Here is a 487,701-nt window from a genome sequence, read left to right as displayed (position 1 = left end):
ATCATTCCAAGTAGTGATGCATGTCCCTGCTTAATTTTGTTGCTGCTTGTTTGCTGGCTTAGATTTGCCCTCATTGCTCTACAAAGGAGCTCTGTGTCCTTTCAGGACTATCTAGATCTGCCTTTACCCAAATCATGTCACTCAAAGCCTGCAAATCTGTGTTCACTTACCTGGGAGTAAGTCCCACTGAACTTGATGAATTTAATGGGACTTACTTCTGTAGCCACAGGTGGCGCTGTGGGTAAAACCTCAACGCCTAGGACCTACCGATCGTATGGTCGGCGATTCGAATCCCTGCGGCGGGGTGAGCTCCCCTCTTCGGTCCCAGCTCCTGCCCACCTAGCAGTTCGAAAGCACCCTTAAGTGCAAGTAGACAAATAGGTACCGCTTTATAGCGGGAAGGTAAACGGCGTTCTGTGTGCTGCGCTGGTGCTGGCTCGCCAGAGCAGCTATGTCACGGTGGCCACGTGACCCGGAAGTGTCTGCGGACAGCGCTGGCTCCCGGCCTTTAGAGTGAGATGAGCGCACAACCCTAGAGTCGGACACGACTGGCCCGTACGGGCAGGGGTACCTTTACCTACCTTTACTTACTTCTGTAGCCACGGGACGTGGGTGGAGCTGTGGGTTAAATCACAGAGCCTAGGACTTGCTGATCAGAAGGTAGGCGGTTCGAATCCCTGTGATGGGGTGAGCTCCCATTGCTTGGTCCCTGCTCCTGCCAACCTAGCAGTTTGAAAGCACGTCAAAGTGCAAGTAGATAAATAAGTACCACTCCAGCGGGAAGGTAAACGGCGTTTCCGTGCACTGCTCTGGTTCACCAGAAGCGGCTTGGTCATGCTGGCCACATGACCTGTGGCTGTACACTGGCTCCCTCGGCCAATAAAGCGAGATGAGCGCCGCAACCCCAGAGTCGACCACAACTGGACCTAATGGTCAGGGGTCCCTTTACCTTTTTACTTCTGTAGCCACATATAGGATTGTGTTCTGAAAGACCTTCCTGAACAACTACTGGTTCACTATGTAAAAAATATTTTCAGGTTTCCCCTTATGTTATCATTCTGTATTTCACAAAAATGGTGTGTATGTGTTCTTCAGCAGTCCTTTCCTGCTATCTTTAATGTGCTTTTTTTACTTTTAAAACAACTGTATTTTAGCACTTTCTGAGATCACGGGGGAATATCTTCCTATCCCAGTCAGGAGTTGCCCAGGAGCAGCTTCCATTCCTCACACCCAGCATTCTAGAGAGCTGTAAAGAATAATAAAAGTGTCATGATTTATATATTTGCTCCTTCTAGATAATACTTGCCTCAAACATGCTAATATTTGATTAATGTGCACTTTCTTTTGACATCTTAGCTGAAATGGCTAAGCCTTAAATGAACAGATGGTGCATTAAATTGAATGATAAGAAGGAAGAGTTAAAGGGCTTTGAACAGGAAAAATGCGAGAGAGAATGAAAACTATGAATTTCTCTCCATTAACAAGGACATGTGAATATATCTTTTTCTAGTTCTCAAAAGGGAAACTACTCTTTAATTGCTGGATTTCAGTATTCGCAGCTGTGTGTGGTAGAACCTATTTTTAATGAGTCTTGGAACAAAGCATGTTTGGTACAAAGCATATAATTAAGTCCTCAGATCATCTTCTTCTGAAGTGCCATGTCCTAACCTCAGAGAATGATGGTTGTGTACTCAGTCACAGGGCCACCTTCACATCTGAGTCCATTCAAAAGACTCTCAGCTGGTGTCCTACTGAGAAGTATGGGAACATGTCATTATAATCTAGGTCAGTCTCCTTGTAGAATCCTTCGCACCTTTAATTGCACCCAAAATGTTGACTTTGCCTTGGCTAAGATAGAGACACTCCCACTCACCCCCACAGCTATAGCTACAACTTGATGTCTGGCTTTTCACACTGAACCAGTTACCACCCTCTTAGGGTTGGCAGACCCACATAGTCCTGCCCAGTGATTATTATGTTCTTCCTTAAACTGCCTGCAAATAAAATAAGGCAGCTGAGTGGAAGGTGTTTGCAGAACTCATCCACATTCTATTAGTTTCCCTCTGCATTTTCGAAACATGTGCTGGTGACTCTCTAACTTGACCCACAGAGAACATCTGCAACTTAGTGGTAGAGCATCATTTGCTTTGTATGCAGAAGGTTTCGGGTTCAATTCCCAGTATTTCCTGGTAGGGCTGGAAATGTCCCATGTCTGAAGTCCCTGAAAATCTTAGCAGTAGCAGAAGTAGTAATTGTATACTGTCCTCCATCCAAGGAGCCCAATGCCCAATGCTAGGAAGAGCCTGTTGCTGAGACAAGGACTCAGCTGTTTATAGCTTTTCTTGCCCATTACAACCCAATGGCCAGCCTGCATGAAATGTCCCTTTAAACAGGTGTAGTGAGGCAATACTTTTCAGCTTTGGCATAGAGGTGGGGAACTGGGGGCTGAATGCAACTCCAAGCCTTTATCCAGTCTTCAGGACTCTCCCTAGGCCAGGGTTTCCCAAACTTGGGTTGCCAGCTCTTTTTGGACTACAACTCCCATCATTCCTAGCTAGCAGGGCCAGAAGTCAGGGATGATGGGAACTGTAGTCCAAAAACAGCTGGATCCCCAAGGCCACGCCCCCACTCTCGTAGCCACACCCCTCGTTGCCCCTGGTCAAATTAAAGTTTGGAGACATTTCTAAATCCAAAATGGTGGGTTGTTTGCCAGGTGGTTATACATAATGTGATATATCAGGTTCTATAGGTACATTTGGATTTTCTATATATGAAGGTGGTTATTGTTGGAGAAAGCCACATATTCTTCAACCCATGCTTCTTTCACCTGTGGATTGGGGCTGCTTACAAACAGGTAGCTACTACAAATTAGACTGGACAAGCTTTCAGAATTAGGTTTTATTGGTTGCTTGCTCAAGTGAAGAATTTCAATCTTTTAAATCATAGGTTGCTGTTATTAGGTTGCTGTGTTTTAATGCATGCTCTGTCTTTTTCATTGTTCTTATTTTACTACTATATTATTATTATTATTTTAATTGTTGATTTGTTGTCCTCCTTGAGAGTATTTGCGTTGGAGAGCAAGATAGAAATTTGCTACAGAATAAAGTAACTGTTTTTCCCCCATTATAGTGTACAGTGGTACCTTGGGTTACATACGCTTCAGGTTACAGACTCCGCTAACCCAGAAATAGTACCTCGGGTTAAGAACTTTGCTTCAGGATGAGAACAGAAATCGAGCGGCAGCGGCGCAGCAGCAGCGGGAGGCCCCATTAGCTAAAGTGGTGCTTCAGGTTAAGAAGAGTTTCAGGTTAAGAATGGACCTCCGGAACAAATTAAATACGTAACCAGAGGTATCACTGTACTGGACTAAAGAAGCAGGTAGATTTTCCTGATACTGTTCCTTGGCCGGGATATAATTTGAGAAGCCCAGGACCTCCCATAAAGAAGTCAATTTATTTATAAAATGCCATTTTTAAAAAGGTATTCAAATCTTCCTTTGTAAACATCATGTTAGTAGCCATCCTACACCGCTGTAAAACAATTTTATGATGCCACTTTGCAGAAAAAAATAATGAACGGTATTATGTAAACACTAATTGCTGGCAATAACTCATTTTCCAAACTATTCTGATTATGAATTAAATCAGTTCCTGAATCCTAAAGGCAAATGAATTATTCATGCATATACATTCCATAGTTATTTTCATTAAGTCAGGATGCTTAATCAGTTTTTTTCTGCGGAGGAGAATATTGGTTTGATGAGCTGAGGAATATCCTTTGATACAACGTTCACATTCATTACCGTACGCATGCACAACATTGTCTATTGCTGAGTTAAAAATGACTGTATAATGCCCTACTTCTAAATATCACTGAAACCCAGAGTATTCGGATATACATTAAGCATTCAGACACCAGGCTCATAACAGTATCTGTACTTACCTTTTGTAGTAGTATTAGAATGAACGATATGGAAAGAAGGCAGGCTAAGGCTACAGTCCCAACCCACTTACCTGACAGTAAACCTCATTGAATTCCATAGCACTTACTTCTGAGTAAACATGGTTAAGATTGTGTTGTAAGTTACAGTTCTACTAAAATTAGGAAGTTGTGCCTAGAATTTAAATTAAAGCTAAAAGCATGCAATCACATATCCTTTTTAGGTTTGCTTCTACAACTGAGGTGGGAAACCTATAGTCTTCCTGATGTTGTTGGGCTACAAATCCCATCATTCCCAGCCAGCATGGCCAACAGTTTGGCCAAATGGGAGTTGTAGTCCAGCATGATCTGGAGAGCTGTAGGTTCCTCATCTATGATGTAGGGAAAGGCAGAATCGTATAAACGAAGTGCTGTTCTCTCATTTGTTAGCCTTATTGAAAATTGTGTTATATAATACAAGTGCACTGCGTCAGCATCCAACAGATAGTTTCTATACAGTGGTATCTCAGGTTACATACGCTTCAGGTTACAGACTCCGCTAACCCAGAAATAGTGCTTCAGGTTAAGAACTTTGCTTCAGGATGAGAACAGAAATCGTGCTCCAGCGGCGCGGCGGCAGCAGGAGGCCCCATTAGCTAAAGTGGTGCTTCAGGTTAAGAACAGTTTCAGGTTAAGTGCGGACCTCCGGAACGAATTAAGTACTTAACCTGAGGTACCACTGTATTACATTTTCAACACCTACATTTTGTGGGGTTCTAGTCTGTGATATATTCATGAAGCACCTCTTCAGAATAGGAACCTTGGAAGGCCATGAAGACCTCACATATGGCTCATCCCAGGAAGCACCTCTAGTCTTCTGATGTAAAAACGTAAGATGGGCCCAGCTGTATCAGAAGAAAGGCCCGTCTATTCCAGCATCCTGGACAGGGGCCAGCCTGATACTGATGGGAAGCCTACCATTTCTTCAATCTGGTTTCATAATTCTTATTGATACTTGAATCCACCTATTTCTAAGACAAAAGATGCTGTCAGCTGTATAATAAAGCCAATGTTCAGTCGTGCGTAGTCAGTGGACTAGGGGGACTAGCCTAGTCCACTAAATGTTCCCAGAAAATTGGATTATTAAAGTATTAAAGCCTGCTGTCTCCTTCCCAAAGCCTGGGAAGCTTCTGCCCAGCTCAGGGACGAGGCACAATGCTCACACACATTATGCTTGTACCCCCCAATCACCCCCACAAGCTGGTGTCTCTGGCCCTAACTGTTCCCCTACAAGAAATTTCACCATACACCACTGGTATTATTCATGCTTTGGGGGCAGAAATGCATTTAATTTCATTTTTCTCCTGGCTTCCATCACCATCATCATTTTATCTGTATGTCGCCTTTCCATAGTTAAAACCATGCTCAAGGAGGCTTACAAGATGACAAGATTTACATAATTTCAAACATAACTAAAGTCATAAACAATAACACAACCAAAGCACACAACCAAATTGAAACTACAGTGGTACCTCGGGTTACATACGCTTTACGTTACATACACTTCAGGTTACACACTCCGCTAACCCAGAAATATTACCTCAGGTTAAGAACTTTGCTTCAGGATGAGAACAGAAATCGTGCTCCGGAGGCGCGGTGGCAGCAGGAGGCCCCATTAGCTAAAGTGGTGCTTCAGGTTAAGAACAGTTTCAGGTTAAGAACGGACCTCCGGAACGAATTAAGTACTTAACCTGAGGTACCACTGTATTTACACATAAACATTCTAGTAAGATCTAAAAATAAAGATACAGAGACTAATATTAATAGCATCAACTACTGCTCTTAACAAAACACCCGAAACAATATCACAGCCCAATAGTCTGTTCAGCAGTTTTTGTAGCTGGTGTCAGTCAGTCAGGGCCCCACTGTCCCAGACCAGGTGGGAAAAGGCAGGGAGCAGATCTTCCAGGGCTCGCAACCACACAATGTTTTAAATAAATATACTGTCAGATCTAGGGTACCAGATTCCAGTTAGTGAATGGTAGAAATGAATAAACGGTAGTAGTTAGATAATGTTTGGGATATGGAAGGAAAATACAAGCTGCAGAACTGTGCCAGACATGAAATTTCTGGGTTAGCTTAGAATATATATTGTGAATAAGACACAAAGAAGGTCTGCACTGTGCCATCTTAAAAAGATTTGACTCCTAATTCAGTTGTAACAACACAAACAGGAAGCTTTTTATTAGCAAACATGCTTGTTCAATTAAATCATAGAAAAGACAAATGTGGCATTTTTCCAAACAGCTTTTGAACGCTGGGTTCCAAGCTGACAAATGAGTGAATCCATTTCCAGTAGGAAAGGCTATAAGTGAGGATGTTGGATTAAAATAAGACCAATGAAAATTCACAGAGAAAACGTCCCTTTGAGAATGCACCGGAGATTCAATTGTATGGACATTTCATTCCATTAGCGTCTCGCTTCCAGAAGACAATGACATCAGAAGAGCAGTAAAGCACAGAGCCCGTAAGGCTATCAGCTGGGCTGCTAGGAACCACTGTCAGGAGTAATCTATCACACCTTAGTTATTTTTCAAGACTGTCTGAAAAAGTAAGAAAGGGGTTGGGGTGGGGTGGGGTGGGGGGACTGCTAGCACCAAGGACAAGGTCAGCTGCGGATAAAACTATAATAAGTCCAGGTACAGCCCATTGAAAGCAACACAATTTTACAGATGCAGTGCTTTCCCTTCTGGGCACATTAATCATGGCTTCACGTTGCTTCCACAAGCTGCAGCAGAGACTTGATCAAATGTAAAGCATTGATGTTGCTGCCTACGTATGTTAACTTCTTAAGACATTGTTTGGTTTGGTTTTTAATTAGGTCACCGTCAAGCAAAGCAGTTGCAGTGAAATGTGTGTAGTAGCAGAATAAAAGCAGAGGAGTCCTTTAAAAGATGCACCATAGGGTTCAATGCCCTTTGATTTCATTGATTCCATACTGAGCTGTTGCCCAGACAGCTGCTTTCCACTATGCTGCTTGCATAATTTAGCATTAAAGCAGGTGTGGGAAACAAGCCCACAAGCCAGACGAACATGCTTGCCTCAGATTTTTCTTCAACAATCCTTCCACAATCTGTCATTTCAACTATGGTGCCAACATGCTGACCCCACTAATCTTCCACGATGCTGTCTGGACATCTGCAGATGAGCATGGGGATTGGCACCATCTTTGGGTAGCTGTATTTGAAAGTGCTCATAGGTCACGCCTGCACAGATTGTGCTCTCCTAAGGCCAACACAGCCCACCAGCTGAGATCACAGCAACAGGAGGGCTGTCAAGGTCCAAGAAGACCACAAAGTACATGGCTGACTTTAACTTCATGGAACTAAATCATGCAGGTCTGGCTTAGATGCACAATAGGTATAGGTAAAGGTACCCCTGACTGTTAGGTCCAGTCGCGGACAACTCTGGGGTCGCAGCGCTCATCTCGCTCTATAGGCCGAGGGAGCCAGCGTTTGTCCGCAGACAGCTTCCGGGTCATGTGGCCAGCATGACTAAGCCACTTCTGGTGAAACCAGAGCAGCGCACGGAAACGCCGTTTACCTTCCTGCCAGAGTGGTACCTATTTGTCTACTTGCACTTGATGTGCTTTCGAACTGCTAGGTAGGCAGGAGCTGGGACCGAACATCTCTGTTGCGGGGATACGAACTGCCGACCTTCCAATCGGCAACCCTGCATCTCAGATGCACCATATTTCACTGTATAAATGCATGTGTTTGAATTCTTGCTTTTTACCCAGATTTTGGAGTTTTTTAGCCGAAGACCTCACTAGTTTTTTTGAACCAAACACAATGCTCAGCATAATGTAACCATCCAAATCTACAATTCTATGGTTCTGCTATGTTCAGAGTCCCTTTGGAATACTGGAGCTGGGCCCAGGCAGCCATATCAGGTGAGAATTAAGGTGTAGAAAACGTATTCTCCAAGTTGTAGGTACATAAATGAATTTTCAGCCTTGAACAGTTTTGACTTGCACATAATCCCAGTCCTACTCTAGTAAATGTGCTCCATTAACACATTAATGTGTACTAATATTGGCAGTGACATGTGGTGAAATTTCTTGCAGGGGAACAGTTAGGCACCAGTTTGTGAGGGTGAATGGGGAGCACCAGTGTACTGTGTGTGAGAGCATGGTATCTCCCTCCCTGAGCTGGGCAGAAGCTTCCCAGGCTTTGGGAAGGAGGCACCAGGCTTTAATGCTTTAATAATCCAATTTTCTGGGAACTTTTAGGGGACTAGGCCTAGTCCGCTGACACCACACTACTGAATAACACATTTGTATATTTGGATTATATGCAGAATTCTAAGTAAATCTGAAATATTATTCCTCACTACATAGATAAGGGATGGGAAATGTCATGCCCAGGGGCTAAGCGCAGTCCTTCAAGTCTGCCTTTCTGGCCCCCTGGACTATTCCCATGCCACACCCTCTCCCAAGGCCCCACTCCTCATTGGCCTTGATTTACACTCTCCTTCAGTTTTTTATCTAGCTGAAACGTGTCCTTGAGCTCTGATAACACATTTTGCATTCCTCGATAGAGTATTGAGAGTGGTGCATCAAGTGTGCAAAAACTAGCATTCTGTAAAAGTAAAGGGACCCCTGACCATTAGGTCCAGTCGTGATCGACTCTAGGGTTGCAGTGCTCATCTCGCTTTATTTGCCGAGGGAGCCGGCATACAGCTTCCGGGTCATGTGACCAACATGACTAAGCCACTTCTGGCGAACCAGAGCAGCACACGGAAACGCCGTTTACCTTCCCGCCGGAGCGGTACCTATTTATCTACTTGCACTGGCGTGCTTTCAAACTGCTAGGTTGGCAGGAGCAGGGACTGAGCAACAGGAGCTCACCCAGTCACAGGGATTCAAACCACCGACCTTCTGATCGGCAAGTCCTAGGCTCAGTGGTTTAACCCACAGTGCCACCCGCATACTATTAGACACGACTAAATTGAGCAGATTGAAATGGGGCATCTGCATGAGTCACTTTTTTTTAATTGACTTCAATGATGTTTAAGGTATCTAACTGTGTGGATGCCACCGTATAGGGTGGGTAGATTGGATAGATTAACTTGATTTATTATAACCTTCTGAACCACACCATCCAAAGTTAAACTTCCAAATTTTTAAATCAAGATACCATACAATGCCAAGTCAGGGGCATTCACTTTCACACACACATTTTGTTTTTTCTTTCTTTAAGGGACACCTAGAAAGGGAGTGATGCAATTTGATTCTGATTGGAATGGGGGAAAGCTGCACACAGCAGGGAAGAAAGTACTGCTGTCAAAATGTGACCTCAAAACACATAAGCGGTAAGTTTTTGTGTTCTGATGATTGCTACAAGTCTGCGGCATTCTATAAAGAGTTGTGTTTTTTTGTGTTTTTTTGCTCCCTTTATAGACTCCCATCCAGTTAAATATTTCAAAGCTACTTTGTTCCTCTGAAGAAGCACACCTTATTTTGTGTCACAAAGAACCTGGAAACTGGGGGGGGGGGGGGATCACAAAGAACCTGAAAGAGGGGAGGGACTGCCTCATTGATCCTTCATTCCTTGCAGCTTTGCTGATTCCTCATTGCCAGGAAGTCTATCATAAACTGCTTTGAATCACACCTCTTGGCTCTTTTTCTTGCTTCTCCGAAACGATTAAGCTAAAGTTTGAAGCCCAAGTAAGGGGCAGTGCAGAAGCCTTTGCAACTGGGTTGAGAATACTGTGCATGTTGTCCTGCAATGTGATTGTTCAATTGCTTCCTGAGAATCCAAGCCCTGCTGCAATAAAACATTTTACCACTAACGCACATAGAATCCTTTGTGAGATAGACAGTAACATGTCAGCCTATATCGGCAGAAATGTGGGGAGGGGGACGACGGGGACGACGGGGACGACGACCCAGATCTAGGTAGTTGTTGCATCCATCACAGTTGCATCCATCACTTCAGTGCCTGTTGAATTGTGGACAACATTTACCCAGCCCACATTTCAGCATAAAAATCATGCAAACTACTTCTTTGGTCATCATTCGTAGCCAAGTAAGATTGTCTTCCATGAGCACAGTCTTAACAGTTAGTCTGTAAATGACTGTGGAGACCAATTCTGGATCCACACGTCCTTCCACAGTGGGGGCATAGGTTTCCAGGCAGGAGTTGATCACAGTGAGGATTTGCCAAACATACCTTCCTCTTAGCTCGTTTCTCCTTTCGTCCTGAGTTTGTGCTTCTTCAAAGTCCATGATACGTTTGATAAAGGCTATTCTCCAACTGGAGCGCTCGCAGGCCAGTGTTTCCCAATTCTCCATGCTTATACAGTCGTACCTTGGAAGTCGAACAGAATCCATTCCGGAAGTCCGTTTGACTTCCAAAACATTCGAAAACCAAAGCGTGACTTCTGATTGGCTGCAGGAAACTCCTCCAGCCAACTGGAAGCTGCAGAAGCCTCATCGGATGTTCGGCTTCCAAAAATAGTTTGCAAACCGGAACAGTCACTTCCGGGTTTGCGGTGTTAGGGAGCCAAAACGTTCGAGAACTAAACTGTTTGAAATCCAAGGAACAGCTGTACTTCAATGTGAACTGGCCCAGAAGCAAACTGTAAGAGCCTTCATGTGTTGCAAGTTTTGCACAGCTACACCTTTTCAGACTGCAATTGAAAGGATGAAACATTCAGCATTTCTCCATAGCAAAAACAGCACCAACTAGCATGTTTGGGGGAAGGTTCTAGCCTAGCTGTCTCCCAGCCCCCTGCTGTATCACTGCTTGAGTGTGAGGATGCCTTCAAACCTGCAGCCAAAAATGGGATAGACCAGGCAGTGCCCTTGCTGTTTTGCTTTCTGACAGTAAATGTAACTTGACGATAAATTCACAGTTCTTTTGCCCTTCTAAAAGACGCTGTCTTAAACCCTGGCCATTCATCTGTATCCAAGCAATCTCCAGAAATAGACACACTGCTGTCCCTACTTATGCACTGGCCGACACCTGTTTAATTCAGTCTATGGACTCCCGTGGAGAGAGTATCTTCGAAGCAGAGCTTACACTCCAGAGAAGGGTATTATTAGAGAAGCAATGTGCTGTCTATTCTTTGCCATTGTGAATGCTGCAGAGATATTCCTTAATAGCCACTCTCAGCAGGTGGATCGCATCTGGGGCAAGATTTTTGTTTCTTCAAAATCTCTGCAGCAGGTCCAGCTTTCCCAAGCGAAATGTGGATTTCAGGAATAGCATGCATTTTACCTGCAAAATGTATTTGTGCTATATGGCTATAAAGACAAAGGAGCCTTTAGCAGGAAGGAAGCTTCCTTGTCATAGAGATAATAGAACTGGAAGGCACCCTGACAATTATTGAGTCCAACCCCCTGCAGTGGGGATAGAACCTGCAACCTTAGCGTTAACAGTACCATATGCTAACCGACTGAGCTATTAGACCACCAAAAAAGTAGGCATGCCCCACAAATCTGTTAGTCAAAGCTTTATTTAATTTGCTAAATTTTAAAATTTTGATGCAATAAATAAAATGAGCATTGTTTCACTGGAAACTATACTGTATATATTTTTTAATATATATATATTTTAAGGCTAGAACAAGCATAGGCAAACTCGGCCCTCCAGCTGTTTTGGGACTACAACTCCCATGATCCCTAGCCAACAGGACCAGTGGTCAGGGATGATGGGAATTGTAGTCCCAAAACATTTGGAGGGCCGAGTTTGCCTATGCCTGGGCTAGAAGCTGGCAGGGCAAAAGGAGCAACCATTTTGCTAACTGAAATAAGTAAGTAATCAATTAAAATAGGGCACTGTTACACTTGAACTCCTGCTATGTAGTATCTCCTACATCCTGCTGTTTCCTGATTACCAACATTAGTATTTAAATAAGTTCATAAATAGTCCCCTTGAGATTTCCTGTCTCTGGTTGACAGGCAGTACAATGCTAAGGGTTCGTGCTTAGATTGGAATTAGGTAGCTGTCGTAAGGGCATGAATTTTCTCAGTCAAGAAACAGGACATTGGTATGTTAATACTTACAATGAAGTGTTGAAGAGAGCATGGAAAGTGGGTATTAACTGATCATCTAGTGAGAAAAAGTACTTGAGAATATTCTGTGTTAGTCATACTTAGAGCAGTCCCATAGAAATCAAGGGACATAAGTCCCTTGAATTTACTTACTCTTTACTGAGTATGACTAATATTCAGTATCACCCTCTGAAAGGATATTTCAGTTTAACTTGTTTCCTTTCTTCCAGTTTGATCACCATCCATACATCTATAGCATGGATGGGGGGAGGAGAGGTGCTTTTTCGGACTGAGGGCCCCATTTCCTTCTGAGCAATCTTCCAGGGGGGCCGCATGGCAGTGGTGGTGGCAGGGGCCAGAGACAAGAGTGGCTAGATCAACAACTGTATATTTAGCCTTTGTACAGTGGTTAAACCACTGAGCCTAGGACTTGCCAATCAGAAGGTCGGTGGTTCGAATCCCTGTGACTGGGTGAGCTCCTGTTGCTTGGTCCCTGCTCCTGCCAACCTAGCAGTTCGAAAGCACATCAAGTGCAAGTAGATAAATAGGTACCGCTCCAGAGGGAAGGTAAACGGTGTTTCCGTGTGCTGCTTTGGTTCACCAGAAGCGGCTTAGTCATGCTGGCCACATGACCTGGAGGCTGTATGCCGGCTCCCTCGGCCAATAAAGCGAAATGAGCGCCGCAACTCTAGAGTCGGCCACGACTGGACCTAATGGTCAGGGGCCCCTTTACCTTTACTATATTTAACAGAGAGGACAATTTTTTGTCAAGAGTCACAGCAGAAGGGAGGGAGACTCCACAGCTCTGCCCCCCTGCCCCCTCCCTGCTCCAAAATACCCCCCCACACACATGACTATGAGGCTTAGGGAGACATTTCTGTTGGCATCAGTACAGACTGCTTTTCTTGTAAGAACCACATATAATCCGTGGCTGTAATTAATTACAGAAAAACAAGAGGTCTAGCTGTATGCTCCACGTTAAGCATAACATGTAGTTTTCCCCTTAAAACACTTCTCATAACTGGGGCTGAGAAGACTTAAGATACAATGACAATCCTTTGGAGGCAATGGCTTGGCTTCTTATTTTGCACAAAATTGTTTTTCTTCATATAAAACTAAACCCAGAAATCAATGAAGATGCTAAGACAGGAGAACATTGTTTGGGATTACTGTGATAATGGTATTTGGGGATATATTGTCCTACAGTAGGGATGGGAATGAGCAGACAATCCCCACCACCTCCCAGTTGCTGTCCCCATTGACCTCCATAAATTGGAGGAATAGCTGCTGAAACCGAGACCTTTTTCTATCCTAGTCTCCTTGAGCAATTCAGAACCCAGTCTTCCAAGGTTCTAAATCTAAATTACACAGGAGGCCTACAGAACAGGTGCCTCGTGGCAAGACGTTCATCTCCAACTTGTGAAAGACTATCAGGATGGCCATGGAGGTGGCATGAAGATCATCTTTTCTTTCTTTCCCAGGTTTCTAATCAGGAGCAGGAGAGGGCGGTTAGAATGCTTGAATGGAGTTATTGTTATATCTATGTTCCGCCATGTATGTTTCATTATCGCTACTAATTCTGAAACACGTTTAACTGAAACACTAGTTGTTGTTTTTACACAGCTGAGAAAATAATAATAATAATAATAATAATAATAATAATAATAATAATAATAAATTTATTATTTATTCCCCAGCCACTCTGGGCGGCTTCCAACAAAATATTAAAATACAGTAATGCATCAAACATTAAAAGCTTCCCTAAACAGGGCTGCCTTCAGATGTCTTCTAAAAGTCTGGTAGTGTTCTCTTTGACATCTGGTGGGAGGATTTTTTACAGTGCAGGTGCCACTACCGAGAAGGCTCTCTGCCTGGTTCCCTGTAACTTGGCTTCTCGCAGTGAGGGAACCGCCAGAAGGCCCTTGGCACTGGACCTCAGTGTCCAGGTAGAATGATGGGGGTGGAGACGCTCCTTCAGATATACCGGACCAAGGCCGTTTAGGGCTTTAAATGTCAGCACCAACACTTTGAATTGTGCTCGGGAACGTTTACCAGAATTCAGACCTCCATGCTGTCCAGGCCAATATTTTCTTCATGCATTCTGCTTCTGACATGCACTTATATGGAGGGAGCACACACATACCAACAATTTTGGTTTATCCTCTGCTTCTTGGCTTGCTCATACAAAACCATATCTTTTAAAGGAATTCCTTGCATTTTATGGATTTGGTGCAGCCTGAATCTTTGAGTTTAGAGGCTAAACAAACACAACAGACTGCAACACATATTATCTGCATCTAACCCTGTACCTCACAGGAAGGCTTCACTGCTATAAATAGCATTGGGATAGGCACCACAGCTGAATGCTGCATTCCACTCCATCCCATCAGTATGGTTAGTAAGAGGGACAGTTTTTATGTAGGATTCAGTTTTGTGCACTAGCATCTGTTGTGTTTGTTTTTTTCTTCCTTTCTGTCGGTGTAATTTTGCAAGGTTCTGTCTACAATTTCCCCTTCCAGATACAACAGGATGTAAATCTTATGCTTTGTTATTTCGGCTATTGCAATTACTGAAACAAGGCGCAAATCAGCAAAAGTTAAGAACACTATCCCTACTGATTTTATTCCAGTAAGAGGATAGCTATAGCAGTCTGTTGCAGCAATAACAATGAAGTATGGTAATAGTGGAGCATTCTGAGCTTCCATGTTCAGAACATTTTTGGGACTTAGCTAGATGGGTAAAGAAAAAGTGCTTTGCATGTTCAGATCCAGAAAACTCCTCCCTAAATAAATTCACACTTGACTCAAATTTTTGGTTTTTGGCAGAATTTAGGCCACAACTTTATTGATTACAGAAAGTGACTGGTTGCATAGGCTCTGGTTCAACTAGCTCCCTGCCATGCAGGTAGCGCTGACCCAGGGTTCCAGCATAGGTCAGCCAAGGGTGAACACCTGGCTAAGTGGAAAGCCAGGAACGAGCTAACTCCGCCACCCAAATGTCTCCCTGGACTCAGGCACGGGCACAACCCCCTCTCAGGGGTTGACCAAACCATCAAATCCCTGCATTCCTTTAATGGAATACCCTTCACATAGGGATGGTGAGAGCGTTCTCCCATCCCTATCACCTGAACCAAAGCCTATCTGCAACGTTACAAGTTGTGACAATTTGCTACGCAGCAGGCGAAACCCAAATGGCAACAGCCAATTAGCTAAGTGGGGAAAATTCCTGCCGTGTTCCTGTCACAACGACAGACAACACACAACGGCATAGCAAGGTCAAGCGCAAAGCCCTAAAAGTAGGGAGAGGTGGGCGGGTGTTGCGAATGCACGCGATGAAAGAGGAAGCTCTGGGTCACGTGCATGGGCATAAATAGGTCCCTCGAACTGTTTGGACTGCGTCCCATTGGCCAGATTGCACCCAGCTTCGAGGGACCTACCAATCGGGTGCTGTAGCTGGCTAATCATACCCACCCACAACACAGGGTATCGGTTTTCCAGGTCTCACCGCAATACGTGCCCTCTTTAAGGGAGGACCCGATTTACTGTACAGTGGTGCCTCGCAAGACGAAATTAATTCGTTCCGCAAGTCTTTTCGTCTTGCGAGTTTTTCGTCTTGCGAAGCACGGTTTCCCATAGGAATGCATTAAAAATCAATTAATGCGTTCCTATGGAAACCGCCTTCAGACCAGGTCCGGGGACAGTCTGTCCCCCGACCTCTTCTGAAGGCCGGTGGGGGGCGAAGTCTCCGCTGTCTGTGGTGATCTTAAAATGCTGGCGGGCGGCAGCGCTGCTGCCCGCGAAGCCTTCGCTGCCGCCCACCAGCATTTTAAAAACCCCGGGACAGCGGAGGACTTCTCCGCTGTCTGGGGTGATCTTAAAATGCTGGCGGGCGGCAGCGCTGCTGCCCGCCAGCATTTTAAAATCGCCCCGGGACAGTGGAGGAATTATCCGCTGTCCTGGGGCGATTTAAAAGCCCCCGGGAAGGCAGGCAGGGGGGACAAAGACTTTCGCCCCCCACTGGCCTTCAGAAGAGGTCCTGGACCTCTTCTGAAGGCAGGCGGGGGGCAAAAGTCTTTGTCCCCCCTGCCTGCCTTCCCGGGAGAGCGGAGAAACGCAGCGCTGCGTTTCTCCGCTCTCCCGGAAGGCAGGCAGGGGGGAGCAAAGACTTTTGCCCCCCGCCCGCCTTCAGAAGAGGTCCAGGACCTCTTCTGAAGGCCGGTGGGGAGCGAAAGTCTTTGCTCCCCCCCCCCCCGCCGCCTGCCTTCAAAAGCCATCCGGGATAGCAGGAAGCGCTTCCCTGCTATCCCGGACTGCTTTTAAAATGCTGGCGGTGGGGAGCAAAGCCTTTCGGCCCCCGCCGGCCTTCCTGGACCTCTTCTGAAGGCCGGAGGGGGGGGGAAAGGCTTTGCTCCCCACCGCTAGCATTTAAAAGAGGTCCCCGGAGATTTCCCTATTGGCTTTCTTCTTGCGAAGCAAGCCCATAGGGAAATTCGTTTTGCGAAGCGCCTCCAAAACGGAAAACCCTTTCGTCTAGCGGGTTTTTCGTCTTGCGAGGCCTTCGTCTTGCGGGGCACCACTGTATACGCATCGTATATGCATTATAACACTGTGACACCAGTTCCGTTTTTGCCAACGTGATTTCTCATACCAAGTTTAAAACTTGTTTAACTGAAACACTTCTTTGATTTGTCTAGATACAGCCTTGGTCTGAATGATAATAGCTTAATAGCCTTGGTTTCCCCAAGTGCTGTTGGGACTACAGCTTCCATCATTCCTGACCCTTGGATAAGCTGGCTGGGAGCTGTGGCCCAACAGCATCTAGGAACCAGAGGTTGAAGAATGCAGGCTTAAAGACAAAGTACAGGGGGCACAGACCCTCCGAGTGTTCCTATTTTCCAGGGACATACAGAGGCCATCCAGGTTTCTGATTTGATCTCAGAATGTCCCATTTTGCCTTAGGAGATCCCTATTTTCATCAGAGAAATGTTGGCAGGTATGGTCAGACATTCCTATTTTCATCAGAGAAATGTTGGAGTTTGGGGGGGGGGGAGGAAACAAGAAGAAAAAAAAATTCTGAAGCCCAGAAGCCAGAACAGCAAGAGGGACCTGGCTCCTGGGATAGCCTCTTGCTGTTCTGGCTTCGGGGACAGCCTGTGAAGCCTCCTGCGGAAGCTTTGCGCAGCCATCCCCAAGCTAGAACAGCGAGACAGAGCGCTGCGCAGAGCTGTCTCCCTGTTCTGGCTTTGGGCTTAGCCGTGCACCCTGCATTCGCTCCATAAGACGCACACACATTTTCCCTTACTTTTTAGAAGGGAAAAACTGCATCCTATAGAGCAAAAAATACGGTAACTATACAACCTTGACATCTGAAGGCAGCCATGTATAGGGAAGTGGTCTTTTTTTGTTTGTTTGTTTAAAGATTTATGTTTTATGTTGGAAGCAGCCAAGAGTGGCTGGGGCAACCCAGTCAGATGGCTGGGGCATAAATAATAAAATTATTATCATCATTATTATTATGGAATAGGACGTCTCTATTTTCATTGGAGAAATGTTAGAGGGTATATGGGCATACTCTCTGGTGGCCAGAGCACACTTTGTAAAACAGATCGTTTCAATGGCACCTCCTCTCGTTGGATGAGGAGGGTATGGTGTGAGCCAGATTGTGTGTACATTCTCCATGAGGCCCGGAAATGGCCTGTTTTCACACACATTAGCCACTTAACTTGCATTCCCCTTAACATATATATACCATGGCAGCACTCATACGATCATCATGCCTCCTCTGGCTGCTGCCTGGTTGGCACTGGCTTGTGATAGAGCCTTGGCGGTCTTCCCTGGGTGTGTAATGCCCTCCCGGGTGAGATGTGTTTGGCTTCCTCATTACTGACTTTCAGGATAGATTTTAACATGCATCTGTTTACCTAGGCATTTGATGGCTGATATATAATAGAGAGGACATGCAGTCACTTTTAAATGCTTTTGGATGTTGCAAAATGCTTTTAAATTGATTTTTAATGTTTTAAATTTGTTTTTACTTTATTTTAAACTGTACTGTTTTAACATTTTGATGTTTGCCACCCCTGGGGCCCTCTGGGTGGAAGGGCGGGATACAAATTTAATAAATAAATGAACAAAAGCATTCTGGGTGGGGTAAAATCCTATTTCTATCTCTCTGCTACCCGCCTATCGATTCTTTGAAGGAAACCGAGTGTGCTGACACGATTCTTTCTAAAAGAATTCCCAGGGAATTTTGAAGCAGTCAGCATTAATAACTGTGTCAATGACATATTTGTGGATTTTAAAAGGAAGCATATTATTCGCAATGGCAGCATTTTTTATCATAGGCCTTAATGACATGGCCTCTAGCATCTATCCATTGCTAAAACCCTTTTTTAAAAAAATAATAAAGTCCAATGGAAAGAGGTCCAGCAAATGCCATTCTGAAATGAATCATGGTTGGTGCAAAAGTACTAATTTTTATATGCTGCTTAATGCAAAGTCTTGTTTAGGGTCAGTATAGAGAAGAAAGTGGCAATATTTTTCACAACTGATTTCCACCTTGATGAGCTTCTTAGTCCTTTTTTAATCCATCTGCTCTCTTTCTTATAGCATTGGTTGTTAGAGTGACAAAACATTAAAATCTGCACTTCAGGCTAAAACAGCATTTTTCCATTGTGTCCTAATACCAGCAGAACCCTTGTCAAAAGAAATGGCATGACTTATTTTTGCACAAAACCAGACAACATCTCCATGATTTAGATATCCAAACTGCTTTCTTAGGAGACTAAAGCCTAACTCATACTAGGCAACTGTTCTAATAGTAGCATGAATCATTTCCTTGAATTGTTGCTTTCTGAAGCATTTCCAACAGCAGTGAAAAAATAAGACATTCCCTTTTCAGAATAGCCTACATCACCTGCCCATATAGTATATGCTGAATCTTAAGTGGTGTTAAGTATCAAATGCTTGCAAAACTGAATATATTTTCCTTTTAAGTGTCTTCCCCCCACTGTCACAGGCCAGGAGTCAGTCTGCCTGCTGAACAGCAGTCTGAAAAGGGAAGGAAAGATGGAATGACTCTACCTACAGCTGATCAGCCTTCTTAAACAGCTCTTCTTAAGGACTCAGAGGCGAACATGCCGATGAGAACCAGTTGGCTCCAGCCTTCTTAAGCAACTCTTCCAGCAGCAGTCAGATGCTGAAAACAGTGTTTGTAGTTCCTGGGCCTACCTTGCTGCTTCCTGTTTGTCTTGACCCTTGATCCCATGACCATTGGATTCCCTGACACCTGGACTGTCTGATCACATGGATTGCTGTTTGCCCAATCCTAAGACTGAACCTGATTTGGGATACAGTGGTACCGCTAGATGCGAATGGGGCTCCGGAACGGATCCTGTTCATATCTAGAGGTAAACATATCTAGCGACGGCACGTCTGCGCGCATCGCTTTTCGCCGCTTCATTTTGAGCGTCTGCGCATGCGCAAGCGGCGAAACCCGGAAGTAACATGCTCCATTACTTCTGGGTTGCCGCGGAACGCAACTCGAACGTGCTCAACTTGAAGCAAATTTAACCCAAGGTATGACTGTACTGACTTTACCTCCAGGCAAGTACAACTCAGAGCAGGGGTCAGCAAACTTTTTCAGCTGGGGGCCGGTCCAATGTCCCTCAGACCTTGTGGGGGGGGGCAGACTATATTGAGGGGGGGAATGAATGAATTCCTATGCCCCACAAACAACCCAGAGATACATTTTAAATAAAAGCATGCATTCTACTCATGTAAAAACACCAGGCAGGCCCCACAAATAACCCAGAGATGCATTGTAAATAAAAGGGCACATTCTACTCATGTAAAAACACGCTGATTCCCGGACCATCCGCAGGCTGGATTTAGAAGGCAATTGGGCCGGATCCGGCCCCTGGGCCTTAGTTTGCCTACCCATGCTTCAGAGACTCTTCTCGTTGACTGGCCTCCCACTCCACTGAGCTCTGCACGTTGTTGTTTAGCATCAGACTATGACACCCACCCTCCATGGAATGGCTATGAGGAGCTCAAAAAAAGCCGCTATTTTTTATTACCAACAGTTTATTGTTATGCCTGAATCTGGGCAAACTATGGTTAATCTTAACTATTGTTCCTTGGGCGGGGGGGGGGGGAGGCAGCTTTTTAACCAAAGGCATGAAGTTGGCGTGCTTCAGTGACAACTAACCAGTCCCCCCCCCCCCCCCGTTTTAGGCATAACCACCTGCTGTTAATAGAAGCTCCTCGTGGCCACACTAGAAGAGGTAAGGGTGAGGGAAGCATACCTGTGTGAGGCTTGCTACTGCTCATTTCTGTAATGATATGCTACATTTTATTGTCATGTCCGCGCACTGTCATTGTCAGGGTGCCATGGACTGGCTGGATGCAGAGGGAACCCCCAGGGGAAGAAGGCTCAGAGCTCAGGTGGTAGGGTGACAATGGGTGTTCAGAGAGAGCAGGAGCAGACTGGGAGGAGGAGGTGTCAGAAACAGAAGAGGTAACAGGGTTTAGTGAGCAGGAAGAGAATGGAGCAGAGAGCAGTCCAGAATCAGAGACAGGAGTGGGGGGCAGGAGACAGAAATGAGAAAAGCTGCTGAAGAAACCAGGGAATCTCCCTCTGTGCTGTGACCCCTCTGGCCTATCAGAACACGCAGAGAAATGAAGGGGGCAGAGAGGCGAGAGGCCAGAAGAAGAAGAAGAAGAAGAAGAGGAGGAGGAGGAGGAGGAGGAGGAGTTTGGATTTGATATCCCGCTTTATCACTACCCAAAGCAGCTAACATTCTCCTTTCCCTTCCTCCCCCACAACAAACACTCTGTGAGGTGAGTGAGGCTGAGAGACTTCAGAGAAGTGTGACTAGCTCAAGGTCACCCAGCAGCTGCATGTGGAGGTGCGGGGAAGCGAACCCAGTTCACCAGATTACGAGACTACCACTCTTAACCACTACACCACACTGGCTCCAGAGCCTTAGGCTCCTAAGGAACTGTGGAAGGTGGGGACCATCAACCCTCACAACTGCCTCAATGGGGCAAGACCTACTGGGAAGAGTGGCTGTGATCTCTGGGCTTGCATTGTTTGAGCTTCCTTGAATCAAGAGTTAACTTCACTGACACCAGTGTTTTTTATTGCTGTCCTACTCCTGACTCCTGAAACAGGGACTGGCTGGACACTAAGGAGTGGTGGCTGGATAGCATTGAGTGAGCAACGGGAGAAGCGGGCTTGGAGATTGACTTGGAAGCAGAGGCGGAGCTAGCTGCTCCGGCACCCGGAGGCGGGGCTAGCCACCCACAGGGCGTGAGGGGCATCCCAGAGAGGTGGGGCGGCAATGTTACCCACCCCCTCAGGGATGACACCTGGGGTGGGCAGCACCTACCGCACCCCACTTCCTAAGGTTACCAGACATCCCCATTTCCAGGGGACAGTCCCTGGATTTACAAATCAGTCCCCATACAAAATCCATTGCAGTTGAAAAGTGTCCCCGGATTCATTGAAAAACATCTGGTAACCTTCCCCCCTTCCTCCGCCAGAGCTTGGAAGGGAGGTATCAGTGATCTGGAGGAGCCTGTCACAGCCAGAAGACAAGAGGCAGAGGCAGGAGAAGCTTCAGGACTGGAGAGTGAAGAACAGGTAAAGAAGCGGGGAGAGATAGGTCAGCCTGGTATAAAGTCAAGGCTTCCACATCACCTCTTCCTGTTCCACTGCCTCCTAGGACCAGCTGAGAATTGAAGAGCAAGGAGCAGAAGCAGGTTACAGTGGTACCTTGGGTTAAGAACTTAATTTGTTCTGGAGGTCCGTTCTTAACCTGAAACTGTTCTTAACCTGAGGTACCAATTTAGCTAATGGGGCCTTCCTCTGCCGCTGTGCTGCTGCCACGCGATTTCTGTTCTCACCCTGAAGCAAAGTTCTTAACCTAGAACATTTTTTAAGTATGCAACTACAGCAGCAAGACTACTTATAGCAAAATATTGGAAGACACAAGATCTTCCCACGCTGAAAGAGTGGCAGACGCAGTTGATGGACTATATGGAACTGGCTGAAATGACGGGCAGAATCCGAGATTTGGGAGAAGAGACAATGGAAGAAGACTGGAAAAAATTTAAGGACTATTTACAAAAACATTACAAGTTGTATGAATGTTAAGAATCTGTATGACTTGGAAAATTTAGCTCCTGCAATTAGATTGAGAAAACAGGAAGTTAAGCTATAAGTAAGAAAAAGTTGAAATTTAAAGCTGTTATATCTATTATTTTAAGGTATAAATATTTGACAAAAGGTACTTTAAATCTAGAAGTATAATATTCTGAAAGATATAAACAAGACATGAAACAAGGTAATAATTTGCTGATATGTTTTATTGTAAAGAACGCAGGGCGAGGGAGATGTGGGGAAGTTCAGTTAACAACTTAAAAATGTATTCTGAAAGTTGGATTATTTTTCCTTTTTTTTCTTTTTTCTCTCTTCTTTATTCTTCTTTTCTTTTCTGTAAACTGAAAATATAATAAAAATTTTATTAAAAAAACCAACAAAGTTCTTAACCTGAGGTACTATTTCTGAGTTAGCGGAGTCTGTAACCTGAAGCGTATGTAACCTGAAGCATATGTAACCCGAGGTACCACTGTATATGCTAATGCAATCTTCACCTGCTTGCACATAGCTTGGGTGGGGAAGATAAATCAGCTGAAATCAGGAGGGGGGGGGCTCTCTGTTGCCTCAGCTGCCTCATCAGGTGTACACCTAGGAGTAGCTGAGATGGACATGCCTTTTCCTAACTTGTAAGGGTACTTTTGGCAATAAAGAGTTAATTCCTCACGCTGGGCATTCCTTGCCTGACAGCACCATGACAGTCCTAGAGAGCTACTTGAAATGCCAGAGCAAATTGCCACCCAGCCTTCACCAGCTAATTCCAAGTTTAGCAGAATTCCCTAGCTCCACATAAAGTATCTTAATTAAATCTGATGTACCTGTGACATTAGTAGTTAGAGCATTTGCTTTTGTAGCACTTGCTCAGACTATTAACCTGCATGCATACCAATTAATTTTTTTCTCGTAGGGCTTTTATTTGTAAATATTCCAGCCATGGCAAACAAATGAGGTTAGCAGTCTGCTCTTTGATGATCACACTGAAGAATATGTGTGACTCACTATTAAGAAAGGCAATATAAATGTCTAGCTGGTAGATTTGTGGTTTACGTTCCCCAATGTGTTCTGTGTGGTTCACACTAGTGAATTCCAGCTTGTGTGGATCCAATCAGAAATCAATCTGAATAATATATTAGGCACATCAGATAAACTAGTTCTCTTTAATGCATAGTAAACATCCATTTATTTCATTAGACAACTCTTTGCCCTTTAGTTAAGAATCCATGAATGCAATTACTCTTAAAAAACAGCAAATAATAAAGTAACTAAATGTTAAATGAAGATGCAAAACTAACTGAATATGAACTATAGAGGGTGAGGGATTTATTGTGGGCAAGGGAGGGTAGAATCTTCGAACACCTTAAAGACTAATGAACTCATTGTGGCATAAGCTTTCATAGCCCAAAATACAATTTGTCAGGTACATGAATAGGGAAGTGCTCAACTAAGTAGGTAGGAATGTATATCTTGAGTACAGATACAAAAAGAAAAAATGTTTTAACAAAGTGACACTGAAAGCTAAAGGATTAAAGAGAGACTGCATTTGTACATCACGATAAGCTACTGCTAATAGCATTACATACAAAATGGGGGTCATGTTTTGTTTTGTTTTGTTCCAAACAAACCACAGTCTGAAGCCAAGGTTTGTTCTTGGCTTAGCAATCATGGTTTGGAGCAGGGGTCAGCAAACCTTTTCCTTTTTCAGCAGGGGGCCGGTCCACTGTCCCTCAGACCTTGTGGGAGGCTGGACTATATTTTTAAATAACCCAGAGATGCATTTTAAATAAAAGCACACATTCTACTCGTGTAAAAACACCAGGCAGGCCCCACAAATAACCCAGAGATGCATTTTAAATAAAAGGACACATTCTACTCATGTAAAAAACACGCTGATTCACGGACCGTCCACAGGCCGGATTTAGAAGGTGATTGGGCCGGATCTGGCCCCCGGGCCTTAGTTTGCCTACCCATGGTTTGGAGCAAAACATACTACAACCTCCAAGCTGGAAATAAAAATAAGGCAAAGATTGCCATTTGTTGCTCCCACTGACTTGTGGGGAGAAGCAAAGCAGGAGCAATCTGTGCATTCATAGTAAACCATTATCCATGGCTTACCACGATGTGAAAACTCAGCATTTCCTTAATTTAGCCATTATTTAATATGGTCTTTCTCTGAGTAGCCACCACTGAATACAAGCTGGAAAATGAATGGGTAGGTTCAAACAACATCGTACTAATGCTCTCTGAAAACATGAAAATGACCTAAGAGCAAGAAATTGAGTAAGTGGGTATGTTGGCATACATGGTTAAAACCCTTTAGGTTAGAGTTCACAATATATATATAAACATCTGGATCCTACCTTAAATCACAAACCATAAAACAAGTTTCTGCCATTCTCTCTCTCTCTCTCTCTCTCTCTCTCTCTCTCTCTCTCTCTCTCTGTGTGTGTGTGTGTGTGTGTGAGTGAGTGAGTGAGTGAGTGAGTGCAAGGAAAGGGAACATGCTAGGCTAGCCAGCACATGAAAGAACTGAGGAAATGAAGTTGGACCATAATATTTTCAAGGAGTGCAGTATATCATTCTTTTTTTTAAGCTGCTCAGACCTGACATGACTCGTGTGCTTTGCATTTTACTGCGAATTGGGAGTCAGTGAAGATATATTGCAGCTGGCATCTCTCCAGGTTTGGGAGCTATGGAGAACTGATGCCAAGCAGCTCTACACAACACATCCAACATGTCCTCTAGCCTGGTTCCTTGTTCAAGGTGACACAGTGATTTGGAAAATATTTTACAACATTTGTTAGACGGAATGGTAAGGACTCCCTCGTTTTATTGCTCAGACTAATTTGAGGGCCAATATTTATTCAATAACATCCTCAGCAAATGCAGGAGTTCATTTATTGAGGTGGAATTCACAGAGCTCATTTACACAACATGGCAAGCCAAATTAGGTTTCCTGAAACTCTGCAAATGTGTGGGCACCCAAAGAGGAGCCTGGGAACACTTTGCTCCTCAGTCATTTTTACTGCTGCACTGCACTGTTCCTGCTGAAGTTTCATTCCAATTCCAATACAGTTAGTTAAATAGATTATATTATTTTTTTTTTAAAGAAAATAATATAATGTATCTGAAGGCAGGAGGAGTTCAAGTTTGGATCCAGTCAACTTCAGAACTATCACACTACAGTGGTACCTTGGGTTACATACGCTTCAGGTTACATACGCTTCAGGTTACACCAGTGGTGTAGCTTGGGGGGTGCAGGGGGGCCGGCCGCAACATCTGGGGGTTAGGGTTAGGGGGCGCAAATCCACGGGTTAGGGGGCGCAAATCCATGGGTTAGGGGGCGCAAATTACTTGCCTTGCCCCGGGTGCTGACAACCCACACTACGCCTCTGGGTTACACACTCCACTAACCAGAAATAGTGCCTCATGTTAAGAACTTTGCTTCAGGATAAGAACAGAAATCGGGCTCCGGCGGCGCGGCGGCAGCAGGAGGCCCCATTAGCTAAAGTGGTGCTTCAGATTAAGAACAGTTTCAGGTTAAGAACGGACCTCCGGAACGAATTAAGTACTTAACCCGAGGTACCACTGTAAATCAAAAGATGGGCTTGAATCCTAATGCCTGAAAATATTGTTCCACTAAACCAGAATGGCTTTCCTACTTCCCTTCTCCCCTGAAAACCCTAAGCAACACCTCCCAAAAAGATGATCTTGGAAGACACCTATGGATCCAGTGCTTTGAACTGGCTAAAAGCAACTTGGGCTGGTTACCTGGTAATAATCAGTGGGAGTTACTTTTAATTAGGCATATAGCACATCTGCCATAGAAGAGCAGGTGGCAAAGAACCGTTACAGAAGGTGGGATTTGCAGCAAATTTATTTAAAAGTGTCAGGAGTCAGGCACTGCAACTGTAAGCATGCTTTCTCAATCCATAACAGGGCTCAATCCATAACAGAAGTGTTTAGAGTTGCAGCTTGACTTCCAAGTACATATCTTTGAGGTGAAGATGACTGAAAATAAAGCAAATTACAGAATGCTGGAAAAAAATTATTGCAATCTCATATGCATTTACCTGAGAATAAGCCCCATTGAACTCAACAGATCTTACTTCTGGGTAGATTCTGAGAGATTGTGCTTTTAGTAAACTTAATGAAAATTATTATTATTATTATTATTACACCCTGCACATCTCGACAAACATTTAAATGCAATATAGCATTGTGCCAATTTGTACATTCCTGTTAATAGTAACTGCAATATGTATCTGGCTGGCTCTTAATCTCCAGGATATACTGTACTCAGTCTTATTATCAAATGTTGCCTCCCTTTGTCAGTCCAACAGAAGGCTCAAAAAACAACAAAAAAAAAAAAAAACAAAACCAGAAGCAGAGCCAAATGGTATTTCAGTAGATTCCCTGCAGAACTGGCTCAATTGTTCTTTTTTAATTGTGGGCCAGTCCTAATCAGTGCCAAAGAACTATTGGCATATTGAGTAATGAGGCTACTCAGAGTGCTCTGTTACCTGCTCAATAATGATCATATTACACTTTAGCATATTTCAAAAACCAGGAGGCTTAAAGAACGTTTTGTTTCTATCTGAAATAAGAAATAGAAATCTCCTTGGTAAATAACATGGTGTCTTCTCTGTTTTCCCTTTCTGCTGTTTATACCTATTCTGATTTACTGTATTAATCTTGTAACATATACATTATCCTCTCGCAGTTGTTTTCTTTAAAGTTACGAAGTCAGCACAATGCCACAATGCTTCATTTTATGATTATGTTATTTATATACCTCAGATGCAAGTGTCATCATGCAACGCAGGTTTGACACTAAACAAAATTTTGGTGCAAATGAAGTGAATTGCATCACTATTTGCAGGTTGACCAAAAGAAGGTCCCTGCATTTTGCATTTAAGTTTTTAAGCAAAACCCAATAATGGGCAGCATGGGTGCTGCAGCAGTGCTCAGCTAACCTTCAGTTGGTTGTGTCACTGGGAGATAGACAGGGAGAGCAAAGAGGTGGCAAGGGGAGTGTGATGCGCCAGTCAGTCTGGCACTCCTGCCAAATTGTGTACCACACCAATCTCGGCATTGCCTTGCCCCCTCCCTCTCCCTTCTGGTAAACCGCAGTGATGCAAGCAACCAGAGGTCCCGTAAATGCCACCATCCAACCACTCCACCTGCTACTGGCAAAACCTCCAACTTACAAAATATGTGCTTTCTGTTACGTATCTTGTTTTAGTTTTTTTCTGGATCAACTATGGAAATCAACTGTGGTACCTCGGGTTACAGACGCTTCGGCTTACAGACGCTTCAGCTTACAAACTCCGCTAACCAGGAAGTGGTTGCTTCAGGTTAAGAACTTTGCCCCAGGATAAGAACAGAAATCACACACCAGCAGTGCAGCGGCAGCAGGAGGCCCCATTAGCAAAAGCACGCCTCAGATTAAGAACCGTTTCAGGTTAAGCATGGACCTCTGGAACGAATTAAGTTCTTAACCCGAGGTACCACTGAATCTTTGCAGCCACAAAGTCTTGCAGGGTCCACTTTGGTTGTCCATCTGTTATATACTTTAAAAGTGCATGATTATCTGTAAATACCAAGGGTTTTTCTAAAACAAAGTTAATAACAATTTCTGACCAGAAAAAACAAAAACACAGGCCAAGCCCCACATCATAGGCCCTTAACTCATCAGTATAGCCAAATCCTTCCTGTACCAGTACTGTGGAGTCTAAGACCTGGAACAACAGTTTTGGCTGAATCAGTCTTAATTTTAACTCTAAAGAAACACCACATAAGGATGCGAAAGCAATTTTTAATTGATTGAGCTGAATGGGACACCCCAACGCCCTATTTTATTTGTTGCAGAGATCCTGAACATCCAATTTACAACAAATCAGACCTAATATTCCAGGTAATTTTAAGTGTGAGCAGGGTACAAAAGGATGTTGAATAGTTGTTTGGTACATTTTTTATTATTTTTTGGCTGTATTTTAATATTTGCCAAGTTTCTTGAATACTTTCTCGTTGCTCTTTAAACATTATATTAAATGTATGCTATTTTCCAAGAGGTAAAGGTAAAGGAACCCCTGAACATTAGGTCCAGTCATGACCGACTCTGGGGTTGCGACGCTCATCTCACTTTATTGGCCGAGGGAGCCGGCTTACAACTTCCGGGTCATGTGGCCAGCATGACTAAGCCGCTTCTGGTGAACCAGAGCAGCACACGGAAACGCCGTTTACCTTCCCACAGGAGCGAAAGCTATTTATCTACTTGCACTTTGACGTGCTTTCGAACTGCTAGGTGGGCAGGAGCTGGGACCGAGCAACGGGAGCTCACCCCGTCACGGGGATTCAAATCGCTGACCATCTGATCAGTCCTAAGTTGTAGCCAACTTCTAATTTGGCAATCTCTCTGAGAAGACTGGATATAGTGAAGAAAATGCCCAACATACAGTATATAGCTCATTTAAAATGCATTGTTACATTTCCCCCCTCCAGGCAGCACATTGCATACATCCAATTTACACTTCTTGCTCTGTTTTAAAATGGCAATGATTAGGAATACACATCCAAGTCAAAGCAGCCAAACCCCACCCTGGTCCTCTCACACACCACACTGTATATATATAGGATAATATCTATGAACACATGGTGTAGCATAGATAAAAATATTTAACAATTTACATTTACAAGCTGCTTTAAAGAAAATGTAGGCAGCAAATGAGAGGTGCTGGTATGAATCTGTATTTGCTGTGCTTACCAAACTAGGGTGCAATTTACATCCCCTAGAAGCCAATTATAAAATCCCGTGAATTTAACATTTAAATTGGATGTTAAAGTTAAATGGATCTGCACTGCACCCTATTTTTACAAATCAACACTTTTTTGTACCAAAAAACAAAAACCTCAAGCAAAAGATTGCCAGCTGTGAACAAAGAGACAAAGAGTGTTAAACAATAACTTCTTTGATAGCTGCAAATATGTAGAAGACTATCTATAAACTTGTAGGAGGGCAGTAACTATATTTAGCAGCTCTGAAATAAAGCCTTGATTATAATACCATAGCTTCTAATGCCATTACAAAGAGAGCACACTCATAATAAATTAGGCAGGGCAATCAGACTTCCAGTCGTTATTAAAACCACAAATGTCTGTGACTCACTTAAGAATTATTAATGGTGTTTACAGCCTCTAAGCACATGCTGTCAAATGATGGTGCAAATAATAGAAAGAAAAAAAGTTCAATATTACAATGTCATGCATTTGGGAACAACTAAGCATTTTTATTATGCCTGGGTGCTTCATTAGTTCAAAATAATAGAGGTCAAAAGGTCCCAGGGTATCAGATAATCATGATGACTAAGTGTGATGTAGCTCTAAATACAGTGGATGTAAATCCTGGATGCATTTTGTGATGTGTTTTTATTTGCGAAGAACTGACACTTTCTTTGTATTAGCATTAGTGAGACCACATCTGGAATATAAGATACAAGGTATAGTTTTTGGGTTATTCGCATTCAGAAATAATTCATTTTAGATGGAACAAAAGGATTAGAAATGGTTAATTTAAAATGGACTGAAATAATAAGAATAGAATGTAATAAAAATTGATTGAAAAATTAAGTTTGGTGTATTCAGTTTTATCGTTGTTTTGATTCCTCAACTGTAACTGAATGTTCTCCAATCCCATAGTGACTGCCCAACATATTTCCATCTTTTCCCCCACACTATTTCCCCTCCTTTAGACAGATGGGCACAAACTATGAATAGTCCAGAAAAATATGGAACTAACTAATTACTAAGGCTTAGAGTGTTGGTTTATGGAACTGTTATGTTGAGACAGAGGTCCTTGACAATAACACAAAATTATCTTTGAAATTAAGACTGGAAAAAGAACCTAGATATTTATTTAAATATGTATCTTGCTTCATGTCAAAATACTTGAGGCTGCTTCACACATTTAGATATAAATGTAAGGTATTAATATGACAAACTATACATAGATACCAGTAAGAGCCAGTTCTGCACAATGTAATGCATGAAAAACCCTCAGATTAACATTCTGTTCTGCAGATATGGACTCAAACCTTTTGAAACACAAGGGTGTGAGAGTGTGAAGGGAACCAAAACCAATTCAACCTTTCTTCTTTGTGTCAAGCTTCTGGTGTTTGTTTGGTTAGGGTCGCGATCCTATACACTTGTACCACTTGTACCAGGAAGTAAACCTCATTGAACTCTGTACGACTTCAGAGTAGGCATATGTCAGTTTCTGCTGCAAAACACATGATAGCCTTTGTTCCAATACATGAAGTGGCCAGTGGAGGGTGCATCTGAAAGTCAAACTACATTTTCAATGTAGCATTACAGTGGTACCTCAGGTTACAGATGCTTCAGGTTACAGACTCCGCTAACCCAGAAATAGTACCTCGGGTTAAGAACTTTGCTTCAGGATGAGAACAGAAATTGTGCTCCGGCGGCAGCGGGAGGCCCCATTAGCTAAAGTGGTACCTCAGGTTAAGAACAGTTTCAGGTTAAGAACGGACCTCCGGAACGAATTAAGTACTTAACCCGAGGTACCACTGTATGCACTTTCTGCTGTCCTTTGAATCCACTGCTGCCCTTAAGGGGGAAACTAGGCCCTCACAGGATGTGTATGTTCTGCAATGCCTTCATCTGGGTGCAGGTTGTATATATGTCTAAATAAAACCATATATCATCATCATGGCTTTTTTCAGCTTGAACTCAGTTCTGGCACCTCTCAGGTGGGCACCATTGCCATTACATTCAAACCTCAGTTTTTGAAGGTAATCTGTTCCGAAAGCCCATTCGACTTCTGAAATTTCCGAAAACCGAGGATCAAAGGGCTGGCTGCAAAGTCGGGGGGGGGGGATGAAAAATGCACCTTGTAAGCCATTTGGCTTCTGAGGCGTGTTCGAAAACGGAAGCATTCACTTCCAGGTTTTTGGCATTTGGCTTCCAAAACGTTCGGCCGAGACTTTTGACTGTATAAGAGAACAAGGAGTTTGTGGCAAGTTCTGGCACCTCTTTTTTTTAGAAAAACAGCACTGATGATGATGATAGTACTGTAATAATTTATTGAATTTATATACTGCCCTATACCCACATGTCTCAGGGCGGTTTACAGCATAACATCAGAATATAAAACCACAAAATACATAACCAAATAAAAACAAACAACCCCATAACACCCCCCAACACATTTTAAAAGGGCGTAGGATATCAATCAAATCAACCAAAAGCCTGCTTTAAAGAGGGCCGTTTTTGTCTGTCACCTAAAGGTGTATAATGAAGGTGCCAGGCCTAATATTAGGTACCCCACACATTTGACTGGGTTGCCCCACCCACTCTGGGAGGCTTCAACAAATACAAAAGCATAAAAGTTATTCTAAAAGTTGCCTAGTTATTTATCTCCTTGCTGCGACGCAGCAACTTCGCTTTTGCCGCTCCCTGCACGTGGCTTCCCCCTCTATCCCCTCCCAATCGCATGCAGAAGCATGCAGCATTTGCAGCCGAGCTCCAGGCTGGCTCTTCCTCCCTCCGTCCCTCCATCCGCGCGCTGTCAAGCAAGGGAGACAACCAAGCCCCGCCCCTTTCCCAGCTGCTCTCTCTCTCTCTCTCTCTCTCTCTCTCTCTCTCTCTCTCTCTCTCAGCAGGTGTGAAAAGCGAACGCCACGCTCTCCCGCGCAAGCGCGCCGGGCTCCTTTCTTTCCCTCTGCTCTCCCAACAAGCCGGGATTCCCTCGACCGCGCGTGCGCTCGAAAGCAGTCGCTCTCTCGCTCTCTCTCCCCTCCCACCCCGAAACAAGATGGCGGCGGGGAGGCTGGCCGGGAAGTTGGAGTGAGGGGGGCGGTGACGGGCAGCAGGTTACCAGTGTGGCGAGGGCAAAGGCCGCAGGCGGGCCGGCACCGACACCGACCGAGGCGCGAGTGGAGGGGAGCCGCCTTCTCGGGGATGAGAAGCCGGGGCGGCGGCAGGGGGACCAGCTCCCCTCTCGCCTGCTGCTGCCGCCGCCGCCTGTGAGGAAGGGGAGCGTGTGTGTGTGCCCCCCCCACGGCCTTCCCCCGCGCCCCGGATGTGTGGGCGGCCGCCTCCCAGCTTCGTGGTGGGGCCGAGTCCCCCGAGCGCCGGCCGCGACGGAGGCAGCGGCGGAGTCCCGGGAGGGGCGGCTGCGGCGGCGCTGCTGCTGGGTGCGGAGGGCGAAGAGGCGGGCAGGTGAGTTGAGGCGCGGCGGCAGCGGCACACCTGGGCAGAGCCAGTACACCGGCTTCGATGCCTTTCTTCCTCCTCCTCCTGGCCTGAGCCTTGCCAGTCAAAGCAGGTCGGGGATCTGGGGTCTTGGAGGGTCGTTCCGCCTCCCCCCCCCCCACTCCACGGGGCAGCAGACACCATTGCCCCATTGTCTGGCTGACTTCTTGGAGCCCTACTTCTTCAAAACCCTGCCCTTTCCCTAGGACGGGGCTTTTACTATTTCGAGCCAGAGTCCCATGTAAGTTGAAACGACCTTCTGTGGCCCGTGGGTCTTCTCCTTAAGGAGTTGGTGGATGGGGATCCCCACCACTTGGAGGTGAGGGTGTCTCATGCCCTGTTTGTGGGGGCACTATAGGAAATGGGACACTGGTGCCTACAGGCCTGTGTTCCCTATGTTCTCTTTACGTGGGTAGGGCTATTGTTGGTGGCCGCTGTTGGGAAGAGTGCATCACAAAAAGGGTAAAAGTCGCATGGAGTTGTTTGCAGCGGGCAGACGGGTCCCAAAGACCCCAAATTGCATCTGCCTCTACGTTCCGATGGCAAAAGGAGTAGAAATTGGAGCAGTTGCGCTTTCACGGAGTTTAGAACTGAGTGGTTTGGATTGTGACAACTGCTGATTTGCTACAACCAGTCGTATTGGAACTCTGTGCAGTTTGTTCACTGAAGTTATCATCCTGTTTTATTCCTCTGCCCATTAAGCCCATGTAGTAATGGTTTTCAGCTGAATTGGGGATGATACAAACATTCCAACTGCCACACGGGGACTAGTGATAAATGCTTCTGAATTATAGAGAATCTCTCCAAAACTGTGTGAATGAGCAGTATAGTGGCAATGTAATTCAGTGTTAGCAAGTGTAAAATGAAGCACATTGGGGCACAAAAACCAACAGCAAAAAATCCTACGTGCTGGTAGGGGTCAGAGCTATCCAGGAATGAAACCTTGAGGTTATGGGGGATAGCATGATAGATATGTTGAATTTTACTTCGGGGATCATTAAGAAAGTGAATGAAACTAAAACACCCTGTAGCTTAATGCTATTATAGAAAACTGGTGAGAATATGATTGCTTGCTGCAGCTGAAGGAGGATATTGAATATCTGGAAAAAGGCAACCAAAATGAGCAAGGGGGTGAAGCAACTCCCCTGTGAGGAAAGGTTATAACTTTGCAGCAACTTTGCTGTCTTTAAAAGAAGATTAGACAGATCAATGGAGGATGAGTGAATGTGAATGACTACTAGCTATAATAGCTATGGTGGGAGACAATATGCCTCTGAATGCTTGGGAATCTCAAGTACAGTGGTACCTCGGTTTACGAACTTAATCCGTTCTGGAAGTCAGGCCTTAAACCAAAACCATTCTTAAACCAAGGCACACTTTCCCTAATGAGGCTTCCCATCGCCAGGGCCCTTCCACTGTTCGGATTCTGTTCTTAGACCAAGGTAAAGATCGCAAACCAGGACTTCCGGTTTAGTGGAGTTTGTAAACCAAATCGTTCGTAAACAGGACTGTTCTTAAACCCAGGTACCACTTTACTGCCCTGAGATCTGTGGATGAAGGGCAGTATCCAAATTTAATTAGGAAAAAAAGATGGGTGGGTACTGTCAAACTCTGGTCCTGCTTGTAGGTTTCCATAGACATCTTGTTGGCCATGGAATCAGTATGCTGGACCTTTGTTCTGAGCTCTTACATTCCAATGGGAACAGGGTAACACTTGTATACTACACTCGCCATTGTGTAGGCTACCCAAATTGCCTACAGTAGCCTCCACAGTGGTCTTGTACATTCTCGGTGGCCCTTCAGGCAGGTGTGCAGTCTCGAACCAAATGAGTCAATCTACATGATCAACATTTATTTATCACTTTTTATGGTCAATCCTTTAAATCAGGCTTCCTCAAACTCGGCCCTCCAGATGTTTTGAGACTACAGTTCCCATCATCCCTGACCACTGGTCCTGCTAGCTAGGGATCATGGCAGTTGTAGGCCAAAAACACCTGGAGGGCCAAGTTTGAGGAAGCCTGCTTTAAATGGATCTTCCAGCAAGGGGAAATATTTTTGATATAATTTCAGAAAGGCTAGTGCTTCAGTAAGAACAGTGAGTACTAGTTAACCTCACGGAAGGTTTCCTCATTCCAGTGTCCCCTAGATGTTTTGAACTGCAACTCCCATCAGCTCACCCAAAATGAGCAGTAGCCAGGGTTGATGGGAGTTGTAGCCTAGCAGCTTCTGTGGAACCTCGGATTCCCATCCCTGTTATAGAACCAGCCAGTCTTTGTGTTGCTGTTAATTGTTCTGGTTTTTTCCCCCTCTACTTAGATTTCAGACTGTATGGAGACTGGAGCAATCTAACTTTTCTTCTTGGTGAGTGCATCTCAGTGGATTTACCTTTGCTTGCATTTTCTTTGGAATAATTGTTCCTGTATATTGTTCCAGGAATGGTGCTCTTACTCCTATAAGATACATGGTTTTTGTAGTTTATTGGTGGGAATTCTGAGAAACACTAATGAGTCTATAAATAGGTTGCCGCCTCTAGCGTTGCTAGCAGTTGAAGAGTGTTGGTGACTTGTAACCAACTATGCCACTTGTAGGCAGATACTAACATGTTAGCTGAACATTGGACTTGAGTCTAAATTCAGTTTGGCTGTGGCAGTTTATTATGTTTGTTTCCTGTTTGAAAATTGAACTTTTGTTCACCTGCCGGAAGTTTTTATGGGGATCAGTGATAGATTTTACAATAACTGCTCATTATGCTGCTATGCTGAACTCTTGTGAATAATCTGCATAATACCTTCTCCATATGGCTCCCCACTTCTTCATGGCAACCATGTGTACCATATTTTTCGCCCTATAGGACACACCGGCCCATAGGACGCACCTAGATTTTTTTGGGGGGGAATAAAGGGAAAAAAATAATTTCCCCCCCCCCAGGCGCGGGGCTGGGGCAGGGGAAGCCCGAGCTTCCCCCGACCCCAGCCCCCAGAACAGGAGCCAGAGCGATGCCGAAACTGCGTGCACGGTCGCTATCGCTCCCGGGGCTTGCAGGGGTGGGGGAAGCCTGAGCTTCCCCTGACCCCAGCCCCCAGAACGGGTCGGAGAGCGATGGCAAAGGTGCACGCACTTTCGGCATCGCTCTGGGAGCTTGCGCGGCTGGGGGCAGGGGAAGCCCGAGCTTCCCCCGACCCCAGCCCCCAGAACGGGTCCCAGAGCGATGGCGAAGCTGCTCACAGCTTTGGCATCGCTCTGGGAGCTTGCCGGGCTGGGTGGATAGCTTCCTGAAGCCTGGAGAGCAAGAGGGGTCGGTGCGCAGGCTTCAGCGAAAGCCTGCATTCGCCCCATAGGACGCACACACATTTCCCCTTCATTTTTGGAGGGGGGAAAGTGCATCCTATAGGGCGAAAAATACGGTATCTAACTAATATCTAACCCAGATTGCTATACTGATCCTTGCAGTTCCAGTAAGGCTTTCTTACCACTCACAATTACTTTCAGGTCTTGTGTGAGAAGTTTCTACACTAGCAGTGTGGAAGGCATCTGTTACAACTATGAAAGCTTTCCTGATTGGGAAGCTCCACATAGCAAGCTGAATTAAATACTACATTTGGGTATATAGAAGTAGCCTGTGTGGAGAAGGTAAACTGTAGATTGGCCTTTGTGGACCAACATTTGCACGATACGCTATTCCTACTAATAGCGTATACATAATTGCTACCCTTGGCCTATTTATCAATTGATTTCAACTGAATTTTATCTATGGAAGTAAGCTTTATTTCAAAGAAACTTTACACACAAGTGTATCCAATCACAGTTTTATTCAAAGATACCTGTGGATAGTGAGATATGCGCTGTTCTCTACTATTCTATCTCCCTATCCATTTGTGGGAGAGAGAGATTCTTCCTCGCCTCCAATATATGTTGTACTGTATACTGAAAAGACAGAATTTGGTATGGAGTATTCAATAACTGTTAAAGACTAAAATATTAAAGAACTAAAATTACATGACTAACTTTTATTCGAATAGTGGGAAAGTATTATATTTGAGACAGATAATTTCTACATAGTTAAAACTTCACTTTTTAACATTTTGTAAATGCCATGCTTTCCGTTCTACTAATCCTAGTGAGTCAGGAAACAAGTTTAGTGGAGATCACAAGGCCCCTTAGCATATTATTACGCTTGGACTTCTGTTTCCTCCTGATATCCTTTTTCTCTTCCTCTTCATAAAGACTGCATTGCAGATAAACTTATCCCAAGGGAGTAGTTTAATAACTGAACAGACTATTTTAGGGTACAAATTAACTGATACGAAACTTCCAAGAATGTACAGGTATTCTTAATTTCTATAAATTGAGAATTTCTGTGTTCCTAGAAACATTATTGCGTTTGTGGAATGACTTGCACTTGCACAATGAAACATTCCCTCCTCTCTTAGCCCTTTACCTCCCATCCTCTTCAAGTGTTAGGGGACCCTGTCCCAGCAGATGTGTGTGTCTGTGGAAGAGAAATGAGAGGAAGTTCAGTTCCATTGTGTGAGCATAAGTCATTCCACAAGCTCAGTGCCTTCATTGGCTATAACCTTATTGTTTAGCATTTTGTAGAGAGCAGGCCAATGGTGACAGGAATAGAATTGTAGAGTTGGGAAGGGACCCTGTGGATCATCTAGTCCACCCCCACCCCGCAATGCAAGAATATGCAGCTGTCCCATATGGGGATCAAACCTGCAAGCTTGGGATTATCAGCACCGTGTTCTAGCCAACTGAGCTAGCTAGGCAAAAACAGTGAAACAAAGACTTGGCTGTATTGCATTTTTTATTGACTTTGTTTTGTATGGAGATGTGTGGTTCCACTTGCATTGGTAATGCTATTTTTTTTGTCCACACTTCTTCCGTTTGCTTTTAAAATTCTGTACTGTTTTTGTACTTTGGATTTGTAAAAGAGCCTTTGCAGAACGGGTCAGAAGTGCCTGGAAACCAAATTAAAGCATATTGCAGTTTCTGCACCACAGGATTGTTGAATGAAATCTTGCCCACCTTCTAAATTGTTTGTGAGGCTTCTGTTCCCTACTTTGTAAAGCACACACTGGGTATTCTTATCTGGCCCCTGTACCTCTTTGTGCTATTTTTTTTTTCTCCAGCTGTCCCAGCTCCTCTCCAACCAGCAGTTCTCGTTCTCCCTCTACATCTCCCTTTCTCTACCACCTTCCAGTCTGAGGCAATGGAATATGCAGCATTAATTGACTCAGTGCTTCACTCTTCTTATTTAACAATCATTTTTTGATTCGCACTTGGGAATTCTTGAACCTTGCTTGTTTATAGACCTGTTAGCAATGATATATGAAACCCAATCTGTGCATCCTTCCTTCTGTAACCCCTATTTTTCTGAGGTAAGGTCTCAGTTTTCTTGACTTTTTCATAACTCTGTCATCTGAGAGTGGCATAGTCTAGTTTTAACCAGAATAAGGGAGTTATGGTATGGCTTTCATTTAGAGTTGTGTGTGCTCATTAATGGACTTCTGAGGATGAGCTGTAGAAGACATTGTGTGAAACTTCTAATGTGGAAGAAGGGAAAGTCTGCTGCGAAGGAAAGGCTCTCAACCTTTGAAGGCGGAGGCCTGAGAGAAGATTTGAAGGAAGCTTGGTGATAGGAAAATGATTTGCTTGCTCAAACAGTAGAAAGATTTGAGCATTGTGTGAGAAATTGGCAAAAGTATCTATGTGGTTTGTTGTGATTTGTTTCTGTGTGTGGTATGTGTGCTTACTGCTACATGTGACAAGATGGTAATTTAGTGACAGACTGTCAGTTTGATATGATTTTAGTATCCCTTTAAAATGCTGAAATAAGTAAAATGAAAGAACATTGTATATGGCTTATTTGTTAATTCTGAATGTAGTGTTTAGTGTAATAGAATGTATACAGTTTATTTATCTAGCCTACTTAGAACCTAGGCTCTGTGTTCAAGTCAAAACCAAAAAATTGTGTTTTGTTTACTTATACTGTACAGTCATACCTCGCGTTAAATTTGCTTCAAGTTGAGCGCGTTTGAGTTGCGCTCCGTGGCAACCCGGAAGTAACGGAGCGCATTACTTCCGGGTTTCGCCACTTGCGCAGGCGCTCAAAATGACGCCACGCGCATGCGCAGAAGCGGCGAAAAGCAATGCGCGCGTGCGCAGACGTGCCGTCACTAGATACGTTTACCTCTAGATGCAAACGGGGCTCCAGAACAGATCCCGTTCGTATCTAGAGGTACCACTGTAGTTGTAAGTTTCTTAGCTTTAAAGGCATCTAATAGTGCAGTTCTAACAATGTCTACCCTGAAGTCCTATTTAATTCAACATGTCTACTCCCCTAGTTGGTTACCATCACCACATCTTCTGGTAGAAAATTCCAGTTCAAGTATACTTTGTGTGCAGTACTTCATTTGGGTTATCATGAATCTTCTAGTATTCAGTTTTAACCGATGTCTTTGGGTTCTAGTAGTATGAATTTCTGTGTCCATTGAATTTACACTATGCACAGTTTTTTAAAAACCTCCATCTTGTGATCAGTTTATTTCCAGGCCACGTCAGTTTCACATGTGTTTGTTCCATAAGTGTGCTTTGTCCTACCTATTTCTTGGTCATTCTGCAAATATAAAAAGAACAAGTTAACATTCATATTTCTGAACATATTTTTCTTCACGTAGTGCATATATGCCTTTCACTATATTTTTGAAGCAGAATTCAGAGAAGCTCAGAAACCAAAGGATAATGATAGTCTTATTTGCATATTATTCTGGGATGTAAGAATCAGGTTTGTTTAAAGAACATGGACCAAAGGAAATCCTGAGGCATGCCTACTTCTCTGAACATGTGGCCCTCCAGATTTTGTTGGACTTGCACTCCCATCTGCCCTGACTGGCTTGTTAGGGATGTCAGGAGTTTTAATCCTGCAACATCTGGAAGACCCCAAATTTCCCATTCCTGCTTGCTTTTTCTGAACTTAAAAGTCCTAGATATTGTAACCCTCCCTCACAGTAGAATTGCTTTGGCTGTTGGTCATTTTGGTTGCTGTTTCCTGAGTTTTCCATTTTGAGACATGCTGACCCAAACTTTAGGCACCATAGATCTATATAAAGGCATTACAATTTTAGAATATTGTAATCCTTTTCATAATAATCCCAAACATGGAATTTATCTTTTCCTCACCCGCTGCACATTGGGTCAACGTTTTCATTGAACTATCTGTTTTGAACCCAAGATTCTTCTTCTTGGTTGGTCATCACCACCTTTGACACAATTCATCTATTTATGATTTTTTTGCCCCAGTATCTATCACTTTTTGGACTTGTTTTCATTGAACTGCATTTGCCATTTTACTGCCTGTTTATCTTATTTTGGAGAAAGCCTTTTAGAGCTCTTTATAATTTTTTTTTTGTTTATCATTCTGAATAAATTGATGTAATCTACATCCATTCACTTACCTTAGCACCCAAGCCCTAGTATTGCAGCTTCAGGTTTTTCATTTTTGATTCAGTTCATACAACATTCCAGAATAAAGATATAAATTCTATATATCAAGAAAGGTAGTACTTACTGGTTACCTGCATTCCCCCCTCCCCATTTGTATAACAACATACTTTGAACATAGTGAGATGGGAGTGCTCTTACTATGATAATACCATTTGTCAGAATAGGCATGGTATTGCTTAAGTACAATTAACTATATATCCCAAAGAAATACTGGATTCAAGACTATAGTGTATTTTATGGTTTTATGTGGAATCTTTGTCACTGTTGTCAAAATAGGCCTGCTATACCTACCCTTCATGAAAATGAACTATAGTTTGTTGCAAGTAATTTGGTAGAAATTTGCTTTGGGATTTTTTTGGTGAGGAGAAGAGAGATAAATTCAGTAAGCATAGCCTAGACAAATTGTTCTTGACAGCCACCTTGAAAGCTCTTTAGAATGGAAAGTATGTGATACAAATATGTGCTTAGATTTTAAAAAGTCTTAAAAACAAAAAAAGGTTCACGAGTACATTTGACTGGAAGTAAGCCCTTTGAATTTTATTGGAATTTAATGCCAAGGGAAAAGATTTAGGGTTGCAACCTAACATCATAATGCTACAAATACTTACCCTAGCTGAACAGATCCAGTCCGTTGTTTTAATTGTAATCCTGTTGCAGCAATTTAATGTATGATAACAGGTATGTAGTATTTCACTAATATCCCTGGTTTTATGCTATCTGAAACGTCTTGAGAGTAGCAGTACTCTATACACACCCCCTTCCATACATTTAGTGCTCTGCCTTGTGGTCAATTACCTATATGGTTCTTATGATCAAACATATTGGGTGGGCTCTGAACTATGGTGTCACATTTTAGTGTTGAACCAGTGCACAACCCTTGGGCACAAATTGCTTTCACTGCTTCATTTGAAAGAGCTAGGATATGCAAACTGAGATTTTATTTTTTAAAACCTGACCGTTTTCAGTGCTTCATATTAACTGAAAATGATAGTATGGTTGGGCCCCAGTCTTGGGCTCTTGTCCATTGCCTGACTTTGTTGCCTTCTAGAGCCAGGCTTGGCATCAGCCGTTCTACAAATACACACTTTGTGGGGGGCAGTGTGAATTTGAAACTTGGGGCATACATGGGGCAGGCATCTTTGCATAGATTAGAAGTCTAAATGTTTGAATTGCTTCATGCTAACAACATTAATTCTTTGCTTTTATTGGGCATGCTAAGAATTGGTTTTCTGTTAGACTTGTAAGATGTTGAATTAATATGGAATTGAGTATTTCACAAAAGTTTAGATGCCAGTTCAAGTGACAGCCCACTAATTAAATGTCATTGTTAGACCTTGAGAACTGGACTTGGTTCATGAAGCTTTTTCCAAAAAATGTTTCAAGTGCAATAACTTGAAAAGAGTGAAGTGAATGGGAAAGGAGTGCTTGTCATCCTCTTTAAGCAATGAATTTGTGTACTGCTTTATTTGCATGAAAAAGTAGATTTCTGTACATGACTGTCTTTATACTGCTCTCAGTTTTTACTGGGAAACAAAATGTCTTAATTCTTCAGCTCTTAAATAGTGTTTAGTTTGGTTCACAAAGTCTTCAGTAACGTTCTATTAACTTTGTAAGCATGCACAACAATAAAGATCAAGGTTAGCTTTATTTCTGTAGTTTATTGTAGTAGAGTGATGTTGTGGCTTTATTTCAATTAAGTTTTTGAATTAAGAACAGTTTGATTCTGTGGCATTTGCTAAGCTGCAGTGAAGAAATAGACAATATGTTTCAAGTCATAAATGTTGAGTGTTCACATTTATGGCATGTCTAAAAGAGATGAATAAAAGGCTGTTTTGATCTTTCAGAACTTCCTTTATTTGAAAATCCTGACTTAGTTGGTCTTTAAGGTGCTACTGGAAGGAATTTTTTTTTGTTTTGAAAATCCTGTGTAACAAACTAATATTTGAACTTTTAGTGTATTGTCCTCTGTAATGGTCAGTAGAAGAATCGTACTACGCAGAAGTAGAATTCTGCACTTGTGACTTTATTGTCAGTATCTTCATATCAATACATTGTATTGATTTGATGCGCCTTTAGTATTCTACTGTATTGGATTAATTGAGTGATGTAGCATTTGTGTGAACCTGTGATAAGATGGCTGCTGTGTCTCAAACTGCTACTGCTGCAGAGCAGAAAATATATAATATTAAAAGATCCACTTGGTTGAAAGAAAGTTGTCTGTACTAAGCTATAGGAAATTAATTTTAACTTGTAATACTACTTGCAAGTCTTTAGAAGCACCTGATACTTAGAGATAATTTTGGCAAAACATAGCAGATTTAATCTGCAAAAGAAGACCATGCTAAAACTGTTTAGAGGTTTTGTTCACAATTAAGTGGTATAAAAATTCTGCTTAATGCTGAAGAAGACTTTGGGTTCTTTCAGGATAATATTTTTATTCACATTTAAACAAGCCAATCTATTGGAAACTAGTTATAGATATTCAGCTGCGCCCCCCCCCCTTTATTTTTAATCTTAGAGGAAAGGAGGTGTCTTCTTCTGATTTCTCTGCTGTTCCAAATGCAGCCTCCCATAATTGTTTCTTCAGGTGAAGAATGGTATGCAAATTTAATAAATAATCATAACCACAATTATTGTTTGGAGAGCCCAACCTCCAGAGAAACTTTACAAGGAAGGGAAGGAAGATTCAGCAAACACCCCACCTTCTTACAGGACAGTGTCCTGTGGGTAGAGCTCCACTCCTGAGAAGTCTGAATCCAACCCACTGTCTTCTAAACTGATTGTATTCTTAAATATGGGTATGTATTTGTGGAAGACAAAAATACTTGTTTGAGTTGATGAGACAGAGCAAGGAAGCCCAATAGTTGCAGGAGAAGAAATACTCATCCTGTTACAGGAATCAAATGATACGCAGAATGCTCTGATTCTTGGTTTACATGCTCAGCATACAGAAAGAACAAACAGTATACATGTCTCTAAAAAAATATAGTTCTCATCATGGGTGCCGCAGTTGCCAGGTTTTGAAGGCATGATAGTAGAACTTCTGACAACCTTGTAGTAACTATTTCTCATGCCGTTCCAATGGCAGAGTGTAGACGTAGAGACCCAGGCCCTGGGAAACAGCCCAGAAACAAGGGAGTGGTTAATAGGAAATCAGGATCTATGCGAATGATGCTAGCATCTGTTTATTATGTGCACTTTGGACTAGATTGGCATAGAGCCCCTGTGGTGCAAAAAACAAACAAACCCCTGCACATTTTCAGGACTCAACTTGGGTATTCAGGAATGTATCCTTGCAGCATAATTATTATGGGTCAAATTCTAGCTCAATCCCTGAAGCTAATATTATCTCCAGTTTATTTTAATGCTCATATTCAAATGGCATTACTGATGATATTGTCAGGTTCAAACAGGAAGGATATTAACGCTTTCTAAGTGACTGTCCCCATAGTTCTTCACAAATTATCTGGGTTAGAGACATATCAGTGGACAGAATCAGGAGACACAACATATTCTTATGTCCTGTGTTCAGTATGTCAGTTAATAACCTGTTTAGGTTTTGCTATCACCAAAACTAGTAATTCTTCATATTTTCACTCTTGCAGTAATTAGCAGTATCAGCTAAAGTAGATTGTATACGTGAAAGCTGCCTGAGACTAAGGAAGCAGTACTGGAGAACATCCGGCCCTAAATTTACCTCTTATCCTATGAGGTAACATTCTGGGGGAAACAAACTAGTGTACAGATTTCCTTTCTGAACTTGGGGAAATGTCCAGAGCCTTTTGTTAGAATAGTGACTCTTCCTTTGCTCAGACAGTTTTAAATATTCAATAAGATGGGGGCTGGTAGTGTAGATTGGCATAATAATACGAAAACAAATTATTTAAGTAACCTGAATTGCAAAGAACTTCACATATTTTGGATACTTGCATGATTTTTGAATGTAAAAGCAGTATGTAACAGTAACCTACTGCCTATTCAGACAGGAAGCAGAATGTGCTGCTGGCATTAATCACTGCTTCTCTCTAACAAATGGTTCTCCAGATATATTTGTTAACAATAACTGCCTTCCTATTACATTCATAATTTCTGTCTCAAATTTAATCATCAGTTAAGACTGGCACAGCAATCCTATGCATGTTTACTCAGAAGTAAGTCCCTCTTACTCCCATGTGTGTTTGGGATTGCAGCCTTAAGCTCCCTATGTCATGATCCACATTACCTTTACATTATGCATTGAGGCATGTGTTGTGGCTATTGTGCGAATACAGCAGGCAGCATCCTTTGCAAAGTAATTTTCTTAATTGTTATAAAAATGTTAGTATGCAAGTTGTTTGGGTGGATAGCCACCTTAGTTTCTGTGAAGTCATGTTCTTTTGCTAAATCCTAAGTATTATATGTATATATTATCAGCTGTAAACTATAGCTGAAATTTGGAATGAAAATGCTTTTGCAATTGGCATGGTTTTCCTGCTGGACGCCTCCCCTCTGTTTTAAAATGTGTTACCACTAGGGACATAGACTTGGAGGTCTGGATAGGACTTGAAGGTCATCTTGTTTGACGCTCTACCCTAAAGCAGAATCTTGCAGTTTGAATTGAAATGGACTAGACAGCTCCTAATGATCAGTAATGGAAATGGATCTGAATTAAATTAGCCCTCTCTGCTATGATGTGAACTGATTATTTTCCATAGCTTCAATCAAGGGTATATGTTATCAATACTGTTAACATATACATATTAGTCTTGATGAATCACTTGGCATTGAGGGCAGAAAAGCCAGTCATCACACAAAGAGAAATTGTTCAGTTAAACGAGAATAAGAGAAATTGATTTTGGGCATGTCTCCCTTTCTCTGTTCTCCCCCTGACCCCATTCCACTTTCTGTATTCCCTCTCTGCTCAGTAAAAGTGGTTGTCCTTTCCCGTTCTCATTGACAAGTTACCCCTCCCTTCCCTTCTGCTAGATTGTCCAGACAGCAAATTGACAAGAGCTGGATTGGATCGGAGAAAAGAAAGCAGTGGATGTGAACAAGACTATGTTAGATTCTCTGATGTGATCAGGGCCATTGGCTGGGTTGGGCTGGGTGAACACGTGACTGGAATGTGGCTGTATTGGCTCTGGCTTTAGCGCAGACAGTGAATACAGGAAGGTACTGGGTGTTGAACACTGAATGGAGGTGCGGTCGGCGTCGGAGATGGGGTAGGTGAAATGTTAGGGTTGTACTCCTGTTGGAAATGCGCACTGAGTATTGGTGTCTGTAAGGATTGTCCCATCTGGCTAGTGAATGACATTTGTCAGGAAAGGTAGCCTGGTTCTCTGCCCATGCATTCGCTTCTTAGCTTTTGCAGAAAGAACTAGGAATCAAGTCCTAGGATTCTGATCCATGCTTTTGACAGAACGAGAGGATATTGCGATGGCGAGCTTTGGAAGCGATAGAAAAAGGACGCTTTTGTAGCACGAAAATGGTTGTTCTAAAGGTTTGACATAGAAACAAGGAGAAAATAGTATCTTAGGAGACGGATAAAGGGCAACAAAGAATGAAACATTCATCGCTTAGAGGAATGAGCTGAGCCCATTGAAATCCTCCCTTCTCCTTCTCCTCCTCCCTCCTGTCACAGTAGCAGCAGCAAGAGAAAGGGACACAAAGCAGCAGAGGAGATGCCTTGATTTGAATCTAACAACCCCACAATGCAGGGGCTGGAGGGGGAGGATGAGGAAGGTATTGTAGAGAATGGATTATTGTAATTTTGAAATGTTAAGATTTGCTTTTGGATGGCCTGCATAATATTGCAGAGCCATGAAGACTCCCCGCTGGAAATGCTGTGAAATCCCAGTGCCTTTGTTAGTGACATGATGTGTTGCTGGCATTTCTGCGGTTTACTGCAGCAGCTTTTGCTCCTTTACTGAAAGGGGGAAAGCTGCATAGAGACGAGAGGTTCTGCTGCACTGCTGCACCCAGGAATGCAATAGAGCAGTTGCCATCCCTGCAAAAGCAAATTCCGAAATGTTAAAAAATAAAGATGAAAGGGAAAAGGAAAGACCAGTATTTGTCATCTGCCCGAAGCTTTTGACTTGATCTATTCATCATCACCATAAGAGATTCTGAGAGTTATTCAGTCTTGGATACTATTAGTAATCTTAATAAATTATGTATGAAGTAGTGCTCTTTTCTTTCTTTTTTCTCGTCAGATGCAGTTTTAAATGTAATAATTAGGTCAGCTTTGATGCATCACTGTGGAGGAAAAATGGCTATTTTATTTGAGCATCAGCAGAATTAGAAGTAATCTAGCAGAACAATGATTAAAGTATAATAAATTATCAATTCATTTTCAGCAGTGTAAGTTGAAGGTAGTACTTTTGGGATGATTTGCTTTTTTTGTGGATCAGCCCCAAAATTCTTGAATAATTTTGTGTTGTATTTACTTGGTGTTCCCAAATGCTAAAACAATATTTTAGTATTTATAGCAATTGTTTTTAAATTACTGTACACTTTAATATTCTGCTTTGCCACATTTCAAACAATATCAATTATTGTTCTTGCTGGCTGATAAAGATAATATGGATTCAAAAATTATATATAGCAAGAATGCCATTTTCTACTTAGTATGTACATTTTTTAGTGAAGTCATCAGCTTCATTAGTGGACTATACATTTTAAATTTATTATTTAGAGTAATAGGCCTGTGAATACTTGGACTTCCTTAAAATTTATATAAATATATTCAATTTCAGATCAGCTATATGGAACAGAATAAGTAATCACGATGGGAGCCCACATGAGAGATGCATTCCATTAAATATTTTCTTAACAATTCAAACATAAGGACAGAAATAATCACTAATTAAAATGAGTATGTGATTAGAAAAACAAGCTTAAGGTGCAATTTTTAAAAGGTAAACTCTGGTAGAATTATTAGTCCCATTAAATAACTATAGGTGCTAGGAGAAGAAGACAGAAATCTTAGACAGCAGTGATAGTGCAGAGGCTCCTTTGGATTGTTCTTCCATTATTACTTTAAACTGGGTATGTGCAGAGAATCTTCTCTTTAAAATGGCACAAGGATTCAGTTATACTCTGTATACTCCATAAAGTTGAGCCTACATAATAAGCTGGTTCACCAAATTTCACTTATCTTGTAAAGGTGGATATGACAGAGAATTTATGATGTGTTTTCAATATACAAAAATACAACATTTTTGATAAGTATTTGTGATGGGTATTTAGTTTACCATTCTGCCATTATTAAAGGATCCAATCTGGAAGAGATAAATCAATTTATTGCTGAAACAGATTGCTATATGGTGGCAGGCTGGATACTATACAGAATAAGTGCTGATGAGCCTTCTAAATATAAACTGCTTCCTGTTGTTTGACATGTGAAGGTCACTCTGTTGGATCACTTGTGATTCTGAAGTGATGTTGTTTGTAGTGATAAGTCTTATTTAAGACAATTACTTGTTTTCCAATAAGTGATCCATGCCTTTTAAATGGGAAATAGAAGTGCTTAGAACTCTTTCCTGAATCTTGTGCATAACTGTCCCACTTTGTGTTTCTCGATTAAGACAATACTGCATGGTGTTCCAGGTGCTCTTGAAGGAAACTGATTTTTTAAATCAGGGTTTCCCAGACTTGGGTCTCCAGCTGTGTGGTCTCCTGGTGGCTAGGGATGATGGGAGTTGTAGTCCAAAAACAACTGGAGACCCAAGTTTGGGAGACCATAATATCTTTCTGCAGCAGCTGTCTGAGTCAGGGGCAGGTGGCACTGCTTTGCGGTGGTTCCAGTTCTACTTGGAGGGCTGTTTCTACTTGGAGGGCTCTTTGGCCCTATGAAACCTTCAATGTGTGGTTCACTTTTCTCACCTATGGTGTTTTAACATCTTACATGAAACCACTGATTAGGGTTACCAAGAGTTTTGGAGTACGTTCTCAGCAATATACTGATGGCACACAGCTCTACTTCTCCTTTACATCTGTAGGTGTGGCAGTGGATGTGCTGGGCCACTGTCTTGCCTTGGTAATGGACTGGAAGAGAGCCAGTAAACTGAAGCTCAATCCAAATAAGACTGAGGCATTGTTAGTGGGCGGTTCCCTATACCAGATGGATGGGAGGTTCCAGCTCTTGATGGGGTTACACTCCCTCTGAAGGAGCAGGTCCATAGTTCGTGGGTATTTCTGGATCCTCTCCTGTTGTTTGAGGCTCAGGTGGCTTCAATAGCATAGAGTGTCTTTCATCTGGTGAGTCAGCTGCCGCCCTGTCTGAACAGGGATAGCCTAACGTCTGTCGTCTATGCTGTGGTAACCTAGGTCAGATTACTGCAATGTGTTGAACATAGGGCTTCCTTTGAAGTTCAGAAACTTCATCTAGTGCAGAATTTGGTGGCCAGGTTGCTCACTGGGGTAAGACAATTTGAACATATTTTACTGATCCTGGTCCAACTGCACTGGCTGCCAAATAGTTTCTGGGCCCAATTCAAAGTGCTGACTTATAGGTTTGACCTATAAAGCCTTAAACGGCTCAAGACCGCAATACCTCAAGGACCGCCTCTCTCCATCTGAACCTACCCAGACTCTGCAATCTTCATCTGAGACCCTTTTGCACATACCTCCTCCATGAGAGGTCTAGAGGGTGGCGGCATGAGAACAGGCCTTTTTGTGGTGACTTCCCATTTGTGGAATATTCTCCCCAAGGAGGCTTGCCTGGTGCCTTCATACATAGGTGCCAAGTCTTTGGCTGATTCTATGGGCTTTTAAATGTGTTTGGGGGTATTGGTTTGTGTTTGTTTTTGTTTTATTATGTATTTTGAATTTTTATAATGCGAAGCGCCCTGTGGTCTTCGAATGAAGGGTGGTATACAAATTTTATAAATAATAAAATAATAAAAAATGCTCTGACAAGCCCATCTTTTCTCCAAACTCATTTTACAGGTGTCTGAATAGCTTGTAGTAGCTTTGTTTTTCATAACTATGTTTAAAGAAGTTTACTTCCTTTGCTTGACATATGCACTCACTGAAGCAACATTTGAGAACCCCTTTAAATTAGCTTTAAAACCAAATATTGTAGAATTTGGCTCTATTCATTTGATTAAACCTTACACCCCTGCCCGCTGTGTGAGAGCTCTCCCACTATTTGTGCCAGAAGAGAGAGGCAGAGAGAGAGAGCTAATGAAGCACCTATTGTGTGCTTCTGGGAAATAACCGACTTGTGTACGGATGCTGCCCAGCGAGACACTGTCAGTCATGGGATAATTGTGAGAAATGAGACCCTGCAGAAGCAGGATCCTTTGCATACACGATGTTCCCTCATTGCACAATGCAGCAGCGGGTTAGGGCTGCTCTCACTCTGGATGCATTCTTTTTCCCATGAGTGAAGCAAGAGACAGCAGATCCTGCTCCCAAAGGAGAAGTAGGGATGTAGCAGCAGTTGGATCCCATCAGGTAATCTAGATCAGAGGCATGGGGAAGATTTTTCTGTCCAATGGCCATATTCCTTCAGTCTCCCAGGAGCCATATGCTAACGGTGGGTGAGCCCTGAGGCAAAAGAGATTAGATCAGTGTTTCTCAAACTTGGGTATCCAGTTGTTTTTGGATTACAACTCCTATCATCCCTAGCTAGCAGGACCAATGGGCAGGTATCATGGGAATATTGTTGGACAGTGGATATTGTGTTGGTCAAGGAATGGGCGTGGCCATATGGCTAAGAAATATGTACAGTAAAGTGGTTTTGTTTTATCCATAGTTTTGTTAACCTGAGGTCTTCGCTGTGGTATAATTGACCAGTATGATTTGTCTGTTGTGGACTTCAGTATTCACTGCTTGCAAGGTCTCAGAACTTTAACATGGCAAAAGTTCAAACAAGGGTAAAACCTAATGGTATTGGGGACAGCTGTTCCGTCTGAGTTTTTTAAACAGTCTGAAGAAATTTATGATAAATGGTAACCATGCTGAAATGTTCTAATTTTTTTTTAAGAATATTTTTTTATTAACCGACCAATCACATCAAATCAAACCAAATTATATAAATTCCAAATTACATAGCTGAATTTTAAATTTTTGTTGGGGGTACCCATATTTCAAGTTCCGAAGGGGATCCAATCAACTTCTTGCTTCTTACTGCTGTTTTAATGTCCACAAATCTAACCTTACTGAAATGTTCTAATAATGCTGGTACAGTCAAACCTCGGATCCCGAACGCCTCCGTTTTGGAACGTTTCAGCTCCCGAACCTCAAAAACCCAGAAGTAAATGCTCCAGTTTTCGAAAGTTTTTTGGAAACCGAATGTCCAACACAGCTTTCACTTGAGTGCAGGAAGCTCCTGCAACCAATCAGAAGCCATGCCTCGGTTGTCAAACATTTTGGAAGCCAAATGTCTTCTAGAACGGATTACGTTCAACAACCAAGGTTTGACTGTACTGGCATTGAAAAATTATTCCTTACATGGCTAAACAAAGTTCAATAAATTATGGAAGCACCATGAACACAGCATCTCATTTAAAAAAGAACTTGCTTTCATGCAGTAAGTTATAGTGTATTCTTGTGCAATATCTAGCTGTTCTCTTGTGAGTGAGAGAATACAGAACACCAACCTTTAGCTGATTGTTTGTTTGCTTTAAAAAAAAATTACCATAATAACAATGATTTATGAAATTCACCAGTTAACATCCAAAATACAATCAAAAGGATGATATCTGTTCTTGTTAGTAGAATTCTTACAGGTTGCATCCCTAATTTGTTAAATATATTTTGATTAAACCGACTATGGAGCTAGTAAAGGAATACTGAGACTTTTGATCTAAAAAAATGTAGTATAAACACCAACAATTGGGAAACACTGGCCTGCGAGTGCCCCAGTTGGAGAACAGCCTTTACCAAAGGTGTTGTGGACTTTGAAGACGCACAAACTCAGGATGAAAGGGAGAAATGTCCTCACTGTGGAAGGACGTGTGGATCCAGAATTGGCTTCCACAGTCACCTACAGACTCACCATTAAGACCGTGTTCATGGAAGACAATCCTACTTGGCTACGAGTGATCTTCAGAAAAGAAGACTTGAGACTTTTGGTTCCTTTCCCAAATCTTCAGGTTGAGGTCATACCATATTTTTCGCCCCATAGGACGCACCTAGTTTTTTTTGGGGGAAATCAAGGGAAAAAATTGTATTTCCCCCCCAGGTTTGCGCAGCCATCCCCAAGCTAGAAGAGGGGGACGGAGTGCTCCGTCTCCCTCTTCTGCCTTCAGGGACAGCCTCTCTAGTCTCCGTGGGGCAGCGGCTTGCCCCGCTGTCCCCCGAGCTTGTGGGGCTGGCAATGGGGAGAAGCAAGCTTGCTTCTCTCCCCCCCCCCCCCCCGCCAGCCTCCAGACCAGGTCTGGGAATAGCGGGGTGGGGGCGCTCTGCCTCCCCGCTATCCCCCGAGTTTATGGGGCTGGCGGGGGGAGAGAAGCAAGCTTGCTTCTCCCCCCAGCCAGCCTCCAGATCAGGTCGGGGAATAGCGGGGTGGCAGCGCTCCGCCTCCCCGCTGTCCCCCGAGCTTGTGGGCTGCAGGCTGCTGCCCACAAGCCTTGCGAGCCCACGGGACCTCCCACCGGGCTTGCAAGGCTTGCGGATAGCTTCCTGAAGCCTAGAGAGCGAGAGGTGTCGGTGCGCACCGACCCCTCTCGCTCCCCAGGCTTCAACGAAAGCCTGCATTTGCCCCATAGGACGCACACACATTTCCCCTTCATTTTTGGAGGGGGAAAAGTGCGTCCTATAGGGCGAAAAATACGGTAGCTGTGTTTTGCTTCACACTTTGTGTGATATCTCCTGTTACTCATGAGCTGACACTGCATAATGGCAAGGCAATGAATCGATGGGGGAATTGCGAATGTGAGAACAGCAGAATTTGTTAAAGCTGGCCTGGTTTGCATAAACATTTGCTTGTATTGCTGCTTCTTTCTTTCATTCATTTCCTTTCTTAAGTCTTGTCTATACAAGATTTTAACAGATTTAATTTGCTTGGTATTAGTAGAGGGTTGGTTGAATCCAGAATATCCTTTGTGCCAGAGCTCATGATTAAGATTGATTGCTTTATTTACAATTTGTATTATATCCAATCCTATGTCATAGGCTTAGGCTGGATTGCCCTTGACTTGCATGGTTTTCTGTATCATGCCAGAGCTGGCTTCAGTGTTCCCCATACTCTCAATCTTCATCTTTCTGTAGTCCTCCTCCTCCACTCATCCCTTCTAGAGACATTTTAACAAAATATTGCCAGTGAAATATTCAACCACACTTCAACTTCAGCCAAGGAGAACTGCTGTCTCTCTTCTCACCTGTCATTCTTTTCCCAGGTTACTTTTGTAGCTCAGTTTGTTTCCCCCTTGAGAATATTGGCTGATACTTGGCATTGTGAAAGCAGCTCTTGCCACTCATGGATGAAAACAAACAAACAAATGGAACTAACTTGACAGATTGTCCAGTTATGTAAATGCTACAGTGGAGGGGGCATGGTACTGCATTGATTAAGGGATTCAGTGATGAATCTACCCATCTTTGTGCAAGGCGAATATAACTATAGATTTAGGCCTGTGTCCAACACACTCTTTTTAGGGAAAGTATATTTTACGCGCGCACACACACACACACACACAGAGAGAGAGAGAGAGAGAGAGAGAGATTGATTGATTGATTCTTGGTAACACACCTCATCAGCCTGCTTCAGTCTGACTTGTGACCTAATTATAGCTTTGTAGGCCCTCGTGGATGAGCCTCATCTCATGATTGATAATACAATATTGCTCCGAAATTTTCCAGCAGTTTGGACCATACAATTTGTTAAAATCACATTTTTGTTGGGATTTCAGGGCTAGTTCCCCACTCATTTCTTTTCTTATAGAAGCAGTTGGTAGCCTCCAGCCTACCAGGCATCCCTGTCCAGCCCATCAAGGTCCTGGTCAATTCCCCCCCAACTCCCCTTCCTAAAGGCAAGAGAAGCAGTTCCCCCTTTGCTGTCACTCGGCTTTACCTGAACAAATGATCAGTGGGTGATAACAGTGGCAGGCAAATCATTGGGAGGGGAGGTTAAAAGTCTCCCTGTGATTCCCCCTTCCATTGCTTAGCTGTTTGGGAATCAGCTGAAAAAGCAAAAAGAAGAGTTGCTCCAGCATTTCCCAAAGATTCCTGATGGATTCATCTTTTGCACTGTGTAAGAGGATCGTGTGTGTGTGTGTGTGTGTGTGTGTGTGTGTGTAGCAAGGAAATGCAGCATGCAGGCTATCCAGGAAGAGCAGCTGGTGGAGTTTCCTCTGTGCACTGAGTAGAAAAAACAGTGAGGGGGGAGAGAGATTGAAGGAGAGCCTATATTAAATCTGTGTGTGTCTATGTTAAAGGGAGTGTGATGTCTGACCCACCCACTATTTAAATAGAGCCCCCAATAGCTTTGCACTAGGGTAATGAGAACTTTGCCCCCCCCCCAAAAAAAGTTCACTGCTCTTAAGTCTGCTCAGAAACAGTCTGTTTAGATATTGGCAAAATGCTGTGGGGTGTGTTCCACAAGGCTATGTGTCCGTTCCAATCTATGTTAAATCACTTGGAAAGATCAACTGTAGCTGTAGAGTAGAAGTGGGAAGCCTCCAGTCCACGGACCAAATGTGGCTCTCTAGGACTCTTGTTAGGAGCTTGGTATTCTCATTAGGCCACACCCACTTCTCACTGACCCTGCTCCATGCCCTGGCCTCAAGTGCTTTTGCCTGGCTGAAATGTATTGCTGTTGGTGATAATGGTGATAAATCCTTCCTTGACTGGATGGTGGACAGGAAAATGTGGACATTAGTGTAGAAAACAATATGTAGCATGCTGTAGAAAGAGTCACATTCACTCACTTTTTGCCTCTGGCCCCACCCACTGTTAGTATTAGGAGTTGTGAACTTAGGGCTGAAAGGGTTTCCCACATTTGCATTAGAGGGACGCGGTTGGCGCTGTGGTCTAAACCACTGAGCCTCTTGGGCTTGCCGATCAGAAGGTCGGCGGTTCGAATCCCCGCAATGGGGTGAGCTCCCATTGCTCGGTCCCAGCTCCTGCCAACCTAGCAGTTCGAAAGCATGCCAAAAACTGAAAGTAGACAAATACTTCCTCTGACGGGAAGGTAAATGGCGTTTCCATGCGCTGCTCTGGTTTTGGTGTCCCGTTGCACCAGAAGCGGCTTAGTTATGCTGGCCACATGACCCGGAAAAACTGTCTGTGACAAACGCTGGCTCCCTTGGCCTGTAAAGTGAGATGAGTGTCGCAACCCCATAGTCATCTGCAACTAGACCTAACTGTCATGAGTATGCAGATGTTCTGCATTTCTGTGACCAAATGTTCAGGACCTGCTGACTGTGCCTAGAATAGCTGCTTAGAGGTGATGTTCTGGTGATGTAAGGGCAAACATTCTGAAGCTGACTCTAGACAAGTCCAAAGTGATGCTGGTGGGGCACTGGCAGTGACTGGCTTGGAAGATGTTATACAGTGGTACCTCGGGTTAAGAACTGTATTAGGTTGCAGTCTGCTTATCTGAACAGCAGAGCTTTGGGGTTCTTCTGGACCTGGCACCCAGCAGATCATATTATCAGAAACTTTAAAAAATGAACTAGAATTGGAAGAGACCATAGTTTTCCAAGCTTGAACATAAATGAGAAATGAAAGAAGCTTTCATTTCATACTCTGCATGCATGAATGAGAAGTGGGGAGGGGCAACAGTAAACCATAGTTAATTTGTGATCAGACCACAGCAGGGGGTCTCATATGAAAATAGGTGGATTCTGAGATACTCTGATCTCAATCCTTCAGAGGCTTTAGAAGTTAATACCAGCTCCTTGAATTGGGTGCAGGGTTAACTGGAAAGTCAATGCAGTTGTTCCAAAGCTGGCTGACCTTGTACCAGCCTTGCCACGTCAGTTAGGTTGGATATGAGTGGCGGCACTGAGCATTGCCTGGAGTTTCTGAGCTATCTTCAAGATCAGCCTTGTTTAAGATGCTTTAAATTAAAGAGGTTTGGGGAGCATACAGGCGCTTCTGGAGGTAAGGTTCTGCGTGATTCTACTTCACTAAGTATTAACCCTGGGAGTTCTTTGCTGATTGAAACCTAATAAACACATGGTCATACGCAAATGGTTTAGCATAACTAACATGTTAAAATGGTTCAGCATAACTAACCTGTTTTTAACCTGTGGGTAAAACCTCAGCGCCTAGGACTTGCCGATCGCATGGTCGGCGGTTCGAATCCCCGTGGCGGGGTGCGCTCCCGTCGTTCGGTCCCAGCGCCTGCCAACCTAGCAGTTCGAAAGCACCCCCGGGTGCAAGTAGATAAATAGGGACCGCTTACTAGCGGGAAGGTAAACGGCATTCCGTGTGCTGCGCTGGCTCACCAGAGCAGCTTTGTCACGCTGGCCACGTGACCCGGAAGTGTCTGCGGACAGTGCTGGCCCCCGGCCTCTAGAGTGAGATGAGCGCACAACCCTAGAGTCTGGCAAGACTGGCCCGAACGGGCAGGGGTACCTTCACCTTTACCTTACAATTTTGGACGTAATAGTGTGATAATTCTTCTAGGCATTTCTGAGGTCAGCAATAGGACTTCTTACTCTTTCCTCTGTGCCTACTAGCTGTCCTGAGCACACCCAGCCCAAGGAGGACAAATGGGTGGTAGTTTAATTCTGTATTGAGAAAGCATGAACTTACAGGAGCTTATGGGGCGCACTAAACACGCACACACACGTGCTTCTGGTGGCCAGGTGGCTGGTGCCCCTCCCTGGCCTTGTGCTCTGAGCTGGACTGTTGGAGTAATGGGTGGCCACGCCTACACCCAAGCTTAAGTACTCTTGCCTGCTAGCACAAGTGTAAGCAACCTGCAACTTCTACACAGAAGTTGTCACTGTGCCTGCCTCTTCAAGACCCTCCTGATCCCAGTGACAGTGGGGAAGGGGATTCTGCCCCAGCTCCCTTCAGGCACTATCTCTCCCTCAGCTCGTGGTGCAGACCCCTCCTCATCCTCTGGGTCCTGCTCCTGTCTTGCAGGAAGCACAAAAAGCCTCTGGCTCCACCACCTCTTCCACCCACTCCTTGGAGCCCTGCCAGTCCCTGACACTAGCAATCTCCCACACTGCATTGCATTGTGATCCAGTTTGGGGAGCTTCAGTAAACTGGAAACCAAATGGCAATGAGGAAATGCATGCTACAAGGTTCTCTGCATTTGGGCTTTAGCATTGAAAATAAGGTCCACATTACTACTTAACCTTTGTGGCAATGCATTTATTATGATTTGGAAATTTGGAACCAATCAAAATGTAATTTTGTATTGCTGTGTGTGTGTGTGCGCGCACGCGCGCAATGGCTGGGAAAGCAGCAGAACTCCTGTAATCTGTATTGACTTCAATTAGAACTTCCGGGTAGAAAGCATTTTTCATGTCACTAAACAAAGCTTCTTAAGGCCTAAAATAAGAGAGTAAGGTAGTCAAGTTTAACGTGGTTTATGTGATTATATGATCAGTTTAAAAACCTTCCACGAGATACAAAAAATACTATATTCAGCCGGGAAATGAAATAGCATGTTCTAATCATTTCTCTCAAAAGTCAACATTCAAAGTTCACAATACATTTTGGGGGACAAATGAACCAAAACAAATATTTCTTCTTTATTCTGCTGTAGGTCCTGGGGTAGCCCAGAATGGCTGCAGTGTCATATGATCAGCTGTTAAAACAAGTAGAGGCATTAAAAATGGAAAACTCAAACCTTCGACAAGAACTGGAAGATAATTCAAATCATCTTACAAAACTGGAAACAGAAGCATCCAATATGAAGGTATAAAGATTATTTGACTTTAGTAAAATTTTGAATTGTCCCACAAATATATCCTATATAAGTCACCTTGTGCATTGATATTATTGTCTCCTCCCTTCTAGAATACAATTTATTTATCATTAAAAATATCTGTACTGCACAAAAGTTCAAGTCAATGCTCATCTTCTGCAGGAGAACAATGCATTGTAGAGGAATCGTGTAGGATACATCCTGAATATGGTTGCATGATATCTGTAGTCAAATAATTTTATTTATTTATCTAAGACCTGTATTTTAAGGCTATCATTTTTGGCTCAAGCTTCACAGAGCTGGAAAATTGGAGGTAAAGTCTTGTGCTTTAAGAGACATGTCCGTGATCAGAAATGATGTTTTGGTTACTTAACAATTTACATTCATTGCACCCACGTTTTCCCTTAGTTTTTCATGCTTAATGATTTCTTCCCATCCATTTTTTTGTGTGTCTATAAAAGGTCAGTTTCCTTTGCTTTGTGTGCAAGAATAATAATTATGCTTTTAGAATGTTTAATATAATTCCCCAAACAATATTTTGGATTCTAGTATGCATGAATTAGTTTTCTGCTTTCCTTCCAAAAGCAGAAAATATACCACAGTTCTGCTTTATATATTGCACTGTGAAAGCATTCAGAAACATCAGTTGGGCACTTTCTGAAAAATAACCATACAAAACAGTAATAACCATTGTGGATAAGACATGCAGAGATTTTTTGCTTTGTTTAAGAACTTCATTTCTAATTCTAAACCGAAGCATTCCATAGATGGGTGATCCTCCATGAAGGAAATAGCTGAGGGGTATTTCTTTAATTATTTGTTCATGGATTCATTGTATCTACTCGTTCTTCTGAAAGCAGAAAGCTAGGTCAAATAAGTTTTGAATCCTGTGAACTTTTTGCCCTGTAGCCATGCTTTTCAATTTGTTTTACTTATTGGTAGAGCTTCTATTATAAATAGAAAATCTTCCAAACATCTTATCTAGCAGTCTACCTGAATATAGGCCATTGAGCATTAAGGGCCTGAAAGCCTAATGGACTCTCTTAATCCATCATACACTGGTCTTCCGTTTGTTATGTTCTTTTGTTCTTAATACTGTTTTATTACCCATTCACTTTTAATATAGATATTGCAAATTGTACTGTTTGTGCATACAGGCACATTAATAGCCTTGTACAATTCTTAGGATTTCTAAGAAACCCAAAAATCTGTGAAGTTTTGAAAGCTTCAGTCTGCCATCTTGATTCAAAATGGCATCAAATTGTATCCAAACATAGATGGGAAAAAACGTTTTCCTTGATCTCGGGAACCATCATGCAAAAATTGGCTACCATATCTTAAGAGGTGACCAATTTGGGAGGAGCAGCCCTTGCTGAGGCACTAACTGGTGACATGATTTAATGTTTCTCCTTGCCGCAGGACTTTAATTGCTTTGAGTGGTTGTTATATGCAAGCATATGATTAAAGCTACACAACTTCTGACTCATTAATGTACCCCAAAGTAAGCTTGTAAAATTAGATCTTAGGGAGGAAATTGAAGGTGGTTTTACTGAGGACTCTGAGGAGGCTTCCAATATAAAAATGGCGAAAGGAAGCAACCATTCTCAAAAAGGCACGAAAGGGACGGCTAATATGGAGGACGATCAATACCCACATAAAATCAGAAAAGTGTTCTTGTCTAACTGGGTAGTGGCTCTTGCCCTATTTGAGAGAAATTTGAAACCCTGTTTGTGCAAATAGCAAGCTTAACCACAACAAAAAATGAAGCTATGAATCTGGGTTTAAGTAATTAATCAGAAATACACTTGCTGCAAATGATGACAGATGATTTGGTGTTAAGTTAGAGGAACTTTCAGACAGAGATAGAGGGGGAAATCAAATTTAGAGAATTTCCAGAGAACAAGGAATTGGGCTCATAAACCAGTTTATAATACATTGGCTGCATACATTGAACCTTTGAAGGTGACTCGGAAACTACAGCTAATCCAGAATGCGGCAGCTAGACTGGTGACTGGGGGCGGCCGCCGAGACCACATAACACCGGTCTTGAAAGACCTACATTGGCTCCCAGTACGTTTCCGAGCACAATTCAAAGTGTTGGTGTTGACCTTTAAAACCCTAAACGGCCTCGGCCCAGTATACCTGAAGGAGCGTCTCCACCCCCATCGTTCTGCCCGGGCGCTGAGGTCCAGTGCCGAGGGCCTTCTGGCGGTTCCCTCATTGTGAGAAGCAAAGCTACAGGGAACCAGGCAGAGGGCCTTTTCAGTAGTGGCGCCCGCCCTGTGGAACGCCCTCCCATCAGATGTCAAAACGATAAATAACTACCTGACATTCAGAAGACATCTTAAGGCAGCCCTGTTCAGGGAAGTTTTTAATGTATGATATTTTAGTGTTTTCTGGTTTCTATGGAAGCCGCCCAGAGTGGCTGGGGAAACCCAGCCAGATGGGCGGGGTACAAATAATAAATTATTATTATTAATAATAATAATAATAATAATAATAATAATAATAATAATAATAATATCTCTGTGTCAGCGCCCAACTTTGAGTGAGTGCTGGGAGGCAGTAGCCGGGTGGGCGAGGTCCTGTGAGATACAATTGTAAAATTTGAACACTATAGAATCAAAGACTAGGTCCTTCAGTGTAGTCAGTTGTGGACCTACATTTTGGGGGCTTTTCTGAAGCTTGAACTGTCGTGGGGGCGCCTTTGCAACCAGCAGCGAGGTCTGAGTAATCACTGTTATCTTCTTCAATAGGGTGGCTCCATGACAGATCACTATACCTTTGCAACATCTGTGCTACTAACTCTCAAACTTTGGGATTGTTGAACTATATACAAAAAATAATAATAATTAGTTGAGAGTCGTCCAATCCAAATTGGGTCTACTAGAGCCATTTTTTAAAGCAATGTGGACTAATGTTGCTTTTGGGGCCCCTCCGGGATTAGGAGCCCTGAAGCTTAAACTTCATTAGTTTCATAGTAGATCCGCCCCTGTGTGTAATGGCGCATCTGCCTTGTGGAATATGCTGCCCTTTGAAGTTAGACAGGCTCTGACCTTACAATATTTCACTAGATACTAAAAGTTCCCCTTTTCTACATGCTTTCCTCAATTAAAAGTTGACTCTCATGGAGTATCAGATTTCTTTTGGGAAACTGTTTTTTATCTGTATTATGTATTACATTTTTATTGTACACTGATGTATTGCTAATGTTTACTAGTCTATATATTTTTTTCAAATAAAATAAAATTACAGTCAATTTTGGGGTGAATCTCTTCTGTTTATAATCCGCATGCGTAGTACTGAAATTTCAAGTACTTTTTTGAACCCTTAATTGTAAAACTGTTTACTAAAAGTTTCAGCAAAAGCAACTAACCAGTTTTGGCCAAGGCTGAGTGAGAAAGGTTTAGTTTGTAAAAAAAACATTGCTGTTGGAGTGGGAGATGTTACAGAATAGTAACTTTTTGGTATCTCACTGTGGTGTACTGCTTCTTATTTTCTAGGAGGTGCTGAAACAGCTGCAAGGAAGTATTGAAGATGAAGCAATGGCTTCATCTGGACAGATTGATTTGCTGGAACGTCTTAAAGGTAAACTTGGAAAAACACAGCCAGTTTTGCCAAACAAAAGTTGTCAGTGTAAATAATTGTTTATCTTGGATTACCATATGGGTCTTTAAATATTTTTTGCAACATAAACGTCTTAAACATTCATACCTAAAGTGGGTGTTACCTAACAATATGGGCTTTACAGTTATGAAGCAGGCATTCCAACGGCATTGCAATATCTCCTTTCTCTTGCAACTTTAATTTTTTAAAAATAGTTTGTTATGATGATAAAGTTACACCTTGATTAAAATTTCATAGGGCTGCAAGGCTTCTGATGAAGTTGTTTTGGGTAGAGGGGGAATCTGACTCATAGACTACCATTTGATTATCTTGTTCGTTGATTAATAATAATCTCTGCCAATTCTGACTATAACATTTTGACTTTAGATTGTATTAGGGCATTTGTTACCTGTTCCATCTATTAAGAGGAGAAAAGGTCATTTGAAAAATTAAGATGTAACTAGCTTTTACATATGTTAGATATCTGGCACTTTTTATTTCCATTCAGAATTGAACTTGGACAGCAATAACTTCCCTGGAGTGAAGTTAAGGCCAAAGATATCCATGCGTTCGTACGGAAGCCGGGAAGGGTCAGTTTCTAGTCGATCAGGAGAGTGCAGCCCTGTTCCCATGGGATCGTTTCCTCGAAGAGGTTTTATGAATGGAAGCAGGGAGAGCACTGGTTATTTAGAAGAACTGGAGAAAGAGAGGTAATGTTTTATATCATATTACGTGTTTTATGAAAAATACTTCAATTTTAAAAGTCCCCCTCTCTTCTTTGGGTAGGGGACATGACAAAATATTTCAAGTCCTGTGTCTTGCCTGGTATTCTGATAATTCTGAAGAAATCATGATTCCATTTCTACAAGTCTGGGAATGCATGTTGAAACAAAATATTCACTAGTGCTTTGCAGAACATCTGGTTCAATTGTCCACCAGCATGAGCACAATCTGCTGCTCTGCTCATAGATCTCTGTATTGAACAAAAGCTACCTATGCCAACCTGTGTCCTTGATGGGAAGGATACTCTGAAAGCACATCAACTCCACGTTTCTCTCCTTAATCGGTATTCATGGAGAGGTGACTTATGTAGGCACTTGCCTCTTCCTTCCAATAATCTGTTTAGCTGGAAATCTAGACTCAGAGTTGCTCCCCATAGACCATAGGATGTTAATACATACAGTTCATTAACTTATACGAGAGCATTTCAGAATATGCATATGTTTTAGTTGTTAATGACGTGTTTCATTCTTAATTGCGGTTATCAAGGGCTTGGATCCAGGGGTGAGCATGCATGAGCAGAAGGTGTGTGAGGAAGGGTCCCTTGACTGAAATCTCTCTCATAGTTGCATGTTCTTACACATTATCATATAGCATTATGGGTGGTCCTCCATTCCTCAAGGGTGGCTTTTCAGATATGCAGGGATCAGCAGAGGGAGGACAAGGGGAACCAGACATTGTGCAACCATGAAAGTACCTTCTGCTTACGCACAGGAATCTTTGGATGCAAGCTAGGAATTACGGCATATTCTGTATTCTGTATTTGTACTTTGTTGGCTATGGGTTATAGGAGTAGACAAAATTCTTAGTATTAGTGTCTGTGTGGCTTTACAGTATAATGTAGTGTGTAAGAAAAGATCAAACATCATTCCAAGAGACAACCTATATAATAATCATAAAGTTTGTAACATTTTATATTCTGCCCCTCCACCAAAGATTTTGAGCACAGATGGAGGAGTATTTCCATTTTATTCGCACAACCCAATGAAAGAGGTTAGGGTAATAATAGCTTGCTAGGGTCAGCCAGTCGCTGTGAGGATTTTAAGGTTCATTTCATGCAAAGCTAACACTATCTCATATGCCACATTGATTCTAAATTATAAACTTGATTTTGTTTTTCTTGAACAGTTGAAGCATAGATATTTGGCAACTGAAGTTATTCATTGCTGTTGATCTTGTTGCATTAATAGTTATTTCTATGATGATTTATAATTAGATACTACAATATATAATACAAGGTACAACTCAAGGCCCTTGCCCAGCTGCCTTCTTTGACAGAGGCTCTGAGAGTGGCATCAAGCGGCAAAGGCCTCCTCGGTTGTGGCCCCCTGTCAATGGAATGCTCATCTGAATTATGCTTGCCTGACTCCAGAATTGATTTATTTTTTGTGCCAGGTTAAGCCGTTCCTCTTCGTCAAGGCATTTCATGGAATGTGTTCCAACTGTGTCAAGGCTTTATGCTAGTGTTATTCTTGAGTTTCTTTTTTGTTTGTGTTCAGAAAAAAAAGTAGGAAATGCCTTCTGGATAGATATTTGCACAAGTGTAAAGGAAGTCAGAGGTCATGGAATCATAATGGAAAGCAATTTGTGTTGTTTTTTCCCTTAATTTTTTTCTTCCACAAATTTGAGTAAGGTCTTTTCTTTTTTTTTCAATTGCAGTCCTTTAAAAAAAATTGTCTTCATAGAAATGATTTTATGTATGCTTCATATAGCTTTCCCTCTAATAAAGGCTGCAAATTGAACACTGAGAATTATGAAAGCACATTTATAAAGTCAATTAACTTTATTTGGTTATTCCATTTAAAATGTGTACTTTAGTTGAACTGGCTCAGCAGGAGGCAATTTGACTCAGAAGATTTGTGTCAAACCCTGAGCATTTCATTTCATGTTAGATACAATACAGCAGAGATGATTTATGACTAAAAGCTATGGCACCCCCGGCTATCGTATGTCCTACATAAAATGACAATGTTCTCCAACCCATTTCACCATTGTACGCACAGAAGTCGCATTTCTTTCAACTTTATGTTGAAGAGACAGTTTTTCTACACCTGTTACCTTTTAAGCATTTGGACAACTTCTGGCAGAATTTAATGACTAACATTTGCTTCTTCATTTATAGGTCTCTCTTGCTAGCTGAGCTTGAAAAGGAGGAAAAAGAAAAAGACTGGTATTATGCTCAGCTTCAGAATCTGACGAAGAGGATAGATAGTCTTCCTCTTACTGAAAACGTAAGTGGTAATTGTAGCGACATATTCAGCCCAATACAATCAATATAAATTCAATTCCCAACACTGCGCAAGTGGAAGCAGCTCACAAAATGAATCCTTACCACAGTCTCTCCTGTAGCTCTCAAGAAATCTTTTGCAGAGGTGGGGTTGGATCCCACCAAACATTGTGGGCTGTGACATATGGGGCTGCAGTGAAAAGACAGAATTGCCCCAGTTCAAATGAAAGCATCTTTGCACTCCACAGGTGCAAAATTATTCTGTCCGTTTTTAGGCAGTTGACTCCTCCAGCTCCAGCAACACACCCATGATTTTTTATTGACTTCTTTGGAGATGCTTTTCAGAGAGCACAAGATGCTGTAAAGTGAGGCGGGGAAAACATCACTTTTGTGAGCTCCATTTTTCTTCTTAATCAATTTTTCTTAAAGTTTTCACAATACAATAAAATAATGTCTAGAACAGATAGAATTGAAAAGACAAGAAAGAGAGAAGTGGGGGGGAGGGGGAGGAAGAAAAGAACACACAGATAAGAAACACCAAGGATAAAGATGGGGAAAACTTCTGATTCTCTGTCTGCTGGTTACCTTAGAAAAGGTCTATTTAAGGCACTCAGTCTATCGTCTCTGCTTTGTTAAACCATACTTCTTTATTATTAATAATAATTAGCTTTACATCCATTAGTTCCCATCACCATTCCTCTGTATTGGATAATAATAATTTTTTTCATCCATGTCCATATTAGAATTTCTCCACTGTGGTCACATATTGGAGCATTTTGCTTGTGCAACATTGGTGTTTTAAAAATTAACTCCTGCGCAAAAGGCCACACATACTTAAAGAGAATGGGGTAAAAGTGAGAACTTATATAACCATACCAATACCAGCTTCCGTTTGCTTTTAGACTAATATCAGCATAGAAGGGGGAAATATCAAGCTATCTGGTCCCTCTTCCCCCTTGTCTTCCACGTAGGAGTCTAGTCTAGAACTTTTTTCCAGCCTTATGCAGTGTATCATTAGCTTATTTGGCAGTCTTCATGTTAGCATTAATAAAATTGCTTCTCGGAATGATTTACAATGGAACTTGATGCCAAACTGCAAAAATAATTAGTGTGCATTATAGACTTAGTTATGCTTTGTTGGGAAATTAGCCAGTTGTATGTGGATGAGCAATCACCGCTATAGGGGTTCAGAGTTACGTGTTTTCTCTAAATCTGTATACTTCATCTATATCCAAGAATTGTGACATGATACTTGGTTTATTGAGATCTGACTTTTAAAAAGTTCCTAGCCTTCATGGCAGGAGCTAAAATATAAAAATGTGAAAGGCTGAATTTGTATGCAAGGTCTCAAGGTATCCTTGTTTTTCGTTTAAATTTGTAACTCAATATATCTCAACTATTCAGTATTAAAACAATCAAAGGATGGGGCTCTATGGACTGTATAGCTTCTTATACTTCCCACATTCCACAACCTAAAGACAGGTGAGGCTAAAAAGAAACTGTGTGAATGGGAAGAGGATTCCTTACCTGACTAGTATTCTTCAGTATCTGTCCTTCCAACATCCCAAGAAGTTTCAAAAAGGAAAGTAGAGGAATAATGGGACCTTCAAGCTTGCAGATATTGGGATGGTATCTTACTACATTAGGGAAGGGAGTTAAGAAGTCAGCAAAATGTATGCAAATATTTTAATTGCCTTTTACATCTTTATAGATTTTCTTTTTTGAATGGCCTCAATCTGCCAATGTTGCAGTCTTTGTCATATTGGACAAGAGACATTAATGAGGTGGTGTTCTAAATTATAGACATAGGATCTTCATTTTTAAATTAATTGTTATTATATGAATGGTTTATCAGCAACATAACTGAATGTGTTTTGGTTCTAGTTCTCCTTGCAGACAGATATGACTAGAAGACAATTGGAGTATGAAGCAAGGCAGATCAGGGCTGCTATGGAAGAACAGCTAGGCACTTGCCAAGACATGGAGAAGAGAGCACAGGTAATTACATAACAAGGTTTTACAAAATTTGAAAGGGTGTCTGTGCCAACAGTAAACTTAGTTAGCTTTCATAACACTATAGTGCATAAATTTCTGACTGCCTCACCAAATAATATTTCTCTGCCTGTAGCAGGGGTAAGGAACCTATGTTCACTCATGGGGCAGGGTGCATGCCGGGGGCGGGGCAGAAGCAAAAGCAGAGGGGGTGCACTTTCTCCTTCATCCTTGCACATGCATCCATACATTTTCACTGTCTTGCAATGCACACACTTCATTCTCTCTTCCCTCCTTAGCCCTGCTTCCCCATGCAGGCTTTTGAAACACTCCCATTTGGTACTAGTGGGGGCTTTTATGAAACCTAATTGCTTCATAAAGGTGGGGGATCAGCCTTCATGGGGAGGGGAGAATTACCCCCTTTCCTGTCTAGCATAGATCCTTTGCAAACAGGCACCTTTTGATAGTAACGCGGCTTTTTAAAAGTTTGATTGCTGTGGATGGGTAGGCAACAAGGTTATAAACCTGTATCTGAACTTCATTTTTCCAAGGTGAGAGTTGCTAGAATTCAACAAATTGAAAAGGATATTCTACGTATAAGACAACTCTTGCAGTCCCAAGCTGCTGAAGCAGAGGTTAGTATTTATTTCCTGCCCTTTATTTATGTACTGTACATGCATGTTTGAAACAAATAAGTAGACCTGACTGAACAAGGAGACCTTCTGTATAAATTCCGTATTTTTCGCCCTATAGGACGCACTTTTTTTCACCTCCAAAAATGAAGGGGAAATCTGTGTGCGTCCTATGGGGCGAATGCAGGCTTTCGCTGAAGTGTGGAGAGTGAGAGGGGTTGATGCGCACCGACCCCTCTCGCTCTCCAGGCTTCAGGAAGCTATCAGCAAGCTCCCTAGGCTGCGGATAGCCACCTGTTGCCCGGAGTGCAGGGTGTGCTGAAGCAGAGCGCCCCGCGCTTTGGGCAGATATCCGTGGCTGGGGGGATAATTTCCCCCCCCCCTTTATTTCCCTCCCCAAAAACTAGATGCGTCCTATAGGGCGAAAAATACGGTAACTAATAACTCTTTGTGGTTACTCACCTGTGGCTGAGCAATTTTGTGTTGCTTTAGTCAAGACAGCAGTTTCCTTGTTTAAAGAACTCGTATCCTGCTTTTCATCTTCGAGCGTGACGTATTCAAGGTAGCTCATATGATCCATCACTAAAACAGATCAATAAGAGATACATTACAGTTTACTCTTGCTTTAAAGCTACATGGTATCAGTCATAAGAGAGAAACTCAAAGTAGTCACTGCTCAGCAATCCTAGACTGGCCATGAGATCAAATAAATTGTGCTGTTGGTGTTTTTATCTTCATTTTTTAATGAACCCTTTCGGCCTCTGAGAGAGAAAATGCTCAGAGTTCAGGTATAGATGTGTACAGAATTTTTAATCTCTATCACCTATGGTCTTTTTAATTATTGTGAGAGTTTGGAACCCTTTGCTAGCTATTGTATTCCATGTCTGAAGTTTTATAGCTTTTGTAGTGAGGTCCTGCCAAAATATGTACAGGAAGGTGCATTCAGTTGCAGGGCAGGTAGAGACACAAGTGCCAGTGCCCAATTGGGACTCCTAAAGTGCACTTGTTGACACCTCTTTGGGTTAGTCTACTCCTTCCCAGGGACGCGGGTGGCGCTGTGGGTTAAACCACAGAGCCTAGGACTTGCCGATCAGAAGATCGGTGATTCAAATCCTCACAACGGGGTGAGCTCCCGTTGCTCGGTCCCTGCTCCTGCCAACCTAGCAGTTCGAAAGCATGTCAAAGTGCAAGTAGATAAATAGGTACCGCTATGGCGGGAAGGTAAACGGCATTTCCATGCACTGCTCTGGTTTGCCAGAAGCAGCTTAGTCATGCTGGCCACATGACCCGGAAGCTGTACACTGGCTCCCTCGGCCAATAAAGTGAGATGAGCGCCGCAACCCCAGAGTCGGTCACGACTGGACCTAATGATCAGGGGTCCTTTTACCTTTACTCCTTCCCAAAGTGGACCAGGTGATGAGCTGATAAGCAGTGACTCCAAGCCTGCTGGATTGACTGTGCAACAGAGTTCCCAGTGAGCAGCTGTTCTCTGCAGAAAGCAGGCTTGAAATCACTGCCTGTCAGCTGATTGACAGTAAAGTCAAGCTTCACTTGGCTTGGATTTACTTTTATAGTGCAGTACAAAGGAAAAATTGGTCACTTGATATCAGGTGATTGGCAGGTGGGCAGGGCTCTGTCCATCTGTTATAATGGCCTGCTAGGAAGAAACCCAGGATCTGGCTGGCAGGTTGTATCCAGTTCCCAACTCCTTGTCTACGTTACCTGGTAATTGTTCTGCGAGGTTTCCGACAGACACATTCCCCACCCTATCTGGCAATATCAGGGAGCCAATATGAGTTTGGTTTTGGTTTTTGCGTGAAAGCATATGCTCTACCACTGAAATACTGCCCGTCCCAGTCTCTAAGCTATGATAGAAGATCTGGAGTACTACATGTGTTCATTTCTCTTTCCTTCTTATCTCATGTCCAGATTTCCTCCTTTCACTCCCATTCACCACTTCCCCTTACGTTTCAGGCTCCAGTACTTTTCCTTTTAGACATCTGTCCGATACTGGACTGATTTCGCAGACTTGGCTGTTTTAAATTGACTGTTCCCTTAGCTTTTATTTTAGTGATGCTATGATTGATTGATTATTGTTTTTGGTGGTTTTGATCTTCTTTGTTGTAGATTTCTATTAGATCTGTACAGGTTTTTTGGTATGGCAGCGTTATAGGATGTTTTCTTCAGCTGCTTTGAATATAAGTGCTTTAAATAAATTATGGCACTAACCATGATTAATTTCAAATACTGTAAGAGTTTGCAAACTTTTAGCAGAAGATTGAAACTAATTATGTTGGCTTCATGCCTGTCAGACATATTGCATCCTGGTTAGCTGTAAAAAGTGAGAGGGGTGAGATGCTGGGTTCAGTAAAACAGCACTTTATAAAGATAGTTACATTTTGCTGAAAATGAAACTTATAGATGACTAAATAATGGAATTCAGTGATTTGAATATTTGTTAAGATAGTTGCTAGACAGCCAATTTGGCTTGGAAAACACTAAGAGAATTAAGATTCCCTGTGTTACTTGTATTAAATCTCCCTGACCACACATCCCAAGATACAACAACATGATTTGTGTGACTAACTGGGCTGGAAAATTATTTATTGTTTCTTGCTACCAGCCTTAATTTTTAGGTGTCGACTGTGCATGGGTATGTACGAATATCTTTTGTGTGTCTTTAGTAGCAGATTCTTAGTCTGCTGTGACTCCCCTCCTCCCTTTAAGCTGGTAAGATGGACTTTGTCAAACTGTGTTTCTCAAATTCCGTTAACCAAAAACATTTAAAAGGGGTCTCCCTCAACACAGAAATGCACACACACAATATATTTTCTGTGTTTGACCCACTGTCCCCTCCCCCCTCCCCAGTAATTAAGCTTGAAAAATGACTTTAATGCAGCTGATAGGTATTTTTATATAAAGATTATCTCTTGCTTTTTCTTTATTATTTGGTTAATTAGCATATTTTGTATGTTTGATTACTCCCCCACCCCCGCCAATACAAAGTTTCCCTCCCAACTCCCTTTTGCTTTTTCGTGTTGTTTTTATCGTGTTCAGCTTAGTTCTGCTGCTTGCTATTTTCAGTAGATTCTTTCTTAACGTTTGAAGGCATGCTTGCTTGACAGATGTCTTGGTGGGGGAGGGGGAGCAGGAGAAAGCTGAGAAGGCTTACTCTGAAATGTAACTGATTAATTTATATAAATGTGTTTCTATCACTGTGTAATGTCATATGCAATATAAGTGTAGCTCACATTTAATAAAAACATAAGAGCATAAGAAGGGCCATTCTGGATCAGACAAAAGGCCCATCCTGTTCTGACAGCTGCCAACTAGATTCCTGTAGGAAGCCTGTAAGCAGGATGTGAGTGCAAAAGCACTCTTCCTACTCTTGATTCCCAGCAACTGGCAATAATCCAGGGATGCCAACAGGATTTCCTGGACCTGTCTGCTGTATGTGGATTAGGGCCCCTACACTCCCCCTCCCTGTCTCACAACCCAGTGGCAAGAACTGCTGCATATGTACTTATATTTACTTAGCCTAGCCTAGCCTATTTCACAGGGCTGTTGCAAATATAAAAAGTTTGGGAGGGGAGGGAAATGTACAAGCTGCTGGATAAAAAAGCAAGATGCAAATATATGTCAAACAGCACATAGTTAAACTGCGTAAAACACTCACATAGGAGGCAGTGAAGGGCACCAATTTGCCTGGCTTTCAAAGGGAATTAAACAAATTCATGGAGGATAAGGCTATTCTCTGGCCCCACAGTTGCTTGAATACAGTTTGCTGTATTCCCAAAGGACGGGGAGGGTTTCATTGCACTTTCAGGCATTTCATAGAAAAGGGATTGGCCACTGTGAGAAGAGGATGCTGGGCTAGATGGGTCCTTGTCCAGCAGGGCTTTTCTTAAATTCTTCAGTAATGTCATTCAAAGATAATGTAAAGGAAGCTAGAAAAGAATCTTCCTTGCTTTAACTGCAATGTTTCATAGGCCTGAAGTTTACAAGATGGGTGGGGTATAAATATATTATTATTATTATTATTATTATTATTATTATTATTATTATTATTATTATTACCCAAATGGGAAAATCTTTTTTGCCAACCCTTATATATGATAACCGGCCAAAAATACTTTTAAGTATGTGGATATCTGAACTACCAACTCTCAGCCTGGCCTACGTTGCAGGGCTGTTGTGAATATGAAAAAAGGGAAGGGGAAGACAGTGATCACAGCCTTGAGCTCCTGGGAAGAAAACCAAGATACATATACAGTCAACTTGCGTCTTGTGCATATTTAACTTGTGCAATTTCAGCTTTACATGCTCCATAGTCGGCCTGCTGAAATTGCACAAGCAATTGGGAAGCTTTTAATGTTTGATGTATTACAGTATTTTAATAATTTTTTGGAAGCCACCCAGAGTGGCTGGGGAAGCCCAGCCAGATGGTCGAGGTATACATATTATTATTATTATTATTATTATTATTATTATTATTTATTATTCTTTCTTTCTTTCTTTCTTTCTTTCTTTCTTTCTTTCTTTCTTTCTTTCCACACTGGGTTTTCTTGGCGCAGAAAGAGCTTTTAAGTTCTCAGACTTGCTTACCGAGCTCTGGGAAGCTCTTGCACAGGCTCTGGGAGTCTCTCACAAAATCTTAGCAGTGGTGCTGCCTGCCAAGTGCTGAAGCATTAGAACTGCCTACGCATTTTGTGCTCTGACTTCCTTCAGAATTGTCCAGTTGACTTTGTTTTAAAGCACTTGTATCCCCCTGTTGGCCTTGCTGCCCCTGTAGCAGAAGGAGAACATATCCATGACTACTAGCCACAATGGCCAGCTTTATCCTTCATGAATTCATCTAACCCTCCACTAAAACCATCGAAGTTGGTAGCCATCACTACAGCATGTGGAAGTGAATTCCATAATTTAACTATGTACTGTGTGAATAAGTACTTCCTTAGTCTCTCCTAAATCTTTCAACATTTAGCTTCAGTGGAGGTCCCTGAGTTCTGACTTTTATCATGGATGGAGGGGGAGAAAAAGATTGAACATACAGTGGTACCTTGGGTTACATACACTTCAGGTTAAGAACAGACCTCCAGAACGAATTAAGTTCTTAATCCGAGGTACCACTGTACTGGATTATTACTGTAGATTATTTTGTGTCCCAGTTTATTCTCTAATAGCCCCATGTTCAATTTAATTATTGCCATTAGCTTCAGACATAGAACCGCACAGTCTAATACAGCACTGAACTTCTTGAAATGCACATGGCCATACAATGTTTGTAGGCGGTAGAGATCTAACCTTTTTTATAGTGGGGCTAGTGATTCCTTTAAAACTGTTCTATAGGGTTTTTTTTCATAAGGGATGTATAAATGAAGCTTCAGACAGTAAAAAACTGAATAAAGGTGTATCTCCTGTTCTGTATGCAGTTCTTTGTGCATTTGAGTCACTTTTAAAAATAAAATTTCACAACCTTTAACTTTCATTACCTTTAAGATGGTATGAAAAAAATCTGGGTTTTATTTTCTATATATTGGTTTGCCTTTTTAATAGGAAAAAGCACTGTTACGTTGCCCAATTTTATTCATTGAGTTGCAGAACGATTAGTCTGGGGACAAACCACTTGTCTAAATTTCTTTCACGTTAAGATGGATGCTCTGATATGTGTCATGCTATAACTAAATTGTGGAAAGCTTCCAAATAGTACAAAACGGGCGTACTATGTGTATTTTGGGCTATCCACCCAGAAGGTGTTTCTATTTGATTGCGAAGCGTAAGTAATATTTTAACTGTTCCAGTCATAGCCTCCAGTAAGTGCATAGATCATGTGACATTGCAGAGGAGACAGTTGTTTGCTCCAATTCTGTTACATTTCTGATAGTGATGTGAGCACAGCTGGTGGAGGATGGTGTTTTGTATCTCACAGCAAATCCTTTGTCTTCTAGAGCTATAATCCTCAGAGGACATGCTTCACTTTCATCCTGCAATTTTGCTAAGGCGGTCGCTCTCGGCTGCTAATTATTGAGGCTAGAGGTTATGAAAAATAAAGCATAGTTCAGTGGTTCGTGAAGCTACAGCATTGACGTGCTCACAGTTTTAAGCTTAAAGTGGAAGCGTACTCCATTTCTGTGCGTAAAATGTTGCAAACTCTTACATTGACAGAGGACACCTCCAAGCAAGCACGATGCAGGCTCGCATGAAGCTGAGAGGCAAAATGAAGGTCAAGGAGCAGCAGAAATCAGCGTGGCAACTGCTGGCAGTAGTCAGGTAAAGTCAACATTTTATTTATAAGTAATGCTTCAACATAGGGTGCTTGGGGAGGTGGGATATAGTGATTCTGCTATGGCAGTATAATTGTGCGCGAATGGATTCCTTCAGGTGCACTAAATCAGAGAAGGCTTTGTGCTGGAGGAGATGAGTGCTCTTTAATCTGTTACAAAGGAATGTACCATATAGATAGAATTTAAATGTTCTACACTGTAAGCAAGTACAAATCTTGGTCAGATTGCTATTGTGTGTGAATTTAAGGGAAAGGAGCCTTGCATGGTTATCAAATTCATGTTGATATAGCCAGGTTTTCAAGTTAAAATGTGATTAATACAGGGAATTTTCTTTGATACTATTTTAAAATGGCTGCTAATTCTGCATTATTTTTATGGCTTCAAAGTCGAAGCTTATGATTATAAATTTGGGTGTGTGTGTGTGTGGAAGGTAGTGTTATAAACCACTAGAATAATAAATTATCAGTCAAATTGTTCATTTATATTGGAAGCAGATATATTTTTCATTATTTCCTGCTGTTCCTTTGCTATGTATATAATAATATGATTGTTGTCCAGTTGTGTTTTCATCATGTGGAATATTTTAAACATTCATTTAGACTGACATACAGTTTAAACCCGATTTGCTCTGATTTAAAACCAATTAAAAAAATGTTCTTGTAAATAAGATACAGCATAGCCTTGTATGGGACCTTAATGTGGATGAACTCAGGAGGTGATGAGAAAAGTGTCTTATAGCCAGAGAGCTTGGTATGAATAACCCTGGTGCTTTAGAACAATTCTGACTTTGCCTCATAAAAAATTGTGCTTATAGTATTAATGTTATTTCCCCACCCCCCTAGCTTTATGGATATGAGTCATTCAATCCATCTTGCTATGAGACATCTGGGGGATTACCTCCTTTTTATGCAAGGCCAGGGGGAAAAGGCTTAATGGATTGGGCACCAGTATTTCATTTCTGGAGCTATGGTCAACCTACCTTGTGGCAGAGAATATTATTACTAGAAGGCAAAAAATAATTTAAAAAATAAAATACCCTGGTCAAGCCCAGACATTTTTTTGATAGTCAAATGAATATTATACTTGATGATTTGGCTACCATAGTATTTTTCAGAAGGCGACACTTCTTTCTGCATGACTGCACTGTTCTGCATGCGCTCTGCTGCATTTAGGGAGAGCAAATGAAATTCGCTGAAATGTGGATGCTCCTAAGTTAGCTAAAGGATAGGAGTGAACTTCATTTTTACAAGAAAAATCCATTTGGCGATGTGTTTCAATAGAGAGAATATTAAAATAAGAATAAAAAACTGCACCGCGTGAGTTGAGAATAGAGTTGAAGACAGTAGGATGGGAATGTAGCAGAACTAGTTGCGTTGATGAGAAAAAAATAAGAGTATATTCAAGCAGGATCAGAAAGGGTTGTGGCAGAGGTAGAGTGAGTGTCCAATAAGAGATGAGGATTGGTACATTCCAAGGACTCCTTTTTGCTACTATTTTAATAGGTTTGGGGTATATTTAACACTGGTTCTGTCTTCAGTAAGATTAGTTGAAAAATACAGTTCAGCATTATTTGGGTCTTTTGTCAAATTCAGGGCTTTCTAACAATTTCTGGAAGAACAAATTGATTGGTCATCTTCACAATTGCCAATGTTTAAGCTCTATAGCTTATCCAAAGCAGGTTTGATTATTATAAGGAATTTAGTACTAGGTTCCATGGACACATCATTGGAGCTGCAGTGCTTTCACTTTGTGTGCTTTTCCAGCTATTTCTGTGGCAGAGGACAGCTTAGTGTAAAGACTCTCTTCTCTTGCTCTCTCATAATCACTGCCTTATTCATCATCATTTTTTCCCTTATTTACACAACCAGTTTTACTGTATCTTTTTCATATTTTTTCTGTCCTTCCTTGAATTGTTACATTTAAAAAAAAAAATTGGTTAATATATTGCCTGTAGCAGGGTTGATCAACCTGTGTCCCTCTAGATACTGAAAAAGGACAGCTCCCATAATCTTTGGACCATTGGCTAACATGACTGGGACTGATGGGAATTGTAGTTCAACAACTGCTGTTAGCCTAGAAGACCCACCTATATTTGAAGTAATGGTGAGGTATTTGTATGGGAAGGTTTTTCATGTGCCCCTTGGAGCACCTGTATGTGTAGAGCGCCATCCTTGGGCCACATAAATATAAACACTTCCATTAAATAATCTTTTAAATATATATGCAGTCTGTGAGGGCCTTGACTAGCAAGTGTCATTTACAAACCAAAATATTAGACAAGAACCTTACTATTTCAGTGAAGTCTTTGGATTTAAATTCTACCCGTCACAATTTTAAAAAAAAATTGAGTAAATATGCTACTGCTTTGCCATTCCCCTGGAATAAGCAGTACTTATGCAGAAAACATTTTTAAAAAAATGATTCTGAGCAAGGAGGCTGCCAGGAAGGAGGATGAGAGGAGCAAATTGCCTTTGGACCAAGCACAGAATTAAAAAGTCCACTGATTAAAGTCTGTCCCACTTTCAGCTCTATACTGTTGGACCAAACAGCAAAGTGGCAAACTGCACTATCTGTTGCCCTATTGCTACTTCAGCTCTGAACTTTCTTTCATTCCTGGAAAATACTCGCTAATGCAGGCAGCTGCCAAGCTTTTTGTCTTGCAACCGTTGAGGCAAAGAGAACACAATAAACACAGGTTTCCTAATATTGGGCTTGGTTACCTTGGCTGGAGAAATGCATGGTGCACCCCCAATCCTTTGGGAAGTGGTGGGGGAGGTGTAAAGCCCAGATATGAGTGTGCTATAAAAATTATGCCCACTACCCTTTTATATTACTTCTGCCATCATTGTACTGGCAACTCCCCGTTTGCATGGGGGTTGTGTTCTGAAACACCATGTGCCTTGGCAGGGCACATGTAAGCCCATTCCACCGCTCCTTCTGGGGCCAAAAACTGTGTGTGTGCTGAACGCATGCAAGCAGGGAGTTATTTGTATTCAAGTTGGATGTGGAGTGGATCTTTAGGGGCTGCATGTGCTTCCTTTCCACCATTTCTGGATTTCTTTTAATTTTGAAACAGCAGTAGGAATGTAGAGGAAGGTAAACATGGCCTGACTTGCTTATGTGTTGAGAGTAAGATCTGGATCTGGGTGGAGAACCTCTGTCCTGGGGGCCTAATCAGACCTGTCAGGTCAACCCTAACCCTGCCAGGCAGTTGCAGCCAGGCCACACCCACCAGCCCTATACCTAATGACAGGTTCAAGGCAGGTAAACAACCTTCCTCTCCTGAAAGGGGTCTTCAGCTGCTGCTGCTCAGCTAATTGGCAGGGGGCTGCACAATGGGGTCTTGCCAAGTGATTTGCAATGGGCTCCTTAAGAGCCTGCATCTAGCTGATTGTCTGGTCTTATGGTGCACTTTAAAAGGCATTTTACATTTCCCTGTGTGGTTTCACTTTGTTGTGACATCAGGTGATTGACAAGTGGGTAGTCCTAGGGTGGGCGGGCAAATAATGATCAGGTCTGCAAGCCGAAACCTTGCATAAAACGGTTTTAGAGTGCCCTAGTAAGAGCCCCCATTCCACTTGTCTCCCCAAAAGAAGAATATTAGAGGATCCCAGTGTGATTAATAACTGCTGCATCTCATAGGTGGAAGGCAAGAAACACCTTCATTCTGATAATAATGATAATAGTAATAATAATAATTTTATTATTTATACCCCACCCATCTGGCTGGGGTATAAATAAAAACATAATGAAATTCTGCTTGGAAGCCAAAAGCTTCCACCCTTGCGTCCTGTCCTCCTAATAGCCAAATGTTTGGTATTCACAATGATCTTTTGGGTGCTTGTACATGGAAAGGTTAATGGGATTTCTTACCCAAGTGGCTTTTCCTGGAGTGAAGTAATGATTAAATGGCAAGAGGATATTATCACCTTTGCCACATGATCTATCCTAAGAAAACTGGGATGCAAGTTATTAATCATTTAATTGATGTGCTCAGTATTGAGTCCCCCAGATTAAATTAAGTTGATTCCTATTCGAAATTAGTAGAAATAGGATGTATATACTATATACAAATGTAAGTTTCTCACATTTATGGAGAAATGCTCTCCCTACTACAGAAACTTTGAAAAGGGCACCTTCATTGAGTTTTGCAATAATTTAAACTTAGTTGATCATCTAAAAGCCAAATAGTAAATAAACTAAACATCAAAAATTCCTTCCAGTATCTGACGTGTATCTGAAGAAGTGTGCATGCACACGAAAGCTCATACCAAGAACTAACTTAGTTGGTCTTTAAGGTGCTACTGGAAGGAATTTTTTTTTGTTTTGACTATGGCAGACCAACACGGCTACCTATCTGTAACTTAAACTAAACATCCTTTAACTGGACAGCAACCCAGCAAATGCTATGATGTCACAGTCACACTTAACTGATCACCCCTAAATGAAATTTGGGTAGTCACTTCAGTGCCTAAAGGGAGAGGAGAAAGAGAGAGAAAATGCAATTGGTATGACTAAGCGCATCCCTGACATTGAGAGGGGTTGGTAGTGCAAGTGAAGGAGAAAAGAGCAGTAATGCTGAAATTGTGCTTGAAAATGCCACCTGGGAGCTGAATACCGCTGTGAGAGAGAATTGTGTTGGTTGGCCCAGGGACTATGGTTAAGGGAATGAAATATTTCTCACAAAAAAATGTTACTTTGTGAGTGCAGCACTTCCTATTCTCGTACCCTCCAGTGTAAACGGTATGGTTACATTGTTAACAATAATTTAAAAGATTCTATTTTTGTCATTGCTGGCAAAATGGCTAACCGCTTGTTGCTTTTGTGACTCAGGTCATGATGCAGCTTTCCCTCCTCTGGCACAATTAGATTTTTACAGAGTTGACATGTCAGTTTAACCCTATCTTCTAAATCGTGTTGCCTTCTAAAATGCTGAAATTTTAAAATGATTTTGTGTTATGCTAATGCTTTCATCGCCAAATTGTTGATTAAACTCTTAGGGTTCAGCTGCTCGTATGGACCATGAGACATCAAGTGTTATGAGTTCTAGCAGCAGTTACTCTGTTCCTCGAAGACTGACAAATCACCTAGGTACTAAGGTAACCAAAGTTTGTCACAGGCTATTAATGCCACATTTTACACTTAAAATATGTTACTTTTGAGAAAGGGTAGTAATATTGATAGTCCCATTGAAGGAAAAAAGGGGTTAGATAAAATAATTATAAAGTGTTGTGGTGTTACGGAAATTTGATTTGAAACCAAGCTGAATTTAAGTTTGTTGGTGCCTCTGGTAACCTCTCTCTTACATCATAGATGTTGGCTCATATTATGGATGTATTGTTTTATTGGTACTGTTGCTGCAAGTTTACCTTTGACTTGAACAATAAACTTACATTGACTGATTGATTGATGTTCCCTTTCAAACCTGTCTGGCAACCTCCAATTAGCTGATCTTTTTCTGTCCAACTGGGCAGTCATTTTGCAGGGAAAGTCTCATGCTGCTTTTGAAATATTATTGTGGCCCTTGAGATGGTTTCAGCTGCCCAGTATATACTGACGCATTGAGTGTGTCAGATGACCTTGTCATGTACAAAATCTAACAAGTCTGTCAATCTTTAGTAATTGCTTCAGCATTACAGAATGGGAGAATCAAAGCAGCTACCACAATGCTATTACTAGTACAGTGGTGCCTCGCAAGACGAAATTAATTCGTTCCGCAAGTTTTTTCGTCTTGCGAGTTTTTCGTCTTGCGAAGCACGGTTTCCCATAGGAATGCATTAAAAATCAATTAATGCGTTCCTATGGAAACCGCCTTCAGACCAGGTCCGGGACAGTCTGTCCCCCGACCTCTTCTGAAGGCTGAGGGGGGGGACAAGGGCTTTTCTTCCCACCCCCAGCATTTTAAAAAACCCCGGGACAGCATTTTAAAATGCTGGCGGGCGGCAGCGAAGGCTTCGCTGCCGCCCGCCAGCATTTAAAAATCGCCCCGGGACAGCAGAGGACTTCTCCGCTGTCCCGGGGCGATTTAAAAGCCCCCAGGAAGGCTGGCGGGGGGGACAAAGACTTTTGCCCCCCGCCCGCCTTCAGAAGAGGTCCTGGACCTCTTCTGAAGGCGGGCGGGGGGGCAAAAGTCTTTGCTCCCCTCCACCTGCCTTCAAAAGCCGTCCGCTCTCCCGAGAAGGCAGGCACGGGGGAGCAAAGACTTTTGCCCCCCGCCCGCCTTCAGAAGAGGTCCAGGACCTCTTCTGAAGGCGGGCGGGGGGCAAAGGTCTTTGCTCCCCCGTGCCTGCCTTCCCGGGAGAGCGGAAAGTCTTTGCTCCCCCCCTTCAAAAGCAGTCCGGGACAGAGGAGAAACACGCTGCGTTTCTCCACTCTCCCGGGAAGGCAGGCAGGGGGGAGCAAAGACTTTTGCCCCCCGCCAGCCTTCAGAAGAGGTCCTGGACCTCTTCTGAATGCGGGCGGGGGGCGAAAGTCTTTGCTCCCCCCCCCCGCCTTCAAAAGCCGTCCAGGACAGCGGAGAAACACGCTGCTTTTCTCCGCTCTCCCGGGAAGGCAGGCAGGGGGGAGCAAGGACTTTTGCCCCCCGCCAGCCTTCAGAAGAGGTCCTGGACCTCTTCTGAATGCGGGCGGGGGGCGAAAGTCTTTGCTCCCCCCGCCTGCCTTCAAAAGCCGTCCAGGATAGCGGGAAGCGCTTCCCTGCTATCCCGGACTGCTTTTAAAATGCTGGCGGTGGGGAGCAAAGCCTTTCGGCCCCCGCCGGCCTTCCTGGACCTCTTCTGAAGGCCGGAGGGGGGGGGGAAGGCTTTGCTCCCCACCGCCAGCATTTAAAAGAGGTCCCCGGAGATTTCCCTATGGGCTTTCTTCTTGCGAAGCAAGCCCATAGGGAAATTCGTCCTGCGAAGTGCCTCAAAAAACGGAAAACCCTTTCGTCTTGCGGGTTTTTCGTCTTGCGAGGCATTCGTCTTGCGGGGCACCACTGTATTTCATGATGTGGCAATAGATTGCTGCTACATTAACAATATGAGGAGGGTGTCATTAAGCTTTTCTGAAAATGCATAATTGTTTATGAGTGCCCTGTCTTGTTTACAGACAAGAGTAACACATAGTGAATCCTCCACTAATTTTGGTGATACAGTTTGTACTACTATGTCAGCATTATTTTATCTGCCTAAGAATAGTGCAATACAGAATCTGTAACGTTGAGAGTTGTTAACTTAGGCCCAAAGGCTTAATTCATCATCAGTTCATCAAAAATGCCATGGCTTATACTTTAAAAATTGGTAACATTTTTAAAAAATTGCTTGCTTTGCAGGTTGAAATGGTGTATTCATTGCTGTCCATGTTGGGTACTCATGATAAAGATGACATGTCACGAACTTTGCTAGCCATGTCTAGCTCCCAGGACAGCTGCATAGCTATGCGCCAGTCTGGATGTCTTCCGCTCCTCATTCAACTTCTGCATGGCAACGATAAAGACTCAGTGTTGTTGGGAAACTCCCGGGGTAGTAAGGAAGCCCGTGCCAGAGCCAGCGCAGCACTGCATAATATCATTCACTCGCAGCCTGACGATAAGCGAGGCAGGCGAGAAATCAGAGTCCTTCATCTTCTAGAACAAATCCGAGCTTACTGTGAAACGTGTTGGGAATGGCAGGAAGCACATGACCAAGGCATGGACCAAGACAAAAATCCAAGTATGTCACTGTGTTTAAAGCTTTTACTTGAAAACCAGCATGAAGTGTTTTTTCATGTTACGGCTTCGAATCTGAGTTCTTTGTAGAACAAGCAATTTCAAGCAAGCTGTGTGAGAGATGAGACCTCTGGTTATGATGGGCAAATCTGCCCACTATAGCCCATGTCGCTTTTGCTTAGTTTTCCTATAATTCCACTCTGTTGCTACTTTAATCTTGCAAGGGAAGAAACTTTGCAGCAACATAACTGGCGAAGAAGGAAGACTGTAAGAACTGTAGTTGGCCTGGGGTGGAGGAAGGCAGGAGGGGTAGGCAAATTCCCCTATGATAACATGCCCCCATAATGCATTAGGGCTCCTAGGTCCAAGAGCAGAGACCCAGATTGGCTCCAAGCCCTTCCCTGTGACACATACTGAAGACTCCTCTCTTTACCTTGGCTCCTCTGCTGAATTTATAGTGCTCTGCTCCAATTTTCCATCTGTTCTATATGCTTTAAAATTATTCTGATTTTCATCTGTTTTATGTTTTTATATGTTGTTATGTAGCCCGTTGTTATGTAACGTTATGTAGTCTCACTGTGAAGGGCAGGTAATCTTATAAACAAATAATTAAAAAAAAGAGGCCCGAGTTCTTGTGTGGCGTTCCATGTATATAAGGAGGGGAAACCTTTTTGGCTCTGCAGGCCAGATCCTGGTCAGGTTTTCCCTCATGAGCCAAATGTAGTAGGTGGATGAGGACACCCATTTGTCAGTCACCTTGTATGCTTTATTGTTGCTTTGAAGTCAATCTGTCAATCACCTCGTATGCTTTGTTGTTGCTTTGAAGTCCAGAACGACTACACAGTTATGCAGAATGTAGAAACTGTTTATTTCATAATTGTGTAGGGTTCCCCCCCATAATTAGGTTGCCTTTCAGGTGTCTAATAAACAGCCTCTCTAAACCTCTGTAAGCTTTGCTTTGTTAAATAACTAATTGATGAAGTAAATAGTAATTATTTTCCTTGTTCTGACAAGTGCCGGCTCCAGTTGACCATCAGATCTGTCCTGCAGTGTGTGTTCTTATGAAGCTTTCATTTGATGAAGAGCACCGTCATGCGATGAATGAACTTGGTAAGAGTGGAGCCAAAAGTATCAAGAGTATATGCTCAAGATCACATTACCTCTAACACATGACATTACGGATTAGTTAGAACTTTAACAACCTGATGGTTTCCACAATCAGGAAGATAAAATGTTAGATTTTCTTCACCCTTTCAGTACATGAATGCTTATTGATTCAAAATTGTTATCTAGGCTCTGGAGAATGCTGTAGCTCCTTCTATTTAGATAATTTATTGAGCTAGGTATCTTTATCCCCAACCCATTTGTTCCATAGCTACATAGCATATATGCAGGAAGAAACAACAGTGGTGCTGACAAGAGTGGTTGTTAGCAGCATACATGTTGCTTTTCTTCGAGTTGTGTTCACTTGCGACATTTGCATATAAGACATAGGGGGGAAATTCATCTTTGAAAGCTTAAAGAGTGTTTGTTATCCAAAAACCGCAATGTCTACAGATAGCAGGTTTTTTCTGATTTGGGGCAAATTGGTTTGCTTTCTTTGGATTCTTAATACTTCCGTGAAATGCTCCCAGTTCTTTAAAAACAATTCTTAGTTGCTATAGTATGGATCCCTTGTAACCATCCCCTTGCTTTGTCTTTGGCCTTGGAAAATAAATGCCAATAATTATTTAGAATAAATTATTCAGAATATTTAGTATAAAATTACAGTGGTACCTCAGTTTACAAACTTAATCCATTCTGGAAGTCCGCTCTTAAAGTGAAACTGTTCTTAAAGTAAGGCACGCTTTCCCTAATGAGGCCTCCCGCCGCCGGTGTCCTTCCACCATTCAGCTCATTCAGCTTCTGTTCTTAGACCGAGGTAGAGTTCGCAAACCGGGACACTACTTCTGGTTTTGCAGAGTTCATAAACCGAATAGTTTGTAAACAGGGCTGTTCTTAAACCGAGGTACCACTGTACTTAGAATAAATTATTTAGAATAAATTGTTTAGAAAAATAATTCTTTCTAACAAAAATTTCAACTATGTTTATAGGAGGATTGCAGGCCATTGCAGAATTGCTTCAAGTAGACTGTGAAATGTATGGGCTTACTAATGACCACTATAGTGTCACATTAAGACGATATGCTGGAATGGCTCTGACAAACTTAACTTTTGGAGATGTAGCAAATAAGGTAAGTTAATTTTTCTTTTGCTATTTAATAGTTTTAATATTAAGACTTTCAGCTTTTCAGCAGTTCTGTATATAATGGGCTGCTGCCATTAACTTCAGATGGCCGTGATACAGCTGAGCATGGAACAGAAAAATGTAGTTCTGCTTATTTCTTGATATTCCTCAGCAGACATTGACACAGCCACAATGACACAATTATGCTCTGTATTATTATCCTATGCCCTATGACTATTGTTAATTAATATTTTAATATTCTCCTTTGCTGCTTTTTTTAAGGGTATTTTGTATAGGTCATGAAATAGTTGACTATATTTTTACATCTGCACTTTATTGTAATTCTTGAACCTGCCACTATTTGGAAATTTTAATCCATCTTATGATCTGATAAGCCAATTAAGTCTTTACCTGGAGAAGGTAGATTTGGCCATGGTCATTCATGCCCTAGTCCACTCTAGGTTGAACTACAGTAATTTGTTTTATGTGAGACTGCCATTGAAGATTGTTCATCCAGAACAATCCATCCAGAATGGGGCTATTGGGGTTTTGGAAGGGTCAGAGATGATCAAAGCATATTGCTCTGATTTTGTACCAATTACAGTGGCTCACTATTTGTTTCCAGGCTAAATTCAAAGTGCTGCCCTTGATGTTTTAAAGCCCTAAACTGGCTGGGCCCTCCACTTTCCATATGAAAGAGAATTCCATCCCACTACAAAGGGTCTACTCTATTTGTGTGCCTTTGCCATCTCAACTGTTGTGAGGAAAGAGTTTTCTCAGTTGTGATGCCCAGATAATGGAACAGCTTGCCTAAATAAGTGTACATTGAAGACCGTTTCAGTCCAGCATGTGCTCAACCAACTCTGCTTCTTTTATGAATGTTTTAAATCACTGTTATTTATTATTTTGTTCTTTTGCTGTGGATTTATATATTTACTGTTTTAGCTTTATGAGCTTTAGCTTTATGAGTAGCTGTGAGTGCACTTAGAGCAGAAAAGTTGGATAATAATTTTTATGTTGTTTTATGTCCTTTAATTCTGCTTGTAAAGAAAGTAACTTGTCACCTGTCAACATACTGCATAATACTTTGTTTAATTATCTCCCTCTCTCTTTAATCAGGCTACGTTGTGTTCTATGAAAGGTTGCATGAGAGCCCTTGTTGCCCAGTTAAAATCTGAAAGTGAAGATTTGCAGCAGGTAAATCTTACTTGTAGAACTTTTATCCTACTGTGTATTGCATAGTTTTTAAATTTTTTCATTAAAGAAACTTGATTGGGGCATCTTGATAGAACTGTACAACTTCTAATGTTAAGTGGAATTAGGCAAAGCCCAAGTATTCTATGTGTTCCTTAATGTAATACAAGCTGAACCACATAGTCTGAAAGTTCTTAATTTACATGTATTTTATTTGTATGCAGCTTTTCCACCAAAAACAATGCTCAGAGTGGCTTAACAACAATGAAACAGGGATGCATTTCAAACAAATGCTACAAAAGCAGTTACATAATAACATAGCAAAACAATACCAGGTATAATAACAAGATTACTTGAAAGAAAAAAATAACAAGACCACAGCATCTCATAGCAAAAGTAACAAGGGAGCTTCACAGCTTCACCAATCTTCCCATGATGTGCTCACAGGGTGGGGTAGCTAGAAACACCCCTCCAATTTGTAATTTCACCACAGGTACATAGAACTTGGAAAGAGTCGTTCCAAAATATTCATCAGAATATTTGAAATCATATGTAGAGTAGAATTTGAAATTAAACTTTGGGCTACTGAATTGAATTAAATTTTAAAATGAAACCCAGTAAATTAAATAGCTTATTATCATGCAAATCATGCACCCTAAACTGTTTCAGCAAATATTAAAGGGTAGAAAACAATAAAGTTAATAAAGCAGATTGAGCTTTTTTCTTTTTCTATTTTGTGCAGGTCATTGCAAGTGTGTTGAGAAATTTGTCTTGGCGAGCAGATGTGAACAGTAAGAAGACACTTCGTGAAGTTGGAAGTGTGAAAGCACTGATGGAGTGTGCTTTGGAAGTTAAAAAGGTTACCGCAAAACCACATTTTTCACTATTTTAAGTATATGAAATTATTTTTTTGGTTTCCTTATTCATAGAAGAAAAGTGTAATTATTCCTTCCAACAGCAAACTAAAATACCCACTAAAATTGAATGGTTTTTGTTAGTAATATTGGATACAACCCTCTGTTTAGGCAGAAGTAATTCCCACTGAGTTCAGTGAGGCTAACTCACTAATAATTAACACTGGAGTGCCATTCTCTTATATGCAGCAGACAATGAAGTTGTTACCACTAGCAAAATAAACACTAACTAACTGGTCTCACTAATGGAACTGCAACAGGGCTCCCCCTCCCCCCAATTGTGCCCCCTTATATTGTGCTCATGTTTAGAATAGTGTTGGATTCCTCTCTTGATTATTATTTTTTTACCAGTGTCAAAACATTAATTTGTTTGGTTTAAGGTTGCATATCAGCCCTCTTAATTCAGTGTGCTTGCTCTCTCTGCAGGAATCTACCCTAAAAAGCGTACTGAGTGCTTTATGGAATCTGTCAGCCCACTGCACTGAGAATAAAGCTGATATATGTGCTGTGGATGGTGCTCTTGCCTTTTTAGTTGGCACACTGACTTACCGGAGTCAAACAAATACTTTAGCTATCATTGAAAGTGGAGGGGGAATACTGCGTAATGTCTCCAGCTTGATTGCTACAAATGAGGACCACAGGTAAGTGTGCCATCTAGTTACCTAAGCAGTAAGCCATGCATTTCATGCAGCAGATGACATTTACTGGAAGGAGGCAGAGATTATGAGCAAAGTTATACTTGGTGTTGTTGTATGCTGCTACATAAATTATTGCTGCAGTGTTGTTGTTAGAAGCTCACTGCTCAGATGGCTGCAGCTTAATAATTTTCTCTGGAACATAAGTAAGCATTTTATTTGGTAAGAGATTCCTGCGCTGCTTGTGATAAAAAATGGTCCCAGTTTTACAAGTATAAGATAATATAAAGGCAGTACATGATAAGCCCTGTTTTGAATAATGTGATTTGTACAGCACAAATCAACTTTATTTTAGTTTGTTAGTGTGGGATAAGCCTATTTAAAAGTAGGGATGTTCTTAGCTGAAACCTTGGCTGGAATCCAAAGGGATGCATTCTGCAGTCACATATGAATGCACACATCTTTCACTGCAGGTGGAACACTCTCAGAAAAGCTATCCCCATTGGTAATAGACCATTCAGAGTGACATCCCATGCAAGTGTAAGGGTCTGTTCCCAGAAAGCAAGCTCTGTGTGTGCATTTGGAAAAGCTTTATATTTTATTGAGTCTCCCCCAGTTTGGAGGTTTGCTGAATTCTTTGGTGGCCTTGTCCCCTGTTCCAACAGGGCACATGGTTTTGGAAAGTGGTTTGGGGGCAGCAACGTTTAGGGGCTCTGGGATATTTTGGAGAGGGAAGGGAGTACATACTATGGAAAATGGGAAGCTTCTAGAATCTTCCTTTAATTTTTTTTTAAAAAAAATTAATTCTCAGCAGTGCCATTGGATTGAGCACTGGTAGGAGAGGAACTTCCTGCTGCCATCCTGGCAACTTTTAAGCTGTTTTTAAAAACTAAAATAAAAAATGGGGTGGGACAGGGGGGGGGAAACCCCAGGAAGCCATCTCTGTCACTGACAGAACCTTCCTTCCCCCCTGAAACATTACCCAAAGCAGAATAAAAGTTTCTGTTCCAAGTTTGCCATTTGAGCCCAGGTGACAAATTGGGAGCAACAGTGTCAGTATTATCCTACAAACAGTTTCTGTACACAAATATTCGTTATTAGATCCTGGTCTAAAATTGAATTTATGCTAATGCCTATTTATAGGATTTTGGGCAACATTATTAGCAGGAAATAAACAGAGACACTTTTTTGTCTTTCATCTTGTTAAAGTGATTCCCTCCCTCCCCCCCCTTTTTTTTAATTCCAGGCAAATTCTAAGAGAGAACAGCTGTTTGCAAACCTTGCTGCATCACTTGAAGTCTCATAGTTTGACAATAGTCAGTAATGCATGTGGAACCTTGTGGAACCTCTCTGCACGGAATTCAAAGGACCAGGAAGCACTGTGGGACATGGGAGCTGTTAGCATGCTCAAAAATCTCATACATTCAAAGCACAAGATGATAGCCATGGGCAGTGCTGCAGCTCTAAGGAACCTAATGGCAAACAGGCCTGCGAAATATAAAGATGCTAACATCATGTCTCCGGGTTCAAGCTTACCATCTCTTCATGTTAGAAAGCAAAAAGCACTGGAAGCAGAGTTAGATGCTCAACATTTATCTGAGACCTTTGACAATATTGATAACTTAAGTCCCAAAACATCTCATCGTAATAAGCAAAGACACAAACAGAATCTGTACAGTGAATATGTTCTAGATGCTAATCGACATGAAGATGGAGTTTGCAGGTCTGAGAATTTTAATAGTGGCAATGTAACCGTACTTCCACCATATTTAAACACTACTGTACTGCCTGGCTCTTCTTCCTCAAGCAGAGGAAATACAGAGAGTTCTCGGTCTGACAAGGACAGGAGCTTGGATAGAGAGCGTGCAATGGGATTAAGCAGCTATCATTCAGCAACAGAAAATTCTGGGAGCTCCTCTAAACGAATGGGAATGCAGATCTCTACTGCTGCAGCCCAGATTTCCAAAGTGATGGAAGAAGTAAATATGCATATTCCACAAGAAGAGAGAAGCAATGGATCTGTAACTGAAATGCACTGTTTGCCAGAAGATAGGAATGCTTTAAGAAGAACAGCCGCTGCCCATTCCCACACAAATACCTACAACTTTCCTAAATCTGAGAACAGGACATGTCCTGTGCCTTATGCAAAAGTGGAATATAAGAGAGCTTCTAATGATAGCTTAAATAGTGTCAGTAGCAGTGATGGGTATGGTAAAAGAGGACAGATGAAGCCTATTGAATCTTACTCTGAAGATGAAGAGAGTAAATTTTGCAGTTATGGACAGTACCCTGCTGATTTAGCCCATAAAATACACAGTGCTAACCATATGGATGACAACGATGGAGAGCTAGATACTCCAATAAACTATAGCCTAAAATATTCTGATGAGCAATTAAATTCTGGAAGGCAAAGCCCATCACAAAATGAAAGGTGGGCAAGACCTAAGCACATAATTGAAGAGGAAATAAAGCAGAATGAACAAAGACAGTCCAGAAGCCAAAGTGGAGCATACCCTGTATACACTGAGAGTAGTGATAATAAACACATGAATTATCAGTCAGCTTTTGGACAGACAGAGTGTGTATCTCCTTTCAGATCAAGGGAATCTAATAGTTCAGAACAGAACAGAGTTACCTGCAGTCATGGAATAAATCCAAAAGGGAACCAGTCCATATGTCCAGTTGATGATTATGAGGATGATAAGCCAACTAACTATAGTGAACGCTACTCTGAGGAGGAACAGCATGAGGAAGAAGATCATCCAACTAATTATAGCATAAAATACAATGAAGAAGAGCACCATGTAGATCAGCCTATTGATTACAGTCTCAAGTATTCAACAGACGTTCCTCCTTCCTCACAGAAGCCATCTTTTTCTTTTTCAAAGAGCCCTTCAGTACAGAGTACTAAAACGGATCATATTTCATCAAGTAGTGGGAATACATCAACCTCGGCTGGCTCAAAGAGACACAACCAGCTTCACCCAAATTCTGCTCAAAGTAGAGCCGGTCACACCCAGAAGTCTGCGACCTGCAAAGCACCCTCCATCAACCAGGAAACAATACAGACCTATTGTGTAGAAGATACACCGATCTGTTTCTCAAGATGTAGCTCTCTGTCATCTTTGTCATCAGCTGAAGATGAAACAGGACGTGAACAATCCACACGGGCAGGAGACACGGACAACTCTTTGAAGATAGCGGGGATGAAAGAAAATAGTAGGAGTTTGTCTGCAGCAGGTACTGTAAATGAAACCTCTTCAGCCTCACAACACATTAGAACAAAATCAAATAGACTTCAGGCTTCTAGTCTATCCCCTTCTGATTCAGCAAGACACAAAGCTGTAGAATTTTCCTCGGGTGCCAAATCTCCTTCAAAAAGTGGTGCGCAAACTCCTAAGAGCCCACCAGAACATTATGTGCAGGAGACTCCACTTATGTTTAGTAGGTGTACTTCTGTCAGTTCCCTGGATAGTTTTGAGAGCCGTTCGATTGCTAGCTCTGTTCAGAGCGAGCCTTGTAGTGGGATGGTGAGTGGTATTATAAGCCCAAGTGACCTTCCAGACAGTCCTGGGCAAACAATGCCACCAAGCAGAAGTAAAACCCCACCCCCTCCACAAGCAACCCAAGTAAAGAGAGAAACAGTTAAAACAAAAATACCCACCACTGAAAAGAGAGAGTCTGGGCCAAGGCAAACAGCTGTAAATACAGCTGTTCAAAGAGTACAGGTATTGCAAGATGCAGACACTTTGTTACATTTTGCTACAGAAAGTACACCAGATGGATTTTCTTGCTCATCAAGCCTAAGTGCATTGAGTCTTGATGAACCGTTTATACAGAAAGATGTAGAGTTGAGAATAATGCCTCCTGTGCATGAAAACGACCATGGGAATGAATCGGAACTTGAGCAGCCAAATGACACAAAGGATAATCAAGAGAAGAAGACAGAGAAGCCCACAGAGACTGAAAAGGATATCCTGGATGATTCAGATGAAGATGATATTGAAATATTGGAGGAATGTATTATTTCTGCTATGCCAACAAAATCTTCACGTAAAACCAAAAAGCCTTCACAGATAACTGCTTCAAAAATACCTCCACCTGTAGCCAGGAAGCCAAGCCAGTTGCCTGTGTATAAACTTCTCCCTTCTCAAAGCAGATTGCATTCTCAAAAACATGTTAGTTTTACACCTGGAGATGATATGCCACGCGTGTATTGTGTTGAGGGAACACCAATAAATTTCTCAACGGCTACATCGCTGAGTGATCTCACAATAGAATCACCACCCAATGAATTGGCTAATGCAGAGACAGGTGGTACATTGATGGAACCTGCAGAATTTGAAAAGAGAGATACCATTCCCACAGAAGGTAGAAATACTGATGATGCTCAGAGAGGGAAAAAGTTAACTGGGACTACTATTGCATTGGATGATGACAAAGCAGAAGAAGGTGATGATATTCTTGCAGAATGCATTAATTCCGCTATGCCAAAAGGGAAAAGTCACAAACCTTTCAGAGTGAAAAAGATAATGGATCAAATCCAGCAAGCATCTACATCCTCATCAGTAGGTGCCAAAAATCAGCTAGAAGCTGAGAAAAAGAAACCAACTTCACCAGTAAAACCCATACCCCAAAGTAATGAGTATAGAGCACGCTTACGAAAAACCACAGAGCCAAAAAGTAATTTTAGTAGTGAAAGAACCTATACAGACAACAAAGAGACAAAGAAACAAAACCTTAAAAATAGCTCAAGGGACTTCAATGAAAAACTTCCAAATAATGAAGAGCGTGGAAGAGGAAGCTTTGCATTTGATTCCCCCCATCATTACACTCCAATTGAAGGAACTCCTTTTTGTTTTTCGCGTAATGACTCTTTGAGTTCTCTAGACTTTGACGACGATGTGGATCTTTCAAGGGAAAAGGCAGAACTGAGAAAGGGGAAAGAAAGGGAAATTAAACCTAGTACCAATGCAGAACATCAGTCTGCAAGCCAGCAATCAAGCAGTAGAATGCAAGCTTGCCAAAAACACACTCCAGCCGGAAGAAAGCAACCCAAAACTCTGGTGCAGAAGCAAACCCCATTCCCTCAGTCATCCAAAGATATTTCAGAAAGGGCTGCAGCTTCCGATGAGAAAACACAAAATTTTGCAATAGAAAATACTCCTGTTTGCTTCTCTCGCAATTCATCTCTGAGTTCTCTCAGTGATATCGATCAAGAAAACAACAATAACAAAGAAAGTGAACCCAGAGAACAAATGGAACCATCTGATGCACAGATAGAACCAAGTAGACCACAAGTTTCTGGCTACGCTCCTAAATCATTTCATGTTGAAGATACTCCTGTGTGTTTTTCAAGAAACAGTTCCCTCAGTTCCCTTAGTATTGACTCAGAGGATGATCTTCTACAGGAGTGTATTAGTTCTGCCATGCCTAAAAAGAAAAAGCCTTCTAGAACAAAATCAGACAGTGAAAAAAATAGCTCTAGAAATATGGGAGGGATTTTGGCAGAAGACCTGACACTAGATTTGAAGGATATACAAAGGCCTGATTCAGAACATGGTTTCTCACCAGATTCAGAAAATTTTGACTGGAAGGCTATTCAAGAAGGTGCAAATTCTATTGTTAGCAGCTTACATCAAGCTGCTGCAGCAGCTTCACTGTCTAGACAAGCCTCATCAGACTCTGATTCAATCCTTTCATTAAAATCTGGAATTTCCTTAGGATCACCCTTTCATCTTACACCCGACCAAGAAGAAAAACCTTTTACTAGTAATAAGGGTCCAAGAATTATTAAACCAGGGGAGAAGAGTACACTGGAAACAAAGAAAGTAGAATCTGAAAATAAAGGTATCAAAGGAGGAAAGAAAGTGTATAAAAGCATGATCACAGGTAAAGCTCGTTCTAATTCAGAACTTACAAGTCATTTGAAACAGCCTTTGCAAACCAATATGCCCTCAATCTCCCGAGGTAGGACAATGATTCATATTCCTGGAGTTCGAAATAGCTCCTCAAGTACAAGTCCAGTTTCTAAAAAAGGGCCTCAACTAAAGAGTGCAACCTCCAAAAGTCCTAATGATAACCAGACTTCTACTAGTTCTCCCAGAGTAGTCAAACCATCTGTAAAACCTGAGCCAAGTCCTATATCCAGGCAGCCATCTCAACAGGGTGGATCAAGTAAAGGACCTTCTAGATCAGGATCTAGAGATTCCACACCTTCTAGACCACAACAGCAACCCTTAACCAGACCTCTGCAGTCTCCTGGCCGAAATTCAATTTCACCCGGCAGAAATGGCATAAGTCCCCCTAATAAACTCTCCCAGCTGCCACGAACATCTTCTCCGAGTACGACTTCCACTAAGTCTTCTAGTTCAGGAAGAATGGTATACACCTCTCCAGGCAGACAGATGAGCCAGCAAACGGTGGGAAAACAAACTGGGTTGCCCAAAAGTACCAGTGGTATTCCCAGAAGTGAATCTGCCTCAAAAGGATTAAACCAAATTTCTGGTATCAGCGGATCAAACAAGAAGTCTGATGTATCTAGAATGTCATCGGCAAAATCCAGTGGGAGTGAATCTGATAGATCTGAGAGACCTGTTTTGGTCCGCCAGTCAACTTTTATTAAAGAAACTCCAAGTCCCACTCTAAGAAGGAAATTGGAAGAGTCTGCCTCGTTTGAATCTTTGTCACCTTCCAGACCAGACTCTCCTACACAGTCCCAAACACAGACTCCAGTTTTAAGCCCATCCCTTCCTGATATGTCTTTATCTACTCATTCCGCCATCCAAGCTGGTGGTTGGCGAAAGTTACCTCCTAGCCTGAGTCCTTCTTTGGAATACAGTGATGGGAGACCAACAAAACGGCATGACATAACTCGGTCTCACTCAGAGAGTCCTTCCAGGCTGCCAATTAACAGATCGGGGACTTGGAAGCGCGAACATAGTAAACATTCCTCATCACTTCCTCGTGTGAGCACCTGGCGTAGGACTGGAAGTTCTTCCTCAATTCTTTCAGCTTCTTCAGAATCCAGTGAGAAGGCAAAGAGTGAGGATGAGAAGCAACATGTAAGTTCTTTTTCTGGACTCAAGCAATCTAAAGAGAGTCAAGCGCCAACAAAAGGTACTTGGCGGAAGATTAAAGAGAACGAAATTCCTCAGATAATGACAAGTCCTCAGAATTCCTCACCAGGTGCTACCAATGGTTCCGATTCAAAAACTCTCATTTACCAGATGGCACCTGCTGTCTCAAAGACAGAAGATGTTTGGGTGAGGATTGAGGACTGCCCTATTAATAATCCTAGATCTGGAAAATCTCCCACAGGGAACACCCCCCCTGTTATTGACAGTGTTTCGGAGAAAGGGAATGTGAATAGCAAAGATCTTAACGGAAAACAAAATGCAGGGAATGGGAATGTCCCTGTTCGTACTGTGGGTTTAGAAAACCGCCTGAATTCATTTATTCAAGTAGATAGTCCAGACAAGAAAGGAACGGAAACGAAACCTTTGCTAAGCAACCCTGCCCTTGCCCCAGAGACTAGTGAAAACACTGTTAATGAACGCACGCCATTCAGTTCCAGCAGCTCGAGCAAACACAGTTCGCCCAGTGGTGCTGTTGCGGCAAGAGTGACTCCTTTCAACTACAATCCAAGCCCCAGAAAAAGCAGTGTGGATAATAGTTCCAGTTCCACTCGGCCATCACAGATACCAACGCCAGTGAATAACAGCACAAAAAAACGAGATTCAAAGACTGAAGGTACAGATTCAAGTGGTGCCCAAAGTCCTAAGCGTCATTCTGGATCCTACCTGGTAACTTCTGTTTAACAAAGAATTTTCATGTGTTAATGCTATATGTGAAACTTTTTAATAAAACTATACAAAGTTGGGGTTTTTTCTTTTGTAAATAGCTTTGATTCTTGTAGAGGGTCCTTGTTCTGGAAGCCATATTTGATATTCTTTGTCTTCACTAATAATATTTGAGGGAGTCCCAATTTATTATTTAGCAATAAAATTGCTAAAGCGATTATATTTGTACAGTATGTTTTACATATATTTAATTAACATCCCATACCTTTAATTCTTTAAGTGGGGTGGGGGTGGGGGTATTCAGGAAAGATGAACAGAGATTAAAAGAGAGAAATCTATTGCTATATCACTCATTTCTAGATTTGCAAAATGACTAAACTACATCAGGGAGAAATTGGTATTTATGCAAAAAAAAAAGTATTTGTGAAGCCACTTAACCTTATAATTAATCATGTGGCTGTGAAATTCACAGTAATATGGTTTCTGCTGAACAAGCCTGTTTTTTCTGCATGGATAGAACTGATGGTTCATTTTCTGAAATGATGATAAACATTTCTGTGGTCGCATAATGTGCATAGATAGTTATGGTGTAATGATTTACCTTTTGGTTTTGTGCTCCAAAAAAAGAAGAAGAAAAAGGAAAATCTGTGTATGTGTAACACTTGAACAAAATTATTTTACCAGAACTAGATTTTAACTGACAGTAGGTAGGACTTTTGCTATGCTGTAACTTGTTGTATATTCTGGTATTTGAGGTGAGATGGCTGCTCTTTTATTAATGAGACATGGGTGAAGTCTCAACAGAACTAAATGAACATTTCAGAATAAATTATTGCTATATGTACATTTTGTTGTGTGTTACTTTTGCAGTACATAAGAAATTGATGTTTTAGTATTTTTGAGGAATATCCGTATTATGTATTAATGCACTTACTCAAGGCTTGTTGGGGATAATCTATATTACATTGAAGTCAGTAGAAATATTCACATCAATTTTAATGGATCTGGATTGCACCTATTGCCTGTTACAGACACCGGTACTCTTCCAGTTTATAGTTACTGTTAATAGACTCATGTATATCTACGGCATTCAAATCAAGCATTGGGGTTTTCAGTTGAGATTTTAATTGGTTCCAGGTACAGAAAGAGGCTTAAAGTAGTACTTCCACATATATATATACATATACATACACACACAGCTTAGAGTGCTATTTGGTGTACAAATAAGAGTTTTTCAGCTTTGAAAAAAAATGGGGGAAGGGGGTTAAGATTGGAAGCTTATTTCAAGTTTGTGGCATTTAAATAATAAAAAAGAAATTGGGTAATACTTTGGGACTAATATACTAAATGCAAGTGTCTTATTAGAAAATAAGATTTGTACATTAAACCACACTTAACTTTGGTTTAACTCTAACTTTGTATTCACATATGCTTTGTCTTAAGAGACCTTCATTAGACTGTTTACAACAGAAGTACTCTGCTAAACTTAAGTGCCTCTATTCAAAAATAGCAGAATGCGTGTGCACGTGATTACAGTAGTAAGCAAGTCAGTTTTGTGTCTCAGGCTGGTTTTCATTATTAAAATCGTACATGTAATTGTTTAATAGAAGGGTTCATAATCTGCTGACAAATGTCCTCAGATATGCCATCTTAACCGTTGACATTGGGGCGGGGGTTCTTATCGTACGACACACTAGAGAAAGTGATCTTGTATCAGTTATAGTTTTCCAAAATCTGTTAAACTCTATATTAAGCTAAAATGATATTAACAAATAACATGCATTTTCAATCAATTAAGCGGTCCGGTTGAAACATCAGACTTAAATCATGATTTACATTAAGAGGGCACAATGCAGCAAGCCTAGGGCCTACTCACTCTCCCCTATCCTCTGGCATGGGTGCAAGGAGGAAATATGAAGCTTACACTTTTGCTTTTGATTAGCCACAGCTTAAGTGCAATATCCTAAACTGGTAAATCTTAACTATGGTTAGTGAAAACAAGCCAGCTTTGTAAACTGTGTTTTGAAGTTGGCTTGTTTCCTCTACCCATCGTTAAGACTATTTATATCATTAAGACTATTTACACATTAACTGGGTTTGGCTATCTAAATCAGAAATGACAATTTCTGCATTCCTCATAGCAGAATGCAAGGCCAAGGCTTTCTGTAGTTCATCCTTGTAACTGTAAACCATGGTTTAATATTAGATGCAAACACCTAATTTGACTCCCCCCCCCCTTTAAAAAATGGCACATAGATTAGCTGATTAATCCAAAAAGGCTTTTAAAAAGCCGGTTTACAAGAGAGTAAAAATAAGTAAGCTTACAAGTGGAATATCTCTTAATAAAAATTATTGTGTAAGAAAATACACAGCACCCTATTCCTGATTCTCTGTCAAGACTATATGGGTGGGATTCACCTGACAAACCTCATCAACGGAAGCCCCACACAAGGGCTTACATCAGGCATGGCCAAACTTGGCCCTCCAGCTGTTTTGGGACTACAATTTCCATTATCCTTGACCACTGGTCCTGTTAGCTAGGGATGATGGGAGTTGTAGTCCCAAAACAACTGAAGGGCCAAGTTTGGCCATGCCTGGCTTACACAATGGGGCTTCCTCCCCCCCCCCCGACCCACATGCCCCCCAGTTGGCTTGGGTGTGTGTCTCACAAGAACCCCCAGAACAACATGCACGTGGAAGGGAGCGGGAATTGATCTGTCTGATAAACTGATTCACTTGTGCAGGCGAACGTTCGTCTTAGTGTGACATTGAATTCCACTCTATGTGTATTTATTACTTATACTTTTTGCCTTTTTAAATGGGCATATATAGTGGGCATACCATATTGGTAGACTATCTTATGTGGATTGATCCCTGCCTATCTTACAGTTTTTATGATACATTTATGTATCTGTTTCGGTGTAACTTATGTACCACTTCCAATATGGATTAATCAGTAGGATCAGAATTTGTTCATATATATGATTCCCTTCCATTTCCCTTCCCACAGCTGTTAAAATGGGGAGCACAGCTAGGGGAAAGCCCACCAAAGGGGTTGCATGTATCCTCTGTTGTTGACTACCAGGCTTGAATGGCTACTTGACGTCACTGATGCTCTTAAATTTGTACTTGCTAATTACTGCTATTTTTACTTCTAATGAATTTAATCACTAGTTTATAGGTCTGATGCACCACACAGTATGGCAAAGCCAAATCAAGAAACTCAAAGCATCTTCTTTTCAATTCCATTTGACTCTCCTAAAGCTTTTCTGCTTCCACCCTGAGCTCTGGAACTGAAATTCTCCATTCCTTTGATTAGCTGTGAGTCACTGTACAAGCCAAGAGCTTTCTTTTCTGTAATTAAATTCTGACTTCAACTGAAATAAAATGAAATTAACTAATAATTTGATAAGATTAATTTCGTCTTTTTTTAAGCCCAGGAAAACCAGAAAGGTGTAAAGTGTCATGTTCAACTTTTTCTTTTTTACAATAAGTGTACCTTTAGTTTCAATGTATGCGGCATACAGACATATTTATTTTAAGGCTGTGACCATATCTGTATTTTAAGCCTATTATTGCCCATACCTTTCCTTTTAAGATTATTCATTGAACTGTGATTAACTTGAGTCTTCAATGAAATAATTTATTGTTGCAAGTTATGTACTTTATACTTTTTCAGAAACCTGTAAACTATGCTTTACTATTCATAATGTAATGTCAGTATTCTGATACATTTTCATTTCTCTGACAAACCCACCGTGACTTAAGATCTCTGAGGTAGTTGTTTTCAAAGTAGTATCTCTGACTCTTGACATGTCTGAGAAGTTAACTTGAATTTCTATGTATATTTTTAATGTATGAAAATGAAAAAATTAAAATTTGAAATTTTGTGTTTAACAGAAATTAATTCATAACTGTATAGTTGAATGACTTCAAGGTTAGAGTTCTCAGTTTTTCGGTGTTGCTCATGGGTCATGTACATAAAAAGCTTCCAAAGTGAGCATGTTCAGTCCAAAAACCTTTATGTATGTGTTACATGTAAATATACAGCAAACTGCCATTAATAAAATCCAAGATATTTAGGTGTGTCTTTAATAAGTCACCTTAATTCCTTCTTAAGCCAGGTATCATTGTATAGACAAACAATTGCAAATTCAAGATTGGCTATAATTTGCTCTGCTTCTGCTTTGTGTTAGGTGTCGGCAAGAATGGATATTTGAACAGAATTAGACTATGTAAAATGGAATCTGAGGATGATAAATAAATTCTATTTGATAGGGCAAGATAGTTAACAAACCCTGTGGAGATCTTTGCTTAACATGTCAACTTTCAGAGCTCGTCTCAATCTTCAGGGCAATATGAATTTTACAGTGTCTGTATTAACTGTCAAGCAAGCACACTTTTCAAGAATACATACCACATTTTCACAGCTTAGAGTTAATAAATGTGTATGGACAATACATTTGTCACTTGTCTGTCGCCCTCTTTAAAATGTTCTTCTCTGGACCAAAAGGTAGTGAGTGACAGCTTTTAAGTAGAGAATCCCGTGGTGTTATATAGATATATATACACACACACACACAACAATCTTTTTGATGTAGCCTCTTTAAGCTTCTTGATGGTGACCTTTATGATGTATCCTCAATCTTGAGCCAAGAAGGGGTTAAAGGCCCTGGACACAAGCCGCCTCCTGAAAAAGGGCTAAAATACTAACATGGCCAAATGCTTTTTCTTTTTTTAAAAAAACAAACCAATAAATAAATAAACATCTGTGTGAGTGTATGATTTTGTAATTAATTTGTTTCTGGACTTTATTTTTAGAGCACTTTTCACATTTTCCTTTCAGTTTCTCTTCTCCAAACTGTGAATCAATAGCTGCATGTTTAGTTGAGCATGCTTACACATCACAGCTCCTTGTCAATATGCCTTTACTACCATTTGTTCATTACAGTGAAATATGGAATTAGACCTAGAATTAGATCCATTAAAGATATGAAGATGCCAACAGAAATGGAACAGCGTATTGCCCTAAAACACTGTTAGTGGGACGCCATATTGCATTTACCTTTTTTCTGATTCAAGTATTTTTTCCCATTCATGCTAATGGGAGATATGTGCATGCTTAGCATTATAATCTTTGTACCAGGGTTAAACTTGGAGCTCACAATTTGTGATCAGATAATTCCTAGGTGTTTTCAATTTTGCTTCCTGCATTCTATTTTACGCAAAACCTTTTTGCAATTTAATTCTTATTTCTGAAGTTCTTGCCGTTCCTCCCAGCTTTATGTCATCTGAAGTTTTTTCTTTCTAAATTATGTGTTTTACCATAAAACCAACATATGGTCTGATTCCACCTCTACCCCAATTTCTTATATACCAACAGTTTTACAGTGAGGTGTAACTTGTTTCATTTTAAATGCATTCTTTCAGCTTAAATTGTGTTGATTTAAGATTTTGAGCCACTGACAGATGTTCTATCAAAGGTCTTGTTAGAATGATCCTATGTTGGGATTTAAAATGAAAATTTTGTTTTGTTCTGTATCCCCTTACTCTAAAGAGCATGGCTTCAGGACTCCTGGAACAGAAAACAAAATGGGGAAAATCATCTTCAAATACCGTTCAATGTTTAGGAACTTGTCTTATACAGAGCCATAATACTGGTTCCATCTAGTTCAGTATTGTCATTGGTGACCTGTCTGCAGTCGGTATTTTAAACGAGGGTCATTCCCAACCTTACCAGGAGATTGAACCTGTGAGCTTTCTGTAAGGTATATGTTCTATCATTCAGCTACTGCCTTTCCAGGCTCTGTTGCTGGAAATAGTAATTACAATCTAGACAGAATTCAGTGGGAGAGATTTAAGCACGTGTATTCCTTCCATTGAAATCTGTGGCAGTCTAATATTTAGGCTAGATCAGTGGTTTCCATACTTTCCCCCCATGGACACTAAAATTGCTGAGGGCCTTTGCAGACCACTTCTTTTTGCTTTGTAGGTGCTAGGTGCTGTATGGTTTTTAAATGTATCTTTACAGAAACACCATTGAGGACATGGTTCACAGACCACTGTTTGGGAATTCCTAGATAATGTCTCAACATTTGAAATTTTAAAAACAAACCCTACAATTTCAGTATAAATATTAGGCATCAGCTATAGTTGATGAGCAATATTTATATTTAAAGCTTGAACACCTTTGCAGAAAACATTCACATTGAGTTTAACTCCACTACCAGAAAGCTGTATTTACTTAACATACCTAAAAGACATTCCACCCTGCTTACCCTTTTCTGAGATTCCGCAGTCCAAGGAACATCCTTTCCCTTTTACCCACACTGTGTACGCTCCCTCCCCCCTATTTTGAATTCTATTGTTAGGATGAGGTTGCTAGTTCCCAATATGCTCAGGTTTGTTGTGCCTACAATCGTACCTTGGTTTTGGAACGTCTTGGTACTCGTACGTTTTGGCTCCCATACGACGCACACCCAGAAGTAAGTGTTCCGGTTTGCGAACTTTTTCGGAAGCCGAATGTCCGACACAGCTTCTGCTTGGCTGCAGGAAACTCCTGCAGCCAATCGGAAGCCGCATCTTGGTTTTTGAACGGTTTTGGGAGTGGAACGGACTTCCGCAACGGATTAAGTTTGCGAACCAAGGTACGACTGTATTTTGGGGAGCAGACACTGGGAAACTGTCAGGTCAGGTATACAGACTATTCAACATTTCTTTAAATGAACTTCCTAATGACAGCAAAAGTCTAGGGAGTGGTCTTCAAACCCTTAACCTGCAGGGAAATCCAAACAATTGCCGCTATTACATCATTCCCTTCCAAAAGATAAAAAATTTGTTATTAATTTAATGTAGCGTTGTGGTTTTTTTCATATCTCGAGGTTCTGGAGCTCTCATAGCTTTTCCTCCAATCAAGAAATCTGCCATCTGCGCACATGCAAATGTAGTTCTGCTTGGAATCGACTAAAGACTCAGCTGTATTTTTCAGGACTGATCTGCTTTTTGTTGGGAGGTGCCACCACTCTGTCTGCATAATCCCTTCCTGCCCCATCTGTTAATTGATCCGTGTTACAAGCTTCTCTTAGCCATTCCTGCTGGATGAATGAATGATAATGACCTCCTTAGGCAATTCAGCGCTTTCCAATACTCTTGATGGGTGTTTGTATGTGTTGGGGAAACTAGACAGCAGAGCCTTGCACACCCATTCTTCTTACAACAGATTGTTTTCAGAAAGCTTAACCTAAAATATATAGTCTGACTGTACATGGAGTATACTATTCTCTGCTTGTTAAGGGCTACTTCCCATGTTACTTTTCCCTATTTGTGTTTTGAGAATTCTAGGATACAGAGTTGCCTGGAAAATGGCTGAAGGCTTGTACAGTCATACCTCAAAAGTTGAATGGAATCTGTTCCAGAAGTCTGTTTGACTTCCAAAATGTTCGGAAACCAAAGCACGGCTTCTGATTGGCTGCAGGAAGCTCATGCAACCAATTGGAAGCCGTTGCCTGTTCAGCTTCCAAAAATAGTTTGCAAACTGGAACACTCACCTCCAGGTTTGCAGTGTTTGGGAGGCAAAACATTTGAGAACTAAGCTGTTCGAAAGCCAAGGTACGACTGTAATGTGAAAATGGTCTGATACGGTTCTGCAGTAGCAAGGAACTTTGCTAGATGTATACCTCAGAGTCTGTCAAACATGTATATGATAAGCCCTGCTGTGTTGTCGAATAAGCATGGGATGCCTTCGCCTGGTGGCGCTGTTGCCAATAGATTGCAGCAAAATACTGGGCAAGGTCTTGCCCAGTATCTTATCTGTGTGATGGGCTCATGGGAAAAAGCTGTCCCATGAGCCCTTTCTGCAGGGGGAGGGGAAAGCCTAGATAAGGCTGCTTTCCCTGGAGCTCATTTTGCTTTGAGAGCTTCCCGCCCGCTTGCCCTCGGATTGAGCAATTTTGGGTTGCCAGTTGATAGGGCCGGAAATGTTTTTTTCTCTCAACCTGATTGGCACTTGGTTGGGGATTTTTTAGTCTTTCCCACAGTGAAATAGGACTTTCCTTTGTTAGGCAGTAGAACATTGTATGAGGGCAGAAACTGCATTGGTCAGGATCAATATAGTATAGTGGGCACCCCCATAAGGGACCTGAGGGGAGGATTGACCACAGCAAACCCAAGCGAGGGTTCGATATCTGCCTGGTTGGAATCTGCACCCTGGTCCCACAGTGAGACCTCGTTTGCTTGGCTTGCACCACAGCAAGGTTCAACATTGGCCGACTCCCATCATACAGGTTTGGAGCAGTCCAAACCCAGTGGATCCATTCTATCAACATGGGGTTATGGAATGATGAACTGATCCTGGGACCCAATGCCATGCCAACCTTTGTCCTGCCTGCTGCCGTCAATAAAGATTTGGCCTGATTTTATCCCATCACCATTGTACAGTTATTTTGCTGCTCTTATGAGTCACATAATGCACCTGCCTGGGCAAAGACATGGCCAGATTTTGGAACAGTGTTGAGTTTTAAACACATTTAAAAGAACAAGTACAGGGAGAAGCTGTTGTAAGCTTCTCTGTACGATGCATCATAGTAAAACATGCAAGTATTTTAAATTAATGCTTGCTGTTACACGATACATTCCAGATTAGTTTTGATGAAGTATCTTAATGTTAATTCAGATCAGTTTCGGTTGAGCACAACTATCCCCATCTAAAGAATTTGGCATGTGCCTCACTTGCTTAAGCATTCTCATTACTAAACCCTTTTGAAAGCACAACTAGAACTAAATCAGCATGTGTGTTCAATGATAAAGAATTGAAACATGATAACAGCTTACTGAAGATAGGAACATGGTTGTAAATTTGCCAGTGAAATTGTTAGAGAAAAATGACTTGTGCAGCACACTCGAATTACTTTAAGATCCACAGTTACCTTGAGCCAGTTCATTTGGATCAATTGTACATTTTCTTGATACAATTGTATTTAAAATCAGTTACGCTTCCAAACCTAAACTAATTGCTGATTTCATTCCTTACCAGTGCTGTTGCTCCATTTAATGATTAATGAGTGAGGCGGTTGGGTGACTCTTGGGATTTGCCCTGGCTGTATGCAGGCAGCAGTGTGATCATCAATGTACACAGCTGGAGCAGTAATTGCCTGTTGAGACTTGCAATGCACAGTTAATGTGTTTCTATTTGGATATCAAAACATTAACATTTTGTTAGACAGAGCTTGTACTGCTTGAATCCAGGTTGCCTTAAAAGGAGCAAAATATTTGGAAAACTACACTTGATAGATCTGCTATTTGCATGGCTTATCGGCCTTTTGCATTTCCTCTGAAAATTAAATCTTTCCTTGCATTTTAAAATGTGTGGTACATCTTGGTGAGCCTCCAGCGTAAGTGTATGTAACAATGATGTGCAGTCACACAGGACCAGGAGTTCCTGTCTTGTCTCCTCAGTCAAAATGTTAATTCATATCTTAGTCTTTTCCTGTTTGAATTATGGTGCTGGAGGAGACTCTTGAGAGTCCCATGGACTGCAAGTAGATCAAACGAATCCATTCTTAAGGAGATGAGCCCTGAGTGCTCACTGGGAGGACAGATCGTGAAGCTGAGGCTCCAATACTTTGGCCACCTCATGAGAAGAGAAAAGACCCTGATGCTGGGAAAGATGGAGGGCACAAGGAGAAGGGGACGACAGAGGACAAGATGGTTGGACAGTGTTCTCGAAGCTATCAGCATGAGTATGACCAAACTGTGGGAGGCAGTGGAGGTGCCTGGCGTGCTCTGGTCCATGGGGTCACGAAGAGTCGGACACGACTAAACGACTAAACAACAACAACAACAAGTATTTCCTGATTTGATTACTATTGTCTCGCTTCAGTCTTCCTGCCTCTCTCCATAATTTTGTCGCAGCCACGGTCATTCACCTCTCAGCGTTGCTCAGACCACACAATACCGACACTCTGGTTGTTTCCTCCCCACATGTTTAGAGTAACATGTACCATGCACATCTATGGCACTGTATAAACATGTCAACAAAGGCAGAGCACAATCAAGTATCAATAAATGAGTATGTGACGAAGTATACTGGAATGAAAGCACTGAAGAAACTAGAGGGCAGTAAGTAGAAAATATTCATAAAAGTAGCAGGTGGGGACTTTGATCTAGAGATTTCAGCTGCAAAAGTGAGATATATTTCTGCTCTGGGGGGAGTTGCTGATACACCCGGGCGGGGGGGGGGGGGAGAGAGTCCCAGAGGATCCTCACAGGGGTGGGAAACCTTTTTCAGCCCAAGTCTTGGGTTCTCTCATGAGCAACTTTCTAGGGTCTGCATGGCAGCAGTTGGCAAGGCCAGAGGCAAAGTGAGTGGCATAACAGATGAGAGCTACTTTTGTACAGTAGGCTACATTATAGCCTTGCAGAAGATACTATACCCCTTTCTGCATCTCCATCAGGTAAGAAAGAGGTACTGTCATTATAGTTCAAGGCCACATTCAGTCAGGTATAAGCATTCAAGGAGAATGAGAAGCAGGACTAAAATGGCCTGTGGTTCCTCTATGAGTAATGTGCACTGCTGAACCTTTGCAGTAGTGAGACTGCTGTACAGTTGTACCTTGGATCTCAAAGACCTTGGCTCCCGAACAAATCGGCTCCCTAATGATCAAAACCCAGAAGTGAGTGTTTCAGTTTTCTAGCATTCTTTTGGAACTCGAACATCCAACGCGGGTTCCACGCTTTGGTTTCTGAACGTTTTGGAAGTCGAACGGACTTCTGGAACAGATTCCGTTCATCTTTCAAGGTATGACTGTACTGTATTATCACTATCTAATCATCTGGGAAGCCTACATGGGTATAACAATCTCCCTGCTGCAAAAATTCAGCCCTAAGGAACTGGAAAAGTAAACATGCATCTGTAAAAGAATAGCTTTCAGAAATAAGGTGGCTGTGTAAATTTACTTGGAAAAATATTTGTTCTGACAAAATCAATGTGAAAGGTGGAATTTTTTTTTACTATTGAATTTAAAAGAATAGCTTGGATGGTGTGCAAAGGCACAACAGGCAATGCTCTAAATGACTGACTGGATATTATGGAGAGTCGTAAAAGAACCACACCAGGGAAATATGTATGGGAAGGAATAAAGAAAGGAGAAAGGGTGATCCTTTTGTGGTTTTGGATTGTAGCCAGGGAAATAAAATTTGTGATTTCTTCTTCTTCTTACATGAATTATAATATTTTGTGCATGTTGAATAATTGCATTTAATAAAACATCTGTAAAGACATAGCGCTCAGATTTAAGAAAATATTGCAATAAAACTTCCAGCTGACCGGGAAAACATAGTTAATATTGAGTCTCGTAGCACCTTTAAAGGCTAGCACATTTATTATAGCATGGTCCACAAAAAACCTATGCTATAAATGTGCCAAGTCTTAAGGGTGTCACAAGACTGTGTATTTAACAAAGTTTGAGGTCTAAGTATCATTTGCAAAAAGTGCATTGCAACGCAGAGCAGGGAGTCAAGCCTATGCAGTCTCTGCTGGGAAATGCATTTGGAATTTTAAAGCAAACTGATGTATCTTCTCTGTTTATGTAAGCTTTAAATGCAGCCTTTGATGTTCTGTATCCTGCCCTGACATGTATTTTTAAAAATGTAATTTTATCTAAGGTTTCACTGACAATTGGCCTGACTGACAACTGTAACATACAGCCAAATGTTAATGTTACATTCTCAGCATAGCTGAACCTTTATATAGAACCAAAGCCACAGCAGATTGCAGCAGCATGAAACAGTGGGGCGTATCCCACATTTCCCCAGTGTCAGCATTATCTGTTAGCATCTTAAGCAGCAATTACAGTTTACGCAGGTGTGTCTAGTGACATTCCTTTGTAGTAGTTCTATTAATATTTGATGACAAAGACACTATTGCTGCATTGACATAAAGCACAGGCAGAGAAATGAAATTCATACATGAAGCCTTGCTATGAATGCAAATTAGGTTTGCTTGGTTCCCTGGGGGAGATCCTTGAGGCTGAAATCATATGCAGTTACTCGAGACAAAGTTCCATTGAACAGATTAGATTTATGACTGAGTAAAAAATACATAGGATGACACTGTAAGAGCACTAAAGAGCTCATCTGCAAAAGTTTTCCATTAGATATTATTTTATGGCATGTTGTAAAACAGGCCAGAGAGGTCCCTTTTATAAATAAAACTTACATCCAAAAAGAGTGGAATGTGTTAAACACTTGTGAACAATACTTTAGACCTGAAACCATCAAATTTACCCATTTGTGCCATCTGGAATGGAATGGCCTGGAACACCAACTTCCTATCTATCTATCTATCTATCTATCTATCTATCTATCTATCTATCTATTATACCACCCTTCATCCAAGGATCACAAGGTGATTTATAATACAAAAACAGAAAAATACATAGCATAGTAACAAAACAATAATACCTGCCTACACACAGTTTAAAAGGCAAAAGGTTGGTTGATTAGCCAAAGGCCTGGGAGAAATGTTTTTGCCTGGTGCCTGTTTAAACCAATCAAATTCAGAAGCTATACATGGATAAAAAGGATTGATGCAATAAGCCACGAAATGTCTCCAGAATACACAGTCCCATGCACATTCTGGACAATAAACAGCATTTTAAAAAAAGAAAAATGGCCTTGATTGCCAGCCAAATGCTAACCAAACCAACCAAGTTCATAAGTCACTTTGGAACAGATGGGAATGATACTATATCTGATGCTCTGCAATACTGCTTATCCCCCACCTTACCAACCAACACCACCATCCTTTTCTAATGCCAGCCACCCTGCAGTGGCACCTACCCTTGGAAAACTAGGCTTGTATCCAGCGATGTTGTCCTATTAGTGCAAGAGGTTCCACCTGTGCAATGAAACTTCCTCTCCCATCCCATGCTCCAATCTGTTCCCAGACACAACCCCTAGAGAACATGCAAAGATTATAAGAAATAGTTCCCTCAGCCAAGAGTTTTTTATTACAAGCCATAGAAAAGGGGTAGCTAGCCCACATCACACCAATAAGTTTTGGCTGCCGGAAATGTGTTTACACACACACACACACCAATCCTCTGAATCTGTGATGCCAATTTTTTTATGGTGCCCCAAATTAATTAACCTTATATTACTAACTACTCCTGTAACCCCCCCCCCTACAATACCGTGGTGGCAAAAGGTTCTTTTTGTGGCCCTATCTTTAAAACAAAAACCAAAACCCTGACTTCTCTTGAAAGTAACTCGCGGTGATACTGAAACGTGTTGTGCGCCATCCAACCCACCCTGCAACTTATCCATTAAAAATAAATAAAAACAGCGATTTAAAACAGCGTAGAATAGATGATGGGCATAGAAGCCAACTCCTAGGGGATGAGGTCCCTTCGTCCCCCCCCCCCAAAAAAAAAATATTTGAGGAGGCTGCTCCCCCCCAAGTTGATGGGCATTGTCATTCAAATAGTGTGCATGTGCTGCGTCTTGTTATCCATTATGTAGGGCGGGGCTTACCTGCCTCCCCCCCCCCCCAAAAAAAATCTGGCACTCTTAGTGATGGGAAAACCTTTCGGAAAGCAGACTTGAAACCTGCCGTCCTCGCCCATCCTCTCCCCGGAGAGTTTCTTGTGTCTGGATGCAGCCCTCGCTCCGAGGGAGGTTCTCTCTCTCACCTTCCCTTCCCGAGCCTCTCTATTATTATTCAATAATTTTATTTTAATAATAAAAGAGAGATTTCGGTGCAGCCCGCGGCTTCTCCTCCCAAGACCTCGTGGTTTTGCCTCTCATATAACATCCCCGAGTGGCAGCGCCCCCCACTCTTAGGCTGCGGCAATTCTATGCCCACTTACATGGGCGTAGCCAGGATTTATGTGGGGTGTATGCGTCTGTGTGCAGAACCTCAGTCAAGTATTTTGTATTGAATTACTTGATTTTTTGGTAGCGGGCGCAGGGGGGCAGCTGCCGCTCCCTGCGTCCCCTCGGCCCCGCCCATGTCCACCTCCCCAAGAGTAAGCCCCATTCAATTTAGCGGGGCATATGGCGGCACTACGCTGCTTGCAACTATATTGACTTCTATACTGTGCTTCTATCTAGGCACCCGCCGCTACGCTAACATTCTGATTGGTCCGCTTTGTTTCCCACTCCCGCCCACCGAGGGGAAAAAAATAGAGATGATAATTTTCGTAAGTCTATGGTGCAACTTCAATTCTCGCGAGGCGGTAACCTTTTCCCTCTACAATTCTCGCGATACTTAGAACCACTGGCCTCCCATTGGTTTGTCCCCAAAGCCGGGACGCTCTCTCTCTCTCTTTCTCTCTCGCTTGCTTTGCTTTTGAATGATAGTCCCGTGACCCATTAGCGAAGGGCAACGTTAGCGGTGGTGAGGGCGGGACGTCCGGTCCTGTCTCTTCCATTCCCCTGTTTCCCGTCTCCCATTGCGGCTCGGCCAAACTTCCGCTGAGCTGTGCTTTGAAGGCCCGGCCCGGTCTGCCGGCGGCGCGGACACCATGGCTTGGGCTGCGCCCTCTTTGCCCAACGATAAGTCTCGGTAACGTGCGGTGCTGTCCGCGGTGCTTATGGTTCTTTCTGTGGCGGCTCCCCGCCATTTCTGCCGGCTGTGGGTTGGGGACCCCGAGGGGGGGAAGGTGGTTATTATAAGTGGCCGTTATTCTCCTGGCGGTGCTCGACGGCTGTGGCAGCCCTTGGATAAAAAAGCGTATTTATAAGTAATTAGAACCGCAGGATAACTGTCTGCTGATAGCCGAGCGACCTGGTTCCCAACCTTTTTTTTGGCCGTGCCCCACCTAAGCATCTCTAAAATCGTGATGCCTTCCTCTCCCCTCCCGCCCCCGTGACATAAAATTCTTATTATTCAAAAAGTGAACTCCTATTCACGTGGAGGAAGCCTAAAAGGCCATTCACTTGTTGATAACTCATTCTCGAATTGCCCCCCTTAAAAATCAAATTGTTCACCTGTGGGCGTGTGCCCCACGCTGGGAACCACGGTATTAGACCATAAGGGTTTTCGTGCATTAATTAATGCACTTTTTGTAATTGGGGAAGCAAAATAATGTTTCGGAATCAAGAGCCGTACTTTCTTAGATGGTATACGTGGAAGTAAGCATCCTCTTAGACCTTTTGCAGAACTACGTCCTGGCTTTAATACAAACATGTATATGGAGATCCTTCCTCCTCCTTCTTCTTCTTCTTCTTCTTCTTCTTCTTCTAAGACATGTATTTCTATGGTTATAATGCTGTTAATTTGCTGCAGTTCACTTAAGGATGTATTCATCTTGTGTTAGAGATGGGCCCCTTTAAGATGATGGCTCACACTGGCAAGTTTTATGGGCACTTAAAACAATATAAGTGGAATACATGGTATATATTGTTGCAGTACAGTTCTTGTTCAGAGTGCCCACCTGGCCCATGTCTAGCATTCTCTGTTCCATCCACACTCCCTTATTTTCAGGGTACACTGCAGTGGCCATTGAGCAAGCTCAATCCTAAATAGGTTGGTTTGAGGTTTCTCCATTTTTTAAATACTTCTGTAAACTTTTTGTCCTGTGAACCACCCTGAGACCTGCAGGGATAAGGCGGTATACAAATTAAATTAATAAATTAATGAATTAATAATTTAGGTTCCTCTAATCTTGCCAATACCACCTTCTTGTATGTGGATGGTGCTGTTTTGCTAATAAGGCTAACATTTGGATATCTGATTATTTGCTGTATCGAATATAATATGTCTACTGCCTGGTCAAACAAGAGATGCATTTTTAGTTGATTTAATTTTGTTCTTACTCAATTGATTAGTTAACTATTGCAGCCTTTGGGGGTGGTAGCCAAAGCCTTTAGCTCCATGCTTCATATTTGCAATGAAAGTGAAGGGGAAAGTGTATTTTCTTTAAAAAGTTGATCATGCCATTGTCTGGCAGCTGTAACTCCACTTTGGTTGGCTCAAGGCAGGAACTTTAAAGTTGAGTCTCAGGCTGAGTCTTGGAGTGGGGTACAGCACTAAATATTCTAAACATACACCAGCAGCTTTCAACTTGTGTTGCTCTTCTCTTGGTATAGGTTCATCTGCATATATCCTGCCTATATAAATAACAAGAAGACAATAGCAGAAGGAAGAAGAATACCACTTGAGAAAGTAATTATGGATTGGGGAGGAGCGGGTCACATTTATTTATTTAAATATGTGTAAAACACACTTTCATTGGATATACAATATGGGGGTGTTCAACCTAAAAACATAATACAGCAGTAATAATGTTGGGTAAAAGAATTGGTAACATTAATAAAACTGGTTGGCAAAGAAATTATAAATTTAGTTATATACCCTTTTTATATATTGGAGCAATTATACCCAGCTTTCACCCTTCCGGTATACAGCCTGAGCTGTTTATGTATGAAATTAGTTATATACATACCATGCATAGAAATAATTTGTAGAAAGGTGGAGGAGGGAATTAATGATTGTGTACATTTTTAAATATACACAAACACCTAAAGGATTTACTACTCCCTTCCCATCGAAGAGCCTTTATGCTCGCGAGATTAAATGCTTTCCCTTCAGCAGATTCTCACATACTCCATATCAAGCCTGTTTGTGTGTCTGCAACAAAGAAGTACCAGATGCAATGGACCACATTCTCTTAGATTGCCCTTTACATAGCAGACCTCGCCAACTGATGCTGAGTAAAATGTTGCTTCTCCGGCCCACAACTCCGAGAAGAAATCAAATGAGGTTCCTCCTAGCAGATCAGGGCAAAGATACCACTGCTCTAGTAGCTTCCTTTTTAGCTACAATTTTACCCGAAAGGTTTTCCATCCCTTTCGGAAATAGCCTGGGTGTAGCAGAACATCTAAGTGCACACCACCACAGTGTGACCCTATAACCCTTGACAGCTTCACCCTTGTCCTTTTAATTATCCTAGTGATTTGAAACACTTTATATTGTGATTCCAATAAAGGTATTTGATTTGACATTTTTAAAATTTATTTACCAGAGACTGAAAGGGCTATGTCAGCCCCACCCCACCCTGTATTCTTAATAGTTGTGTTTCACCAGCTCAGAACATTTGGTTCTTGCCACAGTACTTTAATATCTCATGTTGGTGCAAAGTAATACTTACTGAACTCTTCATTGAGCATTTTTTAAAGTTTATACACAAGAAAAGCTTTATTACTTGGAGTAATCAACCATTTTAGCTGCACCTGATAGTAACTAAAAATGTCTGACTCTTCTAGGCAGTTGAAAATCCAACATCTACAGAAATTCAAGATGTATGTGCAGCAGTTGGACTTAATGTGCTTTTGGAGGTAATAATAATGTTTAGTTCTCAATGTAATTGGAAAATATACCACAGGTATACATGTCTGTCCACTTTAGTTTTATTTATGTTTTTTTGTATTTACTAGTTGCTTGTTTTTACAAAGAGTAAAAATATGTGTACTACAAAAAAGTGTTCATGTTTTTAATGGTAATCAGAGGTGCTTAGATTGGAAAGCACCTTAAGAGTAAGCTATGAGCTATGGGAATAATGGCCTACCTTATGGAGCTTGTGTTTACGAAAATAATGTGTGAAAAACTTGTGCAAACTAATTGTTCAGTCTTTAGCATCTTTACTCAGAGTTTAGTGTGGGTCTTACTCAATAGTAAGTGGACTTCATATTGCAGTCATAGTATGCATGTATTTTTAAGTAAGCGTGGTTATAAAATGGTAACCTTTTCCCCAAATGCTAGAAAAACAAAATGTATCCCAGGGAGTGGAACCGTGATGCACAGTATAGAGGAAGAGTGCGCATTCAGCTGAAGACAGAAGATGGCAAACTATGTCAGCCTCAGTTTCCAACACGTGAGTGAGATTAGCTTTCTTAAATTATAATTTTTGAACTAAAGACACCTAGGTTTAGGTACCCAGAAGGTGTGTGTGTACATGTAGGGGTGGGGAGTCCTGCAAAAACCTTCCTTACAAAAAGGGGCTGCTAGAGGTAGGACTGCAATCTTATAGCCATATGAGACCACCCTCTGCTCCCTAGGGAGCACTGTTTTCCTAGTAAAAACTATACATATACTCAACTACCAGACCTTTCAGTACAAGAGGCCCCTTCCCCATCTCTCTGACTTGATTTGGGCTTAGTGTATTTTCATCTGCACAGTATTAAAAAAAAAAATCTATCAATGCAAATGCTAGACCCAGGGCCGGTCCACCCATGAAACAATGTGAGGCAATCGCCTCAGACAGCAGGATCCCGATGTAGATATTTATTCCCTGCCCCCTTGTTCCTGATATAGAACTTCCCTCAACCCTTCTTCCCTGGCAGAGAGGGGAAAGCTATTTTGTGGTTTGCTTCAGGTGCCAAAATGTCTTGGGCCAGCTAGAGCCCTTGATCATTTTCAAATACTTCTGTAAGCATAAGTCTAAATACAGTAGACATACCTTAAGTTACTGTTCTGCTACCTTACTCCAGCAGGATCCCAGTTTTCTTTGTGAATGGAAGGGCCCCTTCCATTCACAGAGGGCTCTTTCACAGCCAAACCGAACCATGTTACTTGAGATGGGTTCTTCTTTTTTGTAGTGAAGGAATGTGTGTGCAACCCACCCATGTTTTGTTTGGCTGTGCCCACTCTTGCCATTACAGCCCCCAGAAGGTTAGTTATGAGGGTTTGTGACCCTTGGGCTGAAAAATGCTCCCCATTTTTGCTTCAGGTGACTAGCTTTGGGTGGTTTCCTGTGTACCGTATTTTTCGCTCTATAACACGCACCTGACCATAACACGCACATAGTTTTTAGAGGAGGAAAACAAGAAAAAAATATTCTAAACGAAACAGTGGATATATGATTTTTGTGGTTCATGCTGTGGCCACAGACATGTGATCTGACGGTGAGCTTGGGGTAGCCCAATGCAAAAATCCTGAGGATCCATGTGGATCCATGCTTTGTAACCACGTTTTTGCACCATTGCGGTCCCATGAAACAGTGGGTGCGTGTGTTTTCTGGTGCAGGCTGTAGCCATGGATATGCTATGTGATCTGATGGTGAATTTGGGGTGACCTAGTGCAAAAATCCTGAGGATCCATGTGGATCCGTGCTTTGTAACCACGTTTTAAGTGGGGAGAGAAGGAAAAGAACTCAAGGGACAAGGAGCACGCGTGGGGGGTATGGAGAAGGATGCTGCTGATAATGCAGGAGAGGCTCCTCTCCGGCTTTGCTCCTTTAGAACAAGCAGGCTCTGCGTCTCTCCCTCCTCCCCGGCAAGGAAACCATGATAGTAACCACTCTGAGACAAATCAAGAAAAATTGCGACCAACACTCTCCCCCAACAAGCGCAGTGAGGTCAAAACACACACACACGCAGAGAGGGAACTGGCCCTAAAGTCGCAGGGCGCTGGGGGAGTGAACGGGAAGCAAGAGAAGGAGAAGGAGCCCTCACACACAGACACACAGAGTGTCAATTCTAAAGTCGGAGGGACAGCGCAGGGAGAGTGAACGGGAAGCAGGAGGAGGAGAAGGAGCCCTCTCTCTCTCTCTCTCTCTCTCTCTCTCTCTCTCACACACACACACACACAGAGTGTCAATTCTAAAGTCGGAGGGAGAGCGCAGGGGCGCAGGGAGAGCGAAGGGGAAGCAGGAGGAGGAGAACGATAGCTCAAGCACACACACACACACAGCCCCTACAGTGGCTAATCCAAAATCGGACAGCAAAAAACTGCAGGCAGGGACAGAGAGTACGGGGTTGTTTTAAAGCAGCCAACCCCGCTCTGCTTCTCTCCCTCCTCCCGGCTAGGCTGGCTGAAAAGCTTCGCTGCTACTTAGCAGATCAGTGGGGAGGAGAGAGGAACATAGAGGACGGGGTTTTTTTAAAGCAGCCAAGCCCGCTCTGCTTCTCTCCCTCCTCCCCAGCTCGGCTCGCTGACAGGAGCCGCTTACACCTGCTTTGCTGTTTCAAAGCAAGCCACGGACTGCTCACAACTGCAGCAGATTCCCCCGCCATCTGTAGGCATTCGCTCCATAACACGCACAGACATTTCCCCTTACTTTCTAGGAGGAAAAATCTGCGTGTTATGGAGCGAAATTTACGGTAACTTCCAGTTACCTTGTAAATGCAGCAGCGGTGGTGGAAAATGGAAGGGCTTTTTCGTTGCGTCTTCTCTCATTTTTCCTTTACCTCTGTCGTCCCCCGTCCCCCCCTTAGGTAAGGCAGTGATGCTATATGCAGCAGAAACAATTCCTAAACTAAAAACAAGGACACAGAAAATGGGAAGCAGTGACCAAAGCCTACAGCAAGGAGAGGGAAGTAAAAAAGGTAAAGGAAAGAAGAAGAAATGAGTGTGGCTGGTACATATGCAATGTATTAAGATGAATATAGATGAAGGGGATTATTGGCATCTGAACTGAAAGTTGGAGAAACAAATGGGAACTGTCAAAACTTTCTGGACTGGACTTTGTTTAACTTTTATCTAATGCTACAACAGATCAATTGGAAATATATGGAAACATCTACTTTAGTATTTATACTGAAAATGTTGTCTATTAATGTGCAGAAATACATTAAAAATGGATACAGTCAATACTTCATAGAACTGATTGACCTTGATATGGTCCAGATTGGTAAAGATAACAGAGGAATAGGTTAATTCAGTGTTGTATGAGGCTTCTAAACTGATTATTCTCATTATTAAAATAAACAACTCTTTGAATCAAACCACTTAGAAAGCACGGTTTTAAAACTTCCTCAGTCTAAAATAACTGGTTTTAATTGGTATTTTAATTTTACATCTGAATCACTCTATAATGGAGCTAGGCAATCTGAAGACCCCTCATGAATGAGGTATGTTGTAACATTTGTTTAGACTACTTGTAGAGTATTTGAATAGTCTAATGAATGTGGAACGCAGACTACAGTCAGATTTGCGTATTAAACAATAGTCAATTTGTAAAAATGTATTTAATTCTAAAATATTTATGGGGTAAAGTGTAAACTATTTTGATGTTGCTTCTCCAATGTTCCTGATGGTTTAGCATATCTGTTATAATGCTTTTAGAGCATGATACATAATACTATAAAAACATTCACTTTTAAGAAATTATTGTAATTGGATTAATCCCAAAGTACCTTGGGCCAATATATGTATACTCTTTCTGCTTAAATGAACTTGGTTACTCAACTGCTACCTGAGACTAGCATAATATCATGATAATACAAAATTATGACACATTTAAGTTGGTGAATTGTTTAGCCAAAAGCCATGAATTCTTAACAGGATTCGAGTAGCGATACTGTGGCAGAGAAGTGTAAGTTCCTGTCATATCAAATATATTATATTTTATGCACATAGTGCTGCTTCTTTGTTCCAGTTTGCAGCTCTCGTGGTGCTTTGTGTCATTCAGCCAAATCGTCTTCAACTTTTCAGAGTTGAAAAGACCTTTAGACCAAATATGTATATATATTTTACCATATTGGTATGGTTCTAGTGCTGCTGCTGTGACCTGCCTTAAATGAGGCTGCAAATCAATAGTGGGTCCTAACCTACCAGTTGAAGACCAGTAGTTTAGTCCTCAATATCAGAACCCAGAGTGCATGATTTTAAATTTGCAAAATGTGAAAGTTTTGCTAAATTCCCCTAGATGGCAGCAATGTTAAACATGACTTGCTCAGTGGAAAGCATGCTGTTGAACTTGCTCTCTCTTAAGTTTCCTTAGAGCATTTTAAAAAAATTGCCTTCTAGCCTAGTCTTGCCTTAAATGATTTAAGTCATATCATGTTTGCAAATAATGCTTTCTTGCTGTTGTCATATTTCCAAAATGTCAGGGTGACACAAAGGACTTCTTTATTTATATATTATACATTACTTTACAGAAAGTACATCTGTGTAGGGAAAAGTATGTAAATTGCCTAGTGAAGTGGAGGGATTTTTGTGTTATCAGAAGAGGCTTCAACACTCTGCTTTTACAGCAACTCCACAATTCTTCGCCTGACGCCCGAAGATATGTAATCAATGTGCCAAGCAAGCCTCCCTGGGAAGAGCATTCCACAAGCAGGGAGCCACCACAAAAAGGCCTTTTCTCATTTTGCTGCCCTCTGGAGCTCTCACAGAGAAGGTGCACATAGTAGGACCTCGGATGATTTTGGTGGCATCCAGGTTAATTCATATGGGGAGAGGTGGTCCTTGAGGTATTGTGGTCCTGAGCAGTTTTAAGGCTTTATAGGTAAAAACCAGCACATTGAACTGGGCCTGTAAACTAATTGGCAGCCAGTGCAGTGCTCAAACCGTCTTGCCCCAGTGAGCGACCTAGCTGCCAAATTCCGCACTAGCTCGAGTTTCTAATGTGTTGCAGTAATGCTGCTGCTTAGCTGATAGAACAACCTAAAATGTTGGCCCTAAGAATCTGTTAGTGGCATTTTTTGAAATCTGTTTTCTGGGCTACCTGCTATATCAGTCCCAGAATTCAACTTCTGACGCACATTCAGAGGCTTCCTTGTGTTTGTTGTACCTTCTGCATCTGTATTTCTGAATGCCAGAAGCATTCTGCTCAAGGGAGTTTACAAAAAAAGAGTAATCAGACTACATAAAACATCCAACGTCATCTTTTAGTGTTATACTAAAGGAACCAAGCACATTTAAAATATACAATGAGAACTCTATCCGAGTCCGTAGAATTTATAAAATGAATCCAAATATTTGTCTAAAGAAGGGATGTTTTGCAGTGATGACTGGAGATGGGATTACAGTTTCATGATACATACCAACTCTTGCTACATTGAGGTCAAAGTCAAGCAACATTCATCATGTGACTTTTTTACCATTTCGGTTTCATGTCACGTGATGAATGTGATGATTCACATGGTGGAAAACTGGTGATTTTACTACATTAAAAAGTAAAATTAGAATGTGGGGTTGAGCAAAGTAGCATGGTTGCTGTCTGTCTGTTAGTCATGCTTGAATTCTGTTTTGTAAGGAGGGGAGAGTGCTGTTGAATTCAGGTCCTGCTTGTGAGCTTTCTGTAGGCATTTGCTTGTCAACTGAGAACAGGATGCTGAATTAGATGGGCCACCGGACTGTTCCAGCAAAAGCATATGTTCTTAAGGATTTTTAAAAAGGGGTTTTTTTTTGTCTCCTCTGCCCAAACTTCTTGAGGACTTGTGTTTCAAGTGCAGCTTACAGGGCTACCATAAGCTGTGGGTGCTTTGGCCTCTTAAAAAGAGCATCAGCAGGGAACTGAACATTATTAGACTCTGGATAAATAGTATATTTCAAATTCCTTTTACGTTTATGTGTTTAGTATACATATCGGTCTCCCATTTTATCTCTTAATCAGAGGGGTTAAAAGCAAGAGGGCTGCCTTGGTCAGCTCTAAGGCAAAGGAGAGGAATAAAATGTTCCCCATCAATGCAAATATTTTATCCCACAAAAAGAGATATGACTGAACATTGATGGTATAAACTATATGAAACCTTCCACACCTCCCTCTACCCCCACTAGTGAATTTTCTTAGCCCTTTTGACTATGCAGATGAAGAGCTCAACTCTGAAGATTTAGCCAGGTGAGTTTTTGCAGTAGTATATTGGATGAAAATGAATTTTTGCATAATTCTTAATTCCTCTACATGCAGTGTGAATATATTCTGTGAAGAAATGTAAAAATCACATTAGGTTTAAGATACTGTTCTTTATTTGTTTGCATTCTTCTACGTACATTACATCTTCAGCACAAGCTGGTAAGGTATATTAACTTTTTCAAGCACTTGACAATAATTTTTGAGTGTGGATCCAGAGCTGCCCTTCTACAAACAGAACACCTCCCATTTGCGGAAGGGACTGAGATCTGTCAGACATACCTACTGCAGGAGGGTGGATGGGAGAGGTGGTCTTACTGATTTTCTTCTGCAAGCCCCCCTTGTGTCTTCCCCCTAGTTCTGAAGGGTCCCTGAACCTTCACTAGCAGATTTTGGGGGGGTACAGGTGGCTGTGAGGGGACCCTCTTCTACAATGGCTCAGAGCATCCTCTGGCTACGTCATGTTCAGTGCAGTTTTTTGTATGTGATGAATATATTGATGTAAGGCAGCTGATACTTTGTTCTGCTATCTTTACAAATTGAAGAGTTACTTTCAATGTATATATAACTAGATTTTGTTTCTATGTGAGGATAAATCATCTGAACCTCACAAATTTACACTTGCTTGCACCTTGCCCTACAATCTATCTAATATGGCAGCAATTTAATCAGTTCAGCTTCCACATAAATTACTCAAAAGCACGTAAAAATGCAATAGAAATAAAACATTACAGCATGCAAGACTGCTCTGCAGCTAAATCGTTAGCATCTTCTGACTCTTTCAGACTGGTTTTAAATGCTTATGAACAAACATGAAGCCCACCAGTGTGGACTTATTTTGTCATCAGTTTCAGGGTAGTTTAAAGCTGGCACAAATAATTTCCAAACTAGAAACATCTGCTAAGGGTGGACGCACTAGCTAAATTGTTCCTCTATTGTTACACAAGACCTTTAAACGCACTAGCTAAATTGTTCCTCTGTTGTTACACAAGACCTTTAAACTGGTGTTTCACGTTTGTAATAGGCAGTAGCAGCCCTTTACAGGTCTACTACCAGAATGGAACAAACTTGATTGAGAAGCATATACATCAACTGAGTGTTAACTACCAGCGCATCATTCCTTAAGGATGTAGGGATGCACATTACCTCACCCCTTTACCTGCATTCTGTACATATGTATATCATGTGCTTGCTTGGATGCACATCCAAAGCATTTGGATCAAACATAAGGTTTAAAATACAGTACTCTGGCTTTCCTTTGCTGCTAAATCTCGGTTAAGTCAAGGGGCAAGTCCTTTCCCTCCACATCTCTCTACCTCTATGCTGATTTGGCATTAAGTAGTGCTACCGTTCGGACACTGGTCACCAAGAGAAAAGCAGTGCAATTGGCTTAATTAGAAGATATGGTAGTGAACACTAGCTTTGATAGTATAGAGAATAGGCTTGTTATGACTCTTACATTTGAAAATGAAACCTTGGTAACAGGAACGGTCTGGCTACCAAATAGGCAGAAGCTGGTTATTACCATTCTGTTTTGCTGGCAAGCTTGCAAGGGCATGTGGCTGTTCCGTGGTAGAGGCAGAATGCCAACCTAGATGGCTGTTTTGACTGAACCAAGCCAGGCATTACATGTATTGATTAGTTTCTTTTCTACAGAGTTGCAGGGAAGCTCTTTCGACTTTACGTGCAAAGCAGATTTCAAATAACCACCTAACACTCTGTGCTGAGCCCGATAGGAATGGATGGTGAAGAGGGACAGTGTTTGGTAGAGTATATCAGGGTGCTTTCCAAAACGGGGTTTAAAATCAGGTCCAAACAGCGGTTTTAAAAAATAAATACGTATACAAATATTAAAAGAGGCCTGTTTTGGCCGATACCCTGTTCACTAAGTTCTGTTGCAACCACTTCGTTGCTTAGTGTTGATATGACTTGCTTTGCTTCTTCCACTGTCCCAATTAAAAATCTCATGTGTAATGATAGCATTTATTTATGCGATATCTTCTTTCCTCATTCTTTCTCTTTCACATAGGTGTTATTTATCCTAGACACAATATCTCTTTCCGTTTTTGTCTCATTACCTATAAATTCTTTTAAAATTATCCTAGATATTTTTCGAATATTCAGTATTTTTTGAACGTCTGCCTCTTGTGGACACTACTCTTCAATTGGATTTCTTATCTTTCTTTTTTAAACAGTCCCATGTGTAGTAACCCTAACAATAGGTGTAAATCTACCTGCTTTTCTTTATAAGAATGCATCATCATCCTTTGGTTCCACTGGCAATCCTTAACTAAAAAGAAACAAGCAAGGCTTTTTAATGCTTAGAGAGAATAATTGAGAAGGGCCAAGGCACACCTGCTAGCTGCCACATAGTGAGACCTTGGCCAAAGAGCAATATTGTGGTTTTTTGTTGTTGTTGCAAATATTCATGAGCATATTTCAGCATACATCACACATGTGCATCAACAGCAGTAGGAGGCTCCACTGTAGAGCAGGTATTCCACAAAGGCCACAGGATAAGGCCCAGATGAGTGTACAGACCTCGGCATCATTATCCCACTTTTCACATACATCCATTTGGTATGTATATCCAACCATTGCAACTCTGGTCATAAACAACAAAGTGCTCTTCGCAGTGTTTTAAGGACAATTCCCATAGATACACACTCTTGACGAAATACTGCAAGTTACAAGCAGTCTGTGCAACAATAAGGAATATTTGTGTTCAGCACCGTACATAACCAGTCTTCACTGTTTACAACACGGTTAGAGGTGTGAGTGTTAAGAATACACATTAACATAAGGCTTTTTGATTTTTTTACCTTCTATATGCAGAAACACACTGGCATGAAAAGCATTTGTCATTACGCTTTGCTATCAAACTACATTACAGTGGGAACCTGTCAGATATGCAACAGAGCTTTTACCATGGACATTGCATGCACAAAGAAACAAAGTGTAATAATGGTCAGAACCTGGGGCATACTTTATTTAAAGTTTACGTTAACTGCAAGACAAGACAGTATTGAAAGTCCCTTCTCTGCTCAGGAGATGAATAAACTAATCTGTAAGCTTTAGATGCTACCCACTGCACTGGTTTTAAATAAAAATGCTTACTTTCAATACAGAGAACTGCAAAAGCAAGCAATCTTACAACACATTCCTTTAATAAAATAAAAAAATGTTTACAAGGCAACAAGATTCAAATTACTATATCACAGTCCCCAGTAACATCAAGCTGCATAAGGGAAGTGATGAGGAAACTTATCTTCCAGTTAACCGTTTTAAGTGCTCTTCTTCTCGTCACCCAGTAAATTTATTGTTGCTTTTTTAGCTGAAAGAAGAAGAAGAAAGTGGCATTTATATATCGCACAACAGTATTTCTCTGGCCAGCTTACAATAAAACAAAAGTAAAACCATTTAGCACAAAGAGAGCCATAACAATGTATCATAAAAATAGCAGAGATAAAATCTATGTAGAGATAAAATCTCACAGCAGCACCAAAATGTTTGCTAATCTTGAAAGATTAGTAAGACTCCAAAAAATCGATAGATCACAAAAAAACCCCACAACCCTTAAAATCAGGAAGCCTGGGGAAACAAAGAGGTGTTTACCCGGTGCTGAAGAGATCACAATGCAGGTGTTGCTCGTGTTGCTCAAGCCTCTCTAAGGAGGACATTTCAAAAGAGGTGCCACCCTCTTTGGTACATGCCCACCTTATCTTGTTTGGCAAAGACAAAGGAGCTTTAATTATAATGGCATTGCTGAATTACTATTGTTCAGCAGCTGGAATTATCGCAGCTCTGGAAATGCCCTCCACATCAATATTCTTGAGTTATGGGTGTGCTTTTTTTTAAATGGCCCAGTGCTAAAAACTCTGCAACCTGTCTAAATTAAGCAGATGAAATATAATTGCATAGAATTGTTTATCCTGCTGCTCTTATTCACGCTGAACAACAAGGTAGCTGAGGAAACCAAACCTATTCTGTGGGACTTTTGCTGAACCCCAACATTCTCTCCCCTCCCATATTTGAGATTTCATAAGGTATTTTCTGTGCAACTCAAAACACTCATGGGCTCCCCCAGATGATGTCGGGACAAGAGTTTCCATCATTCCTGACTATTGGCCATGCTGGTTGTGGCTGATGAGAGTCCATAACATTTGGAGGGCTTCACTCCCCTGGGTTAGAGACTTTGTCTTTGAAAAATGAGTAGGGATTTTCAGCATCAAGTACCTGATTCGGTGCTTATTTGATGCAATCCCAGGTGTCCATGAAATTTGCCACTACTGCTCAGGTCAAAGCCAGTGCTACTCACTATGGTCAAAAGAACACAGACACATCCCATCAAGAGCTACTTGGGTTTTATAGTGTCTCTTCCTTAACGTAATATGGCAGTAAATCGTATGACTTAACTCAAATAAAACAGACCCACATGCCATAGTAAAGAGCCAGTGTGGTTAAGAGCGCTGGACTCGTAATCTGGTGAACCAGGTTCGCGTACCCGCTCCTCCACATACTGCTGCTGGGTGACCTTGGGCTAGTCACACTTCTCTGACGTCTCTCAGCCCCACTCACCTCACAGAGTGTTTGTTGTGGGGGAGGAAGGGAAAGGAGGTTGTTAGCTGCTTTGAGACTCCTTAGGGTAGTGATAAAGCGGGGTATCAAATCCAAACTCTTAGTACATCACATAGCATCACTTTTCTCTCTCCCCCTCCACCTTTGTTCAAAACCAGCTACATATTCACAATTATCCACAAAGTAGTCTAGCCAGGGCAGAAAAAATATTGGAATAAACTGGCCCTATAGACCTCACCTTCTTTAGTAATGGTGTCTGCTGTCTCTGCAGCTTTGTCTTTCAGATCCTTTACTACGTTATCCAGCTGAGCCTCATGCTTCAGGAAGAAGGGGCGGATAATTCGGTGGTAAAGCAGCTCTGCCCCATTTGAGGGACTTGGAGCCATGCACCATACCAGAAATCCACACTGCAAAAAAAAGGGGGGGGTGGAAAGAACCAGGAAACCAGATTTTATCACATTGCCTATCATTAGTGGCATAAAAAGATCTGTAATCCTCATGTCAGGACAAGATGGCATAGCATATGATCCAAGACACAGAGCTATAAATCCAGAGTCCCCGTGTTTGAATTTTACTTCTGCCATGGCAATAGATGCCTCTGCTTCACACACACCCCAAATACAGGGCTGTTGTAAGGACTGCAGTAAGATAATGTATTTGAAGCACTTTGAAAACTCTAAAGTGCTGTATAAATACTACATGTGTGGTTCACATTTGAAAACCCATGCAAATGACACTTATTGCAACATGCACCTAAGAGTTATTTTTGACACAGTCCTATGCTGAAGCCAATAAGCAGAAAGAATGCCTGTTCAATCCTATATGAAACCTCCAAGACCAGTGACTAATATTATGAATATTAGTTAATGGGAAGCAGTAGCAGGAGAAGACTCCTGCCTTCACACCCTGCTTGTAAGATGCTTCCTAGATGCAGCTCTGTGGCCACTGTGGGGAACAGAATGCTGCTCTAGACAGGCTTTTGCTCTGATCCAGTAGGTCACTTCTTAAAACCTAGGGAATAAATTGGTATGCCTGCACGGCAGATGGTATAAAGAAACGCCTGCATCACGGATTTTAAAAGCCAAACGTAAGAACCGAAGAGAGTCTTCTTGCATCAGACCAACAGCCCATCTAGTCTATAACCTTTTGTTCTCATAGTAGTCAGCCAGATATCCCAATGAGAAGCCCACAATCGGAAGCTGAGTGCAACAGCACCTGCCCTGCTTGTGATCTCCAGCCCGTATTCAGAAGCACACAGCCGATGATGGAGCCAGAACACAACCATCATGGTTTGTTGCCTTTAAGAGCCTTATTCTCCTCTTTAAACCTATCCAAGCTGGTGGCTATCACTACCCTCTTGTGGCAGTGAATTCTGTAGGTTGCCAACATACTGCTCCTAAATTTTCTGCAGGCTACAGTTGAGGATACAAGCAAACATACCTTAATCATGTAGTAGAAAGGGAACCAGGAGAGAAAGATGTCAGAGAAAAATTCCGCTATGCTGAAGACGCCATACACAACCCAATAGGTCAGCCACTGTGTGTCGTCATCTTTGTTAGGGCTTTCAATAGCCTTGATGCTGAAAGAAAAACATTAAAAGGGTAAGTCAACTCATTCCCTCTACAACACATACACACATGGTCACAGATCTACTCCAGTTGTTGTCGCTGTTGATTAAATTTGTATACCACAATTCATCTCTAGATCTCAGGGCAGTTCACAAACCGAGTGCTCACAGGCAAAGCAGCTGTCCTAGGTTTCCTTTTTTAGCATTATCTTTACAGTTACAGCTACAATCTTCTATAACATCTGCACTAGGGATACGAATGGGCTGCAAAACTAAATGCGCACACTACATCAATTTCCCACCAAAATCTGGTTTGCTAATAACGATCCTAAAAACAATCCTAAATGGTGGTGGTAAAATAATGTAGCAGAGAACAATCACTTTTTAAACCCTGTTGGCAGAACATGGAGGAAACATCTTTTTCTTTTTCTCTATGGCAGCCTGGGTCAGTGGGGATACGTTATGCCAGCTCCAAGGCTGGCATAGTCTTGCACAGGTGGTCTGGGGAGGTGGCATCCTGTTTGAGGCACATGATAATGATATGGTTGTGGTGATATAAGCTACTGTGTGCACCAGTTTAGCTATACACATGGTCAGGTAGCAAGGTTGTACACTTAAGAACATTCAGAAGTTCCAGTGATACCATGAAGATAAAACACACTTTGAGCATGGGTGGATTCCACATGTTTCACAAACCTCAGGGGGTCCACAGCCCAGGAGGCTCTCTGAAAAGCTCAGATGCAAGAAGCCCAGTGAGAATGTACTCCCGCCCCATTATATTGAAAGGCTACCAAACACCTTGGTGGATTATGAAACATCAAGAGCTATTGAGAATCGCTCACATTATACGCTGTCAAAGCCAAAACTGCTGCTGCCTCTTAAATGTGAATAATTATTTTAATGATCACTTATGCTAAGTTATTCTGTTGGAAAACACTGTTCTTTTTCAAGACCAGACAAAGCCTGTAATTATGCCATTTGCTAGTGTTAACATATCCATTAGATATGAAAACCCAGTGCAAAGTGAAATCAAGCTGTTTCGAAGTTCCTACCAGGATACAGGAAAAAGACTTGCACCTAACTGGAGTGAGCCAATAGGATTTTGGGGATGTGGCAGTGCAGAGATTTATCTAAATCAACGTGACACTCCAGAAAATGGTTTAAAGACTAAATGTGTAGCTGTACCATATAGTTTTTCTTAGGCTGTTTCCTGTTGTATTAAGATAAATGTAGGCGTGGGAGTTTGGTGAGGCAGCTGTCAGTTGCCTCTGGCCATCTTGTCAGAACAGCTTTTCTGCTTCAAACAACACAAGCGCTTTCTGCCACAAGAGCTTTCTACAGGTGTTTGCTTGTTACTGCTATCCAATCATAAACGTTTTCCAGTTCTTGCCATTTCCCCCATCCCCCCGCCCGAAAGGTATATTTGAACACAGCGAATACTTGCAAACACCTGCCCTTGATGGACCAGAAGGGTAGGTAAGATTTGAAGAGACTCTGAAACCGGCTTGTAATATATATGTTTGACCTACAGAAACATGTAGCACTTCAAAAACAACAGACGTTAGAAACTAGAAGAACAGGTTTTGTTCTGGGGGGAGGAGGGGGGGTAAGAGAATGAATAACCCATTTGGACACTAAATTTCTACTCTGCAATTGGGAAGAAATGTTTTAAGTTCCAGTGCTTCTGGGATAACAAACACATCCCGCAATAATCTTTCCTGCTGTAAGAAGATAAAGGGCAGTGCAATGACCTTTCCCCCCACTCTCTTGGCAAGGACCACCACTCTCTTTTATTCTGTTCCCAATATATGACTAATGTAGATAAGGAATAATATTTTAGTGATGTCTTGAAAGAGGGATCAGAGGGAGGATTTTCCCACCAGCTCAGTAAAAATGGGACGGGTCAAAAATACTTTGAAGTGAAGCCACTTGCCTGCTGACCTGGGGCAAGAAGTGTTTGCCACCGAATCAGTTTTAATACGTTTGCCAAAGAAACATTTTGTTCCGTTTTAAGTGCCTAAATCTCCCAGGCAGAGATCTGCTGAATCAGGACTTGGCTGAAGCTGTCAATTTATACCTCCAGCTCTATGGAGATAATCATATCCCAAACCAATTTCACTGGTTTTTCACTGGGGCTGAATGTACCAAGCACAATATGCAAAACCTAATTTGGTTGAGCAAATGAGAATAGAAATTGGAGGTTGCTGAATTGTGTTCAGGAGGCCTTGGGGTGGGGAGATTTTGAAATTCAAATTAAAAGACTCACTAAGCTAGATTTATTGGCAGGTTTCTTGAAAAGATGAGTTGGAATTGTCACATTGTTCTAACAACTTGACCCTCGAGAACAACTATCCAGTGTGCCCGAAGCAAATGTATTGTATATATTATGATCTCTAAGAAGGCAGAGTAGATTGAAAGCTGGGCTATGCCAAACAGTATGATGCAATGCATTATAACTGCAGGCTTGTTTTTAATGTCAAGTAGTTACTTAAACTATAGCGTCCATTCCGAAACTAATTCCTTCCAGATGTTTTGGACTTCACTTCTGACCATCCCCAACCTCTGGCCATACTGGCTGGGGCTGATGGGAGCAACAGTCCAGAATATATAGTGGGCACTGGGATGGGGAAGGCTGGACCGTAGCAACGTATATGAGGAAGCAGAGCATGATGCAGGCTTTCATCTGAAAAGATCACAGCCATGTGTTTTATTATAAGATTGGTGATCCACCATGGAGGCCATTTTATCCTCACTTTAGGTAAGGCAAGTTTGAAGACTGCTGTCAAATTTTCCAGTACCATACGCAGAATTCAGCACACTGAACAGGCACAAACAAACAGAGCTTCCCTTTCAATCCTTACCCAGTTTGCACATTGTGGTAAACCGTAGTTAACGGTTACTGTGAACACATTGATCTTGGCTGATCTGCCCCGTCCTGCTACCGCACAGGGAAAAACATGCCACTGTCTCTGGCTTAGCAATTATGTCCAAACCAGGAATTATTATTGTGGGTGAGACATTGTATTATTGTATTATTGTGGGTGAGGAGATCGCTAGTGGGTGAGGAGATCCCTGGTGAGAATCTCTGTCTGGGATCATGGTTTGTTTCTCTCAAACAAACTACAAGTAAGCCAAGAACAAACATTGGCTACAGAATGTGGGGCCAGCCACCTGTCAAATTTATTTCCAGAAGATAATCATCTACAGCACAGGGACGTCAAAGCACCATGCAGTGTTTGCAAATAACCCTGCATAGTGCTTTGAAGCACCGGTGAAGCCTAGAGTTACCGCCCATCAGCTGACAGGCAGTAACTTCAAGCCTGCTTCAGGGATTGTCTTTGCAACAGAGTCTCCTTGTGGAACTGATCCAGTGGGCTTCCAGGTCCCGTCATCAGCTGACAGGCAGTAGCTGGTTGTTGGGAGCCTAGGAAGCCCTATGTTCAGCTGAGCACCAACCACACAGCTGCTTTCTGCAAGGATCAGCTATAAGACCAAGTTTCCCATGGGGAACTCAGTCAAGTTGCCAATTCAGTGGGTTTGGAAAGAAGCGAATGCCATGTCGAACAAAGAAGGAATTTTTCTTTCTTTCCAAAGGAGGCACTGAATGCAGGACTCAGAAAGCCCTTTGCACTGTACTTCCAAGGTGCCTGGCAGACAGCTGACCGGAAGTCCTTCAGAGCCCCTTTCAACCAAGCCCTCCCAGCCTTTGCCTCCCTTCACCTGGTGACATTAATTGTAGGACAGGTGGCTGCAGCTTGCTTAAAAATATCCTGGTGGGTAAAATGAGGAGAGCTGGTGGACTGGATTAGGCCCATGGACTGGAGATTCCCCAGCCCGGTTTACCATGATGTGCAGATGAAGACAATGCCTGCAGTATGGAATTAGGCGAAGGCATTCTTGCTTTTACTGGACAGGGAAATTAATAACCAGGTTCAAAGAAGCTTTGATGCAGCCTAACATGAGAAGCCACATAGGCATGGGACACTATCAGCCCATGGACTTTTATGGGCAGCTGCTGTTTTAGTAGAGACACAGTGAACTTAGCAGAACGGTTTCTGGCTGACTTGAGAATACTGCAAATCAACAGCAGAGCACTGAAAAGCGCGGAATAAATTTCTGTTGCAAGAAAGAGACAGAGGGTAGCAGGCTTTCTTTACAAGTCCTTCCTATGGGGCATTTACTCCCCCCTCCAGCAGCACAATGGACAAGGAGGCAAAGTCACAAGAGTGACTTGAATAGTGTGGTAAAGGTGACCCAGGGATGATCACACTCTCTCAGCCTAATCTACCTGATACACAATGGTCCACACATTTTGGGCTACAATTTAGTAGAAAAGCCGCAAGTGGCCCCTTGTTTCTAACCTTATGCAACACCTCTGCATGAGTCCTGCATGAGCCCTGCTCCCTTCTCCCAGCTTCTAGCAAGGATCTGGAAAAGGACAGTTCTTGCAGTTACACTGAGCTTCAGTTGATTCCCACACATTTTCCTGGCTCCCGCGTTTGCAGCAGGGGCTTACGTTTGCAGTGGGCAGACGAGGCATTGAGTGGGTCCACTGCCTGGGTGGATAAGGCACTCAGAGTAGACAAGGCTTTTCTCTTTGGAGCTAAAAGGAAAGGCTGGCGTTTGTTTTGGTGCTGGGTGGCCAAGGTGCCCTAAGCACCTCTGTCATCCAACCCCAAAGAGCAAGCTATGGCCTTTTGTCTCTGCTGAAGCAAGGGGTGGGATTGTCATATGTTGTCATACGTGTGGAGGAAAACCTTAAACAGAGTTCAGGAGAGTTCCCAAAAATAGACCAGAGGCAATAGAACTTCATTCAGCAGAGCTTTACTTGTGCTGAAGGCAAATGTAGCGTAATGGTTATCATATCCAATACAATCAGGATTGGCTCAGTCCATACAAAATCCAGTTGCAGCATTTATAAACATAACTCAGAATAAGACTAAACCTTAACACTAAGAAACACTAAGAAACACCACACCAGAAGGAAGAGAAAGAAAGAAAGAAAGAAAGAAAGAAAGAGAAAAGTAAAGGCCCAGGGTCCTTTTGGCCTATATTTATAGTCAGCATGACTCTGCAGAATAGAGATATTCAGTTCAAAGCAGCTTCCCATAAGATATAACCCAAATAATCATTAACACTTCTGCCTCTACTTCTCTCACACAGAGAAGCTTCTAGTAGCTTTTTGTATTAATCAGAATAGAAAAGAATAGGAAAGATCTTTACAATGTTTTCTGCACTAAGAAATGCAAACTGAGAGGGATCTTCCCTCCAGTTGTGATACAGCCTCTAAAATTCCACTTCCAAGCAGGAGATAAAAGACCTTTCCTCACCCTTTAAAAGGGAAAGGCTCCTCTTGTCACGGCAAGCATTCTGGGTGGTACTGCGGACCTTTTCTTATTAAGCTGGTTATGAAGAGCTCCTTGGGTAAGGTTACCAGACACCCCCGTTTCTCAGGGACAGTCCCCGGATTTACAAATCAGTCCCCTGACAAAGTCCATCTATTTAGTAGGAAGTTGAAAAGTGTCCCCAGATTCATTGAAAAAAAATCTGGTAACCTTATCCTTGGGAGAAAAAGCAGGGTAACAGACGTGATAGACTGCTTCTGTCCTCTCCCAACCTACAGGAATGATTGTGGATCTACATGTGCTGTTTCTAAAGAGTTTGCCACAGAAATGCTCCAGAATTTACACGATTACATTCATTTGCAGCCCTTTTGCAAAACCAAGTAGGAATCCCTTTTTCCTCCAGTGCTCTGACCCACTTTGTTTCTTTTCTTTTTTTACTGTTACTTACATTTAATCTACGCATACTTTCCCTCTGGTGTTCTATGTAGGTCATAAACATTCAAATACCTTTGAGATACTAAATGAACTTTAAACTACTTTCAGCTTTGCCCAGTTATTTAGGCAGGGCCCAGCAATACTAAGAAAAGAAAAGGAAGGCTGATGCAATTAATGGAAAGTGATTTACCAGAGTGTCTGGAAGTCTGCAAAGTTCAGTCTTATGACAATACATGTGTTATAGGGTTCCCCAACTTAATTTGCCTTTTGCCCTTGCCTTGTACGGAGACGCTGGTCACCAATATAATTCTATTATTTACAATGAGGTGAGAAGGAACCTGAAAAGTCCAACAAGGAACAAAAATATGCAGCATGGGAGATGTCTGTGCTGTTGGCTAACAGCTTTAGCACATGACCACAAGAGCAGAATGCAGTACAGTACCTAGGAAAATAAGATAGAAGGCAGAAGAGGAAGGTATGAACCTCTATTAAGACTGTGCCCCCCCGCACAATACATGTAAAACACATGACTTCTCCCAAAGAATCCTGGGAACTATAGTTTACATCTAAGAGACCTTTAAACTACAGTTCCCAGCATCTTTGGGGGGGGGCGAGCCATATGTTTTAAATATAAGATGTGGATGTGATCTGCATGATCTGTAATTCTCTGGCATCAGCATAGGCATCTGCTTTAGGCACAGTGTTAGAAACTGAGATATGAAAGCTGGGAGCTAAATGGCACCTTCAACCTAGGTGCAACAATGGAATGTCTTTTTAATAACAAAGGTCTAGTCCTTCCCCTGTTCTCCCCCCTAATATTCTTAAGAGGGTCTCTCCTCCAGTCTTCAGGGAGTAGCTGGTAGTGGGAAGGCAGAAAAAGGCCCTCATTTCCTTCCGCTCTGCAGTTTTAATCTGAAATCTTAGGCACAGTACTGCGCCCAGAGCTCAGAAACTGCTCACCCTAATGAAATTCCGTGTCGCAAAATGCGCCTAGAACAATGGGAGTTTCGAACACTGCTTAAACAATGTTCTGCTTAGATTGCTTAGAACACTGCCCATCGTTCCATTTAGCTCACTGCAGTCTACAGCAGCAGCGGACAACATATGGCCACATATGGCCACCTGCCTAGTTTCAGAAGAGAGAATTTTAGTCCTGTCTGTTACATAAAGTGTCTGAAACCCCAGGGAGATGCACTGGAAGGTAACCAAATTAGCACAGTCTCGCCATAAGAGAACACTTTCCACAGACTTCTGCTATGCAACTCCCAAGATGAAGCAAACCATGTTGCAAGGCTCCGGCGAGCTATTTGCAGTTATCTTCATATTGTCAAAGTGACAACATAAAAACTGTTTGGTCCTGCAAAGCTTGGACGAGTCAATCACAGAAATAACTAGGATCATCCAGATGGCAAGTTGAGACTTAGCGAAACTTAAAACACCTTGGAAAACACAAGCACAGATATTTAGGAAGGCATTGTGTTAGCTTTTTCAAAGCCGAGTGTCCTGCAGTTCTGTGGTGTCGGAATTTTAAAAATCCTATCGCTTAACCCACTGCCGTTTTAGTTTCTCATGTACAATGGAGATTTCGCTGCAGCTTCACTAAACGTATTAGCCTGTGGATTTTTTCTACTCCCGGGGCAAGCAGTGTGCTCTGAAAGTGTTGTGTGCTATTATCAGACCCGCAGGCAACACATCACAGTGACAATTGTGCAATTAGCCTAACTGTGCAACTAGGCTATGCATGGCTACTTGGAAGCAAACACCACTCAATTCAATGGACTTGTTCCCATTTAACTGTACAGCAGAAATGGGAAGCCTGTGGGCCTCTGGGAGTTGCGAGACTACAACTCCCATCATTCCTGACTACTGGTTGTGTTGGCTGGGGCTGCTTCTATGGGAAAAAATCTATCACTAGATTTTTGCCCACACTTGTCCAATGCAAACGTGTCAATTCACCAGGTTGCTACAAGACGCCCTCCAAAAACAGGAAGCCTGCATCACTGGATGATTTGTATTTGTGGGAAGGGACAAGGAACTTTATAGAAATGACAGGGGCCACTGAGGCTGTCTCTATAGCAAATAACTACTATGTGAAAAGCAAACGGATTTTAAAAATGTGTTTGACATGGAAGCACCCACTGGACTTTACTGACCCTCTCTACACACAAGATTTCATACTACTATTTTATAAGCCTATGCTAGGAATCTGCTGTCAGGTTTAAGAAACTTAGAGAATGTATAAGGGAAACTGCTGCTGCCTCAAGTTAAGACTTTGGTCTGCAGACTTCTCACCCTGCAGGATGCAGAACTGTAAGCCAGTTCAGGCATGACAGGTACCTTGGTTCTCAAATTTAATCCATTCCGGGAGTCTGTTCGACTCCCGAAAAGGTTCGAAAACCATGGTGTGGCTGGCTGCAGGAGCTTCCTGCACTCAATGGGAAGCCGCATCTGACATTCGGCTTCTGAAAACGTTCACAAACCGGAACACTCACTTCCGGGTTTGCGATGTTTGGGAGCCAATTTGTTCAGGAGCCAAACCGTTCGACTGCCAAGGTACCACTGTATTTCAATGACACCACAGCCTTTGGAGTGTACAGAATCACATTTGAGCCTGGAGTTGGTCTGTGCTCATTATGTTTGAGTGAACTGGGGGCTGGAGAGCACATGCGACACCAAGATTTGTGTGACGAGGAAGGCACATTTTCAAGTTACCACCACTACAAAAATCTCCATGGTTGCATATTATCATTCCATATGGAGATTCCGGTTCAAACAAACACCACCTTGGTACAAAGCCCACCAGAAGCTCTTTCCTCTCTCTTTCAACTCATATGGGGATTTTCATTATTTACCAGTCAACTCTGGGGGACTTCTGTTTTACTTTCATTTCTAACTATTGTGTGTTTCCTAACCTGCTTGAAAATCCAAGTGAATCCAATGTGAACATACATATTAGAGGATTTGCATGTACACATGCAAGTTTTTTGCTACTTTTATTAACCTTACTCATCATGAAACCACATAATGGGAACAGCATTGATACCATTATCAAATACCATGCGGAGAATACTGCACTGCGCACTGGGAAGAGGAAAGAAGAATATATAGGTATGGCTATCACTGGATTACTGGCACTGGAACCTGTGAGGTGACTGCACTGAGAAGCATTTCAGGCAATATGAATGCTGTTTTTGGATATTAGATCTGCAAGTCACTAAGTAACAAACAAGCACATGTGAAATACTGATGCAAATTTATATAGTTTTTATTTATTTATTGTATGTATTGTGTTTGTTGCATAGTTCTGCATTAATGTGCATCAATGCTGTTTGCTGCTTAGGGGCCTCCAGGCTAAAAAGTGAGGGTGTGTGTGTGTGTGTACGCGCTCGTGTATGTATAGTTATAGATACAGTGGTACCTCGGGTTACATACACTTTAGGTTACAGACTCCGCTAACCCAGAAATAGTACCTCGGGTTAAGAACTTTGCTTCAGGATGAGAACAGAAATCGTGCGGCGGCAGCGGGAGGCCCCATTAGCTAAAGTGGTGCTTCAGGCTAAGAACAGTTTCAGATTAAGAACGGACCTCCGGAACAAATTAAGTACGTAACCAGAGGTACCACTGTATCTAAAAAAGTGGAGTGTGTGTGTATGTAGATATAGATAGATATCTATATCTAATCTATATCTATATTTATATCTACACACACTCACACACACCCCATGTCATACTCACACTCTATAAAGATACTGAGTACTTCCACGGGCAAAAAAGTTACAAATAAGAGGAGCTGGCCGAGATGCTGTTTATGAACATAAGCAGACAGATTTATAGGAGACATCCCATCAATATCCTATATACGATCAAACTAGATTTGATGTTGGAGATCTACAACTGAATCTTCTGGTGCTGAGGATAGCTCAGTCAGTAGAGCATGAGACTCTTAATCTTAAGGTCATGCGTTTGAGTGCAAAAGATTCCTGAATTGCAGGGGGTTGGACTAGATGACCCTTGGGATCCTTTCCCGCTCTAAAATTCTCTTATTCTATGCTGCCTTCTTTGTTGTTGTTAAAAGTGGCTGGGCTGAATTGACCACAGTGCGGGTGGAAGGCTTTAACTTTTCCCATTATGTGATTTCTTAATCATAAATCTATAGCAATGGTGTTATTATCCCTGGGGGTAGGGGGTTGTGAAGAGAGAACACAAGGACCCATGTTGTCTTACCCAAGTTCAGTTGTCTGAGAACTGATGCAAGGCTAATGAGGAAAGCTCTCTTTGATCTGTGCTGGCAAATTCACACATACAAGTTCTCACTTGATGTCGAGGGATGTGAAAAAGCACTTTAGCTTTTCCAGAACACACAGGTGCACTTAAGACAGGGCACTCACATGTGAAATTCTCACCATCCTTTCCCAACGCAGTGCTCGTTTCACAAGAAGATTGCAAAACTGCAGTCTTTTCCATCGTAAGGCGCGGCTCTCATCCTAATCCATACCAACTGTTAACATTCAGCCTTCAGTCAAGTTCCCATTAGATGAGCCCAATGTTGCAGCCGCCAACAAAATGCCCTGTTCTTATGTGTATTAAGGCTATATCTTGTAAAGAAGGGGAAGACTGTCTAAAAACCCCTGAAATAATTGCTTAACGTTGGCTGGATCAGAACTTCTCTCTAGTTTTTAAAAAATAGGAGGCCCACACATTTGCTCAAATACCCACCCCCACGGTTCCAAAGTGACATTATCAACATTTCAGGGCACAGAGCCAAAATTTTCATTGCAACAGAAATTGTCAAGGTAACCTTTCCTTCCAGACAGAGTTCTATTATTTCCAAAAGCTTTTGTGGCCTTATGATGCCTAAATCGTGCAAACCCATCTGATTCTACAGCACAGGGCAATGGCAAGATTGGGAATTGGGGGGTCAGCCTACTGAGTGAGGCAGAAGCTTCTCACTACAGTGGTACCTCGGGTTAAATATGCTTCAGGTTACGTACGCTTCAGGTTACAGACTCCATTAACCTAGAAATAGTACCTCGGGTTCAGAACTTTGCTTCAGGATGAGAACAGAAATCATGCTCCGGCGGCACGGCAGCAGCGGAAGACCGCATTAGCTAAAGTGGTGCTTCAGGTTAAGAACGGACCTCTGGAACGAATTAAGTACTTAACCCGAGGTATCACTGTACTAAGCTCTAAGGATGCTGTAGCCCTATCCAGGGAGGGGCCTGGCAAGTTCTGAAATTGCCTTAAGAAAAAACCCAAAACAATTCCTTGAAGGTTTGGCAGCCACTTGCAACCTGGCAAAAAAAAAAGAGGGAGGGAGGAGGAATGGAAATCTATAGCGCATGGGCCCACTGTCTCCAAAGTTACCAGTTTCAACAGGCAGTTCCAGTACACAGAAAGAGGAAGAGGCTTCTCTCCCCGAACAACTTACGAGATGTATGCAGGATAAGCGAACCCAATCAAGTTGCAAAGGAGGGACGCTCCATAACCGAACACCAGATAGATGGCTAGCGCGGCACCAATGGCTGAGAAAGAAAGCAGAAAGTCAGTCGGGGTGGAGAGGAGCCCTCCCTAGGCCCACAATAAAGCAAAGGCTTGGTTATATAAAGATGGAAGTTTCCTCAAGGGCTGAGGCGGGAAGGAAACGAATGAATTCCTTCCACGGGGCTCAACCCACAACCACCACAGCCCCCAACATAAAGCTGGAAAACCGGGGCACCACATCTTGTCCTCTGTTTACCGTGAAGTTTAAACCTCATGGGGGTGGCGGGAGAAGCTAACCTGTGATACTGAAAGGGTACATGGCAGATCCGAGACACAAAGCGATACTTAGTCCAGCCCAGACACGTCAGCTAGTCAATTACCATCTTGTGGGAGTTTCTCTCTCTTTCTTCCCCTCCTCTTCCTCCCCCAAATTTCTCAGAAGGCACCAGTAATTTCCCTCCAAAAGTAGGGCTGGGGTTCCCCCTCCTGCTTCTGTCGGGGCACAGTAATACATACAAAAATCTGGTGGTGGGGTTTTTTTTTTTTTTACCAACATGGCATAAGAGCAAGAGAGATGAAGCAGGAGGCGGGGGAAGGAGCTGGGCTGTTGTAACCTGAGACCAGCCCGGTTTTTACAGCGGCTACTGCTGGACATTCAATCCCAAGGGCTGAGACTCCCGCACCACCTCCTGCTCCCCCCCCCTCCTTGGACACGGTGCCTAAGCGCCTTCTCCTGCCATAAATGTCGCCCAAGAGGGAGAGGGAGAGAGGCAGGTGCCAGGCCCAGAATCTCTTCTTCTTCTTCTTCTTAATTAATTTTTATTGGAAATTTTATTTACAACACAACCCCCCCCAAACACAGAAATCCACCCCCACCAGACACAACCATAACAAACAAGCATAGTATACAACAATACAAACAACCAAATAAAAGACTTCATTTTTCCTGTTTCTGGCATCCTTATTTACTTTTTATAAGCTGTTTCCTTTATGAATAATTATTAAGATTTTCCTAATTAAAACTTAAATATCCACAAAGTCTCCTGCAGACGTTAATCGAAACAAGTCCAGGTATGAATTTTAGGGCACTGTTTTGTGAAGTATTCTCTGCATTTCCCCCATGCTTTTTGAAATCCTTGTCTAGTATGATCTCTAATTGCAGTTAGAGGACCAGAATCTCTTTGCCCCACCACCCAGGACCCCTGGCATGGGGGGGGGGGGGCGAAACGCCGCTTTCACTCCCATTATTGCGAAGCAAGCCAGGGTGGAGAATGCGTGGGGGTGGGGACTGGATACTCCCTTATTATGCAAAGCATCTGTTTCAGTGCTAAGAACATTTACGGGCTGCTTTGCATTTTGGCGTTTGAATCGGCGTTGAGATGCCAGATGCAAACGCTTCAGAACAAAGGAGAGGATTAAAAATAAATAAATGCAGGGCCGTCGGGGCCGTAACAAAACAAAGGGCTTCTTTCCTCTCTTCCCTTTCAGAAACAACCTCCAGTTTCATCGTTTTGGAGAACATCGCAGGATCACATCGGCCCTTGTGGACGTGATGTTTGGTTGTGGGTGGAGGAAGGGGGAGACCAGCGCGGGTCGCAGGGGAGGTTTTGGAACAGAGGGAGGAAAAAAGAGAGACGGCATCACGGAGAAGAGACGCCGCTCCTTACCAATGGCGATGAAGGACCTGTTCACGCCAGTCCTGCTCTCGATTTTTTCCAGCACGGCTGTTAGGCAGTTCTTCTCGTGCAGGAACTTGTCGAACCTCTGCCTCATGGACGCGGTCATGGTGGCGGGACCCCTTCCCTCGGACAGAGGATCCGAGAGAGAAAGAAAGCGGCTCTAGTCTCCTCCAGGCGCAATGCAAAGCGCTTCTCAGCAGCTGGCGACGGACCCGGGCCTGCTTTGCTCGCGGAAGGGAAGGCGGAGAGACGTCAGGAGCAGCAGCAGCGGCGGCATCATGGGGGGCAACGTCAGCACAAGCCCGGCCCCGAAGCCCGCCCTCCGCCGCCGCTTCGCCTCGAGTCTCTGCAAAGGAGCCACACCCAGGCTCGGCGGAAGCGGCTCGGGGCTTTCGCGTGGCTGGGGAGGCGGGGAGCCCGGGTAGAATGACCCACGCAGAAAAGGCGCAGGAGAATAGCAAGATTGGGCGTCGAAAGCTTTTCCCTTCCACACACCCCACCCTGTCGTTTGAAACCCCACGCATCGGCCTTTGCAAATGGAGGCCTTGTAAGAACGAGGGTGCAGGGGACTTGCTTATTTATAGCAGCTCGGTGTTTTCTGTCTTTTCTGCCAACAGTTCTTGGCAGTTACGTGCATGAGAGAGAGAGAGAGAGCGCACAGCCACACCCACGCCTTCACATTCAGCATAGATGTAAAGGACAAGGCTCCCTCCAGATCTTGGGAACTGTAGTTCACAGAGCTACAGTTCCCAGAGCTCTTAACAAACCACAGCTCCTAGGATTGGGGCAGGGGAGCCAACTGGTTTAAATGTGTTTGTATGGTGTGCGTCAGGGGTGCCAACTTTAATACAGAATTGGGGGGGCAGGGATAGCTGCCACCCCATCAAGTAAATAAATAAAAATAGTTAACTAACTGACCGATGGCAATGCAGATAACTCAGTTCTTCGGTGCCCCAACATAAAACCTCTCCCACCTAAAATAAATACTGGCTACGCCCAAGTAAGTCCCACCCTACAAAATCCATCACATGCATGGCACACTCTATTTGAATGGCATTGTCCATCAACTTTGGGAGTGGCCTTCTCAAATATTTTATTTGGGGGTGGGCGAAAGGCCTAGGAGTTGGCTCCTATGGTGTTCATGTCTCCTCAGTCTCCCTGCCCCCCCTTTAATTCACTGTCCCCTCTCCTCTCTTGCTTTAATATCCATCCCAATTAAGAATTATAATCAACCTGAAAGCTTGACTGCTATTTTATAATGTTTCAGTCTGACCAAGTAAAAGGTATTGACTGATTGTGCTTTCTCCCCCTTCCAGACCAAGACACAGTACCTTTATTTTTAATGTATTATGTAAGGTACTGTATTTTCCATAATACATTGGCTCTCATTGAAGGGTGCTGGTTATTTCTATGGGATAAACAAACTGTTTCTAGATCCACTCTTACCTAGCCAGAAGAAAAGCTACAGTAAATAGTTTGTCATCGTCATCATATACTTTTATTGCGCTAGCCATAGGCCATGGCATCATTCGGAAAAATAACAAGAGGAAAGACTGCAATAACCAGAAAAATCATCAGGCACCACACATACAATATAAACCACGGTCACAACTACTAAGATCGTTTGTTGCATAAAATAGAATAGCAGAAGATTCTCTAGTAAAATGTGCCAAATTAAATACAGTATCTGAATCCCCTTTGCAGTTGACCGCTATTTTATCTAGTTCTTTCCTCTTGATCTTCTTAGCTGCCAACACATACAGTGCTACTTTATGTTACAAAGTCACTCATATCGCTCAGTAGATAGTTAAGTTTACCCCCTCTATCCAGTTTCTTTTATAGGAAGAAGGCCTTTTTAAGTTCACCTGAAGTTGCAACTAGTTCCAGCTGTTCCACATCTAGCTTGTCTGGCTGCTGAGTGGGGAGGGAAAGATGCTCTCCTAGCTGCCATCTTCCGGTGAGCACCATTGACTTGGACCCTGAGTCTTCCCGTAAATAGGTAGGAAACACAGAATGCAACAGGGCAGTCTGTCATGTGTGCATTGTGGATTTTGGAGTATATGTTTTACAGGGACTGTTTGTGTGTCCCCTAGGACTCGTTCCAGTGGGTGTGCTGGTGACACGGGTCACCATGTTCTATCCATGTTATGTTCTGTCCAATTCCCTTACTTGATTTCCATTTCTGCTTCCAACAGACATTGAGTATTCTGGGGCCACTGAACATGCTCAGTGGACTGATTTAGGGTATTTTTGCCCACTCGTCATTTTTGTCTAAAATATTTTTTCCACTTCTGCAACCTTTGAATTTCTCCTGGGCACGGTAATACCGTACTTTTCCGTGTATGAGGTGAGGGGTTTTTTTACGTTAAAATAATGGTAAAAAAATGGGGGCGTCTTATACATGGGTAGTGCAGAGGGGTGGTGGTGGATTGTTTCCTTCCGTGAGCAGTAGATTGTCACTGGCATTAGTGTGGGTGATTTGTTGCTGTGGCAATGGCTGCTGTTGATTGGCTGCTGCTGCGGCATTTGGGCAGCCAATTGGCAGCGGCTGGCGGTGATCGGAAACACGATTGGAGGCTTCTGCGTCGTGTGCTATCGGAAGCGTTGGCCAGCCGGGTGAGCGTTTTCAGGCACCCCCCCAAAAAAAGCTCAACAGCCCTGGGCAATCTCCCCCCATTTTCTAAATATTGAGTCCCCCATGTCTTATACATGGGGGCGTGTTATACACAGAAAAATACGGTAACTCCCTCTTGTTTCACAATAGGCCCATTTTATTTAAATGTCTGTTGGCACTCATCAGCTCACAATTAGAGAGAAGGATACCATATCATAGTACAGTGGTACCTCTAGTTACAAACTTAATTTGTTCTGGAGGTCCGTTCTTAACCTGAAACTGTTCTTAACTAGAGACGTGCTTTCGCTAATGGGGCCTCTTGCTGCTGCTGTGCCACCGGCACACGATTTCTGTTCTCATCCTGGGGCAAAGTTCTCAACTCGGGGTAACTCTTCCAGGTTAGCAGAGTTTGTAACCTGAAGCGTTTGTAACCTGAGGCGTTTGTAACCTGAGGTGTTTGTAACTCGAGGTACCATTGTAGTAGTTCGACAACCACACTTCCCTTATAGTCATCTCTGGAGCTAAAGTTACAGAGTTGGGACTGCAGAGATACAGTGGTGCCCCGCAAGACGAACGCCTCGCAAGATGAAAAACCCACTAGACGAAAGGGTTTTCCGTTTTTGGAGGCGCTTCGCTAAACGAATTTCTCTATGGGGTTGCTTCGCAAGACGAAAAAATCTTGCGAGTTCCCGCGTTTTTTTCTCACTTTTTTCTGTCCTTTCCCTAAGCGCTAAGCCGCTTATCAGCAGAACAGCTGATAAGCCGCTTCTCAGCTGATCGCTAAAAGCCGCTAGACCGCTAATAGCGCTAATCTGCTAAGCTGTCAATGGGCTTGCTTCGCAAGATGAAAAAACCGCTAGACGAAGAGAATCACGGAACGGATTAATTTCGTCTTGCGAGGCACCACTGTACAAAGTAAGCCTAGGTAAGAGATTGTTAGTCTGTGGATTATGCTGCATTCCTTTGCTCCCCAAACTTTATTTTCCACTGATTTATTGTTATTTTGCAATGTAGAATGTAGGTATTTTATTCCCATAGGTTATACAGTGGTACCTCGGGTTAAGTACTTAATTCGTTCCGGAGGTCCGTTCTTAACCTGAAACTGTTCTTTACCTGAAGCACCACTTTAGCTAATGGGGCCTCCTGCTGCTGCCACGCCGCCACAGCACGATTTCTGTTCTCATCCTGAAGCAAAGTTCTTAACCTGAAGCACTACTTCTGGGTTAGCGGAGTCTGTAACCTGAAGCGTATGTAACCCGAGGTACCACTGTATTTGCTGAACTCAGTAGAAGGCTTACCTATGTGCCATCCATTATTATTTATCCTCTGCAATTTTATGGATGCTTTTCTGAAGTATTTTAAGTACTGAAAGGAAAAGCGCTTCCTTGCAAGCATCCAGTAATGCGCGACAAGTATACAGTGAGTCAGCTTTTGCAGTTGAAATGGTAGTGCTTATGTACAATCTGGAGTTTTTGGCATAAAAGTGGCACTCCTGGATGGACTGATAGCAACTAAAGAGCCTGCTGATGCTGGCATCGTAAACCTTCAACAAGGGACATTACAGCATCGCTGCTGTGTTGGAAGTACATTTTGTGAGACAGCCGGTATTTGAAAGTTGACTGCCAGTGCCGTGTATTCCTATTCAGCGTCAAAACAAAAACAATAGTTGAAATCCCTGTGGTACGCACATAGTACTGTACACACAGAGCATCAAATATAAATGCATAATTTGGCAGAATGACTCACTGCATCATGTGTTTATTTGTTTTTTGTCTTCTGTGATTCTGTGGGTTGGCCCATTTCTGTGTAGAGTTAGCATATTGGAACAAGAAGCAGAACATTATCAAGGTCTTACTTAGTATGCTGACAACTTGTTTTTACTGGTTCTGTAATGTGACATGCAAAACCTGGTGAAGAGCTCACTGTTTCCCTGTCTCCACTCACCAGCTTAATTTCTACATGTAAAGTTGCTCATTTTTATACTTTTGATATGCCTTTAAGAGTGTTTTGCTCTCCTGCCTCGAACAGCTGTTGATGTTTATCTCTACTCAATGAAAAGCCTTTGCAAATGCACCTGAGGTCAAAAACACAGGAGCAGGCAAGGCCATTTTATTTCTGGTCTGCTGGCAACTTTCAACTCAACTATTTCTATTATTACTTTCTGTTATTCTCAGAATAAGGCTTATATTTCTCTACAGGCAGTGGCAAAGAGTGTTTTAGAATGCAGTGTGCTATTTTCCAAAACTGTGTTCAAAAGTATATACTGTATTAAAATTGGAGCAAGTGCAAAGTGGTATCTGATCAGGGATCAGCTTCCATGTATTTTCAAGTGGAGCTTGACACAGGTGTCCTTCACAATTGTGTGTGTGGTTTGTCACTGTATCCCTCTAAATGCAAAATCAAACAAGAAGCCACCCGTTGTAGGCAGGCAACCAATGAATGAAACTGTAAAGAAATAACAAGGTCAGTATTCAGACTGTCACAGGGAATTGACAGTTCAGATAACCAATTTGAAATTTAACAACTTGAGTGGCAAAGATGGTTTAATAAGCCTGCACCAAACAAGTTAGCTGAGATTAGGACCATCTAACAGGGACTATAGCTATTGCACCGTTATAGTTTTTACTCATAAGCCATCTTTGAAAGATACTATCTCGAAGGGAGAGGGGCATATACATGAATAAGATAAAATAGTTGAATACCAGCAAATACAGGTTATTAGTGAGTTATTTTCAGGGGAACATGTGTGGTTTTGTTTTTAACAGGATGGGGAATACTGAAAACGGGTTTATTTACAATCTCATAGTTTGTAGTTTTCAGAGCCCCTGCCACATCCTAGCCTTTTATCTTTTTCTCAAAGGTCTGGCTGTCCTTTGTTGTTGTTGTTGTAGGCATTGTCTGAATGCTTAAAAAAAAAAAAAAAAGCATGCCACCCTCTGGTGGCTGAAACTGATATAGAAATGTTTTTATGTGGGAAGTCAGCTGATAATGCTGTGTATAGAATGCAATGAACAAATATATATTGAACATAGCACTGAAATGATGCATTTCTTGTGGGTTAGGGTTATGGAAATGTGTTGCCCACAGCAGTTAATTAATTCATTATACCGCCCTTCATCTGAAGGTCACAAAAACCCATTCCCACGTTTTAGTTTAGTATTTTGCAGAGGAGCTCAGCATGGCTTACTTCTGAGTTGATTGCACTATTGAAGTCTCTCTTGTTTGAAAGTCTCCATAGTCTTAGATAAATCTAGACATTCAGTTAGCGAAAGGTGGAATAACAAGTTCCCTTTGATGACAAGAGGAGTATTAACAAGTTGCATGGTAAAACCACAATCGTGAGTGTTCATAAAATGCTGGCTGCTCATGCTGCCTGCGGGGTGGGGCTTTCTCTGTGGAGCCTCTCAGCAAAGAAAAACTGTAGAGCCACATATGACTAGCAGGCACATTTTTTACTACCCTTTAACCCAGGCAGAAATGGTTCAGTTTCTTTGGAGCGACAATAATAGTTTCGTAACGCACAGAGTGGCCCTCTATCTACTGGCTGCAAAACAAAAACACGGGGGGAAAGTAGTTAGATAAAACTGCTATATTTTTTTGGTGGCGATTCAGAAGTTTAACCTGAAATTAAGCAGTTGTTGTCTTTGGTTACTTCTCTCTTTTGGACAACAGATGTTGGCAAACTGGATTTTAAAATGGCAAAACAATATTAGAATTGGAGCTGTCACAGAGAAGCAAAAGATGTGTTTTAATGCTCAGAAGCTTTGCAAAAATACTGATTTATGTTCCGTATTATATTATTAAGACTATTGCCTAACACAAGTTTGCCTTGAACTTGAACAATAAGCCTGTTAGCTTTTTTACTACCCTTTGAGTGATCTAGCTTTATATGCTGAGCTCTGGAAGTATCAGAAAATGCATTCGCATTATGGGGTAGGTTCAGCAAATGGGCTTCGATAATCTCACGTTATCTATCCTAGGCCTTAAAAGACGTGCGTAAAATCGTAGAAATCAACGGAGCTGGAGGGGCCCAACCCCGCGCAAAATCTGACTCGTGTTCATATGGAGGGGCTGGGAATTTTACCCACGAAGCTCAGATCACAAGCTGATAAGGAGCTGGCTGGATCTGAGAAATTCTCACTTATCCCCTGAGCATGTGCAGAGCGCGCAGAGTTCCTGAGCAACCCACATAAACAGGAGTCGGGCAAGGGGGAAAGAGCTTCCAGGTTACGGGGTGTGACTGCCAGGCGGGTTTGAGCCCCGGCGGCTCTCATTTTGGAAATGACGCACGAATCGCACCTCGAAAGCTCCGCCCCCTATTTTTATTTTTTTTAAAAAAACCTGATTTATTTATTTATTTATTAACGCGGAGCTTTAACGTTTCTTTCGTTTCCCTGGGTGCTGAACCCTTCCTCTCCTTCCTCTTTCGTCGCCCAGCCCGTCGCTCACGGTCCTTCGCCGACTTGACTGGCTATCTCCGCTGTCGGTCTTGAGCAGCGGGCAAGCCGATTAGCCCATTCCTTTCCTTTCGCCGCGGCGGTTGGTTGAGAGAAGCAACCTACCTCCCGCCCACCCCGCCTCGCGCCTCTCTTTTTACCAGAGACAGAGACGATTGGCTCGCGGGCACCCTCTCCTCCTTCCTACGGGACGGAAACGGCGTAGTCCCGCCTCCAACCGCCTCGCCTCGTTTCGTTTCCCCTCTCGCTCGTTCCCCCCCCCTCACTTTTAAGGTCCGTCTCGCGCGGCACTGTGGGCCCCGCGGAGTCGGGATGAGCCGCGCTGCTTCCCCATGGAGACCAAGCGGGCCGAGATTCCCAGCGGCGTCCTGGACGACCTGTGCAGGTATTGACGCCTCCGCCCTCACAAGCGGGGAGGCGGCCGGCTGTGGGGAAGGGCCGGAGCGAGACCTCCCGGGGGTCAGCAGCGCCCGAAGCCCTTTCCTCCTCCTCTGGGAGCTGGCGGAGAGGCGGGCGCCCCTCAGGCGGGACCCGAGAGAGACACCGCGTCGCCTTCCCTCAGTTAAAAGTCCCGCCAGGCTTAGAATCCCGCGGCTCAGAATTGCCCAGAAATTGGTGGTGCCGGTTAATTAGCTATAAGCCAAAGTGGCGGGGAGGGAGAGGGAGTCGTTGGTTGTACAGGCGGCTTTAAAGTGCGCGCGCTCTTACGACGCGTGTCTGTGTGCGAGACTATATATATATATATAGTCTATATATATATATATATATATACACACACACACACACACTTACATACACACACGCAAGGCACAGATATATATATTGAACGTCGCACTGAATATATGCACAAGTACACACACACAAGTATATATTGAATGTAACACTGTAATGATGCATATTTTTGTGGATTAGGGTTAAGGAAATGTGTCGCCCACAGCAGTTAATTGATTGATTGACTGACTGACTGACTGATTGATTTTCAATACCGCCCTTCACCTGAAGATCACATACGCAAAAAAACATTCCCAAGTTTTAAAATGGAAAGTTCATGCCGCTATGAAGTTATGGAATGAAAATTAGGTAGTCATTTTGCAGCACAAGTCAGTATAGCTACTGTTTTTGAAGTAACATCCACAATGTGTTTTGACAATAGGTAGTTTTGTAAATACTGTAGTTTTGTTAGACTTTTGGTGTTATTGTATTATACACATAGCATGTGCGGCTTGATGGAACTATTATACCTCAGCAACTATAACTTTCAGTTTAGCCTACTCCCACCCTGTACGTCTTTTACAGTGTACTGTACAGTCATACCTCTGGTTGCGTTTGCATCATATTGTGGATTTTCGGGTTGCAAACGCAGAGGTGCTCTATTGCACTTTGTGCACACGCAGTAGCAGCGCTCTACTTACAGACTTTTCAGGGTGCGAATGGCACCCCGAAACAGATCACGTTCGTAAGTAGAAAACAGCTCCCAAAAAGTCCTTTCTCTTTGCTTGGTTTAAGTTGTAGGAAGAAATACACATAACATTAACCAATAAGTTTAAAATATGTATTTGCATCCCCAAAGTGTTTTTGTTAAAACACTAAAACCTGATTTAAAAATACCAACCCAGCAGCTTTTCTGGGAAAATATGCACTCACCTGAGGCCACAGCTTTTATTTGATAATAAAACTAGAATTATGTATCTCAGAAAGAGCATCTCTTCATCCACCTAGTATGTATGTAAGCTTCAAACATTAAATGCTCTCTGCTTCAGCTACCTATAACACACAAAGTAAGAACCATAATGGCCAGAAGCAAGGCTTTTACACAAGTAATGCACGCCTGTTGAACTCAGATGCCTATACAGTGGTACCTCAGGTTACAAACGCTTCAGGTAATAGATTCCGCTAACCCAAAAATAGTACCTCGGGTTAAGAACTTTGCTTCAGGATGAGAACAGAAATCGTGCTCTGGTGGTGTGGCGGCAGCAGGAGGCCCCATTAGTTAAAGTGGTGCTTCAGGTTAAGAATGGACCTCCAGAACGAATTAAGTACTTAACCCAAGGTACCACTGTACTAGCTTTTAGGAGTGTTTGCAAGGCACATCTTTTTCATTTTGCCTTAGTTCATTAGCTTTTGTTGCTAGATTTATCTTAGTCTTGCATTGCATTTTTATCTGTTATTAGCAGTCATTGTAATACACTTTAAGTTATGAAAAGGCAGTATACAGGTGTATTAAGTAAAATAAAAAATAAGTATCAAATATTACAAACATCCTGACAATTCCTGCATTTTTATAACCCCCTCAAAGCTTTCAAGTGAAGTTCATGAAAGCATTTGAAGGCCCTATGTAAACCATAGTATTTACTCATCTGCATGAAGCTTAAGGATTCTAATCTCATGGTGGCTGATGGGAGTTTGTCACTAAAATGTCCCAGATCTTGAATACATGTCTTGAAACCTATGTGTGACTTCTTTTTAAATATGTGTGGTCCTTTTCAAATAAACCTTTTTGACTTTGTGCTTGCTGTGTTTGTAATTTAGGAGCTCTTTGTGCTTCAGGTGTGTCAGTAGCTAGTACATAAAATTATTTTCCCCCTCCCAACAGTCGATTTATTCTGCACATTCCCAGCGAGGAACGGGACAATGCCATCCGAGTGTGTTTTCAGATTGAGCTTGCCCATTGGTTTTACTTGGATTTCTACATGCAGAACACACCAGGATTACCTCAGTGTGGGATAAGAGATTTTGCTAAAGCTGATATCCTTTCTGTATTACTGTGTCTTTTTGTAGTCTTGTGGACTATGTGTGGTGAAACTGTGTTCATGAGTGCCATCCAGGAAGCTGCCTCATACTGAGAACAGACTATTATTCTTATTTGCCCATTTAGCTCACTGTTGTCTACACTGACTGGCAGCTGCTCTCCAGAGTTTCAGATAAAAGTATTTCTCAGCCCTACCTAGAGATGTCAGGTGCCCTGGCAATTTACCCGTGTCATGAGACACTTGAGAGTAACCTCTTTTGAAATCATTCTGATTAGGTTTTAAGGCAAGGGATCTCCAGAACTGGAATTTATGAAGTTCTTCACAGTAAGCACCGCTGCACGTATTTATGTGTGCTTTCTGTTACTTTTTTATTAAAAATGTGCTTGTTACACAATTTCAATGTGTTTGGGGGTGGGAATGGCACAGAATTTCACTCATGGTTAATGTAGAGTGGGCTATCCTTTCTACAGAAATGAATGGGGAAATTGGTTTGTGCAGGAGGGCCCTTTGTTGGAATGCATGCACAGCTCTGGACTGGAGGCATTACAAGTAGATTCTGTTGATTTTTGTGGTTCCTGTTGCTATGTAATGAATGCATGTAAAACTGGAAAATGCCAATCATCAGCTCATGCTTTTTCTGGGGTGGGGGTAGCATGCATTCTAAAATTACTTTAAGCTGTTGTTTCTCACCTGCCTGACCACAGCCGATTATTAGGCTTCTTACTGCTGCATGCCAGTCTCTTAGGCAGAGACTTTTAAAAAGAAGTGCTATGATTTATATACTACTTTTAGACTGCAAATTTCACAGAGTGGTTGAAGCTATAACATTAAAACCCATTTATAGGACAGGCTAAGTGTGCTTCTGGGGTGTACGGTACTCTCAGCAGCGCCCGATTTGAGGAACGCAGTTGCCTTGCAGGGAAATATGATAGAGCAGAACCCTCCCAACCCACAGAGACAATCCAGACGGAATATTCCTCTGCCCATCTACTTGCATAGGTCATCAAGAAGGGAAACAAGGCAGTTTTCTGACCCAAAAGCTGACTGAGATTACCGTATTTTTCGCTCTATAAGACGCACCAGAACACAAGACGCACCTAGTTTTTGGAGGAGGAAAACAAGAAAAAAAATATTCTGAATCTCAGAAGCCAGAACAGCAAGAGGGATCGCTACACAGTGAAAGCAGCAATCCCTCTTGCTGTTCTGGCTTCTGGGATAGCTGCGCAGCCTGCATTTGCTCCGTAAGACGCACACACATTTCCCCTTACTTTTTAGGAGGGAAAAAGTGAGTCTTATAGAGCAAAAAATACGGTAAGAGAGTGGTGTTGGACTGTTTGGCCACTGCGATAACAGAATGGTAGACTAGATGGGCTTTTTGCCTGACAGGATTCAGTGATTTCTCGAACTGGGCCTCACGACTGCCCCTTCAGGGCATCAGGAACACATCCTACCCTAAAGGACACTGGCCAGCTTGTACTGCTAGCTCTGTGATCTGTAAATTTAGCCATGTCATGTTTCTGACCCTTTCCCCTTTCACAGCTTAGGCTGTGTAGTTTTAAAGACTAGTGCCCTGATTGCCAGTTTACACATATATAGCTCTAAGGTGGTGGGGTGGTGAAATACGTGTTTCAAATAGGTGTTTCAAACTATGAAAGCATCCCTATCCAATTTAAAGTGCCTCAGGATTCTTCACAGGCAACAAGGCAAGTGACTTAACATATCAGGTTTCTCCCCCAATTATTCCCATGACAGTTCTTAAGAAAAACCAACCCACTGGTGTTAAAGCTCGGTGGTGTGAAGGTTCCCTCATTAATGTCAGTGATTATGATTTGCTGGAGACAAAGAAAGAAAGGAAACATGATTTGAGGAATGAAAACGTGTGTCCTAGTGCAGTGAATTTCCTTGACTTTCTATACTTTTCAGTCATTGCCCTTTTTTACTGCCTCAAGGTGAAGATGTGCAGAGGGTTTTAGATGAATGGAAAGAGTACAAAATGGGAGTGCCAACCTATGGTGCCATTATTCTCGATGAGAGCCTTGAAAATGTAAGTGTGAAGCTGATCTGAAGGATTTCTTTTTATGTCTTGGAAAATGGAATTAATATTGATTTAGATTTTAACATTAAAATCATTAAGTGTGACTATTTCAAAACCTCCTAAACAATACCTTTTTATGTAAACACTAGTTTTATAATTGAATAATATATATCGTTTGAGAGTCTTTCCCTCACTGGAAGAGAAGAATGTGTGCTGGATTTTCTTCCTTCTCAATCATTTATTTTGGTGTATCGTTCTTGTAAATATGAAACTTTCCCAATCCCACTGGTGCTTAACACAATTTGATGCCCTCCAACTACTACTTCTCTTCTTCTAAGTGCTTAATTATGTCTTGAATTGACTGCTTAAATTTTGCAGGTGCTGCTGGTCCAGGGTTATTTAGCAAAGTCTGGCTGGGGATTTCCAAAAGGGAAAGTGAATAAAGAGGAAGCTCCACACGACTGTGCTGCTAGAGAGGTGACTGAGTTGCTTTTATGCTCAAAACGATGTCTCTGACATGTTCCCATGGGCCTCAAGTACATGTACCATATTAGTGTTTTTCTATCAGGTGGTGATTTTTCTGTCCCCTGATATATGGCAAACGTGGATATAACTTTTTACGTTGTTCTTGCTGCCATTCCTATGCGTTCATTGACATTCAGTCCAATAATATTGTACACAGTTATGTAAGAATTACTTTAAAGAAGAGGTACTAATGCTGTTTATATATTGGACATACATTGTGCCAAGTGGCATAAGATAGGGAAACTGGTTGTTGTAGGGCAAGGCTTGCTGTATGGACAGCCTCCTTGATTGCTTTTCCTGCTATGTAACCAATTTCCCTTTCTCAACATAAAATATAAACTTTTTGTCCTTTTCTGGTGAAAGACAAAGTAAACATACAGGATCGTGATGCATGTCATCTTGAGTAACTTCCCCCCTAATGGGTTTTTGAGTTGCTTTCTGTCATTTTTTTAAAAAATGGCTCTTCACATTTTTAGTACTGCAAGTGAGAGACAACAGGGAATTCTATAATCCCCTACCTGGGTAAATATTCTCTGGAATTAATATGAAGCATGAAAAATATTTTAAATTCATAGATGACATTATCTGTGTTAAGATTTTCTATATAGCCAATGTAATAAATAGGTTATAGTAATTCTCTTGAATAAAATTGGATGACGTTATAGGTAACTCACAGCTTTTGTGCTTTTAACATGTGTAATTTCAACTTTTCTGACCCAGCTAGTGCCGTATGAGTCTTACCCCCTACCTCACCTCACCCTAAGCAAGGCAGAGCGCTTTAAAGATTTCACAGGATACTCCAAAAGCCTGAAAACAAGGCAGAGAGCTTAGAAGCTCTTTTGTGCAGGGTTTTCCCAGTGAGCATGAAGAGTATGACCTAGAAGATATTCAGTGCTTTCCTGTACACTTCAAGAGAAGGTGGCTGTGAACAAACTGTCTTTCAAGGATGCTTGTTTGCTAGCATTGATTTCATAGAGGAACCCCTGATGAGTTTCTAAGGATGTACAGAATTCCCAGAAACAGTTTAAAAACTGCTGAAGGGGATAGCATTAATAATAGTGGATGATTCAGAGAAAAGGATTTCCAGCTACTGGGGGCATTAACTTTCACTAAATTGTGTCTTGTATTGAGAAAATGCTTTGAGATGCATGCATATAAAGCAGTATAGAAATATCTGTAATAAATAGTTTGCTAAAAGGATCCACCTACTCTTTTCATTTTGGGCTCTTTGGCATATTTATAAGATGTGTAATTGCCCCATTATAAAGTTTTTTAATTGTCAAAACTTGCTGTAGAAATTGTTGAATATTTTTGGATAGCTTTGCAGTGTATGTTTGATTTTTAAGAGAATCTCATCTTTTTTTAAAGCTGTAGTGAAGAGCCTGTATTTTCACTCACATATAGTTCCCCAAGTGAAAAGTATTAGTCAACTTTTTCATTACTTTGAGCTATAAAGTGAAATAACTAGTTACACAGCAGCTAAAATGCAAATGCAATGTTTTTACTCTGGCCTGTGTATTTTCAGGTATTTGAAGAAACTGGTTTTGATATAAAAGATTACATCAATAAAGATGACTATATTGAGTTGCGAATAAATGATCAGCTGGCACGCTTGTACATCATTCCAGGAATTCCAAAGGACACAAAATTTAATCCCAAAACAAGGAGAGAGATTCGGGTAAATAGACCTAAATGCGTGGTTTTTTTGTAAGGTCTGATTAGATTATTGGGTATTGAGAAAATAATGATTTATGCAGGACTAAAGCAGTGGTCAAATGTCCTGAGGAGTCCTTCTCTAGTGCACCGTTTTGGTATGCAGGACACCAGCATCATATTGTTGTCATGTTTGTTAGAGTCACATGGAAATATTCATTTTGTAACAGCTAATGCATGCTGTTTTCTCATGATATATTACTTGTATGCCCCATTTTTTACTTTCATTGCTCATCGGGCTTACTTTCATGAAGTCCAAGCCCTGGGGTTGGGGGAGCTGATTCCATAGGCACTTAGCACAGTTTGCAAACTGTAGGCAAAGAACATAGAAGAGGGTCAAGGCAACATGCATATTAGGGGTGATCTGCAGTCTAAATGATCTAGTTTGCACATAACACTAAACCACGGGCTGGCATTATGTGTGAACCAAGCCTTTCAGCTTAAGTTTTATTATCTAAGGATAAAGGTTGCCAGTTAAACAAGTTTTGTAGTTGGTTTATAAACCTTAGTTAACAATTACCATAACAGTGTTACGTGTAAATCTGGATGTCCTTAACCATGGTTAAGATGCCTTCATGGTCCAAAAACTACAGAACCCTGGGTGAAGAGTGGCAACAAAATCATGACTGCTCTTAAGGCTTAGCTGCTCTCTATTCTGTGATGTACTAAACCAAAGTTTGTCTGCCAGACACCTCAGCTTTAACCATAGCTTACTAATTATGGTTAACATTACCTACAGTTAACACTAACCATGGTTTAGTGTTATGTTTGAACCAGATCAACATCTTGGAAAAAATTGCAGCACATTGAGCGTTTTTTAGCAGTTGAGGGGGGGATATTCTGAGTTTTCTGTTTTGGGTGGGTGTGCAACATATAGTCAGTGATTTTTCTAGTGATGGCAAAGCATGCTGTTTCCTGATTAGGTGCAATGTGATTTCAGATTGTTATCCCTGTCCATTATTTATGTGTAATATAAGGAATTTTTTTTCTGTGTTTCAGAACATTGAATGGTTCTCAATTGACAAATTGCCTTGCCATAGAAATGATATGACTCCGAAGTCCAAGTTGGGTTTGGCACCTAACAAGTTTTTCATGGCCATTCCCTTCATCAGGTGTGTTCAGGACGAGAGAGAGAAAAACAGTCCTTTATATTTCACTTCTGTGTTGAGGAAATTTTTATTTTTGTATTCTAAAAGTTGCCCCAAGAAGCTGACCCAATATTACCTTCTCCACAGACCACTGAGAGACTGGCTTTCTCGACGGTATGGAGATTCTTCCGATAGTGACAATGGATTCTCGTCAACTAGTAGTAGCACACCACCTAAACCCAACATGGAAAAAATGAGGTAACAAACTAGCTCAATTTGAAATCTACCAGTAACCTTATAGCCATTATATATAATTTTTAAATAAATAAGTGATATTTCCTTGTGCAGATGAAACATTCTCTCCCTCTTGACCCCTAAATCTGTTCTGGGGTTCCCCCAACCCTCTGAAGTCAATTTGGGATTGGTGTGGGGCATGTATAGGTGAGGAGAAGGAGGAACTCCCATTGTGTGAGTGGGATTTGTTCCATTTGTGCATTATTTTTTAAAATATATAATTTTTTAAAGATTTTCCAATAGCAGCTTCATTATAACAATACCAATTTTATCCAATTAATTCAATTATTAATGCCAATTATTCAACTGTCAACTTATACAATTTAATTAAATTGGCCAACTTGCATTCTAGAGTTGATGAGTTGATTCTTCTACATTTTTTCTGCGTTCCGAAATTTTAATAATTTCCATTCAGATGTAATAATCCCCTGTATAACAGCTACAATCTTGTGATTTCTATTCGTGTTGGTATAATAGAAAATTTATAAAGTTTCAAGTGAGGAACTTTAGCTGTAATCCTTATACTTTCCTGCGTGCGACAGTTTTCTCTTTGATGTTTTCCCATCTGTATACGGTGTTGTAGCCTTCATTCCTGTTGACAGTTCCCATCATACCCCAGGAGAAGCTGTTATATCACAGTTTCCAAAAGTCACTGCATCGCTTCATCCCGTGATTTGGCTTCTAGTAAACAAGCCATCTTCACCATTTTTCCAGCCTAGGAAGAATGGTCTGAATCCAGACTGCAGATAGTTAATGTAAAAACTTCTATTCCCTCAGCTGGTAGACTCCTTTGCTCCCTACTGCTGATTTATGGCCAATTATCTCAAATACATTCCTTTGGATAATGGATGTTAGGGAGGATTTTGCTCTATGTTTCAAAGAATAGCATTTCTCTCCCCCACCCTTCCCTCTCAGTTACTTTCTCTCACACACGCAGTTCCTATTTTGTTAAATTCCATATTATATTCCAATTTCTTCCGTCCTCACTTGTGCAGATATTTTTAGTAAAACTTGCATTCCTGGGGAGGGTTGCCGTATCATAAGTGTAGAGGAAAAACTTTAAAGAAGCAAACTGTGGGCTCCCCTCCCTCCATTGTCTCTCACCAAATGAAATATTTCAGTCCAAACCTTTTACATCCTTGTAGCTGGGTTGTTTTTGCAGTTTCTTATCTCATCGTCTCTGGCACATGTCTGTAGTTTACGCCAATTAGAATCCAATTAACAGGATAACCTGTGCTTCTAGGAACGGGATGGGGGGGGTCATGGCAGCCAGAGTGCTCCATGCACCCAGTGCCTTTGCCTTCCCTCTCATTCCATGGGGAAGTGAGTGCCAGACCGCCAGGCAAACTGCAGGTGAGAGCCTGGTACCCCTTTCAACCAAAGAGATATGCAGATAATGAAATTTCCACATTGTTATTGGGAGAGAGTCCATTCCTGGCGCACTGGAAACAGGAAGCCGCCATTTGTGCAATTATTTAGCTGAATACCTCCCCAAGCATTGTCTATACCACCTAAATGGAGTGAAAAAATGATGGAATGTTCTATTAATAATGTTCTATTTTACAAAAGTGTTAACCAGTATAGATATTAGAGGAAAAAAGACTTGCAGTACAATCCCATACAATTTAGCTCAGAGTAAAACCTATTACAGTGGTACCTCCGGTTATGAACTTAATTGTTCCGAAGGTCCGTTCTTAACCTGAAACAGTTCTTAACATGAGGCACACTTTCACTAATGGGGCCTCCCGCTGCTGCCGCATGACTACTGCTCGCATCCTGGGGCAAAGTTCACAACCAGGAGCATCTTCTTCTGGGTTAGCGGAGCTTGTTACCCAAAGCGTTCATAAGGAGGACAGTATGTAACCCGAGGTTCCACTGTATATGCAAAGGGCTTATTCTCAGGGAAAGTGTATGTGGATGCTGAGAGTACATAACTATCATCATTAGCATTATCAACAGCAGTGGTATTAATACATTTGGCATCTATGTAAGTGGCACTTTAATTAGAACAGATTTGCCTGGTCCTTTCCCCGAAGGACTTGCCGTCTAAACATAAGCAGAAGGAAGAAAATGGAGGAAGGGGTAAACTGTGCCATTATTTCAATATTTCAGCCTAGTTACAGTAGGGTATCAGGACTAGGGAATTGTTCCAAAGACCCTCCAGAAAAGTTTTGAGGAAGGTTTTGAAGGGAGCAAGGGAGGCATAAGGAATAGCAAGGGCTGAGTCATTTCAGGGGACAGGAGATTTCTGGACCACTGAGCAGTGTGGATCAAGAAGAGTGAAAGGATATGTTGGGCTGTTAAGACAGAAGGACTAGGTAGTTCTATGGCTATAGGACTGCAGTCTTTACAACCTAAATTAAGATTGGTTATAGCTTGTTGCTTGGCAAGACATCAGTGAAAGTCTTTGAAAACAGCAAATTCTTGAGTTGTCGTACCAATAATTAAGGACGACTGAACAGGTGTTTGGTAAACTGTCATATGAAATGTAGCTGCCTTCAGTATTCTGAATCAAATGGCAGTCTACAAATCAAACAGAACCCACAGGCAAGTTCACCTACAGTTCATTGCAAGTGCTGAATATGTATGAATGTGTAGTAGTCTAAAATACTGCCAGGTACTGCTGTATGCTTGCATCATGGGTATTCAATAAATGCATTGAACTGCAGGAAAAAGTTATTCAGTAATGTGGCATTTTGGTTCACTGGCCCTTTCTTTCCCCCTGGGACACAAATTTAACAAACAATGTTTACATGCAGGCTTTACAGTTCCATATTGGAAAGAGACATCTGCAATAAATCTCATATTGTCTTTTCTTTAAACCACCACTTGGTTCCAGACATATGAGAATGGACACTTTTGTATGGACAGTGGAGCAATGTGTCTGCCTCTGTGATACATGTGGATGTTTCTGTGATTTGCTGATGATGTGGCAAAATAATGTAATGCACATAATGGTAAAATTTCCACAAGCCTAACTTGGTCACACCTTTGTAGAGATGAAAAGATTGTGGAATTGGCCACACATGCCCCAGGACCTGCTGGTGAAGGGCAGGTAATGAATTGAATAATATACTCTGCATCTCTCATTACTTGGTATGTACTGTAGTTGACCTCTACTGGTCCACCATGTGTGTAGAATTGCAAGCATGTAAATGATCAGTGAACCCTTAGTTGCTCCAGTGCCATTGGCATCATTTGATGAGTGCTGCTCAATGAAATTTTCCTAGTGCAGTGGTGTGTTTTTTCTGTTAATTGCTATCAAGGCAGGTGACCCCCCGCCCGGCACCGTATTGTACCTTGTCACTATAAGCATTGACAAGCAATGAATCTGAGTGGACTGAGAATCATGCATTTATCAACAGCAATCGCCGCTTTGCAGTGCCTTTGAAACAAGCAGTAATGCCCTAAAGAGGAAATCTATGGTTAATTGGCGAATATAGTCTCATGCAGGGAATACCTAAGCAGTTCGAGTTAAAGCTGTTGTGATCATAATCTGCTGTTGATCTTTTCTAAACAAGCCCCTTGCTCTCCCCTTTTTTTGATGGGATTAGATCCAAACTCCATTATAGCCAGCCAGTGGTTACAGATGGTCCTTCGGGAGAGCAGTGGACGAAACAAAGGCAGTTGCAGCAACAGAAGCCATATAACAATCATTTTGAGACATCTGATGCATTAAAACTAAAGGTGAGTTTCTTTTTAATACATTTTTGTGCTAGCTCAAATTCTGTGAAACTTGGTTTTCCGTGTACATGAAGCATTTTAACTTGAAAACTTCACAAGCTTGTGTCTTAAGGGAATAAGACTGTATATATTACGGTAATCAGAGAATTACTAAGCATATGCACAGTACTTTAATCATCTGCAATATAGTTATCAAATTTCATTCAGTTTAATATATGCATAAGCATACAGTATGCAGCCATGGATTTTTAACTTCAGTTCCTTCTTTTTCTTTGTGTGGTGGTTTGCTCAGAACCCACGTAGCAATGGTAGAAAGCAATACCAAGACACTCCCAACCAAAAGAAGAAAACTAACGGAGTGCAAAGTCAGCCAGCTAAACAGAACCAAACTTTGGTAAGTTGTTTAATGGTAAATAAGTGTAAAGAACATTGAATGGTCAGCAGTGCTGTAGAATCACAGAGGTATCAAGAAGATTTCAGTGATAGTTGGAGCTGCAGGTGCCCTCAAGTGCCCTCACGCTGAGACGGGCTGTGGACTGTCTCAGCGTGATAAAACGTTGGCTTGGACACTGTCAGCTTCTGGACTTTTGCTGCTCTTGAGACCTGTCCCAGATTTTGGCTGGGTTTAAAAAGGAAGTGGGGGAGTGTCCTCTCGTAACTTTATTTGGATTTGCCCAGAAGTAGTTGAGAAGAGTCTCTTGTGCTTCCTATTGGTAAACTGCCACTCAAAAGTAATCCTGGGGAGGATAGCAAAATTTGTAACGGATTCATGTGTGGCTCAGTTAGCTAGAAAAGAATGCAAAGTAAAGGGGTTAGAGCTTGCAGTATAAGTTGCCACAGGACATACATATGCTTTCAGATTTCTGTATGTGGTGAAAGACCATTGGGTTGTGGTAACCTTCCATGAAGTTAGTTTGGCCTGCAAAAGAGATTCTTCTTTGTAGCTTTCAATGTGTAGCAACCTAATTCTGCATTTTTTAATATATCTATGTGGTAAGAGGCATCTCTTCTGCACTCTTCATCCATTGCAAGATACATTTAAAATGAAACTCAAAACTAATACCAAACCCAAACTCATACAGTTATTTCTTAACCAGAAATGTGAAAAGAAGTTACACCCCAGGAGACTTCAAGATAATTTTGAAACAGGTAAGTATGCGTATGCTACATTCTGAAGTTAGCACTTTTGCTCGTTATTTTTCACTGAGCATTGTATCTTAAGCAACACATGACACCCTGGTTCAGATGTAACTATCTCAAGCCACATAACCATGGTATATAGGGCCAGGCACTAGCCATGAGTGCAGCTATGCTTGCTAACCAGGATACAATACATGCTGGTTTCATATCTTAGTTGGCAACTAGGGAACTTCACCCCACCAAAAACTGCATTTCCTTTGGGGTCATGTTTTAAGGGATGCTGGCTAGTAGTGGACCTAGCCAGAGTCACCCACCTTTGTAGTGGTGATCTTGAGAGTCTCTTCAGCAACCCTCTCTCACTCATACATACATACATACAGCCAGTCCTCCCTCTCTCACGCATACACCCACCCACCCATCCACAAACACTTCCCTAGTGTTAATTATTAACTGGGGGGGTAGGACACTCCTCCCCTTCATGCCATCTACACATTTTCTCCACTTCATTATGATAAATCCTAACCCTTTGTGGGAGAAGGGGGAATTCTCATGCAGCTGCCAAGGGAAGATCTAACCCTTCCCATGTACTGCAATTCCAGTGAACCCCCGCACCACAAATGTGGCAATTAGTTTTTTTATTTAGTTAAAAGCCTCCCATTGTTCCTGTCACACTGAAGCCCTACACCGCAAACTGCAGAAGAAATAGTACCTCCTGATCCTTTGTAGGTACTGGGCCTTTTGGTCCTATAAAACTACTGAAGTAAAAACCACTTGTCTTAATTCATAGCTTGGATTTGGGAGATGTTGGTAGTGGAGACCAATTGTATGTGAACTACTGTTGTTCAGAAAGTCACATGTTGAACCTCAACCCATGATCACATCCTGATTCAGTTTATCTGCTGTATGCAAGAGTCACTTGTGCAACCAGAGTATTCTTCAAATGTCTGTATGTTGAAGGAAGATATATATGTTACTGATTTTTTTCTACGTTTCTCTGACAGTCTTTTTGGCTAAAAGGCAGTATATAAATGCTATAAATAAATCACATCAAATGTAGATTGTTCCAAGTGTTCTTTCCTGCAAACCTGTTTTAATTTAACAGTTTTAATGAATAAGTGGCCAAATAATTTGAAACTTTCTTTAGTAATCTGAATCTACTGTTCTTTTTTAATCTGAATAGTAAGACTATTTCTGACACTGCTAAATAATTTGTTTTATCTTTTTTTAAATCCAGAAGCAGCATATGACATGTGTTGTGTCAATGAAGACCAGCTCTTAGAACATGGACAATCAGGGTCATGCAATGGCCACTGCAAATTCACTTTCTCCTCACGAGCTTTTCTGAGCTTCAAGTTTGACCATGACGCTATCATGAAAAGTTTTGACCTTTGATGGTTGTTCATTCGCACAAGTCTGCCACAGACCTGGTGCAAAGTAGCTGAGCAGGTTTCTTAAATCCAGCCTTTACCCTTTCTCAGGTTTAAAAGCAATGCAGGGACCTAGTGATGGGCTGGAAGGCTTCTCATCGCAATATGGGAGTGACACCATTGCAGTGTTGCACTTTAAATGCAGTATAGCTTTTACCTGCAGAGGGGCAAAAATGCTTTCCAGTGTTTCATTTGCTAGTTCCTAACTATGCATTAGAGGGCATTTTTTTTTGCTGTGTGTTTAGATATCAGAGAAGTATTTTATTTAGCCCTAGTGCTATACTAACCTCTTAAGTGTTTAGATTTGCTCTGATGTACAATAATTCTTTGGTTTCCAGTATGTCACAACAGGGTGGCAACTGGCCTGAAACTTCTGAGGACACACCTGTTTTGTATTCTGGATATAGTTAGACCTTTTATGACTTTGTATGCTAAAAGGCAAATTTCTCCTTTTGCTAGTTCAGGATCCTCCTCCCTCAGATCTACTGGCTTTTGAAACTAGTTTCTTCTGTTTGATTCTCTTTTGCACTGCACCAGGTTTTTTTTAAAGGCATGTTTTACAATGGTAATGGTATAATGAAAAGCTGAATTCTGCTCAGAGATTGTCTCCCCCCTCCTCTCCAGTTCCAGTAGGATTGGGTGGTGGTGTTCAGATATGGTAAACCTGGTTTTCTTGGTCTGATTTTGCTGTTTCTGCCATTTTGGAATAACAGCAACTGGTTTGAATATGCAGCATGTTAAAATGTGGATTTAGGGGGGGGATAATTTTACTGTATAGAATGTAAACTAGCCTTTTTAAAGTACTGCAAGGAGAGAATTCAAAGCATGTTCAGGACAGCACATGATATTCAGCCTGAGTTTTGTTATGTCATTGTACTGTTCTATTATGTTACATTTTGACCAATATCTTTCTGCTTCAACATTGAGTTTGGTGTCAACACAATAGTTGCAACAGTTTTAACATTTTAACAATTTTAACAAGAATGCAGCAAGGAGTGCAAGAGAAAGGCATTTAAGTTTTTATTTTAACAAAATGTACAGATTGCTTAATCTAAAAAAAATCTTGAATTGTTTAGAAAACGACGTCCTATGATTGTTCTGAAGGCATGACTGTGAACATAACTTACCTGCAGAGCTGCTGCTGAATTTTTCTCTCTTTCTCTCCATATCCTGCCTTTACCTTGGCACTGTAGAACAGCTTGTAATAAGTGTTTGAGATTTCAAAAACCAAACTTCCAGCCTACCTGGGTTAAAGTTTGGGAACTGAGTAAACCATTTATAATTTTGCATAGTGCCTCTTCTCTTGCAAAATCTCCCTTGCTCTGAAGGATTGTCAAGGAAAGTATAAACTTTGTGAGTCTCCATTTTGCCTGGGAAAGAAACTCAAATTAACTTCCAAGTAAATCAGGTTTTATTTACAGGCCATTTTAAATATTGTTGAGTGACAGATTTGCTGAGTAGTTACATGCCTGCCAGCCACATAATTTATTCAAATCAGCAAATTCACTGGATCTGTTAAGACAGTTGAAAGGTTGGTGATGAACGAAGATACTACTTTCCCCCGTCCACCTCTATTTAGAGGGGGAAATTTTGGTCAGTATTTAGTGCAGTTTGACTTTTTATAGCAATAAAAGTGCCTAACTTGCTAACTTCTCGTTCATGGCAAATTGCATTTTCAGACTGCTTGTGCCAATCTTCTTCTGATATGTAGCTTGATTTCCCAGGAATATTACTCTTTATGCTGCTTCCTTTTTGGTACACCATGGAACTCTGGCACAGTTATGTGAATTTCAGATATGAAATGAATTCCTTCCTGACAAACACTTAAATCACTGTAGTAGCAGTGAGACAAAACATCTAAAGTGAAACAGCTTTGTGTTCAGAGTGTGCAAGTTCTGCCCTAATGTCTGGATAGACAAAGTGTAGCTCCCATTTTGCAATTCTTTAGCAAAGACAGTGTCAGGCTTCTTGATGGATAACTTCCCAGAAGCTATAAAAGACTAACTTGGGTTTGTTAAATCTAGCCTTAAAATGGGTTGCAAGTAAACATGGTAAATATGCAATAATTTTCACTTTTACAAGGTACCATGTTTCATAAAGTTGTGTTCCTTAATTTTATTATCATGTATTAAGAGTGTCTGAAAATAACTGTTTTATGGATTCCTGGGTGTCCTGCACTGTGAACATTTCAGGTTGTTTACTTTTAATTTGTTTGTATGGTATGAGATTTTTTGTTTTGCTTGCAAAGTGTTTAAATGAATCTTTTTATATGCGTGTATTCCAAAGTCCGAGCATATGGTTTACATAGATTTCTGTAAAACAATGAAGAAAAGGCAATTTGGGAATTGTGAATTTTTGTTTCTCTGTGGGCATTTTAAAAGATGGGGGAATGAATGGATATGTGAATTGATTTGAGATAATCTTTACAGAAAGATCAAACTGCTTGAATGTTGACTGCTGGTCTGGTGTGCTTGAGGAGGGGCAACAAACTCCTCTCTGTGCTGCACCTAATTGTATTACTTGTCTGATCCTTTGAGGTCAAATTATTTCTGCTACAAAAGCAAAGGATGCTCAGCAGACAAAAGACTTTAAACAGGATCCTTGGGGTTGCATACTGAGCTTTTGGACAATGGTTTTGTATAAATGTATGTGTGTCTGTGAGTTGCTTAGTGAAGCTTTGATTTATAGCTACTCTGTCTTGTTTTGTTTTTGGTGGCTCATGAAGTCTGTGGTTTCCGCTAGACTTGTGTGCTATTGAAAGCTTTGTATTCAGTACCTGAGCTTGAGAAAGCAGAATTGAGGAGAAAGGAGCAGGTTTAACATTTAGCTGCACTTCACTTTTCCAAGGGTAGCCTTTAGGCTCAAATATTTGTGTGCTAAGGTTAGCAGTTTGCTTTGCAGAATTGTAGTACTAAATACTGGTATACAGCTGTGGCAAAAATCCCTCTTGATTTTAGTTGAATTTTGGGGCTGTTTTGTATGGTTGGTTGCATGCAGGAAAAGCACAGCAGAATTTTACAGAGTGGCCCATGGCTCATGTCAAGCTTTTGATGTACAACCACATACTAGTGCTGGAGATTTATGAAAGGGTCCTTAGAGCAGCTTCTGACATGAAGCTTGGTGCTGCTGTTGCTTCTCCCTGTTCCTTCCATTTCTGTCCCATCTGAAACGGAACTGTGAGTTGCAAATGCTCTGAGTCTGGCAGCTTGTGAGTTTTTCTTAGCCGGTCATGCAGAGGTTATGCATGTTCCTCCGCAGTAGTTCTTAATTGTGAAACGTGCAATTCAGATGTTCTTGCTCACAGTTCCTTACACTAGAGTGCTTACATGTGACAATAATTTACTGTGCACTGTGAAGGCATCCTTACAGGAAAGTTAGCTATTACTGAAATCTTGGTATACTCTTTAAACATATGTAGCTATATCTTTTTCAACAAGGGAAAGATAAATAGGCTTAAAACCTTACTTTTTGCAGTAAGCACTGACTGATGCAATATGGCTTGTATGCATATATATTCAGCATGCATTTATGGTTGCTTTTATTTTTGATAAGAACAATGGAAAAAATAAACTCTTTAATTTGTTATTGTCAGGATCATGAAAATCCTAATGTCCTGCCTGGTTTTGAACTCTTCAACCAGTTTTTAAAATAAATATTTAATCTTTTTTGACAATGATCCAAGGAGCCACATGGCCCATTCTGTGCATTTGTGTATTTTAGTAGGCTTGGAACTGATTTCTCCCCTTCCACTCCCCTTTTTTTCCGTTTAAGCAGTAGCATTTTATGGTATGTAACAAATAACTGCTTTTAAAATGGGAGAAGTGAAAAACAATCTTGTTGCGCTCTACAAAAGCAGTTCTTTGGATTCTTACTGCTGTGGTTTAAATAACATAATGAAACCTGTAACTGTGGTATAAACTATTAGAACTGTGCTTGGAAATGATGTGCAGGTTGCTGTTTGAAATGAGTTGAATGGACCAATGTTATTAAAAAGTGACATTTAATTTGTGTCATTAATGAAGCATTGATCACATCAAGAAAGGAATGTACATTTTACAATATATTTCTACAACTACAAATATTTTATATAAAGGATCAATGATGCTACCTTTCATAATAGCTGTAGCCACAGCATTCAACCACAGGCTTGTTTTTCCCAAAACTGGTTTATTCTTTCAAGCTGAACAATTTTAATGAAACTAAATGTTCTCTGAAATAAATTTTCCTTTAACAGACTGAAAATGTGTGTTTAAACAGTAGGACTGTTCATTGCTATGTTTTGTGAAAAATGGCATTGCTACAGAAGGGTGTGCTTTTGATAGGAGAAGGTGTGCATTCGGCAATCATCTAATCTGACAACTTGTGTTATTTCAAAATACTTTAATGTACAGTGATTTGCAGCCTAGCTTTAAAGAAGAGAGAGTAACAAGTTGTTCTTCATGAGAGGCGGAGAGCAGTGGGATAGGTATGTATTGCTTTATTTGTTATAGGCTAGGTATAGGTTACTTTTTCACTAAGTTAACATGGTTTGAGATTGGTCTATTAAAAAAAGTACACTGTAAGGTGCTAAGTAAGCTAATGTGTTTATTTTTATGTTCACTGAGCAATTTGATTTTACTTATCACTGCTTTTATATTATAAAAATGCTTACTAGTAAGTTTTGGACTTCTGGATAACTTGTAAACTTGAAATGTGATTATTGTTCTGAACTGCAAAATACAGCTGGGTCATGCCTACAATACTGATGTATAAAACATTGCAACTGGTGTTGTTGCCCCTAGGTATCAGTGTGTGAATTGTCAAGAGAAAGCATTTTTCTGAAAATTTGTGGAATTGCACTTGGAGCCCACAAAACAGAGCATAAAAGAATTGTCATGTGAGTTGTGAACATTCATCCATTTGCCATTAAAACAGTTAATTTTCATGTTTTCATATAAACAAATGGAAGCTCTTTATTGTGCAAGCAGTGAGAAGGGTTCACACAATGATATATAAAATAAGAATCAGGAAAGCATTTTCCTGTCCAGAATCAGTGAGTCTAGAACCTTTGATTAAAAAAGAGAAAAGGGCATGCCAGAAGGCGTAATGATATTTGCATTAGAAATTTATTCAGAATATAAGAACATTTGTAAAAGTATTATAAATGCCTCTGTATAAATAAATGCAGTTTGTACAAGTCTATATCAAATAAAACAAAGTAGCTATTTTACAGCAGCTAAGGAACTAAAACTGTTGGGAAATCAATTAAAATTGTAGTTTTCCATGAAAAATGCAAATATAAACAGCAAAGCAATACTGACATTTAATGCAAAATTATATGTTCTTTGTAAATAACTAACAGTACATTCAAGCTGGTGTAAAAGGTTTTTTTATACCTTCACCGGAAAATAACAGGTTTAGAACATGTTCCATGCAACATATGACAAACTCATCGACTTCTAGAAACCTGTTCTAATAATACAACTCAACGTGTCACATTTAGACGAAAAGGACTGAATAATTGACTAGATTTGTCATTAAAACAATCACTTCCATGGAATGGATAGTTCTGGAAGTTTTGTTTAGCATGACAATACACAGCACCCACAGTTGCATAACTGAATTTTTGGTATTTCGTCTTGAGTGGCAGTGACAGATTTTTGCTTTCAACCTAAACACCTTGAACTGTATACTGGCAGTAGCCCGTGTCTGCTTTTTTAAATCCTTCTAGATGACTATGTTCCCTATGATGAAGTGACTACTTGTTGAAGGAAGCATCTGATAAGATGGGAGAGCTGCTTCCCACCACAGAAACATATGAAAGTTTAAATTTAATAGACCACCCCTCCTGTGGAAGGTTCATAACATACTCACAAAAATGTTGTTCGAGAACTCAAATTGCTGTTCCACACAAGTGCTTTAAAGTAACATTCTTGCAGTAATGTACTAAAAAAATAATAGATCTGTATTTTCCTGCCAATAACCTCTAACTTAATTAATTGTTTTGGTGGTGGGTGGGACAGTTTCCCACCACTTTGCCCCAACCAAGTACAGTTGTAGCTTGGTTTTCAAACAGAATCCGTTTCAGAAGTTCGTTGAGCTTCCTGCACTCAATCGGAAGCCACATCGGATGTTCGGCTTCCAAAAAAATTCACAAACCGGAACACTCACTTCCGGGCTTGCAGCATTCAAGAACCAAGGTATGACTGTAATAAATTTTGGTAAAGCAGACAGTTCTGGTTATTGACACAGCTACACTCCCTTCCTGCAAGTGAAATTGGTGAGTACAGCACACATGCATGAATGCAGTCAATCCTGCAAGAAGGATAGATATGGTTTATCACAGCTATTGGTTAGTTAGATGTGAAAATTGTTAGCTGCCCATTTGCATCAGAAATCAAGAATTAAAACTTTTAAGATAGTGGGCAGGTATCTTACCTAATAACCGTGGCTCAAGCTCTGGGCATTTAACCAGAGTTAGTACAGCAGTCTTAGTCCAATAAACAATTGGTACGTAGCACATTGGGGACAGATGTTTTACTTTAAAGCTGGAACTTGTAAAATAGGAAAGTAGTCTTATGAAAACCTAGAACATGCCCCAATATCAGTGGGGCGACAAAGCTAAGAAAATATTAAAGGGTGGGACAGAAGGAAGTCTCAGTGCTCTCTTATATGTGCTCAAAGTCCTTGAAAAATCCATCAGGATTGATAGCAAAGAAACATCCTTCAGGACCGCAGAGGAATGTATACATTCTATAAATACCTGGTAAAGGTGCAGATGGGAAGCACTACATGTATCTTCCAGGAGGCCTTCAGGTCAGCTGAGCTGACCACCCCCCATGAACCGCATAGCTTCTTTAATCAGAAAGGCTGGTTCTGTAAGATGTTTGAGCACTGAACATAAGAAAACTGGTTAGTGGGAGAGTTTAAAAAAGGTGCCCTGTACTGTGTAGATGGTGGACAGAAAAGGTTTTGGGCTTCTTTGCAGATGATCTAAAGAAATACTTTTAAGAGTATTTCTTGATAGTCTGAAGACCTGAACTGGAATCCACCGAGATTCTATTGTTCCTGCACCATCAACTCATTTAACAGATCTGTTTCACAGAAGCTGTGGCCTGCATTGTCTTATTCAAGACAATACAGGTCACAGCTACCAACAAGCCTTGAAGATGTCACTGCTTATCCTTTAAACATGCTTTAAAGTGAAGGAGTTGCTCCTAGGCCAGAAGGTCCAGTTTGGGTAGCAGTGGCCATAGCTGGAAGGTCTTTCCCCCTAGAGTTGGACAACCAAGGCCTCCTTGTGTTATACCTTGTCCTCTCCAAATCTTAATTTAGAATGGCATTAATTCATTTGGAGAAACATTAACATAGTCTGCTTGTAAACTGAATTTTGCTTAAGAAAGCCAATTAGGATGAAGGGCAAAAGATGACCAAAATTGTCCCCCTACTATACAGCTTGCCAAATGGATAGATGTGCTATACCGGAAAACAACAATGCAGCAGAAAGACAGATAACAAATCAGGTACAAATGAGAGTTAAACATGCATTACTTAACATTAATTTTAACATATTTGCCCTCTTCCTGAATGCTAAACCTTAAAAATACAGACAAAACACCCTGTAGAGCAGTAGCGGCCAAAATTGACCCTCCAGCTGTTTTGGGACTACAATTCCCATCATCCCTGGCCACTGGTCCTGTTAGCTAGGGATGATGGGAGCTGTAGTCCAAAAACAGCTGGAGGGCCAAGTTTGGCCACCACTGCTGTAGAGGCATCTGAACATTTCACCTCCGTAGTTTGAACAGGTAAAATACCACAACACAGAAGAGAGACTGCAGCAGAAATCCCAAAACCTGTCCAGAAAAGCACAAATGATCAGCTACAGTGAAATTATGTGGAAGAACTTGGGACTGTTGGCTGCTTAGAGAATCAGTTCGGGGGACGGACGGACATATAAAAGAGCAAGGCACCATAGAGTTGCTTGTGCCACGACTGAGACACTCCTCATTCCCAGAATGTTTGCCTAGACCCCCTCTTCCTGCCACCAATTAGTTATTGCTGCGTTTATGTTTTGAGAAGAACAGAGGCTAGAATATTAAAGATAGTTTTAAAGGTTATACAAAGAACTGACTAAGGCAACCTGCTGCACTCCCACTGATAACGATGGGTTTTACAGGGCCGAACTAGCATCATCATAACACATTTGCAAGTGACTTCATCCAGCTTTTCAGGGAGCACCACCCTACATTCATTTGATTAGGCACATTCCTTACAACCTAAACCATGTTCAGCCTCGGAACTTGATGATTTGATTATTCTGACACTGTACAGCAACTGCATCTACTTCCATTGGGGGGGGGGGGTGTACAATTTTGTACCACCTCTACCTGGATCGGAAAAACAGTTGGATTGCCTGCTTTGATTCTGCTGGTATGTCTAGAAGAGAGATTGAAACGGCATAGCACCCTCCTGATAGATGGAGGGTGTCAGGCACTGGGTCAGCATATTCAAAGCTCCTTTGAATTGCCTCTTTTGAAATACTACTCCCCTTTTAAAATCTCACTTGGCAGCACTAGCTACAATGCATGCAGAGCTTGTTGGCTCCAGTCTCCTGGAGAGGAATGAGTCACAATGCTGCTTCCTTAGATGTGTCTTGCAGAACTATGGTAATGTTTGCTTGGGCTTAATCTGTGGCCAGAGGCCACCTACAAATAAATGTCTGGCTCCCCCCTTAGTTAAGTGTCTGAGCATTTTTCTGGAGAGAAGGAGCTAGAGGGGAAGGGATAGAGAATTGCTACCCATTCAAATGAAAGCTGCCTGTCCCATGGCCTTTAAACATTCCCTCAAAAAATGCAGGGGACTCAAAACGAACGTTCTTGATGCACAAGAACAGTAGAGTGTTTGTGGCCGTAATAATTTGGAGGAAGAAAAAAAGGAAATTTTGTGAATAAAAAAATTACATAGAACCTTGATAAACAGATACATTAACCATCAGGCACTGTCTGATATGCAGAGCCATCCAAAGCCTCACTTAAAATTTTGGCTCCTCCGGATGGCTATATATTGCCAAAGTCCTAACTCCTCTTTTTGAGGCACTGACCTCCCACCTTTCCCAGATCCGCCTGTGTGTTCACCACCTAAATGAGTCTTTCCAGGAGACAAATATGCAATGCACATGGATTCTTTTCAAAATTAAAAATAAAATAAAAATCTTCCCCTCTACTTAAAGTGACGTTTCATTGGTATGGGGCCTCGAGTTCTCCTCTTCTAGCAAGGCAATTCTTTGTTTGAGCATTCTCACTTGGGTCTCGTGCCTTTCAACCATCGCCATCATTTGGGATTCCAGTTTCTTCAGCTTGTTTTGATGCTTCTTCTTTGCTTTCTCATAGGCAGCCACAAGGTTACTGTTGTAAAACATGCATCAACAGGTCATTCTGGGGTATTTCATGTGAGAATCTCAAATCCACATCTTAGATACAGATATCTTATTTTCTGGATAGCATCTTCCCCATTTCCAACCCCAGTTGCCCACGCAACTTTTATTAAGTGGGCAGACGATTGTACAGTTTTCATTGCTTCTGGAGGCATAGATGCAAAGCTGTCGTCTGCTTAAGAGTACAGTTAGTTGCTTTATTTGCATACTGCTTTCCTGTTAACTTTCACTCAAGGTGGTTCACAATAAACACAAGTTTCAAACAACAACAATAATAATAATTTATTATTTATACCCCGTCCGTCTGGCTGGGTTTCCCCAACCACTCTGGGCGGCTTCCAACTGAATATTAAAAACAATACAGTGTCCGACATTACAAACTTCCCTAACAGGGCCACCTTCAGCTGTCTTTTAAAAGTAAAATAGTTGTTTATTGCCCTGACATCTGCTGGGAGGGCGTTCCACAGGGCAGGCGCCACTACCGAGAAGGCCCTCTGCCTGCTTCCCTGTAGCCTCACTTCTCGCAGCAAGGGAACCGCCAGAAGGCCCTCAGCGCTGGATCTCTGTGTCTGGGCTGAATGATCGGGGTGGAGACGCTCCTTCAGGTATACTGGACCGAGGCCGTTTAGGGCTTTAAAGGTCAGCACCAACACTTTGAATTGTGCTTGGAAACATACTGGGAGCCAATGAAGATCTTTCAGGACCGGTGTTATATGGTCTCGGAGGCCACTCCCAGTCACCAGTCTAGCTGCCGCATTCTGGATTAATTGCAGTTTCCGAGTCACCTTCAAAGGTAGCCCCATGTAGAGCGCATTGCAGTAGTCCAAGCGAGAGATAACTAGAGCACACACCACTCTGGCGCCTAAACAGTTCCAGTTCAGTGTCACATAATTTAGTTGAGATTCCTGCATGGACCAAATGACCCTCAGGAGTCCCTTTCCAACTACAATTCTATGATTCTAGTGTGTACTGCCATTTGGCCAGGGGTGGGCGAGATCCTTTACCTGTTTGCTCTTTTCAAGTCATTGACGAACTCTGCAGACTGCTGGTGCCGGATTTCGCTGCTCTTTGTCAGTCTTTCTAAGGCACTCACCAACTCCTGCACTCTGCCTTTCAGCTTCTTTTCTCTGAAAAGCACAAAGCGCAATTATTTATCACTACACATTTATGCATGAAGGATGAGTAGACCCAGCGTGGTGTAGTGGTTGAAAGTGGAGGATTAGGACCAGGAAGGGGTAACCTTGGTCCAGATACAGACTCTCAACTGATATCCTTCATGGGGTGGTTGTGAAGATAAAATGGGGTGGGAAGATCTGTGTATGGCACCTTGAGTTTTATAAATGAATAAATAGTTCAAAATCACTGGTAGGGAATGCATATACACAACTGGAAGTTGCTGCTGTTGTGTAACTCTTGGAGTCAAGAAGCCAAAAGGGCGCTTACTTCCCACACTTGTGTTAACCCTCCCAAGAGTTGATGTGTAAAGGAGCCACCACACAGTTTTCTCCCGTGTGATCCAAGTCTTTGCACATTAGCCCTACAATACGAGAAGCTGCAGTAGCTGGGTCTGCAGAGACAAAAGGCACTTAAGAATTCTTTCTCATCATTCTAGCTTTAACTTGTGTTTTCGTTGCACAATTAAGCTTGTGAAAGGTTGAAATTGGCATTCAGAATAAGGGCTCTCATATGGTTTCTCTAAGATAAGGCAACCTCTGATTTTTGCAGAGGGGGAAATGGTTCTAAGCCTGGGAGCTACGAAAAGTATTCTCTTTCCTTTTGGCAAGTGAGATCAGTGGCTTCCAGGCACTCAGCAACATTGCAGAAAGTCTGAGAGACTGATGCCACTTTGAAGCAGATGAGAAATGAAATTTGTGCAAGCACAATCAACATGGCTTACTGCAACCTATAAAACAAGCCATTGGGGAGAGTTTAATTAGCGCATAGTCCTAGACTGGCCTGTAGGTGGCACTGTCCCACTATGTCAGGAAGTGTGACCAAAAATGCTTTTTAAAGTAGAGAGTTCAGCAAAAAAAAAATTTTTTTTGAAAAAAAAAAGAGATGTGCTGGAAATGCACTTAAAATAGTCATCACTAGTCAACTTGCTAAACATATAGCTAGGGGAGTGGGCCTCAATTGGCGAGATAATAAATAGTAAGATAGACAAAGAGGCAGCTTTGTGTCATACGTGAAAAATATCTAAACAACTGAGTCCTAACAACCTGGGAGAAATTTCAGTTTCTTAAAATTGTGCATGGCAATCAAAACACATTTGGATGAATATTTGTGTCTCCTTAAGAGAGAAGCTTTCTTTATGAGGAATAGCTAACCTGTTGACGAACTACAATACCAAATGGTCATGCTGGCTGAGGTTAGTGAGAGTTTGAGTCCAACAATATTATCAGTTAGTGAGCTATAAGATCTAATACCCTCAGGACCTGGGTTCCACTGATCTTCAAGTTCCTTTCTATAGAACGGAAGCTAGAAGATATACATGAAGGTGCAAAGAGTGCAGCAGTCCCAAGATTTGCTGCTTTCTGAGTCCTATTCAAATTTATTTTCATAATAATAGCTTTTTACCCAAACACATGGAATCAACAACATTGAATTTATTTTATAAAGTACCCTTTCCAGATCCAGAGAACAGCTGGTTTTTATATTTTCAAAAATCAGCCACTGGGAATCATCTTAGAACATCTTAGATATAACCTGGGAAATGCATAGCACTGAGGAGAGTTGCATAACATATGAAATTTGATACATCTTCCCAGACTCTTAAGAATGCTACCTTTGCAGTCTTTATGCTTTTAAGACCAAGCTGGCTTTTTTACTTTCCCATCCCAGCTTTGCATAACGCTCCGCCTAAAAAAGTGTCCTGGAGAACTTCAAAGATTGCTTGATGTTTTGTCTCTCTTTCTTTGTTGGCTTAATAAAGATATTGACCTACTATGGATTTGGGGAACTATTTTTCCAGTAAACCACAAACCTGGATTAAAGGCAAATTGTTGCCTGCTTTGGAAAAAAGTGACTCACTCTGTAGCTCCCTATTGCAACAACCAAATTTAATTTCGTGAGTGATGGACCTATCATTCCTTTCTGTGCAGTGACACGCAACATGGAACAATAAGGCATTGTTCAACTATAATAATGCTGTTGAACAGACAAACCTGTGTTGTACTGCGTGAGTCGGACTACTGAGCTCAGTATCTTGCTCTGACTGGCAGTGGCTCTCCCGAGTTCAGACAAGAGCCTTTCCTACCTGGAGATGCCAGTGTCTGAACCTGGGCCCTACTACATGCGAATAACATGTTCCCCCTATGGTCTCTCCCCTAAGCACCGGTTCATCCTCCTACCTGGCAATAGAAACCAAACACAAAGATGCATCAGCTACCGTCAACTCCACAAAACATTTTCATACTAATGCTGATACTTGCAGAACAACCGTTATTCAGTCCTCAATAAAGGAAATACACTTTTGTTAATGGTAGATTCATGTAACCAAGTGCTTTGCATTTCTGTATTCCTAAATAAAACTTAAATCACACTGTACAGCTAAGACATTAGCAAGAGTGTATTTCACCATCAGGACATGGTTTGGGCATCAAAGTATGGTGTCAAATAATATATTTCTCTCCCCAGCCCCAGACATCCATTGCACAAGTATTCTCACGATAGCCGGAAGAAATCTGCAAAATTCTGTGAAGTACGCCCGCTTTTCTGGAAGGTGTTTCTCAAACATTCCTCCCCCCTCCCTACAAATTCAGTAATACACATATTTTTCAACGCCATATAACAAGGGTAGATTCAATCATTTGCTGAAATGTGAAATATTGTCCTGGTTTAGAGAGTCTGTGCTATTTTGCAGTTGTGCAAAAATACGGTGGCCTTTTATTAGCATATGGGCATTTTCAAAGAAAGGTATGACGCATCTCAACTCTCAATAGGTTAGGGACCACCTTTTGACTAAGGAAAGGTTGAGGAAAGATGGGATTAATGAAAAGGCAGGAATCCCTGTACCCTGCAGATGGCCACGTCATTATCAGAAGTGCTCTATAGCCTCTGTTACAATCTGTCTCAGGATTTGGCACTGAACTGTAGCAGAGCCCCCACTGTTTAATGTACATGGTAATTAGGTCATGGAAAGAGCGAAGTGTGGAATAAATGCTGGCAAGAAGCTGTGAGCACAATGCTTTGGGAGGAGCAATGGGTTTGCTTTAATACACAATCTGAGTTGGCATCTGTGTGTAACTACTGCAGTCTAATTTTTGCTATCACTTTTTAATTGGGTATTGTATGTCTGCAGTACAGTACTGTATTTCATTTTGGTTTTGCTTCTTCAAGCACTTCCGGTATCCAAGAGAGGACCAAGCTCATCAAAATCAATTGTCTTCCTGAAAAGCGACTGAACAGGTCCTAATCTCCGCAAAATGCGTATGTTTTTAAAAGAGGCACATACAAAGATTTTTGTTCTGCAGCCCATTATTAGAATGGCTGTGTCTTATAACAGAGGAGCTTCACCAGCCTAGACCAGTTTTTGCCAGCATCACTAAGGGCACTAGAGCAAAACAGCCACCCAATAAAGGTCATTCTGCTGAGAAGGAAAAGGACCAGACAACCACTATTAAACTGAAAATAATTTATTATAGCAAGCTACTGTGGTGCAGCAGACAGCTGCTTTTTATTATTGGCTACTTTTGTACCCCAGACTTCTCAGAGGAATTTTAGCCTGATAAGGTAGAGCTGATTTGTGTGAGAGCTATGCAAGGTTACTGAGAGTGGATCTGAGCCTGTATTTTTGACATCCAGGCCTGCTAATTTACAGCTCACTGGTTTACCCTAAATGAGCCACTATCATCAGGTTTTTTTGCAGTTGGCAAAATGAAGATAACAATCTACTCCACATGGCTGTTGTAAGTAGGAATAAGAGAGGCGTGTGTAGTTTTGGGGCCGGATATAATGGAAGGTCGGCGGTTCGAATCCCCTTGACAGGGTGAGCTCCCGTTGTTCGGTCCCTGCTCCTGCCAACCTAGCAGTTCGAAAGCACACCAGTGCAAGTAGATAAATAGGTACCGCTCCGGCGGGAAGGTAAACGGCGTTTCTATGCGCTGCTCTGATTCACCAGAAGCGGCTTAGTCATGCTGGCCACGTGACCCGGAAGCGAGATGAGTGCCGCAACCACAGAGTTGGCCAAGACTGGACCTAATGGTCAGGGGTCCCTTTACCTTTATAATGTCATCAATGAAAAGCAGTAGCAGTAAAATCTCAAGAGTCAGAATTTAACCTTTTAAACATAGGGATTTCTAAGTTATTGGCAACAGTATTGCTTCCAACTGTTGAATGTCCAGTATAGAAGGCGGATTTCCATGACTTATTGGTCTTGCTGCTAAGGTTGTCACGAGTCTGTGCTAGCCAAGCAGCATGGAGGTTTTCGTGACCTAAGATACTATTCCACAGGGAGTTCAGCTGAAATCATTGCACTTCATGCAATTGTTCACATCATTCACCCTTAAGTGGACTGGCTTTTGATCAATAATTATCTGCTCCAGATTTGAACTGGGGAAGTAAATCTGAATACCTTTGTATTTTCCTTGCTAAACTCAGTAATCATGTATGATGCATTTTTTTTCAAAAAAATAAAATTTCTGTCTCTATCTCTCTCAAAAGAAATCCTGTGTCGCAGATGGAGAGGGTAGACATTTACTCCCATTTACTCCTATCTGTTTCAAAGGATTGGCAGAGTTTTTGAATCTCTCCCTTCTTCTCATCCATTTTTCATAGAATCCTAGAAATCCGAGTCAACCCACCCTCACAAAAAAGCCTCTGTTAGGTCATCTCATCCTCTGCTTTGCCAGTGCATGATTGTTCCCTACAGGACATTTCTCTCATTTCCTTTTCCCTGGGGAGTAACTGCTGTAAGTGCTCGTGACCTGTTGGGGAATTTATTAAGGATGAAGCCCAACAGGCAGAATGGGGGAGTCTGCAAAGCAAATGATCACTGTCTACGTGTAGCAAGGAAAACGCATTACAAGAAGGAACGGTGCTGAACTTATTCTAGAGCTTAAGGCTGCAGTCCTGTCCCCACTTCCCTGGAAATAAGCTGCACTAACCTCAAAGGGACTAGTGTCTGAATAGACATTTAAGGCTCCAACAAACAGTAGTTTTTCCTACATAGACAATTACATAGGAAAGCAATCTTACATCACATGTTTTGAAATACACAGAATTATCAAAGAAAGCCTTTATTTCTACCACAAGAAACCACCATACAATGATATTCCCTTATTTTACTACATTGCACAAAAGTGTTGCCTGTAGTGCTAGGGAACCACTAGGGAGTGCAACTCCTGAACTTTTCTTTTAAAGATCAGAAGCGATGACATAATCTGCTAGAGTGCCGGGGAACTGATGGACCCTGCTTGCTCTGACAAGTGAACAAAGTGATAATCAAGGCTTTCGATGACTCATGTAACATATCACCGTAGACCAGGGGCGGGTGTTCTGGCCAGTGGGTCAGATCTTAAATCTTCCCAGCCCCTGGCAGAGTGTGATGTCAGGTGATGCTGCACTTTGAAGGCCCAGTTGTCAGAACTTCATAGCAAAGTGCAGGGCTGTTTGAAAGCCCTTTGCAAACAGCTCTGTACTACTCCTGAAACTCCAGGAAAATGGGTTTAAAGAGAAGCACTGGGCAGTTTACAAAGGGCTGGATTTTTTTGCTGTTTTGTCTACTGCACTGATTAGACTAAATCTCCATCAACGGAAAAATCACTTTATTTTATATATTAAAAAGTACGGTACATAAGATGGGTACTGATCCTATAATTGTGATGATCTTTGATATATTTAGGCTGCAAACCTATGGAGGTTTACCTGAAAGACAGTGGAGCTTATTTCTGAGTAAACATGCATTGGGTTATGCTGCATATGCCATACTTGTGACAGTAAAAGGTTGCCCTAAGCATGCAACAGATGAAGCCCAGTCATGGGGCCTTTTGTTAATTTTGACCAGCTTGAGGGAACATCATTAGCAAATGCAGGAGCAACAGAACTGATGGGCTTGTACCAGAGTTCCATTTGCCAATAGATATACTGCATGCTTATGAAGATGGTCTAGCATCAGGGCTGAAGAACATGCTTTGAACCCTCTTTTTGCATTATGCCTTTCTTCACTCAGTGTTTAACAAGTCTAACCCTTAACACTTCGCACCAATTTAGCTGGGAAGGAAGTTAGGCTTACAGGGTCTGTAATTTTCTGGATCCATTAAAAAAAACCCCAACTGGTGTCAGGTCAGATAATAGTTCAGGTCAGTGATTCCAGTGATACATTATGGCATTTACTTAATAGCCCAGCAATTTGAAACCTCTGGCGTGAATGCTTTCAAGCCAGAGCGAATGGTTTCTTTTAAATTTGTCACTCAGTTCTACAACTTCATCTTTTATTTGATATTGTTTATCAGATGCATTGCCAGCAAATGGTAGCAGCATTGCCTCTGGGCATGCCTTCCTGCTTCCAATGTTTTCTGAACAAAACGTTCAGCTATTTGCTTTTTGAATTTTCTAAAAGGTAGTATTATTCATGGTTTAAGAAATAGCTCAATCAGCACAGAAGAGCAGATGAGTAGATGCTTTTTCATTCTTATTCAACCAATGAACAAAATAATTGGAAGGGGTGGTACCTGAACTGGGATGGCTGTTTGGGGCAATCCTACACATTTTCTTGATGAGATGGGGACCTTTGTCCAGTTACTACTCTGTTGATCTAGTCCTTGTCTTCAGTTCTTTTTTGTGCTACTATTAATGCAGAACCAGGAAGTCTAATTGTCACAGAGATGACACTGAAATGCTATTCCCAGATTTGCAATGTGTCTCCCTTGGGGTCTTTCATTAACTCAGTCAGCTATTCTTGTGCCTCAGGGTTTTCATGTGTGATGTGGGAATTAGCGGCAATAATTAAGCCCTCTATGTTTAGAGGCTTGAAGAAACCTGAAGGGACCATGTTGATGAGCGTTGAAGAAAAGTAAAGGAGGAAAGGTATTCTTAGAAAACCGCAGAGGGGCAAGGAAGTGCGATCGCTTGGTATCTGAATGATTTAAAGCCCCAAACGAACAATATCATGAAAATTTTGCTTACCGCCTAAGTGCATTTGCCAGTTCTGTAGTCAGTTCACTTTCACTGTAGGGTTTCAACTCAGCTAGCGTTAAAGATGCCGTGGTGTCATCTGTGCATTCCTGAAAAATAAAGCATAGCAAGTGGAGTTCGTAAAAAACCCAGAGATATGTTTACCAATAATTTGCAACACTTTCTTGCTGGATATTCCCCATTTGCTCCCAAGCACATCTTACATCTTTCCACATTGCTTCCATTCATATAGCACTCTCACTCCTTGACTGATACCCCCTACACCTGATTATGCTCCCCTTAGACGCACCTGTCTCCCCTCCTTCTCTCCTGCCCTGTGAGTGCTCCCTTGTATTCACAGGAATACTGCCTAAGGACATCGAGGTTCTAATTAGTTCTCACCTGAAGACCCATGACAGCACCTCACCTTACTGGACTTGTCTTTGCTGCCGCTACTAGCTGAGCTTAGGGACCTCATCCTCTGCTCCTTTTGTTCTTCCACTTCCGATTTCAGGTGCTCGATGTGGACCAGGTATGCCTGTTCTTGAGCTTCCCGGCTGCTCAGCTTCAGCTCCAGAGCCTTCTTCTCTTTTTCTAGCAGGTACAGCTGTGCCTTCAGCTCTGCCATTTCCTCCTGGTGGGGAAGCGCAGAAGATCATGGTAGACTGCAGTTTCACACAGTTCTGCGCAACCAGGGTGCAACATTCAGAGAGTAGCTGATAATGCCGGCTCCTTAATATATGGCTATAAAGGGCAATGAATTCCATACTTGGTGTCCTCAGGCCTCTTGCTTCTAAGGCACTGGGTCTCCTTGGTCAGGTTTTTAGGGGGTGTTGTATGCTAGGATTTAATGCTAGGTAACGAGAGATGCTGCAGCTACATTTTAAAAACCGGAAACCCCGAAACAGGGCTCCATTCATAAGTCCCTAAATGAAATACCTTCATTGCCATGAGTTCCTGCATGAGTACAGCATTTTCTAGATCCAGCCTTTGGCTGTCTCCACGAGGCTTGACATCATAGCTGAGGGGATCAATATGGATGCTCTCCAACTCCAACATGGTCAGTTTGACAGCCGCCCTGTCGTTCTTCAGCTGCTGAATGTAGTCCTTCAGCCTTTGCTCGTCCTCCTTTGTGAACTCTGTATCGCAGCTACTTGCTGTCGAACTAGTAGTGCTTGGGAGAGGGGAGGAAGTATTTAGGAAACAGTAAGTCTCAATAGCGCTCAGTATCTCGTTTGGTGTGAAAAGGAAAGAACAAAATGCAAATAAGTGCACATTATTTCTTAAGCACAGAGGCGGACATGTAGAAAAGTAAAGTTGCTTTGTTTATTAGGTATTTTTAAAAATTGTTTAAAGACCTGTTGACCTAATGGGGGTGCTGTGAAAGATGTCTTTCTGCCCCAGGCCCCAGAGGGATGTTGCCGATCAAGGGTGACATTGCTGGGCTAGTGGGACCTGTTATAGCTAAGTTCCTTATGTCACCTATATCCTTATTGCAAAAGGGAGGTGACCAATTGTCTTCTGCCTTACACTCCTAAGTTTTAAACCCAGGCATGGTCTACACGTGCAGCATAAAATGTATGAAAATGGTTCAATTTCAAACTAAAGATGAGGAATCACACTTTTAGTGTTGCCTTGTGTACATGTGTACCGCTGTCACAACACACCTCTGAAAACTAGCTGCTCTGGAAGCTTGCTAGGGTAGAAGTCTCTACCAGATGTGCTAGTTTTCTGTCTGAAGGGATTTTTAAAAAACAAACCAAACGCCAATCTGGTGCCCCTGCAAAAGGGCCTATCTCACCTGTATCCTGAATTGCCACAGCCAACTCTACTATCTCAGGATTGTATCAACTGTGGAGAGAGGACCCTGGCACTCCTCATCAGGGTTCAACCTGAGCCATGGGACACCAGAGCTTGCTCCTAAAGCCAGTTTCTGATACTGTGGCATATAGTGAAACAAGTGACTTTGATGACAGAAATGCCTCTGAACATAGACTGTGTTCCCATTCTACCAAGCCTCACTTCCTACACATCTTGGATTAGGGTCAGGGCTTGCAGGATATGGTTTGATCACAGGCTTAGAAACCAACCCTTGTGCTCTTTAGGCCCACCACAACCTTGGCAGCTTCTAAGCCCCGTATTACCCAACCTGCTGGCCTCTGGATGTTTTGGACTACAACTCCCATCAGCCCTAGCGAGCATGGCCATTTTACAAGCCAATGGAAAAATATATTATTATTTTTTAATGCAACATTCCTTTTTGTAGGGCACCATTTCAAATTAGGAAGGAAAAAAGAGGAGAGGGAAACGAGGCAATTTGACCCCAGTTTGTACATTAGCAGCTTTTAAAAAAAATAAATGTTAAAATACACATTGTGTAGTTTCTAAACAAGTCTAGGAGCAGACCTCATTAAAGTCTTTCCACCACTCCAGTCTTCCAAAGAAAAAAAAAAGATTTGCAGAGGTTAATTGCAATGCTACTACCCATTCCTTAACATTCCACTCCTCGGCATAATTACAACAACACTAAAACAGGATAGAAACAAGCCTGCTTTTCTTACAGTCTCACACAGAGACAAAGCTGCCTGCTGTCTCCTGAGGACCTGTAATCAGCTGCTGGGTGAGGGTTAAGTCATCCATTAGCTGTGCCTGTCTGGAATGCTGGATGATCTCAGTTATCAGCAGGGGAATAAATCACTTTCTGCACTGGGTTGCAATATTTTTCCATCTTTCTTGACAAAGGAAGGGAAACACAGAGACACATACACACACACACAGCATGGTTTCTATAGCCATGCTGAACATGGCTTGCTTTTGAGGCAAAGGATGAAGGCAAGGTTCATGAAAAGGATGGCTTAAAGCTCAAAACTATCTTTCACTTCTGAAAAGCAAGTTAAATGAAACGGCCTGTTGACATTGTAGAGGAGCTTTCTCCAACCCGGTGCCCTCCTGATCCTTGTGACTACAACTCCCATCAGCCCCAGCCGGCACAATCTTGTCGAGGCTTCCAAGCAGACTGCTGTTCAGGAGAAACACACAGAATTGGCTGGGATCCAAAGGTTTCCCTGAGCTACTCCTTTCCACAAAGTGTCGCATTACACAGGCTTTTAAATTGCAGCTTCTTGCTGATTCCAACTGGTCTCTTCCCTCTCCTAGGGATAACAGGTAATAGGCAAAGCAGCAGCAAGCAAACAATTTTACTTGTTGTGTTTCCCTTAAATTCCGGGAGGAATTCAACACTGCTGATACAGATTTGTTTAGCAGTGTGGTAGTTTTGCTAGTACAAAAATGGCTTCTGAAAAAAGAAGGCAAAGGAAGCCAGCATGGTTCTTACGGCTGTGCAACAGATTGCTGAAGTCCCAGTACTTCCTGTTCCACAAGCTGCCGCAACCTTTATTTTCATCCTCATACAGCTCTCAAGTTGGCGGGCAGAGAACTCTGAAAACCAGGCCTCCCTCTGCAGTAAAATCATGGCCGTTGCTTGCCCTAAATAAAACATATGGGCTTGAGGAAAATATGAATTAATTTGGGCTCACCATCAGAGAGCGAGAGATGGGGGCAGAGGGAAAAAGAAATACACACCAAAGCTTCTGAAAAACTTTCTATGGGCTCACTAGGCAACACAACACAAGTTAAATCTTCACACAGACACAATTGTGAAGACCTAATTGCAGGGTGTGTGGAGAAAAGTATCATCTGACCTTAGTGGTACAGTGGTGCACTGTCCCTCAAACACACTTCAGAGGACCTGCCTGGCCTCAGAAGTTTTGAAAAAGTAGTCCCCAGTCACTAATATCTTCTTTTGGAGAAAGGCACACAAAAGGGAAGTGGTGGCTCAACTACAAGTATACTTGAGGGAATTATTTTGGCACATTTCAGTCTGACTTCAGGCCTGGGTGTGGCACTGGAACTGTGATGACCTTTGTCAGAAGTGGAACAGGAGGAGTGTGGCCCGGTTGATTCTCATTGACCTCTCAGTAGAGATCAATACCGTTGACCACAGTATCGGTGCAGTTCTGGGTTGGGCGTGAGAGTCACAGGAAATCCAGTCCTATCTCCAGGGTGTCATTTCTAGAGAGTAGTATTGGGAAACTTATTGCTCAACCTTATGAAAATCAATTTTGGTGTCCACCATGTTCAGTCTTGTTCCATGTGTTGTTGACATATGAAGTCATTGGGAAATGTCCTCAGGGGATTTGGAATGAGGTGCCACCAGTCTTCTGATGACACCCAGCTCTAACATTTTGTTCCTTTTGAATCGGGAGAGGCAGCTCAGGTACCGTACCGTTGCCTGGAAGTAGTAAAGAGCTGGGCTGGAGCTGAATCCTGACAATATGAAGGTTCTGGGCTTTTGGGTCCGTGAAGCAGGGACACTCCCTTCAGGAGAGGGTTGCACTCCCCCACAGGAACAGCTCTTGAATCCAGCACAGGTACTCAAGGCCAGATTTGGCCTTGGTGGTTAGGAGTGTCTATTTCCAGCTATGGTCCCTTCCAGACAGAAAGACTGGCCACAGTAACCCATGTCCTGGTAATTTCCAGACAGGACTACTGTACTATACTCTATGTGGGGCTGCCTTTGAAGATGGTCTGGAAACGGCAACTGGCTGGAAACCAGCAGCTACTGGGCATCACTGGCTAGGTTCACATTACATCACTCCTACAAGATCTGCACTGGCTGCCACTTCAAGAGGCTTATGTTGACTTATGCATTCCTCAGCAGGTGAGGCCATACCTTTAAACTTTTTCTGATGCAAAACTGGGACGAACGTCTCCTGGGACATGCTCGCAGGTGAGTCGTGTGACTTGCGCCTCGCTCTTGACCCCCAAAAGGGGGCCTTTTCTTTAGTGACCTCCAGGCTATGTAATGGCCTTCCGCTCTGAGGTGCACCTTTCATGCTTTTCTTTGGAGGGCTAAGACACACCTTTCTACCGAAGCCTTTGGAGGAAGGAGGAAGTAACGTGAAGGGTAACGGTGACTATATATACCGCTTACATGTTTTATGCTGTATATTTCAGATTGGTATATTATATCCTTTTATGTACCCAAAGACCATGTGGTGAAGGGCAGATTATAATGCAACAAACAAACTTCTCTATTCATAGTTTTTGTGAGTTTTCCTGTTTAACCAGGCATTTGATGGCTGAAATATGCTATTTATTCCTGGCAATCTTGGAATCACTGCCTGAGAAAATGTGATTGTTTTTCATGATATTGTTATTCATTTGTTTGTGCCCTCAGCTCCTTTAGAAGGAAGGAATATAAAGCGATGATGATGATGATAATAATAATAATAATAATAATAATAATAATAATAATAATGTACTGCTACTACTACTACTACTAATAATAATAATAATACATTGTTGTACTCTCCAACTAAATGAGATGTCTTGTAGTGGAAAATGCCTTTGTATTGACCTCAACTATGTTCCATCTGACATGCTCTTACAACAATCATGTAAGAACTGTAAAAACTGAACTATGTGATACACTGCGGTATAAAGGATTTATTGGCTATCACGCAAGTGCTTTCCATCTATTATTCACAATACATAAATACAGCAGGTTTAATATATTATAGAACTCTGTCTAGGTGGTACAAATTCTACATTTTATATTAGCTGAGGAAAGGTTCAGATTTCTGTCCTACTTTTGACCCCATTGATTGCCCAACTGACTGGTTCAAATAATTAAGGGATCTTCTTAATGCAGCAGATATTTTGATAATAACAATTGTCCCTTCTAGCTTCATGGCTAGGCTTTCTCCATCAGAACAATTATGATTTCTTAATATGCCACAGATTTTCTTCTTCTGTTTTCACAAATAAATTGGGATGCTGCCAGCCCAACAAATTGAAATGCTAGCTATTATTTTTATTCACTTCACTAACAACAGCCTCTGTACTGCTTCTTCTCCCCCCCCCAGCCCCATTTTGTTGCAGTTGCTCCCTTTTATAGTCTTTTAACCCCTTGTCACCAGTGGCTGCCTGTGCATTTGTTCCCAGTAATGTGTTCTGCAATGTGACATTCAGCGACTCATTCCTGATGCTGAAGTTAAGTCTGGGTCAACACTCCCATTACAAACTCCCATTTTGAAGAGCTTCAAACTGCAGGGGAAATTATTCACTTTGACATGAAAAGTCCTTGCCAAGGAGAAAGCCTCCCCACCACCACCACCGCCCTCAAAGTTTACAAGAGGAGTTTCAACCGCCATTTTGAGTTATTTTATCTGCATACAGTTCGGCAGACAGATTCAAATGGCTTCAATTGTTTTGCCTGGTTGTGAGTATTTTTGGTCAAGGGGTATTCATCCTTTGGCCCTACAGCAGCGGTGCAGCAAAGCAGGTATGAGTCTCGTCAGTGCCTGGATGGAGAAACATACTGAGACCCACCAAAGAAAGGCTGAATACAAATGAAATACGCAAATAAAATAGTCATTAACTTTCTATCATTTATGGACATTGGTTTTTTTGGACTTTTTAAATACTGAAGGCCACAATGCAATAAAAAATACTTGTATAAGCCCAAGCAAGTATACATCATTAAGTCACACAATGAAAGTTCTACCACTCACCTTTAGAGACAAAATTCAACACTGACAAGCATATTTTGATTGAAAATGAAGAAGGATTGAATAAGTGGCTCTAAAGGCAAATTCAGTATTTGGAATTTCTTATTCTATTCTAAACTCCAAGTGGTTCACATACTGAACTGATGTTTTCTGCAGTTGCAGTCATGGAAATTGTTGAGTTTTGCTTTTTAAAACAATAAATGCCGATAGAAAAACACTTTTTTTAAAAAAACCACTCATTTCTTCTAATATGAAATGAATATATTTATGAAACGAGAACACAACTTGTGGCCACTTCAAAAGTTTGAGGCAAAAACCTACCAAGTTTCTAGACTGGAAACCTTTGCGGCCTTCACAGAATACAGGTACCTGCTTTAGGTTTCAATGAGAAGAGGGAATTGAGAGACAAAGGGCAGAGAAATCACTGAAGTAAAACAAATGGTATGAGTTTGCTCTTTATGAAATAGATCAGAATCACCCACACGCAACCAATCTACACAAACTTCTTTTTTTGCACAGCGCCTGTTGAAAAGCTTGAGAGAGTTCAGTCACCGAGGCACTGAAGTGATTTGTAACGAACACCAGTATAACCCAGCATGCTGATTTGAGGAAAGATAGATGAGATAAATGAAAAACAACATAATCTACTTCATTCTGAACGCTAAGGCCTGGGGATTAACAGACCCAATGAGCTACGCTTACCTGGTGTGGCTATTGGATGACAGGCTCTCCCAGGGCTGCACGCTGCAGCCAGTGACTGCAAACGCTCCACCGCAGCTACCGTCCAATTTCATCAGCAGGGCTTTGGCTGCGTTCTCAGCTGTCTTCCTGCAGTCATGAGCTCTTTTAAGCATCTGAGTGATGTTTTCATCACCTGTTTGGTCCCCTGTTTGCCAAGCAAATGATCAGAGCTATACAGTACTGGAGACAGGTAATAAGCATTAATATGAGTAGATGGCCTCTTAAGCTGACATCTTGTGCTTCCAACTAGGAAGTTAAATGTCTGATAAAATACACCAGGATTATAGTGGACCCACAGGCCATGATCCAAATGCAGAGCATGGTTTCTGACTCTCCTCTTCAGAAAGCAGACTCTGAGGCTGCTTGACAACTCTCAAAGCTGAGGGAAATGAAGCAGATGAGGTCTGAGTTTTGGACATCTACAGAGAACTGCATTTACGTGCCTAAGGATCACCACTGCCATAGATGAGATCTCTTAGCAGATGCTCTCTTTTGTTATATCCTTCTCCCCGTGTATCACTTGAAGCAAAGCAAGGCCAGTTAGTTCTTCCAAACTTATCCACCCATACAATTGTTCCGGCGACTGAAAACCACCACCCCTTTTTGCACCTCAGCTGGGAACCACTGTGTTTAATCATTTTCGTTTGTGTTTTATTCTCTTCATTTGTTTTGTTTGTGTGTGCAATGTTCAATGGAGTCGTTGCTGGTGCATTTTAAAATTAAAATAAACAACTTTTTGTCGTTGTAATGAAGTACCTAAGCAGGCCTTATGGAATAATGACAGTCTCTATTTCAAAGCGTGAGAAAAATATGTATTAACATATTTCATCACCTTTATAAATGTGAATTACATCTCTCCTATGTTACCAGGATACAGGGAAAACAAATAGCCATTATGCATTTCCATGTGATCCACATATGCATACTGCTAATACAAGAGGCATAAAGACACACTGCCTCCTGCAAACTCATCTCTACAAGCTCACACAATTACAGGCAACTATATCCCCAATTGTACTTGCTATGACTTTCCCTGGGTGGCATCTCTTTAATTTTAGATGATTGCGAAAAGCTTCTTGTTCAGTCATGTCCTTCCAGTGAATTACTTATAAAACTCATGTTAGTTTTTATTTAGGCTGATGACTGACATTTTATTGCTGCTTGTGTCTTTTATCATTTAAATTATTTTTAAATAGCTCTTTAAAATTTGCATTGAAATTTCTCTCTGCGCTTAATTTTGGACTCTAACACAGCATTAAAATTCCATAGATAAATGTGTTGCCTCATAAAGAAAGAAAAAAACACAAACATGCCCAATCCACAGGACTCAAAACAAAACGCCACCACATCTGTGGATCATTGACTCTAGTTTGCTGAAACTCATCCATCTTGCAACACTGAAGCCAGCTGGTCATTTTGTCCTTAGGAGTTTTCACATTATATTTCAGTGGCTCTTGAGATGCTGGTGATATAAATTAGATTTTAAAACAAGCAGTTTCCATGTCACAGTAGAGCTTGGGAAACAATTTTTTCTGGGCCCAAAGGTTTCCCCCATGCCCTACAACTCTGTATTATAAACCTCGAATTGCCATTTCGGTGAGTTGAAAATGTGTGAAATCACACATTTTTCTCAACTTCTCTACAATAAGAAATAATTGCAATCTTGATGTAATTTTCATAAATGAACTAGGAATGTGTCTAGAAAGTGGCTCACTCACTATTAGACCATGCTGTCCCTAAAGTACTGGTTGTGGTTCGTGGCACTAAAACCTGACCCAAAATGTTGAGGTATAGACCGGGTGAAAATTCACAGCAAAAGAATAATGGCAGGTCTAGGGTGAGCTCTTTTGAGGTATCTTCATCATCTTCTTCTTTGTATGCTACCTTTCCACAAAATGGGTCCCAAAGTGCCTCACAACATATCAAATAAATAACAAGCAGAACAATTGATAAAACAGGAGAAACTATTATATCTTGGCTGTGAGTCCTGGGATTGTTAAAAACCAACTTCTTCTCTCATACATGTGTCCAGCCATCTTTCATTAAAGCCACTAAAAATTATGCAGTTCACTTGAACGATGTATTTACAATATTGGGTTGGAAACATGTGATACAAATTAAATAGCACTTATTCAGGAATTGACTATACAAAGTATGTGGCCTCCTTCGTTCAGCCTTCGATGTTCTCTTTTGGTGGGTTTGGAACCAAGAGCTTCAATCACTAACTTTCCTCAATATCCTATACTAGACACTATGGCTATTCTCATTTGATTGCAGTTCAGTTTGGGTTAAAAATGCGATTGAAAGAAAACATACTTGATTAATTGGGGGGCAGAGGTGGGAGGGCGTTGCCTGAACTGTCACAAGATGATTGGGTGTTGAAACCTACCCTTTGAGGGCGAAGTACGGAATGGATTATGGAGTAAGTAACTTATTGAGTTCTTACCAACAGACCCGACGCCCGCAGCTCTGAATTGCCCAAGAATGAGGGACTGTTCACTTTCTGCCAATGCCAACAGCAGCTCATAGGCTTCAATGCACTGTTCACTGGAAACAACAAAAACGATTCACTATTTGTAACTTACGAGACAGGAAAAAGGCAATATAGGTGACAGCAGGACAGCAAGGAAGTGATGTCTGAAATGATGTCATTTCCTCTCTGTCTGTTAGCTGGGAAACTAGAACTTTCTTGCAGCTTAGGCTTGGTGATCCTAGCCAATTCCTACCTTATGATGCTGTAAAGGGCCCTGTGATCTTTGGATGAAGTACAGTATATAAACTGATTAAATAAATTAAATAAAAAATAAATTATTATAAATTAATGTAAGATAGAAAGGGTGACATGACTGAACAACATCATAGTACATTTAGACTAGGGAATTTCAGCTTTCAGTGCAGAACTCAATACTGCACTGAAGTGTAGAATGCAGAATGAGTCAAGAAGGCTTTTGTTTTCCTATGACATAGTGGAGTTTTGCCCCGTGGCCCTTTGGAGAATCAGGGAATGCCACAGCAAAAGACAGGACAACGGCTGGGATAAACCTGTACTAAAAAGAGCCAAAAGGTATTTACTTGAAATGGTTTGTTCATTATGTTTTGCTTCAGCCTCTGGGCCTAACAGGTCATCATTTTAACTTTCCTAAGGCAACTTTCAGCATTGGCAATGTTTTCCTTTCCTTTTCTTACAAGCATGTGACTTATATTAGTTCTATGAACAATACGGATCATTTACTAAACTACTCTTAAGCCAACATTTAGGCACTTTGCTAAGTGCCATGAATGAGAATAACCTGTAAGGCAGTTAACGTACAGATGTGAACTGAGTAATTACTAAATACTTACACTTTCCATCTAAACCACTGAGTCTCTTGGGCTCGCAGGTCAGAAGCCCGCGCAACAGGGTGAACTCCCGTTGCTCTGTCCTAGCTCTTGCCAACCTAGCAGTTCGAAAGCATACCAGCGCGAGTAGATAAATGTGGCAGGAAGGTAAACAGCATTTCCATGCGCTCTGGCTTCCGTCACTGTGTCCCATTATGCCAGAGGCAGTTTAGTCATGCTGGCCACATGACCCAGAAAGCTGTCTGGGAACAAACACCGGCTCCCTTGGCTTGAAAAGCACCACACCCCATAGTCTCCTTTGACTGGACTTAACCGCCCAGGAGTCCTTTACCCTTTACCTAGTATCAAGCCAAATTGGCAACTCTTCATTTTCTCTGAGGCAGTCCCCAGAGAGCATGAAATGGACACTATCTTCCTACACACTATCCCTGCCAACTCACACTGAATAGAGTCCTAACAAGTAATGGTGCAAGGTAAGGAAGTGAGTAGAATTAAAGCGGGGGTGGAGCAGTACATTATGTGTACTTACATACCGTCAAGTCTCTTCCAGGAAACAAGCATTACATGAAAATGTACTACCTCGTTTATTTTGTCTCTTGCATTCTCTGTGCACGTACCTGTATTGCAAGGCGAGCTTCAGGGCTGTGGCGTTGGACTCATATTTTCCAACCAGCATGCTCATCCTCTCCGCATTACTCTTGCACTCTTCCAGAGTTATTGTCAATAAATCATTCTGAGATTTTAAATGCTCAATGCGGCTGCGGAGAAGAAAACCATCTATAAACTTTCACAGAGCACCTACTCAGCCCTACCTGCCTTGAACATTCTCCAAATGGCTCCATCTCAAAATGTGAAAAGTAATCTGGCCTTAATCATTTTTATCCATTACTGGAAAAGGCAGGGAAGGAATAAATAATGCAAACTGCACGAACAAGTCTTAAGCAGAAAACCCTTTCACCAATAAAGCCCAATGAAAATGTGGGTGGCTTTATTATTATTATATTTTAAAGAAATGATATGGAGCTGCTTATATAGACACATTTCATTGGTGTACATTTTTTCTTACCAATGCCCACCTCGCCCTTCTGTTCTCAACCTTGTGGTTTCTTTTGCTTTAAAGGAGTTCCTGGGCTAACTGGCCCAGGAAGAGCATCACATCAAAAACAAAAACTAGGGTTGCCATACATCCAGGCAGAAATCGGCAAAATGTCAAAAACCTCTCTTTTGAGATTTTGCGAAGAAAGCAGCTCAACAACTCATGTCCTTACAGCTTTGTGAGTAGCTCCCTGTACTGCACTGTCACAAACTGCTTTTAAAACTGTCCTGAGTTTTCAGCACTGTATTGGAAAAGTATATACAATGCAGCTTTTCAAGAGCCAAGGAGGCTGCTGCTATAAGAGGGTAAGTCAAAAGCCCTATTGAGGTCATGGAAGCAGTTATCTGTGCAACTCCCTACATCAGTGATACAATTCACTATATCACTGGTGGGGAACCTCTGGCCCACGAGCCTCGTTAAAGCCCACCAGGCCTCCCCATTTGGCCTATGAACATATTTTGCCTTACATTTAGGGATGGGAGTGGAATTCATGGAAGACTGATTCAAAAGTGGACTTATTTGATTCAATCAGGATCATTGGGCAATGCCAGAATTTATGGCGCTGTGGTGTAAACCACTGAGCCTAGGGCTTGCCGATCGGAAGGTCGCCGGTTTGAATCCCCACGATGGGGTGAGCTCCTGTTGCTCGGTCCCAGATCCTGCCCACCTAGCAGTTCAAAAACACGTCAAGTGCAAGTAGATAAACAGGTACCGCTCCGGTGGGAAGGTAAACAGAGTTTCCATCTGCTGCTCTGGTTTCGCCAGAAGTGGTTTAGTTGTGCTGGCCACATGACCCGGAAGCTGTACTCCGGCTCCCTTGGTCAATAAAGTGAGATGAGCGCCGCAACCCCAGGTTGGAGTTGGCACACCGACGATAGCCAGGAAACTCCACTATATTTAAATAAAACACTGGTTCACAACATGAACTTCACACTGATCCAAATTGTGAACTTGAATAAACTGAACTGTATAATCGACTGAGGCCTGAGGGCAGTTATATAGTATAAATAGCCTATGGGGAATTTCCAGTCATTCCTAAACAGGCCCTACAGGTGTACGCTCTCAGGGGAAAATGCCGGAAACTATGAGAGGCTTCCAGAACCAAGCTACTTGCAATGCGATTGTTCAGTTTGCAGAAGCCATGCCTATCTCTCAGTTGGGTTGCAAATGCACAACAACGTCTTCCAAGTGACCTCAGCGAGCATTTCAATTTCAAATATTCTGATATTTTCTACTTTTAGTTAAGTATTATTGTTCATTTACTTGATTTGGGGTGGGGGGCACTGCTCCCCTGCCCCCTGGCTACCCCCACGTTCAAGATTAGATCATGGGTCCCCTTTCAGAACTCGCATCCCTATGGATCCCTTTATGAGGAGTCGGAGGGCTGCCTCGGTCTGGTATGCTAGCAATGTTTTTTCTTCCCTTTGGGAAAGCTCAGTCATCCAGCTGCCAGCAGCTGGGAGAAGTGAGCACACAGGGTTTACTGCTGCTGTACATTTTGAATAGAGTAGAGCAAATCTCCCTGGGAGCAATGAGAGTCAATGACACCCTGTCAGTCTCAGAGGGAACTGTACAAAAACAGAAAACAACACCACCATAGCTGCTTCGCTTTGACACAGGTGTGAGGGAGGTAGAGCTTCCTGCCAGAGGTGGGGTTTGCACGCAAAGCCTATCTCCTTTGCCTGTACTGTTTCAAAGGAGGTAGATGTGGAAATGATACAGTTTGGGTATTACTTCTGAATATTTACGTACAATACATTGCTTTGACTGTCAACAAGTACAACGATGCCAACAGCACCTACTCATCTCCACTAAAATTATAACACTGATCTATACAAATCAACTTGAAAACTGTATTTTGGGTTCCTCTGGAGGCAACACCAGCTGTTGCTAAGACCTGCAGAATAATATGCAAATCCTAACAAATCACTTTATGGCCTAATGCTGATGACTAAATTATCTTGTTGAAAGAAAGCTATTAATTCAGATTAAGCCCTCCTTTTCATCACCATATTTTTCCACATTTATATGCAGATGGCATAAGCATAATTCACACAAATCAAAATGATGGGGGTAACAAATCAAGTTAATCAACTGAAAGTAAGAGCTGATTACCATTATATGATTTTCAGATGCTGAATTTCCCCCTGCAAGGCAGCGCGATGCCTACATACATATGCAAAATATTTTCTATGAATATGTAATACACAGAAACTGGCTACTGAAAAGAGCCGTGCTCTGAAAGGCAGGTTCCAAAGTGTTGCTGTATAGTTGCCCTGGTAAGCTAATCTTATTTGATACTTTATTGGTGGAGATCACTGATCCCACCCTTCGGAGAGCTTTCACTATGGCACGGTTTCAAACATTGCCAACTGCTTATCTGACCGGTAGATACACAAAAACCCCAGTAGAACATCGTTTATGTCCTTGCACTATGAAAATTAAAGAGGACCTTACACATTACTTCCTCTATTGCCCCATTTACTCGGGCTTCAGAGATGCATTGCTGCAAATTATACCCAACTCTATAACCAGTCCTGAAGATAGAGTAAAATTTTTGCTAGTTGATGCAAACCCACGCATTACCCATGTGGTAGCGGTTTTTGTGATGAAGGCCATGAAAGCCAGGGAAAGATTTATGGACGACAATGCAAAGACCCCTTCATCATCTGTTTAACTCGTTGCTCGTTTTCCCTCCTTTTCTATTTTGTGGGAAGAAGGTTTTGTTGGCGTAGTATGTAATGAATTTTAATATTTTTAACTATTGTAGTGTTGCTTTTTGTGTACAGGCATGGTCCTCACAATAAACGGATTTGTAAAAATTAAAATTTATTCACATTGGTCACTAGTTTTCCTATGCAGGCAAGACTCCATGACGCAGCTGAATTTCCCAATTTCTGAAATAAAGGAGAAATCCACTCTAAGCAAAACAGAACTCTGTGTATATATATATATGTATGTAAACTTTACCTGTTTAACCGCTCAGTTTCCACTTCAAATTCTCGGATTTTGCTTTCAGAGATAGCAGATCCATGCGAGTAGAGGGTCTGGAAAATTTCTTGGATGTTGGAACAGTCTTGAAGAGAGTGGGCTAAGTGTTCTGCTACACTACTAGAAACCTGCAATGAAATGGGGTATTTATGGAAAACAGTTAGCGAACCCCATGCATGTTGTATTTCACAGATTTATCACCTGTAAAAAGTAGTAGCATCATCATCTCAAGGTTGGGAGGCAGCAGGGACTTAAAATAAACAGGAAAAAACAAACACACTGGATGAAGGGGGGGCATATAAATTTAATAAATAAATGGCACTAAGCCTTAAACCTTGGTTTACTAAACCATACTGTAATATGCCAGTTGTGTACTAGTGTACGCAGCCCAACCATGCCTGCATCACTCCTCAACTGGCATGTGGCGAAAGCAAAGTCCTTTACAGCATCCCAGAGCCATCAAATGGGAATCTTTTGTCACATTAAAATATCCACAAAGCAATATGGGTGCTGGGTACTGTAACAAATGAAGCAGTCCAGAAAAGGGACACTTCGAACCTTCTTTAATATCCATGTGGGACTTATTTTTTCTAGTAATTGAAATATTTGTGGGATTTATTTCTTTAAAGGTCACAGCAAAGGAGCTAACAAGCAATGAGAGTGCAAGTGTGGTTTTGCCACAGACATTAAGGCTTCACTCTTAAGCCTGGGAATCACTGCTTGGGATCGGGATGCAAATTCTCTAACGAACAAGACAAGGGCGACAAGGGAAAGAGCTAATCACAAGAGAACAGGAAAAGGTATAAGGGGGTCACCTGATTCTCATTAGTTAATTAATAAATTTCAGCAATAGACTGCTCTTCATTAGGAAAATCACGAAGTGTTTTACATTACATTCCTATTCTAGAACAGCAGATATTGTATAGACTGTTCAACATGCATCAGGAGGCCTCAGAAAGGGTGCACACTGAGTGCTATTCAACTAAGTTGTTTCTAGAGTAGATCCATTGAGATCACAGTGAACTGTTTACTTTGCCTTCGGATTCTTCCTCTGCCATTATGTGGTCCACATCTGCACGGGTGTCAGTTAACTGCTGTTATTTCCCGCCACATCTACAGTGGTACCTCGGGTTAAGAACTTAATTCGTTCTGGAGGTCCGTTCTTAACCTGGGGTACCACTTTAGCTATTGGGGCCTCCTGCTGCCGCTGTCGCCAAACGATTTCTGTTCTCATCCTGAAGCAAAGTTCTTAACCCAAGGTACTATTTCTGGGTTAGCAGAGTCTGTAACCTGAAAGGGCTGTAACCCGAGGTACCACTGTATAACCTTCTGAAGTTGCTTTGCAGAATTGTGTGAAATTATGAACCACCATTCATGAATTGCTACTTTCAAGGAACCTTTTTGAGTTTTTGCATCAGTGTAGTTCATAGCTATCCTGAAGCTGAGACTCCAATACTTTGGCCACCTCGTGAGAAGAGAAGACTCCCTGGAAAAGACCCTGATGTTGGGAAAGATGGAGGGCACAAGGAGAAGGGGACAACAGAGGACGAGATGGTTGGACAGTGTTCTCGAAGCTACCAGCATGAGTCTGACCAAACTGCGGGAGGCAGTGGAAGACAGAAGTGCCTGGCGTGTTCTGGTCCATGGGGTCACGAAGAGTCAGACACGACTAAACAACAACAACAATAAGGGAGTTGCAGCAGAAAAAAATAGATTGCTTTCCTGTCTGTGACTCTGAGATAATAATTACAGAGAAAGCAGAATGAAGAAAAGGTGTGGCTGTGAACTTTCTTAGCTGCTAATGGTCATTAGCTTGATCAAACTGAAAAACCAAACTACTAACAGGAATCACACTAGTAAGTCAAGAAGGTTCCAATTTCCTCTATATTCATTTGAATGCTTACGTTTTGCTTTTCTGTAATAAAATCAAACCTGAAGTGGCTTACAAAGCACAACAAAATGAAAAATAATCCTGACATTAAAACAGAATCAACAACCAGGTGAATTATAAAATAATTAGTCTTCGGATGCCAAGTAAAGCTTGGCTGGATACAATCTTCTTTCTAGTATGATCCTCTTTCTAGTGCACTTCCTTATAATAATGTTGTCAAACAAAACCCCTAAAGATGAGGACTAGAGATTTTGCTGCTTCACAAACAAATAATAGACAGTTGGAACAATAATGCAGTTATGAATGTTTTATACTGAAGTACTCTGCAAGAGATCAGAATTATTCTCTGGCATCAAGCTTAGGTTGTAAATCATCTTAATTTTCAGTTATTGCATGATATCCTTCTGATGTGGGTAGAATTATTTATGTGAGTGGGATTTTATCTTTATCCATAGGGTTGCTGTTGGGTTGTATTAGAACTGCAAAAATACAGCTCCCTCCCCACAAATTCATGCTGAGTCTCCTTAATAATATAATCTCCAGCTGTAAAAGCTGGTTATGGACTTCTGCCACAGAAACCAAATGCATGGCTTTGCATATTCCATGCACATGGTACAATAACAAGATACAGTGGTACCTCGCAAGACGAAAGAGTTTTTTGTTTTTTGAGTTGCTTCGCAAGACGATTTTCCCTAGGGGCTTGCTTCGCAAGACGAAACGTCTTGCGAGTTTGTTTCCTTTTTCTTAAAACCGTTAATACCAGGGTGCATCCGTGCTTCGCAAGACAAAAAATCCGCAAGATGAAGAAACTCACAGAACGAATTAATTTCGTCTTGCGAGGTACCACTGTACCCTTATGCTGCAACATAAAAATAAGTTCTGATCTCTTTCCTCTCGAAAACAGAATTGTATCATGTGAATATAGGTAGGCTTTCTTAATCTACATAATTTAAAATCACTATTAAAGAACAGGAAGCAGAATATAGTTGTACCTTGGCTGCCGAACGCCTTGGAATTCGTACATTTCGGCTCCCAAATGATCAAAAGCCGCAAGTGAGTGCTCTGGTTTTTGAATGATTTTTGGAAGTCAAATGGGCACTTCTTGCTCAGATTTTCTTCATAAAATTACTTATTGGAGCTTCCTGCAGCCAATCAGAAGCCATGCTTTGGTTTTTGAACATTTTGGAAGTCCATCGGACTTCCGGAACAGATTCTGTTTGACTTCCAGGGTATGACTATACACGAATAAACCGAAAGTTTACACAATTGAGGGGTGCAAGAAGTGGGGTTCCCCAAGGACCAGTATTGAGAACTGGACTTTCTAACTTGTTCACAAATGACCTGCTGTTGGGTGCGGGGTGAGGTTTCCAAGTTTGCCGACAGCACCCATTTGCTCAGGATGCTTAAAACAAAATTGACTGCTAGGAGCTCCAAAGGTATCTCAGTAAACTGGGCATTTAAAAAGCAAATGGAATTCAGTGTAAGCAAGGGTAAAGCAAAGCAGATTGGGGCAAGAGAGAGAGAGAGAGAGAGAGAGAGAGAGAGAGAGAGAGAGAGAAAAGAGGTTCTGAACTGGGACTGACTGATGAGGAAAGAGCTTGGGGACAAGGCACACAGGTGAATGAAAACGTCAAGTCAGTATGCAGAAGCTGTGAAAAACAAACATTCCGTATTGGAGATCATTAGGAAAAGGGTCAGAAATAAAACTTCTGATATAATAAGGCCACTATACAAGCTGATGGTGCAAATGAGCTTGGACTACTGTGTACAATTCTGCTCGCAACACCTTAAAAGGATATTAGAGCTTAAAAAGGTGCATCCAAACACCCCTATAAAAGTAGTTTTCTTCCTCTCTTATCATACTAGAACCCAGGGTCATTCAATAAGGCCGAATGTTGGACATTTCAGGACAGACTTCATACAGCACCTAAAACTATGGAATTTGCCAACACAAGACACCAACTTGGATGGTTTTCAAAGGGGTATAGACAAATTCATGACGATAAGGCTCTCAGTGCCTATAGTCACAATCAATGTATGTATTACCTCCAGCATACTAGTTGCTTGTGAGCACAAGTAGACAGCGCACTGTTGCGATCATGTCCTACACGTGGGTTGGTCATTGTGAGTGCATTAAGCTGAAGTAGACAGGCCTTTGGGCACTTCTTGATCAGATTTTCTTTATAAGATTACTTATATATCACCATCTAATGTAAGGCTATGTACAATATATACAAATCCTTATGGAAGGATTATATGTTTGTAGCATTTATGTTTTTTTGTGGGGATACTCAGTACCAGCAAACCGCCCCCCCCCCCCAGATATTAAAAGTGTGGCACTTATTGTAACAACTTCATGGTGAGCGCAGGGACCGTTTTTGTTTCCCTTAAAAGAATATTATTTTAAATATATATTATTTCAATTTTTATACCACCCTTCATCCAAAGATCACAAGGCAGTTCACGACATGAGCATAAATCCTATGTGATCATTAGCACTCACCCCTATGCTGCTGATTTCAGATCCCAGGACAGGACGGTCAGATGTTGAAGATTCCGATCTCGTCTTTGAGAGCTTTACTCGTTCAGCTATCTAGAAACGGGGGGAAAAAACCCCACCGCAAATATTAGGCGTCGTATGTAGCTTTTGCACAGCTATGCAAATCCCTCCCCCTTCTTCACACATCCAGAAATTGTATGTTAAGTTGATTAATGTAAACTGGCATGTGTGTTGTGACTAACAGAGGCTTAAAATCCTTAGCACTTATCTCTCCCTGCAGCTCGAGTTTTCAGACTCACTTAGGATCCTTGTAAATTCCCCTGGCGCTCCAGCTCATGCTTCCCAGTTAATTGCACGCCTGCACAGCAGCTGCGCACAGCAAAGGCTGCGTCTCCCAGATAATGAGAGGCACTGTGGCAATGTACAAGGACTCACCTTGGCAATGGGGATATCATTACTGCTGCTGCTGGTGCTCAGTTCTCCAGTGCTAGGGTTAATGGGACGGTTGGCAGGAGTAAGGCGACCGGGACTTGATGGGCCAGTTGCCTGGACACTTTGTAAACGGGTCTGCAGTTCTCGAACCTGGAAGAACACACAATATTAAGACAAAGTCATTTGTTTTCCTTTGCACTTGGTCTGTTGAGCAGTCCTGGCTGCAGCAGCCAAACTCTGCTTGAGCCTGGGGTTATTGATTTATTTGTTAAAGGAAGAAAAGCTCGAAAAAGTTGTAAAGCAAAAGCTTTTCCATTGTGTCAGGGAACTGCCATCAGCTCAGAGGCGAGAGGTGGAAGGGCAGTTGTGCTACAGGAAGCCTCTGAAGATCTTGCAAAGCAGTTCTTCCTCTGGTGGGGAGGGAAGCCCCGCCTCCAGTGGGGAAGGGGCGCCGGGATCAGAAGATGCTAGGGAGAGCCTCAACACCGAGCCTGAGCAAAGGGGAGGCAAGTCCCCCTTTGCCAGCGCCCACATTGCGCAGTAGGTTTGCGCGCAGAGAAAGGAGGAGAAGGATGGGGGTCACATGACTGTTATGCTGGGGAAGGTATAAGGACCGCCCACTCCCAGATTCTGCTAGCAGCTGAGCAGACATGGACTTGAGACGCTCTGCACTGTAAGATAGTTTGTATAGATAATAAAGTCTGGAAAAGACAGGTTGGAGTCTTGCCTGTTTGCTCTCAAGCAACCACACCACCACCTGACACATTGGTTCTTCGGCTACGACAAGGCAGTTTCTAGTACTACCAAGTTTTATGAAGCATGGACATATTTACTGAGAGCAATCTGTCTTTCTGGCCATATGAACACCTTTAGTTTGAGGTCAGATTCAATGAACACCACTGGAAGAAACACAAACAATGCATGAGGGTGGAAAAGCGGTGGATCCATTGTTGTCTTGTTCACTTCTTATATGCTACCAAGCAAGATGAATAATTAACTCTTGATGAAAGTTGCAGTGGTGAAAGGGGAGGAATAATTATACTGGATCCCACAACTGTACTGGATCCCACAACTGTTATGTCCCCAGACTTCAGATGAGTAAAGTGACATGGACTTAGGCACATATTATGTATAAGCAAATATACAGGTATGTGCCACAAGAATTAGCCTTATTAAGATATACATAAAGGCTGCGGATGTATGGATTCTTCTATATGAATTTATTTCAGCTGAAGATTCCTTCCAGACCACAAACTATTTCAGGATATTCCTCCCATCCACATTGCATCATTGAAAAGCTACCTGGCAGTAAGACATTGTGGGCAGGGGAGACTAATGAACCACGTAGAATCCATAGGTGTGCCTCTGGAATTATGGCCAGAGTTCCCAGAAATTGATTTATGCATTCAATTTAGCAAAATGAATGCTAAATGCAAGGAGGAAGAAGAAGAGGAGGAGGAGTTTGAAGTCTGACTGGAAGAGCCAGTGTCAGCATGCAGGGATGGTGGGAAGGAGAAGAGAAACTGAAGATGCAAAGATTTTCAGGAGCTACTGATGAGGTGCCATGCTGCCATCCTCCTGGCAGCAGGTAGTGTTGCACTGGGGTAGAGCAGAGGCAAGGATGGGGAGGGAGCCGCAGCGTGGTGCCACCCCACTGTGCCAGTCGCTGTTGGGCATTCATTCACAAAAGAGTTAACAAAATCTAAGATGAAAGTAAGTTATTAAAAAAGCAAACACACTGAGCTTTATTTCACTGTATCGAAGTACAAACATACATAGGCAGGCAACCCATTCTCAGAAATGCCTACACAACAAAGCTCAAAACAATAATAAATCTAACCAATTTAGTGCAAATGCTGAGAAGTAAATTGGAAGGTTCTTCTCAGCTACTAGGATAAATTGGCACCCCAAATTTCCATCTGTGAGCTGATTCAGACTGTTTTCCCCAGCTTCATAAACCATGATTTATCCATCTGGAGGCAAGCGTCAGGATCGAATGTTCCTCCCCACCCCTCATAATAAGCTCCTGCCTTATAATCCTGGTTTATTCACCACGATTAAATCAGTATCCTGGTTCAGACAGAACATGGAATTGTGGCTTAACACATGCCAGGAATTGAGCACTGAAGCTGCTGCATGAAGTGAGGAGGAGTAAGGTGAAAGAGGAGCAAGCATGATGCTTGTCCCCGAATTTATGGTTTAAGGAGACGGGAAAGATAATTTGAACTGGCTCTATGAATCTGTGTTACAGGATACTGAGCTAATGGTCTGCATATAATAAAACAGTTTGAAATAATTATTTGTAGAGAAACATCCTAGGATGACCTCATTGCATTAAAAACCCAAAGTGATTGAAGTGTAAATAATTTATTTATACTTCAGAAGCTATAGTTGAAATGCAGCACTGCAGAGCAGGTAAATGCTAGAAACACAGCAAATTAGAAAAGGGTACCCAACAAATCAGTGAAGTAACTCAATACGCCCAAAGTTGCTGAACAACTGCATTGCTCTTATTATATGCAATTAAAAACAACAAAAAGGTATTTAAATAAAGCAGGCCTGACCAGTGGCATAGCGGGGGGGGGGTGCAAGGGGGGCCGGCTGCACCGGGCGCAACATCTGGGGGTTAGGGTTAGGGGGAGCAAATCCACGGGTTAGGGGGCGCAAATCCCTTGCCTTGCCCCGGGTGCTGACAACCCACGCTACGCCACTGGGCCTGACCTCAAAATGGCTTTAAGACTAGAAAAGGAAGGGGGGTAAAGCTTGCAAATGACATTTTTTGATGCAAGATTATAAGCTTTGCCTCGGACAAATACTTAAAGAAACAAATGGCCTTCTTCAGCACAGAAACTTGGTCCACAAGGGAAATCAAGAGCTCATTTTTCCTGCACCACTAGCATAGAAAATAAAAGAAGAAGAAAGGAAATAAACATGCAGTCTGAAGGGGAAATTTCCTTGAAAGTCAAACTGTTTATTGAAACACATAAATATCCCTTCCGATTATAGCAGTGGACAGAATACAGAAGTGTGGTGAGCTATAGCCCCTAAACCCAGAGGAACTTAAGTAAAAATGAGTTGCTACATATATACATAACTTGGCAGCTCATGAAGGACAGGATACTTAGAAGATCCACTCCGAAAAGATGATACTAATATTTGAGCTATGTGTTGCACTAAGTACCCATATTTAAAAAGGATGATTAGCACTATTCCTTCCTTCCCTTCTTCCAACTTCATAGACTCTGACCCAGCCTGGGAGAATGATGGGTACAAAGGGAGCTTAACCTAAAATTATTCCTCCTGGTTTCAATTCCCACCCAGAGCTGCTGTTTGCAGTAAAGCAACACCTTCAAGGGAAATAACATATTGGGGCACATGATTTGCGGTAGGAAAATGTCACAGTTTTCCCCACAGTTCCAATCTAGACCAGACCTTCATGCAGCTGCTTTTTCCCTGAAAACCCATTACAGTGGTATCTTGGGTTACGAACTTAATTCGTTCCGGAAGTCCGTTCTTAACCCAAAACCGTTCTTAACCTGAGGTGTGCTTTTGCTAATGGGGCTTCCTGCTGCTGCCGGCACACAATTTCCGTCCGCATCCTGGGGCAAAGTTTGTAACCTGAGGTACTACCTCCAGGTTAGAGGAGTTTGTAACCCAAGGTGTTTGTAACCTGAGGTACCACTGTAGTTGGTGCTAAGCACATGGATAAAAATGCACGCATGCTTAGTGTCATGTGCAACTTGTTCACATCACACCAGCTGAAATTCCCTCCTCTGCACAACTGTTAAAGATGTTGCAGCCCTCTTCTTTGCTACTGGCTATTAGGGGCTCTTTCAGACAGGTGTTTGCCCCCAGTCCTACCTGGAGATGTCACAGCTGGAAAGTGGAAGCCAGCCCTGTCAACTTGCAAAACTGGTGCTCGGCCAGAGAGTTCTGGTCCTTCGCAAAGCAAGCTTTGGTATGTGGTTTGAGACCAGGATTTCGGAAGGACTACCTTCTGCTGTGTGACTCTGGAAGCATCAGAAGTATTGCTTCACACTCTGTTACCACTGGAGTACTGAATGGTTAGTGTGCTAGCCTGGGTATTTTCAGGGGTGGCATCCAGAAGTCTTGATTGGCCCCCTTTTGATTTGTGTTTTGGTATGTTATCAAAAGAGATGCGGGTGGCGCTGTGGGTTAAACCACAGAGCCTAGGACTTGCCGATCAGAAGGTCGGCGGTTTGAATTCCCACGATGGGGTGAGCTTCCATTGCTTGGTCCCTGCTCCTGCCAACCTAGCAGTTCGAAAGCACGTCAAAGTGCAGGTAGATAAATAGGTACCGCTCTGGCGGTAAGGTAAACGGCGTTTCCGTGTGCTGCTCTGGTTCACCAGAAGCGGCTTAGTCATGCTGGCCACATGACCCGGAAGCTGTACACCGGCTCCCTCGGCCAATAAAGCGAGATGAGCGCTGTAACCCCAGAGTTGGCCACGACTGGACCTAATGGTCAGGGGTCCCTTTACCTTTATGTTGTCAAAAACACATTTTTGCTGAGCTTCCGGTTTGGTTGAGTTTTTCTCCTTTCTGTTATTTTAACAGGCTGCTGTTCTTAGTATGGTCCATTAGTTTTGATTTCTGTACTGATGGCCTATCATTTTAATTAAAGTTAGCAGCATTGGGTGCCTTGTGAGGAGCTGAAAGTTGGAATATAAATATTTTAGTAAATGAGTTTAAGATATCTTGTAAGTTATGTTTTCTGCAAATAGCACTTCTAGGGAGAAACTGAAATTATATGGGGTAATTTTTGGTTAAACCCTTTTCTCATATACGTCATGGCGCAAGTTTGGATCAGAGCCTACTTGGTTACTTTTTCTATTAAAAACAAAACAAAAAAGCAAACAATGCCAAGCATGTTTTTATCAAGAAACACCCAAGTGCTTTTCTTGTTTTGTTCTTCTAACTAAAGACTAAAGATATTTGCAATTTCCCCTATTTTCAATAATTTATAAATCACTTTCACAGAAAACATAGGAAAATTTCTGTCTCCTTGCTATGAAGGTTTCATAACAGATGTCATCTCCATAATGGAATGAAAGGGAAACTCATTGCAAACCGTGCCAACAATTGCCACTGAAATCCTCAATATTCTGATATTCATTTGTACATACGTACATACATATGGTAATCTGGATATATTTGGGGTGGTCGGAGTGGGGAAGTGAAGCTTGTTAAAATTTCAATGCTAAGTTAAAAGCCACTAACAACTTATCAAGCAGTGACTGCTAGCCATAATTATACACCATAAAACAACATTTATAACAGAAAGAAAAATATATGAGTAATATTCAAACCACACTTAGGGTGGAAAATCCTTTTTCAAGAAAGTTTAAAAATTGTAATCTAAGCAAATAATAAAACTACAGTACAGGGCGGGATTCGCTTAACGAATCCCGCAATTGGAAGCCCCTGCACAAGGATTTCCACTTGCGAAACAGGGTTCGCCCCCACCCCCTCCTGTGCCCCCAAAATGGGCTCTGCAGGGTTGTGACACCTCCCAGAATATAGGGGCGAGGAGAGAAGGATCACTCCACCTGGAAACGTGCAACCATAGGAGCCAGCTTTTAGGGGGCCAAGGTCTTTTCGCTGCCCCAATGCATTATTTGAAGGGGGCAGGCACTGCCCAAGTCAATGGGGATTGCTATTCAAATGGTGTGCATGTGCCATGTTTTGTGACCAGTTATGCAGGGCGGGGGTTACCTGGGCACCCCCAATATTTTATTCCAGTTGGCACCCTTGGCTGCAATGCTTGCACAGACAGAACATCTTTCATACACAGCATGATCCTGAATTCCACCCATAGTGCAGGGAGTAAGGTAAAGGACCCCAGGACGGTTAAGCCCAGTCAAAGGTGACTATGGGGTTGTAGCACTCATTTCGCTTTCAGGCCGAGGGGCCGGAGTTTGTCCACAGACAGCTTTCCAGGCCATGTGGCCAGCATGACTTAACCACTTCTGGTGCAATGGAACCATGACGGAAACCAGAGCACACGGAAAAGCCGTTTACCTTCCTGCTAGAGTGGTACCTATTTATCTACTTGCACTTGCGTGCTTTCTGCTAGGTTGGCAGGAGCCGGGACAGAGCAACGTGAGCTCATCCGGTTGCGGGGATTTGAACCACCAACCTTCTGATCGGCAAGCCCAAGAGGCTCAGTGGTTTAGACCAGCGTTTCCCAACCTTGTGCCTCCAGCTGTTTTTGAACTACAACTCCCATCATCCCTGACTAGCAAGACCAGTGGCAAGGGATGACGGGAATTGTAGTCCAAAAACAGCTGGAGGCACAAGGTTGGGAAACACTGGTTTAGACAACAGCGCCACCCGCGTCCCTTACCTTTACCTACTGGAAGTACTGTTGTTCCTCACTGGGGCTGGGAGAGGGAGGAGGAAGAGAGGGAACTCATGGATCTAAAGCAGGAAATGTCACTGCAGCTGGCCCAATGTGTTGGTGAGAAAGTGGAAGTGATTAGGGAGGCAAGAGAGAGGTATTGCAGGCCAGGGTAGGGCTGAAGGAGCTGAAGAAGGCAAGCGGATCTCCTTAAGGAGCACAAAGAACACCTCCCCTGAGGCTCCAGAGGCTGTGTCACCTCTGTGAGGCCAAGCCAGCGGCAAACTTTCTATCTGTGTCAGCAGAAGCCTGACTGTAACCTTGTTCACACGCAACTCTAAGCCAAAATTCAAGAGAGATGAAATGGAATAAATGAAACGACAGCAGATCATATACATAAGGCAAGTCAGTGGTGGTTCAGGAAGTAGCTTGCTGGCTCAGAAAAGTGAGTACACATTCTGATACATTAAATAAAAGAGTGGAACACAGCAAGAATAGCTCTGAAGTATGCAGACAGGAGATTTGAGGGTGTGAGTAAGAGCCACTTGTAGGCGGTAGTGGGGAACCCACTGGTTTAGCGCACCATTTGTTAAAACTATTTGCAAGCAGTTTCTTCAGTTCAGAACTTCAAGGCTGGGGGGAAAAAAACCCTACTGCAAAGGAAGGTTGAGGAGCCGTGTAGGTTAAAGGAGGGAGCATGGCACAATTAAAAGAGGAATGCCACTGCAAGGGAGGGATAAAAAGCCTACAGGGAGGAAGCAAGAGGAGGAAAGCAGAGCATAAGTCTGGCTGCAGGGCTGGAAAAAAGAGAAATGATTTCTCGCTGCATAAATTTATGTTGCTGTTAAGAACTTTTTTTTTTTAAGGCAGTTCACATTTTCCGTGCCAAGAAAAGGTAGCTGGGGAATGAATGGAGGGATTGTTTTGCAGATCTAATAATCCATCAAATCTAAAAAAGAATTTGAGGAGCAAAATGTTTGCGGACAAAAGGAGGGCATGGTAAAGAGATTATCCTGTTTATGGGCTTGCAAAAGAACAGAATAAAGAAAAATGGGAGATCTTAAGACTAGACAGCTACAAACACGGGATTCTTACTTAGTTTTGGCATTAGCAACATGCCACATGCGCACCTCTAAGGAGGGTGTGTCTTATTCACAGAAACCCTGGAGATGGCTTAGGCCCATTTTGGAGTATTGGTAACACCTACATGATTCCTCGTAGGTATCACATGAAGGAACTGATTAAATGAACTGGGACTTCCACATGGAACCCTTGCATGGGGCTGCCATGATTGCACAATTTGCAGCAGTTGCGCATACAGGCTATGTAGGGAACCACTGGTTCATACTATCAGGACACCCATGTGCACACGCACACCCCGCCCAACTGTCAAACCTGTGCACTCCTGCTGGTGACAACATGAGGTTTGCCAAGCAAGTGCTCGGGCCTCAGAACACTTCCAGGTCATTCTTAAGTGTTCATCAGGCTAAACACAGAGAAACACTCCACACTGCTGCCTATGGTTGCTGCCATGGAATTCTTTCTCCAATGAGATTCACCAAAGCCCAACCAAGCATATTCCAGTGGCATAAGGTGTTGTCATCTGGGTCAGTAGCTAGGGTTTGTTTTGTAGTCTACTTAACATTGCCTCGGCGAGCATAGCGCTGAAATAGGTCCTTCTATCTAAGACTATGGCAGGATGCATTAATGGTTTGCTGTCTTTTAAAAAAAACAACTATGCTATTTAATTACAGACAAAAACCATCTCCCTGGGCAGAGAATGGCAATTGCCTGCAACACAGGAATCTCACCTAAAGCGTCCATGACAGATGGTCATCCAACCTCTGCTTAAAAATCTCCAATGAAGGAGTGTCCACCACTTAAATGTTGTGACCCCACATCCACACCCCACCAAGGTGATCCAAAAGTATAACATGGTAAATTGTATCTAAATATAATGTAAAATATGACTCTTAAATTCATATGACTTTCATAAGTATGCAGTTGAAAAACTATACGCTAAACATCAGGTATTCTACAGTTTCTAAGTATATACGTAGAAGACACAAACTTGACTAGAACTCTTAAAGTTGATTTCTAATGAAATTGTTAGCTACGCTTACTAAAGTAATTTTTAATCAGCCATTTCAGCAATAAGCTAGCAATAGCTGTAATTACCATGCAAAAATTAGCCGAGAAATCTAAGCCTCTTGGGTTGTATCTTAATTAAAGAGAAATGTAGTTACTGCTAGTTCTCACTCCACTTTTTAATAAAGTGACAGTCGGGATCTGAACACTAATTTTAAGGTTTCTTGACCCGTATTATTATTATAGTATTATTGAACGGCTCTGATACCTTCGGTGTATCTTAAGAAATGAAAGTAGCGCTCTCTAATTCAAAGTCAATACACTTCCCAGGATTGATTTATTCACATGGGATACATGCTTCATGGATGAGTTGCCTGGAAGAATATAGCTCTCGTGTTCTATCACAATTATACTAGCCCAGAGTCACTTGAGCCTGTCTCATTCTCAGTTTATAATGCCTCAGTTATGCTCAGCATGAGGAGGACCTGTAGTTCCAAAACGAGCCGTGACAATGTTCATAAGGTGGAAAAAGTTACCTACTATTGTTTACTTTGCACATTCCCCTTGCTACGTTTCTGGTCAATTTTACTTTAGAATTCAGTATGACTCTGTATATAGACACATGTTTTTAATCCCTCCTCAGAGAGGCTAGATTTCAACACAGCCTCTCAGGAATTATGAGTAGCTTGCAGATATTGCGCACTTCAGCCTTCTCTTAGCAAACCACATAACCACCAATGTATTATAAGCCTAAAAAAGTTTAAAAGGCCAGTTTAAAAACTAAGGGTGGTTTATTTTGTCGTGCGTTTGATATTTGATGTGCTTTGCCTCTATGGTTTACAATTAGAATGCCACTTAGAAATAGAATTCCTTTGCCAATTGCTCATATGCATTTCTAGAGGTAACCAAGTTACGCACACAAAGCAAATAAAATCCAACTAGGAACATGAATTCACTAGGAAAAATTCTCTCCCAACCATTCTTTGCAGCTTAACTCAGAGCCCCCCCAAAAAGCAGCCCAAATAACCAGGTCTTAAAACTTCCAGAAGGTGGTTAGGCTTGAATTCTGAGCAAGTCTGTAGAGTAATGCCTTTTACACATAGCTTTGCAATAAAGGTCTAGAAAATATCTAATTGGTTAAAAAAAACAAACCACCAACACAAGTTTTCATGCATGATGAGAACAGAGGAAAGGCCAGTTGAACATTGTTCCCTTAAGCAGCATGTCTGTACGGTGATAGTAAAGATTGGTAAGAAAAATATGCTTAGCCTCATCCTAACTTTTGCTGCAAGATTCATGGGAGCACAGAGCAGAATCTTTCCCATTCCTGACCTAATACTATATATTAGGCTTCCTAAGGAGATTTGTCATGTCAGAGCTAACTTTTAGGAACTAATGTATTATTTAAAAAGCATTCAGAGGTCTTTTATAGGTGAGGCACATTAGCTATTTAGTCTTATTTATCTATTCTGTGGCTATATTATGCATATATTATATTATACATATAACCGCTTCTGCCAATCTAGCAGTTCGAAAGCACACCGGTGCAAGTAGATAAATAGGTACCACTGCGACGGGAAGGTAAATGGCGTTTCCATGCGCTCTGGCCACATGACCCAGAAAGCTGTCTGTGGACAAACATCGGCTTCCTCGGCCTGAAAGCGAGATGAGCGCCACACCCCACAGTTGCCTTTGACTGGACTTAACCGTCCAGGGATCCTTTACCTTTACCTTACATATATTCAGTGCTTTTTTTCCTTAAAAAATGTTTAGGGGTATTCTCATTTTCCTACTCATATTGAAATACTGCCCCTCAATGAGACCAAACTTAGATACATAAAATGTTTAGGGGTATGCGTACCCCTGCGTCCCCCCAGAAAAAGCACAGCATATATTATATAATCCCCTTAGGCCATGTTAATAATTGGATGGTCCTACCCCAATGCTAAACCTTAGGGTGAAGAGCAGACAATAAACAAATAAATAAAAACCGCAGTCAAATGTTACACAATGTAGTACTTGGGGAAAAGGTGCACACAATCTCCAGTATTATTGTTACTATTAATTTGATATCTCTTTGTTGGCCCATCTGTTTTGTTTGCAGACTTAAGTCACATCTGTATCTGCAATGACCGCCCAGTGTACAGACCAATAATATCTAACTGGACGTGGGTGGTGCTGTGGTCTAAACCACTGAGCTCTTGGGCTTGCTGATCAGAAGGTCGGCGGTTCGAATCCCTGCGACAAGGTGAGCTCCTGTTGCTCTGTCCCAGCTCCTGCCAACCTAACAGTTCGAAATCACACCAGTGCAAGTAGACAAATAGGTAAAGCTGTGGTGGGAAGGTAAATGGTGTTTTCGTGCGCTCTGGTTTTCGTCACGATGTTCTGTGGACTTAACTGTTCAGGGGTCCTTTACCTTTTACCTTTACCTTACTATCTAACTGTCAAAGTGACTCTTGTTAAGGAAAATAGTCCAACTTGCAACTAAGATGGAACCACTTTAGGCTGTTAAGCTAGTGCAAGTGTTTTCTTCCTCCTGGCAAGAAGCTCAAAGGAAAAAAAGTCAGTCTATAATTTCACTTATTCAGCTCTGTTTAAATAATTTTTAGGGGTTTCCCATGAAGAACTAAGAGATTTTATTTTCCTTGATAAAACAAATACTTTGCCTCCTACTGGTGTTTAACTGAGTTATAGTCAACTATTATATTGGTCTGCATACTTTCAGTCTGACTCTTCTTTGGTTTACATGAATTTTCAAGATTATTTATCTAAGGTCATTCCAAAGTAGAGAAAGAGGACCAGTCACTGGATGGCGTGCATTTAAACAAACACACACGCACACCCGACATGGCAGACTGAAGCGCAAGGAGAGGAGAACATTTCTAGACTTTGGCCAGGCAATATCACCATTCATCTTGCTTGCTCCCCTAGATTTTGCACTGAGCTTACAGAGAAACTAGATCTCCCTACAGACAGAGTTGCCCTATAGAGCATTGTACATGTTATTGCTTTCCTGGAAATAAGCAGTCCACGTGTTTGCCCAAAAACAAAGATGCATATTTTGGTAGAAGCTGTTTCTACAGGTCACAAACAACTCCAGTATTCAGGGTGCTCTCTTTGTCTATGGCTATTTTGCACAGAGGTAGTAACACTACATTATGGACACCCTACAGAAGTAAGTAATTACCTCATTTACTAATGACCTGCGAGGGATAAAAATCCATACACATGTCATTTCTTAGTTATTGCACTGCAAAGCAGCACAATCTGTTAACTGAATGCATTAAATATCTAATTTAATTAAACCTCTAACAAGGCTCCGAAACCCCATTGAGAGCACTTTGTTTGATTACAGGCACTGGGCTAAAGCAACAGCCCTATTGATTTGCTCGGCTTCAACTACTTTTATCTACCCAATTTAGTGTGTGTAAAACAAACAAAAAAACTATTTTATTTTTTTTGCAAGGGCTCCTTTCCTCACTCTCTGGGGAAATAATATAAAGTGACTCTTGGTTCACGGATGCATATATAAAATATTTAGTAGGTCAAAGAAAACATTTATTTGTGTGGCAGCTATTGACTGCATTACAGATGCAGATAAACTCCCTAGTGCTCACCATTACATAGTGTGGCTGACATGGACATGTGTAATAAACAGACTCCTCTCAAGGGAAATAAACCCACTGTTCACCAAATTAGCATACAGTTCACAGCACCAGACTTCACTATTTTTCAATAACCCAAAAGAAGGATAAAAGTAGAAGTAATGATCAATTCTGTGATTACCGATCTGGAATTGTCCCTTCATATTTTAATGTTCAACACTGAAGGGAAGTAGACACTCCTCTTTGGTTACAAAGCAGTTTCTTTTGCAGCCCCAAGAAGATCCTACCATACTGTGACCCTGCTCATCTGTCTTAGAGAGAGGTGAACAGATGTGGGGTGGGAAAAAGAACAAAAGCACAGTAGGGCCAATGTTTTATTTTAAGGCATTCATTGCCATAAATTGTGGGGATTAGACACACTCATGGGGAAAAGTTTATCAATGATTATAAACAATGACATTATATGGAATCTTCCAGATTTCATATAACCTCTGTTTTGGAACAGCTGCTCTGGTTTCCAGTCGGTCTCCAGGGCATAGCTGTCAACCGTCCCTTATTTGCCAGGAAACTCCCTTATGTCAGCGCAGTGTTCCGCTGCTGTCCCTTATTGATGATGTCCCTGAAATTTCCTGGGTTTCATGCTCGCCTGGCTCGGGAGGGAAGTAGCGAGAGAGAGCGCACGCTGGTGCCGTCATCCTGGTGCGAGGAGTTCCATCGGCCCTTCCCCGCCCGAAAGAGGGGAGGGAGAGAGACTCTCGCCCACGCCGCCCACGAGCCCGGAGGCGGCAGTGGTGGTGGCAGCTGAGGAGGCGGCCTGAGGGAGGAGGAAGAGTAGGGCATGGGGAGGGACGCAGAAGGGCAGCACTTCAGCGGCCGCCGCAGTGCTGCAACCGCCTCATGCCGGATTGACAGCATCTGTCAATCCTACCAATGTATTTAACTCTTTACAATAGCAAAATCCCTTATTTGGGCTGCTGATCCCTTATTTTCGAGGTTGCTGGTCCCTTATTTTCAAATCTGTAAGTTGACAGCTATGCTCCAGGGCCAATTCAAAGCACCAAAAGCCCTAAACAACCACATACCCGGAAGGCCGCCTGCTTTCCTACAGATCATCTTGGATGCTAAGAGAAGTGGAGGGCACCCTGTTGGTTGTTTCATCATCCTCAGAAGCTCAGGCTGTGGCAGGCAAAGAGAGGGCCTTCTCTGCAGCAGCCCGCCTAAGCTGCGGATGTTCAGGGGCAGCCCAAGGCATTTTGCTACCTGAGGTGAAATGCTCCAACAATGGGTTGGAGAAGCAAATTCCCTCCTCCCGCCCGGCATCAGGGCTTTGTATCAGCTTCTCCCTTCAGGGTGGCTAACTCGTGGCCCTATTTTGGCAGCCCTTGCAAAAATTAAAGAAAAAAAAACTTAAAGCCTTAAAAGAATATTTTTGTGTGTGTGATGCGTTGTTAATGAAAGCATATTCATCTGCTTGTGTATTAAATTTGTTTAATAATTAAAAATATAAAATATGTTAATTGTGCAATTATATATATTTAATTAGCTATATTAACTGTGTATATTACATTATACTGAATATATTGCAAACACTTTAATTTACTATATGGAGATTTAATTCGGTGTGTGGCTCACTTGGGATGAAAAGTTGCCCTGAGCTACAATGACCAGTTGCAAAAAAAAAAAGAAATGAGTTCAAAGCTCTCACACATTTAGTAGTTGTGTAGAAAAAGATGATTCCTTTAGGTTACACCAACAGTTCTCTGGAGATATCCATAGCTATAAACTAACTTGCATTCCTTTCAACATCATAATCCTTTCTTATTAGGCCTGCAATGACTTCTGCAACATGACTATGGAATCAAAAACACATGAATATTTGGAAAACATAGTCACAAAAAGAAATAGTTACAAAAGCAGATTCTTACATCCGATCCCTTTGATGCAAAGACAACACAGGATTTGATGTTATTTCCTTGTCACAATTCAAGACATTTTTAGTTGTGTATCCTCTTGATTAGCTTAGTATCTGATTAAGTGGAATGTGGTCCATGAAACCTTATAGCGTAATAAATTTGTTAGAATTTAAGGTGCACCAGGAAACTGCTGTTTTTGCAAAAACTACCCTTCCAGAAATGTAACTTCTACATCCACATTTCTCACCTCCTGCTTTCTGACTGTGACAATCTGCTGGTCTGGTGATTAATTTTCAGCAACACTGGGGTTAGAATACCCAGCAGTGTGTCAATCATGTGTCAACTGTGTGTCAGTAAGAAGACAGGTCTATATAACCAAGCTAATTTATCTAATTAAGATCAGCTGTTGGAGAACAGGGTAGAAGAAAGAAGCTCTAATAAGCATCCAAGGAAGAAAGGAATGGAGGTGGGAATAAACAGTGGAGGAATTAAACACCTGAACCTCAGAAAAACACTTGTGTACTCTTCCTCTGGGTAATGAACCTTAACTCTCCCACCAGCTGGCACAAAAGGCCATTAGACTGCCACAAGGCTAGATGGAAACTGATGATTTGTTCATGCATCTCCATTCTGGACAAGGCCAGTTTAAGACAATATATCATCTTCACTAACTTGAAAACCAGATTTTGGCTGGATCTAAACAGAAAATCTCAAAGACACAGATCTGAATTAAAATTCTTTCAAATAGGTCTTATGATCCACAGCAAAAAAATTGTACACAGCTTTGAAGGTGAATAAGAGAGGGCTGCTTTAAAAACGCGTTGGCCAAGAAGTGGTAAATATATTTAAGTGAACACTATAAAATGCATTCCCACTGCCAACAAGTGTTCTTCCTTGAATTGAAAAAAAAGAAACACCCTAAAAACATCTGTGAATTTTTTTCCATGTAAGGATACATAAATGTGCCAAATCTTCAAACACAGATGGATTAAGGCAGCTACCCTGGAGACATCGTATAGATGCCTAAGAGTTACGGTCTCAGAACCAAGACCAGGCAGGGACCTGCAACTTTCAGATTCATTTTGGGCTGCAGGAAGATGAGCATGGAATGGAACAAGCAGGGAAGGGGTGGGGCTTTAAGAGTTATAGGGTGAGGGGCAAAGGGAGGGTACATGAATGAAGATCACACCCACACCATGCATTCAAATCATACTTATAAGAATGGCTTTCCTCAAAGAATTCTGGGAACTGTACCTCTCACAGAGCTAGAATTCCTGGCAGATGAGACTTCCACACAGATTCATACAACTGCTTTGAGAACACTTTTAAAACGTTACAGCTCTGGTTATCTAACTAAACAACATAGGAGGTTACACATGCAATCTGTTTCAGTAACTGAACACACACACATTAGACTGTGCTGGACCGAAGCTTTGAGTGAGATGGTTTCTGCAAATGAATACTACAAGTGTGAAAATAGTGAATGACCAAGTCTAACACAACACAGGAAAAAAGCCACAAGTGCCTTTAGAAATTAGTTTTTTGATGATCCATGGGCAACAATAATCCATACAATCAACAAGGACTTGAGCCAGAAATGAGCCATTCAGTCACCAATTCATGACAACTGCTTCAAATTAAAGGTAAGAGAAGACTGGTTTTCTTCTAACTCAAATTAGCACAATAATAATAATAATAAACACTTTAGACTTCTTGTGTTCACAAGGGGAGTGGGAAGAGAAGAGTTCCGCATTGGAATATACAGTCGTACCTTGGTTGTCAAACACCTTGGTACTCGTACATTTCGGCTCCTGAATGATTGAAACCCGGAAGCGAGTGTTCGGGTTTTATGAACGTTTATTTGGAAGTCTAACATCCAATGTGGCTTCCGCTATTGTTTCTGGTGCACCTGCACAATTAGAAGGCAATCAGAAGTCGCGCCTTGGTTTCCGAACGTTTCAGAAGTCGAATGGACTTCTGGAACACATTCTATTCGGAAACCAAGGTATGACTGTACTCTAGAAAAGGGATGGGGAACCCCTGTGGCCCTGCGTATATTGTTGAAACAGATGAAGATCTGCTGTATCTTTCTACTAGCAAGTTTATGCACAAGCTCCCGTGTTATGTATTGCATCTTAGATACAATAAAGGGAAGCTCTTCTGGCAAAAACACTTCTCTTCATCCTTTGGCTAATTATCTAATCTATGGCCTTTTAAACTGTGGGTGGGGGTGTTATTTTGCTTGTTTGTTACTGTGTTATATATTTTTGTTTCATGTAGGTAGCCGTGTTGGTCTGATGCAGTCAAAATAAATCAAAGATTAAAAGATTGTCCAGTAGCACCTTAGAGACCAACTAAATTTGTTCTGGGTATAGCTTTGGTGTGCATGCACACTTCTTCAGATTCAGGTATCTGAAGAAGTGTGCATGCACATCAAAGCTTATACCCAGAACAAACTTAGTTGGTCTCTAAGGTGCTACTGGACAATCTTTTAATTTTTTATATATTATTGTGTTTTAAGACTGTAAACAGCCCTGTGATCTTCAGATGAAGGGTGGTATATATTATTATTATTTTATTATTATTAACAACAACAACAACAACAACAACACATGCTTCAGCACATCATATTGAAATTTTTCGAAAAGTGTTATCATTTGGTATCTTGGTTGTTCAAGGAAAGATCAAACCTTTTATCAAGTTTTTCCAATTCAAATCTCTATACAGGTGCACCCCTACTTCCGTGGGGGTTATGTTTGGGGCTTCCATGTGCATAGGTGAAAAGAGCCTAAGTGGGCAGTACTCTCTAAAAAGCATCTAAACCCCTTTCTGTTGCTCCAGTCCAAAAATACTATCAAAAAACCCAACGACAACCACAACTAAAATTGTAGTCATGCATGAGTCGGTCACACGGAAACTGGGGAACACCTGTATATGATAATATGCTGAGCAGATGAGGCTGGGCAACTGAAGAAATTCAATAGGTTGAAGAAAGAATCCATTAGAACTACACGGCAGATGAGGAAGCAAAACAGTAAATGCCTTGAGAAATGGAGCCTGGAAGCGAGGATCCTGCCTGCTCCCAACTCCTTTTATATTCTGATAAAATATTCTTAATGTTTCTATAGCGGAGTGTGGCACATAAGTGGTTATTGGCCTCACCCTTCTGCGCAATCTGTCTCGTTCCTCCCGGATGGCGTTCATGGTGGCCTTCGTCCTGTTTAGCTCCTCCTCCTTGCTGCACAGCATTGCCGTAAGGCTCTCATTCTCTTCCCTCAAGCCCGCGAGTTCCTTCTCCCAGCGAGACCTCTCTTCAGCCAGGTTGGGATACAGGTCCCGCCCGAGCACACCTTCAATCTCTTCGACTGTCTGCAGAATATTTTAAAGAAACAATAATTCATACACGTAACACTATACGTATTATTCACACTAATGGACACATTTCAGTTTGCTCTTTTCCATTTTACAGAAGCCATTTTAATTAGCAAATGCCAGCATTGTTTTGAAGAAAAAAATGAAGCAATTTAAAAAAATTGTCATTTTTGTTTACATCTTGTAATATTAATGGAAGCAACTGCAAACCTGTGGCATTTACAGAGTGCATTAGGCATCGAACACACTGATTAAGGTGAAAAACAGGAAAGAGTATGCATCCCACTTAATCCGTTGATATACAAAGTGGACTGCTGCTTTGGTGAACTAATTGAGCAAAACCAAAGCCGCAGTTGACCAGATGAGTGGTGACAACCCACTAACAAAAATGTTGCAGATCACTGACTGGAGGCTTTGAGAACATTAAAAGATGCCTGCTGGATCAGACCAAAGGCCCATCTAATCCAGCATCCTTTTCTCCCAAATGCCTTTGGGAAGTCCAAGCAAAGGACATGAAGGCAATACATGACAGGGGTCTGCACGCAAAGTCAGAGGGACCCCCCCCCAAACCGCTCTCCTGCATGACCATTTCTACCTGTCCGATGCTGCCAAGCTGAGCGGGTGAGATCGCAGGAACCTTGCAGGCTCTTCCAGAGCCCTCACAAATCTTCCAAAAGGCTGGTAAGCAAGGTAGAGAGCTGAAAAAGGTCTCCATAGCAGGAAAGCTTGGTGCAGAAAGCGCTTTTAAAGCCCTCTAGGAAGGTCATGTGACCTCTCTGATGGTTTTTCACCTGTCTCCCATCTTTCAGCAATTGGTATTCAAGAACATATTGCCTCTGATACAGGAAGCAGTCTGCCGTCATAATGGCTAATCTTATGCTCCACAGATATATCTAAACCACTTTTAAAGCTGTGCACGTTAGAATCATAGAATTGTAGAGCTGCAAGGGACCACAAGGGTCACCTAGGCCAACCTCCTGCAATGGAGGAATATTTTGCCCAATGTGGGATTTGAATCCACAACCTTGAAATTAAGGTCTCATGCTCTACCAACTACATCTTATGTTAGTGAAGGATAGGATAGAAGCAGTCTGCCCCACCATAAACGTTCAGACTGAAAGGTGTGCCATACTGCCATTTAAATCTACCAACTGCACATGGCTGAGTCCTGATTTAAGGAAATACTCTGTATTTCTACTGGAAGATGTCAAAGCTGAGCAACAGAGAGAAAACTATCCAAGCCTGTAACCAAAGAGTGCTGAACCGGGGAAATCTGCAATACACAGCCTAAGCCTAAGGTAAGAGGCAGTAGCATTTTAAATAGAAAATTACTGTATTTTTCGCTCTATAACACGCACCTGACCATAACACGCACATTGTTTTTAGAGGAGGAAAACAAGGGAAAAAACATTCTGAATGAAACAGTGGATGTATCATTTTTGGGCTTCATGCTGTGGCCACAGACATGTGATCTGATGGTGAATTTGGAGTGACCCAATGCCAAAATCCTGAGAATTCCTGTGGATCCATGCTTTGTAACCACGTTTTTGCACAATTGCAGCCCCAGGCAACAGTGGGTGCGTGATTTTTTTGGTGCAGGCTGTAGCCATGGACATGCTATGTGATCTGATGGTAAATTTGGGGTGACCCAATGCAAAGATCCTGAGAATCCCTGTGGATCCATGCTTTGTAACCACGTTTTTGCACCATTGCAGCCCCAGGCAACAGTGGGTGTGTGATTTTTTTGGTGCAGGCTGTAGCCATGGACATGCTATGTGATCTGATGGTGAATTTGGGGTGACCCAATGCAAAGATCCTGAGAATCCCTGTGGATCCATGCTTTGTAACCACGTTTTTGCACCATTGCAGCCCCAGGCAACAGTGGGTGCGTGATTTTGGGGGGGCAGGCTGTAGCCATGGACATGCTATGTGATCTGATGGTGAATTTGGGGTGACCCAATGCAAAGATCCTGAGGATCCATGTGGATCCATGCTTTGTAACCACGTTTTTGCACCATTGCAGCTCCAGGCAACAGTGGGTGCGTGATTTGGGGGGGGGGCAGGCTGTAGCCATGGACATGCTATGTGATCTGATGGTGAATTTGGGGTGACCCAATGCAAAGATCCTGAGGATCCATGTGGATCTATGCTTTGTAACCACATTTTAAGTGGGGAGCGAAGGAAAAACAAAGAAGGGACATTAGAGGGGTGTGCAGAGAAGCAGCTGGCTAAGAATGCAGGAGAGGGATTTAACGGGTTGGAGAAAAGAAAGGCAAAAGTTTTCCCCCACCCAAGCCAGCCAGCCAGCCATATCTCTCTCTCTCTCTCTCTCTCTCTCTCTCTCTCTCTCTCTCCCTCCCTCCCTCCCTCCCCTCCCCCCTCTCTCTCTCCCTCCCCCCCCTCTCTCCCTCCCCCCTCTCTCTCCCTCCCCCTCCCCCCCTCTCTCCCTTCCCCCCTCTCTCTCCCTCTCCCCCAGCAGCACCGGAGCTTGCCTGGAGGGGAGGGGCTTTCCCTGCTCTTTGTTCCGTTTCAGCAAACACAGCAACGAAACAGAGGAGGGTGGGCAGTAAGACCCTGAGGCAGAATGCAGGAAAGCAGCCGCTTCCTCTTTTCAGTTTTCCCTTCTTCATGAAGCGCCGCGATTTGATTTTTGCCTGGCGATTTGATTTTTGCCTGATTTTTCGGCTCCAGGGACCACACATTCGCTCTATAACACGCACAGACATTTCCCCTTCCTTTTTAGGAGAAAAAATCTGCGTGTTATAGAGGGAAAAATACGGTAGTTTGCAAAAGCAGCAATCCACTTCATAGAGTTCCTCTTTCATAGGAGGAACTAGACTGCATGTGGGTGGAAATGAATAGAAGAAGCACATTTTATTTTAGTTAGTTCTTCGTTTCAAACGATGAAAGCTACCATTATGTTTGCAGGAAGGTTTATTTCTGGATTACCTTCCCAGTTTGCTCATTATTCATTATATTTATGTACACATTTTCCTCATCATTTCTAATACCTAGCGAAGTTCTGAAACTAAATCCATCCACCTCCATCCTCAGAGGTTTCGGCATTCTGGATGCGTGGGTGAACTTCATTTTTGAAGTGTGACGGAGGAAATAAAACAAGAAGCCTTTGGGAGAAGTAAAGAAGCAAAAAGCACCTGAAATATTCCCCTTTGACAAGAACTGCAATACAGAGGAAAACCCAAAGAGGATGAAAATAACTTGACCGGAATAAGAATGTATATAGTAACGATACTTCTACCTTGCTTCCCAGCAATGCTTTTACAAAGCATAACACATAATACCAAAACACACAGAATAAATCAGTACCATTTAAAATAGTGGAAATTAAGTCTGCATGCACGGCCCAGAAGCTTCAGCTAGTGCAGAATCCTGCAGCTAGACCGATGATGGAAACAGATTACCGTATTGCCAGCCCATGGCACCAGTGTTGAAAGACCTACACTGGCTTCCTTTCCACTATTGGGTCAGCCAGGTTAAAGCTTCTTGTACTAGCATACAAAGGCCTGAACAACTTGGGCTCAGAAAAGCCACTTTACCCCATATGTCCCAAGCTAAACACTGAAATCATCTGGGGGAGCGCTATTAGTGATGCCCAATTGACCAAAAGCACGGCTGACACCAATAAGGAGTCATAACTTCGGTATAGCAGACCCAACTCTACGGAAGGCCTGGGGTGAGAGGAATGTTTTCATCTGGCACCTAAAGATATATAATGAAGGTGCTAGGTGAGTCTCCCTGGGGAGAGCATTCCACAAATGGAAAGCCACTGCAGAGGCCTGTTCTCGTGTTGCCACCTTCTGGACCTCTTGTGGAGAAGGCACACAAAGGGCCTCAGATGATGACTGCAGGGTCCTGGTTGGTTTCCATGAGGAGAGGTGGACCTTGAGGTACTGTGGTTCTAGGCCATTTATAGGTCAAAACCAGCACTTTGACTTGGGCCCAGAAGCTAACTGGCAGCCAGGCAGTCGAGCCAGGGTCACTGTAATATGCTCAAACTGCCTTGCCCCCCAAATTTTGTATACTGTATTTTTCTTTCTGCAAGCTAATTTTAGACATATGATGAAAAGCAGGGTATAAATTTCTTAAAAGTGTGGACTGTTTCAGTTCAGTGTTCCACTCAGTCAACCTGCCTGCCCTGCCCTCTTCCAAAATACTCTACTCCCCACTCCCTGGTTTTCTGTCCCCCTACTCCAACATTCAGTTAAAATTATTTAGGCCTCATTTTAGGTCTTGTTCCCCAAACTTTTTTTTGTACTTCTGCAGATCTTGGGGTTCCTCCAAGCTTTCTGATGTTTTCCACATGGAAAATATGAAGGCTATATAAAGGAGCCACATGTGAATAATGAGTTTGCTATTAGTATATATCAGGCATATATACTCCAGCCCTCCAGATGTTTAGGACTACAATTCCCATAATCCCTGACCACTGGTCCTGTTAGTTAGGGGTGATGGGAATTGTAGTCCCAAACATCTGGAGGACCGTAGTTTGCCTATGCCTGGTATATATCCTAAAAGAGGGCAGCTTAGAGGCGAGGTGGGCCTTCCTAGGCAATGAATTCAGTATGTGGAGTGCTCCTGTTTAAAAGGTTCTAATCCAAGGGAGGGGTGCATTCAGCCTGTGGGTTTAATTATGCCTTCCAGTCCTCTCCATTTAGCTCATAAAGCCATTTTTGCCAAAAACCAAACCCAGCTGTTCTACCCCTGACTTCAAGTATGGAGTCAAAAGAGGGGTTTCAGTGCTTTGCAAGTTCCACTACCCCTCTTTTTTGCTTTGAGACTTCTTGTTTCTAAAAAGGAGATAGCAACAAGTAGCTAAGCTGGAAAGTCAAACTTTTTATCCTTTCCTACACAAGGAGGCTCACTCAGTTGGAGCTTAGCCTATTCAAAAAGTAGTATCCTAAACAAGCAAGGCATTTTAAAAAATGTATATAACCATTCAGATAACCTATCTTGATTCAAGGCCCTTTCTGTCTGCAAAGCAGGAAAATGTTTACTTACACAAACTACCAGATTTACCAGTGCTGTTAACACTCAAAACTAAATGTGCACTGTAAGCTGCTTCTCAGTGTGCTTTAGCTATGTTGCACAATTCAAAGTACAAAAATAAATTCACCAGGGGACTTTTCATAGCTCTGACAATGTCTCTCTTAAAATGCCAATGAAGTATGGAATTTAGGGAAGTACAGAAGGTGAGAAGAGTCTATGTGAAACATCTTTTATATGCAAACTACATGCGCTCAGACATCTCTCCCTTTAGAGGAATTTTTGCAGTGTCTCTTCTATCTTCCATAATTTTACCCTATAGGCCACATCTCATATTTATTGTGAAAGGAAAGCAAATGCTAAAGTATACCATCTCAGGGATGAATTGAGGATTACTGCCAGCCCCTTACTATCTACTTGGCAGTTTCCAATGGAGTAACCACAGCAAGAAAGGGAAGGCTGCAACTTTCCCTCTTGACCTCACATGTGGGAGGTGGAAAAGATTAAACAAACTGCAATCCCTGACTTCCAAAATACAGCATAGTAGTAAAAGCACAGTGCTTCTAACATGAACACAATAGGATGCAAAATCATTGAACAGATTCTGCATACAAGGCCATCCTTTTAAATGTTCTATGCGAAAAGAAAAGAGCAGTATTACATTTATTCAGACACTATTGTTATTCTTGCTCCCAGAACTGGAAAAATATTTTATTATGCTTTTTCTTTTAAAAAACACACACCAAAAAACAACCACACACCAACCTTAGAATAAGAGAACCTTAATAAGCTGGCATTAAACTCTTGTACCTAAGGCAAATTCTAGGAAAATAGAGTAATATTTGAACAAGAGGTCTTTTCACCTATCCTTAGCAAATGCAGAATGATTTCTCTGCACTGGGATATCTCCCACAGAGAGCACGTTTGACAAAGATTGATGAAAAAGAAGAAACCAAACATAGCTTCTACAATGGAAACAACCAATGAAGATAAAACACAGTGGCTTCTTTCTAACTTTATCTATAACAGACCCATTTGCTAGAAAGTCAAATGTTACAGCTAGACCATGCATAGTTGTCGGATTGCAGAGAATACCATATGCCATCACTGTCACAATGAGCATTGAAGGCCCTACCCTACTGAAACCACCTATAATTAAGCACACAGTAAGACAAGTATATAATATCTGAAATGACTTCAGGAATAGCTAGGTTGTTTTCAGTTCCGCCCATCCCTATGTAAACCTCTCCCCCATGCCCTTTCAACTCCACTTTAGAACCTGTTATTTCCATCACGGCCTGGCCTTCTCAATCTATCTTTCCTTCAGATTGTGCTCTCTTTCTTCCTTTTTTCTGAATCGATGCTCCCTTGTCCCTTAATTTCTCTACCTCTCGGGCCTGGTTTCCATCTCTACAGGCTAATCTAAAGCATCTACAATGCACAAAACTCCTTGGTATGATATTGCCAACACATTGGCACTCAACAGTTAAAATGTTTGTGAATATTCTGTAACGTGACAACAGGTTAGCTTAATGACAAGAGAAAGCTCTGCAGATAAGATGTCAGGCAACAACCAGTTTTCAGCCCGTTTTTATAGGTAAGATGTCTCTGTGACTTAATTATCCTTTCAGTAAAACAGGCTTTATTGCCTGTTATCGGAACTGTATGACAACATGTGCTTTGATTATCTGATGAAAGACGCCATATAGGTACAAATTATGCTCTATTATGTCAGAAATTACGTAATAAAGATTAGCAACCAGCTAATGTTTCCACACCTTAATGGCTAAATCACAGTGTTCACTGGCAGTGGTGAGCTGTTCAATGTGTCTGTCCACATCTGCCACAGACAAACTGCAGCTGCTCTTCTTCCTCCCACAGACAACATTCTCCAGTCCCGTCAGCACTCTCTGCAGTTCGGAGTTCAAGTCACTACAGGTATCTATGGGGCAGAAAGAACATGTCAGACATACATTCCAAGTCACCAATAGGCAGAGTTTCCATTCAATCTTAATCTTGAGGGCGGGGAAGAGAAGGCTGCACACCTGCAAGAGGTAACTCAAATCGGCAAACATTTCTCTTCACAATCTCCCAAGCACAAGCAACATCAAGGTAATCTTGAAAGTTACTAATTTACTGTGGGGCTAACAACTAGACAAGCTTGAAATCTGCCGGCTTGACTTTCAAGATCAGGAAATATTCACAAACAAAGAAGTATTTCACATGTGACTGAATTGGTGGGGGTCTGTGTGTCATTTTGTGATGATATTGGAAGCAGGAAGGAACAGCTCCTTCCCTGACCCCCAAGACAGACTGCTTGGTGGCCTTCAACATTTTTTCACCATGTGGCATGGAGCATGAGTGGAGTAATCTGTTCTGCAAACATCTTTTTAAAAATAATATCTGCAACATGGTGTCTTCAACTATATGCAGTGTGGTAACTGCATGTTGCCACAGCAGCAAGTATGTAGATCTTGCTTCCTGCTTATGGCACATCTGGACTGTCAGCCTGGCCTCACAGTAGTGATAATGGTGAGAAGGGGCTGGACTCAGTAGCACTTAATCCTATGATAAACCATTTCTTTTTCATAGGTACGAGAGCTACACAAAATGAGATGGAAGCAACCATTTCTGATTATAGCCCAGATAAAACCTTGCTTGGAAAGTTTGGGAATGCTGGAAACGTTTTGCTATGTGCTGATCAAGAGTAATGACTTAATCTAAAAAGGTTTAACACCAGGAAGACATTATTCTAAAATGAAGTTCATACTGTCAGACATTTGCATATACTGCTAACCCATCTGCTTTCCATTGTTCTAGCCTTCATCATTGTTCTTCTGCCGATTACTTTTTCTTGAATAATTACAGTACTGCGTTATGTCCTGCAGGGCATCTTATATCTATGCTTCTCAAAGAGAGCTCTGGTTCACCAGTGACTGACCACAGATAAAAACAGGGATTATTTGCTTCCCACTGGAGACCCATATAATTCTGAACCTGAGCATTTTTCCATAAATGAATATTGGCTGCCTCTTACAAGGCTGGGGTTAAGCAAGATGAGGCAATTAATTTTCACAAACCTAGTGTTTTACATTTTAGCATTTTATTTTAGCATTGCATTTTATTGTTTAATTGTTTTAAACGGAGAATTATGTTTTAATTCTCTAAGGCATTAGTATGAGAAAAAGTTGCTTCTTCAAATATTACAGAGTCCTTTTCTCCAGGGATCTACTGATAAATAATTATTATTAGTGCAATGCCAATTTTATATTAATTGTCTCCACATCCAGCTCAGATTTAATGGGCAAGCATTAGCAGATGTTCTCAATATGTAAATATGGATGAATTCATTCTGGCTTCTTTTGCCTCTACAGAGTAGCATCATCAAAACATCTAGGGCTTGAGTTCACAATTAAGAAAACACATCACAAAACAATTAATATCCAGATACTTATTACGTTCTGGCATGAAGCACCCCAACAGAGAAACAGACAATTTATTACAGTGCAAGTACAGTACAGGAGTGGGAAAATGTTGTGGCTACACAATTAGCATTGTAGTGAAGTGTTTTTGATCTGCATTGTCTCCTATAACATACACCCATAATCTCATTCAATGGACAGCCAAATACATGCTAACAGAAAGGCCATTAAAATCACAGCTGAACTTACGAAGTCCCTCCTTTTTGGATAAATGGTAGCTGAATGTGGCGCCCTAGCAGCATTTTTGTGCAACCTGCGGTTTCTTGATTGAAAGCACAAATAATTTTTCCATTATTTAAAAAATGTTTCTAGTTCCTATACTTGAGGATTGAAGCATAGAAGAGGCAGCCCTATTTAGGGAAGCTTTTAATGTTTGATGTATTTGAGGATTTAATAATTTTTGGAAGCCGCCCAGAGTGGCTGGGGAAGCCCAGCCACATGGGCAGGGTACAAATAATAAATTATTATTATTATTATTATTATTATTATTATTATTAGTCTACCAGCACTGCCACGGGAGGCACAATTTTCATGGGAAGAATGTACACATAATACAGGTTTGAAATTAAGGTTGCCTAGACTGTAAATTGTATTAACAGAATTAAGTTTTGTATTCTTACATTGGGATGTTACAGTGAAGAGTGGGTAAGAAATAATATCATATATCATATCATATCATATCATATCATATATCATATCATGCTGGTCCTGGTTGCATCTGGAGGTGCTATTTCATCCAATTCCAAATCTAATTCAGCCCCCATAATCCAACTCATTGCTCCATGCGAGACTCTCTTTTCTCTGTTGCAACATGAATGGACACAGCAGAGCTTCACAGGACACACTAGACCTTCACAGGAGTCCTACCGGTATGCTTTAATCTGGGAAGAACACTGAGTAAATTGCTCAACAAATCATAATCCACACTAATATCAATGTGGATTGGTAAAAAGGAGAGCATGGGATTTTTCTGAAGTCCGTTCATGTGCAAAAAGTGCTTTAATTGTCCCCATAAAAAAATATCTCTGCCCTGTCGGCTCCACTTAAAAACCATTTCCCTGCATTAGAAGCTATTCAGCTGCAAAATGTTTGTTTTTATAAATACAGTTTCTCACAGATGCACCAAGGAGATTGCTGAACTGATAAAAACCTATTTGTGTTGCCTGCATTCCTGAAGCGCCATGACAATTTGTACACATTTTGTCACATTTTACAAGACAATGCCTTGCCCCAAACAAGCTCTTGTATTCTAAGTTCTAGCCCTCAGGCAGCTTTCCTCCCAGGAAATAAGACTTTATAACAAGGCTAGAGAGACCCACATCTCAAGGAGAAAGTAGATTAAACCCAGTCATAGGATTTACAACATACAGCAAGGGAGATTAGCTGTTTTAGCCCTTGATGTTTTATTGCCTGTAGCAGTAGAGAGGCATATCTAAATTTACTACTATATCATGACATGTGAGTCTAGCTTCGTATGTCAATGAGGTTTCTGCATTCGTGCAATGTGCAGTTCCACCTTTTCATCTCAAGATGGATTTGCATTCTGAGTATATCCAATAGAAGGGGGTCAAAGCGGGGGGGGGGGCTTAAATGAATGTATCAGAGAATTTGGTGATAAAATAAAACACATACAAAATCAAAAGAAATGAAAATACATTTTTTTTAAAAAAACTTGCAAAATTGTGTTGTGATATCCACTACCACTATTTGCAGGAAACAGATGTAGCAATCAGGGCCATCTTTACAAATTTCACTATGAAGAGCCCCAGCAATCAAGACAAGCCAAAGTTTTAATTTACACTTGTCTTCTCAGCTGTGGGAACTCCTGTTCCAAAAACTGCTAGAAAGCCCCAATGTATAGTGTGTGTATGAGTGTGAGTGTGAGTGTGAGTGTGTGAGTGACAGAATGAGAGAGAAAGAATGAATGCAGCCCCTTGTTGAAATAGCTTGTTTAAGTAGCTTGACTAAATCAGTGTGCTATTTTAAAAAAAGTTTTTACATTCTGATATTCTATGGCCTTTTTATTGCTCTGAATCCTCTGAATGACAAGAGAAGCAGACTCTTAAGTGTTTTAGTCCCCACTTTAATTTACAGAAGAAGAAAAGAAGAGTTTGGATTTGATATCCCGCTTTATTACTACCTGAAGGAGTCTCAAAGCGACTAACATTCTCCTTTCCCTTCCTCCCCACAACAAACACTCTGTGAGGTGAGTGGGGCTGAGAGACTTCAGAGAAGTGTGACTGGCCCAAGGTCACCCAGCAGCTGCATGTGGAGGAGCAGGGAAGCGAACCCGGTTCACCAGATTACGAGTCCACTGCTCTTAACCACTACACCACACTGGCTGGTGGTTAAACTGTAGTGTAAGGCATCTCAAAATACAAGGGAGAATGCCTTGTCCTGTTATGTCATATTCTTGTCCTGTTATGTCAATTTGTTTCAGGCCAGGTCTGGAAACTGGCAAGATATGTATCATAAATTGTTCATTTTAAGACAAGCGTATCTTTACAAATCTAAACCCCCAAAGTTAATAATGTTCTCCTCCTACATCGCTATATCAGTCATCTATAACCTTGCCTTGGGCAACGTTACAGTTGAACATATGGAGCCAAATTCCTTGAGTCGTCCCTAACACCACAAAACTTAACCAATATTAATCGTGTCTGTCTAACATCACAAACAAGGGAATAAGATTACAGACGCTCTGTATTAATTTTCCCTTTACAGGAAGGTTATCCCACAGTTGAACAGCTATGAATTCTGCATGGTAAACCTTCATACTTAAGGGTGAAACATCATCAAGAAAATGGCTAACAGCAAGCCATTTTCTTTGTTCTTTGGGGAAAATGTTTCCACTTCAGTATTTCATACTGCTTCAACAATATGGTGGGGAACAATCTGCTTTTCGGTGGGTGGGGTTACAAGCCTTTTTTATCAGCATATATCTAAGTGATTCATATACTCAAAAGCAGAACTGAATGTGTGATCTATATGTTGTCCCTCTGAACTAAATAGCAGTGACCCTTCAGAACTTGCAAAATGTGGCACAACATTCCAAATCCCTCTGTCCCAAAAGTTAGAGCAGGTTATTTCAACAGAACGTGCTGGCTGTAAGCCTAAGTTTTTGAACCAGAAAACCTGCTGGAGTTTGACAAAAGCCATCATTATCAGAGTCACTCTGACACAAACAAATGTCCTTAGCACTTCCCAATTCAGCCAAATGTTACTTTGAAACCTGCCATCTGTAGAGAAATTGCACAGCTTTCTGAAAGGAAGAGGCTTTGAAAGAACATTCTTTGATTATGCAGTGCTGAGAAGCAATGGATGATACAGCTACATGCAGCACTGCATAAAAGAAAACAGAAATCACCAAATAATAACCAAGGGTGATATTTAAGAAGAAACTCCTGCTAAATAATCTTGTAAATTAATAATTAGAAGTAGCAAAAAATTAGATGAACATGCAAGAATGAAAGGTTTTGTTTATATGTTTGTGACTTCTGATTTCAAACATCAGACATAGTCCCAAATATTTTTGTGAGCTTTCTAAAATTAAAGGGTCAGGACTCATCGTCTATTGAAGATGATGTAAGTTTAGCTTCCATTTCCTCCTTTTTGCTTACAAAAAGTTGCTCAGTTATGCTCTACTGCTAATACATTATTAAAAGTTTATTATGGGCATTTAATGGAGCAGTATGGATAAACACTGCTCTAAAAAGAATATGGTGATATGCATGAATTAAGTATGTAAAGTATAAGCGAGAATAATAATTAGAAATGGTTATAAGATGTATTATCCAAAGAATGCAATAACAATATTCAAATTTAAACCAAAGGAAGTCAAGTCGTGGGGGAGGAAAGTCACGGGTGTGTGTAAGGTTTTTGTTTGTAGTGTAGGGTGTGTATATGTATTTTCTTTTGGTTGATTTTGTATCAGTATTTGTTTGTTTATCTTATTTTTGTTTTCTGTACCACGTACTAATAAATAATAAAAATTAAGGTATTTTTAAAAAAAATGTTCATTAAATGTTTGTTTTTATTATGTACTGCTGTTCAGGAAAGCTTGAATATATACCTTTAAGTCTACTAATAGTATGCCCCACCATATCCCTTACTTTTGCTTTGAAGTTTTTTACTCTGTCTTATGAAAGCTGCTGTAATATTCTGCTACTACCATGAGAGGCATTCAAAATATTGCTCACCCATGTCAGCTGTGACCATTGTAGACTGGTTCTCTGGGACTGAAACAGAAGTTTGATCTTGATCCAAGCTGTGTGAATCTTCATTGACCTCATGTTGACTATGACTAAGTTCTGATCGCAGTTCTGAATACTCATCTTCTTCCCTGAGGAATGAGCCACAGACAAATTATTTTTCTTTTCTTTTTTTAACCACCTAAGAGAAACAGCACAACTGATGGTCCTATAACCGCAATAAGTAAGCATTACAAAAACTACCATGCATCTAATAAGCTACAAATATCCACAAAACTTTCGTTAGAATATGACCTCTGAAGTTCACAAAATTCACCACATACTTATTTAAAAGGGGATGATAAGGTGCATTAGACCATCTTACCAAACAGGTGGCGTGGTTATTTAGATTGTTTTAGAATATTATTTCTCTCTCTTATCTATCATTATACCTGACCCTTCCTTCCAGGATGTCAGGTACTGTAATTTTATCCTCATAATCACTTTGAATGGTAGTTTAAGAATTACTCTGAAAAAACTTGTAGCACATCTAGCATATATAACATGTAAGTAAACAACCCAATGGAATGTTCTGCGTAAAAGCACTCATTAAAATTGTTGGGAAAGTGTGTGTGTATACACATACATGGCTTTGCAAAAGGCATTTTGCACAATTCCTTCTCATCTCTGTGTGGCATGTGCAAGTAACATTTGGGTATCCGGGGAACTTGTCTTAAGCTCTAAATTAAATTAATGGTTGCTTAAAAGTGCTCATTATTGCTAAGATTCTGTGCAGCTATAATTGCTAGTGGTTTACCTATGTAAATAAACTGAATGGGGATGAGGAGGGGGGAGTCTTGCAGAAGACTCTGTCTTTCTCCATGATTAAAAGAACCACATAGTGGTTTTTCCAATCACTGAAGAGGAGCTTCAATGAGTCCCTCCTCCCACTTTACAGTGCTCAGAAATCATTTATTTCAGTTTTCCAGTCGCAGTAACAGCTGCAATGGATTTTAGGAGACAGAAGGGAAGAATGAATTAAGTCAAAGGAAAACAAATATGACTATTTGCTCTTCGCATTGCCCTGCTTCAGTGTGAACTCAGGCATATTGAAAGTATAGCTTTTTTAACTATTTAGGAATACTGAAGCATGAGGCACCTTTTGTCCATGACGCCAAGCAAACATTCAAAATACACCAAAAGGCTAAGTTAAAATTGGATCAAAGCGGCACTTGAAGGTTTTATGCGATACACGCTAAAGTAGGCAAGAAAACCAAGCCCCAAACAGCACAAATTAAAGTACAAGATAATGAAGACCTATAAACGTGGATTAATGTTCTATGAATAAGTTAATTATTAGGCACAACACAAGCCAACAATAATTAGCTTTTGACAAAAAACAATTACCATGCAGTCAAAGAGCTGTCTTTTTTTGGTCAGAAGGCTAATTTGTTTGCTCATTTATGCCGACTCTCTGCAATTAGCTCTTCATTTTAAAACCTGAATTACCTCTGAGTGGTAAAGAGGATGGGCTTATCACAATGCTAACTTTACACACAATGCTAACACACACAAGCTTTAGTGAGCTTCATTTGCTATTCTTCCAAAAAGACCATTTATTTATACTAAACACAACATGTGTTACATCACTTTCAGAATGCAAACTTAGGTAGAGAACAACTTCAGTTCATTTCCTGAGTAGGAAAAGTATCTTATTTATCTCAGCAGATGCTATTCTTTTTAGCCTAGAGGTTTTAAATCCAAAATATGAGGCAGTATGAGCCATATAAACAACTCCTCCTCCCCACCGCAGCTTGGTGAAAATTAATATTGCAAACCAATATTTGGTTGAGGCCAAACTTTCAAACCTGGCATGTGAATTAAACAAAAAATGCATGAAGAAGAGGAGCTTGCCAATTACATTTTTGTTGCTCTGGTTATTTATTGCTTATTTCATTTTTTTTTACAAAGGACTCCTTGCCTTCCCAACGATGCAGTTGGCAAAACAGATTATTTTAATTTTTAATTAATTTCAATGATTTATGAATCATCTTCTACATGTGTGTCAAGGTGATTCGTAAACATCATAAAGAACAGGTAAAGGTAGTTTTAAAGACAACACAAAAATAACTGAATGATATTTTGCTTTCCTCTGCCTTGTATATTATTTTAATGCAACTTACATATATTGGCCATTTTCTACTTTATTGGCTCCACCTCTTTGTGGGGACATTTGCGGGCGAGCCGCCAAGCCTCCCCCCTCGGCGTGGGGGGCCTCCCCTTATGCTGGGGAGGCACGGCAATGCCAGTTAGCCAAGCAGGTGGCTTGGGGGGCATGGCCAGGGCCAATTTAAACCATGGGGTGACGCTGAATCGTCCCTTTGCAGCCTCGTGCCACAGATCTCCCGCCCTCCCACCCTCTGCTCAGGTTGCATCATTGGCCTTGCTATGGACTTCGGTTGGTTGCCGTTGAAGGGCCCGGTAGGACTTTTTCCACTTGGCAAATTGGCACCAGCCGCTTGGTCTTCGCCTACCTCATAGCAATCGTCACAACTTTGTAAGGTTTGGTGGTTAGGCATTGGAATAGCAATGTTTGGGGAAGGGAATGTGCAGCCATCACATGCCCCTCCGTGCTCAAGGGTATTCTGCTAAAGGAATCCAGGGGTGTAGATCTCGTCTGAAGCCTGAGGTGGGGCTAGGGCCTTGCCATGACCCCAATAGAAAACCAATGGGTGCTCAAGTCGATCCATATCGGTGGGGCTCCCGCTACTGGTGGTTTACCCTTCCAGACTTCCTGCATGGCGGGCAGGAGCCAGATATAATCTGTTGATGCCAATGCCTAAGCCAATACCACTCACATTCTGTAACCAATAAAGTTGTGGCCTAAATTTTGTCCATTAACATTAACGTAAAATTCTGTGTCCTTGTGTCTTTATTCTCAGGAGGGAGGCTTGGAGCTTTGACACGCAATTATGTGTGTGTTTTGCATTTAAAAATATTTTTTGTGTTCCTTCCTGACAATTTGATTTAAAGTTAGGGTATCAGTCTTATTCGTGAGACATGGGTGGCGCTGTGGGTTAAACTACAGAGCCTAGGACTTGCCAATCAGAAGGTCAGCGGTTTGAATCCCCACAACGGGGTGAACTCCCATTGCTTAGTCCCTGCTCCTGCCCACCTAGCAGTTTGAAAGCACGTCAAAGTGCAAGTAGATAAATAGGTACCGCTCCGGCAGGAAGGTAAACGGCGTTTCCATGCGCTGCTCTGGTTCGCCAGAAGCGGCTTAGTCATGCTGGCCACATGACCTGGAAGCTGTACACCGGCTCCCTCAGCCAGTAAAGCGAGATGAGCGCCCCAACACCAGAGTCGGCCATGACTGGACATAATGGTCAGGGGTCCCTTTACCTTTACCAGTCTTATTCAGAGTCAACCCTGCAAAGGAGTTGGCTTACATTGTATACTATATACCAGTGACAAAGATATCTTGAAATATGTTTGGACAACCATTTGTGGTCCCTAGCCGTAGGTGAACAACTTCCATATTGTGCCATACAGCTCCCTCTTAACCATTAGGCGCCAGGAAAGCTTCGTTGGCTGTTCCTCTGGAGTATTCTGCTGGCATTTTGATCAGATCACAATTACCAAACCCTGCTTTAAACTACGGCAATGACTTACCCTGATAGGTAAAGGTTGGAAAAAGGAAACGAACAGTGCAATATGTAAGTTTGTCTTCATCAGTTTAGCATATTAGAGCAAGAAATTAGGCAAGTGGCACTGGCATTTCCCCACTGCTATCTTCGCTAAGGAATTAATCTGGGGTGTTGACAGGGTGTGTGCAAAGTAATTCTCTCATGGCTTCAAAACCCAATCCAGACATTGGCTGGTTTCCAACATTTGCTCTGCTTTAATTAGTGCTGGTAAAGCACTTTGATATCCTCAGGTGTTAGGTCCTCTGTGAATACAAGGTTTGCTAGAATTATATTTATGCTAATATTTTTGTCGCATCTACTAAAAAATAAGCAGCTGCCATTTTTATTTCCTGTACCAAAGTGAGGGCAGGGGCTAGTTCTCCACGTACTTCTGATCTACACTTGGCGTTGAATGGGCAGCATTCTCATCTCTCCTAAGAAATCAATCTTCTAACGTTAAGATTCCTCTCCTATGGAGCATGAATAAAGTATAATGCTTTCTGGGCAGTGAAAATATATATGAGATATTACGCAAGTGTCATGAGCCAATTAGGAGCTATCTTGAAGTGAGACACCTACAAATTCATTAGTAATTAAGGGTTTTGCAGATAACTCATTTTGCTTCTTTCAGACTTGAGATGTGATTTTTTTTTCAGGTGCAAGATCTTCTGTTACTTCAGAAGTAAAGCATAACCTACAACTGTAAGATCTAATACCATTCTGTGGTAATTTCATAGAGCTGATCACGAATGGAAGAATATATTCAACTTAGGAAGAAGCGTGAGGATCTAAAGCAGCCAATATGATTAATGTTTGCAACAAAATTCCTTCAGCTCTAGATAGAGTCCATAGATGAATTCCATAGCTAGTATTGCCAGAGAGGAACTTTGTAGAGAGTACTACCAGACATACACAAATACCAAATGTATCTGAAAGAGACAGCATCACATTGAAGCGACATAGAAGAAACTCAGTGTCATTCTCATAAAGAATCCGACAAAATCTGAACCTGAACACCAACTGGGTCCTACATTTATGCTCCAACACCATCACCATTGTCATTTCCCCATAGACCTTTCAATGAAATTTTCTTTACAAATTGTGTAAAGAAAAACAAAAGCCACTTTAGAAGTTTCACATATACAACCAACAAAATGCAAAGTTTAGTTTTCACAATAATGGTTTGTGGCCCACTGGTGTATCTCAAAAGGGAGGACTAGGGGTCTTTTGGCTGCAGATCTATTTACTTTGGGCGGCATAGTGTATATCTGGCTCAGGGGAGAGAAGTATTACTGGATGGATAGCTCAGTCAATAAAGCGTGAGACTCATGACTGTGGGTTTGAGCCCCACATTGGGCAGTAGGTTCCTGCATTGCAGGAGGTTGTACTAGATGATTCCAATTCTACAATTCTTTGACTGGGCAAGTGTATGGGGAAGCAACAGCATACAACTGTAAGGATTAAGGGATATAAAACAAGGAAGTTTGTAAGCAGGTACATGCATGCGTATCTATGTGTGTGTATGTGTGTGTGCGCGCGCACGTACACACATGTATGCGTGTGTGTATATGCAACCTAATATGATTAAGGTAAAGGTAAAGGGACCCCTAACCATTAGGTTCAGTCGTGACCGACTCCGGGGTTGCGGCGCTCATCTCGCTTTATTGGCCAAGGGAGCCGGGTCATGTGGCCAGCATGACTAAGCCACTTCTGGCAAACCAGAGCAGCACACGGAAACACCGTTTACCTTCCCGCCGGAGCGGTACCTATTTATCTACTTGCACTTTGACGTGCTTTCAAACTGCTAGGTTGGCAGGAGCAGGGACCGAGCAACGGCAGCTCATCCCGTCACGGGGATTCGAACCGCCGACCTTCTGATCGGCAAGTCCTAGGCTCTGTGGTTTAACCCACAGTGCCACCCATGTCCAATATGATTAGATGGGAGCAAATATTTATCGAAGCGCAAGAGGTAGCTTTATGCTGGTGTTAGGCTGACACAGTTGATAAGGGACCACTCTACCTTATAGTAGTTCCTTGAAGTCGATCAATTTTCTTATTTAGTTCTGCGATAATGCTGTGGAGCTCCGTGATCCGTTCTTCGTAGCGAAGCGTCGTCCGCTCTTGCACATCTTCGTGCTCTCTCATGAGGTGGGACTGTTCACACTAAAACAACAGCAGCAGAATAAAGACATTCAGAGGAACAGTGTGGACATAATGGGGAGCTATATGGAAATAGGATGCAATAAAATGCTTCACGTAGGACTCAGCTACATTAGTAAAGGAACAGTGATTTGAATGCGCTATAAACATGCAGCACCAGATGGCGCCAGAGAGCAGAAAATTTTAAAACGCGTTTTCCATAGCGATTTTATTTTGTTATAACGATCTAATTTCTGACTTATTTATAGTGTGTGTGTGTTTTTCCTGTGTATATATCCACCTGCAGTCTCTCACAATCCCACACTTAGGAAATATAAATATAAGTTTTGAATAGGAAATTATAAAGAATAGATCTTAATTTATAGTTTCTCAAAGGGAGGTGTGAATATGAGATTATAAGCTATAAGCAACACTGCTTTTTGTATGGATTGTGTCCTTTGGTTGTTGCCTGTCTGAGTAGGAGGCAGAAGAGTTGGCTGAAGAGGCAGCAGTAAATGAGAGAGTGGGTAAAGACTGACATCTTCAAATAGTGTTCAGTTCAGAATGTGATTTTCTGTAAGTTCAATTGTAAAACTGTCTTTATAATATGCTGTGAATCCCTTTTAATGTCATGTTTGACTTCTCTCGTTTAGCTTACACAAAGAAAACATGTCATGATGCACATTACTGTACCAAATTACTCTCTGGCGCCCATGAACCCGATCTCAGGCCTAGCAAGCTTTAAGTTTCAGACATCCTTTGTCTTCGATCTGAAATAATATTTCAGACATGTCAGTGTGTGACAATTACTTTCTGTCAATAAATAAGAACTCTACCAGATTTCATCTCTCAAAGTGGTGCGCTGAAGAGATGGCCATTGCTTATTTTGACTGAAGATATACAGACTGGTGCTAATGGACTTTAGCCACAGTAGCTATCCTGGTCTCTCTCAAACCAATGTACAGCCAACATTTTTCAAAATAAACCTTATCTGATGACAGACACATACAATGAACACTGCAGTACAAGAACAAAAGATGGCACCAAATCTTTGAAGAGGAGGAGGAGGAGGAGGCATGGAAGATAAATGTATATACCCCTGCTCCCATGGACCCTTTAAAAAGGGGCTCACAGTCCTCTAGCATTTGGATCTAGTTCAAAATGGGCTTGATCCTGTTGTGCTTGTTCCTTCATCAGTTTTTCTTGCAATATGTTACAGTGGTACCTCAGGTTACATACGCTTCAGGTTACATACGCTTCAGGTTACAGACTCCGCTAACCCAGAAATAGTACCTTGGGTTAAGAACTTTGCTTCAGGATGAGAACAGAAATTGTGCTCCGGGGGCGCGGCAGCAGCGGGAGGCCCCATTAGCTAAAGCGGTGCTTCAGGTTAAGAACAGTTTCAGGTTAAGAACGGACCTCCGGAACGAATTAAGTACTTAACCCGAGGTACCACTGTATTAAGAAAACATCTTGCTGTCCATCCTTAACCTCTTCTCCTGCCTGCAATAACCCTCCAACTACAGTATTTTTCACCCTATAGGGCGCACTGGCCCATAGGGCGAACTTTTTTTTGGGGGGGGGAATAAAGAAAAAAAATTTATTCCCCCCCCCCCGAGCCCCAAAGAGCAAAGAAGGCATGACAGCGAGCGAGATGAATGCCGCTCGCTGTCCTGGCTTCGTTTTTAGCCTCAGGGCTGAGGTCCGGGAGCGAAGGCGAGGTTGTGCAACCTTGCCATCGCTCCCGGAGCTTGGGGAAGCCTGAGCTTCCCCCAACCCCAGCCCCCAGAATGGGTCCGGGAGCGACGGCAAGGTTGCGCTTAACCTCGCCATCGCTCCCGGAGCTTGCTGTCCGCAAGCCTTGGGAGCCCGGTGGGAAGTCGCACTGGGCTCCCAAGGCTTGCGGAGAGCTGCCTGAAGCCCGGGGTGCGCCCCGCTGCGCTCCCTGGGTTTCGGGCTGCAGGCTGCTGACCCCTCTCGCTCTCCAGGCTTCAGCGAAAGCCTGCATTTGCCCCATAGGACGCACACACATTTCCCCTTCATTTTTGGAGGGGGAAAAGTGCATCCTATAGGGTGAAAAATACGGTAATCCTTGCATCTTATCAGATCTTTTTCTTCCCTCTTTTTCTTTTGTCTCTCTTCTTAGTAACTATCCAGGATATAATAAAGTCTTGACATTATGCAATGTTACACAGGGTAATATGGGGCCAACACTTTCCTATGTTTATCCCAAATTTATTATAGACGCTTTTACCCAATTAAGCATATGATGCACCTTGCTCCGTCTGTCTTGTTCATCATAATCCAGGCCCTCAGTGATATAGAAACCTAATTTTGTTCAATATCCCAGCATGAATGAGCAGTCTGCAATTCCTAAGAATGTAAATCTGTCAACAGGGCAATATTTGTTGATATTGGGAGCCACCAACATAACCTCTTTAAGATTTAGCTGCATGATACTCGCTTTCATATTAGGAAGTTTTTAACCTGCCCAGTCTGGTTTTCAACCTCTATATTCTACTGAGTGTGCATGGTGTAAAACCTTCCATATCAGCCTTCCCCAAACTGGCTGTGCTGGCTGGGGCTGAGGGAAGCTGCAGTTCAAAACATCTGGTACCAGGTAATAATAATAATAATAATAATAATAATAATTTATTATTTCTCCCTGCCCATTTGGCTGGGTCTCCCCAGCCACTCTGGGCGGCTTCCAACAAAGATTAAAAATACATTAAAATGTCACACATTAAAAACTTCCCTGAACAGGGCTGCCTTCAGATGTCTTCTAAGTTGTTTATCTCTTTGACATCTGATGGATGGGAGGGTGTTCCACAGGGTGGGCGCCACTACCAAGAAGGCCCTCTGCCTGCTTCCCTGTAGCTTTGCTTCTCACAGGGAGGGAACCGGCAGAAGGCCCTCGGTGCTGGACCTCAGCGTCCGGGCAGGTTGGGGAAGGCAAAGTCACAAGGGATTTTTTCTTGGTTTCAAATCCTAGTTCTTCCATAAAATTTTGTCAGCAGTGCTGATACTCGTTCTACTGAGGTCGCCGGGGGCCTCAGTTCACAGTCACATTTTCTTTACTTGTTATACTCTTCCTTTTGGCAGTCAGTCCACTTCTCTTGGCCTGCAACATCACTGCTGTGTCACGAAGCATTCTCTTTCTACTCCCTCCTCCTCTCTGTTCTTAATAGTATTTTCAATCGTTTTCAAGGTACAGTCGAATCTCTGTTTATATCACCCTCTGGTTACGTAAACTATAGGATGCACGTGCGGCAAACCCAGAAGTATTTGACCGGGTTTTGCCCCCTCACGCATGCGAAGAAGCGCACCTCAAGTTGCGGGAACCGTGGGATCCTACCAGACCTCTGGAACAGATCCCGTCCGCAACCGGAGGTACCACTGTATTTCTACTTAGCAACAGATGAGTCAGCAAATTCTGGAAATGAGTAAATAAGCTGGTCACTTGAAGCACTCAAATTGCTCACCTTTTCCTCCTTTTTGTCAGTCTTCTTGCAAATGTACGATTTCTGTAAGTTTGACCACTGAAGCTAAATATCAGCATTTATTAACCTTGTTTTATATTGGGCATTCTCTATTTAGTGGCAATTAAAATGTTTGCCACTGCTAACATATACCTTCCAACTCCATATGTTAACTCCTTACATGATTCTTAGTAAACCTGACCAAATTGAGCAATGGTTCTATGGGAATATGATATCAAATCAAATTGTTTATTTGTACAAAAACATCTCCCTGGGTTTGTTTCCTTCCTTCCTTCCTTCCTTCCTTCCTTCCTTCCTTTCTTTCTTTCTGCATTCCTATCATGCATGCAAGAAATCTCTATCGGGCTTCTCTGTCGTTATCACTGTTATAAATGATGCATGGTATCATGGGTATTTACACGCACACACATGCAGACTCTTTTTAAAAAATGACAAAATATTTTAATATCACTGAAGTATTTAAAAACACATGTGGATCCAATGATAAACAAACAAAGACCTGTTTTCCAATATGCTTGTCTATAAACTGATGTCCTCCTCTCACTCTAATATAATTAGTAGCAATATTTTTGTTTCATATGGCAATCATAAATGAATGAGGCTTTGCCGCTCTTGCAGTTTGCTGCTACTTTCAGTCTTGCAGTACAAAGCAGACTAATGCTAAATTCTACAACACATTTTCCCACTCTTCATGGTTGTCTAATTTGTTTAAAGTGGAACTGCCCAACTGAATAAACGAAAACTAGATTGTTCCAGTCCAAAAACATAAACCTGAGCAATACACCAGTATATTTGAGTATATCTCCAATATTACCCACCACTGTCTGCGATGCGCTAACATCCTTTTTCCAAATAATCTTTCATATATAAGCACACAGAACTCTGACTTACAAGATTACCACAGAGATACTGAATTCATTTGGGGCACCAAGCCGCAATTGAAACTACTGTATGGTCAATTGCTTTTCTGTAGTATTTTTTTGTAGATGAAGTTTTTAAATGGAAGATTTAACTATCATAAGCAGCAGCAGTTCCAGAAAAGATGGAAAGTTTGGTTATTTTAGCTTAGCACCTTCCTCTTCATGTTAGAGCCATTTCCAAAATTATGGCCACCTTCCATGTTTATAATTACACTCTTCCACAGATTTCTCTTTAAATATCTGATCATCCTTCTACCATTACACTTTCACACAGTAATTATAGGTGATTTACAATTTTACCATTTCAAAACTAAAGTCCCAGGTCTTTGTTTCAGTGGTCAATGTGTTGCAGTTAACAATATGAGGAAGGAAAGGCTATGTTGATGAGAATCAACAAATTCTTGCAAATGTAGAGCCCTTGCTTGGAACAGGATAGAATAAAAATTAATTCCAGGCATGAAAGACATGAATAAACTTTAGTTTCTGGGATAGGGATAAGAGGGGCTCACAATGAAGGAAAGGTACTTGGAAAATCTCAAGAGCTAACAAAAAGACAAAGCAAAATATAGGGTAAGAAAAAGACACCAGGCCTGGGATATTGGTACAACAGCAGGACTCCCTTGTCTTTTAATACACTTAAAGTTGCAATGCATTTGATGCAACAATGCAGCTGTATTATTGTACTGAACTAGAAGGCCTAACCTTAACCCCCAGAGCTGTGGTAGCATTTGCTCCACAGACTGAGACAGCTGCATAAAGCCGAAATCAAATCTTTGAGCGATGAGAGATCCACGACAGGTCAAGACGGTGCAAGTCATTACACGATTCAGCTGTATCTAGAAAGCCATCCAAAAATTTCTACAGACTGCATGGCATTTTAAGCCAAGGAAGAAGATTTGGGACACTAACAGTTAATTCATTGTTGTTATCTTAAAGCTTGCACTTTCGTCATTTTTGACCGAGGGACCCCTCAAAGCCTCACTGAGGCACAGATTTTCTCTTGATAGTACAGAGGACGTACTGTTCAAATATATCAGTGGGCAGATGAGAATGATTAAGAAACCTGATATGTGGATGTTGGGTCTGACAAAGAGAGCATTTCAAAGCAAATCTAGCACCAAACCAAAACAATATGTCAAGAACCTAGGTCAGCTGTATAATCACTCCAAGCTATTTCCTCACTCTTGTGTCACAGCAGTGATGTTCCTGGGCAGTTATTTCCCAATATTACATTCCTGGACCTATTGTTCCAATACACAAAACTAGCTATTGCAACAATACCTTAGGACACTGTTTCTGAAACTTGTGTCACCAGCTGATCTCATCATCCCTGACCACTGGTCTTGCTAGCTAGCGATGATGGAAGTTATAGTCCAGAAACAGCTGGAGACACAAGTTTGGGAAACCCTGCCTTAGGATAAAAGTGCAACATCATACACCTTCTATATCATCACAGTATGCATAGCCACAACATGTCTAGTTGCTGTTTCTTTTCTGGGAGAATTGCGTATCTCCAAAAATCTCCAGTTGTGTAATGCTTCCTGGCAAAACAGTCCTTTGGAGGTTAATGAATGCTCTTTTTGATTATGCATTGCCTAACTTTTCCAGCAGAGCTGTGAGGAACAAGCAACGCTCCATTAGCATGGGATTTCCAGATGTCTATTATTTGGCAATTTGATGATCTTGACATGTTTGCTCACTTGATACTGTAGCTTCCATTGCTTATAAGCTCCTAAATTCCATTTTGTAAAGAGGTTGGTGCTTTTGTGTAATGGGCACAAGTGTTGTCACATACAGGAAGCAAATTTGTGAATTCTGACCATATTACAACTCAAAACTACTTGGAATTCATAAAACTGAACTGCTGTTAAATTTGTTCCACACTCAGCTCTGGTGTTGTAGTAATTCCTGTTCAGCCTGATCCAGAAGTGATAATTTTATTTTTTCCTTGCTGCGAATGGGCTGCTCTGTTAGCAAATGCCTCCTTGGCTGGCTTTTTATAAGCTCTTTCAGAAATTGGCAAAGGTTGCACATAACCCTGGGACAAACCATGGTTTAGCATGAATGAGAAGACTGACCTCTGCCCGGGTCCTGCTGCCGGCACACTACTGAAGTACTGTAACTTTATTTTAATATGAGTGTTGTTTTTAAAGGGTACCAGCTCATCCCCACCTTTTACAAGAGAAATTACCTAGATAATTTGTTACACACTTTGTGTGAAACCCTTTTCATGTGTGAAACCCTTTCCAGCAAAGTGTGTAACCAATTATCTAGGCAGGCTCTCTTGCAAAATGAGAAACGAGAATTTTGAGTGGGTCAAGCAAGTCTTCAAGAAGTTATTCCCTCATAGCTGATGTTTATTTTATTTTTGGGTGCCCAAGCTGGACCTAAAAAATGTAACAATGGAAATTAAGAAACCAGCCCTTGCCAGCAAATTAAAATCCAGTAATGGCTTGGAATGAGTGCTTTATTATGATGCAAATGAAGCCTGGTTAAAAAGCAGTACAAAAGGGCTAGCAAATCCTATGACAGATAATTTAACCCTGCATTCCTCTTCAAGTCTGCAAACCAACGATGCACAACAAATAAAAATCAGTGTTGCTAATGTGAGACAAATATCTTGAATTGTTTACTGGAGGTTTTTTTTTGCTCATGACACACATCCCTTTGCACTAAATTGTGCTCTTTTCACTGATGTAAAAAATGGTGGACCACATCTACAGGAAGTATACATACAATGCTTGAGTCAGAACAAAAACATTGGATGGTATTCATTGTAGAACTATGGACAAGCAGAAATACTTGTGCTGAGGGAGCAATCTCCCCTCTCGTCTCCGCAACATGTTTTTCTGGGGGTTCTCCTGACCCTCTGAAGCAGACTGAGGGGAGAGGTGGAAAAGCCCCATTGTGCTATTGGGAATCGTATCCACTGTCTTTCTTTTCTCTCAAACTAGACTGTATGTCAGCAAAATAAATGTTTGTTTAACTGTTCCTGAGTGGAACTTCATGCCATTCATATTTATTTAGAAAACGTATACCCTGTTCTTCAAATGCATTTGCATCAGTTAGGATGGCTTACAACAAATAAAAACACAATTAATTAAATAAGAGAGTTGAAAAACATTCAGAAATGAGTGTGTGCCACAAGACATTCTGCCTAGTGAAAAAAAGGATGGGGAGAACAGGAAAGCTTTAACCAGTTGTTGGAAAACAGTAAGATGGGACCAAATTAACCTCATAGAGTAACGTACTTCTCAACTTGGTCATGGTCAATGAGAAAGCCCATCTCTTGTCCCAGCCAACAGTGACTCAGCTCTATGATGGACACAGAAGAAGGGCCTCTCTAATAGATCTTTGGGAGCAGCAGGAAGATACAGGAGGAGACCAGCTCCTTGAGTATCCTGCAACCAAGCCATTTAGGGCTTTAATGATAATCAACATTAAGATTGTGCCCAGAAACAGGTTGGCAACCAGTTGGCAACCCTTGCATATTAGGGGGGTAATATGATTCCCTGAGCTTGTTATGCAGTCTGGGCCAACTGAAATATCTGAAGACTTTTCAAAGGTAGTCCATGCAGAGTGCATTCCTCTAATGTAAGTAAGGTGCATGTTTCTGGGTATTTTCAGGAATGGGTGCTGGTGGCACAGCAGCCTAAGCTGAGCAGAGTTATTCCAGGCCACAGCCTCTATCTGGACATCCAGAGGTGTTCCTTTTACCCACTGAACAGCCTCAAACAAACTACCAATTTTCACTGTTTGACTGTTAAAGCCTCACTTATTTGACAGCTATCTTACAACAGTGCCTTTTATCTTTTTACCGATTAAATTGTTTGAAGCCTTGAGAGCAAATACCATTTCAGCGGCTGAACAATCACTTACCTGTGCCTTTGCCAATTTCTTTTCCAACGAATCCCTTTCTCGTTCGGTTTGCTGTAGGCGTTTGTTAAGTTCCACTATGTCTCCTTTCAGAGATGCCAGTGCTGCTAAGTGGAGCTGTAACACAAAAACAAAGTGCAGCTAAAATTAAACGTAATCTACAAAATGCACCACTTCCTTATATGTATTCTGGAGCAGTATTGGTGATACAAGTGTCTGAAGCAGGGTGTGATGTTTCACACTTCAGAATTTGTAAATCAAAAAGTAAGACAAGCTATTATATGCTTTCATTTGGGACATTTCCAGCTGTAATGCTGAATACATTTGCTTATCAGAACATACACCATAAAAAACTTAAATGCAATGGAGTCTAATATAATTGGAAGTTCCAGTGCATTACTCTTTTAGTGTGACTTTAAATGCAGAATTCTACATTACCGAAGACTTCATATACTTTGGTTCACTTTTATGCCATTTAAGTCTCCCAGCAGTCTGTTGAATGAAGAATTCTTCTTCAAAACCTCATCTTCAGCTGACACAACTAGAGCTAACCATATCAGACTGTTCTAACTCACTTATCTTCCACTTTCTCTCTCCCCCTTTTAAACCCTCTTCTTTTGTAAGAATCTTTCAATCCCTTGTGCTTGTGAAAATTGAATAGTCACCTCAGAGTACCCTTGAATTATTATTTTTGGTTGCATGCTAAGAGTGCTACTTAAATGGTATGAAAAATACATATATATAAATGTCTGGATAAAGCAGTTCTCCACAAAATATGGAACAAAGCCATAATCTTAACCCTTATCCATTTAGCTTGAATACCCAATGCTCTCTTAATCTGAACCTAACATACACATCACTTCCTATTTTTTAAAGGTTCTGTCCGAAACATATAAACTCTGGCCTTTTTCTGAGTTTATTTCAAATTAATTCTGACTTTTCAGCATTCTGTTAGGATATGAAATGCCTATTCTACCCTTCAGTATATTATTTTGCTAGCTGCAAGCATTTGCACAACACTTCATGCAGACTCAAGAGCAAAAGCCTTGCTCACGTCACACCAGCTTGACCGGACCATCAACCAGACATGGCCATTAGCTTTGGCTTGGTCAACCACAATTACCATTTATAAGACTTAACATATTCTTTACATCCTTAGAATATTTGGTATTTGGGTGCAAGTGAGGATTATATGAATGAACCAAAATACTATCTTAGAGAAAAATAATATTAGTCATAGCACAGAGTTTTAGCTATAAACTTGCAACTTTGGTCAGTTTACAGATATAAAAACTCAAGGGAAACACACATTTCCCTCCACAGCTTCAAAATTGCCAGGAATTTTATATCTCTAGTACAGACTCTTATACTAGAGTCCACATTCCCAGCATGTTTAGTTCTGTCTCAGATACCTTTACGCTGGCTTGGACCTATCCACAGAACGGAAGATGGCTGGATTCTGAAGGATGTGCTCTATGTGGAGCTGGCTTCAGCTACCAGGCCCATTGGCAGACCAACTCTGCATTACAAAGATAAATCCCACAGCGTGGGAATCCCTTGCAGATGACAGCAGCCCCTGGAGACAGTCAGGTTGTGTATACACAGCCGTGACCAGAGGAGAAATGACGGCTGGGAGGAGCACAACTGGATGCCTTAAACTGCCCCAGCTGCACCAAAACATGTCTCTCCCATATCGGTCTCTACGATCTTCCAACGGTTTGGCTTCACCCCCAAGGAGCACTCCTCTACCGTCTCTTCCGAAACAGATGGATGCCAACAAGTACGGACTCTACTGATACTGTCCACATGTAAAAATAGATACCTCAATCCAAAAGCTCCCAAACAGAGGACATACATGTTTTATCTGTATACATGTTTTATGACTTGCACGAAGCTGCTACAATTAGCTTTTAATGAGCTGCGTTTTCAAGCTATGCCCTTGGCCATCCTAGATGGACGATTTAACAGGGTACCATACGAAGACAGGCTCTGCATATGTGGGCAACTGCAGGTTGAAGACATATTGCGCTATTTACTATATTGCCCACTATACAGTGGACTTAGGAAATGGTTTCTCACCTTACTGTCCATACAGGAAATTTTTCTCTCCCTGGTAGATGTAAACACTAATAAAGTCTCCCTTTTTGCTTTGGCAGCCAAAACGATTAGAAAGGAGACCCTGAACAACGTATCAGTGTAAGGGAGACACAGAGATCTAAATAGAGACCATTATTTGTGGTGTGACACCTCTTTTGCTTGTATTCATTTTCTATTCAGATTTGTCATGGCCAATGGCTAGTACAATAAAGTTATTTGGATTGGATTGGACTAGGTAGTAGTCTTGTATACCTCTAATTCAGTTTATTACCACATAAAGGCTCTGCTACTCGTAAGATTCCCCCCCCCCCATCAGATCTACCTGTCTCATCTGATATTATTTATCCATTCTGCCTGTTCACATTGCCTGCATAGTCTCTGTAGGCACTCAGTTCCCATTTACTCATTGCATGCTGCTTTTGAATCTGACTCGATAAATGGCCCAGATTTGACCGATGTGTCAGTCTTACCTATCCATTGGCAGAGGTTCTAACAAAATATAACACAAAGTACTGTGTCTCCCGGAAGAAACATGAACTTTTTAACTGTGGGGCAGAAGAATAAGAATAACCTGTGCTCCTATGCCCTGGAATATGTACAACTCAGATCTGGCATCACAACCAACACCACCATATTTCTTATAGCTATGTTTCTACAAGAATGACAAAGGAAATACAAAGAGGAAAATATAAAATAATCCAATTCTCTCTTTGTATTCATGAACTAAATCTAAAATCATTTTCTCTCAGGAAACAACATTTACTGAATAGTATAACAAGGGCATGTTTTGCTTAGCTGTCAAGCTACTGGTTTCTAAGATAAATATATCTTGCAAATCTCCCATGCCACACAGCTTCTAAGTCATGGTGAATGATGATACTTGCATTTTTTAAAAACCATTATCTGTTTGAATTGAATTTAATGACAAAACCAACCAGCGACCTGAATACCAATTTCAATGTATGTGGTAGCAAAAACACTGAAATTACTGTGTTGCATAGAAAGTTAGCAGAAGTCTTTTAGTAGCACATTCGGCAACATTTCTGTGGGCTTAACCGGCATTGTGAAAAGGTCAGTTTTGATTTCAAGACGGGGGGGGGGGGGGGGGGGATTCACAAATCTGAGTTACATTTTCTGCAGGCAAAGTGGATGTCCTAAAATACCTGTATTGCTGCATTGTTCAAAATTGGATTTCATGATAGAATTTGTTGGGTAACTTCAAATATCGCAGAAGCAAGGTAGGACTGAAGCAGTCAGTCAGCCTGGGAAATAATGACACCTGAAATATTTTGTTGAGATGACGTCTTCCCTCAACTTTAAAATAAAGTTTAAGAAATATAGGGCAACCACAGTAAAAACAGGACCACAAAGTCAGTTAGCATAGTGCCTATATATAGAGACCAAAAGCATAGTAATTACAAATGGCATAAGCGTGCATTTGACTTAGACTTGCAAAGGACACACACAATCCTTCTCTATACACACAAGTTGCTTAGCTTGTATGTCAGCCTCACAGAATTGCTCAACTGATCTCAGAACCTCTGTAAAGTTTCAATGCGTTAGTATTTCACAAGACTAAATGCAAGGCAGTCAAGCAGAAAGAGCAAAAATACTGTAAGCGCCACAGATTTCTACAGCAGCATGTCTTTATTAGCCAGAGGGTCTTTTAGCAGTAGTGGTAATTGATAATGACAGAATAACCTTCAATGTTAGTCCATGGCTATTCATTTTAAAGTTTTTTTTGTTGCACACCTTAAAGACTAGCTTATTTGAAGAGCCTGAGTTTCCATAGTCTACATTTCATTTCATCAAATGCTGCAACAGATTTCAAAATATCTTATTATTTAATATCTTATTATTTCAGTTTAAAAGAAAAATACTCTGTGGAATCTTTATCCTAAAGCATAATATCATTTCTTCAATCAGGTTTTACCATGAGAAAGCAAATAACAGGCAATTAAATTTTGTTATCATTTGCTATCCTGTCACCTCACCATCCATCTACCTGAACCAGGGGTCAGCAACCTTTTTCAGCTGTGGGCTGGATCCACCGTCCCTCAGGCCATGCATGTGGTGGGCCGGACTATATATTTTTTAAAAAAATATGAACAAATTCCTATGCCCCACAAATAACCCAGAGATGCATTTTAAATAAAAGGACACATTCTACTCATGTAAAAAACACACTGATTCCTGGACCGTCCGTGGGCTGGATTGAGAAGGTGTTTGGGCCGCATCCAGCCCATGGGCCTTAGGCTGCCTACCCCTGACCTGAGCTAACTTTGGAAGTAATATTCCTGGGTGTTTTTTATTGCCAGACTTATTTGCATTTTTAAACAGGAACTGGTCTAGTCTATGTTGACTACTAATATACACAGTTAACAAGATATATCAATGTCCACAAGCGGTCAAAATTGGTGGAATCTTCTGGTAGTGAATTCCTTAATTTACTGGTAACTAAGTGCTGTGTGAAGAAATGCTTCTTCTTCCCCTGTCCTGCAAACAGCACCATTCAACTTCATTGGATAACTCATGAGCTCCAGTATTATAAAAGGGTTCGCCATCTCCCCTTTTGGCACACAGTGCATAATTTTATTACAACTCTGTCATGTTCCTCTTTCTTCTAAACTAAAAAGCTCCAAATTTTGTAACCTTTCTTTGTAGAGAAGTTGCTCCTCCTACCTCTATGATATTCTTAGCCAGGTATGGCTAGAATTGTACACAGCATTTCAAATACGGATGAACCAGAGAGTCATTATGATATTGTCAGCTTAATCCCTATCATGGTGATTCCTAACAAGGAATTTGCCTTTTTCACAGCTGCTGCTAAGTGCATAATGAATAGTATCACTCCATGACTACTTTTGCAAATTGGTCTTTTCCTTTGGGGGGGGGGGGGAATAACATAAAGCACCAGATCCTTGTTCGGATAATACCATTCCTTTTGAGATTCGATCTATCAGGACTTTGTTCTTTAGTCACAGTAAGACAGGTATCAGCTCTGAAAATGTAGAGGAAAACCTGTGCTTCTACTACTGTTCCACAAAGGCGTCATGATGTTTCTGGTGTCTGTGCTCAGTTTCAATTTCAACCGTCGACCTTCCCCCCACCCCAAATGATGGCTCTATTGCAAAGAGACACATTTCTTTAAAGTGATTGATCTATACATTAACAGTTTGCTCAGACACTTTCTCTCTCTCAATTTTGTACCTTTTTTTAAAGCTAATATTACACAAAGACACATTTTTATGACACAAGTGATGAAATGAATGTAATCAAAGTCCATTTCAGCAAATACACTGACAAGATAGGAATGGGAAACCTAAAGGGTAAGCCATCTTCTAGAATTAGTGACTTGACAACTCAGAATTCTCCAAGACAGTCTTGCTGTTTGATTCCTAAAAGCATGAACCTGGAATGCTGCAACCAATTGGCCCTTTTAAGCATCCATCTGAGAAAAAAGCAAGAATTGCTTTTAAAAGGCATCATTACATTGCTGGTGATTTCCGGGGGGGGGGGGGGGGGAGCAGAGGACTTCACTAAACTGTTACTTTTGTGAGAATCTAGGATAAAAAGGTAGAAACACCAACAGATTCAAGATACAGCTCGCCCCCTGTAGCTGAACAAACTAAAGTAGTTACCATGGGTTTCATTCCACGTATATATGTGAGAATAGCTATATAGAAGATGTAGAAGGAATCATTTGAACCCCAGTCTAAGATACTTGATTAGCATGCATCTTACAAGACATTTTGAAACGCACCTAAATTCTTGAAGTGCAGGAATGATCAATCAATGCAGAAAGTCTCTAACACTGCAAATGCGCAGGCCCTCCTTCCTGCCTATCACAGCTAGAAAATTCAAGTTCTACAATAAAAATGATCTATATAGATTCACTTATGTGTACCTGTGGACACTGCCTCTCGTCCTAACATACAGTGGTGCCTCGCAAGACGAAATTAATCCGTTCCACGAGTCTCTTCGTCTTGCGGTTTTCTCGTCTTGCGAAGCACGCTATTAGCGGCTTAGCGGCTATTAACGGCTTAGCGGCTTTAAGAAAAAGGAAACAAACTCGCAAGAACTCGCAAGACGTTTCGTCTTGCAAAGCAAGCCCATAGGGAAATTCGTCTTGCGGAACGACTCATAAAACGGAAAACTCTTTCGTCTTGCGCGTTTTTCGTCTTGCGAGGTACCACTGTACCTCACAGAACTGTTGTACGGATAAAAGAGGCAGACCTATATGTACGTTCCTGAGCTTCTTGGAGAAAAAGTGTTATATAAATGCAATAAAATAAATATAGTCGTACCTCAGAAGTCGAATGCCTCGTGAGAAGAACATTTTGGCTCCAGAACTCCACAAACCTGGAAGTGATTGTTCCAGTTTCCTGCAGCCAATCAGAAGCTGCGCCTTGGTTTCCGAACGTTTTGGAAGTCAAACGGACTTCCGGAGTGGATTCCGTTTGATTCCCGAAGTATGACTATAAATGCACTAGCGAGTCTTGTTCTTGGCATGACAGCTTAAGTCCAGCAAGACCCTGGCGAGGCCCCCTGAACCTTAGCCATCTGAAGCCCAGGACAAATGTACCTGGATGACGAACACCCTGTGCGGGTCTGCATGCATTGTTATGTCCTCCTTCCATAATTCAGGCTGCAGTGATTTTTTCGGGAGGATGGATAGCCTTGTGGCTTAAACTCAAAATGGCAAATTCCAATCCAGAAATTATATGTGCATACATGACAAGACTACCAAATTAGAGTGGTACCTCGGGTTAAGAACTTAACTCTGTTCTCATCCTGAAGCAAGTCCTTAACCCGAGGTACTATTTCTGGGTTAGCGGAGTCTGCAAGCTGAAGCGTATGTAACCTGAAGCGTATTTAACCCGAGGTACCACTGTACTCAACCCCGCATCTGAAAGTGCATGCAGTTGCATTTGCTCATATAAACTCCTTGCTGTTTTTTCTTTCCTCTCCTCCTCCATACCAGTCCACTCTTTCTCCCATTATCAAAATTTGTAAGCTTCACTGGGAAAGTGACTTCTTTTTATATCTGAAGTTACTCTTTATACTAGGATAAAGCACCATGCATTATGACTACACTATACAGATAGAGAACTTTTGGTAGTAGCATACAAAAGTATACACACAAAATAGAGATGCAAAAACTAGGTTTGCTGCTCCAGTACAAATGTTTTGCAGTATGTTGCAGAAAGTTCATACGTTTTCAGTAAAAACAAGTTGCAAGAACTGATCTTCTCCCAAAAAACAAGCCGAGTCCAATGTTCTCACACTCTCTTTACTTCTAAGTAGAAACAAATGGGTGAAGACCAAATAACACAAACCTCTGGGCAATAGTCTGCCCTTGTAATGGTATCAAAATTAAAAATTGATTTCCTCCTTATGACTTGCTGAGTCTTTCTGCTCTGATCACAGTACTCTTACCAAAAGCCAACAGAGAAAATGAGAGCCAGACACTCATACCCCTGTTCTAAAAGCATTTGATTCAAGTAGAACCCATACTGACCTCGAAAGAACTTCTGGCTTCGGGAATGGATTGCACGGCAGCCTCAGTCAAGGGCTGTGCTGAACAGCCAGCTCTTTCCTTCCATCCCTGCTCAACCCTGCACTCCACCCAGTCTAAACAGCACCGTGACAAAACAGAAATGCAACAAACACGCTGCGCTAATTTGTTTTCCCCACAGAACAGGTTTTCAAGATTGCATCAACCGCTGGATCAAGAAGCTTCTCCAATGTTTTAGAAGTAGTAAAAAATATAATGGAGTCAAGCGACTCTCTCTCTCTCAGACTACTGCAGCCACAGTGTCCAAATACATTTTTTTAGAGGGAAAAAGACTGGTGGATAGATAGGTGGAGCAACTGCAGTCCCTTAGGACTGGTCTGGAAGCTGCAGCTGGTGCAAAACAATGCAGTCAAGTTGCTGAGGGAACAGAACTGGCCACTGATCAAGCTATCTGCTCACATTCAAGGTCTTGTTAACATTTAAAGCCCTGAACAACTTAGAACCAGGTTACTTGAAAGACCACTTGGCTCCTGTAGATCTGGGGAAATTTTACACATGGCACTGCATTGTACAGAATATCACAGCACAGTGACCCAAGAATGGAGATTTTCTACTGTAGCTCCCGTTGTGCTGAACGCCCTTCTCTCTGCCATACATGAAGCAGCAACCACCAGCTGCTTCAGATGCCTTCTAAGACATCTTACCTTCTAAGCCTTATGAGGAACGGTTGAAGGAGATGGGTATGTTTAGCCTAGAAAAAGATGAGACTGAGATATGATAGCCATCTTCAAATATCTCAAGGGCTGTCACATGGAAGAGGGAACAAGCTTGTTTTCTCCTGCTCTAGACAGCGGGACTCGAACCAATGGCTTCAAGTTATAAGAACGGAGATTCTGACTAAACATCTGGAAGAACTTTCTGACAGCAAGAGATGTTCAACAGTGGAACCATCTCCCTCGGGAGACTTGTGGATTCTACTTCCTTGGAGGTTTTAAAGCAGAGGTTGGATGACCACCTGTCAGGGATGGTTTAGCTGTGATTCCTGCATTGCAGGGGGTTGGACTAGACGACCCTTGGGAACCCTTCCAACTGTACAATTCTATGATTCTAAGAGGCATCGTTCTGTCCAGGAGTTCCCCAATTCCCTGTTTTTTTTGTGTGTGAATCCCCAAATATGCTTTTTATTTGCTTTTGTATGTTTTTATACTGTTTCGTTGTCAGGATTTTTACAAACATTTTAATGAATATTGTTTTTACATTGTACATAGCATACACCTCTTAGGTATTTTCGAAATATTAAGCAGTTTAAATAAATACAATAAAATAGGGGGGGGGGGATAGGCACATTTTCCAAACAACCCTTTTTTTTAAAAGAGTCAAAAGAACAGGCATCCTATACTTGAAACTAGGTTTTCCAAACACCAGGTTTTACAGTGATTTGTAACATGCTGTCAACAATAAAAAAATACAGCAGAATGTGCATTACAGGGTACAGAATCTTGTTTGTTTTTTCAGCTCGTAACTAGCAATGCGAAATGAAATTGTGGACCGAACTCCAAAACATATATACATTTCCAGTAGTTAGGTGCAAGTGGGGTGGAGGTCAGAGAAGGAAGGGGCCTGAGGTACGTCATTCACATCTGAACGGCTCATTTGTTTTTATAAAATAAACTTTTGAAATGGGAAATTTCTTTTCTGAAGTGCTATTCAGCACTTCATATATTTGACCTATATGAGCCAAATATTTGACCTATATGAGCCAAATATTCACTGCAACTGGGCAACTAAGAGAACTGCACAGAACAGTCATCTCTCGTGACAATTCATAATTTAGGATGCAGGTCACATAAAGGGGCAGAGTCAACGCAGGAGCAGATGGAATTGTGTAATAAGCCTGTTCACAAGCTAGTAACTTCCGAGTCACTCCAGAGCAGGTTTCAGTGTGTCAGCGAAATAAAGTTAAATCATTCAGAAGCACATACAATATTTATACCTTCTGTTCTTCATGCATTGAGAAATACAACTTACTAAGCATCACCTTGAAAATGTACAGCAGAGCTTTCCAAACTGTGTCGTGACACGTTAGTGTGTCGGCTGCAGTGTGTGGGTGTGCCGCATGAACGCTCACCACGCTCTTATAAGGGGTTAGTTTAACCTCTGGTTTACTAGTAAAACTGAATTTTTAGGATGCACATCTAAGAAGTGTGCCACTAACATGAAAAGTTTAGAAAGCTCTGGTGTACAGGCTTAAAATAGTATGGAAGTTGTGTTGTTGCTGCTGCGTTTGCATCCAGAAACACCTCCTGAGTCCTGTTCCAAAAGATTAAGCCTTCTTCCCCCATTCCATAACCTTATTTGAGTAAGTATCATTGCTTCCTTACTGAACAAAACTCCTCCCTGCCCAAGGATAGGCGAAATCAACATGCAACTTTAATTGGCTTTCATACTATTGTTATGCTGTACTATAACAAGACAATTAAGAAACTCTGCATTATTATGGTGCCAATATCAATTGTCACTATAAGTAAAGGCTGGCTCACACCATAAGGTTCTTATCCATGCAAGCAGGAAATTCTAGCCATCCTTGCAATGTCTGTGACAGATGTACTACTGGGGTTGGGGAGAAGAAGTATTCCACAGACTGCAGAAAATACAGCCAGGCAATGTCTATCACTACAACACAAAATCACATTTTCTTCTACTCCCGTGACGGCCTTTAACAGGACCAACACTCAAACTGTTGTTTTTTTCTTTGCCTATAATCATCCTAAGGAAATTCTAATCTGCTTAGATTTCATTCTGTCAGCATAAGAAACAGTAAAGGAAACTGGGAATTCTAGGTCATCCATATCACACACTGGTCCAGGCCCAGTATCACAGCGTAACCATGGTTTGCTTTGCAGTTCTGTCCCTCTCATTCTGGTTTATAAAAAACCATAGTCTGTTGTTTGCATCCAATTTAGGCAATTCAGTTTTTTATTTTAATATGATGCCCAACCCCTGCAATAGATCCTTTAAAAATTAAAGTACCGTATTTTTCGCCCTATAGGACGCACTTTTCCCCCTCCAAAAATGAAGGGAAAATGTGTGTGCGTCCTATGGGGCGAATGCAGGCTTTCGCTGAAGCCTGGAGAGCGAGATGGTCGGTGCGCACTGACCCCTCTCGCTCTCCAGGCTTCAGGAAGCTCTGCGCAACCCTTGGGAGACCGGCGCCACTTCACGCCAGTCTCCCGAGGGTTGCGCAGAGCTGCCTGCAGTCCCGGGCTTCGCACAGCCCTAGGGAGCCCGGTGCAAAGTCGCGCCGTTCTCCCGAGGGCTGCGCAGAGCAGCCTGCAGTCCTGGGCTGTGCAGAGCTGCCTGCATTCTGAAGCATGGGGCATGCTAAAGAGCGTGCCAGCGCTTCGTGCAGCTCTCCGCAAGCCTGGGGAGACCGGCGTGACTTCCCGCCGGGCTCCCTAGGCTTGCGGATAGCAGGTTGTTCTCGGGGCTGGGGGAAGCTCGGGCTTCCCCCGCGCCAGCCCCGCGCCGGGGGGGGGCGCGATAAATTTTTTCCCCTTTATTTCCCTCCAAAAAAACTAGGTGCATCCTATGGGGCGGTGCGCCCTATGGGGCAAAAAATACGGTATTTTGAAAACTGTTGGCATAAATCAAAATAATTTTATAATGGCTGTATTCAGGCACCATGCCAAGTTTGTCTGCTTTTGCTTTCTGTCTGCTTCACACTCCAGTCTCTGGAAGCGGTGGCTACAAAGGTCGGGCAACAGTTTTAATGAGGTTAAATCTATTCAGATATGACATCATGGCTTGCAAACGAACTTCAAAACAAAGTTTCGGGGTTTTTTGATTTGCTGGATTCCTGCAGTACTGTAAGCTGAGATATTGCAATAATTCATAGTTAAGCTTTTTGGTTGAGAGAAAAGGTGAATAGGAGGCAAAATGACAGAAGTGTTTAAAATTATGCACAGCATGGAAGGAGAGGGGTAGAGGTAAGTTTGTCTCCCTAGAACTAGAACTCAGGAACAAACAATGAAGCGACGGATGAGTGTTTTAGGCTGAAATGTTGAACAACTGAAGACAGACAAAAAAAGTATGCTGTGCATAGCTGACCTATGTTACTGTATTATTCCATGTATAAGACTTGGTTTTTTTCCTAAAAAATAATGTCAAAAATTAGGGGGCGTCTTATGTTGTTGTTGTTTAGTTGTTTAGTCATGTCCGACTCTTCATGACCCCATGGACCAGAGCACGCCAGGCTCTCCTGTCTTCCACTGCCTCCCGCAGTTTGGTCAAACTCATGCTGGTAGCTTCGAGAACACTACCCAACCATCTCATCCTCTGTCATTCCCTTCTACTTGTGCCCTCCATCTTTCCTAACATCACAGTCTTTTCCAGAGAGTCTTCTCTTCTCATGAGGTGGCCAAAGTATTGGAACCTCAGCTTCAGGATCTGTCCTTCCAGTAAGCACTCAGGGTTGATTTCCTTAAGAATGGATAGGTATGATCTTCTTGCAGTCCATGGGACTCTCAAGAGTCTTCTCCAGCACCATAATTCAAAAGCATCAATTCTTCGGCGATCAGCCTTCTTTATGGGGCGTCTTATACATGGGGCCATCTTCCCCCATTTTTTAAAATCTGAGCCCCCCCCAAAATAGGGGGCATCTTATACATGTGGGCATCTTATAGACGGAAAAATACAATAATTGGCCACCAACCTGGATAGTTTTAAGAGAGGATTAGACAAATTCATGGAATAAGGGTATCAATAGCTACCTGGTAGCTATGTTCTTCCTCCACGGCTGGAACAGTATGCTTCTGAATACCAGTTGTTGCAAACTGCAGGAGAGGAGCACACTCTGGCATTCAGGTCCTGCTTGCAAGCTTCCCATAGACACCTGGCTTGCCACTATGAAAACTGGATGCTTTGGCCTAATCCAGCAGGCTCTTACATTGCATTGTTCAGAATATCTGAACTGAGCCAATGTTTTGCACAGATTCATATTCAGAATGTAAACCACAAATAAACGGAAGTTTTCCTTGGAAACCTGGGACTAAGCTCCAAATGAGAAAAGCTTTTTCACAGCAGGTGCTGGGTAGGGGGATGACTCCAAGGAGTGGAGAAAGGTAAAATGAACGACCCCAATATATTTCCCCATTTGCTTCTCCAACTTTCTGCCACAGTACATCAAAGTCCTGCATAAGCATCGTTGAAATGCTTATTCACATAACAACAATTTTTGTTTGCTCCTCCAAAGTAGTTTTTTCCTGAAGTTGTTCCTGATGTTGGAAACCTTATTCCCAGAGCAATTTTCCTGTAGAAGATTGCTCTGCATTCCCCAAGCTTCTACATGTCACACAAGGGAAACAACTAATCCCATGCATGCTTAGAGCACAGATCCCCATCCCCCCCAGCTAACTATGAATTATACTAATGTTCTTATCGGCAGAAGCAAGTTTTCACATTTGAGTAAGAAGACTAAATGGAGTGGGAAGAATTCTTAATATGAGTGGCTTCTCTGCTTTTGCTCACCATATTCAGTCATTGCATCACACACAACAATCATTTAATAAGCCAAATATAGTCATGGACCACTTAAGGGTTTAATGGGCCAAAGTAGTAAAAAGATGAAAAAGTCAATGTAAGTCACCACTTGTAAATTATGGGCAGGGTGATATATGTTAGCACATGCCTCTCAACACTGCAAAATGTCTGCATCCTTGCTATGACCTCTCACTACATTAGAAAGAGCCCTTAAGAAACATGGTTATGTGCTCACAGTCATTGACATGGCTGTAAATCCAAGTAATGTTACAGGCACATAAATCTTGAGTTCTGCAGGCTGCCCATATAGGGCCGTAAATCTTAACAAGAGAAGCACACTGCAACACCTCTTTATCTGCTCTTGAGTATTTTGTTCATATGAACTGCTGCGAAAGAAAAACAACCATAAACTGCCCAACTGTGAGGAAATTATTTATTGTCTTGCCCTATGAACCTTTCTTCTCCATGTCAATTTATTAACAGGTGTGTCAAGCTGGAAACCTAAAGGTATGCTGCATTCTGTTCTCAGCACTGCAGACGACTGACCGACAGGTTCCTTATATGCTTCTACGTCAGCACAATAAAATCTCATTCAGCCTTCTGGAATCTCTGCAGCCCTCAACTTACGAAATCTGACATATCTAGAATCTGGCTGAACAGCAATAGGAAGTAGGCTGACATGCTGACGACACTGTTATGAAGGCTTCTAGAAATAAGAGTCTTACAAATTCGGATTCATTGCTTTACATGTGGCTGGGCTATCCCTGAGTCACATACCGCACAATCCTATTCATGTCTATTAAGAAACTTACTCCCAAATGAGTAAGTTTAGGATTGCAAACTTAGCCTATTCCATGTCATTGGAAAGCTGCCTGTGGTTAAGAGTTTATTTAAATGCAAGCTTCTGCTCCCCTTTCACTGGTCCTCAGCATCCTCACCTAACACCCAGATGGATGGTCCCTGGTGCAGAAAGTTCTGTAAGCTCCCTAAATCAGGAATGGAAAACACATAGCCCTCCAGAACTTGTTGGAATACAGTTTCCACAATAGCTGACAATTGGCCACGCTGACTGGTACTGATGGGAATTGGAACTGAAGAGTATATACGGAAGACCAAAGGCTAGTAAAGAGAAGAATCAGCACAATACATACATACAAAGCCAACTTCCATAATTTGGATTACTCAATAGAGGAGAACATCCAAACAGACATGTGATATGTCTGGATAAGCTTCCTAGAGTAAAACAAATCAACAAAAAGCTTTTAGCTTGCTTCTAAAACAATATAGTGAGGATGTATGGCTAATATGAATAGGCAGGAAGTTTCAAAGCACAGATGTTACCACATTAAAAGACAGGTTCCTCACATATGCAGAATGAACATTATACGGTACTCATACAAGGGCAAGTCCTGCAGACTGAAGGGTTGAGGAGGCACATATGGGGTGACACGATCCTTAAGTTAAAACTGTTAAGAATTCTATATACTAATAGTAAAGACTTGAACTTGGTAACAGCCCATACAGATGTTTGAGCAAAGGTGAGATGATGTCAGCCACTGTTGTGCAGAATTCTGCACCGACTGCAGTTTCTGGACCAACCAAAAGGAAAGCCCCACACAGAGTTCATTGCATTAATCCAACTTCAAAGTTCCCAATGCCTTAACGACCCCCTGTCCAGGAATGTTCACAGCTGTTGCACAAGCCAAAGCTGACAAAAACATTCGCCAGTCCTAAGCCACCAAAGGCACCTGGGCAAACAGTAACAAAGCTGGATCCAGGCACACCTCAAACTGCTTACCTGCTTCTTCAGAGGGATGCAACCCTGCCTAAAAAGGTAAAGGTAAAGGACCCCTGACAGTTAAGTCCAGCCGCAAACGACTCTGGGGTTGCGGCGCTCATCTCGCTTTACTGGCCGAGGGAGCCGGCATTTGTCTGCAGAGAGTTTTTCCGGGTCACGTGGCCAGCATGATTAAGCCACTTCTGGTGAAACGCCGTTTACCTTCCCGCTGGAGCGGTACCTATTTATCTACTTGCACTTCAACGTGCTTTTGAACTGCTAGGTTGGCCGGAGCTGAGACCAAAAAATGGGAGCTCACCCCGTTGCAGGGATTCGAACTGCCGATCTGATCGGCAAGCCCTAGGCTCAGTGGTTTAGACCACAGTGCCACCTGCATCCCGCAACCTTGCCTAGGGCAGACAACTGGCTAATTTCTCAAGCATGGGAAGCACTCGCCCACAGAGCCTCTCCCTTGCTAGGATTCAGGATCATTTTACTTTCCCTTAACCAGACCACAATTACATCCAGGCACCGGTTCAGGGCCTGCATGGCCTCTCCTCATCCAGTTGTTTTGGAGAAGTAAAGCTGTGTCCTCGGTATTCTGATGACTTCTTGCCCCAAATCTCCTAATGACATCTCACAACAACTTCATGTAAAAGGGAGCTGAAGTACAGCAACCTCTAGAGTCACCCTGATTCCCCATCCCTGCTCTACTGAATACAAGGAGGGATTCAGTATTAAAACCAATCAGTCTTCTGCAAGAAAGCATTATGCTTGAAATTACTAAAATAATTATAAAGAAGTGAATACATGCTACTTCTTAGTCACATCTAGTTAAACTAGCCAGAAGACAAGTTAAACTGTACTTATGCAGAGTAAATAAGTTTATTTTAGTACCTTGTTATCATTTTAGACCACACCCTTGGTCTTATTTTTACAGTGCTAAGGGTCTACTCAAAGCTAAAGTCAGTTGAAGAATCTCTGAATCACAAGCCATTCACACACTTAGGCACTTGAATATATAACAAGCTGAGCTTTATAGACAGTTGCTATCAGAAGATCCTAGTTTAGAGATCCATGCAAAAAATGCCTGTGCTGATGGTTTCTTATAAAAATTCCTATTCATGAGAGAGAATTAATCTTACCACTCTAAAAATGGATTTTTTCTTCTTTTTGCACAGGCTTTAACGACGTGAGAAAACATTCTTTTCAGAAAAGCCAGTTTGTTTGGGATCCAGAAGTCTCTCCCCCAGTATAAGAGAGTCCATTACTACTCAGAAAGTATAAAACCTCTCATATGGAAACTGTTTGCAGCGAAATATGTAAACATCTTCAGCTACATTTCCTTGCTCTGCCCTGTGAAGTGTAGATCAAGACTGGAACTTCTAAATAGATAAAAACTGGGAAGGGGGTAGGAGAAAAAGAATGTGTGGTGGAATAATCCGCTGGGAATTCTGAAAGCTATAAATGACTCCAAATGCATTGACCAAATCGCCATTCCAGTTGACCTCTTGAACATGCATCAGAGCTGCTTTTAGACTTGAGACAAAAAGGGGGAAGAGGAGCAATTGCCTTAGGTCCCAAGTAGTTAGCAGATCTCATTCTAGCAAAAGTATAAATTGAAAACACCAGTTTGACAAAAGGGGGAAAGTAGACAAAGCCAAGGAGGCAAGATCATAGCAGCAGTATAGCCTGGTGAGAGACATCATAGAAACTTTCTACTGTTGATTTTTTTTTTTTAACACCCACTCACCCACCCTCATTTACTTGGTTCTCCTACAACTGACAGGATACAGCACTTGCAAAGCAATCTGGCAAAAATGAATGAGTAGCTTTTGAAAGATCAAATGAACTGGTATAATCCAAACCGGAGCTGTCACAGTTTACCACAGTGACATAGTATGGCACAACAGTATAATCACATTTTTAAAATGCTAAATGAATGGATGATCATCAGTGATTTTCAGTTAGATGTTTAGGGCATCAATTCTTCTGCCAATACATTCCCTAAACATTACCTCTTTGTGTGTGGGGTGGGGGGGGGTGGAGGGAAGCATTAACATGACTTCCCTAAAGCAGCAACAAACATTGCAGCTATTATTTTTTCAATGTTTATGCCACTGTTTTTTATAAGGGCGTATGTTTAAAGTGGCAAAATTAGTATATTATATATCATTCATTCATATATATATATATATATATGGCTGAAAGGTTGAAGCTAGAGCGGGCAAAACACAGCTTTTATTATAGGTAAAATATATTTCCCTCCAACAGATATACAAAATTTGGAGTCTTAGAATTGAAAACATATGTTTCAAGAGATTAAAGGGCTCTAATTCATATGTGTTGTATTTTAAAAAGGAGTCCCCAAACGGTTAAAAAAGAGTGTGAAACATGAAGCCAAGATTCTCAACAAAGTGTCTTATTTCAATAAACCAGGCAGATTTTTTAAAAGGTGGGAATTAATTAAATAAGACCTGCATCTACGTTTGAACTAGATACTATCATCAAGGGATACACAAAAGGGTCTGAGTCTCGCAGAGTAAGACAGGGGGTATAAACACAACTGGGAAAGGTTCCAATCTTCAGGACACACAAAAGGTTGCATATTATTCATAATCAAGAAGGTAGGGATGTCAGATGGGAATTGAAATATAGATACAGCTTATCTTGGTTTGAGCTTGTTCACATTTCACGCAGGCCCTGCGGTCATTTCAGAATGCCCTGTTTTCCATTATAAATTAATCATAGGAGCAGCGTAGCCTGTTGTCAGGCACCGTGGAAATGCAGGCTGGCTGACAAACCAAATTCTTCCCATCATTTCAAAACAAAAGCGTATCAGTTTATATTCTTCTCCACGAAGCAGCTACCAAATAAGAAGGAAACATTTACCCCTCTGGGCATTAGGAATAGAACAGGTATAATTTTTGTTTTGTTTTAAACATTTCAGAGCCACTGTGAAATGTATTTCTGCACACTGAAAAAGGTTGTAAAAGGTTCTTTTCATCTGTTATTGATTATAAATTTTCAGCAGGGAGTCAAACCATTATCAAAAAGCATGAAGGGTGTTATCCAACCAGATTTTATTCAGAATAGACTCATTTAAATTAATGAATGTAACTATGTTGTTGTTGTTTAGTCATTTAGTCCTGTCCAACTCTTCATGACCCCATGGACCAGAGCACGTCAGGCACTCCTGTCTTCCACTGCTTCCTGCAGTTTGGTCAGACTCATGCTGGTAGCTTCGAGAACACTGTCCAACCATCTCATCCTCTGTCGTCCCCTTTTCCTTGTGCCCTCCATCTTTTCCCAACATCAGGGTCTTTTCCAGGGAGTCTTCTCTTCAAATGAGGTGGCCAAAGTATTGGAGCCTCAGGTTCTAGATCTGTCCTTCCAGTGAGCACTCAGGGCTGATTTCCTTCAGAATGGATAGGTTTGATCTTCTTGCAGTTCATGGGACTCTCAAGAGTCTTCTCCAGCACCATAATTCAAAAGCATCAATTCTTCGATGATCAGCCTTCTTTATGGTCCAACTCTCACTTCCATACATCACTATGTTAGGTCCGCTAATTTCAATGCATTCACTCTTAGTTGAAAACCATCCAAAGGAATTGCAGGGAATGAGATTTGGCATGGCCCGAGTAGCATCTGTTTGTGCAACAGAGTTTCACCTTACTTTCCTCCAGTGCTATTTTTATAGAAGAAGAGGTGCCAGAACTCACCATGAACGTCTCCCTCATTCTCTTAGAATGGTAGCCACCTGAGATGAGCTGGAACTGAGTTATGGGGAGTCCCCTCCCCTGCATGCTTCCCCAAATCTCTCCAGAAGGGTAGAAGACCCTCTGGAGCAATATTTTTGGGCATATGTGGGACTGGAGGAAAGAGAAGAAGAGAAATGGAAGTCCTGTTGTACAACAGATTGCACAAACTTATGGACATCACTGGATGTGCAAGCTTGTGGACCTCACAAACATGGGCTGCTTGGTTAAATATTATTCAAAATGCACACCGACCAGTGGTTTCAATCCTGCACGGGAAAGAGCACCTAAGTGGAGAAATGATGAACAGGGAAAGAGTTAAACACTCCCCCCCACTTCACAATTCTGGTTGAAACCTACGGCACCTTGAAGGTTTTTAGATGTACATTCAAATATTTTGTACATCCAAAAGCACAGTGTGTGAAAAGGCCCTCGGGCACACTGTCTAAATTAAGAACATTGTTTAGGTTGTTTCTCATGCAGTATACATTTAGGACAAGAAATAAAACCTTATGCTTTCAGCCCTACGCTGTTAAAAATCATTACCACACAATAGCAGAAAAGTGGAGATGGCCATTCATTTTAGAAACTGATGTGTTTACGTTACCATTATTATCTCCATAAAAAGCAATTAATTTGCGTCTACGTATTAACTCTTGTAGGGCAAAACTATAAACGAAACGGTAGAGAACAAAGGATACAATGTTTTATAAAGATGCTCTTCAATTATCTAGCAGAGACAAAAGGCTAAATGAGATAAGGTTGCAAAACCCCCATGAGGGCCCTGGCAAATAAACGGTTCTTTGCTCAGAAATTAGATGAAGTTTGGAAAAGTGCCAACAGGTATATATATAACTTGGGGGAGGGGGAACCATATGAACTTCAGAGAAGCGGAAAGGACAAAACCATTAATTTAAGGTGATGTAGAAGCACACAAGGTCACTTTGTTATTCCAGTGACCTGTGCATGGTGTAACAGGAGGGTTGGTTAAGCTGGAGCACAGGTGGCGTAAAACTGTCTGAACCTGACCAAACATGGCTGAGGCTGCACCAATGTCCCTACCACATGGCGGTGGTACTTTTGCAAATGCTGTCCTGCAGCTCAAGCCCCAAATATCTGAAAGACAGACTTCTTCCCTACACAGCGTCATGGGTGCTGAAATCAGCAGAGGGGACCTCTTGGTCGTTCCTCCAACTTCAAGAGACTCAGGGTGGTGGTTCAGAAGAGGGCATTCTCTGTGGGAGCCCCAAAACTGTGATATTCCTTCCCCACAGAGGTATGTGTGGGACCTTTATAATATAGCTTCTGGAGAATGCTGAAGAGACATTTCTTTACCCAAGCTTTTAACATTTAAGATGCATATTTTTCAGACTCTCCTTATTTTTGTGGTTGTAAGTTGTTTTAAACTGTTTTTAATATTGTGTTTTAATGTTGTAACCCACCCTGGGATGTTAGGGTGAAGGTGGGAAATTCATCACCATCATTCCTCCATATATGTACAGTTGTACCTCGGGTTAAGTACTTAATTTGTTCCAGAGGTCCGTACTTAACCTGAAACTGTTCTTAACCTGAAGCACCACTTTAGCTAATAGGGCCTCCTGCTGCTGCTGCACCACCGGAGAACAATTTTTGTTCTCATCCTGAAGAAAAGTTCTTAACCTGAAGCAATATTTCTGGGTTAGCGGAGTCTGTAACCTGAAGCGTATGTAACCTGAAGCGTATGTAACCCGAGGTACCACTGTATATCCTCAGGATTCTATGGAATTCATTTAGGCCCTGCATACAATTTTTGTTTGGGGCAGATATTAGTCTTAGTAATTTCTTTCCTCGCGAACAGCTTTGGACACACTCACTGAGCCGTGCCAAAGGGAAATAGATTTTCAGGGCTTCCCTCCTCCCCTCTGGTGTTAAGGACAATCGCCCCCCCTCCTTTTTACCTTTTAGCCTAAGCATGCAACATGCGAAGAGACACACTCTCAGAGGAACAACAATGTACACATAAGTCTGGAGTTGCTCTATTAAAAACAAACATTTGTGAATTAATAGGGAAAGCTGTTGTTTTAATTGTCAGGATCCCTTAACTGCCCCCGAGCCTTAAATCTGAAATGCTTCAGAGTTAGGAAAAGGCTTCAGAGTGAATCTGTTTGAGGCGGGTGCAAAGGAAAAGCTGTCAGCCCCCTTTAACCTCAGCCAAAAAGAAAAGGGTTATTTACACCTGGTTCCTTCTCTTTTCTAGGTCTTGCTTCTTTACCTGATGACAGAGCACCACAATTTTTCTGCCTTTATAGACACATGTATGTCTCTCTTGCCTTGCTCATGAGTTGATTCAATCTGTAGAGGTGCCAAACGGGTGTTCTGGGCCCAGTGAATTGGGGTCTCAGCACCACCTGCAAAAAAAGGCATGAAGTTGCATAAAATCTGCATATGCTTCAAACCATATGCAAGTTTATGCATATATGCTTTCTTTCTTTGCAGAAGGGGCAGAGGATCCAAAAATATTTTGGTGGCAGACAGACAATGTCACCGGAAGAAGTTTCTCTCAATTTTATTTCTAGAAAATGCTTAACCTGTTGGATTTCTGCCTGTCTAACAGCTGCTGTTCTCCCCCACCATAAACCCTGCAAAAAAACTCAAGTTTCATAAGCTGTAAACTAATTATGCACCTGTATGTCTTTCATCAATTGATCTTAAGACTAGAAATACTACATTCAGCGCAGTACAAGTGACCAGGTATGATATTTCAGCTAGTAAAATTGGGATTTAGGATGTATAGAAACCAAGGTTCAAGTGCCCATGATAGGATAAATTCATATTGTGAAAACTATATTATACAGGCTTCCGGTCCTGCCTGACTTAATGGAGGCAGCCCCCATGACAGTGGGGAATCGTTGGTGAATGAAAAACAAGGATGATGGAGGGTAAATCATCCTTGCAAATTCCCCCCAGGTACAGGGAGAATGGGCTTCACTCGCAGTTCGTCTCGGTACCTGGCTCTCGCTCTGGTACGGAATGTGGGAGGCAGGGAGGCGCTGAATGCAAAAGTACTTTGCCTGGCAAAAACCCTCCTACGCGGCCATTAAGAAGCAGAGGTTCTCCATTTAATTGGATCTTTAATTGGCTTTAAAGCACCAGCATGTGATGGAAAAGGGTTGCAACAACATACTGCTGAATATACTAGCTACATGGATCAAAGGTTTGAATTGAGATAATATTTTCTTCAGCGTGAAAGTTGGTTGGGGAAAGGGAAGCCCACCATTTGTTTATTCTAAGCTTCTTTTATATATTTATGATTCCGCATTTGCAAGTGAGGAAGGAACGCTGAGGTAATATTGGTATTAATAAGCCAAAATGGAAAACTGCATGAAGAAAGGAGGGGGAGGGGAAACTGAAGTATGACAATGTATGACTATGACTATGTAATTGCCCTCACCTCCGTTTGAAAACAACAGACAAGAAAAAAAAAGTCTAAGATTTGCGTGTGCTACTGACGGAATGTAATCTAATAAAAAGTTTAATTGAGCCATAAATCTCTTGCTGTAAGGAAAAGAATTTGGGCGCTGTGCTAAGAACGCTGCAGAGATTCTGGGGGTTGGAAAGCAGTATTAAATATGCAGTGTGTTCGAAAACTGCCCACCTTTTCCTAGGCTGAGGGAGAAATGGTGAAGATCTGTGACATGTTTTACTAGTGAGACACTTTGCCGCTGGATCTTTGATTGTCTAGCCATGGGGGTTTCTCCTGCATTGTTAGCAGGCTATGCATAATTAGCTGAGCTCTAAGCTGAAAGAGCTCCGTCGTTCGGTCCCAGCGCCTGCCAACCTAGCAGTTCGAAAGCACCCCTGGGTGCAAGTAGATAAATAGGGACCGCTTACTAGCGGGAAGGTAAACGGCGTTTCCGTGTGCGGCTCTGGCTCTGGCCAGAGCAGCGATGTCACGCTGGCCACGTGACCCGGAAGTGTCTCCGGACAGCGCTGGCTCCCGGCCTCTTAAGCGAGATGGGCGCACCAACCCCAGAGTCTGGCAAGACTGGCCCGTACGGGCAGGGGTACCTTTACCTTTACCTTAAGCTGAAAGAGTTTGCTGGTTTGTGCAAGGCCTTATCATCATTTCTTATTGGTTAGGAGGGAGGAGGGAGAGAGCAAACAAAGCTGGAGACACCTATCATTCAGGTGAGTTACCCCCTGGGAAGCTGTTAAGTCTCCAACTTTTGTACTGGTATATTACCTTGTTGAAACACTTATCACGATGTTATTTCAATACCGGTCACAGCCCTGATCTTCTACTTTAAGGCATTCCTATCCGCAGGCTTCATTTATGTGGAACTCTGAACACAAGGCAGATCTTTGAGCTCAGCCGGAGGAGCAATAAAAAAAGCAGCATTTTGCAGGTTGGACAACCCAACAGAAATGATTTAGCTTGGTGTTCACTGACATAAATATAAGTTATGGGCAAAACTAAGAGGTAAATGTTAGACTAGATGACAGGAAAGCTTCTGATTTATTAAATAGCAAAAGGCTTTTCCACAAGGGGTAAGGGTTTCTTGATGGCTGAACAAAGCAGCAGCTACGTGAAATAGGAAACAAATCCTGCGGTTAAAGGGAAATGAACAAGAACATATAATGGTTTTTCAATGCAGCACATCACTGGGTTCAACTTAATGCAGCATGCTGTTTTTAGTTTTGGTGCTGCTGCTTTTAGTTACTGATTATTGTCTCTTTCTAGTTGTTGGCTTCTTATGATTTACTTGTATATTGTTCTGAAATCAATGTTACTACAAAAAGCCGAACACAAAAAAAGTAAAACCGGCTGCTGCGCTAAGCCGCATGTCAGCTGTGGGAAGGCTAAGCAGCCTCAACAAAGCCCTGCTGTGCCTGCAGCTCATGAAGAGACCCTCTCCTCAGTCCTTAGGAGGATGTCCTCTTTGGGCTCTGGGGAGGGTCTCCTCATGAGTCATGGACTTTCCAGCTCTCTCCCACCACTTCTGGGCTCACGGTGCTGCTTGTCTGTGCAGTCGTGTTCAAGTAGATCGCATGCAAGTGGGGAGTTGCCTGTATGCATAATATGGTTGCATGCCTGTTAGTTTGGAAGTGAAAAGGGACCAACCATAAAATATGCGGTTTGTACATACCTAAAGGGATTTGTTAGGTAGAGCTAATTCCATCCAAGCCATGCCCCTTCACCCTTCCAGTGACGAGGGTGACAGGGCATGGACAGGGCATGGCTGACACCACAACACTAACACAGTGCTGGCCAAATATATTTTGCTGTCTAAAGCATGCCCCAAATGCTCTGCTCCACCTGTGAAGGCTAACAGTCGTTTTTTTAAACTAGTTTCTGCCCATCTATACCACCTACCATGGTACCACCTGAATCAGGTCATTCACCCTGCCGCATGGCAAGAATGGTTCTGCTATTACCACATTTTCACCAGAAATATAGTAATGAACTCAGCAAAAGGAAGAGAAAGGAGGCATACAAGATTAAAAAAAAAAAAAGACTTGTCCTGACTGCCAAAAGCTGAACAAATTAGGTGGCTGCAACTGTGATATTAAGTATGGTGTCTCATTAAGTTTTGTAAAGATGCCTCTGCAATTCAACAAACAGCAGCTACAATAAACTAGCTAAAAGGAAGATTAAAATGAAGGTGCTTGCCTTTAAGAGGCAATTTGGATTTTCTGGCTGCCAGTTGGCCGTTCTCCAAACGAGATCTCCACTGCTAGCCTGTGTAATTCAATGGTCTTCAAGGAGCAGCTTGGAAAATCATCAAATTAAGCCATTCTCCATTCTCCTACAGCCTAGGTACAAATGACTTAAGTGTAATTGCACAAGAGACCACATGTGCTGTGTGGCCTTTTAGAACTCATCTGGAATTAGTTTTGCTTTTTTTCCAAAGGGCCTTTCCAACCGGAGTGGAAACTGACAGAAAGACCACAGCTCCAAAATTCATTTCAGCTTAAGATGAAGCCTCTGACTCAAGACAAATACGAGACAATGAAGGGGAGGGTTGGGGCAGTGGAATGGGAGACATTCAGCCAAACTATACAGGACACGATCTTTAAGAAGTAAAATAGCAGCTCTGTGAGAATGCATGCAGATTCTAAGGTGCATGCACCCATATACAGGCTCAATAAATTGTATTGGAGAAATACTGTTTACAAAAAGTTCTAACAATTGACAATATTTTCTAGAGCCTTGGAGAGTAGTCCAGACTTCCTGATCGTAGTAGCATCCATGTTTAGGACTTTTTGACAACATCCCTCAATAAAGATTAATGGTAAAGGGACCCCTGACCATTAGGTCCAGTCGCAGATGACTCTGGGGTTGTGGTGCTCATCTCGCTTTACTGGCCGAGGGAGCTGGCGTTTGTCCGCAGACAGTTTTCCTGGGTCATGTGGTCAGCATGACTAAGCCGCTTCTGGCGAACCAGAGCAGCGCACGGAAACCACATTTACCTTCCCGCCAGAGCGGTACCTATTTATCTACTTGCACTTTGAGGTGCTTTCGAACTGTTAGGTTGGCAGGAGCAGGGACCGAGCAACGGGAACTCACCCTGTTGTGGGGATTCGAACCACTGACCTTCTGATCGGCAAGCCCTAGGCACTGTGGTTTAACCCACAGCGCCACCCACATCCCTTCAATAAAGATTAGAGTGAGGTAAAATGAATGGATTTTTGGTTGCTTAGACATTCCCTGTCACAACACTCGAGAAGTTTGTTTCTTGAAAACCAGCAGCAAGGTATGGCAATTGTGTGAAAGGGGGAACCTGTGACCACTTACCCTTCACCTGCTGCAGCGATATCTATTTATCTACTCACAACTGCTTTTGAACTGCTAGGTTGGCAGGAGCTGGGACAGAGAAATGGGAGCTCACCCCATTGCAGGGACTGGAACTGCCGACCTTATGATCGGCAAGCCCAAGAGGCTCAGTGGTTTAGACTACAGTGCCACCCACGCCCCCAGCAGAAGGGAAACTGAAAACTAGACGTGGGAGAATGGAATGAAGTATTGTGGGGAAGGTTGTTGGACCGAAGCATTCCACAACATTTGGTTGTGGATCCCAAGTATAAACGAAGTGTAGTGTGAAAGAGAAAGAGAAAGGGCGGTTCCAAAAAAGGACTTCCCTTCTGCTTCCTCAGTCACCAAGATGCCCTAGTCAAAACAAAAAAAAATTCCTTCCAATAGCACCTTAAAGACCAACTAAGTTAGTTCTTGGTATGAGCTTTCGTGTGCATGCACACTTCTTCAGATACACTGATGCCCTAATTACTACGGTGGAATATGCAACGTCTGCAGTGAAAAAAGCTATTTTGACACGGTAAAGATAAGTATGCTGCTGAACAAATTGGACCTCGCGGGTCAGTTCATACTACTGTCATATAGTATTAAAGAATGACAGTGAAACTAGGATGAAGGTCTCAGAATGAATTGCATACTCTGACTAGGAACATAGGAGTTGCCATAACTAATCAAAAGGGTGGTCCATCAAGTCTGTTGTTCTGCCTCAAACTGAGACAAATAGGTGATACAGAAGCACGAACACAAAGCCAGAGAGCACATAACAAATTCAGTCCCCTATTCTAAGACTGCAACAAATGCCGTCTCCTTTTTTTGAGAAATGCTGCATACATTACACACTTATCTACACATAGGCAGCCTTTTTTTTTAGAAGCATACATCTTCGTAACAGTTGGAACATATTGATGTTTTCCTGTTGTAAATATAGAGATCAGGCAGGTGATAAAGCAAGCATCTGTTTTCTTACACATGAATTATTCCCTCATAGGGCAAATGAAAAGTGGAAATCTGAAGGACGTTATTTGAGTCAGGATTTAGCTGTAAAACGTCTGAGGTCAGTAGCAGAACCGTAACTTAGCAAGCTCAAGCTTGGGGGAATTTAAACAAGAATATTAATGAAGAAAAGGGGCTTGGATCCTGCTGTACCCCCTTCCTCAGTGAAGTCCTCTGTGCAACCCACATAAACACTTGAGTGTTGAGAGAGGCTGCAACAGGAGGGAGAAATTAGTGGAAACAAAAGGAGCACTTTGTGAATGTGCCTTTCTGCTCATGCTTAGTAGTGAAGGATCCGACGCAGAAGATATCGCTATCAAAACCAAATAATTGCAGCTATCTATGACAAATGAAGTGATTAGAGAGCAGCACTACCAGATCAGAGAACACAATGACATGTAGAATGTTGATATATGATTCAATTTGTTTATGTTTATCGCTTCTTAAAATATATAGTTTTATTTGCTGATAATTTAATTCTCTTTTAAAACTACTTAGAGGTTTTGCTCTCTCTTTTTTTTAAACAATCAAGCATTGAATAAATTTTATGAATGATATATTCCAGAAGTCTGGTCCAGTTCTAAAAGCAATTTAGTGACCGTAAGACTTTAAACAGGAACACTTATAGAAAGAAGAAGAAAATCCCTGGAAATGTGAATCACAGTATAGTATAGTAAGCCCGCAACTTAAGTGAATGCTTGGTTCCTGGGTACTGTTACAGAATACTTTGCTTGCAAAAACAGCCATATTCACCACATAAAAAGGCATGGTTGTGGTTACTGAAATTTGACTTGTAGACATGCCTTTATTTGTAGAACTAAAAAGTTTTATGAAGTGGTCTATCAAGACCCCACTTCTCCAATGCCTCACAGGGATGATATTTTGAGAACTGCTACTATAGATGGTGGGCTTTGGAACTAAACATATCCACTATTGCACTTAAGGAACAATGTGACCTAGATGTATTTCATGATCAACAGCTGAGTCAGACATATTTGGACTGCTTATTAGTGTACATACATTAGTCTTGTTAATAGTTTTTATTATTTTTATTATGCATTTTGTGCTTCATATATTGTAACTTTGTGTTGTGAACCGCCCTGAGATGGGATTATACAAATTTAATAAATAATAAATAATAATATTTCAAGAATTCTACTTGGTACTTCTTTTTGACCGTGTAAGTGACATCACTTAAAATTTCTTGGGATGCATTGTTTCATTCAGATTTATAGTCCAAGGGTTCAGATACAAGGTAAGTGAACATTTATCCAAAGTTTACTCAAAAACAGGAAATCGAGAAGCTAATTCATCATAAAGGAATAGAACAACCCGTAATTTAAATCCAAGAGGAAAACATTTCCCTGATGACCCCAAAATAATACTCCTCTACATAGGCTGGAATTAACACAGCACAATTATATTTGCCTGGAACTTGAGAAAAGGTCTCCCTGTCTGTTAGGAAAGGTCTCCAGACTGTCTGTTAGGAATTGCTAGCCAAAATATAAGTCAGAGAACATATGGGACAATATGAGGCTCTCTCTTTGCCCACTGTCCTAAATACTGTGTATTCTGAGTACCAGCCAGCAGGCATGACCAGAGTTTCTGTGTTTCTCTAAAGCACACAGTTTCTTTCAGAACCTCCAACTGGAAAAACAACAACAAGTAGAGTCAAGTTTTCATTGAAACAAACCAGTTTTTCTTTCACCCTTCACCTCTCTGAACTTTTCTTCAGTTTTCTGCTAAGAAGATTCACAAACGTTTATACGCAACACACTGAGAAACAAAATCAACAGTTGTGATGAATTTTCAACTTGGCCGCCGTCCCATTTAACGAACAGCAGGAATTAGCCAGAGAGAGAGAGATGAAAAGCTTAAGTCAAAAGATTATATTGCTAGTTGAGTTGACACAAAATGCACATGAACCACATTAATTATAAGGACCAGATGAATTACGAGGAGAATGTGCACATTACTTCTTCTATGTAACATTCACAAAAAAAGTTCATGATCTGTTTTAAGTCATGGTTTTGGAGAATCCAAAAGGGAACAGCCACATAGCATGCATAAAACCTTCCCATATGTGAATAGTGTGCAGTTTGATGCCTGAACTAAAAATGTGATATTCAGGCAACCTCTGATTTGCGTGGGGGTTGAGTGCCTGGCCCCCATGCACGCTGGCAGAGTGTGTATAAGCCTGCCCCACCCTCTTACAGCCCGATTCTGTTCTGTCCCCATTCTGCCCTCTTCTGGGTCCAAAATGACTCGTGTATCGGCGGTCACACATCAACTGAACACGCTGAAAATGGCCTGATTCTGAAGGCTGTACAGAATGGGATAGCTCAGTTGGTAGAGCATGAGACTCTTAATCTCAAGGTTGTAGGTTTGAGCCCCACGTTGGGCAAAAGATTCCTGCGTTGCAGGGGGTTGGACTAGATGACCCTTGTGGTCCCTTCCAGCTCTACAACTCTATGATACTCTATGAATCAAAAACAGCAAGGGCCAGAAGCAGACTGGAATAGGTCTATAAAATCAGTATCATCCAGAAGTGCCTAAACTATGTTAAAATTCTTGATTAGGAAGAATAAGACAAATGGGTATTTCCCTCCAAAGTCTTGCTTAATCATGTCAAAAGCTTGACTCCTGTCCTGCATGCACAAATACGAGTAAATCCATTTTATTCATTCACTTAAAAGCACTTAAAAGTTAGCTGATCTCTGGTTTTAAAAAAATTTATATTGTTTTCACTGTACGGTTTGAAAACCACTCTGGTTTTTTTTTTAAAAAAAATGAATAGCAGTATGGAAGTATTTTTATTAATACAAATAAAATAAATAATATTCAAAGAAAATCTCTAAGTGGTGTAAAGGATAGCACTTTCAATGAATGACAAGATCTAATTTGGTATTTATGGAACTTTTCTCTCTCCCAGATTTATTTGTGACCAGTCCAGTCACGTAGCTCTTTTTGTGCTGCATATTTTATAATGGCCAGTACATATATGGCCATATATGGCTTTGTTCCTAGATATGTGACTCTGCTAAGGCCAACAAAAGAAAAATATTTTTCATAATTCAGAATTATGGTCATTTGCATTCCCCATGGTGATGCTGCCAGACATTCTAACCTGCTGTTCACATTTGATTGTGCTTCATTTGCAATTTCTACCTAATGTTGGAAAATGGAGCAGACTACGGATTATTGCCAAGAATTTTTGTTTGCTGTTTCACTTATAGTGATCCTCCTCTGCCCTTTTTCTTCAAAAGACGCCATGATGACTGAAAAACAAACCAGGCCTATGCTTAGAGACGTAGTTCTATTCCAGCTCTTTTATTGACAGCACCCCAAAAAATAAAGCAGACATTTTTTTCAACAGCAGATCAGCCACCACTACAGTGGAACCTCATGTTACATACCGTCCTCCTTGCGAACGCTGCGGGTTACGAGCTCTGCTAACCTGGAAGTGGATCCTCCCAGTTGCGAACTTTGCCCCAGGATGCAAGCGGAAGTAGCTCGACAGACGCCATTAGCGAAAGCACGCCTCGGGTTATGAACAGTTTCGGCTTAAGAACGAACCTCCAGAACTAATTAAGTTCGCAACCGGAGGCACCACTGTACTTTTGAAACATGAATCTAATAATCAAAACACACCTCTCTGCTTGTAAGGAAAATGCTCTTACCTCAGTTAAATGCTTACTCCTCCCAGGGGTGAACACAAGACGTCTATGCTCAACAAACCTTACATTTGTTTGAGCATCAAAAGAACACCAGGTGTTCGGTTCTCCTTCACGGACTTCGCTTCTACGATGCCTTTTAATCAACTAAGTGCAACTCTGTTTGAGCTTTCCTTTCACCCTCCAGCTCATCATAAATGGCTCTTGCTACTCTCAATCAGAGAGATGCTGATGTGATTGTACCTTCACCATCAAGATTAATCACATATCAATAAGAGCTTTCAGCAGCCTCCAGAACTAAAGATTATTCTGAATCTTAATGCTACCTTAGATAACCTTCACAGAAGACTGTAGAACATCTACTTGGCATGCTAAATTTCCAGAAAAAGCAGTGCAGGAAATATCACCTGAAGTAGCCAGGGAGCTCCATAATGACAGAGGGTAACAATGATAAATTAATTTACTACCTCCCCTTCACTTCAGTGCTTTCTTGGCCATATGACAAAAGCCCATTCACCGCTCAGAAAAGCTCGGCCAGACAGCTGCTTGCAGATATAGTGGTGGTGCAGAAGTAAGGTTTCTTTGCCCTCGCCACACCATAACCAAGATTACCTCTAGCATCTTGCTTAGGGAGGTTGTGACGCAGCAGGGGCTAGAGTACACTAGCAACATCCCCATTCTGTCTCTGACCCAACACTGCAAACAATGCCTCAAACCCAGACAAATGACCTCCTGGTAAGGGACATGGAATTGTTATGGATGATTTCAACTCTAACTCTCATCTAATAAGGGCAGCCTGATCCATACATACTCACAACCATACTCACAACCAAGTCTCACAGAGTTTGAAAGAATGCGCATGCAAACATGCATAGGGCTGCAGAGTCAGCTTGTTGGCTACCTTAAACATCCCAGTGAAAAGGTGGATATACACTGCATAAATAAAATATAAAGGTAAAGGGACCCCTGACCATTAGGTCCAGTCGTGGCCGACTCTGGGGTTGCAGCGCTCATCTCGCTTTATTGGCCGAGGGAGCCGGCGTACAGATTCCGGGTCATGTGGCCAGCATGACTAAGCCGCTTCTGGCGAACCAGAGCAGCGCACGGAAATGCCATGTACCTTCCTGCTAGAGTGGTACCTATTTATCTACTTGCACTTTGATGTGCTGTTGAACTGCTAGGTTGGCAGGAGCAGGGACCGAGCAACAGGAGCTCACCCTGTCGCAGGGATTCGAAGTACACTGGTTTATTTCCATAAGAGAGTGGAAAGCATTTTAAAAGCATGGTCCTCCTAAGAAGATGGTATTTTAAGAAGAATATGGCAGCATGGTTGTTTTGCATGCAACAGAAGCTCTCACCATATAACAGCTGTTGCAAACAGGCACCAAAAAGGCTCGTTCTTTCTTTCAGCGTAATTTACACCCAAGACAAAAGCGGCAATCAATTTCCACGCAAGGTGAGATTTTTATTTTTATAATAAACGGGAATCCTAGACCGTTAGCATGTAGAATCAAAATAGTTTCAACACACCAAACCCGACAGCATTATTAAAAGGAAACCACTTCGTTATAGCCTTAACGTTTGCTGACATGCTGTAAAATGCATACTGCGGGCTCATTGCCCCATCATTCTTGGGGGTGAGATGCAGAAATCCTGACTTCTTTCCACAGCTCATCCGTGCAAGTCCACCTTTTTAGACTTAGACATTGCTAAGGGCTACCTGAACATCAGTATTAAGCTGGGCTCCTTATTAACATGTAAACCTAGCTAGTGTTAACTGTGTCTGGTGCCAATTAATTCCCTGTTATCAGGGCTGTCAGGAAAGATCATGTGATCCATAGTTTTAATAAACCTGAAAACAGTAGCATCCTGTACATGAAAGCTGAATTTTGTGGAACATAGTCCATCTCGATTTTTATTTTAGATAAAAATAAAAGCTTCTGGCTATTATAGCTGTGCCAAAAGCCTCAAAAACATCACCTATAACCAGCACTGACATTTGGGTATATTTGCTTCTGTTGCTCCTGCTGCTGCTAGCTTGATTAATTCCACCTGAGACAGATTCTCTCCCCAGCCACACACAAATGAAAAAAGGTGAATCTTTCTGAAGCCAAGAGGCAGAAAGACCTTGCTTTGAAATCACAACTGTATAACTTTCCTCCCTAGCTTAAATACTGGATGGCCTCAAGCTAAGTACAAGATGCAGCTGACACCAGGTTTGGCCTCTAATGTGCAGGTTAAAGAGACTTTCATCTACATCAATTCACTCACCCCGCTGGCTTGCATGCTGCCAAGGTAACGTCGAACCATGTGACTCTGTCCTGGTGCACTGCCATTCCATGTGATGATATACCATATTTTTTGCTCCATAAGACACACTTTTTTCTTCCTAAAAAGTAAGGGGAAATGTCTCTGCATCTTATGGAGCAAATGCGTGGTCGCTGGAGCCGAATTGCCCAGGGGCAAAAAGCAGATCATGCTTTTTTTAAAAAAAGAGGAAAGTGGGTATTGAAACAAAGCTGCTGATTGTTTGCCATCGGGGAGAGAGATAAGGGAGGCTAGAGATAAAGGAGGCTGCCTGGGAGGGGGGAGGTAAAAGCACATGGATCCTCAGGATTTTTGCATTGGGTCACCCCAAATTCACCATCAGATCACATGTCTGTGGCCACAGCATGAACCACAAAAATCATACATCCACTATTTCGTTCAGAATTTTTGTTTTTGTTTTCCTCCTCTAAAAACTAGGTGTGTCTTATTGTCAGGTGCAACCTGTGATGCCCTTGAGCAATCAACAGCTTAGATATGGCCTAAAGCCTGGGGGGGAGAGAGAGAGACTACCAGCAAGAGTGGTTAATACATCAGAGAATGTGTCCTATTCCAAAATACATTCTCCATTTCAATTCCTACATCTTATATAGGGAAATGGTAACCATGCCAATGATGCATTTCCTTTTAACAACTATAATATCCTAAAAGTATATTCTTGTGACGGTGTTAGTCAATGTCCATTAAGGAACTTGGGTCTGCAACCTCAGAAGAAGCAATAATGGCCGTGATCTCAGCGAGACTGCCAATTTTATCAAAGCATGCTAACAATGCCAACTGACCTACTTACTTTCCTTGGACGAGCTAAGCCACCTGTCTGCCCGGCACAAAATCCTGGTCGAATCACATCAGCCAGAGGGTTATACACAAAGCATTTGCATATTTTCTCCACCTCTCCATGCCCATTACACAACACAAAAATTATTTTCTCTCCGATACTGAATGAACGTATTTAAACTGCTTGTTAAAAACATCTCTCTGCTTCGCCCTCTCACCAATATTCAGCCATCAAAAAACGCTACAGAAAAAGTCTTTCGTAATTGTGAAATGTATTCCGAAGAATTGTAACAGGGAACCCAAGGGGGAAATGTTCCTGAACTTGTGCAGAATCCACAAGGGAAAACAAAGAAGGACCTACACACGAAGCTCCCCCATGCATGTGCAGAGCGCACTCCCTCCCAAGAAAAAAACTTCTCGAAGGGTGCACAAAGATGTACAGTGTCCTCTCTTTACAATCCTTCCTTACCTATCTGGGGAGATCAAGGTGTGTGATGGACCATATGTCTTGCATGCAAAAGGTCCCATATTTAACCCCTGGATTAAGGTAGGACTGTGAGAGAACCCTGTCTTAAGAGAGCCCCTGCCAGATAGCTGGGTGGACCAATGGTCTATATGTCTCAATATAATTGCAGCTTTATATTTTTGGAATTGAATCAGTCCTTAATTCAGAACAATGAGGACTGGAATCTTGCTTTATTTTTAGAGGAAAAGCTGCAGCTCCATGGCAGAGATTTTATATGCATACAGAAGGTCTCAGGATCAATGCCTAGTCTCTTCAGGTAAGGCTGAAACCTGGAGAGCAGTCCGCGTAGACATTACTGAGCAAGATAGACCAATGGTATGATTCAGTATAAGTCAGCTCCTTATGTACCAAAATAAGCTTAAATATATTCAAAAAACTTTTCATAAACAACTGAAAACTTGGGTTATAATGAACTTTTTCATAAAGAGAATGAAAAACAATTTCTGGAAAAGTCACTCTTCTTGTAGAAGGCAGTTACTTACTAAACTCAGTATAGAATAGCTTTGCATAGCTCTGTGTTTGTATACTTTTGCCTACCTCCTCTCTAGGAGTAGGATTGTAGAAATATTTTTAAATAAGCAGGGTGTCAACATAATCCAGAATCAGCATTTTGGGAACACTGTGCCCTAGAAACAGGATCCATCCCAATGAGTTTGCTGAACATTTTGAAGAAGGAGCACTGGAGATGATTGAGGTACTGCTTTACTTTATGCCCAACATATCCAACTGCCCAATTTAATCAATGGAATTATATAATTTCATAGGGTATACAAACAGTATTAGATGCCGTTTATTCATTTATATGCCCTCAAATCAGTGGACCGAAACATGGGGTTGAGATGCAGAAGGAGTACAAATACTATAGCAAGTGCATCAAGCCTGTGGGACAGCTCAGCAGGTAGACTCTTACTCTTAGGGTTGTGTGTTTGAGACCCAAACTGGTCAAAAAGCTTCCTGCATTACAAGGGGCTGACCGTTGTGGGCCCTTCCCAACTCTAAAATTCTATGATCTTCCAAGAGCCTCATTTAGAAAGTTAACAGGAAAAGACTAAAAAGTCATATACAGTGGTACCTCGGGATACATGCGCTTCAGGTTACAGACTCCGCTAACCCAGAAATATTACCTCGGGTTAAGAACTTTGCTTCAGGATGAGAACAGAAATCGTGCTGCAGCGGCGCAGGGGCAGCGGGAGGCCCCATTAGCTAAAATGGTGCTTCAGATTAAGAACAGTTTCAGGTTAAGAACTGACCTCCGGAATGAATTAAGTACCGTATTTTTTGCTCTATAAGACGCACCAGACCATGAGACGCACCTAGTTTTTGGAGGAGGAAAACAAGAAAAAAAATATTCTGAATCTCAGAAGCCAGAACAACAAGAGGGATCGCTGCGCAGCGAAAGCAGCGATCCCTCTTGCTGTTCTGGCTACTGGGATGGCTGCGCAGCCTGCATTCGCTCCATAAGATGCACACACATTTCCCCTTACTTTTTAGGAGGGAAAAAGTGAGTCTAATAGAGCAAAAAATACGGTACTTAACCCAAGGTACCACTGTATGCACAAGCACTGTTGGGTGTTTGCACTTTGATTACTTCTTTGAAAAAGTAATCTCCCCCCCCCCCATCTATCATCCATCTATCTATCTATCTATCTATCTATCCATCCACACACACCCCACACCATTAAATTAAAAATGACATTGCTCCTTCAAAAATGGCCTAACTCCTGTTCACCCCCTCTGATTCTAACCCTGCAGTTTTCCATGGAAGTGGAAGTGCAGAACAGACAAGCCCCAGGCCGAACATGTGGATGCATTCCATTTGAAACAAACTTTTGCAACTGAATATATTTTTTTAACTGACAGCTAAACTCTTAAACTGGTTGCTACTAACACCTGACCACGAAGCCTCTTTTGGCTATCTAAATAGATTTAACACCTTCTATTATTCCACACTACACTCACAGCTGCTGCTTCTTTTCAAAATGTGTCCATGCTAGATTCCAGCACACCTAAGATAATTTTTTTTTTAAAGGCAAAGAGAGATTGGACTCCTAGAAAAGAGGATTTACCCTCTTGAAAGATGGAACAATGTGCACTCATGGCAAAGGAGACCTTTAGAATTTATAACAAGAAAAATCTTTATAACTATTCAAGCCTTCAGACATGATCATGTGCCCTTTATCTTATCACAACTCTAGGGTCAGGAAAGAAGAAAGCATATTATGTAGAAAGGTTTAAAGAGCTGTACAATTTTATTTTAAAGTGGAGGGGGGGGGGGGAGAGGATCAATCATCAAGGTACGAGTCCACCCTACAAATGTAAATGCAGGCAGCTTTAGATGCCCAAAGTATTACTTCCAATCTTTTTTCATTCAACAAAAATAACACAGCTCTGAGATACCACAGATGCTGTATCTAGGATTACAGTGGTACTTAATTTGTTCCAGAGGTCCGTTCTTAACCTGAAACTGTTCTTAACCTGAGGTACCACTTTAGCTAATGGGGCCTCCAGCTGCCGCCGCACAATTTCTGTTCTCATCCTGAAGCAAAGTTCTTAACCTGAGGTACTATTTCTGGGTTAGCGGAGTCTGTAACCTGAAGCGTCTGTAACCCGAGGTACCACTGTTATAGTAATACAAGGAAATGAACAGCATAAGGAAGCCGATCTGCAAAAACCTCCTTCCTATCATGTAAAAATTTGGAATGCTTGGTATCCATCTCTCAGCCTTACTTAAAGAATTCACTGGTGTCAACAAGGGGTGTTCCCTAGGGGCTGGCTCGGTTTGCCCCCACGAAGGGCGCAGGCCGGGGGGGGGGCACAAAAACCATACCTCTCCACTCTGGCTAGGTGTATCTAGTAGCCCACCACTGCTCTTAGCAGGCTCCTCCTGCAAGGAAGGCTGTACTGAAACACAGTAATCTGATGCAAAGTAGCTTCATGAGTTTTCATCTGAACAATTATACTTACTATTCAGTAAAACAATGCAATCCTAACCATAACCACATGGAACCATGCAGAGAAACCTATCCATTATTTTATATAACCTAACTGTATTTGCCGTAAGACTACATCCCTTTGCAAACGTTTTTGCCAGCTCGCTAACACACATTCCTTCCCAAATGCCATTAAAACAAAAACAGAGCATCCCGAGGGATTCTCAACGGAAGCCCAACTCATCAGAGAGTTTTATTCAAGCCTGACAGAGAATTTCTTTCAAGTAAGTGTACTTGGGATCACAGCCAAACTGAGCAACAATTCTAAGGGACTTAATTCACTTCTGTGTGGAGGCTATGCAAATCAGATGTGCCTGCATGAAACTACAGTGGTACCTCCGGTTACGAACTTAATTCCTTCCGGAGGTTCGTTTGTAACCCGAAACCACTCGTAACATGAGGCGCGGTTTCGCTAATGGCGCCTCCTGCTGCTGCCACGCTGCCGGCGCGCTACTTCCGCTCGCGCCCTGGGGTAAAGTTCACAACAAGGGGCATCTACTTCCGGGTTAGCGGAGCTCATAACCCGCATTGTTCGCAAGGAGAATGGTACGTAACACGAGGCTCCACTGTATTCAAATATAGGCACATGCAGTATACAACACCTGTAATTAGAAGAGCCAAAAAGAAAAGCAGAATTTCCAATCACCAGTTGTATTTTCACAGCTTCTCCAAAGCTGATGCTAAGAAAACAAGTTGCTGTATTGTGGTTTTATTTAATATTTCTGAACAAGCATTTGCGCTGAAATCTTTAGCAACAATTACTGTGAGAAAACAGTTCTTCATCCTGCTTTTAGTATTGCTAACCTGCCTACAAAATAATAAATGTCATAGCCTGAACGCAAAAAACCACAGTGGCTGGTTTGAGCAGTAAAAAATAAAAAGGTAGCTTCATAGACTACTCAGTTTGGGAATGGTGGCAAGACCTGTCTAACTCTGGTGTTTCCAGAAGCAGGGGGAAGGTTTTACAGCTCATTTACTTGGTTGCAAAGAACTCAGTGGCAGCCTGCTCCATCACCATTTCTAAGTCTGGAGGGTGTATAGCAATTGATTGATCGATAGAGATAAGACACAATCAGAGAAAGAGACAGAAGGGGGGAGGGGAGAGGGAGAGGGAATATGTGTCTCTGTGTTTAAAAGCATATGATTCTAAGAGGTTGTATCCAACAAAGTCATTCTGTCAGCACAAGGTTATTAAGCCAGAAATGGGACTTCCTTCCTCCCAAAATCTGTTATTGGTGGTTAAGGGAGCCCCAAAACAAATTTGGGAAGGCAAGGGCAGAGGAAGTCCCACTCCACAGGCAGAAAGTCCTTGGCTGTGTGACTTTGTTGGATGCAACCAAATGTCATTAGCTGCATTAACACAATAAAGAGGTCTCTAGCTCTTAAATTCCAATGCAACATGAGGAAAAGGGAGGAACAACAAGGGAACTGTCAAGGTGAACAAAGTATTAGAGCTAGATAAAGGTAGAATTAAAGTGAAGAGTAGATGGACTATGGAAGGCGAAATCTAATGAGTAGGGCTCAGCAAGTAAGAAAATGTGAAAACAGGAAAAGATCCTGGGCTTAAAGGAAGGCTAGAGTGACTGGAACAAAGAAGTAAAGAGGAACTGAAGGGGGGGGGGGCATAGGAAGGTGTATGGCCACAAAGAAACTTGAGTGAGAAGGAGTTAAAGTGGTCATGTTTTTAGATATTCTATCCTAGGATAACCGCATTGCAAATGCCCACAAAATGGCACAACGTCCACAAACTGTACCAAAAAGGATTACCTACAGATGATCCACAAGTCTAAGGACACTGGAAAACAAGTTCTTCAAGCAAACAAGACAGAAAGCCATTCAGTATCACACATACCAGTCTTGCTGTAAGCGCTCTGCAGACAAGAAAGCTTTGACTCAAACCTTAGAACTGTTGATGTTGCTTTTATCTTGCTTCAGCCAATGATTGCGGTGCCTCTTTCCGTGTTTAAGAAGCAATTATCCACATGTTTGGCAGCATTTTCCTTTCTAAAAGATGACCATGAAAGCGTGCTTTCCTCCCAGTTTAAAAGCATTTACCAAAATCTTTGTGCTATGCTGCATACAAAGTGAAACTTCCCTCCTAGATCTTTGCCAGATTTCTTGTTTTCGTAACGACATACCAGGAAAGGGGAAACCAAACAATGTTTGGCTTTTATAGCTGCACACACATATAGAAAACATTGAGTTAAAAACCCTGGACTTATCTGCCCACTTCCTTAAGGAAATTCAACACTACCCCACCCAGCTTCCAGCATAGCAGCATACTTCACGTATACGAGACAGACAACAAAACAAAACAGGAACTGGCGGAGGCCAGCACACAGATGTCGCATATGTGAGAGGGGAATATTATGTGAATATTAATCATCAAGCAGAGTCTGCCCTTCTGCCTAGGAGAAAGCAGCACCAGGAGTGTAAATGAGAAGGCAACAGATGTTTCAGTTTGAGTGAGTTGTGTCTAGGACGCCCTCACTGCAAGGAGCACCTGGTTAAGTCTGCTAGATCACTACCAACTGTGTTGGCCCCTGGGGAGAAAGAACTTGCTCCTTCTTGTGGAGTTGCGGAGCCCAATGCAAATTGAGTGTTTGGAAGTCTTGAATTATGATGGCTCTTTATGTACATACACATCCTTCTGCAAGCTTAGAGAGACCTCCCTTGATCGAGGGATGGCCATGTGTCCTCCTCTGCAGATTGCAATCTTCCATTTAAAGGGCTGTGCCTTTTGCAGAGACAAAACCTTAAGAAGGGAGAGCAGGGACTGTGAAGACACCCACCAACAGTTTACTTCTTGGACAGCAGGCTTGGCAGGCACACAGATCACATCTACCCCATGGCAGTGAGATGTCCTTCATTTCTGTTTAAAATAAAATACTTTTATATTTGTCCCTATACTAGGGTTGCCATATTACAAGAAGTCCACACCAGAGCCCGGGTTGCCCGTGCCAGAGCCTGAACCAGACATGTCTGGGAATTCCAGGACGTAGGACAACCCTACTCTATACATATAAAAGACGACATGCACATTTTATGCAAACCTGTCTTTCGTTCTAAGTTTTAGTTAATTGTTCCCTTAAGCATCTCACTGTAATGTGAATATTGTTTTAGTTAAAGTTGTGTGCTTACAGAAGAGGAAACGATGCACCAAGATAGGGGAGGTGAGCTGTGAGACTATCACCAATTTGCATCTCCATCTGTGAGTTACTATTCCCCATGCATGCAAAGACACACACATATGGAGAGAGACCTAAACCCAATTGATTCAAAGGCAGACACATTTGCTTTATGCTTCATTACTATTTCCTAGTCACCTCATATTAGTTTCTATGTAACATAAATTATAATAGTAGTAGTAGTAGTAGTAATAAATAATAATAATATCAGGATTATTGTTTTTGCATTAATCACCTACAGGCCTGATGTGCATACCACTTCATAAAGTCCCACCATACTTGAAATGAAACATAGGTTAAATGAAATTAAAATATGATTTAAAGAGAACAAGCAATATGCTAGTGTGCACGGATGAAAAGGCTCCACGGAGCTCCCCACCTCAGCAGACTGGGGAAGAAACAAACCAGAGGTTGGCTTGGTGTTATGTGAGAACTGGCATTTGTGGTTTATTTCTCTCCTAACAAAACACAATGGTAAACCAAGGTTTGTTTCCACTCCTCACCGCAGTGTTAGTGGGGAAAGGAAGGCGAGTAAATGCTGTTTCTTGATCTTCAGTGAACATTCCCAGAAGAACAAGAGACAGTGTTTGCTCTACTTCCAAATGTAGCACTGAGGAAATTCTCCTCCCAGCCCAGAACTCCAATGGAAAAGAAAATCTTGAGTTATCTCCAAAAGTGCCTCTTTTCCCTTATGGTAACCCTGAATGCAGCTGACATGTAGAAGAGCTGAACAGTGTCGTCCATTAGTGTAAGAAACAGGCCAGGTCTTCCATGGAAGATACAGTGGTACCTCGGGTTAAGTACTTAATTCGTTCCAGAGGTCCGTTCTTAACCTGAAGCACCACTTTAGCTAATGGGGCCTGCTGCTGCTGCCGCGCCGCTGGAGCACAATTTCTGTTCTTATCCTGAAGCAAAGTTCTTAACCTTAAGCACTATTTCTGGGTTAGCAGAGTCTGTAACCTGAAGCGTATGTAACCCAAGGTACCACTGTATGCCCACCCCCTCATGGAAAATCATTAACATATATCCCACAGTATTTCTGATGTAAGTGTGATATAGTTTGGAAGAGAATTCTCCCCATCCTCATACTGTGTAATGGTTCTAGGGGTTGCTCGTGCATAAGTTGCCGCCACTCCTGGCTAGGTTGCCTGGTTGAACCCTTTCTGTCTGGACAGCCTTTCACCCGTGGCTGTCTCAATCGCTGGCAGAATCCGTCAGTGGGCGTTTCTTGAACTTCTTCCAGCAAAGAAGTTCTTTGACGCCAAGTCTCCTCCTACTCTCCCTGCGCGGAAGTCTTCTGCGCAGGGAGGGTGTGGGCAGCGGAGGACCCGTGCTCTCCCCGCTGGTCTCCGGTGAAGAGTCCTGGAGCCTCCTCTCTGATTCCCCCATCTGCCCCCCTTCTCCACTGGTGTTACGCTGATTTCCTTCCCCAGCAGATGGGCTGCCTCTCTCCCTACTGGGACCCTCTCTGGCATCCCTCCGGAGCCTTCCCTCCGCCTCTGGCTCCGATGGCAGTTCCCTGACATACTGTTACAGTATTTCCCCACCCCTCAATGAAGTTGACATATTCATAAACGCCTGTGGCACTGTACAATGATTTGAGTGGACAGAACGGAACAAAATCTTGTGTGCGTGCCAGACTAAAGTAAAGGGTAAAGAAAAAGCTCTCGAAAATCTTACGAAGATAAGTGAGGTGGAAATACTATTGCAGCAGCTCTGCAGAGCCATTATTTGAATTACGTTCTTCGGCAACTCCTGTAATAAAATTCAAACAGACTGGGAATATAAAACACACTGCGGAGTATTTCCTTTTCCAGTGAAATCACAGCTCAAGTATTCTTGGCTACTAAAGCAGAAATGAAAGCCTTGCACGGACTTGTCATTATGCAGAACACATGAACTTCCCCAAAGAAGTATTGAAGAGGAGGTGAAATTTTTTTGTACATGGCATTATGTTTAACAGTCAACTTGGTTGTATTCTTTATCTATGTTGCTGCTTCCTTACGTGTGCATAAGTGACTTATTTGGAATGCACTCCTAGAAAGCAAACCCACCTTCTCTCTGCATGTTTACCTGGAAGTATATTCTGTTGGAATAAATGGTATCTGAATAAATATAGTTAGGGTGATGGCAAAGGCTAAGGAATGGAATCAAAACACACATTCACACCAAGAGGAGCTTCAACAGAACAGGGACAGGACAAAAATATGCAAAAGTTATCCTTATGCTATGGTAAAGCATGGAAATAGCTCCCAGTAGCCTGAGTGCGACTTTTCAATTTTCCAAGATTTTAGGGAATGTTTAGGGAAGATTTTAATGACTGATGCTTTAATGTATTTTTAATCGTTTGTTGGAAGTTGCCCAGAGTGGCTGGGGAAACCCAGCCAGATGGGCGGGGTAAAAATAATAAATTTATTATTATTATTAGCTGTGCAGAACTATTATAAAAGGCTGTTCAGAACTATGGACAACAACTATCCTCTCACATCCAAATTCTTAAAGCATTGCTATTCAAATGCTAAAAAGGAGTGTCATTAAATATATCCTCATGATACAATTCTCTTCCTATAGTGTGCTAAGCACTGAGGATCTTATTAAGTCTTCTAGCCTAAACGCAGTAATGAAAAGAAGGCAATTTAATTCACAAGGTTAATACATCAACTGCCTCCAGAGGAACAGATGGCTCCTAGCTTTACTCATATTAAGATGAATAACACTATTAATATATTCTCAGAATTAAAAAGGGAAAGGTGTATGTAGAAGTGAAAGAGTGTGAAGTGGCAGCACACCAAGGCACAAACACTCTGAACGTCATATATTAAGTGGGGTCAAAAAGGTGACTAACCAAGAAATATGTATTTTAGTTATGGTGGTAGGATGAAAGTGTTAACTCTGCGTGGTGCTATTGACAAGAAGTGAACAACATGCAAGAGACTTTTAAGGAAAAGAACTGAAAACAAGTTCAGGGACAATGGAAGTGCGCGCTGGGGGGGGTAGTAAAGTCAAACTGTTGCAGAATTACAGCACCTGCTGTGGCTGTAGAGACAAGATACGGGAGAGACATGTTTTATTGCAGGTGGGGCAATGAAGGCATACGGTTTTACTGCTACAGGTGCACCATCTCTCTGTGCTCCTCCCAGCAGTCATTCCTCCTCTGATCATTGCTGTGGATTCATGACCTGTTTGTCTGTCTCCAGGCACCTAGTCTGCAAGGGATTCCCATATGTTGGGGTTAAGGTTGCCAGCTTTCGTGTCATGTTTGCAGATATCTTTGCAAGGCAAGAGTCGGTCTGCCAACAGGAAATTAGTCTTTTCAATTAACGTTTGTTGATAGGGCAAGGATTTTGCGCTCGCAGATCTATAACAGTATTTTAGAATTAAATAGTCCCAAGATTTCTCATATGAATGTTATTCTGACTAATGGGGCTTAAATCTCCCTATCGTCTCCTCCTCAGACAGAATGTTAATGTATCACATGTTGCACAGAAAAAGGATAGTTATTTGTTCCATTAGTTTTGAAACCTCATTTACACCAGACATGAACTGGCTCAGAGGATTAAACAGTTTCTGGACTGTTTCAGATTTCAGATAGATTTCGACCAGATCAGAGTAGTTTTAATCAAGTTAGCAGAAATTTACAAAGTATGGCTGTAATTATAGCTACACAGTGCCTTCATTCCTTTGAAGAAAACATCTGCATTAAGTACAGTTGGGGAGGGTTTCAGGGTGAGCACTGCAGTGTAAAATACTATGGATAGCTGCAGTCACCTTTGCTTAAATACCACAAAACTGTGTTGGTGCTAATTGCAATATACCATCAACTATTGCAAACTGCCTACGGTATGATCTAGCATTATTAAAAGCAATGGGGGTTTTGACATTGATGTTGACACAGTGTGGGCTGCAGTTCTTTTAAATAACAACAGATATACAACAACAAATACACTATTCATTCCGAAGAAAAATGATGCTATTGGCTTATTTATACAACGTACCATTCAATGTATGCTTTTTCTTAATACTAGAACAACATATGCATAACAGAAAGGGAAATATAGCACATTACTCTCATGCAAAGTAGCTGTGCTAATTTGAAAGCTTGAAATAAAAACAGTAAACACCTGATGAACAGACCATTATGAAGGAATTCATCCATATGGATCTGTCATTTTCTTTTTCCCTATCCTACAGCATTACAAAAAGTTACGTAGCAGCACAGGCAAAATTAAGATTCCTACAAGGCAAGCATATGGCCTAACAGAGTAAAGGATTCCCACCATTCCAATTTAACAACTGAAATATTCTTTACCTTTTAAAAAATCTTTACAGCACACTTCTATGCATGCAAGAAGCAATTTCCATTGAGCTAAACAGTACCTATTCACAGACAGGCGCCAGCTTGGGGGGTGCAATTTGCCCCCCAATACTTCTTAAGGAGGGGGTCAGGCCCCCCCCCAATATTGAGCAGTGAAGTGACATACCACATCAGAACATCGCACAATGTGGCATACGATGTCAGGCATCAGCCCCCTCAATGGAGGGGGGAGTTGGTGCTCCTGCTCAAGCATACTTAGAGGAATGGCGGGACCAATTTTCAGATTTTGAGGTCTCTGGCCATAATAAAAAGTAAAACAACTGTTGACACACAAAATTATTTTATCAAATCACCCCGTAATTGCTTAAACCTGCAGCTCTAAACTAGGAAGGTGTGTCACATATAAGAGCAAGCTGCAAAATGTATCAAGTCCCCCCAAAGCTAGTGTATAAAATCTGGGACCTCCTTTGGGCTTGAGACCCAGCAGAAATGTCACCCTGTTGATCCTGCTCACAGATAAGTGTGTTTGCAAAAGCCTTCTATATTCAAAACTAGTCCCTTTAAAATTTCAGAAAATATTAACGCTTTTGGATTTACCTTCCAAAGTGAAAATCACAGAAACTACAGGTCTTGCTTGCTATGATATTCTAATCTGCCTTAATGTCTTCAACAATATAAATACCCTATATACTCGAGTATAAGCCGACCCGAATATAAGCCGAGGCACCTAATTTTACCACAAAAAACTGGGAAAACTTATTGACTTGAGTATAACCCGGTTCACCACACCACAAACTTGGTGGTGGCGGCAAAGGCGGCGGAGGAGGAAGGAGCAGCCTGAAAGGACCCTCACTCGAGTATAAGCCGAGGGGGGCTTTCTCGGCATAAAAAAGGCCCTTGGACTTCTGTTCATTTTTGTCTGAACTTTGAGGCTAGGACACGTTAGAAGGGGGAAGAAACAACTCTATGCAGGTTTTTTAGAACTATAAATTTTGTAAGTTTCTACTGAGGTACGCTCATATGCAAGACCAGAAATAAAGTGGCCAGAAATAAAAGGAGAAAGGGGAACAAACAAGCTTTCCTCATTACTATATCATTAGTTGTTGGCATCTGTCTGTCTTGGGAGAGGACGGAAGAGTGAGCCTGCTCCTTCGGGGGCAAGGACAAACCATTGGGGAGTTACAGCAACTGCTGTGGCTGTAGAGGCCAATACAGGAGAGACATAGTCTGTGCAGCTGTATAGATGGAGTCCGGTTGTGCTGATGTAGGTATACCATGATGTTTCTTATTTCTGTGCTACTACAAATTGTTTGCACACATTTTTCAAATTGCCTATATACACAAATTGTAAAGCTAGTACCTGAATTTAAGAAAACCAAGGTCATAAGTCCTTGGCTTAAACCCTTCATCCTTATCCCCAACAATAAATACAGAATATGCACATGCAATTAAATGTGCATGCATGTAACCTTTGTTTTCTCACCTTGGTCCTCACTTTCTTTGTCATTCTCCTGCACTGCTAAAAATTAAGAGATAATAAGCTTTTTAGGGCAGGGATCTGTTTTCCTTCTCTTGGTGACCAGGTCAAGACTCAGTGTCCTTAAGTGGCTATGTAGTCCTGTAGAAATTAAAAACAACCGGTTGCACGTGACAGCTGATTTACCACCACACAGACTTATTTATCATTTCCTTGCACCAATGCTGTGTCTTTCAAAGTTTTGTAAATTCCAATACCTTGGATTTTTTTAACTTGCATTATCCAAAGTCTGAGGTTAGAGCATTGATTAGAAAAACAACAACCTATACTTTTTATATTAATGCTAGGACAAATCTAGTAAACAAAAGCAAGCAACCTTTACTCTGCCTCTCCTCCAAAGAGCTCAGGGTTGTAAATGTGGTTATTTCCATATATCTCTATTTTGATTCTCACAAGAATCTTGAGATAGGCCAGTCACTCTCCCTCCGCTAGTATCACAACACTTTAAGAACCTCCACTTTACAAACAAACCGCAACTACCGTATTTTTCGCTCCATAAGACACACTTTTTTCTTCATAAAAAGTAAGGGGAAATGTTTGTGTGTATTATGGAGTGAATGCGTGGTCCCTGGAGCCGAATTGCCCAGGGGCAAAAAGCAGATCATGTTTTTTTTTCTTTTGAAAGAGGGAAGTGGGTGTTGAAACAAAGCCGCTGATCGTTTGCGACCGGGGAGTGAGATAAGGGACGCTAGAGATAAAGGAGGCTGCCTGGGAGGGGGGAGGTAAAGACAGCAAACTTGCAAAGGGGGGGGGGGGACAGGAAGACTAAAGCAATAAGGAGAGAAATTACAAGAAAATGAGGAGCAAAAAACTGCTCCATCTAAGGAAAAGATACTACACTAAGGCAAACAAGAGGGAAGGGTGTGTTGAAAGGAAACAGCTGATCAGTGGGATCAGAAGAGAGATAAGGGACCTAGTAGAGGCTGCCTGGGAGGAGGGAGGTAAAAGCCCATGGATCCTCAGGATTTTTGCATTGGGTCACCCCAAATTCACCATCAGATCACATGTATGTGGTCACAGCATGAACCACAAAAATCATACATCCACTGTTTCATTCAAAATATTTTTTTTCTTGTTTTCCTCCTCTAAAAACTAGGTGCGTCTTATGGTCAGATGCGTCTTATGGAGAGAAAAATACAGTAACTAGAGGTTGATGTACCTGGAGGTGTGAAAAAGAGTTATCATCATAATTTGTGAATAGCTTTTCCCATATGACAACATGACATTAGAACGTCCTACACTGCTTCAGCTACGAAATCTTGTAAAGTGGCTGAATTCATACAGCTGAGAAAGCAACTGAAGTGTCTCATACTAGGAAGGCGTAACTGAATTTTGATTTTAAAAGACGTCATCAAGACATCTCTATCAAAGAAGATTAACATCAACAAAAACATGTAAATGATTTTAGATCAGCAAACTAAGGATCAGGCGCCGGATCTGGCCCAATCGCCTTCTAAATCCGACCCGTGGACTGTCCGGGAATCAGTGTGTTTTTACATGAGTAGAATATGTGCTTTTATTTAAAATGCATCTCTGGGTTATTTGTGGGGCATAGGAATTGGTTCATTTCCCCCCCCCCCCAAATATAGTCTGCCCCCCCAAGATCTGGGGACAGTGGACCGGCCCCCTGCTGAAAAAGTTTGCTGACCCCTGATCTAGAGGTCACTGTGTTTGTTATCCCTGTTCCAGAAAGCTTGGTGAAATCCTAAGATGAAAGGTATTTTTATTGTAATCATTAAAAAATCTCAGAAGGAAGTAAGCCAAACTCTGTTACAACTTCTAAATATAGGGCATAATTTTAGCAATGCTAATACTATTGTTGAAGCCAAAGCATATTTATAACTGTCAGCTCACAGCAGCAATGTCTGGAGCAATATGGAAGCAGCTCAAGAATTTAGGGAATTTCATGGCCTCTTCCTTGTTTTTGTTTTTTTACACTACTTATTTAAAAAGTATGAAGTATATTCATAGACCTCTAAATCCTTGAATAAGAGAAAGTCTAATTGTGCTAGCTCACAGCTGCTAGGGAAGCTTCTGGTGAAGAATCAAGGTGGTTAGATTTTTAAAATCACGTCTCTCCACCATGAAAGTCATACAGTGGTACCTCGGGTTAAGTACTTAATTTGTTCCGGAGGTCTGTTCTTAACCTGAAACTGTTCTTAACCTGAAGCGCCACTTTAGCTAATGGGGCCTCCTGCTGCTGCCGTGCCACAGGACCACGATTCCTGTTCTCATCCTGAAGCAAAGTTCTTAACCTGAAGCACTATTTCTGGGTTAGCGGAGTCTGTAACCTTAAGTGTATGTAACCTGAAGCATATGTAACCCGAGGTACCACTGTACTAACTGAACTAAGCTACACATTTTACAGGAGGAGGAAATGTGTCAAGTCTTGTACAATGGACTCACATAAAGATTCATTATACAGAGGTAGGTTCCAAGATTTTGCATACTATGCAACAACTTCTGCAAAAACAACAAATTATTTTTGCAATCTGCTATACTCTTTAAATATGATAAATAAGGCAAAATAATGGACAGCGACTGTTTTATTTTAGACAGCTTGGAACACACGGCTTCTTCCTAATATAAGCAATTATATATTTCACATAATCCCATTTTATAAAAGAATTAGACAAGTTCATGAAATCAAGATGACAATATTGCCAATCGTATGTCTCTGAATACCAGTTATTTGGGATAACAAGTGGTATTTGTGCTACTGAACTCATGTTTTGCATGAAGTCTTCCCATAACCATCTGATTGCCACCAAAACAACATAATGCTTGACTCAATAGGGCTTTCATTCTATCAAGCAGGGGCCTTCCTATATTATTAGTTTTCTTCGGCCCACAGCATAAGATGGACTTCAAATAGATAATTTAACACCCCAAATTTATACAGACTATTTGAAAGTAGTAATGACATACACAGGAGGATAGAAATTTGTATTATATAATTCTTTCCTTTTGTTTCCCATTTGCAACCTGATATAATGCAAAAATAACACAGTGACTCTCTCTTTATTGTAATTACAAGTAAACTTAAAAAAAAACACAGGACAGATACAGTGGTGCCTTGCAAGACTAAATTAATTCGTTCCGCAAGTTTTTTCTTCTTGCGAGTTTTTCGTCTTGCGAAGCACAGTTTCCCATAGGAATGCACTGAAAATCAATCAATGCGTTCCTATGGAGACCGTCCGGGGACAGAGGGGAAGCGCCGCGCGCCTTCCCCTCTGTCCCCAGACCTGTTTAAAGCAAGGGGCGGCGGGGAGAAGATTTCTTCTCCCCGTTGCCTGCCCTGCAATCTCCGGGGACAGAGGGGAAGGCGCGCGGACCTGTTTTAAAGCAAGGGAAGGGGCAGCGGGGAGAATCGCTTCTCCCCGTTGCCGCCCCTTGGTTCAAAAGGGGTCCGGGGAGAGAGGGGCTGGCAACGGGGAGAAGCGATCTTCTCCCCGCCGCCCCTTGCTTCAAAAGAGGTCCGGGGACAGCGGGGAAGACGCTTCGTTTTGCGAAGCAAGCCCATAGGGAAATGCGTCTTGCGAAGCGGCTAAGAAAACGAAAAACTCCTTCGTCTAGCGAGTTTTTCGTCTTCCGAGGCATTCGTCTTGCGGGGCACCACTGTATAAAATAGCTTTATTTCATATTTCCCCCTATGTTTTTCATTTATTTAACGTGTTGCCAGGACCCAGTCTTCAAACAACTACTATTTCCTTCTACTTGTTGGTGGTGCAGACTTACAGATATTAATTTAAAATAACATAGCTAAAATTATCACTCTGGTATACACCTATAAATCATGTATTATTTATTACATTTGCCAATTATCTACCTGCAAAGCATCATGTCTATGAAATGTAGCACTAATGAAAGCAAAATATCACCAAGAGGTTAGTACTAGTAGAATGTCAGTAGTTTGATCTCTGGCCAAAACCCTTTCCACTTATTCAGGTCAATTGTTTTCTCTAGTACAGTCTAAAATGTCAGAGTGATAATAACAGGAAAATAAGCAACAGGCAAGAAATTGGATCGACCTATAGATGATCATACCCTAATTTAAAATATCGTCCAATATTTTTTAATGGTCTGACTTTTCACAATACATATTCCAAGTTCCTTCCTACCCAACTTTGTCTAGTCTACCCGTCTCATTTTGTAATTCATTTAAGGGAAAGTTGTATGGTTGAAGAAAGAGAGGAGAATGAAAAATACATCATTTGCAGGAATTTAACAGACAGTGGTTACAATTTTACAGCTGTAATTTCTTAAGAAGCAATATTTAAATATTTTTATGGCACAAAATGCCATAGTGAGGCATATGTACAGCTGAAAAAGAGCAAGATAATTATCCTGTAACTAGAGATAAGTTTTACAATTATGGTACAGAATTATCAAACTCATTCACAAACATAAACAGTAATTTCATTCTTATAAAAACCTTTTGCAGTCCCTCTACAGTTTCTGTATTGCAATGCAGAATCATTACTGTAAATCTAAAAAATAGGTAAGACAAGAACACCTCTCCTGAAACATCTAAAGCAGGAGAAGTAGTAACTTTGGGAATTTGGCAAGAACGGATGCTAGCATAAATCTACAGCAAAGGTTGAAGAAAGTAAGGAAGAGATCATTTTAACAGTGGCCATAGTATAGTGCTCATGAGTATATTTAAAAACCATGTACAGTAGAACCTTGGTTCTCGAACTTAATCCATTCCGGAAGTCCGTTCGAATTCCTCAAATCATTCGAAAACCTAGGCACAGCTTCCGATTGGCTGCAGGAGCTTCCTGCACTCATGGGAAAGCCGTGTCGAACGTTCGGCTTCCGAAAAACGTTCAAACACCGCAACACTGACTTCTGGGCTTTCAACGTTCTGAAGCCAATTTGTTCGTCAACTAAGCTGTTTGAGAACTGAGGTACCACTGTAGTCCTTGGGACACCTGAAAACTGTTGAAAAAGTCACATTTCCTTTCCACTGATGGAGCTGCACAGTATGGTTTAAAGGTAAGGAAAGGGGGAAAAATGAGGAAATTACAAACTGGTAGAAAGATTTGGTAATCAACTCTGTTTCTAGGTGGTAGTAAAACCTGTCAACAAGAAGCCATTTTAAAAATGCAACAGTATCTGCTATTTATTGAAATTAATAGCTTAAAGAGTTAAGAATGGCTAATTAAACCATTTCCCCAATGTACCAAATATAAACATCATGCATACATTATACAATACCTGATTCTATCCAGCTTTCCTAAACATTTACACTAACGTTTTACAAACATGCAGTGCTCTATGTAGCTTACAAAAACACAAAGCTGTTGTTCATTAAACATTTGTACTATCTGAGCTATTTGGAGATACAGATTTATTTATTTCTAAATGCAAGGGAAGTAATAGTGCCACTGTATTCTGCTCTGGACAGACCTCACCTGGAGTACTGTGTCCAGTTCTGGGCACCACAGTTCAAGGAGGACACTGACAAACTGGAACGTGTCCAGAGGAGGGCAACCAAAATGGTCAAAGGCCTGGAAACGATGCCTTATGAGGAACGGCTAAGGGAGCTGGGCATGTTTAGTCTGGAGAAGAGGAGGTTAAGGGGTGATATGATAGCCATGTTCAAATATATAAAAGGATGTCACATAGAGGAGGGAGAAAGGTTGTTTTCTGCTGCTCCAGAGAAGCGGACACGGAGCAATGGATCCAAACTACAAGAAAGAAGATTCCACCTAAACATTAGGAAGAACTTCCTGACAGCAAGAGCTGTTCGACAGTGGAATTTGCTGCCAAGGAGTGTGGTGGAGTCTCCTTCTTTGGAGGTCTTTAAGCAGAGGCTTGACAACCATATGTCAGGAGTTCTCTGGTGGTGTTTCCTGCTTGGCAGGGGGTTGGACTTGATGGCCCTTGTGGTCTCTTCCAACTCTATGATTCTATTCTATGATTCAACCTTCTGCTGAAAGGCTTTAAGTAAAGTGGGAAACCTAAAGGCATAGGATAAAACAATAACAAATTGACACCATCTTGGAAGCGGAGAAGAGGGATGAGATACTTAGGGGACCAGATTCCCCACTGTAAGAATGATCGGGGAAGGGACACTCAGTCCCTCAAGCCATTAGGCATAAAAGACCATTGCTAGAGGCAAAGCTGACTGATGCTCTTGACATTAATTCACTCAATTAGTACTACTTTGATTTTTCTGTTAATCTATTGAAATGGTTGTGGGAATCTCATCTGAATAATACTGAATGTTCTTTCCAACTTTATTCTTTGATCATTAAATAAGTACAGTAGATGGGCAAATAGTTGTCATTATATCCTGACTGTCGTGACATCCCCACCTCCACACCACCTTAAAAACACATCCAGGGTCCCTGGCTGAAGAGACAATTGCCAGTCATCAAGTAAACATGGAGGAAAATCAGAGCATGCATTTCTGAATGCCCAACATGAAAATTGTCACAACCCAAGTAATTACAGCAAGCGAGGGCACAAAATGCCATGGGGAAAAGGGAGGGGAGGAAACAAGGAAGTGAGACCCACTGCAGATAAATAGGCGACACAAACATGGAAGATAAAATAATTAGCAAAATCAAATTATAACTTGCATTCAGGGGTCCTGGAGAGAGTTAATGATCTCCCACTTGAACGTCTTATCAAGAGGAATTGCCTACTTTTATAAGCTAGTTTGGTCCCCAGGTCGATTCTGATGATCAACACACTCAAAGGTTACAGCAGAGAATGAGAACAAACTGAACAGAGTGCCTTGGGAATTAATTAATATTAAAGCAGGATTAGATTTTCTTTAAAAGAAAGAAATGTCCATGTTGCTGCAGTGGTGGTTAGTCTGTTGTCTCTTGTACAAAAGAGAAAGTAATAATTTGTTTCCATAGCAGATTTTCACCCTGTTTAGAAAGGTTCTAGCTAATTTTACATCATGTACTGTGTATCTAAAGCAAATTAGAGCTATTTTACAAAAAAAGAGATTCATAATAGCTTTTCAGCCTCTTGTGGCGTTGCAAAATTTTCTTAGCACTTACATGTTTCATTCTGAAATGTAAACAAGCTCTTAAATCAAACCCTCCAATGTAATAAAGAGGTCTGTAGACTTTTCTAAAGTGTATTCATCCCAATTTCTTTCTGATTTGAGAGCCTAAAAGCAGTACTATAAATGAATACACACAGCCTAGCTAAGAAAAACTGAGTTTTGAGATTATCTCAAAGGATGTATTGACAATCACTGTACTGCAGTGTAATTAATGGCTTGGATTTTATGGATCTTCATGCTCTTTAAAGAATATTGTTATATTTCAGTGCCGGAACAGTACAGAAAGCATTTCAGATGACAGCCCCTAGTACAATAATTTATTTCCCATGGTGTCAGTCACAGAGCTTTAGTCTTAAAATGGAAGGAGAAGCAGGGACCTCGAGTGTGTTCTGTAGTGAAACCTGTGTGAATGGAATGTGGGTCAGAAGAATGGGTTGTGCCCTAGAACAGCAGCAGATGGGAGAAGGGGCAACTCAGAAATGAGAGAAGGAGCCAATACAGAATGGGCCCAGGAACCAAAAAACTGTTGTTTGTGGCATGGAGGCAGCGGAAGAGAGGCAGCGGAAGAGAGGGAGGGTAAGACGAGAGGTGTCAGTCCTCTCATCAGATATCTGCTCCCATTTGCTAGTCTTGCTCTTGCTGGGCCTCTCACCATAAGGCAAGCCAGCTTCTATGCCCAACTGCAAACTGGAACCCAAACAATAAATCTTATGTGTGTACTAGAATAGGCACAGTTCCAATTTCCAGGTCTCAAGGAATTGTCTGAAGGCAAATGACACAGAAACTTTACAGAAGTAAAAATGGCACGCGTATCTTTTCCTTTCCCCTCGTCCTTCCTACAGCCCATGTAGCCCATTCTCTCAAGAGGGTCAGGAGGGACTTCCAAATGTCATGGAATACGACGTATGAGCTTGCAGGAAGAAGGAATTGCTTCAAATTAATCTGATGAATCTTGCACTGGTATATTGCTATACTAAACAACGTATTAAATTCATTAACAATCAGAGATAAACAGTACTAATTTTGCATTCATGATTATCAGTTCTCATTCGCAAAAGGTTTGCTGTGATAATTCAGTCTAGGATTCAAATGAATAATAAGTTTTCATGTCTTTAGATATTGGTATCAACGCAACACTCTGTGATACTCCTAAGCATCTTCAATTAGTCATCTACAACATATTTAGGAATTATATCACCCTTTTGTTCACAATGATTAATGCTGCTTTTATGCATATGCCATCTGTGTATGGATGCTAATAGTGTAGGAGGCTAGAAAGGTCTGAAGCCAATCACTCTGATGCAAACTGAAGACTTATTAATCTAAGAATATTGCTGTATGACACTCTGAATGGAGCAACTTATCCATACATGATTAGAATCAGTTATTAGCTTTCATGCAATCTATTCTACGCAGAAAAATGGATTTACCATGAAACCCACCAATAACACAGAAAAAACAGGAATTCAGAGCAATTTCCTGGGATTAAGAGAACAGCTCATCTGTGAAAGGCGATTAGTGTATTTCTTTGACTTCCAAAAGGAATAGGTATTGAAACTCAATGGCATGAGCTTTCATAGTTCTTAAACAAACATACCCAATCAGGAGCCTAAATATGGAGGAATTGGAATGCAGCAGAGTACTCAAATATGAAAGGTAAGAGGACAAAACAGTAATGAATCTATAGGGATGTACTAAAGACATTTTTTTTCCTATTAAAACAGCCAAGAGTGCACCTGGTGGGAAATTGTGACAACCGCTAAGCTCTTTTTCTTCCTTACCTCTCCAATCCTTCAGCTTTCACTGGTTTTGTTCAGCTTTGTTGCACTCCAGGCACCCCTGGAGACACTGTTATGTTATGTCGCTTAAGGCACACTGCACACAAAAACCAGGCTCAGGGAATGGCTATTATAACTTATTTAATTAATTTCCATACTGCCCTTCATCCGAAGATCACAGCACGGTTCACAGCGTAAAAATACTAAATGTAAACACAAAATACATAATACAAGAGCAAAAACAAAACAAGCCCATAACCTCCCTACCACAAAGACATTTCAAAGGCCGCTGCCTGTCCTGTCCTGAGCTTTCTCTCCCTCGGGGCCACTGCCAGGCCTTGCTTGGGGCTGCTGCTTAGAAATTGATCTCAGCTGCTCGCTTACTGCAATTGGTGGGATTGGAGGGAAGGCTTGGGACAGCGACCCCAAGCGAGGGAAGGCTTGGGACAGGCTGGGTTGTGGCCCCCCAAGCAACTTCCATGCAGCAGCCCTGGTGGCGCACGTAAGTCTCTTCCTCTCTTCTCCCCACACGCCCTCCCTGTTAAGTGGAGTGCTCCCCACTTCATGTGATTTCAGTTATACACACGGAGTCCCACAATGTAACTCCTACATAAGTGAGAGGAATGCCTGTACATTGAAGGGGCCAAGGAAGCCTCCCTGGGGAGAGTATTCCAAAAACAGGAACCACTGCAGAAAAGTCCTGCTCTCATGTTGCCGCCCTCTGGACCTCTCATTGAAGAGGCACACAAAGAAGGGCCTCAGAGGATGATCACCAGGCCTGGGTGCCATTGCCCATCGTAGCCCCTCAAAACCAGAATCCCTTCGGGAGGCTCTGGGACATATTTGATTTTGTGGTTGCACTCCACTTTTCCAACAACCATGCTGATCTCTGAGCAGCTAACAATGAAGAATTAAAATTAGCAAACATCAATAAAATAACATCAAAATATGGACTAAACTGGTGAACTCCGATGTTCAGCAGGGGGTGGTTTGGGGAGGGAGGGGTGTAATAGCAGCTACTACTTCTAAGCAAGCTGTGGTAGAAATGATTTTGCAGGTAAAACTACTCAAATGCAGCTCACCTTGGATGCCAGAGACATTTCACCCACAATATGTTGACTTTTTCTGTAACACCCTTGGGGGAAAAATAAGGAAGAACATTCCACTGCATAGTTGAGCATCCTGGCTACCACTCAGGACAATGTTTTCATGTACCTACCATGTGTACATTAGCCCAAAATGTACAACTGAAGTACAGGTAATTAAAAGACAAGTATTGCTTGTGTTTTAAGTGGTAACCTCAGACACACAACAAGCATAGAAGATGGCAATTTAACACAGTGACATTTACATTTTTCTTATTAATAACATCCGTCTCCTCAAAATTGTGATTTTCAAAATCCTCAGGCATGATTCCAAGTAAACACCTCCACTTCTGTTATGTTCACACTAGAAGCTTACCTACTGAATATTTTTAAGTGAATAATACTACTTAGTAATGCTAATAATAATAAAAGGTTGGGGTTTTTTATTGTATTTTATTCCAATTATATATAATGTTGTCAAAAACCTATGTTAATCTCTGCCCTCCTTATTTGAGCTGGTTTAATTCTTCTCTTTCAAGCCAATGAAAACTAGAATTAATGCTCCATTATTTAAATGTACTTTGAAAAAGCGAACAGAGTGAATTACTTCCAAACTGTATAAGCAAAAATCTAGTTAATAATATCAATGTATGCACATCAAGCAAGCAAGTGGTTTTTCTTAATCTCTCCAGTGTCACAGCAAAGTCACCAGCTCATCGTGCAAGCTGGCACTGAGCCCACAGAAGCTCATAGAAATATATGAACATTTAAAGGATTTCAAAAACTGTGGCACAGTTTTGAGTAAAATTAACCAGTTAAAAATTGTGCCCTTGGATTTCCAAGTAAGGTTAGGGGATCTGTGCCCTTGGATTTCTAACTAAGGTTACGGGATCTTTTATTATGTTGCACTGTAAATAATCTTGAAGAAATGAATTTCTGGCTGTACAGGTATAGGGATAGATTTGCTGTGGTAATCTACTATGCCTGGCATGTTACTTTCAGGCAACGCATGTTCAGCCTTATTAACTATGCAGTCCATAGTGCATTTCTTAGTGCCTGGCTATTAGCTGCAAGTATTTTAATAGCATACAGATGAATTACATAATCTCTGCCATTTTTTCATTAGGAGGTCTTGAGAACAGCATTATCTGTACTGACAATGCCCCTGTGTTTGAGAAATCTTTTTATAGTGCTTCAGTTTAATGACATGCAAGCCTCAAACATTGTGTGCAACTGATAAGCAGCTCACACAAATCCAGAAAGTAAACATTCTTTGAAGTGATGTGTTTTATACACCAGAAATGCCGCATGTCTGTCACGCTAGGAATAGCATACTAGAAATGTTATCAATGAACCAGACTACAGGCAAATTCATGGATGTGATTTTGGCTTATTTCCCATTTGTGTGCCCAAGCCTAGAGGAAAAAGGTAGATATATACCAAGGCCCCAAACTGATGCTATAATCTAGATTTTCACATTGCAGCACACACAATATAACAATCCATGGGGGCTGTTTGGAGGATCAAAGTACATGGCAGACACCTGTAACAATCTTCCAAATCTCTTCTTTTTTTAAGTGGAAAAAGTAGCCCCTGAAATTGAAATGTTTTGTGTTATGCCACATCCTCTCTATGGCAGCGTTTTTGTGATTTGCACCCACACCATTCACTCAGAATCTGAAATTATTATTATTAATTATTATTATTATTATTATTATTTATTATTATTATTTATACCCCACCTATCCAGCTGGGTTGCCCTACCCACTCTTGGCAGCTTCCATCACATATAAAAACATAATAAAGTGTCAAACATTAAAAACTTCTTGATACAGGGCTGCCGTCAGATGCCTCCTAAAAGTCAAATAGTTGTTTATCTGTTTGACATCTGATGGGAGGGTGTTCCACAGGGTGGGTGCCACTACCGAGAAGGCCCTCTGCCTGGTTCCTTGTAACTTCACTTCTCACAGTGAGGGAACTGCCAGAAGGCCCTCAGAGGTGGACCGCAGTGTCTAGGCTGAACGATGGGGGTGAAGACACTCCTTCAGGTATACAGGGCCCACTAAATGTGCCCACTAGTGCAAAAAGGTTGGCGACTCCTGAACTAGTTTCTACAAATCCTCATACCCTTCTCTATCTTCTATCCAGACAAGCAACAAGCATTGTCAGAATTCCTGGACACACACACACACACACACTTTGGGGGGGGAGCATTTAAGGTATGAAGGAGAAGTTTTGAGAGCCAGACAGGATGACTTGGAGGGCAGTATTCAACCCCTGGACCCCATGTTTCTAACCCCTGTACTAGGAAGGAAAATAAATATATCCTTATGTTTTGTCCTGCAAGTGAAAAAATAGCTGCAGATTTGTGACTCTGAACACAAAACGGCAAGGGATTAGTGCTCCCTTCTCAACTACCAATCCTCTGGTCAAACTGGCAGCTTCCTACAGCTGCTTTTCATTTTTTTAAAAAAAAAAGTCACCAAGAAGATGTTACACACATCTGCCACGCATCATTTACTTACCATACTTAATTACAACCAGTGGGAGAGTACACTGGAGTGCCAGAAATGTCTCATCTACCCATTTTAAAAAGACAGTCTATATTCACAATTCATCTAAAATGTTCACATTTTTAAACAAAGCAGATTAGATTATTTGTTTAGTTGTGAATAATTATGGTTTGATTTAAAGTAGTTTTTTTAAAAACTGTCTCCTCTTAACTTTGATATCTAGACTTCCTGGCTACCGTCCATGAGTTCCACCATAAAAAACCATCCCTTACATCTATTCATTTTTTGAAAATTAGATAACCCTCTGGTTGCTACTTTTCCATCATTCATTAACTGGGCCATCTTGAAGATGCCAATTTAAAAATGGATAAATAGTGCTAATATTACATTTCATTGAAAGCAGAGCAATGCTATCTGAGCTCAGCTACACAAGGATAGACGAATACAAGCTATACCTCATTCATTCAGCAAACTACCAAACAAAGCATCTGCAACAACATGAAGCAAAGGCAGACAGCAATCTTTGCTGACATTCTCTGCATGTATTACAGAATTGTGTGAAAGCCACAAACAGAGTTCCATTTTCATTTCTCTTTTCCCAGCCCAAGTCAACTCAATTTGAATTTCAGCTGGCTCTAAGTCCACTACCATTTCCTTCAACGCTGTCATTTGCTCAGTTCAGTTAAAATCCATGTGTCTGCACACATACAAATTTCACACTGGACCATACCATAGTTCTACACAGCACAGGGGTAACGGACATGGCACCCAAGGGCAGTTATGTAGCGTAGGCTGTCAGTACGCAGGGCTGAGCAGAGGGGTGGGAGGGAGTGAAACTGATGCAGTATGCATGCGCATTCAACTAATGGAGTCTGTGTCGCTCAGAAGATTGCAGCCACAGAGATGAGAAAAGAAGAGTTGTTCCATTATCTGGAGAGGTCCCTTCCCGGTTCGCACAGAGAAACCATTTTCAACAAACCCTAGTGACGGAAGTACACAGCTATATTGAGGCAGCACCAGGTGTTGAAATTTTGCGTCCCTAACAATTTTGCGCATGGGGAAACTGCCCCGTGTCTGCTCCCCGCTACACCACTGCCTGAGGGCACATAGGCAGCCTTAGAGGCCTTTTGTGTGCTCAAGGGGTCCCATCCCCAGGCCACTGAAAGAATTCCTCTTCAGCCAAATGCAGCTTTTTCCAAGGTTAACTGCAACATGGAAGCTGATTTCAAGAAACTGCAGCCGAGAAGGAGAAAGCTGTTTCATGTATGTGGCTCACGCAACAGCTTCTCTGGCGTGCAAATGTGCGCAAACACGTTGGAGACCTATGAGTCATAGCATCTTTCATCCATATGCGATTCCTTTACAAGATTCATGGCCAACAATACCACTGGGCAAAGTAAGGCAGCCAACCACTGCCTTAGGTAGTGAGCTGTAGTGGCAGCCCCACCAGATATTCCTCCTGAACCCTTCATGTGTTTCTCTCTGTTAAGAGGACAGATCTGGTCTGCCTTGCACCCTGTAAGTTGTCTTTCTGCCCTCAGCTATGGTGAAGGATAATATACCGTATTTTTTTCACCATAACACTCACTTTTTTCCTCCTAGAAAGTAAAGGGAAATGTCTGTGCGTGTTATGGAGTGAATGCCTGCGGGTGGCGTGGGGGATCTGCTGCAGTCGTGAGCAGAGGATCCATGGTTCCCCTTCCTTCCCTCCTCCGTGGTTACAAAGCATGGATCCACATGGATCCTCAGGATTTTTGCATTGGGCTGCTCCAAACTCACTGTCAGATCACATGTCTGTGGCCACAGCATGAACCACAAAAATCATATATCCACTATTTCGTTTAGAATATTTTTTTTCTTGTTTTCCTCCTCTAAAAACTACATGCGTGTTATGGTCTGGTGTGTGTTATAGAGCGAAAAATACGGGATTCTGAAATAAGATTCGGCCGTCAACTCATGTGGCTTTAGCACATGGAAGGGAGACGGGAAAGAGAGAGAGAGATCTTGTCCTTTGCCTTAGTCAACAAAATGCCCTGTGCTTGGATATGACTGGTATGAATTGGTTAACTATTGCCGTAATAGAGAGGGTTCATGCAAGATGTTGTAAGCAAATTAATGAAAATAATGGCAGATTCTGAAAAATGCCAGTAGAATGTTCCAATCAGAATTCCGAAGTTACCAAAAAAGATTCCAGCCTCTCGATAAATCTATTAGAGTCAAATATTTAATCAACCAAGGAAACACCGATGGCCGCCACATTGTTAATGGATACCAATAATTCAGGTACTTACTAGGAGATGATAATACTGTATTTACTAGAATGTAATGTGCACCTTTTTTGGCCAAATTACATCGTGAAAATTAGGTTGTGCATTAGATTTGATTGTGCCAGCAAATACTTTTTTGGTTCCATGGTTTTGAAAACTGAAGTGCTTATTAGATTCATGTAAATACGGTACTAGGTAGCATATGTTAAGATTGATAGTAACGGATATTTGCACCAGAGCGGTCAAAAGAAAGTTCCTAAAAACCAAAATGTAAAAGTAACTAGTTCAATTTAACAAACCTACCAAAAGATAATTATACTTTATAATTCGCAAAGATTTTATTTTCCAGAATCTACTAGATACTATTTTTTAAACATAACATACCTAATATTCTGAAATCTACTACACCCACAGGTGGAAAAACATTAGCGTGATCCCTTACATATGTTTTGAGATAGTAATGTACAATCTTTATTTTTTGTTCATTAAAGTAACTTTTCTTATATGGATAAGGCATAAAGGCAGAGAGATAAGAAACTTGGCAAGAGTCCCAGTTGTTTCCATGACTAATATAACATCATTCTACTTGCATCACCAACAGCATGTAGAGCCAAAGAAAATCCTATACCACCTCCCTATAGCAGCAACGATAAAGAGTTTTCCTGAGGAATGGAGCAACTTTGGGAAGGAACTGTGGAATGGGCTTCCCCTACTTGGTCTAAGGCAGGCATCCCCAACCTTCAGCCCTCCAGTTCCCATCATCCCTGACCACTGGTCCTGTTAGTTAGGGATCATAGGAGTTGTAGGCCAAAACATCTGGAGGGCTGCAGGTTAGGGATGCCTGGTCTAGGGGAAATTACACCAGCAGTGCAGAAAGGAATGACAAAGTGTTTCCTCATTGCCAGATTGAAATGAAATCCCGGCACTCATTGGAAGCATACTCCCCTGTTTTAACATCAAACACCTTGACTTAGTGGTTTGGGAATATCTGATTGGTGCTGGAATCCAGGTTGGATTACTGCTATGTGCTCTACATGATGCTGCCCTTGACATTGGTCCAGAAGCTGCAGCTAATGCAAAATGCAACAGCTCAACTGCTCATTGGTGCAGAATTTTGCTACCAGGTTACTCCACTGTTGAAAGAATCACACTGGCTGCCAATTATCTACCAGGCTAAGTTCAAATTGCTGGTTCTGGTATATAAAACCCTAATGTAGCTTGGGGACCAGGATATCTACAAGACTATCTCACCTCTTATACACCCAATCAATCACTGCACTCTACAGGAGAGGGCCTTCTTTAGATAACAGGACTTATCACTGTTCTGCACAATATTGGAATTTGGCCTTTCATGTCATGGCACCTACCCTTTGGAATTCCCTCCTGTTGAACATTAAGACAGATGCCACCTCTATTGCCCTTTGGGCACCTATTGAAGACCTCCATCTTTTAGAAAGCCATTTAAGTAGAGATCTTTCGCAGTCTGTGCTGGAATTTTTAAAGATGATTCAAATTTAAATTGCTCCAAGGCCTTTTCTCACAATCGAGATGTACAAAAGTTATATTAAATAAAATGAAATAAATTATTGCTTGAGCTCCTCTCAGAGGAAGGACAGGATATAAATTTATTAATAAAATAAAATATTCCTTCAGAACTCCTAAGATTTTTAAGTCGCATGGGACGTTCCTTTTTAAAGTTATGTTTCACAATGTCAAAATAATATTTTTAAGTACTTGACAGCGTAAGCGGAAGGTCACTAGGTAGTGCTGATTTAGCAACCTGCAATACAAATTATATATGGATACCTATAAGCTCACAGGCATCATACTTTAGGAAAATTGGATTCTCATCTGACAACATTTTTGTGTCCTCCATTTTTTTTTATCTTGGCCAATGGCATATACTCTCTTGCACTATAAGTTCATAATAGGGGCTACCACAAAACTGCTTCAGCTTTTGGCTAATTATAAACTTACACAATGCCCTGACACAGTATATTGTTGTCTACCAAAAACAGGATAGACAAGCTCAACAGTACAAAATGAAGGACGGAACAATACACCTGTGACACACTATTTCCAACCTGAAATTCACACAAAACCTGTTCCCAGTTAATGCATTACAGATCTTTGCCTATACACCAAACCGCTTGTAACAAGTAACATCATGTCCTGGAAAGTGTTCAGAAACTTCAGGTTGGGATAATAAATTATATTTTGGAACTGAAAACATCCTTATGTTATCTGTCCTGATACAAGATTTGTTTTACCTTTTGGCCGTTCTAACAAGCCATATTCATTCCTTAGAGCAAAATAGGGTTTATTTAAAGCTTTGGGAATTGCAGGGAGCAATTACAGGGGAAAGCTGTTTAAAGAAAGACAACATCCTTTATTCTCAACATAGTTCCCTCTTGGGGAAAATTACAATTAAAAGAATAAAACTGGATCTTCATCCGAACTCTAAAACCGATGCCCAGAAAATGTTCTGTATTAATATGTTTCAGTCAAGATAGTAGGGCTGTTCAAATCAATTTCAAAACTGATATTTTAATTTTCCCTGCCCAGCCTTTTTGGAAAAGGGCCATAGTTGAGTGGTAGAATGCTGGATGAAGAAATCGAAATCAGATTATGGTTTTTGCCAAAATCTTTAATGCTTAAAACAGTACGGCAAATAATCAAGCCAAGTGTTAAAGGCACAGAAAGTGCATAGCAGAGCTAAGTGAGCTAAGACGTTGATCCAACGGTTGACATGTCCCCTGGGGCAGACATAGCTTTAACGCAGCAAGCAGAATGTTTCTTTGGACTGCGCAAACAAATGGGAATTGCTTCTGGTAGGTTGGGCTTGAGCTGTCTGTTCATGCCAGTGCCAAGGCTATCCTCATCCCAGCTCACTGGGTCCCTCCCAAGGATCATCAGCCTCCAACTCAAGCTCCTCCAACCAGACAGTCCAAGAGGTCTTCTCACGACTCAGGACAGAACATCTGCTTTGAATACAGAAGGTCCCATGTTCCACCACCCACAGGTAGAAATTGGAGAGAGCTCTATCTGAAATCCTGTAAATCCGCTGCCAGTTAGCTGAGCTAGAAAGACCAATGGTTTGACTCAGTTTCTAATTGTCATTGTGATTTCTCCATGCACATATTCTGTGTCTGCTTGATGACACTTACTGCTGTGCAAATATCTTTTTGCCGTATTAAAGGGATACTGACATATAGCTACTTGTTGATTATAACCTAGTTGAGCCTACTGACATTCCTAGTCATCCATACTAGGAGACAGGAGTACAGTGGTACCTCGGAAGTCGAATGGAATCTGTTCCAGAAGTCCATTCGCCTTCCGAAACGTTCGGAAACAAAAGTCCGGCTCCTAATTGGCTGCAGGAAGCTCCTGCAGCCAATCAGAAGTCACGGAAGCCCCGTGGGATGTTCACTTTCCAAAGAATGTTCGCAAACCAGAACACTCACTTCCAGGTTTGTGGTGTCCAGGAGCCAAAATGTTCGACTTACAAGGCGTTCGGGATCCAAGGTACAACTGTATGCCCCCAAAGGCTAAACCAGCAAATAACTCCTGTGTGTATCTCATGTGTGAATCAGGCTACTTGTATACATAGTGGGATTACTGTAAAAGAAACTCGCTCTCAGTAGGACTGTATAATCCTAGTAAAAGTCCAGCCAACAGCCAGTTCCTTTAATGACCATGACACTACTGTCTCCCGGTGGCCAAGTAGATGTAATCAAATGTCACGAGAAAGCAAGCACATTGGGCAAGGCGAGTGGAAACAGGAGGAGACTGAGAGAAAATGACAGAGAGCACAAGGGTTAAGGAGAAGCAGGAGGAAAGGAGATACAACAGCCATTATGATAAAGCACCTCACATATTTCAATAAACCACACAAAAGACACAGAGCAAAACAAAAACAGACACACACAAGCTTAACATTAGTACGGCATTCATAAATCAGTGAAGTTTAGAGCCAAGGGAGCCAGCTTTGTGTTCATGAATTATTTGCAACATATTCAATTACTAAAAAATGTGGGAAGCAGCACAGATCATGACTTCCATATATAATCCTAGACATTCGTCTCCAGTATTGAATTCCTGGGAGAAACCATCATCCCTGCACAGATACTCAACGCTATGAAAAAATATATTGGGGTGGCTAAATAAAAATCAGAAAGCTTGCTCATGATTTTAAACACATACTGTATATGTTAATCCTAATGAAAGTATTACACTTATGCTACTGCAGCTTTCTGGTTAGAGTAAGTATTATTTAACGTACAGCAACATAAGAACATGAAAATGTTTAGTATTTTCTCCAATGGATTCAAAGGCATTGTCTTCCTATCAATAATGAAACTCAAAAGCATTCACTTGCCAAGCAAGTACCAATAAACACAGAATATAGATACAATATTGTTGCTGTAAAAAAAAACTCCCACACACATTCAAAACCAGCCAAAATCCAAACAACCACCTGGTCTACTGCCCCAGAAATGTATTGCTGGAGAGCTCAACCTTGGCTTTAAGTCCCAACTCTGGTACTAGTGTTCTCAGCATTCATTTCTAAAGCTGCCTTAGCTGGCAGTATCTGTGCCAGGGGCAGTAGCAGGGTCACAGCCTGTGCCAAAAACCCACAGGGCACTCCAAGGCACTGGAATGTGCAGGAGCCAATGGATCAGTGTAACCATGCACACATTTTGTATTTTAAGGGATACTACCTGTTAGGCTAGGCAAAGTTAGATAGCGGTCTTGCTTGCCAAGCATAACATTCTGTTCCCATCTGCAACAGCACAAGCCACTGTCAGTGTCACCATGGCTGACACAATTTATGAAGACCAGGCTGCACAACCATCATCCTAAGAATGCCAATGAGAATAACAGAATGAAAAGTAAGCATGCCGTTGGTCTACTTCTGTACACGGGTGGATCAAAGTAATATGTAATGGATTAACAGAAAGAAACCACAGCGCTCAGGTAATGTAAAAATGGATCCTTAGAAATTAGTTTGATACAAATGTGTTTAGGATTACAGTGCAAGAGGCCCATCCGAATTATGGCAAGTTTTTAGGAGTTCATTCATTGAGTCATTTACTCATGATGAAGGTCAGGCTTGAGTGTTGTCCACAACTGCTACTATACTGATGCCAAGATGCAGTTTTTATTCTGTTTTTTTAACTTGCAATAGGTGTCAAGCCATTCAGTCTAAACAGGATGTGCCTTCAGGTCACACCAAGACAGAACTAAGCACTCAACCAACCAGAATGCTGTATTCCATATAATAGCAGTGCTGGGCAGAATTAAGAGTTTTGGCAAAGAATTCTGAAGCAGACTCCCATCACTTAGGAAAATAAGGTGTCTGGTGTCTTTACACTGAACTCTCAGTTATCATCCAAGGCAATTATTAATTTCTCTTACAAAATATAGGCTTACAAATAAAATATGGAAGCACCACTGACTGAATCTTGGCCACCCTCTCCTCCACCTCCCAGACCAAATTCTTATCCCTTTGTCCAGCCTTGCCAGGATGCCAATTTGTCCCTTGCATTTCAGGTTTATGTCTGATGCCTTTTCCAACTGCACAAAAAGCCAGAAATACTAACTCTATAAATAAACATAATCCATGTAGCTTTCATCTTCCTGCAGAATATGCTATATGAAGAAGCTGTAAAGCAAACAAGCAATAAAACAAATAAAGACTGCATATCCAAAAGTGACCATTTAAATGATTTTTGATATGGCATTAAAAATCTGTACTCTGTGACAGATTTTAAAGCATTTCTGAGAGACAGTGATATGCCCCGTGGCATTTTAGTAGCCATCAGATCTGGAGAGTTACAATGACATGCAGCATAGTGTGAAGATTGACTTGGAAATAAGTCTCGGATACTTCAATGGTACTTACTCCTGAGTAAGCGTGCACAAGATTTTAGTCTTAGTCATAAAATACTGGCATGCACTCAGAAAAGAGAATACAAATTTGGAACAACTTAAGATGAACAGTGCAATACTGGCCCAGCAAGAAAAAAAACAAGAAACACTTATCAGGACTTATTTCTTCCACCACCGGGTAAAATTGTATGCATTTAAACCAAGTGTGCCTTAATACAAATCAACTGTGTCACATGATTTCTTGCTGAAGCTGCTGTCTTAATATTTTATTTTATTTCCCATTCTAAATTAGCTGCCATCTGCTTGATTTCAAAGGGGATCTCACTCTGCTTGTTTTACCTACTGCAGAAAGGAATGCTGTGTTGAAAATGCTGCACTCCGGAGGTGGGGGAAAGGATTCCTTGCAGTAGGATGCCAAGTTGGGAGGGGGGGGAGAGGCGGACCTCTGTACAGTTGCAATCGTTTGCCCTTTACCACGTAATCCTTACAATTCAAATCTCACATCATTTCCTGGGCAGCACTGCAAGTTTGAACAAGGGCACATTCACCCGTTAATGTTTAATTGCATTGCCTTCCAGAGTGGATAACCCACCTACCCACCCCCCCGCAAAAGGGAGACACTCTATTCGGAAAACAAAACCCAAGAAGCGTGAAAAAAACACGCAAGGACATTTAATAAAGCAGCTTACCTCGTTCAGTTCTGCGGAGGAGTCATTTCCATATTTCATGGCAACTCCAGAATTCATGATTAGACTTTCCAGGGCTTGGCTGCTTTCTATGGATTTTAAGGTTTCCAAGCTCTGCTCCAGAAGATTCAACACCCCCTCCGTCTCTGAGCTTTTCCTGTCTTGCACATTTTGCTCTAGACAGCCATTTTCACTCAACATTTAGCCTTAAAAAAAATTAACAATGCACAGGGTTCTCCTAAAGAGGCAAAAAAAAGGGGGGGGAAGAGCTGGTTGCCGTTTCACAAACAATCCATTGCTGCAAGATACTCATTTAAACACTGCAGAGTGCACGGCCAGACAGGAGTGCAGACGAGCCGTAACGATCTCTCTCCTGGCTACTAAAAACTGCCTGGGAGAGCTGGGCTTCCGTCTTATGTCTTCATTCTCCCCTCGCAGCTAGATCGTGGCGGGGGGGAAGCATCTCCCAAATGAGTTCAGCGCATCTGAAAAAAATTTGGGAGCCCCATAGGCACTCACAGCATCCAAACCCACTCAAAGAGCGCTGGTTAGATCCGATCGGGAGGTGGAGGACAGAACAGGACACAAGACGCAACGAGCTGCTCGCTCCAAAGTTTCCCCTTTCCAAGAGAGCCTGGAGTTGTAAGTGGTTTATGATCAAACACAGCTGTCTTGCTGCTGGCTACAGGGTGCATGGAAGAGGCGGTACGAAAGGGAGGAGGGACTGAGAGAATGGGGAGGGGGGAGGGGGGGAGGAAGGAAGGAAGGCAGCACACATGCTACAGAAAGCTCACTTTGGAATTGCAGGCGTCCTTTCCAGAGTTCTGCGTGCTAATTGCAAGTTGCTGTGTTCCAAAGTGCAAAGCAAACCAAATAAAGCAAGGGGAGAAGCCACCTAGTGACCTTGCTGCAGGTTCTTTATTTCCCCATTAAATGAACTTCCCCTTTTGTGATTCAGGAGGAAGCTTCCAAATAAAAATTTAACAAGTATTTAGGGCAGATCTTACTGGAATTTCCAAGCGCTTCGGTGCTGCTTTCTTCACATGAAGCCAAAGACTTAAAACACAATTATTATTTTTTTAATGACTTGCAAAGTAAGCAAGCACTCGAAAGCAGGAAACAGTGTGAAATCTGCCTTCCCTTCAAAACCCCAATTCCTACAGAAAGCAGCTCTGAAAACCTAAAATATATTTTGATAGACTGCTTGTGGGGGGGGGGGGTTGTTCAGAGATCCAGTTGATTTGATTTACTGGTTTATAAAGGTTTCTTCACCTTTCTTTACAAGAAGTTTCCCCAAACATGTTTCACGTGAGCTACGGTAAGTACTTTTCTGTGCACCAAAAAAGGCAAAAGCAAATGGTTTTAAAAATACATGGTGGTGTTGAAGCCACCCCTTTTGTGCTTTGACTTCAGTGCAAATGAAAAACATACTTCTCAAAATCAAACAAACCAAGTTCTTACTTGGTCATGAGCCTTTAAGCGTATGGAAACCAAAATAACACAATCATCAAAATACAACACCAAATGCATAAAATTGTAGCATCTAACTCTCCCTCTTCCAACCTGATTGCACTATTTAGTATCTTGGAAATTCACAGGGAGAGAAAAATACAAAATATAGGGAAAGCAAAGTAAGATATTTTATTTGGTATATTATACACTGTCCTATGTGTGCTGCCTAGCTACTAGACAATTGGAGCAAGTTGCAAAATACACAAAAAGCAATAAGGTCAGCATCATATATTACTTCTTTTAAAAAGAGGCTGTCACACACACCCAGCAGCAAGTAGCATCATAATGCTTTATAAAAAGTCATAAACATGGGTGCGTCCCTCCTTTTGCTAGAGTCAAATGATAGGGTGAGAGTATCTGTACAAGGACTTATCTTACGCAAAGGAATTGCACGCTTTAATTTCCTGTAGACTATCACCCGTCTCCTATGAAAAAGGCACACGCTGGATGGAAAATTAAATCGCCATAACTCTAATTTGATTAAATGAAAAAAACATATAGTACATTAACATCTGCTAGAATTTGCTTTTAAATTACTATTTCAGCAGAACTTTGACAAAAAACAGCTACTGACCATCAACCACCCTAAACAGAGATACTTGTATGTAGGCATGCCCTACTTCTATGGAAATGCTGACAAACCTAAGCTATTTGCATAAATTGCATGTAGCAATAGTTCAATATATCTACAGAAAGAAACCATGAAATTCACCTCTTTCACAACATCTACACTTTATAGATCCATCCACAACAATCCCAAAGTCTCATTCTTGATCAGTCCTTATCTGTCCAGACCTTGTTAGGATAAATGTAAAATTTGTTGGGGTTTTTTGCCCCTTGTATTTATGCTTAAATACATTAAATCACAGGGATGCGGGTGGCACTGTGGGTTAAACCACAGAGCCTAGGGCTTGCCGATCAGAAGGTCAGCGGTTCGAATCCCTGCGACAGGGTGAGCTCCCAATGCTCGGTCCCTGCTCCTGCTAACCTAGCAGTTCGAAAGCATGCAGTGCAAGTAGATAAATAGGTACCACTCTGGCGGGAAGGTAAATGGCGTTTCCGTGTGCTGCTCTGGTTCGCCAGAAGTGGCTTAGTCATGCTGGCCACATGACCCGGAAGCTGTACGCCGGCTCCCTCGGCCAATAAAGCGAGATGAGCGCCGCAACCCCAGAGTCGGCCACGACTGGACCTAATGGTCAGGGGTCCCTTTACCTTTACATTAAATCACATTCACCACTTTACTGCCCATTGACCCAATTTGGATAAAACCTTTTGGAGCTCTTCACAATCCCTTTTTGTCTAAACCACCCTGAACTATTTCGTGTGAGCAAAACTTCACCACCTCACTGCTCACCGCTAGATCATTAACGCACAAGTTAAGAAGCAAAGGTCCCAATACTGATCCTTGGAGGGATCCACTTTCTACATCTCTTCATTGGAAGAACTGCACATTTATTCCTGTTCCTGATCCAGCTGCAAAGCATGGAATGGCAGGGAAAGGGCAGACAAGAGAATTGTTAATTTTGCACTCCAGGACTGTAGTAGTAGTACATCTAAAGCAGTCTATGTGCCATAAGACCATTAAGTCCAAGGTCTAAAATTAACTAGTTGTGCCATTGCTTATAGGATGTCCCAGTACTTTTCATCTGGTTTGTTATGGACTTGCTAGAGGAAAAACAGCTTCCCTCTGGAGGAAACCACAACTATTTTCCTGCTAGTGTCCTAAAGACTCCCCAGGTCTTCCAGATCCTGACAAATCTCACTTCCTGGTTTTAAGCTCAGCCTTACTGTAAGTCTGCATCAGCAGGAAGAAGACATCTTATCCCTCTTATCTGACCATATAATCATAGTATTTGAGTCTACATTCAGGTTGTTTTCCTATTCATTCGTCAGGTTCCAAACCTTTTCCCAAGCCTAATGACTGAAGTGGTGACCTTCACCCAATATTGTGTCACTGGACCTAACCAGATAGCACCGAAATCTTATTTGAACGCAGAAAGTAAAAACATAGGAGTGGTGTAGAGGGAAATAGATGTTTGACTGAAGAAAGCACCTTAGTATCTGAAAGGCAACCATTAATCATCATGAAGAGCCAGGTCCTGAGAGAGCCATCTGCTGAAGTGGAAAATAGCTTTTCCTTAAAGTATGCTACATAAATATAAGACAAGTCAATTAAGGAATTCAGTTTTCATCATTATGTACTATATGCATTATGAACGTTTAACAAATATCAAAGTCCAAGATGCATAAGATGCTACCTATTTTTATTCAATTTAATTAATATTTATCATTAACAGTTCATTAGAAATAGAGTTAAACACAAATCAATGTTAATTATGAAGTATCCATATTTGAAATTGCTCATACTGTATTGCCAATGTAATTTTAGACTACACTCTTCATAGGCACGTACAAGAGTTGGTATTCAGCTTGTTGTAAACTTTATTGAGTTCTGTCTAAGCACTCAACAATGCAATTTGAGCAATATTCCAACACATGTATCAACACCATATGTGCCAGTGTCAGTGGCTTACACTTCTAGGAACAGAACATTAGGTTTCTGATGGGGGGCAGGACCCACAGATAGCAATCACATGTATTTACCAAAACAATGTTTTTCTCTTGTTAGTAAGAATTAGTTTTGATTCTAATGAAACTCAGAGGACCTCCATATATTCAGTTCAGTGACCATGTGTTATCCTCATTCTTCCTGAAATGGGATGTCCACAAGGTATGAATGGAGAAGTGGTCACAGTAAGAGAAGATCTCTGCCAATTAAAGACACTACTACCCATGGAAAAACGGGTTTTAAATCCTTACAACAGGGACATCAGTTATGAAGAAGCAACATGTGTGTTTCATTGAGTTTTTCCATTAGTACTGATCTAATCCTTTCCTGATTACCACTCGCAAGTATTTTGAAAGGAAAAGCTGCAAACTACAGGTCTGTCATAAAGGCCGTGCTCTGTCCAGAGTACAGTAACTCTCAACAGAAAGTAAGCCTCAGACATCAGTGCCTTGGAAAATAAAATGGAAAAGTAAAATATAAGGGTGGGAAATCCCATTACACTAACTGCACTTCAATCAGTTTCCTGGCCACTTTGGCACACTTGAAATACTAAATCTACTTAAAATGTCATGTCTCTGCCCAAGTTAATCTGCTTCACAGTTGGTATTAGTTTCCCTTTTCCAATATTTCATGCCACCAAACCGTTTACTAATCTGCCAAAATTAGTCCGTCCATTTCATTCTCAAATTATCTGGTATCTGTTGGACCCCCACCTGTTAACAGTCCCTCAGAAAATGACGTAGAATGGCAAAACGCTTCCCAGAGAAGCAGAGCAGGCTTTTTGCATCCTCTCTTGTTAAGAATGTAGAAACTATGTTTCCCTTAGATTATTCTTTTTATCCATTTCATTCCTTAAAATGTATCATTTTGTGTAGTGCAATTATTATTGACATCTGTTAAGTTTCTCAGATTCTTGGTATGCCAACTTTTATGTATTTTAGCCTTCTCTTTCCCCCTTTTTAATAACACACGAAATCCATCATATTGGCAGATACATTTAGTCAGTGGAGTGGTACCAGCTGGGTACTATCCAGTACCCTTTAGATTTTATTCATTCAACAAATATGATTGTAGTTTCTAATTGGTTTACCAGAAAGATTAACATTATCAATAAAATCCATTGAATTCATTTAAAGGTAAGTAATATTAACAATGCAAAAGACACACACATCTACATCTCTGGATACAATGATAGATGTGGGGTTGTTACCTGTTAGACACATGCAGTCAAGCTCTGCCCAAACAGTTGGTTCATTTAAGCACCCCTGCACCCATGTGGGTATGTAGTTCTCGTGCTGACAGAAGAACATCTACAGGGACCTTCCTTTACATGATTTCACAGATGATGTCTCGACTCCTCCCCTTATGTTTTCTCTCTTTTACCGCTTGAATCGATAGGTCCTCAAGTTATGGTGTCTGCTCCAGGAAGTACACTGGGCTTAAGGATGCAAGCACAACAAAATAACCACCTCCCTTCTTTTTAGCACAAAAATGCACCCCTCCACCTTCTCTCTCTGGTCCCTTCTTGCACACAAACACACACACACACCACAGCACCTTGTTTGCAATGCCAATAAGCCATGAAGTTCACCTTCTCTTGCCTGACCGTATACGCCGCTTTAAGTATAGAAATATGAATACCTAGCACCTAAAATTAGAACCTTTTGTTTTAACTTAAAGGAATTCACTTGGGCATATCAAGCAGATTACATAACAAACTATCCACAGAACAGCAATTGCCCTTCCTGAAATTGGAATTGCTTATTTTGATTGCTTCCCACAAAGATGAAAGGAGTATCTTACCCATACGCAGCACTATGGCCATAATCATAATCTGTCTCCCTGCTGTGGAAATAGCAATGGGCTTTTGTCCTTTAAAATGAAGCAATCGCAGTGAAAGGGTTTTTCCATAAAAATGAAGAAAAGAACCACTCCTCTCAAAGGATATTTTCCTACTTCAAAACTAAAATTATTAACAACAGCTGGATCGCTAGCTAGCTTTTTAGTTAAGAACCAAAAACAACTGAGATCTGTATGAACAACTACGGGAAGCATTTTGCCCCAACCGAAAGCCATTATCCTACGTGTAAAAGTTACAGAGGCAAAGTTTTCAATTTTCTGAGCTATACCACTGGTTTAGTTTGCTAAAGTGCTGTATTTTTCGCTCTATAAGACGCACCCGACCATAAGACGCACCTAGTTTTTAGAGGAGGAGAACAAGAAAAGCTAGCAGGAGCCGCGGAAACGCTCGCTCGGCGCGGCTCTTCAAAGATAGAGCGGCTCTTGCTGGCTTTTCTGGGAGGTGGGAGAAGGGACTGACGGGCTGCCCTCCATCCCTTCTCCCACCTCCCTGAAAAGCCAGAGCAAGCTGTGCAGTTATCGCTGAAGCCAGCAGAGCAACAGCAATAGCTGCGCATCGCCTCTTCAGTGAAGTGGGAGGAGGAAGGGGCTCCATAAGGGCTCCCTTCCGTTCCTCCTCCCGCTTTCCTGGGAAGCCAGCAGAACAAGAGGCGCTGCGCAGCTCTCGCTCTTGCTCTGCTGGCTTCAGCGATAGCTGCGCAGCCTGCATGCGCTCCATAAGACGCACCTTACTTTTCCCCTTACTTTTTAGGAGGAAAAATATATATATTAATGTGCTCCAATGGAGTTATCCGCTAGACATTCTAAAGAGAAAAGATGCTAGGTTAAGAGAGCTTGAAATGATAATCAAAGAGATCAGTGTGAATAAAGTAGGAATCAGTATAGCAAAAAGCTTTTGAGATTGTTGGCTTGACAAAGAATTTTACAATTTGCATCTTGTTCTTTAGATCCTCATGTCCTGAAAAGAAACAGCACTGAGGGTTTTTTATTGTGTATCTATATCTATATCTATATAGAGAGAGAGAGACAGCGCGCCTCAAAAGTTAGAAAATCCTATGCATGTCTGCCAACAGAAATCCCATTGGATTCTATGGGGCTTACTCTAAGGTAAGTCAGCACCTCTCAAAAACAGCTAACATGTGCATTCTTTAAAGCAATGGTAGCTGTGATTGTGCACCAACCTAAACCTTTTCACACCCACGCTCAAAAGAAAATATAGCAGCAGCCAAGGCATTCTTATTTCATATGAAAACAGTACTTAATTGAATTTTTGAAATATTCAACATACTTCTACAGAAGTCAACAGAGTGCAACACTTCTACATGCAACTGAGCACCAGATTTAAGGCTGGGAGGAAGCTTAAGTGGACAATTTAAGTAGACTGAGCTTCGCTACAACCTGAGGAATGCTCTTGTTAGGTGTGGGGGACTGTAAATTCAAACCTGCCTCACAGCTTCATTTTTAGACTATATTGTAGGGCTATTCTAAGCACCTCTCTCAAGTGTTCAGTCCTTACACTCCCCCACTTCTTCAGACTACATACTGTAAGTGAACTCTACTCACAGCATGGAAAATTTGAACGCAATAAAATGTGTAAAGTGACCTAAAAAAAATATGTTTTCTTAAAACTTGCCTTTGCCAATACACAGTACAAAGGAGAACAATGACTGTAGGATCAGAATCTGCACGGCTCCACCCAGTTCACATTTTCAGTCAGAGAAGGTGAATCGCTTTTCCTGGAAGTCCACCCTGTGTCCAATTCCTGAAGTATGTACACCAATTCCTTCCCTGCTTTCTCTTTATAATAGCATCAACTATCTAGACTCTTTCAAGAGCTGTAAAATTTCTTTACAACTGATCCACTACAGTTAAGCACCACACATAAACATTATGCTCTGTCTTCCTTAGACATCTATCAGGAGAGGTGAAAATAAGGCTTTGTGTGCCTGGGGCATAAAAATTCTGTGAGGTACATAAATTAAGTATAGTTTCCCTATACAGTACTTATTTTGCCAAACTAGTTCTGCTTCTTATTGTCATTGGCAGGACAAGGAGCAGCGTCCTGTCTCTTCCCTTGGAAATCTTCCTGTGAGTCTCTATTTCTTTTATGCAGGCTATCCAAAAATACACTTCTCTAGTCAATGATGTGGGACTGCAAATGCTGTGAAAAATATTCTTGTGCTTTTTTTTTTTTTTTTGGCATGGTCATTGTCCTGTTTCACAAGTTCATTAGTAAGAATGAATTCTAGGATTCTATGAATGGATGTCCATTGCAAATACAGCATGAGGAAAGCTTGGCAGTTTCGTTTATCGTTGTTTACTAAATAAACAGGTGAAATTAGAACATTCTCTAGGTCAGGGGTAGCCAACGTGATGCTCTCCGTATCAGTCACAACTTCCCATCAGCCACAACCATCAAGGTTAATGGATTACATTAGTTGCTATTCCAAAACATCTGGAGGGCACCGCTAGGCTGGTCCACCCGTGAGGCTAAGGGAAACAGCTGCCTCAGGTAGGACGACACTTCCCCTTTTGTCTCATGGCAAAACAGGCCACCACATTGATTGCCTTTGTTCTAGGGACTACAACTCCCTTCATCTCTAGCTAGCAGGACCAGTGGTCATGCGATAATGGGAACTGTAGTCCAAAAACAGCTGGAGACCCAAGTTTGGGAAGCACTGCTCTATGGTATCAGAAATTTATCTGATGCAAACTATCCTAATTTGCAGGGGGGGCAGATTAAAATCCCCAATTCAGTCCCCCCCCCCCAGAAAACCAACTTTATCGTCTCCAGATGATCTACAATCAAATTTTAAAAATGGCCCACATGCTTAAAAACTTTTTTTTTAAAGTTATAAAGGTAAAGGGTAAAGGGACCCTTGACCATTAGGTCCAGTCGCGGACGACTCTGGGGTTGCGGCGCTCATCTCGCTTTATTGGCCGAGGGAGCCAGCGTACAGCTTCCAGGTCATGTGGACAGCATGACTAAGCCGCTTCTGGCAAACCAGAGCAGTGCACGGAAACGCCGTTTACTTTCCCGCTGGAGTGGTACCTATTTATCTACTTGCGCTTTCGAACTGCTAGGTTGGCAGGAGCAGAGACTGAACAACGGGAGCTCACCCCGCCACGGGGATTCGAACTGCTGACTTTCTGATTGGCAAGTCCTAGGCTCTGTGGTTTAACCCACAGCGCCACCCATGTCCTTTTTCTGTGCTTAGATGAACTGCAGGATACAAAACAGCACTATTCCTAAGCCAGATAGAATTTTTAAAAGTGCACCTGCACTTTCCCCCAGTAATAGGAGCACTTGCTTAAATCAGATCAATTCTTAGTCAGTATGTTGCAAATAACTGGATGTTTAGCTAAAGCAGTTGTTTTGGGAGGCTGTGATTATTCAAACCCCTTCTACTTTGTGCATTCTAAAGAGCTTATATGCTACAGGGCAGGAAACATGAAAAGCCCACATGCAACCTGAAACATAATGCGCATAAAACCTGAAGTTTACAACCGTAACTGAAAGCGTGCACAAAAATCACTACTTGCTTATCTCCATCCACATGTGTACATTATAGACACGCTCAGCTTGGTACCATGTATGTTCTTTAACAACACAAATTACAACATCAATTCATCCGCAAATGCTGGTCAAGCACCACTGTTTTCTTTGATGAAAGTTGCATTACTTCCCTATAATGGAAAAACCTCAATACCATAGCAGAGATTCAATTAAAAGCCTCAGTTAAGAGCATCTGTTATATAAATTTTAAAAAGGCTGTCAGAACAAATGCGCCTTTTACAGCGCTCTGAACCTGCCATTCCGAGCTCTGATCAACCACAAAGGCAGGGAATGACAGGTTGACCTTTCAAGCATAGCACACAAATATACTACTATCAAACATTTTTGAAATACACTTTGATGTAGTAATCTACCACTCATGTAGAATTGGCAACCATCTGCTAAAGTAGCGAGTCCTCGAAGTAGTTTAATATTTTCTCATATTCATCTGTATTTCTTTCATGATCTAGTTAAGTTGAAGAGATAGAAATACGACATCTTAAAACCACGCAGATGAGTCCTGGGCGAATCATGTCTGAAAACCCTGAATAAAACAACGGGGGTGAGCAAGAGTCACATAAACACAGTGCATGAACCTATTTTACCTGATTCCCAGCACCAAACAAACAAGAAAACTTTCAATGCAAATAATAACTTTTATCCAAGTTTTATCCGAGTCTGGAAAGATCAAATTATCTTCCCAGAGCCACAAACAGCTGCCCATGTACTTGGCTGGACATTGTAGCTTAAGACTGTAAGTACTTCTCAAAGAGGCAGGGACAGTTTTGTATCTTAAGCCTATTTGCTAAATCCATATTCCTATAATCAATTTTCGTTTAGCCGAAGCATTTACTTGCTAATTCAAATCTGATGAAGTGGAACTACAAGTGCATATAAGAGAGCAATCTCTGAAAGAGGCATTATATTAAACCGGTATTCCGTATTCCTCTGCAGTTTCTAGTTGCCCTTTTTATTTTGTTATTAGTGCAGTTATATCTGTGGTGATGGGGAAAAGTTATGGGCAGATGGCACAAGTGTACGATAGTATATGCCAAGGCATACATGGGAGTGTAGGTACATACACATTTATGTTGCCCTTGGTCGGGGCAGACTATGGCAATATGGCACCCTGAGTGAGGACAAAAAATGCCACCCTCCAAATATTTATTTTCATTCCTTTCTCCCTCTGACCTTCCCTTCTGTGCCCCCTTGGCTCGGTGACCTGTGCGGAAGAACCGCCTGCACCACCCTAAATCCGGCATTGCCTTGGTCTTTCTTGGACATTATAGAACACAACTGGAAATGTGGGCTACCTTGAAAGGCAGGTGCATTTTCCCACTGGAACAAATGACAACAAAAATCAGATCCTATCATCCTCGCCAGCTTTGTGTATGGGTAATGATTCACAGAAGATAAAACCACAGGCTCATGTGAATTACAAGAGTTTCACTTCAATTCTGTCACAAAATTCAGTTACGGAGGATAAACACCCAAGAATATATGCTAATTGTACGGATGCTTCCACATGCAAGGCCTACAGATTCATTTGCAACCTCTCACTCCCTGCTGGAGACAGAATTCATATCTATCATTATTGTGACAAAACCTTAAGATTCCTTTCTTGGGCAACTGCTATTGGAACAGGATTTTATTTGATTCTCCTGCTCTAGCCAGATCTACTATAAAATAAGCACAGGCTACCCCCATGTTTCGAGGGATGCGGGTGCCGCTGTGGTGTAAACCACTGAGCTTTGGGCTTGCCGATCGGAAGGTCGGCAGTTTGAATCCCCGTGACGGGGTGAGCTCCTGTTGTTTGGTCCCTGTTCCTGCCAACCTAGCAGTTCGAAAGCTCATAGGTACCGCTCTCGCGGGAAGGTAAACGGCGTTTCCGTGCACTGCTCTGGCTTCGCTGACCACATGACCCGGAAAAACTGTCTGCGGACAAACTTCCGCTCTCTCAGCCAGTAAAGCAAGATAGGGATGCTGCACTTATAGCTGCCAGTTTTCCAAACATGACTGGCTTACACCCTTGAGGCAAACAATAAACATTACTAGCAACAAGAGAGGAAACCTATGGGTGTTGTGAAGTTTTACTTAGCCAATATCAATGCTTATTTAATATGAATATTTATTTCAAATAGGCCACATAGCATGCATATACTTCTACCTGTAGAAATATTAAAAGTTGTAGAGCTAAGCATACCAACGCCATACCAGACAGGTGTTATACTGGACAGAGTATTTGAAGACCGAGTTAGATAGCAAAGGTGGCAAATCCATTCAAGACTCTCTGGCTGCCAAAGACAAGGAAAGGGAACCTGTGGCCTTCCAAATGATGCTATACTACAATTCCCATCATCCTTGGCCTCTACTAGCTGGTGCAGATGGAACTCCAACAGTATCTGGAGGGTCACAGGTTCCCCAGTTCTTGTTTATGAGACAGGCAGACAAGATAGGGAGATGGGCTATCAGTAAAGCAAAGACTCTGTGCCAGCCAGCAAATGGGTGGAGCTCATCCCTGAGCTCTGAGATAGTTAGCAGAGACAAAGCAGAGTGGAGAGTTTAGGATTGCAGTTGGGGATGATGTGGGCTGGAGGAAAATAGTTGCCATCTGTTAAATGCAGCAAGCCAGAGAGAAAGTCAGAGCCATGGCTGGTGTCTTTCTAAATCCTAAATTGTGCCTATGGAGGAAGCAAGACCCTCCTGGAATGTAATGCTGGGAATCCCTCTATTGTAGGCTCAGGTTATATATGTGTGTAACTAAACCATAAAGCAGAGACATCACCTTGCCAACAAAGGTCCGTATAGTTAAAGCCATAGTTTTCCCAGTAGTCATGTATGGACCATAAAGAAGGCTGATTGCCGAAGAATTGATGCTTTTGAATTATGGTGCTGGAGGAGACTCTGGAGAGTCCCATGGACTGCAAGAAGATCAAACCTCTCCATTCTTAAGGAAATCAGCCCTGAGTGCTCACTGGAAGGACAGATCGTGAAGCTGAGGCTCCAATACTTTGGCCACCTCATGAGAAGAGAAGACTCCCTGGAAAAGACCCTGATGTTGGGAAAGATGGAGGGCACAAGGAGAAGGGGATGACAGAGGACGAGATGGTTGGACAGTGTTCTCGAAGCTACCAACATGAGTTTGACCAAACTGCGGGAGGCAGTGGAAGACAGGAGTGCCTGGCATGCTCTGGTTCATGGGGTCACGAAGAGTTGGACACGACTAAACGTCTAAACAACAACAACAACTAAACCATATATCCTAAAGACACCACAGTCTCTGCTGTACCTCATTTTGTGAAAGGAAACACAGACCCTAGGTAAAGCGTGCCTGGAACTCCCTGGAATCTCACACCGCTCAGAGATTGGGGTGTGTGTGTAACAATAGTCTTTCACATAAAATGAAAACATTATTCATGGCTATATTCTAGAAAGTCAGAGCACAGACTATGAGCTTGCAATGGGAGAGAACAGCATTATTCTGTTACAGTCCCTCAGGATATGTCTTTGCAATAAAATACTTACACAAACAAGGAAGTTCACATCTTATATCCTACAGAATGGCTTCCAACAGAAAGAAGCAAGGTTGAGTGTTATGCCATTTCTGCTTGCAGTTTACTGGCTTGCGAAGCCAGGTCAAATATAAATGGCATACAATGGAACAAACAAATTTTGATATTGCTGAAGTGACACAAAGTGCTTTAACGTACGATTAGATTGGAAAAAACAACAGAGTTTGGATTAAGAATGATTAATGAACACAAATAAAACCAAGATTAGAAAAAAAACAAGAAGCCAGATGAAAGAATCAACGGTATATGTAAATAGCAAGGAAGCTAACTCAGATGAAAGGTTTTGCCACTCCAAAAGCATGGCAGCATGCTCAAGCGGTTTTAGCAGGCTGCTAGATGAGAAAAGTAAATACAGCTTTTGCACACATACTCACAAAGCATTTGTAGGAAAAGCAAATACAAGATTAAGAAAGGCAAGCAGATCCTAGGCAAGCGAACACAATGCTTCACTTTTAAACTACTGTATATAACAATGGCTCAGTTCGTAACATAATACTAAGCCAAACCATGGCTTAGTGCAAACGTGTGGGCTCCTAGAAAGGAGATCACAGCCCACTTTCCTCCTTCAGTCCTGCTGCTGCTGCTGTAGACCAAGAACAAACAGCTTGTGAGAAAGACGACAAACCATCAGCCCTCATTCCAACAGTAAGCTAAGGCAAACCATAGCTCCATTCGCAGCAGCCCACAGAAGAACCAAAGTGGCTGCAAATCAAAAGAACCTAGAGGTCAACCAGAAAATGTATGTTTGATTTCATGGAAAGTGCCTGTTTCTATAATCTATCAGTGACAAAGTGTGGCATTTGCCAAAAATATCAGCTGCAGTTAGTATGCACCCTATTACATAACTATGTAGAGCAATAAAAAAGTAAAAAAACAACAACCACAAACTACCAAGGAGATACCAGATATGGAGGATGCTTGTACTGCAGTCTTAATAAGGACATGTGAAACGTGTTTTAAAATCCAGGTGCTTATCCGATGCACCAGTGGCACCAGATGCCCAAACAGGACTTTACACTGATGAAGAAACTTGCACAGCCTTTTGGTTTTGTTTTTTACCTCCCACCAACAGGTTTAGCAGTTTGAGGTTCAACTCACCAGGATGTTTTCTATGGGAGATTAGGGGAGATTGCATCTATGCTAAAGATTCATTGTTCATTGTCACACAGCTGTTTAAAACGTTATTTATTGTTTAAAGCAGTGAGAAACAGAGTTTCAATGCCCCAATGTTTATTCCAGATGCTGGGGAGGGGAAAAAATATTTAACACTGGTCTCAGCTCAACACCAATCATGCAATACAGTATTCAATTCCTACTTAATTCCACTTTTTAAAACATGGTGTGCTCCCAAGATGTCAAGGCCAGCAGGAAGGCAGTCTTTAAACAGCTGCATTTTCAAAGAATGAAAAATTAAATTCAGTTTGCCTTTTTTTAAAACACACACACACACCAACGACAACTGTGGTACAGAATGAAAGCACCCAGACTACAGAGAAAAAGATAATGTGTTGTCGTTTTTAAGTTCCTAAAAATGGCACTGCAAAGTAATCACCATCCAAACATCACATTATTGCCATAAACATACACCAAGACTGGAGTAACGTTTTTCAGCAATCATCTCCACAACAGAGTAAAAACTGCACACTTATTTTTCTAGTGCTTGAACATTCTCTAGGCATTGCATAACCTTTAAAAAGCAATACAGTCTCTACCTGCAGGCTCAGAATCTTATAGGCAGACTTAAGAATAGAAGGGAGGAGGTGGGAATAGGATGGCTGGCAAATTCAGCCACGAATGCTTAATATGGTTACATAAATGTTTGACCAGGTGAAATGGCCGTTGAAATGGACCTTCTGAGAGTGGAAGAACCAAACGGCTGCTTGTCCTAGCCAAGACAATTGCAGGGAATCATTCCTTCTCAACTCTCCCCCCTCTTCTGTAGCCAGATTTCCAAACACAAAATAAATGGCAGCATGGAATACCCATGTACTAAGACATATTCTTGCTTGCCAAGACAATATGATTGCTGCACAGTTCTCCCTCACGGAAAACACAACTCTCGAATCTATGGTGCCCATTCATACCCGCACATACAGTTGCATGCTAGGTTATTAAGCACCAGTCTCTGAGAAGATACACTTCGGAAGTTCTCGCTCATTTTGCATATCCTTTTAGCAACAGAGCACACATTGAAATACAACATTTGGCTGTTCTGAAGGAGATGGTTCCTGGCTCAGAGCATGGGAGTGATACTGTGGGTCATCTTGAAGAGAGAGAAAAGGATTGCCTACCTTCTGAGCAAGGGCTTAAACCACAGAGCCTAGGACTTGCCGATCAGAAGGTCGGCGGTTCGAATCCCCGCGACGGGGTGAGCTCCCATTGCTCGGTCCCTGCTCCTGCCAACCTAGCAGTTCGAAAGCACGTCAAAGTTCAAGTAGATAAATAGGTACCACTCCGGCGGGAAAGTAAATGGCATTTCCGTGTACTGCTCTGGTTCACCAGAAGCGGCTTAGTCATGCTGGCCACATGAGCCGGAAGCTGTACGCCGGCTTCCTCAGCCAATAAAGTGAGATGAGTGCCGCAACCCCAGAGTCGGCCACAACTGGATCTAATGATCAGGGGTCCCTTTACCTTTAGCTTCTGGGCATGATGGAGAAGGGAAAGCAGCCTCGTAGTGAATGTTCACAGAATAGGAAAGCTATAAGAATATATTGAATAAAACATTTATGAAACATTAGAACACTAAAACACACAAAGCATGCAAATGCCGCTTTACTAGAGGCTGGTTTCTGGGGGAAGCCCTGAGATAAACTAGGTATTATGAAACACACAGCAAAAGTGAGTTCATGTACACTGAACGCTAGCATACATCAACAACCAGTGTCTGTCATTCTTTCTAGTGATGGACACTTAAAAAAAAAGAGACACGTAAATGAGTCATTCCACTTTGAGGTTTTTACAATTAAGCCGTATACAGTGGTACCTCGGTTTACGAACAATCCTGTTTATGAACTATTCAGTTTACGAACTCCGCAAAACCGGAAGTAGTGTTCCGGTTTGCAAACTTTACCTCGGTCTACGAATGGAAGCCAAATGATGGAAGGGCACCAGCGGCAAGAAGCCTCATTAGGGAAAGCGCCCCTCGGTTTAAGAAAAGATTTGGTTTAAGAACAGACTTCAGGAACAGATTAAGTTCATAAACCAAGGTACCACTGTATAAATATTTTGAAATAAAACACTTAAGACAGAAATTTTCAGACAAATTTCTTGTTTTGTGTGTAAAATATGTACAGTGGTACCTCGGGTTAAGTACTTAATTCGTTCCGGGGGTCTGTTCTTAACCTGAAACTGTTCTTAACCTGAAGCACCACTTTAGCTAATGGGGCCTCCTGCTGCTGCTGCCACACTGCCGCCACACAATTTCTGTTCTCATCCTGAAGCAAAGTTCTTAACCTGAGGTACTATTTCTGGGTTAGCAGAGTCTGTAACCTGAAGCATCCGTAACCTGAAGTGTACGTAACCAGAGGTACCACTGTATATTAAACAATTCTGCGTTGGACAAACTTGTGTCATTTTTTGCAGGATTTAAACTTATTGGTTTTGTATAAATATGCCCCACCACTACCACGCCCAATTTTCCTTTAATAAGCAGGCACACCCCCTTTCTTTTTCTTTTTTTTTAAGACAACCAGCTTATGACCTACTATTGCATTTCAGTCTCTACAGAACTAGTGGGGTATTTTTCACTAAACACTCTTTTTGAAAATTTAAACCGTTAAAGGCATTTTGAATGCAGAGGCACAAACAATTGAGAACCAAGTCTTCAAACGCATTTCAGGCTTAGCATTCGGTTTTTATGTAAATTATCCATGCAAACTCCAGTACGATGGACAATGCAAAGCCCAGACAAAATTAGATCCTGGCACAAGGACACACAGCCTGCTTACTAATTATTCCTTTATAAAAGCACTGTCTGTGGACTGTTCAATTTTTATTTTTTCTCCCAGAGTAAAAGAACCCCAATTGGTCTTTCACAGGAAATTCAAGGGAAGGAAATTCAAATCAGATGTCAAGCAATCCTCCCCCCTCCACCAGTGATGAAAAAGTCCATTAAGCAAGATTCCAGAAATAAGTCACATGCCATTTTAAAGGAAACACTGTATTAAATCATACACAATGGACTCAACAGGCTGTATATTTTTGTATACATGAAATATGTTTGTATGGAAAACAAAAACAAATGCTTTTTGTACATGTAGATGAGTCAGAAAGAGAAATATTTGTATCACCAAGATATTCATGCTTCCCACAACTCTTAGTCATATGAAGTTTTGAAGGCACATTTTTTTAAGAAGGGAACTGTAACTAGAGATTTATAATATCATTTTATTTACAAATATATAAGTTGAACAAGAGTAAGATGGGAGCAGGGAAGACAACGACCCAGATATGCTCATAATTCACTTCTCCAAAGCAAAAGGCAACAGACCTCTGCACATTTCTTACCTATTTCTTATCAAATCCCACCTTGAGTAATAGGTGACCTTCAATTTCCAGTAGACAGGAATAGCTACGCCAAAAGACACTGTGCAAATTGGTTTTAAATTTTGTTTTAAAACTGTGAGGGGGGGGGGGATTCTATTTTCATTATTTTGTGAGCTGACCAGTATTAAAGGATAGGATAATAAATGTATTAAATTACATAAATATATAATCCTATGCATGTTTGTTCGGGATAAAGTTGCACTGAGATCAGAAAGTCACAGCCTTATTAGCAGCAACAGGACAAGAAATCCCAGTCCAGTGGTTAGCAGCCACCACAGAGCTTAAAGCTTCCTGACAAGCGAGCTGCCACTAATCTCAGCTAAGGCCACAGCTCTGTGTATGAGTGACATAGGCGCCGACTCCATGGGGCCTGAGGGGGCCCGAGCCCCCTCAAAAATTCGTTTGGGGGGGCTCCGCCCCTCCAATAATTTAAGAAAATTATTACCGTATTTTTCCTTCTATAACACACAGACTTTTTCTCCTAAAAAGGAAGGGGAAATGTCTGTGCGTGTTATTGAGCGAATGTGTGGTCCTTGGAGCCAAGTGGTGCGAGGGGAGGCAAAAAAAAGCAAGCAAAAATCAAATCGCGCTCTCCTAGAAGGGAAACTTGAAAAGAGGAAGCGGCTGCTTTCCGGCATTCTGCCTCAGGGTCTTACTGCCCACCCTGCTCTGTTTCCTTGCTGTGTTTGCTCAAACGGAACAAAGAGCAGGGAAAGCCCCTCCCCTCCAGGCAGAGGGAAAGCAGAGTGTGTCTCTGTGCTCCGTGCAGGAGGGAGAGAGAGAGAGCGAGAGAGAGCGCGAGCTGGCTGACTTGGGTGGGTAGGTGAGGGAAAACTTTTGCCTTCCTTTCCTCCCTCCTCCTGTTATACCCCTCTCCTGCATTCTTAGCCAGCTGCTTCTCTGCACACCCCTCTCCTGCTCCTTGTCCCTTCTGTGTTTTTCCTTCCCTCCCCACTTAAAATGTGGTTAAAAAGCATGGATCCACATGGATCCTCAGGATCTTTGCATTGGGTCAGCCCAAATTCACCATCAGATCACATAGCATGTCCATGGCTACAGCCTGCCCCCCCAAATCACGCACCCACTGTTGCCTGGGGCTGCAATGGTGCAAAAACGTGGTTACAAAACATGCATCCACATGGATCCTCAGGATCTTTGCATTGGGTCAGCCCAAATTCACCATCAGAGCACATAGCATGTCCATGGCTACAGCCTGCCCCCCCAAAATCACGCACCCACTGTTCCCTGGGGCTGCAATGGTGCAAAAACGTGGTTACAAAACATGGATCCACATGGATCCTCAGGATCTTTGCATTGGGTCAGCCCAAATTCACCATCAGAGCACATAGCATGTCCATGGCTACAGCCTGCCCCCCCCAAATCACGCACCCACTGTTGCCTGGGGCTGCAATGGTGAAAAAACGTGGTTACAAAACATGGATCCACATGGATCATCAGGATCTTTGCACTGGGTCAGCCCAAATTCACCATCAGAGCACATAGCATGTCCATGGCTACAGCCTGCCCCCCCAAAATCACGCACCCACTGTTCCCTGGGGCTGCAATGGTGCAAAAACGTGGTTACAAAACATGGATCCACATGGATCCTCAGGATTTTTGCATTGGGTCACCCCAAATTCACCATCAGATCACATGTCTGTGGCCACAGCATGAAGCACAAAAATGATACATCCACTGTTTCATTCAGAATGTTTTTTTCCCTTGTTTTCCTCCTCTAAAAATGATGTGCGTGTTATGGTCAGGTGCGTGTTATAGAGCGAAAAATACGGTAGTTATATTATGCTTTGTAAAATCACAAAATTATGTTGGTATTTTTTATTTTCCTTGTTTGATGATAGTTACCTTTTAAAATACATTCAGTAATGAGTTAAAACAAATAATTATTACGGTAGTAAAAGAGGCGGCGCGAGTAGTTTTGCTCGGTGCGTGCCAGCCCCTCTTTCCTTTTCCTCTCTTCTGCTCTCCCGCCGGGCGCCTGAGGGAGAGTTACTTAGCGGTTCTGAGGAGCCGCTGTTGTTTCGGCAGGGGAAAAACCGCCTGCGAACCACCGAGCTCTCTCTCTCTTTCCAGCCTCTCTCTCTCTCTCTCTCTCTCTCTCGCTATGGCCAAGGAGGAGGAGAAGCCCTTCAGCCAGTCTATGGCCGAGTGGCGGAGGTTCATCTACAACCCCAACAGCGGCGAGTTCCTGGGGCGAACGGCCAAGAGCTGGGGTGAGGAGGGCGAGCTAGCGAGCGGCGCGCGCGGGGAAGGGAGGGGAGGGGGCGGCCGGCACGAGGGGCGGTGGGAGGCGAGGCGCGGCGGGCACTTGCCTTGCCCACCACGCATCTCTCTCCTTCTCGGTCTCTCTCCCTCCCTCAGCTGGCGAGGGGCCACGAGGCGGGCGGCAGCAGCAGCAACGGGCCGGGAGCGGATCTTAGAAAACTTCCCGGGGCAGGACCCCGGTATGGGCCCCCCCCATATTTTTTATAAGTCGGCGCCCCTGATGAGTGAAGCAAAATGCACAAGCAAAAGTTCTCCTTCCATTCAATGTATAGACCTCCTGCACACACGAGGTCTAGAGCAATGCAACAGAGCAAGACAAATACCTTCACAGGAAGAGCCCTGAAGCATTTAAAAATGTTAATGGTGAAAATAAAGTTGAACTATATGTTCCAAAGAGGGATGCGGGTGGCGCTGTGGGTTAAACCACAGAGCCTAGGACTTGCCGATCAGAAGGTCGGCGGTTCGAATCCCTGTGACGGGGTGAGCTCCCATTGCTCGGTCCCTGCTCCTGCCAACCTAGCAGTTCGAAAGCACGTCAAAGTGCAAGTAGATAAATAGGTACTGCCCCAGCAAGAAGGTAAAAGGCGTTTCCGTACGCTGCTCTGGTTCGCCAGAAGCGGCTTAGTCATGCTGGCCACATGACCCGGAAGCTGTACGCCGGCTCCCTCAGCCAGTAAAGCGAGATGAGCGCCGCAACCCCAGAGTCGGCCACGACTGGACCTAATGGTCAGGGGTCCCTTTACCTTTACCTTATATGTTCCAAAATATTGGCACTGCGGTACTGATGATATTCTAGATCCCATTTCCTCCCAACAGAGCAAGTGTACTACAACTTATTAAGTTATGTCTGCTTTCTGAAGAACATCCATAATGGAGCATGTTCCTTAGATCCATTTGTTTGCCCCTCAACTAATGGCTGACATCTGCTGGTGCCAGTTTTTAGTTTGGGAATTTAAACAAATAACACCTTTTGGAAATAGGAAAGTGAAATAATTGATGACTAGAGAAATATTAAGCCATATGTTGGACATGAAATAAAATTCCATATTTGTATGTTTTAAAAGATTATTAAAACCCAGAAATACCTGCATTTGCTGGGCGTTGAAAATACCAACTGTTACTTTGTGGTGATTTCAATGACTTACTTCAGGTACAAACTATGTTTCTTGATTCTTTACAATAGAAGGAATTAATGAGGTAACATAGGAAGAGGCTTAACTGTCTAAGAATGCCCCCTGCCAGCCACTCAGAGAAATACACTGAGTGAATGTTTACCTAAACAGAATGGGAAATTAAAATGAACTATAATCAAACCAAGAAATAAAAGCACTGGATTAAAAGTACATACCCTCCAACATTTCTCCAATGAAAAGAGGGATGTCCCATTTCATATTGATAATTTTACTATTTCTTCTTCTTCTTCTTCTTTGGCGATCACTTGTAGCCGAGTAAGATTGCCTTCCATAAACACAGTGTTAACAATGAGTCCGTAAGTGACTAGGGAGGCCAATTCTGGATCCACACATCCTTCCACAGTGGGGACATTGGTTTCCGGGCGGGAGTTGATCACGGTGTGGATTTGCCAAGCATGCCTTCTTCTTAGCATGTTTCTCCCTTGCATCCTGAGTTCGAGTGTCTTCAAAGCCCATGACACCTTTGGTAAAGGCTGTTCTCCAACTGGAGCGCTCACAGGCCAGTGTTTCCCAGTTGCCCGTGTTTATACTACATTTTTTAAGATTTGCCTTGATAGCCCCCCCAATCTTACTGGGTTGCCCCAGCCACTCTGAGCAGCTTCCAATACATATAACAATGTAATAAAACATCATACATTTTAAAAACCTCCCTATTCAGGATTGCCTTCAGACGGCTCGGGGGTCAGATAACTCCATACCCTCCAACATCCTAAGGAAATAGGCACATCCTAAGGAAAAGCGGGACATTCTGGGATCAAATCAGAAACCAGGATGGCTTCTTGAAATCAGGAAAATAGGGACCCTTGGAAGGTCTAAAAGTAATTCAAAGGAGCAGGATGACTTATACTGTACCTGTAAAAATATTTTGACTGCAATCATGAAACAATTTATATTGCAATATTGTAATAATACACACTGGACAAGAAGCTTTTGATCTATCCGATTTCCATCCAATTCAAGGAGATCAGGGAAGCACACATTAAATTATTTCATGTAGTCTTGCAAAAATCTTGAAAGGTAGGCAACGGTATGAGATGTGACTGGTACAAAGTCAGCATTTACGACTAATCAGGGATTCAAACTCAGGTCTCACTGATTCAAGCTTGCCAGATTTCACTCACACACAAACACACACACAAAGCTGTCTTATCACATACAGGAACACACTATGTGAAGGCAGGCAGGCTAGTAAAACATTGTGGGGCCTGGTAAGCTTTTTCTTGTTGCCAGTTACATATAAGCAATATCTGATCCACATCTACAGTGTTTGGTTTTCAGTTTAAGGCACTGCATATGCCTTAAATAGACAAATGGTAACCCATTATTTCAGTGTGAGGAGACCATTAATGTTCTTTTGGGCAGCCATCCAAAATCAATTTGCATTGCAGCTTGAAATAAATTTAACCCCCAGTGATAAGTCTTGATTTCTGTTTTTAGTGCGGATAAAAGCTACTTGTATAAGCTGAAGTAATCAATCACAATCCAAGTTAGACTGGTTATAAATAGTAGACATTGGAGTTTCAATGTGACAAAGAGAAAACACAGTTAACTGGAAAAGAGGCCCATCTTGGCACCACTGAATACAGTGGTACCTTGGGTTAAGTATTTAATTCGTTCCGGAGGTCCGTTCTTAACCTGAAGCACCACTTTAGCTAATGGGGCCTCCTGCTGCCGCCGCACCGCCAGAGAATGATTTCTGTTCTCATCCTGAAGGAAAGTTCTTAACCCGAGGTACTATTTCTGGGTTAGCGGAGTCTGTAACCTGAAGCGTATCTAACCCGAGATACCACTGTATTAGGAATTTGCAGGCAATATGAATTTCCATTTCTCAATAGTGTTGGGATGTCAGCAGTCTGAGAGAATAAAGATGGGAAGGGCACTCCTGGAAAAGCTAGCTTTGCTCAGGGGTTAACTACCATCTACAAAAACATATTCCCAAATGATAGCGTAGGAAGAGAAAATATGGCTGTTGTAGGCGGTTCCCAAGCCTAATTTTGCTCATTTAGATCTTTAAGGTCCTTCACAGCTTTAGTGTCACCTTCCCCAAGACACCACCTCTGGGTGACCCCTACCCCCAACCCCACTGGTGCTGGTGCATGGCTACTAAGTCTTTTTTTATCATTATGTGAGAACCTCGTTTCTGGAGTTTTAATTCTGTTTTGATCCTGTTAATCCATTTTAGCCCTCTTTTAATTCTGAGTTCCATACTACACTGTGGCATCATATTTCATTATTATTTAGTTGCTGTATTTTAAAGCTTGTTTTACATCAAGAACCTTTAGTTTCAAAAGAGAAGAAATGTGTAAACACCGAAAAACAAACAAAAATGTGAGTCTCCAAATGTTTGACTACAGCTCACATTAAATAAGACACTTGTGGCTTGGATTATAAAATTTAAGGAGATCTGGTCAGATCACTGAACCTCGGTAGCTATGCTAGCATGTGAAGGAGGACTGGAAACTAAAGTCTTGGGGGCCAATGAGGTGTGAATTCTGCCTGCTGATGCAGAAATCAAACTGGAAGGAATGAGAAAGATACATGTGCACCGCTCTCCGAGCTAATTCTGTATTAGAAGATGTCGTGTGGCCAGTGGATACGTGGTTCTGGGAAAGAATGGCATAGTCAGGGTCCGAACTGCACAAGTAGAAAAGGCTCCCCACTTCAGACCTTTTGCCTCTCTAACTCCCAGCAGCATCTAGTTTTGTTTGTTTACATAAAGGGAAACTTCATTTCAAAGGCAGGTCCACATACGCTTCCTCTCACACATGCACATCTCTCTCACACACGTGTGTTTGTGTGTGTGTACACACACACACATCCCTCCTCCCTTACAAAAATTCACGAGTGAGCAGCTGCCTTTTCATGCACGTAAAGCACACACTTTAGCATCCGTAAGAAGTCATACAGAAAAATGTCTCAATGGCAAGCACATTTATTTATTTGAAACATTTCTTATCCACTCTTCGCTGCATATGCAATTCTATGGGCTCTTGCCCTTTAAAACAAAGTGAGATACATCCTACAAGTACTATGAACAAGGCAGATACTTACAAGCAGCCAACTAAAATAAACACCAGCAATAGCGATACAGTCCATCAAAAGTCTGAATAAATTTGCACACAGGCACTCTTGTTTCTCATTCATACAATCGAATGCAGTACACTTTCTTGTGGGACTCTTTGCAGCTTCGCCCACCTGTTATGTGTACATATACACATTCTTGTTCACCTGGCCTCTCTTCATCCAGCAGATGTATGCCAACACTCTCTTGCCGCCACACTCTCACTCAGATACAAGTGTGTGTGCATGCACTCACAAACACACCCTCAGGCACCTTCTCACTCACATATGCACATACCCTGGCTAACTTTCTTTTCTCTCATACCTTCAGGTGCATAATTTCATGTGCATTCTCTCTCTCTTACATCTGCACAAACTCTCTTGCTCAGTCACATATTCTCAACGTTGAATACATATGGAATTAGACACGCTTTCTCTGCAGATTTTTACTCATGCAGAACTCTTGTGTGCTCCTCCTCTCTTTTGTTGTCTGTGTGCACATCTGGACTCTTGAATGCACCCTCTTCCCTACATGCACACAATCCTGAATTCATACACATTCAGGCACCCGTTCCCCTTCCCTCATATACTTGCCCTCTGTCCAGCACACATAAAGACTCTTACAGATCCTCCTGCTCTATCACATTGCAAATTCCTTTTGAGAAAGTTACCAATGGGCACAATCTAGCTAAGCCTCGTTTAGACAATGGAATGGGACCTGGTCGTAACAAATGTATACTCCTGTACTAAAAGCTCCTTAAGTAAAAAACAAACAAAACAGTAAAATATCATCATCATCCTCAATATGCCACCCATGTGACTGGGTTGCCACAGCCACTCCCAAGTAATGCAGCTAACAAAAGATTGAACATGGATGAATCAATAGCAACCAAGCAAATGAGAATTTTTAGGGTATTGGGACTTGAGGAAGACAGGGAAAAGATGGGTGCATCCTACAAAATTGTGAAAAAACATGTGCTGTAAATAAACCAAACACAAATCCAAATGTTAGAGGGATCATAATATATATCAGATTAGCACAGAGGAGGTGGAGAGGAGTTGGTGTAAATCAGGAGTGGCTAACATGTTGTGGGATTCCCAGCTTCAGGTAGCATATCAAGTGGTCAGGAATGTTGGGTGGTGTGGCTCAGCAATGTCTTAAAGACGATAGATTAGCCATCCCTGGTGTACATGAAATCATCTCCCTAGGTACTACTATATTAATCTATCTCAAAAACCAAGTCTGTAGCCTAAAGCACACTACTTCCAAATTTCCACAATAAGGCACACCGCACCAAGGGATATGGCACCTTCCCCCAGTCCATAGTAGCTAAACAGCAGGTAGGGAGCACAGTGGACATGTAGGGGTGGCTTCCTCTCAGCCCATGGAAGGATGTAGCACACCTACAGTTGTGGCAATAGCAACTCCCTCGCCAAGCCCTGGTCATCTAAAACCAGCTGTGGAAGTTTGGCTTCACAACAAACCTTCATCAAAAAAGCAGCAGCTCCCCTTTTGGCAATGCCTTCATAGTGTTGCTTAATTCACTCTTTTCCATATACCATTACTTTCCAATCCATTGCCTGGCAAGGAACGCACATTCATTCTTTCATTTTTACAGTCTGTACAAACTGAGGAGCAAGATTCCAAAAGCTCGACCTGCTCAGCTGGTAACGACAACAACTCCTCTTAGGCTTTCCTTAAACAGAATTGAGAATGCATATGAGTCTTCTCTGTAGTGAGAGTGTATCATGTTTGCACCCCAAGGAATTTTCAGAATGCAGTTTCAAGAAAACAAGAACAAAACCAATAAATAATAGACTGATTTTTCCTTCTGTACGATTCTGGCATAAAGACTTAACTTGCACACGGGCTAATTTAAATTTCTAAACAGATTTTACATGCTAGTTATTTTAGTAGTCAAATTTGAATAAATCATAGAAGCACAACCAAGTAAGTTATGGAAACAAGATGTTTTTGAATACCAATCCTCCACAACAAAGCAAGTGCTGGGGACTGATTATTTACAAAAATAAAAATTTAATGATGTTCTCTCAGAGGAAAACAGCCACCTGGTGTTTTCCTATGGACTATGATTTAAAGTATTAATTACTATCTGAGTTGGGGGGGGGGGAGGGAAAAACACAAAAAATCAAGACTTTTCAGTGAACTAAAAGTGTACTCACAGTGTTGGCAAGTTCCAGGTAACTTCCTCCAACTGAATTACTAAAATTGGAAGCTTGTGTAAGAAGTCTCTGCATTGCAACTTGTTGATTCATGGCATTGCCTCCATAGTCCAAGAACTTCTGCAGAGTTGAACGACTGTGCAAGTCAGGGCTCTGAAGGTCTCTAGCTCCAGAATCATATTCCCAACTTTCTCTAGCTCCTGAGAGGGTACCTAGGAAAAAGGGGAGGGGAAGGCTAGTTTATTAGAAGGAAGTGAACAGTCCAATTCCACATCTTCTCCACTTTGGTGATCACAGAAGTTGAGATCTTGAGGCAACCTTCATGATAACACCTTCCTTCCTTCCAATCTCTTCCCAAACCTCATATTTTTCATGGAGTTATTGAGACAAGGCCCTGGTCCTCGGCCCCTACTGAAATTAAATATATATAAGTGATCAGAATACATGGTTTTTCCCTGCTTAATTTCACTTCCACCATAAACTCATGGGCTGAATATGATATTTTAAGTTCCCTATGCTTTTTTTTTTCCAGGGGCCTGTCTTCTTGCTGCTAATTTGTGATGCCCCGTGCTCATGACTGATAGTCTATTAATAATAATTCCACCCTTTGGTCACAAAGGCATTCCAGCACCAATGACTCTTCTAAGAAGACCAACGCTACACCATATGAATCTTCTATTCTTCTTCAGCCTTTGTGCAACAGATACCATTACACTTCAGAACAGACCCCTTTGCATGTTTTTAACGACCTGCACCAATCACCAGAGCAGGGTTCTTGTTTTGTTTTTTTGCCTGCCTGCTCACTTCAGCCTTCTCTCCTTTGTGTGGTCTGACTACAGACCCAGATGGACTTGAGGAGCCTTATAATGACCCAGTTCATTCCATGCTGGTGGTATGCATGGAAACAAACTTCTATACCAGCATCCCCCTTTGTTAACTAAGGTCCAGCAGAGGGTCAACAGGGAAGCAAATCACACCCCAAATAAATGACATCCAAATTCTACAAATTTTGATTGAATGTACTTCCAGATAAGTGATCTCAAGCCGCAGTAGAAGTATATACCTAAAGGATCACCTCTCTCCATGTGACTCTACGAGGACCCTGAGATCATCTTCTGAGGCCCTTCTTCATGTGCCTCCTCCATGAGGGGTCTGGAGGGTGGCAACACAAGAACAGGCCTTTTCTTTTCTCCCCAGGGAGGGTCAGCTGACACCTTCATTATATACCTTTAGGCACCAGGCGAAAACCAGGCCATGGACTGAATGACATCTGCTGCCCTTTTCAAATGTGTTATGAAAGGGGAGATTATCGAGTTGTCTTTGTCTTTATTATGTATTTTATGTTTTTCATATTGTGGTTTTATGTTGAGAATCTCCCTGAGATCAACGGGTATAGGTCGGTATACAAATTTAAAATAATAAATAAGAATAAGAATAGTATATTTAACAAGGATGCCTCTTGTCACCATTCAACACTTCCTCATATTCAGAGATTTGATTACTGGGCCTCAAAACAACTACCCTGTTACCTTAATACTTCTACAGCTAATAGAACAGAACATATTCTTTTGAAAACAGACTGGATAAAAATGTTCTGCTGAGACAGTGAGCTTATTAGATTAAAATGTAAGGATAAGTAGGCCATAAGCTCTTGAAGTAGCAGCAGAGAAACTGTTTTATTGAACAATTATGTGCACATATTAATAAAGCTTTACTGAGTACACATTCAACATTCTGAGCTCCCAAGCAGAAGCAATCGCCACCATCACTACTATACTGTAACAGCATAATCAGCTCAGAAAAGTATGAAACACCCCAGAAATGATAAAGCTAACCAAAGAAATTACGACAGTATATTGAAGTGTTGGTCGCAATTCATATCAAACTAGTGAAATACCTCTTAGTATGTTCCATGGGGAAGAAGGGAATTCTTAACAATCCCATGTAGGGTAAAGTAACCCGTTTCTCCACACCCTCAAGAGAATATTGCCCATCCACATTTTTAACTTTTTCATGGTGTTCCCCAGTGGATAGCTCGGTTGGTTAGAGAGCATAGTGCTGGTAACGCCAAGAGTACAGGATCAATCCCCACATGGGACAGCTGCATATTCCTGCATTGCAGGAGGTTGGGCTAGAAGATGATCATCAATGTCTCTTCCAACTCTACAATTCTATTATCTTAATTTTATTTCCTGGTTATCTGCCAGCACCCTTCACTCCAACGCCACAACTTCCACCTACCTTAAATGTCAGCCTCCCTCACAGCAGCTTCCTTCCTGACATAAGTAACAGCTGGATTGAGAAGGGGAGACAAAACTGTGAAAGCCTGAGTTCCCAAGTCCTAACTCTATCCAGAAATGTGATTTTATTTTCTTTTATTAAAAAAAAAATCACGTAACACCAAAGTATGTATTTAACACAACATGCAAGTTAAGAAACTTCCTTTACAATAAACCACTAAGAAAAAATGAGCTTATAACCCTTGAGGGGTGGAGCTTCAAAAAACAAAATACTGTATAACTTTACCTTCCATTTTACAGGGTAGGTTGAAATACAAACTTGAACATCTTAAAAACCTAACATAGCCATACCATCTCTTAGTAACCTTAAGCATACCCATGGTGATAAATTTTGCTGGGATATTTATAGGAGTGTGTTTGACTGATCTAGCTGAACAGTTTTATGTTTGTTTACACAGTCATGTCTGCATCACATTTTCAGTTAAATTGATCAAATTTGCTCAAAATGATTAAGTGTGAAAGGAAACCAAACAGTGAAGTGCCGAACGATTAGTAGCAATTGTGCACCTTTTAAAAAAATAAAATTTAAAATGAGCATTTTGGTTCACACCGTATCAATGAAGTCTATTATCTTCTTAAGACTCATTTAAAAAAACAAAGACTATTTTAAGATGCTGGACATAGTGTAGGATAAAGTTATTTTCAAAACAATCTAGACACAAATCTATATAAAATGCCTTTTCCTGCAATAAAAATACATACATCAGCTTGAGGAAACACTATTTATAAACATCTGTTTTCTCCACTACTTCGATCCTCTGGCATCAAACACATTTTCCCCTTATGGTTTTTCTTTTTAACTGAAATCAATAGCAGGTGATCTTCAGTTGTAATGGACAATTGATCCCAAGGAGATGAGTGTGTTTATCATATTCTAACATTATACTGAGTGTAGGAAACAGCAACTTGGACTTCTGATGCCTGTTAGGTCATTTTGCATAGCTACACACTAGATGCAATTGATTTTTCAAGTACTTTAACACCTTTGTGAGACAAGAGTGCCTTTAAGATGTTTTCAGCTGCCAGTATTTTAGCTTTTGAATTGAGACAAAAAATTAAAATACCTGGTGCCCTGACTAATCAGGTTCATATTTTCAATTGGTCAAACCATTTTTTAAACAATAATATATAAATTAAACCAAATAGGTTAACTGGATAAAACAGATCAGTTATAGATTTGTATGATGTCAAGATGAACAAGAGCAAGGGAAAAGCTAATTCATTTATTTAGACTAATGGTGCAGCTACAGAAATGAAGAACATACTTCTTGGTAAACTACAAAGAAAGAGGAAGAGAGAAATCAATAGCAGAAAACCACAAAGGGTAGTTCCAAGCACACAAAACCAAATCCTATTTCATGCCAAGCCCAATCATTCTTCTTGGGATAAATTCATAACATTTTGTGATCTACAAACAGGCCATAGCACATTGTTATTTCTTTACAAGTTTGGCGACTCTTTTCTCGTTGATTATGATGTCCTCCTTTCGAAGCACCCTATCGAAACGTACTAGCTTCAGGGTAAGTGAACACAAAAACAAGAAGGTTCAATATTGTTCTATGTTCCACAAAGTCAAGAATGTCCTACTGTAAAAATGGCAGCATCTCACAGCGAGTAGTCCTTGCTCTACACACATGGATTACCAGAGCCAGCTCTCCACACAAAAGAGTTGTGACATAACCTGGCTTAAGCATAAACAGGGTTGTTGTTTTTCAGCTGGAACTCACTGGAACTCTGTTCCAGCACCTTTCAGGTGGTCACCACTGGCATTATAAAAGAACAAGGGACGTATTCATGGGGTTCCAGCACCTATTCTTCTAGAAAAATAGCACTGTGTATAACCACAAGTACACTTGGGAAATAACTGCGTTTTGGTTACTATGTGCACGCTAAAATATTTACTAAATATTTAGTAACCATTTTATCTATCCTGGGGGCTCACGGAATAATCTTATTTAGCTGTTCAATCTTTAATACTCATTAAGTTCATTCCATAGCCTTGGGCAAATTGCTATTTCCCAATCCCACTGAAAAGCTTGCTTCAAAGGCAAAAATGTGTTAACTTCAGAATGACATGAGCCCTCGGAGGCCTGTAGGGTCCTGTTTGTAAAATATTTTAAGGATAATATATCCTGTATTTATAGCTGCTTTGATTTGGACACTATTTTTTTGCAAATCTTGTTGAAAGCGCCGTCCTATTTAGGTGGCTGAATGAGTTTCAGTTGTTGATGCCCAAGGTTATTGTAAAAGCATATGGAGGGATAAAACCTACCTCCTCCATGCTCAACTTCCCCTAAAATATCAGGTTGGTAGTTTAGGGGTGCTGTTAGCCTTATCCAAGCAGTCTCAATCGCACTGGCACAAACCACCTTTCAAAAGCTTAGGCTAATGCACCAGTTACAGCCTCTCCTGATAAAGACAGTCCAGACCAGGTGTAGGCAACCTAAGGCCCGGGGGCTGGATGCGACCCAATCGCCTTCTCAATGTGACCTGCAGACGGTCTGGGAATCAGTGTGTTTTTACATGAGTAGAATGTGTCCTTTTATCTAAAATGCATCTCTGGGTTATTTGTGGGGTATAGGAATTCGTTCTCCCCCCCAAAAAAACATATATAGTCCATCCCCCCCACAAGGTCTGAGGGACAGTGGACCAACCCCCTGCTGAAGAAGTTTGCTGACCCCTGGTATAGCTGCAGTTATTCCTGCACCGATAGTATCTCATTCAGAGTACATGGTGTTGCTTGCTGTAGAAATGCAATTAGTGCAGAGCACATCAGTAAGTTGATTAATTGGAATCAGACAAATGGAACACATCTCTTCAGTTCTCAAAGAGTTGTGCTGCCTTCCCATCTGTTCCTACGCACAATTCAAAGTGCAGATATTGACCCTAACTGGTACATTAAGGACCAGTTTTCCTTGCATGAAACCACCTGGGTGTTAAGAATGGTCTCTAATGCTCTGTTCTGGGTCACTCTGACTTCCAAAGGATGCTGAATTGCGACAGGAAACAGGACTTTTTCAATGATGCCCTCCATTATCATCTCTGCATTTCCTCTACAGGGAATCTGGCACTCCCATTATTTTGTAATCGGTGCCTGATGAACAGCTTTTATTTCGGGTTCTTTCTTCTTTTCGGTACTTAAGAAGGCAACTCTGCTTTTAGGCTGGTATTTTATTTTAAGCTACCTTGCTATGATTTGTCAAAACAACAAGGTCACAGTGAAATCATTATCAAGCAAATTTCACTGTGACCTTATTGTTTTGACCTGTGGACCTTAGGTGAGCATACATGCTCCTTAAAGCACCTGATAAGGGAAGTTAGGACGCAGACATAAGAAAACTATTTTCCAGAAACCAGTAATTGTTTTACCATAAGATAAATATAAAGGAATCCTCATTCTATACCTTTGTTTTGTAAGATTTACAGCTGCATCTTCTATGAGAAAAATGATACACAAAATCTCCACTTAATCACAACAATATCTGAACAATCAGAGGACAGCTGCAGTGCACTGAGCCAAGGCAGGAGTTAAATGCCAAAATTTGTATTAGCTCCATGCATAATGGTGACTTCTCCTCATATAATGCTTATAGTTCTCAACTATACACCAGTAAAATCCAATGCTAAAAAAGCAAAGTATGCACTGTGCTGCTAGACTTTGAGATACTCATGTAAAGAATAGGCTTAACACATGATTGAATCGCTAGAGAAAACCATGAATCACAAATCAGGAGAATTCGGAGAATTCCAGTTCCACCAAAACCAGTGGAACTTGAACATTAAACTGTGCACTTTTTGAAATAAATGGAGGGTAGAACTTTGCCCCAATGACCCAGTGGCAAGTGTGAACCTCCATGGTCCTACCATTGGCCTCAACGTACATGGGGCAGGGACACAGAGACAGTACAATGGAAATAATCATCACAGTGTGGGAAAGACCCTGAACAAGAGTCCTAGTGGACATTGGAAAGGCCAGGACCTTCAGTCCTTGCAACTGATTCATCAGGGCAAGACCTGGAAAAGGTTGCCGAGTGTAACACTAGGCCGGAGCTGTGGTTTGTTTCCTTGAATAAGCAGTTAACTTCATTAGCCTTGGGTGACTTATTGTTTTATTTTGCTGGCCTAAGCTGGCTCGAACCCTGACAAGGGATGAGTGGTGTTTTATTCTGGGCAGACAAGGCATTTAGCAACAGCACCACCAGGCCAGAGGGTTGGCTGCCCAGTATCCCCAGATTCTGAAATACAGTGGGAGAAGCAGAAAGAGCAAGGGTTCTGATGGACTCCTCCTCACCAATGGATACCAGTCCCACTCCCATCCCGCCCTTGACCCTGGCCCCAACACGTAACATCTTTGACCCACCTCAAAGACATAGAAATGCAGCAGAGGATGATGTCTGGGGGAACATCCACAAGGAGACATTTACAAAAACAAAAGCCAGATGTGACTCACAAAAATTTCACACTCCTCTCCTGCCTCGCACCCACATCTAGACCACATCCAGTCTCTCACCTCCAGATAAACATTGCTCACAAAGCCTACAAAACAATAAAAGGGGCAGAGCCCTTGCCTTAACCCAAAGACACCAGTGCAGGTGAGCTGGTTTGGGGAGAGAACCCTGAACAGCTGCAGCCACTCAGGCTGATGGTCTACAGGCTCAGTGGGGCCCAGTCCTGATGAAAATACCTCCCAGAAACAAGAGCAGCTGCTTTTGCAAGGTGGGTAAGGGGCTTGGTCAGTGTTTCCCAAACTTGGTTCGCCAGCTGCTAGGGATGATGGGAACTGTAGTCCAAAAACAGCTGGAGATCCAAGTTTGGGAATCACTAGGCTTGGTGTCAACCAATACCAGTACCTCTCCTGCTCTTCCAGCCGGCTGCCTCTCCCCCACTTACTTCTGCTTCTGTATGAGGAATTATCAGGGCAGGAATCCCATTTCCAGCTCCAATTTAAAAAATACTTCAAGTGAAAGCAAGTCTTGCAAAGCAAGAAGTCTGGCAACTCTATAGGTAAATTCTGCATACAGAAAAGTTGCTTTCCGGGGCAATAAACTTGACAGATTTACAAACCTCAAGCCTACAAATTGAGATGCCCCCTTTTTTCCTCCACCCCACCCATTATTAATGACCAGTTCACAGCTTTTATAGAGAACAAATGCTACGATTCTTCCTTTTATGTAATTATAGGGTGCATAAGACAATAAAAATGCATAAGAATTTATTATGCAAGCCTTGAAAGATCAGAGCAACAATATAAATGTCCCAATTTTATCAGATTCTGCTTAAGGGAAAACATTCTATTATAAAGAAGCCAAATTTATTTCATCATCGCGCCCCCCACTCAAAAATCCATGTCATTTAGTTCCAAAGTAGCTAATTTTGAGATTTCTCCCCTTAGGGTCCCCCCACGACAGATTTTATGTGTTTGTGCATACCTCAGTGTCCCCCTTAGTCTACTGATATCTCCCTCTTCATGGCTGCTACGTTTCTAGCTACATAATAGTGAGCTCTTCCCCCTGAAGTTCAGAAAACAAAAATAAAGTGACTGCCAGCACAGCTACAGTATGGCATATCTGTTTCGGAGGTGACTCACAACAAATCATTTGCTTTCTATTTAATTAAGACTGACCTACACCATTACTCACACACAAGACAATTTAATGAAAACTTGCACATATCAGTTGCAGAGAACACAGGAAATGGGATGCACAGTTCTTACAATAGGTCATTTATATTGACATTATGCTAATTGCAGTAAAACCTTGGATCAAAACACAGTTAACATGTTTACCACCAAGTTCTTCATGTTAGATTGTTCTGTGTATTACATGACTGCCACTTTTCCCGACCAATGCTCTTCTGCAACTAAGATAAATAGTTCCTTGGAAAGTCATGTTGTCTTAATCTATTTACAGACAGGAGTGCCCGATTCTATGCATGTTTACTCTTAAGCAAACACTGCTCACTTCAAGGAAGCTTATTCCCAACCTGGGTTGTTAGCCCTGCACAGAGCAGATCCACTGAAATGGCTAACTTTGGACCTTCAATTTCAGTGGGTCTACTCAGAAGAAAGCTTAGTTGGCGATGGTAGCCATCTGAGGATAGTACATCTACCTGCAAACATTAATTTACTCCCAGCATGGTGTGCAACAATGCCAGAGATGGCATTTAAAGCATACATAATAGAAATACAAACTCAGTGCCAATATACATAAAAATCTGCTGTTATGACCACTAGCCTTAAAATCAATTTGCATGTTTGTTCTGTATGAGAACTCCCAATATTTTTTTTATCCCTTGGCTCCACTAAAAAGAGGTATTACTTACCTACAAACGCTTATTCTGGAGAGTGCTGTGCATAGTAATAAGAGCCGTAATCTTATAACATCAGAAGACCAACATGAAAACTAAATGCCCATGAAATTTTACAGCCAAACTCTAAAGCAGAAGAGGGCGTAGAGTTCTGAGCTAAAACATCATTGTTGTTGTTGTTGTTAGCTACCCATCTGACTGGTTTGCCCCAGCCACTCTGGGCGGCTCCCAACAGAATATTAAAAACACAATAAAACATCAAACATTAAAAACTTCCCTATACAGGCTGCCTTCTAAAAGTGAGATAGTTGTTTATTTCCTTAAACATCTGCTGGGAGGGCATTCCATAGGAAGGGTGCCAATACCGAGAAGGCCCTCTGCCTGGTTCCCTGTAACTTCACTTTTTGCATTGAGGGATCAGTATATACTCTGGCAAATCACATTTACAATCTAGTTAAAATTAGGTACTTTTAGCATTTGGCTCAATTCTATTGGACAAACATTAGCAATATGCTAACTCTCTACAAGCAGAACAGTTTCAGACTGTCATGGAATATCAACACATAGGATACTTTCAATGGCCTGCGTTCTATACCTGCCCTATTCTTAAAGCTCAGAAACGACCTCAGTTCCACAATCACAAGTCTCCCAGCCCTCCAACCTGTGCAAAAGATTTTCCGGACTGTTTTGTCTTCTTTTTTTCAGTAGGTGGCACCCTAATGCTATCTTGTCAATTAACCCTCTGGTGAAAAGAGCTGTGTAGTTCACCAACAAACAGCAGCAAAGTCAGTATCAATCTCATACATGATGAAACATAATTCTAGAGAACTAAGTCACAGTTTCTCTGGAATTTTTCAACTTAAGTAGCCAGGATTAGGCACACACCTCAGAAAAAGGGCAGTAGCTAGACACTTTTCAAGCTGTAAACAGCTATCACTGCAATTGTATCCCTCAGCATAAACATTAAACAAAGACTTGCACAAAAGCATAATTTTATTTCAAAGTAACTTTTGCTCACATTCTTGATACAAAATTATCATCAATGCTTTTAAACAATTGGCAAACGAAGTGTATAGTTTATAAAATTATTTATAAAGTTAGTTTGGAATTGAGCTACAAAACAAAGACCATACTTTTAGCAGGCAATTATTTAGAACAAGATAAAAACAAGGCATAGGTGTGTTAGATAGATAATTTATTACGGTCAAAGCCCAGCTCGCATAACACAATGATGGCAGCATTCCTAAAGATAAAATATACAATTAGAGCAGATTACAGCAATAGCTCATGAGTTAAAATTGAGATATATACATACACCCGTACAACTGAGATTTGGGCTACCATAAAAATTGACCCTGAGGCACCCCAAAGGGTGACTTCAGCTTTTCCCTAGTAAGCTATTTTATTCTAGAGGATGATCTGTGCCTACAAATCTGGGTGCAGAATCTGGCTACCAGCCAGGTCGTCTGGGGATCTTTGCCTAAGACATAGGTCTGTTTCTTTCATTCTAGGTTTAAATCAGTGTTTCCCAGACTTGGGTGTTTAGCTGTTTTGGACTACAATTCCCATCATCCCTGACTACTGGTCCTAATAGCTAGGAATGGTGGGAATTGTAGTTCAAAAACAGATGGAGACCCAAGTTTGGAAAACAATGGTTTAAATGATCTCCTAAAGTAGAGGAGGGGAACCTGTGCCCCTCCAGACACTGTTGGAGTCCAACATCCATCCATCCATCCATTCAGGGAAGTTTTTAATATGTGATATTTTAGTGTATTTTTCATCTCTGTTGGAAGCCGCCCAGAGTGGCTGGGGAAACCCAGCCAGATGGGCGGGGTACAAATAATAAATTATTATTATTATTATTATTATTATTATCTCAGTGAGCATGGCCAATGATAAGGGATGATGGGATATGTAGTCCCGCAACAATGGAAGGGTCACAGGTTCCCCATTCATGGCCTAATGCTTAAGATTCTGGCCTTGATCAATTCATTATTCACTCTCATATTACAAATCTAATAAAACTATCATGTCAAGTGCTGGCAACCAGGGTGGATAAAAATCAATGATTTTTTTTTTTAAAAAGGGATTTTTTAAAATTTCAATCAGTTTTTTTATTTAAATTGGATTTTAAAAATAAAATGCTTTTGGAGGAAAAATCTTTCTAAAGATAGTTTTCTATTTAAGTTCCATTATAGTCCAAAGGCTATTCATCAAGAAATAAGGATTTGTTTTAAGTTTTTCATGTGTGCTAAAACTCAGTCTAAGGTTTTTGGTTTTTTTTTAAAAAAAAAGTTTAACCATATCAGTTAACAAACATGGATACATATGCTATAATGTTATTGTTTTAGCTAAATTAATTGTTTAAATTGTTCTCAAGGAAATTATTGTTTTTTGCCTTCCAATAAAGTACAGAAGAAAAGTTGTCCAAATATAGTTAACTTACTAAACCTCACAATAATTTCATAATTATCGGTCTATGTATTTCTAACAGTATAACCAAATCAGTAATTTTTGATATAACTATAAAAACTACTCTGAAAATTTATTATTCCAAAAATGAAATCTTCATCTGGTTGTAAATATTAAGAATATACCAGCAAGAATGAGTCTTTCTGTAAAAAAAAATGATTTAAATCAAGTCCACCATGGTGGCAACTAAACCTGCAATCCAAAGTAAACTTACCAGTACTAGGAAGCTAATACCCACTTAAGAAAGTTGCATTTACTTATTTATATATAACGTAATATAAAATGAAGAAATGCTTATATTCTTCTGTGTCAATAATCGAGTATCTGGGCTGTGAACTCACACAGCTCCAAGTAGAATAGCAAAATACTAACAGTTTCACATAATATACATAATTAAAAAGCTAAGACTTCATGAGAAACCAGGTTTTTTTAAGAACATATGTTTTCTATTAATGAAGGAATTTTTAAGAGATTGCAAAATATTGCATCTTGCTATTATAAAATAACCCTTAACAGTCTAAACAACCTACACAGCACAAAGTATATTTTCATACATAATGGCCTTTTAAAAGGCATCCAGAAAAAAATGTGAATTAAGAAGGCCTTTCCACCAAAATGCAGTTTATGGAATGCTTAATGTTATGTGCCCTACTTTGACATCCTATACAGGTTGAATGCATGTTCTATACTAAAACTAAAGTACAGATGTTGATGCTACCAGCAAGGCTGCAATCTTTGCTCCCTTTGAATGAGAGGGTATATAGCTTGAACGTACTTCCCTATCCCTTGCTGACCCATCAGCTTTGGCAGGGCCACCATATCTGGACAGAGATAGCCTAACTTCTGTCGTCTATGCTCTGGAAACCTCTAGGTAAGATCACTGCAACCCATTAAAAGTGAGGCTGCCTCCGAATAAACTTCAGTTCGCTTTGGAAACTTAATCTGGTGCAACTTTCAGTGGCCAGGAGAAAGTCTTTCAAGCTCTAATTAAAGTTGCAAAGATGGCACCTATCCTTAAAGAGAAGCTTGGCTAATTTGCTATGTAGGATCTTAGAGGGCAAAACGTTAAAATGTGCCAACAAAACTGTTATTCTGTACAGTGGTGCCTCGCAAGACGAAAAGAATCCGTTCCGCGATTCTCTTCGTCTAGCGGTTTTTTCGTCTTGCGAAGCAAGCCCATTGACAGCTTAGCGGATTAGCGCTATTAGCGGTCTAGTGGCTTTTAGCGATCAGCTGAGAGGCGGCTTATCAGTGGAACAGCTGATAAGCGGCTTAGCGGCTTAGGAAAGGGGGGAAAGCAGCGGAAAAAACCCGCGGGAACTCGCAAGATTTTTTCGTCTTGCGAAGCAACCCCATAGGGAAATTCGTTTAGCGAAGCGCCTCCAAAACGGAAAACCCTTTCGTCTAGCGGGTTTTCCGTCTTGCGAGGCGTTCGTCTTGCGGGGCACCACTGTACTTAGGTAACTACAGAAAAATGTAGATGTGATATGAATTTGTTAGAGGCAGACTAAGACAGGCCCAGACTGTACTGCAGGTGGTCCATTAGCTGATGCATGTAGCTTTTTTCAAATCTGTATCTTTTATTCTCTAAACCATAGATTTGCACTAGGTACAAAGACAGCAGATAAAAAGAAGACGAATCAGCAACAGAAACTTTCCCCATTAACTCTCTTTCCCACATAGATACAAAAGAATTGAGCAATGCCTGATACAATAGAGAAATAGGAGGGGCAGGAAAGCAGATTCAGAGTGAGTAAAGTATACCCATTCCAAGTTTTAATGAGCTAAGTCTGACTTCCATGATTAAGGGTAGTACTAGCAACACATTTAGGTGTACCCAGTATAGGTCCAAGAAAGAAACACCAAGCTGTTCCTAATGAAAACTTAAGCCCAGAAAAACAGATTGAGGCTCCATACAAATTATGGTTCGCAACTTTTGCTGTGTTCACCCATAAGGTGCTGCAACAAATTTACTGCCTTTTGTGAAGAAATATCAAGGCAATGCAATTAGTGTATATTTTTGTTCGGACTGTGCTAATTTGCATTGCACAGTCCAGTTGGTAATGAAAGCCATTCCTGAGATACTTGCAGGAATCAACTTGTTCTACCTTGTGGCTATCCATGGTCTTGGAACACTTGGCCTTCTATATATTTTTATATAACTTTTTATTTATGTATAGTTAGATATTCTTTCCTACAGTAATCTTCAAATCAAGTGAGCAATCATCTAAGTTCTAAAAAGGTTTGCAAGAGAATGAGAAGTTATTGCACTCACATTTGTGGGAAGATCAGTCAAGAAGAAGTTTAATAAGATGGAAGAAGTTTAATAAGATGGAAGCAAGGACACATCATTGCCTAACTTCACAGGGGAAAACACCACGTCAGTCTGTGACAAGGTACAGCATCACTGCTGATCACATGGTGCATCTATAAAGGCATCAATTTCCTAGTTTTGTGGGACTTCAGTCAAAATGAGATCGTGTTAACTCTGGTCCTAAAACTTCAGGTGTTTTTTTTAAAAAGCCCAATAAACAACTATTAGGGGCAGAGCTGCCCGAAACAGATGCAGCCTAAGATCCTCTTTCCCAGCTCTCTATTTTCATGCAGAGAAACAAGCTGTTGCTACTTGCCAGAACCATAAGCTTGAGAACTAAGCAAGTATCAATGGGGAGATCTTGACGACCACTTCAAACATTTTCCAAAGCACACCTGTGCATAGACGTAGGAAATAAATACACAGCCATGTTTAGCAAAATGTTTCACACATAGCAGTTTGTAGTGTGTTCCCAATATGTATAGTTTAAAATACATGCACAAATTCTGCAAATGATGCTAAAACAAGCATGCCGGAAAGAAAATGATTTACTCCAGTAAACTAGATCAGGCTTCCTCAACCTTACCCCTCCAAATGTTTTTGGCCTACAACTCCCATGATCCCTAGCTAGCAGGACCAGTGGACAGGATGATGGGAATTGTAGTCTGGAGGGCCAAGGTTGAGGAAGCCTGAACTAGATGATACCACAATGTGGCTGTATCTGTGTAATCTTTACTTTTAGACAATGGAGGCATAACGAAACAACGCTTACCCAAACTGTTATTGCTGCTTGTTGGCCAGGAAGCTATTCTATCCCTTAATGTTTTCTTTTTGCAAGAGTCATCTGATTTCACAGAGAGTTCCACTTCCTCCTTCCTGATTTCTCGCACAAGCTGCATGCGGCATCGTGTGAATTCCTGAAAGGAAATCTTCCCACTTTCATCGGCGCCAAGTTGATGCATGATCTCAGCCACAGAATCCTCCATGTTCAGTTGGCGGCAAACCATCAGCAAGTCATTCCTAGAAACATGAGAGAAAGTAGAAAGGGAGAAAGAGAAGACCCAAATAATTGTAGTTTAGTACAAAGACAAGCACCTCTATATTGGATGATTAGTAGCCAGTAATTCAAAAGAAGTTTTCAAGTCTGATAAAGTAACTTCATTCCCCCCCCCCCATTTATTAAAAGGAACTTTGAGATAAGATTTCAGCTACAGAAGTGATGTTTGAACCAGGGCCATCTCTACCCAGGAGTGCAAGGGGTGCGGTGCACCCGGGCACCAAACTCTGAGGGGCGCCAAATGACTTTCAAAAGCAGTTTTTTCCACTCTGTCATTGTTACAAGTGAGTGATCACCCCCCCCCCCCAAAAAAAGTCAGCAACTTTGAGTTCACCTCCCTTAAAAAAAGGGGTGCTGGGTGAATCTTTGCACCCCGGCGGCACATATGCTTAATATGGCCCTGATTTGAACATATGGTAAACTCCAAGTGCTTTCTTGGCAGAGCCACATAAAGCAAACCCTTACTACATACCCGTACTTTATGTTCTGGCATTTGTACATACTACATACCCGTACTTTATGTTCTGGCATTTGTAGTGCCTTGATCATTGCAACTGAGAATGACCAAGACTATACAAAGGTTATGAAACACATAAACAAAGAAGTAGAAGTAAAACAAACTGATGTATATTGTGCTCTAGGAGGCTTGGTTTGGTCAGAATCGAGTATACACTTCCAGAGTTAACACTAAAGACATTACTTCTGGTTAATGAGCTATCATAACCGCTAGAAGGCTGTGAAAATTTGTGTCCTGGGTTTTTTTACTCATCTACCCATGTGCTGCTATCTGAAACCAAAGAGGTGCATTGGTTTGGCAGATGTGGAATATATTGGCATTATTTTCAGCCCTACTTTTAAAACCTTGAAATTAGTAGCTGAGAGAATATGTGACTGTTTCTAAATGTTTTTTCCCCTTTTCTTTTAATTGTATTCTTTTGCAGTTTTGTTGTTTGTTGCCTTGGACTCCTTTGGGGTTAACAGTGGGATAAAAATTTAATAAATAAAATAAAATTATAATAATGTTCTATTGACACACTTCAAAACTCTAATGCCGATCTGTTCTACAAAAGGATGTCTTAAATATTTGTTTGGCTGGAATGTGATCATACAACAAATCCATACAGCTGTTCAGATCCAAACAAATCCCTGTTCTGACATTTTTAAGAGTAAAGCTATATCTACTGCAACCAATTCAATGTTTACACAGGTGAATTGGGCATTTTCCTCTCCACACAATCACTCCCAAACATGAGGTGACATATTACAAGTTCTGTGAACCACACAGTATACATGGGTACAACCTTTGGCCATTTCTATTACCAAATCTGCAAAAAAAACACAGCCTAAGATTGAAAGCTGAAAACAACCCACACCAATACATGCAGATAAAACCAAGTCAGATGTGGAAGTTCCACCCCCCCCCCAAAAAAAAATTCAGGGAACGGTGGATTGGGACTGCTGTACACTTTACCTTGGCTTTGACAGCTCAGGTGTTTTTCTGAGACCTAGCTCTTCTGCTTTGTTTAACCTACACTATGCTAGCTTTGTTTGCAATTGTTTTACTTGTATGATTATATTGTTGTAACTCACCCTGTGACCCCATGGCAACAAAAAAAATATTACAAATAAAATGAAGGAATTTCCTCTATGCATGCCAAAAAGAACTTTAGACGTGGGGGGAGGGGGGTTTCCAATGGTAGCGTAACACTATTATTTCCAAGTTTTTCATCAAGAAGCCTTGAAAACTTCACGGTATCATAGCATTGCTGAGATAGAAGGGAAGGGTCATCTAGTTCAACTTTCAGCAGCAGTTATCTCAACGAAAGCATTCAGGACAGATGGCCATCCAACCTCTCCTGAAAACCCTCCAGAAAAAGAGAGTCCACCACATGGGTAGGCAAACTAAAGCCCAGGGGCCGGATTTGGCCCAATTGCCTTCTCAACCGGGCCCACGGATGGTCCGGGAATCAGCGTGTTTTTACATGAGTAGAATGCGTCCTTTTATTTAAAATGCATCTCTGGGTTATTTGTGGGGCATAGGAACTCATTCATTTTCCCCAAAAAATATAGTCTGGCTCCCCAAAAGGTCTGAGGGACATTGGACCGGCCCCCTGCTGGAAAAGTTTGCTGACCCCTGGTCCACCACCTCTTGTGGGAGTCTGTTCAACTGCCGAATAACTTTGGGGTCCTTTTGATACTATGGGAATAACTTTTTATTTGCCAGTGCTTTTTAGTATCACCTTTTAGGTCTTATGCTAGTACAGTGGTACCTCGGGTTAAGTACTTAATTCGTTCTGGAGGTCTGTTCTTAACCTGAAACTGTTCTTAACCTGAAGCACCACTTTAGCTAATGGGGCCTCCTGCTGCTACCGCACCGCTGGAGCCACGATTTCTGTTCTCATCCTGAAGCAAAGTTCTTAACCTGAAGCACTATTTCTGGGTTAGCGGAGTCTGTAACCTGAAGCGTATGTAACCAGAGGTACCACTGTGCTATGTGTGGGTTTCAAAGTCTTGCCTTTCAGTTAAATTCTAACACAAGTTTACGGAGCCCTTAAAATCCATCCCAACATTAGAACCCATCTGAAAATTATATCAATGTGGAAAAGCTTAGCTCGGAACAATTAACCTAAGCTGCCTAGAGCTATAAGCATGGGGAACAATTTCCTGGCCTCCAACATATTACTGCTACATGCCACAAAATGTAATATTGCACATGCTTTATAATCTTCCACACTGCCAAGACTGTCAGTCATTGTATATCATTCATATATTTTTTAAAACTCCAGTATTAATGTAGTGGAATGTACTCATAGATTTACTGCATATCTGGTTCACTCAGTGTCCATTAACCTTGCTGATTTAGTGACACAGAAAGTGTTTTCGACTCATAAATACCCATTTGAGCATGTGGGGCTGGGGAGAGGAAATCAAAGCTAATTTGCCTCTTTCAGGAAATTAGCTCTTATTTTAAAAGAACTTGCATAGCAGTATCCAATTAAAGATCCCAGAACTACAAGATGGTTAAGCCAACATAACATTCTTGCTAAGAGATAAGAAATGAAAACCGAAAGACAAACATGAAAGCTGAAACCTTAGTGGCTTCCCCCACTACTAAGGCAGGACTCCCCCAAAGAGAAGTCAAAGAATGTGAAATATGGCAATGTTCCTGCTGCAACGTATTTCAACCACCAGCTGCTACTCTGGGAAAAGTCCCAATGCTAATAGGAGTACGATGAGAGAGATTCATTTCTAACACTATTAATTGATCAAAGAGATACTGGCAAGTTAAAATAGCTTCAATTCTCTGTGATGCAGACATTTAGAAGGCTCCTGGGAAGTCTGCAGCAGAGTAGATCAAAATTTTGCAGCATAAACACAGTAGGAATCCTATCCACGAAAACAATATTGTCAAACTGGCTTAAGGATTTATTATTTAGGTCCTGTTTATAAAAGAACAATCCGACTGCATTCAGGGAGACCTTGAGTTCTATGTAAAAACCTCCTTAGCATGTGAAACAGCCCTGTGACAGCCTCTAGAACAGGGGTCCTCAAACTTTTTAAACAGGTGGCCAGTTCACTGTCCCTCAGACACTGTTGGGACCAGACTATAATTTGAAAAAAAGCTCATAATCTCTGTGCTTTCTGTTCTTCCACCTTATCAGCTCTTCTTGTCCTTGGACTGAGCAGAGGAATGTCTAGAGACAGTGAATCTGTTGGCTCTCCCCCCCACCCCCACCCCGTGCTTCTTCTCCTAGCTGTTCCCCATCTAGTATTTCCTAGCTTCTGCCTTCTGAACTATGTCCCTCTGCAAACCACTGTTCCAAATCTATATTATCCTCCTGCTCCTGGGAAGATTCAGGATCCTGATCAGGAGCAGGGGGAGGGGAAGAGGAAGGCTCCCGCCATTCCTCCTCAGCGCAGCCCTCCTCAGCACGGTCCCTGACACCTGCCAGCACCTACTGAATATAGAGCAGCAGCACTCTACTGTAGATTGACTAAAAGGCCCAAGGCAAGGATGTAGGGTTCTTTATGTTGCTCACAATCCCCTATGATCAAACTACACCAGCTATATACTTTAACAAAACAATTTTATTCCTTCACAAAATATACATAACATAATATTGTAATCAATTTAAATCAGGGCTTCCCAAACTTGGGTCTCTAATTGTTTTGGACTACAACTCCCATCATCCCTAGCTAACAGAACCAATGGTCATGGATGATGGGACTTGTAACATAAAACAAAGACGAAGCAATATAGTAATTAATATTTTAACATATTTCTCTGATTATCAAATTTTTAAAAATAACTTTCTTCTAGGTGTTCCATAGTGACAGTTCGGTTTGGGGTGAGTTCATTAAGAAAAAAAAGCACAGGGTTACCAAAATGCTCTTAATCTGCTATCATCAGATTTATGTCTTTTTTAAAAATGTAAATCTTTCTTATAGCAATTGCTGTATTGAATTTTATTTGGCAAAACCATACCAGTTTCACTTCACAGTTAATGCTCTCATGAGCCAAGTTTTAATTTTGGAGGGTAGCACTTTCTTATTATTACGGTTAACCTTTTTTTAATATATAATTTAATGTTCTAAATTTCTTGCCACCTTTACTGAGATTGTGCAGATATGCTTTGCATATTTTAAAATTTAGCTCCCAATAAAAGTATCAGCAGGAATTAGGTGGCAAATGTTCTCATTAAGATGAACCGTGCTAATTTACACCCAGAGAACAGCCACTAAACAAAGGAGGCAGTCCCTATTTTCGCTGCTACTTCTGTCAGATGCACATGAATACTCTCAGCAACAGTAGAGAGAGCTTACAGGTATTCAAGTAGTTCTTTCCAAACCAATTTCACAGGCTTGTCTGGACAACCCTGCCACCACCCATCCTGCTTGAAATGTTCAATGAAGTGCATTATGACTTTAATTTGTTCTTTACCCCTTGTTTACTTTTTTAAAAATGGAAGGAGGGGAAGGTTTCATTACAATTCTCTACATCTTGGAATGCTTTTCTCCTTCTTATTAGTCCCAATTTACACTTGCTAAGGAAGGCTCCTCAGACAAAAATGCTTGGCATGAGGCCCACATGAAGGGGAAAGCAATCTTTGAACTCAGAAAATGGAAGCAATCCAAAATAAAACAAGGGTTGCATTGTATTTCAGAAGCTTCTGCCTTGATCAAGTGGAAGGCTCAAAAGAGTGCAAATGCTGATACTGGCCATGTTCAGACAATCAAATACTTCAAGGGCTGTCTTGTGGAAGAGGGAGCATGCTTGTTTTCTCCTGCTCTGGAGGGTAGTTAGTACTGGAACCAATGGCTTCAAGTTACAAGAAAATAGATTCCAACTAAACATCAGAAAGAACTTTCTGACAGCAAGAGCTGTTCGACAGTGGAATGGTCTCCCTTGGGAGGTTGTGGACTTTCCTTCCTTGGAGGTTTTTCAGCAGAGGTTGGATGGACAGGTGGGCGAGCGCTGAACCCGCCTTATCTGTATCATTTCTGGGCTTATCAGATCCTGAACTGAGGTCATTGGTAAGGAAAGTCCTGTTCAAACTCAATGTGGGCTGTAAAATGGAGAGGAAAAGACATGTGGATAAAATACACATGACTACCCTAATCTCTTCCAAAATAGGTTTAAACAAATTATCTAGTGACAAACTGAAATATGTGAAATAAGAATCTGTACAAATATATTAGAAACCATAAGGAGACAATGTAAAACCACTTCTCAGGTTATCAGCACACAAGAGTAATCCTTCTTCCTCCAGCAAGCCATGTAACAATTATCATAAAAATGTGAAATTACTCCTTTCAGTGGCATCATACAGGAATAAGATCACCTATTTAAATTGCAAGAGACTCTTTTTTATAAAAAAAAATCGGTTTAAACACCATCTCTAAACCTGTATGCTAAAATCTGACGTACAGACCGTGAAATCACAAAAAGCTCATAAATGTTAGCTCTCTGTGCTACACACACCAATTCAAACAGGTTTCTTCACAAGTTCACAATGCCTTTTCCTGTACAGTAAACCTGGGGAGGCAAGTCTAAACCCATCGCAAACTAAACACATTTACTAGACCACCTGTGTGGTCCTTATGCACATACAAACTACAGCATGGAAACCCTACTATTCTCAGGTTTCAAACAGTTTTTGTGCACATAGGGACCATACAGGTGGTCAAGTGAAAAGGCGTAGGTCAAGTGTCCAGGCCTTGGCACCAAGATCCTGCTTCTCACACACACCCAGAGCCCAGGGTTGTTGGAAGGTGGTCATCACAGAGACAGTTAAAACTGTGTAGTAGGTTGTTTGTTGGTGTACCATCACAATTACCTTTTGATGTCATCAACCCACTGCATAGTATCAGTTAACAGATACCAACAATCTCTTGACCAGTGTTAGAAACTGAGATGAAAGCTAGGAGCTAAATGGTACCTTAAACCTAGATTGTGGGCGCCTGGAATAAATTTACAGAGTATATGAAAACTGTGTGTGATCAGGGAATAACGCTTGTTGGATTTCAAGAAGCTCTGTGAAAATAAACTGGAATGTCGCTTAAAAGAGAAGATAAAATAGGGATTGTCAAAGTGCAACATAAATGTATGAAATGTGAGAAGTTGTGATAAATATGAAAATTGTCAGATAGGCTGATGGAAGTCTAAAAGAATGTATAAGTTAAATTGGATGTTTAATTATAAATGGATTGGTTATTGGAAATTTGAATAAAAATTAACTTCAAAAAAAACACAAAAAACCTAGATTGTGGGCGCAACAACGGAATGTCTAGGCGTGCTTTTTTTATAACAAGAATAGATAAAGGTAAAGGGACCCCTGACCATTAGGTCCAGTCGTGACCGATTCTGGGGTTGCGGCGCTCATCTCGCTTTACTGGCCGAGGGAGCCGGCGTACAGCTTCCGGGTCATGTGGCGAACCAGAGCAACGCACGGAAACGCCGTTTACCTTCCCGCCAGAGCGGTACCTATTTATCTACTTGCACTTTGAGGTGCTTCCGAACTGCTAGGTTGGCAGGAGCAGGGACCGAGCAACGGGAGCTCACCCCGTTGCGGGGATTCGAACCACTGACCTTCTGATCGGCAAGTCCTAGGCTCTGTGGTTTAACCCACAGCGCCACCCACGTCCCAATATAACAAGAATACAAAGCTGAAAATGAATGAACTGCAGTTTTCACATGGTCTAGTCCTTCCCCTGCCCACCCCCCTACTATTCTTAAGAGGGTCTCTTCTCCAGTCTTCAGAGAGTAGCTGGAAGTGGGGAGGCAGAAAAAGGCCCTCATTTCCTTCCACTCTGCAGTTTTAATCTGAAATCTTAGGTGCAGTACTGCACCCAGAGCTCAGAAACTGCTCACACTAATGAAATTCCCTGTCGCAAAATGCGCCTAGAACAAACACTTCTCTTGACACAGCAGTCCTGTAGAACAAAAGGTGCAGGGAATACTTCTTACGAATAGATAGAGCTTGTCACCAGCAGCTTTTTAAGCACTTGCATTTTAAAAAATACAGCAATGTGCTTTCTTTTTAATCTGTTGCCTAATCAAACAGGTGCAACTTTTAAATTAATTGAAGCTTCAAAGTGCAATCCTATACATTTCTCCTCAAAAGACAGACCTGTTGAATTCAAAGGCACTTACTTCCACCCAGCAAAGTGTTTATAGGATTGCAACTTTTAGTTAAGTTATTAAACACTGTAAGGTAAAGTAAGGTAAAGGACCCCTGGACGGTTAAGTCCAGTCAAAGGTGACTATGGGGTTGTGGCACTTACATCACTTTCAGGCCGAGGGAGCCAGCGTTTGTCCACAGACAGCTTTCCGGGTTGTGTGGCTAGCATGACTAACCCACTTTCTGCACAACAGAACACCATGACGTAAGCCAGAGCATACGGAAACGCCATTTACCTTCCTGCCACAGCGGTACTTATTTATCAACTTGCACTGGCGTGCTTTCGAACTGCTATGTTGGCAGGAGCTGGGACTGAGCAATGGGAGCTCACCCCATTACGGGGATTTGAAACGCCAACCTTCTGATTGGCAAGCCCAAGAGGCTCAGTCGTTTAGACCTCAATGCCACCCGCGTCCCTTGTTAACACTGTAGTAACTGAACACACCTAATACCTAATCACTCTCTTTCTCCCCACCATTCACTCCTTATATCGCTGATCTTTAAAAGAATCACAAAAAATGTGACACTTTACATTAGAAAGATTACTCAGGAAGCCCTTTTATTCCATGCAGCATCCTCTCACTGTTAGCTTTCCTACATCCTTGTTAGAAGCCTTTTGTGGAAAAATGAAGCTCACCACTGTGACTAGAATCTAGGTTTGTTACAACCACGGACCACAAAGGGGTTCCTCCTGCAGCAAGCTGGTTTGCCCAGTTTGCTTCCCCTCAAGATGCTCCTTATGGATGACAGTCGAATGATCACAATTTACCACTTAATTACCTATCCTGCAGTCTAGGTCTGCCTAGCAACACTGTGCAATGTATACTCTGTGGTAGCTCTGTTTCCTTAATCTGAATTAACAAAAGCATGGATTCTAGGTGCAGAAAAGCATTCACAGAAACATCAAGTCACCAAGTCTTACTCATAGTCCTAGCCTCTCAATTTTATGTGCTCTCCCCTGCTCAAAATTCTGTTCGGTGAACCATTAATTTAACCTAACTATATTTCTAAAGTCCTACCAATATCACCAGGAACTGTGAAGCAGACAATTAAGAACGCCTGAGCAATTTTATTGCAGCACATCAATTTTTCCTACCAGATGTGCAAAGCTTCCAACCTGAATTCCATTTACTAATATTCACTATCTAATTCTGTTTGGCTCTTAAGTGACTCTGTATACACGATTATGACCAAGCTAACCCTCCTAGAGCACAACATACATCAGGAAGCTTAGTTCCAGAATCCAGAGTTAACGCTCAATATGTTGCTTCTGGTGAATGAGCCACCATAGCCGCTAGACACATGCTTTAAATTTGTGTCCCGGGCTTTTTAAGAGCCATCTACCCATGTACTATCTGGAACTAAAGTGACACATTGATTGCCAGATGCCCCAGCTCCCCTATCCCAATACATTAGGCCAACCAATACCACAAAATAGTGGGCAAGCTTTTGAGTATTACACTCCCGCTGCACTGGCTGCCGACTGGTTACTAGGTCAAACTCAAGGTGTTTCTATAAGCGTACAAAACCATCAGCAGCTGACTTGAAAGACTGCCTAAAGCCACACGCCACTCTCCTGCTTCCATCTGCGGAACTGACACTTTGACAAGCGCTATATCATGTTCATGTAAGAAATCACTTGTAAGAAATCCATCTTTTAGTGTGCCAGCACAATTTCTCTGGAACTCCCTTCCTATTTAGTATTAGACAGGTCCCTTTGCCATTTCCAATGCCTGCTTTAAAAAAATAAAATAAAAATTAAGCCATCCTACTCAGATATGGAACTTTATTGTGCACATTTGTTTTTTAAGTCTGTTGATTTTATCAGTACTTTCTTATGAATATTCTATACTGTTTTTCGTAAACTGCTTAGACAACGGTTGATGCTATCATAAAGTGGCACACTAGTTTTGTTAAATAAATAAATAGTAGTCTATGTCTTGTGGAAGCTGTCGTTCCAAACAATGTATGGAGGGCAACAAGTAAGGATGGCTGCTCTAAGGTCATCTAGAAACATCATACACAATGACCCAGCTAAAAAAAAACCAATAAAGGAAAAGGTAAAGGACCCCTGGATGGTTAAGTCCAGTCAAAGGCGACTATGGGGTTGCGGCGCTCATCTCGCTTTCAGGCTGAGGGAGCTGGCATTTGTCCACAGACAGCTTTGCAGATCATGTGGTCAGCATGACTAAACTGCATCTGGTGCAATGGAACACCGTGACGGAAACCAGAGTGCATGAAAACGCCGTTTACCTTCCTGCTGCAGTAGTACCTATTTATCTACTTGCACTGGCATGACCCAGCTAAAAAAAACAACAATCATCCCCACAAGGGCTAGGCGATGTATCAATACATAGTCCAAAATCAGTTTGAAATCAACAAAGCGATAATGTTTTCATAATATTTGACATGGAGATATATCACAATGTGTGTCTGTGAAGCTGGTCATCACTTCTCTCATGATTCCTGCTGCCCCTGTTGGTCTGGACTATAAAATAACAGTTGTAACAATATGTGAAAGGAAAGAAAAAAAGTATCCATTTTAGACCCCTAAGTAGTCACAGTTGCCAATACATTATCCCGGGGCCCTCTACATAGTTGCCGTATTTTTTCATGTATAACATGCCCCTGTGTATAAGATGACCCCTATTTTGAGGGGACTCCAAATAAAGGAAATGGTCAACAGCATAACCTTATAATATAGTGAAATTAAAGTTAACATGTTACCATTGCTTGTTCCAACATTTTGCTGCTGTGCAGTTGCAAATAAATGCTCTCTGCCTGAAGTAAGAATAAAGCACATCTCTTAGGAATTTCAAAAAACACAGCATATGTAGAGTACACAAGGCAAATTATAAAACACAGTTGTGAACTGGGATCATTACTGTACTCTCCTATACCATTGGTAATTAAGGTGGCCTGACTTTCTAATTAGAGACCTTATCTTACACATCCATACATGACTGAACACAAATTTAAGGCTTACAAGGTTTACAGAAAAATCTGGGAAAGCAATTTTGCAAATCTGTAAAAATAATTATGACACAAAACAGAACTGTCCTGTGCAATAATGTCATGTTTTCAACGTTTCTGACACTAGCTTATATCTTGGATTGGAGCACATGCTTCAGCATTCAAGTTGCCTATTAAAATTACATGTGTGAGCTTGCAAGAAGCAAACCACTAACCCGTGAAACAAGGTGGATAGGGGCCACAAAGGAAAGCCAAAGGAAAGCAGGGAACAGAGAAGGGAGAAAGGAAAACCCAAACACCTGATTCCAGGACACAGAACAATTCATTCACTGGAACTGCCCTGGAACCTTTATCTGTTCATTGTAAATATGAGAGAAAGCTTGCCTTAGGGAGGAAGAGCCTATCTCCTAATTGCCAGAATGTGAGACTCACCATCCCCTCCAGTGCCTAGAGCAGGGTTTCCCAAACTTGGGTCTCGGTCTGATTTTGGACCACAACTCCCATCATCCCTAGCTAGCAGGACCAGTGGTCAGGGATGATGGGAACTGTAGTCCCAAAACAGCTGGAGTCCCAAGTTTGGGAAACACTGGTCTAAATCACAGGGTGGCAAGACCATTGAGAGAAAAGTCAACTCTTCAGAGCAATGCCTAGCACGTCCGTTTTAACCAAGCAATACACACAACCCATGTGACCAAAACCATTCTTTAAACTAAACCACAGTTCAAAAGTGGAGAGGCGTTTTCCCTAAGAGTTCCAGTAATTCTATTCAATGCTGAATTGTTTCCCAAGAAACTTCTCAGTTTCTGCAGTAGTCTTGTCATTTTACAATCAGGATACTAGCTTATTATTATTATTATTATTATTATTATTTGCAATCACAGCTAGAATGTCTCTTACATACATGAAAGCGAGTCGTGTGCAGTTCCACTCTCCTAAAGGCCTTTCTTGCGTGTGCATAAATGCACTTGCCACGAAACATTCCTTGAACGTTCAGTGGGAGGAAGAGGCTTTTAAACCATCTCTCCACAGGTTGATTTTTTCCAGCAAAGCTTTGCAACTCCCAACTATGAGAGAAAAGGCAGGATATAAATAAATAAAGAACAAATGTTTATCATTTTTTCTGCCATCACTTTTTATGTAATAATAAAAAACACCAATTGCCAAAAACATTACTGCTGTGTACTACAGTATTTGAATTTTAAACAGACATTATTGCATTTTGGTAATTTAGTTACAAAAATGTCTGTATTCTGGTAGGAAAGTATAATGTATGCCATTTGACTAGATGAGTTCCAAATTATATTCCACTGCCAAATTGAATTCCCATCCAATATCAGCCAGCAATTATCCTTTTATCTGCCATTTTAAAATGTCAGCCTAACTATTCATAGACTGACAATTAATTGTTCTCTCAGGAGGTGCTCTTTTCCTCTCCATGTGTGGCTCTGCTACCCAGCAAGTATTTAAAGAGTTTTCAGTTTAATGCGCAGCAAAGGGTTCCCACAGCTGAGACTCCATTTAACTTCATTATGTATGCAAATATATATTATTCGATTTATATCCTGCCCTTCCTCCTGAAGGAACCCAAGTAATGGTAAAATGTTTAGAAAGAGCTACAACCAAGAACAGTTTTAAAATACTCTTTAAAACTATGAAAAAACATTCGCAACCAGTGATCTTGGGGCTGTTTTAATTCCCTCTCCCAAAATAAAGTCAATAATGACACCTCACTAGGGAAGGCATTCCACAAACAGGGAGCCACCACTGAAAAGGCACTACCACAAGTCACTGCCAACTGGGCAGCTCCCAGTGGCACCACCACCACCAATAAAGTTTCATCTCTTGATCATAGGGTCATAGATGGTTGATATTGCAGGAGGCACTCTTTGAGGTACTCAGGTTTCAAGCCACTTAGAACAGGCATAGGCAAACTCAGACGCGGGTGGCGCTGTGGGTCAAACCACAGAGCCTAGGACTTGCTGATCAGAAGGTCGCTGGTTCAAATCCCCGTGATGGGGTGAGCTCCTGTTGCTCGGTCCCTGCTCCTGCCAACCAGTAGTTCGAAAGCACCTCAAAGTGCAAGTAGCTAAATAGGTACCGCTCCTGCGGGAAGGTAAACAGCATTTCCCTGTGCTGCATTGGTTCGCCAGAACCGGCTTAGTCATGCTGGCCACATGACCCGGAAGCTGTACGCCGGCTCCCTCAGCCAATAAAGCGAGATGAGCGCCGCAACCCTAGAGTCGGTCACAACTGGACCTAATGGTCAGGGGTCCCTTTACCTTTACTTAGGCAAACTTGGCTCTCCAGATGTTTTGGGACTACAATTCCCATCATCCCTGACCACTGGTCCTGCTAGATAGGGATGATGGGAGTTGTAGTCCCAAAACATCTGGAGAGCCAAGTTTGCCTATGCCTGATTTAGGACTTGATATGCTAGTACTAACACATTCAATTTGGCCTGGTAGCTCTCTGCCAGCCAGTGAAGCATTTTCAAGACTGGCGACACATGGTTCCACTGCTCTGCCCCAGTTACGAGCCTAACAACTGCATTCTGCACTAACTTGTCGCCATACGCTAAATGGAAGACATGTGCAATGGAAAAGTGCTTGCCTTTACCAAAAGAATAAAATGCAGTTCTTCCCTCAACCGGCTCTGGTGGCCAAGAAGCAGCTTCACAAAGGGTAGGGAAATGACAAAAGAAGGCTAAATTAATTTCAGAGCTGCATGAATGATAGAACTGATTTTTTAAAAAATTTAAATATTCATAACCCACAGAGTAAATTGCACATTTAAAAGAAAAGGCATTCCAGTCACTCTTGAACTGTTCACTGTGACTGTTGGTGGTCTATCTGGGATTTACTGGTTCAGTGGTGCTCCAGAAGTTGGGCATTTATAGGTTTTATGTTTCTCTTCTCCCAATTAAACATACAGATGTCTGAACTATTTACTGCAGAGCAAAGCCAAGCCTAAAGGCTTGCATCTGGAAACAAGGAGTTAAACTAGCATGCAGCTTCTGCTGGGGCCATGACCAGGGTTTCGCCGCGTGTGTGTGCGTAGAAGCGTTCTGCATGCTTTGCGCATGAGCAGAAGCATTCTGTGTGCTTTGCACATGCGCAGAAGCGCTCTATTTCACTCCGCGCTTGCACAGAAGCGCCGCTCTAGTTGTGGACTTTTCGGGGTGCAAATGGCACCCCGGAATGGATCATGTCCACTGTACTTTCCTCCCTAAAAAAGCTCAGCAACTTTGACTTGAACCCCCCAAAAAGGGGTAGATCGTTGCCAGTTTTTTATTCTTTTAGTAGATCGCAGTCTCTTGGGAGTTGGACATCCCTGCGATAGTACAAGAAGAGATTAAATGTGTTAACATCAAGAACAACTGTGCATTAGAGCACTGCGTGAAGGATGGACATTGACTGTCCATTCTCTCTATATTTATGGAGCCAGGGTAATACCTTGGTTTATCCCAGCACCTAATCCAATCATAAGTGAATGGCGTGCAAAATGTTGGCCTTGTCTTTACTGCTTTTAGGGTTCTTGCCTTGGACAAATCTGAACATCTGAGCTAACCTCCAGATTATAACCAGGGAACCATTTCAATACCCAAGAAGATATGGAATGCATGTTAAGAGGATTATGCCTTCCAAACTTGCAAAAGCAAATATTGTACTCATATGTTTGACAATGGAGGTGTTTCAGATAAGCAAAATGTCCATTTAAAACCGTCAACATATGTGGAAACACTATTACAATACTAAGGGCGAGTTACAAAGATGTATGTGGTGTACTGGTGGCAAGAGATGGACACTACACCTCCTGGCCCAATAACTACTGTATTGGCCCAAATATAAGCGGAACTCAAATATAAGCTACGCCTTTAAAATTGGAGTGGGGGAAATAAAAAATACCTATATATAAGCTGCTCCATTGCTCCATTCCTCGCTGCTCCTGGCTACATATGCGGCGGGGGGGGGGGCTGTGTTTCCGCCTTTCCGCTTCCTCACCCTCTCCCTTCCCCACCTTGGGGGAGAGGGTGAGGGACTACACAAGAGGCGGGCTCCACTTTGCTGCGCTCCTGGCGCTGTTTGCCCCCCCCCCCCCGGCTGCATACCATAAAGTTGTGAATATAAGCCACACTTCAACTTTCCACAGTTGGAATGTGGCCCCCCACATTCTGACTATGAAAAGTTAAAGGGTGGCTCATATTCAGGCCAATACGGTAATCCACAAAACCCAACAACTATGTGTTGACAGCTTAACCACATACACACAAATAAAATTTCCCTTACATAATACCATCTATTGATTTCCAAACATTTTTAAAACATGTATCTTAAAACTAGCCCTACACTAGCACCTCAGGTGGCACAATCGTTCAGTGCATCTGGCTGTTAACCAGAAGGTTGGAGGTTCAAGCCCACCCAGAGACGTCTGTGGGCCAGATTCCTGCATTGTTGAGGGTTGGACTAGATGACCCTCAGGGTCCCTCTTCCAACTCTTTGATTCTATGATCTATGAAAATCAGACAAGCTGTAAGTAGAACTGTGGCTTTTATTCATTGCGGCCTGTAAAACACGACATTTCCCTCCCCCGCACCCCACCATAAACATGTCACAGAAATACACATAGTGGAATTGGAGAGACTTCCTGGGGGAGTGCTTATAGGAATTTTGTTTTGCTTCTTCCCACTAGAGGGAAAACAATGCATGTGAACAAATGAAATAACATGTACTGTATGCTATCCACCTTGCATGGGTGTAGCAAGGACTTTTGTTGCGGGGGAGGATTTTTGTTAGAGGGCAGAACCGATGTGATTGGTCAGTTGAGTATTTCTAATATTTTACTTGATCTCAGGGGTAGCAGCTGCCCCCCCGCCCCCCCCCGGCTATGCCAATGCTACCTTGGCTGGAAGTGCTACCTGCAGATAGTGCACACTCTGTATGAAAGTCATTATTCACAAGTGTTATATACAGGTACCCTCTAAAAAAAACACCCTTCTGTTTCTATTTCTTCCAAAGTGTCATCCATTTAGATAAGATCATCAACACAACCACATCAGGGGTCAACAAAACCATTATCAAGTCTTTCACTCCTTTTAGCTCCACCAAAGCATCCTGAGATGTTCTGGACCAGCTACCAGAAACCCACTGACTTCCAGATGTTATTGCACTACCATTCTCATCACCCTTGGTCACTGGCTATGCTTGCTGATGCCAATGGGAGCTGGAGTCCAAGGAAATCCAGAGGTTTCCAAGTACTTCACCCCCATCCCTGATCATGCAGTCTAAAGACCTTTAGCAAGGGGGTCAGTTATTGGACAACTAGGAACAGGAAAGGTAGACCCCGCCTTCTCCCCAGCTGGCAGCAGGGTGTGAACCGCTACTGCTGCCACAATGCCAAGCTAAAGCAAGTTCCCGAGCTGAGTACAAGGGCCTTCACATTTGTGTGGAACATTGAAATTGAAAAGCTGCCTTCTCCTTTCAACCTGCTCCCTCAACATTGCTGCAAATGAAACTAATACTACCAGCTCAGCTTAATTTGAACTACAGCTCAGCATGCACAGTCGTAATGAAGGAGAAAGTGCCTCGGGGCGCAAACAGAACGCCTGGAGTCCCCGCAACTATGCAGCTATAATCAGCACTTATGCATTCAGGAGTTTCCAGGGCAAAGAACATAACTGCCTGGCACCACAATAACAAAAAAAAGAGGAGAGGAATAACTTGCTGGGTAGAAGTTTCTTTCGAAAGATTTAACCACCGATTTCTATAGGAAGGCTTCCAGAGTCACAGCGACCACCTTGCCAGAAAGGCCGGCACGCCACAGGCAAACTAGTAGGCTTCTTCCTGACCACAGCAGGATTAGCGATAGCTCAGCAACGGAAGAACCAGACTGAAATACCCGTCAACATATGGGAAAATAATATCTGGGATACAGCAATGTCTCAGCATCTCACCAGATAAAGGGGGGAAATTAAGGGCATAATGAATAGAGACACCTTCCAAGAAACGTGGACCCCTCTCTTGAACTATGTTAATGACCAAAAAGAAGACCTCCTTATACCAACTGCTCAATATTTTCAGTGGAGGGGTTACGCCAAGTAATATGTTTGAATACTGAATGTGTAAAGTGTATGCTATGCCCCACCTAAAAAAGGTAAAGGTGCCCCTGCCCGTACGGGCCAGTCTTGCCAGACTCTGGGGTTGTGCGCCCATCTCACTTAAGAGGCCAGGGGCCAGCGCTGTCCGGAGACACTTCCGGGTCACGTGGCCAGCGTGACATCGCTGCTCTGGCGAGCCAGAGCCGCACACGGAAACGCCGTTTACCTTCCCGCTGGTAAGCGGTCCCTATTTATCTACTTGCACCTGGAGGTGCTTTCGAACTGCTAGGTTGGCAGGCGCTGGGACCGAGCAACGGGAGCGCACCCCGCCGCAGGGATTCGAACCGCCGACCTTTCGATCGGCAAGTCCTAGGTGCTGAGGCTTTAACCCACAGCGCCACCTGCGTCCCATGCCCCACCTAAGCATCTCTAAAATCCTGATCCGCCCCCCCCCCCATTGCCATATAATTCTTATTATTCAAAAAGTGAACTACAGTAGTACCTCGGGTTAAGTACTTAATTTGTTCCGGAGGTCCGTTCTTAAGCTGAAACTGTTCTTAACCTGAAGCACCACTTTAGCTAATGGGGCCTCCTGCTACCGCTGCGCCGCCAGAGCACAATTTCTGTTCTCATTCTGAAGCAAAGTTCTTAGCCTGAGGTACTATTTCTGGGTAAGCGGAGTCTGTAACCTGAAGCGTATGTAACCTGAAGTGCATGTAACCCGAGGTACCACTGTACTATTCATGCGGAGGAAGCCTAAAAGGCCATTAACTTGGTCTAAACAAGTTTCCAAATTGTCTCCCTTAAAAATAAAACTGCGCCCCTGTGGGGGGGGTTTGTGCTCACGTTGGGAACCACGGGTCTAGAGACAATGGATAAAACAAACACAATTAGCTGTACTGCTGGCTAAGTGTGTGATGGCTATTGTATTTGTATCTGTTTAAAAATTAGTAAAATATTTGTGTGGTTGGCCAGCACGCTACCCTGGGTGTGATGCTGATCCACCCTGCTGACCCCCCCCCCCCCTGCCCAAGAAGCGTCCATCTGTCTGTCGGTCGGTCTGTCCGGGGGCACCTCCCCTGCACCTCCGCCGTGCATGAAGCGCAACTCGCATCTGAGAAACTTGCTCAGAAGTTGAGCTGCCACTTTTTCGGCGGGTATGCGCGAGAGAGCGCGCGCGCAGAGAGAGCAACCGGCTGCCCCAGCGGCTGCGCTTACCTGCTGATAAAGCCGTCGCCGTCGCCGTCGCAGGTCTGGAAGAGGCGCCTCATCCTCTCCTCCTCGCCCGTGCTGGAAGTGTCGCTGCTGCTACTGGCGGTGCTGCTCAGGCTCACCTCCACTACCACGGCCGGGGCGGCCGCTGCCGCCATCATGCGCTCTTCTCCAGAGGAGGAGGAGGAGGCGGTGGCAACGTCCGCACAAGTCCGGTCCCTGGGAATTCTCCGTCTGTGCTTCCCTCAGCCACAAGCCCGTGTGTGCGCGCGCGCAAATCCGTCCCGGCCCTGCAGCCGTACAAAGCGGCGCGAGGGCCACACAATGCAAACAAGGGGGTGGGGAATCCCAGGCAAGCGCTTCTCCTCGCCTCGCGCACGAATTCAGCGCGCGCCGCCTCGCGCGCCAATCAGCGGCATCCTGGGGATCCGGCGCGCCTTTGCAAGGAGGAGCAGCAGCCGCCCGCCCGCCCGCCTCAGCCACCTTCTTCTGGCGAAGGGGTCGCGCGCCCCTCGAGGGAGACGCGGGAGGAAAAGGGCCGGAGCTTCTTCTCCGGCGTTTTGCAGAGCACCGCTTGGGCTGCTGACCAGCTAGGGGCATAGAAGGAAAAAAACCGCAACTCGCGACTCAACCCCGACGAGTTTCCCAGATTTGGCTTTGAGCAAGTTCTCTTGGGTTTTCCCCCCTCAAAATCCTAGCCCCGCTCTGAGGTCAACGCAGCATTCATTCATTCGAAGCACAAACTCTCAAAGCGAATCACAACCAAAGTGGCATCAGAAATAGAAGTCATTCTTTACCTTCCCCGCATTTATTTATTTGATTTATAACACCGCCCTTCATCATAAAATCTCAGGGCGGTTCACAGAATAAAATACAGGATAAAAACAAGTAAATAATTAAAAACAAAACAGCAAAAGAATAACTCCCCCCTTCCCACATTACCCCCCCCCGCTCCTTCCTTCACGTGCAAGGTACCCCTTGCCAGGTAAGATTCGCTAGGGCAGTGGTTTTCAACCAGTGTGATGTGGCACCCTGGGGTATGCAAATATGCATGGTGTGTGTGTGCCAAACTGGATCTTTGACCCGGGTGAAATAAAAACTAGCTTCACCCCCTAGCCCCCTCCCCCCCCCAGCCACCGCTCCTCTTCCAGCCATGGGAGTGGGACTGGCTAGGGCTGGAGCTAGGTTTTCCCCCTCCTACCCCTGCAGCCAGGGACCTGGCTTATTAGACTATGGTATAGTGTAAACATAACTTTTACATGCACTGGGAAATAAATAAAAAAATGTGTGATTACAGTCATACCTAGGGTTACAGACGCTTCAGGTTGCGGACAGCTGAAACCCAGAAGTACTGAAGTGGGTTACTTCCAGGTTTCAGCAGTCGCGCATGTGCAGAAGTGCTAAATTGCGCTTTGCGCATGTGCAGAAGCGCCAAATTGCAACCCGCGCGTGTGCAGACGTGGGTTGCGAACATGCATCCCGCACGGATCATGTCCTCAACCCAAGCGTCCACTGTACTTGCTTTATTGCGGTTGTGTGGAACCAAACTTGCAATATTTCCAAGGTATACCTGTATACCTACATCTTAGGACAGGGGTCACCAACCTAAGGCCCATGGGCCAGAAGCAGCCCGTGGAGATCGTTTGACTGGCCCACAATCCGTCCCTGAACCAAGTTGCCCGCTCACGCGCTGTGCTAAACCAGCACAGTGTGGTGCAGGGACTCACTTCCATGGTGCCGGAAATCGCGTCTGCGCATGCACAGATGCCAGAAATGGCGGGCGTGATCCAGCCCACGGAGGGTTCTCCACAGGGCCGATCCGACCTTGCTGACCCCTGTCTTAGGATAACACGTCATGCATCTGTTCTGTAATCCATGAAAGCTTTTGTCATTAAAAATGTTAGTCTTTAAGGTATCGCAGGACTTGTTTTTGTAGCAAACTATGCATTTCTCATTCAAGTCATATACTGTTGTTGTTGTTTAGTCGTGTCCGACTCTTCGTGACCCCATGGACCAGAGCACGCCAGGCACTCCTATCTTCCACTGCCGCAGTTTGGTCAGACTCATGTTTGTAGCTTTGAGAACACTGTCCAACCATCTCGTCCTCTGTCGTCCCCTTCTCCTTGTGTCCTCAATCTTTCCCAACATCAGGGTCTTTTCCAGGGAGTCTTCTCTTCTCATGAGGTGGCCAAAGTATTGGACCCTCAGCTTCACGATCTGTCCTTCCAGTGAGCAATCAGGGCTGATTTCCTTCAGAATGGATAGGTTTGATCTTCTTGCAGTCCATGGGACTCTCAAGAGTCTCCTCCAGCACCATAATTCAAAAGCATCTATTCTTCGGCGATCAGCCTTCTTGATGGTCCAGCTCTCGCTTCCATACATCCCTACTGGGAAAACCATAGCTTTTACTATACGGACCTTTGTTGCCAAGGTGATGTCTCTGCTTTTTAAGACGCTGTCTAGGTTTGCCATCGCCTTTCTCCCAAGGAGCAGGCGTCTTTTAATAGTCATATATTGGATGGAGAATATTTCTCTAAAATGTCAAATAGATATGACAACATTTTATATGATTCTTGTTTGGCTACCAGGTGATTTCAATTAGGTATTGGCAGCTGGCAAGCTGGACATCTGACTGGGACTGACTGTTGTCAAGGGAGCACAGCCTGGGTCACTGCTCTCTCCCTGCTGACGCTATGTTACAGCCCAGTGGAGGAATGCAGAAGCAGCAGCAAAGACGCATAGCATCAAAAGCAGAGTCCCCTCACTTGGGGCCTCCAGTAACCTGGCACTGGGCCTGGGTTTTGTTTACATTAATAAACATTTTCATCAAGTACAAAAGTTTCCTCAGATCTCTTATTTGCTTCTTCTGCCAAGTCACTTTGCCTGATTCAGTTCTGTTTAGCGAAATGTGCTAAACTGACCCAAAATAGTCACATTGATATTTCACAGGTCTAATCTCACTCAGTGTAAATCAGCTAAAGCCCCATACTGTAAATATCTTTTGTATTCTGAAGTGGTGTCCACTCACTCATCTCCAGCCAGCCAGAACCTGGTACATTTTATTTTCCTCAGGTCAGACAAATTATTTATTTCCTGCCCTTCACCTTAAGCTCCCAAGGGAGATTACAACATTAAAACATGTTTAATCAACCTACAATCATAAAAATAATGTCCTCTCCTGAGCCATCACCAACCCAAGTCTCTGAGGGCAGAGGAACTAGCAAGAGCCTCCCCTGAGCCAATTTTGTTGTACCTGTAAGAGACAAAAGGCCCATAACTTTCAACATACTCCAATGCTTTAGAAATGAAAAACAAGTGACTTGCTAACATCTTTGGTTTCTCTTTGATAGCACCATATTTTCAATTATACCCCAGAATTTGCCATGAACTAGAAATTAGGTAAAAGAGCAATTCAGATTATGGGATCCACCTTATTGTGTGGCAGTTACCACACAAATAAATGCATCAAACTATTTAAAAATAATCCACAGATGGTATTTAACTCCTAGTAAATTGGCTAAGATCTACAAATCAGAATCAGATGCATGTTGGAAATGTAAAGAAGTGGAGGGAACCTTTTTTTTTCATATGTGGTGGACATGTAAAAATGTACAAGCATATTGGGAAATGGTTTATAATGAGTTGAACAAAATGTTTAAAATTACTTTCCCAAAAAAACCAGAGTCCTTTTTATTGGGAATAACTCAGAGAGAAATTCCTAGGTGTCAGAAAAAGTTATTTTTGTATGCTAAATCTGCGGCCCATGTTTTGTTAGCCCCCAAATGGAAAGTGAGCGAGGTCCCAACTAAAGAGGATTGGCAAATTAAGTTGACAGAATATGCAGATTTAACACATAGAATAAGAGGGCAAGCATTACGTATATTTAAAGAAGAGTGGAAAACATTTATTGAATATATGGAGAATAACTGTACACAGCTGAAAATGCTGGCAGCATTAAGATAAATTCAACAGTGTAAATAATATTTGATATAAAAGTGGAAAACTGATTTGAATGGTTATAGTAAAATATGCAGGAATGTAGGATATGTAAAATGAACCATGGAAGGGGAAGAAGGGAAGGGCTGGTGACATCTGGAGGAGGAGAATCCATGGGTCAGAGGTGGAGAGAGGCCAACACTCAGTTGGGAGGGCTTTCTGCCCCTTCATTGCCAAATGTCACAGAAAGGGAGGGGGAGCCATCTGAGTCAGCCTCTTCTTTGCCCCTTGAGAGAATGGGTGGGGCTGTAGGGGGCAGAGGTGGCAGGAGAGTCAGAGGGACTGACTCAGATCCAAAACACCTGCAGGAACGCACACTTGTAAGCAGGGCTGTCAAGCATATGCAGCGCTGGGGTGCAAAGATCCACCCGGTGCTCCCCCCCGCCGGTTGTCCAGTCCCAGTCGTGCAGGAGGGCAGAGCCAGCCAGCTGCCTCAGTGTCTCGTTGGCTTGGTCACCCCCACACTCGCAGCGCAGAGCCACGCGCAGCAGAAGAGCCCACCATGACGCTCTAACCAACAAGCAGGCTCATCCTGGACTCAATTCTCAGGCCCCGGACTCTCAGCCTGGCGCCCCTGAGAGCCCAGCGCCCGGGTGCCCTGCACCCCTAGTGCCTATGGCCCTGCTTGTAAGCACAGTTTTCTTGCTTGGGGCGAGTACCAGACTGGTCACATCCAGCTTTTAAAATGTCAATTTAGAGGTGGTGTATCAAGTCTTGGAATAACGTATTAGCTACTGCCTAGCAGTTTGAAAGCACGTCAAAGTGCAAGTAGATAAATAGGTACTGCTCCGGCGGGAAGGTAAACGGCATTTCCGTGTGCTGCTCTGGTTCGCCAGAAGCGGCTTAATCATGCTGGCCACATGACCTGGAAGCTGTACGCCGGCTCCCTCAGCCAATAAAGCGAGATGAGCGCCGTAACCCCAGAGTTGGTCACAACTGGACCTAATGGTCAGGGGTCCCTTTACCTTTACCTAGCTATGCATCTTATAACTTTGCTTACAGACTTCTAAATCTTGTGTCCTGTGCTTTGGACTAAAGCTGAGACTGTGAATGAAACTTTTGGGTTCCTACAAACAAACACACATGGATATCCCTTCTCCCAAATGCATGGCAATTGCAACCACCCTACATACCTTGAGCTCACAGACAGCATCTCAACACCAAGGAACCATGCCACCAGGCATGGGTCCATGGGAAAGAAAGCTTTAATGGAAGCAGAGAGGTCAGCACTCAAGAACAGAAGCATGCAGCAACAGCAGCAGCCTGCTCCACTACCCACACACACTAATGTGGGACCTCCCCTCATGTGGTGACAAAGCCAGAATCACAACAGACACCAGGGACCTCTGTCTGTACTAGTGACCGTGGCAGTGATGGCAGCAGCAAAGAGGTCCCCAATCACAACCATGGCCTGCACTGCATCCAACAGTCACATCCCCACTGGGCAGCAATCCAGTCACCTGAAACACCTTTCATTAAGCTACAGGCTATTTCCCAAGAAGTTTTAGAGATAATAATTAGACTGTGTGTAACAGCAAACAGGTTATCCTGGCACTGAAACAGTTTCGCTACTACTGACACGGCATCATTATATTTTTTTAATCCTTGGTTGCTGTGCTTCACTGCATAGAAACACAGAACTATAGAGTTAGAAGAGACTGAAAGGGTCTCTAGTCCAACCCCCTGAAATGAAAGAATCTTTTGCCCAACGTGGCGCTCACAACCCTGAGATTAAGAGTCTCATGCTCTACCAACTGAGCTATATGATCAAAATCAGATCTCTTCTCCTGCACGTGTTCTTTCATTACATCCAGAAAGGGCCTCCAGTAATCTCCTGATTGCAATATATTTTCAGAGCACCTGCTTCCTGACAGTAATCACACCCACACCATATATTTAAAGCAGTGTGCCATTCAGCCAGTGTGCCGTGGCACCCTAGGGTGCCATGAAAGATGGTCAGGGTGCCGCAGGCAACACTGGCCTCTGTCCCTCTTTCCTTCCCTCCCTCCTCTGATGCCCTCTCACATCTCTGCCTCCCAAAGGCTTGCACAGCTGTTTGTTGCAGCAGCCCTGCCTACAATGTGCTTCCCAGGTGAATGGTGCCTCTGGGGCTGGCCAGGGGGTGCTGGTTGCCAGGAGCTGAGGTGGCCTTGCAGTAAGCAAGCAAGCAAGCAAGCAAGCAGGCAAGGGAGCCCAGCCAGCCAGTCCGTCAGCCCTTACTGTTGAGGAATGTTACAGATAGGTAGCCGTGTTGGTCTGCCATAGTCAGGTATTCTTCAGATACCTGAAGAAGTGTGCATGCACACGAAAGCTCATACCAAGAACTGACTTAGTTGGTCTTTAAGGTGCTACTGGAAGGAATTTTTTTTGTGTTGAGGAATGGACAGACAAGTGAGAGGCTAGACAGACAGGCACTGTGCTGGCCTTTCTTGTGCTTGCTGTGGACAAGGCCTTCCTGGGAGCTGAGTGCTCAGTGCTGAAAGGGAGCCTTTCCACCATGCAGGACTGGCAGCACCCTCTACTGCCTCCTGAGGTAAGGTGCTAGCTTGCCTCACGTTCACCTCTGGCCAGTCTCCTTTAGGCCACTAAGGCTGGGGGCATCCTCTTCCTTGTGGGTCAGTGTGAAGAGACACTTCTCTTTTGGACAGCAGGGTGGGATGGGGGAGTGCCTTAGAAAGAATGTAGTTGGCCAAGGGAGCTGTGGACTGGAAAAGGTTGAAAACCTCTGATTTAAAGCATTCTTGTATCACTTTAACAGCCTTGGCTTCCCCTAAATTTTGGGAACTTACAAACCCTTAACAAACAATAGGTCGCAGGATGCTTTGGGAAAATCCCAAAGTGGTATAAGACACATCATATGGAAATTGCCTTTAGTTCTTCTTGTATTTGCTTTGGAAATTTATTAGTTAAGGCAATATTCCACATTTGTTGGTACCAATATCCCATAATGTTAACATTGTCCATCACCTTCCTACATCTCACAATGGTTAAACATGCTGCTGCAAATAGGAATATGAGAAGTTCCTTGTGTATGACATCCTCCCCCACAGCGTGCAAAGAAATTGAGAAATAATGAGGCTAACTTTTTGGAAGGCACAGTCTCAGAAAGCCCAAATGATGGGACTAGGCCACCACATATGGAAATATGTCCCTACATCTCTCCTACATTTTGGACCAATGGTGTTTAGTTGTTTTATTAGAGTGTAGAGAGATAGTTACCACCTTTGTATTATAAGCTTCTCTTTCAATCAGGCTTAGTTTGAGGAACATGGCATCTTGTCCCAATCAGCACTCCACTTGGTCTGATCAATGGCAGTATTAAAGTCTTGTATCCACAGCATTTCAGACATTAAACCACAAGCAGATTCTCAAAGGATGTTCATATCCATGTTGCTTGCAATGATGGATCTGATGGAACTAGAACCATTTATGGGAGACTCTATTAGATTTCTATTAGATTTGTGTGTAAGTTTCTATTAGATTTGTGCGCTGGATAAAAGTAAGCAACTTTTGTCTCTACTAAGTGTTTTGAAACCTGCTTCATCCCAACATTTATATTGTCATAATTTGTCTGCACAGTAAAAATCAGCATGTTATAAAAATGGAACGGGAAGTAAAAGTGGTGAAACCAGTTCCTTAAAGTACTGGCTGTCACACTGTCCTAAGCACTATTGCTTTGTAGGCATAAAGGAGAAGTATAAACAAGATGCTCACAAGGAGTCTTATAGGGTTTTCAGTTTAAGGAGAGGAACAGTGGGGGAAGAGGCTGCTTTTCAAACCTGCCATTTCCCCTCCACTAGCCCAGCTGCTTTTTCACCTGGGAGAAAAGAAAGCCATTCCTGTGTTTTCTCCTGTGGGAAGAAAACAGATTTGGGGATGGATGAGATAAGTGAAAAAATTACAAATTAGACAGGGTTAGACCTCTCACTCTGTGGGTAGTGAGGGTGGTTCATCCATGGGCAAAGAGGTCTGCTGTGGAGGCAAAAAAAGAAACTGTAGCCTTCATGTAGATTCACATGTGACAACTACCTTTGTGTGCATTTTACTGTGATGTGTTTTTGTGAAGTCGTGACTAGTAGCTACTTCCCAGCCTGTGTGCAGTTGTGACAGGCAATGATCTACATGTGGTCGTACAATATTTCCTATGTGTAAGTAATATTTACCTGAGGAAAACAAGATTTACAAAGGGTATTCCTGAGTTGCCTGCAGACAAAATTGGTCCTCAGTAGTGACACCAAGAAAAGGGGTTAATAGGTGATTTATAGCATATGCTTTAAACTTGGACCCCTAGTTTCAGTATTTTATTATAAAAAGTAAAAATACTTTATAGTGTGGCATCCAAAAGCATACAGAAAGTTAAGGATGAATCCTAAAAATCTCTTTTTCTGGTGTATAAGCCCCATTGAATTCAACAGCTTACTTCAGAGTAGACATAGGATTGTCCTCTTGGTCTGTTTCAATCAAAGGAGAAGATGGATGAAAAGAGATGATACAATGAACACAGCATGTGAGCACATGAAAAATGGCTTCATGTTTCCAAATTGCAAAAAAGGAAGATCAAAGACTTTTTAACATCTTTCAAAGCTTCGGTTACAGACATGGATTCATTTTTTATTGAGCTGGAGTTTATAGGTAACATGTTTATAGGTTTCATAACTGCTCTGGCACTAGGTGGTTTATCCTTTCAAGACACAGTGCAAAGGAAACTTCTGTTATTAATGAGCATTGGCCGTGAGATGCTTATAGTTAACAGTATGTTTGTTTCTCTTATCATACTTTATTCCTACAAGTGAAATTTCCTAAGAGATAAGTGGCATAGATTTAAAGAAGAAAGTAGGTGCCAAGAAATGTTGTTAATGTATTTTGGCTTCTTTAACTACAAACCACAAAACCTGGGATCCCCTTGAAACTGGTGCCAAAGTTTTGTAATCGTTTTGTGGTGTTTCACAGTGAAAGGCCCACGTTTTGCAGCACCCCACACACAAACAGAGTAATTGACATTCAAACCCAGGGGGGTCACCAAAACCCAATGTCCGATTTTCCAAACTGGCGCCAAAACATTGGCAAAAGTCCTGCAGTAGCCTTTTGTGACCAAAACAACACGTTCTGCATCGGACCCCAAAACGGAGTACTCAGCACCCTAACCCGCGGGGTCACAGGATCACCAAAAAACCTGATGCTGTCCGATTCACTCAAAACTGGGGAGGTTGTGCTGATGTATCCCCAGCTGTTGCTTTTGACTACCTGTGATATCACAAAAGGTGGCTGCATGGGAAAAGGCAATTATTACTGGGATGGGGAACAAATGGAAGAAGCTCAGAAGAAAGAGGCTCAGGGAAAGCTAGGGTAGTTGTAGATGTTCAGAAGACCAAGGTTCAGTGTGAGAACTATGATGAGCCACAAAGACTCATGTTTGACTCTCACTTCTGCTCACAATAAAAGGCCATTGGGGTGGGTGGGGAATTGTTAGGAGACACTTATTACCCTCACAGAGCTACAATTCCCTGTGAGGAAGGTCCGACTGTTAAACCAATCTGGAAACAGTAGCTTTGTGAGGGAAACAGGCGTCTCTTAACAAATTTCGGCAAACCCTTCAGGGTGCCAACTTAAATAAAATGGGGGGGGCAGGTATGTCCCACCCCTCATAATTGATCACGTAGGAGCACACACATCATTTGGGGAGCCCCTCGGAATTGGCTCCTATGGCTCCCCTTTAAATTACAGTTCCCAGGAATTTGGGGAGTTAAACTGTGACGGTTTAAGAGTGCTTTGAATGTACAATGCTGATAAGGCCCTACAGTTGCTAGACTGGCACCACCATGTGGCAGATGTATACCATACAACAAAACGGAGAGAGCCTCAAATCCCTTGTGCAGCGCTCACAGAACCAGAGGTGGTTCGGTTGCATGTGACAGCAGTATTGCTCCCAGCAGAGAACACACATTTTCATATGTCCTATTGGTTACCTGCAGGCAGGAGCTGCAGTTTAGTTCTGACGCTTTAATTTCAACAGGGGAAAATCTCACACTGCGCGCACAGGGGGCCAATTCCAAACAGCCGCAGATGGGATCGGGCTGTGTGTGTAAAAAAAGAATGGTAAATAGATTTAGTTAAGTAAATACAGTGGTACCTCGGGTTAAGTACTTAATTCGTTCTGGAGGTCCGTTCTTAACCTGAAACTGTTCTTAACCTGAAGCACCACTTTAGCTAATGGGGCCTTCTGCGGCTTCTGTGCCGCCAGAGCACGATTTCTGTTCTCATCCTGAAGCAAAGTTCTTAACCCGAGGTACTATTTCTGGGTTAGCGGAGTCTGTAACCTGAAGCGTCTGTAACCTGAAGCGTATGTAACCCAAGGTACTACTGTTAAAAAAAAAAAACCTTAACTAAAATTAGAAATTGTAGGAAGATTTTGACAGATTTTTTCTGAGCGCTCGGGGTCAAAAGAAAGCAATTTAACAACTGTTGTTGAGACATTTCATTCAAAAATTGCTAGACCAGAGGTTTTCAACCTTTTTGAGTCTACAGCTCCCTTGACCAACTACATTCTCTCTGAGGCACCCCTGTGGGGCTTGGGAGCCCAGTTGTGTCACCCCTTTGCTGCAAATCTGTCAGCCTCTCACCCTTTTTCAAACATCCTCCCTTGTGGAGTGTTCCCTCAGCCTCCTCTCCTCTCCCTTCTCCTTGAGAGTCCTCTGGGCAGCTGCAGCTGCCGCCCCTGGTCTCTCAGCTCTGCCGCCCCTGGTCTCTCAGCTGCCCCCCGCCTGCCCCAAAGAGAGGTGCCTCCTCACACTGACCCACAAGGGCATGGGAAGAGGATGCCCCCAGCCTTAGTGGCTCAGTGGAGACTGGCCAAAGGTGAACATGAGGCTAGCACCTTCCCTCAGGAGGCAGCAGCAGGCGCTGGTGGCCCTCTATGGCGGAAAGGCATGCAGCTCCCAGGAAGGCCTTGCCTACAGCAAACACAAGAAAGGCCAGCACAGTGCCTGCCTGCCTAGCCTCTCACCTGTCTGTCCATTCCTCAACAGTAAGGGCTGACGGACTAGCTGGCTGGGCTCCCTTGCCTGCCTGCTTGCTTACTCTGAGGCCGTCTCAGCTCCTGGCACCCAGCATCCCTAGGCCAGTCCCAGAGGCACCATTCACTTGGGGAGCACATTGTAGCCTTGGCTGCTACAACAAACAGCCATGCAAGCCTTTGGGAGGCAGAGATGTGAGAGGGCATCAGAGGAGGGAGGGAAAGAAAGAGGGACAGAGGCCGGTGTTGCCTGCAGCACCAATATCCTTCAAGGCACCCCAGGGTGCCACGGCACACTGGATGAATGGCACACTGCTTTAAATATATGGTGTAGATGTGTTCCCTGTCAAGAAGCAGGTGCTGTGAAAATATAATGCAATCAGATTACTGGAGGCCCTTTCTGGATGTAATTAAAGAACACGTGCAGGAGAAGAGATCTGATTTTGATCAAATAGCTCTGTTGGAAGAGCATAAGACTCTTAATCTCAGGAATGTGGGTTCGAGCGCCACGTTGGGCATAATATTCCACCATTTCAGGGGGTAGAGGCAGATGAGTATCTTTCTGCTCCCCCCCCCCATATACATTCTGGCCACGCCCTTGTTTTCTGGGTTCCCCCAGCTAGGAATGTTGGTGTATTCAGATCGGCTGCAAGGCGTATAAAGAGAAATCAAGCCGCCCGCGTTGTCCTAACATTATTGCCTCCTACGATAAACTCAAATCTAGGCTCGGCGTCCCAATCACCCAGACGCGCAACTTGCGTTTGGGCGCGCCCGCCCGCTCGCCCTTTCGCCACCTGCTTTCCCCGCCCAGGAGTCCGTGACGTCATCGCGGCCCGCCTCAGGCCCTGCCCCTCGCTTCGCCCCTCCCCCCGCCCCTCAGAGGAGGCGCGTCCTCCTTCCGCTTTCCCTCTCGCGTACGGGGCGCCTGCGGCCTAGCCCGGCCCCCTCTAGCGGTGCCTCTGAGCCCGAGCTCCTCCTCAGCTTTCGGGGGATGTCGCGCCCGAGCAGCGTCTCCCCGCGGCCTCCCGGAGGGGGCGGCGGCGCTCCCAGCGGGGGCCCGTCCACCGCCGCCGCCTCGTCCTCCTGCGCCGGCAGCGGCCGCTCCAAAGGGCTGAAGGACATTCGCATCGACGAGGAGGTGAAAATCGCCGTGAACATCGCTCTGGAGAGGTTCCGCTATGGGGACCAGCGAGGTAACGGTTCCCCTTCCCTTCCCCCGAGGGTGGAGGAGGGGGCGGACCTGAAAGCGGCCCCAGTCGAAAGAGGCGGGTTTGTTATGGTGGGTCTTCGCGGGTCAGCGCCTAGTTAGTCCATCAGGGCGCCGAAGGAGTCCAGGCAACCAGTTGTAGTCCAGAACAGGGTTGCTTTTCAGTAAGCCTATTAAAACCGAATTATTATTATTATTACTTTTTTGCAGTCCTGTGCTGAGCATCACCTGCCAGCACTAGCTCTGCTGCATCCTTGGTGAAGGCATACAGTGGTACCTCGGGTTACATACACTCAGTGGCGTAGCGTGGGTTGTCAGCACCCGGGGCAAGGCAAGTAATTTGCGCCCCCTAACCCGTGGATTTGCGCCCCTGACCCTAACCCCCAGATGTTGCGCCCGGTGCGGCCGGCCCCCTCAGCACCCCCCACGCTACGCCACTGCATACACTTCAGGTTACATACGCTTCAGGTTACAGACTCCGCTAACCCAGAAATAGTATCTTGGGTTAAGAACTTTGCTTCAGGATAAGAACAGAAATCGGGCTTCGGCAGCGCGGCGGGAGCAGGAGGCCAGATTAGCTAAAGTGGTGCTTCAGGTTAAGAACAGTTTCAGGTTAAGAACGAACCTCCGGAACGAATTAAGTACTTAACCCGAGGTACCACTGTATTAGTCTTGATCTCGCTTTTGTATGTACCTGCCAACTCTTAGAGGCTATGGGGTCTTGGTCCCCCCAAATGAAATATTTGAGGGGGCCGTCCCCCCAAAAAAAGTTGATGGGCATTGCTATTCAAATGGTGTATGTGCACCATATCATGTGATTATGTGGGGTACAGCTTAACGTGCCACCCCTATTTTATTTTTATATTATTCAAGTTGGCACCTCTGCTACAGATGTGGTGGTGTGGCTGCATGCATCCATAGGTCAGATCACCGTTCCCTCGTTTTCAGTGCTGTCTCAGTGGCTTGTAGCAACTCTGTGGGCTAGGGAACTAATGTTTGTCCTTTTCCAGTCTGGCACCCATCTTCAGCTCATACATGGCCCTTGCCCCCCCAGATGTTGCTGGAGTTCAGTTCATCGTCCCTGACCAACTGGTCATACTGGATTGGGTTGATGTAGAACACTACAGGTCCCCATTGTCTACTATAGGGTGCAGTTTACCCCACTGGCCTCTTTAGTTCAGTGCTGCTGTTTGAGATCCTTTCACTGGAGATGATGGGGATTGAACCGAGGATCGTGGGCATGCAATGCAGGAGTTGTATCACTTATGTAGAAGAGGCCCTTCCCATATTTAAGTATGACATATACCGTTTTTATCTGTAATCTGACTTGAACCTTGTCAGGGGAAAAAGACAGACTATAAATAAAATAATAATAACGGCATGCGTATTTGTTTTTTCATGCACTTATATAGCAAAACCCAATGAATGGAGCATAAAAAATGGTCATGCTGGATCCTAAGTTGCTACACTATTTTTCCAGAAGCAGCAAGCTTTATACTGTAGAAAGATCACTAGCAAAGTGATGGCTAGCTCATAGTTTGTCCTCTACTTCTGGACATACCGGAACAGCAGCTAATAGCTGTGGCAATTACCACAGTAGTAGTAATAATAATAATAATAATAATAAATTTTATTTATATCCCGCCCTCCCCTGCCGAAGCTGGGCTCAGAGCAGCTAACATCAAATGTATAACACATTAACATAAAATCAAACAATCAATTAAAATACATCCTCAAATCAGATCAGGATCAGAATAAAATCCAATCAGATGGCAACCCGCAGATTAGGGTTGGGGACCTTAAATGCTTAAATAGCTTGTGGTAGTAACTTTCACACACTAATTGTTTTAAACTATGCATTGTGTGTAATATCTCCTTTGTTCCTCCTTTATCTTTCTTTCTGATCAAATTCAATACATAGTGTGATCCTATTCATATCTACCCTGAAGTAAGCCTTATTACCCTTACCTCTCTCACCCTGACCTCGCCACTGTGATCCATGCGACGGTCACCTCCAGGCTTGATTATTGTAACTCACTCTACATGGGGCTGCCCTTGAAACTGACCCAGAAACTCCAGTGGGTGCAGAATGCCATGGCAAGACTCCTTACGGGGTCTTCGCCTTGGGATCACATTCACCCAGTGCTATACCAGCTGTACTGGCTCCCGGTGGAGTATAGGATCAGGTTTAAGGTGCTGGTTTTAACCTTTAAAGCCCTATAGGGCCATGACCCTCGTACCCACAGGACCGCCTCTCCTGGTATGTCCCTTACGGTCTGCAGATAACAACACCCTGAAGATTCCGGGCCCCAGGGAGATTAGACTGTCCTCAACCAGAGCCAGGGCCTTTTTGGCCGTGGCTCTGGCCTGGTGGAACATTCTCTCACAAGAGACCAGGGACCTGCAAGATTTGACATTCTTCCACAGGGCCTGCAAGGCAGAGTTGTTCCGCCAGGCCTTTGGTCAGGGTTCAGTCTGACTCATTTTCTCGTTGTATAAGAACAAGCATGAAGGAGGTTTCCCAGCCTGCTCACAGGTCCTTATAATATCAGTGGAAACAGTTGGTCCTGGCGAGTATTAACCGCTTTCAATTTTAACCTGAGGATTGTCATTTGTCCAGTTTTAACTTTAACTTTAATTTATTTGAATTAATTTTGGGATGCATTTTAATCAATTGATTGCTTGTTTTTGTGCATATTGTATTATTTATATGATGTTAGCCGCTCTGAGCCTGGCTCTGGTCAGGGAGGGCGGGGTACAAATAAAAATTTATTATTATTATTATCATTATTATTATTATTGAATTCAATGGGACTGAGTTCTACGAGAGTAAGTGCAGTTCTTAGTTTATCGTCCTTAAAAGTCATTGCTTGTTTATTCAGGGGTGATGTATTTCTACTATGTAGACATAGTTGTATGTAGGCACATACATGTATGCTTTCTCTTTCAGAAATGGAATTTCCTTCCTCCTTGACTAGTACTGAAAGAGCCTTCATTCATCGACTGAGTCAATCGCTTGGTCTTATTTCTAAAAGTAAAGGGTAAGTACCTTGCTAAAAATACTTACCCATGTGAATGGGAAAATAGGCATCTTTCTGGCACAATTTTGTTTTTCAGTTTTGAGTATTGTCTTGAGGTGGAATTCTTCCTGAGAGTCTTTGTGTTCTGTTGTTTCAAACAGTTCTGTGTAGAAGTACTGCCAGGGTGCGGTGAGATATCTGTTGACACTGCTGAGGCAGATTCATAATTTGGCCTTTGCCCGATTACCTGTGATAAGTAGTTCTTCCTTTAAGGTGACCATATATGGCTCCCAAGTTTGGACTGTGTAGCCATTGCTGCAGTAACTTTTTCTTCTGCATGCTACCTACTTTGTAAGGCAGCAGAGATTGGCTGCTGTAGCTGTAATGCCACTGCTATACCAAAGATTTTGGAGCATAGCAGATTGAGGAAGGCTGTGTCTTGCTCTGAGGGGTTAGGGTTCTTATACATTGGGCTACTAAACTGAGATATGATAGTCCCTAATGAGACTATTGTGTCAGGCAGTGAAGAGATTTGAAGCATACCTACTGGAAAACAAGACCCAACCAAATCAGATTTGAAGTTAGATGTTTATTTACTATGCCGAACATTAAAGCCACATTGATACTTTGTCTTTATGCAGGTACTTAATCCAGGATCAAAAATCTACGGCATGTAGCATCTGAAACAATATTTCTGAGTCAGTGTAGTTGACACTGACTCAAAAAGCATAGCAATGTGTTTAGAGTTTAATTCACGTATTTGGGAAGTCCTAGCATATCTTAATGTTTTGAGAAAACTGCTTCATTGTGGGTCTTATAATTCACCTGTGTTTGTAAAGGTTACTCCTGGTGCTGAATATGAAAGAATTCTTCCTTCCTTTTTTTATTTTTTAGGAAAGGTGCAAGCAGATATCTAACTGTGAAGAAAAAAGATGGCTCAGAGTTGGCACATACAGTAATGACATGTAATTTGATTCCCAACACAAAACATGCTATCAGAAGCCTTGTACAGCGATTTCCTGTCACCAATAAAGAGCGCACCGAGCTTCTGCCAAAGACAGAGAGAGGAAATGTTTTTGCTGTTGAAGCTGGTGCGTTGAGTATATTCTGTTAAGAAATATAATGGTGAATTGTGAAGAGAAAATTTATTGCACACCCCAAGCTATGCTTGGAAACTCTTGGAGGTCTATGGCTTATGTGTGTATAATGACACAATTACAACTGCATAATGTTTTTGCAAATGTGGTTCTCATATAAGTGCTGGTACGTTCATTGCATTTTGATGGTGCTGCAAGAGACTTGGCTTTTATAGCACTACCTTGCTGCCATTTTATTTTTGGAAAGCACTGCTAGGTGGAGAATGAAAGCTCTTCACCTTGCAAGCTGTGCATTCTGATAATATGAGATACACCTATATGTGCACTATATTTTCAGATTAAAATGCACAAAAATTGTGGCACATCAAACCAAAGGAGACCATGACTTGGTTCCCCTATGCCCCCTCTATTAACAGAAGGTGCTGTAATAGAGCCGGAGGCTCCCATTAATGGGAGGACAGGCCATTTTTGCCAGTTCAGTATTCCCAGGCAGCCTCTTGTGTTATTTCCCATACCGTTTTTGGCAAGTCCCCCAGCCCTACCAAGCAGATTTTGAAGAAGAAATTTGAGGTGAATATTCTACCTTTCCTGTCTGTAAGCCAGGAGTATTCTGTAAGCAGATATGGATGTCGGGTGGACAGTGAGAAAATGTAAACTAAGAGACAAATACAGGGCTCTTCCTGTGATGCTTCCAAAGCATTTTTATACTTGCCTAGCCGTGTAAAAAGACCATTTTCTCTCTAGAAAACATGCATTTCTTCTTACGGTAGACTGAAGCTCAATGGTATGATCTACAGTCTTGCTGTGTTACGGAGCACTGTGGGATGCTGTGCTAAAGCCATTTCAACCCCACCAAACCCTATGCATGCAAAAAGATTGGGAGATTGTGTGGTTCAGTGGCCAATGAAGAAATAGCCTTTTACAAGACTAGCAAGAACAGTCATTAACAGCTTTCACCAAAGTTTGTGACATGCTATGTTGCAGGTGTTCTGAACACCCACAGCAGCACTAATTGTTGTGCGGCTGCTAAGTGGCAACCTCACGTTTGGCTGTAAACATGGGCAAAGCAAAGCTAAATGTGTAAGTGAAGCATACCATTTCTAAAGATAAAAGCCTTGTTTGTGCTTAGCACTGAGCACTCCCCAACCCCTGTGTAGTGATATAATTACGTGCTGTTAGCCCGGTTGTTTACTTCCCCCTCCCCTGTGGGGAAAAATGTAATCTTGATTAGTTTGCTAGGAAGTATTCAATTTTACATACTTAAAAGACAGGGCGTGCATCTGTTTAGATTAATAGCAAGTTTGGTGCAGTCATCACTTTTGTCTTTTCTTAGAGAATAGAGAAATGAGCAAAACAAGTGGGCGACTTAACAATGGCATCCCTCAAATCCCAGTGAAACGGGGAGAATCTGAATTTGATTCGTTTCGGCAGTCTCTACCAGTTTATGAAAAGCAGGATGAAATTGTTAGAATTATTAAAGAAAATAAAGTTATTTTGATTGTGGGGGAAACTGGATCAGGAAAAACTACTCAGGTATGTATTCTATCAGAATTTGAAATGGAAAGATCTTTTGAATTGCTTATTTACAAATTCCAAAATAGTTTAAATCTCAAGTACTGTATTTTTCGCCCTATAGGAACACACATTTTCCCCTCCAAAAATGAAGGGGAAATGTGCGTGCGTCCTATGGGGCGAATGCAGGCCCCTTGGCTTCAGCGATAGCAACGCAAAGCCAGAAGAATGCTCTTTGAGGCTGGCGGTGGGGGAAAGCAGCGCTTCCCCCCATCGCCAGCCCCACAAGCTGGGTTGAAAAGCCCGCAGGAGCCGCGCACTCTTTAAAGGGGCTGTGCGGCTTCTGCTGGCTTTTCTACGAGGTAAAGGACGCGCGGCTCTTGGGGGCTTTTCCCCAAGGAGGGAGAAGGGACGGACTGGCCGAGTCCGTCCCTTCTCCCTCCTGTGGGCTTTTGCGGGAGATGGGGGAATTCCCCCACCTCCCGCAAAAGCAGGCAAAAGCCGTGCGCTCTTTAAAGGTTGTGCGGCTTCTGCGGGCTTTTCTATGAGGTGGGGGAATTCCCCCACCTCGTTGAAAAGCCCGCAGGAGCCACACAGCCTTTAAAGAGCGCGCCGCTCTTGGGGGCTTTTCCCCGAGGAGGGAGAAGGGACTGACTGGCCATTTCAGTCCCTTCTCCCTCCTGGTTGAAAAGCCCGCAGGAGTCGCCCGCGGCTCCCGTGGGCTTTTGCGGGAGGTGGGGGAATTCCGCCACCCCCTGCAAAAGCAGGAAGAAGGTCTTGGAGTAGCGCACAGGCTGCGTGCAGCCTGTCCGTTGCTCCCAGAGCTGTGGAGGGGGAAATAATATTTTTTCCTTGATTTCCCCCCCTGAAAACTAGGTGCGTCCTATGGGCCGGAGCGTCCTATAGGGCGAAAAATACGGTATTTAGTTTTGTCTACTAATGGAAATACACTTTCATTTTGATGACTTATTTTTTCTGGTTTCTTATAAAGTTTCAACAACTTTGATTTTTTATGCATTTTACTACTGAAGCATCTTTTTGCAGAAAACTGATATCTATTCAGGACACTTGGAGTGGGTTTGGCTGGACCACATTCTCAGTTGGTCGTAATAAATTGTGTCCTGGTTCACATGTCATCCTAAGTTAAAATATTGCTTAGCAGGACTGTTTGAGCATATGGGCTTCCAGAGAAGAGCTTGAGCTGTTTTGTTCTTGACTGGTCCATGGTTTGGCCTAGTACGTCGTCTGAACAGGTTAAGTTCTCTCTTCACCCACCAGAGGCTGTAATCAAAAGTCCTGGTTTGTACAAGATACTGAGTCAGCCTTTGGCTTTGATTGGCATGGCATAGCCGCATAAAGAACATCTCCAGTAGTCTGCACAGATTGGCTCAGTATTATGTGTGAACTGGGCCTCTTGTGAGGAGGGTGCAGATTACAACTTTTTCAACGCTAATCTAAAATCTCTGTGTTCAGATTCCCCAGTTTCTACTTGATGACTGCTACAAAAACGGAATACCATGTCGCATATTTTGCACTCAGCCAAGACGTTTAGCAGCAATTGCTGTGGCTGAAAGGGTTGCTGCTGAGAGAAGAGAGAAGATTGGGCAGACGATTGGCTATCAAATCCGACTGGAAAGCAGGTCCTGCCAATATTGCTTGTAGTTTTGGATAGAAAGTGTTTTAGAAACATTTAGAAAAATGTGAGACAATGGAGCAGAAATGTATAACTGTCGTACCTCGGAAGTTGAACAGAATCCATTCCGGAAGTCTGTTTGACTTCTGAAACGTTCGGAAACCAAAGCACGGCTTCTGATTGGCTGCAGGAACTTCCTGCAGCCAATCAGAAGTTGCGGAAGCCTTGTTGGATGTTCAGCTTCCAAAAGAATGTTTGAAAACTGGAACATTCACTTCCGGTATTTTTATTGTTTGGGAGCTGGAACATTCGACTTCCAAGGCATTTGGGAGCCATGATATGACTGTACTTGCAGATATAAATTTAACAGGGTACTTACCTGCTCCCCCTGTTCTTTTAGCCTTTGGGGCTCTTCCTTTCAGAGGTAAGGCAGGTAGCCACGAGGGGTTCCAAATATGGCTGCTGTGCTGTTTTGCACAGCTCACCTCTGATGGCACCTGCAATTCCTTTATGAACCTCCTCAAAATTCAAAGCCATCTGCTGAGTCTCTGCCTTTCAAAGTTAAGTGGGCCCTACGCCCCCAGTACAGTGTCCCATTTATCAAATGCTCACCACAGGAACACTTGCCTGGTGTAATTTTTTATCTGCATTGGGTGAAGACCTCTTTGTCAAGGTCTTTTAGGCTCCTCCCTTTGCTCTGCTGTTTTAGTAACATTTCCCTCTTTTTCTATTCTTTTAATTGAAAGCCATGCTGAAACTTGTGAAGTTGAAGGAGTGGGGTTACACATTTTAAATAAAAAAATTAAATGTGTATTGCATAACGCTTCCATGACACGATTAAACAGGGCTGCACTGTGGAACCTAAGAAATGGAAGCAAAAGAGCTCTCCAGCTCAGAATATATCAAGCATTGTAAAAGTCCATAGGTGGAAGGCTCGAAAAAAGACACTCTAATGAGCGGTTTTCAGAAGTCAGTATGTTGATCTGTTCCATGCATTCTGACAGCGGAGACAAGGGTGCATGTATCAGACAGACAGACAGTGGGTGTTTTTGCTCCCTTTCTGAATATACTACTATATAAAACATGGTTTTGTCCTGAAGACAGGAAGACGGACTTGTCTCTCAGGCAAGCGGTTATTTGCAATCTTGTATCACTAAAAGTTGTAGGTCAGATAGTATTTATGCATAGTCAACAGGGCTGGATGTGATAAATTTGTGATATATTTGCAATGACTTCATATCTGTGATGTGTGCAAATACTTCTTCATAAGCTGTTTTGTATTTTTAACAGGGTCTCTCCAAAGACACTTTTAACGTTTTGCACTAATGGTGTATTACTACGTACATTAATGGCAGGAGATAGTGCACTGTCAACTGTAACTCATGTCATTGTGGTAAGGTTGACTAATTATTTCTCACGAAAATAACAATGCCAAATTTTTGAAGTTGTGAAACTTGACGTAAAGTTCTTCTTGTTTATGCATAAATTGACACAAGGAGCACCATGATCAACTTTATAGTTTTGGAGTTGGCTGACATACGAAGGAACTTGTAGTTGAATGCATGACTTTGAGCCACTTGCTGTCAGATGTGTTTATTCAGATAACCAAGAGGCTACAAATAGCTTATGGTAGGCACATAAAGCTTGATAACTACAATTCTGAACTTGAGTTGTGTCTACCTTAGTCAACAGAATACTAAAGCCTTAAATGGCTCAGGATACGGTATAGAAATTTAACATAATAATAATAATAGTAATAATAATAATATAAAATAAAATAGCTCCAGTTTTTATTCAATAAAGTTGTCTTTAGTGGACAGTGAATGGCTGATTAAAAACTAAAGGAGAGCTTAACTGCCATGTCTGCTATGGTGTAAACTTGTCACCACAGAGAACTGTGGAATAATGTATGCACCAATGAACTATAAGAGTACACAGGTGTTAACATATAGCCCACAATATCAGATGTGCTGCTAGACTGATGACATGGTGAAACCTTGAAGCAAAGAACATGCTCACAAGAGAAAGCATGAGGGGGATAAGAGAATAGGGTGGCATGTCTGCAAGAATGGCTGAGTAGGAGTTGGATAGAACATATACCTAACCCGCTGAATAAATTTAACCTAGTAAAATGTTAGTCAAATCAGCTTACTTTAGCACTTTTGCTAATATGAGAAAGATTACTGCTTCTGGATGAATGCTGTGTTAATTCTACATAGATCACAATAAATGCCTAGCAGGTTTATTTGCAAAAATATAAAACTATTTTCAACAAATGACAAAATTTGTAATGCAGAAGTTATGTAGTATACTGTGGCAAACTTTTTAAACTCTGTTCTAAAGAGGGCTCTCTTTGTTGTTTATATTGCAGGATGAAGTCCATGAGAGAGATCGGTTCAGCGACTTCTTGTTAACGAAGTTAAGAGATACACTACAAAAACACTCATCGTTGAAACTCATACTTTCTAGTGCTGCCCTGGATGTGAACCTCTTTCTCAGATATTTTGTAGGCTGTCCAGTGATATATAGTAAGTTCAAATGCTAGTAGGAATCAGTCTACTAAATTAAGTTGAATGCATTTTCCTTAGCTTGGTGTAGTACATGTCAAACTTTGGAATCAAATCAATGTATTACTATTTTTGTTACTATTACTGCTGCTACTGCTGCCTTTCACATACATGTCTCAATGCAACAAAAAACAGGTAAAAGTCACACAAATTGAGAACAGATATCTTTTAAAACAATACAAAATAGACATCCATGGAAGAGACCTATTCATCTGGCTGAGAAAGCTTGTAACAATTAGTATACAATTTCCTTAATCCAATATGCAAATATTAAAGCTGCATTTCTATAAGCCTTGAACTGCTTTTTTTGGTACTTATTTACTATTTTTACATGGCATATGTATATCTATATACAGTCGTACCTCTGCCTACGTATCCCTCTGGTTACATAAACTTTGGGATACGTAAGCGGCAAACCTGGAAGTATATTTCCAGGTTTTTGCCGCATGCACAGAAGTATTATACCGCCGCACGTGTGCAGAAGTAGTCCCTCTGGTTGCGGAAACCTTGGGATCTGACCGTAGCTCTGGAACGGATCCTGTCCGCAACCGGAGGTACCACTGTATAGAGAGAAAGAGATTTAGCAGTTTGAAACCTGTAAGCTACAGGTTTAAGTATGATATTGATGATTTAGCATAAACTTGATTATTTATATTCATGTCTTCAGTACCAGGAAGACCATTTGAAGTAAAAGAGATGTTCCTTGAAGACCTACTAAGAAGCACAGGCTACACAAATAAAGAGATGATCAAATACAAAAAGGAAAAACAGCGAGGTAGGTATCTATATATGCAGGTGTTAGAAGGGAGATGTATCTAGAGCAAAGCAAACATTGCAAACCCCCCCCCAATATACTGTGAAACACTAGCAAGTAAATATACATTTTCACCCTTACTCCTTTTTTGTGTGTAAAACATTTTAAAATGTTCTGCAGAGGAAAAACAACAGACAACTCTGACTGAATGGTATTCTGCACAAGACAACAGCAAGTCAGAATTGCAGCGCCAGAGAGCAGTACCAAATGTGGCTGAAGAATATGATCTGCTGGATGATGGTGGTGACACAGTGTTCAGTCAGTTGGTATGAATTTGTTTAAGGATTCTAATATTTCATGTTGATAGGAATTGTTATGAAACAAGAACGGTATGATCTAGGTTCAAATTTCCACCAACATTTATTTGTGTATGAAGCTCATAGTCAGCATAGTCTCCTCTGCATACACAACAGATTTGCATTCGTAGAGGTCCCCCTGACTTTTCCTGCTCTCCAGGATTTCTGTAAAGTCAGGCATCCAAGTGACTCATTACTGTTTTCATATAGTATATGTTAGTGATTATGCCTATTTTTGTATTTGTGCATGGTGGGGCTCTCTCTTGCTCTCTTTTTAACACCTATGTGTAATTTTGTGTTGTTTTTAAATGTGGGAGTAGCATGAGTTCAGGATGCCTTGCCTTCTGCAGAGGACTTTCTCTCACTTTGGCACAGTAAAAGCTACTTTTAAACTTGAGAGGGAGGGGCTGCCATTAAGAATAGAAAGTTAAGACAGCAAAAAGCTCCACTATGTATATAGATCTAGGTCTTTGGCCTTTCTTTAACTTAAGAGTGTTACTTCCCATAATGTATATTATTCATGACAATCAACCTGGAAGAAATCCTTTCTGTAAAGTCGAAGGAAGGCCAATGAAGCATGCACCTAGCATGCAAGTTTTGAAACATTGCAGCCTCTTATTCTTTCAGTTTCAGGGTGAGGAAATAGCAACCGGAGATCTTCTGTTGCTCTTAGATAGCATTCACATAAAAAGGTAATGTTGTTTCCTTATTTTCAGGCTGAAAAAGATGTCAACTGCCTTGAACCTTGGTTAATTAAAGAAATGGATGCTTGTCTCTCTGATATTTGGCTACACAAAGACATTGATGCCTTTGCACAGGTGTTCCACCTTATTTTAACTGAAAATGTTAGTGGTAAGTTTGCATTCTTAACTTTCCCTTGCTGAACTGTGCGCCTAAGCCATAAATACCTTATTTGCCCTAAAAAATAATAATCCGGTCCATATCTTTTAAAAATAATATGTGTTTTCTTGGAGTTAGGCGTTTTCTGGAACTCTTTAAAATTATTTTTGAATAAGTGGACTGGGACTAATGAGCAATCACTATAGGCAAGATCCAGCCCTCTGCAGCAGGGGGCAGGGTGGCTGTGGGGGGCAGGCGGGGAGAATGGCAAATTTCATTGCAAAAATGGAAGGTCATTGTGCAAGTGGAATGCCACAGTTGGTGTTTCTGCAATATTCGTATTTTCCCAAAGCATAGGAAGCTGCCCTGTACTGAATCAGACCATTGGTTCATCTATCTCAGTTTGTCCACACTGACTGTCAGTGATCGAACCCGCAACCTTCTGCTTGCAAAACAGATACTGTGCCACTGAGCAATTCCTTTTCCTTAAACATGCAGCTTAATCTTCTGTATATTATTCTGGAGCAAGTTCCAGGTAAATGTACATAGGTTTAAACCCAAAGTAACAAGAATCCATGCAAGCGACTCTTTAAAGTTGTGGACCCTGGGTTAGTTGAAATCAATGGAGTGCATCTGCCATAATTTAAATGGATTTCCCATTGATTTCAGTGGGAACTAAGTGCAGCTAAGTTGGTATGGATTCAATCCAGAATGTTCTGAAAAGATTTTGCCAAAATAGTTTGGAGAGTTGAGCATTTGTTAAACACTAACTGTCCCCTTCTCCTTGTCCTAGTTGACTACAGGCACAGCGAGACAAGTGCAACGACTTTAATGGTAGCTTCTGGAAGAGGTTTCTTGAGTCAAGTAGAACAGCTGATTGGTATGGGAGCAAACATTCACATCAAATCATCCAATGGCTGGTAAAACAACTTTTCCCCATTCATTTCTTTGTGTATGTGCGTGTGTATGTAGAGAGAAATTGTGGATTATTGGAAATGTTGAGGGTAAATTATAAGCTGTTTTTTAAACAGCAACAAGATTATTTTGTTAGTTCCCACGCTATCTACTCCACATTGCTGGTGCTATACCCTGTATTGCCTGAGATCTGGCAGACCTAATTGTCAGAGATCCAGTCTGTTGTAATATATTTCAGTGTTTGCTTAAATATTTGTGTGATTATGCTGAAGTAGATAGAAGAAATTTCAACAATTTATAGCTAATATAGTGGGAAGTGGGAGATTATAGAATTGTCCTTCTGCCCTACAAGACAAGACCATCACTGTCTGTTGCATTACTAAAGCAACTAGCTCCTGTCTACTAGTCTGCAACTTCCCCACCCCTGAAGAGCAAAACCTCAACAAACTCAACTCTATAATGAGTGGGATACTTTTACTGTTTACTGCTGCCTTCCCACAGGGTAATCTGTGGTGCCCCCATGCCAGTAGTGGACATAACTGGTGGCATCAGTGAGTGGGGCCAGAGCAGACAGTGGGAAGAACATCCCTTTTTTTCTCTCCTTTTACCTCCCTACGTTCTCTTTCTGCCTGCTCCTCCACTTCTCCTCTCCTTGCCACTTGCATGGAAGTAGGCCGAGGGTTTGCCTGAGAGCTGCAGGTTAGCTCAGCCTTGATGTAATGTGCCACATGATTTTTGTCCAAAAGTTTAAAAGTCTCCCATATGAAGATTTTTTTTTATTTCTACAATTCATTTGGCTGGGTTTGGTAGTTTATAGTGCTATGAGTTCAACTAATAAATACAAGTTGCTTAGAATCTTGTTACTCTAAGTTTGTATTAGTTCTGCTTTTTCCAATTAGTGGAACCCTATTCAGACATGCCTCTAATGAGGGTGGAGTACTGAGTATGTACCTACCTCTCCCACCCCCACCATGCCTTCAGTATCCACATGGTAGATGTCATGTTAAAACAGGGCTCATGCACACAGGCTAGATCTGCGTGATGATTACTGCCCTGTCTTTTGAGGAAGCAGTGCATGAATTTGGCCTATGCTCTCTGACCTCTAATTTAAGTTCTGTTTTGGTTTTTGTTCCAATTTAATTTGACACTCGGCTGTAAGCAAAAATTGTTTGCAAGAATCTCCTCCATGCTTCAAGGAGAATTGGGGAGAAATTATGTGCAATGTAGACATAGCCGAAGTTCAGAATCGGGTATATTTCTCTGCACAGTAAATTGAGGCGGAAGAATCTTCCGATGACTTCAATAAATAATAGTAGTCATTTAGCACTTTTCCTAGTAGCTGGAAGCACTTCCCAAACATTATCTTAGTAAATCTATATAATCAAAAAAGTCTTAATTATATCTCCACATATCAGTTAGAGCTCCTTGGTTTTTAAAAGAAATAGAGCTTTTGATCAAGTCCCGTCCTCTTGGCTCTACTTCAATTTTTGACTTTATTTTAGCACTGGAAAAAAATGTATTAAAGTTCTAGGCAAAGGTTTTTTGTAAGTATCCAGTGGGATTCTTGCCTCTAGTCATATGCTAATAAAATAAGATTAAAAATGCCGTCCTGAATGTAACTAACAATGATTGAAAATGTTCTTTGTTCATAGGTTACATTTTTGTACTTAAGCAAAATGCTTGTTTTATTTTTTTTTATAATTACTACAGGACAGCTTTAGACTGGGCTAAGCACTTCGGACAGACAGAAGTGGTTGATCTGTTGGAGTCCTATTGGTAATGTGTTTATTAACTCTGGAATCATAGAATCATAGAACTGTAAAGTTGGAAGTGACCACAAGGGTCATCTAGTTCAGTCCCCTGCAATGCAGGAATCTTTTGCCCAACTGGGGCTTGAACCCACATTGCTGAGATTATGAGTCCCATGCGCTGTCGACTAAGCTATCCCATTGTGCTTGAGGACATGGCAGAGAACTGCCTGTACTTTCTAAAGCATAGATAGGGAACTGGATCTGGCCAGCTGATTCAAAGGCCCCTGGGTTTGTGGGAAGACTCCTTTGTGGTTTTCAGATAATAGTGGAAGTAGATCAAGGAACCAACAGCTTCAGGAATGATATTTTATAAATCTGCTTCCATGTTCTGCAAGTATTGCCAATTGTTTGACATGTGTATTTTTTGGTGCTTGTATTTTAGTGCCTCACTAGAGTCGGGTAATCTCGATGAAAGTTCTTTGGTCCATGCAAATGCTAGTGAACTCAGTGCAGAAGACAGAGAACTCCTAAAGGCTTATCATCACAGCTTTGATGATGAAAAAGTAGATCTCGACCTGATCATGCACCTGCTATACAACATCTGTCACAGCTGTGATGCAGGTAAATGCAGGTGTAGTGCTAATATTCATTTTAACAATCTTTTATACGCACATGCTTTAATCTGTACTCTGGCACATAGACTACTATGCACAGAAAACATTTGTTGGAAGCCAAAGGCTGTCGTATTCCACATGTGAGCTTGTTAGAAGTAGAGTACTGCAATAAATTGACTTTTGTTGTCTGATCAGCAAGACTGCTCTTATTTTGCAAATGCATTTGACTATGATTATGCCCTACTCCTCTTTTCCTATGGATGGTTCTTATAAACAGGGCCCCCATGTGTATGAATGGAGATGGGCAGGTTTTGCATCACACTAACACATTCTACATTAATGGGCACAAGCTCCAAACTTGCCCTTTGACCATATGTAGCCCATCCCTGTCTAGGCTTAGAATCATACAATTGGAAGGGGCCATGAGAATTATCTAGTCCAACCCCATGCCATGTGGGAATCTTTTGCCCAATGTGGGACATGATCCCATGAGTCTTCTGCTCTACCACCTGAGCTCATGATGAAAGACCAGGTGCTAAGCATAGCTTTCTCTTATTCTATTTCCTTTCACTTTGGAACTTTGTCTTAAAGGAGCGGTTTTAATTTTTCTTCCTGGATACGATGAGATTGTTGGCTTGAGGGACCGCATCCTGTTTGATGACAAGAGGTTTGCTGATAACGCTCACAGGTAAAAAAATATATGTAACTCTTATTTTGGTATATTGGTTTTACTCTTAGAAGACTGCATTTCATTCAATTCATACTTCTTTGTTATTAGGTTCCAAGTTTTTATGCTGCATTCAAATATGCAGACATCAGATCAGAAGAAGGTTCTAAAGACCTCTCCCCCAGGCATCCGCAAAATAGCAAGTATCAAATTACTTTTTAACCGTTTCTATCAATCCACACTCTTTTCACATCGACTGTTATTACAGCGTAATGTGTTGTTTCAGATTCTTTCTACAAATATTGCCGAAACCAGCATCACAGTTAATGATGTTGTCTTTGTGATTGACTCTGGAAAAATGAAGGAGGTATGCCATTTGCCTGTTTATCTATTTTTTTTAAGATACTGCTTGATATAATACGGTCATACCTCATGTTTTCGTGCTTCATGTTACGTTCTTTCAGGTTATGTTCTGCGGCGACCCGGAAGTACCGGAAAGGGTTACTTCTGGGTTTCGCTGCTCACATATGTGCAGAAGCGCAAAATGACGTCACACACATGCGCAGAAGCGGCAAATGACAACCCGCGTGTGTGCAGACGTGCCGCTGCGGGTTGTGCTCTTTTCATGTTGCGAACGGGCCTCCGGAACGGATCCAGTTGGCAACCGGGGGTACCACTGTAGTCTCTAAGTAGTTTATATAAAATGAAGTTTAGCAGTTGCTAAAAATGAGGTGAAAATAAAACACAACTGTATATTGCAAAAAAACCCCTCAAATTTATCTTAGACTCATGTTTAATTTTAGTTTACCATAAACTAAAAGTGTGCTGTATTGTAAACAAAACATTTAAAGAAGGTTTTTATTACAATGTGTAAAATATTGTTACATGCCATCCCAGTCTTCAACTAGTGTGAGATTCCAGGGGTCTTGGCTTTCACCCAGGGTTCATGTTTTCCTCAGAAATAAGGCACAGTGGAGCCTGCAGTGTCTTTATGACTGATGTGTTTTTACACACACACACACACACACACACACACACACACACACAGATATATGCGACCTGAGTCTGCAGTGGAGGATGTTCTGCTGCAGGAAGGGTGGGACTTGATTTTTGCCAGTTCCCCAGCAGCTCTCTGTGCCCCAAAAAAGCTGCTTTGGGGATCTTTCAACAACATGGAAAGTGGAATCGGGGAAATTCACCTCCTCCCTTCTCACCAGCAGGAGCCTCAAATGAATCTCAGTGCCTTCTATAAGTGGAAAGAGAACTTCCGTTCTTGGAAGGGCAAGCCTGGATCCAGGCCAATGTATGCCAAAATCACTTCACAAAACTATTGTTAATTTGCATTATTTTATCATTCAAGTGTTCATTTCACCTTGCTATTCTAAATCTACATTCTAATAAAAGTGTTTTCTTGTAATTTTAGAAGTCCTTTGATGCATTGAACTGTGTGACCATGCTGAAGATGGTATGGATTTCAAAAGCTAGTGCCATTCAGAGAAAGGGCAGGTAATGCAAATATCATGAATATTTTCTTCTAAGAACAGATTACAGACAGACTATTCTTACTTTTTCAAGAAAAAAAATATTTCTTAGAATTACTGGTATAAGATTACTTGAAACAGGTTAATTTTGATTTTTAAAAAAGCTTAAATGTTAGTACTTTTATTTTTATTTTTCAACAAAGTCTTTCTTAGACTATTTCTGGAAATAATATCTTTTTGGAGACACCTGGTTGTGCTTTTCACACTATTCACTTTGGATCACATACCAGCCCTGTGTTTAAAATTTATATTGTAGTATTCTTAAGAAGCGCATGTTACATTTCCAATTAATTTGAGCCCTTCAGGCAAAAGTTATAATGAATGACACTTCTGAAAGAGCTTATTTATGAAATCTACTTTCTACTTTCAACATCTCTTTTTCCTGCTTTGATTTTTAAAATTCTACTCTTCTATGTATTGACTTACCTTAAATAATACATACTGTTTCTAAGGGCAGGACGTTGTCGACCTGGAATTTGTTTCCGACTTTTTAGTAGACTCAGATTTCAAAATATGCTGGAATTTCAGACCCCAGAACTACTAAGAATGCCACTACAGGTTAGTGATCTTTCTTGTATTGTTAAGTGCAAAGAGGGCTTTATAACACAGTGGTCCCACTCAACCTTCAAGCCAAACCATGACTTGTGCTAACCATAGTTTAGACTCCAAACCATGGTTTAGAATTGTTTGTTTCCTTTTAATTTCTGTCCTCCCACCAGTTTACTTGGAGCTGCAGCCTCTGGAGACTGAGAAATGGTTCAGGCTTCATGGTATTGGAAACTATTGACCTTTGCTTCCCAGCTGGTTGGGAAGAATATGCAAGAGTTCTTCTTTATTCATGTCACGCTAAGCTATGCTTTATCAGGATGTGTGAACACGACCAGTACATGGAAGGTTGCTGTTTGAAGCACTTACCATAGGACACCTCAATTTTAAAAGAATCTAAAATAACCCATTGTATTTCTATATAATACTTGTGGAAGTTTGATCAGTATTAAGAGGTGTCCTGAACCTCTACTTCACATCATACCAAAAAGCAGCCTTGGACAATGTTGTGTCCAGTGGTAGTCACTGATGATGCTGTTGCTGGTTTTGTTTGCCTATTTGCATTCCTTTGCAGGAACAACATTGTATGAGTTAGCACAGAATGTCTGTAGAATGTCACAAGCAAACATTTTTCTTTAGCTGCTTTTTATATATCAAGGCTTAAGTAGAAATGAGCAATTGATTGCACCTTGCTTTTCAGTAGAGCAATTATATAAGTTTAAGATAAAAATCTGCTTTTACTGCAGACTTGCTATAGTGAAAGTGTGAATATTCTTAGTTTCTTTATTTTTGTTGCAGCTTTACTACATGTTTTGGATCAGGGGTGATTAAAGTTGAATATTTGCTTTTGTGTGTTTTAGTTCACACATTTTCAAATGTCAGACTGGCATAAGGGTTTGTTAAGTACTAGGGAGCAATCAGTTTTTCTCCTATGCATTTACTGAGCTAATACTTGGAAAAAAAATAAGTAACTAATTAATCCTGTAAACATATACCCACTTTACTTAAAGAAATCCCACTGGAATCCAAGGCATTTCTGAACAGACAAGTATAGAGTTGCACTACAAACACATCTTTTAATATATCTATGCTTAATCAAGTATTCTATGTATATGTTTTAATCTACGTTTGGTTCTTGCTCCCAATTAATTTAATAATTATCTGCTTAGAGATACTGTTATGCTTTTTATTTAGATGTTTTGCTTATGCTGGTCTGTGACCGTAATAAAGTAAATTCATTCAATATAAGGACATTATATTGTGTATTCTGGTTTTTCTGAAACATGTCTTAATTTCTAGGAGCTTTGTTTGCATACAAAATTGCTAGCTCCCATCAACTGTCCAATTGCTGACTTCTTGATGAAAGCTCCAGAACCACCTCCTGCTTTAATCATAAGAAATGCTGTACAGATGCTTAAGGTGAGTAATATAAATAAAGCTACTCTTGTCCCTGTATTTTTATTTATTACCAGCTTTTATAATGATTCCTAAAACACTAAATTTTTGCATAACTACTGAAATTACTAGCTCTGAAAAAATTCCGTAAGCACCTTTCCCAATTTCATCAGTGCCCTACTTAATACTTTTCCTCTCAAGTTTGCCCTGGAAATATCTGATCAAAAGTGGCTTTACACAAGTCTGTGTTTGAATTGTTTGTATGAAACAATTCACTTGCATTTTCAGATGAAGCCACGACAAGAGAAATAGTTGCTAAGCTAATTGAAATTTGGAGTCTAGTCGTTACCTGCTTTTGAAATGTGCATTTCTTTGTATGCTGATTTTGTTTGCTCTTTTAAAAAATAGACAATAGATGCTATGGATACCTGGGAGGATCTGACAGAACTTGGCTATCATCTGGCTGACTTACCAGTAGAACCTCATCTTGGCAAAATGGTGCTGTGCGCCGTTGTTCTGAAGTGCCTGGATCCTATTCTGACAATAGCATGTACCCTTGCATACCGCGACCCATTTGTGTTACCTACGCAGGCCTCTCAAAAGCGTGCAGCCATGCTGTGTAGAAAAAGATTTACTGCAGGAACATTTAGTGACCATATGGCTCTTCTCCGGGCTTTCCAGGTATTGAGAGTCTACAAAAAACCCCAAAACACTTATGATCTTTGTGAAATGTATCAGAAAGCAAGGATTAACACATCTTGAAATGCTACCTAGTGCAGTCTAGTAAACTAATGTTATCGGAGGGCAATTACTAAGCCTTTGTACACCTTGTCTGCTATGGCTGCTCTTCTTGTCTCCCTCCCTTGCTCCTTGCCACCTGCCACTTGTCCCCTTTTAAACTGCCACTAGCTGGAAAAGCAGTGCTATGTTTATTGTATGTGTATTGTCTTTCTTTGGCTTTTGCTTTATAAGACTGCTATTGCTCTAAACTGAGTCTGAGGGTGGGCTGCTTGGAGATATGCAAGCCCAGCTTTTGTATCGCGGTAGCGTTGTTTTAACAATCAGAAAAGATGAGTTTCTAATTTCCATTGAGCCATGGTTTTAATCGCCTGGTTCATCTCCATTTTTCCATGAATCTCTTGTTTTTAAGTTGAATTATTGTACACAGATAATGTTGGAAGCTATGCTATGGGAAAAGTATGCCCCCATCCCCTCCTTGCAGTGAGGCGGATTGCTCTAATATTATGATTAAGTAAGGATTAATCAAAGTTACTTTTATCCATGATGCTAAGGAGAAAGGTTAATAGCATACTACCCATATTTCCTTATCTGCCCATCGATGTGGGGGGGGGGGGAAACCATGGACTTGCACTTGGATTCTTCTTTGCAGAGTGGTATAGCTGTTCCTAGCAATGTTCTGGTAGTTGAACAATGTAGAGAGAAGCCTTCAAGAATTGGCTATTCCCCAAATGTGTTCCGTTTCTTTCTCACTGGCTCAGAGTACTTGGGGCTTCTAGTATGTCAGGCTTATGCCATGACTGTTGTAAAAAGAGCTAACCCCCCCCCCCCTCCAGTGGTCAGATGAGATTGCAGGGACAGCAAGGGATTTTGACAGGTGGGCAGGGCAATCAGCCTCTGAATTGTGCGATATCATAGCAACGCCATAGATAAATTATTGTTATTCTAGAAATCAAGGCTTTCTATACTAATGATCTGAACATCTTGAAATGTGTGTTTGTAAGGGGTTGCATTCTGAATGGTTACTGAAGAAACATTAACTACTCTGAAAGTTCTTTTAAATCAACTTGTTTTGCAGGCATGGCAAAAGGCACGAAGCGATGGCTGGGAACGAGCTTTTTGTGAGAAGAATTTCCTTTCTCAGGCAACAATGGAGATTATCATAGGAATGAGAACACAGCTGCTTGGGCAACTCAGAGCATCAGGTAATAGATATATATCTGTATATTTATTAACCTGAAATCTGCTCCACAAAGTCTTCAAGCTTTCTTCCTGGATTTCACTGTACTACTGATTCCTGTGTATATGATCAGGGATACAGTTGCTATCTTTTGAGGTTTATTTTGGAGCAGTTATCCTACAACCAAACCTTTGGTTTACTTACACTGAAAGCATATTCCACTTGTTACCACATTTTGAGGTGTTATGCTATTGCAGTGGATTGTAAATATGCCCCAGTTATGTGTATTTGTGGTTACACTAATAATATTTGCTGTGTAGATTGTGTAGTGAATACTTACTGTTCTGTTGTCCTAACAAAAGTGCACCTATGGCTGGTCCTATCCTGCTTTGAGCTTGCTTCAAGCCTCCGTGTTAAAATGAGATTTGCAGTTAAGAAGTAGTGGCTGAGTTTTAGACTGTGGATGGGAACATCCTTACTAATGATTATTGTAAACCTCTATGGGAGTGTTTTCCAGCTGGAGAGCAGGGTAAAAATAAATAAGCCTGATAGCCCATCAAAGCCAAGAGCTAGTTTTAATTCAAAATGAGCTAATATTTTTGAGTTTGGCTCAGGAGCACAGAAAACTCAAATGAGGTATTTTAAGGGGAATTGTCAGGCGTCAGAGGATCCAACCCCCATGGCAGGTTGCCAGGAACGGATAAGACAAGGAAAAGTCCTTACCATCTGCTTTTTATTCGGTGTTTACAGAGAGAGGATTGGAATAATGGTGTTGTCCCAAGTGACTCTCCACCCCCTTTTTCTCCCACTTCCTCATTCATCATCTTGTCTCCTATGGGTGGTGCTGAGGGCCCTTTGCTTCCGAGCCTTTTGCTCTACTACTTTCAAGGCTCGCCGGGTTCTGGGAGGGGGCCGGGTCTGTAATGCTTTCTAAAGACACTGTGTCTGTCAGCTGGCCCCCCCTCTGGTGTTTCTTTTTCCTCCTCTTCCATTATTTCCCAGCTTTCCCCCTCATCTGCCTCTGAGCTGTGACCTCCCTCAAACCCCTGTAGTAATTCTGAACTGTCTTCTTCTCTGGAAGGGTCAGGCTGGGGAGGTAGTCTTCACCATTCTTCCTATGCCCAGTCCCTGACAGGAATGATCTTTCCATAAGTTTCAGCAGGCAAGATTGTGTTCTGAGTTAAATGAGAAAATGCTGTGTTTGGGTGTTGTTTGTTCTAGTGCAAAATAACTTTTATTCTCCCATTCTGCAACCAAGGCAAGATCCTTTGCAACCAAATGCCCGAGTTTCACTGCTCAGAATGGTATACTGTTAATGACAGAGTGGGAGCTAAAAAGGCTATCCCTGACATGCGTATCTGAAGTTAATAATAGCTTTCTTAATTAGCAGGACATACATTTCTTTCATTTTTTCTTTCTAGGTTTTGTAAGAGCCAGAGGTGGTGGCGACATAAGAGATGTTAACACCAACTCTGAGAACTGGGCTGTGGTGAAAGGTGCCTTAGTAGCTGGAATGTACCCCAATATAGTTCACGTTGACAGAGAGAACATTGTTTTGACTGGGCCAAAAGAAAAAAAAGTTAGATTTCATCCTACCTCCGTTCTTAGCCAGCCCCAGTATAAAAAGGTAAGAAGGTATAAAGTTTAAAATATTAGTGTGGGAGATAAGAGAACCTCAGTTCTTCTGTGAGCTTTGAATGCTTTGTTTATTTAGAAACATATTTTGAATAATAGCAACCCATGACCGATACCAGTTGCTATTCTTAACGAGGAAGCAGAGATCTAGTAAAATAAGGTGGCACAAGCCTTTGCTGAGTTTCTTTGCTAAACTTGTTTCAGCACCAAATGGTATTACCTGATCTTGTTTCAGGACGTTTGTGTTGTAAAGGCTTTGTAAAGGATTCCTCATGTGGACTGTGCATCCCACCTCATGCAGCAGGATTTTACCCTTTCTTAAGGCTACCTGATGGGACTCGGGTGGGTTAAACCACAGAGCCTAGGACTTGCCGATCAGAAGTTCGGCGGTTCGAATCCTCGCCATGGGGTGAGCTCCCGTTGCTCAGTCCCTGCTCCTGCCAACCTAGCAGTTCGAAAGCACATCAAAGTACAAGTAGATAAATAGGTACCGCTCTGGCGGGAAGGTAAATGGTGTTTCCGTGCACTGCTCTGGTTCGCCAGAAGCAGCTGCATCATGCTGGCCACGTGACCCGGAAGCTGTACGCCGGCTCCCTCAGCCAAAAAAGCGAGATGAGCGCCGCAACCCCAGAGTCGGTCACGACTGGACCTAATGGTCAGGGGTCCCTTTACCTTTACCTTTAAGGCTACCTGACCATCTACTTTTGTTCTGCATAGCTTTTTGTGTGTTTTATATGGAGCTCCCGTAGTCTCCCATACAGCAATGAGGAGGTTCACAACGGTTTAGATTCATCAATGCTGTGCTATGGGTACTCCCTTCCTATTTTCTTCAGAGGGCTGGGGAAGTTTGCTTGCAAATGGATGTTGTAAATTGTCCCTTTTTATCAAACCGAAAGAAGCAATTCTGGTCCTTCTGTGTTACTGCCTAACAGATTCCTCCAGCAAATGGTCAAGTGGCAGCTATTCAGGCACTTCCCACGGACTGGCTCATATACGATGAAATGACAAGAGCCCACCGCATAGCCAATATCAGGTGCTGCTCAACTGTGACGCCAGTCACTGTGGCCCTCTTCTGTGGATCAGCTAGGCTGCCAAGTAATGCTTTGCAGGAGCCTTCCTCCTTCAGAGGTATAGTGCTAGAATAAGAAACATGGTTTTAATATGCATGTGTGGGTACATCTAATCCACTTGTTGACTTGTGTTAGCAGTTGTTAAGAGCTGTCTGTTTCCTGCGCTAAAGTAAAATAAGCATTTTTTTTATAATGGGTTGGGGAATGAAAAATTGGGACTTGCTCTTCTCATTTTTCCCTCTTAAATTCCAACAGATTGTTGGGTTCTGTTCATTATTTTGAAGTCTGAAAGCAGCTTCATACATTATGTTTTCTTGCAGGGAAAGCACCTCACCGTTGGGAAGAAAGTGTAGATTGTCTTGCCTTTAGCAGCACTTTCAAACAGTTCCTTTTCTTAATGTTTTATTAAAATAAATATGAATGTGGTTACTGTCATATAAGCTAACCTGTTAAGTAAATGAGATAAAAGCAAAATGCAGCTGTATATTGAAAATAAAACTAAGAGTACAAAAAAGAAAGAAAGAAAGAAAGAAAGAAAGAAAGAAATGAGTTGGAGTCCCGGAAAGCTTGGGTAACTGTAAGATTTTAAATGTCATGACTGTCACCACCTCAAGAATGGCCCAAGGCACTGCATTCTAGAGAGTGAGTGCTATCATTGGGAAGGCCCACTTCTGTGTTGCTAGTTATCCTTTAGAACTTTAAATTTCAACAACAAAATCTTGAACTTTGTTCAGTAGCTAATAGGGAGTGAGGGCAGATCTTACAACACTGGTGTAACATGTCAATCTGGGTGTCCCACTAAGTCACCTAGCAGCTGCATTTTGCATTAGCTGAAGCTTCTGAATCAGGCACCAAGGTAGGAAGTTAGCAGATTAATCTTGATGCATATTAAGAATGCGTACATCTCATAATTGTTGTCGCTCTAAGTACGGAGTACAGTAAATGTTACTGTCTGAGATCTGTCTTTCTCTAATATAGTGGATGGTGTTCCTAATGACAGCAGTGATAGTGAAATGGAAGACAGAACTACTGCTAACTTGGCTGCCTTGAAACTGGATGATTGGCTTCATTTCAAATTAGACCCAGAGGTGCGTACTTCATGGCTCATCTGAAAAAAAATGAAAGGATAAACTCAGTCTTGTGAATTGCTTTCAGCATTATGACCTCAAAATGACTTAAAATTAGGATTCCAAGCTCAAAAACTGACCACTGGATGAAACAGAACTCCTTTCTCTCTCATTTTCAATATTGGCACCACCCAGCATCATAATCACTTTTTATAAATCTATGATGTGACCACATTAAAATACATGTTCTCGATACTGCATCTAAACAAACAAAAACCCCACTGTTGTACAGTAGGAAATGGTGCACAAAAAGGGGAGTCAAAATAAATTAAACAAAGGGATTGGAACCATTTCCATATGAAAAAAGGTTAAAATGTTTGGAGGACTTAGTTGGGAGAGATCAGCCGGAAGCTGGGGCTTGGTCTTCACGAGTATGTGGAATTAATACCTAGTTGGATGGGTGGGGTACAAATAAGATTAATGATAATGATGATGATGATGATTATTATTATTATTATTATTATTTTAAATAAACAGCAAGGGGACCTTAGTGTGTTTTTATAACATCATACATGATGTGAAGAAAGTCGTTGGAGGTATTTCCCCCTCTCTCTCAGTTAAATTAAATTAATTGGCTTTAGATTCAGAGAATACATAATTAACATGGTATTTGCTATCCTAAAATGTGGTGATGGCCACTGACTTAGATGACTTTAGAAGTGGTTAGATTGATCTTCTATACGTGTGCATTATAGAGGCTACTATCTCTACAGGCTAAATGGAAGCTCCAGATTTGATGAATGTATGGAGGTTGGAGGTAGGGACGGGACACATAAACCTGTGCACTTCGCCTGGGTGGATAGAGCAGATGTTTCAACCATTTATTGATGTTGATTTAGATTGAACTCCCTCTTCCTTTGCCACTCATGTCCTTTCATTTATGTAAATGGTGCTGCAAGAAAGCCATGCAGGGGCAGTTTAATTCTGGACCTATCCCAGTTCTTCCTCTATCACTATGAGAATAATCATCCCAGTTGAAAAACTTGAAATTCTTTGCTGATGAGCATGGTTACAGATATAACAGAGGAATGAAGTATTATTTAAAATACTTTTTTAAAAAAATCTTCCAAATACTTTGGAACAAAAGGATGTTTTCAGGAATCATGTTGCTGACATCAAACTTCCTCAAAGTACTGGCGTTATCAAAACTATTTAATACACTTATAATCAATAAAGGGTCACCAAGCGTTCTTGGAAACTATAATTATAAACTTTATTTATTACAGGCTGCTAGCCTACTCCTGCAATTGAGGCAAAAATGGCATAGTTTATTTTTACGGCGCATGAGAGCTCCTTCAAAGCCCTGGTCTCAAGTTGATGAGGCAACCATACGAGCAATCATTGCTGTTTTAAGCACTGAAGAACAGTCAGCAGGTCTACAGCAGCCTTCGGGAATTGGGCAAAGACCAAGACCCATGTCATCTGAAGAACTTCCTCTAGCGTCTTCATGGAGATCAAACACTAGCCGAAAAAGCTCAGCAGAAGCAGAATTCGCAGACGATGCTTTTAATGCTGAAAGGTCAGTATCTAGTGGATAGTACTGTCCGCAGTACTGTGCTCTGTGCCTGCCGTGAATAGGGGGCACATAGCGTGCAAAGGGTTTAACCCCGTGAGGTATCTGTATGCTTTAAAGCTAACCTTGGCCCTCCACATTTTTGAGACTCCCAACTCCCATCAACCTCAGCTAGGATGGCCAGTGATCTGGGATGATGGCCATCCCTGCTTTACAAGTAGCATGAAGGGATGAAGCTGTAGTTTTTTCCCTAGCAGGAGAGGACCAGGGGTGGCATAAGCTCTCCTCTCTGTGTCCACTCATTGCTTGTCCCTCAGCAGTTGCAAACCCACAGTTGGGTCACCTCAAACTAATACATTGCCTTTCTTGATGGAGGGAGAGTTCCTTTCTGTTCTTGACTGGTGTTTAGGCTTCTGACCTAGTCTGACAGTGCATGCCCATAGAAAGTCATATTGTGATTGTGCATCTTTTGCAAATAGAAGTGGAATCTGAGGTTCTACACCTGCCTAAATCTTCCTTGCATTTTGGTTGACTTGTTGCTTCCACGGACCAAAATATCTGAAGCTTTACTAAAATGCATTAGGACAAAAGAGGGATGGCTGGACCGAAGCTTAATTGAGCCCCCCCCCCCCCCTGAACTTTTCAAGAGTGCCTCTCCTGCCTGGTCTGGTAAAGCCATTGAGGAAGAGGGCAGACTTACAAACACAAAACTTTATATGTAAATATACTTCATGGAATCCCAGTTTTCTATTATGGGGGCATGCACATACTCCCTCTCTCACACATATATATGTGCACATACATACATGAGTTTTTTTAAAAACTTTAGAATATACTGCTAAAAATAAGAATTGTCATGTGTAACAGACACAAGTATGCTACTGCTCAAGCTTAACGTAATTTCAGCATCATTAAAAAGGTAATCTAATAATACTGGAACATATTCAGATGATTTTTCATAATTTTTAAATTAGTTTTCACACAACGTTGATGGCTAACAGAGTAGTTAAAAAAATAAACAGCATTAACAAAAAAAGGTTATTGTTCAACAATACAGTGGTAACTCAGGTTAAGTACTTAATTCGTTCTGGAGGTCTGTTCTTAACCTGAAACTGTTCTTAACCTGAAGCACCACTTTAGCTAATGGGGCCTCCTGCTGCCGCTGGAGCACAATTTCTGTTCTCATCCTGAAGCAAATTTCTTAACCCGAGGTAATATTTCTGGGTTAGTGGAGTGTGTAACCTGAAGCGTCCATAACCCGAGGTATCACTGTATTTATTTCTCTTCAGTATTTAAAAACAAACAGCAAGAACCACAAATATATAGGAAAGCAAAGGAATATTTATGAAGGACTTGAGCATAATATGAACTTAGTCTTTAACATGTTTGTAAAATCTCTCTAAAACAACTTGAAAATATATAGCCGTTTTCTCTTTCAGAAATCCCCCCAAAGCAACTTTAAGCTATGATATAAACAAAGAACAGAACAGTACAATATTAAGGTAACGTTCCGATTTTTAAAGCCTTTAAAAAGCACACTTCAAAGAGTACAAGGCAATTTGACAAGAGAAAAATAAATAGAATAGATTGCTTACTAAGGAAATATAAAAATAGTGAATTGCACTGTACCTTCTCCAGAAAGTTTAAATTACTTGCTCATATGAACTACAGGGGAAGGAAATAACAAGGCATTGGTGCTGTTTGAATCTAGCAGCCATTACACCAGTCTGCCTTCTCATACCTAGTTCCACAGTGATAAATCTCAATGGTAACTGGCAAAAGGCTGCTGTGCAGTCTGCTGCTGCTGCTGAATAACTTGTCTGGAAACCTGTTATCCTTGCTTGCCTGACTTTGTCCCTATGCTGCTTTTTGATGAATATTGGGTTGCTAGTATATACAGAAAAACTGCTTCCGCCTGTTGACCAGAGGTTGTAACCCCTTAAGTGTGAGCAGATGGCATCTTCAGGAAACCTCTTAGAGCAGGGGAGGCCAACCCATGGTTCTTCAAGATGCTGTCAGATTCCAACTCTCATCAAACCCAGGCCAACATGGACAACGGTCAGGGATAATGGGAGTTGCAGTCCCAACATCTGGAGGGCCACGGTCTCCTATCAGTTCCCTAGAATTGCTTGATCCCCATTAAACATGGTTTTCTGCTTTCAACTTAACAGAGTTCTAATGAAGTCTGCATCTCCAGCATTTCACCAACCCCTGAAATACAAAGAAAGAAGCGTTTTGCATTCCAAACGAAGCACAGATGATAGGTCAGACCAGTCGTCTGTGAAATCTACAGACAGCAGCAGTTTCCCCAGCCCCTGTGCCAGTCCTTCTCCTCCGTCATCTGGGAAGGTACAGTAGCTGTTCTTCATCCTGTTTTAAATTTTTGGAAGCTGCTGACTGCTTGCTGAAATAATAAAATGAGACATAGTACACTGGAGCTGAAAACATTTTGAAAATATCGCTGGTGTGATTTCCTTTTCTGGAGTACATGGTTTAAGCTCTTTCAGATAAATCTGTATGGCTTATTTCTTTGCCAACTTTAACCAGGAGTACCCTCTCAGAGGTTTTTGTGTCTATATGTAGAGCAGAAACACAAATACCTTGAGAATCATTGAAGAAAATTAAGGGATCAGTAGATCTTAGGCTAAATCAAGAGCCGTAGAAATGTTTAAAAACATAGAGTTTTAAAAGAGCTGACTGCTTTTGTATAATCCTGCTCTCTCCTCAATTCATTTTCGGTTGACTATGGTACTTGATTCATTCTCCTAAGAGCCAGAAAACCAGCTCTGCTTAGATACCAGAGCTGACCATTTGGTAAAATATGACCTGTACATTTATCCTACAAGATTTTTAGGAGTCAACAAGAACTGGTCCTAAATGTACAGGCTGCTTCTAGAGACCTATTGACAGCAGTTGGCAGAAGGGGCAGAGCTGCTTGGTGTCCCTAAACTGTAGTTGTACTAGAGATCCCAATAACATTCAACTTGATGTATTGCAACATTGCATTGCTACCTTAATTTGCAACGTTTCGTATTTGCATTCCTTTGACATCAAAGGTACCAACTATTGAACTACTTTCCACAAGAATGGTATGGTCCTACCTTAAAAAATACCTTTAAAGGTAATACCTTTAAAAAACAACAACAAGAAGTGTCTAATCATTGACCTGGTTTTCATATAATGCTAAGACAGACCATGGCTTAGTGCAAATGCATGAACATGTAGATTTCTGCAGACAAGATTGCAGCTGCAAGGCTCCTCTTCCAGCCATACTTCTGCCATGATACTTGGGGCTGAACCTTAGTGTTACCTTCAGATCTGTGGTCGTGATTTATCTCTCTCCAGAAAAACCAAAAGTTGCACCATGGTTCTTGGTTCACCCCTTAAGGTTTCACTGTTGAATTTGAATGTAACACCCAGCCAAAACATAGCCTATCCCCAGGTAGTGCAGCTATGGTCTTACTTACTGTTAATTGCTGGAACATAGTGGGTTGAGTGTGTCCAAACATTACAAAAGTTATCTGTTTTTGTAGGGCTCCAAGTCTCCTTCTCCAAGACCAAATATGCCAATTCGATACTTCATTATGAAAAGCAGCAACCTGAGAAACCTTGAGATTTCACAGCAGAAGGGCATTTGGTCTACAACCCCAAGTAATGAGCGAAAACTGAACCGAGCCTTTTGGGAGAGCAGTGTTGTTTACTTAGTATTTTCTGTTCAGGGATCGGGACACTTTCAGGTGAGAAATTGATACACTGAAGTTGATGAGTATGTTGCAAAATTGTTACCAGACTATAACAACATCTGCTACATTCACAACATTTACCTTTCTATAATTTGTCCTTTTCCTTCCTCCAGTGACGTAATATAGGCAACTTGTGTGTAGAGTTAATTTCTTAATTTTTCAAGGACCCAAGTTGTGATCTGACAAAGGACTGGCATTTAATAAGGCTCTGAAACCTACTAGAAACAGGCAACCTCACATGAAAAAAGGGGTTGAAATCCACCCCGGGAGTGACATTTATACAGAACTAGATCTACAATGTAATCCTCCTAACTTACTTTCATCTTCGTGGTAGTAAACAGTATTCTCAAACATGGTAGTAAACAGTATCCCCAAACTTCAGCCACTTAACATTTACATTTTCTTTTTTGTAAACAAAAAGCACCTGCGGCAACTAAGCACCTGAAGAAAAACAGCTGACTCTTATAAATGAATCTTTACCCCAGACAGTACTAAGATTCATGTGGTTTTTCAAGCAAAAAACAACCCAGAGAAGCAGCGAAGTGGCCTCATTCTGCAGCACTACACATGGCTTTATTGAGGGACATTTTGCCGCACTAAAGCATTTGAATTTGGCTTGAGATAGAAAAACAACTTCTAAAACACTGTTTCTGTTTTATTAATTAATGTATTGAGGTAAAAAAAATGCTCTGGGTTTTTTCAAGCAAAAACTGGTCAGAGAAGCATATTAAAATATTCTTCTCCTGACACAACACACATGGTTTTATTTTGGATATCCTGCTCCCCCAAGAAATATTAGAAGTCAGCTTGGGATAAAAAGACACCCCATAAACCTATCAGGTTTTTTCCCCTACTAATCGAGAATAGATGCTATCCAACTAAGCCATACTTGGAATAAACCTACTGAGATTGATGGACTTCAGTTAATTTATTTCAATGGTCCTACTCTGATTTGGATACCACCTGATGCGTTTAATACAGAGTAAAAACTGGTTTTATTTAGATTCTAACATTTTAAATATGTTGTAGGGCTTTGCTCGAATGTCTTCAGAGATTGGACGTGAGAAGAGTCAGGATTGGGGTTCTGCTGGCTTAGGAGGAGTATTCAAGGTGGAGTGGATCCGGAAAGAAAGTCTTCCTTTTCAGTTTGCTCATCACTTACTCAACCCTTGGAACGACAACAAGAAAGTACAAATAAGTCGAGATGGCCAGGTATGTTTATTTTACAGCTCTTGCGTACAAGGATATGCTCAAGGATAGATTACTTGATTCCCTCTGTCTTCATTGTCAAGAATGTCTTGACATAGTTCATTTTTTAAAACCGGTAACGGCCAGTTTTATCCCACTATTTGAAATAACATCAAGAAATTTCCCTGTAGAGTGAAGGATGTAACCGGCTTTGTAATTGAAGCAGCCTCTACTGAGGCTAGTTGTCATTTCCATGTAGTGGTCTCTTTTTTATAGCCTGGCCTTATAACACCGTCACTTTCCCCCCTTCCCTGGTGTAGGAACTGGAACCTCAGGTTGGTGAACAGTTGCTGCAGCTCTGGGACCGTATTCCTTTAGGAGAGAAAAATGCGGCTGATTGAAAATACGACGGGCAACTTTTGAGGTATACTCTCCAGATGAGAATGTGAATGAATTTGAAGGTTTTCTAACCCTGTTGGTGAAGCTTAGAGAAGGTAGTAGCTGTTCTCAAGTGGTTATTGATGCAATATTGGATAGATCCACACGTCACTAGATTTTAAGGCTCGGAGAGGGGGAAGTGGAGCTAAAATACTGCACCAGGGTGACAGCTGTGGAGGTAGGATGAAGAGTGAAAGGCCAGTAGAGCAGGCAAGTGAAGCAGAAGATTGCAAGGCCAGCGTAGTAATTTCCTGTGTTTTAAAATGCTCTTCCAGAACAAGCTTGATGTACAGAGTGGTCACTTGAAAAAACCACATTGTCCTTTGCCAAAATTAAGCAGAAGTTTTTGTTTGATGAATAAAGACTTAAAACTTTGTCGTTCTCCTCCACAGTTCCACCTCCTGTGAAATAGATAATGTGCTAAGATCACCAGTGCACCTAAAGAAGGAAATGCCTGAGGGAAATGAGCTGCAGGCAGTCAGCAGCACTCCTCTAGCACAGACTAGATTTGATTCTGTGTTCTGGTTTGAAGGAAACAATGTGGACTGCTCTTATTTTCACTGAGAAGTTTGTTCTTTTTCATTCACTTTGAAGTTTCAAATGTTAAGACACCCAAACTCCAAATGGTGGGTCACCAAAGCAGACCAAAGCTGCTGTTGAAATTTTAACAGTGTTGTAATTTAAAGCAGTAGGTCTGGGGAAAATGAGTAATATTCATCTTGATAGAATTCTGTTCCGACAAGGCTCAAGGAAAAATAAATGGAGGTACAGCTTCGAAGTTGAAAGGGTTGGGAACACCTGCTACTAGACTAAAACATTGAGTAGACAAAGCAGTGAAAAGAGCCTCCTCCTCTCAGATTAAATCCAATTTAAATGATGAGTGCCTTTTGTCAGAAAGCTGGCTTTGGGGTGTTTTAATTTTGACTTTATTCTGTGTCCATTATGTGCTTGCAGAAATGGGCATGGATTTCCTAATTCTTTGCTCGTAGCAGGTGCATCAGGAACAGCATCTTCAGTTTTGAAGGAAAGGTATCTTTAAGGAACCATTTTGTTTTGATTAGCCTTCCTCTTAAAACAATCACCAGCAAATTTTTTCTTCTTCCCAAAATTGCCTACAAGTTCCTTGTAGTGTGCCCTTTTGATTTTCTTTTTCACTTGCCATATTTCTTTTGACTTGATTTGTCTAAATAGCTCCCTCCTACATTGTGCAAATATATAATCTGTTGTGCTTTGCTTGTACAGCCCCCCACTCAATCTCTTTCCTGTAGTTTCGTTTTTTAAAAGCACGATGGCCAAATCAGCTTTTCTGCAGAGCATTTGAACAGGGATGGTTTAATTACTGAGCAGTCTTCTAAGTTAAGAATGTTAAAAAGGCAATTCTTTGCCACAAACCACTAATAAAAGGATAAAACTACAGTGGATTAGCTTTTACATGAATTTGGGATTTGAATTTCTTGGCTTTGCATTTCATTGTTAAGGGTTTTTTTTACATTTTCATGTATAGATTGACTTATTTGTGATTTTTGAGCATGTGTAATTGAGTTCCTCTGTACATCTCGTCGCATTTTCTTGTTAATTTTTACTAACAAATGCCAGTAATTTACCAGTTTACCAGTTTTAACTTGGAAATAAGATGTATTTAGAATAAAGCCATTTTGTTTTTAGCTGATTGGTGTTTTGGAGCAATTTCTACTGCAGAGAGTAACCTGTTATCAAAGCACTATATCTACCAAGAATTAGTTCTTCACATCTGATTGTTAAATTGCATTCATTGTCAGGTTGTATATAGCAACAATAAGTATTCTGTTCTAGTTCTTCTTCAGGTACCATTGATATACAAACTGCAGTAACCTAATACAGCTTAAAAAGGAAATTAGGAAGAAGGCTGTCTTACATGTTTTTTCTAAATGTCTTCAAGATCAGGATTCAGGTGCAGCTGTTCTCGGGTACAAAGGAAATGTGATCAGTTACATTCTTTTTTGCTATAGGCTAGATATTTCTAAAGCACAAAATAATAATAAGTTATATGAAAATATAGTGTCAGCATGGTTGGGTTGTATGTACGTTCCTCCCCTAAATAAAGTTTACATGCACACAGGTTTATTATTCCTGTTAGTGAATTTCATCGACTTCTAAAAAGCTGAATAATCTTTTTCATAGTACGACTTAATTCTGCGTAAGCTTAAAGGGTCCTCCTTTCCTAGTCACTGCTTCAGGGGTAAGCAGTCATTACGTTCTGGACTGATAGTTCACTGTTCATTTGTCTTTCCTTATCTACCTGGGCCTTTTAATCAAAACGAAAGGTGAGTAGCCAGTGAAGAATCTGGTTCCTGTGATGTCTGCTCTGCTCTTGAACAGAGGTGTGTGCTCATAAATAAAGTGGCTATAGTGCTGAAAACTAGGGGAGTATGATAGGTAAAGACAAAGCTGTTTCCAAGTGTTTGGAAATCAAGATATTTCTTCCTAAGTGTACATATCAAATTGCTGTATGTATTTTACTGTCCATATGTATTTTTATGGGTTGGCCTATCTAAATCTCAAAATTCAAAAGTTCCCGGTTCCTTTCACAGCCAGTCCTCTTTCTCTGCATGCATTACAGTCAAAACGGGTCACAACAAAGATGGATAAAATATGAGTGTATCAATGAAGCTCTCTCTTCTCTAGCTCCATATACAGTGGTGCCTCGGGTTAAGAACTTAATTCGTTCTGGAGGTCCGTTCTTAACCTGAAACTGTTCTTAACCTGAGGTACCACTTTAGCTAATGGGGCCTCCCACTGCCGCTGCACTGCCGCCACACAATTTCTGTTCTCATCCTGAAGCAAAGTTCTTAACCTGAGGTACCACTGTGAAGAACAGACAGTTTAATAATAACAAATGCATAGTTGAAAAGCGCTGAGGCTTAGGTAGTGGAGCTAGCAGAGCTCTCCAGTGACAATGAAAGCAGCAAAAGCATGATCTGTTTTGAAGAGCTGTGGCAGGAGGTAAGACCTGAGTCCCAAGGATTACAAGCGGGAACTTCAGTGAAAAATACCTGATCTAGGTGGTATGTGGCAGTTAACAGACTATCCTGCTTTGCTCATTTAATAACCTTGCCTTGTCAACAGCCTTTCTTTATTTCTTTATATTTATTAAATTTGTATACCGTTCTTCATCCATAGATCTTTGGGCAACTCACAACATAAAAAATGTAATATAAAAAACAGAAAATATATAAGAAAAATAAGAAAAACAAATCCTTCCCTCAACACATTTAAAAGGGTATTGGATGTTAATCAGCCAAAGGCCTGGTTGAAGAAGGTTTTTGCCTACAATGCATCTGGCCTTTTATAATTCTCGGATAGAGGACTGAGATTTTGAGCAGCTTCAACTGCCAGGGAGCCTGCTTTACGTGCATGGAACTTTTTTCTCAAAATCAGTTTTTACTCTTTCCGATTTGAAAATTTAAAAAACCCTTCTCCAAAAGCACTCTTTAAGCTGTGATACTTCCATGGCTAGCCCAAGCCCTTGAGACGTCTTATACAGGAAAGCATGTTTACTTTTTTGTCCCTGCAAGCCATTCAGGAAATGCCCCTAGGTTTAATGCTGGCATCTTCTCTTGGAAGTAATTGAAGCTCCCCCTTTTTTCCCCCTGACCCTGTTTATGAGGAGAAATGAAAAAAAACACAAAACTTTTGTACAGTAATGTGGAATACAAATACTCTTCTTATGGTACTATTGCACTGGCAACCAGTCTTGGTATCTGTTTGCTTTTTTGAGTGAATCTGTTCCCTGCTCTTTGCATTCTTTGGAAGGTACTAGAATATACCGACACATTTCTAAAGCAGAAGCATTCACTCCATCTTGGGATGCCAATATTTGGGAATATATCGCACTCCATGCAATCTGCATAATTTGGGGGTGAGAGGACCTGTATGATATTAAGCAATTGCTTAGTTATACAGAAGTTGGGTGAAATAGGATCATTGGGGTCTCTGTCTTTTAGTGGTGGTATTCATTGTACTTTGATCAGTCAGCGTGGAGCCAGCATTATGTATATTTGTACAAAAGCAAGACCCATGAAGTTAAATAGGATTAACTCCCAGCAAAGTGTGTTTAGGATTGCGGTCTTTGACACTGGAAAACTACCATTGACAAAGCTAAAGGACAGAATGTATTCCACAGTAAAGCCACAAATCTGACTTACCTCCTTGTGTGTGTGTTTATGAGTAGGGGCTTACCCACTCAGACCAATATTCTGCTAAATTAAGATGTGCATATATGATACAAACTTAAAGAAACATTCCCCAGTTGGTAATGTTCTGAAATCCTAGAAGCATCTGTGAACCTTTGTTTCAACTCCACAACATGGTTACATCCTTGATGTAGTGCAGAAAATATTAGTGTCGTGCTAGGTGGTGCTATTGTATAAATTTTTAAAATAGGGAATGCCCCTTTCACATGAAAAAAAAGGAACTACCTCTTTCAGTCTCTCTCCTCCCGGGTTATTTGGTATCTTCCCTGACACAAATGATATTTGTACAAAGAGAAACATTATTTATTGTCCACTGACTACAAATATATAAGAAGCAAAGCATCCATTGTGAGGTGAATGTGAACCTGTATATGGTCCTATATGCTTTAAGGAACCCTGAAGGATGTAGCATATCTGCGTAGACATTGCATCCTCCTGCAGGATCCCTGTCAGTGAGGGCTGGGCCACCCAGAGCCCAAAGGTAGGCTGCAGATTCTGCCCTTCCTTTGATAGTGTTTCTAAACATAGCTCAAATCGTCTCCGGAGAGGCTTGCCCTTCCCATAATAAGCAAAGCTCCATTCTGTGCTCCCACTTTAGCCCTATTGATTGGTCCTCCCTGTTCTTTAATCCAGAGGATTCTCAGAGTGGCTTATAACAAGATTTGAAACGTGTAACAATAAAAAACCAAAACTCCAACAAAACAGCATACCCAGCAAAAAGCAGAACTGAAAATCAGAAATGTAAAACGCCTGGGGAAATAAAAAAGGGATTGCCTGCCACCAAAACATCGTCAAACTTGATGTCTGGCAAACTCCAAACCTCTTGGAGGTCCTTAGCTAGTACAACATGTATGAAAAGGATCTGTCTCTGGTCATCACCTGCCTTGCTTCAGTGCAGATGGGATTCAGAAAGGTCCTCTGAGATGAATTTTAATTCATGAGAAGCCTTGCGAGGAAAGGCATTCATTCAGTTATTCCACTTTGACAGGATAAGGCAACTAGTTTTTTATATAGTTGGTAGGGAATTTCATTGTGAAAACCACCTTCAGCCTTCATGATAGTTACTGGGTTATTAACATCCTTAAAGGGCTATCATAGCTTGAACTGTGCAAATAGGCTCTGGAGGAACTCAAAAGGTTTGAAGACCTCGTGCCAGTTTATGCCATTGGTTCATCTGGCTGCTTTCCTGGTTTTTAAACTTTCCCATCCCTATGGAGGTGGCAGACATTGAACCAGGAGTGTTCTGGATGTGCCCTATCACTGACCTATGGGAACATACTAACTGAGGAGCGTTTGGGAGTCTAGCAAAGAATCAACCTGTCTTTGCCACACAGTCAGCCTTGAGTATGTCAGTTATTTCCAGCTTACCGTATTTATGAGTATGAAATGTGCACCTTTTTAGGCTAAATTGTGTCATAAAAATTAGGCTGTGCATTAGATTTGATGGCGCATTTACATTCACCAGCAAATACTTTTTTTGGTTTCAAGGTTTTGAAAATTGAGGTGCGTATTAGATTTGATGGCGCATTAGATTTGCGTAAATACAGAAATTTGCACCCATTGCTTAATTTGCCTTGGAGGGACATAGAGGTGCTCAGTTGTGGCTACTCACTCAGTTGTGGGTGGGGGCTCATATAAACTTAAATGCAAAAAGTTGTGGAAATACTACTACTACCACAACATTTTTCCTGCAATATAATATACACTACAGTAGTACCTCCAGTTATGTAACCCTCTGATTACGTAAACTTCAGGATGCGAAAACAGCAAACCTGGAAGTATTTTACCGGGTTTGGTTGTGCGTGCACGTGCAGAAGCGATCCTCAGGTTGCGGAAAACTCTGGATCCGACCGGACCATCCACAAGTGGAGGTACCACTGTATATGATGATATCACTTACAAGCGGCTCATGTTCCCATCCATTCCCCTGTACTTATCTCTTGGGAAATTAGCTTGATAAGATGGAATCACACAATGTGTTTGAACAAAGGATTTGAAACTGGCATAAAGGTAGGCATTGCTTTAATGTGCAAGAGGTGAATACACAACAACAAAATTGACCACAGAAGTCAAGAAAGTATAAATATAGCATATAATCAAAAGAACTTGTTGAGTTACATCCTTGCAGCATAGCTGTTATCACAGATGGTTAACTGCACATGCCCAAACCATTGGTGGGGAGTAGATATTTTGCTGTAACTTCAGACTGCTAAAGTAGCTTTATCAGCTCTAGCAGGTGTGTGCATTGTTCCTTATCTGGAAAGGCAGTAGTGTTCTATAAAGGGCGTTTATTCGTTCAAACCATTCTCTCTCTCTCTCTCTCTCTCTCTCTCCACATACATGCACAAAGAGATTAATGGATGTTTGATAAAAGAGTGGTCACCCAAGCCATAAAAGTATATGATAGTCCTTTCTTCTGGCAGGATACCCTGTGAAGGAATGTTTTTCAAATTGCAGTAGTCCTTAAATGGACAGTATTGTACTGTGCAGGAAGAACCGAAGACGGTGAAGGAAAACGCAATCTAGGTTTGAAGCATTCAGACTCTTGGCATGTTTCTGTTTCTCTGTGACGTTAGAGTCTTAATCTTCTCCAAAATAGACCCTTATCAATAAAGAAGCTCTGCTCTGCAAATTCTCTTCAATTTACAGTTCAGCTGAGGCAGCAGATAGTTTGAAAGTCAAAAGGCAGCCCCTTGGCTTCACAGCGCCATTTATCTCTGAAAATCAGCAATGTGAAAATTTACTATTTCAATGGGGCAATCTCCTGTCAATTATTTGGACAAAAAGTGCATTGTCTGTGCTTGTTGTTGGGAATCCAAAAGCAGAACAGTCAGGGGAAGGAGCCAAAACCCCCGAAGAAAGCAGCATGCAAACTAGTTTCACTAAATCCAAGGGCAAAAATAATGCGTCAGCATTCTGTGAGAATTAAAGCGTGATCTACTGTTTATGGAAAATATGTTCTAGTTAGAAATGCACAAATTGTCCACTAATCATAAAGATGAACTGCTTTTGTCAGGTATCTGATCTATTGGAACATGTCTGCTTTTTTTAAAAAATACATATTCATTTATACAGCAATTTTAATAGGGTTCCCCTCCCCTGTCTTCTGTACGTGTATATAAAACAGTGTTTGTGGCAGGTTTAGTATGAAACTGACACAAATAAATTGAATCCATTATCCTAAAACATTATTAATTGCATGAAAGTGGACCTTTCTGATTGGCTGTCTGTGATGTCATATTTGTTTCCGTCAAAGCCAACAAGTGCATGGGTATAGCAGCTTGGTGCGATTGAAATTTTCCTGTCAGCCTGCATTTTAAGCTTCCCCTCCCAAATTTTTGCCTCTTGCTTTTCTATATTCGCCTGTGAAAATGCAATCAGAACAGCATTGTATCTTATTGTGCAGTGGAACCATATAAGCTTGGAGTGTTTGATTAGACAAAAGGCATTTTTCACCATTTCATGTTTTCTTTATTGCCGGCTTAAAAAAAAGAAGGCGAGAACAAAGTCTTGCTTTTAGATGGACTTGCCCTGTTCCTCTGCATCTTATGAAATCTGTGCTCTTGACTTTTAGCATTTCATCCTCTCCTTTTCTGCACCTTGCTGGAAGAGAACTTGGGTTTTCTTTTTTTTGCCTTTGATGAATATTCAGAATGACACCATCTGTCACCCTGTCTTTGCAGAGAAAAGAGGCGGTCGACTCTCTTACAAGGGTGCTTTTTAAAAAGTGAATAGTGATTGCTATCATCTGGGGAAGACTCTGGCATGACACCTGCAGAATAATAAAAGTGGTGTCATGAAATCTTCTGGAACCGGAGGGGGTTAGGTCTGAGTACTGCAGAAAGGCACAGATATATATTTGGAGAGTTAAGTATGGTTTGCTTTGCAGCTGATGAGCTGTGGTTTGGGACTGTCGCTCTGGAAAGGTGTTGTAGTTGGTACTATGAGTTCTCGACTCCTTTTTCTGATTGCTAGCAGAGAGAGGCACTTTCTCTCACATTTATTTGATATTCTGAAACTGAAGTACAAGTGGAAGCCAAAGCAGACATGATGGCAGCCTCAGATTAAAGTGCCCCCATTTCACGCCCCTTTTACATATAAATCTGAGCAAGTCTGCCCATTTCCATACAGTGAGAATGACTGACTTCATGTTTTAGGAGGCCATTGGCAAATGTCAAGGACTGGATGGATGCAAAGGAGGAGGAGGAGCCACCAGCTGGGGAACCCCCAGGAGAAGAAGGTTCAGAGCCAGGGGATTGGTGGTGGGACAATGATGAGTGGTCAGAGAGGGGGGGGAAGAAGCAGACTGGGAGGTGGATGTGTCGGAACCAGAAGAGGATCAGGGTTGAGTGAGCAGGAAGAGGCTATGGCAGAGAGAAAATGTGTGTGCAATGGTGGGGATGCCTGGCACGGCTGCATTTGAGCAGCAAGCCACACCCCCGCCGAGCTTCCCTATTGGGTGCCCAACCGGGGAGGGGCGTGGCGCCAGCCCTGGAGTTGAAGCAGGGGGCGGAGTGCCCCCTGCATGACGCAGGAATTGTCTCCTGCTCACAACCCCTTCCCTCCTGGGAGTAGGAAAGGCTTTATTTGAATAATACCAGCAATCTAGTTTCGAAGTAGGAAAACAGGATAATTATACTGCTAAATGAGCCTCTCTGTGTACATTGCTCGTGTTTAGTTGTTCTGGAGAATATCGTGTTCTCCCACACCCCCTGTAACAATTAGGACAGGTGTAAACTTTTTTTTGCTGAGATTCATAGACACTTGTCCTTAAGGAACTTTAAGGAGTAGGCAGCATTTTCTTACCTTTCTTATTATGAGAACTATGCTACACAATCCTTTTGAGGAAATGCATGGAGTTGCGAACTCAGCCCAAATGAGCTCAGACTGTTGTAGATGAAAATGATGCTGCCGCCGCCACCTCACTTTGTTCTGTTGTTCTGGATGAGGGTTATGCTGCTGTCATTATATCTAGTGCAATAGGTTAGATCTAGCAGAGGTGATGGAAGGTCCAATGTCCTACCCAGTTCAGATGCCCAGGATAAAACCAAGCTGCTGTAGGTAGTCCTCAGTCAAACAATATTATTACAAAGGTTGGCATGCCAACCCCCAATCTTTGCTGAGCAGTGCACAAGATTCTAGGTGGTTCCAGAATGTGGTTCTGAATAGGCAAAGTTTGGGGAGGGGGGAAATAAGTCTGTAAGAGACAGAAACAAAGATATGGGTGAGATGAAGAATATTAAGAGTAAATGTATTTTTTTTAATTGGCAAAATCTCTCCTGCAGTTTTCACCCAGCCCTCTGTGAATTAGCTATGTATAACTCTATGCCAGATGGATAAATGTTTCCTACAGTTACCTATAGATATCCATATTCCTAAGTGTGTGTGTGTGTGTGTGTGTGTGTGTGTGTGTGAATGACACATTGCTACTTTCAGTAGTATTCCTGCCCTTGTATTGCCTATCATGTTTCATTCCACTTTATAGCAGTACAGCTGAGCATTTAACTCTCCCTTCTCATTCACATCTGCTAGTCATGTGTGAGAAAAGGACTGTTGGACAAAGCCTTGGGGACGGTCGGTAACTGACACTTGAGTGGCTCTCCTCCATCTACAAATGACCTAGACAAGCACAGCAGAGCAGCTATTAGCAAATCGACTCTCCAGTGTACAGCTGATAGTCTGTTCTTTTTGCAAGATTGCCTTAAGCTGGGACTCACAGTGGGCTTTCCAGTTAGGCAGAAGGTTTGTTAGGACATAGGTCACTCAACATCAATGACAGATGTAAGTATGGGCAAGGTGAAAACCACGGGAATCATATGGAGAAATAGAAAGGAGCAACGGGACTTGAGAATACTGTGCCCAAATAGTAGCAGGAATACTTGCATAGGAAAAACATTGTGTGTTGATGCAATTTATCTTCTACAAAATCAGCCAAGTAGCCTCACTAAAGCAGCCTCCTTATTTTGGCAGGCAGACGGTCCCTAAAGATGGAGCATTTTGCAAAAACCGAGGGGCAGTTCCTCCTAAAAAAACATTGTTTAATACGTTAATTTGGATTTTTGAATTTGTATTTCTTGGCTGGGGGACTATTTAGGGGCTTTTGTTGGGGAGTGCTTTTTATTAGTTTGTATATATTAGTATAGTTCTTTGTTTTAATTATTTTAATTATGTATGCTGTGCTTTTATGTTGTAACTTAGTGTTGTGAACCACCTTGATCCCTACAGGTAGAAGATGGTATACAAATGTAAAAAATAAAAATAAAGTAAATGCATCTCTTTGGCCACTATGTGCATCTCTTAGGTCTTTGTGAAAACAGAGTTCTGGACCACATGGGTCATTGGCCTGATCCAACACGCATACTTCTTATGTTCTTAATAGGACCGATGCATTTAAAGAGCTGCCTGGATGGGTAAGATGGGGCTGATGAACCCTTATCTCTCCTAAAGCACTACACTCAAGCAGTTTCTTCTCCTGGTGGGGGATAGTTAAAGGTAAAGGTACCCCTGCCCGTACGGGCCAGTCGTGTCCGACTCTAGGGTTGTGTGCTCATCTCACTTAAGAGGCTGGGAGCCAGCGCTGTCTGTAGACACTTCCGGGTCACGTGGCCAGCGTGACGAAGCTGCTCTGGTGAGCCAGCACCAGCACAGCACACGGAAACGCCGTTTACCTTCCCGCTATGAAGCGATACCTATTTATCTACTTGCACTTAAGGGTGCTTTCGAACTGCTAGGTGGGCAGGAGCTGGGACCGAAAGACAGGAGCTCACCCCGCCACGGGGATTCGAACCGCCGACCATACGATTGGCAAGTCCTAGGCACTGAGGTTTTACCCACAGCGCCACCCGCTGTTTAATTGGAAAGGACCCCAAGGATCAAATAGTGCAGCCCCAGCAATGCAGGAATCACAGCTAGAATCCCTGGCAGTTGGCCATCCAACCTGAGTTTAAAAACCTCCCCACTTTATAATGAAACATCTGACCTATGTGGTAACACATGAGTTGTGTAACATCTAATATGGCTGTAAACATCTTGCCTAGATGCTTGAAACTGAGTGCATTTCTTGAATTTTGTCAGCAGTACAAAGAGGCTCCAAATAGAATGCACAGACTTTGCGCCAATGAGATTGGCAGATAATTATTCAAGGAACTTCACTCAGTGCTTTTGAAGGGCCAGGAACTCCTAGTACCTTTGCATACTGTTTTTAAACACAAACATGCACGAAGTTGTGACTTATTTGTTGGGCTGGATCCAAAAATCCTCCCCCAAAGCAGTTTTGTGTTCCCATTTACAATTCAGAACATTCAAAGCACAGCTGTGTTTTGGGAAATTGTTCTTTCCCCCACACAGCACAGCAGTTACTGCTGTAATTGCCATGTTAAATATGTTTAGGAATACAATAGTCACCAATACTTGTGGCTGTTCTTTTTGAAAGGCGTAGAGGTCGGGTGCTTCCCATGTTCATCTAAGCCTGTTTGAAAATGGCAAAATGCCATTCCACTAGCAATGCCCTGCCATGTGGTGAACTTATTTTCAGGTGGGGTGGGGGGGGGGAAAGAGAGGCAAAGGAAATTCCGAAGCAGCAATACAGTGGTACCTTGGGTTACATACGCTTTAGGTTACATACGCTTCAGGTTACAGACTCCGCTAACCCAGAAATAGTGCTTCAGGTTAAGCAATTTGCTTCAGGATGAGAACAGAAATCGTACTCCGGCGGCACGGCAGCAGCAGGAGGCCCCATTAGCTAAAGTGGTGCTTCAGGTTAAGAACAGTTTCAGGTTAAGTACGGACCTCTGGAATGAATTAAGTACTTAACCCAAGGTACCACTGTATGTTAAATGTTTCCAAATAGGAACACCTCTTATTTGCACACATTAGTGTTCCACTCCTAAGCAATGCTCAAAACTGGGATACATATTTCATACTCATCCTGCCAAAAGATCAAAGAACCTTGTGTCACCTTAAAAACTAACAAGTTTGTTATGGCAAACATTTTCATGGATTACAATCTGCTTCATCAGAACATCAGGATGTCTGTGTTCTCAGGAACTGTTTTGTGAACTACAGCTGTTAAGTTAGTAATGATCACTGTAACATCTACACTCTGCTTCCTGAACATTTATATACACACCTGCAAGTGAGGACAACACTTCATGCATTTGACGAAGTGGACTGTAGTCCAGGAGAGCTTATGCCACAATAAAGTTGATAGTCTTTTACAACAAAAAAATGACAAAGAGTCTGGTAGCACCTTAAAGACTAACATGGCTACTGTTATGTATTCAGTAGTTTGTGTTTGCCTGAGTTTGAGTCTGGACTAAGGAGTCTGAGCTCCTGTGTTCTGATTCGATAAATAATGTCCAATCACAGAACATTTCAGGACTGGGCCTCTGCCATTGGCCCTTGAATGAGTTGTGATTCTCAGTTTTGAAGTTCAGACAGCCAATCAACTTGAGAGTGGGAGTGGCCCAGGCTCTCAGGAATGTATATAAGCAGTTCTTTGCCCCTGTTTCCCAGTTATGTAGTTCAATAAAGGTTCTTGCTGTTATCACTGCATCTTGCCTCATGGGAACCCACCTACACTTCAGCAGCTACCCGTCTGGAAATTCTCAAAGCATGCATTTTTACAATTGCAGTCAATTGAAAATTTGCTTTTCTAGGTGCTGCTAAAATACATGAATTTTACAAATAACAAAGAAGTATCTCTCTCTCTCTCTACTGATTTTATGCTGAATGCTCACGTAGTTAGGGATATTTTCCCTGGCATTTAACCTACATCTACTTTTCTGCAGACTCAACTCCTTGCTTCTTACTGCCCTTCCGCTTTATCTGATGTCCTTTTAAATATTTGAAAACTGTCAATATGCCCCCTTCACCTTCTTCTCTCTGTAGCAAATATAAACCCTGTTCCTGCAGCTTTGCCTTGCGTAACTTGTCTTCTAAACTTTTTATTATTCTCACATAGTTCCTCCTGAATGCTTTCCAATTTGTCAACATCTTTTCTCCTAGCTGATTTATATTTCATGAAACGCAAAATGCTGTGGCAAAGGTCCAGATTCAGGTACCCTTGCCTACCATCTCCATTTTGAAGCAGCAGTAACTGTAAGTGCTTTATTTTGTGTGGGGTGCAAACTAGAATAGGTGATTTCATTGCTTCAATTAATGGCAGGATTTTTTGTCATTGCTGTTCACTTTTTTCCCCTCCTGGAGAGGAAGATGTTTCAAAACAAAGGATCGTGCATCACTTTTCAAGTGTGTTCATGCCATACATTTAAAGCAAACCTCAGTAACAAATCCTGGAAACTGTAGTTAAAGGCACTGAGAATTGTAGCTCTGTGAGGGGTACATGACTGCTCCCAGAAATCTTTGGGGAGGGAGAAATGTGCTTTAAATGCCCTTAATATGGAAAATGAGAATAAACACATATGCTATGAAATTAGTGGAGTTTGCATTCTGTGGCAATTACAGTTTCCTTTATAAAAACAATTCCAGTTTCTTCAGTAATATGTGGATTATGTGGCTTCTGGAAGCCTGTGATGGATGATAAACGATGGATGATTTCAGGGTATTACCATATTGTGTGCTCAGTTTAGTTAATAGCATTCCAACAGGTTCACGTCCAATCCCTGGGCAAATACAGGATTTCATAAGCCCAAAGTATGCCCTTCAGGCACCCAATCAGCCTTTTTGAACAATAATGTGGCAAACAAACAATATAAGTAGACAGATACCAGAGCAGCAGATGTGTAAGTCACGACAGAAATGTATTCACTGAGCCATTAGCTAGTACTGAGCCTATTACAGTTAAGTGATTCCAGATGTTATTATTTAGTATCCTTGAGAAATAAAATATACCTAAAAATTTGAATGAGGGTGGGGGCACATATTTTCATTTCCAGTTTATTTGATTTACCTCCTGCTCACTATTCTAAGCTTCTAGCTCACATTGCTTTTAATTATTGACTCAAAACTGTGACTTCATCATCATCATCAACAACAACAACAACAACAACAACAACAACAACAACAACAACAACAACAACAACTTTATATCCTGCCCATCTGGCTGGGTCTTCCCACCCACTCTGGGCAGCTCCCAACAGAATATTAATAAAAAAGTGACCACATCAAACATTAAAAACTTCCCTAAACAGGGCTGCCTTCAGATGTCTTCTAAAAGTCAGATAGTGGTTTATTTCCTTGACATCTGATGGGATGGCATTCCACAGGGCAGGTGCCACTACCAAGAAGTCCCTCTGCTTGGTTCCCTGTAACCTCACTTTTCGCAGTGAGGGAACCGCCAGAAGCCCTCGGAGTTGGACCTCAGTGTCCGGGCTGGATGATGGGGGTGGAGATGCTCCTTCAGGTATTCTGGGCTGAGGCCGTTTAAGGGCTTTAAAGGTCAGCAACAACACTTTGAATTGTGCTTGGAAACGTACTGGGAGCCAATGTACTGGGAGTTGAGTGAAGGGGGCTCCCTACCCATTTGTTGTCTTGCACAGAGTTCTTTGATCCTTTGTTCTCTTAATGGCCCATCAGGAGACTAGCCTGGCTACTTACCGGAATTAGAAGTCTTTTCTTAGATTTTAACGCTTGCTAGATCTAAGGATTAGAAGCATCTGGTGCACAGTTTAGCACCCCAAGGTTTAATTAATTAAATTCTAACCCTTACTGGTTCCAGAAATTTTAGAGAGGTCTAGCGCCCCTGAATTAATAACCGTGTGTGTGTGTGTGTGTGTGTGTGTGTGAAAGAGAGAGAGAGAGAGAGAGATAGAGATTTTATTTTATTAATATTATAGCACTTCTCTAAAATGATTTTACATCAAAAAAGAGTTTTCCAATTGCTTACATTTTTAGGCACACCTCAAAATAAAACCACAATAAAAGTTAACATAAAAAATTAAAAATTTAGAGCAGCATAAAAAATTATCAACCCCTGGAATTGAAAGAGATGCACAGTTCAGTCCTAATCACCTCTATTCAGAAATAAGTCCTACTGAATTCACTGGGTCTCTCACTGCTGAGTGGGGTCAGGATTGGATTCTTAGGGATTAATCGTCACTCAGATCAGTAGATAACTAATAACAATTCCCACCACCTAAAAAGGGTGCACCAAAATGAGTTAAAGCGACAGGAATCCAATGTATTTTTCCTTGTTGAATGCAACTGAAATGTTACTGTTTGTGATGGAGAATGTATGTGAGTTCAGTGCTGGCCCATATCATTGCCATTTATTCAAGACGTGGCTTAGTAACATTGCACAATAGCCTTCTGCTGACACCTTTTCAATTTATTTCCTCTCACTCTTCAGTGTTAGTTTCCTTTGACCTGGTATTTTCCAATCTGGGTAATCTTGCTGCATCAGCTTGACGTTTTGCAGTGGGAGCCGAGGCCAAAAGCATAACTAAAAAGGCTTCCTGCTGGGGCATTAAGAATTTGATCTGCTCTCATGCAGGAAATTATATGCTACCACATCTGTTACATTCCAGGTGTTGCAAATTTAAACTTTAACAAATGAGAGCTTTAAAAAGAACCAAACAAAAACTTGGGCAATTTCGTCCTCTGTAAAAATCCCACAATGTGAGTGAGTGTTCTAAAGCCTAGGAATGATATTTGTAATTATTTCCCGCCTACGTCGCTTCAGAATTCAAGTTATTGTTATATCTTGTTATAATCAATGCCTGCTCTCCCACATAAACCAGCAACCCACCAATTAAATAATCTATTGACCAGTGGTGCTATTGATAGAAAGCAGATTCTAGTGGTGACTGTTTCTATGATGGAAATCTTTTCAAAACTAACTATTTTTATAGAACTTTTAAGGTGCAAGGTAGCTTGCATCTTAGGAACATAAGAAGAGGGTGCTGGATCAGGCCAGTGGCCCATCTAGTCCAGCCTCCTGTTCTCACAGTGGCTGACCAGATACCTATGCAAAGAGCAAAAGGAGGACCTGAGCTCAACAGCTCCTGTGGTTTCCAACAACTGGTATTCAGGTAGCTTAGCTGGTAGAGCATGAGGTTCTTAAACTCAAGGTCATGTGTTTGAGACTCACATTGGGCAAAAGATTCCTGCATTGCAGGGGGTTGGACTAGATAACCCTTATGATCCCTTCCAACTCCTTAGTTCTAAGATTCTGGCAGTTGAGTGAAACATAGCCATCATGACTGGATAGCCTTATTCCCTATGAATTTGTCTAATCCTCATCCAAGTTGGTCTCTGTCACTACCTCTTATGGGAGCGAATCCCATATTTTAACTTGGTGCTGTGTGAATAAGTACTTTCTTTTGTCTTCCCTGAATTTTCCAACATTCAGCTTCATTACATGCCCTTTTCTGATGTTTTCCTAACCTTTCTCTTGTATTTCCTGAAGAACAACCCAATAAAGTACATCAACTAAAGCTGAGTCTTCCCTAAGTCCGTAACTGTAGATGGTGGAATTGAATCTAGGTTTTCCACATCAAAACCCAAAAGTCATTTTGTCAAACATCTTCAGAAGGTACAATATATTTGATATATTTTATCTATATTATGTACTTTTAAAAATTATGTATGGCGTTTCTGTAGCTAGAATCTAATGCATGCTTACCTGGCGGGAGTAAGCCCCACTGAACATAGTAAGACGTTCTTCCGAATAAGCATGCATAGGATTGCATTGTGTGTCTGCAATTTTGTCTGTTTCCCTAGCATTTGTGTTTTTGTATTTTATTTGTGCTGTGCATAGAAAGTTGTATGTGTTTTCACCATTTGTGGATACATGTTTGCTTTTTATGGAATTTGAGAAAGACAACAAATCACTGATACTGGAATTGGTGTTAAATATGTGATTGAAGCAAAGCCATAGGTTATGATTTTGAGTGTTTTTTATTCTAGGAGATCTAAATTTGTAGCTGGCACAGGAACAGTCCCAGCAGTGGTTATTCTCTTTTCCAACAGTGGAGTGCAACCAGTCCTAAATCAGAAGCTACTCATATTGCATGTTATGATTGTGTTTTTTTGCCAACTCTAAAAAATGCCTGTCTGTTGCTGTAAAGATCTGTTGTTCTTTTGTTAGTGATGGGAGACAGTACTGAGTGAGCACGTAGAGCTATCCTTTAGAGTACTCCATCTTTTTAATTAGATTTCAGGAAGACTTAGTTTCCTCTGGCTGGACATTGAGTTGAAAGTGGCTGCAACCAGGCTAAGAATATTTCAGAACAGCTGGGAAATGGTCCCTCCAGGGTTTGGGTTAGGACAGGTGCTTTATAATTTGGACATAAATGATTTAGAGTTTAGGGGTGAGCCGTGAGATGGCCAAGCTTGCTAAAGACACTGAATTATTCAAGGTACTAAAAACAAAAAGGAATCGCAAGAAGCTTCAAAAGGCTACCTCCAAGCCAAGTGAATGGACATCAAATTGGCAAATGGTGTTCACGTTCATGTAAGATGCTACACATTGGGGCAATAAAGCCTAACTCTATATTAGCACTGATAGGTCATGAACAGACAGTGACTGACCAGGAATACAACAACAACAATAACAACTACAACAGCAGCAGCAGCAGCAGCAGCAGCAACAACAACAACCACAACAACAATGGACATAGCCAGGATTTTTTTGGGAGGGGGAGGCCTTTTGTTAGGGGAGCAGAACTTCAGTTAGCTATGTATTTTTATTTTTTTATTTAGGGGGGCAGCTGCCCCTCCCTGCCCCCACGGCTACACCCATGATAATAATTATAGTAGTAGCAGCAGCAGTAGTACCCCATCCATCTGACTGGGTTGCCCCAGCCACTCTGGGTGGCTTACAACAAAATATAAAAACACAGTGAGAAATCAGGGATCTTGGCATCACATGTCAATGAAAATGTCACCTTGGTAGCTTTGAAAAAGGTGAATTCTGTGTTAGGGAGTATTAGTAAAGTGATCTAACATAAAACTGCCAATATCAAAGTCTCTTTATGCTGGGATGGAAAATTTGCAGTCCATGGCTGGCCCAACAAGCCATTTTTAATGACCTGACAAATTTTACTGATCAATCACCACTGTGAGCTGGTCAGAGTGGAAAGGCAGTGGCATAGCTAGCCGCTCAGGTGCCTCTCCACTGCCTCTCCCTCAGCAGTGGGAGGCAGTGGGCAGACGCAAGCCCTACGCTGCCGTTTCAGGAGAGATGCGTGGCTCAGGCACGCTACAGGTCCCGCGGTAAGTGCCGGCCCCAGCAGTGTGGCGCCCAGTGCCAGCTGTGTTTCGTTACGTTTCTTGACTGAACTAAAAAGTTTTGTGAGCCCATTTTTTTAAATAAAAAAAGCTCATATTTTTGTCACCCCCCTCAGTGATGACACCCGTGGCGGCCTGCACCCACCACACCCTCCTTCCTCTGCCACTATGGAAAGGAGAGCTCCATTCTGTTGCAACACTCCCCAAGCACTGGGGCAAATCAGTATTTTCCTTCTTGTTTATGAAACACTCTGCCCAGCATTAAATGGTGAAGGCTTACTTAGCACCACTACTGAAGCCATCGCCATAACTGTCACACTTACATTGGCACAGACTGTTGCAGAAATGGTCCAAAACTGGTTAGTGCTTCCTTTACCAAAGCAACAGGTATGACTGGGAAGCACAGTGAGTGTGGCCTGCATGAGTAAAGACTGTATGTTCTGTGTACGTAGTCCACATGTGTGGGGTTTGTGTGTGCTGCAGGGGTGGTGAGGTAGTGAATGTGTGACCTGTGCATGTGGGGGGAGATGTTCATATGTGGTGAATGTCTGTGCTGTTGTATTTTGGTGCAACCTTTAGGCTAAAAAATGTTAGGCGCTATTGCTTTATAGATCTATGTTGCGACCACACCTGGAATGTACTCTACATTTCTGCTGCCCTATCTCAAAAAGGAGCTGGAAGAAGGGCAGAAAAGTGCAAGCAAAAATATGTGTTTCTATGTTGAGCCTCTGTGCTGTTGTCCATGGAGTTGGTCAATTCTAAAATGCTTCTTAGCAAGCAGTTCTCTTCCAGTCTCACAATTCAATGTCATGTTTACAGAATCGGCTTAAATAAAAATGGAGGCTACAGCATGTTAGCAATAATAATAATAATAATAATAATAATAATAATAATAATAATAATAATAATAATAATTTATTATTTGTACCCCGCCCATCTGGCTAGGTTTCCCCAGCCACTCTTGGCGGCTTCCACAGAGACCAAAAATACACTAAAATGTCACACTTTAAAAACTTTCCTGAACAGGGCTGCCTTAAGATGTCTTCTGAATGTCAGGTAGTTCTTTATTACTTCGACATCTGATGGGAGGGCGTTCCACAGGGCGGGCGCCACTACCAAGAAGGCCCTCTGCCTGGTTCCCTGTAGCTTTGCTTCTCGCAATGAGGAAACCGCCAGAAGGCCCTCGGCGCTGGACCTCAGTGTCCGGGCAGAACGATGGGGGTGGAGACTGGGTATACTGGGCCAAGGCCATTTTTTAATTCTTGTTATGTCTAGATCTTGATGACAATGCTCAATTCAAGTGATGCTTTATATCTCAGTCTACTCTTTAGTGTGACAGAAGTTTCCTAGCATCTTAGCAGGAGAGAGTCTAAATTAGAGACAGGTGAATGTTCTGAAGGTCACCATGAATTAGAATACCCACCCGAGATCCTAGGAACTTCCCAAACCAATTTGAGTGCTTTGGAAAATGGTCTACTCCTTTCCCACACCCTGTATCCCCACTCCTACAAAAATTAACAGAGCAAAGTTGCTCCCACCACCTTGCTTAGGGGCTTAGGCATGTTTTCTTGTCTCTGCACCTCAGATTTCAGCCTTAGAGAGCCCAAACAGCCCATGCAAGCTAATGGAATGAAACTGTTCCAGGGAGTCAACTGTACTAAACCCTGCTATCCTCCAGTTTGGATTGAAATTCAAGTTGGATAATAATTTGGGGGCTTTTCAAGGTCACCTCTTTTCTGAGGCAGGCTTTAATGAGCCTGTCTCAGAATAACTTCTCAGGTCTTTCTAGCCTACATAAATACTGACATGTTCACCCCAGGACTCTGAGTGGCGAAGTATCAGGAGTTTAACTTCCTTGGAATGAGATGGTATTTTGCGATATATAGTTCATTGACGTGCACACATATAAGCTGAACATAAGTGGATAACCACTTCAGCAGACGCTGCTCCCCCATTTGATTTCTCAGAGGGGCCCCCAACTCCTTCAGAGCCCCCAACAAATCCTACAACCCTAATTTTCCCTCAGACTCATTTAGCTCTGTGTGCCTCAATGCTAAACTTGCAGTTTTTTTTTTACAAAAAGACTTGATAACATCATTTCCTACAGGGAGGTTGGAGGAGAAGGGGCTGACCTGCCATTCAAATAGTTGCTGGTCATTGTGAGGGGCAGCCATTGCTAAGCTCTATATCATAAGGGAATCTGAGAGGCTTGAGGTGTACACCCTGTCTGATCATTTTATCAGCCTCTTCCTGTCAAGAGTCGCTTGAGAGGAATCCTTGAGAGGTCATCGCTGAAGAGCCCTCAGGCTTAAAGTAGCAGGGATGATAATGATCACATGTACAGATTTCCAAAATCAGTCAGATACAGTTCTTGAGGATGCTTTTGCATCAGTTATGGTTAGTAATATTTTATAAGGCATTGCAAAATAAGCTCATTCTGTGTTGATTTCTTTTTAAAGGGAAGCTTGCAAGATACTTATTCCAGGTACATCAGACCAGATTTCTCAGAGACTGAAATATAGAAATCCAAATAACTGTCGGATCAGAGCATATCTTATGTCAAGGGGACGCACGTGGCTTCCTCAGTTTGGCTTTGCTTTGGCTTGCTTTTTGTGTAAGCACATTTGAGATATTAAGCATCTGAAATCTGCATCGCCCAAAGGCAGGAAGGCATCTGATAGGGGGTTGCCTGGGAAACACGCCTGCCCATCGATATTCATTTTTGCTGTCCTTTGCATTTAGAGAAGGGATCGTTCTTAGTTATATATCATTTCCTTGGGAGCCTCAGATTCACTGGGAAGACAAAAATCTAATTGTTTTTAGAACAATCCAGCACCGTTTTCTCATTTGCAGCTCCCTCCATCAGAACGCTTTAAAAAACAAAAACAAGAAACCACCGTGGAAAGCCCCCAAGTTGACAAATTCTGCTTGAAATGGCATTATGGAAATATGGTTGTCTGTTTTAGATGCAGCTCACGTGTGATATATTCAGGCTGCCAGTGGAAAAACCCACTCTCTCTCCAGAGAGCTGTTCTCTGATCGGTTGGAGTAGATTATTCCTTCAGCTTTAATAATTCAGACTCCCTGTCTGCTTTACAGGGTGTTTTCCTCTTGCTAGGAAGACACATACTGTAGGCTGGGGGAGTCCCCACAATCTTTGGCTCATATTTTTACACAAAAGACAAAATCATGACCACATCTGTTTATTTTCCATTTTTTAACAAGCAATCCAGCAGGAAGGAAAGCGTGTGTACTTCTATGCTTGTTCCCGCCCCCCCACGTTTTCCCCACCCTGCAATGATTAGATTTTAAAGCAGGTACATTAGCCTGCTTCTCCATGCATTTCAGAATAACAAGAGATGAAGCAAGGTCTTGACATACCTAGGGCAGTCCTCTGCTTGATATATTTACATCAACTCTTTCTTTTAAAAAATGTAAAAGGGTGCTTACTTACTAAATGGTTGAGGGTTGTGGCAGCTTGAGACTGCACATTTACAAGTCATTAAAATTGTCCGTAGGTCCCCACCCGCCACCCCCTCTCTTTGCAATGCTATGGTAACATATCTGGCATTATTTGATTACACATTTCCTCAATAACAGTGTGATTATGTTCTGCATATCCAAGGGGATTTGGACTTGCATTACTTGAAAAGCAGCTCTCTCTCTTTCTCTTGAGGCATAGCAAAACATTTTTGAAATCGAAGCAGTGTCTGTGCTACACCATGGGGAGATTCATCCCCAAGACTGAGTGGGGAGAGAAAAAAATCCAAACTAGGCAAGCACCAGACCTTGGACAGCTCTAAAATAGTTTTAATAGTGTTTAATATGTGAAGTTTAGTATGTGAACTGGCAAACATGGGACAAGAACTGTATCTTTCAAAAAGCCCTTGCTTTCTCCTAATCCAGGGGAACTCCCAAGAGACTGTGAAGTACTCACTGAGTTAAAAACTGGCAGTGCAGAACAAAAATTCTTGAGCTTTTTTTAGGGGGGGGAGCTGGTGATCTATCGGTGATCTACCACAGACATCCAGTGATCTACCAGTAGATCACGATCTACCTGTTGGATGTGCCTGTCCTAGTCTAAAGGGGGAACAAATCATTTCAAAACCAAGATGGGGTTCCCAAATCATCGGTGTTCTCATGTAATATGGAAGCCTGGGGAGATATTTGTGGTGGGGGGGGGGAGAATAAGTGGATTGGATTGGAGCTACATAACCTTATAGATATTCCTTGGTTGCTTCCATGCTAGAACCTTTTAGAGATGAGACATTGCTTCTGTTTGATTCAGAAGAAGTGGAATTAAAAATGGAGGTTCAACACAGCACTTACATATGCTATAAGATAGCAGTGCCCTTTCCTACTGAACCTTTTTCAGCTGTGGGCCAGTGCACCGTCCCTCAGACCATGTGGTGGGCTGGACTATATTTTTTTTGGGGGGGGGGGAATGAACAAATTCCTATGCCCCACAAATAACCCAGAGATGTATTTTAAATAAAAGCACATATTCTACTCATGTAAAAACACCAGGCAGGCCCCACAAATAACCCAGAGATGCATTTAAAATAAAAGGACACATTCTACTCATGTAAAAACACGCTGATTCCCGGACTGTCCGTGGGCTGGATTGAGAAGGCAATTGGGCCACATCCGGCCCCCAGGCCTTAGGTTGCCTACCCCTGGTCAAGATCTTTCATGTCCACTCATCACTTCCTTCTCATAACAGTCAGTTGACAGGACTGTAGTCAAGACACAACTGCTGAGAAAGAAGAGGGAGGGACCAGTATGCTTGGTAGAAACCCTTGTAAAAGTGAGTGCAGCCAATCATATGGGGAGGGGGACGAAACCCCCAGGAAGTTTTTTGCTGCAGTTGCATTTTATAGCTAACTAATTCATTTAAAGGGGACGTGGGTGGCGCTGTGGGTTAAACCACTGTGCTGCTTGGGCTTGCCGATCGAAAGGTCGGCAGTTCGAATCCCCGTGACGGGTTGAGCTCCTGTTGTTCAGTCCCAGTTCCTGCCAACCTAGCTGTTTGAAAGCACGTCAAAGTGCAAGTAGATAAATAGGTACCGCTCCGGCGGGAAGGTAAACGGCGTTTCTGAGCGCTGCTCTGGTTCGCCAGAGGCAGCTTAGTCATGCTGGCCACATGACCCGGAAGCTGTACGCCGGCTCCCTCAGCCAATAAAGCGAGATGAGCGCCGCAACCCCAGAGTCAGTCACGACTGGACCTAATGGTCAGGAGTCCCCTTACGTTTTTACACAGGCAAAGCCTCTTGCCATGGCCATAGCCATAATTTGGGCCAGCTAATGGGGTCTCTACAAGAGTAACTGCCCCTGATAATGACTGCAGGGCTCTGTAGTCATCCTGCTTTGCCCCTTCCTTGTGTGACAAATGACTGGCTGAGGGGCCACTTTGCTAGGAGCCTGTCTGCCTATCTCATAAGAGCACTGCTCAGTGCAGTAGCGTAAGGAAGGGGGATAGGCAGAAGACTGGAGGATAAATCTGCAGGAGTAGCCTCAGTTGCCTTATTGCCTGACAGAGCAGCAGTTTTAAAATGGCAGATCATCAAGTTGCATTCTGTCAGCACTACCTTTATGCAGCAATATTCACACGTGGATCCCAAATTGAGGCAGTATGGTGTTTCTTATTATTTTATATGGGGTGTTGTTGAAAGAAAGAGAACTACAGGTTTATAAAAAGCACCCATTTAGAGCTGTGCTCTGTTTAATAATTTGGCTCCCGTCCTCCTAGAAACTTCTCATCCGATGTGACAAATAAATAGAAGTGGGTGGTGGTGAATTTCTGTTTCATCTGCTCTTCTCTAAGTAGGCCAACTGACACTAAGATATATCTTTCATGTAGATACAGTGCTTTCCCCCCCTTTCCTAAAAAATGTTTAGGGGTACTCTCATTTTCCTACTCATATTGAAATACTGTCCCTCAATGAGGCCAAACTTAGATTCACAAAATGTTTAGGGGTATGCGTCCCCCTGCGTCCCCCCAGAAAAAAACCACTCTGTAGATATCTAGATAATTTAAAATTACATAAACAGGGAAGCAGCCTTCTCTTTGCCCTTCCCCCCTGGTCTAGATGGAAGAAAACGTATTCTCTCTGTCAGCCTACAGCCAGACTTTTACAAAACTATAGTGGAGGTCCCTGATCTAGAATGTGCTTATAATGATCCAGCAGAATAACACGCCTGGTTGTTATTTGCCCTGAAAGGTGATGTTTGCAGTCAAATCAAAAAGCAGGAAACTAGCACAGAGCCCCAATCCAGATTGGGCCAGTGTGCCATAGAATCATAGAGTTGGAAGGGATCCCAAGGGTGATCTAGTCCAACCCCCTGCAATGCAGGAATCTCAGCTAAAGCATCCATGACAGATGGCCATCCAAACTCTGCAGAAAAACCTCCAAGGAAGGAGAGTCCACCACCTCTCTTGGGAGCCTGTTCCACTCCTGGACAGCTCTTACCGTCAGAAAGATTTTGAATGCTTAGTCAGAATCTCCTTCCTTGCAAATTGAAGCCATTGGTTTCAGTCCTATCCTCCAGAGCAGGAGAAAACAAGCATGCTCCCTCCTCCATGTGACAGCCCTTAAGATATTTGAAGATGGCTATCACATCTCCTCTCAGTCCCCTTTTTTTCCAAGTGAAACCTACCCAGCTCCTTCAAGTGCTCCCCATAAGGCTTAATTTCCAGACCCTTGATCATCTTGGTTGCCCTCCTCTGCACACTTTCCAGCTTGTCAACATCCTTATTTAATGGTGGTGCCCAGAATTGGACACAGTATTCCAAGTGTGGTCTGATTAAGCCAGAATAGAGTGGTACTATTACTTCCCTTGATCTGGACACTATACTTCTGTTGATGCAGCCTAGAATAGCATTTGCTATGTGTGTCTGACTACACTCAGTTTTCTCTTGCCTCTGTTTCCTGAGACCCAGGAGAACATGATCACTTCCTCCCAAATTTCTGAGCACTTCCACTTCATCAATCAGTTCCTCCCTATTGGTGCGGACCAGGTCCAAGATAGATGGCCCACTAGCTGGTGTAAGCACAATTCTTTTTTCTTCTTTTAAATTGTGAATAATGTTGGGCCTGAGAAAGGCATAATGGTGAGTGCTTTCTGATAGGACTTTTAATCTTATTTCTATATTCAAGGATAAGTTAAAATGGATGTTTTGAAACCTGCTATGAGCCTTAGTGATACATGGTAATCCAGAGATCAAAACAAATCAATCTGAAGCACACAAAGATAGATGCTGGTGTTCCCACTGGATTTAAATGTGCAAGACTAAACCCAATTTGTCCGATAGCCTGAAATTTGTAATATTTCTTGTACAGGGATTATTGTAGTGCTCCCTCAACAGAGCCCTGCTGGAGGCCATCCAGACCATCAGTCTTGTGGCATTTTGTTTGACTGGCCTAAACAAATCTTTGCATGCACTCTTCACACAAGCTACACTTGCTGAAATCCACTGTTCAAAGTAATTATTAAATGTGACCACCCTAGATTAAGCCCCTTAATTTATTTTTCTGAAACAATGAATCTGCAGTTACACAAAATTGACTATAGGCATTCCAATAACTTACATGCAAATGTGAATGAAAGTTTCTTTTCTGGTCTTTCCTCAAAATGGAATCACAAGGCAGTCAAGTTCAGCTGCTGCTTGTCATGAACTGGCAGGTCGACGGGGAGGAGGATTCTGGTGAGGGGTGTAGCTGGGACTGGAGAAGGAGCATTTGGTGTAGGGTGACAGAGGTTGGGGGTCAATGCACAGGAACCAGAGCAGCAGGACCCATCTGTTGTGGAGATGGGGAGATGATTAACAAAATAAATTCTCCCGGTAAACTGGGAATATCCCCTCACTCACGCAGTTTAGGACATTCCACACCTTTCTCAACAGATTTTCTTTTTCTTTGAGAAAAATAAGTAAACTAAGCTTTAATAATAAAGAAAACGGTAACAAAATAACATAGTGCGAGAAACTAAAGACAACAACACGAGGAAAGAAACAAAAAAGAGGCAGTTGGTCCCTCTTAACTGAAACTTAACAGAACACAGAAGGGAGGGGCTGATTCCAGAGCATAACACACATAATTCCACCAAACATTCTGCAGTGGAATCTCGGTTTTCGAACATAATCCGTTCTGGAAGTCCGTTCGACTTTTGAAAACCAAGGATCAAAGTGCTGTCAGCAAGTTCTGTTGAGAAAAATAGAGAAACGTGTCACGAAAACCGTTTGGCTCCTGAGGAACGTTTGAAAATGGAAGCATTTTGAACTACACTCGGAGTCGAGTGTGGATTCAATGCTCTTTATTCAGCTCATAGTAGTGAGGAATGAAAGTTTCCCCAAAATATCCGCTTTATATACATTATTTACACAATGGGTTGCATGCGATTGGCTAAATTCTGGGATTCCCCTGTAGGCCAATCAGGCTGTGGATTCATCTCCACCTGGAGCTAGATTGGGTGGCTCCTGTGGACCAATCATACTGCTGCATTGTTCTAGGACCAATCAGACTGCTGCATTCTGGACCCTATTGTTCTAGGTCCAATCAGACTGTTGCTTTTTGGATCCTATTCAACTCAGTACATAACACATTCACTTCCTGTTTTTTGGTGTTTGGCTTCCAAAACGTTCAGCAGCCGAGATATTCAAAAACTGAGGTTTGACTGTACTGGTCAAATTAGGCCCCAGTGTTTTTCTTACACCAGAGCCAGAGGGGCCCCTGTCTCCATGAACATGGCAGGTTCTGAGGTGTAGGGAGCAGCAGGAGAGGCACTCTAGGACGCTGAGGCAGGCCAGGGCCCACAACCCTGCTTACTAGCTGGCCAGGTGAGATTCTCTAGCTCTGGGAGGAGGGGTGTGATTCCTCAGCTGGAGTAGGCTTGGAACAGGTGAGGGTCATATGCCTCATCAAGCCCAGGTACTGTGTCTGCTCATCTGCCCATGTTGACTTGGATGCTTCTGGAGCTCTATGGGACTGTGCTTCAGTTTTGACTCTGAACTGTTTCCTGACTGCTGGACTTCAGACTTTGCTATCTGGATTGACCCTGGACTGTGTTTCCTGATCTTTGGACTTTGCCTGTGTGGATTGACCCCAAGACTTTGAACTTTGGACTTTGCATACTGACTTGCTGCCAGGTAGGCCAGGGGTTCAGGACAGAGCTAAATTTGCTGATGAAATGAACAATGTGCCTGCATGAGAAGTGCAGTGCTGAAAATTCACAAGTTCAAAATAAAAGCCAGGTAATGGAAAAAGAATTGGGGGGGGGGGGAGCCCAGGAAATGAGACAGCACTGTATGACATTTCTCCTCAGACAATTCACACAAAAGCCTATCCTGCATCATGTGACTCAGAGTAGCAAAGTTCACTAAAAAAACAAAACTCTGCATACAAGAAAGCAAAATGATAAGAGGCTCTCTATTGACACGATCCAACTGGTTTATTTTATTGGTGTGATACTACAGATTAATCACACTTTAATTCTTCCAGATTTATAATTAATAAAAAACTCACATATGGTAAACCTCGGTCTGGTACAAGTTGATAGGAAACCCACTGAGAAATCACACAATTGAAACGAGGACATGGTAATTCCATCCTTTTTCCTGTAATTACTGCAATTATTTTCTTCAGTCCAGTGGACCCACCTCTCCTCCCCCAGCCTGCCTCTGCCTCCAGTATTATGCCCCAGGGGCAGTATGCTATTCACCATACTTTGCAAGATGCTAATAGGACTTTCTGTTTACAATTAAACTTGAAAACTATCCAAAGTTAGAACAAGTCCCACGGAGCTCCCCAGGGAATTATGGGGGCCGTGGTTTGTTAAGGGTGCTGAGAGCTGTTAGGAGGTCCCCATTTCTCTCCCACAGCTACATTCAGAGTTCTCCAGGAAGAGGGATTGATTGATAAACTATTCTGAAAACTGTAGCCCTGCTAACAACTCTCAGCACCCTTAAAAAACATAGCACTTTAAATGTATAGTATGAATGTGGCCTTAGCTATGGGGCCAATCATATTTTAGGAGCAGATGCTGCAGGGAACCCACATGACATCCAAGGAGATTGCAGCTCCCTCCCTTTCATCATATTTTCCTTCTCTTTAATATTGACCCCTTCTTTTTTTACGCTTGGCGCAATATACCAGAAGGAGTGTCTCCATCCCCATTGTTCAGCCCGGACACTGAGGTCTAGTTTTGAGGGCCTTCTAGTGGTTCTCTCACTGCAAGAAGTGAGGTTACAGAAACCAGGCAGAGGGCCTTTTTGGTAGTGGCGCCTGCCCTGTGGAAACCCTCCCATCAGATGTCAAGGAAATAAACAACTATCTGACTTTTAGAAGACACCTGAAAGCAGCCCTGTTTGCCCTGGCAGAGGAAGGCGGGTGCAGGGGGTGCGGTGCTCACTGGGTGTCAGCTGTAAGGGTGGGTGACATTGCCGCACCACCACCCCACTTGCTGCATGGGTGGTGGCCCCGAACGCTTGCTGTGTGGGTGGCGGGCCGCTAGGAACGATGCTGTGGGCAGCTACCGGCGCCAGCCCCAATGCTCATCATGTGGGCGGCTAGTGGTGCCCCTCCCAACACTTGCTGTGAGGGTGGCGGGCGGCTAGCAGTGCCCCCCATGCTCCCCGCATGCCGTGTGGGCAGCTAGCCCCGCCACCACACCGCTCCAGGTGCTGTGGCAGGTAGCTCCGCCCCTGCCTGTTTGGGGAAGTATTTAATGTTTGATCTTTTATCGTGTTTTTGGTATTCTGTTGGGAGCCACCCAAAGTGGACGGGGTAATAATAATAATAATAATAATAATAATAATAATAATAATAATAAAAATAAAAATACACTCCTCTGCTGTGCTTGTTGATCTTTCATCTTTCATATAAAACTATTGGTTCTGACAATTTCCTCCAACACTTATTCACTCAGATATGATTTGTCTAATGTCTGAGGTTTTGTTTTGTTTTTTTTTTAAACTGATCCCCACCCCTCCAGCCTTCCATGTCTTACTGCATGGTATACATCAAAGGATAGCTGATCGGGTGTTAAATCTGTGCTCCAAGTGAACAGATTCCCACAGGGCTGATGGTATTTGGCACAGGGCGGAAGCACTGATTAATGCTAACAATTAGTTCTTGGCTGCTTCTGTGTGACCTTAGTTGTGATCAGTGGGACAAACAAATGATTTATGAACACACACAAATATAAATGCATCATGAATTAGCAAGGGCAAAATTAAGTGACCCAGGAAATTTCTTTAAACAGTGTGCTTAATTTTTGCTGTTTGGTAATAGGAGGTTATGGTTTCCTCATCTCAGGCCATGTTTGTATCAGTTCACAATTGTACACAGCTTCTCTATTTTGCCCCTCCCTTTATTTGGTATTTCCTTTAAAGAAAATTTGTGGGAGGGGGCAGCTTTACAAAAAAGGGGCTGGAAACTGGTATGTTGTTATACTGATATACATACCAAGGTGGTGAAACTGGCAAAGCCAGTGTGTTGTAGTGGTTAAGAGCAGTGAATTTGTAATCTGGTGAACCGGGTTCGCTTCCCCGCTCCTCCACATGCAGCTGCTGGGTGACCTTGGGCCAGTCACACTTCTCTGACGTCTCTCAGCCCCACTCACCTCACAGAGTGTTTGTTGTGGGGGAGGAAGGGAAAGGAGAATGTTAGCCACTTTGAGACTCCTTAGGGTAGTGATAAAGCGGGATATCAGATCCAAACTCCTCCTCCTCTCCTCCTCCTCCTCCTCCTCCTCCTTCTTTTCCTTTTTCTTCTTCTTTGCCTATTTCATTCATAGACAAGTTAAATATGGTGAGAGGGTGTAGCCCAAGCTCAGCAATGTTAGCAAGTCTGTCCCAGCAAAATGTCCTTTAGATTGGCAAATACAGTGGTACCTCAGGTTAAGTACTTAATTCGTTCCGGAGCTCTGTACTTAACCTGAAACTGTTCTTAACTTTAGCTAATGGGGCCTCCTGCTGCCACCACGCCACCAGAGCACGATTTCTGTTCTCATCCTGAGGCAAAGTTCTTAACCAAAAGCACTATTTCTGGGTTAGCGGAGTCTGTAACCTGAAGCGTATGTAACCTGAGGTACCACTGTAATGGGAATGACGTCTCAAAAAGGTGCCTGCATCCAGCACTGAATGTGCATTATCATGCAGCATGGAACAACTTAAGATCATTTACTAACAGACCCTCCCAGTTTCCCTATTTTCCAGGGATAGTCCTGGATTTAGAGAAGCCATGCCAGTTTCTGGCTTGATCCCAGAATGTCCCTTTTTCCTCAGGACACCCCTCTTTTCATTGGAGAAATGTTGGACGGTTATCCAATCCCCAAGCCATCTGAAAGTAGCCCTGTACTAAGGAAGCTTTTTTTTTTAAAAAAAAAGTTTAATGTTTTATTATGGTTTTTTTTTATATGTTGGAAGCCACCTGGAGTGGCTGGGGCAACCCAATCAGATGGGTAGGGTATAAATATTATTATTATTATTATTATTATTTATGTAATAGGATGTCCCTATTTTCATCAGAGAAATGTTGAAGGGTATGTATTAAAGGAATATTTGTACATAAAGGAAAATGGATGTTTACTTTGGGGTTAGTGACAACGTATAGTTCTCACACCTTGAAGGAACAGCTGAACATTCAGGCCTCAGCGAACTACCTTCACCTCAGCAATCCACCTTTATATCTGTCTTCAGCCAGCTTCCCAACTCATGGTTGCCAATTTTGCTATGAAGTGAATCCTTCTCCTGCCTCTGCCTGGCCTCTCTGTGTTCTGCTTTAACGTGTTTCTTTCCAGGCCTGCTCACTTCTGGTGTCAGAGTTGGGCTGAGAGAAAACCTCATAAAGCAGCTTGCAGGGGCGTTCGGAAGTGGGGGAGGGCATAGCTCCTGTCCCCTGCCTGCTCCATTTACTGTTAAAGGTGGTTAATCTCCATCCCTGCTTTTATAGCTGAACTGGCAATCGCATGCTTAATAAACATGCATATGCCTCGTTTGGCCCAGAGTAATTTGTATTACCCGTAGAATTAAAATTAAGCTGTGATAACTCCATAATGAATGTGCACCTCCAATAGTGCCAAAAACCTGGAGATTGTTAATAAGCCTGCTTTCAGCTGTTCCCGCAATGCCAGGCTGCTCTGATTAAAAGGACGCACACTGCTTGCTAGTACATTTTAAGAAGGGGACTGGGATTTTGAATATCTGCGTGAAGCCTACCCAGCTAATCATAGCATTCCTCTCTATAGCAAGCTTTACTCTGAGAAAAAGGACGTGGGCGAGGTGTATATGGCTGGGAAAAGGGCTTTTCACTGGGAAGATTGGACATAGCTTATCTAATTCAGTTCGCTCTAATGGGACTGAGCTTGTTGGCGCTTACTGCAGTGTGACAATATAGGAAGCAATAGGCCAATTTCTCTAGCTTGACATTGGCCAACAGAATTGCAAAAATAGTTCTCATAATGTGAAGTTCACTACTTCACATTCTTGTTCTCGCTCCAAAGAGACTGGTTTTATGTCTGAATTGTGAAACTACATTTTACCAAATTTCAGTCTGACTTCAGTATTCTTATATTTAAACACAGTGTAGAGATGGGTAAGTTGAATGCCGAGAAAAAATATCTGAAGGGTTGCATTAGGACAATATCGACATCAGGCCAACCAGAACACCATTTGATGATCCCAGTAAATGTGCTGCCGTCATATGGATTTTTGAATATTTAACATTGTTGCTTTATGCTGCCATAGTCAGCTGCAATTTACATTTAGGATTTGAAACAATGGTTATAGAGTCTCCCCAGTCTTATTCCCATACTCTGACATTGCACAACAAAGGCTCTCTCACTGTTTCGCATATGCCACCCTTACCTGTCCATCTTCTCGTTTGTTGTTTGCAAATATCATCTTTCCCGCTCAAATGTATTTTGACAGTATTACAGAATAATGCCCATTGATTTCTATTCAAAAGAGGGCTTCATATAAATGGAGAGAGTGAGTATCAATAACCTAGGGATAGACTCTTAGCAAGATACCATCCGTGTAATGCAACGGATTCTGTTTTGATTCTGTTTTCTCTGTAATAAAAGATGAACAGAATAAGGTGGGCTGTATTTGATGGGCACTTACAACTAGCAAAAATTGTTCTCGACCCATGCAAGGTCATACCCTCCAATGTTTCTCTGATGAAAATAGGGATGTCCCATTCCATAATGATATGTTTACTATTTATACCCCACACATCTTACTATGTTGCCCCAGCACCCTGGGCAGCTTCCAACATATATAAAAACATAATAAAACATTAAACATTTTAAAAGAAAACTTCCCTATACAGAATTGTCTTCGGGCGGCTTGGGGGTTGGATAACTCCATACCCTTCAACATTTCTCCAATGAAAATAGGGACATTCAAAGGAAAAGCGGGGCATTTGGGTATCAAATCAGAAACCGGGGTGGCTGCTCTAAATCAGGGATGTCCTCGGAAAATAGGGACACTTGGAGGGTCTGCAAGGTGGATCACCCAATTTTTGCCAATCTCACTGGTCCTTGCACCACAATCTAGTCCAGAGGGTTCCCCAACCTTCAGAAGCAGATTTTCAGTGGCTTAGGGGGAGAATTGGCAAAATGCAGATGCCTGGGGGAAAGTCTTTTCTGCTAACAAAACGTTACTGTTGATTGCAACCTCATATAATTATCTTTTTACGAAGAGAGAAAATTATTGAAAAATATATAAGCGAGTGATGAGAGCTGAGAGTGTCCTTTGGGTATCATTGTACATGTGAACTCTCTCTTAATGATGCCAAGATATGGGAAATGAAGAGGTGCTTGTGCTCCATTACACCATTAGAACAGGATGGATGAGCAACTGAAGGAATACATCTGCCTTTGTCCCAAGTGACATACTATTTAGGGCAGTGGGGAGAAAAAAACAGTATGGGCTGGATTCAAAGAATCAGAAGTGGAAGGAAAATAGGTGCTAGTGCTGCTCTGTAGACACATGCACAAGTGTGCTGTTATGTTCTATAGCATTGCTCATGATTCTGCATTGATTTCAGTGTGTCTACTGTGACCTGGACTTAATTGGCTATCACTCTAAGGTTCCACTTGAGATACAACATGCTAGGACATGAAGTGCTGATGGAAATAGACAAGGACTGAAGCCATAGTTGGTCCTTGAGAGGCCTGGTAGATAGGGCATCTCATATCCCATCAAACACTGCTTTCTATCTAACTCAAGAAAGAAATTCAGGAGACATCTGTATGGAAACAGAATGGGTGTTAAGGACAATGTGAACCCAAGGATAAGTTATGTTTGGGAGCTGGAAAGAGGGAAGCAGAGAATGTGGTGGTAGAAGACGTATGTCAGATAGGAAATTTCAGAGCTGTGTGATGGGGCCTTCTCCTATGACAGTCTGAGGCAGTCTGCTCCAAAATCTGTAAAGCTTTAACACAGGTGGAAACCTGAGCATGGCAAACTACACTGAATTTCCCATGCCTACTGCATTCTGTACTTAGCCTTACAGTGACAGCTTTCTTCATTTTTTGCTTTTACAAACAAGAGCCATGCTTTACAAACTATTTTAGAATGCCATTAGTAACATGGTTATCTCTTTTCTCACACTGGAGAAATAGAAGAGAATAAATATTAAGGATTAGCATGTTATATGACAGAGTTTTGAAGTCTGCCTATTGAAGATAAGTGGCCCGCATTAAAATATGTGTTGTTCCTTCCTTTTACAGTGGGGGGAAGACAGCGTGAATCTGAGTGAGAGAGCTCATTTTTAGACTTACTGAAATGATTAATTGCTTGTATTCCGTGTCCTACACTGAGTAATATCCTGCAGATATTATGGCATAGCTGCTTTTATTTTTCTATTCTATTTGGTACAAGAGTTTGAGCATATCGATCCCAGGGGTTATTATTTTAATCTTGCATTTGATTAAGTGGACAGGAGTCCACGGAAGCTTGTGCCATAATAAATCTGTTAGCTGTTAGTGTGCCGCAAGATTCTTTGTTATTTTAATGGAATTTCATAAGTCCTGTACGCCATGGCCATTGAAGTCCTTGTGTTTCACTTCAGCTCATACCTGACATTACTTTGCTATATCATATATCTAGATGATGGAGCCTAATTTCTACTGGTAAACACATGGACCCCACAGTATCATCAGTCAAAACATGCATCTGGCTACCAAAATCACTGTAGGCCAAAAGGCTTGGTCACACCATGTGTATATATTAATGTTGGTCCAAATACCATGAAAGATGGAAATGCATGATGTTATTTTGCTGAATATACACAGTGACTTAAATAGGTGAGATCAAAAAGAGTCCAGGTTAGATGCTGGAAATGGCCTGTTTAGTCAAATGAATGGAAAGGATAGCTAACAGTTAACTGCGTTGTTTGCTTCAAGGAATTGTAGCTGACTAATTATAGAATTGATTAATGAATTGATTGATTGAATAGCCATAACTTTGCATAGGAGGAAAACAATAGTTATAAAGGGGGGACTATGGGTAGCATCTAATGGTGCCTGTGTGTAAACACAACAGCCTTCTACCTGAAAGGCCACCTTCTTCCCTACAGACCCTCCCAGGTGCTGAGATCGGCAGAGAGGGCCCTCTTGGTAGTGGCTACTGTATTTGCAAGTTCTAGCTTGATAGATATGTTACATGAAATGTAATATAAAACTTTAGCCTTGATGTTGACTACCATTGCAGACTACCATTACAGTTCAAAGTTAATTATTAATTTTAATTTCTGAGATCTTCAGTTGTCAAAGTGTTATGAATAGGATCTTAATAAAAGAGTCAGGAACTTACCCAAAAGAAAGAAAGAACAGTCTGAATGTTAACTGTATACTTGGAGAAGCACCTACGGAAGACAATATTTCAACTGATTAAAAAATACCAGTTAGCTCCTATATACAAATACTAAATTTATTCCCTATGTACCTATTCTTTTACAGCAAAACAGACAACACCCATATGCAAGGAACATAGGAAGCTGTCTTATACTGAGAAAGACCATTGACTAACAGTGGCTCTAAAGAGTTTCAACCTACCTAGAGATGCTGGGGACTGAATCTGGGACCTTCTGTATGCAAAGCAGATGGTCTACCCCAAGCTAAAGCACAAGAAGGAGGTATCAGTGGGCTTGGGGAACCCCCAAGGGTTTGCAGAAGTCCAAGAAGACTTTAGACAAAAAATGATCCAGGGGTACCCCTCCCTGAACAACTCAATGAGGACTTTGAACAAAGCCTTTACTCCTCCCAGGAGGGGAGGGGTTGTGATCGGGAGATGATTCCTGCGTCATGCAGGGGGCGCTCCGCCCCCTGCTTCAACTCCAGGGCTGGCGCCACGCCCCTCCCCAGTTGGGCACCCAATAGGGAAGCTTGACGGGGGAGTGGCTTGCTGCTCAAACGCAGCTGCGCCAGCGATCCCCACCATTGCACACACATTTTCTTTGAGTCACCCATCCTCCACTCCCTTTAGATTAGCTGTTCCTGAGACTTTGCTATGGACCTCTGGTTGGTCGCCCTGTTTAACCAGGGGGCCTGGTAGGAGTTTTTTTCCAATTGGCTAAATTGGCCCGGCCTCTTGGTTTGTTTCGCTTACCTCGTAGCAACCGTCACAACTTTCGTGGTATTTGGCGGTTAGGCATTGGAATGTGTTGTTGATGTTTTGGGTGGCAAGGTGTGGCCATCGCCTTCCCCGACAATTTTGGGTATTCCGCTAAAGGAATCTGGCAGTCATGGATCCTGTCCGATGCCCGTGTGGCGGGGGGCCATGGCACAACCCTCGGTGACATCAGGAAGGGAGCCTATAGTTGGATTAGCATCAACAGGCTTCCCCTATGGTGGTTAACCCCTCCTCAGACTCACCCCTCTACGAGTAGGTGGAGTCTAATGTTCCGCGGTCCAATGCCTAAGCCAATACCTTCTCACATGCTGTAATCAATAAAGTTGTGGCCTTCACCTTACCCATTAACCTTACATTCTGTGTCCACGTGTCTTTATACCCCAAGCGGGGATCGGGGCCTCGAATCACAACAGTAATCCATGCTACGGTCTTCTTTTGCAAATACTACTTGTCTCTATGGGTGACTGATGGAAATTCATTTGTATGCCTGTGTGGCAACTCTAATAACAGGCTGACAAATTATTTAGCGACCAACAGGAACTCGCAGCCCTGTTCAGCATAATCACTCCAAAATATATGAATATTTTAATACTAAGTATGTACAGCTGTGTTCCCTTTATTTGGTTTGCAGTTCAACAGGACTGAAGCTGCTGCGGTTGGTATCAAATACCTCTTATTGATAATTTATGCAGACAGAATATCGAGTTTTGCAATGACTTGTGAAAACATTGAGAGAGGAACCTTTGAAGTTACGATGCTAAGGCCACTTGAGCGTTATGTAACATCTTGATGCTGTAATTCTGTCCTACAGATTCCTGTTTCCTCCTCATGGTGGTTATCTGCACAGGCCTCAGATTCATGTCTGTGTCCAATTCAAGGTGCTGATTTTGACCCATAAACCCCTTTATGAATTGGGTTCTTGGTACTTAAGGGAATGCCTCCTTGCCTATGTACCCACTTGTAGTTTGGGTCATCTACAGAAGCTATGCTCTGTGTGCTGCCTCAATCTGAAGTTAAAGGGTGGCCACAAGAGAGTGGCCTTGCTGGTGGTGGCCTCCTCACCTCCCTAGGGAAACATTCTTGGCTTCTACATTGATTTCTTTTCTGTGCCAGATTAAGACTTTTCTGTTCTTCTAGGCCTTCTAAGATCTGCTTTAAGTTGATGATTTTAATGATGGTTGTTTTAGTCGATGGTATTATAGTTTGGATTTTTTTATGCTGATTGTCTCAAGTTTATTGTGGCTTTATTGCAGGATAGTTTTTACTGTGTTTGCTCTCTTTATTTGTACAACACCCACGGAAGCTATTTCACAAGGCATCTCATAAATATAATGAATATATAAACTAGAACATAGGCTGGTGTACATACTCCTTTCATTGACTATGCTGCCATTTCTCTTTGCCTGTCTGCTAAATTTCTTATCTTATTAAAGTCCACAAAGTGTCATGCAATGGGTACTTTAACCCTCCCCCCCATTATTCTTGGCCATTCATGTGATAATAAAACAATGTGCATTACTGTTCGGTAAATGAAAGTCGCTTGAATTGATTGCGGTGCTAGGAGCTAAGTTATCTGAATATCAGCCTTGACTTTTTCATATTTCTTGCAGACATCTGGTTTCGAAGCAGCTAGTGGGTAATGGTACAATAAATCACAGGGCTGGTTTGATAGCCTTCATCACAGACTTTTATAGTGAGCCAAATTTGCCAGAGTTTGCTAGAAATCACTTTTGCAACTCTTTAAAATAAAGTGTGATACACACCCTGCTCAGTGTCATTTACCTTATGCCAAGGCTCATGGACTAGGAATCCTAAACTAGAATCAAATTCATTCCTGCTGTCATCTGTATAGGAGGGATATTTTTTTAACCTCTTTGGAGACTCTGGGCTGCTTTAAACAGGGCATTTTTAAGGTGTGCCCCCCAACTGTTTGCAAAAATGTATTGTGTGAATAAGTGCATGGTTAAATATAGGAGTTATATAGAAAGTTTTTGAATTATAGGAATAAAAGATTTCCTACAGAAAATGTAGGATTAGAAATACTGTCAGCTTTGCAAGGCAAAGTATTATATTGACCCACAGTAGTTTTAAAAGTCTTCTTTTTTGGCTTCCATGTGTATTGCATCTTTACATATTCAGTGCATATGTATGTGCCAATATGTCTTGTAATCTTCTTATGCATATAACTTTTTATTTTTATAAACAGAAAGGGGGAAAGAATTATACAGGGCCATTTCAGACATTACATTTTTAGATGTGCACTAAAAACATCTTAGCTAGAGTCTGAAAACAAGAAAAGTTGAAATGCAATGAACATGTTTGTATGGGTAGGCTTATCAGGAAAACCAGAAGTCATTACAGCTCCCGTTCTGTTTGCATAGTTGGCCTAATGTGTGGAATGACCCACTGAGCATCATTTGTTGCTGTATTTCAGGCAGCAAAATGTCTTGGACTGTTTCTGCAGGAAACCACTTAGTAAAGCACTCCTGCTCACCAATGGCCACTTTGATCTGTGCCCTCACCAAAGGCTTTACGGCTTATGCATGTGATGCAGGAGCACGACTTGGGAGTCCTGCTCTGCCTGTTTGAAATGCTGGGGAAAGTAGGGCTTCGGCCAATGGATTAGAGTTGCCATGCCTATGCTCTCAGAGTGTTTCTTTTACACCTGGCCCAAGTTGGAGAGCCTTCAGTGTGTGCATGTCAGAGCTCCCACATACACAAAGGATTTTGTTTATTGAAACAACCCTGTGCATGCAAGGGAGCGGCAGGTGTTATAGATACTAATATTGCGCAGCTTGAAGCAACTGGATTCATAAAAACTGACTCCTTTTGGAATAAAACATTGTCCAGACAATGTTCAAAGCTTTACTAAGCAGAACTTCTTCAGAAACAGATACAAAACAATCAAAGACACATCAAAATAACTCCATAAGACATATACCTGTCCAAGGCATAGGTTCATCTTCTTAGAAACAAAATAACTTACAATCAGAGCTGACAAACAGAGCTCTTTCTCACACGGGTTCAATTAGCCTGTATTCCAGCCCAAGGCTGTTGAGCTCCCTGGGGTGAGTCATTCCCACATCCTTCTCCCACGGAGCCTGGGAACAAAGAAAACAGCCACCACCCTTCCCAGATGGTGAATACCTTCATCTCATGATCTACAGTTAAACACTCAGTATAAGAGCAGAGACTATCACTGTTAAATATCAACCAGTTAAAGCTCAGAGAGCAGTCAGTATGCTGCTATGGAAAATCCACAATGTTAGCAATACACATTCAGACATGATCCATTTCAGTGACAATTAAACAATTATGCTTAACAGCAGATGCACATATAGTTTTGTAATTGACATCAAAATGAATGGGGAAGTCTCTGCAGAACCATTGCTCTTGTGAGTGCAATAGATTAGATTTATGGGTCTGTGTCAACACCACACAATTTAAGTGCTTGATTTCCCCCAAAGAATTCTGGGTCCTGTAATTTACCTCTCACAAAGCTACAATTCCAGCACCCGAATGAACTACAGTTTCCAGGATTCTTTTTGTTGTTGTTCAGTCACTTAGTCGTGTCCGACTCTTCGTGACCCCATGGACCAGAGCACACCAGGCACTCCTGTCTTCCACTGCTTCCCGCAGTTTGGTCAAACTCATGCTGGTAGCTTCGAGAACACTGTCCAACCATCTCGTCCTCTGTCGTCCCCTTCTCCTTGTGCACTCAATCTTTCCCAGCATCAGGGTCTTTTCCAGGGAGTCTTCTCTTCTCATGAGGTGACCAAAGTGTTGGAGCCTCAGCTTCAGGATCTGTCCTTCCAGTGAGCACTCAGGGCTGATTTCCTTAAGAATGGAGAGGTTTGATCTTCTTGCAGTCCATGGGACTCTCCAGAGTCTCCTCCAGCACCATAATTCAAAAGCATCAATTCTTCGGCAATCAGCCTTCTTTATGGTCCAGCTCTCACTTCCATACATCACTACTGGGAAAACCATAGCTTTAACTATATGATACTTTGTTGGCAAGGTGATGTCTCTGCTTTAGGATTCTTTAGGGGAAGCTTTTAATGAACTTTACATGTATGGTGTAGCTGGTTCACCACACTTTAAGATCATATGTAAGGTGTGCAAGTATAGCTGTTTTATTATCCTTAAGTCAATGGAGCAAAACAGCTCGACATCTAATTACTCCATCTTAACTGGTTTGTTGATCATAGGGAAAAGCAATTTTTGTTGTTGATAAATTTCAATCACTTTTCATCTGAACTCTATAAATGACATATATTCTATAGTTAGCCGTGCTGTTCTTATCCTTTTTGAAATTTAAGAGCATCTCACTGTGCCCTTGGGTTGACAGGAATTGCTTGACTTCACAGCTCTCACCTTTAAGGAGGAGTGAGGAAAGGCATACTTAAATAGATACTATAACCCTGTCATTTATATATAGTTTTGTGCAGTGGAAAGGTGTAAGATCTATAGACTTCCGATCTCTTTCAGTTCACTTGGGAGACTTAGCATTATCAGACAGTCACGGAGATGCCATGAGTTCCTCCTTTTCAGAGATAATCATCTCAGTGACAGCTCTGAAGGGAACTGCTGCCACTTGTGATATGCAGCCATTCATATTATTTCCATGGGGTACTTTGCTGAACTGCAGTGAGGGAGGAGATATTCTCTAATCTGGATTAGATGCAACCGTGTTCTTGGGCTATTTGATAAAAAATCTTTAGCCCTCACCCCATTTGCGTGTTTATTATGTTCTGAATCCTAAAAGAATCTCAGCCCCTTGGCAGAACACACACTCCTCCATCCTCTTCTTATTTTTCAGGGATACATATGACGCCTTCCTTATGATTTCTGACAAGCCTTACCAGCTAGCGTGCACCACCTACCTTCCACTGTGGTGGCAGGGATCTTTGTGACAGAAGATGTAAATATTCTTGGCTCTCCTGCCACTTTTTCAGAATACACTTTCTCAACAATCAATTCTAATTAGGATTCCCCTGGACTCCTCACATTGTTTTGTATTCCTATAAAGCCTTTCCTCGCAAAAATCCAATATCTTTGTGGTACTAATCTCTGAATATGCAATTGCCAACATCAAATCTGATCGTGCTGTGGCCAGTCACCCTTGAATGTCCACCACATTTACCTACCTCTCTCTCTTTTTGCACATTTTCCAAGCACTTGAGCCAAAGCAGATTCCATTCTGTCTGGGTTAACACTGAACAAATCACAGAGGAGAATATCAGCTTTGTGCAACTACTTGAAGGCTTGTTCTTTTCTCTTAACTGCAGCATGATTTGCTCTCACCTCTTTGGCACACCAACATTTGACCCTCCTCTGTTCTCTCTGGATAATAACAGTGCATTTTATACATGACATGATTCTTCTGTTAATATGTGACAGATATGTAGGGGGCTCCCTGCTTGCCATTTCCTGAAAACTCTTGTAAACGATGGAATCTAGCCTTGAAAACCTAATGGAATCTGCTGACAATGGGCTACTCTCTCACTGCATGTCCCTGTGACATCAGTGTTCGAAAGTGGGTCAGCCCTACCATTGGATGAATTGGGGCATCAAGCATCTTATTTTGGGTGTCATGAAAGGGCAGGAAATTGCTTTTTTAATTGATTGATTCAGTAGAGCCTTCCATCCCTGGAACAGGAAAAAAGGCAACAATGGAGAGAGCAAGGATTCTAGCAAGCAAACAAAAGCACACACATATTCCTCAGCAACCCACCCCTCCCAAAAGAGGGGGGGGTAAACATGGCTCTTCCTGTGAGTAAGCTCTCTCTCTCTCTTTCTCGTACACACTGCAGATGATGGCACAGGAAGAATGCATGGTCCTGATTGGCATAGGGTGGGCTAATTGGCAGGGAGGACTACCAATGCCTCTCCCTCATCCTGCCCCTTGTTCCAAACCTTAGTTTGGGTCCCTTCCCAAGCCATCGCTCCTCACAGATCAAAAAAGAATGTGAACAGGTAGAAGAATCCACCACCCTGCCAAAGCCATTTCTGTGGGGAGAGAGTTGCTTGTGTCAGAGGTGAGATCTGCTGGTAGTGATTCTTTTCATTGGCTGAGCAGAGGAGATGAGTAGAAGTATCTAGGAAGCCTCCTGGTCAGTGGAAATGTATTCATGGTGGCAGGAGAAGGACTATGGCTTTGGAGGGTTTGAGGGGCTCAGAAACCTGGGAGGGCTACACCCCACTTTGCCCAACCAAGGAGCCTCCATTGAATCTGGGTTTGGAAAGGAAGAAGAAAAGGAGCAGAGAGGCTGGCTATGTGAACATCCTTGCTTGAATTACAGTGAGCAGAACTGAGGCAAACACAGGCTCCTTGAACATTCCTCTGTCTTGGTTTCAATTGCATTTCACTCTGCCCTCTGCTGCCTGTTCCACCTTCCTCCCCCCCCCAAGGGGGGGAAAAAGCCCCACTTTGTAGAAGGGGATGAGGTGATGGAATGAAGAGCGCAGGAGAAGATGTGCGAGCCCCAGCAAGAAAAGATGCCCAGAGCACCATTTCCAGACTGTTTCCCATTTTTCTGCCCACACAACTGGCCTCCATTGAAATCGCCAACCCAGTTAAGTCTGCCTTGGTTGGATGCTGAGTGCTACATGCTACAATTTGGGCGCTTGGAAATGCACGTCTGTGGGGCTTGCTCTCTGCCACTGTGTTTTGAGGATTAGGTTGTTAATGTTTATTTCTTTCAAGCAGTATTTTAATTCTTCATTTGCTCGTGGTCTTGGCAGAGGAAACGGGGACATATTTATATAGCATAATAAAACAGGAAAGTGGTAATTCTTGAATAGGGACCACTGCCAACTAAGTGTCTCATTTTAGTGATAACAGCCCAACACCCTTGAGTGCTAGGTCTTTCTGTTAGGATCTCATCGTAACTCTATGCTATGCTATTTATTTGTTTACACCTCACCTTTCTGTTAGCTCAAGGTGGGTCCCAACAGAGGAAAATGATAAAAACAGCAATATAGAACAAATTTAGAACAATATACATGAAGCAGAACTGGCTGCAGCAACAGTGGCCCACAAGACTCATTCACCGGTCAGAGGCCTGAGGTCCAAACTAAGGACTGTTTGCTACTCTTCTATTTTTCCCCTCATTGGGCAAAGAGCAGCACTAGGGGGGCAGTTTGGAGAGGGAAAGCAGTGGTAGGCAGAAGTGTTAAAAACACACACCCCTTTCCATTTTTTTTAGAAAAAATCTATAATGAGGGTCTTCACATTATTACAGCTGAACATTCTAGTGCTTTATCCAGCTTCTCTCTGACCACTTGCCCTCTTCTCGCTCCCTCTCCCATCCTTTTAGTTGCAGTATTTTAATCTCTGATATTCAGCATGCTACACAGTGTTCAGGTCTGCACACTCAGATAAGGGTTAGGATAAATCAGTGTCAATGCTTACTCAGATAACATCCATTAAATTGGAGATGTTTCCATCCCTGCATTGTGTCTCTCTCTGCGATAAACTGCTACACACCTGCCAGGTGGGGGTCATCAAAAGGACAGGAAAAGTGGTTCTACGGAATCACAATGGCAGCAAAATGAATCAACCTTCAACACTGGAAAGCCTGGACCACACCAAGCACAGAAAACTGGATACAAGACCTCCTGCAACTAGTAGCCCGTGAGAAAATTCTACTCTATAAGCTACCTTATGCAAAAAGTAAAGCTTTGGAGCACATTTTTGGAGATTTGGAGTACATTTTTGCAACTCATCGCTGAGTAACAGCCACATCTAGAAACAATTTTCCACTGTGTTGTGGCCACAGTTTGAATCAGAATGGCTGCATATATCTGTTCAATGATATCACTGCTGTTTTTCTAGAAAAAGAGGTGCTGGAACTCACCACGTACGCCTCCCTTGTTCTCTTAGAATGGCAATGGTGCCCCCCTGAGAGGTGCCAGAACTGAGTTCCAGCTGAAAAAAAGCCCTGATTGATATCTTCACATCTTCTCTGACTTGGCCCTGAACAGTAGAGGTGCAGGCTGGGTAACTTCCCAGCCTTTCTCAACCTGTGGGTCCCCAGATGTTGTTGAACTACAACTCCCATCACCCCTAGCTAGCTAGGCCAGAGCTCAGGGATGATGGGAGTTGTAGTCCAACAACATCTGGGAACCCACAGGTTGAGAACCGCTGCTAGACTCTGTGCTCTCAGGCTTATGGAGCCACTCCCCCTTCAGATGGTAAGTGTTTTACTTCACTTATGTTGACCTGCGGTTAAACAGACATTCTGCATTAGGAGACGCTCCCAAATGAAATCAAGATTGGAACATGTGTGGAGGGGGTAAATTCACAGAGATTACAGCTTCGGAGGGAAAGCACAAACCTCGCCTCGCCAGTTGTAATTTCTGTGAAATTTACACAACAGTTAGTATTAGGGTTGCCAAGTTCTGGAATTTCCCAGACATACCCGAATATTGCAGTCGGAAGCAGTGTCCAGGTGGAAATTTGCAAAATTTCTGGGACTATTCAGATGTATGGCAACCCATGTTGGCAGTGTGAATTTTGCAAAAAAAGAAAAAGCTTAAATACTCGGGCTGGGCGTAGGGTGGAATGCTCAATAGTGCTTTAGGAACCAGTTAGGTGTGGGTAGTTAGAAATTCATATTTTGAAAACTCGAAATTGGGAAGCTCAATTTGTTCTTTAAAAAGATAATTTGAAATGTGAACTAATTCTTTAGTTTTTCATTAGTTCCTCTTCAAGCTGCTGGTTGCTCAGGAGTAAAGAATGATCAGAGGGGGAAAATTTTTTAAAAAAAGAAAGACTCTGGTTTTAATGACTTTGTGGCTCCCACTGACATTCACCAGTATAAAGTCTTATATGACATTAAAGACTTGATAAAAATGCTTATCAAATTAAATAGAAAATGCCTGCATGGATTTCAAGCAAAACTTGATTTCAGTCACCCAAGGGAGCGAGCATATTTTACAAGCAATCAGCTTTATAAGTAATCATAGTACTTGGATCATTTTCAAATCCTCCATGAATTATGCCAGAGTTGCAGTGAATATGAGTTAGTGTTATGCCTAAGGTTTATTGAGTATGAGAAGGCTTTTGATTCATTAAGTACTCTGAATGGATGCCTTGTGGAATCTGGGAAACTGAAGATGTCAACACTGACATTAGTAATTACACAAATACAGGGATGGCACGTCTAGTTTAGGCCTCACAAAAATAGTAGCGAAATTAAAATTAAAGGAAAAGGACACTGCAAGGACTCTTAAACCCTTGGAAGGAACAAAACTACCTGAAGCACTTAAAAATTGCCTTCAGCTCTGAAAGATTTGATGTAAGATTTGAATGAAACTACAGTGGGATAGAACTAAAAATAAATGTCAAAATTATGTATTTCCCCTGCCCTGCCCTTCATCCTTGCTTTTATCTTCACAATTACCCTGTGACTGAGAAATAGTAGCTGGCCACCCTGAAAAAAATTATGGCTAAGCAAGGATTTGGAAATAGCACTCTCTAGCAAAAGTCCAGCATCTTTGTCTCCTATATGCAGACTGGTCCTTATCTGAAATAATTATTTTTAAATCCAGTTACTTTACCACCTTGTTTTTTAAGTGCAAGACTAAAAATTAATGCTCCTCAGTAAGTTGCTAGTCTTTAAGCTATACAAGAGCATAGCCAGCACAGAGGGTTAGAGGTGTCACTGAAGAAGAATCAGGGCTATTTTTCTAGAAAAAAAGAGGTGCCGGAACTCACCACGAACCCCTCTCTTGTTCTCTTAGAATGGAAAAGGCCCCCACCTGAGAGGTGCCAGAACTGAGTTCCGTCGAGTTCCAGCTGAAAAAAAGCGCTGAGCATAATATCAGCCAACATTCCATTTGTCAAAAATAAAGCCACTTCTCCAACCTTTTTTTCTTTTAGAAGATGAATGTTTTTTCCAGGCCAAGGGTTGCATTACGTTAGTGAAATGGTTCCCAAATGATTCCTTCTCCCTTGAAAATTGCTGAGGACCCTAATGATGATGTATTTACAATTTGAATTCTATGGACCACATTTTGAGAACCCCTGCTGTAGTGGAAAACTGTTGGGGGTCACATTCCAGTAATGTGAGATCAGACCCCCCACCTCTCTTTCCCTCTCCCCCCCCCACGCAACTGATCACACATATGAACAGGGCTATTTCCCATGGAAACAGGCATATATCCAGCACCCTGTATTTGTCCTGATTCTGCAAAACACAAAAGGCCTGCCTTATAGCTATTCAAAGCCTCAAAATTAAAAATGCAATTGCATCTCAAAAATGCGCATGCAGTTGCAAAATGTATGAACACTTTTTGCATATGGGCAAGGGACACAAGTCTACCTCTCCACTGAGACATTTGCCCTTCTGCTTTGATCTTCTTGGAGCAGATCCTTTTGTGAAAGAAGGAGCTAGAATTGTGCGCTTCGAATTGTCCCTTTCCATTTCTCCCTGCTAAAAGAGCTGATGGATGAGAGGGGACCTAGAGGGCTGAAATCCAGCTTCAGGCTCTCTTTTGCTGTGGGCTGGAGGTTTCGCAGGTCTGCTGCAGACACTTAAAGAAAGCAGTTAAGTGGGATGGAATATCTTTGGAAAGCGAATTCTGTGTCTAAGAGCTTAGATTTAGCAGAACTCTCTGCAGGAGTTGGTGGAAGCCCTTTACTCAGCCGATGCGTATTTCCAGCTCTTAGATGCAAGCAGCATCACATGTCCAGGTGCTTGGGATTGTACAAACCTGCAAATTTCAGCACAGCACAACACATGGTAACTCAGAGGCAAGTACCACTGTGTTTAACGGGGCTTATTCCTAGGTTAATGGGATGGCAGCCTCTGCTATTTAAGACTCTTTAGCTTCTGACTCACAAGAGGCAATTTTTTAAAAAAACATTGCCTGTATTTCCTTACTAAGACCTCTTCCTTCCTTTTATATATAAATCAAAGACACCATTCCTTGCATCAGTGCTTATGATGCACTTTGATTCTTTTCTTTTGCTTCACAAGTAGGTGCCGCTGAAGTCAGCATCCTCTTCCTGCTATATTCTCTTGCAATATTCCTGTGCTCATAATGGTGGTGCTCTCACACAGTTCCTGTCGGCATCAACCCCTCTTAAAATCTGCTGTTCGTTCCTGTGCTTGAGATCATTTCCAAGCTATTACCAGAATTTTTCTATTAGCCAAAGAAGTGTTCAGATGTATGAGACCTGCGTATCGCCTGCAGTGGTCAGAATTAGGTTTCATTTGCCTTATACTTTTTTCTTTCTTTCGGGAAAAGGAAAATCCTATTATTGCCATAGTGCAGGAATGATAGCAACAAGAATGTCAGACTTGGACAATTTCTGCGGAAGGGAAGGCTTACTAGAATAAAACCTTCATAAAGCAATCATGAAAGATTTGCTTTGATTTGCTAACCATGACATGGGAAATGTCAGATGAGCGATCTGATTTTCATGTTGTTTTACGCAGATATGGAAGACCCCCATGCCAAAGGGAGCTTCAGGCAATGAGTCATACCTGATGCCCCCTGGCCTTGTGGGAATGTATGTAGAGGTGAATGGCAGAAAAAAGAAGATCCTAACTGAAATATACTCGGAGTCAAGAGTGGATTTCATGCTCTTTAGTGGTGAGCTCATAGTGGTGAGGAGGAATGAAAGTTCCCCCAGAATGTCTGCTTTATATACATTATTTACACAATGGGCCCCACGTGATTGGCTAATTCCGGGATTCACCCGTAGGCCAATCTGGTTGCGGATTCACTTCCACCTGGAGCTGGATTGGGTGGCTCCTTTGGACCAATCAGACTGCTGCATTCTGGACCCTATTGTTCTAGGACCAATCAGACTGCTGCCTTTTGGATCCTATTCAACTCAGTACATAACACTAACCATACAGTGCCATTTCCAATCCACTTTCTTCCTTTGCTAGTTCAAAGCCTCCTAGAAGAACTAGGATTTGGCTTTGTGGCTGCCCCCTGGTTTGCCTTTGTCTCCCCCCTTCTGACTGTATTGCAGGGAGTGGGATGCTGCCATTTTACCAGCTGCTCTTGTGCAACCATGATGCAGATGAGAAGATCCCTCTAGCTGAGATTTTATTGTGTATGTGTGTGTGTGTGTGTGTGTGTGTGAGAGAGAGAGAGAGAGAGAGAGAGAAAGAGGTGGTGGTGGGAAGCAGTGATGTAGCGTGGGGGGCATAGTTGCCCCAGGCGCAAAATTCTTAGGTGCACAAAGTTTCATCACCCAGTGCTGCCTCAATACAGCTGTGTTCTTCCATTGCCAGGCTCCACTGAAAGCAGCTTCCTCATGTGAACCAGGAAGTGGCCTCTCCAGACAATGGAACGACTCTTCTCTGCCACTGTGATCTCCTGGGTGACATGGACGTCGTTAGGCAGTTGAATGCACATGCATACTCTGTCCATTTCACTCTCTCCCACCTTGCCCCGGGCTCTGGAAATCCATGCTACACAACTAGGGAGAGGGACTATAGAGCATGGGTGCACACAGGCTTTGTTTGACATAGCCCAAAGCTAAAAGACCAAGATATTTGGGGTGCCTTTTAGTGTCACAAAACTGCTGTGGATGCATAAGTGCACAGCTGTATTGAAATGGAAGCACACCTTCCCATCCATCTAGTTCAGTTTAAGGAACATGGTGACCAACTAGCCTTTATATGTTGAGTGAGTAATCAGTGCCTGGTTTTGTGGGAGACATTTCCCCCTCTCTTCCTGTTTCATCTAGGGAGATCAGATGCTTGAGGTGAGCCCTGAATGGTGGATTAAAAGTTCCATGTCAAATCATTTGTGAAAGGTCTCAATCTCTAATACCTTTCTGAAATTCTTCTCATAATCTGCCCAGTTCTGCCAGGGTTCAGCCTTTGATCACAGTTTTTGATGGTATCCTATACAGGCTTACCTGAGAATAAATCTCATTGATCTTGGTAAGTCTGACTTCTGAGTAGATGCACATAGGACTGCGCTGCTATGAAGACATGTACAGTGGTACCTTGGGTTACATATGCTTCAGGTTACATACGCTTCAGGTTACAGACTCCGCTAACCCAGAAACAGTACCTCAGGTTAAGAACTTTGCTTCAGGATGAGAACAGAAATCGTGCTCCGGCAGTGCAGTGGCAGCAGGAGGCCCCATTAGCTAAAGTGGTGCTTCAGGTTAAGAGCAGTTTCAGGTTTAGAACGGACCTCCGGAATGAATTAAGTACTTAACCCGAGGTATCACTGTACTACAATTATAAGAAGAGGTAGTTTTGAAATAGTCTGTTACCCTCATCACCAAAAGATCACTCCTGCATATCTGATATATGGGGGAAAGCCTTCTACTGCAGAGAGCAAAGCCTTCAAGGAACCATTTGAGCCTCAGCCCTTTTAAAGACATTTGCAATTATCCCAGCCTTTTCAACACTGCTTTTAAATCAAGGGGTCTTTTCACCTTAATCGTAAATGATTGAGAATCCAAGCATTATTATTTTTTCAGTGGAAAATCCCTGTCTGCCAAACACATAGACTCAATGTTAGCTAGCTATAAAGGGGCTCATATGAAAGCAAAATGCTGTTCTCTGAGAGATTAGGAAAATGGTGGGTGGGTGAATTATACTTCTGTCTTTCATCTTTCCTCCCCCATGCTTTGAGAAATAAATATTAAACTTCATGCATTTAATTGAGAGCACATATTCTCCCTTTTTTAATATTAAAAATCCTTGCAATAATACACCATGAACTTGGATTGCTGCAGTAAGTGTTATTATGATAAAGGAGGGGAAGTATGGTGGGGGGAATCTGACAGTATTAAAGGTGGCCAGCCTGTTGCTGAATTTTAATCACCAGCTCTATACTCTGCCAAGCGCTGCAGGAGCAATAAAAAGGGGAGTGGGGAAAAATACAATATATTATGTGGAGCTCCTCTGCGTGGGCGGCAGTATCTGGGGAATGTTTGCAGGGATTTCTTGCAGGCGAATTTTCCTTTGTGAAGGATTTCCCCGGCTCTGCACGCTGACAGAATAACTGATGGGTTTTCTGCTGCACTAAAGGGGAAATACCTTTTTGTCTTCGAGAATGCCCTTCATTGCCGGAAAAGAAAAATTGGTATGCAGCAGCCCTTCATGATGGTTGCTAGATGCAGGCTTTCTGCTCTCTTTTCAGCATCATATATATATATATATATATATATATAAATTTGCTATTCAATAATGCCACCAGACACTTTAATAAAGTGCCTTTCTGTAGCTGGTGCAATGAAAAATGAAAACAACAGTGGAAAATGAAATCATGCCCATTGTATTCTGAAATGTTTAGAGTACCTTTAAATTATCAATTAATAATGTATGTTGGATGATCAAGATGAGATGCATTAATCATTGTGCAAGAACGGAGGCCCATAAAGGTAAAGGTAAAGGTACCCCTGCCCGTACGGGCCAGTCTTGACAGACTCTGGGGTTGTGCGCCCATCTCACTTAAGAGGCCAGGGGCCAGCGCTGTCCGGAGACACTTCCGGGTCACGTGGCCAGCGTGACATCGCTGCTCTGGCGAGCCAGAACCGCACACGGAAACGCCGTTTACCTTCCCGCTGGTAAGCGGTCCCTATTTATCTACTTGCACCCGGAGGTGCTTTCGAACTGCTAGGTTGGCAGGCGCTGGGACCGAGCAGCGGGAGCGCACCCCGCCGCAGGGATTCGAACCGCCGACCTTTCGATCGGCAAGTCCTAGGCGCTGAGGCTTTAACCCACAGCGCCACCTGCGTCCCACAGCGCCACCTGCGTCTACGGAGGCCCATACTACTGTTTAATTATCTGGAGCTTTCCAATGTCACAAATGAGTTTGTCTTGCACTCTCTGTACTGGCTTTCTTTAATGCAGCTCAAAACATACTAGTTCACTTGTGATAAAGCAGGAAGTCAGTGGCCATTTTCTGAGCTGGTGAGAAATATCGTTGAGCAGTGCGAGATTCCAGGGGTTCGAGGAGCTCACCCAGGGTTCTGTTTCCTTTGGAATGAGGGACAGCGGAGACTGTGGTGTCTTTATGATGTATAACCCTCCAAAACTCACAAGACTCAGACCTTTCCAGCTATATTAGGACAATGGTTTTTTAGTTGGAGCGAGATTTGGATGTTATCACTAAGTAACAATTTGTATAGCTTTTACTCTCATCCAAGGTATCCAAGCTGCTATTCATTTGGATGGAGACTGGAACTATATGCTTTGGAAAACACTACAATGTTTTGCATATACAGTCGTACCTTGGTTGATGAACGCCTTGCGAGTCAAATGTTTTGGCTCCCAAGGTGAGTGTTCCGTTTTGCGAATGTTCTTTGGAACCCGAACGTCCAACGGGGTTTCTGTGGCTTCCGATTGGCTGTAGGAGCTTCCTGCAGCTGATTGGAAGCTGCACCTTGGTTTTCCGAACGTTTTAGAAGTTGGATGGACTTCCCAAACAGACTCTGTTCGACTTCCAAGGTACCACTGTATTTATATGGGGGAGAGAAGTGATGGAGAAATTCAATGCTTATGGTAACATTAATTCTCGTCTAGGGATGGTGAACTGGGTCCATCTGATGCATTGGATCCTTCCCCCCTTCGCCCCATATACCAGGTTTGACAGAGGGGCAGGGCTGCCCACCTGTCAATCACCTGATGTCACAATGATATCAAGTGACTGTTTTTGCATGTGTGGATGACCACTGCACAGATATACAGTTGGTAGTGCATACATATAAACATGCCTTTATATTTGTCCCATACAACCGCTGGATTTTAAAATCTCATTTTAACCTATAATGCTTTATTCCAGATTAGAGCATGACAATCCCAGGTCTTTTTTCAATGTACAACTGTTTTATTTATCTCAGGTGCTTTTTTCCCTTTTGAATGGTGCAGGCCACTCTAACTGAATTCTTAAGATTTAAGTACTGGTCCATCAGATTACATATACATCCATTGATTTATGTTTCCCTGTTGTTTAGCTGCAGACCTTGTCATGTGTGATTTCCTTTGAGAGACGAGGGCAAATTCTTTTATTACTGGTCTGTAATTCCATCACGATTTGTGGTAACACAATAAAACTGTGTTTTATGGTAGCAAATTCCTGACATGAAATTTAGCCTCATAACAACCTCTTGCCAATGCAGCACACTGTATAATATACAGGGTTTTCCTCTTTGAAAGCTTGAGCTGCTGAGCTGTAAATTTTCTTACTGTAGCTGTTCTACCTGGGTTATTTCTGCAAGGAAATCTTTTTCTTTTGGACCTCATTTGGAGCCTGAGCAAACTACACCATTCTTTTTTATTCTTCCTACTCTGAGCTTTTATTATGATATTTGAATATGATATTTAATGTTCCTACTCTGAGGTTTGATTGTGATATTTGAATAGGATGTACACCTGTCCCCTAGCAAGTTGCTGTTGATTAACAGGCAAACTACTTGACTGCCATTATAATGGCCACTTTGGCACACCCTCCATACTGCAATCCTAATTTTATACACAATGGGAAAAATCCACTGGAATTGTGCCTTCTTATGTCAGGATACTGAAGCAAATATGTCTTGTTATATAGTAAGGGTGGTGTGGTGGTTAAGAGCAGTGGACTCGTAATCTGGTGAACCGGGTTCGATTCCCCGCTCCTCCACATGCAGCTGCTGGGTGACCTTGGGCTAGTCACACATCTTTGAAGTCTCTCAGCCCCACTCACCTCACAGAGTGTTTGTTGTGGGGGAGGAAGGGAAAGGAGAATGTTAGCTGCTTTGAGACTCCTTAGGGTAGTGATAAAGCGGGATATCAAATCCAAACTCTTCTTCTTCTAAGGCCAGTATGACGTAGTGGTTAGCATGTTGGAATTCTCCACTGAGCCATGAAGCTCACTGAGGGTTATCTGTCAGCCTAATCCACTTTACAGAGTTGTTGTGAAGATGAAATAGGACTGGGGTGGGGAACCCTTTCAGCCTGGCAGTTCTGATCCTTAGCTCTTCCAACCCCAGTGGGCCACTTTGGCAGGTGGGCAGGACCTCCTGTCAGTCAGTTACCTGATGTCACTATGACATGATCTGCTTATGCGGGGCTCCCATTTTATGGCCACTCCAATAAGTCTGAGAGTTTTTCACACAGAGCCTTGCTATCAACCTGCACAGCCTCTGTTGTTGTTTATACCTTGCCCATTGTTAGGATTCTTGCTCCGCGTTTGCAGTCATGAGATTGTTGTCTATCACATGATGGTGTATGTTTTCATTCCACAGTGTGGGAAGTGACGGAGATGTTTTGTGTTACTGAGTTCCGTGAAGTGGGACTATTGTCCTTTGTTCTTTCTTTCTTTGCTGTCTGATGAGAAAGAGGAAGGAGCTAAGTCAGAATGCTCTGAGTATATTATATGTAAATAAAGTAGATTAGCCAAAATGCTGAGCTATTGAGTCTGTTACGCGAACTGCCAATACTCTGCAGGATCGTAAGTGTGCTGGTGCTTCTTGGTATCAGTCACTGTGATGTTCGGGCTGGAGAAAGCTTTTGAAGCTCCTGAATGACTGACCAGGAGGGCTAGTTGGGCATGTGTCTCTGCCAGGGTCCTACTTGCGAGTAGGATGATGGTTGGGTTGCCCCAGCCACTCTTATAGCACTTTTGTTGGAATTACCTCTTTCTGCCTCCTGCACCATCCTTGTTTTCATCATTTCCCAAATGGCTGTCCATCCACCATTGCCTGTATCATGTCCATCAATCTTTAATATTTGTTTTCTTAGATCCAGTGCCATTGTTCCTAAGGACCCGAGCTGTGGTTAGTTCATGTAGGCTTGTTTGGGCTCTTTGCCACCTATACAGGAAGTCCCTGTCAAAAGGACTCGTATTGCTTCGTAGCTTATTGGCTGTGGTACCTTGTTGTGACATAACACTCTTTTCTACAGCCATTTCTACTGGCATTTGGTTCCAGATTGCAAATTCAGCTGGTGGCAGCTGTATTCAAGAGGAGTGACTAGATGGGCATTTGATCTGGCACAGGAAGGCAGTTCATCTATTTTTTTCACCTGCTTTCCCTTCAGGTAAATGTATTTAAACGCCAGGAAGACAGCTTTGATAGAAATGTTGCTTCCAGTGGCTCATGAAACAATTTGTCCAGCGTTTAAAAGAAATTATGCTTGCCTGTTGGAAGGCAAGCAAAGCTATTTCAAGCCTCTTCCTATGTGCAAGGAATCTTAACATTAATTTCACACTAAGCACACTCCTACATAATTTTATATACTGGGTGTGTGGGTGGGGAAACCCTTTGGTATGTTGGCTTAGAAGTGTTAAGGTTCTTACAAGCTCACTAATGCTCCAGAAAAAGCAGAGAAAATGTTAACGCTCCTGCCTTTCAATTACTTAGCAATGTAAGCTATAATAACATATAGTGTCGTATATTGCACTTGCTTGTACCTTGGACTTCATGTACCCTTGGCCTTGGCCTTTTAAATACAAACCTCTTTCTCTGAAAGAGGGATAAAACAGGGGTGCCAAGGACAGCCCAGGGACACTTTGCACCTTGATTTTCTCAATGCAGTTTTATTTGGATTGGGGAGATGGCAAACACCCCATATGCACACAATCATGTGGACACACAACATTGGCTATGATCCTATTTTCTGTTTGTGGAGGGAACCAGGATCCAAAAGGGGGAGGGGGAGGTGGCAACAGGGTCAGCACAGTGCAACCAATGCCTCTTCCTTTTAAGCTGACCAGTTCTCTGGCTTTCCTCTTGTTTGGAGGAAAGTTGCATCAGTTGCATCAGTTGTTTGGAGGAAAGTTGCATCAGTTGCGCAGCTGGATGAAGCTTAGGTGAGCAGAGCAGCCCCATCATACTGTCTACTACTGGTTGTAGCCTAGCAGTAAGCTGCACGTGAGCTAAAATGGCAATAGTTCAGGGTCCAGTGAAAATTGCAGGAGTTTAATATTCTTCACAGTACTCCCTGCTAAAGATGCAAAGCAAAAGATAATATTGCATAGGTAACGGTTTCTGTTCACAGCAGAAGCCTGTACCACATTTAATCCTACTCTCATAATAGAAACTGATTATCTTGTCAACCAAAATACAACCAAATTCCCAGAAAAAACGTCTGCTAGGTCCCATAGTTCAAACCCATAGGTCCCATAGTTCATTAAACATGCTGCAAATTGTAGCTCTGTTGTGGGTAAACTATAGTTCCTAGGATTCTTTAGGGGAACCTAAATGCTTTGTGTATGTGTTGAATATGCTTTAAGTATATGGTGTGGATGTCACCTAAATTGGGTGAAAACCAGCTATCTTTGAATAATAAATCTTCAGTGGTGGAGATATTTATGCAGGCAGTAGCAAAAAGCTAATGTGAGCATAACTTGTAACACCTTCTCTACCAGTTAGGGATTTTTCAGGTTCTGTTAGTTTTTATTGGGTCTATAGTGTTCCTTTGAAATTGTGCCTCATTAGCTATTTCATAACACAGATGACAAAGTGTAAGATTTTAATGTGTGGAAGCTGCCTCCCAAATATATGTCGTAGAAGGTGACCTAAATTAAATCAGTCAACAATTTAATAGGAATTTATTCCTTTGAGAATAAGGGGAATGTTATTGAAAGCTGTTGTGGTGGTGCACTAGGCTGCCTCTATGATCCTGAGAAGACACTAGCAATTATGACCCTTGATATATATATATTTTTAAAAGAGAGATAGAAATCTCAAGCACCACTGACAAGGGAGGGAATTTCAGGAGGAATTCTGGGGCCATTTTGTGTCAGCTTTCTCATTGCATGAAATTGCATTCATATGAGGAGCAGGTCAATACTGAACTTCTTCATGTTCCTTGAAAACCAGTTTCCTTCTCAAGTTACACTTTAGTCTTTAAATGTAGAAGTAAAACAGACTGAGCTGTGACTGTCAAGCAAAGCTGATTGTATAACTGGGACCATGCAGTGCAATGGTTCGCATGACATGGTGTGCTAAACGATGACTTACTGAGATGGTATGAAGGTCTGGGCTTCTAGAGAAGAGCTTCCCATGACTTTGCTCCTTTCTGGACTTTAATTATTATTTTTTACTGCCATACAGTCCTAAACCAAGGCTTGGCATAGCGTGTTGTCCAAACCTGGACTGTGGTTAAGCTGTCTTTAGTCACTACCTATGAGCAGCCAAACTTTGTTATTGAGTAGAGCTTAAAGCTTAACCATGAGTCTGGGTTTAGACCACATACTAAACATCTGGGTTTGGCCAAACCTAAGTGAAGCAATAATGGGAATGTTATTGAAATGTTATTGGACTGCAAGAAGATCAAACCTATCCATTCTTAAGGAAATCAGCCCTGAGTGCTCACTGGAAGGACAGATCCTGAAGCTGAGGCTCCAATACTTTGGCCACCTCATGAGAAGAGAAGACTCCCTGGAAAAGACCCTGATGTTGGGAAAGATGGAGGGCACAAGGAGAAGGGTACGACAGAGGATGAGATGGTTGGACAGTGCTCTCGAAGCTACCAGCATGAGTTTGACCAAACTGCGGGAGGCAGTGAAGACAGGAGGGCCTGGCCTGCTCTGGTCCATGGGGTCACGAAGAGTCGGACATGACTAAATGACAACAACAAGTGAAGCAAAGGGACCATGGGCCCACCAAATGTTCATACAGTCTTGGTAATCCATAGTTTGCCTTACTGTGATGTGTGAAAGAGGCTGGTGTCCAAGTTTACACATAACGCCAAACTATAGTTGAAGTCAGTAAGCCAACTGCAAAACCATGGTGTATTCTAACTAACAAAGCATTGTTGATAAGCTATAGTTAAGGCGCTGGGCTATGTTTACATGTAATGGTAGCCCATGGCTTATTATGTAAGGTGTAGTCAAACCTTGGTTTAGTGTGACATGTGAACCAAGCCAACGAGAACACAGTCACACCCCCACTAAGTTAAAAATGCAATTGTTCATATTTCTCTAGCGAGCTTTTGAATGATTGGCTTATGACATTCTCATGGTGCTGCCAATTTAACCTAGCCCATTCTTACATAGAATCATAGAATAGTAGAGTTGGAAGGGATCCTGAGGATCATTTAGTCCAACCCTCTGCAATGCAGGGATATGCAGCTGCGACCTTGGTGTTATCAGACACACACTCTAACCAAATGAGATGTCCATTGGCATGATCTGGATGAGAGTTTTCACTCCTTATAGAACTTTTGTGGACCAAGAAGCCAAGGTCTCCTCTGCTAAATGTTCATATTTTTTAAAAAAGGTTTTCAGTATAGAATACATTTTTTAAAAATGTAGCAATATGCAGATTCTGACTTCAGAATGAACTTTCTGTCATTTCCATGACTTATTGTATCTACAAGGCCATTAAAAGCAACAGATACTTATTAATTTGTTTGGTCTAAGAGGCACAAGGTGCTCTCCAAGGTTAATTGTCGAGCTTATTAAAACTTCCATCTAGTTTATCCAGGAAAACACAGTACTGCTCTAAAGACTTCAAGCATTCTCCTTTTAAAGTTTATCATTAGGCAGGAAATAATGTGTTCTTTTCCTTTCTTTCTCTGAATCCTGAATGTGTCCTGCGATGGGGTCCGTGGGGAGAAAGAAGGTGGTGGTTGAATGAAGAGGTCCTATAAGCTGCATCTAGCACACAGGCCGGGCAAATCCACCCACTGGCAAATGTCTGTACCATACAAGAGATCCTGAAAAGCACATTGCAAAGAATGAGAAAGAGCTCATTTTTAATGGAAGGCGAGAAAAATTCGCACTGAAAAGCAAGTCCAAGGTAAACACAAGGTTATCTCCACCTTTGGTAAATAGTCCAGCAAATTTGCTTTTGTGTGTGTGTTTCTTCTTTAGAATAAATTATTCAACTGCACATAAAGGCTATTTGGTTACACAAAGTAAAAATAAAAATTATGGTTAGCTGTTATTTAGGGGCAGGAGAAAATAATATACTCAAGAATAAATAGCTTGCTGGGATTTATTGTGCTATATTTTAAGGGCCCCATGAGCAATAGATCATTTTACATGTTATATCGTACAATATTCATCACCAAAGTGCTATATTTATCTCAAACAGGGTTTGCTTGGGGTTTTTGCCTTGCCCTTGAAACGTTGCAGTATTTCTGCATTTTAAAAACCGAGTTTGTCAATTCAGGATAGTCCATAAAGCAATGCTCAGTGAAATATTCAAAATTCCTTTTTGAGTGTCTTTTACCCCCCAAATTAGATTTACCGGTACCTAAAAACATTACCCTCACCCCATGCTATTCCATAGGCATATTGGCACAAAAGAGCTGCCATGACAGTAGCAGCAGAAATCTTGTTTATTGGTCTCTGTGGAGTTTAGAAAGAAGAAAAGAGAGAACCATAATGCTCTCTTTATTGCAGGTTAATACTGGGAAAACTGCAGCCCTCAAACTACTTAGAACAAATGCAGCAATGGAGAATTTAACTTCTGATCAGACATCCAAATTGCATCTTTACCAAGAGAGTATGTTCCCTCCCTATTCTGTGCCTTTGCTCAGCATCTTGACTCAGAAAGTCACCACCGGGGAAAAAAGGTGATCTGATGCAGAACTGGTGGCCAGAGGCAAGTTGGGATGTAGCTGTACAAGCTGTGTACTGGCATAGACAAGGAAGTAGCTATGCATGAGGGGGCTGGGGCTGGGGCTGGGGCTGGGGCATGTTGCTAAATCCCTTCTCATCCAGTGCATCCCCTTCAAGTATCTGATTATGAGGCCCTATGTAACTTATGCCACATTTATTAGTCTTCGTGGTGCCAGCAGACTCTCATTGTAGTAAAAGCCACAGGAAATGCATTTGTGTAACGCTTCAAGGCAAATTGCCAACCTCAGGCTTTAGAAGACCTGTATTATTATTATTATTATTATTATTATTATTATAGAATAGGACATCCCTGTTTTCATCGGAAACATGTTGGAGGGTATGAAATCTCGTTACGATCCTCAGGAAATGTATAAATGTATATGTGCTGGGGGCTAGGCGGAAGAAGAAATATCACCTTACAGACATTTTGAGGGTTCCCATTTTGAGATAATATTTTGCATGATATTTCTAACTGTTGACGGATATGGCAAATTGTTTTTATTTTTTTTTAAATAAGATTCCCCCCCCCCCCCGGTGTGCTATTTTCAGTCATGACCTAGGTTTATTTTCTTATTTCTTATTAGGCGTGCTTCCCATTCCTCTAGCAATCAGTTTTGTTAGCCAGCCATGTACATCGGCCTGTATATAATTGCCATGGTTAGCTGCTGCCAGTCAGGATAACACTGGCATAATTGCATAATAGGATGCTTAGGTGTTATCAGTATTCAACACAAGGTGAGAGCAAAGGGCCTAGTGAGGAGAACATTGGCAGGAAATAAAATTTACTTTTTATCTTCTGTTATCTGCAGTGCAGAGAAGGCATTTGGTCCTATCTTCCCTCAAGGTGAAAATGACCTACATTTATAAAGGTTCACTACCACGAAAGAAAATTAACCCTGTAAATGTGAAATGGGAGGGCCCTCGCAAGATCTGATATGACTTTCAGACATGGCAAGATTAAAGTGACCTAAGATTAAGCTGCCTAAGCTTTGTATATATAATGATCGGGACACCTGTGTGACTGTTTGGAAGCAGATTAACATCCATATCAAACTAAATTAATCTCTTTGGAAAGTATAATCTCCTAAATTTAGCCTAGTGCATTATAGTGAACAGGGTGCCTGGTGCCTAAGATTCATAAAGCAGGGAGCTCTGAGGCAGTAAAAACTGTCAGTCTACAGATGTCATGCTTCCCTGCCTTGGGAGGGAAGCTGGCAAATACATTGTAAGGAAGAGCTTCAGGAAGAAGTTGCACACTCTAGAAAGAGGAGCCAAGAACACTGGTGCCATTATTTAGGAAAATGATAGCTTTTTTGAGTGTAAATATTAATCAGATCCCCTCACACAATAGCTGTTTGTTCTGCTTTTTAGAAGTTTACAGAAACACTTTGGTGTACAACCCTCTAGATATAGTTGCTGTGCCCATACTGAAGGGGTGGGGTTTGGGTTTCGGATGTAGTGGGTGTTAAATTGCACCCTCACGCCAAATTACTCAGTGCAAACTTCCTGCCTGAACATTTCTCTCAGCTGTGGAGGATGAAACATATTGGCACCAAGGGGACAATCTGCATTGCAGAATTAGTATGGGGAGAAATGATGAAACCCCTTCTACCCACAATGCACCTCTGGGGTTCAAATCGCACCCCCCATGACTGCTTTTAGCAGCAGCAGCAGCAACACAACACAAACAAGGGGTGCTGGGAGATGTGTCTATACCATGTCTTGAGAAGAACTTTCCACAAACCCCATGGTAATTGGAGGTGGTTCTTCAGCAGTAGTCAGAAGCGAAGAAAGTTGTGGGCGGTGTGGGCGGTCCTCCCTGGGTGTCACCCCTAAGGGGGGTGACATCGCCATGGGTGGCACCCTCCTGCGACGCTTCCTGGCAGTGCCCCACAGGTGCCCCCCCTAGGAAGCTCCCCACCGCTGGTGCACCCCTGCGAGCAGCTAGCCCCGCCCCCGTGGGGTGCCGGAGCAGCTCGCTCCACCTCTGGCAGTAGTGTCTGGTGAATGGTGTTCTCTGGTACATTTTGACTTAGTGCTGAAATTTTGAAATGCTTTGGATAAGTCTGGTTAAAACAAGCTGCTCAACACCTCGCTGAAAGCCCATATTTATATTGATATGAAACCATTTATACTTCTTTGGCGGCAAGCTAAGTGAAGAACAAACGAAAGTGTCTTGTACATGGAAGCAAGAGGGCGTGACTAAAAAGCCAGAAAATCTGAGCGTTAAATGCACTCTGTGCTAAATGACAGACAGGCTTAAATGATTCATTACTTTGTAGATACTGCAATGCTAAATAACGACTTAAATATTTTAGAAGGACTGATGGAGGTCTATGCAGCGTAACCATTGCTGGATAAAAAGAAGTGAGTGTGGCAGTCAGAGCTGGAGGTGAGTGTCTGGAAGATGCAGGACTTGGTGTTAATTGAGAAATTGCCACAAAGGGTTCCAGAAAGCAACTGAAATGGAGTCATTGGGGATTGGTTTGACTTTATTGGGTACACAAATCAAAAAGAACATCAACAGACTCCACATGCACACCAGTATGTGAGGTTTTGGCATCAGTTACTCTTTCATTTTGTAATTCGTTCCTTGTTGATCCCCTTTTCCTTCAATGTATTCTTACCTGCAAAACATATTGTCTTTTTTCTTTTGTATCCGTGCAGAGTTGGAAAATATTTATTTATTTATTTATTATTATTAATAATAATTTTATTTCTATACCACTTTATATTTTTAAGTAAACAATCTCAAAGTGGTTTACAATCTTCATTAAAACGTCAGATAAAACAATCCCAAACAAAACATTATAGAGGAAAGTCAAATATAAAGCATGCATTCAAAGCAAGATAATTAACAGGAAACTAAAATATTATCTTAAATATTTCAAAACAAAACATCATAAAGGAGATCAAGTATAGAATGCACATTTAGCACTCTAAAACTTAACATTTTAAAATCATTTAATGTTCCTGCACTTGATGCAGTATTTTGGTAACTGTTCTGAGTGAAATGCCTAAAATGAGCCATGCCTGATTTCTGCGTGAATCCAAGGCTGGGACTGTGGGAGAAGCAAGACATTATTGGCGTGTTAAAGCTGTGAACTCCTCCATCGTATGCTCAGGTTGTATATACGTCTAAATAAACCACATGTCATAAAGACACAACAATCTCCACTGTGCCCCAAATTGTGCAGAGGCACTTTGTGTGAACAAACCAAAGTTTGTACCAGATGACTGCACCAAAATTTGGGCTATTAGAGGAGCAAAGTACATGCTTTCTTCTTCTTCTTTTGCATTGAAATTAGTGGGACTTTAAGTTTGGGCATAATAGGTTACTCCCAATGTCTCCAGATTAAAAAAAAAAAGTCGAGAACTTTCCCCTCACAAATTCTAAAGCTTCCTTCATTGTGAGTGCTCTGATAGTGTTCGTTGATAGTGTGTTGTCAAATGACTCCATTTGTCTTGACAAATGGCCATTTCTTTATCCTGACCCATTTCAGTCTGGCTTCAAGCCTGGTTTCAAGACCAATTTGACCTTGGTCTCACAGATAGATGACTTTTATTATTAGAAGGGCAGGTGGAGTATGACTCCATTGCTTTTACTTTCAGCAGCTTTTGATGCTGTCTACCATAGTATCCTCTAGGATCAGCTCTGTGGAACAGGAATTTGTGGGACTGCGCTCTCTGAAGACAGTTACAGCTAGTAGCTTTGGACAATTATCAGCCCTTCAATTTGAGCTGACCATCTTGTTCCCAATGCTTTTTAACATCTCCTTGGAATTTTTGAGAGTGGTCAAAGCCTTAGATTTAGAGCATGGTATTGCCAGTATGCTGATGACACTCAGTTCAGTGCAGTAATGTCTGAATCAGGTGAGGCTTTGCAAGTCCTGGGCCAATGACTAGAGGTCATGAGGTGGCCGTGAATGAGGGCCAATAAATCTTGGTTAAACAGAAGCTCTGTACACAAGTGTCCCCCAAGTTTGGAAACTTGGCAGGTTTGGTGTTCTTGATGGGTTTGCACTCCCTGAAGGAGCATACACATAGCCTGGGAGTGCTCCTAAATCCATCACTGTCATTGGGGGGCACAGCTAAGAGTGTTTCCCCCCAACTTTGGCTGGTCCACCCACTACAGGCATAGTTTGTCCACAGTAGTGCATATACGGGTAACTTATAGATTGGGCTATTGCAAAGTGAGGGCACAAGGAGAAGGGGGCAACAGAGGACGAGATGATTGAATAGTGTTCTTGAAGCTACCAGCATGAGTTTGACCAAATTGCGGGAGGCAGTGGAAGACAGAAGTGCCTGGCGTGCTCTGGTCCATGGGGTCACGAAGAGTTGGACACGACTAAACGACTAAACAACAATAACATTGCAAAGTGATCTATATGGGGTTGTCCTTGAGTTTGGTTCAGAAATTGTAGCTAGTACAGAATACTGCTGCCTTGGTTTTGGTTGGAGCTGCTCCACAGCAGCATATTACATAGGTGCTGAAAACTCTTCACTGGCTGCCAGTACCTTACCAAGTTAAGTTCAAGGTATTACTGTTAGTATATAAATGGTCCAAATCCAGGTTACCCAGAGGGCAGCCTGGTCTCTAATACACCAGCAGATCACTTCTAGCATCTGGAGAAACCCCCCGTCAGGTGTCAGGGAATCCGATTCTCCCCCCCCCCCCATGGCAGGCTGCTGGTAATAGACAAGAAGCTCTTACCAAGTCTTTTATTCAATATTCACAGAGAGAGGCTTACAAATGCTGCCTCTATGAGTAATGGTGTTGCTCCGAGTAAGCTCCACCCCCTTCTCTTCTCAATCGTCAACAGCACCAGCCCCCTTATGGTGGCTGCTTAAGGTCATTTGCCTCTTTGCTCTCTGCTCTCCTACTTTCAATGCTCACCAGGTTCTGGGAGAAGGGGGGGTCTGGAATGCTTTCTAGTGATAATGTGTTAGCCACCTGCTCTGGCTCTGTTTTCCCCCACTCCTCTTCTCCCATTATTTCCCAGCTTTACCTCTCTTCTATTTCAGAGCCGTGACCTTCTGCAAACCACTGTTGTAAATCTATACTGTCTTCGTCTTCTCTGGAAGGGAGAAGAGGAGTGGGAGGCAGTCTCCACCATTCCTCCTCAGTCCAGTCCCTGACACCTCCTGACAGTCCCACAGTTCTCTTATTTGTTTAGTTTCTATGCAAAGTAAGACTTAGCATAGTGGGGCCTGTACAATGGAACACTCTTCCCATTGACATTAGACCAGCACACACAATTCTGATACTTTGTTGCCTGCTGAATAGTTCCTGTTTTCTTTAGATAATTTTTCTTTCCCCCCAATAATTAATTTGATTCAGTGTTGGTCATTTCGTCTGTGTTTTATGAAGTCCTAATGATTTTATCGTATACCACCTTTGTGTTTTCTTGTATAATAATAAGTAATAAATAATGCTTTTTATTGAACGAATAGTCAACACATTTGTCAAGTGCTTCTTAGGGTTATTCTTGAGAGAACATGCTTTTCTTCGCTTGGTCCCTTCTTTCAAATATTGCATTCTGTCCTTTCATCTTTGGGAGGAGGAAGATTTGGAGACAGGATAAGGCAGGGTGACACAGGGGTTTCCCTATTTCTGTTTAAATCACCTATAGATGTATTGCACTTTTCAGAGCCACTAATTGGGTTTTTCATAAATAGAAAATTGCACAAGCTTGGAACATCCTTAGAGAATACTTAATAAGTCATCACTTCTTGTAGAGCAGTGTTTTACATGAGGAAATGTATTTCTGCTTTTAATTAACTCAAGGAAGGGTTTCGGAGAGGAGATCATTTCTAAAATAAATTATCTATTTCAGATATAAGGCTATTCATCGCCATAGGCTACAAGTCTTCAGTCTTCTTAAAGAAATATGGAGCTAGACATTGAACTCATTGTCTCTAGAAACCTCTATTAGTACCGGCAAGAGTCTGTGGGCTATTCCAAGACGTTTGAGCAAACGTGCACTGTGTGTAGAGACAGTTTTCCCCCCTGCTGCAAATTTGGGTGTTTAACATGATCATCTGGTTGATAAATGGATTTTGAGTAGCCAATGGTACATGAGTAGATGCAGCAGGGATAACAGAAGTCATTGCTCATCAGACGTTTGCCCCAGTGTGTAAGAGTTAAGTGTTCAGGGCACTGGGCATGTGAACAAGCCTTACCTCCATGTCCTCTCGGATCTTCATATGTTGAGTGTGAAAGTTTGAAGGGGGCTACTACATCAATTTAACTCAATGCATTTAGAAGTTTCCGCAATTGGGAATCCAGATAAGACAAAGTTCCTGATCCACATGAAGGTTTCTACCTGTGTTTAGTCAAATGCATGCAGAAGCCTCCTCCAAACTTTCAGTTTCAATATGTGATGGTCTTAGAGGGGATCACATACCGTATGGGATGACATTGGGGACAGGGCTTGGGCATGCACAATAGTTCTAATGTTTCTCTGTTCAGACAAATGCCTGAAAAGGGCTTTTGTAACTGTGGAGCTGTGAATTCAGTTCATCAGAAGGAAACCATACTCAAAGTCCTATGCTGGTGCCATTGTATAGCCTAAAAAAACCCAACACACCAAACTACCCACCTCCTTTGAAGCAGACAGCAGTTGTTAGTTTTGGGTTTTTATCATTCTCTTTGCTTTGATATTCCTGAGGTTTAAAAAGGGAATACAGTGACCATGTATGCCTTAATCCAGCAAGGGAGATTTGCATGTGAAAGCAGATTGTTGGATTGGGAGGCTGCTGCACATAGGGAGGTATTGCACAGGTGGCGACCATTTTGCCTGTGTCCAATTGAAGTGTGACCACTGATGTGTGGGTCCTTTTGAACCTGGAAGAGGGCCAAACAGGGCAGGGTGAGCTTATGCGTGCTCCGCCAAGGTGCATTTCTTTTTCCTTTTCAAATTTTATTTATGCTTTTCAAGTTTATAAAGGTAAAGGTAAAGGACCCCTGACCATTAGGTCCAGTCGTGGCCGACTCTGGGGTTGCGGCGCTCATCTCACTTTACTGGCCGAGGGAGCCGGTGTGCAGCTTCCGGGTCATGTGGCCAGCATGACTAAGCCACTTCTTGTGAACCAGAGCAGCGCACGGAAACGCTGTTTACCTTCCCGCCGGAGCGGTATCTATTTATCTACTTGCACTTTGATGTGCTTTCAAACTGCTAGGTTGGCAGGAGCAGGGACTGAGCAACGGGAGCTCACCTTTCACTAATATTACTATCATTTTAACATTTCAAAACTTGAAAGCATTTCTATCCATATTGCAAGACATGGGAGTCGGCAGGTGCAACTATTGTCTGCACATGTATTGATGTAAGCAGATACATATGACTCGTGGATGAGGTGTTTGTGCATGAGTAATGTTGGGGAAATGGTAGGTTTCCATGTTGCTGTCTTTTGTTCTTTCCCCAATATCTGACAAACTTAGCATTTCTATACGAGTTCCTCTCCATTGGGGTATCCTTCACAATCTTTCAGGCTGAGTCTGGAGACCTGTGGAAACCATATTATATGCCTGCTTAAAGCAACAATTAAATGACTTTATCTCAGTGGAGATGACTTATCCATACTATTGGAGACTTTCCTTTTGAAAGAGAAAGTTGAAGGTGGTTTGGAAGAAGCATTCCTGCCTTTATTGTGTTCCCTCATCCCATTTACACTTCCCTTAAGCCTGCAAATCTGTTTAGCTAGAGGCGCCAGTGAGATAAAATAAATGTGTTCAAGAAATGGGATGGGATGTCGTTCTTAAAACACTTTTGGATTCTAAATGTGTATTTGTAAAATGTAGCCTGAAGTTTTTTGCTTTAAAAAACTTATAGTACAAATCTTGCTGGTGAGGAAATGCTTCCTGTTTATCTGTCGTCTGTTCCATATGGCTTCTCCAAATGACATGAACAATTTAATTCTCTCCCCCCCCCTACAGTTTACCAAGTAATATTATGGCAATAAACTATACATCAAAGTAAAATGATGAAACATGCATATAATAAAACAAATCAACAGTAAAAGAAAGAATAGTCTTAAAGGCTGGAGAATACTTTCCCAGGTTTCAGTAACAATCACAAAGAATATAATTAAATCTTAATACCTTAATACCTGTCAAATTTCAATGGCTTAAAACCACTATCGCATTCAATATGAGAGATTACTGTGAAACAATTCAGATTACTGCCTTATTATGAATAGAGATCAAGAAGCCACTTTTGGTGCTCTCCCAAGTGGCAATCTTGGAGGAAGACCAAAGGACATAATCCATTAATGTTGGATTATGGAACCGAAGATCTGTTGTCTTTGCACTGGGTACCAGATCTGTTTAAAAACCTAAACTGCAGAATTATTTCATGAGGTCTGACCTTTGGAAAGTCCCTTTGTTGGCCTGAAGATTGTATAAATTTTTAATAAATAGCTGCTGTGGTGATTAACTTCATCTCTGTGGTGCCAGATGTTTCTTAGATAGTCCTTGATGAAATCAATTTAACCTTTTATGTTTGCTTTACAAATTTGGCTGATGGAAAGTTATTGAACAAGGCCTTAAGACTGGAACAAAACAGCAAAAAAATGTGGCAGGCGACTACCCAAAGATGTAAAACTAAATGATCAAAGGACAGTATATGCAGGGCTCCCATATATACCGTATTTTTCGCTCTATAAGACGCACCAGACCACAAGACGCACCTAGTTTTTGGAGGAGGAAAACAAGAAAAAAATATTCTGAATCTCAGAAGCCAGAACAACAAGAGGGATCGCTACACAGTGAAAGCAGCAATCCCTCTTGCTGTTCTGGCTTCTGGGATAGCTGCGCAGCCTGCTTTCGCTCCATAAGACGCACACACATTTCCCCTTACTTTTAAGGAGGGAAAAAGTGAGTCTTATAGAGCAAAAAATACGGTACATTTTCTACTACATGTTCTCCCCCTGCCTTTAGCAAAGTTAACATGGCAGACCAATCTATGGGCTGGATCCAGACTAAGTTGAGTGAACTTGGGTCCTAAGCACTTGGTGAGCAAGGAATAGTATATTAAAGGTGAGACACCAAAGCATGAATGCCTGAATCAAACCCATGAACCAGTCAGATTTTGAAGTGAGGGATGGCTATCACGTACTGCCACCTGGTTGACACACCAGAAATAGGGTTCGTGACACCCAGGCTGATTAGAAAGAATTATAAAAAGTACTAAATGTACTACATACAACATTCAAAAGATGTGCCTGGCTAGAGCAGCCCATGGAAGTTACCCATGTAAAGCTTCTTCTCAAATGAGAAATCCAGCAGGCCAAAAAATGTGTGTGTGTGTCTGAGAAGAGGCAGAATTATTACAGTTTGCTACACATAACCTCACCATACAAACGGCATCATTGAAAGAAGTATACCAAAGCAGACCAGATGTTTTTCTGGCATGCCACTGTTGGCTACCCCTCTGTTGACAACGGAGCAAACAAAACTTGTGTGCCACCTTCTTAGGCACTTCCCTGAGATGGGAGACTCTGAAAGACAGCATGACAGGGTGGAAAATGACCACCTGACTCTCACTAAGTTTTTAAGCCAGCTTCTTGTGAACAACCTCCATCCCATTAATGGAACAGAGGTTGTGGGTCACTGAGTGCTTCCATAGCCTTTGATAACAAATCCTGAAGCCATTAAAAAAAATCTACAGTATTTAGCACCTCAGGTGTGGTATATTTGGATGGGCTTACACAACCGTGGATACTAACTTGGGCTGGGGCACTTTCTTGGGGCCTACATTGTCAGGAGCTTAGGGCTTGCTGATCAGAAGGTCGGTGGTTCGAATCCCCATTACGGGGTGACCAGTTGTCTGGTCCCTGCTCCTGCCAACCTAGAAGTTCGAAAGCACGTCAAAGTGCAAGTAGATAAATAGGTACTGCTCTGGCAGGAAGGTAAACGGCATTTCCGTGCGCTGCTCTGGTTCACCAGAAGGGGCTTAGTCATGCTGGCCACATGACCCGGAAGCTGTACACCGGCTCCCTCAGCCAGTAAAGCGAGATGAGCGCCGCAACCCCAGAGTCATCCACGACTGGACCTAATGGTCAGGGGCCCCTTTACTTTTACCTTTACCGTTAGTTGGTGTGAGAATACTGAAAATGGCACAGTATTGGGTAGAGCACCCTTTTAGGCTTGACATATGTATGTGTGTGCAGGCACCAGAAGCAGAGCAATGTGGGTGTGGTGGGTGCAGTCCGTCCTGGGTGTCACCTCCAAAGGGGGTGACAAAATGTTGTGCGGCACTCAACGGCTGTAAGAGACACTGTGGCTTTGGCGTGCGCAGACTTTCTGCTGCTGAAATGGTCTGCCCACCAGCTCCGCCTCAGGTGTAGGGCAGCAGGCAGACCGCTCGTCGCAAGGCACATAATCTCTGCAAAAGAAGCTCAACAGCAGCTCATCAACCCCCCCAAAAAACCTATGAAATAAAGTTTAACCATTTTTGCAGGCAACCCCCCCCCCATGTGTGTGTGTGGTGGGGGTGACAAGAAATTTCTGCACCAGGTACCAGCTGACCTTGCTACGCCACTAGCAGGCACCAGTGTGTGTCAGTGAGTGGCCACTCCTGACATGGGCTCAAAGCTTCCACCAACTCATTCATACTTACGGGCAAGGATGGTGACCTTCTGTTCACAGCAGCACAGCAGCACTAAAGGGTATTTCTTTCTGATGAACTTTTCAATTAGGACGTGAAATAATTTTTATTCCACAGGAGCATTATATGTAGCTAGAAATAATGTGGGGTTTTTTTTTGGGGGGGGGGATAGGCTTCCATATGTCAGGAAAATTCCTGACATGTTCTGGTTTGGGGGTGTAAGGGGGTCAGGGGGGAATTTTGTATGCCAACGTGATGGAAGAAGCAGTGGGGAAAGTTGCAAAAGCTTAAAAAAAAAGGCAATCCTTGGCGGGGGGGCATGATAACCATTATAACTGTTAAAAAACTTCCTATATATTTACTGACTGTTCTTTTAGTACAAAATGTTATTTAATTTTTGCATGTTGCAGCAATATTCAAGGCGACTTTAATTAATGTGTTATGTTCAGCAGGGAATAAAATATGGCTGACAGATTTTCTTTCCTTTTCTTTTTAGGCTGTGGATAAGTTTTGTAAAGAACAGCCTTCCTCTGGGAGAGATATCCTCTCTGCCCTTCATAAGGAATTAAGATTATTGTCAGACAATAAATACACCACATGGACAATATGTTATTTATACCCCTCTGCCTTAAAGGTATCTTGCAATTTCAAATTTCAAATCCCCATGATTATAAAAGCTAATTGCTAGATTTTAATTTTTGGATACCGGATTAAAGTCTCTTGTGGCAAAGATTTCTTACGGGGTTGAGAATACAGTGGCCTTATGTCCTGTTTTGCAGAGGGCAGGCCAGTGTGTGGAGGGCTATGAGAGGACAGACCTCTTTTTGAGCATATATTTTATTTTAAGGGCTGCCTGGTCTAATTCCAGTCTAAAGATAGAGCACCAAAAGAAAGGAGAGAAGCAAGGGCCTCAAAGTTGCCCATCAATAGATCACATCTGGATAACACACTGAGCCAGGAACAGGACCGCATTTAGGTTTGATGAGGCCCAAAGCTACTGAAGGTAAGGGGGCCCTTTATATGTCCAGCTGTCCTTTGTCAACAACAAATTGCCACTGTTTTTGTGTTGAATATATCCTATATGGTAATTTATGGACCTAATAGGTATCTAAAGCCATTTGCACATGTTGCCATGAAACCAGTCCATGCAGAATGTAGGCACCCTATATATAGAAATGAGCAAACCAGTGATATTTTAGGGAGCAGGCTAGCAGGCGGGGTCCATTACTTACATCATAGGAGCCTACACAACACGACACACTGTTGCTGTATGTAGGTTTTTTTTATCTTAAATTTTGGAAATGTACACCCAGTGTTTTTCCCCTTTAAATTTGTTTTGGGGCCCCAAGAGAGTGGGGCCTTAAGCTATCGCTTGTTTAGCTTATACGTAAATCTGGCACTGGCATCACCTGTGCACAGCATTCCCTGCTACGGTGTGGTGAGTTGTAGTTTTTATTGCTCTTTAAAACTACGAGCATCAATGCGTTATATTTATTTAAGGATTTATATAGCATCATAGAATTGTAGAGTTGGAAGAGACCACGAGGGTCATCTAGTCCAGCCCCCTGCAGCAATGTGGGAATCTTTTTGCCCAATATCGAACTCGAACCCATAACCCTGAGGTTATGAGCCCCATGCTCTACCAACTGAGCTATTGCATATAATCAATATCACAGAACCATTAAAAAAAACCCCAATAATTGTTTATTGCTACAAAGTTTCCTTTGGCTAAAAAAACAAAATGCACCACTGGTATTAACACAATGCTGGCCATGCAAGTCATTGATGCGAACTTTAGAAATGAATATGAGTCTCTTATACTCATTGTTTCAGCTACCAAATTGATTGATGAAATAATAGTTTTGTCCAGTGTAGTCAGTGGGGTACCCTGCAAAGGTTGTTGTAATTCAACTCCCATAAGCCCAGCTAACATGGCTAATAGTCAAGGAGGGTAGGAGTTGTAGTCCAGGAACATTGGCTACCATGGCTTTGAGAGTTGCCATCCAAGGTTGGTGCCCTAGATAGTTGCCTGGGTTGCCTGCTTCTAAATCAACTCTGTTGAAGAAAAAATATATGCAGTTTTTAATGTCTGTGTGACAAGCTAGGTAAAGGTAAAGGTACCCCTGACCGTTACGTCCAGTTGCGGACGAATCTGGGGTTGCGGCACTCATCTCGCTCCAAAGGCAAGAGATCCAGCATTTGTCCACAGTGTTTGATCACGTGGCCAGCATGACTAAGCCGCTTCTAGTGAACCAGAGCAGTGCACGGAAACGCCGTTTACCTTCCCGCCAGAGCGGTACCTATTTATCTACTTGCACTTTGATGTGTTTTTGAACTGCTAGGTGGGCAGGAGCTGGGACAGAGGAATGGGAGCTCACTCTGTCGCAGGGATTTGAACTGCCAACCTTCTGATCGGCAAGCCCTAGGCTCTATGGTTTAGACCACAGCGCCACCTGTGTCCCTCGTGTGACAAGCTATATAGGCCAAAATTCTTCACTATATGTTATATACAGGCACTATATGTTATATTCTGCACTATATCTTATATACAGGCACTCTGCCTTCCTTTGCATCCAGTCACACTATCAGGTTTGTCTTTCGGATTTAGTTTGAATTGTGTAGAGATGAAAAGTTGTATGGGTTCATTTTAGGTGTCACCATTCCAGCCTTCACCTCAAGTGCTCTAAGTTTTAAATAATGTTGGTTTATTTTATTTATTTATTTTTGAAAAAATTCTTTCAATAATTTTTAATGCTACTACAACCAATCCCCTCTGGATCGTTTTCCAGATCCAGTTTGTTTAAGGTTCAGACAACTCAGCCAGATGTTTGCTTTGCCTTTTGCTTCTCAAGAATATTTTAGCAACACCCCATGGCAATGCTGAGTCAATAACATTTAAAGTTCAAGCTAAACCTTTCTCATTTTGCCTTTTCCTGGTAGTCTTTGTGTAGTAGAAGCCTCTGTAAATCTAATGTCATACGCTTCTTGCTGATGGAGTGCCTATTATGTTCCTGTAAGACTGCTGGAGTAACATTTAAGTTTCTCGTGATCTCACAGTGCCTTCCCAAAAGGTCATAATATCCCTGTTGATCACCGTTCTTCTTCAGATCTTCACACCATGTCCTAGAACACTGGTCTTCACTCTTTTTGGATCTGGGACTGTCCTTTAGCCCAAATATTCATTTAGGGACGCACTTTAATCCTCACATTTGCTTCATGGTGTTGCTGCTGTTGCAACTCACTTAGCGCAAGCTCCAAGCCATCACTTCAGGATCAAAGTTCTACATAACCTAAGCCAGGTTTTTCCATCCCAGTGCCTACAGGTTCCATAGGTACCCTTAGAGACCTTCATTAGTGCCTCTAGACAGGTGCTTAGACCCTGAACTTTAAAAAAAACACTCTCTAGCCTTCCTAGAAATAAAGTTATGAAGCAAAAAGTGAAGTCACCCTTCTAAGTTTTTGTGTGTGAAATGTGTACTTTTCAATGCAATTGGGACCCCTGTCTTGTTGTCTGATGCTTTCTTGCCTCTTTATAACAACCAGCATGCTTGCTGCATTAATGATTCCTGCTCTGTAGAATCATGAAGAAAACCCTAGGGCAGTAAGTGTTTGCACTCTCTCTTTCTTTGAGGACCAACTGATTACTTTTTCAATCCATCTAATCCTTCAGGGCAATCATCTCCATAAAACAGGCCTAAACATGTAACTGAATAAAAAGATATGGCAAAATCACAGGATATCTGCCTTCCTCGGTGTCTTTAGAGTAGTGTGCTTAATATGACCTGAAACTGTAGTATCACATCTATTCTGAAACACAAATAGAGAGTTATATTATGTTACAATGTATTTTATAGACATAGAAAAAAAGACTCAATATATGCTGTTGAACTAAAGCTGCATTTTCTGCTCCTCCGGAATATCATTAGTATTCCATTCAAAAAGCAGCAGTCAGACTTTCATTAATGTTTTGGGATTGCTTAAATCCAGTGTAAAGCAAGAGATGGGACGCGGGTGGCACTGTGGGTAAAAGCCTCAGCGCCTAGGGCTTGCCGATCGAAAGGTCGGCGGTTCGAATCCCCGCGGCGGGGTGCGCTCCTGTTGCTCGGTCCCAGCGCCTGCCAACCTAGCAGTTCGAAAGCACCCTCGGGCGCAAGTAGATAAATAGGGACCGCTTTCTAGCGGGAAGGTAAACGGCGTTTCCGTGTGCAGCTCTGGCTCACCAGAGCAGCGATGTCACACTGGCCACGTGACCCGGAAGTGTCTTCGGACAGCGCTGGCCCCTGGTCTCTTGAGTGAGATGGGCGCACAACCCCAGAGTCTGGCAAGACTGGCCCGTACGGGCAGGGGTACCTTTACCTTTACCTTTAAAGCAAGAGAATTGCTGAATGTGCAGACTTCTGAAGCTGCCATTGTTAGTTACCAAATTATCTTCTGTGGTGTGAAGGTGGCTGTCAAAAGTGAACAGAGAATATTCTGGAGTCTGTATGGAAACAGCATTGTCCCACAAAGTAGAATACACTCCAAATGTCTATCAGGACCAATATGAACTTGATGAAAGAGCTCTATACAGCAGCCAACAGTAACCATTTTCTATAATGCCGTTCCTACCATTTTTGGGGGAGATGAATTTGCCACACACACCCTCCTCTGAAAGGTGGTATCTCCCAAGGGAGAATGTTATGGCCTGATGGGTAATTTTACCTGATGGGGAGAGGTGGTGACAGACTATTTAAGCTTGCTCCACACTATTCCCTCTTCAGAGAATGCAGTTTTCCCTGTTTCCTACACCAGTTTATTTCCTGGCTCAGGGCACACGAGTCAGCCTTCCTGTTCTATATTAAAACTGCATATATAATATTTTGAACAACAAACTCACAGAAGAATGATCAGAAAACACTTGTGATTAATTAGCATAATCTTGAGCAAGAAAAGTACAAATCCCATGTTGACCTAACCATGTTAACGCAGTTCAAAGGCTGAGGGGAGTATCAATTCTGTCAGGATATACTTCTAAGTTTAGTGGTTTCCTAGGAAATGTTCTTAGTTCTCAAAACATTCTTAGTTTCTCCACCCCTAACCAGGCCAGTCACGTTTCTAGAAGCCGTAGAATAAACTGTCTTTCAAATCTAAAGCAAACTTTGATATGGCTGCCAATAGATCCTTAGTGCTTGGCAGAAACCTTCTACCAGCTTTCCCCCCATTGTGCCCATGTTTGTCTGCTGAGTGAAGATAACAGTTCATGCAGCTGATGAAGTGGACTCTGGTCCTGAAAAGCTGATGCCATAATAAGATGCTACAATATCTTTGGGTTTTGCTGCAGCCGACTAACTCTGGAAACATCTTAACAAACAAGATTAGGGTTTTCTGGCTTTAGGCCAAATTCCGTAAAGTTAGGAGGCCACAAACATACAATGAATATAGGACAAAAGCAAGATATATCTAGGTATAAGCTCCACTTTTCTCATATACATGCTTCTTTTTATGTTTCCATTTTTGAAAGGGCAGCATGCTCTTGGCTCCTGTGCAGCTATCACCGTTAAAGTGAGCAGGCTCACAGGACCCAAATCAATGGCTTGAAGTTACAAGAAAAGAGTTTCCAGCTAAACATCAGGAAGAACTTTCAGACAGTAAGAGCTGTTCAACAGTGGAACAGTCTTCCACGAGAGGTGGTGGACTCTCCTTCCTTGGAGGTTTTTCAGCAGAGGTTGGATGGTCATCTGTCATGGATGCTTTAGCTGAGATTCCTGCATTGGACTAGATTTCTATGATTCCATGACTGTGTTTCAAAGATCAACAGTGGGAGAAGATTACAGTAGTGGAACAGATGTAAAGTTAATGAGGAGAAAAGAATTGGGAGAGAGAGCAGGGAGAAAAGTAAAGGATCATGGAAGATAAGGCTACCAATGGCTTCTTGCCTTGATAGATATATTCAATCTTCATTGATGGAGGTAGTATGATTATGCATGCTAATTTCTGGGAATCACAAGTGGGGAGAGTACTATTCATTCTTGCCCTGCTTGTGGACTTCCCATAGGTGTCTAGTTGACCACTGCTCTGCCTCTGGTTTGATCCAGTAGGGACGACTTAAAGGTAAAGGTAAAGGTACCCCTGCCCGTACGGGCCAGTCTTGCCAGACTCTGGGGTTGTGCGCCCATCTCACTCAAGAGGCCAGGGGCCAGCGCTGTCCGGAGACACTTCCGGGTCATGTGGCCAGCGTGACAAAGCTGCATCTGGCGAGCCAGAGCCGCACACGGAAACGCCGTTTACCTTCCCGCTGGTAAGCGGTCCCTATTTATCTACTTGCACCCGGAGGTGCTTTCGAACTGCTAGGTTGGCAGGCGCTGGGACCGAGCAGCGGGAGCGCACCCCGCCGCGGGGATTCGAACTGCCGACCTTTCGATCGGCAAGTCCTAGGCGCTGAGGCTTTAACCCACAGCGCCACCTGCGTCCCCTAGGGACGACTTACTGTATGTTATTTGGGTCTGTACAGAAGAAGATAGATCGGATCATTAAGGCTGTTTTGTAAACAGCTTTGTGGGTATGGATCCAAAATCTGAATCACAATCCTTTCCTGACAGCGTCAGTTTTCAACCAAATCAACCTGAACAGCTCTTGAGGAAGAGGAATGGAGGTGCTGTAAAGTGGCTAATTAGTAGGGTGTTTGTGTGCATCAAATAACAGGGGAACGGGTGCCTGTTTCTGAAGCAAAATGTATGTCATTTTCAGAGGCAAAATGCAGAAAACAATTAGATGGTTGTAGTTGAGTTGAAGAAGTAGACTGTCCGTATGAGATAAACTTTTTCTTTAGGCAAAATACAGTAATCTAAGGGGAATAAAAGAACAACACACCATTAAAAAGAAACTCAAGCAAAGTTGCAGAAGGGAAATACCTCAGCTGAAAAAAATCTATTAAATCAGTCCTCTTTTTCTATAGCAGCTCTGACAAGGCTAAATCCCAGGCACAGCTTATAAATAAAAGCAAGGATTCTAAAAGCTTTGTTTTGTGCACCAAAGCTGCACCATGAGGATTTCCCTTGAAATGAAATGTGACTTATTCACATCGCTAGTAGACTGTTAGATATAATGAAGAAAAATGGTTTACTTTTGGTAATTTTTTAATTACATTTCCCCTGCCCCCACTCTTTCCTCTGGCTGACATGGAGAGTCAAAGTATTTTTTCTGCCCTCCTCAACAACCCTGAGGTAACATAGACTGAGCAATAATGACTGGCCAGAGATTGCCCAATGAGCTTAGTTGCTGAAAGGTGAGTTGAATCCTGGCTCTGTTCACTGATACACCCTATTGGCTGTCAATGTAATGAGACAGGACATAGATACATTGATTCTCCTTACAGTCTACATTAGAGCAAATATATATTGACATTTTGCTCATGTTTTTCTTATATCTATGGGTCGTTCACTAGAAGGCTACTCTGTCAGTGGCATAGTGTGGGGAGGGCCATAGGGTCGGTTGCCCTGGGGCACATAAGTGTTAAGGGAGTAAAATTTCAACACCCGGTGCTGCCTCAATACAGCTGTGCGCTTTTGTCACTGGGCTCCGTTGAAAACATCTTCTCCATGGGAACCAGGAAGTGACCTCTCAAGACAATGGAACAACTCTTCTTTTCTTATCTCTGCTGCTGCAATCTCCTGGGTGATGCAGACGCCATTAGGCAGTTGAATGCACATGTGGACTCTTTCCATTTCCCTCCTTCCCATCCCTGCTCCTCTGCGCAGCCCCGGGTTCTGGCAACGCATGCTATGCCACTGTATTCTGTGATACAATATTTAGCAACTCTCCACAAAAGAGAATAGATCAATTCTTCAGTAGACTGGAGGAGAATGACAGAGCGACCCAAGTTGTCAAAGCTCAGTATATCATCCATCTATTAATTGATTGACGCAGATAATGGCATGCCAGAAGTTATTAATATTAAACAGTATATATTTTAGTGAGGTGTAAGGTTTGGCATAAAGCTTCCTGGAAGGCGATAAAGCTCTATTTTCTTTTATTTGTTAAAGATGCAGATCACGGTACTTAAAACAATACAACATCGCTCAAAAATTAATAAGGTTTCTGACAGCATTTTATGTAGCAATTGTCAGCTTCGCTCCTAGCTGTAAAGCAGGAATGGGGAATCTGTGACGCGGCAGGTGTTGTTGGACTGCAACTCCCATTATCCATTATCCAGCTCTGCTGTACAGAAATATGAAGATAAATTGTGCCATGAACCAGAAGGCTCTTCACATTACAAGATGGTGGAACTTAGGCTGATTTTCATATTCCATATGTGGTGGAAGTGGGAGTCAACATGTCAAAACAGTTGTGTTCAGTGGGTTGCAGTGTGGTTTATTTGTATGTATGTATGTATGTATGTATGTATGTATAAAGCAGGACAGTGTTACTGAGTCAGATTAGTCATATAGACATTTCTTTTGTCAAAATTATCTTGAGTACTAATTTATTCCCTTGCTGAATAACAACAGCCTCAAAAGATGACAGAATCCACTGGCTGTGTATAACAGACCTTACACATTTGGAGTTTTGTTCCCCTTTGCCCTGCAATGGATATACTGGAGAGCAAGACTCAATAAATGTGGACATATATTTGCTTAGAGAAGTTGACAATCACACAGCTCATGGGCTGCTTATAATTGTTTGTTCTCTGAGAGCCAGTGTGGTGTAGTGGCTAAGAGCGGTGGACTCGTAATCTGGTGAACCAGGTTCGCATCCCTGCTCCTCCACATGCAGCTGCTGGGTGACCTTGGGCTAGTCACACTTACCTGAAGTCTCTCAGCCCCACTCACCTCGCAGAGTGTTTGTTGTGGGGAAGGAAGGGAAAGGAGAATGTTTTCCGCTTTGAGATTCCTTAGGGGAGTGATAAAGCAGGATATCAAATCCAAACTCCTCCTCCTCCTCCTCTTCCTCCTCCTCTTCTTCTTTACAGGCTGGACCTGGTTAAATGAATGCTTAATTGTTCTGCAGTTATTTCTTTAATATAGTTAGTTACCGTATCATTAAATTTCAGTAGTGACGATGTCTTGCGGAACATATGATATTCATTAGGATGAATCAGCATCCATTTATTTATGAATACTAATTTTTGTTGGCATAATTAATTAATATAATTGATTTATTTATATCGCACCTTTCCTGCAAGGGTTACAAGGTGGCATACATAGTTCCAATTTTATCCTCACAACAACCTTGTGAGGTAGGTTAAGCTAAGAGACAGTGACTGGCCCAAGGTCACCCAGTGAACCCTGGTCTCCCAGGTCTCAGACCAACACTCTAACCACAACACCACACTAAGTAATTAGTGAGTAATGATAATAGTGGAAAATTTGCATTGGAAAAGGGGCTGAAAAAACACTAAACACAGTGTGTGTGTGTGTGTGTGTGTGTGTGTGTGTGTGTGTAAGAGAGAGAGAGAGAGAGAGAGAGAGAGAGAGAGAGAGAGAGAGAGAGAACTAATATCTACTGTCATCCACAAATTGAAATTTTTTAAGCCCTCCAAAGTCACCCTAAAAGCATGAGTAGACGGCTGGCTTTATTCCAGAAAGAAATTATTTCAACACCTGTGAAAGGAAAAGGAGCAAAGTTGCTTATTTTTCTCTAGAATTAATCGAGTGCTCCCAGGTCTGAAAGAAAAGGCTGTTTTGAACTGGCTAAGCAACCCAAGGATTAGCCACATTGAAGTCTCTAAGCCAGAGATGTGTATCATACAAAGTCCATTTTACCTTGACTTGTCTTTGGAAAGATTCTGTGGCATTGATGCTATTTTAGTTAAATCCATTCACATCAAATTAAAAGTACCCTATCAGAACACGATTATTCCTCATTTTCACAGCTCCCTCTGATGTTAATGAGATTTACCATATGGTCTGTGAATGCAGAATGTAAATAAGCTTCTTTTTCTCTGCTGAATTCCTTGAGCCTTGAGGGAGCATTCAAAGCTTTCCAAAGCATGTGGAGAACAAATCCCGAACTAGTTCTTCTACACTTTATACAGAAGCAGCAATACTAACACCACTATTAGAGGTCATTGGATGGAAAGTCTGCAGTATCCCATTTAACTTCTAGTCTTGCTAGGTTTATTTTTTTTGTGGGATGTGTTATATCAGTACAGTCAATTACACCACGCTTTACCTCCTAGAGTGGATAGAGACAGGGGGATATGTAACTTCCTGTTCCTCTTGTAAATGACTCAGCTGGTGAGTGTGACTCTATAAAAAGCAGAGGCACACAGCCATTTTGTCTTCTGTTCAATTTCAGCTCTGTTCAATTCAGTTAAGTCTCTGGCTCTCAGCCA

The 487,701-nt window shown here is 42.0% G+C and overlaps 6 protein-coding genes and 3 long non-coding RNA genes across 26 annotated transcripts; 5 read left to right on the top strand and 4 right to left on the bottom strand.

Annotated features, from left to right (window-relative positions):
* Positions 1-31,729: 31,729 nt before the first annotated feature.
* Positions 31,730-96,794, top strand: APC (APC regulator of WNT signaling pathway). 5 transcript variants are annotated; one of them, XM_083702174.1, is made up of 17 exons: positions 31,730-32,374; positions 34,724-34,768; positions 56,571-56,723; positions 60,236-60,320; positions 60,847-61,048; positions 63,241-63,349; positions 65,230-65,343; positions 65,889-65,972; positions 72,135-72,239; positions 77,254-77,352; positions 79,566-79,944; positions 80,955-81,050; positions 82,035-82,174; positions 83,287-83,364; positions 84,104-84,220; positions 84,702-84,916; positions 86,157-96,794. In XM_083702174.1, the coding sequence occupies exons 3-17, from the start codon at positions 56,589-56,591 to the stop codon at positions 92,728-92,730; spliced, it is 8,532 nt and encodes a 2,843-aa protein (XP_083558300.1). In that variant the 5' UTR covers positions 31,730-32,374; positions 34,724-34,768; positions 56,571-56,588; the 3' UTR covers positions 92,731-96,794. The 5 variants fall into 5 exon arrangements, with proteins under 5 accessions (XP_083558300.1, XP_083558301.1, XP_083558304.1 ...); XM_083702178.1 differs by having other exon boundaries at positions 31,951-32,374; positions 79,566-80,730; positions 80,785-81,050; XM_083702175.1 differs by lacking the exon at positions 34,724-34,768 and having other exon boundaries at positions 31,936-32,374.
* LOC310827021 lies at positions 63,521-69,978 on the bottom strand. The gene is made up of 3 exons (XR_014556141.1): positions 66,432-69,978; positions 64,873-64,982; positions 63,521-63,535 (listed from the first exon to the last, which is right to left on the bottom strand). It is a non-coding gene; the product is annotated as an uncharacterized lncRNA (long non-coding RNA).
* Positions 96,795-106,506: 9,712 nt separating the features above from the next.
* On the top strand, positions 106,507-114,069 carry SRP19 (signal recognition particle 19). Its single transcript, XM_083702499.1, has 5 exons — positions 106,507-107,275; positions 108,802-108,877; positions 109,978-110,049; positions 110,474-110,585; positions 112,927-114,069. The coding sequence occupies exons 1-5, from the start codon at positions 107,235-107,237 to the stop codon at positions 113,058-113,060; spliced, it is 435 nt and encodes a 144-aa protein (XP_083558625.1). The 5' UTR covers positions 106,507-107,234; the 3' UTR covers positions 113,061-114,069.
* A 2,317-nt stretch (positions 114,070-116,386) lies between these two features.
* REEP5 (receptor accessory protein 5) lies at positions 116,387-135,498 on the bottom strand. Of its 5 annotated transcripts, none has more exons than XR_014556090.1 (6): positions 135,362-135,498; positions 133,642-133,735; positions 122,307-122,445; positions 121,105-121,273; positions 117,283-119,622; positions 116,387-117,237 (listed from the first exon to the last, which is right to left on the bottom strand). XR_014556090.1 is itself a non-coding variant. In XM_083702476.1 (5 exons), exons 1-5 carry the CDS (start codon positions 135,477-135,479, stop codon positions 119,573-119,575), a joined length of 570 nt encoding a protein of 189 aa, XP_083558602.1. In that variant the 5' UTR covers positions 135,480-135,498; the 3' UTR covers positions 116,387-119,572. The 5 variants fall into 5 exon arrangements, 2 of the variants coding, with proteins under 2 accessions (XP_083558602.1, XP_083558603.1); XR_014556091.1 differs by having other exon boundaries at positions 116,387-117,252; positions 117,291-119,622; XR_014556092.1 differs by lacking the exon at positions 135,362-135,498 and adding an exon at positions 133,992-134,092 and having other exon boundaries at positions 116,387-117,252; positions 117,291-119,622.
* A 326-nt stretch (positions 135,499-135,824) lies between these two features.
* On the top strand, positions 135,825-162,990 carry DCP2 (decapping mRNA 2). Of its 3 annotated transcripts, none has more exons than XM_083702421.1 (12): positions 135,825-135,920; positions 137,204-137,372; positions 145,038-145,189; positions 147,111-147,238; positions 147,608-147,706; positions 149,280-149,432; positions 150,467-150,579; positions 150,703-150,813; positions 154,404-154,536; positions 154,826-154,927; positions 155,631-155,682; positions 156,908-162,042. In XM_083702421.1, the coding sequence occupies exons 3-12, from the start codon at positions 145,135-145,137 to the stop codon at positions 157,063-157,065; spliced, it is 1,104 nt and encodes a 367-aa protein (XP_083558547.1). In that variant the 5' UTR covers positions 135,825-135,920; positions 137,204-137,372; positions 145,038-145,134; the 3' UTR covers positions 157,066-162,042. The 3 variants fall into 3 exon arrangements, 2 of the variants coding, with proteins under 2 accessions (XP_083558547.1, XP_083558546.1); XR_014556089.1 differs by lacking the exons at positions 135,825-135,920; positions 137,204-137,372 and adding exons at positions 142,591-142,829; positions 162,811-162,990 and having other exon boundaries at positions 156,908-161,976; XM_083702420.1 differs by lacking the exons at positions 135,825-135,920; positions 137,204-137,372 and adding an exon at positions 142,591-142,829.
* Positions 162,187-364,454, bottom strand: MCC (MCC regulator of WNT signaling pathway). Of its 5 annotated transcripts, XM_083702239.1 has the most exons (19): positions 364,129-364,454; positions 345,877-346,124; positions 331,713-331,924; positions 238,325-238,438; positions 229,907-230,049; positions 224,210-224,352; positions 218,307-218,470; positions 211,315-211,521; positions 194,190-194,336; positions 193,758-193,847; positions 189,343-189,491; positions 185,894-186,034; positions 184,384-184,484; positions 181,899-182,082; positions 175,564-175,798; positions 175,052-175,258; positions 174,637-174,734; positions 167,517-167,639; positions 162,187-166,483 (listed from the first exon to the last, which is right to left on the bottom strand). In XM_083702239.1, exons 1-19 carry the CDS (start codon positions 364,281-364,283, stop codon positions 166,303-166,305), a joined length of 3,042 nt encoding a protein of 1,013 aa, XP_083558365.1. In that variant the 5' UTR covers positions 364,284-364,454; the 3' UTR covers positions 162,187-166,302. The 5 variants fall into 5 exon arrangements, 4 of the variants coding, with proteins under 4 accessions (XP_083558365.1, XP_083558368.1, XP_083558366.1 ...); XR_014556073.1 differs by lacking the exons at positions 331,713-331,924; positions 345,877-346,124; positions 364,129-364,454 and adding an exon at positions 305,382-306,237 and having other exon boundaries at positions 162,187-163,042; positions 163,518-166,483; XM_083702242.1 differs by lacking the exon at positions 345,877-346,124 and having other exon boundaries at positions 364,129-364,349.
* LOC310826988 lies at positions 175,797-180,145 on the top strand. Its single transcript, XR_014556097.1, has 2 exons — positions 175,797-179,344; positions 179,864-180,145. It is a non-coding gene; the product is annotated as an uncharacterized lncRNA (long non-coding RNA).
* On the bottom strand, positions 176,882-179,866 carry LOC310827022. The gene is made up of 2 exons (XR_014556142.1): positions 179,547-179,866; positions 176,882-179,356 (listed from the first exon to the last, which is right to left on the bottom strand). It is a non-coding gene; the product is annotated as an uncharacterized lncRNA (long non-coding RNA).
* Positions 364,455-375,412: 10,958 nt separating the features above from the next.
* YTHDC2 (YTH N6-methyladenosine RNA binding protein C2) lies at positions 375,413-410,275 on the top strand. 4 transcript variants are annotated; one of them, XM_083702186.1, is made up of 31 exons: positions 375,976-376,323; positions 379,288-379,378; positions 380,252-380,448; positions 381,788-381,987; positions 383,440-383,606; positions 384,890-384,992; positions 385,971-386,127; positions 386,834-386,941; positions 387,101-387,246; positions 387,993-388,128; positions 388,910-389,036; positions 390,742-390,807; positions 391,225-391,403; positions 391,988-392,084; positions 392,175-392,262; positions 392,350-392,430; positions 393,487-393,569; positions 394,057-394,162; positions 395,450-395,569; positions 395,954-396,226; positions 397,362-397,488; positions 398,885-399,090; positions 400,031-400,226; positions 401,147-401,256; positions 402,522-402,814; positions 404,248-404,310; positions 404,980-405,157; positions 406,342-406,545; positions 407,581-407,763; positions 408,060-408,163; positions 408,570-410,275. In XM_083702186.1, exons 1-30 carry the CDS (start codon positions 376,122-376,124, stop codon positions 408,138-408,140), a joined length of 4,368 nt encoding a protein of 1,455 aa, XP_083558312.1. In that variant the 5' UTR covers positions 375,976-376,121; the 3' UTR covers positions 408,141-408,163; positions 408,570-410,275. The 4 variants fall into 4 exon arrangements, with proteins under 4 accessions (XP_083558314.1, XP_083558313.1, XP_083558311.1 ...); XM_083702188.1 differs by lacking the exon at positions 404,248-404,310 and having other exon boundaries at positions 375,413-376,323; XM_083702185.1 differs by having other exon boundaries at positions 375,779-376,323; positions 408,060-410,275.
* The last annotated feature ends 77,426 nt before the right edge of the window (positions 410,276-487,701 follow it).

The sequence above is a fragment of the Podarcis gaigeae genome (assembly GCF_964106915.1).
Source record: "Podarcis gaigeae genome assembly, chromosome: 11".
NCBI lineage: Eukaryota > Metazoa > Chordata > Lepidosauria > Squamata > Lacertidae > Podarcis > Podarcis gaigeae.
The sequence above is the reverse complement of the archived record's forward strand: the minus strand, read 5'-3'. Positions and strand labels throughout refer to the sequence as shown.

What these genes read in the sequence shown, in the direction of transcription:
- APC (XM_083702174.1), top strand. Translation starts at nt 56,589, where the DNA reads ATGGCTGCAGTGTCATATGATCAGCTGTTAAAACAAGTAGAGGCATTA. An exon ending in ACATGGAGAAGAGAGCACAG is followed by an intron (nt 65,344 to 65,888) that starts GTAATTACATAA and finishes CATTTTTCCAAG; the next exon opens with GTGAGAGTTGCTAGAATTCA. An exon ending in TCATGCGATGAATGAACTTG is followed by an intron (nt 81,051 to 82,034) that starts GTAAGAGTGGAG and finishes CTATGTTTATAG; the next exon opens with GAGGATTGCAGGCCATTGCA.
- SRP19 (XM_083702499.1), top strand. Translation starts at nt 107,235, where the DNA reads ATGGCTTGGGCTGCGCCCTCTTTGCCCAACGATAAGTCTCG. An exon ending in TTGCCCAACGATAAGTCTCG is followed by an intron (nt 107,276 to 108,801) that starts GTAACGTGCGGT and finishes CTCTTGGTATAG; the next exon opens with GTTCATCTGCATATATCCTG. An exon ending in GACTTAATGTGCTTTTGGAG is followed by an intron (nt 110,050 to 110,473) that starts GTAATAATAATG and finishes CCCAAATGCTAG; the next exon opens with AAAAACAAAATGTATCCCAG.
- REEP5 (XM_083702476.1), bottom strand. Translation starts at nt 135,479, where the DNA reads ATGACCGCGTCCATGAGGCAGAGGTTCGACAAGTTCCTGCACGAGAAG. An exon ending in GCTTATCCTGCATACATCTC is followed by an intron (nt 122,446 to 133,641) that starts GTAAGTTGTTCG and finishes TTTTTCTTTCAG; the next exon opens with CATCAAGGCTATTGAAAGCC. An exon ending in AGACACCATTACTAAAGAAG is followed by an intron (nt 119,623 to 121,104) that starts GTGAGGTCTATA and finishes TTCTTCTTTCAG; the next exon opens with CTAAAAAAGCAACAATAAAT.
- DCP2 (XM_083702420.1), top strand. Translation starts at nt 142,777, where the DNA reads ATGGAGACCAAGCGGGCCGAGATTCCCAGCGGCGTCCTGGACGACCTG. An exon ending in CTAAACAGAACCAAACTTTG is followed by an intron (nt 154,928 to 155,630) that starts GTAAGTTGTTTA and finishes TTTCTTAACCAG; the next exon opens with AAATGTGAAAAGAAGTTACA. An exon ending in TCAAGATAATTTTGAAACAG is followed by an intron (nt 155,683 to 156,907) that starts GTAAGTATGCGT and finishes TTTTAAATCCAG; the next exon opens with AAGCAGCATATGACATGTGT.
- MCC (XM_083702239.1), bottom strand. Translation starts at nt 364,283, where the DNA reads ATGATGGCGGCAGCGGCCGCCCCGGCCGTGGTAGTGGAGGTGAGCCTG. An exon ending in CTGAAATCAGCAGCATAGGG is followed by an intron (nt 189,492 to 193,757) that starts GTGAGTGCTAAT and finishes ATTTCATTGCAG; the next exon opens with GTTTCTAGTAGTGTAGCAGA. An exon ending in AGGAACTCATGGCAATGAAG is followed by an intron (nt 175,259 to 175,563) that starts GTATTTCATTTA and finishes CTTCCCCACCAG; the next exon opens with GAGGAAATGGCAGAGCTGAA.
- YTHDC2 (XM_083702185.1), top strand. Translation starts at nt 376,122, where the DNA reads ATGTCGCGCCCGAGCAGCGTCTCCCCGCGGCCTCCCGGAGGGGGCGGC. An exon ending in CAAAAAGGAAAAACAGCGAG is followed by an intron (nt 386,942 to 387,100) that starts GTAGGTATCTAT and finishes AATGTTCTGCAG; the next exon opens with AGGAAAAACAACAGACAACT. An exon ending in ACTCTGGAAAAATGAAGGAG is followed by an intron (nt 392,431 to 393,486) that starts GTATGCCATTTG and finishes TTGTAATTTTAG; the next exon opens with AAGTCCTTTGATGCATTGAA.